Below are 576,716 nucleotides of genomic sequence, written 5' to 3' on the forward strand. Positions count from 1 at the left end.
GCATTGTTAAAAAAATCAATAAATACATTAATAGGCATAAACAAAGTAATCTTGCTCAGCCTACTTGAGATATTTGGTTTCAATATTTTCTGTATCTTAGAAAATATTTTACAATATAGCTCTCACTAGTGGTTAGACTTGGTAAAGACCACTCAAGGCTTATAAAATTAGATAAAGAAAGTGGGGACATTGTTCCCCATTGGCCATTATGCATAGGGATAATATAAGAATGGTCATAGAAAAGCATTCCATTCTTTGCAAGTTATGTGATAACTGCATGCATACTGCTCATGCTGTCCATAGAAAGGCTGGCATAGTAAAAGAGTCATAACTTCTGAAATAAAGCTCCAAATCCAACAAATGAGGTGTCGTTTTGAAGAATACACCTAGGAGCATCATATCAAAGCATAAAATCATGAGTTGGATGATATCAGACCATGTATTTTTATGACAATAATTTAATACAACAAGCTGTATTAAATAGTGAGCTCATGCTTCTTCAACTATTTAAACAAACTGTCGAATATATTTGCAGGTCAAGGAATGTCAAATCATCATCCAAACATCCTTAACAACCTCTAGGGTCAAATGGTATTCCATCATAATGATCATCATTGTAAGAAAAACTGTCAAAATTGTCCATGAACAAAGTATGACCACATGGGTCAAAAGGATATGAAGTCTCATCCCAATGATCCCCCGAATGAAAAGGATAGTGATCATCCCAAAATCAGTGCCATAATCCATTAAGTCATCATGAACTCTATCATTAACAACTCCATCTTCATGTACGGGCTGATATTCTTCATAGTCATCATCATTTTCCACAAAGTCTTCATGACTATCAAAACCATACCCTTCTTGAAAAGAAAAAGAGTCATGACGATCTTCATTACCTTGCAAGCTGCACTCAATGAGGTCTTGATCTTTATTGTCTTCAAGTTCATTGTTTTCCTCTTGAGAATCTTCAACAATGTCTTCATTTTCTTCTATGTTGTCCTCTATTTCAGCTTCCCCATCTTCTATGCTATCTTCATGTTCTTCATCTTGTTTATCTTCTTCTTCAACTTGTATGACATTCAATCCTGCATTGGAAGATACATGCTGCCCACAATCTTCTTTTACTTTAAATGTCTCATGCTGAACAATGTCAATCTCAAGTGGTTGAGAGCAAGAGACTTGATATTGATCCTCATAAGAGTGTCCAATTCCTGCATTAAAGGATCCATACTGCCCATATTCTAATGAAAGAGGCTGAGAATAAAAAGCATAATGTTGATTACCAAGAAGTTTCCTTTGGTAGCAATCATGACAATTGCACCCTTCAATGCCCTGCTGAAAGAATTCATGATTACTTCCATAGGCATGATTATGGTCATGCTGCTGAAAATCATTTGGATAAGAATCCCATGAAGAAACATAACCATCATGTAAATGAGGTTGGTCAAAGCAACCTTGTTTCTGCTCAAATACATTGGAGGATGACCATAAGCAAGGGAGTCCATATAAGTACTATGATGTTGCCCATTGTAATCTTAATAATCCCCTACTTGACAAGGAGGACTACATGCATATCCAAGATCAAATTTGTCTTGAGAAAATCCACCATACTTCTGGCCAACATTACTTGGACAAAGCTCATCATGATATGGAATACCACAACCATAATGTCCATATGGATTGCCATAGAATTTCCCACTTTCCCTAGAAGAAGAAGAAGCTCCAAAACTGTCATAAACTATGAGCTATTATAGTATCATTGGGAGCATAATCATAGGCATTAAATCCATTTTCCCTTTCATGGGTACCTTCCAAAGCATGAATATGCTGACCCTTTTGCAATGATACAATGCATTTATCAACATGGGATACAAGGTTTTCAAATGCTAACCTCAATTCTCTGACATCTTTCACTAAACTGTCCCTTGCAAACAAGCTGTCCCAGTTACCCCTATGCATTGTTTTAGCCATAACTTGAGAAATATGGACCCGAATGAGGTGTTTGATAGCTTGACTTGAAGCTTATGATGTCTAGCATCAAATAGGTATCCTGATTTTAATTTTAGAATAGCAATACCCCTCTCTGTTTTAAGATTTCCAAAACTGTCCACAGTAAACTACTGGTGGACTACCGGCACCAAATAGGCTCTAACTTGAGAAATATGTATCCAATTAAAGCATTTGATAGCTCCAATCAAAGCTTGCAATGCCTAGTACCAATGAGAGTGCTGAATTGAATTTAGGAGTAGCAATACCCCTCTTTGTAAAAGGATTTCTAGATCTGTCCACAGTAGACTGCACCCTGTTTTACCTTGTTTTAGCTTTGTTTTGCCTCATAATCAATACCTTTCACCCAAAGAAAGTTGCAAGGCACTTAAGATCAACAAGAACACTGAGTAGACATGCATAAACCCTGCAAATACATCCTTGATACATCCAAGAGTTGCTCTGCAAATAGCTCAATTGACCCTCACTGCATGTTCTCAACCACTTGATCAAGCATAAACCATAAGCATTGAGAACTCTAATAGGTTGCTTCAAGATTGAGCTAACCAAGAAATAAGCTCCAATATAGCTTGAGTTGATTGTAAGCTTCAAAGTACCCAATGAGTTTGAATCATATCAAGTAGATTCAAAGGTAAGAAGATACCCAATTGCGTGACCCTGCTTGTAGTACATTCTCCAAACCAATCTTGTAGAGAGATGCCAAAGAACCATCCAATATTGCAAAGTACTTATTGTTGCTAACATTGAAGAGCTCAAATACATGCAAAGAATCCACAATTTGAAGAAGAGACCAAGGTTTGATAGGTAAGGTCAATGCTTACTGCCATTAGTTGAATCAAGAGAAGAAGAGTAACACATAAGCTTGATCTCTCAATGAAGTTTGATCAACAAGCTTCAATGATCATTCCCGGGCTGACATTAGACAAAAGCCCCTTGAAATTATCCAATATTGACCAAGAATTTGATACAAAGGCAAAATACCGTGTTGTCCAAGTAACAAATTGGAAAAAAGAGTGCTCCAAAGCTTGATTCAAGCTCAATACCAACCAATCTTGGTTGTACAAATGAAGTAGACACTTGCCATAATGTAGATAAGCAAAAGCCCCAAAAGATTACACCAAAATTTTCCCAAGAGGAGTGGAAGAATGCTTACTGTCCATAATACCTTCATATGCACTTGTCCAAGAGCTTGAATCCAAGAAATTGCTTCGATCTTGTGTCCATAGTTGATATATGAGTTGAAGACTGGTAAGTTGAGCCTCCAAAGACCAAGAAATCTTCAAGATTAGTGAACATTTCTCAAGAAAAAGCTTGTTGTACTAAACTGTTATGCATAGGTTTTGCAATCTCCATATCCATGCTCCATCAAAGCTTCAAGCTTCAAGATCAATCAATGTCGGCGGTACTAGGATGTATGTAGAAGCCTCATGGAGTATAATAGAGCAAAAATCCTTTGATCTTGATGAAGAAATTTGAGAAATCTTAGTGTTGTCCAAAACTGTCATAAAGCTCCATACCTAGGGTTTGAGAAAGCTCCCATCTTCAAAAAGAGTGAAAGATCAAGTAGAAGATGATGTATACTCCATAGTTGCACTCCATTTCATCATAATATGAAGAGTATAATCTCCAAATGCATCATGTTTTGTTGATCAAGAGGGGGGGGCTATAAAAATAGCACAAACTGTTGCAATATGTCCTCTTATAGCATGTGATGAAAATGAGATGGATATGAATCATATAGGTATTCAATAGGTAGCTCAAGACCCATATAGTATTCACTTATTTCTAAGACTTACCAACTCGAGAAAACAAAAACAAAGAATACTTAAAGTTAAATATGGCAACATTCTAGAAAAGTACAACCATGTGCACATAAAAGAAAAGGAGACGAGTTGAGGGTCAAAGAGGGGCAAACTACCCCCCATAGGAATGTACCTACATAAGCCATTTGAGCATTGGAGGTCATGGGAAGAAGATCTGAGAAGAAATCTCCATGGCAGTTTCTAGGGAAGCTTGAAAGAAAGAGGAAAGAGAAGAAGAAACCCTTCCTTCTCAAAACTAACCACAGTACCATTGAAATATAGCTATGCTAGCTTAGCCTAAACTGGCCTAAATCCATGATCAACCATGGATAATCAACAAGAAATCAACAAGACAAACTCAAATGGAAATAAACTAACTTTCATTAATCATGGCTGGCAGCCATAGCTAAACTAGGAAAGAAGTACAAGAAAATTACCAAGAACATGGATTTTCCAAATGGTCCAAAGATCCCCCTACATTTGGCTGGCTTTCTCTTTTATAGCTAACCCTAGCCAAACCTAACTAACCCTAATCATCTAATTATAGAGTATGTTTACATATGTCAGCCCCATTTTATGGCTATGGTTATGTCCTAATTACATGCCAAATTTTCCTACATGATACTCACATATTCGAAAGATGGAGTTTGCAAAATGCCTATATCAAGGGAAGTTAATTGCACTTAGTTGTGTATGGCTTATTCATTGATAGAGCAATCGGTCAGGGGTTATGAATAACTTAATCGTAAAAAGAATAACATTAAGAATTGTGCATACAAGTATTAAGTAAATTTTGCATAGAATCTCTCTTTGATCCCAAGGGGGAGAGCAAATATGCGATGGAATTATTATTGTGTCTATTATTGTATTGTTTGGGAAAAATACAATTAGTTTTGTTGGTTGATTGAACAATAGCCTAAATGCTTTTTACAATAACTGATTGTTGCATTGTGATTTGGATATATATTCCAAGTGCTTGTGTTTAATGGTAAAAGCATGGCATGGGTCAGTAATGACAAGTAGCCATGGGAAATAAATGAATGTTTCACTAGAATATGATATTAGGTAGATTGCCTTGATCGTCCTTGATTCCTTAATGGATTAATTAAGGAAGGATATTTTGCATGGGTGGATCATCTCCAAGATCGCACCGCGGATTACCTCGAGAGGGCACTGCTCGATTCACAGGCCGAAGGTCGAGTGGTGAAAAGGCTAACCATGGAAGTTATGTCTCAAACCTAGGTCTCTTGGGGTCAGTGGAGCTTTGGACACCCCTTGTCGAGTCCGAAACAGAGCGATAGACTATCATGAGCCCAATATCTAGGGCGTTGAAAGATCCTATTCTAGATAAATGATGGAAATTATGGTGCCATGTGATTTGGATTGGGTACTTCTATTGGACAAAAGGGATACATAATTCTTGTGTATGGGCAAGAGACAAAGATTAACTTGAAGATAAGTTAAGGAGCTTGTTTGTCAAAAGGACTGCTTGTTTTGTTTTAGTGTTTGTGTTTTAAATTAGGCAAACGAACCCTATTCCCTAAAAGGCTTAATTAATGAAGCTGATTTTAAATGTTGCACATAAATGTGGTAGGACCTAATTAGAAAACTAAAGCTATCAAGGGAAGCGGGTGGGTGAAATCTCCAACGGGTTCGTTCTATGGCAAGGTGGTCCTAGAGAATTGGGAGGCTTCCCACAAGGTTTTATCATCGCTTGACCTTCATGTATTGTTAAGTTAGAACCCAATTCATGCTGTTTTAGGGGGCTAGAATGGGACTATGCCCTACAATCAGAGAGGTTGAGCAATGCATCCCTTTCGTTTCCCATTCTCCTTGAACCAAGTGCAGTATGGATCTGCTTCGGATTGGGTATCTCTACATAAAGTAGGATATCCAAAACCCAATGCTAGGATGCTGTTAGGAGACCTTGTGCACTAGAAACCCAAACTTCAGGTTGATCCTAGTGGGTTGGCCATGGACGTTCCGTTGCGAGGCGGACTCGGGAAACTCTAGGCGACAAACCCAAAACATTCCATGGGAGTGCCGGGCAGCAATACTTAGAATCGTTTCTCGATGGACCGCTAAAACATTCTTGGATAGCCAATAGGCAAGCACATTACAGAAGTATACATAGATATGGATGTGATTTTAGAGCTTGGGTGCCTTTTGTTGAAGGTCAAACCTATGTATCCATGGCAAAGAGAGAGGAGAAAGAAAAATAAGCAGCCACTAAGGAAGGAAATATATAAAATGAGGGATAAAAGATGAACACTAAGCTTTTTGGTCATTTGAATTTAGTTTCACTTATCATTATCAAACAATGTCATATATGTTGTTAATATAAAGTCATTGAGACCCTATGTCATTAATGTAAAGAATGTCATAAGTACAATTACAAGATGATAAAAATAGATATTCATAATAAAAAATCATAGTAATATTATATCCATATCTATTTATAAAATTAATTTTTACATTTTCAAAAATGAAACTTTCGTACAGAGGCTTTGCTCTCATTGTTCTAGAGCACTCTCTCTCTACATCCTAAAAGACATTTTCAAGACCTCAAAACTTACCTAATAGTCACATTACACTCTATCTCAATAGTAGATAAGGTCATGCATTTCTTGTAGTGAAAGTGATGGTGAGAGAGAGAGAGAGAGAGAGAGAGAGAGAGAGAGAGAGAGAGAGAGAGAGAGAATGTAATAATGAGATGGAGAATGAGGCACACTTGTATTGCAATAGTTGAGAGTACTTATTTATATACAAGATGTTGTGGATATGGTAGGTTCTCTTACTGAAGTATCTCCACATGTTCTAGATCCATCTTATCTAGTTCTCCTATATATCTAGATATTGTCTTCCTAAATATTCTCTAAGCACATGTTCATATGAGTAGATCTCATCATTCTAACATTCCTTCACTCTAGAAAAGAATAACAATATCTTCTAACATTCTTCCTCCCTTCTTAAAAGAAAATAGGATTTTTTTTGTAGTACAAAGAATTTCTTCCAATCATCTTGGTTACAAGGGAAGTAAGATTATAATGATGACTATAGCATGGGTGTAATATCCCCGCATACGAACTCCCCCTACAATTTTTGTAAAATTAGTTTAATTTTTTTTATCCCACTCCTTGCTGCCGAACATGTGGCGAGGGGAAGGAGGATGTCGATGTGCCAAGGGGGGAGGAAGAGGAAAATGGTGTGGTGACAATGACAAGGGGGAAGAAGGAGTGAAGGATGATGACGAGGGAGGAAAGAAGGAGATGATGACGCCAAGGAGTGGAGGAGGAAGGCAATGACATGGCCAAATTCCCCCCAAATAATACTTCTCTTTCCACTATAAAACCCCCCATGGCAAAGAGAGGAGGAGGGAGGGAGGAGGCCAGGACGCTGCATGACAGAGATGGAAAGAACCTTCTTCTCCTTCTCTTCCTCTCCTTAGAGGGTGATGTCCACACGTGAGTACCCTTATCCTTGTCCCCGTGAGCTTATTCTTTCCTCCCCCTGGTCATAAGGAGAAAGGAAAAGGCCTAAACGGGTTGGACGTTGATAGAAGGAGAGGTCTTTGGAGGTATTAAAGCCCGTTGCTTGAGGAGTTTGATGATCAAAGCACTCAAAGTCAAAGCACGAGAATAAAGACAAACATGGAACCCAAGAGAAGCACTTTGGACCCAAAGCATCCAATTGCAAGTGCAATGTCTATTCCACCTACACCGCAAGCTTTCCAAGTACTATCTAAATCATTAAGTAGGTTACCACATTAATAAGATGGTTGAGACTGGGCTCCAAAGTTGGCAATATTGCAATGACTTCTTGGAACTGATTGATAAACCTATATTATATTACTATATGGTAACCCTATTCCCTTGTCATAGAAACCCATTTGCATTGGTATCAAGAGACCCAAGAAGGGTAAACCTCAACATAATTCTCTAAGGTAAGTTACTATGCAATCATAGTCAGTCAAAGCAGAAACCTTAGAATTCAAACCTAATCTTGGGAGGTAAACTTACTACTCTAGCATCAACACTAAGGAGAAAAATTAGAACCAAACCCCCCAAGAAAACATCTACAATTTGTGGAAATCCTTAAGTTAATCAAATTCAGGGTGTAATATCTCCGCACAATAAAAGTTAGTTGGTTGGTTCGAAAGTTAGCTAGTCAATTAATAAGTTAGTAAGTTTACTAACTAAAGACTAACTAAGGTAAAAACTAACTAACATTAATTATTAATAATTTTTATTTAATTTAAAATATTTTATTTAGAAAAATCAAGAGTTGCAAATTCGATATTTTTCTCGGATTGGCAAGGACCGTAGCCACCCTTCACGTAAATTACAACGTGAACGATACTTATGAGTTATATTAATCATTAGGTTAATGTGTATAGTTTGGATGGTTCAAAAATATTAGATTTTGGACAAAACTAGTATATTTTAGATATTATCCTAAAAAAAGATATGGAGATTTTTAGAACTAGATGTCATTTAAAAGAAAAGATAAGTGATATTTTAGTTAGTTTGGAGTTTTTATAAAAAGAAAAAAATAAAGAGAGGATTTGTGAAATCGTGCGCGCCGCGATCGCAGTTCACAGGCAGTGGATAACACTTTGAACAGAGAAAAGGAGAAGGAGTGAACTAAGAGCTTTCTAAACAAGTGTCTTGGGGTTTTATCCCCCTTTTGGAGCCAATGGAACCATCAGATTTATGATGTGAGCATCAGATCACTGATCTTTCCAAGATCCCCCTCCACAAAGAGCTCCACTTCTCAACCACAAGCCCTCTTCTCTAATTCACTATAAATATGAGACCTGGGAGAGGCATAGGAAGGATACGGAGACCCCGAGAGGCTCTGAGAGAGAGGTAGAGAGAAGGATACCCCTCCAAGAGATTGTGAGGAAGAGCTTGAAAGAGAGCTTGAGAGAGAGAGAGAGAGAAGAGTCACCCCAAGAAGCTGCAAGGAAGAGAATTAGCTCAATTCCCTCTATCTCGATCCTCAACTTAACCATCTTCTCTTATGCTCTCCCATCTTGAATCTATTCCACCTTCTTAATCTCTTGAGTCTACTTGCAAACGATGGCCTCCAAGCAAAGAATGTCGCGTGCGGATGACAATCCTGCAACCAGCAAACAAGGCTTGGGTCAAAGGCATCACTGTCAATCCAACTACGGTTCCAGTCCGTAAGTAATGCATTTTCGAATTAATAGATACTTGCTTTGATTCTTGTATGAGATACATTAGGCCCCATACTATGATGCACGAGTATAGGTCATCGGAAAGGATAAATTTCATCCCACCTACTCGAAAGATGGAGTTTGTGAAGTGCATATATCAAGGGGAGTTAATTGCACCTAGTTATATATATGACTTATTTGCTAGTAGAGCAATTACAAGGAAGAATTAGTCAAGCGTTATGAATGGCATAGTCATCAAAAGAACGACATTAAAAGATTGTGCATACAAGTGCTAGATTAAATTATAGTCAAGGGTTACAAATAGCATAATTACTAAAAGAATATGACATTGAGAATCATGAATAGAAAGTACTAGTTTTAAAGTTTAGACACTTCAAAAGTACTTAGCCTAGGAGCCCAAATATTAAGAAAAACTAGATTCTAGCTCAATGCATGGCCTATTGGAGTCTAATTACTTGAGATCATCTCGCACTTATCTTATCAAGTATTTACACGTTATGTCTATAACATGTTTGATATATGAGGATAATTTTCTAGTTGCCTCATGACTTGACTAAGAGCTAGTACAAGAAATTGATCATAAGGGTTAAAACTAGGATGTCTTGAGATCCATTGGATAACGATGACTTCTGCCAATTGAAATCTAGGGTTGGGTTACCAATTCAAGGTAAGTGACGTATAGAACTTACATAATGAATAGTGTTTGAACCCTTAACATATGCCCTAGCCGAAGGAAGGAAGTGTTAAGAACATTTTTGCATAGTATCGCTCTTAGATCCCAAGGGGGAGAGCAATTATGCAATGGAAAATAGTATTTCATCTACTCTTGCATTGTTTTAGAAAGAATGCAATTGGTTTTGTTGATTGATCGAACAACATCCTAAATGCTTTTACATTCAACTTGTTGTTAGTTGTTGTTTGGATAATTATTCCAAGTGCTTGTGATTTATGGTAAATTCATGGCAAGGGTCAGTGATGACAAGTCGCCATGGGAATAAAGGAATGTTTTCTTGAAAATTGATATTAGGGTGAATGCCTTGTTTGTGCTTGATTCTTAAAGGATTTAATTAAGGAAGGATATATTGTACGGGTGGATCACCTCCATGGTCGCACCGCGTATTAACTCGAGAGGGCACTTCTCGATTCATGGGCCAAAGGTCGAGTGGTGAAAAGGCCAACCACGGGAATGATGTTTCGCTCCTAGACAGCTTGCGGGTCAGTTGGAGCTCTCGACACCCCTTGCTAAGTCTAGAATGGAGTTGAAGACCTTCGTGGCCCCCAACATCTGGACATGTTGGAAGATCTTATTCTAGATAAAGGATTGAGTTTGTGGTGCCATGTGAATTGGACCAGTTACTTCTGCAGGGTAGAAGGGATACTTCTGTTGGACAGAAGTGATACATAATTTCTCTTATATGGGCGAGAGACAAAGATTAACTTGAAGATAAGTTAAGGAACTTGTTTGAACTTGTTTGTCAATAGATTGCTTTGCTCTGTTTTCATGTCTGTGCTATAAGTTATGCGAACGAACCCTGTTCCCTAAAAGGCTTAATTAATGAAGCTGTCTTTAAGTGTCACACATAAATGTGGAAGGACCTAATTAGAAAACTAAAGCTATTAAGGGAAGCAGGTGGGCGGAATCCCCAACGGGTCTGTCCTACGGCAGGGTGGTCCTAGAGAACTGGGAGGCTTCTCATAAGTTTTTATCGTCATTCGACCTTTAGGTATTGATAGGTTAGAACCCGATTCATGCTGTTTTAAGGGACCGGAATGGGATTATGCCCTATGGGCAAAGAGGTTGAGCAGCGCATCCCTCTCATTTCCCATTCTCTTTGAACCAAGTGCGGCATGGGTCTGTTTCGGATTGGGTATCTCTCCGTAAAGTAGGATGTCCAAAACCCGACGCTAGAATGCTAACAGGAGACCTTGACAACTAAGAACCCAAATTTCAGGTCGATACTATATCAATTGTCCCAACAGAACTCAAAGAAAACTTGAGCTTACAGGAAAAGAAGTTGTACAAGCTCCAGTGATCTAGAATATACCAAGTGCTTAGGAAAAACTAGAAGATATCCATGAGATGTAACTACAATGAATTTTCTCTTGTCATCAAGACTCGAATATATCAAATACAATAGGTTGTCTTTTTTTTTTCAAAAGACCGTATGTCTGTGAGAGATCAGTGTAGCACAGCAAAAGCATGGTGGGCCCATAACCCACAGGTTCCAAAAATGATACCCCCCCCCCGTTTCTCTCGAGATGAGGACATCTCGATTTCTCTAAGGGGAGGTGGATGTAATATCTCCGCACAATAAAAGTTAGTTGGTTGGTTCGAAAGTTAGCTAGTCAATTAATAAGTTAGTAAGTTTACTAACTAAAGACTAACTAAGGTAAAAACTAACTAACATTAATTATTAATAATTTTTATTTAATTTAAAATGTTTTATTTAAAAAAATCAAGAGTCGCAAATTCGATATTTTTCTCGGATTGGAAAGGACCGTAGCCACCCTTCACATAAATTACAACGTGAATGAGACTTGTGAGTTATATTAATCACTAGGTTAATGTGTATAGTTTGGATGGTCCAAAAATATTAGATTTTGGACAAAACTAGTATATTTTAGATATTATCCTAAAAAAAGATATGGAGATTTTTAGAACTAGATGTCATTTAAAAGAAAAGACAAGTGATATTTTAGTTAGTTTGTAGATTTTATAAAAAGAAAAAAATAAAGAGAGGATTTGTGAAATCGCGCGCGCCGCGATCGCAGTTCACAGGCAGTGGACAACACTTTGAACAGAGAAAATGAGAAGGAGTGAACTAAGAGCTTTCTAAACAAGTGTCTTGGGGTTTTATCCCCCTTTTGGAGCCAATGGAACCATCAGATTTATGATGTGAGCATCAGATCACTGATCTTTCCAAGATCCCCCTCCACAAAGAGCTCCACTTCTCAACCACAAGCCCTCTTCTCTAATTCACTATAAATATGAGGCCTGGGAGAGGCATAGGAAGGATAAGGAGACCCCGAGAGGCTCTGAGAGAGAGGTAGAGAGAAGGATACCCCTCCAAGAGATTGTGAGGAAGAGCTTGAAAGAGAGCTTGAGAGAGAGAGAGAGAGAGAAGAGTCACCCCGAGAGGCTGCAAGGAAGAGAATTAGCTCAATTCCCTCTATCTCGATCCTCGACTTAACCATCTTCCCTTACTCTCTCCCATCTTGAATCTATTCCACCTTCTTAATCTCTTGAGTCTACTTGCAAATGATGGCCTCCAAGCGAAGAATGTCACGTGCGGATGACAATCCTGCAACCAGCAACAAGGCTTCGGGCAAAGGCATCACTGTCAATCCAACTACGGTTCCGATCATAAGTAATGCATTTTCGAATTAATAGATGCTTGCTTTGATTCTCGTATGAGATACGTTAGGCCCCATACTATGATGCACGAGTATAGGTCATCGGAAAGGATAAATATCATCCCACCTACTCGAAAGATGGAGTTTGTGAAGTGCATATATCAAGGGGATTTAATTGCACCTAGTTACATATGACTTATTTGCTAGTAGAGCAATTACAAGGAAGAATTAGTCAAGCGTTATGAATGGCATAGTCATCAAAAGAACGACATTAAAAGATTGTGCATACAAGTGCTAGATTAAATTATAGTCAAGGGTTACAAATAGCATAATTACTAAAAGAATATGACATTGAGAAACATGAATAGAAAGTACTAGTTTTAAAGTTTAGACACTTCAAAAGTACTTAGCCTAAGAGCCCAAATATTAAGAAAAACTAGATTCTAGCTCAATGCACGGCCTATTGGAGTCTAATTACTTGAGATCATCTCGCACTTATCTTATCAAGTATTTACACGTTATGTCTATAACATGTTTGATATATGAGGATAATTTTCTAGTTGCCTCATGACTTGACTAAGAGCTAGTACAAGAAATTGATCATAAGGGTTAAAACTAGGATGTCTTGAGATCCGTTGGATAACGATGACTTTTGCCAATCAAAATCTAGGGTTGGGTTACCAATTCAAGGTAAGTGACGTATAGAGCTTACATAATGAATAGTGTTTGAACCCTTAACATATGCCCTAGCCGAAGGAAGGAAGTGTTAAGAACATTTTTGCATAGTATTGCTCTTAGATCCCAAGGGGGAGAGCAATTATGCAATGGAAAATATTATTTCATCTACTCTTGCATTGTTTTGGAAAGAATGCAATTGGTTTTATTGATTGATCGAACAACATCCTAAATGTTTTTACATTCAATTGGTTGTTAGTTGTTGTTTGGATGATTATTCCAAGTGCTTGTGATTTATGGTAAATGCATGGCAAGGGTCAGTGATGACAAGTCGCCATGGGAATAAAGGAATGTTTTCTTGGAAAATGATATTAGTGTGAATGCCTTGTTTGTGCTTGATTCTTAAAGGATTTAATTAAGAATATATTGTACGAGTGGATCACCTCCATGGTTGCACCGCGTATTAACCTGAGAGGGCATTGCTCGATTCATGGGCCGAAGGTCGAGTGGTGAAAAGGCCAACCACGAGAATGATGTTTCGCTCCTAAACAGCTTGCGGGTCAGTTGGAGCTCTCGATACTCCTTGCTAAGTCTAGAATGAAGTTGAAGACCTCCGTGGCCCCCAACATCTGGACATGTTGGGAGATCCTATTCTAGATAAAGGATTGAGTTTGTGGTGCCATGTGAATTGGACCAATTACTTCTGCAGGGCAGAAGGGATACTTCTGTTGGATAGAAGCGATACATAATTTCTCTTGTATGGGCGGGAGACAAAGATTAACTTGAAGATAAGTTAAGGAACTTGTTTGAACTTGTTTGTCAATAGATTGCTTTGCTCTGTTTTCGTGTCTGTGCTATAAGTTATGCGAACGAACCTTGTTCCCTAAAAGGCTTAATTAATGAAGCTGGCTTTAAGTGTCACACATAAATGTGGTAGGACCTAATTAGAAAACTAAAGCTATTAAGGGAAGCGGGTGGGCGGAACCCCCAACGGGTCTGTCCTATGGCAGGGTGGTCCCAAAGAACTAGGAGGCTTCTCATAAGTTTTTATCATCATTCGACCTTTCGGTATTGACAGGTTAGAACCCGATTCATGCCGTTTTAGGGGACCGGAATGGGACTATGCCCTATGGGTAGAGAGGTTGAGCAGTGCATCCCTCTCGTTTCCCATTCTCTTTGAACCAAGTGCGGCATGGGTCTGCTTCGAATTGGGTATCTCTGCATAAAGTAGGATGTCCAAAACCCGACACTAGAATGCTAACAGGAGAGCTTAACAACTAGGAACCCGAATTTCTGGTCGATCCTAGTGGGTTCGGTCGTGAACATTCCATTGCGAGGTGGATTCGGGAAACCCTAGGCGACAAAACTCGAAACATTCCATGGGAGTGCCAAATTCCCTTTCAATGTATGGCATGTACAAATTAACCTAAGTAGGCCCAAAAGTAGAATTTTTGGTTGGTTGATACGTATGTACCAATAACCTATGTATTAATCCCTAAGTTAATTACTCTCCTTGGGAGATAAGGGCTATGGACTATATCAGTCCTTGTAAAGCATTCAAATGAAATTGTTTTGGTTTATGTCAAAATATATTGAGATATACTTTGTTGCTAGTAGTTAAGAGTAGATTATTTGCCTTAACTCTCGATTGAAGTGGGGAGAACTCCTTGAGGGGGAGAGTTTGTTTGTTCTGAGGCTTATGTAGCATGCATGCCTCCAAGCATGTTTCTTAGAGGTCCATCAAGAAGCAAATCTTAGCGTCACTACCTAACATTCCCATGGAAAGTTCTGAGGTTTGTTACCTAGGGTTTCCCAAGTCTGCCTCACAATGAAACGTGCATGGCCGAACCCACTAGGATTGACCTAAAATCTAGGTGCCTAGTGGCCAAGGTCTCCTAATAGCATTCTAGCATCGAATCCTAGACATCTTACTTTACGTAGAGATACCCAAGTCGAAGTAGACCCATGCCACACTTGGTTCAAAGAGAATGGGAAACGAGAGGGATGCACCGCTCAACCTCTCTGCTAGTAGGGCATAGTCCCATTCCAATCCCCTAAAACGACATGAATCCGATTCTAGCTTACTACTACCTAAATATCGTACAACTGTAGAACCTTGTGAGAAGCCTCCTAGTTTTCTAGGACCACCCTTCCGTAGGACGGACCCATCAAGGGTTCCGTCCATCCGCTTCCCTCAATAGGTGATCTTTAGTTATCTAATTAGGTCTATCACATTTATGTGTGACATTTATAATAAGCTTCCTTAATTAAGCCTTTTAGGGAATAGGATTTGTTAAGATAACTTATGGCAGTGACATGAAAGTAGTTCAGAGAGGTTCCTTAAAAGCAAACTTTATATTAACATCTTAACTGAGATACAATTCTTGTCCAAAAAGGACGGATTCTACAATCCGTGAGGATGCATCTTATTTCCTCCAAGTTTCCATCCTTGTACTAGTAACAGGCCTCGAGAACCTATCTCGAGTCACATAGATCGTTTGAGTAAGACCCGGAGGTAGGGAATCTACAGCCAAAGCCCCCCTAGCATCCAAGCATCCTCCTACATTCAAAATAACCCACGGATAGATCTCTCATGGTGGGTTCAATCCATGTTCCCGTCACGGTTATTTGGAACCCCCTTGGCTAGGGTTGGCGGCCAACTCGGGGTAGCTTGGCGCACCCTCCATGAATTTAACCCAATTCATTATTCAAAATTCTTTTGTGAGCATAGACATTGAATCTAGATTTACAAGCACAAACAACAATGAAGGCGAGTGCTCAGGACATCTGCTATAGTGGAGTTCTGATCTTTGAACACTTAGCATTGCCCTTCTTTGGTCTTTCTTGCCATGGAATCATTTTCCATTATCTTCTGAGGGATAGAGACTACCCTCTTTCTGACCTCACTCCTATGTCATAGGAGCAAGTAATTACGCTATTGCATTTATATCCGATAGTTTTCGAATGGTAGCTTCCCTAAGTTGCTAACCTTTGGTTCTTATCTTAAGGTCCATATCTACATGATTCAAACTAGAATTTCAATTTGGTTAGTTGGTAACCATTTTCCCACCTTGGAATTTTATTGGGGTTCTAAGTTTACCCTAGGGTTCCCTTCCCTCAAGATAGCAGGAACTTGTGTTCACTCCTCTCGCAAGTCAAGTGTAAACTAAGTCTATTTACCATTCTAAAATAGTTGCGAGCATCGAATGTAACTTGGTGAATAGTCATTCTTCTTGTGGGTACGACATACAAGCTTTCTTGTGTTATCTTCGAGATGTATCATATTTTGAAAATGATATACCAAAGAGTGTTTTGGATCCATCGCAGTTGGTTATTGGGGTAGAGACCAAAGAGTATCTTGACTCTAAGTCAAAATATGGTCGTAAGGGCAACTTGACCTATTTGCGATTAGAACCCTAGTTAAGTCAAATGAAATTTTAGCCTCACTTATCATGTAGGATTTCATTTACCAAACTGGCCCTTGCAATTAAGCTTAGCAGCTCACATGCGCATCTTAAATCTACCTTTTTAGATGCATCCCTATCATATGCCATACAAATCTAGATGCAAGTCTTTCCTGAGTTGATGATACAATGCAAGATTCTAATTCCTAAAAATTCCTTCTAGTGCATTTATACAATTCATAAGGCATGACCTAATTATTTAAATGCGAGTGTACATGAGTTCTCTATAAATGCAAGTTAATTCACTCCAATGGTCTATAAGATGCAATTGAGCTATATGGAATATTTATGTACACTGGCAATCTATGATGCATTTGCAAAAGTTCAAACCTAATACTTGGCTTAATTACTACAACAACTCGTAGATGCTCAATCTATTTGTGGAAATTCATGGTTATTAAGCCTTTTCAACTACCTTTTGAGTTATACAAGTTACACGATGCAAAGTATGACTTCTTCCTAATGACGTCCATGCTTAAATGCTCGATTTCAAGTATTAGACATAGTAGTAGTACTTGGTTTTGGAGTGTCAAATTAGTGTTTACGCTTGATAACCCATTCCTGTTAATGGTGGCATCTTTGCCCGATCCTCCTTCCGTAGTCATAGCTTTTTCAGTTACTTTGGAGAGTTTACACTTTGGGGCCATTTTGGAGCTTGGAATGCGACCTTCACTCCTCTCGAAGGACTCCTTAGTGTCGGAGTTCCCTACTCCTTGTCTTGACTTTCATGATCTCCTTGTCAACTAGAGGTAATCGATGGAGAGATCTTGGGAAGTGTTGATGGGGAGACTGGGTGGTCGAGACTTCATCCAAGTAAGGCATTGTCCTTGGGCCTCTTCTTTCTCTCTCTCTCTCTCCTCTCTTACTCTAGGTTCCCCTTCCCTCTCCTCTCTCTCTCTTTCTCTCCTGAATCACTACCTCTCTCTCTCTCTCTCTCTCTCTCTCTCTCTCTCTCTCTCTCTCTCTCTCTCTCTCTCTCTCTCTCTCTCTCTCTCAAGCATAGCAGCATGGGGGGTAAAGAAGAATGGTGTGTTACTGCTCAAGGAGAGGGAAAAAAAGAAGAGAATTATCCTCCCTTCGCTAAGGGGGGGGATTTATAAGGGATACGATGCGTAATAATTGGGGGGTATGTGCGACAAGGGGGCCCCTCCCTTTCCCTCCCTTCGGGTGGCCAAAAAGGCCTTCATGTCATGCTGTAGTTTGTGGAGGAGAAGGAGAGATAGTGGGGGTTTGGAGGTAGCACACATGTGCCCCTCCCCCCATCGCAATTGTCATCTTCATGATCTTCGGCCTCCTCTGCCCACCACGTTGACTCCCTTTCCCTCATCTACATTGACTCCCAGTTTATCTCCCTCTCCCTCCGCTAGCTGGCGGCACTGACAGGGGGTGATGTAAAAAAATTTAGTTTTGATTCGTTAAAAAGGGGGTCCTCATAACGGTGATGAGATATTACAACTTAATAGACATACAAGGGTTTACTTAGGACTAAAATTAGGATGCTTTGAGATTCGTCTCATAGCTACTATGTTTATCAATCCTATTCGAGAATTGGGCTAGATACGAACAACAACTCCAAGCCTCAAAGAAGAGAGCTCAAGGGATTAGGAAAAATTGAGTCAAAGTAAAGACCACTACTTTTATACTTGTTGGGAAGGAGGTTGGGTTATCGTTCAATGTAAGTGATCTATAGAAATTATGTCTTATATAGTGTTTGAAACCTTGACATATACCCTAGCCGAAGGTAGGGAATATTAAGTAAAATTTTGCATAGCATTGCTCTTGGATCCCAAGGGGGAGAGCAAATATGCAGATGGAAATGTTATCGCATCTATGCTTGCATTGTTTGGAAAAATACAATAGGTTGTTGGTTGATCGAATAACACCCTAAATGCTTTCGCATTCAACTAATTGTTGGATTGTGGTTTGGATGATTATTCCAAGTGCTTGTGATTTATGGTAAATTCATGGCAAGGGTCTGTGATGACAAGTTGCCATGGGGATAAAGGAATGTTTTCTTGGAAGAGATATCGTGTTGATTGCCTTGATTGTGCTTGATTCTTAATTGGATTAATTAAGGAAATGATATTTTGCGCAAGTGGATCATCTCCAAGGTCACACCGCGCTTCAACTCAGAAAGGGCACTGCTCGATTCACAAGCTGAAGGTCAAGTGGTGAAAAGGTCAACCAAGGAAATTGTGTTTCACTCCTAGGCCGCTTGGGGTCAAGTGGAGCTCTAGACACCCCTTGCCAGTCTGAAACAAAGTTGAAGATTTCCGTGAGCCCAACATCTAGGGCATTGGAAGATCATACCCTAGATAAAGGATGGAAATTGTGGTGCCATGTGATTTGGACCGAGTACTTCTATTGGACAGAAGAGGGATGCATAATTTCTCCTATATGGACAAGAGACAAAGATTAATGTGAAGATAAGTTAATGAAATTTTTTGAACTTGTTTGTCAAAGGATTACTTGCTCTGTATTTGTGTCAATGCCATAAATAACACGAACAAACCATGTTCTCTAAAAGGCTTAATTAATGAAGCTAATTTTAAATGTTACACACAAATGTGATAGGACCTAATTAGATAACTAAAGAATGCCCATCCAGGGAAGTGAGTGGGCAGAACCCCTGACGGGTCCGTCCTACAGCAGGGTGGTCCCAGAGAATTGGGAGGCTTCTCTGCAATGTGCACGCTTATCGGCTATCCAAGCATGTTTTAGCAGTCCATTGAGAAATGAATCTAAGCGTCGCTGCCCAGTAGTCCCATGGAATTTCCAGGGTTTGTGGCCTAGGGTTTCCCAAGTCCGCCTCACAATGGAACGTTCATAGCCAAACCCACTAGGATCGACCTGAAATTTGGGTTCCTAGTTGTCAAGGTCTCTTGACAACATTCTAGCATGAGATTTTGGGCATCCTACTTTACGCAGAGATACCCAATCCGAAGCAAATCCATACCGCACTTGGTTCAAAGAGAATGGGAAACGAGAGGGATGCGTTGCTCAACCTCTCTGCCCGTAGGGCATAGTCCCATTCCGGTCTCCTAAAATGGCATGAATCAGGTTCTAACTTAACAATACCTAAAGTCAATTAGTGATAAATCCTTGTGAGAAGCCTCCGAGTTCTTTGGGACCACCCTGTCGTAGGACCCATCTGGGATTCCATCCATCTGCTTCCCTTGATAGCTTTAGTTTCCTAATTAAGTCCTACCACATTTATGTGTGACATTTAAAATCAACTTCATTAATTAAGCCTTTTAAAAAAATTGGTTCGTTCACATAATTTACAGCACAAACATGAAAACAAAACAAGTAGTCCTTTTGACAAACAAGTTCCTTATCTTCAAGTCAGTCTTTGTCTCCTGCCCATATAGAAGAATTATGTATCCCTTTTGTCCAACATAAGTACCTGGTCTAAATCACATTGCAACAAAATTTCCATCCGTTATTTAGAATAGGATCTTCCAACACCTCCAAACGTTGATCTCACGGGGATCTCCAACTCCATTCTGGACAGGCAAGGGGTGTCCAGAGCTCCACCTGACCCACAAGCAGTCTAGGAGTGAGATGCCATTTTTGTGGTTGCCCTTTTCACCACTCGACCATCGGCCTATGAATCGAGCAGTGCCCTCTCGGCGTAATCCACGGTGTGACCTTGGAGATGATCCACGCGTGCAAAATGTCCTTCCTTACTTAATCCAATTAAGAATCAAGCATAATCAAGGCAATCAGCCCTAATATCATTTTCTAAGAAAACATTCCTTTTTTCCCATGGCAACTTGTCATTATAGACCCCTGCCATGCATTTTCCATCAACACAAGCCTTGGAATATTTATCCAAATCACAAAGCAACAATCAATTTATTGAAAGAAAAACATTTAGGGTGTTGTTCAATCAATCCAAAAATCTAGTTGTATTTTTCCCAAACAATACAAGAATGGACGCGATAAAAATTCCATCGCATATTTGCTTTCCCCCTTGGGATCAAAGAGTGATTCTATGCAAAACTTACTTAATACTTGCATGCACAATTCTTAATGTTATTCTTTTAACGATTATGCTATTCATAACCCCCCCCTAATTGATTTCCCTATCAACGAATAAGCCATACACAACTAGTGCAATTAGCTTCCCTTGATACATGCACTTTGCAAACTCCATCTTTTGAATATGTGAGAAGAGGTTTATCCCTTCCGAGGACCTATTCTCGTATGTCATAGCATGGGTCTAATGTATCTCATGCGAGAATCAAAGCAAGCATCTAACAATGTAGGAAGTACATTACTTACGACCGGAACCGCAATTGGATTGACAGTGATGCCTTTGCTCAAAGCTTTGTTGCCGGTTGTAGGATTGCCATCCGCATGCAATATTCTTCACTTGGAGGCCATCCTCCGCAAATAGGCTCAAGAGATTAAAAAGGAAGAATAGATTCAAGATGGGAGAGGGTAAGAGAAGATGGCTAAGTTGAGGATCGAGATGGAGGGAATTGTGTAGCCTCTCAGGGTAACTCTTCTCTCTCTCTCTCTCTCTCTCTCTCTCTCTCTCTCTCTCTCTCTCTCTCTCTCTCTCTCTCTCTCTCTCTCTCAAACTCTCTCTCACAATCTCTTGGAGAGGTATCCTTCTCTCTACCTCTCTCTCGCAACCTTTCGAGGTCACCTTTTGCTCCCTTGTGACTCCCCATGCCTCATATTTATAATGAATTAGAGAGGAGGGGATAAGGCTGAGAACAAGAGTGGAGGAACACTTGATTAGAAAGTTCTTAGTTCACTCCTTTTCTTTGTTCAAAGTGCTATCTATTGCGTGTAGATTGCGGTCGCGGCACACGTGATTTTGCCAGTCACTTTTCTTTAGTTTTTTCTTTTTATAAAATCTCCAAAACTAACTAAAACATCACTTGTCTTTTCTTCTAAATGACTTTCAGTTCTATCTTTTTAGGATAATATCTAAAATATACTAGTTTTTTTTTTCCAAAAATATAATATTTTTGGACCATCCAAACTATACACATTAATACTAGTGATTAATATGGCTCATAAGTCTCGTTCATGTTGTAACTTCTGTGAAGGGTGGCTACGGTCCTTGTCAATCTGAGAAAAATATCAGATTTACAACTCTCGATTTTTTAAATATATTTTTAATTAAATAAAAATTATTAGCTATTAACATTAGTTAGTTTTTACCTTAGTTAGTAATCTTACTAACTTATTAATTGACTAACTAATTTTCCAACTAACCAACTAACTTTTATTGCATGGAAATATTACATCCTCCTCCCCTTAGAGAAATCGAGATGTCCTCATCTTGAGAGAAACTGGGGAAGACAAGCATTAATGGGGCTTAGGGCCTATGGGTTAGGACCCACCATGCATCCCCTGCACTACTCTTAATGTTTTAGGTAGTGCAACTCATATTATTACAAGAGTCAATTGTGTTACACATGTCGATTAAGCTTCTAGGATTTTTAGTCATCTTGAAGAGGTATTGTTGGTTCTAGGTCTTCGTCTTCATTTGATTCCTCTATATATCCATAGACTGCACCTATGTAGTTTCGTTTTCTTGGAGGCTCAATGTCTTCTGGACTTAGATCAGGGCAATTTGCTTGGATGTGTCCTAGCTCATTACAATGGAAGCTCTGACGGTAGGGACATCTCCTACGGATGTGGCCTATCTCTCCACGCGAATATCATCTCTTACCCTGATCCTCGGGAGTCATCTTTGCTACAATTGCTTGATTTAAGTTCTTGGACTGTTGGATTCACTCAGAGTAATGCATCTTGCAAGTCCGTTGGACGCATTGCTTCAAGATGGTGGTTCAAAGGAGTATTCAGGCCATGGCAAAACTTGGATACTTGTTGTGCAATATCCATAGGTGGTGCATATTTTAGTAGGGTTACAAACTTCGAGTAGTAAGCTTCCGGGGTTAATTTGAGCTGCTTGAGCTTGAAGAATTCATTCATATTCAAAGTTTGGTAGGTTGGCAGAAGGTATCATCCACGTACAACATCTTTCAACTAAGTCCACGTAACAACGGCTTCAGAAACACCTTGATCTTTGCACCATTGCTCCCACCATAACCAAGCATGGCCAAAGAACTTAAGTTTGCCAATCATTGCTTGATTGGTGGAAGCAATTTTCGAAGGAAAAAATAATCATCCATTGAATCAATCCATACCTCTGCCTCTGCTATGATGTATATCCCTTCTCCATCAAATTCAGATGCCCTAATTTGCTTGAGAAGGAATTTCTTCTCTTGCATGTCAATGTGCGGTGGGTGTAGCTTGGGGAGACAAACCTAATCGAAGGTGAGTGTGACCTCCCTAGGTATGTCCTACCCTTGATGTGCCCTAAGCGTGTGTAATGGGGAATCAAAAGGGCTAGGACGTTAGGGACGGAGCCGGCTGACTAAAGCCACCGGATGCACCTAACTTGAGAACCCCTAGATGCAATGCTTGTGGTCTATGTGAAGTGAGGTGGTCTAACTACTTTGCTTGTGAGGTACTTCTCTTTCCTCTTTGTTCTTATTTTCTTTTTTCTCTAAATTTTTTTTAATATGGTCATGAAGAGAGCTAGTCTTCACCATATGCGTGGGATGGAGATGGGGGCCTCAGAGATTTATTTAAGAATTGCCAACTCTGCAAGTACCCTTTGAGGTTTAGGTGGACTTGCAGAGTGGTTGTAGAAAGAAATGGATAATTGCAACATGTAAAGCAACTATCATTCATATCTTCGAGGAGGGAAGAGCAAAATGAAGGAAGAAGAGTAGCTCACATCATCAATTGAGTCATGACGTAGCTGTCTATGGCATTGGGATCAAAATAGAGGGTTGGAATGCCATGTTCTTGTGGAGTGGAATCTTGCCTAGTAGTATTCTAAGTAGTCTAAGGTAATTACATGTAGTGATGAAAGCAGGGTTGGGACAAAAGGAGAATTCATTTACAAAGCGGACTATAGAGTCATCCAAATCTTCGAGTGTGAAGACAAGGGCCTCTTCAGGCTTAGTATAATTTGCATTGTAGATTATAGGGAAGACAAGGGCCTCTTCAGGCGGCTTAGTATAATTTGCATTGTAGATTATAGGGAAGTCGAATCGGCCATGGACATTGAGGTCAAAATCCACTCCTACTCTTCAATGGTATGACATGAATGTTGGGTTGTTTCGCTTGAAGGGTAGGATGTTACAAAAATCCAATCAAGTGTCCATATTCACATCACAGATGCACATTCTCCATGTGGGTTGGCACTCATAGAGCCATGCACATATTTGCAGTGCCCTTCAGGTATCTCATGATACCCTTCATGACATCCCAATGCTTCTTGCCAGGTGTAGCCATATAGTGTGCCACAACACCAACTGCAAAGGCAATATCTAGATGTGTGGCTATCGTGGCATACATAAGACTGTCCATTGCATATGCATAGGGAATCTTGGCTATCTCAGCCTTCTGCTCTTCTGTCTCCAGACAATCAGCCTGTGATACCTTCACATAAGAAGGTAATGGACAGCCAATAGGCTTTACGTCCTGCATGCAAAAGCACTCAATGACTTTATAAATGTACTCCCTCTGTGGTAAGTAGAGGAGTCCCTGATGCCTGTCGCATGTAATGCGCATGCCAAGTATGTGAGCGGCCTGTCCCATATCTTTTATCTCAAAGCTCTTCTTGAGCTGAGCCTTAAGAGCATCTAGCTCATCATGAGCTTTCCCTGCTATCAACATATCATCCACATAAGGTACCAAAATCAATAAAGAACTATCACGAGCTTTCTTCGTGCAAAGACACGGATCCATAGTACTCCAACTGTAGCCCTGTGACTGCATAAAGGCATCAAACTGATGATACCACTCCCTAGGTGCCTGTTTCAAGCCATAAAGACTTTTCATCAATTTGCACACTAGGTGCTGCATGCCAGGTTCTGCAAGGCCCTTAGGCTACTCCATATAAATCTCACCATGCAAGTCCCCATGTAAGAAAGCAGTCTTGACATCCATCTTTTATAAATCCAAGTCAAGTTGAGCAACCAAAGCCAAGACTAAGCATAGGGTGGTCATCTTAACCACAGGAGAAAAGACATCGTCAAAGTCCACACCATGCTCCTGCTTAAAACCCTTTGCTACCAATCTAGCCTTGTATGCTGGCTTGGGGTGTCCAAGGGTACTTTTTAGCTTGTACATCCACTTGCATGGCAAAGCCTTCTTGCCCATAGGCAAGAAAACCAAATCCCAAGTGTCATTCTTATGCAGAGAGTCTATCTCAGACTGCATAGCCCTCTCCTAGGAGTGACTGTCACCCCTGCGCATAGTCTTATCATAGGTGAAAGGCTCTCCTGCATCTATAACCAAGACATAATGCATCGAGGGCTGAAATCTATCAGGTGGACGTCTATCTCTAGTAGACCATCTCACGACAGGCTCTGCTGCCTGTCCAATGCCCTGACCATGAGCATCTAGTGTAGTTGTAAGTTGTCCAACTGGCTGTGTGGGAACTCTCAGCTCCTCTTGAAATATGACCGTGTGGATCTCAACAACTCTCTCAAGCTGCCTATGCATCTTGTCTTCATGGAAGACTACATCATGATTGCGGATGACTTTCCGTGCCTGCGGATCTAGAGATAGTAACCCATCTCGCCTGCATCCCCATAACCAAGGAAAATGCATTTGACACTCTTGGGATCCAGCTTACTTCTCTTGTCCCTAGGCACATGGCAAAATGCCTCACATCCAAAGACACAGAGATGCGCATAAGAGGGGGGTTTTCCAGTCCATACCTCCTCTACAACCTGGAAATCCAAACCACTAGAAGGTGATCTGTTTATGACATGCACAACTATACTAGCTGCCTTAGCCCAAAAGCTCTGGTAGGCCTGCATGACTAAGCATACTGTGTACACGCTCCTGGATGGTTCTATTCATCCGCTCAGCCAAACCATTCTGGGGGGGGGTAGGGGGTGGTCAACTGACGCTTAATACCCCTCTCATCACATAACTACTCAAAAGCACGTGAGACATACTCACCCCCATTATCTATCCTTAGGCTTTTTAGCCTATACCCACACTGGCTCTCAACCAATGCAAGCCATCTCTGAAACACAACCAAGGTATCGGATTTCAGCTTAATGGGATAAGCCTAAACTTTCCGTGAAAAATCATCTATGAATGTAACAAAATACTTTGCACCACCCATAGACTAACAAGGCATGGACCCACAAATATCCGAATGTACCAATACCAAGGGCTCACTCATGCATGGCATACCAAACTTCTCATGCGTAGACCTAGTCTGCCTGCCATAAGGACAATGCTCACATGAATCAAAACATGCATAATTAAGGGGCGGTAAGTACTGCAAGCCAAAAAGCATTTTCATTCCCTTCAAAGACATATGGCCCAAATGGGCATGCCAAAGAGATACATGTGGGATAGAACCCACAGACAAAACATAATCAAGGAAAGAAGCTGATACAATCAACGGGTAGAGACTACCAGCCTTGGCACCTCTCACAATCACAAGTCTGCCACGAGTGATCTTCCATGCAGAGTCTCCAAAAGATACATGATAACCTACGTCATCAAGATGTCCAGCTGACATGAGACTGCGTGTCAAAGCAGGTACATGGCGTACATCTTGCATAACAAAACTGCTGCCAGAAGGAAACTGCAGCCTAACATCACCAATGCCCACAATATCAAGAGAACTGTCATCACCCAAGCGCACAGAACCCGAAAGAGTATTGTACGAATGAAACCACTCTCGACAAGGTGTCACATGAAAGGACACACCTGAGTCCAAGAGCCAACACTGTACATACATAGAGTGTATCTCTGTCATCTGTAAAGCACTAGAAGAAGCTGCTAGAATATAATCATCATCATAAAAATTCTCAGGCTGCATAACATTGATCTCTTCAATTTAACACTGGACTTTGCAGATACTATGCTGCAATCAAAAGACTTATCCTGTACTTTGTCTTTTCCCTTAACTTTGTGCATTTCATTGCGCAATTCATGGCATTGTGGCCTAATATGGTCCTTTCCCCACAATGGTGACAAGTAGCATCTGTGTTCTTGCCACGGGATTTGCTACGTGACTTCCCACGATACTTGGACCAAGATTTTTTAGAATCCCATCCACGGCCACTACCACTGCCATGCTTTCCATATCCATCATTCCTACCTCTAACTGTCATAGCATGAGACACACGAGAGGCATCCAAATTCTTAGGGTTAATCTCTTCAGAAGAGTACTCTCAACATCAGATAATTTCAAGGTAGTAGTAGAGGCACATAATGCAGTGCGGAATACATCCCATGACTCATTAAGAGTACCAAGCAAGAAAAGAGGAGTGACATCCTCTGCAAAAGTGATGTCCTACGAAGTCAAGTTCTTGAGTACAGAATGGAACTGGCTCAAGTGAGCAGACATAGTCACATTCTCCTTCATGCACAGTTCCATAAGCTACTTCAGGCAATACATTTGACTTACTGGACTTTTCTTGTCATAGAGATTCTTGATTTTATCCCACAACTTCCATGCACTCTGTTCTTCCTAAAATACATTGTAGTAAACCTGTTCTGTGAGAGACAATACAATAGTGGACTTGCATAACTCATCAAGCTCAAGCCATTCCTCATCTGGCATAGTTGTAGGCGGATGCCCGCTTAACCTCAAAGGTTTGATCTGCGATTTCTGCACCAACACCTGCCAAATCTGGCTCTTCCAATAAGAGTAATTTGTACCATCAAGCTTAGTGATGTTGAAAATAGCATGATCAGTGGACGAACTCACCATAATGTAGATTGGAAGACTGTAGATAGTTCAAAACTACTTGCTGTTTACTATAGAAAATGACCAAAAAATCACCAAAAGCGAGGAAAAATGGCAAAGAAAGTGGAACCAAAGCTGCTGCCCACCAAGTACTAGTGAAAGTACATCATTGCAGAGTGTTTCAGCATGAAAAATCCATGTCAATCCATACATATATGCTTGCTGTAATAAATTTCAGATTTCAGTAAAAGAGAGCTAATAGTGCCAAAATCGGATCCCAAGGCAACCAGATATAGCCAAGACCAAATCCGGCATCATGCGGGCATAGCATAAGCCGATAAGCATGAATCCAATACCCAAGTATGTCATACAAACATCTGCCAATGAGTAGGCACACCCCCCAGTAACGGAGCAAAGTGTTCCTGCCACTACCAAAACTTGACACAAGTAGGTGTCAATTCACAAAGATACGAATCCAAAACTGAGACTTAGCTCATAAGCATACAGTGAACCAAGACATATGATGTATCATCCCAAAAGGTAAGAAGTCCCAAAGTCTCAAGTGTTTGTAACTGCTCAATGGCATATAACGGCTCAATGCATAAAAGTATTGCATGCTCAATGGCTGATAAGCATTCAAGAATGCTCCCACTGGCACAAAATTCATATGTACGAGCTCAAGAGCTCAAGCCAAGGCAAGACACAATGCCAATGACATAAGTCTAAGACAATACATCAATAGTGCATCCCGAACATGTAGGCGGTAGAGCATCCGTATGTAGCATTCGTAAGCATGTAATACATCAAATACATCCCAATCCAAACTTTGATGGCCAAGTAACATCCAAGACTACTCCAGATAATCCAAAATGCATCCAAGGTGGAGCTTCAATGAGCACTCAAGCTCAACGTATGCATAGAGTAATCAACCATGACATGAGCAAGAAGCATCACTGTCAAAGCATATACCAATATCAATAAGTGTGGGCTGAAATAAGCTCAAGCTTCCAAAAATCATCTGGATTCAATGACAAGCTCAAAGTCGTCCCTTGATGATCAATACATCATAGCATAACCCAAGACATACATTCGAAACCAATAGGCATATATCAAAGCATGAAAGATAGCTTCAGCCCAAGAGTATTCAGCATGCATTTATTGTTATAAACTGTGTATTTCCAACCCCAAAATCAGGCCAAAATCATAGCATTACATGTAGCTTCAATCCCCCAATCAATCGGGATGCAATAGGGATCAAACCGGTTATGTAGTCATGCCCAAACAAGCATGGCATACAAATACATGCTGTCTCAGACCTGAAATCTGTTGCAGAAGATTCTGTTATCAGAATTTGGCAAATCTAACATCACCATTGCATTCGAAGCATGTCAAAACCCCAACTTAGACTCTTACCTTGCCTGAATTGGGTTTCAAATGCCCGAGATATAACAAAAAGAGTGATTTTTGGGCCAGATTTTGAAACATGCGCAAAAAAAACGTGAGCTAGCTGGGGGGTCTGTTGTCCCACGTGTCAACAATGGGGCCCAAAGGGGACACAAATGAGGGCCAAAGAAGGCCTACACCAAGCCTCAGCAAGCCTTGATAGGCTGGAAGCAAGATCCAGGTGAAGGAAGCTCCAAGAGGTGTGAGCTATGGCTGCCCACAACTTGTTTACAGCTTGTGAGACCTGAGAACTAAAGTAAACCCTAAAGAAAATGATCAAATATCTCTGATGTAATGTCCTAAAGGTGCCCAACAATGCCAGGAAGAGAAGCCGGGGAGTGACGGGAGCTCGAAGGAGTCGGATATGGCTGCCAAGAAGGAGACCCAATGCAAGTAGGGAGTCGATGGGATGCTAAGAATGCAAACCAAGCTCAAGAGTCAGAAAGCAAAGCTCTGATACCAGTTGAAAGGGAGAGATGGATCAAAGGTTGGACTCGAGAGCTATGGCGAGAGAGCAAGAGCAAGAAAGGGAGAGACTAGAAATGGGAACTCCAACAGTCACAATGTGTGACCGGGCCTTCCTTTTATTCAAACTGTTATTAAAAGAATAAAGAACAAAGTGATGGTGAAGGGCACTCGCCACCTACAATGTGCAGTGGCAGTGATGACTGTCAGTGTAGTAATACACGGGCGGCTAGGCAGAGGCGCCTTTACCCCCAACATTCTTATCATCCTACTATGGAGAGACAGATGGAAAGATAGACTGGGTGAATTAAGGAATCAGACTATCTCAAGCATTATGCTCAAGTGGATAACAAAGATTGGGCACTCTATCTTGATGTGCTTGAGTTCCACTACAACAACTCAATCCATACAACAATAGGTTTCACCCCATTTGAGTTAGCCTCAGGGAAAAGGTCATCACTCCCTTGGTCTTAGCCTCTAAAGCCACAAAGGTAGAAGTTTGAGATATAGAATATTTTTTAAGGAAGTGGAAAGAGAGAAATGTAGCAGCCAAGAAGAGTCTAGAGAAGAGTAAAATCACCATGACAAAGCAAGCAAGCCAACAAGTAGAAAGCAATCATTTTCACTAAGGGAGACATGGTCCTTGTCAACTCTAAACATATTTCATTATCCAAGAACTTGAACCCAAAGTTCAAGCATCAATACTATGGACCATACTAGATCACCCAAGTTCTAAATGCCTTTCATGTATGCCTTTTGCATAGGTTTCACCCAGATATACAATGGGGGTGGCAGTTCCACTACTCCATTGCAATGGCCCCTTTGAAGTTGAGGCAATCCTTTGGCATCAAGAGCACAAGCTTTACCCCAAGTACCTCACCAAGTGGAAATGGCACTCTCTTAAAGAAGTCACTTGGATTTCAAACGTGGAGGCTTGTGAACATGGCAATGAAACCTTTGCTATGCGGCTTAAGGACAATCCCAACAATACTTTCAATGTATCTTGATCCCTTACTTAGATTGTAGTATGACTATGATGCAATGTATATTTTCTTAGAAATAGCTTATACTAGGTTAGCAAAGCAATGTAATAAGCTCTTTCAAGGAGGGGTGAGTGTGAGCTCCCTTCTTACCCTTCCCACTTTGGGGATTTGTAACTATTCCTTGGCATTATGCTCAAATGCACCTATATAGGGAGTAGTACTGACTTTGACCTATGCTTAGTTTCCACTCTACATGACATTCCCTATACTCAATTGTGCCATATTCAATGAGTGATTTGAGTGCAAGTGCATTATGTGCGAAGGGGGGAGGTGGGCTACCAGGATTATGGCCTATAAGTGGCCATCCCCTAAATTAGTACCTCCTCTTCACTAATATTATTTTTTTAAATAATTCTTAACTACTACAACTACCTACTTATTATTAAGCAATTAGCTTAAACTAACCTACAATCTTAACCCAAATAATTAATGTAGCAACCAACATACATATATTTTTTCATGTTTTCCTCATTGCTTCTACACTTTCTCTCGAGGTGTCATATGCATGTAAGGTGAAGAGGTGAGCTACTAGGGTGCACATGTGATTTTAAGTTTTATTGAAGGGGGTATATTACACAAAATAGTTACCAATAGCATTGAGAACAAAAGAGCTTAAAATGGGCTAAAAAGTGCATGCAATCATCCAAATAGGTTTGCATTAGGAGCAAAGCTTGCATAAAGGCAAATCATTTTCTTGTCATTGCATGTATGATATGGTATTATGCATACAAAACCATGAAACAATTTGATGTAGCTTGATCACACTAGGAAGCATTTTTGTAGGCTCACATTTGGAAAACTACAACCTTGACTCCAAGATATATATTTTCTATCAGATAGCTTGTTTCTATTTTTCATGATGCAACTTTTTAGATATACATAGATGAAAACTAGAGAACAAATTGGTGTGGTCATGTTAAAGGGGATACATAGATGACAACTAGAGAGTAAATTGGTGCAATCATGTTAGCCAAGATACAAGCTTCAAGCCTTAGTATTTAAGCAACAAAAACAAAAATTATATTCTAGATAACTTTTAGGATTGTCCTCTCAAACAAGATTCGCTCTCATGCATGAAAGGTAGCCTACATAATAATGAAGGTTACCTTACATAGAATACACTATCATGCCATCAAGTCAAAAAGTTAAACAACTTGATCAAGCATCCTCCTTCCGTAAAACAACATGATAATGAAGTGCCTCCATGGTTTCCTTAAAGCAAGAAACACAAAATGAAAAATCAATCAAAGTGTACATTGGCATCCAAAATCTAGATAGTTATGACACCCTTCTTGTCATGAACTAAAGAAGGTTAGAATAAGAGTGATCTTTGTTACAAAAAAATACTTCTTACTTTCAAATGTGCCTCCTACTAGAAGTTAAATTTTGGGCATTTAAATGCAAGATTGCATGTTCAAGTCTTGTAGGGTGTATCACTTAGTTGAACATCTATGCTCAGACGATGTATTTGTATAAGTTGATCTCAGATTGTCCATTCATGGTGGTGTTACAAAGAGGAGGATCCCAATGTGATCAAGCTCCACTTGCACATTGTCCTATTTGCACTTTGTAACAATATTAGCATGTCTTTCTTTGCTCTTTTAGCTAATTTTGGAGGGGAGGTGCCCCCATTGGGAGAGGGTGCATGAAGTATTGTGAATATGTGAATTTAGGGTGAGCTAGAGATCATGTTGTTATGATCTTGTTAATAGAGTTGCTTTAGGGTTTTTGGCTACTCCGATCCCATCAATGGGACATTTTTGCTTCCTATAACCTTGATGTCCCCTTATACTTTGATTCAGAGTCTACCTTCCCTCTCTAGATGTGTTGCAATTTGGTTATTAGGTCTATGTTGGTCTAATAATAGTGTTACTTCAAGTCATGCTAACACATATGCTCAGATGCCCACCATCATAAGGTGCCACTAATTATTGCACAAGTATATGGTACTATGATAGATCTATACCATACTATGCATATGTATATGTATGGATCCATACAAAAAACAATGAACTTTTGTCCTAACCATGCATGTAGATTTGATCATTGGATGATTGTTTTATGCCTATTTGTGACCCTTTTTTCGAGTACTTTGCATCTCCACTCTATAAACATAGCTCCTACCCTTAAGCCCTACTCACTAAACATCAATATCTTACTCACCCTCTTCTAAAAAAGCAATCCATGAAGCTCTCACTCTCTCCCCCTCAAGCATCAACTTTCACTCACTCACACACACACACACAAAAAGTCTATCTCTCTCTCTCTCTCTCTCTCTCTCTCTCTCTCTCTCTCTCTCTCTCTCTCTCTCTCTCTCTCTCTCTCTCTCTCTCTCTCTCTCTCTCTCTCTCTCTCTCTCTCTCTCTCTCTCTCTCTCTCTCTCTCTCTCTCTCTCTCTCTCTCTCTCTCTCTCTCTCTCTCTCTCTCTCTCTCTCTCTCTATTCCCCAACCCTTAACATCCATCATGATCTGTAAGAATCATGAGCCATTTAGTTTGACTCCCCTCCATGTGGAGAAGGATACAAAGGATTCCATCTCATACCATTAGACCTGCAAATTTTGTGGTAGGCACTACACAAGTGATGCGACTCGTCTTCTCTAACACCTTTCAGAGAATGAGGCAACAAGTTGCTCCAAGCAAAGAGACCCCAAAACATCTTACATGAGATTCTCATTCAGACAATAGGGTAATCTAATAAAGGAGGTGGCACATTGACACTAATGTCCACCCATGATGAAGGCTCCAACATTAGCTTTTATCTTCCACCAACTCCTTCACCATTGGTGGTGCCGAATCAACCATTCATATCCGGCTCCACACACAACAAAAGCAGAATTATGGAGACTCACATGTAATCTTAGAGGCAATTAATTAAGGTAAAAAGATGCCTTACAAATTTAAAATCTTATTTACCTATTGGTGGTACCAAATCAACAATCCATATCTGCTTTCACACACAAAAAAAAGGAAAATTATGGAGGCTTACATGTTATTGTAAAAGGAAATTTATTAAACATTAAAAATGCATTGCAAATTTAAAATCTTATTTACCTCTTTAAAGAGCCCCAAAACTAAAAAATGACCAAACTTTATTAAAAATTACCAAAGTGTTTGTGTCCCATAAGCCAATACCCCAAACTATGGGAGGATCCACATCTATAAATAGGAGGCCACCCATCCACTCAATCTCAACCCTATGTTGTAGATTCTCCTACAATTGGCACCCTATTCCATTGATGTCTACAACACTATAATTTGGGGATGTTGGAAGAACTATGTGAGTGTACAAACAATGTGGCTAATGATCCCACAATACCAAAAAAATGCATGAAGGTTTTGATAGAATGTGAAAACTTCACCCTACTCTTGAGGAAAACCATCAATGCAAGTTAGTGTTCAAACCTTAAGAGCACAATAAAAAGTCTAGTAGGTATATTGATAAAAGCTTGGGTGAAAAAGGATACTACATTGCATTTGGTATAAGTGCACTACCCTTCAACTTGAGCTAGTAAGGTTTACCTTTTTCTATAAGCCTAATGAATTATATTTTGTGTAGGATATTTTGTTAAGACATGGCACATACTTTATGGAACATCTAGGACATGTAGAAATTGGGCTACCAAGCAAGAGTATGATACTCTAGAATTATAGGACATGGTGGTAGGTCAACAAATGCAAATTTTCTATGCTGAATATTCTACACTTTCTATAGAAGAGACAACTTCAATGTATAAGTTACTCAATACATTGCAACAAAAAGAAGAAATCTTTTAAAATCCAATGTTGATGACTATGAATTCTCTCATTATACGATGAGAATTTCTATAATAAATGTGATTTTATCACATTACTTTGTAGAGAAATGAACCAAAGAACCTTCTCTTTTTTTTCTTGCTTTCACTTTCCTCTTCTTTTTGGAACACCTAGGAAGGAAAAATTGGACTATCAAGCAAGAATGTTATCATTTAGAATGAAAGATATGGTATGGTGGTGGGTCAACAAATGAAAAACTTACATACTAGATATTCAATACTTTCTACTCAACAAACAACTTCAATGTTAAGTTCGACAATACTTCCCAACAAAAAGAATAAAATATAAAGGAATCCAATGTTGTTGATTATGAAGTGTCTCATTAGTATGATGAGAGCTTGCATAACACATGTGATTTCATCACATTACTTTGTAAAGAAATCAATCAAAGAAGCTTCTCTTTTGGTTCCTTTCACTTTTTGCTTCTCTCTTTACTTTCTAATAGAAATCAATCAAAGAACCTTCTCTTTTGGTTCCTTTCACTTTCCTCCTCTCTCTTTTCCTTCTAATAAGATTTGCAATCATGATATGTCTTTGCCTCTAATAGCCTTGTAATTGGGGTTCTTTATAGGGTTAAGAACCAAGGCATAAATACTTTAGTATAGGAAATATCTACTTATTAAGCCTTGAAAACCTCGAGTACATCCAAAAATATCAAATGGAACATATTCCTAATAGGAATGATTTTGGCTCTAGCCAGAGCTATGAGGGAAGAGTAGAAAAATGTAAAGACATAAGAACACTCAGAGGATGGGCTCATTAGAGTACTTGAGATAACAAATCCTCAAAATGTCAGGATTAGTCTTCGATAAAAGCAATGAGAAAATGGAAAATCCACTACAATCTTAGCCCTTATCCCACTAGACCAGGCTAGAAAATTATCATCACCACCATAAAAACACAAGTGAAATTTCAAGATTTTGCAATGGATCATTCATGCTTTCACAAATCCATCATAATTTTCAAGATTATCATCTTCTACTAACCTTTCTTTCTCCCAAAGCTTGATGGATCTTACCTTTATTATAATAATACTTATGTCCACCTCCTTTCTATTTCCTTGAATTTCAAGTCTTCATTAACTATCCATAAACTAATCTTCAATAGGACATTTCTCTTAAGTAGTTTTGAGCTTTCTACAAGGAAAACTTAAGTGCATTGGGGCTATCCAAATATTCTATGGTATTGGAGACAAATTTTATTTAGAGTCATCCACAATAATACCCAATCTAGTATTCCTATCTAAGCCCCACTCATTTCTAAACATCATTAAGTGGAAGGAATGATCTTTTATCTAAGAATCCTACCTATAATGAGTTTTTATCCTCATACTCCATGAAATTGGCCTCTTTAAAATTTGTTATGTCAACCATCACATATAATCCTCCTCACAATGGGCAATACTCTTGAATATTGACACTATTCAACTTCTACAATCATCTTACAACTAACTCCTAGCTAATGAGTCTTGTTTGAGTAGTTAGCTCCTCTTGATAGGGTAAGATGCATACAAACCTAGAATAGGATTCATACAAGTTACACTCTTCTTCATGGAATGGACAATTCAAACTAACTTGAAATCTTCAAGAAGCCATTGCAACCTTTTCGTAACAATCCTACTTTGATTGTATAACCTTTCCTAAGATGGATGGTGGATAAATGTCCTAAGTTCTACACCCAATTTCTCAATCTCAACCCTTTCCATAAGCTTTTGGGCCTCCTCTTGGAATTAAAACATATTTGACCAAATCACCAACTTTGAATGTTGCATTGGATGTTATCCTAGCATTATCAAATTAATGAGTCTATCAAGATTTATAAAGGAAAGAAAATAGTGTTTCACCTAGGGGTTCCTCTCCACTATCCTTATCCTCAATGATAGGATCCTCTAATTATTCTACATCAACAATTTTCTTCCCTCCAACATTTGTATCTTCTAAGGACTCTTAATGACCAAGTGATGAGCTTCCTATTTGCCTTTCCTCTATGAACTCCATTCATAATTAAATGGGTAATACCTAGACACTTTAGGAAAATGTGAAGTTTGAAATCTTACAGTGCACATACATTTGTTGTTGTTGGAATGCGTATATGCATGATGTAGGATCTTGCTTTAAGTTTAGCATATTTTAATATGTGCTATTGCATCACTAATGTATTGATGGACACCTATGAGATCAATAATGTAGAGAAAATGTTATGTGAGTGTAGAGCATAGAAAATGCAAGGTACATGAATGAGTCTCCATAAGCCAAGATTCATAAGCATCCCTCCTCTTCTTATAGGTTCATTAAAAGTTCAACTAGGAATCCATACACATTTGAAACCAAAGTAAATTGTAAATACAAGAGGCATTTTGCATTTCATATCCTTTTTCATTGTATTTTGAATCAAATGACCATAGTATGCTATATATGAACCAAAGGTATAGGGAATATAAGACTCCAATTGCATGGGAATAAAACTATGATATCTTGTATCATTTATTATAATCTTGAAATGATCTCTCTCTCTCTCTCTCTCTCTCTCTCTCTCTCTCTCTCTCTCTCTCTCTCTCTCTCTCTCTCTCTCTCTCTCTCTCTCTCTCTCTCTCTCTCTCTCTCTCTCTCTCTCTCTCTCTCTCTCTCTCTCTCTCTCTCTCTCTCTCTCTTGATATGGCCCTTCCACATAAGGGGACCCCTCAAGAGAGATGTTAACAAACACTAATTCTGGGCAAGAATAAAAGAGAAATAAAACAAGTAACAAACATTAATTATGGGCAAGAATAAAAGAGAAATAAAACAAGTTAAGGTATACATATACATTGAAATACTAGAGAGAGAAATAATCAAAAGAGGACATTACCGAGAGTTCAATGAGTCCAAGGTATAAATTTTTTTATGAGGATGTCATCCATGATGCTATGTGTCCCAATTGTATCCAAAATTTCATAGTATGCTTCCCACATGGAAAGTAATGTAGAGATGTATACATTATGTGTGCCATGTCTCACCTCAATCACTACATCCAACATATGAAAATCACATGGTAATAGGATAATCTTAGTCACATGTGTGGAGATCAAAATTGTTAATACCAAGTTCACTTCAAAGTTTTCACACTCTTTCACCTTGTGACTTAAGGTCTTCATCTATAAAGAATCTCCAAGCTCTCAATAATAAGAAACCCATCTTCAAGTGCACTTCAAACCTACAAGGTATTTGTCTACAACTATCAATACTTAGAGGGCCTAAAATGCCAAAATACTCCCACTGAAAGCAAGTTGGAATAGCCAATGAGCAAACCAATCTCAATACATAAAGCTCAAACCATCAAGGAATCCAAAGTACATCGAGTGTACATCTAAGAGCATATACATCCAATAGGTAACCAAGCCCATAAGTGGGAAATCACTAAAGAAACCATTGAAGCAAATAGCCATTACAAAGTTTATGTAATCAAGCTTAAGATTAGAGCTCGAAGCTCAATGAGAGCACAACCATGCATTTATATTAATGGAAAATATGTATAACCAATAGACATCCCTAGAGAGCTATAGGCATCAAATACATAAGGACCCATTGTGTATGATTACTATCCATAGGGTATAACACCATTAAACCTTCCTAATGTTGAGGTAGACAAGCTCTAATTGATCAAAGAAGTTTTCCCAAGCATCGGTACATCATCTAAGCATCACAAACTTACCCCATAAGCATCAATAAAGCATTAAACAATCAAATGTATGATGCTTCGAACAATGAACTTTTCCTTGAATTGTGAATCAATGGCTAAATTTTAATATCCTCAAATGATGCTTAAGGTCAAGCCAAACTTCTAGGGAGAAAGTTTCAAGGTGTGCCAATGCCTAAGAAAGAGCTAGAGATGAAGTTTGAGCTCGAAAAATTGGAGAAAATTAGCCTAGATAGAAGGCACAAACAGTGTGAGCTATCTAGGAGGGGCTGATGGCTGCTTTAAAGCTTGAGGATCACTTAGCAATGCAAGGGAGGTCCTCGAAAGGGCCTAAAACAAGATGAGATGAAGGGAAAGTTTGTTGTACCTCAAGTGAGCTAAAGTGGGGCTGCCATGGAAGCTCAAGTGAAGCTCTCTTCCCCAAAGCACAACTAAAAGCAAGAAGCAAGAGCTATGGAGCTTGGAGCAAGAAGAGAGAGCAAGACTATATGTGGGAACTCCAACAATTAGAATGTGTTGACTTGCCTTCCCTTATTCTATTATCATAATAAGAATAAAGAATAAAGTGAGAGTGATGGGCAACCACCACCTATAGTGTACATGTGTGCAGGTTGTACTTAAAGATTAAAATAGGTGTCCAGGCATAGGTGGCCTTTAACCCTCAATAAAGATAGTATAGATGTGTATATATATATATATATTCATAGATACATGTATATATACATATATGTATATTTGTGTACATGCACACCCCCTTACTAACTTGCAGCTTTAGAGTTAGTTTCATTTTTGCAATCACTTGGAAAAGTAGTGTTTCACTTAAGTAGCTCTTGTAAATAACATGGGTGTCTAATATACCCAAAATGGGAGTCAATTTTGAGCATTGATGACATGGCATAGTATTGTTTTTCCATTTGGTTATGTTGTGTCTAATGTTTCTTAACTTGGATTGTGTTGTTCTATTGTTCAAGAAAAACATTTTTCAAAGCTAATATAAGAACCTTCAATCTCGATGATTTGGAAGTCTTTTCTTAGTTTTTGTAGGTTTTTTGACCATATTATAACTAGAGTGACTCTAGGTTTTAAAATTTAACGACTTTGGATCTTTAAATTTAAGAATGTTTTCCAATAGTTTTAATATTTTGAAGTTGAATAACTCGCTTGATACTAAACCTTAGTTTCTCATGAACATTGGTTGCATCTAAAATGAAATCCACCTGTATGTTCCTTGTTTTGGTTGTGCTAGATCCAAATTGCAACCAAACTTACTAACATTGTTTATAAGTTTTTTAAGATTTGGAGTTCTAGTTTCTTTAATCACAGTGTTATGATATTTCTATTCCATCCAAGAATCAATACATCGGAAAACAAGGAGACTTGATTAGCATTAGTGCATGCATTTTTTATCATGTTATGATATTTATATTCCATCCAAGAATCAACATGGGAAAAAAAGGAGACTGGATTAGCATTAGTGCACATATATGAGATTAAATGAGGATGGGTTGCATGTTTTTAAAATTATGTGCTTAAAATGGGCAAAAATGGCAATTAGCTTGTTTTAATCAAGGTTGTCATACATTTTATGCTCATATACAACCATAGAGATCAATGCACACTACATATACATATACCCATGTACTTATACACACAAATACCTCTCTCTCTCTCTCTCTCTCTCTCTCTCTCTCTCTCTCTCTCTCTCATGTGAAGTGTAGGAGTTCCATAGGGAGAGGGAGAGGTGATTTAATTAATAAGAAATAGGAACAAATGATCAATCGTATTGAAATTCATACCATTGAGGCTATAGGAACATACATCATGGTAATCAAACAACATGTCTTGTTGAAAACATTAGCTAGTTCCGAAGACGAGTTCCTTCGCCTCGGTTTGTTGAAGACGAGTTCCTTTGCCCTGTTTTGTGGGTCACATTAGCACGTGGTATTTGGCCCCTACCTGCATGCATGCAGGAGGCATCACCTCAGGCAAAAGGCAGAGGATGGAGAAGGTGGACGAAGTGCTAAGCACAGAGCAATCCTTGCACATGGATTACAAAGAGGCCCTCAAACATGCAGGCATCGACATGGTGGAAGTCAAGAAACAGTTGCGACATGAGCAGATCAAGTATAATGAAGCTCACAAAGCTGCTATCACTTAGACTAACAAGAAAGTACAAAAAGCCTTGATTCCCTTCACATTTGACAAAGTTAAACAAAGGTATGCTAACATGCTCTCTGCTGGTCTTTTTCTCTATTTTATGGGACGCCCTCCTAGTGAGGACGAGTTCTCATACTAGTTTGACAGCACCTATAGTGGAAAGGCCACCCTTTGGTAATACAGATTCATTGGGAAAGGTTTCTATCTGGTTTTGCTAGGAACTAGAGCTGAATGTGACTAGGTCCTTGGCTCTACTATGGGGCACAGAGGCAACCTAGTGCATACGATCCCGTGGAGCGCTTCATTTTCTCCCGAAGGGGTTCTCATGCACGAATGCTCGGTTTGGGTCTCCTTTACTGACCTCCCAATCTAGCTTGATGAGGAGATCGAGAAAATCACCCGAGGCCTAGGCAAATTCCTCTATGTGCCCACTCCTACTACCCTTTCTGGCAAACTCAAAGCTGAACAGCGGGCTTGTGTGCTATGGGAGCGGAGAAACAAGCCTCTAGACTACCTTGAGATTAGGGATCCATCAGGATTTGAGGTGTCGGTCGAGCTCAAATTCTCTCCCTTTCCTAATGCTTGTTATAAGTGCCGTGAGAACGAGCATTTTGCCTAAAACTGCCCCAAAAAAATGTAGCAGCAAAACACCACTTCATCTAATGATGGCTCTCAAATGCAAGATCAAGAAGACAAAACCCAAGCTGAACCATCTAAGATCAAGGAATCAGAGAAGGAGAAGAAGCAACAAGAAGGGGCAACTGGCAAGCCTCTTGGTAAACCCACATAGAGTATATAGAACGAGGGGAATGTCATGGACAGGGCTTGCGAGCAACATCCTACCAACTCCATGCAGACACAAGAGGAAAATGCCCCACCAAAGAATGGATGGATCACAACCAAAGTCAAGAAGAAGAAAACCAGAGTTTCTCTCAAGAAATTTGCTCGCAAACCTCTAGTTGACCGTAATGTCTATGCAGTTATTGAGGGCTATGATGACATTGAAATTGACTTCCATGAATAGCTTCATTGTGAATAAGTAATCAATGAAAGCGACCCTGCTCTCCTGTAATGTAAGGGATCTAGCTAGAGATTCAATATGGAAACAATGAACGAAGCTTATTAGATCTCACAAGCCCTTGGTTGTGGCTCTACAAAAGATCAAACTAAGTGAGGAAGATGTGGACAAGATCTCTATCCCAAGATTCATTGTCTACATTGACACTTTAGCCCGAGGCAGAGGTGGGACCATTTTAGCTATTAGAGATGAACTCTAACCTCAGCTTCCATGGAAAAAGGGGGATGGTACGGTTGTTGCGATTAGGGCTTCCATCAGTGGTGAAGAGATAACTTTAATGTCTATATATGCCCCCAACATATTAGCTAAAAGGCAGTGTCTGTGGGAATGGATGAAGGGGAAGCTAGAATCCACCCCAACTCTGCATGCAGGGGACTGGAATATGACACTATCACCAACAGATCAATCCTGTGGGTCTGGATCCATGTTGGCAAGGGAGAGGATAGCATGGGAAGCCTTGCAATGCACTTATGATATGAGAGATCTAAATCTACTCTTCCAGCAGGAGAATCTGATGCCCTTCACTTGGCATAATAGACATGTGGGCCCTACCTAGAGAGCCAATAGACTTAACAGAGTCTATGCTAATCTTGACACATGGTGGCTTGGCAATAGTACAAAGGTAAGAATTCTAACCCAAGAGACAGCTTATGATCACCTCCCGGTTCTAATCACTTCTAAGATGTTGCTCTCAGTTAGAACCCCCAATGGTCCTCCTCCCTTTAAACTGAATACTTCATTCCTTAAAGACAAGGCCTTTCTTCACCAAATGAAATGTGTGTGAGTGCTATTGATGAATGCATCACACCTGACTACATGTGGACCAGGTGCATGCAATTTGTCACTAAGGCAGCTAAAAATTTTGGCAAACAGAAAGTTGATCAAAGAAGGAAAGTGGACTAGCACATAACGGAGGCAAGAGAAGCGCTTTTAAGAGTGTTGCAACATAACCCTGAGGACTCCTATATGCAGGCTACCCTCCTTGCTATGGAACAAACACTGAGAAAACCCGAGAAAGCAAGAATAGTTATTGCAAAGGTGCAGCTCAAGGGGACATGGGAACTGCTAGGGGATGCACCATCCTCACTCTTCTTTGGTGCACTCAAGCTTAAATGGAAGAAAGAACTCATCACAAAAATTGTTGATATTAATGGAATCAAGCACACTGACGATTGGTCAATTTTGCAGATATCCAAAGACCATCTCTCTAACATTGTAGGTAATGAGCCCAATGAGCTAGAGAACTACCAAATGAGGGCGCACAAATTCCTCGGGACTATGTTGAACCCTATCTAGCCTGAAGATGCCCTCCACCTTGAAAGACCGTTTACTAAGGAGGAGATCAAATTCACACTCGATCTAATGAAGCAAGGGAAGACTCTAGGGCTTGAAGGACTACCACTCGAGATTTTCCAAGCTCTTTGGGAATCCTATTCTAAACAATTAGTTCATCTCCTCAACTGGGTTAGGAAAACATGCACGATTCCAACAAAATGTAATGTTGGGCTCATAAAGCTTGTGCCCAAAGCTCTGGACAGGTCCAAACCTTCCCATTAGAGGCCACGATTCCAACAAAATGTAATGTTGGGCTCATAAAGCTTGTGCCCAAAGCTCTGGACAGGTCCAAACCTTCCCATTGGAGGCCACTGACCATGCTCCCCTTCACCTACAAAATTTTAGCCAAGCTGCTCTCAGGCAAAATTAAGCTCTTGTTAGGGAAAGTCATACATCCTAGGCAATATGGTTTTGTTTATGGGAGGAAAATTCATGATGTGGTTCTCAACCTTATTTTCTCCATTGACCATGCTTTGGGGTTGGATACCGACTTTATACTGGTCAACATGGACCTCGATAAAGCATATGACAAAATCAATTAGAAGTTCATTATGTCTACAATGCAAGTATTTGGGTTTGACCCCATCTATCTGGGCATGTTGGGTGCACTTTTCAACAATACCACGTCGTGTAATGGTGAACACAAAGCTTTCCTAGCCATTTCCTTTGCGCAGATCAATTAGGCAGGGCTGTCCATTGGCACCTCTCCTTTTTGCAATTATCACTGACCCTCTTCTAAGGCATGTTGACAAACAAGTGGCAACATGCACTATTAAAGGGCTACCCCTCCCTGATGGATCCCACATGGCATCCCAATTTTTTATTGATGATAATGCTAGTATAGTCCAGGCGGAGAAGACTTCATTAGATAAATTGATGGGACTACCAAGAATTTGCAAGTCTATCAGCCTCCAGAATCAACATTGTCAAGACAGAGCTTCTTCTCTTAACCTATAACGAAGCCCATCCATGGCTATTACAATATGGCTTCAAGTTAGTCAAATGTGGAGAAATCATAAGGTATCTTGGATGTCCAATAGGTGTAGGTCTTTCATCCAAACAATGCTTTCAATGGTTCAGGGGGAAAATCTAGAATAAGTTTGAGAAATGGCAAAAATTTCAGTTGTCATTAACTGGGAAGCTAATGGTTGCCAAGGTGGTTTTGTCCTCACTTACGGTTTTTATGGCCTCCATGATCCCTTTCAATCAGACATCCTAGGAGCACTTAGACCGAATGGCGAGAGACTTCCTGTGGAATAAAGACTTAGCGCAGATACCATGGGCCATTCTTGCTACAGATAGATTAGAGGGGGCTTATGGGCTAAACTCCTTTTATCCCAAAGCACAACGTCTATGGCACTCTCGACACTCTAAAGAATTGATTCGTATCAACCCTAGGCAAGTCTTCTCAAAGAATGGAGTACAATAGCTAAAATTGATGGCAAAGAATGGCCTGAAGTATCCTGGCATGATATGCTAGGTGGGAATTTGAAGATCAAAATCCCCCAGTCCAGAATGGCACAAGACCTGGTACAATTATGGGACTCTCTCCTAAGTGAAATGAACCTACTCCCCGATCCCCAAAAGAAAGAGGATGGTTCATTGTTGCTTAGCATTTGGCTCTACCCGTTCCCCTATGATCCTCCCTTCACACCCTACCACGACAGCCCAGGCTGGCAAGAAAGATGGCCCTTAAAGGATTAAAGTCATGGTCAGATGTCTGGGACTCATCCTCCACCACCTGGAAGGATCTGACTACCATTAGGCACCAATTTAGACAAAGTGAGACAGAACTCCAGCTGATGACATTGAAGTCATGCCTCAAGCCGACTTATCCACCACTAAGCAATCCACAGCGCACCCATCTCCTCAAATCACTGGTCAGTGAGGCATGCACAAGAGCATGGCTTGCCAAGAAGTCTAAATAAAGTCATGGTTCATCTACCCAAGTAATCATCCAAACCATTTGGAAAAAATGGTTCCCTCACACCCGGATGCCTACTTGGAGGAGACAGCTAAGAAGAACTTGGAAAGCTACCAAATCCAACCAACTAAACACCATCCTATGGAGACTGGTACTCAGTAAGCTGCCTATCCAAGCAAGGCTTAATAAATTTCTTTAGATCCCCCCTTATTGCATTTGGTGTAAAAAAGAGGAAGGGAGTACCACCCACCTCTTCTGGGATTGTCCTACTGTTAGACCAATATGGAGAGCCATTAGGAAATGGCTAAGAGAGGCCAATCTTAAGGATGATGTCACTATGAAGCTTGCCCTTTTTGGGGAGTTTGGGCCTTTCGACAAGACCTCACTATTGTTGCTAGACACCATAAGAGCAATCACACTCAAGTACATCTGGTGTTTGAGGAATGGAGCCATCCTTGGATCAGGAAAGAGGACCACTCTTGCTGAAGACATACCCGCACTGAAAGATTGGATCATAGTGTATTTGAAGCGTATTAGGAGCACCCATTGGATCTTTTGTCTATTTTGTAAAAAGCTAGTAGCATTAGCCTGATGCCTTGATGCATATCCTTTATATGCTATAATTATTATCTATCAATGGAAATTTTCTTTCCTCGCATTTTAAAAAAAAACATATATTATGGTGCAAAAATATGTGTTGCATTAATCAAACAAAACTTTAATTTTGAAAGTAAGTTCCAAATCAAATGAATTTTGATTGGCTACTTGGAAAGTGAATCATGTAAATCATATTTACCAAGTTGTTATGGAATCAAGCACTAAGGTCAAGGCAAATGAAAATGCATTGCCCATTTGGACATCATAAAGGAAGGAAGCATTATGAGTTAACTTTTGTTGACTCTACAAAAGTGAAAGCTCTATTGGACTTTTATTCCCTTCCACCACAAACATCATAGTTAATGACATCAAAGGCATTTGATACACATCAAAATCTCTACAAAGAATCAAAACCAAGTACTTGATCTAGGAATTCCTATAAGGTGAGTGCAAACAAAACATTGCATGGACATTTAGTTGAGGGATTAAGAATCCTTACACATAACTAGAATAAAAAATCTTCAATAGAAAATTGTTCTTTGAAGAAACTAAGAAAAGGAGAAGACTTGAGCCACTCGATGCACAAGCGATCTACTAAACTTAGCATCATGACCTAGGGGAAAAACTTTATTTTAAGTTATTTAAACATTAAGCTTTTTCTAGACTTAATTGTGGACCCTCTAAGAATTACCATATCAAATCCTTTAAAAAATGGGGAGCATGATGAGCTTTATCTATCTTGCAACAAAACCATATCATACAGTATATTGTTGGATACCTCTCAAGGAATATGATCTAAGTTTTGAAGGTCCAAAAAATTTCATATAGATATCCTCAATTTATGCTAGATATTTTAATATGAGCATAAAGAGTTACCATAAACTATTTGCATCACTTCTGCATTTCTCACTTCTCACATGCAAACGTCAATATATTATATATCAATGCAAAGCTCTTGAGAAGTAGATTACAATAGTTTGCATTCTAACAAGTTTGGAGTTAATTTGTGAAAATTTCACATTGTCCTAATATTCCATAAAAAAGATGACATGCACTTCATAGAGGGCCTAAAATTGAGTCCAAAACAACCTACTAATATCATATGTGTGGTGATAATAGTAGAGAAATTGTCTGTTGAATAAAACACGATTTTTTAATGAATGTCACATAAAATATAAACATGGTGCATGGGTAATGAAACACCCATTTTAACTTACTAAAAAGCAAAATACACTTCTCTTTAATTTAGTAACAATTTTGCATAAAAGTACACCATTTTTAGCCACTTGAATCTATGAATCAAATTCTTATACATTCATTAGGAAAAGAATAAAGTCTCTTTTGGGCATTTTAACTACCCCTTAAGACAAGGAAAATTGGAGAGAAGAAGATTAAAATAATGCTCTTCTCTATTATCTTTTCCAATCTCATTTTTCCTTTTAATATTATGCACAAAGGATTTACTCAAGTTCCTTCTCTCTTATTCAATAGTTTTTTAAAACAAAATTTTATATTCATATAAATGTTAAGTATGAGAGTGTCATGCTTATTTTTCAAAACAAAATGATTAGTAGATGTGGTGTGATTTGTTTTTAATAGAAAAAAAAGAATAAAATTTTGAGGATTTTTTTAAGATTTTTTGGGGATTTTTTATATGCTAGCATTTGGTCAAGAGACCAAATTGTTGGTTCATTTTTTTACTTTTTGAAAATGTATTTGGATGTAAGATTGAATTTTCTAAATCTAAAAGCACATTGACATTTCTTCTCTTTGAGCTCTTTAGCTCTATTCCATTTCTCTCAAAGCTCTATTGTATCCTCTTTTCTATGTCTATCTAGTCAGTCTATCTTCACATATTGAACTATCCCATTTCCTTGTATTTCTTTAGTGTTCTTCTCTCTATTCATTCCATAAACCAACATTCTCTCAAATAAATTGTGTAACTTCCTTAATATCTCTCCAACTTGACCTCACATTCAATCAACTATATGCAATCTATTTGTATATATCCAATCTACCTCCACATCTACCTCCACACTCTCAACTACCCCATTTCCATAAGCATGTCTATGTGTCTATATAGTCTACCTTGACATTTTCAACATCCATTCATCTCTCTAACTTGACTTCACTGTCATTAAAAAATATAAATATAGGCAAGAAGAAATTGTACATTGAGGTAGATGTTGAATATACTCCTTTGTTTGAGAGAACAATAAAGTTTCCTAAATTTGTCATGCCACTGAGGCTCTTGTTATACCTCTAGCCAAGGTTGACAAAAATAGAGGGTTGGAGTACCAAATTTGCCAAGAAATGTTCTCATAAATGAACTTGGCTACATCAACTACTTTGATACAAGCTACAAAGATGGGATTGAAGTATGTAGATTTGTGGGTAGATGGGGCAATCTATCCAATTGATTCCCTAACAAATAGTCCTCCTCTCTTCTTTGGAATAATAAATTTTCTGAAATATGGTTGTGACAATTCTAATGTATTACTTGATTACAAGAGATGTCTCAATGATCAAGCATTTCAAGATGTTTATAACCTCCCAAACAACTATAAAAAATATTCATGACTTCATCACTCCACATCAACTCCAAATACAACATTAGCAGGACAAGTGATGCAAGTCAATGAATTATTAACTCAAAATATTAATAAGATAAACACAATGGAGAATAATATTCATGATATTGGCATTATGTAGAAGTAGACAAGGTCACAATTGGATACCTCTGATGAAGATCAATCGTAAGGTGATAGAAGGGATAAACAAAAGAGAAAGCCAATAAATGAGTTGATTAAGAATAATAGCCACTTCTATGCTTGAGAATCTTGATATTCTTTAGACTTCTCTACCTTTCACGCAACTTGAGCATCATTTCCTTCTATTTGGTTGCACAAGGTTAAGTTTTGACACTCCTTATTTTTCATTGGCTCTTCTCTAAATGTTTCCTCATTGTATCTCTTTCCTAGTGTAACCACTAGTTTTCTATCTTTAAAATTTTTAAAGGGCCTACTAGATTTTGTGTATAAGCTAGAAGCCCTTGACCACCATCTTCAACAAACATCAACAATGAGGATCATGAAGAGAATGGAAGGGTGCTTCTTGTTATAGGACACATAGGATGAAACCTACCATTAGTCCATAGACTAATATTTTTTCTACCCTCTAATCTCAATGCTTTTGTATTAACAAAAACCTTATTTCTTTTATGAATAAGTTTTTACTCATCTTCCAGATCAATATGGAGATGGTATACATGTTGTCTATGGTCATCCATGATTGCAAATTGAATGTGGTTTAGAGTCCCTCAAAACACATATGTGAAAATAAAGAGGCAACCACCTCCCATCAGAATATCCTGACTTGAGACCACACACTTGTACAAACTATGGTAGGTATAGGCATGAATCCACTCATTGTTGAAAGCCTAAAAATATGATTGTATCCATAGTTCTATCCTTATCCATTCTATTGCATGCACATGTAGCTTAACTACAAAGGGGAGCTCCATTAGCATTGCCAACACCTAACAAACAAAGGCTACCGGCCCTTAGAAATCAATCCAACATGAATACCCACACCACCCAAGCCTATTGTCAATCATCTACCTAGTGGTACCCTTGTATACTTTGTCAAGAGCCATTGGATGAAGAAACATATGTAAACCCTTATGTTACAGACAGACAAAGAGGGGTAACGATCTTGATGGACTTTAGGCAAGTCCCAATCATGCCTTCATATAGAGAAAGAGGTTGAAATATGGGAGGAAATCTATCTCAAGAACCTCTCGTCTATTAGAATTGTGGCCAATCAAGACACATCTCATCGAGGTATCTTAAGAATAAATATGCAAACAAGGGGAAAGCCAACCTGAGATGTCCAAAGTGTGATGTCATACACTTGTATGTTGATTTCCCTAAGTGGAAACCTTCCAGTAGCTCAATGATTGTGCCATTTGTACCACTCTAACTCTTTAATGTCGAGACACTTGACGATGATGCCACTCCAACTCCCCTCAATGTAATGGCTAGATCCAAAATAAAGGACTCGTATTTCAATTTTTGGGCCTAGAAGCCTCGATGCATCATCCATAAGCAAAAAGAACTAAAAGAAGAAAAAACTAAGAGTTGAGATAGAGCTTACACTCAAGATAGACATTGCCACAATGTTGACCAAAGGGAAGCAAGTCCCTGATGCTGAGACAAAAATGTGTGCCCCAAAGACAAAGGAAATAGGAAGTGAAAATTTTGACGAATACCTAGATATGAAACAATAGTTGATAATTATATATAAGGCGAGGAATTGGGTAAAATAGGTGTAGGTGCATTTCAGGATACTAAGCCAATCTTAGAAGATGAGTTGCACAAGTTCTTGAGTATGAGCCTATCCACTTTGCCCACATATATTAGATCAAGTGAAAATCGAAAGCCACAAATGTCACCTCAAGAGCTAAGCAGCATATCTACAACAACTCAGCCAAGTCATGACCATTGGAAGTGGGATGCCAAAGGGTACGAGCAAGGAAAGCACACTAACCTTGGACCTCATGTCCTTGCCACTAGGACAATGGGAGAAGTAGAGCCATGTACCCCAAGAAGCACTGAAGAACTAGATAGAGAAAAGTGCAACTAAAAACAACAATCATACAAGGCCACAACATTGATACACTTATAGCCAGTCTAACTCTAAACCCTATGTCAAGAACTCTACAAGTAAATGCCTTTTGGGAAAGGATAGAGATGCACATAATACTTTCCATCATCATGTTGGGTGACACGACTCGAAAGGGGGTTGTTACATGAAGGTAAGAGTTAGTATTCTCAACCATACAATTTTGTAGGGGCCACCCACCTATAGATGCAGTGCACTTTACTATTATGTTAGCTAATGAAACAAAAGTTGGACCATTCAAAGTGTTGAAGGACTGGCGAATCAAAATCACAAAAATCTAGTTCTTTGTGAACTTCATTGTTATGAAGGGCATGGACTATGACATCCTACTTGGCTAACCTTGGATGAGAAATGCACATGCAATCAAGGATTGGGGCAATGAATTAATGTTCTTCAGCAATTGCTCAAAGGCAGTTAGAATAGACATGAACACTTGGAAGTCCTCACCCATTGATCTAGATGCCATCTCTACCCTATTGAAAGGTGACATTAAAAATGTGCCCAACTATGGCCTGCTCACAAGATACATTCCTTATTCTAACAATGAGCAAGACTAGATGCATATCCTTGCTATGATTAACTTGCACTTCTTAGATGATGAGGATGAATATTAGTGCAGAAATCAACAAAATAAGCAATGGAGAAGAACAAAGAGAGACAAGAATACCCTAGACCAACACTTGCTATCAATCTTAGTTTGTATGATGGCAAGAGTGCCAAAACTATTTTGGGCATGACCTATCACGTGCCTCCAAACAAATTGGAGTTGTTGAAGGTTTGAGAGTTCTTTAAAGATAAACTATAGAATGACCTTGATGCAAACCTAAAATTTCTTGAGGAGCTATTGGAAGTGTGATAATAGAAGTGGGCCAAGATGGGTGATCTAAATTTACTCTACAACTGGGCCTTCTTGAGAAGAGTACTGATTTGAAGAAAGAAGAAATGATCAATGATGAGTTTTCATATATAGAAGACATAGAAAGCACTTGCATTAACTATGAATCAGAGGGAGAAGCCTCAGCCATAGAGCTTGAAGTGATAGATTATGGCACACACTAATGAGCATGCAATAGAACAAGGTATTGTTGACTCCAAACCCAAGGGAATGCAAGCATTGGTCATCCATGGATAGACAAAATAGACTATGATAGGACCTCACTAGAGTATCTAGAAGTGCTAGAATATGAGTAAACTAGACTTAGCCAAGCTAATTCAATGATGTTAGATCAAATTGGAACCACCTTTGAGCTATGACTACCTAGAGAAACACCCTTGTCCAACAAGGGCTATGACTTTAACTCCGAACCAAAAAACAACTTTGACAGTGACTCAAAAATCCATTTACTACCTATAATTTGATGAATTAAAGGGGATCTTCCAATCCATTTGTGGTGCAAAAGGTTAAATAGACAAAATAGACTATGATAGGACCTCACTAGAGTATCTAGAAGTGCTAGAATATGAGTAAACTAGACTTAGCCAAGCTAATTCAATGATGTTAGATCAAATTGGAACCACCTTTGAGCTATGACTACCTAGAGAAACACCCTTGTCCAACAAGGGCTATGACTTTAACTCCGAACCAAAAAACAACTTTGACAGTGACTCAAAAATCCATTTACTACCTATAATTTGATGAATTAAAGGGGATCTTCCAATCCATTTGTGGTGCAAAAGGTTAAAGGAGGAGAGGAAAAATGCAATTACAAATTGTGATGCTAAGAAACAGAAAAAAATGGAAGATCTCCCTAGACACTTTACAAAGTTCAAAAAGGAGATCTGAATAGTGGTATTACTAGGGGGCAAAGCAATAAGGATAGACCAAAAAACAATCTTCATAGCCACAATAGAAGGGCTAGTCAAAGTAAAGGAAGTCAATTTAGTTGAGGAAAGCAAAAAGCCGAGACCAATCTCCATAATTGATGACCTTGTCAAGGATGAGAATACCAATCTCATAATTCTCTTGTTGGAGTTCAAGGATGTGCTCACCTAGTTACTCGAGTAGCTCAAATGGATAGACCCTAGCATACTCATCCACAACATCACCATGGTGCTAGATGTGGTGCTACTCAAACAACATCCTTATGTAATGAATCTTAAGCATTCCCACATTGTCAAAGTAGAGATTGACAAACTCCTAAATGTTGGATTCATTTATGAAATCAAGCACACAAATTGGGTATCACCTATCATTATTGTGCCAAAGATAATGGTAAAATCCAAGTATGCATGAATTACAAAAAAGTTAACACGACAACAAAAAGAGTCAATTATTCGTTGCCCAATACTAAGCACATGCTAAAGTGTCATACGAAAAGATGCCTACAATTTTCTTGATGGATTCTTGAGCTATAATGAAGCACAAGTTCATCTAAACAATAGGCACAAAGTGGCATTCACAACCAAATTGGGTGTATTTGCATACATAGTAATGTCATTTGGCCCAATCAACACTCTTGCTACTTTTCAACTACCAATATACACAATTTTCAAGGACATGCTCCACAAATGGTTGGAAGTGTTTATGGATAACCTTTGCATACATACTAATAGGGCTTAACATTTGGAAAAGCTTTGAGTTATCTTTGAATGTTGTAGGCAATATGGCCTCTCCTTGAACCCCTTAAAATGCCAATTTTGGGTAAAATACGGATGCATCCTAGGGCACACAATGTTTAAGAATGGTGCTACAACTAACTTCTTGAGAGTTAGGATCATTGTTGATTTGCCACATCGCTAACGAACTACAAGGGAGTTTAGTGCTTTCTTACACACAAGATATCATCAACTATATGTGCTAAACTACATGTTGACTGCTCAATCCTTATACAAGCTATTGATTATTTCTTAGTGGATCAAGGAATGCCAACATGTCTATGAGGCATTGAAAAGGCTATGATAAAATCACCAATTCTTCATGAGCCCTAGAATGGAATATAACTTTCTAGGTACACATTGATGCTTTGAAATTTGCCATGGGAGTACTCTTGTGCCAGCACAGAGAGCACAACTTGGACTACCCAATGAGTTTGCAAGCCACTGGCTCATAGATATAGAAATAATTATTCCGCCACCAAGAGGAATGGATTGGTGATGGTGTTTGCCATGAAGAAATTTCACCATTATTTACTGGCAATGTTGTTCACTTTCTTCATGGACCACTAGGCACTACTATACCTTATAGATAGTCCATGTGCAATTAGACACATAGCTTGCTAGCTACTACTACTCCTCAAATTGGATTTCTTGGTAGTTATATGAAAAGAAAAGCAACATCGCATGGTTGATCATTTGTCTTGAATACTTAATGGATGGCCTACAAAGAATGGCATCATGGATGATCTATCGGATGTTCACTTGTTTAGAATATTGAGAGGAGATTTTTTTTTTTTACTAAGTTTGTGAAACACTGTGATGAATGCTAATGTATAAAGTGCCAATCAAAAAAGACAAGATGCATCTTACACCGATAATAACACAACAACCCTTCAAAAAGTGGGGAATAGATTTCATTGGGTCTATAAGTCCTACAACTCAATATTTACAAGCTAAATATTTTATTGTTGCAAACTGATCACCTAACCAAGTGGGCTGAGAATAGAGCCATGAAAAAAAACAATACAAGGACAAAAGCAAAATTCTTATGGGGGTAGGTCATCTCTCAATTTGGTTGGCCCATTGAGATCATGAGCAACCAAGCACATGGCATTAATGAGGCGATCCCACATCTCATGTCCATATTCGTGGTTATTCATCAAACATCTTTTCCCTACTATCCACAAGTAAACAACCAAGTGGAAACTACCAACAAAATTTTGATCAATGTGCTAACCAAAATAGTCTCGATTCTCAAAGCAACTAGGACAATAATATCATGGCGGCACTTTGGGCATACCATACAACCTACAATACTGTGATTAGCCAAGCTCCCTTTTAACTTATGTATGGCACATATGCGATCATGCAAGTTGAATTCTTTGTTTCTAGCTTAATAGTGCTTGTGTAAGAGAAACGGGAAGGTCAGGAAGCTTGGTAAAACTGCTTGCTAAAGTTAGAATAATTGTCCAAAACTAGGCCTACAAGCTAGTAGCAAGACAAATGCACACAATCAATGTCTCAATTGATGAAGGTGCTAAATGTAACATCGTGACATATAATGATTGAACCAACCTTGGACACCCTTCACTCATTGCAACTACTAAAAAGGTGAATCCATACAAAGGTACTTCTTATATGTTGTTTGGAAAATGCCAAGTGATATTGACTATTGAAACTAAAAGTTTGTCTACCATCTTCTATGTGCTACCTAATGCAAAAAGGAGTTGGAAATGAGACATTTTTGGGCCACCCATTAAAAAAATAGACCAAGGGTATGGTCGAGTTTGAAATGCTATGAATTCACTTGGAGCTACCCAACATGCAAATAATCACTACCTTCAACAAGGGTGCACTTGCCTCTTCATGAAAGCAAAGCCATTGACATCCACAAACTCACCTAGCATGAACCCCAAGGACGGGGGCAACACACTACTTAGTCAATTGCTCCAAGCACAAGCACAACAATGCAAGCTAGTAAAAGAAAAACTAGAAAGCCAAATATGATCCAATAAGAATATATCCCCAAGATAGAGTGCAAAAATAGAGAGGCCCAACCTCATGCCAACTAGCCCACACAGATATGTTATCCACTAGGCAAGGGTAAAATGCCAATGTTGCATCCAAAACCAAGCTAGGTGAATCCCTAAAACTTTGTTAAGGCACAAGGCTATTATGAGGGTAAAACATGGATATGGTTGCCCAAACTATCATATCCCAAATCTATGGTGCCATAACTACTTGAGACTCAATCGTTCCACTAATAACATCAATGGTCAACCAAGTCATGAATGCACTCTAGAAAACAAGTGCCACAAATCCCAATGTAGGTTGTTAAATCTCAATTCTTCTACATGAAAGATTTGAAATATTTGCCTTCCACACCCCATGCCACAATTGAAGACAACATGCAACAAGGGCAATCAAAGAACCTAGAATCAAAACTCCCTCATGTGCACAAAGGCCAAGTGGAGAGCTATAGAGAGAACCAACATGCATTGTCATAGGAATTGCCTTGCCTCACAACCGTGCTAGAGGCCGATGATAGCAAGATAGATTCCTCTAGCAATGTTATTTCCTCTAGCTTAACCCCTTGAGATAACCACCAATCACTTGTCTCGTGAAGTCCCCAACTCTGACACCACCCCTACTACCACTCAGTCCATCACCTCAATGCAAGCAACTAGTCATATAAACCAAATCACTTGCACAAAGCTAGGTCCACCTCCCAACTTAAAGCCCTCTTACAAGAGACCATCTAGTTTAGAATTAATTTTTTGACATGGCCTCTAATATAGGTAAAGATATCAACATGTACATTCAAAAGCTTGACAACACCTTCACCCTATTTACTCGTAAGTATGAGAAGGAATTCGAACTCTTGTTCACCAAAACTCCCTCCATCATTGAAGAGTTGATCACCACTTAGATATCATGAAAGAAAACCCTTCAAGAATGCCTCATAACCTCCTTCAAGTGCACTTGCATGGAGACCATACTTGAGGATCTCACAAATTTGGATAGACTTTCAAAATCTGAGTGGGTTTCCTTGTAACAATGGTTCACTCTACATGCCCTATGGGAGCATGTCGATTATCAGATCATGAACAATGCCAAACAACATCGCACTATTAAAACATTTAAATATGATCCAAATTACATTGCTTCTATATCATTTCGAGTCCTTGCATCGACCCATAACATTTGGATAGGATTCTCAGTGAGAGAAAAAGCTTTATATTGCCAATGGAATAGGTTTAAGAGATCTTTTAACAAATGTCTTGACCTATATAACATATGTCAACATACACCCACATGACATGGATCATTATGGTGGATTTGAATATAATCCTCACTTTTATCATTGGTTGCTACAAACCTAACCATATAACATATCACCTTGTACATAAATAAGTACACAAGCACATGCAGTCAAAAAATCCACACTACTTACCTCGCAATCCTAGGAAGTATTACATACCCTTAATGAGGGGAGGAATGCACTAGCAATACACAAGATTTGAAAAAGTGCATGCATCAAAAGTATGAAGGAATGAATGTGTGATTGAATGCATTAACTTAAATTTAAAGCTAGATATGGAAGTGATGCACTAGGAATATGCAAGAATCAAACAAATGCATGTATCAATAGTATGAAGGAATGAATGTGTGAGTGAATGCATCGCCTTAAATTCAAGCTTGATATGGAAGTGCTAAAAGTGGTTATTTTTTAATCTTTATGTGCCAAAGATCAAGTTTCAAATTCCATTAATGAAAAATCCTTCATGCTAAGTGTTGTCCCTATGCAAATGGTAACCCAAGCATCACAACAACAAGAACTTAAGGTAATTAGAAACACTAAAAATGATGAAAAGAATAGCATTTTCACCCTAAAACAACAACAATGATTCAACTTCACCCATAACAATTGAGAGTTGGGGAACAAAAGTTTTGCCTTTTGGGTAATTTAGGCAGAGTAATAGAAAACAACAACAATGATTCAGCTTCACCCATAACAATTGAGTTGGGGAACATAAATTTTGCATTTTGGGTAATTTAGGTAGAGTAATAGAAAGCAATGGCATGGCTAAGAAACTCTCATCCGATTGTGGACTCGCCATTTATATCAAGGCAATGTGTGGATAGGGGCAATTATTGGGATTCATAACCTTCATCCAAACCTTCACATCAAAGGCCAAAATAGGCATGTTTAGCAACAAAGAAGAAGCTAGAAGAAGACTCTACCCTATGGCACTTACATCAGAATTTGTGGAGCTTGGTTCTCAGCCTTGATTCTTGCCTTCTCTCTTCGCATGCACATTTGGACTCATTCTAACGCTTGCCTCTTGATTGTGTCATCAAGGGCTTGGCTCCAACCAATTGGTCTATATGCAACAGAATAGAATTGGAGAGGGTCTTCAGTCTTTGGAGGATTCTCTGACCAACATCTCTTCTACTTCCTTCTTTTCAACATCTCTGAATTCGGCTTTCAAACCACTACAAAGGGGGAGATATTCCATTCTGAAAGTATCAAAACTCATTGTTCTTAGGATCGTTGTTGTGCCATCATCATAATAATGCCAACTTCTGATGGTTTCAATAGTGTATGTTGTGAAAAACACTCTATCTACCAACTTCTAGTGGATTGTTAATTGGACAAATAGAAGATTGTTAGTGCACCAAGTATCCCACGTATCTTGCTGCTGAGTATCCATGAAAAAATTATAACTCTTTTCCTTCTTGTTTTCATGAACTTCCACTGACCACGACTCTTGAAGATTCTTCACAATTTCCCACTTAATGATGTCTGAAAGCTTCTCAATGAATACCAAATCTTCCATGATGGTCATTCTCTCTGTTTCTGCTCTTCAGTTTGTTTCCAAACAATTTGCCATCAAGATATAAGTTTCTGTTGCTTCAACAGGAAGAGGAAATAGTCCACCACATAGAGCATGCATCATGATGGTAATGTGTTTACGCCATTATGGAATGAACTTCTTGTGGAAAGTGGATTTGACACTAAGAATCTCCAACTCTTCAATGGAAGAAGGAACTTTGCAAACGTCCATTGAATTCTTCTCTTCTTGGCAATGCCATTTCCTTCATTTTCAGCCTCTTCTGATGCTTGTTGATGGCAAGTTTCCCCGGCTGCGCACAAAAAACATGGAGCCCCAAGAGAGACACCAAGGAAAAGAGGATTCTAGTGCAAGAAAATCTATCTTATAACATCAACAAGCTTTTATTTCATTCTTTTGATGACCAAAATAAGAAAAATAGCAAATCTTCACACAGCATCATAGTAGATATCTCCCATGGATTTGAAAGAACCAACCATAATCTTCAACATCTTTATAGAATCCATCAATAGAACAAAGAACATAAAAGAATACACCACTTTGAATGGAAATCAATCACATAGTATTCATCTTCATTGTCTTCATAGTTTTCTCTCTTGATCTCTCATAGACAGATACATTGTTTTTGATAAAATTGACTATCTTTGACCCTTTCTCTCTATATATATATATCAATAATATATTATCTCTCTACTACAATACTCAATAATGGCACTTAACAATCTTTCTTAGGTCGTGGATGCACCTTCCAAGAGGTATAGGAGGTATGAAGGGACACCAGAGCCACTACAGTGTCTCTTCATAGCTCACTACTGTCACTGTCACTTCAGTCTTCACCAGAGCCACTACACACCTCTTCATAGCTCACTACTGTCACTATCACTTCAGTCTTCACCAGAGCCACTACAGTGTCTCTTCATAGCTCACTACTATCACTGTCACTTCAGTCTTCACCAGAGCCACTACAGTGTCTCTTCATAGCTCACTACTGTCATTGTCACTTCAATCTTTAGTAGCTACTTCTTCCATTTGTTTTAGCTCTTTTGAACTTAGATTCATCCTTTCCAAAAATTAGAAAACTTTCCCGAAGTCACACATACATTCTACAAAACACTCACAGAAGATCTACAGAACTGAACTGAACATGAACATAGCAAAGACAGAGCCTCTACAGAAGGTCTACAAAGGATTACAGAAGGTCATCAAAGAACAGTAGATCCTCATAATTCATAGTAAAGCCATTCCAAACTATAAAAAACTATTCAATTTCAAAAGACTTCAACCTTCATCAATCATCAATCCATGCTTCATACATAAGAAAATCAGAACAAAACAGAAGGTATCAGAACCAATCAGAAACTATGAGAACATCACAAAGCCTCATATTTCTACTAAGGAATCATCACGAGCTTCCAAAACATAATCAATATAATCCAAAACACTCTCAAACACTTCCAAAAACAACCAAACATCACTGTAAATCCATCAATATCAATCATTGAGACCTCAAAAACAACAAAAATCAGTCAAAAATTTAGTCTTTTTTTCACTTTCAACACCTCCATAGCACATCAAGGGCAACATTGCACCTTGAGATTTCTCCACACACTAAAATCATACACTAACTAGGCCCCCAAGTGTGGGGAAACACACTAAGCCTATTTCGAGCTAAACCATCTCCCCTAGCCACACATGCACAAGCACAAGCACTATACAATAAAGTAGATATACCCCATTGGAAAGCACATTGATTTTGCATATTGCTAAAGATCCAAAGTTGTTGTAGAATTCATTTAAGACACAATGATCTTGATGGCTAATCATCCGTTGTAACAACAATATATTGATAAGCCTTTTTCTACATCTTAGAGCACCATTACTAAAGCTACAACAACAATTTGAACACCCCTCAACAATGATTACCAATTCCTAGAAGAACCACCTCACACGACCATCCCTCGGCACGAATTTCTACAATGCTTTGTATCATGGGATCGTTACACATCTAGGAGGGGATAATGTTAACCCTCTTGATAAAGCAAGTGCAAGAATGGAAAATGATAAGCATTAATTTTTTTCAACATGTAAATATTTTCCTAGAATTGTTTTTCATTAAAGTTGGGTGAGTTAAGTTTAAATTCCCAACTACATGTAATGCAAGGGTGATTAAGAGATTGGTGTAATGTACACTTGACACCCAAAAAGGGTGGGGATCCTAGGGCTATTGTATAAAAAACATGACAGATAGTGGGGAAGGCTATTAATGTGTGCAAACTTATGGTCTTCCTACTTGTGTTATCCTTTCTTGCAAGAGCTCTAGAGAGTGAAGAGAGAGAGTATGTTTGAGAGAATGTAAGGTTTAGGAACATTGAGTAAGAAACCCTTACACCTTTCTCTTCTTCTCAATCCATTCTCTTGGAGCATGGCAAGTGATAGTGAGAGTACATAAAGTAGGGAGAGTGAGGAAGCAAGAAATGTGGCAAAGTGAAGTTTTCATTATCTCGCTTCATCTCTTTTATCTATCCTTAGTGGTTCATGCAAGTGCAATGACAACATGAGTGAGGAGGTGAGCAAGTGACCGTATGCATAGATCATGGAGCACAACTCAGCAAAAAAGCCATGATAACATGGTAAGTAAAGGCAATTCCAGAGTTGCAGCATTGGAATGTGTGCACAAGAATGAATATCAACTCACAAAAAGCAAGAAGATAGACAAGAAGTTGGCACACACAAGAATAGCCTCTTTTATTAACCTTCATCCCTTTTATACAAATATATAGGGTTAGGGTTTCCCCATTTTCCTTGGGCACCTTGTGTGTCTTTTGGCCAAAAAAACCGATCTTCTTAAACCATATTCATAAGCCACATTCACATGTTACAACTTGCATGGGAGGGAGCCCGGCTCTCAAAGTAGTGTCACAAAGCCTTTTTTGTGTTAGAATAGTTAGAGGAGTTAGCAACTTAAGGTTTCTTGTTAGTGTTAATTCATATTTTTTATTTAAAAAAACATTAATAGTTTATTATTATTTTTTAAAAAAAGCTTAAAGCTTCTAAATTTGTCATCTTCATCTCCATCTCCATCTCCATCCACTCCCTCATAGAGGGGCCGATCTCCTTTCATCATTCGTGCAATCACGAGCAAGGTGGCCCTACTTGCTACAATTATAGCATGCACTACCACTGCTCTACCATAGCCATGCCATTGTAGCTGCCGCCTTCATGACTAGCCCTACCCCTGCCCCCTGGCAGGCCCTCCATAGCCACCACCACTGTTGTGGCCTCCTCCCTGGTCATAGCCATCTCCTCCGCCGCCCCTATTGTCACATTGCACCAGGTTGCGATTCATGCCAGTGACATCCAGGGCCTTGGTCTTGCCGTTCTCCCCCTTCCTCAACACTAAACTCCATGGCCTCGCCATTCGCTAGTGAGTGGAAGCTCTCTAAGATTATGGAGGTCTGGTGGACGAACAGATCCCCATTACCGTCGTCGGGGGTGATGAATTTGAAGAAGCAAAGTACAAGAATGAATTCTTGTTTAATAAGTTGCTCAAGGTACAACTTGGGTACACTCTATCTCACACTTGATAGTGACCCATAGGCTGTTTATATAGCCTCTACCAAGCTAGGGTTAGGGTTTCCCATGTCCCTAAGTCTATTCACACCCATCTACCCTCATACTCCCTTATAGTGGGTTCCTATGTCTATCTTCTAACACCCCCCCTCAATGCCAGGGTGGCATTGGATTACAAGGCACGTAAAATGTCCCCCCCCCCCTTCTTGGGATGCCTTTATAAATCAGGCTTACAAGAGTGTTTTAGGTAGATGATTTAAAGAGTCAAAACAATCGATCTTCAGATGGATTGGAGGCATAGTTAGCCACCAATTCTTTGGGTACATAAGGAGTGTTGGGGCATTTACTAGTGATATGGCCTGTCTTCTTGCATTTGTTACATTTCATTTTCTCGGGATACTTCTTCCAACAGTTGTTTACAAGATGTCCTTTTTTCTTACAGAAAGAACATCTAGTGAGAGTTGTATGTACCAATACTTGGTTACGGGAAGTTGAAGATGCCTAACTGTTGCTGCTTTCTTTGTGGTTCCTCTTTTCTTCATCCAAACAGGATTGAATGGTACTTGCCAATGTAGGATTTGGAATGTTGGTGAGAGTGGTTACAAGAGCAGGAAACACTTGTTTTACAGCTTTTAGGAGAATAGCAATAGCATCTTCTTCATGTATTGGAGCTTATACAGAGACAAGCTGTGCCATAAGTCCCTTCATGTGAGAGATGAATTTCCCCAAATCTTCTCCTGATTTATATTCCAAGCTAAAGAATTCAATTTTAAGGAAGATTTTAGTATTTTTACTAGTGGCTTCATAGAGCTTTTCAAGCTCATCCCATTTTTCTTTAGTAGTGTTTAGTTGATCAACATGATGAATCAGGGACTCATCTAAGTGTAACATTATGATTGCTTGGGCACGTTGGTCATCCTCTATATCAACCAGATTTGTAGAGTTTACAACTCTAGTGCCTTGAATGAGAGGCCAATACCCTCTCTCCATCATTTTGTACTTTATAAGTACCTCCCATGGGTGGAAATCTTTGCCATCAAACTTTTGAATTTGAGGACAAACATCAACATATGTTGTGGCCATTGGGAAGGTCTTACCACTTGTTAGGACGAGGGCAGTGTCTAGTCCCTTACAAATTTTCCATTGAATGTGGAAGCAACTCAAACAATTGAAATCAAAGTTGCAATGAGGAGAAAGGCTGAAAATCATACAGATGTAATATTTCAAGGTATGACTGTGGTGGTCCTTTCTTATGTGCAATCTTCTTCTGAGTTTTAATAGTCTTTTTAGGTTTTAATGAAGTAAATCTAGACTGGACTTCAAGCTCCTCCTTGTGGTATGGCTTAGTGGATGAAGCTTATGTTGGATAAGGTTAGTCTATCATCTCAATGCTTGTTGCTGCTGATGATTCCGAGGAGAGTACAATGACACTTATCCTTTTGATTTCATTGACCAGTGTACTTGAAACAAAGTCACTTAAGATATGCAATACACTTTTAGTTTATGATGGCCTATGCATTTATAATTGTACACATAGTCTTACAATTTTAAGCAGAGCACTTAGTTGTTTTCATTTCCTAATAAAAGCATTCAGATTGTGTAGGTATTAGCAGCAATGATGATTTAAACAAAGTGCCTTAGTGCTTACAAGCACTCATCTGTAGCTTATGTTGCTAGAGATGGTAAATGTCGGTCTCAATGAGCTTGATGTTGACTCTTCGAGTAGAGGAACTTCTGAAATGAGATTTCCAGATTCATAACACACTCTGTAAGAGTTGACTCAGTGATTAAAATCACTGTTGATGACCAAACATTGAAAAAAAATTGAAAATGGATGAAGCTTGAAGCTCCTGGCTGCGGATGCCAAAGACCCACAATTAGGGTTTGGCTTGTAGCAGCCAGCATAGGTTGAATTTCTCAAAGCCCTCTTAGGGGTAGATGGCCCACTAGGGGAGCTACAAAAACCCTATGGTAGCTGCCATCAATGCGTCTCCTATAGCCCACGTTTTAGTACAAAGTAATCACCTGCCCAGAACTGTGCCGTTTTGACTCAGAACGTAATGCTGTTCTTCTGTGTGCCTTATTCCATGGTCTATGGTGATAGGCAGCTACGCCCTGAGATGTGGAAGAGTTTCTCAAAAGGAACAAGGAGCTGATATGGCCTCCTTTGTTCTCCCCAAGTCCTCCATTAGAGGTGGGTCTAGTTTGGCTATGGAGGCAAGAGGTAAAAGATGAAGATGATGGACTGTCTTATGCACTTAGTGAGGCTGAGGGTATAAGAAGCTGAGGGGATCAAAGGAGGCTCTGATACCATGTTTGAAAGTAGAGTTGCAGCATTGGAATGTGTGCATAAGAGGGAGAAAGAGGCTCAAAGTATAAGAACAAATTTTTGTTTAATAAGTTGCTCAAGGTACAACTTGGATACACTCTATCTCACACTTGATAATGACCCATAGGCTATTTATATAGCCTCTACCAAGCTAGGGTTAGGGTTTCCCTTACCCCAAGGCTATTCACACCCATCTGCCCTCATACTCCCTTCCTGATAGTGGGTTCCTATGGCTATCTTCTAACAAAGATGAGGTGCATGAAGTCATCCACATCTCATCTACATACATGAACTCATGTCTAAGTATTTCTCTAACAAAAACTAAGTACTTCAAGACCTTTGTTCCATGTGTTCATGAAAAGCTTATAACCTCTAGCTTCACAATCAATGTGTGAATCTAAGCCGGTCTTACATTCATGTATCATAAATACATTAAGCACATATCATATGGTTCTCATTACATTCATATGGCTTGAAATAATATGGATTCAAAAATCTTTTGTAATGTTTATTAATGCATCACAACACTCTTCACTACATCAAGCAAAAAACATCACATCATATACATATCCATGAAAATATTTTTTGTGTTAATATGCTAAGTGACCCAACCAATAAAGCCTTTGATGTTGCAATGCCATGCACAACATCAAGCAAGAAACATCAACATCACAAGTACTCATTGATTCCAATAAGCTTAACTAAGCTATTGTATGCTTCTATGCTTCCAATGTTATTCTTCATCTTTGAGGCACCATCTACTTTCAAGAATTGGAATTCATTATATTTTTTGGCTTCATATTCTTCTTATGAAAGCTTGTAAAAAAACTTGTCTACATGCTCATGTCCTCATTTTCTAGATCACACTTCTTTATAAAGTAAACTCTCTTAGAGCTACATGTTCTTTTTGTTTTCTTTCTCATTATTGTTAGTACCTATACTTACAAAAAAGAGTTTGCTTGTCATCATTTCTGTGCATTGTGAGAATATTGTTTTATTTCTCAATGTTATGAGCTCCTATGCTTGCACAACCAAAGAAGAGTGTGTATTTGGAGTCACCTTTGTGTATAGTGAGATCATGTTTCATCCATTGCAATGCAACCCACTTCTCCATCCGCTCACCTTCAAACTATATAATAGACTTCAACTTGCCAAACACATTCAACACAACAAATATTAAGCAATACTTCTAAACAAGATAAAAATACAACAATGCCACTCTAATTGATACGATCTATTACAACAATTTTACTCTATTTGATCCACTGCATGTAGCGTATAATACTACATTAACAGCTCAATGCCAAAACATTGTCAATCTTTAAAGATATCAAGCCAATGTTATCCAAATTTGAGCTCCATCTTTACAAAATTTTCATGCTCACACAATGTTAGCTTATATAGAACAATTTGTACAACTCCGATCCAAAACCATGTCCTCTACACCCAACTAAAATTCTACAAGAGGACATTGCTATACAAAAATGATATTTGTTGCAAATGAGCTTCACAATGCGGAAAATACCTAAATTAAGGCACTTGGAATGAATCTACACAACCTTCATAGATATATTGTTTCATTATTTAAAACACAAGGCACTTTCCAAGTATTTCCACTTTACTTGGACCACATGCACACCATAGATAAGATATGGACACAATGGCTACTTTGAGACATGAATGTTTTATGATCACTAGTTAGTATAGCCCAACTATCTTTCATAACATAATCTACAACATTTTTTTTGACTTAGCAACACAAGGTAGAATCAAATAGATCAAACAGATTTCAAAGGAAAAACTCATATGACAAGCAACCTCTATCAATAAGAAGGGTACTAGCAACTTTCTAATCAACTCCATCATACAAAAACGATAAAATCTATATTTACAACACAAACAAGTCTTTGTCACTTCTACAATTTAAAAGATGAATACAACATTGAAGCTTTGCTCACCTTTTCAAACATCTCTTCAGTTGGACCGTTGTATATCAGTATCCACACAATGATACAAGCACAATCTTGGACATTCATTTACAAGTTTCAAATCAAAGAAGCCAATAAGACCAATGGATTTCGGAATGCTAGAAAGCACCCCTAGAGACAAGTCCACAATCGCACCCAAATTAGCCAGCCATCAAAGAAACCATTACGAAAGGACTAATAAAAAACAAGGCTATCTAGATAGATTATTGTTCTCAAAGACACCACTAAGAATAACAATGCAACTACAGTCAACGCAACTCACATCGAAAGCATTGTGCAGTTACTCAACATTTAACAAAAAAATCCAAATGCAACTGTCTATACTTCCCACATAACATATATGTTTGTTTTGATGATTGGCTTGTCAACCTTCACACGTCACCAAACTGCATCTGTGCATTGCAAATATTCATATGACTTAAGTGAGACACAACAAACACTAAAGCAATCACACGAATACTACATTGATAACATTGGATTGCCTTTCAACACTAATTTTGAAGCAAAAGAAGGAACTTCTGTTGCTCGACCTTCTACCAAGAATTCAATCCCTTTAAGAAAGATACAAGACAATATATTTCAAGGAAAGGTGATCAACATGAGATAGTAGTTGAACAAAAATAAAAGAGAACAAAGTGAGCGAAAAAGTAAAATATATTCATGGCTACCGAGAATTTTTAATGCTCCTGATCAAAATCAACCAGGAGGTTTTTATGGTTGGGAGTTTTTTAATAAACTTGAAACTTTACAATGTGATAAAACTGCCAAACTTTTTTAATGACTCCAAATAACGTTGCTAAGTGCTGTTTTGATTGATTATGATGTTTGTAAGCTTGCATTGCTTTGATCCCTTACACTCAAACCAGTTAGCAGCCCAAAAACTGGCTTAAAATGGTTCTACTTAGTAGGGGTGACTCAATGTCCACTGTACCCAGAAATTAAGCCATAGCCAACGCACATAACCCCTGGTCTATGATTCCTTCCAGTCTGCACTGCAGTGCTCAGCTTGCATGGTTGAAAAACTCTAACAACGGCATTGCTTGAAAATTTTGATAACCAGTATGAAAGCTTTGCCAAACATAACAGGGTGGAACCATGCTTCATTTGTGTTCTCTTGACCCTCGTGTGTTTGTGGCATGACATCTTCATCTGTGATCATCTTTGTGGGTGGACATGGAATTTGGCAATGAAGAAGCCTATGGTGTCCAAGGGCCCAGCTGGGTCAAACCTCTGGACAAGATGCCTCTCTTCTTCCCTTAGCCACCTGCCATTGTTAAACAATCAACAGATGTAATAAAAACCTTGGAAAAAAAAGTTAACAAGTAACCTCTATAAAAGATAAACACCTGCAGTTTTCCTGGAAATTAAAATAAAAGAGAACATGCTTGCAGTCTCAGCTTTGTGCCAAGTCAATGATGTTAACATTTATCCGTCTTAAAGCTGTTCAAGAGGAAGGGGTGGTGTGTGCGTGCATGTCTGTGTGTGTGTGTGTGTGTGTGTGTGTGTGTGTGTGTGGCTTTTGCTAAGAACTTACTTGGAAGTTACACCGTCCAAAACATCTAACCCCCCCGTGAGGCCAGGCCCACCTAATTTTGGATTCTGCATATCCATGACAACGTGTAAAATCAACAAAATTTCAAATCTCTGTAGTAAGTATTCTGCAGTCTTGCAACAAAACAAGATAGGAATAATGGATAAAGATAGCGACACACTACCTGAACTACAAGAGACAAGAAATTGTAAGTGTCCAAAGCATAACGAACCAATGCCTCATTTTCACCTGGATTGATTGTGCATCTGTAAAAAAGTTCAAGCTGAGGGCATGGCCTTGTAAAATACATGCAAGATGAGCACATGAGAGAAAAAACATGACACAATGAACACCTTAGAAAATTCATATTGCCAGGTGGGTTATAAAACTATGATTCTCTGTCATCTAGCTAAGGTTTATCATTCAAAGTTATGAGAATGGGAGTTCATCAAAGAAGCCTATTTAGGCAACAAGAACAAAGATTCTATTCCACATAACTTTTCAAGAACATTCTTTTGAACACGATTCACACTCAGACCTGAAAGTTAGCCTACATAACAATGAAGGATAACTTACGTAGAATACACTATCGTGCCACCAGGTCGACAAAGCTGAACAGCTTGGTCAAACATCCTCCTTTGATAAACGGCATGCTGACGAAGTGCCTCCATAGTTTCCTGAAGCAACAAAGTAGAAATGCATGATCAATCAAACTGTGCATTGGCATCTGAAAACCAGACAATTATCACCTCCTTGTCATGAACCTAAAGAATGTTACAATAAGAGTGATCATATGCTTTTACAAAGAAACACTTCTTGCTCCCGAATGTGACTCCTACCAGAAGTTAGAGCTTGGGTTTCTAAAAATAAGGTTGAATGTTCAAGCCTTGTCGGTTGAACACCTGGTTTGTTGTTTCATGGTGGTGTTACCAAGAGGAGGATCCCAATGCAATCAAGCCCCTTTGGAATGCTATCCTCTCTACACTTTGGGACAATATCAGTATGGTTTGGCTGCAAAGTGGTCAAAGAAGGCATCCTACCCATGACCCAAGAATGGATGGCCATTGATTGTTGTGTCACCAAGGCCCACACGTGGAAAATAAAGCTCCAAATCTGTCTCACAATAGGGCAGGAGATGAAAAGATGAATCAGGATCTCATCACGTGTAGTGCAAAAGATACAATGGCCACAAGAGATCTTGCAAGCAAGTAGCACATCTCCAATGGGAAGACCCCCAATGAGTAACCTCCGTATGATAACTTTCCCTGGGGACTTCCATAGTTGAAGAAATATGTCCCACCACTTCCCTTTGCTATCTCAAACATGGCAAACTTTGTCGGCTTTCTCAATGACCTATCTCTTATCCTCCACCACCTTATGATCAATCTGATTAGCCAATCTTTTCAAGAAATCATCGAGTTTCACAAACGTCCAATCTTGCCAAGGGGAAAAAGGCTAAAAATCGGGCAATGGAGTATGCTGCTAAAACTTCTCTAGCAAGGTCAACCAAATTTGGTTGTACCTTCTAGGCACCTAGAAGTATTGGCAAATGTGACAAAGGAATAAAGACAAGGATGAACAGGAATGAGAGCATCATGTATGGTCTCATACCCCACTCTAGCCATCCAATTAAATATATTTCGCTGCAAGTCTTTGTCACGCCAATCTATGTGCCTCGAAGTGGCTAGTACTATTGCTTGTATATCTTTCTCTCTCTTTTTTTTCGTGAAGATAATTGAATTAAGTAGTAAATATTTACATCAGACCATTAGGTCAACAAAGACAAAACAAACACAAATGAAAGTCTACCAAGACTAACACAGAAATATCACACAAAAAGGACAGCTGGTGTGGAGTGAACAATATCCAGCCAGGGAACAACAATGTTAGGAAGAACTAGATCAACTCACACCATAGAGGAGATTTGCCATAACACTTGAACACGGGCCACATGACCATGGATGCTGGATACTGAATCAAAAGTAAAGACATTCCGAGTACGCCAAATATGCCACAGGGCTGTCCATCTAAGGAAATGGAAGAGGCAACAATAATCTGAATGCAAAGTAGACATACAGGTCATCTTTCCCATAATCCACGAAAGAGCTAAGATCCAGTGCTGAGTCGCCGAGGACCACACATGGGAAACAAAACTCCAAATCTGTTGAGCAACAAGGCAAGAGACAAACAGATGAAGCAATGCCTCATCACATGTAGTGCAGAATACACAATGATCAATAGAGATCTTCCGGGCATGCAACACATCCCCAATTGGAAGGCCCCCAATAAGCAACCTCCACATGAACATTTTACCCTGATAAGGAACCTTGACTTCCAAATTTGGACGAATCTTTCCTGCCACTTCTTTTTACTATCCCGAATATGCCATAATTTATTAGCCTTTCCAATGACCCATCTCTTGGCCTCCACCATCTGATGATATATCTAGTTAGTTGACCTTTTTTCAAAATCATCAAGAAACACAAACATCCAATCACACTAGGGAGACAATGGCTGAAACACAGGCAAAGGAAACAACCTTAGATGCCTGTCTTGTATGGACAAGCAAATGTCCTGATATTCTCGAGACACCCGAAAGTACTGGCGAATATGCCAAAAAGAATAAATACGGGGCTGCCCAAGAATGACACCATCAAGGATTATCTGCCAATTGTTTCAATACGACGTATGGTACTGTTCGTACCATACGTATCTTTACGGATTTGTACGTTAAAACTGGCCTTTTCTGGCCACCTCGCCTCTGTGTCTCATGTCCCCTGCAGCCCTACCTTTACTTCCGCGCATTTTGCCTACTTGCGTGGCTTTTGGGAGGGTTGGAAGCCTTGGATACCTCATCCCACCCCCTTTTCCAGCCATGAACTCTCTTTGACCGTTGACCCCTCTTTGATTGTTTGAACTTTGACCCTTCTCTTATCTACAAAAGGTGCTCCTCTCCTCCATGCTTCCATACCGATTCAGAAAGCATTTACCATTCTCATCTTCCTCTCTTGGATCTTGAATGGACTTGTGATTTGTCATTCTCATCTCCCATCCCCTCTTTCCTGCACCCTATCAAAGCATTTTCCATTCTCAAATCTCATCTCTCATCCCCTCTATCCTGCAACCCTATCAAAGCATTTGCCATTTTCATCTTCCATCTCCTCTCTCTCACTCTTGCTCTTTCAAATTTACCCTATCCCTCAAGCCTCTCGAGTCTCCCTTCCTTTAAACTTTCAAGACTTAAGTTTCAAGAGTCGAGACTCAAGCATCTCACTCTCCCTCGGGCCTCTTTATCTATCATCGGCACCATGACTCGTGAGAAGTACGAGGCCTTCATTTGCACACGATCCATGTGGAGAGGGATACAAAGAAGTCCAACTCCCACCATTGGACATGCAAGTATTGCGGGAAGCACTACTACTCCAACATCTTTCCAAGACGGGGGGGCAAGTTGCTCTATGCAAGGAGATCCCTCAAAACATCAAGGAGGAGATTCTCGCCAAGATGAGAGAGGGGTCCACAAGAGGAGGAGGAAGTTGCTTATCGGCACCAACTACAATGCCTACTAACGAGGAAGTGTCGAATGTGGGCGTATCTGAGGGAGGCCTCTACCATTGGTGGTGGGGGCTCCACATCCACATTTGGCTCCGGTAAAAGACAAAGAATGGAGGCTCATGCAACGCCAAAGAGACAATCATCTCTCTCTCAAGCTCCCGGTCATGTGCGTGGATTAGTTGCCTTTGTTAGAGAAAGGCAATGACTTGCAAACATTGAAATTGCATGCACGGACATTGAGTGCAATCTTGCATGCAATGTCCTAAAGCAAAAGCAATGTAAGAAGATAGTAAAATCCATTGCCAATGTGGGTCCATGTGAAGGATGGACCAATATTACATACAATGACATAAGGACGAAAAAGATTGATAAAGAGAAGGAGAGGATTGATAGAGCCCTTGAATCTATTTGGGCTGCATGGAAAAAATATGGTTGCTTCATTCTCACCGATGGATGGAGTGATCGTAAGAAAATGGCATCATCATCAACATACTTGTCTCATGTCCACTCGACACTTACTTTTTGTAGGTCGTAGATACCGGCAAGAGGGGGGAAAAACGACAGGCGCATTCATCTACCGCCACATTCAACAAGCTATCATTGAGGTATACATTGCCTTTTAAATTTGTTTCACTTTCTTTCATTATGATAATTGATTTACGCATAACTATCTATCTCGCTATTCTAATTTCTCTCTAATATCTATCTCGATTCTCTTTCCCCTTGGGCCCAAGGCCCCCAACCCCCATCTCTCTTCATTCTTAAATCTTAAAAGTTGAAACTTGAAAGGCTCTACTCTCTCTCTCTCTCTAACCTCCAAGTATTGTTAGCATACTTGTCATTTATAAATTGTGATTGTAGGTGAGCCCCTCGAATGTGGTGCAAGTTGTTATCGACAAAGCATCGAATTGTCGACGGAGGGGCCGTTTGCTTGAGGCTAAGTTTCCCACGATTGTGTGGACTCCATGTGCAAGTCATTGTTTGGACTTGCTCATGGAGGACATTGGGAAGCTCAAGTAGGTGAAGATGGTGGTCTGCAAAGATACATCAATTGTCACCTTTTTCACGGTAAGGTAAAGGTGCTTGCGATGTATTGTGAGCATAGCACACTGGAGTTGAAGAAGCCTTCTTTAACTCGCTTTGCTTACATGTGGTTATTGTTAGAGCGCCTTTATGAGGTGTAGTCCGCCTTGCACTAGATAGTGGTATCCACTCTATGGAATGAGAGGGATAAGAATGAGACAGAGGAGATCAAAGCCATGCAGCGCTTGTGTCTTAATGAGTAGTTTTGGCAAAAAGTCCATGCCGTTGTCATTATCGTGACTCCTTTTATAGGGTGTTACATATAAGTGATTGTGAGGGGTCCACCATGGGCCTTCTCGTTCACTTCTTTGGAGTGGCATTGGTGAAGGCATATGCTTGTATAGTGATCACAAAGACACAGCATGCACATGTTTTAGAGCTAGCAAAGAAGAGATGGGCATGGATGCATAAGCCCATCCATGGTTTTGCCGCATTGATACATCAAGCCTACAAGTCACTAGTGGTCATGGATAATAGAGAGTTCTGTTTGGACCAGCTTGCTTATTTGACTTTTGTGGTCCTTGCGGATGACAACAATGCAATGTTGAAGAAGCTAGAATGCTATGCACATAAGAGAGGGAATGTGCCTTTTGCTTCTCCTTCACTTGTTGGAAAAGAGAGTCACTTGTGAAGCCTTTATTTTGATGGCAAAACTTTGGATATGCATTGGAGATCCTTCAGCCCTCAGCCATGGAGTCCTTGCCCAAAATTGCTCTTCGAGTGTATGTGAGAGAAACTCGAGTGCCTAATCTCTCGTTCACACAAAGATTCGCAATCAACTTAGCACACAACAATTAGAGTGCCTAGTCTATTGCCGCACTAACTTACGCAAGATGAGGGCTATGATGAGCATGGGTAGTCCGAGGCAAGTAAAGTTTAAACACTTAACCATAACATTTAAAATTTGTTGTTTTAAACTTTAAACTTTGAAGTTTATACTTTACAATTTAGACTTTAGTATTTACAATCTTACATGCATCATTGCATTCTGTAGGTGAATGTTGATACATTCAAGTTGATGGGCAATACTCTTCCGAGTATACATCAAGAGGTGGACCAAGAGGAGGAGATGATTTTTGCAGAGCTCTATAGAGAGCTTATAGCAACACATACTCATGACACTTGCAGTCAGCGTGCTCGTGGACGAGTCGAGTAGGTGGTAGCAGGGGAATGGTCATTCGATGCCCTCCATCATCGAGGAGGGGTGGTTCGAGTGGCTTGCAAACATATGTAAGGCGGGGCTCTAGTAGCTCACATCCTGTGCCTCATGATGACATCCCCCCCTTGCCTACACAGCTGCCACCTAGGGAGACATCATTTGATGATGATGGTAACCTCATCACTGAGGATGAGTATGAGTGTGTCTCATCATCCGATGCCGAGGAGTCATCTTCAGACTCTCATGATGAGCACTCAGATGGTTCTGATGATGATAATGATGATGATGATGATGATGATGATAGTGATGTCTCATCATAGATTCATAGGTCTCTCTCTTTTTTGTATCAGATATACTAGATTGTAGTTGTATCACATGTTTTACACAACCCATGCAACCGCGATGGTCACCCTTATCTATTTATCTTATTCTGTAATGAAATGGCTAATTCCACTTTAAACATGTATCCTATGATCTATCATTTAGTGATTTATGGTTTTTGTTATTTAAAAAATCAAAGTAATTTTTTTTCCAATACTCATATCGTACCATACCTTAGCTAGCCTAAAATTACCCATATGCAAATTAACATCCAATAAAGCTACTCCCCCCATCCTTTAAGGAGTAGTCACATGCTACCATGAAATCCACACCTAGCCCAAATAATTCTCTTTCTTTTTCCCACAACATGAATCGGATAGGCTCAACCAGTTCCAAAAGAGGCTTCTTAGTTCAAGGAAGCAATGGTAGAAAAAACGAAATTATACTAATCATGATACATTGAGCAACTTTAAGTCTCACATGACGAGGCTCGCCTTGAGATTTCCAATACATGGACCGATCATGAATACGGGATGACATCCGATCAATCAAGACATGCAGAGCTACATCCACACCAATAGGATAATCCAAGTGTCTAGTTATATCTCCCTTAGAAATCACAACTCCATACCAACCCAAGGCCTATAAATCATTCTCCGTACAAGAGAGCAATATCTGAGCATTAATATAAAGTCTCAATGCCATAGCAAAAAGATTCCATGCAACCGTTGCCCAATTAACATAAAGAAATCATTTGCCAAAGATTGACCCAAAAGTTGGGCACCACTAGGAAGAGACAAGCCAATAATCTCACTTTGATCGGCCAACTTATCCAACAATGAGAGCATCGGGTGAGTGACTAAAGAAAACACCAAAGGGCTGAGAGGGTACCCTTGTTGAAGAGACCGAGACAAGGCAATTTCATTTGTGATCCCTCCATTAAGTGCAATACGAGCCACAACACCCTGACTAATGGTATCAACAAGAGAAATTGTGCGAGGAGTAAATCCCATGGTGGACATTAACTGCCATAAAAAAGACAAGCTAACATGATTAAATGCCTTTTTAATATCAAGCTAAAGCAGAACAACTTGCTGGCCTCAAGCTTTGGCATAATCAATCCCCATTTGAACATTCAAGATGTTATGCGTTATATTCCGACCCTTAATGAAACCATATTGATATGGATGAACCAAGTGCGGGAATACTTTTTGCAATCTATTGGCAATGATTTTAGAGAAGATTTTATATAAAGAACCCATAACAAAAATGGGTCTCCATTGTTTCAAAGAGGTCAAAGAGGGAACCTTAGGCAATAACTGAATGACTGCAATCTTCCAGCTTGAAGGCATCATAGCAGAATTCGACACTTGCTGACATAGGCGAGTTAATGGGTCCTTAAGTTGCTCAACATGGGCTAAAAACAGCTCATTAGGAAGCCCATCCCAACTAGGGCTTTTCCTTCAAGGCAAATGGGACAACACTTCCTCCACTTCATTCTCTCAAATATCAACCTCCATCAGATCAAACCATTCAGGCTTAACCTGGTTACCAACCAAATCGCAGATGTACAGGCGAGCAAAGTGAACAGCATCAGAAAGAAACTCCCATGAATCTAACAAAGATTTATAAAAGTCAACACACATCTGAATGATGGAAGTAGGATTAGTCATCATAACACCTTGCTCATCCATCAAACACACTATTTTCCCGAGCATATTTCTGATGTAAACGAGCAAAGCATTGATGAGATTGACAATTATTATCATGTAAAGCTTCTGCTTTGGCTAGCAATTTGTATTTAGCATATTGCTCGAAGAAATTGAACTCTGCATTTCAACCATTCAATGCATGTGAGCAAGTCATCATTGGTATCCCCTGATTGACATAGAGACAACGAGTGGGCGAACAAAGATTGCACATGCTGCAATCCAGCTCCTAAAGAGGAAGCATGCTGAATACCATATTGTCACAATAATGCTTGTGCATTATCCCTAAAAACAGCCCATGCCTCCATCCCTCCAGGTAGGACCCTCACACTAAAAGAAGCAATCAATTGTTGATTACATTTCAAAAACTGATTTTGCAACAGAAAAGATTGGTTGAAATGAAGAGGAAAACAAGTAAGGAGAGCTTTAAAGGGATGAACATGTATGTGGGTCATTTCCAAGACCAAAGGATAGTGATCTGACAAGACATGCTGTCGCTCCACCCACATATTGATGACTACAGGAAGAAAAGAATTGCTCTCACAAATGTAGATCCTATCAAGTTTGGCCCAAGTGTTTGGAAGCTGAAGAGAACGATAAGTATATCCAGACTGTGAAGGATGCATCCAGGACAACATCTTGTTTCAAAGACAGCTGCTAGGGCATCCCAAGCCTATCGCTCAGGACCATCCATGACAAGAGTGTAGTGAAGTCGCCTGATCCACAAATACACATGCATTAAAATCATCCATAACAAAGTCTTGACGAGCCATGGCAAGGTAGTGAACTCATCCCAAAGCTAACGGCATTCCTTAGTAGGAGCGTACATCCCCACTAGCCACAAAACTGTTGGGATGTAAAGGTTCTTTATTCACCTTTGTGTATTGTACACGTGTATTATTATGTTGTACATGTGAATGCACTCTTATGTGTCCTAAGTATAAATACATTTGATTCTTTGTGTACCACCACATTGTTGGTACACCCAAATCATATCGTACTCTCTCTCTCTTTGTCACTCTTACTCACCTACACACTTCTATTGCAGCACACTCTCAATAACTGGTATCAAAGCACAGGTTGTGCATGCTTCCTGAGACCACATGCATTAGTCGCTAGTTGCAAGCTCGACAAGCAAGAAGCTATCGACTAGGCTATAGCCACTGAAAGAAGTCGTGTGCAGAAGACCAACGAACAGGCCGTACAAACAGCCAATGAATAGGTCGTGAAGAAGACCAGCGTGAGTGCTCACGATTGGGTAGCAAGTCCCCAAGTGATAGGAGACATGGACTGTAGACGCAAATGATAGACTAGCGAAGCGACCAACGGGCAGGCGACAGGTCTCAACCAACGGACAGGAGGGGTAGACATGTTGCGAAGACAGCAGGCAGGCGACGAGCTGCACGCACGTTATGTGACAGGACTAATTTGTATTTTGATTATATGTTGAGGGCGATCTTTTTTATCATGACATTACCTGATTCTTGGGAGACCTTGGTAGTTTCTCTCAATAATAACCTCAATCTCTCATATGATGGTGTGAGGGGTTCAATCTTGAATGAAGAAATCAACTCAACTTACAATGTTAGAGGCAGGGTTGAAAAGAAAAATGCAAATGTTGGACAGAGAAGCAGAAGCAAGAGCAAAGGAAAGAAAAAGAGTGATGTCACTTGCTATCAATGTGGTCGGAAGGGCCAAAAGAAGCCTCGTTGTAGGTATTACAAAAAGGAACAAGAAAGAAAGAAGAATACAGGAGACAAAAAGAAGAAAGAGGATAAGACAGATGTATCTAAGGTAGCCAAAGGCAAGGAAAATGCCAATGTGGCCTCCAGTGTAGTCATAGAGGAGCTCTCGAATGCAAAGGCTGATGTATTATGTGCAATAGATTATGATGCCCTTATATATCACATGCAGGATATATAGATTACCAAGGCTGATGTGATTGATACACTTTTGTCAGTTGATGATGGTGTCACTCAGACTTGGATTGTAGACTCTGGTGTCACTTTCCATGTAACTCATTGTTTGGAGTGTTTTGCTATATTCAATGCAGACAGTTATGGAAAAGTATATCTTGGAAATAGCCATGCTTGCAGCATTGAAAGGATAGGCACTATACACTTGTCTTTGGATAAGGGGCAAGAGCTTGTGTTGAAAGATGTCAAATATGTGCCTAGCATCAATAAGAGTTTACTATCTCTTGGATATCTTCACATGCATTGTTACACTACACTGTTTCGTGATGGTTTGTGGAAATTGAAAAAGGTTTCCATGCTGATTGCTAAAGGAACCAAGAAGGGCACTTTGTATTGTCAATACTCTAAACCTTTGAATGGAAAGTTTCTTGCAATTGCTGAAATTGGTTGTCATTTGGAGTCGTGGCACAAGAGATTAGGCCATATGAGCTAGAAAGGACTTGATGTTCTTACCTCTTTGAAGGTTGATGGAAAAGGCTCTAAACTTGATTTTTGTAATGATTGTCAATTTGGAAAGTAAATGAAAAATTCATTTTACTCTGGTGTCTCCCATAAGTTCAATGTCTTGGACTTGGTGCATTCTGATGTATGTAGTATCCCCATGAAATCATTGGGTGGTGCTGCATATTTTATCTCTTTTATTGATTATTATTCCAAGAAGATTTGGGTTTATCTGTTGAAAAAGAAAAGTGAAGTGTTTGTTGTTTTTAAAACTTTTCATGCATTTGTGATCACTAAGACAAGTAGAAAGCTGAAATGCTTGAGAACTGATAATGGGGGTGAGTTCACACCTATTGAGTTTAAGTCTTTTTGTGACTTGCATGGAATCAAGAGGGAGCTTACAGCTCCTTACAACCCTTCTTCAAATGGTGTGGCTGAAAGATACAATAGGACTTTATGTGAAAGAGTTTGGCGTATGCTGTCCACTGCTAATCTCCCTCATGAATTTTGGGGAGAGGCACTTAAAACTGCGGTTCACATTTGCAACCACTCCCCAAACAAGTACTTAATAATGGCATCCCTGAGGAGGTTTGGTCTGGCAAATCGGCCTCATATGACCAGTTACGGATATTCGATTGTGATGCTTTTCTGCAAGTTAGAGATGAGCTGAGGAGTAAACTTGACCCGAAATCCACCAAAGGCATTTTCATGGGCTATGGTGATGAGGGTGAATTTGGCTATAGAGTGTGGTTACCACAGTCCAAGAAAATTGCTCGTACCTGTAATGTTGTGTTTAATAAGGCAAAGTTGCTGAAAAATACTTTAGCCTCTGATGAAGACATGATAAAGGTCAAATTTCAGAATTTGCAGCCACCTACTACTTCAAATGTCAGCCTCATGATGCTGTACCACAGACAGACTAATGATCAGCTGGTTATTTTTGAGCCAGATGATGATGGACAGCAAATAGAAACACAAGGAGGTCATGGATAGCAAGATAGACTTGCTGATAATGAAAATGCAGGTGCTGGAAATGAAAATGAAGGTGCTGTACAGCATGAACAGCATGCTGAAAATGGCTTATAGCAGCCAATAAATGCTGAAAATAACATACCTCCTGATATAGACCTGATTCCTGAGAATGTAGATCATTGGGTATGCACGTCTACATGCTGAAGAAGGCAGCCACTTAGGTATGGCCCCTCTTTGCACTATGTGATGCTTACACATGAGGGTGAGCCTCTTACATATAAAGAGGCCATGTCATGCAAATTCAGTAGTAAGTGAAAGCTAGCTATACAGGAAGAGGTTAAATCTTTGTATACTAATGATACTTGGAATCTTGTGTCATTGCCCAAAGGAAGAAAGCCTCTTCCAAACAAATGGGTTTACAAAGTAAAGACAGTTGCAAGTATAGAAGGAAGGGATTGACTTCCAAGAGGTATTCTCACCTATTGTGAAGATGACCACTCTACATGTGTTTTTTGCTCTCACTGTTGTATTGGAGTTAGAGTTGTACCAAATGGATGTGAAAACTGCTTTTCCGCATGGTGACATTGATGAGGAAATCTACATGAAATAGCCCGAGGGCTTTGTAGTTCCTGGAAAAGAGCAATTGGTGTGTAAACTAAAACACAGCTTGTATGGGCTGAAGCAATCACCACGGCAGATCATTGCTTGTACATGAAAAAGGATACATATGGCAACCCCATCATACTTATTTTGTATGTGGATGATATGTTAGTAGCTGGTTAAAGAAAGACTAGCTTGGATACTCTCAAAGATCAGCTGAAATCACCTTTCTCCATGAAAGATTTGGGGAATGCAAAGTATATATTGGGCATGAGAATTTGCAGGGATAGAACGTAGAAATTGTTGTTTTTATCTCAAGAGAAGTACATTGAAAAGGTACTGGACAGATTTAACATGGCTGAAGCTAAGCCTCTTGGGATGCCCTTACCTCCATATCTTAAGCTTAGTAAAGCCAACAACCCAAAAGATGATGTGTAAGCCAATGCTATGAGCGGAGTCTCTTATGCATCAACTTGTGGCTCTCTTATATATGCTATGGTCACTAGTCGTCCAAACATTGCTCATGCAGTGGGAGTTGTCAACAAGTTTATGTCAAATCCTGGCAAACCACATTGGGAGGCTGTCAAATGTATTCTTCGATATCTAAAGGGTACACAAAGAAAGTGTATTTGCTATGGGCAAGGTGCACTTAGTCTACAGAGTTATTGTAAAGCAGACATGGCAAGTGACTTGGACACTCGCACGTCCACTAGCCGGTATGTCTTTACAATTACTGGCGGGGTTGTTTCTTGGTGCTCCAAGTTCGAGAACATTGTAGCACTGAGTACTACTGAAGCTGAATACATATCAGCTATTGAAGCTTCTAAAGAAGCTATATGGTTGAGCAGATTTGCAGAGGATCTCGGCATATCTATGAGTACTCCAGTGTTGGGATGTGATAGCCAGAGTATTGTGTATCTGGCTAAGAATGCCATGTATCATTTACGCACAAAGCATATAGATGTGCGATATCACTTTATCAAACAGATTTTGCAAGATGGTCTAATCACATTGACCAAGATCAAAACACAGGACAACCCTACAGATGTTCTCACTAAAAGTCTAAGCAAGGCTCAGCATGAGCATTGCATACGAGTAGTGGGAGTTGGTTAAAGGTTCACTTCGGACCTTTAAGTGGAAGGTTGTTGGGATATAAAGGTCCTTTATTCACCTCCGTGTATTATACACACGTATTATTATGTTGTACATGTGAATGCATTCTTACGTGCCCTAACTATAAATCCATTTTATTCTTTGTGTACCACCACATTGTTGGTACACCCAAATCATATCGTACTCTCTCTCTATCACTCTCACTCACCTGCACACTTCTGCTGTACATATGAATGCACTCTTACATGCCCTAACTATAAATCCATTTTATTCTTTGTGTACCACCACATTGTTGGTACACCCAAATCATATCCTACTCTCTCTCTGTCACTCTCACTCACCTGCACACTTCTCCTGCTGCAGCACACTCTCAACAAAAACCTCTCCCTCATATAGGATTTCTAGTATCAAATATCTGATGCAAGGGTCCTAAGAAACCAAAGATGGTTGCAAGGAAGATTTGACGACCAACATAACTCCAAATTTATGTGGAGCCTGACCACTAAAAAAGACTTTATAATCCTTATATATGTAAGAAGATCTTGGCAAAGCATACTGTTTGTGCTCCACAACACATAAAACATCCCAATTTCAAACCAATACAACTTTCCACAACTTTTACTGCTTCTTGCTCGAAGAAATGCCTTTAACGTTCCATAAAGCAAGTCTCATGATAAATCACAGAAAAGAAAATTACTGAATCACCACTTTCCCTTTCCCTTTTACATCAATAGTTTTAGCTGCCTGAAATCCTTCCATCTCACTTCGGATAACATTCATAAGATCTACCCTTTGCAAACTAACAATCGAAGCGCGATAAGGAAACTGTTGTTGCTTAGAACGGAGAACATCCCAAGGAGGCACAAGCCTCCCACACACGTCAAAGCGCAAAGTAGAATCAAAAGCCCTTTTATCATCCGTACCAACTACAAGAACACGTGAAGATTGAGGTTTCATATAAAACCCCTTACCTCTATGTTGAGAAGTCAGAGTGAGAGGGTGTGGAGGTGGGTGTGCAGGAGTTGAACGAGAATCCTGTCTAGCATTACGTCTAACCACAATGATCTAAGAATCATCCTGAGGAGGCAAATTCTAAACAAGCAAAAGCCATGCATGCTTGATACAAGCATGTGAAACATCCTTCTTTCCATCATCATGTCCATGCTTGGCAAGAGGCACAAGATCAGATTTTGGCTGATGAACCATCTGCTGGGAATTATGCTCTTGCATATCCATGTCATGATCTAGAGAACACTACAAACCTCAAGGCTTCTATTACCTTCTAAAATGAAATGGCCCAATTGGCCACATCTAAAACAGTGTCTAGCAAATCTCCTCCATTTCAGCTCATAAACCAATGTTTGTAACCCGGGAACCTCAAAACGAATTTTGGTCAGGCGAGGTTTCCATGTATCCCAAAGCATGTAGGCCTTGTTCCTATTGTAGGAGGCCAACCGAGGCTCCACCAACACCTCACCAAGGGTTCTTAAAACCAAAGGAAGAAGTCGCCAAAGATGTGTAGGAAAATCAACCACCTCCACCCGAATTGGGGATGCTTGCCTAAGTACCTCCTGAAACTCAGCCATAGGCCTCCATGGGACCATATGTACTAGCTGACCATCCATGAACAAAGGAATACGTTGCATAATGTGAGCATGCACTTCCGGGGAACGAAAAGGACCTCAAAAAACCCCTTCGGTCCATCGTAGATCTCTTCAACAAGAGGGGCCTACACTTGCCCTGAAGCATCATCTTGACACACCTCAACACTAACAAGCATGGACTGCAGCCAAGCACAAATCCTAGTAATCAAAGGAGTCCTTCCCATACAGTAAAAGATGCCTGCCCTTTCATGGAAAGCAGCAATCTGCTGTAAGACCAGGTTAGTTCCCACGACAACAACCACATGATCCCCTTCCGGTAAAGAGGTCGCTTTACCCGCATCAGCATGAACATAATCTGACATAAGATTGTTGGCAGTGGCCAGCATAAACTGAAGCGACCTATCAGTCTAAGACCATGAAGCATGAACATCTTGTGGAAGCAAGTGCATGGCACATAAAACCGGTTCATCAACTGACATCTTACGACGTTTACCCATCTCATCCCCATCCATCAACTTCCCAGCATCTTCAGTCGATGAGTCACCATCCGATTCCGCCAAATCTTCGTCATCCCCATGCCCTATATGCTGGTCGAGAAAGGTCATATCAATACGATTTGACACCTACAGATTCACCATAACAGAACTTTATGCTGATTACAAGCTTTGTTCACAACCCTGACTGGCTGTCTCAAATCTGAACAGAATCGGTCTCCTTCTTCAAGCCCTCCGTGTGTATTGCACCCATTATGCTGTCAGACTATGAAGGACTGCACCTGTGCAACTTATGCAACAAAACCCTCATGATGTGCCTTCAAGCCCTTTATGCAGGTCATCAATTAAGCAGCCTGTCGCCTACAGAAAGTCATCAGTCACAGCTCCCGACCGACATGCCACTTCTTTGAGGGCACTATGGTGGGGTTGGGGTTTCCCCAAGCATGGATACGTGGGGTCTCAACACTTTACAGATTGGCCACCAGCATGGTTCTCATAGGTGGCAAGCGAGGGGAGGAGTTTTGACTAGAGAGATCGGTCCAGGGCTGCCCCCCTGGCCCCATACCTGTTCTTACTCTTAGCAGAGGCGATGTCACACTTCCTCAGGTCACGTGTGAGTGGGTTACGCAGCCTTCGGCTTCTAGTGAGAGAGGAGACGGAGCTGTTAGACTCAGAGTATGCAGATCATACAACAATCTACGTAGAGGATGATGAGTTGATGCTGGAGAGAGTGAGAGTGGCTCTTGAGGTGTTTTGTACTGCAAGGAGAGCGAAAATCAACTGGCGAAAGTCGTTTGGTTTCCTCATAGACCTCGACTCTAGCACGGAGTGGCGTGTTCACTTGGGATTTAGATGGGTGTGCAGAGGGCAGGCCGTCCATTACCTAGGGTTCCACGTGGGACTCGACATCACTCCCGCCCAACAGTTTCTTCCAGTCTTTGACTCTATTCAAAGGAAGCTGACCTATTGGAGTACCGCTCGCCTTTCCTAGAAGGCCGAGCCCTGGTGGTTAACTAGGTCCTCCTAGCGACAGCTTGGTACATCGCCTTGTGTTGGTGCTTCGCCTTGTCCTATATAGTACAACTTCACCGCCTAGTGCGAAACTTCCTCTGGGCTGGGACAAACAGCTCTAGGGATTCCCGGGCCAAGGTGGCGTGGGCAACCATCATCTCGCATCCATTAGAGAGAGGGCTTGGGATCATAGATCCACAGTCCCTGAGTATGGCCCTCTTGGGGAAGCTAGTAGTTCGCGGCCTCGCACTAGGAGAGCACCCCTGGAAGGTCCTATTGAAGGAGGGTCTCCAGAAGTGTAGACCGAGGCTTGGCGGTGACTAGAGGCCATCCCTGAGATGGATCTTCATGACAGCCTAGATCACCCCCCCCAAATCCCCCTTTCTACGCAATTTCCTTCATGTGTGGCTGGACCTTCGTAAGGCCCTAATCAAAAACCCCCTAGGTTGCCGAGAGGAGGTAGACCGCTAGCCGGTGATCTGGAACCCCCAAGTCAGAGATTGGGAGGGGGGTACAGATTGGGGAGTGCCCCCACATCCAATGGGCTGGGTGGGAGGCCAGCCCGACCGGCTCGTACCATCAAGTCATGGCGGGAGGTGTACAGGATAATGGACGAAGAGGTGTTGCAGCGGGCATCAGGTTGCCAAAGAGTTGAGTTGAGAATAGATAGACGTAGCAATACCTCAGGAGTGGCTTGCCCCCTCGAGACGAGAGATAGTAGTGCCCGAGGAGGTATGGGCCGCCAGGTTTTTACCAGTAGGTATCCCCCTACAGGTGGCAGGCCACTTTATCTTTAGAAATATCAGCCTCCATTAGATTTACCCATTCTGGCGTGACTTCATTACTAACCAGATCACAAATATATGTTCGAGCAGAGAGAACAACGTTAGAAAGAATCTCTTGCGAACCCAAAAAGGCCCTATAAAAGTCAACCGTCATATGAATAATAGAGGTAGGATCGGTCACCATATCATCTTGCCCATCCTTTGAGCGCACAATATTTTCCCTAGCATATTTTTGATGCAAACGAGCAAAGAATTGATGAGTTTGACAGTTGTTATCATGTAAAGCTTCAGCTCTGGCCAACTGTTTGTATTTTTCATATTCCTCTTCTTGAAGAGATTGGACCCTACCTTTAAGCCATTCAATGCATGTGAGCAAGGCATCATTGGAATCCCTAGTCATCTGACACAGAGACAAGGACTGAGCTAATAAGGACTGAGCATGCTGCAATTCAACTCAAAATGAGGAAGCATGCTGAATACCATATTGTAGGGAAAACGCTCGTGCATTATCCCTAAAAACCACCCATGCTTCCATCCCTCTAGATAGGACCCACGAGCTAAAAGAGGCTATCAATTGCTAAACACCTTTCAGAAACTGATTTTGCATAAAAAAAGATTGATTAAACCGAAGAGGCAAACGGGCAAGGAGAGCCTTAAATGCATGAACAGGTCTACGGCTCATTTCCAGGACCAAAGGGTAATGATCTGATAAAACATGCTGTTTTTCCATGCGCATATTGATGACTGCAAGAAGAAAAGAGTCACTTTGGCAGATGTATATCTTATCTAGTCTGGCCCAAGTGTTTGGATGCTGAAAAGAACGATAAATGTATCGAGCTTGTGATGCATACATCCAGGACCACATGTCCTGTTTCAAAGATGCCACTGCAACAGCATCCCAAGCCTGTCTCTTAGGACCATCCATAACCATGGGAAACGTCCTTCTTGCCTTCATTACGACTATGTTAGAAAAGCTGCTTAGGATCAGCCACTAGCTTCTAAATCGTTTGTTGACGGTGGTGGTCTTGCATTTCCATATTTGGGTCCATAGTGCATTGCCCGACAGCCATATTTTTGTCGCATTTCGAAATGAAATGGCCCAACTGGCCACATTTGAAATAGTGTCTTGCAAAAGTACCCCATTTCAACTCATACACCAACATTTGTAACCCTAGAGCCTCAAAACGAATCTTCGTCGAGCAAGGTTTCCCTATATTCCAAAACATACATGCCCTATTCAGATTGTGGGAAGCCAGCCCAAGATCCACCAAAACCTCCTCAATGGTTCTCAAAACGAGAGGGAGGAGTCTCTAGAGATGCGCAGGGAAATCCACCACCTCTACCCAAATTGGGCAAGTCTGTCTCAGCACCTCCTGAAACTCAGCCATGGGCCTCCAAGGGACCACATGAACTAGTTGCCCATCCACAAACAAAGGAATGCATTGCATAATAAGAGCATGTACTTCTGCTAAACAAAAAAGAAACTCAAATAACCCGTTCTTCCCATCATAAATCTCTTTCACTAGGGGGACCTCCAAACACCCTGAAACATCTTTGGAGCACTATTCAAAACTGGCAAGCATAGATTGCAGCCAAGCACGAATTTTGGTGATCAAAGGAACCCTTCCAGTAAAATAAAATATGGCTGCCCTCTCATGGAATGCAGCTATTTGTTGTAAAAACAGGTCGGTTCCCATGACTGCAACTACTTGATCCCCATCCGATAGTGCGTTAGCTTTATCCTCATTATAATGCACATAATCTAACATAAGATGATTGGTAGTGGCCAGCATGAACTGTAAAGATCCATCGGGCTGTGAACACGAAACATGAGCCTCTGGCTGAGACAAATTCGGGCCCAAGACCGGTTCTTCGACCAACATCTTACAACATTTACCCATCTCTTCACTATCTTGCAACGGCTCGAGTTCATCAACCGAGGAATCACCATCCGGATCGGCGAAGCCTTTGTCATTCCCTTGCCCAATCTGCTGATCGAGAAAGGCCATATCGATGCCATTAGATTGTAGAGCCAGAGTATCGGTTTCCATTTCATCGCTGGTAGGAGAAGTCATCCTTGCAGAATCAAATCGAAGGGACGAGTTGAAACGTAAAGGGAGTCTATCCAGCAACTGCATAAAAGGTGCAATGGGTTATGCAAGTATCTCAAGCTGGAGAGGGAAATGGTCCGACAAGGCATATTGCTGCAAGACTTTCATTTCCAGCATCTCGGGAAGAAAATCATCATACTGCATGATATACATTCGGTCCAACCGCAACCATGTAGTTGCATATTGTGCGGAATGAAAAGTAAACCCTATAGAGGAAGGGTGGAGCCAAGACCATAGATCTTGCTTAAGTACCTCAAGAGCAAAGGCATTCCACACCCGACTTTCCGGAGCATCCATCACCGAATGCCCCGAAGTGGACTGAGAAGAGTCAACACACATATTGAAATCCCCCATCAAAAAACCCCTTCTGCCAAGTGACATGGAGCTCTGCAAAGTCTTCCAAAGATCCCGTCGGGATGAAGGGTCATTCGGAGCATAGAGGCCCAGCAACCATAAGATCTCTCCTTCAAATAAAACTTCGATTACCACAAAACGGCCTTGAACATCATTTTTAATAAGAACAGGCTGGTATTTCTCATGGACAATCATAAGCACGCCAAAATAGTACATAGCATGTGTCCCTGCATAAAACAAGCGAAACCCATGGCAATCCACAACTTTTCCGGCTTCACAGTGACTCTTGTGCTCAACCGCACACAAGACATCCCACTGATTCTCATGCAAGACAGTCCACATGGCATGTTGCTTATGGCGAGAATAAATGCCTCGCACATTCCATGTGGCTATCTTCATATATCTTCAAAAAGAAAATCAGGAACGAGGCACCGCTTGCCTCGATTTAACCTTGTCTGCCAGAATATCAAGGACACCTTCATCCAGAAAATCAGCTAACACTGCAAAAGAATTCTGACGGCCCGCTTTAGAGGTAGATGGAATATCCATTGCCTTGGGAGTGGAACGGGGATAACAACGATCCCAGGGTGTAATCACATTACCTCTCGTATCAAACGCCAACTTAGCAGGTGGGCCCTTTGCACCGTCTGTATATACTTTGCTCGTAGACTGATTACGGGGGGCAGAAGGAACCATAGTACGTGCAGCATGCTGTGAAGAGAACATTTCTTTCCTGCGCATATACGTGCGCACGGAATCTTGTGAAACATTAGGCCCAGAATCAGCCAGGCCAGCATCCAACTTTTTACCTTTTTTTGGGTCGTGCCTCTAGCCAGTCATTGTTATGTGAATCCAAACCCAGGACCTGTTGTTTGCCTTTATCCAAAACATTAGGTGGCTGGGTGGCCTCCTGTGACAGAGCATCGAGCACCATGTCATCCATAGGCAGCACAACATGCGCATCTTCTGAAGGCGGTTGCCGCTCTGGGCATTCGGCCATAAAATGCCCCAATTTTCCACACGAAAAGTAGTGTCCTGCAAAGTTTCCCCATTTCAAGCGAAAGTGCAAAGGATGCATACCAGAGCAATTAAGGCGAAGCCACGCAGGCCTTTTCCTTGCAGTGTCCCATAACATACACAAACGGTTTCGATTCATGGCCCTTAGGCTTGGGGGAATCAGCATCGTTCCCACTACGGCCATGGCATCCTATAACAATGGCCAATAGACAGCCGGACAATTTTCCACTTCAACCCACACTAGGCATTCACGTTGAAGCAAGCGCTGAAAGTCTGCCATAGAGCGCCATGGCACAACATGGACCAAACAGCGATCAAAGAACAATGGCAGTTTGGATAGGAGCTCAGTCCGATGCTTCTCCGATTTCAGCAGCACCTCATAGAAGCCTCGGGGCTCAAGAAAGATCCCCTCAACACACTCCCCTTGTAGTAAATGGTGCAGCCACTGGCGAATATGGGAAAGCACTGGGATCTTGCTAGTGAAGAAGAGTATAACAGCACGGTCATAAAACACCGAAAAAGAGCGCAAGACAGTTTTCGGGTCCATCGTGGCTTCCAGAACTTCTTAAGTTCCGGAGTCAGAAAAAGTTTCATGATTATGCTGGACATAATCGCCAAGCAAAGTATTGGCAAACTCCAACAAATGTTCCCAATAAATCTCTTGCGAATCCCCAGAATCAGAGGCCACCTGCGCATAGGAACGTTCCTGATGACCCATTGTCTCGTCGGACGTATGCTTGGAGCATTTGCCCGCAGGCGGAAAGTCAAAACCGGGAGGCATCTCCTTTGTGCAAGGAACCATATCCTCCGGTTCCTCCGTATCAGAATCCGGACCAAGGGCTGCCACCGTCTCGTCGATGAAAGCCATATCCAGCCCAGCCATGTTTCTGTCCTCCCTCTCTATCTCTCACTCTCTTGCTCTCTCACAAACGCTCACTCACTCACTCAAACTCTCTCTCTCTCTCTCTCTCTCTCTCTCTCTCTCTCTCTCTCTCTCTCTCTGTGTGTAAAGGCAGGGCTGCTCTGTCTTCGTGCGCAAGTCGCAGAACCCAAGGGCGTAGGGTAAGGCTCGAACAGTGGATGCTAACTCTCGCTGGGATGAAGAAGAGATCTGTGCGCCCTGCAAAAATCTGCCACAGACCAGCTGTTACCTGGGGCGAGCACCACGGCGGTTGACAGGCGATGGCGGCGACTGACAGGCGGTGGCGGACAGGTCGAACAACGGGTGGGTCTGATGGCGAACAGGACCGACGAGCAGGCCTGATGGCAGGCAAGTCGGATGGCGAACAGGACGGACGGGCACCGACAACAACCAGGACCCGCTGGTCTGATGGCCGACAACGGGCAGGAGTGATGGCGGGCAGGGCCGATAGTCAAACAACCGACGGCAGGGCGGAACGAGCAGGAGGCGTCATCGCGACTTCTCCATCCTTAGCTCTCTCTCTCTCTCTCTCTCTCTCTCTCTCTCTCTCTCTCTCTCTCTCTCTCTCTCTCTCTCTCTCTCTCTCTCTCTCTCTCCCTCCCCAAGCTGTAAACTGATTGAATCCCTCCCTCCCCCTCTCTCTCTCTCTTTTTTTTTTTCGTAAAAGGTAATTGTATTAATTACGAAAAAAATACAAGATTACTTGATTACAAGATACATGACGACAATCTAAGCCATCATGTGAAGAGGTTCTAAGTACTACAAGTTACAACGTCATAGCAAAGACGCGGAGGAAATTGCCATATGCCAAGGTTGTAAGTCCTCCCTAGAGAGCAAATCAGAATGCTAGAGAAGATCTAACTGCCAATACAAGAGGCCCTTAAGCCTCGCAATATGCCGCTGAACATTATAGGCGGAGTCAAAAAGAAAAGCATTCCGAATGGTCCAATTATGCCAACAGCCCCAATATTGAAGAAAGTGATACATGAGCTTCATATGTGGCTGTGCCGGAGTGGGGTATTTGGGCTGCCCAAAAACCCAATCAAAGGGGTGCAGGGTGAAACCAACCACCCCTTGCCAAACAGCCGACAAAAATAACCAGACTTTCTTAGCGATGGGGCAAGAAATAAATCGGTGGCGGGCGGATTCCACAATAGTGGTGCAAAGGAAACAGTTGCCATTGGAGATTCGTCGCTTGGAAAGAGCTGAAGCAAGCGGAAGACCACCAATCATCACTCTCCAAAGAAAGACTTTATATTTGAAGGGTGTCTTATTCAACCAGCGTCTGTGCTGACATAAACTAGATCAATAAGACCTAGTAAAACCCTCTCTCGCACATAGTGATAATGCACCTCAATGTGCTTTGTTCTAGCATGATAGACTGGGTTATTTGCCAAGTGTATACTACTCATGTTGTCACAATAAATGACAACTGGCCCATCTGTAGACTGATGCATATCATAAAGTAGCTTATGCAACCAAGCTACCTCACATGCAGCCATTGCCCTCCACCATGATCGGGATTTACGCAATCCCCATAAAGCATTCGCTTTAGTAACTAGCCATTGATGATCTTTAATCAGAAGATGATAAACTTGGTTAGCAGAAGCTTTGCTTAAATTTAGCCGGCCTTGTACGTCCCAATCCTGCCAGGGATGATCGGAAGCAAGGGCAGGAAAGGGTTGTCTGCTCTGGAGCACCCTCAAAAGCTGTTCCCATAAAGGCCTATATCCACGAGGGGATCCTGAAAAGCCTCCTAGCTGTACGAAACGATATAAGCACATTGCGACTGGCAAGGGTGGCATCCGCAACTGAAGACAAGCCCAAACGTGCCATCTGGTTGACTTGTGGTCTAAGCTCATGTTTACCTTCCCATGAAAGTAAACGCGAGACTGCCAGCAATTCCAATTGAAAAGAGTTAGTAGCTAAGCGATCCTCCGCTGGATGCCACTGAGCCTTCTGGAGGACCAGTTTCCAGGAACATACCAAATGAGTAAGCAGCGATAAAGAAGAACTGGAGAACCGCGAATCAGCATTAAGAACATGCCACCAAGAACTCTGGATTTGGGTATTGCCATGCAGAAGCCCATGGCCCTCAAGGAAATAACGGGCTATATCGACCCCTGGATGATGATCCGAGCACATGGCGCGGAAAAGAGACCAACGGAGTGCTTGCATGTGAGTTTGGGCATCTAAAATAGCTCCGCCACCCATGCGTTTGGGGGTGCACGCATGCGACCAAGAGATCCAGGAGATACCTACATGCAATGAGTCCTTCTTCCATAGCATGAAACGAATAGACTGAGTAAGAGCATTCACAGTCGTAGTAGTCCAGGGCAACAATGGCAAGAAATATGTGAGCATTGGCAACATAATTGTCTGGGCTACTTTGACGCAAACATGGAAGGACCAGGCCTGAGACTTCCAATACATAAACTTAGCCACCATTTTCTGAGAAATCCACTGCAGAAGCTGCTTTGGAGGAACATCAACACCCAAAGGGTATCCAAGATGCCTGACAATGGAGCCACGAGGAACAACCAGACCCTGCCAGTCCAAGGACTGCAAATCCGACTCCGTGCAGCTGAGAATGGCTGATTTGAGTGCATTGATACGAAGGCCGGATGCCTGACCAAAGAGACCCTAAACATCCAATGCTTTTCGAAGGTTATCCTTGTCCGCACGCAAAATCATAAAGCTATCATCCGCTAGGGATTGGCTAATGAAGTGCTGTCCTGTAGGAAACGACAGTCCGGCCAACTGAGAAGAGACTGCCATATGAGATAACATCGAAAGAACTGGATGTGTCGCAAGGGCAAAGAATAGAGGGCTCAAAGGGCACCCCTGTCTGACAGAGCGGGCAAGGAAAAATGGCTCAGAAACACCTCCGTTCAGCATGACTCGCGAAGACGCCGCAACACTAATGGTGTAGATTAGACGAGACATCCGAGCACCAAAGCCCATAGCAGACATAAGTTCAGCAATGAAAGACCAGTCCAGATAGTCAAAAGCCTTTTTCAGGTCCAGTTGAATCAGTACTACCTCCTGATTAGAATGCCTTGCATAATCAATTGCCAGTTGAGCATTCAATACATTGTGCAAAATATTTTGGCCCTTAATGAAACCATACTGGAGAGGGTGCACAATGGTAGGGAGATGCTTATGGAGCTGATTCGCCATTACTTTGGAAAAGATTTTGTACATTGAACCCATCAAAGAAATTGGGCGCCACTGTGTCAACGTAGATGGCGAAGGAACTTTTGGAAGCAGTTTAATAAGTCCTTCTTTCCATGAGGAAGGCCTGATCCCTGTTTCCCACACCAGCTGAAACAAAGCCTGCAATGGTTTCGCCAGTTGGGTAGCAAAAGCTTCAAAGAACTCATTGGTGAGACCATCCCAACCCGGACTTTTATCCTTGGGCAAGTGTAACAAGACGTCCATAACCTGTGCCTCACAAATATTTGACTCCATAGTAGCTTGCATGTCCTACGGAAGCTGATTGTGGACGAGGTCATAAAAAGCCGAATGGGCTTGAGTAATTTGGGCTGAAGGTGGAGAAGTGGAACCGAGAAGGTCGCGGAAATAATTCCTGCACATATGCACAATAGTCTGCGGATCCAAGAAAAGGTGGCCTTCTGCATCCTCGAGTCTGGTCATATTCTCTCGAGCAGGAGAGGCGTGGAGATCTCGAAAGAACTTATGGGTCTGACACGCACTATCTTGCAAAGTCTACGTCAGATGTTGCAATTTGGCCTGCTGATATGATTTCAACTGGAACTCTTTAATAAGATCAGCCACCCGCATGGCCAGTGCGAGCAGAAATGCATCATCCGGAGTGTCCACCAGCAGAGAACCAACCAAAACCAGCAGGTCCTCCATTGCCTGTCGACGCCGCCGACAAAGAGAGGCATGATAGATCCCATATTGCCGAGCAACCCGCTGCACATTAGAGAGCAATCTTTCAAATGACGCAGTGCCCCGAGAGGAGAAGTCCAAGAAGAATCTGTCAATCAATTGCTGCATATAGCCCTGAAAGATTGCATGCTTCAAGTAAGACGAGTTGAAACGCAAAGGGAGTCTCTCCAAAAATTGCTTGAAAGGTGCAATGGGTTGTGCAAGCAGCTCGAGCTGCAGAGGAAAATGGTCCAACAAGGCATATTGCTGCAACACTTTTATTTCGAGCATCTCGGGAAGAAAATCATCATTCTGCATGATATATATACAGTTCAACCGCGACCATGTTGTTGCATACTGGGCAGAATGGAAAGTAAACCCTGTAGAAGACGGGTGTAGCCAGGACCAGAGATCTTACTTAAGAACAGCAAGAGCCAACTCATGCCACATACGACTTTCTGGCGCATCCATTACTGAATGCTCTGATGTGGACTGGGAAGAATCAACACACATATTGAAATCCCCCATGAAAAAGCCCCGTCTGCCAAGTGACAAGGAGGTCTGCAAAGTCTGCCAAAGCTCCCGACGAGATATTGAATCATTCGGAGCATAGAGGCCAAGTAACCATAAGATTTCCCCTTCGAATAAAATTTCAATCACCAAAAAGCAGCCATGAACATCATTTTTAATAAGAACAGGCTGATATTTGTCATGTACAATCATGAGCACACCCGAATAATGCATGGCCTGTGTCCCTGCATAGAGCAAACGAAAGCCATGGCAATCCACAACTTTTCCGGCTTCACCATGACTTGTGCTCAACAACGCACAGGACATCCCACTGATTCTCATACAATACAGTCCACATGGCATGTTGCTTGTGTCGAGAACAAATTCCTCACACATTCCATGTGGCTATTTTCATGTGTATTCAAAACAAAATCAGGTACGAGGCACAACTTGCCTCGATTTGACTTCGTCGGCGAGAATGTCCAGGACTCCCTCGTCCAAGAAATCCGCCAACACCGCAAAAGAGTTCTGAGGACCAGATTTGGAAGTAGACGGCATATCTGCTGGCTTGGGGTTGGAACGGGGATAATGACGGTCCCACGGGGTAATGACGTTGCCTCTGGTATCAAAAGCCAGCTTAGCAGGTGGACCCTTTGGACGATCCGAATACATTTTCCTGGCGGTCTGAGGACGGGGGGGTAGAGGAAACCATAGCACGAGCAGAGCGCTCGGAAGACAACATTTCCTTCCTACACATATATGTACGCATGGAATCTTGTGAGGTAGTAGGCACAGTATTCTCCATGCTAGCAACAACCCTTTTGCCTTTTTTTGCACGTACTTCAACCCAATCAGTGGCACGGGAATCCAGACCCGAAACCTGTTGTTTACCTTTGGCCAGAACTTGAGGTGGGTGGATAGTGTCCAGTGACAGAGCATCACACACCATATCTTCCATGGGCGGCGCAACATGGCCAACATCTGAAGTGTGTTGCTGCTCCGGGCATTCGGCCATAAAATGCCCCAACTGTCCACAGGAAAAGCAATGTCCTGCAAAATTGCCCCATTTCAAACGAAAGTGTAACGGATGCATGCCTTAGCAATTGAGACGTAACCAAGCAGGCCTTTTCCTTGCAGTGTCCCATAACATACACAAGCGGTTGTGATTCACAGCCCTGAGACTGGGAGGGACCAGAACAGTGCCCACAGCGGCCATAGCATCCTTCAATAGTGGCCAATAAATAGCCAGACAATTTTCCACTTCTACCCACACAGGGCATTCACGTTGCAGCAGACGTTGAAAATCTACCATTGGGCGCCATGGAACCACATGAACCAACCGGCGATCAAAAAACAAAGGCAGTTTAGACAGGAGAGCAGCACGGTGCGTCTCAGATTTCAACAGGACCTCAAAAAAACCTCGGGACCCAACAAAAATCTCTTCAACACATTCCCCTTGTAGCAGACTCTGCAGCCACTGGCGAATACGGGAAAGTAGCGAGATTCGACCAGTGAAGAAGAGTATGACAGCGCGATCATAAAACACTAAAAAGGAGCGTAGGACAGTTTTTGGGTCCACGGTGGCTTTCAGAACATTGTCAGGTGCACAGTTAGAAAAGACTTCCTGATTATGTTGAACATAATCGCCAAGCAGAGTGTTGGCAAATTCTAGCAAATGCTCCCAGTCAACATCCTGAGAGTCCACAGAATCCAAAGCAACCTGAGAATAGGAACGATCCTGATGAAGACCTATCTCTTCCGAAGTATGCTTGGTACGTTTACCCGCAGGCTGGATGTCAGGACCAAGGGACATCTCTTCGGTGCACGGAACCATATCCTCAGGTTCCTCAGTATCAGAATCCAGGCCAAGTGCTCCCACCGTTTGGTCTATGAAATCCAGATCCAAACCAGCCATCGTGTATCACAATCTGATCTCGAAGGAGGATTGACGCACGGTGGATAGCGGGAAACGCAACCTTGTCCTCCGCAGTCGCAACCTGTCCCAAGAGGGCGCGCGGCAGGGCACAACCCTAACAGTGCAGGGGCAGGAGGGTGGAGCACACGGCGGGCAGTCGATGACAGAGGGGGACAGTCGGAGTCGCAGGGCAGCGGCCAGGCGGCAACCGAAACCGTAACGCGCAGGGCAAAAGGACGAAGCGCAGGCGAAACGCAGGTGCAGAGCTTCAGAGACAGGCGACAGTGCAGGCGGCGGGGCAGGCGACGGGGCAAGCAACGTGATAGGCGAGGGGCGTCACGAGCAGACGATGGAGCAGGCGATGGGCAGGCGAGGGGCGTCAGGAGCAGGCGGGACTGCAAACGTGCAGGCGGGACTGCAGATGGGCAGGCGAGGGGCATCAGGAGCAGACGACGAGCAGGTGACCGGCTCTCTCTCTCTCTCTCTCTCTCTCTCTCGCTCTATGTGCACATTCGAACCTGGGTCGAGGCGCTGCCCTAGACGAGCAGGAGGTGCAGGGAAGATCGCGGCAGCAGGAAACGTCCCGTCACGAGCAGAGTCACCATCGCTCCTCCTCTCTTCTCTCTCTCTCTCTCTCTCTCTTTTTGACAACCGAGCCCCCACAGGAGGAAAGGAGCACACGACAAATCAATCTGTGTGTGCAGCGTGGCCAAACGTTCTAGGGCAGGGGGTCAACGTTGAAAGTTCCAGCTCAATCTGATGGCGTGTGTAGGTCCACCCAATGGTAGGAAAGACAAGACGCAAGCTAGATGGCACTAGGGCCTTGACACGCAAGTGACGAGGGGCAGAAGGTCGACGCTGCCAGTCCTTGCTCTATCTGACAGTTAGCGTAGGTCCTCTTACTCGGACGTAGAGCAAGGCACCGCAGGAAAGTCTGGTCGCATGACTGTTTGCACTGCAAGTTGATGACTGATTGTAGGTGTGTTGAGGCAGGGCTTGAACAGTGCAAAAAACAGACCATACGCAGGACACACGGGGGAGCTCAAGCAGCACTTGAAGCAAATTCGCACACCCGCTAGTCAAGGGAAGCACAAGCGCTGACAGGGGGATCATGTCCACAGTTCCGCCATTCTCTCTCTCTCTCTCTCTCTCTCTCTCTCTCTCCTTGTAATGAGTAGTTTATATTATATCAAATCACAAAAGGCATACAAAAGTCAGATCGCAGGAAAGATACAAAAGTCATGGCGAAGATGTAGAAGAGATTGTTGTATACCAAGGAGCTAAATTCTCCATAGGTAGAAGATCAACATGCTGCACAAGATCTAACTGCTAGTGTAGAAGACCCTTGAGTCTAGCAATGTGTCCCCAGACACTTGTGGCGAAGTCAAAGACAAAAACATTCCAAGTGAGCCAAATATACCAACAACCCTAAATCTGAAAAATGGAACAAGATCTTCATACGTGGCTGTGCCAAGGTGAAGTATTTTGCCCTCGCAAAAACTCAATCGAAAGGGTGTAGAAATGGGTCAACAATAGCTCGCCAAATATTTGACAAGAGAGTCCATATTTTCTTTGCCAAAGGGCATGAACTAAATCTATAATGCGAAGATTCCACACTGGTTGTACAAAAAAAGTAGTTGCCATTTGAAATTCGGCGCTTTGAAAGGGCCAAAGCAAGGGAAAGCCCACCAATGATCAATCTCCAAAGAGCAAGCTTGGATTTAAATGGGGTCTTGTTCAACCATTCTTCCATCACTATCATTTTCCACCAAGCCTTAGATTTATACATACCCCAAATTGCACTGGCTTTAGTAACCGCTAGTGATTGTCCTTAATCAAGAGACGATACACCTCGTTTGCCGGAGCCTTTTGAAAATTAAGATGCTTAGCAAGATCCCAATCTTGCAAAGGAAAATTAGATAAGTGGAGGAAAGAGCTGTCTATGCTGCACCACCCTTTCAATCCGTCCCCATAAGTCCTAGTATCCATGAGAAATCTGGAAGAGTCTCTTGATGGTATGGAAGGACATCAACACCCCTTGGCTCATCAAAGTGGCATTAGCATAGCCACTACCGGCAATCACACCTGAAAGCAATTTGTTGCCAAACGATCCTCTGTAAGATAGATACCAATAGACCTTCTAAAGAGTTAGCCACCAAGAATAGACTAAATGATTCACCAAAAGGGAGAAGGATGTGGAAAAGTGGACATTAGAATTAAGAACATGCCACCTTAATACCTATGTGCTGGCACTACCATGTACGTCTTACCTCAGTATTTTGAGAAGAAGCAGACTATAAAGACCCAAGGATGATAATCACTACATGTTGCTTTGAAGAGAGACCAACGAAGTACCACCATATGGGTCTGTGCATTCAAAATCGCCCAACCACCCATGCTCTTTCGAGTGTAGACATAGCTCCAAGAAATCCAAGAGATGCATGATGCAAGGAGTCCTTTTTCCACAACATGAAACGGATGTGTTTGGTAAGAGCAGTCAAGGAAGTAGTATTCCGAGGTTGAAGTGGCAAAAAGTAAGTGTGGGTAGCATCATGGCTTGTGCCGCCTTGAGGCGTACATGAAAGGGCCAAAGCCTATGTTTTCCAATAAACAAATTTACCCTCCATCTTTCGGGAGCTCCATTCCAACAAATGTTTTGACTCAACATATTGACTCAATATGTGTCTTGATGCATCATGGTCTACCTCTGAGCATTCGGTGATGGATGCTCCTAAGAGTTATGTCTAGCATGAGCTTGCTTTGGATGTTCTTAAACAAGATCTTTGGTCCTACCTTAGTCCATCTTATCCAAGATTCATTTTCATTTGGCACAAAATATAGCTACATGGTCTAGATTGGATTGTGTCTATGCCATACATGATGATGCCTTCACACCAGGAATCTTGGACATGTAAGTCTTGCAATGCTCATAGTTGCATTCATACTACGTATCGACTGGTTTGCTCCATACGGTTCGTACCATGCGTGTCCATACTAATTCATACCAAAAAATGGCTATTTATTGCCCATGAAGACTAGAACGTACAATATCTTCTAGCTTCCAAGCCTTATGTTTACTATCATTATTTCAAGCCTCTCACTCTCTGTCTTCCAACTTCCAAGATGAATACGCAATTCCAAGCCCCCCCCCCCACCCTCTCTCTCTCTTTTTGTGGACCAGTAATCAAGTGCTTACTCTAGTGGTAAGGCAGTTGTTTTTATTAACCCACTAAATCAGGTTCCATTCTCCCTTTTTGTAACACCCATACCAAATGATTGTGCAAGCTGTAGGAGTTGAACCGAAGACCTTTTGGTCACCACCCTATTTAACTTAACCAATTGAGATATACCCTCTCTCTCTCTCTCTCTTCGCCGCCACCCCCCCCCCCACCCCGGTGCAAAAAAAGAAAGTTGCCAAGCCCCCCTCTCTTTTTCTCCTAAACGAGTGTATATCAATGTATGAAATGTTTACATTAGGCCTTCAAGCCATCCAAAACAGAAAGTATAACAGTCTTGCATCGTGCCTTCTCGCCAACCATGAAAATCCTATGAAGCACAAGTCAAAGCCAAACAACTACTATAAAATATGGCTCTCTCTTTCATAGATCTGGATCTGTCCATCCTCCCGCTTCCCTCGAGAGAGTAGTTTTAGTTATTTAATTACCTACCACTTTAGGTTCAACATATAAAATCATCTTCCTTGAATTATCTCCTGATACAAATTCGTTACATGCCCTTAATTCGCGACACAAAAACAAAGTAAACCAATTCCTTTTGAATAGTTCATTTCAGAAAAATAATGACCTTTACAATGTTTTCTATTCAAAATATTATTCTCTCCAAGTTTCGTTCCCCAACTTGTATTGGAACTTCTAGACAAAATTTGGAAATTGAAGGGTAGTTTGCAGTTTGGGTAAACCACGGTATCCACGCGGGATCCTGAAAAGTCTTCTAGCAGTCCGAAACGATGCGAGGACATTGCGAGTGGCAAGGGTAGCATCGGCAATCGAAGTCACACCTAAACGGGCCATGCGGTTAAATCTCGGTCTGAGCTGATGTTTGTCTTCCCATGAAAGTAATCTCGATACTGCCAACAATTCCAGCTGAAAGGAGTTAGTCTGCAAGCGATCCCCCACTGGATGCCAACGGGCCTTTTGGAGCACCACTTTCCAAAAGCCGACCAAGTGAAGTAACAGAGAGGAAGAGGGATTGGAAAATCGAGAGTCAGCATTAAGGACATGCCACCAGGAGGCCCGAAGTCGTGTATTACCATGGCGTAGCCCACTGTCCTCAAGAAAATAACGGGCTATAATGGTCCACGGGTGATGATCCACACACATGGCACGAAAAAGAGACCAACGAAGAGCCAGCATATGAGTTTCTGCATCCAAAATAGCTCCACCACCCATGCATTTAGGGGTACATGTATGTGACCATGAAATCCACGAAATACCTGCCTGCAGTGAATCCTTCTTCCATAGCATGAAACGAATGGGATGAGTGAGAGCCTTCAAAGTAGTAGGCATCCACGGCAACAATGGCAGGAAATACGTTAGCATTGGTAGCATAATTGTCTGAGCCACTTTGAGGCAGACATGGAATGGCCACGCTTGCGACTTCCAATACATAAACTTCACCGCCAGTTTTTGTGAAATCCACTCCAGTAGGTCCTTTGGCCGTACATCCACCCCTAATGGGTATCCAAGATGCCTAACAATAGAGCCACGGGAAACCACCTGGCCCTGCCAGTCTAATGACTGTAAATCAGGCTCCGTGCAACTAAGTATGGCTGACTTAAAGGCATTGATGCGAAGACCAGAGGCCTGACCAAAGAGCATCCAAACATCTAATGGCTTTCGAATGTTGTCCCTGTCCGCCCGCAAAATCATAAAGGTGTCATCAACCAAAGATTGGCTAATGAAGTGCTGCCCCAAAGGAAGAGACAATCCTGCCAGCTGAGCAGAAGCCGCCATTGAGGATAACATTGAAAGGACCAGGTGAGTCGCCAGGGCAAAGAAGAGAGGGCTCAAAGGGCAACCATATCTGACCGAGCGTGGAAGGACAAATGGCTCTGTAACCCCACCATTGAGCATAACTCTTGAAGAAGCCGCAGCACTAATGGTGTAGATCAATCGGGACATCCGAGTACCAAAACCCATAGCAGACATAAGATCTGCAATGAAAGACCAGTCCACATAGTCAAAAGCCTTTTCCAAGTCCAATTGAATCAATACCACTTCTTGACTGGAGTGCCACGCATAGTCAATAGCCATTTGCACATTTAAGATATTATGCAGAATGTTGCGGCCCTTTATGAAACCATATTGGAGAAGATGCACAATAGTTGGAAGGTACTTGTGAAGCCGATTCACGAGCACTTTGGAGAAGATTTTATACATCAAGCCCATCAAAGAAATTGACTCCAGTGTTGCAGCATTGACGGCGAAGGGACCTTTGGAATCAGTTTGATAAGGCCTTCTTTCCATGAGGAAGGCATGACCCCTGTTTCCCAAACCTGCTGAAACATAACCGCCAATGGCTTTACCAGCTGCGTGGCCGAGTTCTCAAAGAATTCATTAGTGAGACCATCCCAACCAGGACTTTTATCCTTAGGCAGGTGTAACAAAACATCCATAACCTCCTCCTCGCAAATATCCGCCTCCAAGGTGGCTTGCATATCAAGTGGAACCTGCTGGTGGACCAGATGATAGAAGACCGAGCGGGCATGCGTAACCTGGCTAGAAGGCGAGGGAGAAGAACCAAGAAGTTCAATAAAATAATTTCTGCACATGTTGACAATGGTCTGCGGATCAGTGACCATGCGACCTTCCGAATCCTGGAGTCTAGTCATATTTTCGCAAGCAGGAGAAGCATGCAAGGCGCGAAAGAACTTATGAGACTGGCAGGCACTATCTTGCAATGTGTCAATCAAGTTATGCAGCTTGGCCTACTGATAAGATTTCAACTGAAACATTTGAATAAGATGGGCCAAACGCATGTCCAATGACAGCAGAAAATCATCATCTGGGGTATCCACGAGCAACGAACGGACCAAAGCCAGTAAGTCCTCTGCTGCATGTCGACGTCGCCGACAAAGAGAGGCATGATGGATCCCATACTGCCGAGCAACCCGCTGCACATTAGAGAGCAGCCGTGCAAATGAAGCCAAGCCCTCACAGGCGAAGTCCAATAAAAACCTCTCCATCAATTGCTGCATATAGCCCTGAAAAATTGGATGCTTCAAATAAGAGGAGTTGAAATGTAAAGGGAGCCTATCCAGCAACTGCATAAAAGGTGCAATAGGTTGTGCCCGCATCTCAAGCTGGAGGGGGAAATGGTCCAACAATGCATATTGCTGCAAGACCTTCATTTCCAACATCTCGGGAAGAAAATCATCCCCCTGCATGATATACATTCGGTCCAACCGCGACCAAGTAGTTGCATATTGTGCGGAATGAAAAGTAAATCCTGAAAAAGAAGGGTGAAGCCACGACCAAAGATCTTGCTTAAGTACGCGCAAAGCAAAGGAATTCCACACCCGGCTTTCCGGCGCATCCATTACCGAATGCCCTGAAGTGGACTGAGAAGAGTCGACACACATATTGAAATCTCCCATCAAAAACCCCCTTCGGCCAAGTGACATCGAGCCCTGCAAAGTCGACCAAAGATCCCATCGGGATGCGGGATCATTCGGAGCATAGAGGCCCAGCAACCATAAAATCTCTCCTTCAAATAAGACTTCGATTACCAGAAAGCGGCCCTGTACATCATTTTTAACAAGAACAGGCTGGTATTTCTCATGGACAATCATCAGCACGCCCGAATAGTGCGTAGCATGTGTCCCTGCATAAAACAGATGGAATCCATGACAATCCACAACTTTTCATGCTTCACCGTGACTTTTGTGCTCAACTGCACACAATACATCCCACTGGTTCTCATGCAAGACAGTCCACATGGCATGTTTCTTATGGCGAGAGCAAATGCCTCGCACATTCCACGTGGCTATCTTCATATATCTTCAAAAAAAGGAAGTCAGAAACGAGGCGCCCGTTGCCTCGATTTCACCTTTTCCACGAGAGCATCCAGGACACCCTCATCCAGAAAATCAGCCAATACTGCAAACGAATTCTGGCGACCTGCTTTAGAGGTAGAAGGAAAATCCACTGCCTTGGGAGTGGGGCGGGGATAATGCCGATCCCAGGGTGTAATCACATTATCTTTTGTATCAAACGCCAGCTTAGCAGGTGGGCCCTTGGGACCGTCTGTATAGACTTTCCTTGTAGACTGATTACGGGGGGCAGATGGGGCCATAGTACGCGCAGCATGCGGTGAAGTGAACATTTCTTTCTTGCGCATATACGTGCGCACGGAATCCTGTGAAGCATTAGGCCCAGGATCCGCCAGGCCTGCATCCAACTTTTTACCTTTTTTTTTACGTGCCTCAATCCAATCAGTGCTACGGGAATCCAAACCCAGGACCTGTTGTTTGCCTTTATCCACGACATTAGGTGGCTGAAGTGCCTCCTGTGCCGGGGCATCAAGCACCATGTCATCCTTAGGCAGCAGCACATGCGCATCCTCGGAAAACGGTTGTCTTTCGGGGCATTCGGCCATAAAATGCCCCAATTAACCACATGAAAAGCAGTGTCCTGCAAAGTTGCCCCATTTCAAGCGAAAATGCAAAGGATGCATGCCAAAACAATTGAGGCGAAGCCACGCAGGCCTTTTCCTGGCCGTGTCCCATAACATGCATAAACGGTTTCGATTCATAGCCCTGAGGCTTGGGGAAACCAACACTGTTCCCAAAACTGCCATCGCATCCTTCAACAATGGCCAATAGACCGCCGAACAATTTTCCACTTCCACCCACACCGGGCATTCTCGTTGAAGCAGACGCTGGAAGTCTCACATAGGGCGCCATGGTACAACATGGACCAAGTGGCGATCAAAGAATAATGGCAACTTGGACAGGAGATTAGCTCGATGTGTTTCCGATTTCAACAGTACCTCATAAAAGCCGCGAGGTCCAAGGAAGATCTCCTCAACACACTCCCCTTGCAATAAATGGTGCATCCACTAGCGAATATGTGAAAGCACTGCGATCCTGTCAATGAAGAAAAGTATAACGGCACGGTCATAAAACACCGAAAAATACCGCAAGACTGATTTCGGGTCAACCGTGGCTTCCAGCACGTCATCAGTTCCCGCGTCAGAAAAAGTTTCATTATATGCTGGACATAATCGCCAAGCAGAGTATTGGCAAAGTCCAACAAATGCTCCCAGTCAATCTCCTGCGAATCCACAGGATCAGAGGCAACCTGCGCATAGGAACGTTCCTGAGGACCCATTGGCTCGTAAGAAGTATGCTTGGAGCGTTTGCCCACAGGCGGCAGTTCAGAACCCGGAGGCATCTCCTCCGTGCACAGCACCATATCCAGGCCAGCCATACTGTTGTCTTCTCTCTCTGTATTATGCTTACGGGAGTTTGGTGCGGGTCGCCTCTCTTTTTTTTTTTCATAAAAGGTAATTGTATTAATTACGAAAAAAATACAAGATTACTTGATTACAAGATAGATGACGACAATCCAAGCCATCATGTGAAGAGGTGCTAAGTACTACAAGTTACAATTTCATGGCAAGGATGCGGAGGAAATTGCCATATGCCAAGGACGGAAGTCCTCCGTAGAGAGCAAATCAGAACGATGGAGAAGAGCTAACTGCCAATACAAGAGGCCCTTAAGCCTCACAATATGCCGCTGAACATTATGGGCGGAGTCAAACAGAAAAGCATTCCGAATGGTCCAGTTATGCCAACAGCCCCAGTATCGAAGAAAGTGATACATGAGCTTCATATGTGGCTGTGCCGGAGTAGGGTATTTGGGCTGGCCCAAAACCCAATCAAAGGGGCGTACTGTGATACCAACCACCCCTCGCCAAACGACTGACCAAAATAACCAGACTTTCTTAGCGACGGGGCAAGAAATAAATCGGTGGCGGGCGGATTCCATAGTAGTGGTGCAAAACAAACAGGTGCCATTGGAGATTCGTCGCTTGGAAAGAGCCGAAGCAAGCGGAAGACCCCCAATCATCACTCTCCAAAGAAAGACTTTCTATTTAAAGGGTGTCTTGTTGACCCAGCCCTCCATCACAGTTGCCCTCCACCATGACCGGGATTTACGCAATCCCCATAAAGCATTCGCTTTAGTAACTAGCCATTGATTATCTTTAATCAGAAGATGATACACTTGGTTAGCAGAATCTTTGCTCAAATGCAGCCGGCCTTGTAGGTCCCAATCCTGCCAGGGATGATCCAAAGCAAGAGCAGGAAAGGGTTGTCTGCTCTGGAGCACCGTCAAAAGCTGTTCCCATAAAGGCCTATATCCACGAGGGATCCTGAAAAGCCTCCTAGCAGTACGAAACGATATAAGCACATTGCGACTGGCAAGGGTGGCATCCGCAACTGAAGACAAGCCCAAACGTGCCATCCGGTTGAATTGTGGTCGAAGCTCATGTTTACCTTCCCACGAAAGTAAACGCGAGACTCCCAGTAATTCCAATTGAAAAGAGTTAGTAGCCAGGCGATCCTCCGTTGGGTGCCACTGAGCCTTTTGAAGGACGTGTTTCCAGGAACACACCAAATGAGTAAGCAACGATGAAGAAGAACTGGAAAACTGCGAATCAGCATTAAGAACGTGCCACCAAGAACTCCGGAGTTGGGTATTGCCATGCCGAAGCCCATGGCCCTCGAGGAAATAACGGGCGATAGCGACCCACGGATGATGATCATCCGAGCACATGGCGCGGAAAAGGGACCAACGGAGTGCCTGCATGTGAGTTTGGGCATCTAAAATAGCTCCGCCACCCATGCATTTGGGGGTGCACACATGCGACCACGAGATCCAGGAAATACCTGCATGCAATGAGTCCTTCTTCCATAGCATGAAGCGAATAGACTGAGTGAGAGCATTCAGAGTCGTAGGAGTCCAGGGCAACAATGGCAAGAAATATGTGAGCATTGGCAACATAATTATCTGGGCTACTTTGAGGCGAACATGAAAAGGCCAGGCCTGAGACTTCCAATGCATAAACTTGGCCACCATTTTCTGAGAAATCCACTGCAGAAGCTGCTTTGGGGGAACATCAACACCCAAAGGGTATCCAAGATGCCTGACAATGGAACCTCGAGGAACAACCAGACCCTGCCAGTCCAAGGACTACAAATCCGACTCCGTGCAGATTAGAATGGCTGATTTGAGCGCATTGATATGAAGGCCTGACGCCTGACCAAAGAGACCCCAAATATCCAATGCTTTTCGAAGGTTATCCTTGTCCACACGCAAAATCATAAAAGTATCATCCCCCAGGGATTGGCTAATGAAGTGTTGTCCTGTAGGAAGCGACAGTCCGGCCAACTGGGAAGAGGCGGCCATATGTGATAACATGGAAAGAACTGGATGTGTCGCAAGGGCAAAGAATAAAGGGCTCAAAGGGCACCCCTGTCTGACAGAACGGGCAAGGACAAATGGCTCAGTAACACCTCCGTTCAGCATGACTCGCGAAGACGCCGCAGCACTAATGGTGTAGATCAGACGAGACATCCGAGCACCAAAGCCCATAGCAGACATAAGGTCAGCAACGAAAGACCAGTCCAGATAGTCAAAAGCCTTTTCCAGGTCCAGTTGAATCAGTACCACCTCCTGATTAGAATGTCGGGCATAATCAATGGCCAATTGGGCATTCAAAACATTGTGTAGAATATTTCGGCCCTTAATGAAACCATACTGGAGAGGGTGCACAAGGGCAGGGAGATGCTTATGGAGCCGATTCGCCATTACTTTGGAAAAGATTTTGTACATTGAACCCATCAAAGAAATGGGCCGCCACTGTGTTAACTTAGATGGCGAAGGAACTTTTGGAAGCAGTTTAATAAGTCCTTGTTTCCATGAGGGAGGCATGATCCCCGTTTCCCACACCTGCTGAAACAAAGCCTGCAATGGTTTCGCCAGTTGGGTAGCGAAAGCTTCAAAAAACTCATTGGTGAGGCCATCCCAACCCGGACTTTTATCTTTGGGCAAGTGTAACAAGACATCCATAACCTCTGCTTCACCAATATCTGACTCCACAGTAGCTTGCATGTCCTGCGGAAGCTGATTGAGGACCAGGTCATAAAAAACCGAACAGGCCTGAGTAATTTGGGCTGAAGTTGGAGAAGCGGAACCGAGAAGGTCACGGAAATAATTCCTGCACATATGCACAATAGTCTGTGGATCCAGGATAAGGTGGCCTTGTGCATCCTCGAGTCTCGTCATATTCTCTCGAGCAGGAGAGGCATGGAGAGCTCGAAAGAACTTATGGGTCTGACATGCACTATCTTGCAAAGTCTCTGTCAGATGTTGCAATTTGGCCTACTGATACAATTTTGACTGGAATTCTTTAATAAGATCGGCCACGCGCATGGCCAGTGCAAGTAGAAATGCATCATCCGGAGTGTCCACCAGCATGGAGCGAACCAAAAGCAGCAGGTCCTCCGCTGCCTGTCGACGGCGCCGACAAAGAGAGGCATGATAGATCCCATATTGCCGAGCAACCTGCTGCACATTAGAGAGCAATCTTTCAAATGACACAGTGCCCTGAGAGGAAAAGTCCAAGAAGAATCTGTCAAGCAATTGCTGCATATAGCCCTGAAAAAGTGTATGCTTTAAGTAGGACGAGTTGAAACGCAAAGGGAGTCTCTCCAGAAATTGCTTGAAAGGGGCAATGGGTTGTGCAAGCAACTCGAACTGCAGAGGGAAATGGTCCGACAAGACATATTGCTGCAATACTTTTATTTCGAGCATCTCAGGCAGAAAATCATCATTCTGCATGATATATATACGGTCCAACCGCGACCATGTTGTGGCATACTGGGCCGAATGGAAAGTAAAGCCTGGAGAAGACGGGTGTAGCCAGGACCAAAGATCTTGCTTAAGAACAGCAAGAGCCAACTCTTGCCACATACGACTTTCCGGCGCATCCATGACCGAGTGCTCCGATGTAGACTAGGAAGAATCAACACACATATTGAAATCCCCCATGAAGAAGCCCCGTCTGCCAAGTGACAAGGAAGTCTGCAAAGTCTGCCAAAGCTCCCGGCGAGATAACGAATCATTCGGAGTATAGAGGCCAAGCAACCAGAGGATTTCCCCTTCGAATAAGATTTCAACCACCAAAAAGCGGCCATGAACATCATTTTTAATAAGAACAGGCTGATATTTGGCATGAACAATCATGAGCACACCCGAATAATGCATGGCCTGTGTTCCTGCATAGAACAAACGAAAGCCATGGCAATCCACAACTTTACCGGCGTCACCGTGACTCTTGTGCTCAACAGCGCACAGGACATCCCACTGATTCTCATACAATGCAGTCCACATGGCATGTTGCTTGTGGCGAGAACAAATTCCTCGCACATTCCACGTGGCTATTTTCATATGTATACAAAACACAATCAGGTACGAGGCACAGCTTGCCTCGATTTGACTTTGTCGGCGAGAATGTCCAGGACTCCCTCATCCAAGAAATCCGCCAACACCGCAAAAGAGTTCTGAGGACCAGACTTGGAAGTAGACGGCATATCTGCTTGCTTGGGGTGGAAACGTGGGTAACGACGGTCCCACGGAGTAATGACGTTGCCTCTGGTATCAAAAGCCAGCTGTGCAGGTGAACCCTTTAGACGATCCGAATACATTTTCCTGGCCGGCTGATGACGGGGAGCTGAAGAAACCATAGCAGGAGCAGAGCGCTCAGAAGACATCATTCCTTCCTGCGCATATATGTTCGCATGGAATCTTGTGAGGTAGTAGGCACAGTACTCTCCATGCCAGCACCAATCCTGTTGCCTTTTTTGGCACGTACTTCAACCCAATCAGTGGCACGGGAATCCAGACCCGAAACCTGTTGTTTACCTTTCGCAAGAACTTGGGGCGGGTGGATAGTATCCAGCGACGGAGCATCACACACCATATCTTCCATGGGCGGAGCAACATGAGCCGCATCTGAAACGTGTTGTTGCTCGGGGCATTCAGCCATAAAGTGCCCCAACTGTCCACAGGAAAAGCAATGGCCTGCAAAATTGCCCCATTTCAAACGAAAGTGTAACGGATGCATGCCAGAGCAATTGAGGCGTAACCAAGCAGGCCGTTTCCTTGCAGTATCCCATAACATGCACAAGCAGTTGCGATTCACAGCCCTGAGACTGGGAGGGACCAGAACCGTGCCCACAGCGGCCATAGCATCCTTCAATAGCGGCCAATAAACAGCCGGACAATTTTCCACTTCTACCCACACAGGGTATTCACGTTGCAGGAGGCGTTGGAAATCTGCCATCGGGCGCCATGGAACCACATGAACCACATGAAAGGCAGTTTAGACAGGAGAGCAGCACGGTGCGTCTCTGTTTTCAAGAGGACCTCAAAAAAACCCCGGGATCCAACAAAAATCTCTTCAACACATTCCCCTTGTAGCAGACTCTGCAGCCATTGGCGAATACGGGAAAGCAATGGGATTCGACCAGTGAAAAAGAGTATCACCGCGCGATCATAAAATACCGAAAAGGGGCGTAGGACAGTTTTTGGGTCGATAGTAGCTTCCAGAACATCGTCTGGAGCAGAGTCGGAGAAGGCTTCCTGATTATGTTGAACATATTCACCAAGCAGAGTGTTGGCAAATTCCAACAGATGCTCCCAGTCCACCTCCTGAGAGTCCACAGAATCCGAAGCAACCTGCGCATAGGAACGATCCGGAGTAACAACTATCTCTTCCGGGGTATGCTTGGTACATTTACCCGCAGGCTGAATGTCAGGACTCGGGGGCAATTCTTCAGTGCACGGAACCATATCCTCCGGTTCCTCAGCATCAGAGTTCGGGCCAAGTGCTGCAACCGTTTGGTCTATGAAATCCAGATCCAAACCAGCCATCGTGTATGACGAGCTGATCTCGAAGAAGGACTGACCGACAGTGCAGATCAGGACCGCTCTCTCTCTCTCCCTCTCTCTCTCTCTCTCTCTCTCTCTCTCTCTCTCTCTCTCTCTCTCTCTCTCTCTCTCTGTGTACAGAGCAGGGGGCACGCTATCCCGGACACTGCCTCTCTGACGATGGTCAGGTTTAGGGTTTTACAGGAGCTGGGCGCCTCTGCACGAAAGGAGGAGCACACGCAGGCGGAGCCTCGAGCAGCAGCACAAGTGAAGTTGACGGGGCGGCTGCAGATGTTTCAGCGGGACAGGCAGTAGACAAGGCGGAACGAAACAGGGCGATGCGTAGGGCTGAGACGTAAGAGACGTGGGGCTACGTGACTGAAGGGCGACGGCAAGGGTCCCCGCGCCCAGGACAAACGACTGGGGGGGTGAGGGCGAGGGCAAGGATAGGACTGGGCGGCGTGGCGACGGGGCACCCTGGCTCGTGGACGAGGGGGCGCGCAGGCGTCGGGGCAGGCAGGCGACTGGGCGCGCAGAGAACAGGCCGCTCAGGCGACAGGCTCGCAGACGACAGGACACGACGGCAATCAGACGACGACGGGGCGCGACGGGCAGTCAAGTGACAGGGCGCGACCGACAGTCAGGCGTCGGACAGTCAGATGGCGCGACGGGGCACGCAGGCAACAGGGCGCCATCGACCGACATCACTCTTCTCTCGTGCACACCTCTCTCTCTCTCTCTCTCTCTCTCTCTCTCTCTGTCTCTCTCTCTCTCTCTCTCTCTCTCTCTCTCTCTCTCTCTCTCTCTCTCTCTCTCTCTCTCTCTCTCTCTCTCTCTCTCTCTCTCTTTTTCGTAAAAGGTAATTGTATTAATTACGGAAAAAAGTACAAGATAACTTGATTACAAGATACATGACGCCAATCCAAGCCATCATGTGAAGAGGGGCTAAGTGCTACAAGTTACAAAGTTATGGCAAGGGGGCAGATGAAATTGCCATAAGCCAGGGACGGAAGTCTTCCCTAGAGAGCAAATCAGAATGCCGGAGAAGATCCAACTGCCAATACAAAAGGCCCTTAAGCCTCGCAATATGTCGCTGAACATTATAGGCGGAGTCAAAAAGAAAAGCATTCCTAATGGTCCAGTTATGCCAACAGCCCCAATATCGAAGAAAATGATACATGAGTTTCATATGTGGCTGTGCAGGAGTGGGGTATTTGGGCTGCCCGAAAACCCAATCAAAGGGGCGCAGGGTGAATCCAACCGCTCCTTGCCAAATAGCCGACAAAAAGAACCAGACTTTTTTTGCGACAGGGCAAGAAATAAATCTGTGGCGGGCTGATTCCACCGCAATGGTGCAAAAGAAACAGTTGCCATTGGAGATTCGTCGCTTGGAAAGAGCCGACGCAAGCGGAAGACCACCAATCATCACTCTCCAAAGAAATACTTTACATTTGAAGGGGGTCTTGTTCAACCAGCCCTCCATCACAGTTGCCCTCCACCAGGACCGGGATTTTCGTAAGCCCCATAAAGCATTGGCTTTGGTAACTAACCATTGTTGATCTTTGATCAGAATATGATAAACTTGATTAGCAGAAGCTTTGCTTAAAGACAACCGGTCTTGTAGGTCCCAATCCTGCCAGGGATGATCTGAAGCAAGGGCAGGAAAGGGTTGTCTGCTCTGGAGCATCCACAAAAGCTGTTCCCATAAAGGCCTATATCCCCGCGGAATCCTGTAAAGCCTCCTGGCTGTACGAAAAGATATAAGCACATTACGACTAGCAAGGGTGGCATCCGCGACCGAAGACAAGCCCAAACGAGCCATCCGGTTGAATTGTGGTCTAAGCTCATTTTTGCCTTCCCATGCAAGTAAACGCGAGACCGCCAATAATTCCAATTGAAAAGAATTCGTAGCCAAGCGATCCTCCGCTGGATGCCACTGAGCCTTTAGAAGGACCCGTTTCCAGGAACATACCAAATGATTGAGCAACGACGAAGAAGAACTGGAGAACCTCGACTCAGCATTAAGAACATGCCACCAAGAAGTCCGGATTTGGGTATTGCTATGTTGAAGCCCATGGCTCTCAAGGAAATAACGGGCTATATCGACCCATGGGTGATTATCCGAGCACATGGTGCGGAAGAGAGACCAACGGAGAGCCTGCATGTGAGTTTGGGCATCTAAAATAGCTCCGCCACCCATGCGTTTAGGGGTGCAAGCATGCGACCAAGAAATCCAGGAGATACCTGCATGCAATGAGTCCTTCTTCCATAGCATGAAGCGAATAGACTGAGTGAGAGCATTCAGAGTCGTAGTAGTCCAAGGCAACAATGGCAAAAAATATGTCAGCATTGGCAACATAATTGTCTGGGCCACTTTGAGACGAATATCGAAGGGCCAGGCTTGAGATTTCCAATACATAAACTTAGCCACCATTTTCTGAGAAATCCACTGCAGAAGCTGCTTTGGTGGGACGTCGACACCCAAAGGGTACCCAAGGTGCCTGACAATGGAGCCACGAGGAACAACCAGACCCTACTAGTCCAACGACTGCAAATCCGACTCCGTGCAGCTGAGAATGGCTGATTTGAGTGCATTGATGCGAAGGCCGGAGGCTTGACCAAAGGTGCCCCAAACATCCAATGCGCGCTTGAGGTTGTCCTTGTCCGCCCGCAAAATCATAAAAGTATCATCCGCCAGGGATTGGCTAATGAAGTGCTGTCCTGAAGGAAGCGACAGACCGGCCAACTGAGAAGATGCTACCATATGGGATAACATGGAAAGAACTGGATGTGCCGCGAGGGCAAAGAATATCGGGCTCAAAGGGCATCCTTGTCTGACAGAGCGGGCAAGTAGAAACGGCTCAGTAGCACCTCCGTTCAGCATGACTCGCGAAGACGCCCCAGTGCTAATGGTGTAGATTAGACGAGACATCCGGGGACCAAAGCCCATAGCCGACATAAGTTCAGCGACGAAAGACCAATCCAGATAGTCAAAAGCCTTTTCCAGGTCCAGTTGAATCAGTACTACCTCCTGGTTAGAATGCCTTGCATAATCAATAGCTAGTTGAGCGTTCAATACATTGTGCAGAATATTTCGGCCCTTAATGAAACCATACTGTAGAGGATGCACAATGGCCGGGAGATGCTTATGAAGCCGATTCGCCATTATTTTGGAAAAGATTTTGTACATTGAACCCATCAAGGAAATGGGGCGCCACTGTGTCAACCTAGATGGCGAAGGAACTTTTGGAAGCAGTTTAATAAGGCCTTCTTTCCATGAGGAAGGCATGATCCCGGTTTGCCACACCTGCTGAAACAAGGTCTGCAATGGTTTCGCCAGTTGGGTAGCAAAAGCTTCAAAGAACTCATTGGTGAGACCATCCCAACCCGGGCTTTTATCCTTGGGCAAATGTAACAAGACGTCCATAACCTCTGCCTCACAAATATCGGACTCCATAATAGCTTGCATGTCCTGCGGTAGCTGATTGCGGACCAGGTCATAAAAATCCGAACGGGCCTGAGTGATTTGATCTGAAGGTGGAGAAGTGGTGCCGAGAAGGTCACGGAAATAATTCCCGCACATATGCACAATAGTCTGCGGATCCATGATAAGGTGACCTTCTGCATCCTCGAGTCTGGTCATATTCTCCCGAGCAGGAGAGGCGTGAAGAGCTTAAAAGAACTTATGGGTTTGACATGCATTATCTTGCAACGTCTCTGTCAGATGCTGCAGTTTGGCCTGCTGATATGATTTCAATTGGAATTCTTTAATAAGATCCGCCACTCGCATGGCCAGTGCGAGCAGAAACGCATCATCCGGAGTGTCCACCAGCAGAGAACGAACCAAAGCCAGCAGGTCCTCGGCTGCCTTGCGACGCTGCCGACAAAGAGAGGCATGGTGGATCCCATACTGCCGAGCAACCCGCTGCACATTAGAGAGCAATCGTTCAAATGACGCAATGCCTTGAGAAGAGAAGTCGAAGAGAAATCTGTCAATCAATTGCTGCATATAGCCCTGAAAGATGGCATGCTTCAGGTAAGACGAATTGAAACGCAAAGGGAGTCTCGCCAGAAATTGCTTGAACGGGGCAATGGTTTGTGCAAGCAGCTCAAGCTGCAGAGGGAAATGGTCGGATAGGGCATATTGCTGTAATACTTTTATTTCGAGCAGCTCAGGAAGAAAATCATCATTCTGCATGATATATATACGATCCAATCTCGACCATGTTGTTGCGTACTGGGCAGAATGGAAAGTATACCCTGTAGAGGACGGGTGTAGCCAGGACCAGAGATCTTGCTTAAGGACATCAAGAGCCAATGCCTGCCACATACGACTTTCCGGCGTGTCCATCACCGAATGCTCCGATGTGGACTGGGAGGAATCCACACACATATTGAAATCCCCCATGAAGAAGCCCCATCTGCCAAGTGACAAGGAGGTCTGCAAAGTTTGCCAAAGCGCCCGACGAGATAAGGAATCATTCAGAGCATAGAGGCCAAGTAGCCATAAGATTTTCCCTTCGAATATAATTTCAATCACCAAAAAACGGCCATGAACATCATTTTTAATCAGAACAGGCTGATATTTGTCATGGACAATCATGAGCACACCCGAATAATGCATGGCCTGTGACCCAGCATAAAACATTCTAAAGCCATGGCAATCTACCACTTTTCCGGCTTCATCGTGACTCTTGTGCTTAACAGCGCACAGAACATCCCACTGATTTTCATGCAACACCGTCCACATAGCATGTTGCTTGTGCCGAGAGCAAATTCCACGCACATTCCACGTGGCGATTTTCATGTATACTCAAAACAAAATCAGGAACGAGACACTGCTTGCCTCGATTTGACTTTGTCAGCAAGAATGTCCAGGACTCCCTCGTCCAAGAAATCTGCCAACACTGCAAAAGAGTTCTGCGGGCCAAATTTGGAAGTAGACGGCATATCTGCTGGCTTTGGGATGGAACGGGGATAACGACGGTCCCACGGGGTAATGACATTACCTCTGGTATCAAAAGCCAGCTTAGCAGAGGGACCCTTTGAATGATCCGAGGACATTTTCCTGGCGGGCTGATGAAGGGGGGCAGAGGAAACTATAGCAGGCGCCGAGCGCTCAGAAGACTGCATTTCCTTCCTGCGCATGTATGTACACATGGAATCTTGTGATGTAGTAGGCACATTGTTCTCCATGGCCGCAACAACCTTGTTGCCTTTTTTTGCACGTACTTCCACCCAATTAGTGGCGCTAGAATCCAGACCCGCAACCTGTTGTTTATCTTTGGCCAAAGTTTGGGGCTGATGGGTAGCATCCAGCGATGGGGCATCACACACCATCTCCTCCATGGGCGGCACAGCATGGCCCTCATAGGAAGTGTGTTGCTGTTCCGGGCACTCGGCCATAAAGTGCCCTAACTGTCCACAAGAGAAGCAATGCCCTGCAAAATTGCCCCATTTCAAACGAAAGTGTAATGGGTGCATGCCAGGGAAATTGAGGCGTAACCAGGCAGGCCTTTTTCTGGCAGTGTCCCATAGCATACACAGGCGGTTGCGATTCACAGCCCGAAGACTGGGAGGGACCAGAACAGTGCCCACAATGGCCATGGCATCCTTCAATAGTGGCCAATAAACAGCCGGACAGTTTTCCACCTCGACCCAGACCGGGCATTCACGTTGCAGCAGACGCTGAAAATCTGCCATTGGACGCCATGGAACCACATGAACCAACCGGCGTTCAAAAAACAAAGGCAGTTTCGACAGGAGAGCAGCATGGTGCGTCTCTGATTTCAACAGGACCTCAAAAAAACCCCGGGAGCCAACAAAAATCTCTTCAACACAGTCCCCTTGTAGCAGATGTTGCAACCACTGGCGAATACGGGAAAGCAACGGGATTCGACCAGTGAAGAAAAGTATCACAGCGCGATCATAAAATACCGAAAAGGAGCGTAGGACAGTTTTTGGGTCCACGGTGGCGTCCAGCACATCTTCAGGTGCAGAGTCAGAAAAGGCTTCCTGATTATGTTGAACATAATCGCCAAGCAAAGTGTTTGCAAATTCCAGCAAGTGTTCCCAGTCCACTTCCTGAGAGTCCACCGAATCCGAAGCAACCTGGGCATAGGACCGATCCTGAGAAACGCCTATCTCTTCCGAAGCATGCTTGGTACGTTTACCCGCAGGTTGGATGTCGGGACCAGGGGGCATCTCTTCGTTGCACGGAACCATATCCTAAGGTTCCTCCGCATCAGAATCCGGGCCCAGTGCTGCCACTGTTTGATCTATGAAGTCCAGATCCAAACCAGCCATCGTATATGATGATTTGATCTCGAAGGAGGACTGACCCTCTGTTTTGCCGGCTCTCTCGCTTTCCCTTTTTTCTGTCTCCGTGCAGGGGCAGACAGGCGAAACACAGGCCGGGCGGTCTCCACAGCAGGACGGTCTCTCTCTCTCTCTCTCTCTCTTTTTTTTTCGTAAAAGGTAATTGTATTAATTACGAAGAAAGTACAAGATTACATGATTACACGAGTACAAGAGGCACGAGGGCCATAGGCCAACGTGTGGGAAATCCCCGGACTAGGGTACTAAAAAGTTACACCAATCATGGCAAGGACCCAGAGGCAATTGCCAAATGCCAGGAATACAAATCCTCCCGAGGGAGCAAGTCAGAGTGCCTGATGAGATCTAGCTGCCAATGCAAGAGCCCTTTAAGCCTTGCAATATGTCGCGGTACATTAGAAGCCGAATCAAAGAGAAAAGCATTTCGGGTGGTCCAAATGTGCCAGCATCCCCAGTATTTGAAAAAATGGAATAAGATCTTCATATGTAACAGTGGTGGTGTGGGATACTTCGGGCGCACAAAAACCCAATCGAAGGGAGTCAGTGAAGACCCCACCACCGCGTGCCAGATTCGTGACAAGAGTGACCAGATATTCTTGGCGAGCGGGCAAGAAAGAAAACGATGTCGGGCCGATTCCGCCGAAGTGGTGCAGAAGAAGCAAGTGCCATTCGAGATTCGACGCTTGGAAAGGGCCGAGGCAAGGGGAAGACCACCAATCATTACCCGCCACAGAAAGACCTTGCATTTGAAAGGTGTCTTGTTCTGCCATCCCTCCATCAGCGTTGCCTGCCACCATGACAGTGATTTCCGCAGGCCCCAAACAGCATTAACTTTCACGCCCAACCATTGGTGGTCTTTAATGAGAAGATGATACACCTGATTAGTAGAGGCCTTTTCCAGACTCAACCGGCCTGCAAGGTCCCAGTCCTGCCAAGGGCGATCCATAGCCAGGGCAGGAAAGGGTTGCCTACCCTGAAGCTCCGAGGAAAGCTTCCCCCATAAATCACGGTATCCGCGCGGGATCCTGAAAAGTCTCCTAACAGTCCGAAATGATGCAAGGACATTGAGAGTGGCAAGGGTAGCATCCGCAATCAAAGTCACACCCAAACGGGCCATGCGGTTAAATCTTGGTCTGAGCTGATGTTTATCTTCCCATGAAAGTAATGTGGATACCGCCAACAATTCCAGCTGAAAAGAATTTGTCTGCACGCGGTCCCCTACAGGATGCCAACGGGCCTTTTGGAGCACCACTTTCCAAGAGCCGACCAAATGCACTAACAAAGAGGAAGAGGGACTGGAGAAACGAGCGTCAGCATTAAGGACATGCCACCATGAGGCTCGAAGCCATGTGTTACCCTGGCGGAGGCCGCTGTCCTCAAGAAAATAACGGGCTATGATGGTCCACGGGTGATGATCCACACACATGGCACGAAACAGAGACCAACGAAGAGCCAGCATATGAGTTTCTGCATCCAAAATAGCTCCACCACCCATGCGCTTAGAGGTACATGCATGTGACCATGAAATCCAGGAAATGCCTGCCTGCAGTGAATCTTTTTTCCATAGCATGAAACGAATGGGATGAGTAAGAGCCTTCAAAGTACTGGGCATCCATGGCAGTAATGGCAGGAAATACGTCAGCATTGGTAGCATAATTGTCTGAGCCACTTTGAGACGGACATGGAACGGCCAGGCTTGCGATTTCCAATACATAAACTTCACGGCCAGTTTGTGTGAAATCCACTCCAACAGGGCCTTTGGCCGTACATCCACCCCCAATGGGTATCCAAGATGCCTGACAATCGCGCCACGAGAAACCACCTGGCCCTGCCAGCCTAATGACTCTAAATCAGGCTCCGTGCAACTGAGAATGGCTGACTTGAAGGCATTGATGCGAAGACCAGAAGCTTGACCAAAGAGCGTCCAAACATCTAATGCCTTGCGAATGTTATCCCTGTCCGCCTACAAAATCATAAAGGAGTCATCAGCCAAGGATTGGCTAATGAAGTGCTGCCCCAAAGGAAGAGATAACCCTGCCAGCTGGGCAGAAGCCGCCATGGAGGATAACATTGAAAGGACCGGGTGAGTCGCCAAGGCAAAGAAGAGAGGACTCAAAGGGCAGCCTTGTCTGAGCGAGCGTGCAAGGAGAAATGGCTCTGTGACCCCACCATTAAGCATAACTCTTGAAGAAGCCTCAGTACTAATGGTGTAGATCAATCGGGACATGCGGATCCCAAAGCCCATAGCAAACATAAGCTCTGCAAGGAAAGACCAGTCCACACAGTCAAACGCCTTTTCCAGGTCCAGTTGAATCAAGACCACTTGCTGATTGGAGTGCCTCGCATAATCAATAGCCATTTGCACATTCAAGATATTGTGCAAAATGTTGCATCCCTTAATGAAACCATATTGGAGGGGGTGCACAAGAGCTGGAAGGTGCTTGTGAAGCCGATTTGCCAGCACTTTGGAAAAGATTTTATACATCACGCCCATCAACGAAATTGGTCTCCAGTGTTGCAGCTTTGACGGCGAAGGGACCTTGGGGATCAGTTTGATAAGGCCTTCTTTCCATGAAGAAGGCATGACCCCTGTTTCCCAAACCTGCTGGAACATGACCACCAAAGGCTTTACCAACTGCGTGGCTGAGTGCTCAAAAAATTCATTAGTGAGACCATCCCAACCAGGACTTTTATCCTTAGGCAGGTGCAACAACACATCCATAACCTCCTCTTCGCAAATATCCGCCTCCAAAGAGGCTTGCATATCAAGCGGAACCTGCTGGTGGACCAGCTGATAGAAGACCGAGCGGGCATGCGTAACCTGGCTAGACGGCAAGGATGAAGAACCAAAAAGATCCATAAAATAATTTCTGCACATATTGATAATGGTCTGCGGATCAGTGACCATGCGACCTTCTGAGTCCTGAAGTCAAGTCATATTTTCGCGAGCCGGAGAAGCATGCAAGGCGCGAAAGAACTTATGAGACTGGCAGGCATTATCTTGCAATGTGTCAGTCAAGTTATGCAGCTTGGCCTGCTGATAAGATTTCAAGCTAAAGACTTGAATAAGATGGGCCAAACGCCGCTCCAGTGACAGCAGAAAATCATCATCTGGGGAATCCAGGAGCAAGGAACGGACCAAGGCCAATAAGTCCTCTGCTGCAAGTCGACGGCGGCGACAAAGAGAGGCAGTGTGAATCCCATACTGCCGAGCAACCCGCTGCACATTAGAGAGCAGGCGTGCAAACGAAGCCAAGCCCTCAGAGGCGAAGTCCAATAAGAACCTCTCAATCAGTTGCTGCATATAATCCTGAAAAATTGGATGCTTCAAATAAGAGGAGTTGAAGCGTAAAGGGAGCTTATCCAGGAACTGCATAAAAGGTGCAACAGATTGTGCCCGCATCTCAAGCTGGAGGGGAAAATGATCCGACAACGCATATTGCTGCAAGACCTTCATCTCCAGCATCTCGGGAAGAAAATCATCCCCCTGCATGATATACATTCTGTCCAATCGCGACCAAGTGGTTGCATATTGCGCAGAATGAAAAGTAAAACCTGAAACAGAAGGGTGTAGCCACGACCAAAGATCTTGCTTAAGTATGTGCAAAGCAAAGGAGTTCCACACCCGGCTTTCTGGCGTATCCATTACCGAATGCCCTGAGGTGGACTGGGAAGAGTCAACACACATATTGAAATCTCCCATCAAAAACCCTCTGCGGCCAAGTGCCATGGAGCCCTGCAAAGTCAACCATACATCCCGTCGGGATGTGGGATCATTGGGAGCATAAAGTCCCAGCAGCCATAAAATCTCACCTTCAAATAGGACTTCGATTACCAGAAAGCGGCCGTGCACATCATTTTTAACAAGAACAGGCTGGTATTTCTCATGAACAATCATCAGCACGCCCGAATAATGCTTAGCATGTGTCCCTGCATAAAACAGACGAAATCCACGACAATCCACAACCTTTCCTGCCTCACCATGACTTTTGTGCTCCACTGCACATAATACATCCCACTGATTTTCATGCAAGACAGACCACATGGTATGCTGCTTATGGCGAGAGCAAATGCCTCGCACGTTCCACGTGGCAATCTTCATATATTTTCAAACAAAGGAAGTCAGGAACGAGGCGCCTGTTGCCTCGATTGCATCTTTTCCGCGAGGGCATCCAAGACACCCTCATCCAGAAAATCAGCCAATACTGCAAATGAATTCGGGCGACCTGCTTTAGAGGTAGAAGGGAAATCCACTACCTTGGGAGCAGGGCGGGGATAACGCCTATCCCAAGGAGTAATCACATTGCCTTGCGCATCAAACGCCAGCTTAGCAGGTGGGCCCTTGGGGCCCTCGGAATAGATTTTCCTTGAAGACGGATTGCGGGGGGCTGACGGGGCCATGGTACGCACAACCTGCTGTGGGGTGACCATGTCTTTCCTGCGCGTGTACGTCGCACGGAATCCGGGGAAACATGAGACCCTGGATCTGCCAGGCCTGCGTCCAACTTTTTACCTTTTTTTTTTCGTGCCTCAATCCAATCAGAGCTAGGAGAATCCAAAGCTCGGACCTGTTGTTTACCTTTTTCCATGACAGTAGGGGGCTGAAGGGTCTCCTGTGTCTGGGCATCAAGCACCATGTCATCCTTGGGCTGCACAACCTGCGCCTCCTCAGAAGACAGTTGCCGTTCCGGGCATTCAGCTACAAAATGCCCTAATTTACCACATGAAAAGCAGTGTCCGGCAAAATTGCCCCATTTCAGGTGAAAATGCAAAGGATGCATGCCAGCGCAATTGAGGCGAAGCCACGCAGGCCTTTTCCTGGCCGTATCCCATAACATGCATAGACAGTTTCGGTTCATAGCCCTGAGGCTGGGGGGAACCAGCACTGTGCCCACAACCGCCATCGCGTCTTTCAACAATGGCCAATATACCGCTGGACAATTTTCCACCTCCACCCACACCGGGCATTCGCGTTGAAGCAGACGCTGGAAGTCAGCCATAGGGCGCCATGGTACCACATGGACCAAGCGGCGGTCAAAGAATAGTGGCAACTTGGACAGTAGCTCAGCTCGATGCGATTCGGATTTCAACAGCACCTCATAAAAGCCGCGAGGGCCAAGGAAGATCTCCTCAACATACTCCCCTTGCAATAAGTGGTGCATCCACTGGCGAATATGTGAGAGCACTGGGATCCTGCCGGTGAAAAAAAGTATAACTGCACGGTCATAGAACACCGAGAAGGACCGCAAGACTGATTTTGGGTCCACTGTCGCTTCCAGCACATCATCCGCAGCTGCAGCAGAGAAAGTTTCATTATTATGCTGGACATAATCGCCAAGCAGAGTATTGGCAAAGTCCAGCAAATGCTCCCAGTCTATTTCCTGCGAATCCACAGGTTCGGAGGCAACCTGCGCATAGGAACGGTCCTGAGGACCCATTGGCTCGTCTGAAGTGTGCTTAGAGCGTTTGCCTGCCGGCGGCAGTTCAGAACCCGGAGGCGGCTCCTCCGTGCATGGCACCATATCCTCCGGCTCCTCGGTATCGGAATCAGGGCCAAGGGCTGCCACCGTCCGGTCGAGAAAATCCATATCCAGGCCAGCCATACCGCTGTCTTCTCTCTTTCGCTCGCTCCCTTACTGCAGCAGCAGGATTCTCTCTCTCTCTCTCTCTCTCTCTCTCTCTCTCTCTCTCTCTCTCTCTCTCTCTCTCTCTCTCTCTCTCTCTCTCTCTCTCTGTGTACAGATCAGTGGGCACTCTGGCCCAAATGCTGCCTCTCTGCCAATTGTCAGGCTTAGGGTTTACAGTAGCTGGGCGCGGCGGCAGAAAAGGACAAGCACAAACAGGTGGAGCCGCGAACAGCAGCACAGTCGAAGGAACTGGGGCGAGTGCAGACGTTGCAGCACGATTGGGCAGAAGACAGCAGGGCGGGACAGAAGGCGGGACCGAAGGCGAGACAGCAGGCGGGGCGAAGCAGGGCGGCGCTCAGGAACAGGACCAGGTCGAAACGAGGGCCCACAGGACTGAAAGGCGACGGCAGGGACCCCCGCCCCCAGAACAGACGACAGGCAAGCAGCACTGACGCCGTCTGCACGCCTGCTGACGCTCGGAAGGACCAGACACGACGAGAAGAATATTACGATTGAAACGCGGGGGGCGAGTGCACCACGAACCTCGATGAGCGGACAGGGATTGCCATCGCCTCCTCCTCCTCGTGCTCGCGACGCTCCACCGTCACGTCGATTCTCCTTTGCACACCCTCTCTCTCTCTCTCTCTCTCTCTCTCTCTCTCTCTCTCTCTCTGCAGAATCCGCAGCCCTGCAAAACCAGGGCACCACAGGGCTACAGCTACAGGGCCGCAACTGGGCGCCGGTACAGAAGCGGGCAGACTCGAGCAGGTGAGTCCCAGATCAGCAGGGCAGGCGAAAGCCGCGGGAGTAGGCACAGGAGGTAGGCGCCTGCATGAACAGGTCAGGCACGCGCAGGTGAACCCCCGACCAAGGGTGCGTGAGCGAGCAGCGGGCGGCCACAGCGCTGCTCAGGCGGCGCGAATCTGGACGAGATAGTCTTCGTCTGACACCTCGTCACGATTAGGGTTACAGCAGGAGATCAGCCCCTCTGCAAAAACGAACGGATGCCAGCAGGAGGGCCAGCAGACAGCAAGACGATCGCGTCAGGGCAGGCGTCTGCGAGGTGGCAACGAGATGGGGCAGTAGTAGATAGGCGTGACAGGCGACAGGTCCCGCAGGTCTGACAGGCGACAGCAGCGACAGGCAACGGTCGCGATCACGACCCGCAGGTCAGATTGGCGGCGGCAGGTCAGACGGGCTCTCCTCCCGCCATCGCGATCTTCTCTCTCTCTCTCCTCTCTCTCTCTCTCTCTCTCTCTCTCTCTCTCTCTCTCTCTCTCTCTCTCTCTCTGGCTCTCTCTCTTGCTCGCTCTGCAGGTCCCGCAAACCTGCAAAATCAGTGCACCACCTGGCTGCAGCAACAGGACTGCAACGGAGAATCGGGCAGACATGCACAGATGACCCGGGGCGCCGGGTAACAGGTGAAACACAGGGGAGGCGTAAACGTGGCTGCATCAGCCCGCACGCTGACGCAGAGGAGTCTACCACAGGCGGAGCAGACGTCAGGCAGGGCGGACGTCAGACGGGGCAAACGTCAGTCGAGGCAAATGTCAGGCAGGGCGGACGTCAGGCGGGGCAATCGTCAGGCAGGGCGGACATCAGGCGGGGCAGTCGTCAGGCAGGGCGGACGTCAGGCAAGGCAGACGTCAGGCGGGGCAGCGTTTGACAGGCGGGGCAAACGCCAAACGTTGACGAAGGCGGGCAGGCAAACTCGCAGCAGCCGTCCAGCGAGCAGGCGCAAGGCGTGGATGAAGGCGAGCGCAGGGACAGACGACGAGGAAAGATTGACGGGCGCAGGTATAGATGGGCGGTGGTACCTGCGATAGGCGTGGCAACGAGAGGTACTAATGGGCGCAACAACGGCATGTCACGACAGGGTCCGCGGCTGCACGGGGTCGATGACATGGTCACTAGGTCACGCGGGATGAAGGTCCGCCATCTCTCTCTCTCTTCTCTCTCTCTCTCTCTCTCTCTCTCTCTCTCTCTCTCTCTCTCTCTCTCTCTCTCTCTCTCTCTCTCTCTCTCTCTCTCTCTCTCTCTCTCTCTCTCTCTCTCTCTCTCTCTCTCTCTCTCTCTCTCTCTCTCTCTCTCCATAAAAGGTAATTGTATTAATTACGAAGAAAGTACAAGTTTTCATGATTACAAAATACACAATGGGTCTACCCCATCGTGTGAAAAGAGGACACTATCTCTTTACAAGAACCAGATGACCTAAGAATTACAAAGTCATGGCAAAGATGCAGAGGAAATTGCCATATGGCAGGGACGTAAGTCCTCCCGGGAGAGCATATCAGAGTGCCGGAGAAGGTCTATCTGCCAGTACAAGAGGCCCTTAAGCCTAGCAATATGCCGCTGAACGTTATAGGCGGAATCAAAAAGAAAAGCATTCCGAATGGTCCAGTTATGCCACCAGCCCCAATATCGCAGAAAGTGAAACCTGATCTTCATATGTGGCTATGTGGGTGTAGGGTATTTGGGCTGCACAAAAACCCAATCAGACGGGCGTAGCGCTAAACCAACCACCGCTCGCCAAAAGGCCGACAAGAATGACCAGATTTTCTTAGCGACGGGGCAAGAAATAAATCGGTGACGGGCGGATTCTACACTAGTGGTGCAAAAGAAACAGTTGCCGCTGGAGATTTGGCGCTTGAAAAGGGCTGAAGCAAGCGGAAGACCACCAATCATCATTCTCCAAAGAAAGACCTTATATTTGAAGGGTGTCTTGTTCAACCAGCCATCCATCACAGTTGCCCTCCACCATGACCGAGATTTACGCAATCCCCATAAAGTATTAGCTTTAGTAACCAGCCATTGATGATCTTTAATCATAAGATGATACACCTGGTTAGCTGAAGCCTTTTCTAAAGTCAGCCGGCCTGCCAAGTCCCAGTCCTGCCAGGGACGATCCCAAGCAAGGGCAGGAAAGAGGTGTCTGCTCTGGAGGATCATCAAAAGCTGTTCCCATAAATGCATGTATCCACGAGGAATCCTGAAAAGCCTTCTGGCTGTACGAAAGGATATCAAGACATTCCGGTTGGCTAGGCTGGCATCCGCGACTGAAGTTAATCCCAAACGTGCCATGCAGTTGAATTTTGGTCGAAGCTCATGTTTACCTTCCCACGAAAGCAACTGCGAAACTGCCAATAATTCCAATTGAAAAGAATTAGTAGCCAGGCGATTCTCTGTTGGATGCCACTGAGCCTTGCGAACGACCAGCCGCCAGGAACATACCAAATGGGCAAGCAGGGATGAGGAAGAACTGGAGAACCGAGAATCAGCATTGAGATCGTGCCACCAAGAACTCCGGATTTGGGTATTCCCATGCAGAAGGCCCATGATCCTCTAGAAAATAACAGGCTATAACAACCCACGGATGATGATCCGAGCACATGGCGCGGAAAAGCGACCAACGAAGTGCGAGCATATGAGTTTGGGCATCTAAAATAGCCCCTCCACCCATGCGTTTGGGGGTGCACGCATGCGACCAAGAAATCCAAGAAATGCCTGCATGCAGGGAATCCTTCTTCCATAACATGAAGCGAATAGACTGAGTAATAGTATTCATTGTAGTAGCAGTCCAGGGCAGCAATGGCAAGAACTATGTAAGCATTGGCAACATAATTGTCTGGGCTACTTTGAGGCGAACATGGAAGGGCCAGGCCTGAGACTTCCAATACAGAAACTTAGCGGACAGTTTCTGTGAGATTCACTGTAGTAGCTGCTTTGGGGGAACATCAATACCCAAAGGGTACCCAAGATGCCTGACAATGGAGCCACGGGGAATAACTATACCCTGCCAGTCCAATGACTGCAAATCCGACTCCGTGCAACTGAGAATGGCCGATTTCCAAGGATTGATGCGAAGACCGGAAGCCTGACCAAAGAGAGCCCAAACATCTAATGCTTTACGAAGGTTATCCTTGTCCGCACGCAAAATCATGAAGCTGTCATCAGCCAAGGATTGACTAATGAAGTGCTGTCCAGAAGGAAGCGACAATCCAGCCAACTGAGTAGTAGCTGCCATATGAGATAACATCGAAAGAAGTGGATGAGTCGCAAGGGCAAAGAAGAGAGGACTCAAAGGGCACCCCTGTCTGACAGAGCGGGCAAGGACAAATGGCTCGGTAACGCCTTCATTCAGCATGACTCGCGAAGACGCCGCAACACTGATGGTGTAAATCAGACGAGACATCCGGGCACCAAAGCCCATAACAGAAATAAGTTCTGCAATGAAAGACCAGTCTAGATAATCAAAAGCCTTTTCCAGGTCCAATTGAATCAGTACGACCTCCTGATTGGAATGTTTTGCATAATCAATCGCCAGTTGTGCATTTAATACATTGTGCAGAATGTTCCGGCCCTTAATGAATCCATATTGGAGAGGATACACAATTGTAGGAAGATGCTTATGGAGCCGATTCGCCATTACTTTGGAAAAGATTTTATACATAGAACCCATCAAAGAAATTGGGCTCCAATGTTTCAACATAGACCGCAAAGGAACTTTTGGAAGCAGCTTAATAAAGGCATGATCCCCGTTTCCCACACCTGCTGAAACAGAGCCGTCAATGGTTTCGCCAGTTGGGTAGCAAAAACCCCAAAGAACTCATTGGTGAGACCATCCCAGCCAGGACTTTTATCCTTGGGCAAGTGTAACAGAACATCCATAACCTCTGCCTCACAAATATCAGTCTCCATAGTAGCTTGCATGTCCTGCAGAACTTGATTTGCTGACTAGATCATAAAAAACTGAACGGGCATGAGTAATGTGGCGTGAAGGTGGAGAAGTGGAACCAAGAAGATCGATGAAATAATTTCTACACATGTTGACAATAGTCCGCGGATCAAGGACCATTCGACCTTCTGCATCCTGAAGTCTAGTCATATTCTCTCGAGCAGGAGAGGCATGAAGAGCTCGAAAGAACTTATGAGTCTGACACACAGTATCTTGCAAAGTCTTTGTCAGATGTTGCAATTTGGCTTGCTGATAAGATTTCAACTGAAATTTTTTAATAAGATCAGCTTCACGCATTGCCAGTGATAGCAGAAATTCATCATCTAGAGTGTCCACCAGCAGTGAACGAACCAAAGCAAACAGGTCCTCTACTGCTTGTCGGCGTCGGCGACAAAGAGATGCATGATGGATCCCATACTGGCGAGCCACCCGCCGCACATTAGAGAGCAATCTTTCAAACGAAGCACTGCCCTAAGAGGAGAAATCCAATAGGAATTCTCTCTCTCTCTCTCTCTCTCTCTCTCTCTCTCTCTCTCTCTCTCTCTCTCTCTCTCTCTCTCTCTCTCTCTCTCTCTCTCTCTCTTTTTTTCGTAAACGGTAATTGTATTAATTACGAAAAAAATACAAGATTACTTGATTACAAGATACATGACGACAATCTAAGTCATCATGTGAAGAGATTCTAAGTGCTACAAGTTACAACGTCATGGCAAAGATGCAGAGGAAATTGCCCTATGCCAGGGACGTAAGTCCTCCCTAGAGAGCAAATCAGAATGCCGGAGAAGATCCAACTGCCAATACAAGAGGCCCTTAAGCTTGGCAATATGCCGCTGAATATTATAGGCGGAGTCAAAAAGGAAAGCATTCCGGATGGTCCAGTTATGCCAGCAGCCCCAATATCGAAGAAAATGATACACGAGCTTCATATGTGGCTGTGCAGGAGCGGGGTATTTGGGCTGCCCGAAAACCCAATCAAAGGGGCGCAGGGTGGGACCAACCACTCCTTGCCAAACAGCCGACATAAATAACCAGACTTTCTTTGCGAGGGGGCAACAAATAAATCGGTGGCGGGCGGATTCCACAGCAGTGGTGCAAAAGAAACAGTGGCCATTGGAGATTCGTCGCTTGGAGAGAGCCGAAGCAAGCGGAAGACCACCAACCATCATTCTCCAAAGAAAAACTTTACATTTGAAGGGTGTCTTGTTCAACCAGCCCGCCATCACAGTTTCCCTCCACCATGACCGGGATTTACGTAATCCCCATAAAGCATTCGCTTTGGTGACGAGCCATTGATGATCTTTAATCAGAATATGATACACTTGGTTAGCAAAAGCTTTGCTTAAGGTCAGCCGGCCTTGTAGGTCCCAATCCTGCCAGGGATGAACCGAAGCAAGGGCAGGAAAGGGTTGTCTGCTCTGGAGCATCCTCAAAAGCTGTTCCCATAAAGGCCTGTAACCACGAGGGATCCTGAAAAGCCGCCTGGCTGTACGAAAAGATATAAGCACATTGCGACTGGCAAGGGTGGCATCCGCAACTGAAGACAAACCCAAACGGGCCATCCGGTTGAATTGTGGTCTGAGGTCCTGTTTACCGTCCCATGCAAGTAAACGGGAAACTACCAGCAACTCCAATTGAAAAGAGTTAGCAGCTAAGCGATCCTCCGCTGGATGCCACAGGGCCTTCTGGAGGACGTGTTTCCAGGAACACACCAAATGAGTGAGCAGCAACGAAGAAGAGCTGAAGAACCGCGAATCAGCATTAAGAACATGCCACCAAGAACTCCGGATCTGGGTATTGCCATGTTGAAGCCCCTGGCCCTCAAGGAAATAACGGGCTATATCGACCCATGGATGATGATCCGAGCACATGGCGCGGAAAAGCGACCAACGGAGTGCCTGCATGTGAGTTTGAGCAGCTAAAATAGCTCCGCCACCCATGCGTTTAGGAGTGCACGCATGCGACCAAGAGATCCAGGAAATACCTGCGTGCAATGAGTCTTTCTTCCATAGCATGAAACGAATGGACTGAGTAAGAGCATTGAGAGTCGTAGTAGTCCAGGGCAACAATGGTAAGAAATATGTGAGCATTGGCAACATAATAGTCTGGGCCACTTTGAGACGAACATGGAAAGGCCAGGCTTGAGATTTCCAATACATAAACTTAGCCACCATTTTCTGAGAAATCCACTGCAGCAGCTGCTTTGGGGGAACATCAACACCCAAAGGGTACCCAAGGTGCCTGACAATGGAGCCACGAGGAACAACCAGACCCTGCCAGTCCAAGGACTGCAAATCCGACTCCGTGCAGCTGAGAATGGCTGATTTGAGGGCGTTAATGCGAAGGCCGGACGCCTGACCAAAGAGGGCCCAAACATCCAATGCTCTTCGAAGGTTATCCCTGTCTGCACGCAAGATCATAAAAGTATCATCCGCCAGGGATTGGCCAATGAAGTGCTGTCCTGTAGGAAGCGACAGTCCTGCCAACTGAGAAGAGACTGCCATATGAGATAACATCGAAAGAACTCGATGTATGGCAAGGGCAAAAAATAGAGGGCTCAAAGGGCATCCTTGTCTGACAGAGCGTGCAAGGACAAATGGCTCAGTAACACCTCCGTTCAGCATGACCCGCGAAGACGCTGCAGCGCTAATAGTGTATATGAGACTAGACATCCGCGGACCAAAGCCCATAGCAGATATAAGTTCAGCAACGAAAGACCAGTCTAGATAGTCAAAAGCCTTTTCCAGGTCCAGTTGAATCAAAAACGACCTCCTGATTGGAATGCCTGGCATAATCAATTGCCAGTTGAGCATTCAATACATTGTGTAGGATATTTCGGCCCTGAATAAAACCATACTGTAGAGGGTGCACAATGGCCGGGAGATGCTTATGGAGCCGATTCGCCATTACTTTGGAAAAGATTTTGTACATTGAACCCATCAAAGAAATTGGGCGCCACTGTGTCAACTTAGATGGCGAAGGAGCTTTTGGAAGCAGTTTAATGAGGCCTTCTTTCCATGAGGAAGGCATGATCCCCGTTTCCCACACCTGCTGGAACAAAGCCTGCAAAGGTTTCACCAGTTGGGTAGCAAAAGCTTCAAAGAACTCATTAGTGAGACCATCCCAACCCGGGCTTTTATCCTTAGGTAAGTGTAACAATACGTCCATAACCTCTGTCTCAGAAATATCGGACTCCATAGTAGTTTGCATGTCCTGCGGAAGCTGATTGCGGACCAGGTCATAAAAAGCCGAACGGGCCTGAGTAATTTGGGCCAAAGGGGGAGAGGTGGAACCGAGAAGGTCATGGAAATAGTTCCTGCACATATGCACAATAGTCTGCGGATCCAGGATAAGGTGGCCTTCTGCATCCTCGAGTCTGGTCATATTTTCTCGAGCAGGAGAGGCATGGAGCGCTCGAAAGAACTTATGGGTCTGACATGCACTATCTTGCAAAGTTTCTGTCAGATGTTGCAGTTTGGCCTGCTGATATGATTTTAACTGGAATGCTTTAACAAGATCAGCCCCCCGCATGTCTAGTGCAAGCAGAAATGCATCATCCGGAGTGTCGACCAGCAGAGAACGAACCAAAGCCAGCAGATCCTCTGCTGCCTTGCAACGCTGCCGACAAAGAGAGGCATGATAAATCCCATACTGCCGAGCAACCCGTTGCACATTAGAGAGCAATCTTTCAAAAGACACAATGCCCTAAGAAGGGAAGTCCAAGACAAATCTGTCAATCAATTGCTGCATATAGCCCTAAAAGAGTGCATGCTTCAGGTAAGATGAGTTGAAGCGCAAAGGGAGTCGGTCCAGAAATCGCTTGAAAGGTGCAATGGGTTGTGCAAGTACCTCAAGCTGCAGAGGGAAATGGTCTGACAAAGCATATTGCTGCAACACTTTAATGTCGAGCATCTCGGGAAGAAAGTCATCATTCTGCATGATATACATACGATCCAGTCGCGACCATGTTGTTGCATACTGAGCCGAATGGAAAGTAAACCCTGTAGAAGACGGGTGTAGCCAGGACCAGAGATCTTGCTTAAGAACAGAAAGAGCCAACTCATGCCACATACGACTTTCAGGCGCGTCCATCACCGAATGCTCCGATGTGGACTGGGAAGAATCCACACACATATTAAAATCCCCCATGAAGCCTCGTCTGCCAAGTGACAAGGAGGTCTGCAAAGTCTGCCAAAGCTCCCGACGAGATAACGAATCATTCGGAGCATAGAGGCCAAGTAACCATAAGATTTCCCCTTCGAATAAAATTTCAATCACCAAAAAGCGGCCATGAACATCATTTTTAATAAGCATAGGCTGATATTTGTCATGTACAATCATGAGCACTCCCGAATAATGCATGGCCTGTGTCCCTGCATGGAACAGTCGAAAGCCATTGCAATCCACTACTTTTCCGGCTTCACCGTGACTCTTGTGCTCAACAGCGCACAGGACATCCCACTGATTTTCATGCAATACCGTCCACATGGCATGTTGCTTGTGGCGAGAACAAATTCCTCGCACATTCCACGTGGCTATTTTCATGTGTAATTAAAACCAAATTAGGTACGAGGCACAGCTTGCCTTGATTTGACCTTGTCAGCAAGAATGTCCAGGACTTCCTCGTCCAAGAAATCCGCCAACACAGCAAAAGAGTTCTGAGGACCAGATTTGGAAGTAGACGACATATCTGCTGGCTTGGGGTTGAAACGGGGGTAACGACGGTCCCATGGGGTAATGACATTACCTCTGGTATCAAATGCCAGCTTAGCAGGGGGACCCTTTGGACGATCTGAATACATTTTTCTGGCGGGTTGATGACGGGGGGCAGAGGAAACCATAGCAGGAGCAGCGTGCTCAGAAGACAACATTTCCTTCCTGCGCATATATGTACGCATGGAATCTTGTGAGGGAGTAGACACAGTATTTTCCATGCCAGCAACAACCCTGTTGCCTTTTTTTGCACGTACTTCCACCCAATCAGTGGCACGGGAATCCAGACCCGAAACCTGTTGTTTACCTTTGGCCAGAACTTGGGGCTGGTGGATAGCATCCAACGACGGGGCATCACACACCATATCTTCCGTGGGCGGCGCAGCATGGCCAGCATCGGAGGTATGTTGCTGTTCCGGGCATTCAGCCATGAAATGCCCCAACTGTCCACAGGAAAAGCAATGCCCTGCAAAATTGCCCCGTTTCAATCTAAAGTGTAACGGATGCATGCCCGAACAATTAAGGCGTAACCAAGCAGGCCTTTTTCTTGCAGTGTCCCATAGCATACACAAGCGGTTGCGATTCACTGTCCGGAGACTGGGAGGGACGAGAACAGTGCCCACCGCGGCCATAGCATCCTTCAACAGTGGCCAATAAACAGCCGGGCAATTTTCCACTTCCACCCATACAGGGCATTCACGTTGCAGCAGACGCTGAAAATCTGCCATTGGGCGCCATGGAACCACATGAACCAACCGGCGTTCAAAAAATAAAGGCAGTTTAGACAGGAGAGCAGCACGATGCGTCTCTGATTTTAACAGAACCTCAAAAAACCCCCTGGAGCCAACAAAAATCTCTTCAACACGTTCCCCTTGTAGCAGACTGTGCAGCCACTGGCGAATACGGGAAAGCAGCGGGATTCGACCAGTGAAGAAGAGTATCACAGCGCGATCATAAAATACTGAAAAGGAGCGCAGGACAGTTTTTGAGTCAACGGTGGCGTCCAGAACATCGTCAGGCGCTGAGTCGGAAAAGGCTTCCTGATTATGTTGAACGTAATCGCCAAGCAACGTGTTGGCAAATTCCAGTAAATGCTCCCAGTCAACATCCTGGGAGTCCGCAGGATCAGAAGCAACCTGAGCATAGGAACGATCCTGAGGAACACCTATCTCTTCCGGAGTATGCTTGGTACGTTTACCCGCAGGCTGAATGTCGGGACCCGGGAGCATCTCTTCGTTGCACTGAACCATGTCCTCAGGTTCCTCGGCATCAGAATCCGGGCCAAGTGCTGCCACTGTTTGGTCTATGAAATCCAGATCCAAACCAGCCATCGTATGACAATTTGATCGTGAAAGAGGACTGACCCTGTCTTTCTCCCGCTCTCTCTCTCGCCCGCTGGTCTGTACAGATGCGCTGTCCAGGGGTGTACTCTGCAAAGACAGCTAATAAAAGCTGAGCTGTACGAGGAAGAAGGCTAGCAGGCAACGGCAGGGCCGAACCGTCAGCCACAGACTCGCTGCGAAGCAGGGGCGACAAGAGATCGGACACGCAGCCGAGGGCGACGGAGCCTGCAGACGGGGCCTGCAAGCGAGGGCGACGGGGCTCAGGCGGCGGGGCCTGCAGACAAGGGCGGGGCCTGCAGACGGGGCCTGCAAACGCAGGCGGCGGGCCTGCAGACGCAGGCGGCCGGGCCTGCAGACGAGGGCGACGGGGTGCAGGCAGTGGCGAGGGCGAACAGGTAAGAGCAGGGTTTCGCAGGCGCTGACGAACGAGGGCAGGCGATGGCGAACAGGGAGGTCGCGCAAGCGATGGCGATGGCGACAGGGAGGTCGCGATTGTCAACCAGTCGGCAGCGCAGGGCACGCAGTCGCCATCCAGCCTCTCTCTCTCTCTCTCTCTCTATGTAGCCCAGAGAGCACTCAAAACTTCTCTCTCTTTTTTTTTTCGTAAAAGGTAATTGTATTAATTACGAAAAAAATACAAGATTATTGGATTACAAGATACATGATGACACAAAGCCATCATGTGAAGAGGTTTTCTCTTTCTGTCTCTCTCTCTTTTTTCTGATTACAAGATACACGAGGGCCCTAGGCCAACGTGTGGGGAAGCCCCGTAGGGATGCACTGAAAAGGTTACACCAATCATGGCAACGACCCAGCGGCAATCGCCATATGCCACGGTTGCAAATCCTCCCGAGGGAGCAAGTCGGAGTGTCGGATGATATCTAGCTGCCAATGCAAGAGCCCTTTAAGCCTGGCAATATGTCGGGGTACATTAGAGGCCGAATCAAAGAGAAAAGCATTGCGCGTGGTCCAAATGTGCCAGCAACCCCAATATCTGAAAAAGTGAAATAAGATCTTCTCATGCAACTGTGGCGGTGCGGGAAACTTCGGGCGCACAAAAACCCAGTCGAAAGGAGTTAGCGAGGACCCCACCACCGCGCGCCAAATGTGCGACAAGAGCGACCAGATATTCTTGGCGAGCGGGCAAGAGAGAAAACGATGTCGGGCCGATTCCGCCGGTGTGGTACAGAAGAAACAATTGCCATTCGAGATGCGACGCTTGGCAAGGGCCGAGGCCAGAGGAAGACCACCAATCATCACCCGCCAAAGAAAAACCTTGCATTTGAAAGGTGTCTTATTTAGCCAGCCCTCCATCAGCGTTTTCTGCCACCATGATAGCGATTTCCGCAGTCCCCAAACAGTATTAGCTTTCTCTCCCAGCCATTGGTGATCTTGAACAAGAAGATGATACACCTGATTAGTAGAGGCCTTTTCCAGACTCAGGCGGCCTGCAAGGTCCCAGTCCTGCCAAGGGCGATCCACAGTCAAGGCAGGAAAGGGTTGCCGACCCTGAAGCTCCGACGAAAGCTGGTCCCATAAATCACGGTATCCACGCGGGATCTTGAAGAGTCGCCGAGCAGTCCGAAATGATACGAGGACATTGCGAGTGGCAAGGGTAGCATCCGCAACCGACGTCACACCTAAACGGGCCATGCGATTAAATCTTGGTCTGAGTTGATGTTTATCTTCCCATGAAAGGAGTCTCGATACTGCCAACAATTCCAGCTGAAAGGAGTTAGTCTGCAAGCGATCCCCTACTGGGTGCCAACGGGCCTTTTGGAGCACCACTTTCCAAGAGCCGACCAAGTGCAGTAACAAAGAGGAAGCGGGAATGGAAATACGAGAGTCAGCATTAAGGACATGCCACAAGGAGGCCCGAAGCCGTGTGTTGCCATGGCGGAGCCCGCTGTCCTCAAGAAAATAACGGGCTATGATGGTCCAAGGGTGATGGTCCACACACATGGCACGAAAAAGGGACCAACGGAGAGCTAACATATGAGTGTGTGCATCCAAAATAGCTCCTCCACCCATGCGCTTAGGGGTACATGCGTGTGACCACGAAATCCAGGAAATGCCGGCCTGCAGTGAATCCTTCTCCACAGCATGAAACGGATGGGATGAGTGAGGGCCTTCAAAGTAGTAGGCGTCCATGGCAACAAAGGCAGGAAATACGTTAGCATTGGAAGCATGATTGTCTGGGCCACTTTGAGGCGGACATGGAAAGGCCACGCTTGTGACTTCCAATACATAAACTTCGCCGCCAGTTTTTGTGAAATCCACTCCAGCAGGTCTTTTGGCCGTACATCCACCCCCAATGGGTATCCAAGATGCCTGACAATGGATCCACGGGAAACCACCTGGCCTTGCCAGCCTAAGGACTGTAAATCAGGCTCCGTGCAACTGAGAATGGCTGATTTGAGGGCATTGATGCGAAGCCCAGAGGCCTGACCAAAGAGTGTCCAAACATCTAATGCCCTGCGAATGTTGTCCCTGTCCGCCTGCAAAATCATAAAGGTGTCATCAGCCAAAGATTAACTAACGAAATGCGGACCCAACGGAAGAGACAGCCCGGCCAGCTGAGCAGAGGCTGCCATGGAGGATAACATTGAAAGGACCGGGTGAGTCGCCAGGGCAAAGAAGAGAGGGCTCAACGGACAACCCTGTCTGACCGAGCGTGCAAGGACAAATGACTCTGTAACTCCACCATTAAGCATAACTCTGGAGGAAGCCTCAGCACTAATGGTGTAGATTAATCGGGACATTCGGAGGAAGCCTCAGCACTAATGGTGTAGATTAATCGGGACATTCGGGTACCAAAGCCCATAGCCGACATGAGGTCTGCAATGAAAGACCAGTCCACATAGTCAAAAGCCTTTTCCAAGTCCAATTGAATCAATACCACTTCTTGACTGGAGTGCCACGCATAGTCAATAGCCATTTGCACATTTAAGATATTATGCAGAATGTTGCGGCCCTTAATGAAACCATATTGGAGAGGATGCACAATAGCTGGAAGGTGCTTGTGAAGCCAATTCGCCAGCACTTTGGAGTAGATTTTATACATGGAGCCCATCAAAGAGATTGGTCTCCAGTGTTGCAACTGTGACGGCGAAGGGACCTCTGGAATTAGTTTGATAAGGCCTTCTTTCCATGAGGAGGGCATGACTCCCGTTTTCCACACCTGCTGAAACATGGCCACCAATGGCTTCACCAACTGCGTGGCCGAGGTCTGAAAGAATTCATTAGTGAGAGCATCCCAGCCAGGGCTTTTATCATTCGACAGGTGCAGCAAAACGTCCATAACCTCTTCCTCGCAAATATCCGTCTCCAAAGCGGCTTGCATGTCAACTAGAACCTGCTGGCGAACCAGATGATAGAAGACCGAGCGGGCATGCGTAACCTGGCTAGAAGGCGAGGAAGAGGAACCAAGAAGTTCCATAAAATAGTTTCTGCACATAGTGACAATGGTCTGCGGATCCGTGACCATGCGACCTTCCGAATCCTGGAGTCTGGTCATATTTTCGCGAGCCGGAGACGCATGCAAGGCGCGAAAGAACTTATGAGACTGGCAGGCGCTATCTTGCATTGTGTCCGTCACGTTGTGCAGCTTGGCCTGTTGATAAGATTTCAACTGAAACACTTGAAGAAGATGGGCCAACCGCCTCTCCAGAGAGAGCAGAAAATCATCATCAGGGGAATCCAGGAGCAAGGAACGGACCAAAGCCAGTAAGTCTTCTGCTGCATGTCGGCGTCGGCGGCAAAGCGAGGCATGATGGATCCCATACTCGCGAGCAACCCGCTGCACATTAGAGAGCAGCCGTGCAAATGAAGGCAAGCCCTCAGAGGCGAAGTCCAATAAGAACCTCTCAATCAACTGCTGCATATAGCCCTGGAAAATTGAACGTAAAGGGAGCTTATCCAGGAATTGCACAAAAGGTGCAATACAGTGTGCCCGCATCTCAAGCTGGAGGGGGAAGTGGTCCGACAACGCATATTGCCGCAAGACCTTCATTTCCAGCATCTCGGGGAGAAAATCATCACCCTGCATGATATACATTCTGTCCAGTCGCGACCAGGTAGTTGCATATTGTGCGGAATGAAAAGTAAACCCTGAAAAAGAAGGGTGAAGCCACGACCAAAGATCTTGCTTGAGCACGTGCAAAGCAAAGGAACTCCACACCCGGCTTTCCGGCGTATCCATTACCGAATGCCCTGAAGTGGACTGAGAAGAGTCAACACACATATTGAAATCTCCCATCAAGAATCCCCTTCGGCCGAGTGACATGGAACCCTGCAAAGTGGACCAAAGATCCCGTCGGGATGCGGGATCATTCGGAGCATAGAGGCCCAACAGCCATAAAATCTCTCCTTCAAATAAGACTTCGATCACCAGAAAGCGGCCGTGCACATCATTTTTAACAAGGACAGGCTGATATTTCTCATGGACAATCATCAGCACGCCCGAATAGTGCGTAGCATGGGTCCCTGCATAAAATAGACGGAATCCATGACAATCCATCACTTTTCCTGCTTCACCGTGACTTTTGTGCTCAACTGCACACAATACATCCCACTGGTTCTCGTGCAAGACGGTCCACATGGCATGTTGCTTATGGCGAGAGCAAATGCCTCGCACATTCCACGTGGCTATCTTCATGTATCCTCAAAGAAGGAAGTCAGGAACGAGGCGCCTACTGCCTCGATTTCACCTTTTCCGCAAGAGCATCCAGGACACCCTCATCCAGAAAATCAGCCAACACTGCGAAAGAATTCTGGCGACCTGCTTTGGAGGTAGAAGGGAAATCCACTGCCTTGGGAGAGGGGCGGGGATAACGCCGGTCCCAGGGTGTAATAACATTTCCTTTGGCATCGAACGCCAGCTTGGCAGGTGGGCCTCTGGGGCCGTCGGTATAGGCTCTCCTTGGAGACTGATTGCGGGGGCCCGACGGGGCCGTAGGACGCGCAGCCTGCTGTGAAGTGACCATTTCTTTCCGGTGCGTATACGTGCGCACGGAATCCTGGAAAGCGGGAGGCCCAGGATCTGCCAGGCCTGCATCCAACTTTTTACCTTTTTTAGAACGTGCCTCAATCCAGTCAGTGCGACGGGAATCCACACTCAAGACCTGTTGTTTGCCTTTATCCATGACATGAGGAGACTGAAGGGCTTCCTGGGGCGTGGCATCAAGCACCATGTCGTCCTTGGGCAGCACAACCTGCGCGTCCTCGGAAGAGGATTGCCCCAATTTACCACATGAAAAGCAGTGGCCCGCAAAGTTGCCCCATTTTAAGCGAAAATACAAAGGATGCATGCCCGAACAATTGAGGCGAAGCCAGGCGGGCCTTTTCCTGGCCGTGTCCCATAGCATGCATAAACGGTTGCGGTTCATCGCCCTGAGGCTTGGGGGAACCAGCACTGTTCCCACAACTGCCATCGCATCCTTCAACATGGGCCAATAGACCGCCGGACAGTTTTCCACCTCCACCCACACCGGGCATTCGCGTTGAAGCAGACACTGGAAGTCGGCCATGGGGCGCCATGGCACAACATGGACCAAGCGGCGATCAAAGAATAGCGGCAACTTGGACAGGAGCTCAGCGCGCTGCGTTTCCGATTTCGGCAGGACCTCATAAAACCCTCGAGGTCCAAGGAAGATCTCCTCAACAGACTCCCCTTGCAATAGATGGTGCAACCATTGGCGAATGTGCGAAAGCACTGGGATCCTGCCAGTGAAGAAAAGTATAACTGCACGGTCATAGAACACCGAGAAGGATCGCAAGACTGATTTGGGGTCCACCGTGGCTTCCAGCACATCATCCGTTCCCGCAACAGAAAAAGATTCGGTATTATGCTGGACATAATCACCGAGCAGAGTATTGGCGAAGTCCAGCAAATGCTCCCAGTCAATGTCCTGCGAATCCACAGGATCAGAGGCCAGTTGCGCATAGGAGCGTTCCGGAGGACTCATTGGCTCATCAGGCGTATGCTTGGAGCGTTTGCCGGCAGGCGGCTGTTCAGAACTCGGCGGCAACTCCTCCGTGCATGGCACCATATCTTCCGGCTCCTTAGCATCGGAATCAGGGCCAAGGGCTGCCACCGTCCGGTCAAGAAAATCCAAATCCAGGCCAGCCATACTGCTGTCTTCACACGCGTCCTGGCAGAGAGCGAGCTAGGTTAGGTTAGGTGAGGTCGAACCTGGGCAGGGACGTATTGCTGGTCCCCAGCTTCACGCAGGATCCAGTCAAGCCTGCACTGCCCTGGAGGACGGGGTCAGGCGGCGCGCAGGGTGGGATGGCGAAGGAACCATAGGGCAAGGCGGCGCAGCACGCAGGCGGGTCAAAGACGAAAGGCGCGCAGGGGGGGGACGAAAGGGCGCAGGGGGGAGCGACAGGCGAGAGGGCAGGGCGGCACGCAGGGCAGCGCCAAGCCCGCAGGTCAGAGGGGCGGCGGCAGGAGGGCCAGACGGGCGCAGGCGGGCCAGACAGGCGCACGCAGGGCCAGACGGACTCGCAGGCGCACTCTCTCTCTCGCTCTCTCTCTCTCTTTCTGAAGCGGCAGACGACCAGTTACAAACAGGCGTGCTGGTATGGCGAGCGCGACGTCATGGCAGAAACGGCAGCGCGCAGGTGGAACAGGCGAAGGTCTGGGTCAAAACGGGCAGTGGCGACAAGTCGCCAGCGAACCTGCAGATCGCGCGCTCTTCACAGCGAAGGGCGCCGCAGGCTGCAGGCGTCGACGGATACCACGGAAGGTCAGGTCGCCATCGCTCCGTCTCGCGCCATCACGTCTCTCTCTCTCTCTCTCTCTCTCTCTCTCTCTCTCTCTCTCTCTCTCTCTCTCTCTCTCTCTCTCTCTCTCTCTCTCTCTCTCTCTCTCTCTCTCTCTCTCTCTCTCTCTCTCTCTCTCTCTCTCTCTCTCTCTCTCTGTGTGTGAACCTCTCTCTCTCTCTCTCTCTCTCTCTCCGTAAAAGGTAATTGTATTAATTATGAAAAAAAGGTACAGGTTTACATGGTTACAAGATACACGATGGCTCTAAGCCATCGCATGTAATTCATCAAAAGCTGTTCCCATAAATGCATGTATCCACGAGTGATCCTGAAAAGCCTCCTGGCTGTACGAAACGATATTAACACATTGCGACTGGCAAGGATGGCATCCACGACTGAAGTTAAGCCCAAACGTGCCATTCGGTTGAATTTTGGTCAAAGCTCACGTTTCCCTTCCCATGAAAGTAACCGCGAGACTGCCAGCAATTCCAATCGAAAAGAATTAGTAGCTAAGCGGTCCTCCGTTGGATGCCACTGAGCCTTCCGGAGGACCAGTCTCCAGGAACATACCAAATGGGTCAGCAAAGATGACGAACTGGAGAACCAAGAATCGGCATTAAGAACATGCCACCAAGCACTCCAGATTTGGGTATTTCCATGCAGAAGTCCGTGATCCTCAAGGAAATAATGGGCGAAACGACCCAGGGATGATGATCCGAGCACATGGCGCAGAAAAGAGACCAATGCAGTGCCAGCATGTGAGTTTGTGCATCCAACATAGCCCCTCCACCCATGCGTTTCGGGGTACACGCATGCGACCAAGAAATCCGGGAAATGCCTGATGCAAGGAATCCTTTTTCCTTGGCATGAAACGAATAAACTGAGTAAGAGCATTCAGTGTAGTAGTAGTCCAGGGCAGCAATGGCAAGAAATATGTGAGCATTGGCAACATAATTGTCTGGGCTACTTTGAGGCGAACATGGAAGGGCCAGGCCTGAGACTTCCAATACAGAAACTTAGAAGTCAGTTTCTGAGAAATCCACTGTAGAAGATGCTTTGGGGGAACATCAACACCCAAAGGGTACCCAAGATGCCTGACAATGGAGCCACAGGGAACAACCATACCCTGCCAGTCCAATGACTGCAAATCCGACTCCGTGCAGCTGAGAATGGCTGATTTCAAAGCATTGTTGCGAAGATCGGAAGCCTGACCAAAGAGAGCCCAAACATCTAATACTTTGCGAAGGTTATCCTTGTCCACACGCAGAATCATAAAGCTGTCATCAGCCAAGGATTGGCTAATGAAGTGCTGTCTAGAAGGAAGCGACAATCCAGCCAACTGAGTAGAAGCTGCCATATGAGATAACATCGAAAGAACTGGATGAGTCGCAAGGCCAAAGAAGAGAGGGCTCAAAGGGCACCCCTGTCTGACAGAGCGGGCAAGGACAAATGGCTCGGTAACGCCTCCATTCAGCATGACTCGCGATGACGCCGCAGCACTGATGGTGTAGATCAAATGAGACATCCAAGCACCAAAGCCCATAGCAAACATAAGTTCTGCAACGAAAGACTAGTCCAGATAGTCAAAAGCCTTTTCCAGGTAACTTTCATTTCAAGCATCTCAGGAAGGAAGGAAATCATTCTACATGATGTATATGTGGTCCAACCGCGACCATGCTCTTGCATACTGGGCAGAATGGAAAGTAAACTCTGTAGAAGACAAGTGTAGCCAGGACCAGAGATCTTGCTTAAGAACAGCAAGAGCCAACTCATGCCACATACAACTTTCCGGCGCGTCCATTACCGATTGCTCTGATGTGGACTGCGAAGAATCAACACACATATTGAAATCCCCCATAAAAAAGCCCCGTCTGCCAAGTAACAAGGAAGTCTACAAAGTATGCCAAAGCTCCCAGTGAGATGAAGGATCATTTGGAGCATAGAGGCCAAGTAACCATAAGATCTCTCCTTCGAATAAAATTTCAATCACCACAAAGCGGCCATGTACATCATTTTTAATAAGAACAGGCTGATATTTTTCATGTACAATCATGAGCACACCAGAATAATGCATGGCATGTGTCCCTGCATAGAACAAACGAAAGCCATGGCAATCCACAACTTTTCCTGCTTCACCGTGACTCTTGTGCTCAACAACACACAAGACATCCCACTGATTCTCATGCAATACCGTCCACATGGCATGTTGCTTATGGCAAGAAAAAATTCCTCGCATGTTCCACGTGGCTATTTTCATGTGTATTCAAAGGAAAATCAGGTACAAGGCACAGCTTGTCTCGATTTGACCTTTTCTACGAGAATGTCCAGGACTCCCTCATCCAAGAAATCAGCCAACACGGCAAAAGAGTTCTGACGACCAGATTTGGAGATAGACGGCATATCCGCTGTCTTGGCGATGGAACGGGGATAACGACGATCCCATGGGGTAATGACGTTGCCTCTGGTATCAAAAGCCAACTTAGCAGGTGGACCCTTTGAACGATCCGAATACACTCTCCTAGCGGGTTGTGGACGGGGGGCAGAGGAAACCATAGCAAGAGCAACGTGCTCGGAAGACAACATTTCTTTCATGCGCATATAAGTACGCATGGAATCTTGTGCGGCAAAAGGCACAGTATCCTCCATGCCAACAACAATCCTGTTGCCTTTTTCTGCGCGTACTTCGACCCAGTCAGTGCCACAGGAATCCAAACCTGAAACCTGTTGTTTACCTTTATCCAGAACTTTAGGTGGGTGAGTAGCATCCTGCAACGGAGCATCACACACCATATCTTCCATGGGCAACGCAACATGCTCAGCATCTGAAGTGTGGTGCTGCTCAAGGCATTCGGCCATAAAATGCCCCAATTTTCCACATGAAAAGCAATGTCCTACAAAATTCCCCCATTTCAAACGAAAGTGTAAAGAATGCATGCCAGAGAAATTGAGACGTAACCAAGCAGGCCTTTTCCTAGCAGTGTCCCATAATATACACAACCGGTTACGATTCACGGCCCTTAGACTTGGAGGGACCAGAACAGTGCCCACAGCGGCCATGGCGTCCTTCAACATTGGCCAATAGACAGCCGGGCAATTTTCCACTTCAACCCACACAGGGCATTCACGTTGCAGCAAGCGCTGAAAATCTGCCATTGGGCGCCATGGCACAACATGGACCAAACGGTGATCAAAGAACAAAGGCAGTTTAAACAGGAGAGCAGCCCGGTGCATCTCACATTTCAACAGCACCTCAAAAAAGCCTCGGGGCCCAACAAAAATCTCTTCAACACATTCCCCTTGTAGCAGACTGTGCAGCCACTGGCGAAGACGGGAAAGCTGTGTGATGCTACGAGTGAAGAAGAGTAGCACAGCGCGTTCATAAAACACTAAAAAGGAGCGCAGGACATTTTTCGGGTCCACAGTGTCTTCCAGAACATCTTCAGTTTTGCAGAGTTAGAAAAGACTTCTTGATTATGTTGAACATAATCACCAAGCAGAGTGTTGGCAAACTCCAGCTAATGCTCCCAGTCAACATCCTGAGAGTCCACAGAATCAAAAGCAACCTGAGCATAGGAACGATCCTGATGATCCACTGTCTCTTCCGAGGTATGCTTGGTGCGTTTGCCCACAGGCTGGAAGTCAGGACCAGGGGGCATCTCTTCTGTGCACGGAACCATATCCTCCGGTTCCTCGATATCAGAATCCGGACCAAGAGCTGCCACCGTTTGGTCTATAAAAGCCAGATCCAAACCAGCCATATTGTATCACTACGTATGCCAGTCAGAGGCCGAGTGAAGATCTCACGGGAGGCAGAAATGCGCAGGCCTCTCTCTCTCTCTCTCTCTCTCTCTCTCTCTCTCTCTCTCTCTCTCTCTCTCTCTCTCTCTCTCTCTCTCTCTCTCTCTCTCTCTCCTGAAAAACGGACCCGGCACTGGACTGGAGAAGGGGCTTAGGAATCGCGCGAGCAAAAACAGACGGCCGCTGTGCAGAGAGGGCACGTGCACAGGCCGAGAAGGGCTCGTTCCCTTTGCTGGCTCACACTGTCACGCCCACTGTGTGGCAACGTGGGTGTGACAGGCTGCTTCCCCTTGGTGGCAAAACGGGCAGATCAGGGCGGCGTCTGACAGGGGAGGGCGGCGGCTGACAAGCCCGGGCGGCGTCTGACAGGCGAAGGCGGCGGCTAACAAGCGAGGGCGGCGTCTGAAAGGCGATGGCGGACAGGCGAGGGCGGCGTCTGACAGGCAATGGCGGACAGGACGAACAGGCGACGGCGTGTGGCAGGCGATGGCGGGTCTGATAGGGAACAGGACGGACGAGCGTACCTGATGGCGGGCAGGACGGATGGCAGGTTACGCGACGGGTCAGAGGGGGCAGACGGGCGGTGCAGACGCAGGGCAGGTCGACGTCCAGAAGCAGGCGAAGTCAGTCGGCTGCAGCAGAAAGGTCACGCGGCGGGTCAGAGGGGGCAGATCAGGGCGGTGCAGACGCAGGGAAGGTCGTCGTCCGCGTGAGTGGATAGGTATATCTGTATACATAAGCATCTCTCCTACACATAGTTGATATGTATCTTACAATTTAGTGTTATTGTAATCTAACTAGATGTATGCACAGTAAAACTAAACATATGAAGAAATTGATACTCACCTGTCCTGCAAAGAGGCGTGGTCGAAGTCCCAATGCTGAACAAGGCGGATCTAGAAGAACCTTATCAAAGCTATGTGGTGAAAAGCCTTTCACTCCATCAACCCGTTCTTGCAAATGCTGAGACTTTCCTGGTCCATTTCTCAATTTCCTGGCTTCTTTCCTTCCTTCAGCATTGCTTCTATATTGTGGCTTTCTTGTATTATCAACCATGGCATCTGTTTAGGATATCTTATTGTTTAAAGTTACCAGGAATCTGGAACAAAGGCTCTACACCTTTCTACAAGAACCAACTCTTTAAGTTTCCGATGAAAGAAAGCGACATCAACTCAACAATCTTTAGATTCAAATCCAACAATCAAACACTTACATGTCCTACTTTGCTTGATATCGGTATACACCACCATGTCACGATTATAATTGAGCAAGCACATGTGCATTGCTTCAATTTTTCTTATTTTAGCATTTGGAAATATGCACAAAAAACAGAATATGTTGCACTTTTATTATTAGATCATTCCGTTTAGTATGTAAGATATTCTACTCTTCACATGATACAATTCAGTAGCTTTTGGATTCATAATCCTCTACTAACTATTGACCTTGAAATAAAGGATTTGAACTTGCCTGGATCATCTGTAGCCATGGTTTGGCCAGTTGAATGGACCCTTGTGATATCAGAACCCCTGAACTCAGCTTTTGCAAACCTTGGTGTATCCACAGAATCCCTTGATGATGTAGGCATAAAAGCATGTTCTCCATCTGTTGGACTTTTGGTAGTATTGGATAAATCAACAAAACTTTCACTCAAAACAGCTTTAAGAGCATCAAGCTTATAAGCCTGAATACATGTCAATTTCATTTCTTCAGCAAGTCTCTTTATATCCATCACCTACAATGCACACATTACACTGATGTTATTAAGCATCTCACAAATATTTCCTATCCACCTTACAAAAAGGTGGAGGCTTGTGATCTTCCTGATTTTATTCACATACGAGTTCAATAATCAATATAAAAGCTAGAATAAGGCCAGATGTCAATGTACTTCTTCTTCTACCTCATTATAACATTTGCTCGTCTTCCATTAGTTACATCATAAAGGACTTTGCTTCCGGAATACGTTCAACATAGAATTGGTCCAAAGGAACATTCTTTGAATAATACAAAAAGAAAAACCTACTATTTTCCACTTTTAATAATAGTAAGTTCTTTTCCCAAGGAACAGGAAAAACGAATCCCTCAGCTACTCTTTTCCACTAGTGGGGGGATCATTGTGAGACTTCTTTGCTGGATATAAAGAACTACAGACCTCTAAGTAGTGCACCACAAAACACAAACAAACAAAACAAAAAACTAGGACCTTTCTTTTTCATCATGTGCCATCCACACACCTGTCCCAATGCTGAAACTGTGTTAAAACAACATGGTTCTGCTAACTTTCAATTAAATCAACCTTCTCTACTATCGCAATTGACCTTGTTATGTGACCTGTCAATTGCAATGATTTGTCCTTGGTCCTGCATAAGCATTGCAATAGCTGTACATTTGCCTCCTGGTGCTGCACACATATCAAGAATATGCTCCCCTGCTTTTGGTTCTGAAAAAGAAAACAAACATGACATGTCTCACTACGAAGTTTCCTGTTGCTTTACTTTTGGGTATCTAGCTGTTCAGTTGAGTCATAAAAATTATCAAAGATGATAGAGGTCCTTGTTTAGGATTGGAACTAAGCTGCATTTATTTGCAAACACAGAACAACTAAAGCATAAAAATTATCAAAGATGATAGAGGTCCTTGTTTAGGATTGGAACTAACCTGCATTTATTTGCAAACACAGAACAACTAAAGCATACAAGCACGTGTGAATACCAGCCAAGAAATTATGCTGTTATTGTAGACAAAGAATGCATGGATGCATAGTATGGACATAATTCCAAAGTAGCATCCACTCATTCTAAATTTAATATGCTGATACTGTAGACAAGCAATGCATGGATCTGTAGTAAGGACATGATTCCAAAGCAGCATCCACTTATTCACGTTGTACAGGCGTTGTATATTATATATAACACGCTTTCAGTAGTGCAAAAAGTTTTAAGTATGCACAGATAGAACAAAAAAAGCATCAAACAAATGGCATACTTCAAGCTCATCTTGTTCATTCAATCCACTAGGCCGCCCAAAATCATCAAAATCAATATGATGCAATCCTTTTCTTATCAGCAAAAAGAATGATCCTATCAAGTTTTAACAAATCCCATCAGAACAATGTATCCCAAGGCAAAGTACAAAAGCAGTCTTGTAAGGGACATCAAACACCCCCCAAAAAAAAAACAAAACAAAACAAAACAAACAAAAACAAAAACAAACAAAAAACAACAACAAAGGGGAAGTCTATTTCAAGGTCTGCATGGATAACCAATTAGGAATCATGAGGTCTGTAGTGACAGACCCTGTGCAGCTGACAATGAAAGAAAGAGCCAAAATGTCAGGTCCTGAGAAGAGCAGCTCTCCTCCTCATAGTCTCCAAACCACCCTGTATCCTCTCCCATCTCTGATGGAGAGGATGGACAATAGGTCTATAGCAAGGTAACATCGAGCAGTCAAAATATACCATCCAATGATGCTATAGCTATGAGCTCCTATTTGAGACAATGCCCCTGAGTTTACACTACTAGAAAAACCTAGTGTAGCAATCCTGTTCAAGATCTGTCCCAACACAAGAAATGCATGATTCCTGTGTACATGTTCATCTACATAGGCTAGGCCTCTATCTGTGACCCACGCAACTGACCCCTAGTCAAATCACGGACTCTGATATGCCATGAAACACCATCTTAAGGGCTCTCATCCATACCTCCTAAGCCCTAGAACCTTTTCAAATGCAGTGTCTTTGCATCTCCTCTGGCTCGCTGCATCTGACGAGAGACAAGATCTGTGACATTACCAAGCCAAATGCCAACTACTAGACTCTTCTGCACTAATAAACACAAAGAGTGTGTGATCTTTGGGGGTCTAAGGCTATCCTCCACTCTCATCCAAAAGTCAGCAATGAAAGGCTATGAAATATCCTGTGTTAAAATTATGCAATGTTATCTTCAGCACATCAGTGGACAAGCTTGTTGCAAGGTTGTTATCATTAGAGGTGGAAATATATCCCAGAGATGGAGAAAATGCACTCAAATTCTGATGTTTCACAAGCTTTGGCTTAATGCTATGAATTTTTTAGGGGGTTGCAATCCATCTTAAACCATTCCCTCCTGATCCTTCAATTTTTTTGTGTCTTTGCCTTTGGCTTTTATTATAGTAGACTTTAATAGTTAGTTGCAATGGACAGCCCTGAAATACTAAGACCAGCTTTCTTGCTTTGAGCCCTTGTGATGGCATTGCCAAGTATGGGTATTTTGTCCTCATTATGAATCATCTCTGCCCCAAAGAGCATGAGCAGCACAAACAGGACAATGGCCTTACTTGTGCGCCTTTCTCCTAGGACAATCAGGGAACATATGGGCTATCTCATATTTGAGGCATCGTTGCTCCGGTTAATGATCCTTGGAAGATTACAATTTCTATGGACATCTCGAAGACACATGTCCTGGCTGCCCACAGTTCCATTCTTAGCTATACGGCATATAAACATGCTCCCACAACGACAGCCCATTTTATCTCAAAATACTTCCCACCCAAATGCACATCCTCCACATCTACAACTGTAGAGTACAAGGTAGGTTGGTTCATGTCCCATAAAATGCAAAAATCATTTATGTTTCCAATTGACTAAGGCAAAACACTTGCCCCAATGAACTCTAAGCCTAGCAACTCATCACAAATGTAATGCTGAAAATTGACTACTTGAACCCATATCAAACACACCAATGCTAAATTAAGCTTTGATAGTCCTTGTTCAAGGATCACGACAGCATATCCAACATTTGCCTCCCAAACAAGAGAGGAGAAAACTCCACAATTTTATGTATGCACATAGCATTCATAAGATGCCCTTCATAAACGCAGCCCCTTGAGAGTGGTTTTCTCCATTGACAATGATAGAGATGTTCCATCTCATTCGGCCACTGTTTACGAGTGGATGTTTGCCAAGAAAAAAGATTTCCACAAAGATTCATCGAGACTTTCTGATTATTCTGTTTTTAAAAAGGATACTCAAGTATGATCCGTCCAGTCCCTGGACTTACTATGGTACCGAACATACACAAAAAAATGCCAGCTAAAATATGGTGTTCCATACAGTCATTAGAAAATACATGAGAGATCAAGGGTTAATCTAGTAAATATTACTTGCTTGAACATGAAAGTTATGGCCAAGAAATAGAGTGTCACAATGCACTATCTATTTAGTACAAAAGTTGGCCTTGTTGCTTCAACAGTGAGAACAAGATCAGAGTCAAGACCAGATGTAAATACTTCAACCCAATAAGTACTAATAAAGATAGGGTGGTAACTTGAAAGAGAGAAGGGAAAATTTAAGAGAAAGGTGGTAAGAGAGAGGTCCGGGAAGAGGAGGTGGTAAGGGGATGTAGGAAGAGGAGAATGAGGAATAGGTGGTGGCAAGAGGTAGAGAAAGAGGAGTTGGCAAGGGAGGTAGACGTAGAGGTAGAGGAAGAGGAAGAGGAAGATTTTCAATCTGTCCTTTTTTCTTTCCAAATTGGCAAGGCCTTTTTCTTTTGTCCAGAGGAAGAGGAAGATTTTCCATCTGCCTTTTTTTCTTTCCAAATTGGCAAGCCCTTTTTCTTTTGTCCAGTCTGGACCAGATGGATCCATTCTGTTCGGGGACGGAATGCAACCCTATTGTTAAAAAAGGGGCATAGGTTTATTCCAAGCTCAATGGTGCTTTGAACTTTGAAGAGAAGAAGCTGCATCATCTTCCCTTCAATTGTAGTCAATGCTAGTTAGTGGGGACCAGATCAATCAAATGTCTAGGTTCTAATGATGGCAGCCCCAAATCTAATCTCAATAGATCTCTGCCATTGATCTCACAAAAGCCAATGAATCCTGAGTTGCCATGGACTGTGCAAGTGTAATTGGGGTGTCGTGGTGTGTGGGAGGGTGGTGCAGATGCAGATGCTATGGAGGAGGATAGAGGGAGTCACATCATGGAGGGGGGAGTGTCAGTCATAATGAGGAAGGGGAGGAGGGTTCGTGCTTGGTGTGTGCATGTGGTCATGAGGGGCACCACAACATGGTTGGGCAAGCAAAGACAATCAAGATGAGGAGCAATGCCATGTCATAGTGAGGGGTTCCCTACCATCATGCTCATGGGGAGGGACATTGTCATTGTGCACTCAATGGGATTGCAATGCACAATTGCTATCATGTCATGATCAAGGGAGTGTGCTACATCATGGCTGGCCAAGATGTGGTATCATGAGAGAAATCATATGTGGTGTACGTGAGTTGTTGCATTATGGTCTCAAAACAAGGATGCAAAAGGGTGCACAACCATGACTTCCTGGGAGGTCAGTCATCCTTGTACCCAAGGCAATAGCTTCCTCCACAAATCCTCTCCTATAAGAAGACCTCTAACAATACGCTTCACAAGCAATGTTCTACTTTAGCAATATAGGTCATCAATCCCCAAACAACCTTTAGATCTAGGCTGAAGGATGACATCCAATGCTAACCTTTGCATTGGCTTGCCTACTGTCGCCTCATAACAAAATGAAAGTGTTAATAAGGCACTTCACTTCGCCAATACATGACCTAGAGAAGGCTTAACAAGAGATCGTATACCACATGGTCAGAAGAACAATGTGATTATCGGCCACTACTCTCACTACTAGAAAAAGTCTCACAGTGCTCCAATCAAGGATCTTGAGTCAAAAGAAACTGAATGAGCAGCCCAAACTTGGAATTCTTGGCTTGAGCTCAAACATAGTATCTAGCTACTTCTTTGTTGCCTTGACCGTCTCACACCAATCAACATATGGATATCAGCACCACCAAGCTTGAAGCCATCAGGATTGAGAAAAACAACAAAGCTTTGGATTTTATTGTAGAGATTAAGTTGAGGCTCAACTCAAACTTCCAAGATCTTGAAGAAGTACAAATCTAAGATCTTGAAGAAGTACAAGATTCAAGTACCTTGCCCAAAACATTGGCAAGAATGCTTTTATCACAGCTTGAACACTTGCTTCAGCACTTGATTCCCTCCTCAAGCTTGACTTATAAGCTAAAACTAAGAGACTTCAAGTACTTTATATGATTGAGCATTGAGACATTGAAACTTGGAGATTGAACTTGTGGTTATTGCTGCCACCTCAGACAGGGGTCTTGCTTTTTGCTCCATTCTTGGGATATACATCGCAACTTGTCCTCAAACCAAATCGAGAGCTCCACCAGGTTGTTGCACTGCTGCCTATCCCAAAATTTGCATTCTGCAAACTGCATGAATCAACTATATGAAGAATAGGCGGGGTTCACATGACAGCAATTGACCGGAAATGAGGCATTGAAGATCCTGTCTATATGAGCACTGATATTAAAAAGAAGTAAATTAACTAACCATGAAATGAGAAACAACAGATAAACAAAATAGACGTATGGCATTCCTGGAAAGATCCACATGTATATTGAGAACAAGAAGTGCCTCTATATAGGCTGGAATTAGATTCAGTAAAAGAGGATAAGATAGAGCTTTGAGGCTTGTAGGCCATGCAATGGGTTAATGGCTCTATAGGTACTCTCAAACCACAAGAGAAGTGGATAACCACATGGTACAGGGTCATGTTCACAACATGAGAAGATGCTTGAGTCCTTGTTCATTGCCACAGACTTGGCCCTACAGCTACAACAGAAGGTGTGTTTGCAATACTTGTAAGACAAGAGAAACAATTGGGCTTACAAAAGCAGACCCTTGAAAGACTTGGTAGGGATCAAGGACAGTCCTAACTTATGTTTATTTCATGTATTGGGATTTTGTACGGTCTTTATCTTAATGATGATTATTCATTAGGAGTTTTCTCAAATACAATTATCTTCTTGGAAAAAGAGTATGTTCCAAAACCTACATTTATCTGATTCTCCTCTCTATCTGCTATCAATTTAAGCAATAAGAGAGACTAACTAAAAAGAATCACCCCTGCAGACATGTAGATGCCAAGGTCCAGGCAAGCAGCGGGCAGCTTGCCTTTCACAAGCATGGCTCCCAACCCCACGCTTTCCTTTCACAAGCATGGCAAGAAGTGGGCAGGTCTGAGTGTCAATCCCACACTAGCAGCATGTGTTAAATGAGAAAGACATGTCTTAACAGTTTTCTCTCTTCCCTGCCCCAAAGAAATCCTGAGAAGTTATTAGGCATTGTTCCACAGCTTTCTACAGAATCAATTATGGCTCCTCAAATGCTAAAGCTTACCATTATACAAAATCAGCTAAAAACCTAACTGTACAAAATAATGAACACATAGCTCCAAAACCACAGCCTAGAGAAGAAAATCTATTATACGTAGTTGTGATCTTTATTCATCCCTGAAGCCAAATTTGTGGCTGAACACAACCATCCATGAGTTCTGCAACAAGCAGAATAAGGCCAGTTGCACCAGGATGAATTCTGGACAGCAAGCACATGTAAACAGGTCCAAAGCAGACACACTGCAATGCCCATACTCACTTCTAGGCAAATACATGAGAAAGATATAAGAAGATGCACACTTTTTTTTTGCAAGTAAAATGTGGCTAATTATATTACTCAAAAGGCGGATTACAATGGAGTGCTCATGCTCAACAGACTAACTGGAGCTGATGCAAAGTCACAAATACATCATGTATACAAGCCTCTCAAGAAGGTTTGGGGGGGATGGGGGCAAGAAGCCATGGAGGAGGGGTGTATCACCATCTGGGGCTGCCTGCCTGCATCATGAAGAACAGGTCATGGCCGCCCTAGGTGCACAGAAAGTGAAAATGGAGCTCCTGACGAGCTCGAGTCTCGCCCTGCACCTGGTCCCACCAGCCGCGGAGGGAGTGGATGATGGAAGTCCAAAGCTATGCCAAAGTCGTCTATACTGAAAGGCACTCCCTGCCAAAAACCTCCTAACAGCGCGTCTTCCAGATGTGCCATCCTATAAGACTCCCTACAATCTCCCATACCTCAGAGCGGTCTGCTGTGGGCTCCAGTACTTGGCAGCTCGGTAAATCCTCCAGGCCAACCACAGCGCAAGACCTCAATACAAAAGGTGACGGCCCTGGCTGACTACTTGCCAACAGAAAGCTCCCCATGAGATACATCCAAGGCTGGGTGCCAGACGGCGAAGAATGCAGTAGGCTCCTCTCCACACGAGTTGTGCTCCCTCGCAAGACCAAAGGCAATGCTTTGGAGTTTCCAAAAGCTGCTGTGGGCAGTGTTTACACCCTCCATCTTGCTACATCTGGGCTAGCCAACTCCCAACCGCCAGACCTCCATGTGCCAAAAGCCATAGGAAATACAATGCCCTCCTTGGCTTCCAGCTGTCCCATAGGCACTAGCCAACTCCCAACTGCCACACCTCCATGTGCCAAAAGCCATAGAAAATACGATACTCTCCTCGGCTTCCAGTTGTGCTCCCTCGCAAGACCAAAGGCAGTGCTATGGAGTTTCCAAATGCTACTGTGGGGGCAGTGTTTATACCCTCCATCTTGTTGCATCTGGGCTAGCCAACTCCCAACCGCCAAACCTCCATGTGACAAAAGCCATAGGAAATACGACACCCTCCTCGGCTTCCAGCTGTCCCATAGGCGCTAGCCAACACCCAACCGCCAGACCTCCATGTGCCAAAAGCAATAGGAAATACGATACCCTCCTCGACTTCCAGTTATGCTCCCTCGCAAGACCAAAGGCAGTGCTTTGGAGTTTCCAAAAGCTGTTGTGGGCAGTGTTTACACCCTCCATCTTGCTGCATCTAGGCTAGCCAGCTCCCAACTGCCTGACCTCCATGTGCCAAAAGCCATAGGAAATATGATACCCTCATCGGTTTCCAGCTGTCCCATAGGTGGCGCCAAAAAGTCCAACATAAGGCATCCGGTGATGCTGCACTCCACCCAATATCTGCTAGACGAAGGCGCCCAGTCCATGTCCTCTTGCATTGGTACATGTCTACCAATCTTGGCTGTCTACTCCATGAACCTCAGTGGCTTCTTGGCAACTGTAGTGGCCAACCATAGCCACTCTCCAAGGTCCCACTCCAACTCATCAAGTGGCCTGCTCTCCCATATCCAAAGGCGCCACTCCCAGAACTCCGCCTAGAACACAAAAGGGTCTGGGTTCGTAAGAAAACCAACCAACTTTCGCCAGTTGATTTTCACTCCCGCTACAATGCAAAACACCTCCAGAGCTAGTCTCACTCTCTCCAACATCAACTCATCATCCTCTATATAATATAAAGGGCGGTATCATCTGCATACTCTAAATCTAATAGCTCTCTCTCCTCCCTCATCGGAAGTCGAAGGCCATGTAGCCTCCTCATACGTGACCGGAGGAAGTAGGACACCGCCTCTGCAAAGAGTAAGAACAGATATGGGGCAAGAGGACAGCCTTTGCCAAGACCGATCTCTCCAGCCGAAACTCCTCCCCCCTCCTTTCACCTATGAGAACCCTGCTAGTAGCCAATCTGTAAAGTGCAAAAACCCCGCGGATCCATGCCTGGGGGAAGCCCAACCTCACCATGGTGCCCTCTAAGAAGTCCCAGCCAACCCTGTCATAGACTTTCTTAAAGTCTAGGAGAAGTACATCCAATCCCTGACCACTGTGCTGAGCCCACTCAGTCACCTCAAAGAAGGTGAAGACATTGTCCAGGATGCTCCTATCCTGGACAAAACCTGTATGTGTGTCATGAATGATGTCTGGAAGCACGGAGGGAATCGCCTACCAATCATCTTGGTCAGTGCCTTATAGGCCATTGATAAAAGGGTGATCAGTCTCCACTGGGATAGCTCCAACTGGTCTCCCCCTTTGGGGAGGAGACTAATAAGACCTGCCGAAAGACTCCCTAGCATCCGTCCTAAGCTGAAGATCTCCTGAAAGCCTAGCAGTAGGGGGTCCTTCAACACCTCTCAGTAGGCACTGAAGAAGGCCCTAGAAAGACCATCCTCTCCCGAGCATTTATGCCCGTCCTGTGCATGGAAAGCCTCCTCTATTTCCTTCTCTGTGAAGGCGTCTAGGAGGGAGTGTTCCATCTCCTCTGTAATGAGGGATAGAATGTGATCCCAGACCTGTTGTCTACAACGCTATCCTCTAGCTAAGACTGCCTCCTCAAAAATGTGTTTGTAGTACTCAGTGGCAATCTACATCACCTCATCTAGGCTACAGTGAATCCTCCCATACTGATCACGAAGGCTAAGAATCTGATCGCCTGAGGTGCAAGGCTAATGCATCTAGAAAAACTCCCTGCACATCATGTCCCCCTTCCGCACCCAAAAGGTTGCTAACATAAGGAAGGAAAACTCTGAACGCCTGTCCTGGAGACTAGCGAGGGCTGCCCATGAGCACATCTCCTGTGCGCGCAGAGTGGGATCCCCTTCTGCCTCCTAGAGTAGTCTCTATGTGGCTACTAGGTCTCGCTGGAGTGCTCTCTCCTCCTCCCAACTCTACTGCTTGGCCTATAGTGCTGCCTGTTGGAAGATTCTGCTCGACTCGACTAGGACCTCTACAACCTCCTCTGCGATCGAGTCCCTCCTGTCCCACTCCCTAATCCAGAGCTACTCAAGCTGCCTCCTCACCTCCTCCCTCTTGTAGATCGAGTCCCTCCTGTCCCACTCCCTAATCGAGAGCTGCTCAATCTGCCTCCTCACCTCCACTCTCCTGTAGATCGAGTTAGGGATCCGACAGGATCACATGTCTGGGGTTGAAACTAGAGCATCAAGTGTAAGGAGAACCGGGCAATGATCAAACAAAGAGGGGCCAACCAACTGCCCTACCTAGCCTCTGTGAGAGCACCCCCACTCTCCCATATAGAACCTATCCAGCCACTCCAGAAGAGCTCCGCCCAACTGCCTGTATCCCCAAGAAAAGTCCAGCGACCTCTCCCTCCTGTGAAAAGCTGGGTCCCGCCAAGCATCACGTGCTCCTACTGCGAGGAGGAAGACCTCCCATGCCTCCTGCTCATCCCCTACCATACCCTGGTAATCTCTGCCTCTGCCCTACTCGTCCTCTAAGGCCTCCAACTTGTTGAAGTCTCCTCTAACAATCCAAGAGTTCATGTCTCGGAATCTTGCTGTGATCTCCACCCAGAATCTGCTGCGTTCCCTAACCTCAGTAGAGGCATAAACATTGAGGACTCCAAGGCACTAGTTCCCAATATCCAATCTCATCCATAGGACCCTCCCTGCCACAGTAATCCTCTGGTCACGTACACAAGCGGTGAGGCTCAAGCCAATAGAGGTGCATATGCCTCCACTCTTGTCGTGGGCACCGATGGAGTACTCCCAGTAGGTGTGTGAATTGCTTAGGAGTACGTTGCCTACCCGATTGACCTGAGCTTGTGCTCCTACAGAAGTAAGATGTCGATCCGTCCCGCAAGGGAAAGCTGCAACTCCTGCCGAACAATCAACTTCCTAGAACCACGTGCCCCACTATAGTGGAGGCTATTTACATTCCAAGATACTAGTTGTAGACCCATAGGGAAGCCTGTGTGACTGACCAAGCAGGCATCTATTCGATGTGGAAGCTGATGATGAAGAGGAAAAGCTATGGGGCATGCGAATATACTTTGCCACAGGCCTAGAAGGTGAACTCCATTCCCCCATGGTGGCCCTCGCAGACCATGGGGGTAATAGATGCTACAAGCAATACCATCAGGGCATCTATCAGCCAGGCTGAGAGGCGTAACTCTGTACACTGATAGAAATGGACAGCATGTGCCAAGGGCCACTCGATCATATCCATGGGTGCTCTCCACTGTGGAAGGGCTCAAAAACTAATGCTCAAATGTGAGACCTTGGCTCCAGCCCACCAGTTAAAGCCCATCATGCAGCCTGGCCACTGCTGGTAAAAGAGTGCTAGTCCTCCTCCCATCCACTAGGAGATGTGGTCTGCCACCTGGCCCTTCACCTCCTCCTCTATCTGTGACATCGTCTAGTCTCCTGAATGAGAGGTTTGAAGGAAGAAAGCATAGTTTGGTCCATCCGATGGTGCTAGTAAATGGACCTTGCCACTCCTTGACTTACGGGCCACGAAGATCCCCACCTCTAGACGTAGTGGAAACTCTCTGCGCTCCACAACTCTCAAGTAGGACCACAGATCACTGCAGAAGAACTCATGTAGTAACAGTTGCACATATCTCAAGAAAGTGTAACGAGCGGAAGGGACAGATGAACTAGTGGCCAGGGGGGGGGGGCCGTGTTGGGGGAGGGGGGATCCATGAGGAGGAGGAGGAGGGGGGATCTCACGTGAGATAGCCTGTGACGCCTCCCTAGGTGGTGGATGTAGAGGTCTGTGATCCTACCACGTGGGACAAGCTTGGGGGGGGCGGGGGGGTTGCTTTGCCAGGGATCCGTCACTCCCCTCCTACTCTCTGCTGCCGGGGTTGTGTCTGAGGGGCTGACTAAGGCCCCTCCTACAATCTCCCTCTCTGTCGTCGCTGGACCCATGTAAAGCCATCACCGTCCACCTACAGGCACGTCAATGCAACCGCCTTAGCTCCAAAGCGCGTGCAATATGCTGCCTAATGCCCAAAGTCATGGCATTGTAGGCACTGCCCTAGCTGCCCAGTCACAATAACCTATTGCCTGAAGGACTGTCCGCCTGCCTCAATCTCCAGAAACTTTGGTATGTTCTTTGTATCTTTCACATCCACCCGTACCTTTGGGACTCATACCACTGTCACTACATCTGCAAAGGAGGCAAGAAGATTTGTGCTGAAGATCCATACAAAGTCCTCCACTAACTGACAATACTCTACCGCCAGTCCGAGGAATAGTAACGTAACCATTGTCTAGAAAACCTGTTGTAGAGCACGAATTCCTCCACTATGAAGCCACTATACCAGGGAACCATGTAGATGACCCCCTTCATGGAGGCATAAGGTGAGCTATCCACTAGCTCACGGGCTGGGTCCACAGAGGTGAGTCAAACCATGAAGATCCCTTGACCCATGAGAACTCCCTCCATGATCTGTGTTGTGCCAATGTGCAAGGTGGAGTGAAGCCAATCCCGAAGCTCGTTGGACCCTAGATGGGGAGTGTCCTACGACCTGACCAAAGATCGTTGTTTCTTTCAGCTCCAGCTCTGTGGCACAAACGGCTAAGAGTTGTTTCTCTCAGAGAGGAGGATGTGCAAGGTGTTTGACTAGGGGGCACTTGCAAAATGCACCAAGGTCTCTGACCAGAGGTTCCATTGCGCGTCCTTGCTGAGAACCTACCAATCACGCTCATGTGCTATTGGAGGGGGGAATGTTGTTGCAAATGGAGGGAGCAAGGGGGGGGGGGGGGGGGGGGGGGGGGGGGGGGGGGGGGGGGGGGGGGGGGGGGTGGTTGGGGGGCGGGCACACGATAAGGTGGGGGCAATGTGCCACAGGGGGGTAAGAGGGCAGGGAAATGGGGGGGAAAGCTGGGGCACAATGACAGGGCAGGAGCTTGAAGATGCACATTATATGCTGGTCACCACTCAGCACTGTATCAATCTTCACTTGTCTAAATATAAAGCTAAAGACAAGGCTACTAACTAAGCTTGGACTGTCATCATAACACTCAATAAACAAAACATTCAATTATCAACTATGTATCCACCACACTATACTTCAAAAATGTCGAGATTGTTTTGATTAACGAGATCAAAGCAGAGAGGGCATTAGTTCTCTTCTTGTTATGTTTTAACTACTAGCTACTACTTGGATGTGGAAAAATGAGGTTTTTCTACCAGTGGGAGCCTTAATAATGTAGCCTCAAAGGACATTAGTGGTGACATATCATTTGGTTTGCTTCATCTGAGTTATCTCATATCAGATTCTAGTGCATTATTTTACTCATGCACAAGATTCACCCTGCAATATGATCATGCTGAAAGGGTTGAGGGCTTAGATTCATGTTTTGCTTCAGGTACTAATAAATGGGTATGACATTGGCCAAATGGGAGCAAAATACAGGTTGGCAATACTTCATTCTATCATGAAGGAGCTTGGCACAAAAGTCTACTTTGTGAGAACTGCATTTTTCATCTTGAGGATGAGATCCAACATCAAAAATCAGCATGAGACTACTATGTGTGTGTCTAGCAATGACTTACAAGGATACAACCCTATAAACTTCTTTGATCTCCACCTACCATGATGATTGAAACTCCCACTCGATCATCATTATATAACATAATTCCAGTTTTGCGGGCTACTAGTATGGTGGAGATAGCATCAAAGGATAGTTATCTTAAGGCATTACTTGAGAAAATCAGAGGACATAGTCAAAGAACTGTTTTGAATTTTTTCTTTCAATGCATCCACAAGCAATTAGGGTCAAAAGACACGTTGGCATTGCTTCAGTGCATCATGGAAGGAAGCTTTGATCTCGAGTACAGGATCCAACATCAAAAGCCAGAATCAGCCTGTTAGGTTTGACTCATGCCTACACTCACATAAGAGTGTCAACGATCTTTAGTAGGACACTTGGGTAATTTTTACTCTCCGTACGTGAGGTTTTTTCCCCCAGATTTATTTCTTCTATGTTATGTGCCTATGTTACACAATTTGAGCACTTATCATGTTTTACACTCTTCGGGTGTGAACACCCTCTTACAACCCTCAGGTTTAAGGGTTATACTTTGTACTTGCACCTTACACTTCAAACTATTGCATTGGATGTTGTGCTATCACACTCTTACACTCTTCTCACTGTCAATTGTACTTGCAACTTAGCTTGAGCTTCGATCCTTGTGCATTCTCTCACCTCTCACATTTGGTATTAGAGCTGGCCCTCAACTCAGCTCGGCCAGTGGCGACCATCTCCAGCTGAGCACCTTGGCAGGCATTCAGCCCCACCCACCAATACAACTCCAGCTGTCAGCCCAGTTCACCCACCAACAAGCTCTTGCAGTCTGCTAGTTTGCTAGCCTACAACGCCAACACCAGCAACCCCACCCCAACCTCCAAGTATCTACAGCCGCTCTTGCCCATTCCCAATCCGTCAGTGCTAGGCCGCAGCTCCAGCTCTTTGTGCTCCTTCTTCAAGGTGCCACCAGGTCCCTGCACCCTGTGCAGCTGCCCCAGGCAGCGCTTCTGTCTACGCCACCAGCACCGGCCATCTATCGGTCTCCAACTGCACCTCCTCAACTCGACCTTCCAGCAGCCACCAGCAGTCTGCCTGCACTCACTCTTTGCCTGGTCCACCAGCACTCAAGCCACCACTCCAGCTCTGTACCCCTAGTCTTGGTAAGCCACTGACCGCCAGTCCCTGACCACCTACCCCATGTGCCACCGCCGCCAGATCACAAGAACTCAACCACCACCTGAAGCAAAGGTAAAAAGAGAAATTTATTCATTTTTTATTCAAACTTAATCGTGGAGGGGGCTTTTTCCCAGACAGGTAATCTCCGTTCCAGCACGTGTCTGGGACACAATTATTGCAGAGATTTTGTGAATTTTGGGTCAGAAATTTGGGGCTTCTACTGTCAACTCAGAGATTGAAAAATGTACATGTATGATAGTCTGAAATATACTGATTTTGTGCATTTTGGGACAAGAAATTTTAGGGCTCTTGCATTTTCAGTTCTGTTGAGCATTTATTGCATCTTGGATAGCATGCATTTCAAACAGCTTTTGACAGCGTGATTAAATTTGCTAATTACAGCAAAGTACTTGCTGTAATTTCTGGAAATTTTGAGATTTCCAGGTTGCTTCAGCTGGAGATATTGCTCTTTTGCTCTATGAACAGTGACATTTATAATGGCAAATCAAGGAGGTGATGTATTTACATATGTATCCAAGGAGGATAGGTTGGATGGCAACAACTATTCCCTCTAGTTCTTTATGATGAAGAATGTGTAGATTGCAAAGAATCCATGAGATTATGTCAGCAGTGAAGAAGTTAGGCCCGTAGTTGTGGCTCCTACTACTCCTCCAAGAGAGGACGTGAACAACAACTCAACCTGTTCAACCCACTCCAACTCAGCCACTTCCCAAGATATCAATAGCACAAAAGGCGTGGGACACACAGGATCCACAAGCTTCGTTACTAATTGCATTGGCAATTCAGTGATCTATCATCCCTCACATTCAGTCTGCAGCTTCTTCACGAGAAGTATGGCTGACCTTAGAGCAAATGTTTCCTGGAAAGAACAAGAGACGACTCTCTTTCTTGAGGAAAGGGCTTGAGACTATGAAGATGGATAAGGGTGATTCTATGCAGGATCATCTAAATAAAATTCAAGAATTGCGTGAGCAACTTATGGATGTAGATAAGTATTACTCAAATGCGCAGTTGATATCTACTGCCTTGAATTCATTGCTGCCCTCGTACTTGGCCTTCCATACGGCCTTGGGCCTCACCATGAGGATTTCTCCACAGCCACTTACTTTCCTTCACATGGTCAGTTTGCCCTTAGAGGAAGAGCAAAGAAGAAAAAATAGTGGTGTAGATGTCATTGCCTCTAAGCAGGCTTTTATGGCATGGCAGAAGGGCAAGGGCAACTAAGCTAAAAATGCTCCGCAAAGCTCTGGGACATTAGCTGCTTCACAGAGAAGCAAGAAACGCACGGGCATGCAAGCCAAGAAGAGCAAGTGCTACTATTGCAAAAATCTAGGACACTACATCACTGAATGTAGAAAACCCATAGTCAAGGAGAAGAAGAAGAAGTCAAGGATGTCTATTCCTGATGGACCTTTTACTGCCACTAAGTCTGCATCCTTTGTTGCCAACGAGGACTATTGTTTTTACACATGTAGTTATGATTCTTCTTGGTGTGTTGATAGAGCATTTAGTCCTATTGAGAATGCAAGCATATGGTTTTTTAATAGTTGTGCTTCCAAACACATCATATCTTGCAAAGATTCGTTTGCTTCTGTAATTGCAGCCTCGGCTAGCAAGGCTGTACAATGTGCCAACAATGCATCATATCCTGTTATAGGCATTGGAAGATTGTGTTGGCGGCCATTGTTGGCTCTATTCTCCGCTTCTTGAAAGATGCCTTGTTTGTGCTAGGCATAAAGAAAAATGTGTTATCTATTTCTTCTTTGGAAAGGTGTGGTTTGTAGGTCACATTTCATAATAACGGATGTATGGTCCAAGATAAGGAACACATTACTTCGGTTTTGATTGGCACTCTAGGTCATGGGTTATATGAGTTGGATGCTTTTTCTGTTAATCAGTCAGTCTATCTAGCGTCTACTCTTACTCTTGCTATGTCATAGACGGAGTTACAGCATGCTCGCATGCAGCATGTAAACTATGGCAGCTTGATCCTTATGCAACGTACACAGATGCTTGATGGTTTATCTCTCTTGGAGCAATCTCCTAAGCATAAATGCGAGAGATGTATAATGAGAAAAATGCATCGTTTTTTGTTTCCCCATGATGTTGCTTTTAGAGTAACCGCCAGATTACAAATTGTGCACTCAGATGTATGTGGCTCTATGCACACAAGGTCATTGGGTAGCTATTACTATTTTGTCACTTTCATTGATAACTTTACTAGTTTTTGCTAGGTTTCTCTTTGGTGAAAAGTCAGAAGTGTATGATGTACTTTTCACTTTTATAGCACTTGTTGAAAATCGATCCGGCTGTAGGATAAAGATTCTCCATTCAAACCTAGGAGAGGAAATACATGTCTTCTATGCTAAATTCCTTTTTGAAGCAAAAAGACATTGTTCATCAATATACTACTACTTATACTCCACAGTAGAATGGGGTTGTAGCGAGGAAGAACCAATTGCTCCTCGAGATGGTCAGATGTATGCAAAAAGCTTGCCACACTGTTTTTCGATGGAAGCAATTATGTGTCCTTGCCATGCCTCAAATAGCTGCCCCACAAAGGCATTAAAGAATGTCACGCCTTTTAAGGCTTGAAACATCCGGAAACCTTCTATTGGACATTTTCGTACTTTTGGGTGTCTTGCATATGGACACATTTCCAAGGTACTCGGAAAGAAGTTGGATAACAACGCTATTAAATGCATTTTTCTGGGCTGCAGCAGTGAGAGCAAAGGATATAGATTATATGATCTTGTCTCTAAAAAGGTATTTGTCAGTAGAGATGTGGTTTTCAATGAAAAATCAAAAATATCCCTTGCTCATTTCGAGACATATCAGGCTGCCAATGGTGTATTTTGAAGGGCTACTACCCATTTCTTTTGGAGATATAGCTGGAGCTTCAGCAAGTGAACTTAATGTTCAGCTAGCTGCTCTTCCAAAAAATCAGTGCAAGGCTAATCTAAATATTCAGCAAGGTGCTGAACTTGAAATTAAGCAAGAGCTTGTACACAATCATGAGGCTAGGCAAATGCCTAGATGGTATTTGCAAACTATGAAAGACACTCATTTGGATGCTCCTCGTACTAGAGGGCAAGCTCGTATGCATGATGGTGCTAATACAATGGGGTTTGTTATGGCAGCACATACACTTAATGATAAGAAGCCTCAATGTTTTGAGGATGCACAACATAGTATGCATTGGATGGTAGCAATGCAAGCTAAGTGTGATTATATCATAAAGAATCACACATGGGATTTAGTGACCTTGCCTATTGGGAAGAAAGCCATTGGTACAAAGTGGATCTATATGTTGACAATGTAGATGGATCCATTGACAAGTATAAGGTCATGCTTGTGGCCAAAGGCTACACACAAAAGAAAGGCATTGACTATGACGAGACATTTGCTCCTACATCCCGCATGACTACCATTCGGTCTATGGTTGCTTTGGCTGCCCATTATGGTTGGATTGTGCTCCAGCTTGATATTAAGACTACATTTTTACATGGGGAACTTCAAGAAGAAGTGTCTATACAATAGCCCATTGGTTTTGCAATTGAGGGACTAGAACACATGGTCTGCAGACTGAAAAAGGCTTTATATGGTTTGAAGCAAGCTCCTTGAGCCTCACATGCAAAGATTGATGCCTTTTTCTCAACCAAGGGTTCATAAACAGCTCATCAGAGTCTATGTATGTAAAGAGGAGGGATCCTTGCTTGTCATATGTCCATATGTTGATAATCTTTTGCTTACAGGGACACATGCTGATAAGATTTCAGCATTCAAACAAAATTTGCAACAAACTTTTGAGATGTGAGATTTGGATCCTTTGCATTGTTACTGGGGCATTCAGTTGATTCATGATGCTAGAGACATTGGATTATCACAATCTAGATACACTTGTAAATTTCTTGAGAGGTTTGGCTTATAGGATTGCAAGCCAGTTTATACACCAATGGAACCTGGACTGTAGTTGTCATTGCATGATAACAGTGATTTGTTTGATATCCATATATATGCTCCAACAGTTGGATCTCTTATTTACTTATGCAACACAAGGCAAGATATACAATTTGCAGTTTCAGCCCTGAGCACATATATGCATCAGCCACGCATGTCACATTGGTAAGCTATCAAGTGTATTTTCAGTTACTTGCAACGTACTAGCACTCTTGGATTGCTTTATGCCAAGGGGGGACCACTGCACTTACATACTTACAGTAATTCTAATTAGGCGTAACGTGTCCCCCTGTCCACTTGTAGGACGCATCTTAGCAGCCCATCGGAAAAGAGAGTCTAGAAAGCGCCGCCTAGCACTCCCAAGGAATGTCATGGGATTTGCAATCTAGGTCTTCCTGAGTCTGCCACGATGCAGAAGCATTCCGGCCATTCCCACTTAGGACCGACCTGAATCAGGGTTTTCTTACTGGTCAAGTTCCTAGAATGGTAGCTAGCGTCGAGCCCCAGACGAACTACTTTGCGCAGAAACATCAGGGTCGAAGCGGATTTATACTGCACTTGGTTCAAGGAGAATGGGAAACGAGAGGGATGCGAAGCTCAACCTCTCTGCCCATAAGGCATAGTCCCATTCCGTTCCCCTAAAACAATATAAATCGGGACTCTAGCTTTCTAGATTCTAAGTCATTGTTACCTTGCTGTCAATTCCTTTGAGAAAAGTTCCCGGCCAACCGGGACCACCCTTCCATAGGACGGACCCAGGGTCACATCCACTGCACTTTCCTCCGGTTGCTTTAGTTGTCTAATTACCTACCACATTTAATTTGACAAGCAAAAACAACTTCCTTAATTAGCCAATTAATCACTGGTTCCTTCACGTAACTTAGGCACTGACATAGAAAAACAATGTCAAGCAAGTTCCTTTTCAACATTTGATCTTTATTTATCAGTCTTTGGAATACATCATATAATCCGCCCGAAGGCTATTCCAGAAATCCTCAGGGATCGCTATTCCAAGTTTCCGCCCGTTGACTAGTATGCGGGCCTCAAGATCCCATCTCGAGTCACATCGGCCTCTTATGCAGGATCCGGAGGCAAGGAATTTACGGCCAAAGCCCCTACTGGCACCCAAGCGTCCTCCTGCTCCAAGTAGCATCCACAGAGAGACCTCTCGCGGCGGGTTCGGTCCACGTACCTGGCGCGGCTAACAACCCCCTTGGATAGGGTCAGGCAAACAGTCGGAGGTAACTGATCCTGCCTCTCCCTCCATGCTTTCAACCTGAAGCATTAGTTATTTTTCCTGAATTAGTTCTTTGAACAAAGAAGTACAAACAGTGCACCTAAGTGTACAATCAAGAACATTCCAATGGTCGTTTGCACGGCCAACTGCTAAGGTGTGATTCCTTCTCTCTGAATACATCCAACATTCTATCCGGGATCAATCGCGACTTGGTAAGATCCCAAGGGTTTCGTAAGCTAAGCTACTTGTTTACCCTTTATCCTTGGGTTAGGGTTTATACCCTGTTAACCCAAATTGTCAATACATTAGGTTTCCTTATATTAAGATCAATACATCTTGGACAATCCCGTTGTTCTCTCTTGATTGGTCAATTGCCTGCTAGGCAATTCATAATTACCCTAACTTGGCAAATCAGCCCCAAGGAAGGGTGATGTAGCACAATGACTACTCATCCTCTAGAAAAATTAGACTTGTACTTAGAACTCGCCATCCTTGTTCTAAGGAGTGGCAATACTATTTTGTGATTTAGACATAAAACCATGCGACATTACCACTTGTTGCACGAGATACGTGTCAGTACTTAACTTATGGGATTATTTCTCCCATCACACGGTATTCCTTGGTCAGGAATACCTTTGGTCAAGATGTAGCATTTGGGAGTCCTCTTGACCCAATCCAATCCCCTAACCTTAGTAGGCCGATAACGCTTTGGCCCTAGGGTTCCTAAATTCATACGGAAGTCTAGTATTTGGTCAATTTATCCTTAGGGTGAGAACCCTAGATCATTCTTGCATGGGCGTTTAGCTAACCCTAACATTCCGTGAATGTGGGTAGGACCTTTGAGATCGGAAGTATTAAGTCGGCAACCTAAGTGCGATACTAGGCAGAATTTTATCATAACTTAACCCTACCTAGCACTTTGAGGTGATCATCATATGCAATCTAATCGTACCTTTATGATTTTCATGTAAGCTACTCAACTATATGTAGATTACTTAGTTGATCTAACCAACCCGCGAGTAAAGATGATCTTCACTTTAAAGATGCAAATACTTTCTTCTAAATTAGCAAGTACTTTCCCCTAAAAGATGTAAGTAATTGCAAGATGTATGCGATGTATCATTCCATGCAAATATGCGATTTCAAGACCATAGACCTTTTTCTTCTATGCAGCTATAAGATCTACAATGATATTTCTTTACCTTGCCCTAAACGATATTAGTTGACATTCAGAACTACTTCTTGTAAATCCCACGTATATGCATCAAATTCAAGGCTTTAGTCTTTTAATGAAAATGCATCCTTTCCCAATTTCGAACTTTGATAAAAGAGCTTCTATGCATGGATGCATCATTTTTTTCATGACGAGATGCCAATGAATGCATGGTTGATTTAATCCTTCTTCTGTTGCTTTCGCAATCTAAATTGTAAATAACGTTGCATACGAAATGCATAATATCAAATTCATAAACATTTTTCTTTGGGAGATGCACAATTTCGTCTTTTAACTTATGCATCATACGTTTAGAATTGCAGCTACCCTTGACCATGGAAGTGCAAGCAATTTCAAATACACGACATGCAACTAACTAGTAGATCAAATGGGTAAATAAATTTCCCAATGTATTTAAACTTGCCTACGAGAATTTAAACATGCTTAATGCATCCTTTTCATGTGGGACTATTATCGGAACCAGGGCATTAAGAATCGGGGCGTTGTCCACTCGCGTACTCGGGGTGGAAGCTCCCGCGTGTGCTCCTCTCACCTTTTGCTTAGGAGCCATTGGCATAGTGGACTTGGATTCCGCGAACTCTCCTTGCCCTTTTTCCGATTTCCAAGCCTGCCTACCAGGCTAAGATTTCTCCCCCGCGCAGAAACTGGAGGCCTTGCAGTCACAGTTTTGAAAACCTGAAGGCACGGGGTGAACAAGGACTATGGAAGCCTTAATGGAAGCTTCCAATAGAAGCTTCTAAGCTTCTGTCACAGCAAATGACGTGGAGGTGGGGAGATGATTGGGAGATGATGACGATGAGGACGAAGATGATAATGATGACGATGATATTGGTGAAGGTGGCAGGGCACAGCAGTAGGCAGCGGCTTCCACACGGCGATCCCTCTTCCCCCCTCCCTCTAGCTTAGGGGGGGGTCTTATAGGCTTGAAGGGGGGAGGGTAGCCACACACGTGGCAGGGTGCATGCCCTCCTCCCCATATCCTTCCACCACTTAGCTCATACTCCCTCTCCCCGACATGCAACGGCTGAAGAGGAGGGAGTTTATCCATTAAAAAATTTGCAAAAATTATCTCTTTTTTGTCCCTTGAAGGGGTGTTCTCGCGTGGAACTACGGGTTTTTAGCCACGGTTTTCTACACACGATGTGGGCTGGAGTTTGTTAGTGCACACGGAGGGAGCACTTAGCCCAAGGTCTTTCTGTTGCGGGAGGTTACTTTGAATCTCTTTTGCGTGAGATTTAAGGTCTTGAATATTTCGTAGCGGAAATATTACATTAGACTGGTGATTATAACTCTCGTCACTCCACTAGTTGCAATTGTTTCTTTCTTAGGTCATCTTGCATCTCTTGGCTTAGCAAGAAACAATCCACTGTTGCCACATTGTCATGTGAAGCTGAATACAAGGCAGCTTTCACTACCATAGTTGAATACGTATGACTTAGACGCTTATTACCTAGTTTGGATGTATCTGTTACCAAGCCTACTCCTTTGTTTACTGACAATCAGAGTGCCATTGCAATGGTACAGAACCCAGTATTTCCTGCACGCACGAAACACATTGAGGTCCGCTATCACTTCATCAGAGAGAGGCTGCATGCAAATGATATTACCTACCACCAATAATGTGGTAGACATCTTCACCAACACTCTTCCTCATGACAAATTTGAAGCATTTCGTCATGCTTTAAAATTGATCTCCTTTGGGGGACGACCCTTGTATCATGATCACTCTTCACTTGAGGGGGGTTTGTTGGGTTCAACTCACACCTACGCTCACACAAGAGTGTCGGTGATCTTTAGTATGACACTAGGGCACTTTTTACTCTCTATACGAGAGGTTTCTTACCCAGATTTATTTCTTCTATTTTATGTGCCTATGTTACACAATTTGGACACTTATCGTGTTTTATACTCTTCAGGTGTGAACACCCTCTTAGAACCCTAAGGTTTAAAGATTGTAATTTGTATTTGCACCTTACACTTCAAACTATTGCATTGGGTGTCGTGCTATCACACTCTTATACTCTTCTCACTATCAACTGTACTTGCAGCTGAGCTCAAGCTTCGATCCTTGTGCATTCTCTCACCTCTCACACAGCCTACCATTTGTCTAACAATGATTTACAATGATAGCTTCATTTCAGTTTAGTGGGTGTTGTGCCATCACACTCTTACACTCTTCTCACTGTCAACTGTACTTGCAGCTGAGCTCAAGCTTCAATCCTTGTGCGTTCTCTCACCTCTCACACAGCCTACTATGTGTCTAACAATGATTTACAATGATAGCTTCATTTCACTTTAGTGGGCTACTAGTATGGTTGAGATACCAACAAAGCATAATTACCTTCATACACTACTTGAGAAAAATCAGAGGGCCTAGTAACAGAACTAATTTAAATTTTCCGTCTTTCATGTATCCACAAACAATCGTCTCTGATGAGGTAGAAATACAATACCGAGTACTGTAGCTGTCACAATACTTGGGAGATTTTGAAGAAATATCTCGCCCTTCAAGACACCTGTAACTTGATTGTGTCATACTATGACCATGCCCCTTTGAGTACAAGTTTTTTTTTCATGAAACATTCCTCTTTTGAAAAAGAATACACTTATTGTGTAAGCCAAAGCTTATACACTACTGTAATGTACCCCAAATAAGATCCCAATGTGAAGGATCCTCTTTAAGCTTACAGTTCAAAGAATCTAAAAACTATTAAATTGCAGATGACCCTGTAATTGCAGCTATTCTACTTAAGACAAAAAACCAAATATTGGCAAAAGAAAAAAACATCTGCTAAACTGAGATCCCAAAAACCTTGCACAAAGTAAAGCCCAAGTGAAAAAGAATACAGGTAAAGCCAATGCTTATACACTACTTTAATGTGCACAAATAAGATCCTGATGTGAAGGATCCTCTTTATGCTTACAATCAAAAACAATGGGAAAGCTGTTGAATTGCAGCTAGTCTACTCATGAAAAACAAGTAAATATTGCTTTTCAAAAAACGAATTTGCTGATCTGAGATCACAAAATACTTGTTTGTAGTAAAGCCTAAGTCTGCAGTGACCTTGAGCAACAAGGCCCCTCCAATGTGTGCAGCAGGTTGCTGTTGAGCATGATCAAGCTCTTTCTTGTTAAATAAGTGAGCAGTGGCTCTGTCACCAGCACATGTACAGGTTTTTCTAATGTTACACGAGTGACCTGTCATGTTCCTTTTGTTCCTTCTAGTGTGAACAGTCTCTCAAACATGTGCCGGTGGCTTCATCATCAGCACATAGACAGGTTTTTTCTATGTTACACCCATGGTGTTCTTGTTGATTGTTCTAGTATGAACCATCTCTCAGGCATTCTTTATGTTCATGCTAGGAAGAGAACCTCCTAGGCAGGGGTACCTTTGTAGCTTAGAAATACAGTCTGCTTTCACTTCCTATCTTTCAAGAAGATAACACTCAAGCACACCTCTCTCTCTCTTTTTTCCATGAAAAAGTGTGATTTGCCGAGACGCCTCAGCCATGCAGAGATACACCTCCTTAGAGGATAAACATCTCATTGATGGAGAGTTTTCCTTTTTCTACTTTCACTTTTAGATCATTGACATGTTTCCCTTTTATAGGACACTATTTCATTTTTTCAGTCTTATAGGCATGTTTTTCATCTTTTCTCATTCCAGATGAGAAACACACCATCATTGTATGTATTGCTTTGGTCTCATAGGCCACATTGGCCTTTTAGAGACGTTACACTCTCTCTCTCTCTCTCTCTCTCTCTCTCTCTCTCTCTCTCATAATAGGTAATTGTACTAATTATGCAAAAAGTACCATATTACAAGATCACAAACAAGGTTGTCAGGTACGAAAAAGGTACAATACGATAAAATGCAATACTAATTGGTACCAATCTTATGATTTTAAAAGGTACGATACGATATTAGTACGAAAAAAAAACAAAACAAAACAAAAACTTGGTTATTTTGGATTATAGATAATAGAACACATGTTTAGAGCTAAAATAGCAATGCCACTTGAGTTAATAGGATGAATACATGAGGGTGACAAGGTAAAATCTCATGCACAACATGCGCAACGCACTACTAGAAGACAGATGGGAATGTATACATAATACATCATACAACAAAGCAAAGTGTAGGGTGGATGAACAAAGAGGCTCTTCATTCTTGTGAGAGAGAGAGAGTGAGAGAAAGGCTTTGCAGTTTTTTTCTTTTGCAGGCTGCGGGGCATGCAGTGATGCTCTTGGAATTGCATATTCATCTTGGAAGTTGGGAGAGAGAGTGTGTGTGTGTGTGTGTGACTTGAAATTATGATAATAAACATAAGGCTTAGGAATTGGAAGATTTGTGTGGTCCAGTCTTCATAGGCCAAAAATAGCATTTTTGTTGTACGAATTGGTACACAACCATACAAACTAGTCTGTACGTAGTACAAATGCAACTATGGTCACAAGACACAAGACAGCTCTAGCCCATGGTCCAAAATTGATCAAAAGTACTGTTGGGTATCTCACACGCCTTACTTACGCCTACGCTCATATGGGAGTGTGCGGGTGATCACTAGGACACTGGGGCACTTTTTACTCTCGGTAGGAGAGGTTTTTCCCCCAGATTATGTGTACTATTTTGTATGTGCTTGTGGTGCACACTTACGGGCACTTACTGTGTTCGGGTGTGAACAGCCCCTTATAACTCTAAGGTATAAGGGTTATCATTTGTACTTTCAGTTTACACTCTATTCAGTACTATTGCATTGGGTGTCGTGCTCAACTCTGTCTCTCACTCTCACACTGTCTACTGCACTTCAGCTGCACCTCGATCCTCTCCCATCTGACATTTGGTATCAGAGCTGGTCAGCAGCTCTGTTCGGTTCCCGAGGACTTGCGTCAGCACTGACAGCTTGTCAGTACCTGTCTGGTACAGCACGTGCAGCCTGTACCTTCGTCAGCAGCCACGTCACTTGCAGCTCAGTCCTGCCCGTCAACAGTCGTCCACATCTGCAGACGTCTTCAGTCCAGGCGCAGCCTTATCTGCCCAGCGCGCTGGTTGCAGACGCCCCCAGCGCCACCTGTCCCAGCGTGCCACCTGTCTGCAGACGCCGTTTTTGACCACGCATCCCGCCCGTCAGCAGCTCGTGACTTCTCATCCCGCCCGTCTGACGAGCTGCTCCCGTCTGCCCGCCATCTGACGCCCTGTCCCGCCAGACGAGCTGCTCCCGTCTGCCCGCCATCTGACACCCTGTCCCGCCACTGGTGCCCTGACGTGCCCTGACGCGCCATCCTGCACGCCTGTACCTGTGCGTCAGCCCGACTGTACCCAGCAGTCATTACCTCGGGAATCGTGCCCGTCGTCAACACGCAGAGGTAACATTCTGCACTTTTCTGTTACACAGGAGTTCGTGCAACAGGTTCAGGTTCAGCATTGGGAAACGTGCTGAACAGCAGGTTCAGTTTTCAGCATTGGGAAACGTGCTGTGTGTGACACATTGAATGCACATTTTGGGGCTTTTGTAACAGACATTTGTGACAGAAAATTTTGGGGCTTTTGATGTTTTAGTGCTGCTGAGCACTAATTGCACCTTGGGAAGCGTGCATCAGTGACAGTTTTTTTTTTGAAAGAGTACCCTTTGCACATTAATTGCAGACTTGTGTTTGCTGCAATTTCTGGAAATTTGCAGATTTCCAGCCCGTACTGCATTGACATTGCTCTATTGCCTTCTGGGAAATAATGGCAAATCAGGGAGGAGATGTATTCACCTATGTGTCCAAGGAAGACAGATTGGATGGGAACAATTATTCCCTTTGGTCTTTCATGATGAAGAATGTATTAGTGGCAAAAAATTTGTGGGATTATGTCAGTGGAGAGGAAGCACGACCGGGAGTTGTGGCTCCGCTACTCCTCCTCCAGGAGGACGTGCAAGAGGGCAACATCAGCCCCCTCCACCTCAGCCCGCTCAGCCACTTCCCCCAAGAACTGCAGCTCAGAAAACTTGGGATACACGGGATGCACAGGCTATGTCGCTGATTGCATTGGCAGTTCAGCGTTCTATCATTCCTCATATTCGTTCAACAGCTTCTTCACAAGAAGCTTGGTTGATTTTGGAGCAGATGTTTGCAGGAAAGAATGAGACTCGCATCTCTTTCTTGAAGAAAGAGCTAGAGACTCTAAAGATGAATGAAGGTGATTCTATGCAGGATCATCTCAACAAAATTCAGGACTTGCGGGAGCAACTCATGAATGTGGATGAGTACTACTCAGATGCGCAGCTGATTTCTACGACATTGAATTCACTGCCTCCCTCTTACTTGGCTTTTCATACTGCCTTGAACCTCACTATGAGGATTTCGAAAGAGCCCATCACTTTCATTCAACTTGTCAGTTTGCTTCTAGAGGAGGAGCAAACTAGACGGAACAGTGGTGTGGATGGTATAGCCTCTGAGCAGGCTTTTATGTCAAGGCAAAAGGGTAAAAACAGCCAAGGGAGAAATGCTTCGCAGAGTTCTGGTAGTAGTAACACTTCACAGACAAGTCAGAAACAGGGGGGCACGCAAGCCAAGAAAGGAAAATGCCATTACTGCAAGAAGCCTGGCCACTACATCACTGAGTGCAGGAAGCGCATCGCCAAAGAGAAGAAGAAGGAGTCAGGGATGTCTGTTTCTACAGCTCCTTCCACTGCTAGTGAGTCCGCGTCCTTTGTTGCAGACAGGGACTATTGTTTTTACACTTGCAGTTATGATGTCTCTTGGGCTGATAGAGCATTTAGCTCTACAGAAGATGCTGACACTTGGTTCTTTGACAGTGGTGCTTCACGGCATATCACATCTCGTACAGATTTGTTTGCTTCTCTTGGTGCACCTCCCGTTGGGAAGTCTGTTCAGTGTGCTAATAATGCATCATACCCTGTTCGTGGTATTGGGGAGATTCAGCTTACAGCCATTGATGGCTCTATTCTCCGCCTACAAGATGCTTTGTATGTGCCTGGCATTAAGAAGAATCTGCTTTCCATTTCTTCTATGGCACGTTGTGGTTTGCAGGTCACCTTTGATGATGACCGTTGCATGGTCCGTGACAAGAAACACATGACATTGGTCTTGACAGGTTCTCTGTGTCATGGGTTATATGAGTTGGATGCTCTTTCGGTAGATCAGTCTGCATATTTAACATCCACTCTTACTCCTGCTATGTTAGAGGCAGAGTTATGGCATGCTCGTTTGGGGCATGTAAACTATGGCAGCTTGATGCTATTATAGCGTACTCAGATGTTGGATGGATTACCTCTCTTGGAGAGACCTCCTGAGCATTTATGCGAGGGTTGCATTTTGGGGAAAATGCATCGTTTCTCTTTTCCCCGTGATGTTGCTTTTAGAGCAACAGCCAGATTGCAGCTTGTGCATTCGGATGTTTGTGGGCCCATGCAGACACAGTCATTGGGTGGTTGTTACTATTTTGTAACATTTATTGATGACTTTACACGTTTTTGCTGGGTCTACTGCTTGAAAAAGAAGTCAGAAGTGTATGATGCATTTTTGGCTTTCAGTGCACTTGTGGAAACTCAATCTGGTTGCAAGATTAAGACTCTCCGTTCGGACCGAGGGGGGGAATACATGTCCTCTATGCTGAATTCTTATTTGCAGCAGAAGGGCATTATCCATCAGTACACTACTGCATATACTCCACAGCAGAATGGGGTAGCAGAGAGGAAAAATCGGTCACTCATGGAGATGGCCAGATGTATGCTGAAGGCAAAGAGTTTGCCTCATAGTTTTTGGATGGAAGCCGTCATGTGCGCTTGCCACATTTTGAACAGATGCCCTACCAAGGCCTTGAAAACCGTCACACCTTTTGAGGCTTGGCACTGCCGCAAACCTTCTGTTGGCCACTTCCGTACTTTTGGGTGTCTTGCATATGCCCATATTCCACAGGTACTTCGAAAGAAGTTGGACAACAAGGCTGTAAAATGCATCTTTATGGGATATAGCAGCGAAAGCAAAGGCTACAGACTCTATGATCCCGTGACCAAGAAGGTTTTTGTCAGCAGGGATGTTGTATTTGATGAAAAATCAGAATTATCCTTGGCTGGTTTTGATACATATCAGGCTGCCCGTGATGTCTTTGAAGGGCTGCTGCCTATCACATTTGGTGATTCAGCTGGTACTTCAGCAAATGAACCTAATGTTCAGCCAGCTGCTCCTATGGAACATGCAGTAAATCAGCACATTGCTGAAACTGAAATTCAGCAGGAACTTGTACACAGTCAGGAAGCAAGACAGGTGCCTAGATGGTACACGCAGACTATGAGAGATAGTCATTTGGAAACACCCTTGGCTGGTCGTACTCGAAGGCAAACTCGACTGCATGATTCAGCACATTCCATGGAGTTTGTTATGGCAGCATGTACTCATGATAATGAGGAGCCTGAATGTTTTGAGGATGCATGACATAGTGTGCATTGGATGGCAGCCATGCAAGCTGAATTGGATTCTATTCATAAGAATCATACTTGGGATTTGGTGTCTTTGCCAGTTGGCAAGCGTGCCATTGGTACGAAATGGGTCTACAAATTGAAAAGGAATGCAGATGGATCCATAGATAAGTACAAGGCACGGCTGGTAGCTAAAGGCTACGCACAGAAAAAGGGCATTGACTATGAGGAGACCTTTGCTCCTACCTCCCGTATGACGACCATTCGGTCTATGATTGCCTTGGCTGCACATTTTGGTTGGAAAGTGCATCAGCTGGATATAAAGACTGCATTCTTACATGGGGAACTTCAGGAAGAAGTGTATGTACAGCAGCCCATTGGTTTTGCAGTTGAAGGCTCAGAAAATTTAGTATGCAAGCTGAAAAAAGCTCTATATGGTTTGAAACAAGCTCCACGAGCTTGGGACGCAAAGATAGATGCCTTCTTGCTTAGTCAGGGGTTTGTAAACAGCCCATCTGAGTCTACCCTTTATGTACATAAAGAGGGCAGATCCATGCTGATTTTGTGTCTATATGTAGACGACCTTTTGCTCACTGGAACACGTGCTGATCAGATTTCAGCATTCAAAAATAATTTACAGCAAACTTTTGACATGTCTGACTTGGGTATTTTGCACTATTACTTGGGCATCCAGTTTGTACATGATGCTAGAGGCATTGGATTATGTCAGTCAAGGTACATTGGGCAACTTCTTGAGAAGTTTGGCTTACAGGATTGCAAGCCAGTTTGTACACCCATGGAACCTGGGCTCAAACTGTCATTACATGATGACAGTGATTTGTTTGATATCCATACTTATGCTCCAGCAGTGGGATGTCTCATCTATCTATGCCACACTCGGCCAGACATACAGTTTGCCGTTTCAGTTTTGAGCAGGTACATGCATCAGCCTCGTATGTCGCATTGGCAAGCTGTGAAGCGTGTGTTTCGTTACTTGCAGGGTACTAGAGCTCTTGGATTGCTTTATGCCAAGGGGGGACCACTGCAGTTACATGCTTACAGTGACTCTGATTGGGCTGGTGATTTTAATACTCGTCACTCCACTAGTGGCAATTGTTTCTTTCTTGGCTCGTCATGCATTTCTTGGCTTAGCAAGAAACAATCCACTGTTGCCACGTCGTCATGTGAAGCTGAGTACAAGGCAGCCTTCACTACTGCAGTTGAGTGCGTATGGCTTAGACGCTTACTTGCTGATTTGGATGTATCTGTTACGGAGCCTACTCCTTTATATACTGACAGTCAGAGTGCCATTGCAGTGGCACGGAACCCTGTGTTTCATGCTCGCACGAAACACATAGAGATTCACTACCACTTTGTCAGAGAGAGGCTACATGCAGGTGATATCAGCCTTGTCTACTGTCCTACCACCAGCAATGTGGCAGACATCTTCACCAAAGCTCTTCCACGAGACAAATTTGAAGCATTTCGCGATGCTTTGAATTTGACGCCCTTTGGTGGCGGATGATCCTTGTACACTTGATCACTCTTCACTCCAGGGGGGTTTGTTGGGTATCTCACACGCCTTACTTACGCCTACGCTCATATGGGAGTGTGCGGGTGATCACTAGGACACTGGGGCACTTTTTACTCTCGGTAGGAGAGGTTTTTCCCCCAGATTATGTGTACTATTTTGTATGTGCTTGTGGTGCACACTTACGGGCACTTACTGTGTTCGGGTGTGAACAGCCCCTTATAACTCTAAGGTATAAGGGTTATCATTTGTACTTTCAGTTTACACTCTATTCAGTACTATTGCATTGGGTGTCGTGCTCAACTCTGTCTCTCACTCTCACACTGTCTACTGCACTTCAACTGCACCTCGATCCTCTCCCATCTGACAAGTACAAAGAAACTAGGTGGCCTGCATGGGGATTGAAGAAACCGTGGCATGCCAAGAAACCAAATCCTCTCTAGGGAGGACATCTACCATCTCAATCATATTGAGCTGCCAATCGAGGACCCTCTCAAGCAAGGTATGTAACTCTGCACTCATGTTGAAGACCAACCACTCAAGACCCAATGGCTAATAGCAATGACCAAACCTTCCTTTATCCTAGCCACTAAACAAGAGAGGAACCAATGGCCAAACGTTTCCACAGATGTCTGACAAAAGAAACAGCAACCATTGGAAATCCGACACTTTGAGAGTGCAAAGGCAAGAGGAAGGGCACCAATCAGCATTCGCCAAATGAAGACCTTGTACTTGAAAGGCATTTTGTTAAGCCAACATGTCATCACCACGAATTTCCACCACGCTTGACCTTTCCAAAGGCACACAATGGTGTTGCCCTTCTAGGAAAGCCAATCCTTGTCACACATAAGCAAGCGCTATACCTAATTGACCGAAGCATCTAAATGCAGTCAACCATTAATCATCCAATCTCACCAAGGAGTGTCTCGGTCCAAACAGGGGAAGGGCTGCATGGCCCGCATCGAAGTTGAGATGTAGTCCCACAAATGGCGATAACCTCTAGGCATATGGAAGTAGTGTCGAACTGATCTAAATGACACGACTACCCCACCAGCAGGAGAAGAGCATCAGCAACAGTGACCAGTCCAAAGTTGAGATGTAGTCCCACAAATGGCAATAGCCTCTAGGCATATGGAAGTAGTGTTGAACTGATCTGAATGACAACCCCGCTGGTAGGTAGCAGAGCATCAGCAATAGTGACCAGTCCGAAGCGCACCATTCTATTCAACACCGTCTTCTACTCCTATTTGCCTTGCCAAGTAAGAAGCTTCAAACAGCTAGCACTTCAGCTCTCAAAAAGTTTGCCAACTCCCAATCTAGGGGGTGCCAAGAAGATCTAGCGAGGACCAATTTCCAAGGGTGAAACAAATGATTCAAAAGCATGGAAGACTTAAGATAAAGAGGTGGTTCAACATTAACCACATGCCACCATGAAGCAAAAATATCGGTGTTCCCATGCCTAATGCCTTGAGTCCGAAGGAAGAACCTAACAATCAAAGACCAAGGTTGTCGACCCTTGCACAAGGCTTCAAACAATGACTAACAAAGAGTGATCATATGTGTCTTCCAAATCCAAAACAGCCCCACCTACCATTATTTTGGGAGTGCAAACATGGTGCCAAGAGATCCACGATATGCCCATCTAGGTAGAATCTTTCTTCCAAAGCAAGAACCAAATGAGTTTAGTAATTTCCTACAAATAAGACTTCGTCCAAGGAAGCAAGGGTCGGTAATATAAAAACCATTGGCACCATGATGGTATGAGCTATTTTCAATCTCACATCAAAAGGCCAAGCTTGCGATTTCCAACATACAAACTTGTCCATAATGCATGTTGATATCTGGTCCATAAGCATCTTAGAGCAGACATGCATCCCCAAAGGATAGCCCAAACACTTGAAAACATTGCCTTTAAGAACAACCTCCTTGCCATCCCAGGACCTCAACATCACTTTCATTGCAATTGATAAGGCCTGATTTAGAGGCATTAATGCGAAGCCCTAAAGCAAGGGCAAACAAGTCCCAGGTATCCATTGCTCTTCATATATTCTCAGGTTCAGCTTTGAAAAACATGAAAGTTTCATCAGCCAAAACTTGGCCAACCAATTGCTCCTCTAAAACTACCAGGCTCAACAAAATCATCAAAATGGGATGAATGGCCAAGGCAAAGAACAAAAGCCTCAACCGACAACCCTACCAAACAAAATTGGCGAAGAGAAAAGAGTTTCATGACACCAGCATTGAGCAAAACTCTCGAAGAAGAATTTACACTGATGGTGTTAATAAGTCCACACATCCTAGGACCAAATCCCATGCATTGCATTAGCTAGCCCAAGAAGGACCATTTCAAGTGACCAAACCATTACCATTTTTTGCTACATATAGTGAGCATAGTCTATCCCCATTTGGGCATTCAAGATGTTGTGTAGAATATTCTTTTCTTTAATGAATCCATACTATGCCAAGTGAATTAGGTCCGCGAAGTATTCATGCAATCTCTTAGCCAGAACTTTGGTAAAAATCTTGTACACCAAGCCCATCAAGGAAATCCGTCGCCAATGCTTTAAGGCTGAAGGGGATGGCACTTTGGGGATCAATTTAATGAGACCCTCCCTCCAAAAGCATGGCATGTTTCCGGTCAAGGGCATAGGCGATTGCGTTGCATAGGTCTCAAAGAACTCACTAGTGATACCATCCCACCCAAGGCTCTTATCACTAGGCCAGCAACATCCAGCAATACTTGATCTTTAACCAAATCACAAAACAATCAGCAAACCGCCATGATTGCATGAGAAGTAGAGGATTGCGATCCAAACAAGCCTTGAAAATAGTTCCTACACATATGTACAATTGCTCGAGGATCTATAACCATTTCACCTTCATAATTATGCATGTGGACCACATTTTCTATAGTCAAGGAAGCATGCACACCTTGATAAAATTTATATGTCTAGCAATTATTATATTGCAAACCCTTAGATAATGCAACAAGTTTAGCCTCCTGATATGATCTCAATTGGAAGGTATCAATGACATGCGTCAATCTTGTAGAGATAGCAACCAAAATGGAATCCTATGGAAAATCCATCAAAAGAGAATGCGTCACAGCTAGAAGTTGCCTAGTAGCTTGCAACCTTTGCCTACAGAGGGGAGTGTGATGTACTCTGTATTGCCTAGCAACCATTTGCACATTGTATATCAACATGTCAAGACAAAGGGCCCCTTGAGAGAGAAGATCCAATGAGAACTAGTATAATACTTGTTGCATATAGCAATCAAATATCTCATGCCAGAGGAAAGAGGAATAAGGGCAAAGCCAGCTTGCTTAAAAAGCATCGAAAGGAATGGATAGGGTGCTTATGCATCTCAAGCACCAAGGAACAGTGATCAAAGAGAACATAACCCTACAAAACCTGGATTCCCAAAACCTCCGACATGAAAGAGTCATCATGCATAACATCGAGCCAATCTAGATGGCTGCAAGTTTCCAAAAATGCTATGCTGAATGGAAGGTATATCCATGGTCGAGGGTAGATAACCACGACCATAGATCTTGTTTCAATACTACCGATGCAAAAGCATTCCAATCCTAGCAATCAAGCCATCCATTAGTCCATGCCGAGAAGTCAAATGAGATGAATCAACACACATGTTAAAATCACCCATGATAAATCTAGGTCTTCCAAGCGAGAAACACTTTCACAAACTGGCGCCATAACTCACAACAACCAAAAACATCATTGGGAGCATATCGGCCCACCAGCCATAGCACTTCCCACCATGATTAATGTCAACAACTATGAATCTTCCCAACACATCTCTCTTGTTTGTGACTGGCTGAATTTGCTCCTGGACAATCGACAACAAACCTAAATGGTTTCCTGCAAGAACACTAGCATAGACAAGCTTAAAGCCATGACAGTGCAAGACTCTCCTCACTTCTTTATTACTCTTATCCTCCATTGCACACAAAACATCCCAAGCGTTATAGTGCAGGGTCTGCCACATAGCATGTTGTTTGCTACACCAACAAATACCCCGAACATTCCATATAGCCAACTTCATGACGAACTGAAAGGAAATCAAGTTTGAGGTCCCAGCTGCCTCTCTGCAGCTTAATTTGCTAGGACAACAAGAGCATCCTCATTCAAAAAGTCTGCCAATACTGCAAAAGCATTTGTTCTATCACTACATACTTTAGAAGTTGTTGATCCACATCAACCATACTGCAATGCAGGTATCTGCAATCCCATGGAGTAATTACCTTAACGCATTTATCAAAGGTCAGATACTTAGAAGGATTATGTGGTGACTCCTATTAAGCCTTTAAATTATAATTTGTATTAGTGCTCAAAGGGTTAATACTAGTGCCCTAGGATAAAGGCTTATCCTTGCAGCACACAGGTGAGAATTCCATTTTGAGCATCATCCAAGGATCTAGTGTGCTTAACATCATCTAACTTTTTGCCCACAGGCATCATCAAGGGGGGATGAAAGCAGCTGTTTTCCTTTGTCCAAATTTTCTCCCACAGACTGGGCATCTATATGCATATGTGAGACCAAAACCTCCTATTGTACCGCAAGCACATCGTTTGCATGACTTGTCACTTCTTTCCTTTTAGTGCATTCTGCCATAAAATGGCCTGATTGGCCACAATGGAAACAATGCCCCACGAAAGCTCCCCATTTAAGATGCAAGTGCAAGGAATGCATACCAAGAAAATTAATATGTAGCCAAGTGGGACACTTGCAAGAGGTATCCCAAAGCATGCACATTCTATTCCTCTTGATGGCGCAAGTACTAGGAGGGACCAACACTTTGCCAATTCTAGACATGGCATCAAGCAAAATAGGCCAATACACAGCTAGGCAACCCTCCACTTCCACCCAAATTGGGCATTCTTGCTTTAGCAATTCTGTAAAGTCCGCCATGGGCCTCCAAGGAACTACATGCACCAATCTGCGATCATAAAACAATGGCAGCTTTCCCAAAAGCACATCCTGATGATGAGGGGATCTAAGCATGACCTCATAAAACCACCTTGGGCCCACAAAAATGTCTTCAACGCAATCCTCTTGCACAACACTCATCAGCCATGATCGTACAAAGGACATCATGGGAATTCTCACAGCAGAAAACTATATAACCTGTTTCTCATGAAAGGAGGAAAATGAACTCAACACATTCTGTGTAGTAGTAACAAGAACATCATTCTCATCAATCACAGCAGTTATTCTGATTATGTTGCACATATTCCCCGAACAATGTGTTGGCAAAATCCAAAAGATATTCCCAATCCAAATCCTAGGAGTCATTGATTGCCCGGCTGCTTGAACACAAGACAAGGTCTGAAAAATCAATGGGGCAAAAGGCAATGTTTGCGACTCAAGAAGCAATGAACGCACCAAGGCTAATAGTTTCTCTCCCACCTGTCGACACTATCTACAAAAGGATATATCATGGATGCCATTTTGTTGGGCAACCCTTTGTACACTACCAATAAATTGCTCAAAGGAGTAGGTCCTCGTGACAGAAAATCAAGCACGAATGGGTCAAGCAATTGCTCCATATAACCATTGAAAACAAGGTGCTTCAAATAAGATGAATTGAAGCACAATAAAAGCTTGACCAGAAACTATGCAAAAGGAACCACCAACTATGCAAGCATCTCATACTGCACAAGAAAATGGTTTGACAAGACGTAGCATTGCAAGACTTGCATGTCCAATGAAACCAGCCTTCCTTCTCGGATAGGGTGGTTTAACCTGATTAAGCACTTAATTACAGCAATTAGCAAATGAACATAAACTGAAATGCTCACTTTACCTTCATAAACTTGGATAGTGGACACCCTGTTGGCCCCAAAACTGGCGCCCCTTTTGGTATTTCTTTAATTTCAATTGCTGATGGATAAATTACAAGCCGAGATTTCACGATCTCCTTGGCTGATTCAAAAGTCCCTTGCTGTTCCAATAATCAGCAAAGCATTCGGGCAAATTGCCCATTGATTTTCACGCAGGACTTGCTCTAATGGAACCGCAACTGGTCAAATGCTGCCCTAAATTCACAATAGATGGGCTGGCATCTGAAATCCTCACAATTCCACGAATTTCCGGTGCTGATTTCAGTGTACAATACCTTTGACTGATGACATAGGTCCCAAGGTGGCTGGTAAACCTAATTACTACTGTAATTTAGGGTTTACAGTAGTAAACTCTCTGCTGTCCACCAAATTTGGCTGCACTCTACTACCAATGGCTGAGAATTACTGAGAATGCTTGAGCATAGACTGGAAGAGATGAGAGAATGTTGTAGAGAGAGAGAAAATCAGCTGAAATGTATCTTTTGATTCGTACCTCTGATGACAAATCTGATGGCACCAACAGCTTCAAAAGGGGGGTAAAACACCAGCTCAACTGGCGAGCCCTCCTCTCCTACCGCCGCCTCTCTTGAGGCAGAAGAGAAAACCTACTGCCCCCTGTCCTGTCGCGGTGCGCAATCAATCGTCGTCACCTCTCAAAGCCAAATCTAATCACCTCCTCCCCCTCCACGAAGCTCAGAATGGCTGCAATTCAGCTTCCACCACCCTCCAACAGCCTTCTCCCTAGTTGCATGGGAAAGTTTTGCCAAGTGGCAACCTTCCTAATGCATTTTCAGCCATTAAATTAATTTTTCAGAATTAATTAATTATGAATATTAATTTCAACCCTTTTGACCCTGCCCAAAATTAAACATGCCCATCTGTAACGAAATTGGCTAGGCCATTTGCAACTTGGAGTGGTTCCCAACCTCTGTTGACCCTTAGACTAGCATTGATTAATTAATTAATGCTAGTCCCTAGTGTCACCACTGACACTTAATGGCCAAACAATTGTCCTAGGGTCCAACCTGGCACCAACTGACCACCAAAACCCAGTTGGCATAACTCAACACAACTTTTGCCTTTAATACCCACTGCATCCTCGAGGTCCTTGGCCCATTCCCATGAAATAACTGCCATGTGCATCACATGTGCTAAACAACCTTGCACATTTGATTAATAACTTAATCAAATGTTACTAGCAAGATTAAAGCATCTCAAAATTTCACGTCCCCGTGACATCCAAGATCTCCCATCATGCATGACATAGATACGATCTAACCTAGACCATGTAGTGATATGCTGCGTCAAGTGAAAAGTGAATCCTGGATTCGATGGGTAGAGCCAAGACCAAAGATCTTATAACATTCAAAGCAAGCTCATACCAGACACAACTCAAGAGTATCCACCATCGAATGCCTAGAGATAGATTGTGATACATCAGTATATATATTGAAATCTCCCATCAACAAACCTAGTCTACCAAGTGCCAAATAGGCTACTAGTCTCCCCCGCAAACCACATCTAGACAAGGGATCATTCGGAGCATATAGGCCCACCAGCCATAGGACCTCCCCTTCGAACATAATCTCAACTAATAGAAAACGACCATACACATCATTATTGATCAAGACTGGCTAAAACCTTTCATGAACGGCCATGAGCACACGAAGGTAATGTTTTGCAAAGCCCTAAGCAAAAAATAAGCAAAACTCGTGGCAATCCACAATCTTGCCTGCATCATCATGACTCTTATGCTCAATAGCACATAAAACGTCCCACTAATTATCATGCAAAATTCACAATATGTCATGTTGCTTATTGGGCAAGCAAATGTCATGCAAGTTCCAAGTGGCAATTTTCAGATTTATTCAAAGAAAGAAGATCAAACTCGAGGCTGGTTTTGCCTAGATTTAGCTTTTACCTTACCCTATGTGTGTCAAAGGTAAGCCTTGCTGGCAAATCTTTAAAACGGTCTGTAGAACCTTTCATTGCAAAAGGTGTCCGAGCAGCAAAAGAGACCGTGTCATTATTTGGACGTGCCATGGGGGCCTTATCTTTTCATCGTACATAGGTAAGTAGAGAGTCCTAGGCAAGGCCAGGCATAGCATCTAAGCTGCAATATTATTCTTGCTTCTTTTAGGGCATAGATCCACCCAACCTTGATCCAGTGATCTAAAGACTACATAGGCTTTTTCCTCTTGTCTACATTGATGACAACAAGGGCCTCATCATCCAGAAGACTGTCAACCATAGGATCCTCATTAATAGCTAGAGCAAACCCAGCCTTTGGAGCTACATGTTTTTCTGGGCATTTAGCCATAAATTGCTCCGACTATCCACAACAGAAACAATGGCCAATAAAAGTGCCCCATTTTAAACGAAACTACAACAATGGCATGCTAAGGCAATTCACCCACAACCACTTAGGCATCTTACAAGAGATATCCCATAACATACACATGCGGTTACAATCTGTGGGCCTTAAATTGGGTGGTACCAAGATCATACCAATAGTTGCCATAGCTTCCCTTAGAAAAGACCAATACACAACAAGGCAAGCTTCAACTTCTACCTACACCGGCACTCTCATTGAAGCAAGCGCTAGAAATCAGCCAACAGTCGCCAATGCATGGCATGAACAAAGGTACTTTGGCTAAGAGATTATCACGGAGTGTGGCTGACTTTAACATTACTTCACAAAAGACCTATGGTCCCACAAAAATCTCTTCCACATAGTCACTCAACAGAAAGGAATTCAACCAGTGGTGAATCTAAGAAAGCATCAGGATTTGTCCTGAAAAGAAAAGGATAACCCCTCTTTCATAAAATACCCAAAGTGAATGCAACACTTTCTGTATCCACAACAACTTCCAAAGCATCGTCTTGATCCTGGACATGGAAGGTCTCATTGTTGTGTTGGACATAATCTCCCAATAACATATTACCAAACTCCAGCGAGTGTTCCCAATCTAAATCTTGTGATTGCTCAATGGCTGATGTAACATGTGCCTAGGAGTGCAGTTGATGATCATTTGGCAAAGCTTCCTTAGGGTTTTCCATCAAAGCAAAACAGGAAATTTTGCTACATTCGACTAGTGGTTATGCAATGGGACCGGGTTGAACTTTGCAATAGGGAACCGCCATCTGGGTACATGGAACCATTTCTTTCCCCTCCTCAACATTCGAATCCTCTCTCTCTCTCTCTTTCTTTACGTGAAGATAATTGAATTCAATAGAAATATTTACATCAAACCATCAAGTCAGCTAAGAAAAATAGAGCAAACACAAATCAAACCCAAAGGCCTCTAAGACCATAACACACAAATATCACACACAAAGAACAACTGAATTGGAGCAAACAATATCTAGTCAAGGAGCAAAAATGTCAAGAAGAACCAGGTCAGTTCTAACCATAGAGGAGATCTACTATAACAATAAACCGCGAACACGGGCCATATGACAATGGATGCCCGACACAGAATCAAAAATGAAGGTGTTCCGATTATGCCAAATATGCCATAGAGTTGTCCAATGAAGGAAACAGAAAAGGCAAGAATGATCTAATTGCAAGGAGGACAAAGAAGGCGTCCTTCCCATAATCCATGAACAAGCTGATATCTGCTACTAAGTCACTGAGGACAACACATGGGAAACAAAACTCCAAATCTATCAAGCAACACGGCTAGAGACGAAGAGATGAAGCAATGTCTCATCACAATACACAGCGACCGGGGAGATCTTATGAGCTCACAACACATCCCTATTTGGAAGACCCCCAATAAGCAACCTCCATATGAAAACTTTACCCTGATAAGAAATCTTAAACTTCCAAATTCGGAAAAATCATTCCTGTCACTTCTCTTTCTTGTCGTGAATATGCCATATTTTATTGGCCTTTCCAGTGACCCATCTCTTGACCTCGACCATTTGATAATAGATCCGATTAGCTAACATGTTCTTGAAATCATCTAGTACAAACATCCAATCCTGCCAAGGAGACAAGGGTTGTACAGCAAGCAATGGAGAGTACCTGAGAAGCTGCTCCTACAAGGATGACCAAATGTCACGATAGCCATGCCGCACCTAAAAGTATTGACGAATGCAATGGAAAGAATCAAGACGCAACTGCCCACGAATGACACCATCATGGACTGTTTGCAACCCCAAGCAAGCCATCCGATTAAGCATATCTCGCTACAAGTCTTTATCAAGCCAATCCAGCAACCTAGAGGTAGCCAACACTTCGCCTTGTAGCGAATTCTCCTCCTTACAAAGATCAGGAGGGTGCCAAATTGTGAAATGCAAAATCTCCTGCTAGGGTGCAATCAAATGAGAAAGGAGAAATCTCCTGCTAGGGTGCAATCAAAAGAGTGCAAGCCATCCGATTAAGCATATCTCGCTACAAGTCTTTATCAAGCCAATCCAGCAACCTAGAGGTAGCCAACACTTCGCCTTGTAGCGAATTCTCCTCCTTACAAAGATCAGGAGGGTGCCAAATTGTGAAACGCAAAATCTCCTGCTAGGGTGCAATCAAATGAGAAAGGAGAAAAGAGTGCGAGAGCTTAATAGGCCTTGTGGAATTCAGCACATGCCACCAAGAAACTTGAATAACTATGCGAGTATGTAAGATACTAGTCTTTTCAATGAAAATTTTTGCAATATCTATCCAAGGATAACTCTGCACACATAAAGCCGGTAAAAGTGCCAATCTCAAAGAAACCATATGGAAATTAACATTCAATAAAGCTGCTCCCCCCCATCCTTTGATAGGAGTAATCACATGCTGCCAAGAAATCCACACCTAGCCCAAACAAATCCCTTTCTATTTCCACAACATGAAGCAGATAGGCTGAACTTGTTTCGAAAGAGACTTCTTAGTCCAAGGAAGTAAGGGCAGAGAAAACGAGACCATACTAATCCCGATGCATTGACAACTTTAAGTCTCACATTAAGAGGCCAGCCTTGAGATTTCCAGTACATAAACCAATCATGTATACGGAATTGTTAGGTTTATTGGGTTTGACTCACGCCTACGCTCACAAAGAAGTGTCGGTGATCCTCAGTAGGACACTAGGGCACTTTACTCTCCTTACGAGAAGTTTTTTCCCTAGATTCATTCTCCTTTCTTGTATGTGCCTATGTTACATAGTTTGGGCACTTATCACTTTTTACACCTTTCAGGTGTAAACACACGTTAACAACCCCAAGGTTTAAGGGTTGTACTTTGTACTTGCACATTACAGTCTTTGATTATTGCATTGGCAGTCATGTCTTCACTCTCACACTCTCTTCACTATCAACTGTACTCTCAGCTGAGCTTCAATCTCTGTGCATCCTCTCACCTCTCACATTTGGTATCAAAGCGGACCTTCAACTCAGATGAGCTAGTGGCCACCGCCAACAGCTGAGCTGCCACCCGTAGTGACAAGAGCTCTAGTCCCACTAGCAACCTGTCTGTCTACAACAGGTCTACCATGAGCCCTGCCAAGTCTGCTACCAACAGCGCCAGGACAGCCTCCAGCAGCGCCCCTACTCCCAGGCAGCGCCTCTGCCTGTGCCGCCAACACCAGGCGGTCTAGACCAGCACCACTACCCCAGGCACTACCAGCCTCTAGCCCCATGCACTTCTTTCCTGCCCACCTACGCTCCAATCCTGTGCACCACCACCTCCAGCCTAGTCCTAACACCACCCGCCAATCCCTCAGCCCGCCTATGTGGCACAACTTGCCTGCACCGCCTACCCAGCCTTCAGCCACCTGCAGCCTGTTCTTGCTCCACAGAGTTTGCCATGCCCGCCACATGGTCCTTGTTCAACTCTAAGCACAAATCAAAGGTAAAATAAAATTTATTAATTTCCTTATTCACATTTGATCTTTTGGAAGGGGCTTTTGCCCGAGTAGCATATCTCTATTCCTACATGTGTCTAGGACATTTACTGCAAAGATTTTGTGAATTTCAAGTCAGGAATTTGGGGATTTTGAAGTCAGCTCAGACATTGGAAAATATACATCAATGTCAATCTGTAATAGACTGAATTTGTGCATTTTGGGACAACAAGTCAGGAATTTGGGGATTTTGAAGTCAGCTCAGACATTGGCAAATATACATCAATGTCAATCTGTAATAGACTGAATTTGTGCATTTTTGGACAACAAATTCTGGGGCTCTTACATTTTTTGTGCTGCTGAGCACTATTTGTGCCTTAGACAGCATGTATATAAAACAGTTTTTGACAGAGTGTGATCAGATTTGCTAGTTACAGCAGGGTGCTTACTATAATTTCTGGAAATTCTCAGCTTTCGGGGTTGGTCCAGCTTGAAGTATTGCTCTTGTGCTCTTTGATCAATGAGATTTACCATGGCCAATCAGGGACAAGGTGATGTATTCACATATGTGTCCAAGGAGGATAGGTTGGATGGAACAACTATTTTCTATGGTCTTTTATGATAAAATGTGCTGATTGCAAAGAACCTTTGGGATTATGTCAGTGGTGAAGAACTTCATCCTAGAGCTGTGGCTCCTGCTACACCTCCTCCAGGAGGACATGGTCAAAGGCCCGCTCAACCCACTCAGCCTACTCAACCTGCTCCACCTCAGTCACTTCCCCAGAGATCAGCAGCACAAAAGGCTTAGGACACACAAGATGCTCAAGCATTGTCATTGATTGCATTGGCAATTCGGCGGTCTATCATCCCACACACGTACAGTTGCAGCTTCTTCATGAGAAGCATGGTTGAGACTTCAGCAGATGTTTGATGGAAAAAATGAGACACACATCTCTTTCTTGAAGAAAGAGCTTAAGACTGCGAAGAAGGATGAAGGTGGTTCTATGCAAGATCATCTCAATAAAATTTAGGACTTGCACTTGCGTGAGCAGCTCATGAATGTAGACAAGTATTATTCAAGTGCGCAGTTGATCTCTACTACATTCAATTCATTGCCACCCACATATTTGGCCTTTTGATATAGCCTTAAATCTCACCATGAGGATATGATAGATGTATGGTCAAAGATAAAGAACACATCACTTCGGTTTTGACTGGCACATCATGTCATAGACTACATGAGTTAGATGCTTATTCAATTGATTAGTCGGTCTATCTAGCATCTACTCTTGCTTCTACTCTATCATAGGTAGAGTTATAGCATGCTCACATGGGACATGTTAACTATAGCAGCTTGTGCTTATACAACGTACACAAATGCTTGATGGCCCACCTCTCTTGGAGAGACCTCCTGAGCATATATGTGAGGGATGCATTTTAGGGAAAATGCATCATTCTTCATTTCCTCGTAATGTTACATTTAAGGAAATTGCCAAATATACAAAGTGTACATTCAGATGTGGCCCTATGCAAATAAAGTCATTGTGTGGCTATTACTATTTTGTCATTTTCATTGATGACTTCACTCGTTTTTGCTGAGTCTACTCATTGGTGAAAGAGTCAAAGATGTATGATGCATTTTTGGCTTTTGTAGCACTCACTGAAAGTCAATCTACCTGCAAGATTAAGACTCTCCGTTCAAACCAAGGGGAGGTATCCATGTCATCCATGCTGAATAGTTCTTTGAAGTAGAACGGCATTGTCTGTCAGTACGTGCCTATACTCCACCGCAGAATGGGCTCACAAAGAGGAAGAATCGGCCACTCATGGAGATGGCCCAATGTATGTTGGAAGCAAAGAGCTTGCCACACAATTCTTGGATGAAACTAGTTATGTGTCCTTCCCATGACTTGAACAAGTACCCTACGAAGGCATTAAAGAATGTCACGCATTTTAAGGCTTGGAACAGTCGGAAACCTTCTATTGGACATTTTCATACTTTTGGGTATCTTGCATATGCACACGTTCCAAGGTACTCATGAAGAAGTTGGATAACAAGGCTATTAAATGCATTTTTGTGGGGTACAACAGTGAGAGAAAAGGATATAGATTACATGATCCTATCTCTAAGAAGATAATTGTCAGTAGGGATGTGGTTTTCGATGAAAAATCAAAATTATCCCTTGCTGATTTTGTGACATATCAAGCTCCCAATGATGTATTTGACGAGTTGCTACCCATTTCTTGCAGTGATACACCTGGAGATTCAACAAGTGAACTTAATGTTCAGCTAGCTGCTCCATTGGGTAAAGCAAAAAATCAGCGCAAGGCTAATCTGAATATTCAGCAAGGTCCTGAACTTGAAATTAAGCAAGAGCTTGTACACAATCACGAGGCTAGGTAGATGCCTAGATGGTATTTGCAGACTATGAAAGACACTCATTTGGATGCTCCTATTGCTGGTCGTACTAGAAGGCAAGTTCGTATGCATGATGGTGCTAATACAATGGAGTTTGTTATGGCAGCACATACACTTGATGATGAGGGGCCTGAATGTTTTGAGGATGCACAACATAGTATGCATTGGATGGTAGCAATGCAAGCTGAGTGTGATTATATCATAAAGAATCAAACATGGGATTTAGTGACCTTGCCTACTAGGAAGAAAGCCACTAGTACAAAGTGGATCTATATGTTGACAATGTAGATGGATCCATTGACAAGTATAAGGCCATGCTTGTGACCAAAGGCTAAACACAAAAGAAAGGCATTGACTATGAGGAGACATTTGCTCCTACATCTTGCATGACTACCATTCGGTCTATGGTTGCTTTGGCTGCCCATTATGGTTGGATTGTGCTCCAACTTGATATTAAGACTGCATTTTTACATGGGGAACTTCAAGACGAAGTGTCTATACAACAACCCATTGGTTTTGCAGTTGTGGGATTTGAACACTCGATATGTAAACTAAAGAAACGCTTTGTATGGTTTGAAGCAAGCTCATCAAGCTTGGTATGCAAAAAATGATGCCTTTTTACTCATCCAAGGGTTCATTCAAAGTTCATCAAAGTCTACACTTTATGTATGTAAAGAGAGGGGATCCTTGCTAGTCATATGTCTCTGTGTTCATGATTTTCTGCTCACAAGGACACACGCTGATCAGATTTCAGCATTCAAACAAAGTTTGCAGCAAACTTTTGAGATATTAGACTTAGGGCCTTTACACTACTATTTGCGCATTCACTTCATTCATGATGCTAGAGGCATTGAATTGTCACAATCTAGATACATTGGTGGACTTCTTGAGAGGTTTGGCTTATAGGATTACAAGCCAGTTTGAACACCAATGAAGACTAGACTCAAGTTGTCATTGCATGATGGCAGTGATTTGTTTGATATCCATACGTATGCTCCAAGTCTCATTTACTGATACAACACAAGGCCAAATATTCAATTTGCAGTTTGAGCCCTAAGCAAATATATGCACCGCCCATACATGTCACATTGGCAAGCTATCAAGCGTGTTTTTCGTTACTTGCAGGATACTAGGACTCTTGCATTGCTTTATATTAAGGGGGAACCACCACAACTACATGCTTATAGTGATTCAAATTGGGCTGGTGATTTTGGTTCACGTCACTCTACTAGTGGTAATTGTTTCTTTCTTGGCTTATCTTGCATCTCTTGGCATAGTAAGAAACAATCCAATATTGTCACATCGTCTTGTGAAGCTGAATACAAGGCAACTTTCACTACCACAATTGAATGTGTATAGTTGAGACGTTTGTTGGCTGATCTTGATGTATCTGTTACAAAGCCTACTCCTTTGTTTACTAATAGTCATAGTGTCATAGCAGTGGCACAAAACCCAATGTTTCATGAACGCAGGAAGCACATAGAGATCCACTATCACTTTGTCAAAGAGAGGCAATATGCAAAAGATATCAACCTTGTCTACTATCCTAACACTAGTAATATGGCAGACGTCTTCACCAAAGCTCTTCCTCCTGACAACTTTGAAGCATTCTGCAATGCTTTAAATTTGATCTCCTTTGGTGGATGATCCTTGTATATTGATCACTTTTCACTCCAAAGAGATTTTTTGGGTTTGTTGGGTTGTTGACTCACGCCTACACTTATAGAGGAGTGTAAGTGATCCTCAATAGAACACTGGGGCACTTTTTACTCTCCTTACGATAGGTTTTTTTTCCTAGATTTATTCTCCTTTATTGTATGTGCTTATGTTACACAATTTGGGCACTTATTGTATTTTACACCTTTTGGGTGTGAACACACGTTAACAATCCTAAGGTTTAAGGGTTGTACTTTGTACTTGCACATTACACGCTTTGATTATGGCATTGGGAGTAGTGTCTTCACTCTCATACTCTCTTCTCAACTATACTCTAAGTTAGGCTTCGATCTCTACGTATCCTCTCCCCTCTCACACGGATGACATCAGATCAAGCAAGGCGCGAAAAGCTACATCCACACCAATACCATAACCCAAGTGTCAGGTAATATCTCCTTTAGAAATCACAGCTCCTTGCCAACCTAGAGCTTGTAAATCACTCTCCGTACACGAAATCAATGTAGATTTCTAAGCATTAATATGAAGCCCCGAAGCCAAAGCAAAGAGATTCCACATAATCAATGTAGTTGGACACCACTGGAAAGAAACAAGCCAATAATCTCACCTTGATCAGCCAACTTATCCAACAAAGAGAGCATTGGGTGAGTGACTAAGGCAAATAGCAAAGGACTCAGAGGACAACCTTGCCGAAGAGGGCAACCTTGCCGAAGATAACAAGAGAAGACAACTTCATCAATGATCCCCCATTAAGTACAATATGTGCCACAATACCTTGACTAATGGTATCAACAAGAGAAGTCATGCGAGGACCAAAGCCCATGGTAGACATGAGCTACTACAAGAAAGACTAGCTGACATGATCAAATGCCTTTTCAAGATCAAGCTAAAGCATAACAACCTGTTGGCCAAAGGCTTTGGCATAATCAATACCCAGTTGGACATTCAAAATATTATGCATGATATTTCATCCCTTAATGAAACCATATTAACGTGGATGAACCAAGTGCGGGAATACTTTCTACAATCTATTAGCAATGATTTTAGAAAAGATTTTATACAAAGAACCCATAGCAGAATCCATTGCACCCTCGCTGCCTCCAGCTCCTTCACCTCCTCCACTCCACCTTCTCCACCCTCGACCACCTCCTCTTCAACCTCCACCACCTCCTCTCCCCTACTCCACCCCTTCATATCCTTCCCACCACCCCCCACAGAAACCCCCCCGCAAGTCCCCCCTTCCCACCAGAACCACTAAGACTGAGTGACAACCGAATAGCCGCAATATTCCAATATCAAGGCATCAAACTAGAATTCTAGACTTGCTGACACAGGTGAGTAAATTGGTCCTTAAGCTACTCAACATGGGCTGAAAACAGCTCATTAGGAAGCCTATCCGAGCCAGGGATTTTCCTACATGGTAAATGGTACAGCGCATCCTCCACTTCAGCCTCTGAGATATCAGCCTCCATCAAATCAACCCATTCAAGCTTAACCTCATTACTAACCAAGCCACAAATGTGCCGACGAGCAAAGAGAACAGCATCAAAAAGAATCTCTTGTTGACCCAACAAAGATTTATAAAAGTTGATGCACATTTAAATGATGGAGACAAGTTCAATAACCATATCACCTTGCTCATCCAACAAATGCACAATATTTTCCCGAGTGTATTTTGGCGTAAACGATCAAATAACTGATGGGATTGATAGTTATTATCATGCAAAGCTTCCGCTCGGGCCAACAATTTGTATTTAGCATATTCCCCCTCTTGAAGAGATTGAACCCTACATTTCAACCATTCAATGCATGTAACCAATCTGTGTGTTGTGTGTGTGCGTGTGTGCATGCGCGCGCATGCGCGTGCGAGTGCTTATATTAATTACATGAGAAATACAAGAGTCACGGCATAGTAGAAGAAACTTCCATATTCAAAGAAACTAAATCCTCCCTAGGGAGAAGACCAATGTGCAGAATTAGATCCGAACAGCCAATGGAGAAGACCCTTCAGCCTAGCAACACGACTTTGAACCTTGAAGGTGGAATCAAAGATGAAGGCATTCCAAGTGACCCAACTGTGCTAACAACCCCAGAACCTAAGAAAATGAAACAATAACTTCATATGTCTTCATCAAATCACAAAACAATCAGCAAACAGCCATGATTGCATGAGAAGTAGAGGTTTGCAATCCAGACAAGCCTTGAAAATAGTTCCTACACATATGTACAATTGCTCGAGGATCTATAACCATTTCACCTTCATAATTATGCATATGGACCACATTTTCTATAGCAAAGGAACCATGCAAACCTTGATAAAATTTATATGTCTAGCAATTATTATCTTGCAATCCCTTAGATAATGCAGCAAGTTTAGCCTGCTGATATGATCTCATTTGGAAGGTATCAACGACGTGTGTCAATCTTGTAAAGATAGCAACCAAAATGGAATCCTATGGAAAATCCATCAAAAGAGAATGCGTCACAGCTAGAAGTTGCCTAGTAGCTTCATATCAGATTCTAGTGCATTATTTTACTCATTCACAACTTCATATTGCAGGGTGAATCTTGTGCATGAGTAAAATAATGCACTAGAATCAGCCGAAGCCTTATGAAATAGGACTTACACGGAGACCTGATGGGATGTCATAAACATCATTTGTCAGGCTGGGACTGCATTGCTCTTTCTTGTTGTTTGAGGCAACAATGTCCCCTCATCCCATTATTGTTTTCTGCCAGCTGAGGCACCTGTGTCTCTAATCCCCGCATCTCTACCTGACACAAATTTCACGCTGGATACAGCTTTCCAGATAGTGCCTTCAGATGTCCTTGCCACTCAATAGATTGAGGATTTTCATCCTCAGCATAAGGCTGCAGAGATATGAAAGTGGAGATAGGCAAGTTTCAAACTAGGATACAATAGAGATAGGCTTAAGCAGAGACAACAAGCCGATCCAAGAAACTCTGACACAGAATGAGAAAGGCTTCGGCAGTCAACAGTTCCAACAAGGTGAAACCTCATAAGCAAAATCCGCCAAGCTGAGGCTGCATGAATTGTGCTTAATGAAGGGGTCTCTGATGAGATTCCTCCGCCTTGTACTTTTGAGGCACCAATTTCCACTAGTCCATTATTGTTTGCTCTGGTCACTCATCCTATGTTAAGTCTACTGGATAGGCTTGCATAGAGGAGATATTTATAGGTCTTGCCTTTCCTAGTGGTGCAGTGCCATCTCCTGTACTGAGAAGCTCTTGACGAGACTCGAAGGATGGCCTTATAGTGAATGGAAGCCACATGCAGTGGAGCCTAGCCATCCACAATAGAAAATAGGTTACATGCATTGCTCTTTATAGGCCCCAATGCAAGAGCTCACTAAATTAAAATGGCATGCATGCATCAAAACACTTCCCGATACAGTGACAAATGTCAGACACGATATGTACAAATGCTACTGCATTTCATCTTAGTCCCTAGACCCACTGAGCCCTATTTTCTTTGAACTAAAGAACACTTTAAAATATCCTCTACTAGTACTCTTTGTAAGGCTCACTGTTAAAAGATGTTCACGTGCGTTACTTTTTAACCCCAGTACTCTCTAAAATTGTGCAGCCTTTGTTTTCCAAGAGGCTCACATCATATTGCATCTCTCCCCGAGACAAGCAGCTTTCTGCACCATGCTGCTTACCACGTTATATTGGCTCAAATTGAAGCCCAAGAAGCTACAATTCATGTTTAATCCTTACAGAGGTGCAAAATATTTTAATAGCATGCTCCTACTATTCTTGAATAAATTTGTGGAATTGATGCAGTAGGAACTTGGAGTTAGAAGCCACAGGGTTGGTGATTTCTTTAGGCAATCTGCATCGTGTCATGGTGTGGCAAACCAAAAAGCAAAAGTCCATGGCCAGTGGTCAGTGTGCAGCCACCTGGCTTATGATAAGGTCTATTCTCAAAGGGGCGAGGTAAAAGTATATCTCCCGATAAGGGTATTCATTTTGCTCTAGTACAAGTATACCCACTGTGAGAGTCATACAAAGGCACAATTTTCATGTCTGGAGGAGAGTAGCACTGCAACATTCAGGTCACAATTTGGGACTTTTGGCATGGATATTCAGGCTTCACCGTATATACAGCCAATTTTGCTCCCATCTGCTACACAAAATTCTGTTCTCTCAAAAACCAAATTTTAAAGCAGAACCGTCTTGGAAATGCTTTTGCATACACATAATATCTTCAGTATCCTCCATTTATTCAATCCCTAGTTTATACCATTGCAAGTTGAGGTCATAATTCATGCCTGGACGAGAGTAGCATCACAAGTTCAGGTCACAATTCAGGACCTTTTAGCATGGATATCCGGGCTTCAGCACATACACAGCCAATTTTTCTCCCATTTTTTGCACATAATGTTTTATTCTCTCAAAAACCAAATGCTTCTGTACACACATAGTATCAGCTTCAGTAACCTCCATTCATTCAACCCCTTAGTTTAAACCATTGAACAACTCATCAAAAAGGAAAATTTATATTCATCTTACTGTTCATAGTTAACTGATTTCCAATAGCTTGCCCTAACCCCCTACTCCTGACTGCATGCTATAACATAGTAGTTCACCCTAATTAGAAGTTCTACTCCCTGTTACACCAGGGTTGTAGTAGTCTAGTCAACCACATACACATGATAATAAAACTCACTTCAACATCCATTTAGGATTTGACGGTCTCTTGCCAAGATCATAACCAAGAAACAAGTTTCAAACCGTTTTTTAGTTCTCCAAATTGGGATGATTCACATGTGAAAGTTTTAATACTCAAAAAGTTTGCTTGCCAAGATCATAACACAGAAAGAGGCTTCAAAACCTCTCTAAGCTCTCCATATCAGGACCATTCACATGTTAGTTTGCAATATTCAAAATGTGGAGTCAAATTTCTAATCACAGACACAAGGGCAGCCAATTGACCTTGCACTCTTCCTAAAGAAGCTCACAAGAATAAGCATTCAATGTCTCAGCTTGCATGCACTAGCTTACAAACAGCTATCCAAAGAACTTCAGCTCAGCAAGTTCCACATAGCCCATACAACTAAGAATTCATACTCCTCACATCCACCTTGTTGAAAATTCATATATACCAGTCTGCTAGACAGACTTTAGGAACCACAATTTCTCCCAATTATGAATTAATAGGACCATCGCAGCAGTATCAGCTCATTGAAATAACACGGGGCATCACTATATGTAATTTTACCATGCAAAGGAGGAAGTTGATAAACTCGATCGATCATTTCTATGGCAACTCCATGAGATTCCCTAAACATAGCCGTTCTTGAAAGCACTACTTTTCCTTTTCCGATGTACCAGTTCTTGCGCTCAACGTCGTCCAATTCTAGAAAGACACAGGACACAAACAGAGCTTAAAAATTACATGTTATACACAAAAGGATTGCAACATCTATTCTAAGAGCATCCAGTAGGCAAAACATCAAGATATGCATTGTTACTTGTATTCATGTTCCTAATAATACGTTGTCATTGATCTTGAAGAAGAGTCTAAGACCTCGTCCAGAGAAGAATAGGCATCATTCCCAAATGTCAGCAAGCACTGGTAGTACCTTTCTGTGTATCCTTGACTTCAGGTCTTCTGAAGTACACATTCATTACCTCCTAAATGGCATGAAACATTAAAAGTGGAAAGAAACAAGCTGAGACGTGATGAACATATTTAGCTGAATTCCTGCAGATGAGCTGACCTCCTGAAATGGGAACACAGCTGTTGAACACACCACTTAGAAGATAATATATCCATCCAAGTGAAGGAGCACTAGTGATGAGATTAACTTGACCTAAATTTTTTGTAGCTTAAGGGGCAGGGGAGGATCTTTGCTGCCAGGGCTTGTTGCTAAAGGCAGGGCAACCAGCCACCATGTACGCTGATTAATGACAAACTAGGTGCAATGTAGTAACTGTGATCTATGACAAACAATCATGTCCCAAGTCAGAACTAGTCTCCATAGAGGATAAAATTCCTGAGGTGGCTCCACCACCACCCATATCATTAAAACACAACCCCAAATCACAGCATCTGTTAAACAAACTAAATGTTGGAGCCAAATCACTTCCCCAAGGGGCGACTCCACTACCAATCCAAGGAATGAACAGATCCCTGGTTGACTTCAAAAATAGGTAAGTAAAGCTTTTTTTGTTGTTATGGGCCTGATTTACATCTTTCTTCGGAGGTAGGTGCAATATGCAACCCAAGAACATACATGAAGCAATTCATCTTGCTGAATGGTATAGGCAAAAGTGCCGTAAAGGCATGTCTTCATTTCAGCCCAAAACTGCAGGAAGTACACTTTCAAATCAGCCTTCTAGGTAGGGACAGGAATTCAGCCAACAAAAGAAGGTATTTAGACAAGAGGGCGCATTCTAAAATTCTAATAGCAAGGTTCCAACTTTCCCTACAGTTTATGGCACAAAACAGGGAATAAATCCAAGGCCTAATGCTGCAATCAAATCAAATTTTAAACGGAGAAATTTTGGAGGAAAACCTACAGCCATAACTCACAAGGAAAGCGTGTGTCTAACAATAAGTTGAAAGAGGTGTATACCAAAGGCTCGTGTGGGGAGCATAAGACAAAATGTAAGTCAAAGGGAGCTAAAATCACCATGATCATAGAAGAGGGATCGGATGAGGAAATAAATAGCCATGAACTTTTTCAAATGTCAACCTTACCTATAGTAGAGGAGTCACGTAAAGATGAAGCTGGAAATAAAGAGTTCCATAATCCAATGGGCAGGTTCCCTTCTTTTGACCCGGGTGATTCTTCTATATTATGTCTGACATCTCATGATACATGGATAGGTAGTAGAGGTGAAAATACTCTTTGGTTCAAAGGGTTTTTAAATGACAAACTTGCCTATATTCTTGTAGATATAAAAAGCACACATAGCTTTGTGAATGCAAAAACCTTAGAAGGGCTGAAGCTACTACCTAAGAATATGGAGACACCATTGAGGGTACAAGTTACCAATGGGGCTTTTGAAGCCAACCATAAAGTGTGCCCATGCACTCCTATCAAGCTTTCACCATCATATTAGCCTTGGAAATGGGACCCATGGATATTGTCCTTGGATGTGATTAGCTGGAAACAGTTGGAAAATTTGCTATGGATTTGAATGCCATACAAATAGAATTCTTTTGGAATGGACAACTGATTACCATGCATAGAGTGGATTATAAATATATGGAGCTCATTCCAATGAAGAAATTAAAGAGAAAGATCATGTCAGGTCTTCCATATTCACTATTCTTCTTTCTAAAGAAAATGAAGATCAACCCACACCTACTCGAAAGAAGAAGAATTCGGCATTGAGTAAATTGTTAGAGGAATACAAAGACATATTTCAGTCCCCATCTTCATTACCACCTAAAAGAGAGGTTGACCATCCAATTGACTTCATCCCTAATACCAAGCCCAAGTATCCCATTCCTTGCATTGACAACCTTCTCGATAAACTCAAAGATACCAAGGTTTTTATGAAGATTGACCTACCTTCAAGATACCATCAAATTCACATGAAAGAGAGGGATGAGAACAAGACCGCATTTAAAGCTAAGAGGGAATTGTATCAGTTTCTTGTGATGCTTTTTGGTCTATCAAATGCTCTAGGCACTTTTTAGGCCCTAATGAAAAAGATTTTGCATCCATTCTTGTTCAAGGCAGTCCTTGTCTTTTGCAATCATATCCTCACATATAGTAAATCCAAGGATAAGCATTTATAGCATGTAAGGGGGGTGATGGACACATAAAGAAAGCATTGACTCTTTGTAAAAGAATCCAAGTGTTCTTTCATGTAGGATGAGGTGGAATATTTGGACCACATAGTCGGTGAGAGTGGGATTAGAGTGTGAAACCATCCTTCCTCCTTGAAAAGGGTAATAAATAACCTTATTTAGCACTAATTATAACAAGCATAAAATGTTACCACTTAATCTTGGCCATTGGACAAGCTGTTGGTCCCAAAATTGGCATCCCTTGCAGTATTTCTTCAACTTTTATTGCAAATGGATGGAGTACAACTAAGATCCTCTAACCTTCTCCACCTATCTAATTGCCACTTGCTATCAAAGCTGACAAGCAAGCCTCCAAACCGATTTGCCCCTTGGCTGACCTTCATACTACTCCTTGAAAGATAAATTCAACCCCAAATCTAATATTGCTCAGCTAGCATCTTGAATCTGCCTAAAATTCCTCAAATTCAACTACTGAAATTCAAGCTCTAGAACCTCAATTTTGAGCATGTATCTTGAAGTATCAAACCCTAATTTATGCTGTAAATTAGGGTTTACAGTAGAGATTGACTAAAATCTCTTCCTCTAATGGCTCAAGCCACTAGAAAATGCTAAGATAACTTGAGAGATGGCGCAGAGGGGGAGAATGTTATAGAGAGAAATTTCAAAATTTCAACGAGAAATGTTAAATAGCTTCTGCTGTCCTACTCAAACAGCCATGAAAGCTATCACCTACTACAACTTGGAACCACCAAAAAGGATGCTTTCCTCTCCTGTATGCTGTTGTCCACACCAAAAGGACCTTGGTCTACTCTCACATACTCTTGGAGGGCTCCAAAGCTGCTATCACATGCTCAAACTAATCCATGGTGGTTGCAAATCAAATCATCAGTCTCTCCTTGCTCTCTAACAGCCTCCCTTCTCCCTCACAATGGTTGAAATAGATTTCCATCAATCCCTAAAAATGTCATTCCCACTTGCATGGGCAAGTTTTGCCAAGTGGCAACCTTCTAATCCCATTTTTTAGCATTATCCAATTTATTAAATTAAATTTCAGAATATTAATTCTAAAATTAATTTAATAATTATTCTAAAGCTCAGAAAATTATTTCCACCAACTAATAATTGAATTGACTAGGCCAATTTGTCTTCCAAGTATCCTTGAGTAATTATTGACCCTTAGACTGGCATTAATTATTTATTTGTTTATTGATCCTAAGACTAGCATTAATTTATTAATTAATGACTAGTCTCTAATGTCACCACTGACATAAGTGGCCAATAGATTGGTCTAGGCCCAAATTTAACACCATCACCTAGTACCTGTCAGGCATAACTTATAACAACTTTTGTCTTTGGCACCAACTAATACCTTGAGGTCTTGGGTCCCATATTGTGAAGTAATCAACTTGCATCTCACATGTGCAAGTGGCATTAGCACATTTGATTAACTTTTAATCAAATGCTAAGTAAAGCAATAAAATTTCATGTGATAAAGTCAACCCAAAGAAGGTGATGTATCCCTACTACTTCTATATCTTTGAGAGCTTTTCCTAGATTTTCTTCTTTCTATCGACGATTCATTAAAAATTATGCTCATGTTGCGGCTCCATTAAATGACCTGCTAAAGAAAGTATCCATAGCAGACAAAAGCCTCAATGAGCTGAAATCTATATTAGTTTCAGCACCCATTGTACAAATTTTTCTAAGGAATTCACTATATGTGCAAATGCCAATGGAGGAGGTATTGGGGTCCTTCTATAACAGAATTACACAGTAATCGCATATGAGAGCAAAAAATTGGACGAAAAGAAACATCAACTTCATGTTTATAAGCAAGAAATACTAACCATTCTTCATGCAATTAAAAAGTGTCATCACTACATCTATAGCAACCATTTTAAGGTAAAGATCGGTTATAAAGTGCTAAAATATTTCCTTTCTCGGCCCACTTTACCTCCTAAGTAATAAATGTGGTTGTCTACACTTCAAGGCTATGATTTTGACATTTCATATATGGCAGGTAAAAACAATATTGTGGCAGATACTTTGTCAAGAATATAAGCATGTTCACTTTCTTCTATTTCTACTTTGTACAAAGAGTGGATTCATGATATATAAGAGTATTTGCTTGATTAAACCGCAATCACTATGTTGAGAGTATTTTAGCAAGGAAGAGGTAAAAAGTTTAGCATGTGCTCAACTCCTCGAGACCAATTAAGACCACCCCGTCTTTTCTCCTTTCTCATTTGATTGCATCCTAGCAGGAGATCTTACATTTTTCAGTTTGGCGCTCTCCTGAGATTCGCAAGGAGGCGAATTCACTGCAAGGAGAGGTCTTAGCCTCCTCCAAGTTGTTGGATTGGCCGGACAAAGATTTGCATAGACTCAAGTTTAATCGGATGGCTCGTTTGGGGTTGCAGACAATTTTTGATGGTGTTATTCCTGGGCAGTCCTGTCTTTACCCTTTTCGGCGTATTCGTCAACACTTTCGAGTACCCGTGTACATTGTGATATCTAGTCATCCATACAAGTCAAACTTCAAAGGTTCTCTCCTTTACCAATGCTACAGCCATTGTATCCATGGCGTGACTAGAAGTTTGTGATTCCATATGATTTTGAGAAGAGGTCTGCTAACCAGATATACCATCAAATGGTGGAGGCCAAGAGATGGGTCACTACAAAAGTGAATAAATTATGGCATATTAGGGACAACAAAAAGAAGTGGCAGGAAAGATTCCTTCAGCTTTGGAAGTCTAAGATTCCCTATCAGGGAAAAGTCTTCTTGTGGAGACTGCTGATTGGTGGTCTTTCAACTGGAGAGGTGTTGCATGCCCAAAAGATCTCTACTGGTCGTTGTGTATTTTGCACTACATGTGATGAAACATTGCTTCATCTTTTTGCCTCTTGTCCAGTAGCAACAAATCTAGTGTTTTATTTCTAGCGTCGGGCTCTCGGCGACTCAGCTTTGGATAACAGCCCGGTCATGGATTATGGGAAAGCTACCCTCCATGCCTTCTTTGCATTCTGATTACTCCCGCCTGTTCCAATTCCTTAGATGGACTGCCTTATGGCATATTTGGCAAACTCGGAATGCCTTTATTTTTTATTTGGTCTCACGCATCCACGGTCATGTGGCCCATATTCGAGGTTTAGTGCTATGGCAGATTTCTTCTATAATATCAGCTAACCTAGTTCTTCCTGACATTGCTGCCCATTGGCTGGCCATTGTTCGCTCTACACTAGCAGTGTGATTTTCTCTGTGTCATAGTTCTAAAAGTCTTTCGTCACTTTCTTTGAGGACCTGATGGTCTGATGTAACAAAATGTAAATAGAGAGAGAGAGAGAGAGAGAGAGAGAGAGAGAGTTTCTCGGATGACCTAATGGTCTGATGTAACAGAAAGTAAGAGATACAGAGAGATTGCTAACCTGACGGTTTGATGTAAATATTTACTACTTAATTCAATTATCTTCACGAAAAAAAAAAGAGTATCCAAATTTTACATGGCATAATGGATTGTTATGGTACAAATGATGGGTTTATTTGATGCCCCAAACATTGCATTTTGCAAGAAATGCATTCTTCACCTTTAGCAGGTCACCGGGCTATTTAAAACATTTGACACCATTCATAAGAGTTTTTATTGGAAGGATATTAAGAGGAATGTTAAGGATTACGTCATGCCATGTCTTCCATGTCAACAAAATAAAGATTCCACACTTCTATCTAGTGAATTACTTCAACTATTACCTATTCCTCACGGCAAATGAACTAATATTAGCATAGATTTCAAAACAGGACTGCTAGCAATAACGAAACATAATTAGAATGGCATTTATGTAGTTGTTAATTTATTGACAAAATCTACTCATTTCATCCCTACTAAAGTCCAATTTACAGCCAAAACAAGTGGCTGATCTGTTTATGGAGAGTATGTTCAAGCTTCATGGAATGCCACTAAAGATAGTATCCCATCATGATACTAAATTTATAGGCAATTTTTATCTATTTTCTTCTATGGGCACTAAGTTGACTCCTAGTATGGCTTTTCACCCCCAAAAAAATGGATAAAAGAAGCATATCAATAAGTGGTTGGAAGCCTATCTTCGCAATTTTTGCCATAATGCTCAAGCTTCTTAAGACCAATGGTCACATTTGGCTGAATTTCGTTACAATAACACTCATCATATGAGTATTGACATGTCACCTTTTGAAGCGCTCTATGGATATAAAGTGCAAATATTTTCCGCTCTTTTCCATAATGATATAAACCCACAAGCTAAGGTTGAACTTGAGAATATGAAAGCTTTGATGAGTCAATGCAAGGCAAATATTTGCAAAGCTCAAAACGTCATGAAGGCTTACGCCGATGAGAAATGAAGACCATTGAAATTTGACGAGAGTAAGTGGGTTAGTCTCAAAGTATCCAAGTCTAAATATACATCTTTGAAGGGAGATAATAGTAAGCTTGCTCGTCAGTTTTATGGCCCTTACCACATCTTCAAGTTAGTGGAAAAGCTTGCTTATAAGCTTGAATTGCCTTCTTCACGTACATCATGATCTCTTCCATGTCTCTCAATTAAAGAAGTGTGTGAGTCCAAACCACTTATTAGTGCCATTGTAGATCATTGTTCATCATGACTTATTTTTGACACTTCCATATCGAAAGCTGTTTTGGAAGAGTTCTCTCCAATCAATGAAGGTGACCTTATCATTTATAAGCCAAGAAAAGTCATTGGAAAGAGAGAGAAAGTTTTAAGGAAATAACATTGCTGAAATATCTTACTAAATTGTAAGGTTTTCCTCTTGAAAACTCTACTTAGCAACCATCCTCCTATCTTGATACTTTTGCATGGCTTTTACATGAAGAACAGTGAATTCTAGAATAGGGCAGCTTTCTATATTAAAATTCTTTCATGAAAACAATTGGCCTACCTTGGTCAAAATGTCTCTTTTATACATAGACTAGCTTCTACTTGGTGTCTATTTCCTAATGATACATTATTTGATAAATTTTGATATGTCTACACTAGGTTATGGCATTTTTCCTATTAACTACAATAATTGGACAATTATAGGAGTTATACTTATTTCACTGCCTTCAACATTATGTTTCATGAGGGATCTTCTTGGGATTATGGCCTTCTCTATTTACATAGATCTACTTCCTCACAAGCTCTTTGCTATATTCTTTGTAGATCTCATTTTTATTCCAAGCTTTGAGGACAAAGCTTCTTTAGGCCGAGTAGGCATGTAATGAAGCATAGGACTTGGTGGTAGCGAAGGTGTTTTGGTGCAGGCAAAGCTATGTGAAACACAGGTCCATCATTTTTTGCCCATTAATCAAATATTGCTCTTGAGACTTCCTTGTGTGAACCTCCCACTATTGTAAGGGATGAGTATGTTGCTCCACCATTGCAAGGGATGAGTTCCTTGCTGCCATTACCCATTCCCTTGGTGTATTACTTCAGATTAATAATCAAATCATAGGCTATGATCATCTTAATCATGGCTTCCATATTTCCTTGAGTCTATTTGGTATTTCTTTGGCTATGGAGTTTGGCTCTTTTACATTCATGTGCAACACATGTCCATTATCTTTTTGCCATTAATCAAATATTGCTCTTGAGGTTTCCTTGCGTGGACCTCCCACCATTGTAAGGGGTAAGTACCTTGCTCCACCATTCTTGCTGCCATTATCAATTTCCTTAGTGTATTGCTTTAGATTAATAATCAAATCATAGGCTATGATAATCTTGATCATGGCTTCCATGATTTCTTGAGTCTATTTTGTATTTCTTTGGCTATGGAATCTGGCCCTTTTACATTGGTACCAAAGCTTAGATTTTGACCGAGAGTGGCTTTTCATGTCAACGTTTAGTTGCAGTAATTGAAGACATGGAACTATAGTTAGATCTTGGTCACATCATAACTCTGGCTGGCCTTACCATTCTTAACCATGATAATCTTGGAGACTACTGACAAGGTTGTGGAAGAAATGACAGTTGTGATGCTAGTTTAGCAGGTCCTGAACTTTCTGGAGACTAATTTTGAAGTAACTTGGACAATGGAGCCCAATGAGCTTAGAGAAGACTAAATTGTAGTTAACTTTTCAAGAAACCTTGGCTTTCCTCTTCTTGTCCAAGCTTCTCCTAAACCCTCATGAATGGTTTCAGTCCCTATCTTCTTCCCATGGTTTCTACTGCTCACGAGGCTTGCTAAGTATGTTTCTAGGCTTCATTTGAAGGCCAACAAGTACTATATTCAGCAGGTTATAGGCCACATAATAACATATGCAGGTTGCAAATCAGCACCATTTGCACCTAAAAACCAGAGTAAAAATCCTGATAACCAGTGCTATAGAGGCTCAAATCTTGGCAATGTCTTGCTCATTCTCTTCATTAAGGCTTAACGAAGGCTTCTCCACTAAGCACGAAAGATTCCATTCAACTTTGACACTTGAAGCTTCAGCACAGAAGCTGACCAGAAGCCAATACTATTATCTTTTCATAGATTTGGATCAGTAAGTACTATCTACTTCTTGTAACAATCTATCAAGGCTACAATCCACCTCAAATTCTTCATTCTTTCATCATTGAAGCTGGAATCCAATGGACAACAGTAAAGATCTTTGATTACTTCCATATAATCTTCAAATCTTGCTCTATACTCTTGAACATAATCTCTAATCATTGCTTGGAGTTGGAATGGAGTTGGAATAAGCCCTATCTCTTGACATTCAACCCTCCATCTTCCATCTTCTACCCAATTTATGCTCTCTTGAAACCGTTAAAACAGGGCAGCATGAGTTTCAGCTAAATCTTGACTCTTTCAAGAGGCTTTTGGAACTCAATCACTTCAGGGATCATTCTTTCCATTGTATCTTCAAGATTTAGCAAAGATTTTCCCATGGTATCAAGATTAGCTGGGATTGCTCTCTCTTGAACTTCATCACAGCAGGGTACCATGAAATTCCCCTAAATTCTTGGTCAACAATGGTTCTAATCATGCGGCTTTTAGACTAGTCCACTCTTGAAAAGTAAGGAGAAGCTCAAACAACTCATTCTAGGCCAGCATTGATAATTCATGATGGGATTTTTGGAATTTACGCTTTGTTGAAGCAAGAAGCCATGATCAAGATTATCACAGACAATGATCTGATTATTAATTTGAAGCAATACACCAAAAAATTTGGTAATGGCGGCAACAAACTCACCCCTGCAGTGGTGGATTAAGATACTCACCCCTTAGATATGGTGGGAGGTCCACACAAGGAAGCCTCAAGAGCAATATTTGATTCATATTTACTATTTACTATTTAAGTTTATCTAGTTCAAATTCTTCCCTTTGATCTTGCGCACCTATTTTTTCACTTAAACTTGTCACAGTCCAATTACTTTTTCTGGGCAGTAGTTATCACAATCCAATAGCTTTTCATGGAAAGATACGTAAATTTCAGAGCTAAGGCGATATGCCTATGACTTCCTCACAAGCAATGCCACCCAACACGGTTGAAACTAAACAAAACAAAGCTTCCAATTGGAGGCCTCATAATAGACACACACTTACGTGGGTTGTGCATATATTTCATTATCAACAAGTTGCTGTAACTGAAGCCTAAAAATAACTCAATCTTCCAGGAGCTTAATAGAATGTTTACATAACTCTAGCCTTTAACCAAGAAGTTAAACACATGAAATTTTCCAGAGGTGAATTCATCACTTATAAAGCTGAGCACAAATTGCACTATCATATGAATTATACTACAATAGATAAGTGAAGACAAACCAAAATAAAAATTGTCCTAGGCTTGCAGAAATTAACAATAAAAAGAGTATTATGGTTGCAAGGAAATGCACACTTACTTGAAATGAGATCCTTAATATTATATGCACTATAGTACTAGCCATAAAGCTTTTGGTCATTTTGATTTAGTTTGGAATATAATGACTTGCACTCCTTCCTCTTTGTGTTTCCATGCAAATAAGAGCTATTCCTCCAAACACCCTATTTTCTAAAATTTACATTTGTTATGTAGGTTTCTAAGGGTTGCAAAGAAGATCCTAAAATAGCTTCCTTGATAAAAGACAAGGCTTTGTGTCTTAGGATCACAAGACATGAGACTCACGAGATTTTCCATGCTCTGAGCATAGAATAGTTCCTCTAGTCAAGCCGGTGACCCAATCACCATTTTTATCCAGGTGTTCTATTGCAGTCGACACTGAAACCAGATCACCTTGCTCTACATGGGCGCTGCAGGCTAGCACACCAGGTACAAACACCTAGCGAAAACAAAAGCTTAGATCTCAAAAACACAAAGGCCCACAAGCAAATTGTTGAATCATAATCCACATTATTTCTTTGTAATACCATTGCTTTAAATCTGATCATTTACAAAACCAAGTCCATACTACATACAGCAAAAATGGAAACACAAAGAAGATTGGGCTCTATTAATCACTATTCCTACAGTAATATTGCAAAATGAATTCTAAGAAAGCTTCTAATGTCAAGTTCACACAAGCTAGACATTTAGTCATACACTTTGGACCTCCAGCATGTTGAAGGAGCTCTCAATATCTCCCTCAACTTTGGTGGATACATTTTACATTTACAATGCCGATATGAATTCTTATATAGCAAATTATAAATGAGTATTGGGAAGAAAATAATATCATAGGATGCTTGATACTTTGCCTCTACTTAAAAATCCTATCATCCACTTCAACCAACTGAACAAGCCTTAAGAAAAGAGTGACGGAGTATCCACATTATGAGATCTCTGTGCATGAAGCTCATTGGACCAATTTGGATCTCTATGGCTCTGTATTGTAGTACATTTATAATAGAAAATTCTGAGTGATGAAGTACATTGAAGACAACAAAGCACACGTATACTTGCCTCACAAGCCCCTTTAGACAGGAGATCCAATGTGAACTGATGCAATAGTTGTTGCATATAGCCATCAAATATTGCATGCCTGAGTAACGGAGGATTAAAACACAATGGCAATTTGTTCAAGAAACATCTAAAGAGATGGACAAGGTACTTAAGTATCTCAAACACCAAGGGAAAGTGATCAAAAAGCACTTAGTATTGCAAAACCTAGATTTCCAAATCTTCTATCAAAAAAAAATCCTCATGCATTACATACATGCGATCCAAACAACTCCATGTTTCCAAACTGCTGTGATGAATGAAAGGTATAACCATGGTCAAGTGGTGATAACCAAGACCATAGATCCTATTTCAACACCAATGACCCAAAAGCATACCAATTCTAATAGTCACGCCTGTCGATCAAGGCATGTCTGGAATTAGACTAAGATGGATCCACACACATATTGAACTTCCCCCATGGTAAAACCAATCCTTCCAATCAAAAGGCATGAGTGTAATACACCAACCATATTGCTTCCCCATCACATGTAATCTCTACAATAAGAAATCTACCTAATACATCTCTCTTAATCAACATAGATCCAAACCTCTCATGAACAATTAGCAGCACACCAAAATAAATTCTAGCAAGAACGGCAACGTAAAAAAGCTTGAACCATGACAATGAGAGATTCTTCCCACTTTTTTGTGACTCTTAGTAGCACACAAAACATCCAAACCATTCAAATGCAGAATTCACCACATAGCATGTTGTTTACTACATGAGCAAATACCGTGCAGATTCAATATATAGCCATCTTCATGAAGAACCACACACAAATCAAGTTTGAGGCTGAAACTGCCTTTCTTTGGCCTGTGTTTTCAGGGTAGCAACAGCATCCTCAACCAAAAGATCGGTCAGAACAGCAAAGGCATTCTTCCCAATACTATACACATTAGAAGTGGAGGACTGATCTGTATCAACACAAGGCTACAATGTGGATATCTGCACTCCCAAGGAGTACTTACTTTACCACCTGTCCCAAACAATTGCCTTTCTTTTTCCAGAGCATAAATCTGATAGGTTGAACCATATCCAAAATGGACTTCTTTGTCCAAGGAAGTAGTGGCAGAAAGAATGAGATCATACTGATCATTATAAATTGAGCCACTTTTAGTCTAACATGTAATGGCCAACTCTGGGATTTCCAGTACATGAACCTATCATGAATTCGGGAGGCCACCCAATCCAACAAGGCTCGGGAGCAACCTCCACACCAATAGGGTATCCCAAGTGCCTGGTTATATTGCCCCTTATGATCATAATTCCATTCCAGCCCAAGGCTTGCAGATCATTCTCCGTACAAGAGAGAAGGATAGATTTCTGAGTATAAATGTGAAGACCCGATACCAAAGCAAAAAGATTCCAGGCCACCATTGCCCCATTAATATTAATACCATCCGCCTTAAGGAACATAAAAGAATCATCTGCCAAAGATTGACCCACAAGCTGCTCACCGCCAGGAAGAGTTAAGGCAACTATCTCACCTTAAGCTGCCAACTTATCCAGTAATGAGAGCATGGGATGAGTAACAAAAGCAAACAGCAAAGGGCTAAGTGGACAGCCTTGCCGAAGAGGCCGGGATAAGGCAATTTCCTCAGTAATCCCTCCATTAAGAGCAATATGGGCCACATCACCCTGACTGATAGTATCAACTAGAGAAATCATACGGGGCCCAAAACCCATTGTAGACATTAATTGCCGCAATAAAGACCAGCTGACATGATTAAAAGCCTTCTCAATATCCAGCTGAAGCATAACAACCTATTGGCTAGAAGCTTTGGCATAGTCAATTCTAAGCTAAACATTCAAAATGTTGTGCATAATATTCCGACCTTAATAAAACCGTATTGCCGTGGATGAATGAGGAGCGGAAAAACTTTTTGCAATCTGTTGGCAATAATTTTAGAGAAGATTTTATATAACGATCCCATAACAGAAATCGGTCTCCATTGTTTCAAAGAGGTCGGAGAGGGAACCTTGGGCAACAATCTGATGACAGCTTTCTTCCAATCCATAGGCATCATACCAGAGTTCCACACCTGCTGGCACAAGCCTGTTAATGGGTCCTTAAGCTGTTGCACATGGGCTGAAAACAGCTCATTAGGAAGCCCATCCCAACCTGGACTTTTCCTTCTAGGCAAGTGAGCAACACCTCTTCCATTTTATCTTCAGAATTATCAACCTCCATTAGATTCACCCAGTCTGGTTTAACCTGATTAAAAACTAGGTCACAAATATATGTTCGAGCCGACAGAACAGCATCGGAAAGAATCTCTTGCGGACACAACAAGGCCCTGTAAAAGTCAACAATCATCTGAATAATGGAGGCAAGATCAGTCACCATATCACCCTGACCATCTTTTAAGCGCACAATATTTTCCTGGGCATATTTGTGATACAAACAAGCAAAAAATTGATGAGTTCGACAATTGTTGTCGTGTAAAGCTTTAGCTCTAGCCAACAATTTATATTTTGCATATTCCTCTTCCTAAAGAGACTGGACCCTACCTTTCAGCCAATCAGTGCATGTGAGCAAGTCATTGTTAGAGTCCCCAGTCTGACACAGAGACAAGGAATGAGCTAACAAGGATTGAGCATGCTGCAATTCAGTTCGAAACAAGGAAGCATGCTGAATACCATATTGTCGGGATAACACTCGCACATTATCCCTAAAAACTGCCCATGCTTCCATCCCTGTAGAGAGGACCTTGGAGCTAAAAGACGCTATCAATTGCTGAACACCTTCCAAAAACTAATTGTGCTGCAAAAAAGATTGATTAAACCGAAGAGGGAGGCGGGCAAGGAGAGCCTTAAATCCATGAACAAGTCTGTGGCTCATTTCCAAGACCAAAGGGTAATGATCTAACAAGAAATGTTGTTTTTCCAAGCGCATATCGATGATTGCAGGAAGAAAAGAGTCACTTTGATAGATGCATATTCTATCCAGTTGGGCCCAAGTGTTTGGATGCTGACAAGAACGATAAGTGTATCCAGCTTATGATGGATACATCCAGGACCACATGTCCAGTTTCAAGGATGCCGATGCAAGAGTGTCCCAAGCCTCTCGCTCAAGACCATCCATAACCGAATGCGGAGAGGTTGACTTCTCTACAGAAACACATGCATTAAAGTCCCCCATAACGAAGCTTGGACGAGCCATGGCAAGGCAGTGCAGGTCTTCCCAAAGCTGACGACGTTCCCTTACATTAGAAGGAGCATACACGCCTACCATCCACAAAACCTCACCTTCAAAAATTATTTCGAGAATCAAAAATCGGCCACATGGGTCTTGAGAGACCAACGATGGTTGTAGGGAGGATTTGACAACCAACATAACTCCCGATCTGTGTAGAGGATGACCACTAAAGAAAACTACATAATCCTTATATACATATGAAGATCCAGCCAAAGCATGCTATTTATGCTCCACAGCACAAAAAACATCCCATTTTCCAGCTAGCACCACTTTCCACAACCGGTACTGTTTTTTGCTTAAAGAAATGCCTTTCACATTCCACACAGCAATTTTCATGATGAATCACAATTGAAAAGAATTACTGAACTGCCGCTTTTCCTTTCCCTTTTACATCAATAGCTTTGGTAGCCTGGAATCTCTCCATTTCACCTCGAATAACATCAATAAGATCTGCCTTCTACAAACCAGCAATGGAAGCACGAGAGGGGAAGTGCTGGTGCTGGGAGCGGAAACCAATCCGAGGAGGCACAAGCCTCCCACACGCATTGAATCGCAAGGCAAAATCAGAAGGCCTTTTATCTTCTACTGCCGAAGTATGCAAAGATTGGGGTTTCATGTAAAACCCCTTTCCTCTACATTGAAAGGTTTAAGTAATAGGGGGCGGCGGAAGATGGGCAAGAATGGGGTGAGAATCCTATCTTGCATTACGACGAACCACAGTAACCCAGGAATCCTCCTGAAGAGGCAAATTCCACCCATCCGCAAGCAAAGCACGCTCCCCACCACCATGGGAAACGACCTTCTGGCCATCATCCCGACCTTGTTGGGAAAGCTGCTCATGATCAGCCACGGGCTTTTGAAACATCTCTTCAGGGAGATGGTCTTGCATTTCCATATCTGGGTCCATGGGGCATTGCCCTACCTCCATATTTTTGTTGCATTCCGAAATGAAATGGCCTAACTGGCCACATCGGAAACAATGTCCTGCAAAAGTACCCCATTTCAGCTCATACACCAATGTTTGTAACCCTGGAACCTCAAAGCGAATCTTCATCGGGCAGGATTTCCCTATATTCCAAAGCATACATGCCCTATTCCGATTGCGGGAGGCCAACCGAGGTTCTACCAAAACCTCCCCAATGGATCTAAAAACAAGAGGGAGGAGTCTCCAAAGATGGGCAAGGAAATCCACCACCTCGACCCAAATAGGACATGCTTGTCTCAGCACCTCTTGAAACTCAGCCATGGGTCTCCAAGGGACCACATGAACTAATTGCGCATCCATAAACAGAGGAATACGTTGCATAATAAGAGCCCGGACTTCTGCAGAACGAAAAAGAACCTCAAAGAACCCCTTCGGGCCATCATATATCTCTTCCACCAAGGGGACCTACATACGCCCCGAAACATCTTTGGAGCACTGTTCAAAACTGGCAAGCATAGATTGTAGCCAAGCACGAATTCACGTGATCAAAGGAGTCCTTCCGATGGAATAAAATATGGCTGCCCTCTCATGGAAAGCAGCTATCTATTGTAAAACCAGGTCCGGTCCCATGACTGCAACTACTTGTTCCCCATCCAGTAGTGCATTAGCTTTATCCTCATTACAATGGACATAATCTGACATAAGATGATTGGCAGTGGCCAGCATAAACTGTAAAGAACCATCGGGCTGTGAACAGGAAAAATGAACCTCTAGCTGGGACGAATTCGGGCCCAAGACCGGTTCTTCAACCGACATCCTACGACGTTGGCCCATCTCTTCGCTTTCCTGCAATGGCCCAAGTTCATCAGCCGAGGAATCACCATCCGGATCGATAAAGTCTTTGTCATTCCCTTGCCCAATCTGCTAATCGAGAAAGGCCATATCGATGCCATTGGATTCCTACAGATTCGCCATTATAGAAGTAGATGGTGATCACAAGACATGTCACTGTACACTAACAGGCTGTGTCCCACCAGATCTGGACTAGGAGTGACTTCTACAGGCCCTGTGTGGAAACAGTCTGCGCAGGGCTGTGTCCCACCAGATCTGGACTAGGAGTGACTTCTACAGGCCCTGTGTGGAAACAGTCTGCGCAGGAATAGTAAGTGCAAAAGGACTTCTCTCTCCTTCAATCGTTCACGCAGACAGCACACGCATAAGGGATGCCAAATCTGTAGGTCGTACAGAAGAGAGTATGTACAAGGAGCGCAAGGGCAGGTCGATTTACAGGGCTATTAACAGGGCGGGTAGGCGTGACCCATTGTGTATCAGAAAGGGGGGGACCAAGAAGACTGCGCGAGACCCTCCTCCAACAGCGACACTTCTAATCCGAGGCGCAAGCCAGTGGAGACAGAGGATGCAGAGCTGAAGAACAAATACGGTTTCCCCGTTTAATGACATGCAGAAGATGATGGCAAGGTCGCCAAGGCGAGATGTCGAGGCTGGGCTTGATGTTGACGTCAGGGCGGTGGAACAAACCCCACGCTGGTCTGAGGGGAGATCTCCCGCAGCACACAGGGCAGAAGCACGTCACACATCGTGCATCTCTTTTTCTCTCTCTCTCTTTTTTTCGTAAATTCTCTTTTTTTTTTCGTAAAAGGTAATTGTATTAATTACGAAAAATACAAGATTACTTGATTACAAGATAGTTGATGACACTAAGCCATCAGGAGAAAAAGTTCTCTCGCTCGCTCTCTCTCTTTCTGATTACAAGAGGCACGAGGGCCCTAGGCCAATGTGGGGAAAATCCCAGTAGTAATGCACTAAAAAATTACACGAATCATGGCAACGACCCAGAGGCAATTGCCATATGCCAAGGAAGCAAATCCTCCCGAGGGAGTAAGTCGGTGTGTCGGATGAGATCTAACTGCCAGTGCAAGAGGCCTTTAAGCCTGGCAACATGGCGCAGTACATTAGAGGCCGAATCAAAGAGAAAAGCATTGCACGTGGTCCAAATGTGCCAGCATCCCCAGTATCTGAAAAAGTGAAATAATATCTTCATATGCAACTGTGGCGGTGTGGGGTACTTCGGGCGCACAAAAACCCAATCGAAAGGAGTTAGCGAGGAGCCCACCACAGTGCGCCAAATGTGCGACAATAGTAACCAGATATTCTTGGCGAGTGGGCAAGAAAGAAAACGATGTCGAGCCGACTCCGCCGTAGTGGTACAGAAGAAGCAATTGCCATTGGAGATGCGACGCTTGGCAAGGGCCGAGGCAAGAGGAAGACCACCAATCATTACCCTCCAAAGAAAGACCTTGCATTTGAACGGTGCCTTATTCAGCCAGCCCTCCATCAGCGTTGTCTGCCACCCTGTCAGCGATTTCCGCAATCCCTAAATAGTATTAGCTTTGTCACCCAGCCATTGGCGATCCTGAATAAGAAGATGACAGACCTGATTAGTAGAGGCCTTTTCCAGACTCAACCGGCCTGCAAGGTCCCAGTCCTGCCAAGGGCAATCCACCGCCAGGGCAGGAAAGGGTTGCCTGCCCTGAAGCTCCGCCGAAAGCTTTTCCCATAAATCACGGTATACGTGCGGGATCTTGAAAAGTCGCCTAGCAGTCCGAAAGGATACGAGGACGTTGCGCGTGGCAAGGGTAGCATCCGCAACCGACGTCACACCTAAACGGGCCATGCGGTTAAATCGCAGTCTGAGCTGATGTTTATCTTCCCATGAAAGAAGTCTCGATACTGCCAACAATTCCAGCTGAAAGGAGTTAGTCTGCAAGCGGTCCCCTACCGGGTGCCAACGGGCCTTTTGGAGCACCACTTTCCAAGAGTCGACCAAGTGTAGTAACAAAGGGGAAGAGGAGCTCGAAACACGGGAGTCAGCATTAAGGACATGCCACCAGGAGGCCCGAAGCCGGGTATTACCATGGCGGAGCCCGCTGTCCTCAAGAAAATAACAGGCTATGATGGTCCACGGGTGATGATCCACACACATGGCCCGGAAAAGGGACCAACGGAGAGTGAGCATATGATGTTCTGCATCCAAAAGAGCTCCACCACCCATGCGCTTAGGGGTACATGTATGTGACCATGAAATCCAAGAAATGCCTGCCTGCAGAGAATCCTTCTTCCATAGCATGAAACGAATGGGATGAGTGAGAGGCTTCAAAGTAGTAGGCGTCCATGGCAACAAGGGCAGGAAATACGATAGCATTGGGAGCATAATTGACTGAGCCACTTTGAGGCGGACATGGAAGGGCCACGCGTGCGACTTCCAATACATAAACTTTGCCGCCAGTTTTGGTGAAATCCAGTCCAGCAGGTCCTTTGGCCGTACATCCACCCCCACTGGGTATCCAAGATGCCTGACAATAGAGCCACGGGAAACCACCTGGCCTTGCCAGCCTAATGACTGTAAATCAGGCTCCGTGCAACTGAGAATGGCGGACTTAAAGGCATTGATGCGAAGCCCAGAGGCTTGACCAAAAAGCGTCCAAACCTCTAATGCCTTGCGAATGTTGTCCCTGTCCGCCTGCAAAATCATGAAGGTGTCATCAGCCAAAGATTGGCTAATGAAGTGTTGGCCCAAAGGAAGAGACAACCCTGCCAGCTGAGCCGAATCTGCCATGGAAGATAACATTGAAAGGATCGGGTGAGTCGCCAGGGCAAAGAGGAGCGGACTCAAAGGACAACCCTGTCTGACTGAGCGTGCAAGGACAAAGGGCTCAGTAACCCCACCATTGAGCATAACTCTGGATGAAGCCGCAACACTAATGGTGTAGATCAATCGGGACATTCGGGTACCAAAGCCCATAGCAGACATGAGATCTGCAATGAAAGACCATTCCACATAATCAAACACCTTTTCCAAGTCCAATTGAATCAGGACCACTTCCGGACCGGAGTGTCGTGCATAGTCAATAGCCATTTGCACATTTAAGATATTATGCAGAATGTTGCGGCCCTTAATGAAACCATATTGGAGAGGATGCACAATAGCGGGAAGGTGCTTGTGAAGCCGATTCGCCAGCACTTTGGAGTAGATTTTATACATGGAGCCCATCAAAGAGATTGGTCTCCAGTGGTGCAACTTTGACGGCGAAGGGACCTTTGGAATCAGTTTGATAAGGCCTTCTTTCCATGAGGAGGGCATGACCCCCGTTTCCCAAATCTGTTGAAACAATACCACCAATGGCTTCACCAACTGCGTGGCTGAGCTCTGAAAGAATTCGTTAGTGAGACCATCCCAGCCAGGACTTTTATCCGTCGGCAGGTGCAACAAAACATCCATGACCTCCTCCTCGCAAATATCCGCCTCCAAAGTGGCTTGCATATCCAATGGAACCTGCTGGCGGACCAGATGATAGAAGACCGAGCGGGCATGCGTAACCTGGCTGGAAGGCAAGGGGGAAGAACCAAGGAGTTCCATAAAATAATTTCTGCACATATTGACAATGGTCTGCGGATCAGTGACCATGCGACCCTCCGGATCCTGGAGTCTGGTCATATTGTCGCGAGCCGGAGACGCATGCAAGGCGCGAAAGAACTTATGAGACTGGCAGGCACTATCTTGCAAAGTGTCAGTCAAGGTATGCAGCTTGGCCTGCTGATAAGATTTCAACTGAAATACTTGAAGAAGATGGGCCACACGCCTCTCTAATGACAACAGAAAATCATCATCTGGGGAATCCAGGAGCAAGGAGCGGACCAAAGCCAGTAGCTTCTCTGCTGCAGATCGGCGACGGCGACAAAGGGATGCATGATGGATTCCATACTGCCGAGCAACACACCGGACATTAGAGAGCAACCGTGCGAATGAAGGCAAGCCCTCAGCGGCGAAGTCCAATAAGAACCTCTCGATCAATTGCTGCATATAGCCCTGAAAAATTGAATGCTTCAAATAAGAGGAGTTGAAACGTAACGGGAGCCTATCCAGCAACTGCATAAAAGGTGCAATAGATTGTGCCCGCATCTCCAGCTGAAGGGGGAAATGATCCGACAACGCATACTGCTGCAAGACCTTCATTTCCAGCATCTCGGGAAGAAAATCATCCCCCTGCATGATATACATTCTGTCCAGCCGCGACCAAGTAGTGGCATATTGTGCAGAATGAAAAGTAAACCCCGAAAAAGAAGGGTGAAGCCAGGACCAAAGATCCTGCTTAAGAACATGCAAAGCAAAGGAATTCCACACCCGGCTTTCCGGCGCATCCATTACTGAATGCGCTGAAGTGGACTGAGAAGAGTGAGTACACATATTGAAATCTCCCATCAAGAGCCCCCTTCGGCCACGTGACATGGAGGCCTGCAAAGTGGACCAAAGATCCCGTCGGGATGCGGGATCATTTGGCGCATAGAGGCCCAAAAACCATAAAATCTCTCCTTCAAATAAGACTTCGATAACCAGAAAGCGGCCCTGCACATCATTTTTAATAAGGAAAGGCTGATATTTCTCATGGACAATCATCAGTACGCCCGAATAGTGCATAGCATGGGTGCCTGCATAAAACAGACGGAATCCATGACAATCCACAACTTTCCCTGCTTCACCGTGACTTTTGTGCTCAACTGCACACAATACATCCCAGTGATTTTCATGCAACACGGTCCACATGGCATGTTGCTTATGGTGAGAGCAAATGCCTCGCACATTCCATGTGGCTAGCTTCATATCTCTTCAAAAAAGAAAGTCAGGAACGAGGCACCTGTTGCCTCGATTTCACCTTTTCCGCGAGAGCATCCAGGACGCCCTCATCCAGAAAATCAGCCAATACTGCAAAAGAATTCTGGCGACCTGCTTTAGAGGTAGAGGGTAAATCCACTGCCTTGGGAGTGGGGCGGGGATAACGCCGATCCCAGGGAGTAATCACATTGCCTTTGGTATCAAACGCCAGCTTAGTAGCAGGGCCTTTGGGACCATCAGTATAGACTTTCCTTGGAGCCAGATTACGGGGGGCAGACGGTGCCGCAGTACGCGGAGCCTGCTGTGAAGTGACCATTTCTTTTCTGCGCGTATACGTGCGCACGGAATCCTAGGAAACAGGAGGCCTAGGATCTGCCAGGCCTGCATCCAACTTTTTACCTTTTTTTGAACGTGCCTCAATCCAGTCCATGCGACGGGAATCCAAACCCAGGACCGGTTGTTTGCCTTTATCAATGACTTCCTGGGGCGGAACATCAAGCACCATGTCGTCCTTGGGCAGCACAACCTGCGCATCCTCCAAAGACGGTTGCCTTTCAGGGCATTCAGCCATGAAATGCCCCAATTTCCCACATGAAAAGCAGTGCCCCGCAAAGTTGCCCCATTTCAAGCGAAAATGCAGAGGATGCATGCCTGAACAACTGAGGCGAAGCCAGGCGGGCCTTTTCCTGGCCGTGTCCCATAACATGCATAAACGGTTCCGGTTCATTGCCCTGAGGCTTGGGGGAACCAGCACCGTGCCCACAACCGCCATTGCATCCTTCAACATTGGCCAATAGACCGCCAAACAATTTTCCACTTCCACCCACACCGGGCATTCTCGTTGAAGCAGACGCTGGAAGTCGGCCATGGGGCGCCATGGTACAACATGGACCAGGAGACGATCAAAAAATAGTGGCAACTTGGACAGGAGCTCTGCTCGATGCATTTCCGATTTCAAGAGCACCTCATAAAAGCCGCGAGGTCCAAGGAAGATCTCCTCAACACACTCCCCTTGCAATAAATGGTGCATCCACTGGCGAATATACGACAGCACTGGGATCCTGCCAATGAAGAAAAGGATAACTGCACGATCATAAAAGACCGAGAAGGATCTCAAGACTGATTTAGGGTCCACCGTAGCTTCCAGCACATCATCCGTTGCCGCTTCAGAAAAAGATTCAGTATTTTGCTGGACATAGTCGCCAAGCAAAGTATTGGCAAAGTCTAGCAAATGTTCCCAGTCAATTTCCTGCGAATCCACAGGATCAGCGGCCACTTGCGCATAGGAACGTTCCTGAGAACCCATTGGGTCCTCAGAAGTATGCTTGGTGCGTTTGCCAGCAGGCGGCAGTTCAGAACCCGGCAGTTCACAACCCGGAGGCAGCTCCTCCGTGCATGGCACCATATCCTCTCTCTCCTCTGCATCGGAATCAGGGCCAAGGGCTGCCACCGTCTGGTCGAGAAAATCCATATCCAGGCCAGCCATACTGCTGTCTTCTCGTTCGCGCTCTCTCTCTCGCTCTCGCTCTCTTTCTTTCCTGTACTGCGGTGCTGTCGAAGGACGGATTCCACAAACACAGCCAATGAAACCGGAGATTTACCTGTCAGCCTGAGTCGTGGCCTGTCCCAAGAACGCGTGGCAGGGCGCAACCCTAACAGTGCAAGGGCCTGAGGGTGGAAGACAGGTCTGGCAGACGACGGCAGCACGGAATAGTCGAGGGCGCAGGGCAGGGGCCTCGCTAGCAGAAACCCTAAACACAGAGGGCAAACGAACGAAACGCTGGTGCAGAGCCCACCGCACAGGCGGGTGACAACAAGGCGGGCACCGCTGACGATGGGCCAACCACCAGCAGGGCGGGGGACTCAGTCGCGCCCAACGGAACAGGACGCCAGGGGCAGCCGTGGCCAACGGGGCGTCAGGGGCGGGCGACAGGCAACGGGCCTACAGGCGACAGGCAGCTGCAGGCGACGGGCGACAGGCGACGGGCAGCTGCAGGCGACAGGCAGCTGCAGGCGACAGGCAGCTGCAGGCGACGACGTGCACAGGTGCTGACGACGGTGAGCCAGGCTATGGCGGCGCGACAAGCGGCGCGATCTCGCTCTCCGTTCCCATCTCTCTCTCTCTCAATTCTCTCTCTCTCTCTCTCTCTCTCTTTTTTTCGTAAAAGGTAATTGTATTAATTACGAAAAAAATACAAGATTACTTGATTACAAGATACATGACGACAATCTAAGTCATCATGTGAAGAGATTCTAAGTGCTACAAGTTACAACGTCATGGCAAAGATGCAGAGGAAATTGCCCTATGCCAGGGACGTAAGTCCTCCCTAGAGAGCAAATCAGAATGCCGGAGAAGATCCAACTGCCAATACAAGAGGCCCTTAAGCCTGGCAATATGCTGCTGAATATTATAGGCGGAGTCAAAAAGAAAAGCATTCCGGACGGTCCAGTTATGCCAGCAGCCCCAATATCGAAGAAAATGATACACGAGCTTCATATGTGGTTGTGCAGGAGCGGGGTATTTGGGCTGCCCGAAAACCCAATCAAAGGGGCGCAGGGTGGAACCAACCACTCCTTGCCAGACAGCCGACATAAATAACCAGACTTTCTTTGCGATGGGGCAAGAAATAAATTGGTAGCGGGCGGATTCCACAGCAGCGGTGCAAAAGAAACAGTGGCCATTGGAGATTCGTCGCTTGGAGAGAGCCGAAGCAAGCGGAAGACCACCAACCATCATTCTCCAAAGAAAAACTTTACATTTGAAGGGTGTCTTGTTCAACCAGCCCGCCATCACAGTTTCCCTCCACCATGACCGCGATTTACGTAATCCCCATAAAGCATTCACTTTGGTGACGAGCCATTGATGATCTTTAATCAGAATATGATACACTTGGTTAGCAGAGGCTTTGCTTAAGGTCAGCCGGCCTTGTAGGTCCCAATCCTGCCAGGGATGATCCGAAGCAAGGGCAGGAAAGGGTTGTCTGCTCTGGAGCACCCTCAAAAGCTGTTCCCATAAAGGCCTGTAACCACGAGGGATCCTGAAAAGCCGCCTGGCTGTACGAAAAGATATAAGCACATTACGACTGGCAAGGGTGGCATCCGCAACGGAAGACAAACCCAAACGGGCCATCCGGTTGAATTGTGGTCTGAGGTCCTGTTTACCTTCCCATGCAAGTAAACGGGAAACTGCCAGCAACTCCAATTGAAAAGAGTTAGCAGCTAAGCGATCCTCCGTTGGATGCCACTGGGCCTTCTGGAGGACGTGTTTCCAGGAACACACCAAATGAGTGAGCAGGAACGAAGAAGAGCTGGAGAATCGCGAATCAGCATTAAGAACATGCCACCAAGAACTCCGGATCTAGGTATTGCCATGTTGAAGCCCCTGGCCCTCAAGGAAATAACGGGCTATATCGACCCATGGATGATGATCCGAGCACATGGCGCGGAAAAGCGACCAACGGAGTGCCTGCATGTGAGTTTGGGCATCTAAAATAGCTCCGCCACCCATGCGTTTAGGAGTGCACGCATGCGACCAAGAGATCCAGGAAATACCTGCATGCAATGAGTCTTTCTTCCATAGCATGAAACGAATGGACTGAGTAAGAGCATTGAGAGTCGTAGTAGTCCAGGGCAACAATGGTAAGAAATATGTGAGCATTGGCAACATAATAGTCTGGGCCACTTTTAGACGAACATGAAAAGGCCAGGCTCGAGATTTCCAATACATAAACTTAGCCACCATTTTCTGAGAAATCCACTGCAGCAGTTGCTTTGGGGGAACATCAACACCCAAAGGGTACCCAAGGTGCCTGACAATGGAGCCACGAGGAACAACCAGACCCTGCCAGTCCAAGGACTGCAAATCCGACTCCGTGCAGCTGAGAATGGCTGATTTGAGGGCGTTGATGCGAAGGCCGGACGCCTGACCAAAGAGGCCCCAAACATCCAATGCTCTTCGAAGGTTATCCCTGTCCGCACGCAAAATCATAAAAGTATCATCCGCCAGGGATTGGCCAATGAAATGCTGTCCTGTAGGAAGTGACAGTCCTGCCAACTGAGAAGAGGCTGCCATATGAGATAACATTGAAAGAACTGGATGTGTGGCAAGGGCAAAAAAGAGAGGGCTCAAAGGGCATCCTTGCCTGACAGAGCGGGCGAGGACAAATGGCTCAGTAACACCTCCGTTCAGCATGACCCGCGAAGACGCTGCAGCGCTAATAGTGTATATGAGACTAGACATCCGCGGACCAAAGCCCATAGCAGACATAAGTTCAGCAACGAAAGACCAATCTAGATAGTCAAAAGCCTTTTCCAGGTCCAGTTGAATCAGTACGACCTCCTGATTGGAATGCCTGGCATAATCAATTGCCAGTTGAGCATTCAATACATTGTGTAGGATATTTCGGCCCTTAATAAAACCATACTGTAGAGGGTGCACAATGGCCGGGAGATGTTTATGGAGCCGATTCGCCATTACTTTGGAAAAGATTTTGTACATTGAACCCATCAAAGAAATTGGGCGCCACTGTGTCAACTTAGATGGCGAAGGAGCTTTTGGAAGCAGTTTAATGAGGCCTTCTTTCCATGAGGAAGGCATGATCCCCGTTTCCCACACCTGCTGGAACAAAGCCTGCAAAGGTTTCACCAGTTGGGTAGCAAAAGCTTCAAAGAACTCATTAGTGAGACCATCCCAACCCGGGCTTTTATCCTTAGGTAAGTGTAACAAGACGTCCATAACCTCTGCCTCACAAATATCAGACTCCATAGCAGTTTGCATGTCCTGCGGAAGCTGATTGCGGACCAGGTCATAAAAAGCCGAACGGGCCTGAGTAATTTGGGCCGAAGGGGGAGAGGTGAAACCGAGAAGGTCATGGAAATAATTCCTGCACATATGCACAATAGTCTGCGGATCCAGGATAAGGTGGCCTTCTGCATCCTCGAGTCTGGTCATATTTTCTCGAGCAGGAGAGGCATGGAGCGCTCGAAAGAACTTATGGGTCTGACATGCACTATCTTGCAAAGTTTCCGTCAGATGTTGCAGTTTGGCTTGCTGATATGATTTTAACTGGAATGCTTTAATAAGATCAGCCACCCGCATGTCTAGTGCAAGCAGAAATGGATCATCCGGAGTGTCGACCAACAGAGAACGAACCAAAGCCAGCAGATCCTCTGCTGTCTTGCGACGCTGCCGACAAAGCGAGGCATGATAAATCCCATACTGTCGAGCAACCCGTTGTACATTAGAGAGCAATCTTTCAAAAGATGCAGTGCCCTGAGAAGAGAAGTCCAAGACAAATCTGTCAATCAATTGCTGCATATAGCCCTGAAAGAGTGCATGCTTCAGGTAAGATGAGTTGAAGCGCAAAGGGAGTCGGTCCAGAAATCGCTTGAAAGGTGCAATGGGTTGTGCAAGCAGCTCAAGCTGCAGAGGGAAATGGTCTGACAAAGCATATTGCTGCAACACTTTGATGTCGAGCATCTCGGGAAGAAAGTCATCATTCTGCATGATATACATACGATCCAGTCACGACCATGTTGTTGCATACTGAGCCGAATGGAAAGTAAACCCTGTAGAAGACGGGTGTAGCCAGGACCAGAGATCTTGCTTAAGAACAGAAAGAGCCAACCCATGCCACGTACGACTTTCAGGTGCGTCCATCACCGAATGCTCTGATGTGGACTGGAAAGAATCCACACACATATTAAAATCCCCCATGAAGAAGCCTCGTCTGCCAAGTGACAAGGAGGTCTGCAAAGTCTGCCAAAGCTCCCGACGAGATAACGAATCATTCGGAGCATAGAGGCCAACTAACCATAAGATTTCCCCTTCGAATAAAATTTCAATCACCAAAAAGCGGCCATGAACATCATTTTTAATAAGCATAGGCTGATATTTGTCATGTACAATCATGAGCACTCCCGAATAATGCATGGCCTTTGTCCCTGCATAGAACAGTCGAAACCCATTGCAATCCACTACTTTTCCGGCTTCACCGTGACTCTTGTGCTCAACAGCGCACAGGACATCCCACTGATTTTCGTGCAATACCGTCCACATGGCATGTTGCTTGTGGCGAGAACAAATTCCTCGCACATTCCACGTGGCTATTTTCATGTGTAGTTAAAACCAAATCAGGTACGAGGCACAGCTTGCCTCGATTTGACCTTGTCAGCAAGAATGTCCAGGACTCCCTCGTCCAAGAAATCCGCCAACACAGCAAAAGAGTTCTGAGGACCAGATTTGGAAGTAGACGGCATATCTGCTGGCTTGGGGTTGAAGCGGGGGTAACGACGGTCCCATGGGGTAATGACATTACCTCTGGTATCGAATGCCAGCTTAGCAGGGGGACCCTTTGGACGATCTGAATACATTTTTCTGGCGGGCTGATGACGTGGGGCAGAGGAAACCATAGCAGGGGCAGCGCGCTCAGAAGACAACATTTCCTTCCTGCGCATATATGTACGCATGGAATCTTGTGAGGGAGTAGACACAGTATTTTCCATGCCAGCAACAACCCTGTTGCCTTTTTTTGCACGTACTTCCACCCAATCAGTGGCACGGGAATCCAGACCCGAAACCTGTTGTTTACCTTTGGCCAGAACTTGGGGCTGGTGGATAGCATCCAGCGACGGGGCATCACACACCATATCTTCCGTGGGCGGCGCAGCATGGCCAACATCGGAGGTATGTTGTTGTTCCGGGCATTCAGCCATGAAATGCCCCAACTGTCCACAGGAAAAGCAATGCCCTGCGAAATTGCCCCATTTCAATCGAAAGTGTAACGGATGCATGCCCGAGCAATTAAGGCGCAACCAAGCAGGCCTTTTTCTTGCAGTGTCCCATAGCATGCACAAGCGGTTGCGATTCACTGTCCGGAGACTGGGAGGGACGAGAACAGTGCCCACCGCGGCCATAGCATCCTTCAACAGTGGCCAATAAACCGCCGGGCAATTTTCCACTTCGACCCATACAGGGCATTCCCGTTGCAGCAGACGCTGAAAATCTGCCATTGGACGCCATGGAACCACATGAACCAACCGGCGTTCAAAAAATAAAGGCAGTTTAGACAGGAGAGCAGCGCGGTGCGTCTCTGATTTCAACAGAACCTCAAAAAACCCCCGGGAGCCAACAAAAATCTCTTCAACACATTCCCCTTGGAGCAGACTGTGCAGCCACTGGCGAATACGGGAAAGCAGGGGGATTCGACCAGTGAAGAAGAGTATCACAGCGCGATCATAAAATACTGAAAAGGAGCGTAGGACAGTTTTTGGGTCGACGGTGGCGTCTAGAACATCGTCAGGCGCTGAGTCGGAAAAGGCTTCCTGATTGTGTTGAACGTAATCGCCAAGCAACGTGTTGGCAAATTCCAGCAAATGCTCCCAGTCAACATCCTGGGAGTCCACAGGATCCGAAGCAACCTGAGCATATGAACGATCCTGAGGAACACCTATCTCTTCCGGAGTATGCTTGGTACGTTTACCCGCAGGCTGAATGTCGGGACCAGGGGGCATCTCTTCGTTGCACGGAACCATGTCCTCAGGTTCCTCGGCATCAGAATCCGGGCCAAGTGCTGCCACTGTTTGGTCTATGAAATCCAGATCCAAACCAGCCATCGTATGACAATTTGATCTTGAAGGAGGACTGACCCTGTTTTTCTCTCTCTCTCTCGCTCTCTCTTTTTTTGGACGGATCAGTGGGTACTCTGGCCGAGACGCTGTCTCTCTGACAGCCAACGGGCGTGGGGCTTCACAGAAGCTGGACGCCTCAGCAGAAGACGACACGCACAGGCAGGCTGAGCTGCAAACAGCAGTACAGACGAAGGCAGCGGGGCGACTGGTGACATGGCAGCGCGATGGGGCAGGGGACAGGACGGGACAGGCGGCAGGACACGGGACAGAAGGCGGAACAGGAGACGACGGCTCTTGCTCTGACGTCTAGGGTTTTCACTGACGGCGCAGGACAGGGCGTGAGCAGCGTGCGAAGGCGGGCGGAAACGCAGTCGTCGGCGGTGCAGACAGGGCACGAACGACCGACGGGCTGAGGCGGAACGTCAGGCCACGACGGGGCTGACGCGCGCGAGGGGTGACGACAGGCGGGTCGTCAGTCTTCGACGGCACAGGGCTACGCGACGGCAGGGCGTGCAGTACCAGGCGACGCCAGGGCGACAGGAAACGGCGGCACCATTCGCGACGGCATCCCGCTCTCTCTCTCTCTCTCTCTCTCTCTTCTCTCTGTGTCTCTCTCTCTCTCTCTCTCTCTCTCTCTCTCTCTCTCTCTCTCTCTCTCTCTCTCTCTCTCTCTCTCTCTCTCTCTCGTTCTCTCTCTCTCTCTCTCTCTCTCTCTCTCTCTCTCTCTCTCTCTCTCTCTCTCTCTCTGCGCACTGACACAGAGCAGATTGCATAAGCGTTCAGGCCTCCACAGAGTCAATGCAAAGGGTCAGGTCGCCATCGCTCGATCATCTCGCCTCTCTCTCTCTCTCTCTTTGTATAAAGATGTTGTTCATAAATTCTCTCTCTCTCTCTTTTTTTTTTCGTAAAAGGTAATTGTATTAATTACGAAAAAAAGTACAAGATAACTTGATTACAAGATACATGACGCCAATCCAGGCCATCATGTAAAGATGGGCTAAGTGCTACATGTTACAAAGTTATGGCAAGGGGGCAGATGAAATAGCCATAAGCCAGGGACGGAAGTCCTCCCTAGAGAGCAAATCAGAATGCCGGAGAAGATCTAACTGCCAATACAAAAGGCCCTTAAGCCTCGCAATATGTCGCTGAACATTATAGGCGGAGTCAAAAAGAAAAGCATTCCTAATTGTCCAGTTATGCCAACAACCCCAATATCGAAGAAAATGATACATGAGCTTCATATGTGGCTGTGCAGGAGTGGTGTATTTGGGCTGCCCGAAAACCCAATCAAAGGGGCGCAGCGTGACTCCAACCGCTCCTTGCCAAACAGCCGACAAAAAGAACCAGATTTTTTTTTGCGACAGGGCAAGAAATAAATCTGTGGCGGGCTGATTCCACCGCAGTGGTGCAAAAGAAACAGTTGCCATTGGAAATTCGTCACTTGGAAAGAGCCGACGCAAGCGGAAGACCACCAATCATCACTCTCCAAAGAAATACTTTACATTTGAAGGGGGTCTTGTTCAACCAGCCCTCCATCACAGTTGCCCTCCACCAGGACCGGGATTTTCGTAGGCCCCATAAAGCATTGGCTTTGGTAAGTAACCATTGTTGATCTTTGATCAGAATATGATAAACTTGATTAGCAGAAGCTTTGCTTAAAGGCAGCCGGCCTTGTAGGTCCCAATCCTGCCAGGGATGATCTGAAGCAAGGGCAGGAAAGGGTTGTCTGCTCTGGAGCATACGCAAAAGCTGTTCCCATAAAGGCCTATATCCCCGCGGAATCCTGTAAAGCCTCCTGGCTGTACGAAATGAGATAAGCACATTGCGACTAGCAAGGGTGGCATCCGCGACCGAAGACAAGCCCAAACGAGCCATCCGGTTGAATTGTGGTCTAAGCTCATTTTTGCCTTCCCATGCAAGTAAACGCGAGACTGCCAATAATTCCAATTGAAAAGAATTCGTAGTAAAGCGATCCTCCGCTGGATGCCACTGAGCCTTTAGAAGGACCCGTTTCCAGGAAAATACCAAATGATTGAGCAGCGACGAAGAGGAACTGGAGAACCTCGAATCAGCATTAAGAACATGCCACCAAGAAGTCCGGATTTGGGTATTGCCATGTAGAAGCCCATGGCTCTCAAGGAGATAACGGGCTATATCGACCCATGGATGATGATCCGAACACATGGCGCGGAAGAGAGACCAACGGAGTGCCTGCATGTGAATTTGGGCATCTAAAATAGCTCCGCCACCCATGCGTTTAGGGGTGCAGGCATGCGACCACGAAATCCACGAGATACCTGCATGCAATGAGTCCTTCTTCCATAGCATGAAGCGAATAGACTGAGTAAGAGCATTGAGAGTGGTAGTAGTCCAGGGCAATAATGGCAAAAAATATGTCAGCATTGGCAGCATAATTGTCTGGGCCACTTTGAGACGAATATGGAAGGGCCAGGCTTGAGATTTCCAATACATAAACTTGGCCACCATTTTCTGAGAAATCCACTGCAGAAGCTGCTTTGGTGGAACGTCGACACCCAAAGGATACCCAAGGTGCCTGACAATGGAGCCACGAGGAACAACCAGACCCTGCCAGTCTAAGGACTGTAAATCCGACTCCGTGCAGCTGAGAATGGCTGATTTGAGCGCATTGATGCGAAGGCCGGAGGCTTGCCCAAAGATGCCCCAAACATCTCTCTCTCTCTCTCTCTCTCTCTCTCTCTCTCTCTCTCTCTCTCTCTCTCTCTCTCTCTCTCTCTCTCTCTCTCTCTCTCTCTCTCTCTCTCTCTCTCTCTCTCTCTCTCTCTCTCTCTCTCTCTCTCATAAAAGGAAATTGTATTAATTACTAAAAAAAGGTACAAGTTTACATGATTACAAGATACACGATGGCTCTAAGCCACCACGTGCAATCACTCTCGCTCTCTAAAGCCCTAAACTCCAAAAGAGTAACAAAAAGTCATGGCAACGCCACAAAGGAAATTACCATATGCCAGGGAAGCAAGTCCTCCCAGGAAGTAAGTCAGAGTGCCGAATGAGATCTATCTGCCAATGCAAGAGGCCTTTAAGCCTAGCAATATGTCCCTGAACATTAGAGGCTGAATCAAAAAGAAAAGCATTCCGAATGGTCCAATTGTGCCAACAGCCCTACTATCTAAGAAAGTGAAACAAGATCTTCATATGTGACGGAGCCGGTGTGGGGTTTTTGGGCCGCACAAAAGCCCAGTCAAAAGGGCTTAGCGAGAAACCAACCACTGCTCTCCAAACTGCTGACAAGAGTGACCAGATTTTCTTAGCAAGAGGGCAAGAAATAAATCGATGACGGGCCAATTCCACACTGGTGGTGCAAAAGAAACAATTGCCCTTGGAGATTCGACGCTTGGAAAGGGCTGAAGCAAGAGGAAGACCACCGACCACAACCCTCCAGAGAAAGACCTTGCATTTCAAAGGTGTCTTATTCATCCAGCCTTCCATCACACTTGCCTTCCACCAAGACCGAGATTTACGCAATCCCCATGTAGTATTGGATTTAGTAACCAGCCATTGATGATATGTAATCAGCAGATGATACACCTAGTTAGCTGAGGCCTTTTCCAAATTCAAGCGACCTGCAAGATTCCAGTCCTGCCAAGGATGATCCGAAGCAAGGGCAGGAAAGGGCTATTTGCTCTAGAGCACCATCAGAAGCTGTCCCCATAAATCACGGTATCCACGACGGATCCTGAAACGCCTTCTGGATGTACGAAATGATATCAAGACATTGCGACTAGCAAGGGTGGCATCTCCAACTGAAATCAAGCCCAAATGTGCCATACGATTAAATTTTGATCTGAGCTCATGTTTGCCTTCCCAAGAAACTAATCGCGAGACTACCAACAGTTCCTGTTGAAAAGAGTTAGTATCTAATCGATCCTCGGCTGGATGCCATTGAGCCTTCTGGAGAACCAATTTCCAGGAACATACCAAGTGAGCAAGCAGGGATGATGACGGACTAGAAAACCGAGAGTCTGCATTAACAACATGCCATCAGGAGCTCCGAATTTGAGTATTACCATGCACTAGCCCATGATTCTCAAGAAAATAACAGGCTATCAAGACCCACGCGTGATGATCCAAGCACATGGCACGAAAAAGAGACCAACGGAGTGCCAGCATATGAGTTTCGACATCCAAAATAGCCCCACCACCCATGCTTCGGGGGTACATGCATGCAACCAAGAGATCCATGAAATACCTACATGTAAGGAGTCCTTCCATAACATGAAACAAATGCATAGAGTAACAGCATTCAATGTAGTAGTAGTCCAAGGCAGCAATGGCAAGAAATATGTGAGCATTGGCAACATAATTGTCTGAGCCACTTTGAGGCGAACATGGAAAGGCCAAGCCTCTGACTTCCAATACAAAACCTTAGCTGTCACTTTCTGCGAAATCCACTCTAGTAGTTGCTTCGGCCGAACATCAACACCCAAAGGGTACCCAAGATGCCTGACAATGAAACCACGGGGAACAACCGTTCCCTGCCAGTCCAATGACTGCAAATCTGACTCCGTGCAACTGAGAATGGCTGAATTCAAAGCATTGATACGAAGACCAGAAGCATGCCCAAAGAGAGTCCAAACATCTAATGCTTTGCGAAGATTATCCTTATCCACATGCAAAATCATAAAGCTGTCATCAACCAGGGATTGACTAATGAAGTGCTGTCCGAAAGAAAGAGACAATCCAGCCAACTGAGTAGAAGCTGCCATATGAGATAACATTAAAAGCACCGGATGAGTCGCAAGGGCAAAAAAGAGAGGACTCAAAGAGCAACCCTGTCTCACAAAGCATGCCAGGACAAAAGGCTCGGTAAAACCACCATTCAGCATAACTCACGAAGAAGCCGCAACACTAATGGTGTAGATCAAACGAGCCATCCGAGTACCAAAGCCCATAGTAGACATAAGGTCTCCAATGAAGGACTAGTCTAAGTAATCACACGCCTTTTCCAGGTCTAGTTGAATCAAAACCACCTCCTGATTAGAGTGCCTCGCATAGTCAATAGCCAGTTGCACATTCAAGACATTATGCAAAATGTTTCGGCCCTTAATAAAACCATATTGAAGAGGATGCACAATGGCAGGAAGATGCTTATGGAGCCAATTTGCCATTACTTTGGAAAACGTTTTATACAGAGAACCCATCAACGAAATTGGTCGCAAATGTGTCAACATCGACGGCAAAGGAAGTTTTGGAAGTAGTTTGATAAGTCCTTTCCATGAGGAAGGCATGAACCCCATTTCCAAAACCTGCTGAAACATAGCCGTCAATGGTTTCACCTGACTGGTAGCAAAGATATCAAAGAATTCATTGGTGAGACCATCCCAGCCGGGACTTTTATCCTTGGGCAAGTGTAACAAAACATCCATAACCTTTGGCTCAAAACTCTCTCTCTCCAAAGTAGTTTGCATGTCATGTGGAACCTGATTGCGGACCAAATCATAGAGGACTGAGCGAGCATGAGCAGTTTGGTCCGAAGATGAAGGAGTAGAACCAAGAAGGTCTAGAAAATAAGTGCTACACATATTCACGATAGTCAGAGGATCAGTGACCATATGACCATCTGCCTCTTGGAGTCTAGTCATATTCTCTCAAGCGGGAGATGCATGAAGAGCACAAAAGAACTTATGAGTTTGACAAGCACTATCTTGCAAATTCTCTGTCAAATTTTGCAATTTCGCCTGTTGGTAAGATTTCAACTAAAACTCTTGAAGAAGATCAGTCAAACGCATCGCCAATGGCAGCAGAAATACATCATCTGGAGTCTCCACCAGTAGAGAACGAACCAAAACCAGTAATTCCTCCGCGGCATGTCGACGCCGCCGACAAAGAGAGGCATGATGGATCCCATACTATCGTGCAACCCAGTGCACATTAGAGAGCAATCATTCAAAAGAAGCATTGCCCTTAGACGGAAAGTCCAATAAAAATCTATAAATCAATTGCTGCATATAACCCTGAAAGATTGAATGCTTCGAATAAGACGAGTTGAAACGCAGAGGGAGTCTATCCTAAAATTGCTTAAAAGGTGCAATGGGTTGTGCAAGCATTTCAAGCTGTAGAGAAAAATGGTCCGACAGGGCGTATTGCTGCAACACTTTCATTTCCAGGATCTCAGGGAGAAAAGCATCATCCTTCATGATGTACATGCGGTCCAACCGCGACCATGTAGATGTATACTACGCTGAATCAAAAGTAAATCCTGTAGAAGAAGGGTGTAGCCATGACCAGAGATCTTGTTGAAGTGCAGCAAGAGCAAATGCATTCCACACACGGCTTTCCGGAGTATCCATCACTAAATGCTCTGATGTGGACTGCGAAGGATCAACACACATATTAAAATCCCCTATCAAGAAACCCCGTCTGCCAAGTGACAAGCAGGTCTTCAAAGTATTCCAAAGATCCCGGCGGGATAAAGGGTCATTTGGAGCATAGAGCCCAAGTAACCATAAGATCTCTCCTTCAAATAAAACTTCAATCACCACAAAACGACCATGTACATCATTTTTTATAAGAACAGGTTTATATTTCTCATGGACAATCATAAGCACACCAGAATAATGCATCGCATGAGTCCCTGCATAAAACAAGTGAAAGCCATGGCAATCCACAACTTTTCATGCTTCGTCGTGACTATTATGCTCAACAGCACACAAGACATCCCACTGATTCTCAAGCAATAAACTCCACATGGCATGCTGCTTATTGCGAGAACAAATGCCTCTCACATTCCACGTGGCTATCTTCATGTATATTCAGAAAGAAGATCAGGAACGAGGCAACACTTGCCTCGATTTAACCTTCTATGCAAGAATGTCAAGGACTCCCTCGTCCAAGAAATCAGCCAACACGGCAAAAGAGTTCCGACGGGCAGATTTAGAGGTAGATGGTATATCTACTGACATGGGGATGAAACGGGGATAACGCCGATCCCATGGGGTAATCACATTACCTCTAGCATCGAAAGCCAACTTAGCAGGTGGGCCCTTCGGACCATCCGAATATACTTTCCTCGTGGGCGGATTGCAAGGAACAGAAGAAACCCTAGCATGAGAAGGGGGCTCTGACGACAACATGTCTTTCCTGCGCGTATAAGTACGCAAGGAATCTTGAGAAGCATTAGGCACAGTATCCGTCATGCCAGCATCAAACCTTTTATCTTTTCTGGCACGTACATCCACCCAATCATTATCACGGGAATCCAAGCCCGAAACATGTTGTTTGCCTTTATCCAAAACTCTAGGGGCCTGGGTCACATCTTGCGACGGAGCATCAAGTACCATATCTTCCCTCGGAGGCAAAGCATGCTCCACATCTGAAGTCGGTTGCTTTTCTAGACATTCAACCATAAAATGCCCCAATTTACCACACGAAAAACAATGGCCTGCAAAGTTACCCCATTTCAGTCGAAAGTGCAAAGGATGCATGCCAGAGCAGTTAAGACGTAACCAAGCAGGCCTTTTTCGAGCAGTGTCCCATAACATACACAACCGGTTACGATTCGTAGCACTTAGGCTCCGAGGGACCAAAACGGTCCCCACAACGGCCATGGCATCCTTTAACAGTGGCGAATAGACAGTCGGACAATTTTCCACCTCAACCCACACCGGGCATTCATGTTGAAGCAAGTGCTGAAAATCTGCCATTGCGCACCATGGCACAACATGGACCAAACGGCGATGAAAGAGCAGTAGCAGTTTAGACAGCAGATCAGCATGATGCTTCTCAGATTTCAACAGCACCTCATAAAAGCCTCGTGGCCCTACCAAAATCTCTTCAACGCACTCTCCTTGTAGTAGACTGTGTAGCCACTGGCGAATATGAGTCAGCATTGGAATCCTGCCACTGAAGAAGAGTATTACAGTACGTTCACAAAACACCGAGAAGGAGTGCAGGACATTTTTTCGGGTCCACAGTAGCTTCCAGAACATCTTCAATTCCAGAGTCGGAAAACGCTTCATGATTATGTTGAACATAATCAGCAAGCAGGGTGTTGGCAAACTCCAAGAAATGCACCCAATCAACATCCCGAGAATCCACAGAATCAGAAGCAACCTGCAGATAAGAACGTTCCTAATGATCCATTGTCTCTTCCGAAGTATGCTTGGTGCGTTTGTGCGCAGGCTGGAAGTCAGGACCAAGGGGCATCTCCTCCGTGCACGGAACCATATCCTCTGGTTCCTTTATATCAGAATCTGGACCAAGGGCTGCCACGGTTTGGTCGAGAAAGGCCATATCCAAATAGGCCATATTGTATCACAACTTGTGCAGGTTGGATGCTGCACCAAAAGCTCACAGAAGGCAGAAACAGCACAAGCCTCTCTCGCTCTCTGTTTCTCTCATTGTGTGCCTGCTATGTCACAGATCTCTGACTACTGTGATAGAAATCTACACCTCTATAACTCTCTATCTCTTCCTCTCTCTCTGTCTTTTTTTTTCGTAAAAGGTAATTGTATTAATTACGAAAAAAGGTACAATATTACATGATTACAAGATACACGACGGATCTAAGCCAACGTGTGAAAACTGTCAGTACAAAACCAGGAAAGAGTTACACAAGTCATGGCAAAGACGCGGAGGAAATTGCCATATGCCAGGGAAGTAAGTCTTCCCGAGGGAGCAAGTCAGAGTGCCGAATGAGATCTATCTGCCAAAGCAAGAGGCCTTTAAGCCTGGCAATGTGTCCCGGAACATTAGAGGCCGACTCAAAAAGAAAGGCATTCCGAGTAGTCCTCTATCTCTTTGTATTAATTTCTCTCTCTCTCTCTCTCTCTCTCTCTCTCTCTCTCTCTCTCTCTCTCTCTCTCTCTCTCTCTCTCTCTCTCGTAAAAGGTAATTGTATTAATTACGAAAAAGTTTTCATGATTACAAGATACACGATGGCTCTACCCCATCGTGTGTACAAACTGACTGTTTACAAGAACCAGAGGGCCAAATAGTTACAAAATCATGGCAAAGACGCGGAGGAAATTGCCATGTGCTAGGGGCGTAAATCCTCCCGAGAGAGGATGTCAGAGTGCCGGAGAAGATCTATCTGCCAATACAAAAAACCTTTAAGCCTAGCAATATGCCGCTGAACATTATAAGCAGAATCAAAAAGGAAAGCATTCCGAATGGTCCAGTTGTGCCAACAGCCTCAATATCGAAGAAAGTGAAACAAGATCTTCATATGTGGCTCTGTCGGTGTGGGATATTTAGGCTGCGCAAAAACCCAATCAAATGGGCGAAGCGAGAAACCAACCACCGCTCGCCAGACGGCTGACAAGAATGACCAGATTTTCTGAGCAAGGGGGCAAGAAATAAAACGATGAGGGGCGGATTCCACAGTGGTGGTGCAAAAGAAACAGTTGCCATTGGAGATTCGGCGCTTTGAAAGAGCTGAAGCAAGCGGAAGACCACCAATCATCACCCTCCAAAGAAAGACCTTATATTTGAATGGTGTCTTATTTAACCAGCCCTCCATCACAATTACCCTCCACCATGACCAGGATTTATGTAATCCCCATAGAATATTAGCTTTAGTAACCAGCCATTGATGATCTTTAATCAGAAGATGATACACCTGGTTAGCTAAAGCCTTTTCTAAATGCAGCCGGCCTGCAAAGTCCCAATCCTGCCAGGGACGATCAGTAGCAAGGGCGGGAAAGGGTTGTTTGCTCTGGAGCACCCTCAAAAGCTGTTCCCATAAATACTTGTATCCACGAGGGATCTTGAAAAGCCTCCTGGCTGTACGAAACGACATAAACACATTGCGACTGGCAAGAGTAGCATCCACGACCGAAGTTAAGCCCAAACGTGCCATACAGTTGAATTGTGGTCGAAGCTCATGTTTACCGTCCCACGAAATTAACCGCGAGACTGCCAACAGTTCCAATTGAAACGAATTAGTGGCTAAACGATCCTCCCCTGGATGCCACTGAGACTTGCGAAGGACCAGTTTCTAGGAACACACCAAATGGGCAAGCAGAGATGAGGAAGAACTGGAGAACCGAGAATCTGCATTAAGAACATGCCACCACAAACTGCGGATGTGGGCATTACAATGCAAAAGCCCGTGATCCTCAAGAAAATAACGGGCTATGACAACCCAAGGATGACAATCCGAGCACATGGCGCGAAAAAGAGATCAGCGGAGTACCAGCATATGAGTGTGGGCATCCAAAACAGCCCCTCCACCCATGCGTTTTGGGGTGCATGCATGCGACCAAGAAATCCAAGAAATACCCGCATTCAAGGAATCCTTCTTCCATAACATGAAACGAATAGACTTCGTAAGATCATTCAGTGTCATAGTAGTCCAGGGTAGCAATGGCAAGAAATATGTAAGCATTGGCAACAATATTGTCTGGGCTACTTTGAGGCGAACATGGAAGGGCCAAGCTTGAGACTTCCAATACAGAAACTTAGCCGCCAGTTTCTGTGAAATCCACTGTAATAGCTGCTTTGGGGGAACATCAACCCCCAAAGGGTACCCAAGATGCCTGGCAATGGAGCCACGGGGGACAACCATGCCCTGCCAGTCCAGTGACTGCAAATCCGACTCTGTGCAGCTGAGAATGGCCGATTTCAAGGCGTTAATGCGAAGACCAGAAACCTGACCAAAGAGAGCCCAAACATCTAATGCTTTGTGAAGATTATCTTTGTCCACACACAGAATCATAAAACTGTCATCAGCCAAGGATTGACCAATGAAGTGCTCTCCAGAGGGAAGCAACAATCCAGCCAACTGAGTAGAAGCTGCCATATGAGATAGCATCGAAAGAACCGGATGAGTCGCAAGGGCAAAGAAGAGAGGACTCAAAGGGCACCCCTGTCTGACAGAGTGGGCAAGGACAATTGGCTTGGTAACACCTCCATTCAACATGACCCGCGAAGATGCTGCAACACTAATAGTATAGATCAGACGAGACATCCGGCCACCAAAGCCCATAGCAGGCATAAGTTCTGCAAAAGGAAAGACCAGTCGAGATAATCAAAAGCCTTTTCCAGGTCCAATTGAACCAGTACGACCTCCTGATTTGAATGCCTTGCATAATCAATTGCCAGTTGCGCATTTAAGACATTGTGCAAAATGTTTCTGCCCTTAATAAAACCATATTGGAGAGGATGCACAATGGCAGGAAGATGCTTATGGAGGCGATTCGCCATAACTTTTGAAAAGATTTTATACATAGAACCCATCAAAGAAATTGGTGCCCTTAATAAAACCATATTGGAGAGGATGCACAATGGCAGGAAGATGCTTATGGAGGCGATTCGCCATAACTTTTGAAAAGATTTTATACATAGAACCCATCAAAGAAATTGGGCACCACTGTTTCAACATGGATGGCGAAGGAACTTTTGGAAGCAGTTTAATAAGACCTTCTTTCCAAGAGGAAGGCATAATCCCTGTTTCCCATACCCGCTGAAACAAAGCCGTCAAAGGTTTCGGGAGCTGGGTGGCAAAAAACTCAAAGAACTCATTGGTAAGACCATCGCAGCCAGGACTTTTATCCTTAGGCAAGTGTAACAGAACATCCATGACCTCCGACTCACAAATATCTATCTCCAGAGTAGATTGCATGTCCTGAGGAACCTGATTGCGGACTAGATCATAAAAAACCGAATGGGCATAAGTAATTTGGCCTGAAGGCGGAGAAGTAGAACCAAGAAGGTCGAGGAAATAATTTCTACACATATTCACAATCATCTGTGGATCAAGAACCATTTGACCTTCTTCATCTTGGAGCCTCATCATATTCTCTGGAGCAGGAGAGGCATGGAGAGCTCGAAAAAACTTATGGGTCTGACAAGCACTGTCTTGCAGAGCGTCCCTTAGATGGTGCAATTTGACCTGCTGATAGGATTTCAACTGAAACTCTTTAATAAGATCAGCCAGACGCGTTGCCAGTGATAGCAGAAATGCGTCATCAGGAGTGTCCACCAGCAAAGAACGAACCAAAGCCAGCAGTTCCTCGGCTGCTTGTCGGCCCCGCCAACAAAGAGAGGCACGATAGATCCCATACTGGCGAGCAACCCGCTGCACATTGGAGAGCAATCGTTGAAAGGAAGCAGTGCCCTAAGATGAGAAATCCAATAAGAGTCGATCAATCAATTGCTGCATATAGCCCTGGAAGATTGCATGCTTCAAATAAGACGAGTTGAAACGCAACGGGAGTCTATCCAGAAATTGCTTGAAAGGTGCAATTGGTTGTGCAAGGAGCTCAAGCTGCAAAGGGAAATGATCCGACAATGCATATTGTTGTAACACTTTCATTTCGAGCATCTCAGGAAGGAAATCATCATCTTGCATGATGTATATGCGGTCTAACCGCGACCATGTTGTGGCATACTGGGCAGAATGGAAGGTAAACCCTAGAGAAGAAGGATACAGCCAAGACTAGAGATCTTGCTTAAGAACGGCAAAGGCCAACTGCTGCCACGTACGTCTTCCTGGCGCATCCATTATCCAATGTTCTGATGTGGACTGTAAAGAATCAACACACACATTAAAATCCCCCATCAAAAAACCCCGTCTGCCAAGGGACAAGGAACTCTACAAGGTATGCCAAAGCTCCCGGCGAATAGAGGATCATTCGGAGCATAGAGGCCAAGTAACCATAAGATCTCTCCTTCGAATAAAATTTCAATCACCACAAAGCGGCCATGTACATCATTCTTGATAAGAACCGGCTGATATTTTTCATGTACAATCATAAGCACACCAGAATATTGCCTGGCATGTGTCCCTGCATAGAACAAACGAAAACCATGGCAATCCACAACTTTACCTGCTTCACTATGACTCTTGTGTTCAACAGCACACAAGACATCCCACTGATTCTCATGCAATATTGTCCACATGGCATGTTGCTTGTGGCGAGAACAAATTCCTCGCACATTCCATGTAGCTATCTTCATGTGGATTCAAAAGAGGATCAGGTACAAGGCACAGCTTGCCTCGATGAGACCTTTTCGGCGAGAATGTCTAGTACACCCTCATCCAAGAAATCAGCTAACACGGCAAAAGAGTTCTGACGACCAGATTTGGAAGTGGATGGCATATCCGCTAACTTGGGGATGGAGCGGGGATAACGACGATCCCATGGGGTAATGACATTACCTCGAGTATCAAAAGCTAGCTTAGCGGGTGGACCCTTAGGACCATCTGAAGACACTCTCCTAGCTATCTATTGACGGGGAGCCGAGGAAACCATAGCAGGAGCAGAGTGCTCTGAAGACATCATTTCTTTCCTGCACATATACGTACGCATGGAATCTGGTGAGGCAACAGGCACAGTATCCATCATGCCAGCAGCATGCTTGTTGCCTTTCTTCACACGTACATCTACCCAGTCATTGCCACCAGAATCCAAACCCGAGACATGTTGTTTACCTTTATTCAAAACTTTAGGTGGTTGGGTGGCATCTTGCGACGGCGCATCACACACCATATCTTCCATGGGCTGCGCAACATGCTCGGCATCTGAAGTGTGGTGCTTCTCTAGGCATTCAGCCATAAAATGCCCCAATTTGCCACATGAAAAGCAATGTCCTGCAAAGTTGCTCCATTTCAAACGAAAATGTAAAGGATGCATGCTAGAGCAGTTAATGCGTAACCAAGCAGGCCTTTTTCGAGCAGTGTTCCATAACATACACAGGCGGTTGCGATTCATGGCCCTTAGGCTTGGGGGGACCAGAACAGTGCCCACAGCGACCATGGCGTCTTTTAGCAGTGACCAATAAACAGCCGGACAATTTTCCACTTTAACCCACACAGGGCATTCACGTTGCAGCAGACGCTGAAAATCTGCCATTGGGCGCCATGGCACCACATGGACCAGACGGCAATCAACGAACAATGGCAGTTTAGACAGGAGAGCAACATGGTGTGTCTCTGATTTCAACAACACCTCAAAAAAACCCCGGGGGCCAACAAAAATCTCTTCAACACATTCCTCTTGTAGCAGACTGTGCAGCCACTGGCAAATACGGGAAAGCAGCGGGATCCTACCTGTGAAAAAAAGTATCACAGCACATTCATAGAACACTGAAAAGGAGCGCAAGACATGTTTCAGATCCACAATGGCTTCCAGAACATCTTCCGTTGCAGAGTCTGAAAAGACTTTCTGATTATATTGAACATAATCGCCCAGTAAAGTGTTAGCAAACTCCAACACGTGCTCCCAATCAACCTCCTAGGAGTCCCTAGAATCAAAAGCAACCTGAGCATAGGAACGATCCTGATGATCCATTATCCCTGCCGAAGTATGCTTGGTGCGTTTGCCCGCTGGCTCGAGGTGAGGAGCAGGGGGCATCTCCTCTGTGCACGGAACCATGTCCTCTGGTTCCTCGGTGTCAGAATCCGGACCAAGAGCTGCCACCGTTTGGTCTATGAAAGCCAGATCCAGGCCAGCCATATTGTATCAGTACATATATCGGACACAGGCTGAGTGAAAAAGTCACGGGGGGCAGAGACACGCAGGCTTCTCTCTCTCTCTCTCTCTCCCTCTCTCTCTCGCTCTCTCTTTTCTGTGCAGAGTCACTGTCCAGGGGCGTATTCTGTACACACAGCTGATGAAAGCGAAGCTTTACCTCTCAGCCTCAGTCGTGGCCTGTCCCAAGAACCCCGCTGGCAAAGCACAACCCTAACAGTGCAGGGGAAGGAGGGCAGAGCAACAGCCGAGCAGTCGACGGCAAAGCAGGACGGTATAGGGCACCGGGTAGGGGTCCGTTATCAGCCGAAACCCTAACAGGCAGGGCGAAGGGGCAAGAAGCAGGCGCAAAGGGCAAAGTACAGGCAGGCGGGGGACGCAAGCAAGGGGGCCGTCCGATAGTAGGGGGGAGGACTCCGGCCGTGGAGGGCGTCAGGGGCAGGCGAGGGGACTGCTGTACACAGGGCCAAGTTCGTCGGGCAGGGAAGACGGCTCAGTCTCGCCCTCTCAAGCTCGAATTCCGTCTGCACGCAGGGTCAGATCGAACCTTCGCCGCCCTAAAGGAAGGATTCAGGTGACGCACAGGGCAGGGAGGTGCGCCCACAAAACGGTGCTCATCGGATCCGCCATTCTCTCTCTCTCTCTCTCTCTCTCTCTCTCTCTCTCTCTCTCTCTCTCTCTCTCTCTCTCTCTCTCTCTCTCTCTCTCTCTCTCTCTTTTTTCGTAAAAGGTAATTGTATTAATTACGAAAAATACAAGATTACTTGAATACAAGATAGTTGATGACACTAAGCCATCAGGAGAAGAAGTTCTCTCGCTCTCTCTCTTTCTGATTACAAAAGGCACGAGGGCCCTAGGCCAACGTGGGGAAAATCCCAGTAGTAGTGTACTAAAAAGTTACACGAATCATGGCAACGACCCAGAGGCAATTGCCATATGCCAAGGAAGCAAATCCTCCCGAGGGAGCAAGTCAGCATGTCGGATGAGATCTAACTGCCAGTGCAAGAGGCCTTTAAGCCTGGCAACATGGCGCGGTACATTAGAGGCCGAATCAAAGAGAAAAGCATTGCGCGTGGTCCAAATGTGCCAGCATCCCCAGTATCTGAAGAAGTGAAATAGTATCTTCATATGCAACTGTGGCAGTGTGGGATACTTCGGGCGCCCAAAAACCCAGTCGAAAGGAGTTAGCGAGGAGCCCACCACAGTGCGCCACATGTGCGACAAGAGTAACCAGATATTCTTGGCGAGCGGGCAAGAAAGAAAACGATGTCGAGTTGATTCCGCCGTTGTGGTACAGAAGAAGTAAGTGCCATTGGAGGATGACACGCACAAATCTCTCTCTCTCTCTCTCTCTCTCTCTCTCTCTCTCTCTCTCTCTCTCTCTCTCTCTCTCTCTTTTTCGTAAAAGGTAATTGTATTAATTACGAAAAAAATACAAGATTACTTGATTACAAGATACATGACGACACTACAAGTCATCATGTGAAGAGGTGCTAAGTACTACAAGTTACAATTTCATGGCAAGGATGTGGAGGAAATTGCCATATGCCAAGGACGGAAATCCTCCGTAGAGAGCAAATCAGAATGATGGAGAAGATCTAACTGCCAAAACAAGAGGCCCTTAAGCCTCACAATATGCCGCTGAACATTATGGGCGGAGTCAAACAGAAAAGCATTCCGAATCGTCCAGTTATGCCAACAGCCCAAGTATCGAAGGAAGTGATACATGAGCTTCATATGTGGCTGTGCGGGAGCAGGGTATTTGGGCTGGCCCAAAACCCAATCAAAGGGGCGCAGTGTGATACCAACCACCCCTCGCCAAACGGCCGACAGAAGTAGCCAGACTTTCTTAGCGACGGGGCAGGAAATAAATCGGTGGCGGGCGGATTCCATAGTAGTGGTGCAAAAGAAACAGGTGCCATTGGAGATTCGGCGCTTGGAAAGAGCCGAAGCAAGCGGGAGACCCCCAATTATCACTCGTCAAAGAAAGACTTTGTATTTAAAGGGTGTCTTGTTGACCCAGCCCTCCATCACAGTGACCCTCCACCACGAGCGGGATTTACGCCATCCCCATAAAGCATTCGCTTTAGTAACTAGCCATTGATTATCTTTAATCAGGAGATGATATACTTGATTAGCAGAAGCTTTGCTCAAAGGCAGCCGGCCTTGTAGGTCCCAATCCTGCCAGGGATGATCCAAGGCAAGAGCAGGAAAGGGTTGTCTGCTCTGGAGCACCCTCACGAGCTGTTCCCATAAAGGCCTATACGAGGGATCTCTCTCTCTCTCTCTCTCTCTCTCTCTCTCTCTCTCTCTCTCTCTCTCTCTCTCTCTCTCTCTCTTTTTTCGTAAAAGGTAATTATATTAATTACGAAAAAAATACAAGATTACCCGATTACAAGATACATGATGACACAAAGCCATCATGTGAAGAGGTTTTCTCTTTCTCTCTCTCTCTCTTTTTTCTGATTACAAGATACACGAGGGCCCTAGGCCAACGTGTGGGGAAGCCCCGTAGTAATGCACTGAAAAAGTTACACCAATCATGGCAACGACCCAGAGGCAATTGCCATATGCCACGGATGCAAATCCTCTCGAGGGAGCAAGTCGGAGTGTCGGATGATATCCAGCTGCCAATGCAAGAGCCCTTTAAGCCTGGCAATATGTCGGGGTACATTAGAGGCCGAATCAAAGAGAAAAGCATTGCGCGTGGTCCAAATGTGCCAGCATCCCCAATATCTGAAAAAGTGAAATAAGATCTTCTCATGCAACTGTGGCGGTGCAGAATACATCGGGCGCACAAAAACCCAATCGAAAGGAGTTAGCGAGGATCCCACCACCGCGCGCCAAATGTGCGACAAGAGTGACCAGATATTCTTGGCGAGCGGGCAAGAGAGAAAACGATGTCGGGCCGATTCTGCCGGTGTGGTACAGAAGAAACAATTGCCATTCGAGATGCGACGCTTGGCAAGGGCCGAGGCCAGAGGAAGACCACCAATCATTACCCGCCAAAGAAAAACCTTGCATTTGAAAGGTGTCTTATTTTGCCAGCCCTCCATCAGCGTTTTGTGCCACCATGACAGCGATTTCCGCAGTCCCCAAACAGTGTTAGCTTTCTCTCTCTCTCTCTCTCTCTCTCTCTCTCTCTCTCTCTCTCTCTCTCTCTCTCTCTCTCTCTCTCTCTCTCTCTCTCTCTCTCTCTCTCTCTCTCTCTCTCTCTCTCTCTTTTTCTTCGTAAAAGGTAATTGTATTAATTACGAAAAAAATACAAGATTACAAGATACATGACGACACTACTCTCTCTCTCTCTCTCTCTCTCTCTCTCTCTCTCGTAAAAGGTAATTGTATTAATTACGAAAAAAGTACAAGTTTACTTGATTACAAGATACATGATGACACTAAGTCATCATGTGAAAAGGTTCCAGTACTAAGAGTTACAAAGTCATGGCAAAGACGTAGAGGAAATTGCCATATGCCAGGGACGCAAGTCCTCCCGGGAGAGTAAGTCAGAATGCTGAAGAAGATCTATCTGCCAATACAAGAGACCCTTAAGCCTAGCAATATGCCGCTGAACATTACAGGCAGAATCAAAAAGAAAAGCATTCCGAATGGTCCAGTTATGCCAACAGCCCCAATATCGAAGAAAGTGAAACACGAGCTTCATATGTGGCTGTGCCGATGTTCGGTATTTGGGCTGCACAAAGACCCAATCAAAGGGCCTCAGCGAGAAGCCAACCACCGCTCTCCAAACGGCTGACAAGAATGACCATATTTTCTTAGCGATAGGGCAAGAAATAAATCGGTGACGGGCGGATTCGACACTAGTGGTGCAAAAGAAAAACTTGCCATTGGATATTCGTCGCTTGGAAAGAGCTGAAGCAAGCGGAATTCCCCCAATAATCACCCTCCAAAGAAAGACCTTATATTTGAAGGGTGTCTTGTTCAACCACCCTTCCATCACAGTTGCCTTGCACCATGACTAGGATTTACGCAATCCCCATAGAGCATTAGCTTTAGTAACCAGCCATTGATGATCTTTAATCAGAAGATGATAGACCTGGTTAGCGAAAGCTTTGCCTAAACTCAGCCGGCCTTCAAAGTCCCAATCCTGCCAAGGACGATCTAAAGCAAGGGCAGGAAAGGGTTGTCTGCTCTGGAGCACCCTCAAAAGCTGTTCCCATAAATGCCTGTATCCACGACGGATCCTAAAAATCCTCCAAGCTATACGAAACGATATTGTCACATTGCGACTAGCAAGGGTGGCATCCGTGACTGAAGTTAAGCCCAAACGTGCCATATGGTTGAATTGTGGTCGAAGCTCTTGTTTACCTTCCCATGAAAGTAACCGCGAGACTGCCAGCAATTCCAGTTGAAAAGAATTAGCAGCTAAGCGATCCTACGTCGGATGCCACTGAGCCTTCCGAAGGACCAGTTTCCAGGAACATACCAACTGGGCAAGCAGTGATGAAGAGGAACTAGAGAATGGAGAATCTACATTAAGAACATGCCACCAAGAACTCTGGATTTGGGTATTGCCATGCCGAAGCCCATGCTCCTCAAGGAAATAATGGGCTATAATCACCCACGGATGATGATTTGAGCACATGGCGCGGAAAAGAGACCAACGGAGGGCCAGCATGTGAGTTTGGGCATCCAAAATAGCTCCTCCACCCATGCGTTTGGGGGTGCACGCATGCGACCAAGAAATCCAGGAAATGCCTGCATGCAAGGAATCCTTCTTCTATAACATAAAACGAATAGACTGAGTCAGAGCATTCAGAGTAGTAGTAGTCCAGGGCAGCAAGGGCAAGAAATATGTGAGCATTGGCAACATAATTGTCTGGGCTAATTTGAGGCGAACATGGAATGGCCAAGCCTGAGACTTCCAATACAGGAACTTAGCCGCCAGTTTCTGAGAAATCCATTGTAGAAGCTGCTTTGGGGAAACATCAACACCCAAGGGGTAGCCAAGATGCTTGACAATGGAGCCACGAGACACAACGATACCCTGCCAGTTCAATTACTGCAAATCCGACTCCGTGCAGCTGAGAATGGCTGATTTCAACGCATTGATGCAAAGACCGGAAGCCTGACCAAAGAGAGCCCAAACATCCAATGCTTTGCGAAGGTTATCCTTGTCCGCACGCAGAATCATAAAGCTGTCATCAGCCAAGGATTAACTAATGAAATGCTGTCCAGAAGGAAGCGACAATCCAGCCAAATGAGTGGAAGTTGCCATATGAGATAACATCGAAAGAACTGGATGAGTCACAAGGGCAAAGAAGAGAGGGCTCAAAGGGCACCCCTGTCTAACAGAGCGGGCAAGGACAAATGGCTCGGTAACGCCTCCATTCAACATGACTCGCGAAGACGCCGCTGCACTGATGATGTAGATCAGTCGAGACATCTGATCACCAAAGCCCATAGCAGACATAAGCTCTACAACAAAAAACCAGTCCAGATAGTCAAAAGCCTTTTCCAGGTCCAATTGAATTAGTACGACCTCCTGATTAGAATGCCTTGCATAATCAATCACAAGTTGCGCATTTAATACATTGTGCAGAATGTTTCGGCCCTTAATGAAACCATATTGAAGAGGATGCACAATGGCAAGGAGATGCTTGTGGAGCCGATTCGCCATTACTTTGGAAAAGATTTTGTACATAGAACCCATTAAAGAAATTGGGCGTCAATGTTTCAACATAGACGACGAAGGAACCTTTGGAAGTAGTTTAATAAGTCCTTCTTTCCATGAGGAAGGCATAATCCCCGTTTCCCACACCTGCTGAAACAAAGCCGTCAATGGTTTTGCCAATTGGGTAGCAAAGACCTCAAAGAACTCATTGGTGAGACCATCCCAGCTAGGACTTTTGTCCTTGGGCAAGTGTAACAAAACATCCATAACCTCCGCCTCACAAATATCTTACTCCATAGTAGCTTGCATGTCCTGCGGAACCTGATTGCGGACCAGGTCATAAAAACTGAACGGGCCTGAGTAGTTTGGACTGAAGGTGGAGAAGTGGAACCAAGAAGGTCGATGAAATAATTCCTACACATGTACACAATAGACTGCGGATCAAGGACCAGGTGACCTTCTACATCCAGGAGTCTAGTCATATTCTCTCTAGCAGGAGAGGCATGGAGGGCTCAAAAGAACTTATGAGTCTGACACGCATTATCTTGCAAAGTCTCCGTCAGATGCTGCAATTTGGCCTGCTGATACGATTTCAACTGAAACTCTTGAATAAGATGAGCCACACGCATTGCCAGTGCTAGTAGAAATGCATCATCTGGAGTGTCCACCGGCAGAGAACGGACCAAAGCCAGCAAGTCCTCCGCTACTTGCCAACGCTGTCGACAAAGAGAGGCATGATGGATTCCATACTGCCGAGCAACCCGCTACACATTAGAGAGCAATCGTTCAAACGAAGCGGTGCCCTGAGAGGAGAAGTCCATTAAGAATCTATCAATCAATTGCTGCATATAACCCTGAAAGATTGCATGCTTCAAATAAGACGAGTTAAAACGCAAAGGGAGCCTCTCCAGCAATTGCTTAAAAGGTGCAATGGGTTATGCGAGCATCTCAAGCTGCAGAGGAAAATGGTCTGACAAGGCATATTGCTGCAACACTTTCATTTCAAGCATCTGAGGGAGGAAATCATCATTCTGCATAATGTATATGCGGTCCAACCGTGACCATGTTGTTGCATACTGAGCGGAATGGAAAGTAAACCCTGTAGAAGATGGGTGCATCCAGGACCAGAGATCTTGCTTAAGAATAGCAAGAGCCAACTCATGCCACCTGCGACTTTCCGGCACGTCCATTACCGAATGCTCTGATGTGGACTGCAAAGAATCAACACACATATTGAAATCCCCCATGAAGAGGCCCCGTCTGCCAAGTGACAAGAAAGTCTGCAAAGTATGCCAAAGCTCCCGGCGAGATAAAGGATCATTCGGAGCATAGAGGCCAAGTAACCATCAGATCTCTCCGTCGAATAAAATTTCAATCACCACAAAGCGGCCATCCACATCATTTTTAATAAGAAGAGGCTGATATTTTTCATGTACAATCATGAGCACACCAGAATAACGCATGGCCTGTGTCCCTGTATAGAACAGACGAAAGCCATGGCAATCCACAACTTTTCCGACTTCACCGTGACTCTTGTGTTCAACAGCACACAAGACATCCCACTGATTCTCATGCAATACAGTCCACATGGCATGTTGCTTATGGTGAGAACAGATTCCTCGCACATTCCACATGGCTATTTTCATGTGTTTTTAAAAGAAAATTAGGTACGAGGCATAGCTTGCCTCGATTTGACCATTTCGGCGAGAATGTCCAAGACTCCTTCATCCAAGAAATCAGCCAACACGGCAAAAGAGTTCTGCGGACCAAATTTGGAGGTAGACGGCATATCTGTTGGCTTGGGGATGGAACGGGGATAACGACGATCCCACGGGGTAATGACGTTGCCTCTGCTATCAAAAGCCAGCTTAGCAGGTGAACCCTTTGGACGATCTGAATACATTTTCCTAACGGGCTGAGGACGAGGGGTAGAGGAAACCATAGCACGAGCAGAGCACAAGAAATAAATCGATGACGAGCCAATTCCACAGTACTGGTGCAAAAGAAACAATTTCCGTTAGAGATTCAACGCTTGGAAAGGGCTGAAGCAAGCGGAAGACCACCAATCATCACCCTCCAAAGAAAGACCTTGCATTTGAAAGGTGTCTTGTTCAACAAGCACTCCATCACAGTTGCCTTCCACCATGACTGAGATTTTCGCAACCCCTATACAGTATTAGCTTTAGTAACCAGCCATTGATGATCTTTAATCAGAAGATGGTACACCTCGTTAGCTGAGGCCTTTTCCAAATTCAACCGACCTGCAAGGTCCCAGTCCTGCCAAGGACGATCCAAAGCAAGGGCAGGAAAGGGTTGCCTACTCTGGAGCGCCAACAAAAGCTGTTCCCATAAATCATAGTATCCACGAGGGATTCTAAAAAGCCTCCTGGCTGTACGAAACGATATCAAGACATTACGACTGGCAAGGGTGGCATCTGCAACTGAAGTCAAGCCCAAACGCGCCATGCGGTTAAATTTTGGTCTGAGCTCATGTTTGCCTTCCCATGAAAGTAATCTCGAGGCTGCCAACAATTCCAATTGAAAAGAGTTAGCATGTACGCAGTCCTCCGCTGGATGCCAACACGCCTTCTGGAGAACCAATTGCCAAGAGCCAACCAAATGAACAAACAAGGATGAGGAAGGACTCGAAAATGGAGAGTCTGCATTAAGAACATGCCACCAAGAGCTTCGAATTTGTGTATTACCATGCAGAAGCCCTCGGTCCTCAAGAAAATAACGGGCTATAACGGCCCATGGGTGATGCTCCACACACATTGCACGAAAAAGCGACCAATGAAATGCTAGCATATGAGTTTCGGCATCGAAAATAGCCCCCCCACCTAGGCGTTTGGGGGTACATGTATGTGACCAGGAAATCCACGAAATACCTGCATGCAATGAATCCTTCTTCCATAACATGAAACGAATGGGCCGAGTGAGAGCATTCAAAGTAGTAGGAGTCCAAGGCAGCAATGATAAGAAACATGTGAGCATTGGCAGCATAATTGTCTAAGCCACTTTGAGGCGAACATGGAAGGGCCAAGCTTGCGACTTCCAGTACAGAAACTCTCTCTCTCTCTCTCTCTCTCTCTCTCTCTCTCTCTCTCTCTCTGTACAGGAGCAGATCAACTCTCTGATCTGTGCAGGGTTGCAGTCGCGTGCTGCCAGGTTATGTCTCTCTTTCACTAACTCGGCACAGCAGGATACACAGGGCAGACACCCACGGACAGCAGACGCAGTGAGCAGTGTTCTCAGCTCTGTGCCGTCTCCTTCCAGAGCTCGCGATAGGACAGAGCGCAGCTCCTCTCTGCGCTGTATGTCAAAGGCGCCTCACAGGCCCGCAGGTATACAATGCGCCATGGACAGCATAGCGTATGACGAAAGGCGACTAGAGGGTTGCACTCATATTGAAAACCCAGGGGTAGTGCAGCAGAAATGGGCAGGTGTAGAACTGGAGAACAATCATCAGACTGTGCACAGGGTAAGAGCAGTACAGTCAGGCCACGTGCCCCGCTGGGCTGCAACGCAAGCTTCAGGGTGGGCTGTGTGACCCACAGGCAGGTAGCGTGACAGGCCTGCAGGCTCAGGCGAGGGCAAAGGACAGGACGTGTAGATGGTTTCCCGCTCCTCTCTCTCTCTCTCTTCTTTTTTTTTCTGTAAAAGGTAATTGTATTAATTACGAAAAAAAGGTACAAGGTTACATGCTTACAAGATACACGATGGCTCTAAGCCACCGTGTGTGAACTTGTCAATACAAAACACGGACTGACATACACAAGTCACGGCGAACACACAGAGGAAATTGCCCTACGCCAGGGAAGCAAGTCTTCCCGAGGGAGCAAGTCAGAGTGCCAAATGAGATCTATCTGCCAAAGCAAGAGGCCTTTAAACCTGGCAATGTGTCCCGGAACATTAGAGGCCGACTCAAAAAGAAAGGCATTCCATGTAGTCCTCTCTCTCTTTGTATTAATTACGAAGTAGTCCTCTTTTTTTTTCGTAAAAGGTAATTGTATTAATTACGAAAAAAAGGTACAAGTTTACATTATTACAAGATACACGAGGGCTCTAAGCCAATCGTGTGTAAGATCCCAGGACTAAACCAGCAAAAAGGTACACAAGTCATGACAAAGACCCAGAGGAAATTGCCATATGCCAGGGAAGCAAGTCCTTCTAGGGGAGCAAGTCGGAGAGCCGAATGAGATCTATCTGCCAATGCAAGAGGCCTTTGAGCTGGGCAATGTGTGCTGATACATTAGAGGCCGAATAACTCTCTCTCTCTCTCTCTCTCTCTCTCTCTCTCTCTCTCTATATATATATATATATATATATATATATATATTCGTAAAAGGTAATTGTATTAATTACGAAAAAAGATACAAGTTTACATGATTACAAGACACACGAGGGCTCTAAGCAGTCGTGTGTAAAATCTCAGTACTAAACCACAAAAGAGTTACAAAATTCATGGCAAAGACGCAGAGGAAATTGCCATATGCCAGGGAAGTAAGTCCTCCCGAGGGAGTAAGTCAGAGTGCCGAATGAGATCTATCTGAAGTCATGGCAAAGACGCAGAGAAAATTGCCATATGCCAACGAAGTAAGTCCTCCCGAGGGAGTAAGTCAGAGTGCCGAATGAGATCTATCTACCAATGCAAGAGACCTTCAAGCCTCGCAATATGTCCCGGAACATTAGAGGCCAAATCAAAAAGAAAGGCATTCTGAGTGGTCCAATTGTGCCAGCATCCCCAATATCTAAGGAAGCGAAACAAGATCTTCATATGCGACTAAGCCGGTGTGGGGTATTTTGGCCGTACAAAAACCCAATCAAAAGGGCTTAGCGAGGAACCAACCACTACTCGCCAAACCGCTGACAAGAGCGACCAGATATGCTTAGCGAGAGGGCAAGAAATAAATCGATAACGGGCCAATTACACAGTACTGGTGCAAAAGAAACAATTGCCGTTAGAGATTTGACGCTTGGAAAGGGCTGAAGCAAGTGGAAGACCACCAATCATCACCCTCCAAAGAAAAACCTTGCATTTGAAAGGTGTCTTGTTCAACCAGCACTCCATCACAGTTGCCTTTCACCATGACTGAGATTTCTGCAATCCCCATACAGTATTAGCTTTAGTAACCAGCCATTGATGATCTTTAATCAAAAGATGATACACCTCGTTAGCTGAGGCCTTTTCCAAATTCAACCGACCTGCAAGGTCCCAGTCCTGCCAAGGACGATCCAAAGCAAGGGCAGGAAAGGGTTGCCTACTCTGGAGCGCCAACAAAAGCTGTTCCCATAAATCATAGTATCCACGAGGGATTCTAAAAAGCCTCCTGGCTGTACGAAACGATATCAAGACATTACGACTGGCAAGGGTGGCATCTGCAATTGAAGTCAAGCCCAAACGTGCCATGCGGTTAAATTTTGGTCTAAGCTCATGTTTGCCTTCCAAGAAAGTAATCGCGAGGCTGCCAACAATTCCAGTTGAAACGAGTTAGTATGTAATCGGTCCTCCGCTGGATGCCAATGCGCCTTCTGGAGAACCAATTTCCAGGAGCATACCAAATGGACAAGCAAGGATGAGGAAGCAATAGAAAACGGAGAGTCTGCATTAAGAACATGCCACCAGGAGCTCCAAATTTGTGTATTACCATGCACAAACCTGAGATCCTCAAGAAAATAGCAGGCTATAATGACCCACGGGTGATGATCCACGCACATGGCACGAAAAAGAGACCAACGAAGTGTCAGCATATTAGTTTCAGCATCCAAAATAGTCCCACCACCCATGCATTTGGGGGTACATGTGCGCAACCAAGAAATCCATGAAATGCCTGGCTGCAAGGAATCCTTCTTCCATCACATGAAACGAATGTACTGAGTAAGAGCATTCAAAGTTGTAGTAGTGCACGGCAACAATGGTAAGAAATATGTGAGCATTGGCGACATAATTGTCTGAGCCACTTTGAGGCGAACATGAAAGGGACAAGCCTGCGACTTCCAATACAAAAACTTAGCTGCCAGTTTCTATGAAATCCACTCTAGTAGTTGCTTTGGCCGAACATCAACACCCAAAGGCTACCCAAGTTGCCTGACAATGGAACCACGGGAAACAACCTGTCCCTGCCAGCCCAATGACTGTAAATCGGACTCCGTGCAACTGAGAATGGCTGATTTGAAAGCATTGATATGAAGACCAGAAACATGACCAAAAAGCGTTCAAACATCTAATGCTTTGCAAAGATTTTCCTTGTCCGCACGCAAAATCATAAAGCTGTCATCAGCCAAAGATTGAGTAATGAAGTGCTGTCCAAATGGAAGAGACAATCGAGCCAACTGAGTAGAAGCTGCCATAGAAGATAACATTGAAAGAACCGGATGAGTCGCAAGGGCAAAGAAGAGAGGACTCAAAGGGCAACCCTGTCTCACAGAGCGTGCAAGGACAAATGGCTCGGTAACACCACCATTCAGCATAACTCGTGAAGAAGCCGCATCACTAATGGTGTAGATCAAGCGGGACATCCAAGTACCAAAGCCCATAGTAGACATAAGTTCTGCAATGAAAGACCGATCTAAATAATCAAAAGCCTTTTCCAGATCCAATTGAATCAATACCACTTGCTGATTAGAGTGCCTTGCATAGTCAATAGCCATTTGCACATTCAAGATATTATGCAGAATGTTTCGGCCCCTAATGAAACCATATTGAAGAGGATGCACAATGGCCGGAAGATGCTTGTCGAGCCGATTTGCCATCACTTTGGAAAAGATTTTATACATCGAACCCATCAAAGAAATTGGTCTCCAATGTTTCAACATTGACGGCAAGGGAAGTTTTGGAAGCAGTTTGGTAAGACCTTCTTTCCATGAGAAAGGCATGAACCCCGTTTCCCAAACCTGTTGAAACATAGTCATCAATGGTTTCACCAATTGGGTAGCAGAAATCTCAAAGAATTCATTGTTGAGACTATCCCAACAAAGACTTTTATCCTTGGGCAAGTGTGACAAAACATCCATAACCTCTGCCTCACAAATATCTGTCTCCAAAGTAGTTTGCATATCAAGTGGAACCTGATTGCGGACCAGATCATAGAAAACTGAGCGTGCCTGAGTAACTTGGTCAGAAGGGGAAGAAGAAGAACCAAGAAGGTCTAGAAAATAATTCCTGCACATGTTCACAATGGTTTGAGGATCAATGACCATTCGACCTTCTGGATCCTAGAGTCTAGTCATATTTTCTCGAGCAAGAGATGCATGTAGAGCTAGAAAGAACTTATGAGTCTGACAAGCACTATCTTGCAAATTCTTAGTCAAAATTTTGCAATTTGGCCTGCTGATAAGATTTCAGCTGAAACGGTTTAATAAGATCAGCCAAACGCATCGCCAGTGACAGCAGAAATACATCATCTAGAGTGTCCATCACTAGAGAACGAACCAAAGCCAATAAGTCCTCCGCTGCTTGTCGATGCTGCTTGTCAATGGTTTCAAAAGTTGGGTAGCAGAAATCTCAAAGAATTCATTGGTGAGACCATCCCAACCGGGACTTTTTATCCTTGGGCTCAGCCAAACGCATCGCCAGTGACAGCAGAAATACATCATCTAGAGTGTCCATCACTAGAGAACGAACCAAAGCCAATAAGTCCTCCGCTGCTTGTCGATGCTGCTTGTCAATGGTTTCAAAAGTTGGGTAGCAGAAATCTCAAAGAATTCATTGGTGAGACCATCCCAACCGGGACTTTTATCCTTGGGCAGGTGAAACAAAACATCCATAACCTCAGCCTCACAAATATCTATCTCCAAAGTAGTTTGCATATCAAGTGGAACCTGATTGCGGACCAGATCATAGAAAACTGTGCATACATGAGTAACTTGATCAGAAGGTTAAGGAGAAGAACCAAGAAGGTCTAGAAAATAATTCCTACACATATTCACAATAGTCTGAGGATCAATGACCATTCGACCTTCTAGATCTTGGGGTCTAGTCATATTTTCTCGAGCAGGAAAAGCATGTAGAGCTCGAAAGAACTTATGAGTCTGATAAGCACCAAATTCTCAGTCAAATTTTGCAATTTGGTCTGCTGATAAGATTTCAACTGAAACTCTTTAATAAGATCAGCCAAACGCATCGCCAGTGACAGCAGAAATATATCATCTGGAGAGTCCACCACCAAAGAACGAACCAAAGCCAGTAAGTCCTCCGCTGCTTGTCGACGCCGCCGACAAAGAGAGGCATGATGGATCCCATACTACCGAGCAACCCACTGCACATTAGAGAGCAATCGTTCAAAAGCACCATTGCCCTGAGAGGAGAAGTCCAATAAAAATCTATCAATCAATTGCTGCATATAGTCCTGAAAGATGGAATGCTTCAAATAGGACGAGTTGAAACGCAAAGGGAGTCTATCCAGAAATTGCTTAAAATGTGCAATGGGTTGTGCAAGTATCTCAAGCTGTAGAGGGAAATGGTCCAACAAGGCATATTGCTACAACACTTTCAATTCCAACATCTCAGGAAGAAAATCATCATCCTGCATGATGTACATGCGGTCCAACCGCGACCATGTAGTTGCATACTGCGCAGAATGGAAAGTAAACCCTGTAGAAGAAGGGTGTAGCCAAGACCAAAGATCTTGCTTGAGTACAGCAAGAGCAAACGCATTCCACACAACTTTCCGAAGCATCCATCACTGAATGCTCTGATGTGGACTGTGAAGAATCAACACATATTAAAATCCCCCATCAAAAAACCCCGTCTGCCAAGTGACAAGGAGGTCTGCAAAGTATTCCAAAGATCCCGGCGGGATAAAGGGTCATTCGGAGCATAGAGACCCAGCAACCATAAGATCTCTCCTTCAAATAAAACTTCAATCACTACAAAACGGCCATGTACCTCATTTTTAATAAGAACAAGTTTATATTTCTCATGTACAATCATAAGCACACCAGAATAATGCATGGCATGTGTCCCTGCGTAAAACAAGCAAAACCCATGGCAATCCACAACTTTTCCTACTTCACCGTGACTCTTGTGCTCAACAGCACACAAGACATCCCACTGATTCTCATGCAATACAGTCCACATGGCATGTTGCTTATGGCGAGAACAAATGCCACGCACATTCCACGTGGCTATCTTCATGTGTATTCAAAAAGGAAATAAGGAATGAGGCACAGCTTGCCTCGATTTAACCTTTTCTGCTAGAATGTCAAGGACCCCCTCATCCAAAAAATCAGCTAACACGGCAAAAGAGTTCTGACGGCCAGCTTTAGAGGTAGACGGAATATCCACCGTCTTGGGGATGGAACGGGGATAACAACGATCCCATCGGATAATCACATTACCTCTAGTATCAAAAGCCAACTTAGCAGGTGGGCCCTTTGGACCGCCCATATATACTTTTCTAGTAGACTGATTACGGGGAGCAGAAGAAACCATAGTACGAGCATTGTGCTCTGAAGACAACATTTCTCTCCTGCGCATATAAGTGCGCATGGAATCTTGTGAAGCATTAGGCCGAGTATCCGCCATGCCAGCATCAAAACTTTTACCTTTTTTTGCACGTACATCTACCCAGTCATTGCCACGGGAATCCAAACCCGAAACATGTTGTTTACCTTTATCCAAAACTTTAGATGGCTAGGTTGCATCCTGCGACGGAGCCTCAAGCACCATATCTTCCATGGGCAGCGCAACATGCTCAGCATCTGAAGTTGGTTGCTTCCCAAGGCATTGTTCATAAAATGCCCCAATTTTCCACATGAAAAGCAATGCCTTGCAAAGTTGCCCCATTTCAAACGAAAGTGCAAAGGATGCATTCCAGAGCAATTAAGACGTAACCAAGCAGGTATTTTCCTAGCAGTGTCCCATAACATACACAAACGGTTACGATTCATGGCCCTTAGGCTCGGGGGAACCAGAATAGTGCCCACAACGGCCATGGCATCCTGTCACAGTGGCCAATAGACAGCTGCATAATTTTCCGCTTCAACCCACACCGGGCATTCACGTTGAAGCAGGCGCTGAAAATCTGCCATTGGGCACCATGGCACAACATGGACCAGATGGCGATCAAAGAACAATTGCAGTTTAGACAAGAGATCAGCACGATGCTGCTCAAATTTCAACAGCACCTCATAGAAACCTCGGGGCCCAACAAAAATCTCCTCAACACACTCCCCTTGTAGTAGATTGTGCAGCCACTGGCAAATATGGGAAAGCATTGGGATCCTGCCAGTGAAGAAGAGTATAATAGCACGGTCATAAAATACCGAAAATGAAGGCAAGACATTTTTCGGGTCCACCGTGGCTTCCAGAACATCTTCAGTTCCAAAGTCAGAAAAAGCTTCATGATTATGTTGGACATAATCGCCAAGCAGAGTGTTGGCAAACTCTAGCAAATGCTCACAGTCAACATCCTGAAAATCCACAGAATCAGAGGCAACCTGAGCATAAAAACGTTCCTAATGATCCATTGCCCCTTCCGAAGTATGCTTGATACGTTTGCCCGCAGGCTGGAAGTCAGGACCTGGAGGCATCTCCTCTGTGCAAGGAACCATATCCTCTGGTTCCTCTGTATTAGAATCCCGACCAAGGGCTGCCACTGTTTGGTCGATAAAAGCCATACCCAGACCAGCCATGTTGTATCACCACTTCTGCAGGTCATATGCAGAGCCAAGAGCTCACGGGCGATAGAAACAAACACAGGCCTCTCTCTTTTTTTTTCGTAAAAGTTACTTATATTAATTAAGAAAAATGTACAAGTTTACTTGATTACAAGATACATGATGACACTAAGCCATCATGTGTAAAGGCTCCAGTACTAAACTACAAAAGAGTTACAAAAGACATGGCAAAGCCACAGAGGAAATTGCCATATGCCCGGGAAGTAAGTCCTCCCGAGGGAGTAAGCCCAAGTGCCGAATGAGATCTATCTGTCAATCCAAGACACCTTTAAGCCTCACAATATGTGCCGCGACATTAGAGGTTGAATCAAAAAGAAAGGCATTCTGAGTGGTCCAATTGTGCCAGCATTCCCAGTATCTAAGAAAATGAAACAAGATCTTCATATGCGGTAGTGCCAGTGTGGGGTATTTTGGTCGTGCAAAAACCCAATCCTAAGGGCTTAGCGAGAAGCCAACCATTGCGCGCCAAACCGCTAACAAGAGCGACCAGATATTTTTAGCGAGGGGGCACGAAATAAATCGATGACGGGCCGATTCCACAGTAGTGGTGCAAAAGAAACAATGGTCGTTAGAGATTCGACGCTTGAAAAGGGCTGAAGCAAGCGGAAGACCACCAATCATCACCCTCCAAAGAAAGACCTTGCATTTGAAAGGTGTCTTGTTCAACCATCCCTCCATCACAGTTGTCTTCCACCATGACTGAGATTTCCGCAATCCCCATACAGTATTAGCTTTAGTAACCAGCCATTGATGATCTTTAATCAGAAGATGATACACCTGGTTAGCTGAGGCCTTTCCCAAATTCAACCGACCCGCAAGGTCCCAGTCCTGCCAAGGACAATCCAAAGCAAGGGCAGGAAAGGGTTGCCTACTCTGGAGCACTGACAAAAGCTGTTCCCATAAATCACGGTATCCACGAGGGATTTTGAAAAGCCTCCTGGCTGTTCGAAAGGATATGAAGACGTTGCGACTGGCAAGGGTGGCATCTGCAACTGAAGTCAAGCCCAAACGTGCCATCCGGTTAAATTTTGGTCTGAGCTCATGTTTGCCTTCCCAAGAAAGTAGTCGCGAAACTGCCAACAATTCTAGTTGAAAAGACTTAGCATGTAAGCGGTCCTCCGCTGGATGCCAATGCACCTTCTGGAGAACCAATTTCCAGGAGCAGACCAAATGAACAAGCAGGGATGAGAAAGGAGTAGAAAACCGCAAGTCTGCATTAAGAACATGCCACCAGGAGCTCCGAATTTTTGTATTACCATGCAAAAGCCCGTGATCCTCAAGAAAATAATGGGCTATAAGGACCCAAGGGTGCTGATCCGCGCACAAGGCATGAAAAAGAGACCAACGAAGTGCCAGCATATGAGTTTCAGCATCCAAAATAGCCCCACCACCCATGCGTTTGGGGGTACATGTATGCGACCAAGAAATCCATGAAATGCCTGGCTGCAAGAAATCCTTCTTCCATCACATGAAACGAATGTGCCAAGTGAGCACATTCAAAGTAGTAGTAGTCCAGGGCAGCAATGGCAAGAAATATGTGAGTATTGGCAACATAATGGTCTGAGCCACTTTAAGACGAACATGGAAGGGCCAAGCCTACAACCTCCAATACAAAAACTTAGCTACCAGTTTCTGTGAAATCCAGTCGAGAAGTTGTTTTGGCCGAACATCAACACCCAAAGGGTACCCAAGATGCCTGACAATGGAACCACGGGGAACAACCTGACCCTGCCAGTCCAACGACTGTAAATCAGACTCCGTGCAACTGAGAATGGCCGATTTGAAAGCATTGATATGAAGACCAGAAGCATGACCAAAGAGTGTCCAAACATCTAATGCTTTGCGAAGATTGTCCTTGTCGGCATGCAGAATCATAAAGCTGTCATCAGCCAAAGATTGAGTAATGAAGTGCTGTCCAAAAGGAAGGGACAATCCAGCCAACTGAGTAGAAGCTGCCATGGAAGATAACATGGAAAGAACCAGATGAGTCGCAAGGGCAAAGAAAAGAGGACTCAAAGGGCAACCTTGTCTCACAGAGCATGCAAGGACAAATGGCTTGGTAACACCACCATTTAGCATAACTCGCGAAGAAGCCCCAGTACTAATGGTGTAGATCAAGCGGGACATATGAGTACCAAAGCCCATAGTAGACATAAGTTGTGCAATGAAAGACCAGTCTAAATAATCAAAAGCCTTCTCCAAATCCAAATGAATCAAAACCACTTGCTGATTCGAGTGCCTTGCATAGTCGATAGCCATTTGCACATTTAAGATATTGTGCAGAATGTTTCAGCCCTTTATGAAACCATATTGAAGCGGATGCACAATGGCCGGAAAATGCTTGTGGAGCCGACTCACTATCACTTTGGGAAAGACTTTATACATCAAACCCATCAAAGAAATTGGTCTTCAATGTTTCAACATTTGACGGCGGCGAAGAGACTTCAGGAAGTAGTTTAATAACACCTTTCCATGAGGAAGGCATGAACTCCGTTTCCCAAACCTACTGAAACATAGCCGTCATGGGTTTCACCAGTTGGGTAGCAAAAGTCTCAAAGAATTCATTGGCGAGACCATCCCAACCGGCACTTTTATCCTTGCGCAGGCGTAACAGAACATCCATAACCTCTGCCTCACAAATATCTATCTCCAAAGTAGTTTGCATATCAAGAGGAACCTAATTGCCGACCAAATCATAGAAAACTGAACGTGCATGAGTAACGTGATCAGAAGGCGAAGGAGAAGAACCAAGAAGGTCAACAAAATAATTCCTGCACATATTCACAATCATCTCGGGATCAATGACCATTCGACCTTCTGGATCTTGTAGTCTGGTCATATTTTCTCGAGCAGGAGATGCATGTAGAGCTCGAAAGAACTTATGAGTCTGACAAGCACTGTCTTGTAAGTTGTCGTTCAAATTTTGCAATTTGGCCTGCTAATAAGATTTCAACTGAAACTCTTTAATAAGATCAGCCAAACGCATAGCCAATGACAGCAGGAGTACATCATCTAGAATGTTCCCCAGCAGAGAACGAACCAAAGCCAGTAAGGCCTCCACTGCATGCCGACGCCCCCGACAAAGAGAGGCATGATGGATCCCATACTACCGAGCAACCCGCTGCACATTAGAGAGCAAGCGTTCAAAAGAAGCATTGCCCTCAACGGCAAAGTCCAATAAAAATCTATCAATCAATTGCTGCATATAGCCCTGAAAGATGGAATGCTTCAAATAAGAGGAGTTCAAGTGCAAAGGGAGTCTATCCACGAATTGCTTAAAAGGTGCAATGGGTTGTGCAAGTATCTCAAGCTGTAGAGGGAAATGGTCCGATAAGGCATATTGCTGCAACACTTGCATTTCCAGCATCTCAAGAAGAAAATCATCATCCTGCATGATGTACATGAGGTCCAACCGCGACCATGTAGTTGCATACTACACAGAATGGAAAGTAAACCCTATCGAAGAGGGGTGTAGCCAAGACCAGAGATCTTGCTTAAGTACAGCAAGAGCAAAAGCATTCCACACACGACTTTCCGGAGCGTCCATCACCGAATGTTCTGATGTGGACTGTGAAGAATCAACACACATATTAAAATCCCCCAACAAAATACCCCGTCTGCCAAGTGACAAGGAGGTCTGCAAAGTATTCCAAAGATCCCAGCGGGATAACGGGTCATTCGGAGCATAGAGGCCCAGCAACCATAAGATCTCTCCTTCAAATAAAACTTCAATCACCACAAAACGGCCATGTACATCATTTTTTATGAGAACAGGCTGATATTTCTCATGTACAACCATAAGCACACCAGAATAACACATGGCATGTGTCCCTACATAAAACAAGCGAAACCCATGGCAATCTAAAACTTTTCCTGCTTCACTGTGACTCCTGTGCTCAATAGCACACAAGACATCCCACTGATTCTCATGCAATACAGTCCACATGGCATGTTAATTATGGCGAGAACAAATGCCTCGCACATTCCACGTGGCTATCTTCATGTGTATTCAAAAGGAAATCAGGAACGAGGCACAGCTTGCCTCAATTTAACCTTTTCTGCCAGAATGTCAAGGACTCCCTCATCCAAAAAGTCAGTTAAGACGGCAAAAGAGTTCTAACGGCCGGCTTTAAGGGTCGAGGGAATATCCACTTTCTTGGGGGTGGAGCGGGGATAACGACGATCCCATGGGGTAATCACATTACCTTTATTATCAAAAGCCAACTTAGCAAGTGGGCCCTTTGGACCGTCCGAATAGACTTTCCTAGTAGACTGATGACGAGGTGCAGAAGAAACCATAGGATGAGCAGGATGCTCTGAAGACAACATCTCTTTCCGGTGCATATAAGTGCGCATAGAATCCTGTGAAGCATTAGGCCCAATATCTGCTAGGCCCGCATCAAGGCTTTTACCTTTTTTTGCACGTGCATCCACCTAGTCATTGCTGCGGGAATCCAAACCCGAAACATGCTGTTTACCTTTATCCAAAACTTTAGGTGGCTGGGTGGCATCGTGCGACGGAACATCACACACCATATCTTCCATGGGCAGTGCAACATGCTCAGCATCTAAAGTCTGTTGCTTCTCTAGGCATTCGGCAATAAAATGCCCCAATTTCCCACACGAAAAGCAATGTCCTGCAAAGTTGCCCCATTTCAAACGAAAGTACAAAGGATGCATGCCAGAGCAATTAAGACGTAACGAAGCACACCTTTTCCTAGTTGTGTCCCATAACATATACAAACGGTTACGATTCATGGCCCTGAGGCTCACGGGGACCAGCACAGTGCCCACAACGGCCATGGCATCCTTTAACAGTGGCCAATAGACAGCCCGACAATTTTCCACTTCAACCCAGACAGGGCATTCACATTGAAGCAGACCTAAAATCTGCCATTGGGCACCATGGGACAACATGGACCAGACGGCGATCACAGAACAATGGCAATTTAGACAAGAGATCAGCATGATGCTGCTCAAATTTCAACAGCATCTCATAGAAACCTCGGGGCCCAACAAAAATCTCCTCAACACACTCCCCTTGTAGTAGATTGTGCAGCCACTGGCGAATATGGGAAAGCACTGGGATCCTGCCTATGAAGAAGTGTATAGCAGCACGATCATAAAACACCGAAAATGAGTGCAAGACATTTTTCAAGTCCACCGTGGCTTCCAGCACATCTTCAATTCCAGAGTCAGAAAAAAGCTTCATGATTATGTTGGACATAATCGCAGAGCAGAGTGTTGGCAAATTCCAGCAAATGCTCCCAATCAACATCCTGAGAATCCATAGAATCAGAGGCAACCTGAGCATAAGAACGTTCCTGATGATCCATCGTCGCTTCCGAAGCATGCTTGGTGCATTTGCCCGCAGGCTGGAAATCAGGACCAAAGGGCATCTCCTCTATGCAAGGAACCATATCCTCTGGGTCCTCTGTATCAGAATCCGGACCAAGGGCTGCCACCGTTTCGTCGAGAAAAGCCATGTCCAGACCAGCCATGTTGAGTCACCACTTGTGCAGGCTAGATGCAGAGCCAAGAGCTCATGGGTGGTAGAAACGAACACTGGCTATTCTCCCTCTCTCTCTCTCACGTGCCCTCGCTTTTTCACGCTCTCTCCCTCTCTCTCTTTTCTGTACAGAGGCGTTGTCCAGGGCTTATTCGGCACGCACAGCCGATGGAACCTGTTTGATACCTGTCAGCCTCAACCATGGCCTGTCCCGAGGGAGTGTAGATAACGCGTGGGGCTGGGCGCAACCCTAAACGTACAGGTGCAGGAGGGCGAACCGCAGGGCCACCGGGCAGCGACAAAGGCCAGAGCCCTGAGGCGGAGGGCTGGCAGACGACGGCAGGGATCAAGCGACGGTCCACAGGGCACAAGTCCGACGGCGACATCAGGAGCCCTGACACACAGGGGCAGACGGACGACGAGCAGGAGCCGAAGCCGCAGGTCAGGCGCACGACAACAGAGCAGGTGAGGCACGCGACAGCAGGGCGAGTCACGCGACAGGATTGCAAACGACGAGGAAGTGGCCCAGGCGACGGAGCAACAGCTGATGCCGACGGGCGCAGGCGATGCCTCCTCTCTCCACGATCTCTCCACAGGCCTCTCTCTCTCTCTCTCTCTCTCTCTCTCTCTCTCTCTCTCTCTCTCTCTCTGTGTATACAGATCAATGGGCACTCTGGTCGAGACGCTACCTCTTTGACAAATGTCAAGCTTAGGGTTTACAGCAGCTAGGTGCCTCTACAGAAAAGAACAAATACGAGCAGGCGGACCTGCGGACAGTAGAACAATCGAAGCAAGATGGGCATCTACAGGCGTGGCAGCGCAACTCGGGAGTAGATAGGCGAGACAGAACGCGGAACGAACCAGAACAGCGCTCAGGACCAAGATGCAAGATACGAGGCCCAACGGGACTGCAGGGCGATGGCAGGGACGCCGACCCCCAGGGCTGACGACAGACGGGTGACGGCTTATTCCATCTGCATGCCGGTAGAAGCAGTCGAAGGATGACGAAACGAAGCAGGCGGCAGGTTGCGACTGGGCGCCATCTCTCTCTCTCTCTCTCTCTCTCTCTCTCTCTCTCTCTCTCTCTCGTAATGGATAATATATTTATAAAGTACTAAACGAGAAAAGAGTTACAAAAGTCATGGCAGAGACGCAGAGGAAATTGCCATATGCCAAGGAAGTAAGTCCTCCCGAGGGAGTAAGTCAAAGTGCCAAATGAGATCTATCTGCCAATGCAAGAGACCTTTAAGCCTAGCAATATGTCCCGGAACATTAGAGGCGGAATCAAAAAGAAAAGCATTCCGAATGGTCCAATTGTGCCAACAGCCCCAGTATCTAAGAAAGTGAAACAAGATCTTCATATGTGACTGTGCCGGTGTGGGGTATTTGGGCCACACAAAAACCCAATCAAAAGGGCTTAGCGAGAAACCGACCACTGCTCGCCAAACAGCTGACAAGAGTGACCAGATTTTCTTAGCGAGAGGGCAAGAAATTAATCGATGACGGGCCAATTCCACATTGGTGGTGCAAAAGAAACAATTGCCATTGGAGATTCGACGCTCGGAAAGGGCTGAAGTAAGAGAAAGACCACCAATCATCACCCTCCAAAGAAAGGCCTTGCATTTGAAAGGTGTCTTGTTCAACCAGCCCTCCATCATAGTTACCTTCCACCATGACTGAGATTTACACAATCCCCATACAGTATTAGCTTTAGTAACCAGCCATTGATGATCTTTAATCAGAAGATAATACACCTGGTTAGCTAAGGCCTTTTTCAAATTCAGCCGGCTTGCAAGGTCCCAGTCCTGCGAGGGACGATCCGATGCAAGGGCAGGAAAGGGTTGTCTGCTCTGGAGTACCATCAAAAGCTGTCCCCATAAATCACAGTATCCACGAGGGATCCTGAAAAGCCTCCTGGCTGTACGAAACAATATCAACACATTGCGACTTGCAAGGGTGGCATCTGCAACTGAAGTCAAGCCCAAACGTGCCATGCGGTTAAATTTTGGTTCGAGCTCATGTTTGCCTTCTCAAGAAAGTAATCGTGAGGCTACCAACAATTCCAGTTGAAAGGAGTTAGTATGTAATCGGTCCTCCGCTGGATGCCAATGCGCCTTCTGGAGAACCAATTTCCAGGAGCATACCAAATGGACAAGCAGGGATGAGAAAGCACTAGAAAATGGAGAGTCTGCATTAAGAACATGCCGCCAGGAGCTCCGAATTTGGGTATTACGATGCACAAGCCCGTGATCCTCAAGAAAATAACGGGCTATAAAGACCCACGGGTGATGATCCAAGCATATGGCACCAAAAAGAGACCAAGGAGTGCCAGCATATGAGTTTCGGCATCCAAAATAGCCCCACCACCCATGCATTTGGGGGTACATGCATGCGACTAAAAAATCCATGAAATGTCTGCATGCGAGGAGTCCTTCTTGCATAACATGAAACGAATGTACCGAGTAAGAGCATTCAATGTAGTAGTAGTCCAAGGCAACAATGGCAAGAAATATGTGAGCATTGGCAACATAATTGTCTGAGCCACTTTGAGGCGAACATGGAAGGGCCAAGCCTATGACTTCCAATACAAAAACTTAGCTGCCAGTTTCTGTGAAATCCACTCCAGTAGTTGCTTCGGCCGAACATCAGCACCCAAAGGGTACCCAAGATGCCTGACAATGGAACCACGGGAAACAACCATTCCCTGCCAATCCAATGACTGCAAATCTAACTTCATGCAACTGAGAATGGCTGTTTTCAAAGCATTGATATGAAGACCAGAAGCATGACAAAAAGAGTCCAAACATCTAATGCTTTACGAAGATTATCCTTGTCTGCACGCAAAATCAGAAAGCTGTCATCAGCCAAGGATTGACTAATGAAGTGCTGTCCAAAAGCAAGAGACAATCTAGCCAACTGAGTAGAAGCTGCCATATGAGATAACATCGAAAGAACCGGATGAGTCGCAAGGGCAAAAAAGAGAGGACTCAAAGGGCAACCCTGTCTCACAGAGCGTGCAAGGACAAATGGCTCGGTAACACCACCATTCAACATAACTCGCGAAGAAGTCGCAACCATAGTTACCACGAACGGGGAACGCGAACGGAAACGGGACCCCCTGGAACGAGGGAAACACCCAAAGTGAGGAAACGGGAACGGAGAATATATATATATATCTATATATATATATATATATATATATATATATATAAAGAGAGAGAGAGAGTCAACACTTGTCTTAGAATCTAGAGAGAGAGATCATATCAACCATAATTCATGAAATTAGACTCTAGAGACTGTAAAATATTACGTGGCGCAGCGAACAGAATCTGAGAAAGAGATAGAGAGTACACAACAGATAAGAGGAGAATCAGTAAATTCTTTAACTTCAAACAACTGATACAAAGATGGCTCTGTCCACCCGTGCGCTTCCACTGTGTGAAGCTTAGATGGCGATCTAGACAGAAAATAGGTGAAGAGCTTAAGGCTAGCTGGAACAACAACTCTGACTGGGTGAAAGACGAGTGAGTGATAGCTGCGAAGGGGTTTAGCTTTTATAGCTTGCGAAGGTCGTTAGGTCAGCCTGTTGACCGACCTACCATATGAGCCTCCACTAGTCGGCCAGGGAATATTCCCTTTACCATCGGGTCGGGGGCGCTGCCCCCGGACCCCCCTGGGACCCCCCAGCCAGGGGCCACTTCCGTGGCCCCCCCGAACCCCATAATAGGGGCCCCTTTTAACTCCCTTACAACGCAACTCAATGCAATGTGCCTCGAGTTGCTACCAACTTAACCTCTCCGTCTAACCCAAAGATTAGACCCACAATGGTCACCTTTTTGGCATCCAGTCACATAGACCTCATCTGATATACAAGTCACGACTCCACCAATGTCCGGGCTCACACTTGGCTTCTCCTCATAATGGGGGCCTTACAACTTTGAGCACCATGGATCGTTGGTAGCACGTAATGAGGGTGGGGCATTGATCATATCTAACACCCCCCCTCAATGTCCACCCATAGGTGAACTATCTCCTCGGCCCAATGCCGAGTCTCTGAAGATGAACTTGAAGCAGATCCTTCGTAAGTGCTTTGGTGAAGATATCTCCTCCATTCTCCTCTGTTGGATAGTAGACCAGTTCCACTATCCTATCCTCTATCAAATCACGCACATAGTGATACTGGATCTCTATATGTTTGGTACGTGCATGAAACACTGGATTTTTGGCAATGGCGGTGCAACTCTGATTGTCACATCTCAGCACAGTTGGTTCTTTATCCTGCACTCCCATATGCCATAGAATCGTTCTCAACCATACGGCCTCACATGCAGCAAAATAAGCTGCCTTGTACTCTGCTTCGGTAAAAGACAATGCCACTGTTGGTTGCTTCTTACTAATCCAAGAGAAAATTCCTGAACCCAAAGAGAAACAATAACCAGAAACTAACTCCTGGAATCAATGTCTCCTGCCCAATCTGAGTCACAGTTCCCCACAAGAGAAGTTCCGAAACTGTATGTAATACCATAGTCAAGAGTTTTCTTCAAGTATCTGAGCACCCGCATCCCAGCCTTCCAATGACTCTCATGAGGTTTGTTTGAGAACCTGCTCAAAACACCAACAGCAAAACTGATATCTGGTCTACTGTTACACAAGTAGAACAGACTGCCGACCAACCTCCTATACCTCCCAATGTCTGCTAGTGCTGATGTATCCTCGACGGATAACTTTGCATTCACCTCCATAGGTGTAGCTATCTCCTTGCACTCGATCATGCCAAATGCCTTCAAGATCTCCCATGCATGCTTCTTCTAAGAGATGAAGATCTTTCCTGGCTCTTGCCAGACTTCAATCCCCAAACAATAGTGCAGCAAGCCCAAGTCTGTCATTTCAAACTCAGAACTCAAAGCCTTTCGAGTTTGGTTGATCATATCTTCATAGTCACCTGTAATAAGAAGGTCGTCCACATATAGGACAATCACTACAAACTTTTTACCATCCCTGTAAACATACAAGTTAGCATCTGAGGCACATCTTTTGAAGTTTAGGTTTAAAAAGAACCTATCTATCCGCTGGTACCATGCTCTGGGGGCTTGTTTCAGCCCATACAATGCCTTCTTCAGTTTACACACTTTGTTCTCAGAATGGGGGGCCTCAAACCCTAGTGGCTGAGCCACATACACCTCCTCCTTGAGGTCACCATTTAAGAACGCTGACTTAACATCCATTTGGTACACTGGCCACTTCTTGTGGGCAGCCACTGCAAGTACCGTGTGAATAGTGGTCATTCTGGTAGTTGGGACAAATGACTCTTAAAAATCAAACCCTTCAACTTGTGAAAATCCTTGGGCAACCAGTCTAGCTTTGTACTTTTCTAAGGTACCATCAGCCTTGTACTTTACCTTCCAGATCCACTTAGTACCAATAACCTTCCGCTTTGCTGGTCGATCCACCAGCTCCCAAGTGTCATTCTTCATTATGCTGTCATATTCCGCCTGCATAGCAGCCTTCCATGATGGATCTGCAAGTGCTTCTTCTAAGTCAGTTGGCTCCTATACTTCTCTCATAATCTCAACTATCAAGGCCATATTGACTATGTGAGCAGAAGCCCTCCTTTGCTCCTCTATTCTCTGAGACCTCCTTGGTCCGTCTGCCTTCTCCTCAAGAGATGCAAGCATAGGATTATTGTGGTCATAGAGCTGCTTCACCCAGCGCGGCAATGGCTTTTCCGGTGGGGTGATGTCAGGTTGGTGAACTTTTTCCTCATCATCTGAAGATGATGCTTCCTCCTCCTTAAGGATAGGGATAGCTCTCGGGACAAGTTCATAGTGGACTACTTCTTCACTTGATGATAAAGTGAAAGAACTTGCCTTCTCCTCCTCCACTGTATGCGGCTCCTCCTTGAACACCACATCACGGCTCGCGATGATCTTCTTTGCCTCTTGGTCATATAATTTGTAAGCCTTCTGCTCATCACTATAACCCAAGAAGATACATTTTCTGCTTTTTGGTTGTAACTTGTTTCTCTTCTCATCTGGAACATGTGCATAACATTCACATCCAAAAATTCTGAAATGTGAAACAGATGGTTTCTTACCAGTGTAAGCCTCATGAGGTGTTTTAACCTTGAGAGCCTTTGTATAGCTCCGATTTAGAATGTAGACTGCAGTATTAACAGCTTCAGCCCAAAAATGGTTAGGCAATCCCTTGCCCTTTAGCATGCATCTTGTCATCTCCACAATGGTGCAATTCCTGCGTTCCATAACACCGTTCTGCTGAGGTGTGTGAGGCGTCGTCAATTGACGCTTGATCCCTTTGCTCTTGCAAAAGCCTTCAAACTCCTTTGAGTTGAACTCACCACCACCATCTGTTCTAAATTTCTTCACACTTTTCCCTGTTTCCTTCTCAACAAGTATTAGCCATTCTTTAAACTTACCAAAAGCTTGAGCCTTATCACGAAGGGAGTACACCCACATCTTCCTACTGTAGTCGTCGACAATCAACATAAAATAAGAAGATCCCCCCAAGGCCTGTATAGGCATCTTACCACACAAGTCAACATGCACCAACTCTAGAGGAGCCTGTGCTCTATTCTTGCTTTCTTGTGGAAATGCCTTTCTCTATTGCTTGCCCATCATACAAGCTTCACATGGTTCCTTCAATTCAGTTATTGTAGGTAGGTGAGCAACCATACCTTGCTTTTGCATCTCCTTCAATACTGCAAATCCGATGTGTCCAAACCTTTCATGCCAAAGCTTACTTGTGCCCACTCCAGCGGTGGCTGTAAGAGCACTTAGCTCATATAGGTTGTTCCTTCTTTCTCCTTTGCCAACAATTGCGCCAGCACTATCAATAATTTATGTACATGTCTTCTTGAACCTCACTTCATGACCAAGATCAATTATGGCAGCAACTGATAAGAGATTTCTCCTGATTTCGGGAACGTACAACACATTTGAAAGCTTTTTTACTTCACCATTTGCAGCAACAAAAGAAATAGTACCTGTGCCCGCAGAAGGGCATTTAGCATCATTTCCAACCGTCACAATGATGGATTCTTGTAGAGGCTACATAGAACTGTATAGACCTTTCTTGTTGGTCATGTGACGGGAGGCCCCACTATCCAACACCCATGAGTCAGTGGTAGATTCTTCTTAAGCCGAGGAGCACACTTCCTCAATGGTTGCCATGAATAATTCCAGCTCTGCTTCAGCCGTATTGGCTGTCTCTTTCCCTTTACTTTTAAGGGTACCATTCTTTTCATCTGCCTTCTTGACACGACAATCTGCAAAAATTGCATGTCGTTTCTTCTTGCAGTAGAAGCACTCTCCTTGAAACTTCTTCTTGCCGCCCTTCTTCTTTTTGTCACCATCATTTTTTGTGGAGGAAACACCTTTGCCTTTTGTATTGGCAGAGAATGCAGCATCTCCATTATTGCTTCCTTCTCGGGCTTTCAGCCTCAACTCCTTCTCCATTAATAATGCACAAAACTCCTCAAATGTCAAAGCTTGAGATCTCACCTGAGTATTAAGGGCAGTTACTAGTCCATCAAACTTTTGTGGACAAATCCGAAGACACCTCCAAGCTAGCTCTTCGCTAGTCTTTTGTATCCCAGCGCCAGCCATCTGGTCGCGCAGATTCTTAATCCGAGTGATGAATGCTTCAACCGTCTCTCCTTCAGTAAACTTCTCCGCTGCTAGTTGATTCTCCAAGTTTTGAATCCTTGTTTGGTTTCGTGTTTCATACTGACTCCTTAGTACATTCCAAGCCTCGACGCTTTGGTTGTATGCTCAATCAAAGTTAGAACACTGTCAGAACAGCTTGTAACTAAGGCACACAATGCATCTGCATTCCTTCCTTTCCAAGCTCGTAGAAGATCTGTATTCGGAGGAATCATCACACCAGGATTTGATGGGTCGGGGGTAGACTGTGGTTCTGCGTCAGTCCCCAGCACAGTCTCCAGAAGCTCATAAGAATCAAGGATAGTTGTAATTTTGAACTTCGACAAGGTGTAGTTTGTACCATCTAGCTTGCCTTCGCTGAAGGTTGATGGACGAATCCTCAGTGTTTGAATAGTCGGTACAGCAACACCACCTCCTGCACCGCTTCCGGAAGTCGACATAGTTTCTCTTTGCTGTTGAAGCCTTTTCCTCTTGCACACTCTCCGATCTCTAGAGCCCCCTGGGTTCTGATACCATGTAAAATATTACACGGCACAGCGAACAGAATCTGAGAAAGAGATAGAGAGTATACAACAGATAAGAGGAGAATCAGTAAATTCTTTAACTTCAAACAACTGATACAAAGATGGCTCTATCCACCCGTGCGCTTCCACTGTGTGAAGCTTAGATGGCGATCTAGACAGAAGATGGGTGAAGAGCTTAAGGCTAGCTGGAACAACAACTCTGACTGGGTGAAAGATGAGTGAGTGATGGCTGCGAAGGGATTTAGCTTTAATAGCTAGCGAAGGTTGTTAGGTCGGCCTGCTGACCGACCTACCATATGAGCCTCCACTAGTCGGCTAGGGAATATTTCCTTTACCATCGGGCTGGGGGCGCTGCCCCCGGACCCTTGCCAGGGGGGCCGCTGACTCCCCTGGGACCCCCCATCCAGGGGCCGCTTCCGTGGCCCCCGAACCCCACAATAGGAGCCCCTTTTAACTCCCTTACCACGCAACTCAATGCAATGTGCCTCGAGTTGTTACCAACTTAACCTCTCTGTCTAACCCAAAGATTAGACCCACAATGGTCACCTTTTTGCCATCCGGTCACATAGACCTCATCTGATATACAAGTCAGGACTCCACCAATGTCCGGGCTCACACTTGGCTTCTCCTCATAATAGGGGCCTTACAACTTTGAGCACCATGGATCATTGGTAGCACCTAATGAGGGTGGGGCATTGATCATATCTAACGGAGACATAATAATCAAGTTTCAACAATAATAAAGATTCAAAACATTGTAACCAGCAATGGATTGTCGCATTCATAATTCAACATTGTAATCAACAATGTTGCATAAGTCCAACTAGCAACAAGTATGCATTGCAAAAACACAAAATATGCACTAAACTTTAAAGCCTAAATAGTAAAGATCCAAGTTACAAGAGCTCCAATTTCCAAGTCAATACTCTAAAGTTCCAAAAGGCTAGCTACTAAGTGCTCTAATTCATGGAAGATGGCTCCACTGTGCCTGAATGCTCATCTTGTTGAACACCATCCTGCCCATCACCATCACCATCATCATCGTCGTCATCTTTTTCCCAACATATAAAAGAATCGCCCTTTGCAACTAATGTACGAGCTAGCAAGCGAAGATTGGAGCTCACATAAACTAGGTTATTCGTCTTCATTGTACCAAGATGATTTCTCTTCTTTGAGTGAATGTGATTGAATGAGCTCCATAGTTGCTCTAAACAAGAAGAGCTAATTGTTTGGCTAAGAATACGAATAGCCAAACTCTGCAACTCTGGAGCTTTTGCCCCGTAGTCCTCCCACCATAAAGCAGCCCCAATATTTTTCATGTCCTCTAGTGCATCCTCTATACCAAACATCCCTAATGTTTGCCGATATACAAAGAGCTGATTTTTAATTTTGCGTTGCATTTCACGGCTAGGATAAAGCCTTGCAAGCAATGTGTTCCAAGCCTTGACCACCTCAACGTCTCTTTCTTGCATCTTTCCTTGAAACTCAGGATCAAGCATATATGCTGCAGCATGCATAGGAGAGTCATACTCATTCCATCTGCTGATGCATAACTCCTTGATCTGCTCATACCTATCTGCATTTGGTTCCAAACTCTCCAACCTCTCAATCATGCGATCCATACCTTCATAGATCTTCCCAATGCATGGATCCATGCCATTTGCAAGCCTCAACATGTGCATAATAGGATCAACCATTTGGTTGGTGCGATTGACCTCATCCCAAAAATCTCTATCAGAAACATATGCATTACATAACACAACAGTAGCAGTGGCAGCCCCAGTCCAATTTTCATACTCATCACTAGCAAATAGCTCCCCAATTGCACCTTTGCAATAGTGCAATCGACCAAACATAAGAAAGTTATATGCAAATCGTGTATCCGAGTATTTAAGAAGTTCTTTGTCACTTCTCTTGCAAAACTCAGCATGCAAGTACTGATGATTACATATAAATGTGATAATCTTGTTGCCTTTCGCAACAAGAGATGCAATCCATAGCAAGTCCCCAATATCCTTCAACAAGTTATTCAAGCAATGCGCCATGCATGGACTAAAGGTGATATGTGGATACATTGCCATTAAAATGTTTCCTGCTGCCCTGTTTGTAGGTTCACCATCTGCTACAAACTGCACTACATTTTCTGCCCCAACAGCCTGCACTGCCTCGCACCACTCGAATGCCAATACATCTGCACTCTTTCCAGTCTCTGAAGCATCATGACTACCAATGAAGTATACATCTCCACGAGAATATGCAACAACACCATGTATGGGCCTATGGCATGTCTCACTCCATCCATCTGCTATCAATGTCACTCCATTTCTTGCCCGTTGATTGCGAATATTTGCTGTTGCAATCTCTATGGCTACTTTCTCCTTTTGAAACAATGTAGTCCTGATAGTTTCTGATGAAGGGGGCTTATATGTGGGTCCATACTCTGCAATCTTTGTCACCATATTTAAAAAATAAGGTGACCTAACTGATTTGAATGCAATATGGTCATGGTAAAAAAAGCGTGCCACTACAACATCTAATTCCTCTTTTTTCTTTGGTTCCCATGAAGTGTGCAATGAACTCTGTTTAACACCACGACCTGTTGCCATTGATGGCCCACGAGAAGGCTGTGTAGCCACTAATCCTGGTGGTCTTCTGCATGAAGCACCATGCCCTGCTAGCCTTGGAGTCCATGTTGTTGGATCCACCGCTATATTTGGCGTCCTCCTGCCATGTGAATTCCCCATAGAAGTGGCTATGCGGTCAAGTAACTCCTGCCTTTTCTCAATTGATACATTGGTGCAAAAATGCACCTCTTTCCCCTCCTCATGTAGAAGATGGGCTCTCACTTTATCAGCCCCACTAATGCGAGCATAAGGGCAAAGTTTGCATTTCCAAGGGCGAGCCCCTCCACCTCTCAATGGCACCCCTACATCTACCTCATCCCACCATGACCAAGTAGTGCTTCAACTTCGTCCAGTTGTTGACGAAGTACCTGCTGAGGATGATGAAGATCCCATAGATGTCAATGCTGCCATCTATATAGAAGTAACAAATAATCAATAAACTTCAATGAAATTACAGAAAATTGCAGCCAACATTTCAACATCCATGTGTCAAAGTTCAATGAAATTGCAAAAATTTCAACCAAAGTTGAAAGTCCAATGAAACTGCAGAAATTTCGGCCAAAATTTCAACATGAGTATCAAGAATCTAGATTCCTTGGACCTCACCTAATCGCGGGCGGGAGTCAGGCCAAGCAATCAATAGAGGTGTACCACACGCGACGTAGGCGGGAGAGGCAGGTGGGAGAGTCAGGTGGGCAGAAGTAGGCACGGCCTTGGCGAGGTAGGTGTGGCAGGCGGAGCAGGTGAGTGAAGCGAGAGCAGGCGGAGCAACGGGCGACAGGCGGCAGAAGGCGGAGCAACAGGCAACAGGCGGGAGAAGGCAGGCGACAGGCAAGAGTCTGGAGAAGCTCGCGGGCGACAAGCGGAAGATGCAGGCGAATCGCAACTGTATACAAGTGGACAAGCGATAGGCGGCAGAGTAGCGGGTGACTTTTTTTTTTAATTATTATCTTGCTGGAACGGCCGTTCCAAACAAGGAACGAGTACAGGCAAGAACGGGTCAGGGAATGGAAGGAAACGTTTCGCCAGCGTTTCTCAGGCTCGTACCTCCCAAAACGCGTTAATCCGTTCCTATGCGCCAGAACGAGCGTTCCCTGTCTCTATGGCCACAACACAAATGGTGTAGATCAAACGAGACATCTGAGTACCAAAGCCCATAGTAGACATAAGTTCTCCAATGAAAGGCCAGTCTAAATAATCAAAAGCCTTTTCCAAGTCCACTTGAATCAATACCACCTCTTGATTAGAGTGCCTTGCATAGTCAATCGCCATTTGCACATTTAAGACATTATGCAGAATGTTTCGGCCCTTAATGAAACCATATTGAAGAGGATGCACAATGGCAAGAAGATACTTATGGAGCCGGTTCGCCATTACTTTGGAAAAGATTTTATACATAAAACCCATCGAAGAAATTGGTCGCCAATATTTCAACAGAGACAACGAAGGAACTTTTGGAAGCAGTTTGATAAGTCCTTTCCATGAGAAAGGCATGAACCCCGTTTCCCAAACCTGCTGAAACATAGTGGTCAATGGTTTCACCAGTCGGGTAGCAAAAACCTCAAAGAATTCATTCGTGAGACCATCCCAACCGGGACTTTTATCCTTGGGCAAGTGTAACAAGGGATCCATAACCTCCGCCTCACGAATCTGTCTCCAAAGTAGTTTGTATGTCATGTGGAACCTGATTCCGTACCAAATCATAGAAAACTGAGCGGGCATGAGTAATTTGGTCACAAAGTGAAGGAGTAAAACCAAGAAGGTCTAGAAAATAATTCCTGCACATATTCACAATAGTCTGAGGATCAATGACCATTTGACCTTCTACATCTTGTAGTCTAGTCATATTCTCTCGAGCAGGAGATACATGGAGAGCTCGAAAGAACTTATGAGTCTGACAAGCACTATCTTGCAAATTCTCAATCAAATTTTGCAGTTTGGCCTTCTAATAAGATTTCAACTAAAACTTTTTAATAAGATCAGCCAAAAGCATCACCAATGGCAACAGAAATACATCATCTGGAGTCTCCACCAGTAGAGAACAAACCAAAGCCAATAACTCCTCCGCTGCTTGTGGACGCCGCCGACAAAGAGAGGCATGATGGACACATACTGCCAAGCAACCTGCTACACATTAGAGAGCAATCGTTCAAAAGAAACATTGCCATCAGAGGAGAAGTCCAATAAAAATCTATCGATCAATTGCTCCATATAACCCTGAAAGTTTGAATGCTTCAAATAAAACGAGTTGAAACGCAAAGGGAGTCTATCCAGAAATTGCTTAAAAGATGCAATGGGTTGAACAAGAATCTCAAGCTGTAGAGGAAAATGGTCCGACAAGGCATATTGCTACAACACTTTCATTTCCAGCATCTCAGGAAGAAAAGCATCATCCTGCATGATGTACATGCGGTCCAACCGTGACCATGCAGTTGTATACTACGCAGGCTGAAAAGTAAACCCTGTAGAAGAAGAGTGTAGTTATGACTAGAGATCTTGCTTAAGTACGGCAAGAGCAAACGCATTCCACACACGGCTTTCCGTAGCATCCATCAACGAATGCTCTGATGTGGACTGCGAAGGATCAACACACATATTAAAATCCTGCACCAAAAAACCCTATCTACCAAGTGACAAGGAGGTCTGCAAAGTATTCCAAAGATCCCGCCAGATAAAGGGTCATTTGGAGCATAGAGCCCAAGCAACCATAAGATCTCTCCTTCAAATAGAACTTCAATCACCACAAAACGACCATGTACATCATTTTTAATAAGAACAAGGTGATATTTCTCATATACAATCATAAGCACACCAGAATAATGCATGGCATGTATCCCTGCATAAAACAAGCGAAACCCATGGCAATCCACAACTTTTCCTGCTTCACCGTGACTCTTGTGCTCAACAACACACAAGACATCCCACTGATTCTCATGCAATAAACTCCACATGGCATGTTGCTTATTGCGAGAACAAATGCCTCACACATTCCGCGTGGCTATCTTCATGTGTATTCAAAAAAAAACATCAGGAACAAGGCAAAGCTTGTCTCGATTTAACCTTTTCTGCTAGAATGTCAAGGACTCCCTCATCCAAAAAATCAGCTAACACGGCAAAAGAGTTCTGACGGCAAAATTTAGAGGTAGACGGTGTACACCATCCACTGTCTTGGGGATGGAACGGGGATAACGACGATCCCATGGGGTAATCACGTTACCTCTAGCATCAAAAGCCAACTTAGCAGATGGGCCCTTCGGACCATCCATATATACTTTCCTAGTGGGCTGATTGCTACATGAGTAGTGTACGCTGAAGACAACATGTCTTTCCTGCACATATAAGTATGCAAGGAATCTTGTGAAGCATTAGGCACAGTATCCGCCATACCAGCATCAAACCTTTTAACTTTTTTGGCACATACATCTACCTAATCATTGTCATGGAAATCCAAATTGGAAACATGTTGTTTGCCTTTATCCAAAACTGATGCCACGAGGCATATTACACGGTGAATTCCGTGCCACGGTGGATTCCGTGAGGTTTTATGGTGGATTCCGTAAACTTTGATTACCGGGGCTCATACACAAAGTGGATTCTTTGTGCGAGAATTCGATGGGAACGCCTATCCTTTTCGGGCGTTTCGTTAATTTAGTGTGTACATGGGTGATTCCATAGCGGGTGATTCCGCAAAATACATATTAAATTAATAAACGTTTATGAGTTTAGAGTGCGCACTCCTGATAAATTAAGGTTAGGATTGATTTCTAACCAATTGATTTATTTATGTAGCTGAAGACTGCTAGGTATTCACTTTTGTCGGTTTAATTGTATTATTTTACTAACGATTGTGAATGCTTCAGTTAATGTGTAGAGATAGCAGTAGTGGAGGAGGAAAGCATTGGAGGATACCGTGTATTCGAGTTATCATCTTTATTTTGATGGGCGCATACCTTAGGCATGGCGCCTATATTTTGTCGCGCCTATTTATCAAGGCGTTGGATATTTATTTATTATTTTTGTATGCGTATAGACGCACGATTATGATATTTGTATTTGGACATTGTATTGGGTATGCCTGACTCCTTGGGCGCCCACACATTAGCTTTATTTCTATTTGGCACTAAAGCAAACTCAAAAGCCAAAAGCGTGCTATTTAATAATTTGGGCTATTATTTGAGCTTGAAGATGATTAATACATAAAATACATGCTTTGTGGAGCGCTCACACAAGGCATGGGGGGAGATTGTACCCAATTGGTCTCTTGTTCATGTCGTGCATGCTTTCTACTTTCAGTTTTGTGCAAAAAGTAGAGTTCTTTTGTTCTTGGGGACCTTCTGATGCTCACTACGTGTGCTTACGGCATCCGATCTGTGCACCAAAAACTTTAGGTGGCTGGGTCACATCCTGTGACAGAGCATCAGCAGCATATCTTCCATGGAAGGCAAAACATGCTCAGCATCTGAAGTCAGTTGCTTCGCTGGACATTCGGCCATAAAATGCCCCAATTTTCCACACAAAAAACAATGCCGTGCAAAGTTCCCCCATTTCAAATGAAAGTGCAAAGGATGCATGCCAGAGCAATTAAGACCTAACCAAGCAGGCCTTTTCCGAGCAGCGTCCCATAACATACACAAACAGTAACGATTCGTGTCCCTGAGGCTCGGGGGAACCAAAACAGTACCCACAACGGCCATGGCATCCTTTAACAATGGCCAATAGACAGCCGGACAGTTTTCCACTTCAACCCACACTGGGCATTCGTGTTGAAGCAAGCGCTGAAAATTTGCCATTCGGCGCCATGGCACAACATGGACCAAACAGCAATCAAAGAACAATGGCAGTTTAGTCAGCAGATCCGCACAATGCTTCTCGGATTTCAACAACACCTCATGAAAGCCTCGGGGCCCAACAAAAATCTCTTCAACACACTCCCCTTGTAGTAGACTTTACAGCCACTGGCGAATATAGGAAAGCACTGGGATCCTACCAATGAAGAAGAGTATAACAGCACATTCATAAAACACTGAGAATGAGCGCAAAAGATTTTTAGAATCCACAGTGGCTTCCAGAACATCTTCAGTTTCAGAGTCAGAAAACGCTTCATGATTATGTTGAACATAATCACCAAGCAAAGTGTTGGCAAACTCCAACAAATGCTCCCAGTCAACATCCTGAGAATCCACAGAATCAGAAGCAACCTGAGCATAAGAGTGTTCCTGATGATCCATTGTATCTTCCGAAGTATGCTTGGTGCGTTTGCCCGCAGGCTGGAAGTCAGGACCAGGTGGCATCTCCTCTGTGCAAGGAACCATATCCTTTGGTTCCTCTGTTTCGGAATCCGGACCAAGGGCTGCCACCGTTTGGTCAATAAAGTCCATGTCCAGACCAGCCATGTTGTATCACCACTTTAATAACTCTCTCTCTCTTTTTTTCAACTCTCTCTCTCTCTCTTTCTCTCTCTCTCTTTTTCATAAAAGGTAATTGTATTAATTACAAAAAAGTTACAAGTTTACATGATTACAAGATACACGATGGCTCTACCCCATCGTGTGTAAAGAACACACTGTCTCTGTACAAGAACCAGACGATCAAAGAGTTACAAAGTCATGGCAAAGACGCAGAGGAAATTGCCATATGCCAGGGACGTAAGTCCTCCCGAGAGAGCATGTCAGAGTGCCCGAGAAGATCTATTTGCTAATACAAGAGACCTTTAAGCCTAGCAATATGCCGCTGAACATTATAGGCGGAATCAAAAAGAAAAGCATTCCGAATGGTCCAGTTATGCCAACAGCCCCAATATCGAAGAAAGTGAAACACGATCTTCATATGTGGCTGTGTCGATGTGGGGTATTTGGGCTGCACAAAAACCCAATCAAACGGGCGTAGCGAGAAACCAACCACCGCTCACCAAATGGCTGACAAGAATGACCAGATTTTCTTAGCGATGGGGCAAGAAATAAATCGGAGACGGGCAGATTCCACACTGGTGGTGCAAAAGAAACAGTTGCCGTTGGAGATTCGACGCTTGGAAAGAGCTGAAGCAAGCGGAAGACCACCAATCATCATCCTCCAAAGAAAGACCTTATATTTGAAGGGTGTCTTGTTCAACCAGCCCTCCATCGCAGTTGCCCTCCACCATGACCGGGATTTATGCAATCCCCATAGAGTATTAGCTTTAGTAACCAGCCATTGATGATCTTTAATCATAAGATGATACACTTGGTTAGCTGAAGCCTTATCTAAATGCAGCCTGCCTGCAAAGTCCCAGTCCTGCCAGGGACGATCCGAAGCAAGGGCAAGAAAGGGTTGTCTGCTCTGGAGCACCATCAAAAGTTGTTCCCATAAATGCCTGTAACCATGAGGGATCCTCAAAAGCCTCCTGGCTGTACAAAAGGATATCAACACATTGCGACTGGTAAGGGTGGCATCCGCGACTGAGGTTAAGCCCAAACGTACCATGCGGTTGAATTTTGGTCAAAGCTCATGTTTACCTTCCCACGAAAGTAACCGTGAGACTGCCAACAATTCCAATTGAAAAGAATTAGTAGCCAAGCGATCCTCCGCTAGATGCCACTGAGCCTTCCGAAGGACCAGTCTCCAAGAACATACCAAATGGGCAAGCAGAGATGAAGGACTAGAGAACCGAGAATTCGCATTAAGAACATGCCACCAAGAACTCCGGATTTGGGTATTTCCATGCAGAAGTCTGTGATCCTCAAGAAAATAACGGGCTATAACGACCCATGGGTGATGATCCGAGCACATGGCGCAGAAAAGAGACCAACGGAGTGCCAGCATATGAGTTCGGGCATCTAAAATCGCCCCTCCACCCATGCGTTTGGGGGTGCACGCATGCGACCAAGAAATCCAGGAAATGCTTGCATGCAAGGAATCCTTCTTCCACAACATGAAACGAATAGACTGAGTAAGAGCATTCAGTGTAGTAGTAGTCCAGGGTAGCAATGGCAAGAAATATGTGAGCATTGGCAACATAATTGTCTGGGCTACTTTGAGGCGAACATGGAAGGGCCAAGCCTGAGACTTCCAATACAGAAACTTAGCCGCCAGCTTGTGTGAAATCCACTGTAGTAGCTGCTTTGGGGGAACATCAACACCCAAAGGGTACCCAAGATGCCTGACAATGGAGCCATGGGGAATAACCATACCCTGCCAGTCCAATGACTGCAAGTCCGACTCCGTGCAGCCGAGAATGGCTGATTTCAAAGTATTGATGCGAAGACCGGAAGCCTGACCAAAGAGAGCCCAATCATCTAGTGCTTTACGAAGGTTATCCTTGTCCGCACGCAGAATCATAAAGCTATCATCAGCCAAGGATTGACTAATGAAGTGCTGTCCAGAAGGAAGCGACAATCCAGCCAACTGAGTAGAAGCTGCCATATGAGATAACATCGAAAGAACTGGATGAGTTGCAAGGGCAAAGAAGAGAGGACTCAAAGGGCACCCCTGTCTGACAGAGCGAGCAAGGACAAATGGCTTGGTAACACCTCCATTCAGCATGACTCGTGAGGACGCCGCAGCACTGATGGTGTAAATCAGACGAGACATCCGAGCACCAAAGCCCATAGCAAACATAAGTTCTACAATGAAAGACCAGTCGAGATAATCAAAAGCCTTTTCCAGGTCCAATTGAATCAGTACGACCTCCTGATTAGAATGCCTTGCATAATCAATCGCCAATTGCGCATTTAATACATTGTGCAAAATGTTTCGACCCTTAATGAAACCATATTGGAGAGGATGCACAATGGCAGGAAGATGCTTATGGAGCCAATTCGCCATAACTTTGGAAAAGATTTTATACATAGAATCCATCAAAGAGATTTGGCACCAATGTGTCAACATAGACGGCGAAGGAACTTTTGGAAGCAGTTTAATAAGTCCTTCTTTCCATGAGGCAAGCATGATCCCCGTTTCCCACACCTGCTGAAATAAAGCCGTCAATGGTTTCGCCAGTTGGGTAGCAAAAACCTCAAAGAACTCATTGGTGAGACCATCCCAACCAAGACTTTTATCCTTGGGCAAGTGTAACAAAACATCCATAACCTCCGCCTCACCAATATCTGACTCCATAGAAGCTTGCATGTCCTGCGGAACCTGATTGCGGACCATATCATAAAAAACTAAACAGGCATGAGTAATTTGGCCTGAAGGTGAAGAAGTGCAACCAAGAAGGTCGAGGAAATAATTCCTACACATATTTACAATAGTCTGCGGATCATGGACCATTTGACCTTCTGCATCCTGGAGTCTAGTCATATTCTCTCGAGCAGGAGAAGCATGGAGAGCTCGAAAGAACTTATGAGTCTGACAAGCACTATCTTGCAAAGTCTCCGTTAGATGTTGCAATTTGGCCTGCTGATAAGATTTCAAGTGAAACTCTTTAATAAGATCAGCCACACGCATTGCCAGGGACAGCAAAATTCATCATCTGGAGTGTCCACCAACAGAGAACGAACCAAAGCCAGCAAGTCCTCCGCTGCTTGTCGACGCCACTGACAAAGAGAGGCATGATGGATCCCATACTGCCGAGCAACCCGCTGCACATTAGAGAGCAATTGTTCAAACGAAGTAGTGCCTTGAGAGGATAAGTCCAATAAGAAACTATCAATCAATTGCTGCATATAGCCCTGAAAGATTGCATGCTTCAAATAAGACAAGTTGAAACTAAAGGAAGTCTCTCCAGAAATTGCTTAAAAGGTGCAATGGGTTGTGTAAGCAGCTCAAGCTGTAGAGGGAAATGGTCCAACAAGGCATATTGCTGCAACACTTTCGTTTCGAGCATCTCAAGAAGGAAATCATTTTGCATGACGTATATGCGGTCCAACCGCGACCGTGTTGTTGCATACTAGGCAGAATAGCGCTCCTCTCCCTCTCTCTCTCTCTTTTTTTTTTCGTAAAAGGTAATTGTATTAATTACGAAAAAAATACAAGATTACTTGATTACAAGATACATGACGACAATCCAAGCCATCATGTGAAGAGGTTCTAAGTACTACAAGTTACAATGTCATGGCAAGGATGCGGAGGAAATTGCCATATGCCAGGAAGGGAAATCCTCCCTCTCTCTCTCTCTCTCTCTCTCTCTCTCTCTCTCTCTCTCTCTCTCTCTTTTTTTTCGTAAAAGGTAATTGTATTAATTACGAAAAAAATACAAGATTACTGGATTACAAGATACATGATGACAGAAAGCCATCATGTGAAGAGGTTTTCTCTTTCTCTCTCTCTCTCTTTTTTCTGATTACAAGATACACAAGGGCCCTAGGCCAACGTGTGGGGAAGCCCCGTAGTAATGCACTGAAAAGGTTACACCAATCATGGCAACGACCCAGAGGCAATCGCCATATGCCACGGATGCAAATCCTCCCGAGGGAGCAAGTCTGAGTGTCGGATGATATCTAGCTGCCAATGCAAGAGTCCTTTCAGCCTAGCAATATATCGGGGTACATTAGAGGCCGAATCAAAGAGAAAAGCATTGCGCGTGGTCCAAATGTGCCAGCATCCCCAATATCTGAAAAAGTGAAATAAGATCTTCTCATGCAACTGTGGCGGTGCGGGATACTTCGGGCGCACAAAAACCCAGTCGAAAGGAGTTAGCGAGGATCCCACCACCGCGCGCCAAATGTGCGACAAGAGTGACCAGATATTCTTGGCGAGCGGGCAAGAGAGAAAACGATGTCGGGCCGATTCCGCCGGTGTGGTACAGAAGAAACAATTGCCATTCGAGATGCGACGCTTGGCAAGGGCCGAGGCCAGAGGAAGACCACCAATCATCACCCGCCAAAGAAAAACCTTGCATTTGAAAGGTGTCTTATTTAGCCAGCCCTCCATCAGCGTTTTGTGCCACCATGACAGCGATTTCCGCAGTCCCCAAACAGTGTTAGCTTTCTCTCCCAGCCATTGGTGATCTTGAACAAGAAGATGATACACCTGATTAGTGGAGGCCTTTTCCAGACTCAGGGCTCTCTCTCTCTCTCTCTCTCTCTCTCTCTCTCTCTCTCTCTCTCTCTCTCTCTCTCTCTCTCTCTCTCTCTCTCTCTCTCCGTAATGGATCTCTCTCTCTTTGTCGTATTCGGTCAAATCTTCCGGTTGTGCTATCTTTTTAGCGATTAAATGGCAAAATTTGAGTTGCTGTACTCAGATACCGTACATGCTTCCGAACAGAACAATCCTGACTCGGGCGCTGGCCTGTCATGTATTAGTGTGTTCTCTCTCTCCGATTCGTCATGTTTACCCTGTTCCGAGTCATCGCCAACATTCATCATGGATGCACCGATTCACATGCCTACTCGGACGCAATGATTCGATCTAGCTTTCGCGCCAAACCCTAAATCTTTGATGCCGTTCTTGCTATGCAACCTGTAAAATGATTCACACCCTCTTTTTTTTTCATAAAAGGTAATTGTATTAATTACGAAAAAAGGTACAAGTTTACATGATTACACGATACACGATGGCTCTAAGCCATCACGTGATATCTCTCTGGCTCTCTAAATCCCTAAACTCCAAAAGACTTACAAAAAGTTATGGCAATGACGCAAAGGAAATTGCCATATGCCAGGGAAGCAAGTCCTACCGAGGAAGTAAGTCAGAGTGCCGAATGAGACCTATCTGCCAATGCAAAAGGCCTTTAAGCGAACATTGTAGGCTGAATCAAAAAGAAAAGCATTCTGAATGGTCCAATTGTGCCAACAGCCCCAGTATGTAAGAAAGTGAAACAAGATCTTCATATGTGACGAAGCCGGTGTGGGGTATTAGGGCCACGCAAAAGCCCAGTCAAAAGGGCTGAGCCCGAAACCAGCAACTACTCTCCACACTGCCGACAAGAGTGACCAGACTTTCTTAGCAAGAAGGCAAGAAATAAATCAATGACGGGCCGATTCCACACCAGTGGTGCAAAAGAAACAATTGCCGTTGGAGATTTGACGCTTGGAAAGGGCTGAAGCAAGAGGAAGACCACCGATCATCACCCTCCAAAGAAAGACCTTCCATTTGAAAGGTGTCTTGTTCATCTAGCCCTCCATCACAGTTGCCTTCCACCAAGACTGAGATTTACGCAATCCCCATATAGTATTGGCTTTAGTAGCCATCCATTGACGATCTCTAATCAGCAGATGATACACCTGGTTAGCTGAGGCCTTTTCCAAATTCAGGCAACCTGCAAGGTTCTAGTCCTGCCAGGGATGATCCGACGCAAGGACAGGAAAGGGCTGTTTGCTCCGGAGCACCATCAAGAGCTGTCCCCATAAATCACGGTATCCACGAGGGATTCTGAAACGCCTTCTGGCGGTACGAAACGATATCCAGACATTGCGACTAGCAAGGGTGGCATCTGCAAACTGAAGTCAAGCCCAAACGTGCCATACGATTAAATTTTGGTATTTTGCCTTCCCAAGAAAGTAATCGCAAGGCTGCCAACAATTCCTCTTGAAAAGAGTTAGTAGCTAACCGATGCTCGGCTGGATGCCATTGAGCCTTCTGGAGAACCACTTTCCAAGAACATACCAAGTGAGCAAGCAGGGATGATGACGGACTAGAAAACCGAGAGTCTGCATTAAGCACATGCCACTAGGAGCTCTGAATTTGAGTATTACCATGCACAAGCCCATGATGCTCAAGAAAATAACGGGCTATCAAGACCCACAGGTGATGATCCAAACACATGGCACCAAAAAGAGACCAACAGAGTGTCAGGATATGAGTTTCGGCATCCAAAATAGCCCCACCACCCATGCGTTTGGGGGTACATGCATGCGTCCAAGTGATCCATGAAATACCTGCATGTAAAGAGTCCTTCCATAACATGAATTGAATGCACTGAGTAAGAGCATTCAATGTAGTAGTAGTCCAAAGAAGCAATGGTAAGAAATATGAGAGCATTGGCAGCATAATCGTCTGAGCCACTTTGAGGCGAACATGGAAAGGCCAACCCTGGGACTTCCAATACAGAAACTTAGCTGTCAGTTTCTGCGAAATCCACTCTCGTAGTTGCTTCGGCCGAACATCACACCCAAAGGATACCCAAGATGCTTGACAATGAAACCACGGGGAAGAACCGTTCCCTGCCAATCCAATGACTACAAATCTGACTCCGTACAACTGAGAATGGCTGATTTCATAGCATTGATACGAAGACCAGAAGCGTGCCCAAAGAGAGTCCAAACCTCTAATGCTTTGCCAAGATTATCCTTATCCACACGCAAAATCATAAAGCTGTCATCAGCCAGGGATTGACTAATGAAGTGGTGTCCAAAAGGAAGAGACAATCCAGCCAACTGAGTAGAAGCTGCCATATGAGATAACATTGAAAGCACCAGATGAGTCGCAAGGGCAAAAAAGAGCGGACTCAAAGGGCAACCCTGTCTCACAGAGCGTGCAACGACAAAAGGCTCGGTAACACCACCATTCAGCATAACTCGCGAAGATGCCGCAATACTAATGGTGTAAATCAAACGAGCCATCCGAGTACCAAAGCCCATAGTAGACATAAGGTCTGCAATGAAGGGCCAGTCTAAATAATCAAACGCCTTTTCCAGGTCCAATTGAATCAATACCACCTCCTGATTAGAGTGCCTCGCATAGTCAATAGCCAGTTGCACATTCAAGACATTATGCAAAATGTTTTGGCCCTTAATAAAACCATATTGAAGAGGATGCACAATGGCAGGAAGGTGCTTATGGAGCCGATTCGCCATTACTTTGGAAAAGATTTTATACAGAGAACCCATCAAGGAAATTGGTCGCCAATGTGTCAACATTGACGGCGAAGGAAGTTTTGGAAGCAGTTTGATAAGTCCTTTCCATGAGGAAGGCATGAACCCCGTTTCCGAAACCTACTGAAACATAGCCGTCAATGGTTTCACCAGACTGGTAGCAAAGACCTCAAAGAATTCATTGGTGAGACCATCCCAGCCGGGACTTTTATCCTTAGGCAAATGTAACAAAATATCCATAACCTCTGCCTCAGAAATATCTGTCTCCAGAGTAGTTTGCATGTCATGTGGAACCTGATTGCGAACCAAATCATAGAAGACTGAGCGAGCATGAGTAGTTTGGTCCGAAGATAAAGCAGTAGAACCAAGAAGGTCTACAAAATAATTCCTGCACATATTCAAGATAGTCTAAGGATCAGTGACCATACGACCTTCTGCATTCTGGAGTCTAGTCATATTCTCTCGAGCGGAAGATGCATGAAGAGCACGAAAGAATTTATGAGTTTGACAAGCACTATCTTGCAAATTCTCTGTCAAACTTTGCAATTTGACCTGTTGGTAAGATTTCAACTGAAACTTTTTAAGAAGATCAACCAAACGCATAGCCAATGGCAGCAGAAATACATCATCTGGAGTCTCCACGAGTAGAGAACGAACCAAAACCAGCAATTTCTCCACAACATGTTGATGCCGCCGACAAAGAGCGGCATGATGGATCCCATACTACCGTGCAACCCGCTACACATTAGAGAGCAATCGTTGAAAAGAAGCATTGCCTTCAGACGGGAAGTCCAATAAAAATCTATCAATCAATTGTTGCATATAATCCTGAAAGATTGAATGCTTCAAATAGGACGAGTTGAAACGCAGAGGGAGTCTATCCTAAAATTGCTTAAAAGGTGCAATGGGTTGTGCAAGCATTTCAAGCTGTAGAGGAAAATGGTCCGACAGGGCATCTTGCTGCAACACTTTCATTTCCAGGATCTCAGGGAGAAAAGCATCATCCTACATGATGTACATGCAGTCCAACCGCAACCATGTAGATGTATACTGCGCCGAATCAAAAGTAAATCATGTCGAAGAAGGGTGTAGCCATGACTAAAGATCTTGCTGAAGTGCGGCAAGAGCAAATGCATTCCACACACGGCTTTCCGGAGTATCCATCACCGAATGCTCTGATAGGGACTGCGAAGGATCAACACACATATTAAAATCCCCCATCAAGAAACCCGTCTGCCAAGTGACAAGCAGGTCTTCAAAGTATTCCAAAGATCCCAGCGGGATAAAGGGTCATTTGGAGCATAGAGCCCAAGTAACCATAAGATCTCTCCTTCAAATAAAACTTCAATCACCACAAAACGACCATGTACATCATTTTTTATAAGAACAGGTTTATATTTCTCATGGACAATCATAAGCACACCAAAATAATGCATGGCATGAGTCCCTGCATAAAACAAGCGAAAGCCATGGCAATCCACAACTTTTCCTGCTTCACCGTGACTCTTGTGCTCAACAGCACACAAGACGTCCCACTGATTCTCGTGCAATAAACTCCACATGGCATGCTGCTTATTGCAAGATCAAATGCCTCGCACATTCCACGTGGCTATCTTCATGTATATTCAAAAAGAAGATCAGGAACGAGGCAACACTTGCCTCGATTTAACCTTCTCTGCAAGAATGTCAATGACTCCCTCATCCAAGAAATCAGCCAACATGGCAAAAGAGTTCCGACGGGCAGATTTAGAGGTAGACGGTATATCCACTCACTTGGGGATGGAACGGGGATAATGCTGATCCCATGGGGTAATCACATTACCTCTAGCATCGAAAGCCAACTTAGCAGGTGGGCCCTTCGGACCATCCAAATATACTTTCCTCGTGAGTGGATTGTAAGGAACAGAAGAAACCCTAGCATGAGAAGGGGGCTCTGACGACAACATGTCTTTCCTGCGCGTATAAGTACGCAAGGAATCTTGAGAAGCATTAGGCACAGTATCCGCCATGCCAGCATCAAACCTTTTATCTTTTTTGGCACATATATCCACCCAATCATTACCACCGGAATCCAGGCCCGAAACATGTTGTTTGCCTTTATCCAAAACTTTAGGGACCTGGGTCGCATCCTGCGACGGAGCATCAAGCACCATATCTTCCCTGGTAGGCAAAACAGGCTCCGTATCTGAAGTCTGTTGCTTTTCTAGACATTCAGTCATAAAATGCCCCAATTTACCACACGAAAAACAGTGGCCTGCAAAGTTACCTCATTTCAGTCGAAAGTGCAAAGGATGCATACCAGAGCAGTTAAGACATAACCAAGCAAGCCTTTTCCGAGCCGTGTCCCATAACATACACAAACGGTTACGATTTGTAGCCCTTAGGCTCCGGGGGACCAAAACTGTGCCCACAACGGCCATGGCATCCTTTAATAGTGGCCAATAGATAGCCGAACAGTTTTCCACCTCAACCCACACTAGGCATTCATGTTGAAGCAAGCGCTGAAAATCTGCCATTGGGCGCCATGGTACAACATGGACCAAATGGCGATCAAGGAACAGTGGCAGTTGAGACAGCAGATCAACACGATGCTTCTCAGATTTCAACAACACCTCATAAAAGCCTCGAGGCCCAACAAAAATCTCGTCAACACACTCCCCTTGTAGTAGACTTTGCAGCCACTGGCAAATATGAGCAAGCACTGGAATCCTGCCAATGAAGAAGAGTATAATAGCACGTTCATAAAACACAAAGAAGGAGCGCAGGACATTTTTCCGGTCCACAGTAGCTTCCAGAACATCTTCAATTCCAGAGTCGGAAAACGCTTCATGATTATGTTGAACATAATCGCCAAGCAGAGTGTGATGTCCATGATGAACATCATTTTTTTGTGCAAGCTTATCCTGTATTTCTTAGATAGCCTTAACATTACTTCTAGGCATATTGAGACAAAGTTTTTAGATGATGATTCAGCTTCTACATAGATCAAGAGCAAAACATGGGAGGAGAGTTGTGGAGTTTTTGACCACTTGTGTAGCAAACTCCAACAAATGCTCCCAATCAACATCGCGAGAATCCACAGAATCAGAACCAACCTACGGATAAGAACGTTCCTGATGATCCATTGTCTCTTCCGAAGTATGCTTGGTGCGTTTGCCCGCAGGCTAGAAGTCAGGACCAGGGGGCATCTCCTCCGTACAAGGAACCATATCCTCTGGTTCCTCTGTATCAGAATCCGGACCAAGGGCTGCCACCGTTTGGTCGAGAAAGGCCATATCCAAACCAGCCACATTGTATCACCACTTGTGCAGGTTGGATGCTGAACCAAAAGCTCACAGAAGACAGAAACAGCACAGACCTCCCTCTCTCTCTCTCTTTCTCTCACTGTGTGTCTGCTGTATCACAGATCTTTGTCTGCTGTGATAGAAATCTGCACCTCTGTCCAGCCAGAAAGTCTCTACACAGGTCGAAGGTCCAGTAGCAGAGCAGCTATGTTGGCGGTATAATCCCAAGGCAGATCGACTGCTGGATGCAGAGCAGAGCAGCAACACAGAACCAGGGCAAAAGGAATAGCAGACGTGCAGGAGCAGAAATGAGATTAGAGCCACCGTCTGACTTGCCTGCAGGTCGTTGGCTCTCACTCGCTCTCTCTCTCTCTCTCTCTCTCTCTGTGAGTACTTACAAGTCGACGTGCAGAAGCAGGGACCTGCGATGACTTGTTTTGACTACGCATAGGAAGATAGGGCGAAGTTCGACGGCTTGAACAGGAGGAGAGACAAGACGCAGGTCGAGGTCGAGCGTGTCGCAGTCCTCAGTTGTCGACGTAACAGGAACAGGGGCATGGCAGCTTCGGATCGAGCTCCATCACGTTAGTGTCTCACGTTCAAACACCTCTCTCTCTCTCTCTCTCTCTCTCTCTCTCTCTCTCTCTCTCTCCCAACTTCCAAGATGAGTATGCAATTTTAAGAGCATCCCTTCCCCCCTCCCCTCTCTCTCTCTCCCCTTCCTCAAACTGCCAAGCTTCCTCAAACTGCCAAACGCACATTAACATTTCATGCTACAGTGACAGTTTATGTGAGATTGATAGTTCTATGCTACATTGACAGTTCATGCTACAGTCATATCTTATTATGCAGTCACATTGACAGTCTATGATATACCGACAGTTCATGCTATAGTGATAGTTTATGTTACTAGTTTACTACTCTACTCAAACTGTAAACAGTTTTATGCTATAGCACATACTATAATCATGATAGAAGAAACTGACAATGAAGGAATCACAAAACCAACCATGGAGACAATGTTTCATACACCGCCAAAGAACACGAGATACAAAACCTATGGGCGTAAAACCCAAGATTGAAATGTCTCTCCAGGGTCGAGTAGATATGGGAAGCCATCCCGCAAAATTAATGAAACACTATATGAGGAGATGTTGACCATACTCCGTGCTGAAATACGTACCATGAGGAAGGAAATGGAAAAGGATATACAAGAGCGAGTTCGAGCTAAAATGATCTCTAGTCTACAAGAAAGACTCATGGCAAAGAAAGACTCAATGATCTCTAGTCTACAAGAAGAACTAGAGGAATGCAAAAAGAAACTGGACGCACAAAAGGAACCACAAACCACACCGGAACTACAAAAAGAAATGGATGTTTTAAAAAAGGATATGCACACCTATGCAAGTGTGGTGGAAGGCACCCAAAAGAAAATGGAGAATGTTAAGAATACCGTCAAAGAAAATACAGAATGGATAGATGTGGCAAAAAAGAACAAAGGAATGCATGGCAACAAAGTGGAAGTTATGAATGCCACCTTGGAAGAAGAGGCAAAAAGACAGGCACGCGCACTCCACGTAACAGTGGTTGGACTAGATGAGAAAAGCTCCCCAATTGAAGATGTTATATCTCTTGCCACCAAAATTGGGGCTACAGATGTACCCATCATTGGGGCTTGGCGAGTCGGGAAAGCTGACACAAAAACAAAAGTCCTCATCTTGAAGTTTGGAGACTTGGAAAAGAAGAGAGCCTTCCTCTCCAAGAGGATCGCTCTCAAAGGAGAAAAGATCTACCTAGATGAAGATCTCACCCTAGCCCAGTTAGCCCACAGGAGGGAAAATATGCCACGTGTTCTAGAGGCACGGAAAGCAGGTAAATGGGCTGTATACAGAGATGGAAGAGTCATCATCACAGAGAAAAGGACGGCATGACGGTGCGCGGCCTATGAGACCCTGAAGTTCACACTGTGGAATTGCAATGGCTCCCTTAAGACAAATGCAAGTTATTTTGAGGATACTTTCAAAGGGATAGATATTGCTATGTATACTGAGACACATCAATGTAAAGACAGCCGTCTACCTGATGTATATGGATATAGATGGAAAAGTGTATATCGCCCTCAGCCTAGGCTACCTGGAGGGACGAGGGGATCAGGAGGTGTGGCAATTCTATTTAGAGAAGAGCTCCGACATACAGTCCAAGTGGTACATAGAGATGTAGAGGCAAGATACATGTGGATCAAGTTACGTACAAGCAGAACTCGAGACATGTATATTGCCATATGCTATTTTCCCCCTGCATACTCTAAGTTTGCCCCTAAAGAGGCATCCCCGTATACACCACTATATAAGGACATAATGGGATACATGAGAATTGGGGACGTTCTACTAGCAGGAGACTTTAATGCACGCGCAGGAAACAACCAATCTGCTTTCTTTGACACTAGTGATGAGATGTTCAGAGATATTGCATTAGATGAAGTGGGATTAGTTAGATCAGCCCAAGATAGAGAGATAACAGAATATGGAACACACCTACCGGCATTGGGAAGTGCACATGGTTTGGCCATCCTTAACGGGCTACCACAGTGGCCAAGATCTAATGGCTTCACATGTTGGAATAACAAGAAAGGGTCAAGCACAATGGACTATTTGATTGGATCACCCAACTTGCGACCTGACATAAAAAGCTTTGAAATCTCAAACAAACCAATTGGATTAGTAGCAAACCATGCTATTCTAGCTTTCACAATGCAATATGGGCATATACACGAAGCACAACCACACATACCAAAATTACCACGCTATGATTTTGTGGAAGCGACCTCACACATATACAACACTACTATGCGAGATGCATTGAGGGAGCTAGACACACAGGCCTCTCTAGATGAGGTTACAGGACAGTTGGCCGAGATAATACACACTTCAGCAGCATACGCTTTCCCACACACTACACCGTCAGATAAACCTCCACGAGGTAATGCCCCACAGAATGGTTGGTATGATGATGAGTGCAAAGAGACACGAGCACATTTTCAGCGAGAGATGGCACTTGACATATGTACACATAAGCATGCTCGAACACTCTTCAGACGGTTGGTACGCAAAAAGAAGCGAGAATACCTGAGCAGACTAGAAACAGAAATGTATTCCATGTTCTTGGGGCAGGACAGCAAGAGAGCATGGAAAAAGATGCACGAGAACTAGCCACCCCTACAAATTACTAGACCGGATGATTGGCATGGATATGCTTGCACACTCTATGATATTCCTAGCAAGAGCCTATGCCACTCCCCTCAACCTCGAGACCAGCAAATTGCAGATTTTTCACAGAAAAAAAAGTGAGGAATGCCATATGGAAACTGAAAAATGGAAGAGCCCAAGATCATGATGGTTTAGTGGCTGAACACTTCACGCATGCCTGTGATATTCTGGCACCAACACTGGCTCACATCTTTAATAGGGCAGTTTGTGAGGAATTTCCAACCTGTTGGTCAGACCATATTATTGTGCCGCTCTTTAAGAGTGGAGACCCCGCGCGACCTAGTAACTACCGAACTATCATGATTGGACACATGCTGGCCAAGATATATGGCTCTATCATGGAACAAGCATTGAGTGAATGGGCCGAGATGCATGGCCTGAGATCAAAAGGCCAGGCTGGCTTCAGGAGGGGATATACAACTCTAGACCATATCTTTACACTGAGGGTAATCATCGAAGAAGGCAAGGCATTCAAGAAAAAGATCTATTGTTGTTTTGTGGACTTTCGCAAGGCCTTTGACACAGTGCCACGTGCTAGACTCATGAGAAGAACGCAAAACATTGATGTGCCTGTAGAGATACAGTGGAGTATCTATGCCTTGTATGAGACAGTGATAGGCAGAGTATGAACACCTGAGGGCATCTCAGATATAGTCAATAGCACCATTGGGGTGAAACAAGGCTGTCCACTTTCACCAACACTATTTGGGCTGTATATAGATGAAATTTCAGAATATGTGGATAGGACTAGTGGGGCCGGAGCCAGCCTAGCTGGAGTGATGATACCATTACTGCTTTATGCCGATGATATTGTACTTATATCTGACTCACCTGAGGGACTAAATAGACACTTGGATGCATTATCAGCTTTTTGCAGAGATAGAGATCTTAAGGTGAGCCTTGGGAAAACTAAAGTTATGGTATTTAACACTTCAGCTGCATGGGTGACAAGAGCTGAGCACCAGTTTACTTTTGATGGAGAGCCAGTGGAGATGGTTAGGCAGTATGTCTATTTGGGGGTCACATTGAAGGGACCATGATTCTCTTGGAGAGAGACATTAGAGGCTCGTTTGGCAGAAGCATATGCAGCCTTAGGTGCATTGGAGAGGCAATGTGCTCACATACAATTTCATGAGCCTCGCACCAAACTATGGCTTTTTAACACCCTGGTTACACCCACACTCCTATATGGGGCAGCTATTTGGGGTCCGAGTCTCTTTCACACGAGGAGACAGCCTTTGGGAGACCAGGATGGACCAAAGAAGAAATACTATGATGGATGGGAGCATATGGAAAGACCACTGGTCATGATGATCTCACGTATGATACGAGCGAAGAGCTCGACCCCACATGAGATTATGAGAGCTGAGTTGGGAGCATCACCCATGGTGGCTGAGGCCTTGGTCCAGGCAGTGACTTTCATACATAGACTATGGGAGCTCCCCCAAGATAGATACCCACGGCTAGCCCTAGCCTCTTCTAGACAACTAGCAGCAGACAGTGACAGACACTGTTGGTATGCTCAGATGAGTACATGGATGAGTCTACATGGACTGCAGATTGACAGACTACCCCCCTTTGACTATAGCCTGGATTGCCCTACACTTGACCTAAGCCGATCAAAGCTAAACCATGTGATCAGAGCAGACATACTAAAGTTAGATACGGAGAAGACCTGGATCCGACCCCCCTCCCCCCATGGCACGAGGATGGCACACTACCAGACCCACTTCCTTCAGGTATCTGAGGATGGTTTCATCACCCGACCCAATTACATGGACACACAGCTGCCTCATGGACTACGCACAGTTATTGGTCAGATCCGCACCTCATCCCACCACCTGAGGATTGAGACAAGCAGATGGGAGGGTATACAAACAGAAGAACACATATGCCCACTATGCGACAGAGAGCCAGAGACAGAGGAACACTACATCTGCCGATGCACTGTATATTATGACATACGAGGTAGATACCACTGTCTGTTTCGAGAGGGTTTTGGACCCTTGAGACGGATCATGCAATTTGAGGATCAGAGATGCTTGGGATTTTTCCTCTTGGAGCTCCAAAGGCGCAGAGCAACAATTCTATGGAGTAGGAGGCCCCCACAGCTCGGCTCACATAGACAGAGAGCAGTCACTGACTTTTTCACTGATACACGATAGAGTATGGCAGATACCACTACTACTACCACACAGCCTACAGGAGTACATCATCATTGGACCTCATCTTCTATAGGTGTCCCTTTGGATAGAGCAATGGCACTTAGCCGGTCTAGGCGCCCACGTCCACCCGGACGAAGGCCTAGACATCCACACCATAGACAAATTAAAGCCATCATTGAGCGCCACAGGAGAGACAGATGCCAAGACGCCTCAGCCATGCAAAGATACACCTCCCTAGAGAACAGACATATCATTGATGGAGAGTTTTCCTTTCTCTACTCTCACTTTCAAATCACTGACATGTTTCCCTTTTATAGGACACTATTTCATTCTTTTTCAGTCTTCTAGGCATGTTTTTCATCTTTTTCTCGTTCCAGATGAGAAACACACCATCATTGTATGTACTGCTTTGGTCTCATAGGCCACATTGGCCTTTTAGAGACGTTAATATACTCTCTCTCTCTCTCTCTCTCTCTCTCTCTCTCTCTCTCTCTCTCTTAATGGATGTTATATTTATAAAGTACTAAACGACAAAAGAGTTACAAAAGTCATGGCAAAGACGCAGAGGAAATTGCCATATGCCAGGGAAGTAAGTCCTCCCGAGGGAGTAAGTCAGAGTGCCAAATGAGATCTATCTACCAATGCAAGAGACCTTTAAGCCTAGCAATATGTCCCTGAACATTAGAGGCTGAATCAAAAAGAAAAGCATTCCAAATGGTCCAATTGTGCCAATAGCCCCAGTATCTAAGAAAGTGAAACAAGATCTTCATATGCGACTGTGCCGATGTGGGGTATTTGGGCCGCACAAAAACCCAATCAAAAGGGCTTAGCGAGAAACCAACCACTACTCGCCAAACCGCTGACAAGAGTGACCAGATTTTCTTAGCGAGATGGCAAGAAATAAATCAATGACAGGCCAATTCCACACTGGTGATGCAAAAGAAACAATTGCCGTTGGAGATTCGATGCTTGGAAAGGGCTGAAGCAAGAGGAAGACAACCAATCATCACCCTCCAAAGAAAGACCTTGCATTTGAAAGGTGTCTTGTTCAACCAGCCCTCCATCACAGTTACCTTCCACCATGACTGAGATTTACCCAATCCCCATACAGTATTAGCTTTAGTAACCAGCCATTGATGATCTTTAATCAGAAGATGATATACCTGGTTAGTTGAGGCCTTTTCCAAATTCAGCCGGCTTGCAAGGTCCCAGTCCTGCCAGGGACATTTCGAAGCAAGGGCAGGAAAGGGTTGTCTGCTCTGGAGCACCATTAAAAGCTATCCCCATAAATCATGGTATCCACGAGGGATCCTGAAAAGCCTCCTGGCTGTACGAAACGATATCAACACATTGCAACTAGCAAGGGTAGCATCTGCAACAACTGAAGTCAAGCCCAAACGTGCCATGCGGTTAAATTTTGGTCTGAGCTCATGTTTGCCTTTCCAAGAAAGTAATCGTGAGGTTGCCAACAATTCCAATTGAAAAGAGTTAGTAGCTAAGCGGTCCTCCGCTGGATGCCAATGCGCCTTCTGGAGAACCAATTTCCAAGAACATGCCAAATGAGCAAGCAAGGATAATGAAGGACTAGAAAACCGAGAGTCTGCATTAAGAACATGCCACCAGGAGCTCCGAATTTGGGTATTACCATGCACAAGCCCGTGATCCTCAAGAAAATAACGGGCTATAAAGACCCACGGGTGATGATCCAAGCACATGGCATGAAAAAGAGACCAACGGAGTGCCAGCATATGAGTTTCGGCATCCAAAATAGCCCCACCACCCATGCGTTTGGGGAGTACATGCATGCGACCAAGAAATCCATGAAATGCCTGCATGCAAGAAGTCCTTCTTCCATAACATGAAACGAATGTATTGAGTAAGAGCATTCAATGTAGTAGTAGTCCAAGGCAGCAATGGCAATAAATATGTGAGTATTGGCAACATAATTGTCTGAGCCACTTTGAGGCGAACATGGAAGGGCCATGCCTGTGACTTCCAATACAGAAATTTAGCTGCCAGTTTCTGTGAAATCCACTCTAGTAGTTGCTTCGGCCGAACATCAACACCCAAAGGGTACCCAAGATGCCTGACAATGGAATCACGGGGAACAACCATTCCTTGCCAGTCCAATGATTGCAAATTTGACTCCGTGCAACTGAGAATGGCTGATTTCAAAGCATTGATATGAAGACCAGAAGCATGACCAAAGAGTATCCAAACATCTAATGCTTTGCGAAGATTGTCCTTGTCCGCACGCAAAATCATAAAGCTGTAATCAGCCAAAGATTGAGTAATGAAGTGCTGTCCAAAAGGAAGAGACAATCCAGCCAACTGAGTAGAAGCTGCCAATGTTTCAATCCAGCCAACTGAGTAGAAGCTGCCAATGTTTCAACATAGACAGCAAAGAAACTTTTGGAAGCAGTTTGATAAGTCCTTCTTTCCATGAGGAAGGCATGAACCCCGTTTCCCAAACCTACTGAAACATAGCTATCAATGGTTTCACCAGTCAGGTAGCAAAAACCTCAAAGAATTCATTGGTGAGAACACACACACACACACACACACACACACATCTCTCTCTCTCTCTCTCTCTCTCTCTCTCAAAATGTACGATCGCGATTCTCCACAAGCTCTGTTTCTATTCATGGTTTTGCTTCTTGTGGCCTGCACATTGATTCAAGAGCTTCTAGAGATTCAAGAGCAATTAGAGTAACCATTGTGCCTCTAGGTTCATCTAGAAGCAGCTAACCATACATATTTCATACTCCCATACCCATTTGCATATGTGTAGGCAACAGATGAAAATGACTATGCAGCTAACTCTAGAAGGAATCACTTGGCAAAGGCAAACATTCTTTTAGGCTGATCTGCTGGACCTGAAGTCACACACTTTGAAACTTGGATGTCCACAATCACCCACTCTAAGGGTTATTTTGATGTATAATTCTACCACATGTTGACCACCTTCCCAAAGGGCTGATCCAGATTTCTTGCATTTTGAGAGGTTTTACCTTTATGGAAACACAGAAAGCTCCTTAAGGTATGTCCAAACTGATTGCAATACTTTTAACCAGGGTCTGATTAAATTTGGAGCTCATGTCACTGGTCAGACAAGTTATGCCCATCCAACCTAACCTAAGGTCCTTGATGTTGGATTGGAAAAACCTAATCCTTAAACTGACCAACATGCTCCCTAACCATCCAATCTATCTATATATAATATAAGGTTGCCCAAAAGGAGGTCCATGCTGGTCATAATACCTGTACACATTGTTACTTCAATTGCAAAACAGAACCTTAATTTTAAAAAAGGCAATTGACATTACAAAAAACCAAAAAAGTTAGCCCTTATTGCGTTGTTTGGCTTCTAAAATTTTAAACACCTGAGCCAAACAACTACAAATCATATTTCCTGCATTACAGAGACATGTTTTACTATTTTAGCAAGTTTGATCAAATTTAGAATCTATCAGGCATGTGAAACCTCCCCAACATAACCTATCCCCAATCTGAAGCCTCTCTCAACTTACTTTGAGCAAAATCTGACTAAATCTGGAGCTCTAAAACTAATTAGTTTTAAGCTGAAGGTTTAAACTGCCAAATGAGCAGTGGCGTGCTTGTATGGTTCTGAGTAACTGTCAGTCTATGTATGTCTATGTTTGCCCCAGACTATGTCCATGATGCCAGAATACACTTGCTTGCTTCAATTACAGAACAGAAAGTGAAGTGCTTAAATTGCGGAACAGAAAAAGAAGAAAGATAATCAGAATCATGGTGAAACTGATTCAAAATATCAAACAAGTACAAAACATGTCTGAAATCTTTGAAAACCAAGGCAAACAAGTACAGGACATATGTCTGGCACATATGAAGAGAGCTCTGAAAACTCAAATTAAACTCCTGATGAAGAAATCCACAACTTCATACACCTTTGAGAGAGGTAAAACAAGATGATCCAGATAAACTACCTCAACAATGGCAATGCAAAACCATTCCACTCAACTTTTCAATTGTTAGCAGTCAATAATAAGAAGTCTATATCTAAATGCCAGACAGCATCTTGGAACTGAGAGTTTCTGCATTCAAATATGGACAAAGAATTTACATTCGCTCCACGCAAAACTGCTTCTGCACACTTCCGGCTTACTATGACTTCCTTCATAGTTCCATGTTCATAAGAATAATCTATATTATGTGGGCCGTCCCCTTGGACTAAAATAATATTCTCTAGAAGAGAATGCTCATAACACCAACATCCAACAAAGTCTTTTTGTCCACAAATTGGAAGGGTGCTTGACAGTACAGGTTTCCCTTCAAAGTTTACACTATGATCATGATTCTTACCTGTAACAATTTAGTTCTATTAAGACTTTTAGAACATGTGTAACACGTAAATTACCTTTGCATTTTGAGGAGATCCCACTAATTAGTAACATTTAGAAATTTTACAACTGTTTGTGTTCAAATCAACATAAACCACTAGTTATTGACAATCAAGGAATGACTTACACAATGTTTGAGAGACTGCATTATTCCAGTTGCTTTTCAAGACTTCACAAAGCTTGCCAAAGACTTGGCCTCTTGTAATTTGGAGAGTGTTTACTCTTATGCATGTGTAGATTGATGGACAGCTGGACAAAAAATTACAAGTGTGAGAAAACTCCAAGACTTTAAATGTGTGTCTTACAAAATGGTGCGTCTGTGAATAGGCACATTATCCATACTAATAACTTCAATGCTTCCAACTGAGTGTAGCCACAGTATACATTAACATGAAACATAGTTAGTTATACATCCTGTCAAAAAGCTCTACAGCATAGAAATGGCTAATGCTCTGATGTATAAGAAGGGCCAGGACTTTTAGTTGGACAACTTGTGCAAATAGCAATAAGTGAACCAGCTTCAACTGATGCTTATATTTACTTTGCAAGCCTTCCTACAATCAATCTTAATTCTCGACTGCCCACATTCATGTTAAAAGTCTCCGTCCCTTTATAACTTACATACAGTCTATGTTTACAACATTAGAATGTCCATTACAAGGATCCTGCTGCAGGTTATAGATTCTTAGAGGCTAGAAGCATTTCAACAGTAACTTTAGAAATGATCAAACTGTAAAGGGGACAATCTGAAAAAAAACTACTTCTCAAACACCAGTAGCTACATGCAGGCACAATACAACAATAGAAGGGTCACTTATGTTGAAGCTCACTGCTTCCATAAGAAAGAAGTATTGCCACAACAGTGCTTAGGAGCATTAATTTACCTGTCTTGTTGTGTACACAGGAACAGCCTGTGTAGATAAGACAAACACCACATCAAGTGCAAAGAAATACTAATCCACATATAACAAACACAATTGTATGACAAAGCACAAGCTGATAAAGAGCACATTTAGGGGCTAGGGTAGCTCAAAGACAATGAACACAGAAGCTGAATGAAGGAATGATGAATAAATATAATGCTCAATGCAGCAAACACACTATGCAAAGTGAATACTCACTCTTGATTCTCTCGTGTCTCCAAGGACCAAGGCAGAAAGTATGAGCTAGAGTGTGTGTTGTACCTTGACCGATCCCGACACAGCAAACAGCCTCTAGAGATGTCCAGCATCAGCGAATGCAGCAGTGTGAGGCTGGATCAGTGTCAGATAGACATCAGAACAATGAGAAAGAGTCTAGTACAGTCGGGTGACAGCTGCTGCAGCAAAACGTAGCTGTAGAGATGATGTGACAGGGTGTATGACCAGGCTGGACAATAAACGAAACAATAGAAGATGATATCAGCACTAGGCAGCAGTAAATCTGTGTCAAACACAAGCTCATACATGATCTGCAGCAATAAATGCAACCAGCTAGCTGATGTAGACAGGCTGAGAACTGTCACCAACAGATGGAGAGGGCTGGACGGCAAGGGCCAAGTGTAAATCAGCAATAGACAGCAGCTTGAACTGAGATATCCTTTGCAAACAGACTATTGAAACATCCCCCTAGGATCCCACCTACATACAAGACTCGATGCAAGCCAAACTCACAATAAAAGCGACTGGACTTCAGACTCACCTCCCAGCCATAGAGCCAAACGTGCTCATCCCCGAGCCTAGGAGCTAGCAGCACTCCAACTCATGACCACATCCCAAGGGTTGGCATCCCATACCACCAACCCACACCATCCCGGTGTAAGGATGCATTGGCTGATGGGCCAAAAGTCCAAGAGTGGTGATAACACAATGAATGTGTACAATAGGGCCTTGAGTCCGATAAATAGAACTCGGCAAGTCACTTCGTAACCACCATGACCAACGCTACAACCTACTAACACCCCCATCTAGATGTCCAAGGGCATAACAAGTGTGGACAGTAAGGATAAGCACCAACAATCTGCAAAACTAGATTAAGACTATCTACTTACAAATGGGTGGGTCCTCCCAAACTAGGGTTTGGCTTATGGGACAAACACTCTCTAGGAACACAATTCTTTTTTAATGAAAGTTTGCTAATTTGAGTTTTGGGGTTATAATAAAAAGCTAATCAGCTTGTAATTCATGTTTTAGCTCAATGTTGTCTCTCAAGACCAAAACTAGAACCAAAAAGAGATTGTAAATATAGCTCACCCAATTTTTATTTAACCCAAGGCATCCCACCCCAAAGCAGTCAAGGCATTGAGCAAAGGGTGCTTGTCAACTACTCAATGACCTACCAAAACTACAGAGGCAGTGGCTATATTACCAAGGGAGTCCAAGTGATCACACCAAAGTGGCCAAGGCATCGAACAAAGGTTGCTCGTCGGCTACCCAATGGCCTACCAAAACCTGCAAAGGCAAATGGAGCCACAATGGACTTTTTTTTAATGGATTATCCTACGTGATTGCCATGGGAGCTACCATGAATATGGTGGATTCAGAGGCGACTACTCTTTAACCGAAAGGAGATAATACATACAAATGCACAGCAGTGCCACTTAGACAATGCCTTTGCAGGGAAATTGTTCGATTGCCCAAGCCCCTTTTATAATCATAGTCATCCTAATGATACAAATGATGATACGATATATATAAATGCATATTTACAAGAACAAAATGCCAATGCATGTGATAATACATAGAGCAATGCAAGATGTCATACTCATGCAAAATCCAATGCAATGGTGCCACTTGGATAATGCCCTCACAAGGGCATTGTTCACTTGATCAAGCACCCTTTTAAACCATAGTCATCCTAATGATTAATAATGTCTCTAAAGCAAAGTGTAATCAAAATCTCATCACCACCAAGATAATAAGGCCACCCCTCTCAAAGTGGAAGGGAAAGCCAAAGAGAACCCCTCTCCCCATCAATCTAAAGTAGAAGGGGAGGAAGCACCCATGTTGATCTAAGGTGGCAAGTACTGTAAGATTGGTCTAGTGACCAACTTAGTCAAGATATCTACAAAGATGATGGCACAAACTCTAGGTGGATGGCACCTGGCTCAACCTACTCTCCAATGAAGTGGTAGCACACATCAATATGCCTCGTCTCCGCAAACTGATGATGGGATTACCATCTAGTGCGATAGCACTTTGGTGGTTGCAAGAGATGGTAGTCAGAGCGATATATGGGAAATGAAGTACTGTCAATAAGCTCCTCAAGTACATAGCCTCAATGGTGCCATTGAAGAGGGAACAATACTCTATCTCAACCATGAAAGCAATCACCATATCTTGCTTCTGGTTGGACCATGAAATGAGTGGGGGTTGTATCCAAAGGAAAAATGTATCCGCTAAGAGATCTCGGATTTCAAGATCTCTTGCCTAGTTGAAATCAGTACAGCCCTGTAAATCCAAACCATGACAGTATGACCATAAGTTAGTCCACATGAATAGGTATACTAAATATATATCAACACACACAAACAAACTATCCAATGTGAAATTTTAGGTGCATTGAAAATACTCACTAAGCAATGACACTGAGTATGCTAAATCTAGCCTATGATAAATCAACCAAATTAATTTCTCTCCAACAAATCTATATGTGTGCTCATCGAAGGGCTACCCATGGGGATCCTTAGAAAGTGTGGCAGTGGGATCAAGAGACATAGCCAAAGGCCATGTCTAATCAATGCAAAACTACTTAACTGACTTAAGTGCATACTTTTGCTATGACATTAAAAAAGCATCCCCAAATCTAACTACCTCCGTCACCAAAAAATAAGACATCTAACCAAGATTAGTCATCTCAATTGTAGTGCTAAGATGGGCCTTACTAGCTGCAACGGTAGCAGAATCTACGCTTGTTATAAATAAGTCATCTACATATACCAAGATATAGCTAGCCCCTCTTAAAGCGGTTTTGACATACAAGTTCATGTCATAAGGAATAGAATGGAAACCATAAGTTCGAAGGAACTCACACAAATTGTTTAATCTTTGTGGTTTGAATTTTGATTAGTCATTTTTAGTATCTACTATCTATCATCTACCTTGTAGCGTTCATGGAAATGGATATGGGAGTTTGTACCTATGTTAGTTGTGGTTCCAAGTCTAAACTCTTGAATCTTCTAACTTAAAGTTGGACCAATGATATGTGAATCTTCTATTTTGGAAAATGAATGATTGACTCTTGACTATCAAGTCAATTTGTGTACAAGACTTCACATGATTGAATAATGAATTCTAGCTTTTACTCATCCTATTGATTAAACTTATCAATGTGATATAAATGACTATGTTTTATTACATTCTTCTTGATTATTTGAATTAAAATTAGGGTAATGTATGATTCAATTCCGAGGTCTAAATCATGAATAAAAATTAGGGCAACATATGATTTAGCCCCAAGGTCTAAATTATACTCCAACCATACTTTCATACTCGTATATGCGTTTAACATATGATTGCGGTATGTAAAAACTATTATACAAGTATCAATGTGAGTTAAATGACTATGTTTTATTACATTCTTCTTGATTATTTGAATAAAAATTAGGGCAATGTATGATTCAATCCCGAGGTCTAAATCATCAATAAAAATTAGGGCAACCTATGATTCAGCCCCAAGGTCTGAATTATACTCCAACCATACTTTCATACCCGTATATGCATTTGACATATGATTGCCATATGTAAAAACTATGGTACAAGCATCAATGTCAGATAAATGCCTGTGTTTTATTACATTCTTCTTGATTATTTGAATAATAATTAGGGCAATGTATGATTCAATAAATCATGAATAAAAATTAGGGCAACCTATGATTCAGTCCCAAGATCTAAATTACTCCAACCATACTTTCATACTTGTATGCATTTGACATATGATTGTGGTATGTAAAGACTATGATACAAGGCCAGATTTAGCATACTCAATGTCATTGCGTAATCAATATTTCAATTCATCTAAAATGTCACACAGAGAACCATGAACACAGAGAGAGAGAGAGAGAGAGAGAGAGACAACCATCGATGAATAAAAGAAATTTGCACTAACTGAAAAGAATGACAAATACAAAAGGAGTGGACTGATCAGTACCAACATGCAACCTGAGGCGTCAGTGAGGGCACTGGATCAAGCTGAAATGATGACAACAGCACCAACAGTGACAGTGACAGAGATGACAACAGCACTGGATCAGGCTGAAATGATGACAACAGCACCGACAGTGACACTGACAGAGATGGAGACAGAGAATATCCAGCCTGCTGTCCACATTGGAGACGAAGGAGATTGCACCAACCAACAGAGCGCCTACCAAAGGAGACAAGAAGATAATCTGCCCCAAATAGAGGCCAACTATAAACAGCTGGAGTCAGCCTAAACTGGCCTATCAGCTGCTCGCTGCTAGCCTGGCCACCTGCATTTAATGCAGTCAGCAGCACTAAAAAATGGGGGGAAATGCTGATGTGGCAGCTGATGCAGAAGTAAACTCCTTGGAGGTTTGGATCTGACAGGGCAGCACTGGCTGGAAACTGACTGACAAACACCCCTAGACCAACCAAAAGAAGAAATACAAACTCTAGAATGAGTTGTCGTCAAAGTACATGACAGACATGCCCTAGCTCTTAATGTCCTCGTCTGACTCAAACTGAGGCTCACAGGAAGGAGATGACAGTACATGACAAACATGACTGCTAACACCCCCTCTCAAATCCTGGATGTGGCTGAAATCTAAAGAAGAGGCAGATCCAAGGGTGACAAAAAGAGTGCCAATGCCAATGAAGTCCGTTGATGTAAACCACTAATGAAGAAGCTCCTCATGATCTTGGGAATCCCCCTTTGAAACACTAGGGTCTAGGAAATCCACAATTGCACCATCCAGATCATCCCCCTCTAAAAGGGATAGGGGCTACCATTGGAGGAGAGGGTGGGAGATGGAAAGGAACTTGTGGAAGAGATGGTGCACAAGCAGGAACGGGTGCAGCAATAGACAAGTGCCTTAGAGGACCTCGCATAGGAGAAGGGGAATGGAGCGTATAGAGCCCGCTCTCTTGCCAACCTGTCACTAAAACAGCTCCTGAGAATCCTCAATAAGCACAGCCTGTTCAATGAAGACAACCTGGGTATGAAGTCTAGTCAAGCCATAAATGGAGAGGAGTGGAAAGCATAAGTCTGGAACATGTAGGACTTTTGAAATGGAGCTAGAGAAACTGTCTAGCAATAATGGCAAAGTGCCAATACCAGTGATACACACCGAACAAATGTCACCAACAATGACAAGACCCTTAGATGGACGAAGATCCTATAGCATATCTCCTTGTGGAGTCATATGACTCAAAGCATACACTCATGGGTAACAGTTGGTGTAGAGATAGAGGAAGGCCCAAATGCCATAGCACCATCCTTCGCTTCCAGATGAAGATGAGGATACTTCTTCCAACACTTCTCCTCAGGATGTGTCCCCTTCCCATGGTGTGGGCATTGAGGCTTCTCTGAATTTGTCAAAGCCTGAAGAATACTCATGTGTCTCCTTCTTGGTCTTAGACTTTGTTTTCTCCTTCTTTTCCCCCCCTCTCGTACTTGCAATAAGATCTTTCATGGAGTTAGATCCACTGGCTACATCTTTCAAAAGCTCATTGTGCTTCAAGACGAGCGGAGCAAGCTCCTCCCATAGAAGAGTCTCACATGTCCTTGATGTAAGAAGACTAATGTAGAAAACATTGTATTTTAGAGATGGCAGCTGATTCAAGAAAATCATGGTTATATCCTCCATAATCCTGCCAAGGGAAGAAAGCTCATCCCTCATATCCTCCAACCTATTGATGTGATCCTTAATGGAAGGAGAGTCATCAATAGAGAGCATCCGTACTTTCTTCTCAAGAGTATTCGCGGGGGGGGGGGGGGGGGGGGGGGGGGGTGGTTTTGGAATTTTTGAGCTAAAACATGCATTTCTTGCTGATTAGCCTCTTAAGCAGCCCCAAAACACACTTAATTAATGAAAATCCCTAAAAAGGAAAGCAGTTCGAGAGAGTTTCAGTGGCCTCCCAAAAACCCTAATTTTTTGGGTACCCTTCCACATCTATAAATAGGCAAGCTGCCCCCATTCAACCTTATTCCGTATGTGTCGGTTTCTCACTCCACGTGCAGATTTCAGCCATCAGCCTCCTCCCACATGGCTGTCCAGCCCTTGAGACTGCTGCCACTCCATCCGTGTTTGCTCCTGCTACTGGCACCTTCATCCATGCTGACATCAGCTGTTGGCGACATCATCATCTGCTGCAATCTGTTCATCCAGTCATGGCCAGCCACATTAGACACTGTTTCAGCCTGCATTTGCACCTGCGCAGCCTAGGCATCAATTGTTCATCATCCTGCGGCAATTTCAGATTTGTGTTTGCTGTCTGGGACAGCTGCCAGCTATCACACACACTCCTACTATTTGTGTTTGCTGATCAGCATCTGCTGTCACTTGCGTTTACAGCATCTACCTCCTCAAACACTCTGACTGGTGGTCACAGACTTGGAATCCGTCTCCGGTGGACGTCACACTCCGACATTGCTTTGCCCTTGAGCACACTGTACACTCTTACATTCATTTACAGCATTCACTCACTTCAAAGTTGTGTTCTCTCTCTCCCTTCTTCTGTTTGTGTTTGAGTTTTAAGTTTTGCGTTTAGGGTATGAGTTTTGCCCTCTATGTCTACATCTGTCTCTTTGTGTTTCTGTCGTGGTCGTACACTCTATGTGTCCTCAGTGCAAACCCTAGCAATTTTTTTCACATGGTATCAGAGCCGATGCTATTATAAAGAGTATCCTGCAGATATTGTGGAGAGCTAGTTTTTGTGTGAGGCACACAATACGACTCATAACCGAATCACAATGTCCCAGACACCTTCTTCTCCGATTCCTATGATGTCCTATCAAGCTTCTCCATCATTGGAGGCCCTGAGAAGGCATTATGAACTCAGTGAGGAGGACGACACTCCACTTTCACCTTCACCTTCTTCTTCTTCTCCTATTCCAGATTTCACTAACATGACAAAGGAGGACTTTGAGGAGCACTATCGCAACAAGTGCGGTGATGTTTACACTCCTACTAGTTTTGCTACCACATCCGCACCAGTTGGTGAGGCTGGTCACCTCTCCAATCATGGAGGACATATGGCATTTGCAACGTCTAGCGATCCATCTTCATCATCTCAGCTAGGTCCAATATCAGGTTTGTACAATCTTTTGTTTTGCATGAATCAAAACCCTCGCTTGTTTCTTCTTTTGAGGTACAGGATCCGGATGGCTTTGTGTATGTGAACTTCAATAGAGGGAGCTCACAAAGCAGACAGAATTCATGTACATCTACAGCTTCTGTTTCATTTGAGCATATCACACATACTTCTCACTTCCCTCGCATCCCATCCTCTTCTATATCACACCTCTCATCATCTTTCCAAAACCTTGGATTACACTCCACATCTGCATCACACACCCTAGGGATTGGATCTTCCATCTCCGCTCCCAACACCTTTTTCTTCTCTACCCCATTCTCTACCTCTTTGCACCATGGTACTTCGTTAGGGGGAATGCCACGCTTTAACATAGTGCTTCTCACCTTTCAGCAAATGAGCACACCCATAACCTTTGGGTTGACTGTGATGGGCATCCCCCTCACTATCCCCAACTTCACATCTCACATGACCACTCAAACGTAGGGATTTCCATCCTCAACTTATGGTGCGTCTTCACACTTTCCTTGGGTTACACCTACATAGGGATTCCCATCTTTTACTCCCCGTGTTCCCATCCCACCTCCTTGGGTTTCTCATGTGGCTACCATACGCATGCCTAGTCAGCCCATCCCTACCTATGGATCCACCTTGCATACTACTCGCATGCTTGGTGGGCACTCTAGGGCCCCTTCCCAAGTGTACTCCACTCTCCCATCCTACCCACACTACACTTTTTCACACTATCCATCTCCGACCATTACCATTACTGTTGCAACGGCCAAGAATGCCTTCAAGAATAAGACACATTTTAATGGGTCAAATTTCACCACTTGGTCTAATTTCATGCAACAAGTGCTTGAGTCTCAGGGTCTTTGGGACCTCGTCATTGGTCTAGAGCCTATGCCGAATCCTCGACTAGCTCACCTTAACTACATCCGTCAATGGAGAGCCCGCAATGCCACAGACAATGTTGAGCTCATGCAAGGATTGCTTCCTGAGTTTCACTCTCACTTGCAGCACTTCCCGCTTGCATCAGAGCGGTGGAGTCACCTTCTCGACCGTTACGTGGCTCATAATCGTACTCAACGTATCAATCTCGACTTTGAGCTTCAAGAGTTCTCTGCTAAGGAAGGGGATGATCTAAAAGTCAAGCTGGCTGAATATAGGCGGTTACTTGCCGAGTTCGCCACTGTTGGCTCTCCAAAGTCAAGATGACGATCAGGTTACATTCTTTTTGAATAAGTTACCCGAAAAGTACTTCAATTTCATTCAACACATCATCTCCCAACCTGGATTGCCAACCTTCTACGAGTTTGAGTGTCAATTCTTGTGTTACGCGAGGCTGCATGATCAAGTCCACAAGAAATTCTCACCCCAGTCTTATTCAGATCAAAGGGGATTGGTTGCCTCTTCTTCGGGAGAGAAAACCACCAATGGCAAGAACTCGCAAGATGCGAAGGTAAGCCAATCAAAGGGTGACTCCTCTTCCTCGGATGGATCCAAAGAACCTAGACCTATCTAGTAGCAACTCCCTAAGAAAAATCGATTTTGCACACATGCCAGAGAGGAAGCCATGTGGACGAGGAGTGTCGCTCCAAGGCCCAAGGTCTTCCACCTAAAAAGCCTCAGTAGACCGCTGCGACTACACAATCTAGTGAGGCTACGCCTTCTGCTTCTGCTTCATCTGCTCCTTCAGCACTTGTTGTTGTTCCTGGACATGTGGCTCAGGTATAGCCTCAGCAGCCCATCTCTTTCACTACCGCTGAGGGACTGGCTGACTAGTCTGCAAGTTCCCATCCCGTTGCACTTCATGCATCCATCTCACCTTCCTCTCCACCTCGTCAGGCATTCCCTTGGCAAAGCCCTGCTACTGGACATATGCGACTGTGGCCACCTTCTTAGACTAGCATGTCTGTAGGTCCTCTCAGATATCCTCAGTCAATCTAGCATTCATTTTTTCCCACTCTTAGAGTCGGGCCCATAGGATTTATTGTCCTTATTAGCTTTTCCATTCTTTTGTCTTCCGCTGCATTTACTCACACACATACACATTCATTGCATTCATTTTGAGTTAGATTTTCTTTCTGTTATGTTTTGCTTTGGAGCATCTCACCACTAACCTCTGTATTTACAGATTCTCATCTCTTTTACATGGTTTTATCTTTCAATGTAGGGCTAACTTGCAGATTGCTTTGGTCCTACCTGGGCTAGAGATATGGCAATGCACACCATTCCTTTCATGGTTTCATCATTCTAGAAGTGCTTGCTTTTCTTCCAGCATGGCGGTTTCCCCTCCCGAGGCGGATCGTACAACATCTCTCTCGATGCTATCATGGCAGTGACTTCTACCTTGCTCTTCTAGCGGGGTGCTTCATCCTTTTCATCTTCTTTTATTCCTTATCATTCTCAGCACCATACGAAGACCAACATCAGGCTCCTCTTCCTTCTTCAGCATCTACATTTTGATTGAGAGGGGTTCCTACCCTTCTTGGTATTCTACAAGCTTCAGCACTTTGTCTACGATATCGGCTTCTTCCCCCTTGTACCTTATCCTTTGCATTGTATGATTTCATTATCTTTGTGAACAATTCCCCCATGAGGGACACTATCCAAGTGGCACCTACCGCATGAGCATTCTTCAGCATGTAGCATACTTTGCATCTCATTGTGCAGAACACCACTTGAGCGGATTCTAAGCTGTTTTCACTGGCAGCTGTTGTTACCACACCACCATCCTTCTTCATCACATGGATACCTCATCACCTATTTTTCCTCATCGGTGACACCTTGAGTGGATAGGTAAGCTTGTATTGTTTTGTGATGTGTTGGGTGTACCCTCCCCTACTCCCGTCTTATGGGGTCCCAAGTAGTTGATTGTTTGGTAGAATTTGCAACCAGCCCTTGCTTGATGCATTGATATTCTTCTACTTCAAGAGCACAAGCTCTCCTCCTAGGCCAGCATAGTTGGGAAGGGGCTTCTAGGAGGCTCTTACACCTATAAATTTCACCTAGCAACAGTCTCCCATCTGAAACAGAGTCATCATCAGCCCCTACCCTGCAAAACACAAGCTTTCTACCCCTTTCCAGTTGTCATCCACCCCATGCCACAAATTAATCGTATTTTCCAAGCATACTTCTTGCTCTCAAAACAGTCCCAAAAAGAAATATTTCATCAAGCAAATTAAAGCTCAAATAAATAGAATATGATCAATGTATAATGAATAAGTATAAGAATCTCCAGACAATCAACCTATGTGATACAATGAAACGCAAGTAAACACAAGTAAGCAGTGGTGAAGAAGCCAGCTGCAAGAGTCATAGCCAATGCAAAAGTTCAAGTAGAAGGCCATTGACATGATAGTAAGGTGTTGTAATGCTCAGCTGTAGAGTGACAGAAGTTTGAGGAGTCGTCAGCATGAGAGCATGACAGCTGAAGAGAGAGTGAGAGAGCAGAGTCAAGTACAATTCGATAAAAGTATACCAACAATGTATTGGTACACAAAGAATAAAATGTATTTATACGTAGGGCACGTAAGGGTGCATTTACATATACAATGTGCCTGTACTATACACGCGGGTTAAATCGGGCCTTTATCCCAACAACCTTCCACTTAAAGGTCCAATGCGAACCTCTAGCTCCCACTAGTTGTATGCAATGCTCATGCTGAGCTTTGCTTAGACTTTTAGTGAGAACATCTACAGAGTTGTCTTGTGTTTTGATCTTGGTCAATGTGATTTGACCATCTTCAAGAATCTGTCTGATGAAGTGATATCACACATCTATATGCTTTGTGCATGAATGATACATGGCATTCTTAGCAAGATACACAACACTCTGGCTATCACATCCCAAAACTACAGTACCCATAGACATACTGAGATCCTCTGCAAGTCTACTAAACCATATAGCTTCCCTAGAAGCTTCAATAGCTGATATGTATTTAGCTTCACTGGTACTAAGTACAACGATGTTCTGTAATCTGGAGCACCAAGAAACAGCCCCACCAGCAACTGTAAAGACATACCCGCTCGTGGACCTACGAGTGTCCAAGTCACCTGCCATGTCTGCATCACAATAACCTTGCAAACTAAGTGCACCCTGCCCATCGCAAATACACTTTCTTTGTGTACCCTTTAGGTATCGAAGAATACACTTGGCAACCTCCCAATGTGTTTTACCAAGATTTGACATAAACCTACTAACAACTCCCACTGCATGAGTAATGTCTGGACGAGTAGCAACCATAGCATACATAAGAGAGCCACAAGTTTATGCATAAGGGACTCCTTTCATAGCATTTGCTTCCACGTCATTTTTTGGGCTGTTGGCTTTCCTAAGCTTAAGATAAGGAGGTAAGGGTATCCCAAAAGGCTTAGCTTCAGCCATGTTAAATCTGTCTAGTACCTTTTCAATGTACTTTTCTTGAGATAAAAACAACAATTTCTGTGTTCCATCTCTGCGAATCCTCATGCCCAAAATATGCTTTGCATTCCCCACATCTTTCATGGAAAAGGCTGATTTCAGCTTATTTTTTAGAGCATCCAAGCTAGTCTTTCTTTTCCCAGCTAGCAACATATCATCTGCATACAAAACAAGTATGATGGGGCTGCCATCTGTATCATTTTTCATGTGCAAGCAATGATTTGCATGGCTGCGTGTAAAATCATGAGATAGCATAAAAGTCTGAAACTTTTTGTACCACTGCCATGGTGCTTGCTTCAGCCCGTACAGGCTGCGTTTTAGCTTACACACCATCTTCTCTTTTCTAGGAACTACAAAGCCCTCCGGCTATTTCATGTAGATTTCCTCATCAATGTCACCACGCAAGAAAGCTGTCTTTACATCCATTTGATACAACTCTAAGTCCAATACAGCAGTGAGAGCAAAAAGCACATGTAGAGTGGTCATCTTCACAACAAGTGAAAAAACCACTTGGAAGCCAATCCCTTCCTTTTGTGCATACCCTTTGGCAACTAGCCTTGCCTTGTACTTGGGTTTCCCATCAATTGTCTTTACTTTGTACACCCATTTGTTTGGAAGTGGCTTCCTTCCCTTGGGCAGAGACACAAGATCCCAAATATCACTTGCATATAGAGATTTAATCTCTTCCTGCATAGCTAGCTCCCACTTACTACTGAACTCACATGACTTGGCCTCTTTGTATGTAAGAGGCTCACCCTCATCTATAAGCATCACATTATGCAAGGGGTCAAACCTATGTGGTTGCCTTTTTACGTGTGTAGACCTGCGTACCCAATTATCAACATTTTCAGAAATTGGGTCTACATCTGGAGGTATATTATTTTCAACATTTATTGGCTGCTATAAGCCATTTTCAACATGCTGTTCATGCTGTACAGCACCTTCATTTTCATTACGAGCATCTGCATTTCCATAATCAGCAAGCCTATCTTGCTGTCCGTGACCTCCTTGTGCTCTTATTTTTTGTCCATCATCATCTGGCTCAAAAATAATCCGTTGATCATCAATTTCACCCTGTGGTACAGCACCATGAGGCTCATTTTCTAAAGTAATAGGTGGCTGCAAACTCTGAAATTTCACCTTTTTCATATCTTCATTAGAGGCTAAAGTATTTTTCAGCAATTTTGCCTCATTAAACACAACATTATGGCTGCGAATAATTTTCTTGGATTAAGGTAACCACACTCTGTAGCCAAATTTACCCTCATCACCATAGCCCATGAAAATGCCTTTGGTGGATTTTTCGTCAAGTTTGTTCCTCAGCTCATCCCTAACATGCACAAAAGCATCACAGCCAAATATGCGTAAATGGTCATGTGAGGTCGATTTGCCAGACCAAACCTCCTCAGGGGTGCCATTATTAAGGACCTGTTTGGAGAGCGTTTGCAAATATGAACCACGGTTTTGAGTGCCTCTCCCCAAAATTCATGAGGGAGATTAGGAGTGGACAACATGCACCGCACTCTTTCACATAAAGTCCTATTATATATTTCAGCCACCCCATTTGAAGAAGCGCTGTTAGGGGTTGTAAGCTCCCTCTTAATACCATGCAAGTCACAAAAGGACTTGAATTCAGTCGATGTGAACTCACCCCCATTATCAATTCTCAAACATTTCAACTTTCTACCTGTCTAAGTGGTCACAAATGCATGAAAAGTTCTAAAAACAGCAAACACTTCACTTTTCTTTTTCAGCAAGTATACCCAAATCTTCTTGGAACAATCATCAATAAAGGAGACAAAATATGCAGCATCACCCAACAATTTCACAGGCATACTACGTACATCAAAATGCACTAAGTCCAAGACATTTGACTTACAAGAGACACCAAAGTAAAAGGAATTTTTTATTTGCTTTCCAAACTGACACTCATTACAAAAATCAAGTTTAGAGCCTTTTCCATCAACCCTCTTCAGAGAGATAAGGACATCAAGTCCTTTTTGGCTCATATAGCCTAATCTCTTATGCCATAACTCCAAGTGCCTGCAAATTTCAGCAACTGCAAGAAACTAGCCATTCAAGGCTTTACAATGCAAACAATACAAAGTGCCTTTCTTGGTTCCTTTTGCAATCAGCATGGAACCTTGTTTCACTTTCCACAAACCACCACCAAATAGTGCGGAGTAGCCATGCAAGTCAAGCTGACCAACCGATAGTAATCTCTTTTTAATGCAAGGCATGTATTTGACATCTTTTAACACAAGCTCTTGACCATTGTCTAAAGACAAGTGTGCAGTGCCAATCCCATCAATGCTGCAAGCATGGTTATTTCCAAGATACACCTTTCCATAGTTGCCTGCATTGAACATAGCAAAACACTCCAAGCAAGAAGTTACATGGAAAGAGGCACCAGAGTCTACAATCCAAGTCTGAGTGACACCATCATCAACTGACAAAAGTGCATCAATCACATTAGCCTTGGTAATCTGCATATCCTGCATGTGACATACAAGGGCATCATAATCAACTGCACATAATACATCAGCCTCTATATCTGAAAGCTCCTCTATGACCACACTAGAGGCCACATTTGCCTTTTCTTTGCCTTTGGCTATCTCAAATGCATGTCTTATCTTCCTTCTTTTTATCTCCTGCATTTTTATCTCTCTTGTTCCTTCTTGTAATACCTACAATCAGGTTTCTTATGGCCCTTCCAACCACAATGATAGCAAGTAATGTCACTCTTTTCCTTTCCTTTGCTCTTGCTCATGTTTCTCTGTCCTGCATTTACATTTTTCTTTTCAGCCCTGCCTCTTACATTATAAGCTGAGTTGTTGCCTTCTCCACTAGACATATGTCTAATTTCTTCATTCAAGATATAACCCCTCACCCCATTATATGAGAGATTGGGATTATTGCTAAGTGAAACCACCAAGGCCTCCCAAGAGTCAGGCAGTGTCATGATCAAAAAGATCGCCCTCAACTTATCATCAAAGTCCAAATTTGCATCTTTGAGCTGATTTAGAATTCCTGTAAATACACTCAAGTGCTCAGCTGCAGGCTTTGACTCATCCAGACACATATTCACCAACTTGCGCATTAAATGCACCTAATTAATAGGTGTGGTGATCTCATAGGTAGTTTTCAGCTTCTCCCATATTGCATAACTTGTATCTAAACCCTTAATGTCTGTCAAGATGTCATCAGTGACACCCCCACAATGATAGCAAGCAATGTCACTCTTTTCCTTTCCTTTGCTCTTGCTCATGTTTCTCTGTCCTGCATTTGCATTTTTCTTTTCAACCCTACCTCTTACATTATAAGCTGAGTTGCTGCCTTCTCCACTAGACATGTCTAATTTCTTCATTCAAGATAGAACCCCTCACCCCATCATATGAGAGATTGGGGTTATTGCTGAGTGAAACCACCAAGGTCTCCCAAGAGTGAGGCAGTGTCACGATCAAAAAGATCGCCCTCAACTTATCATCAAAGTCCAAATTTGCATCTTTGAGCTGATTTAGAATCCCTATAAATGCACTCAAGTGCTCAGCTGCAGGCTTTGACTCATCCAGTCATATATTCACCAACTTGCGCATTAAATACACCTGATTAACAGGTGTGGTGATCTCATAGGTAGTTTTCAGCTACTCCCATATTGCATAACCTGTATCTACACCCTTAATGTCTATCAAGATGCCATCAATAACACCCCCACAATGATAGCAAGTAATGTCACTCTTTTCCTTTCCTTTGCTCTTCCTCCTGTTTCTCTGTCCTGCATTTGCATTTTTCTTTTCAGCCCTGCCTCTTACATTATAAGCTGAGTTGCTGCCTTCGCCACTAGACATATGTCTAATTTCTTCATTCAAGATAGAACCCCTCACCCCATCATATGAGAGATTGGGATTATTGCTGAGTGAAACCACCAAGGTCTCCCAAGAGTCAGGCAGTGTCACCTGGAAATGCACTCAAGTGCTCAGCTGCAAGCTTTGACTTATCCAGTCACATATTCATCAACTTGCGTATTAAATGCACCTGATTAATAGGTGTGGTGATCTCATAGGTAGTTTTCAGCTTCTCCCATATTGCATAACCTGTATCTAAACCCTTAATGTCTATCAAGATCTCATCAATGACACCCATCTTTATATAAGCCATAGTCTTTTTATTTATTCTGGACCAATCTGCATCAGACAAGTGCAGATTTATCTTCCTGCAAAGCATCCTCACAATCCTTTAGAAACAAAATGCCCTGCATGCAATCTTTCCAAAGGTCAAAGCCATGACCATCAAACCGTTTGATTTCCATCAAACTCTTCATGTCTGAACTAGAAGAAGTTGCAGCCATTTTATCACGAACACAAGAGTAAATGCACTAAACTGCAAAAGCACAAGATGAACCAACAAAATACACTGCTGTTCTTTCTCAACCAGGAATAAATCTTTGCTGTTTGTATATGAACCAGCCACCATATGGGAAAAATGAAAAAATTTACCAAATTCTACGCAAATCCCTAAAATTTCAAGTCCAAAATTGCATAAATGTTAGCCAATCTCACCTAGCTAAGCAAAATTTTGCCAATACATGAAAACCCCTAAATTTTCGGGATCCAATGTCAAGAAATTTTGCTCAAAGAAGTAAAATTCTGACTAATTTGGCAAAATTCCCAAATTAATTGACGTCACCACACACAATGTCTGCAATTTCTGACTTCAAAATCATTGACCGGCATAAGCAATGTCAAATCTAGGAGAAGCCCCAATTTTTCAAGCTCGATTTTGCACAGAATTGACAACTGTGCTTTCACGCATGAACCCCCGATTAGAGAAAGGAGTTTCAAAAAGAATTTAATGATTTTGAAAAAAAGAAATTGGGATAGCAAGTCCGTTGACCCCTATGTCAGGCACATCTAACATCCACGTCGCATTAGGTTGAAACCTGCTGACGCCCGTCACGCTGGTCGCTGTCCAGTTACATGTATCACGCTGGTCGTCATCCCACATGCAGCCGTCGCCTCCCGTTGCACACCGTCACACTGTTCGCCACACGTGTAGCACTTGCCACCTCTGGTCTTGGTTCGTGCCCACTGCCCTGTCGTTACGACAACCTATTTGTGAGCTGCTTGCACTGTCAACTGCCCTTGGTCTCAAGAAACATGTAGAACCTACAACTCTGATACCAGTTGTTGTAACGCTCAGCTGCAAAGTGACGAAAGTTCAAGGAGGAGTGAGCATGAGAGCATGACAGTTGAAGAGAGTGAGTGAGAAAGCAGAGTCAAGTACAATTCGATAAGAGTGTACCAACAATGTGTTGGTACACAAAGAATAAAATGTATTTATACTTAGGGCACGTAAGGATGCATTCACATATACAATGTGTGCGTACTATACACAGGGGTTAAATCAGGCCTTTATCCCAACAGTAAGGCACCCCTAAACAAGCACCAATGGCATCAACATATAAGCAATTACATGAGCATGCAATCTAGCCATCAAATGATCACAAGGCCATCCACTTATAGCCAAATGTCACAAGTGTTGAGAAACCCTTCACCCGCAGTTTGCGTTTTGTGTTTCTGCATTTTGTGTTTAGGGTTTGCAGCCCCAAAAAGGGGCGCCATCCTAGACTGGCTGTGCCTATTTATAGGCCACTCTCTCATTCATTTCTTACAGCTGATTCATTCAATCCGTCACCTCTTCTCTCCAACCCCTCCACTACCCTCACACCCCTTCAAGAGGACATTGCGGTTCATGGTTCGTGGTTCGTGGCTGTCTTCATCATCTTCCTTGTGCTATGGCACCCTTCTTCCCTTGTATCACTTTCACTCCATGATTCAAATCTTCATCGTTCCATTCATCAGAGTTTATTCTCTCTTTCCTTCTTTTCTCCATGTTTGCCAAGTTCACTCCGTATTCCTCCCTGCAAACCCTATTGTCTCGTTGGTACGTCTTCTTTTGATAGCAAGGGCCTTACCATACTCCTCGTGAAGATTTCATTAATGAAACTAATGGTAACATTTGACCCCATAGCTAGACAAGGAAAGCTCCATAAAGCGGGATAATAATGAGCTATCCATGAGAGCTAAACAATCTCCAAACTCCAATAGATTTATATCATGGAGATGCCTCATCCAAAGCTCAAGCAAACATAAACACACAAATTACCATGTCTCCATATCCTCTCAAAGATGCTGTACAACATTCAGCTAGAAATAGACCTAGTCCTCTATACAAGCTTATATTTAACCTTAGCTGAATCCAAGCATGATTATATCCATGCACCATATGCTAGACAGTAGGTCATCTAGCACAATATGCTTCACAAGCCAGATCTAAAACCATGCATCCAAAGCTCAAAAACACAAGACTCTTGGTTTGCATCCACTATTTAAGCCCTTCGACTTCATACTATTTCTGAGCTCCTATTTTATTGACTAAAAATTCAGCCAACCATCATTTTCATAAAGAGCCACACAAAGCCTTCACGAGGAAGTATACTACAGCTAACCACAGCAGCTGACCACAGGTGCATTCTTTCCAAACAGCTGCAAGCAAGTGAATACGTGAGTATGTCAAGAGCCTTCCAAAGCAAAGTGAATTTTGACAGTGCATTTGCCATAAATTCAGTCCTCAACCTTTCGTCCCGGCATTGCTGGTCAGCCGTCCCAAACTATATACAATTTCAACTGCCGGCTCGGTTCTCGCAGCTCCACTCACCCGCATTTTAGCAGCTAAGGTGTTTTGGGATAGTTGTATGCACGACATGGCAATGCGTCATAATGGAGAACTCTCCGAGAAGGAGGAATATTACTTATTACCAATGTATAGGAAGAAAAGCCTGTCAGGGATGCCATTGTCAACACCAAGAAATAAACAACAATGAGGAAATGCATACTGACGTAAGCGCTCTGCAAATTCCTTTGAAGTGCTCTGGACCGAAGACTTTGCTGAAGTAATTTTCAACCTCGGGATCGAACTGCAGCTTTGGCCGATAGCCAGGTACGGTATTGGCCTCGTCTATCATCTTGCCATTCTCTGCCATTAAACCGTCCACGCTGTAAGCATACCTTCAACACTGAAGTGAAAGGTTAGATCAATGGCCGTAGTCGTCAACAGAGTTCCGAACGTCCGTCAACCGCCGAGAACGAGATGATAATACAGTCACCTGGACACGGAACCAGCGCTACGCTTCATCTCTATTACACATACAAATCAGGAAACACCAGGGCGCACTGTCAAGCAAACGGCCCAAATTGCACCATGTTTTTCGGGCACACAAATCTGTACGGTCAACGTAATGCACAAACACATGGACTCACGCCTGAACCCTTTTTAAACTAAGGTGACGGCCAGCTCAAGCATCCAATGTAGTCATCAAATTTGGAACAAAAACGTGTATCACGCCATCTTGTATCTTTGGAGCTGTTGTTGTGAGAGGGTTCTTCTTTGAGTGGTTTGTGGTTTCCAAGGACTCTTTTATTCACATTAGAGGTAGGCTTGAAACCCTATATGTTGAAATATACAAAAAAATGTGGTTTCCTAGTGAGGGCCTAGTCAAGTTGTATGCTCAAAGGGGCAAGGGTGTTTCACCAAAAAATCAAAAACCACTCCAATTGAGCTAGAGGGTTTTTATTTTTTGGTGAAAAGCATTTGGGACATGATTTCCAAGAAGCCCCTTCATGAGAACATCTCCTTCGTCTCTCATGCCAAACGTAGTCTTGGCCTAGGTCAAGGCAAGAATGCTGCTTAAACTTATTACATAGGTGATGTCAGACCTAGCTATCCACCCAAGTTCCTTCACCATTTATGTACACACATCTAGGAAAGAATTGGGTGACTCAAAGCAAACAACAATATGTTAGCAAGTCGAAACATTATCATCACCAAAAGGAAACGCCTTCAAGTTAGGAGCCAAAAATTTGCCAATACCACTTCACTTCTCCTTGGCTCTTCCTTATCCCCTATCAACAACTAGTGCATGCACCAATAGTAGGTCCCAAAAGTGAGGGTCCAACAAAGGTCTAGTTTCAAGTTCTAGGAATGCAACATGCATTAAGCTCCTACCCCACATGAGTACCCCTATGCTCCTACCAAAAAGGTCATGTGGATCTATGATATACAATAGCCCCATCAACCTATGGACAATCTAATGCTCTACATTTTCCAAACTACTTAGGTGTAATGATTGAATGAATATTTAGAAAACATTTAGTAAATTGAGGATTGTCTATGCTTCCTTTGCACATGAAAATACTATAAACTTAATCTTAACAAACACATGAAAATACTACTTAGGTGTAATGATCGAATGAATATTTAAAAAACATTTAGTAAATTGAGGATTGTCTATGCTTTCTTTCCACATGAAAATACTATAAACTTAATCTTAACAAACACCATTTGGGTCTACTTTAACTTGTGACCTTCTTGCCAAAACACTTTTTATTATATACCCATGAATTTTGGTAGAAACATATGTTAGCCAAATGGTCCACAATGTGTTAGCATCTGAACCAACTCTAGACCTAACTAAATATAGTGCTAGACCAAAATGGTGTAATTACTATGTGAATGGAAAGATAACATATTCTCTTTAATTATTTTTTGGTAGCATTGGAATGTTACATCAAGTAGTGGAGGCTTTTAAAGCTTTGTTTAGGTGTTTACCAATACACCTCAATTAGAGTTTCCTCCCACTATCATACTTTTTTCTTTGTATATAGTAGGTGGTTCTTGATTTCAACAATAGTGTACATATAGAGGGCCTAAATATGCATGAGAGCGTATTGTATGCTTGCAAGATTTTCAAGGTTTGATGATTACATACCCTGATTAAAGTTTCCTCTTAACCATCCATTGGATTATTCAAAACCATCCCCCCTCCCTTGTGATTCCAAGTCTACTATAAGTTCTACGTAAATAGATTTTCCTAGCATTCCTCTCCACCTTCATTCGGATGTCTCTACCTTAGCATCTCCCTTACGATAACCCCAAGGCACTACTTTGACATTGTTAACCCTTACTTTCATACACAAGCTTGTGTAGAGGTGTCCTTATCTAAAATCTTCATAGACCTCAACATAGTCTACAACCTCAACCTATTAATAATCTATCACTGCCTCATGAGGAGGCTAAAGAAAGGGATAGCAAAGCTCCCAACAAGGATTGGGAAGGTTTTCAACAAGTTCAAAATGAAAGGCATGGCTAATCCACGTGATTGGACATTGTAGATAGTTCTTTGGTAGCATACATGGGCTTATGTATAGGTGGACCTAGAAAAACCCTTCATAGGCCTCATGATAGTCTACCACCTTTGACTCATGAATAGTCTATCAAAAGATTGCCAAGATCATGCTTCACTTCTGCACTTTTAGGTCACTTTATCTAAGATTTCTCCCTTCAAATTAAGACCTTTGTGCCTGAAGATAAGGCTAGAGAGAAGGACATTTAAGCTCCCAACAAAGATAAGAAAGGCTTCCAACTACTTCAAAGGAAAGCAAGGTCAAAGTTCAACCCACACAATTGGACCTCATGGCTAGTGGTTTGGCAAGAGGGCCTCAATTCTCCAAGTTAGAATCAAGGAAACAAATGAGCACTTTGACTTTGAGGAACTCATCTACTCCCAACTCTGAACCCATTAGTGGGGTGCTAAACTTGTGAGATAATCCAACACTCCATTAGAAAGTAGACCCCATGGACATTATTGAAAGTTCTTTTAAGTCCTCAAGTTTTCTCTCTTCTGGCTCATCCCATTTCTAGATCATGCTTCTCTCTCTTACAACTCGTCTCATTTCTAGATCATGCTTATACTTGCTTTGATGTGCTAGGAACCTTGTGCCTTGGAATCAAGGCCAACTAAAGGGTATTCACATTGTATGATGGAATAGATAGTATTGACCTTTGAAGTAGGAAACATATTCAACTCATCCCATTCTAGATCATGGTTATAGTTGCTTTGACATGCTATAGCCTAAACTAGTGTGATCAACTTAAAATCTTCCAACTTGAACCTTGTTAAGATGACTTGGAGTTAAAGGCCAACTAAAGGGTATTCACATCATATGATAGAATAGGCAATATTGGCCTTTGAAGTAGGAAACATAATCAAGTCTCTTTTGCCACATAGAATATATCCAATTGGGATTGCACTGTAGATTGGGTTAATTAGACCATATGCAATTCTACATCTATCCTAGATTTTCTTATTTGGCCGTAATCATTTGTCCCAATTCAAAGTACATGTCTTCTTACTATTTGAACATGTCAAAGTTCCCCCTACCATCTCTCACTTGAGAGAGTTCCATAGGTCAACACAAATCGAACCTTCTCACCCTTAAGACATTCCAAAATCCATTTATAAAATGGATTAACTAAAGTATTCAATATTGTTGCTTAGTTGTTTGACAACTAGGGTGATAGCCCCCTTCCTTGCTCATGATTTCTAACAAGCCACTTCTGTTTCTTATAAATTAAATGAAGTATTGATTCGAGCTCAAGGCATATCTTTTTCATACCTAAAATTTAAAGACTTTCATGTTTAGCATAGGCAACATAAAGGGTGCTTTTTGGTTTTTCTAGGAAAAAAAAACACACTCAAGTTAAGGATCTAAAAATTATGGTTGAACCAACCATGGAGAATAAGGTGAAGAAATAACTTAATGCTAAGCTTAGACATAATTTGGAAGAAAGGGTCTACTATCAACATTTGGAACTCTAATTGATAGAATGTGCTTGAGAAAACTACCATGATGGGCTTTCTTTTGATTTTCTTTCTATCATCCACTCTTCTTTGTTATTATTATTGGTTGATAGTTGCCTAGATAACATGTAGTTGAATGTAACATGCCATATGCAAAAGGTTTTTAGGATCTAGACATAATAAGAGAAGAGGATTCCTAAAGTTGCTTGGGAGGTGTATGCTAGACCTAGAGGAGTTTGGGTCATTGACATTTGCAAATTTGAGGAAATCCCAAACATTGGTAATAATGTTGATTCTCAAAAGATTATTGATCCCTCAAGCTTGGTATATTAATTCATAGAATAAGAATAATGTGAAATTCTAGGATTATAAAAGATAAGGCTACATAAATCTCTGCAAGAACATTTATGTGGCCTCTCTTGAAAAAAGCTCTAACTAAATTGAAAGGTTGGGCCCCCACAAATATAATTTAGAGGGATTTGAGTGAGAAATTTGCTATCTATACTTAAGAAAAATCATGGGTCAACACTGACATTGAGAGGTAATAAGGAGTGAATTTTGCTTATCAAAAATTGATGGAAAATTTATATTCCACACAAAAAAATTATTCTTTTATTTCCAACATTTGGTTGGCCATATATGACTTGAGTTAACCAATCTCCTATTTCATCACCTTCACAAATGCAATCTAGAGGAGAGATGGAATGACCAAGATAGGCTTTGGGTTGGTGTAACAAATGCAAGTGCAATCAAATATGAATAATTACTAAATAGTTCTACTAAGTGCCCCTACATATCCTAACCTTGATGAGCCTTGAGTATTTGTTGTGGGGGAAAGGGCTAGGGGTTTAGAAGAAGAGCCCATTGAGACTGAAGCCACCAAACGCATCCACCTTGAGGACCCTAAGATGTAGTGATCATGCAATGTGCCTATCTAACTTGAAACTTTTGTTTGTTTGTTTGTTTTTTAAGGTCATGTGATTTCCATTCTTGAAGAAGTGGCTAGAGGATTCTCATTAGGCAAGCATTGCTCATCAAGTGATTCCTCATCGATAGCCTCAAATTGAGCAAAGACTTGGGTAGGATGGATGAGTGTATTTGGTGAAGCAGATGCCTACCATGTCTTCTAGGATACCATAGGAGCAATGCATGAAGATGCCATCATACCATAGTCATCTTGTCTATCCTAGCATTCACATCAAAGAAAAGGGGTGGAAGCCCATCCTCCTAAGGGGTGTACAATTGTTACAATAGTGTCACTAGTAGTCGTAGGTAATACATGTGGTGATGAAAGATACATCAGAAAAAATTACTAAATCTCCTCACAATTTCACTAAACGAGGGAATCATTTCCTTAGCCAGAATAGATACATCTTCTCATACTCAGGGGCCCAAACATAAGGGCTTTTAGAAAAATTACAAATGACATGCTCTTTCTCACAATACCTATTGTGCTTATGAGGATAGGGACAATACATAGGATCGGCTCACTCAACCTCATGTGCATAGCAATAAGCATCCCAAGCAATCTTCTCATTTTCTAAAATATGGTAGCACTATTCTAACTACCTAGAAAATGCTTCTCTAGGTTGTTGTTTATTGTAGCATGACTGCTCTTTGAGTTATTGTAAGCTTGTAGCTTTTGTAGAGGGCTTCCACATCCTATTGGTCTAAGCTATTCCTTTCCATGTCTTAATGAGTACATGCATTGTTCTCAAGGCAAGGTGTTTCTTGAACCTAGAGTCCTTATACACTTGGAAATCAAGCGTGAATACAACACATTGTTCCTATCTTTTTTATATCAATGCACATGTTCCTCTAGGCTTTTCCCTTGCCCTTCTATCACTTTTATGTTAAAATAGACATTCGTCACTTTCTGTGGTCATTACGCTCTCCACACTTTCAAGATTTTCTCATTGCTCTTGGGTGGCTGAGTCCAGTTCTAATTCAAAAGTTCATCATTGGTTCCTTTTGGTGGAGCATCATAGTCTAAAAGCTCACCCAAATCCTTTGAAGGAGTCATTATTGAGGGTAATTACCATGTTTTCTCTATTGATACTTGATGGCCTTTGCTTGATGGTGATGAGATAAGCACAAAAACCCCCATATCCTTCAATTTATGATCATCATACCCCACATGGCAAAGAAGTGCCATTAACCTCTCTTTGGTAGGCTCATAGGTCATCAATTTAAATTGTGAAGTCAATCTTTCTCAAGGTTGCAATGGCCACTTCCAACTGGGCCTTCATATCCTCAACCTAGTTTGTTTAGGACTTTATTGTAGTATTTATTGCCTCATTGTCCATTCTTTTATTGGGTGGAGATGATGCGCTTACAAGAGCTACCTACTCTTTGTATTGACTTTCTCGCAAAATGGCACTACCTAGATCAGTAGCCATGCATTGTAGCATGTCTAAGCAAGCTTGTTGAGCTTTCTCCACCATCTTTGCCATTGCCTCTATGAGGTCTTTCTCTAGGGTAGTTTGCAAGCATGTGAAGCTGACTTGTAGTTGACCGTGGGTTTGTTGAACATCTGCAAGTTCTCTGGTCAAACTTTTCATCTTGTTTCTTTATTGCTCCATCTTCACTCTAGTTTCCCCCAATTGTATTCTAGCTTCCTCATCTTGCTTCTACACTTCTTCTAGCCCTTGGATCCATATTTTCATCTCTTCTAGTTCCTTATGTTGGCTCTCTAATTGATTGTGGAGGTCCTATTGTTGTAGAATAGTTTGCTTCAAGTATTTTTGGTATGTCTCCCACCACTTTTCTAGCCTGGCTTATTATTCTACTTTGTCTCTAAATATTTGAAATTTCTTCCTCTACAGCTTTTCACATATGAATCTCCCTCTCTTTATCTTTAATAGTTATGTTTGCATGGTTTGGAGGGTAGTTAGAATTAACTCTACTAGTTATCTTTGCATGGTTTGGAGGATAGTTAGGATTAGCTCTAGTAATTATCTTTCCATGGTTTGGGGGGTAGTTAGGATTAGCTGCAGTTCTGGTTGTCCTTCAATAACTTTTTCCTTCCCTTTGTTAGAAGTCTCACCTCTCTTTGCTTTGTTGTGCATCAATTTTCTTATCAATTCCTCCTTCCTCCTTTTTGTGTAGCTCTACTTCCCTTCTACGCAAGTCTTTTTGATAAGACAAGTGTGTGCTCGTGAGGAAGTTTTTGTGTTCCTTCAAGGCTACTACTTGTTCTTATCGTAGATTCCTTAGATCCTTTGTTATGGTTGGTGTGAGGTCAAACTTTCCTTGTTTTCACCATCATGCTTTTGTCTTTTTCTCCCTTCTCACTTCTTTTGTTGTATCTTTAGTTGAAGTATCAACCTCCTCCTCTACCTCCCTTCTTCTTTTCCTTTGTTTTGATGCATCTAGATTTGTTGTGCCTCGCCCTCTTGTACCTTGTTCTTTATCCTTTGTGGTAGTGATTGTGATGGCAGTAATGGTTGTGCTTCCTTTGGGTAGGGGGGGTGGTAAAATTTGCACTTTTTTCTAGGCATGTTGTGAAGATCCTTGCAATAGGGGCTCCTAATGCAACACATAAAACTTAGTTAAGTGTAGACATTTGCATTATTATGCAAACCTTAATCTCTATACTTGTTAGTGTTGCTGGAGGTTTTTGTAGTGCTGCCATGGCCCTTGTAAGTGATTCCATGACATTGTCAATCCAATAGTTATTCAGATTCTACTTGGTAATACTATGAAATAATATGTTCTCTATGAGCCCTTTTGGAATCTTGCTAGTGGTTGATGGATTGTCAGTGAACATGGAATGGAACACCTAGGCCATGACTCTTAAGTCCTCATCATGAATTGCACCAAACAACACCCCATCATTGCTCATGTCCTACGGTGACTCAAGGCCCCCTTCCTAGTCAGATTCGTCCTAGAAATATTAATGACATGCTAGCAAATGTAGTTCCATTGCCAATTTTTTAGGGAGAGTACAATGAAGACCCTGATCTTCATGTAACAGAGTTTATGGTAGCCTGTATAGGTGACAATGTCAGAACGCCTGAGCATTGGTTAGCAATCTTCCCCACCACTTTCAAAGGCATGGCATTTCAGTGGTATAAGAGACAAGCAGCAGGAACTTTTGGCACATGGAACGACTTGAAGTTGGCCTTCCTCACTAAATTCAGGCGTGAAGGTTTTGAAGAGCGGATGCGAGAGGAGTTCATAAACCTAAGTCAGTCCTCTGGAAAAAGAGTAGAAGCTTATGTCTCACGAATGGAATCCATCCTGAAGAGATGGACTAACCATCTTTTGGACGAATGTATCCAGAAATAAGTGTTCCTCAAAGGCCTACAATCAAAAGTTCACAAGTTCGTGGAATTGAGAAGACCAACCAATCTGCAAGCTACATTGGAAGGTGCAAGATTGTATGACAAAGTTGAAGCAAGGCTGTCAATGACTCTAGGAAGAGGAGTCTTACCTCCTCTCATGCCAAGAATGGTATACCCACCAAATGCAGTCCTAGGGACAGTTTCCTACCCCTATCCCTAGATGCAAACAGTGCCGCAATATAGTGCACCTAATCCATAGTGGTCGCCACAAACGATAGTGCCTCAAATGATGGTTCAACCACAACAAAAATGGCTTCAAATAGTTCCTCCAATGGCAACTCAACAACAATGGAACCCTACAAACTGGAATCAACAACTCCAAGTCTCAACAAGAGCTCTGGATTAGAACCAGAATAGAGGACCTCTAGATCAACCCAACCAGTGTATGCAATAATTATAGAAGCTTCCCAAAACCCTATTACAAGTACTTCAAGAGGTGAAAATCTGAAGGACTGCTTATCCAACTCAATTGCAAGTATCAAGAAAGAGGTTATGGATGTGATTACAGAGCAGCTACAGATGCTGAAGGTGAATACTACCAATATATCCACCCCTGTGGGAGCTTGGAGAGATGTGATGCATTCTAATACATGGTGCGGAAAGTGCCATCAAGCGAGACATTTAGCCACTGAATGTACCCGAAAACCAACCATTCTTGGAGCCTTTTGTTCCTAATGTTTTAGGAAAAACCATACAGAGGATATTTGCTCTCTGAAAGAGATGCATAAACAAAGACAGAAATATGAAAATGCAAGATTCAACTTACTAGAATCTAAAATGACAATGCAGGACATTGGACCAAAGCCTAGCGAGTTTGGTCCTAATTTTGGTCCAAGGAGGTTTCCCTCTCAAAGTTACAGAGGGGACAGTCTGGCAATGGTCAAAGATCAGAGGTGGAATGTTACAGATGTGGAGAAAAGGGTCACATCTCCCCAATTGTCCAAACCCTAAAAGATCTGTGGATTACAAGCCCTTATGCAGCCGATGCAAAGGAAAAGGCCACACTGCAAAGGACTGTCCAAGTCTAGCTCCCTGTCAAGGCCAATGCCACTGATAGCCAACAAAAGGCACAAGAGCTTGCCTCCAATTTGGTGGAGTTGGAAGTTGCCGCTATCACGCGCGCCAAGAAGAATGAACCGGTTGTACAGAAGGAGAATAATTCCCCTGCTAAGACTATGAAGTTCAACATGCCAATAGAGGGACAGAGCAATACAGGACAAAACAGTGCAGTATAGAGCATTGTAGTGCCACAGAGAGTCACAGAGACGGTCCTAGAAACATGACCAAAAGTCCAAGAGATAGACGATACAGAGGCACCTCCAAAAACAGAGGAAGTGCCAATGCTGGCATTGCTAGAAGAAAAGGAAATATGAAAATGGATGTAGCCCCATTCTCGAGCAGGCTGGAAAAGCCTGTGGATCCTATCAAAGAGTATGACTTGGTCAAAGACCTAGACACCTTTAAACCAAACCTAACATTTTGACAGTTTGCTGATGCTATCTCCCAATTGTCGAAAGAAATTCAAAAGCATCTTGACAAGAAGACACGGCCAAAGGATTGCTTCCCCAACAACAACAAAGTCCAACAGAGCCATAGAACCTGCGAAAGAAGTGGATGTGGCTGACACCTTCCTAGATCTTGGAACCCTAGAGATTAGTGTATGGATAGAAGGATGCTTTATTTCAGATGCATTTTTTGATGGAGGCTCATTAGTGTATGGATAGAAGGATGCTTTATTTCATATGCATTTTTTGAAGGAAGTGGATGTGGCTGACGCCTTCCTAGATCTTGGAACCCTAGAGATTAGTGTATGGATAGAAGGATGCTTTATTTTAGATGCATTTTTTGATGGAGGCTCATGAGTAAACATAATAATGGATGTGACAATGAAGGACTTAGGTTTGCAAGGAATTCAACCTACACAGTGGCTTATCAGATTGGCAGACCAAAGCAGAATTATAAATCGTTGGGCATCCTCCCATACGTAAAAACAACCCTTGCAGGAAGAGACTACTGGCTGACATATTTGGTGGTCAAACCAAACTCTTAGGAGACCTCATACCCTTTGCTGTTGGGAAGACCTTGACTTTTTGAAGCAAGAGCCAGGATGAACTGGTTCAAAGGAACCCTAACCCTAGGCAAAGGACCCCATAAAGTGGTGTTGAAATTGTATGGATCGCAAGAAGGCAATGGATCCACATCCATCGAAGTCATAACTGACTCCTCCAACAAAGTAACACGTGGTACATCAGGAGACGAAGAGGCTGTTAAACATATATTTTCCAAGAAAACAAAGGCACAGTCCCTAACAGTGGGCACTATAAGCCAACTACTGAATGAAGCAAAGTCCTTGTCCATGGGAGAATACCTCCTGCCTCAACTAGAATTGACTTCTAAAATCACCTCTTCTGACAGAGAGATAGAAGAGTGGATGTATTGTTCTCCCTGTTATATGGCAGTCGCAAAGTTAGAAGTAGAGACAATCACAAAAACAAAGCTAGAGATAGAAGCACAAGTAGAAGCAGACATAGAAGTGAAGGATTTGTTCTTCTCCTACAGAGCCTCTACAGAAGCACAGACAGAGGCTCTAGAGGAAGAGGATGAAAATGATAAGGAAGAAAGCGAAGTAGGTTATGAAAGTGCAGATGAGGAAGTTTCTCTGATAGCAGATGATCTTGTTAATGTCCCTACATAGACCTCAGAGACCAAAGATCTCGGGGTGTTGGATGGAATGACCATGGTTTCATTTGGGTTGACAAATGGACCACAAAGTATTTAGAATTTACATAAGCAATGGATCAAAAGCATAAAAATTAAGTTCACCAGTGGCTCCTCTCTCACGCTAACCATTCATTCTTGAGAAAAGATGATGATGATGCCCCTTGTCAACAGAAGCCAAAGCCATCAAAGCCATGGCTTATAGAAGGTCCGTGCTATGTGATATTCCTGGACACATCTTCTGAAGATGAATCCTTAAGTCCAGAAGAAATCACCACTCACACAGAAGCAAACAAAGCTCTGATACCCTTTCAGCAATCTCAACAGACAAATGAATCATCTATTTAGAAGGAGGACATTGGTTCTAGTGGAACATCAGACGAAAGAGTCAAACCTCTATCCAAAAGCAATTCATGGGACATTTATCCACGAAGTGGAAGGTGAAAGGCAAGTGATGTTCTTAGATACTGATGGTACTGAATGACACCTGAAAGTGGATCTCAATCTTCTAGAAGAAGAACTAGTGGTCCTGCGAGACCTATTGAAGGAGAACTTAGACGTGTTTACTTGGTCGTATAAAGATCTAAAGGGGATTGATCCCACAATATGCCAACATCACATTGACCTAGAGCCTGATGCCAAACCAGTGAGACAAAGACAATGGTGCATGAATCCTAATTATTCTGCTCTGGTGAAGGCTGAATTATTGAAGCTTCTTGAAGTTGAATTCATTTATCCCTTGGCTAACAGTGAATGGGTTTCGCCCATTGTGGTTGTACCCAAGAAGAATATGAAACTTCGAATATGTATAGACTTTCAAAAGCTGAACTCGAAGACGAAGAAGGGTCATTTCCCTATCTCTTTTACATACCAATTGTTGGACATAGTGGCAGGCCATGAGCTCTATTCCCTCTTGGATGGATTCAACATATATAACCAAGTCCAAATTGCAGAAGAGGACCAATCCAAAACAACCTTCACCATAGAATGGGGGACCTATCCCTACAAAGTGATGCCATTTGGGCTTTGTAATGCTCTTGCCACCTTCCAAAAAGTAATGATGATTTCTTTCCAGAATCATCTGCATGATTTCATTGAGGTGTATCATGATGACTTCTATGTCTATAGCTTAATACATGAGCATTGGGGACACCTAGAGCAGTGTTTTGACAGATGCCGAGAGTATGGGATTTCTCTCAACCCCAACAAATGTATCTTTGGTGTCTCATCAGGAGTTCTTCTGGGCCATATTCTCTCTGCACAAGGGATTGCAACAGACCCGACGAAGATTGAGAAAATCGCCGCCTTGATAGCACCAACAAACCTTAAGCAATTGAGAGGATTTATGCAAGCCGAAAGGTCACTGATAGAGAGCGGAACTACACATTGATAGAGCTTGAGTGTTTAGCAATGGTGTTTGCACTGAAGAAGTTTTGACACTATCTACTGTCAACGCATTTCAAGTTCTATGTGGATCATAAAGCCCTATCCTTCCTAATGAACAAAGCAGATGTTAAAGGACGACTGATGAGATGGTTGCTTCTATTCCAGGAGTTCGATTTTGAAGTGGTCACTAAGCCTGGCCGCTCCCATGTCTTAGCCGATCATCTGTCACGGATCCCTCAAACTACAGAAGAGAGGAACAGGATGATCCAGACCTTCCTGATGCTTCTTGTTTCTAGTTGAAATAGCTATTCCCTGGTATGCAGACATATCCAACCTCTTGGCAACTCAACAGTATCCTCCTGGCATCTCAAGCCGTGAGAAGAAGAAGCTTCTGTTAGAATAAGCTCCTTACACCTTGCTAGGTGGTGCACTGTACAAGACGGGCAAAGATGAAGTGTTGAGAAGATGTGTCGCAGGAGATGAAATCGGCATAGTATTGAAACCATGCCATGACGAACCATGTGGTGGACACTACGCAGGAGAAGCGATAGCCACAAATGTTCTATTAGTAGGATACTGGTGGCCAACCCTCCACAAGGATGCATATGACTACTACAAGAGATGTGATGCTTGTCATCGAATGGGAAAACCCACCAAAACAAGTGCCATGCGGCTGCAACCTATTCTTCCCCTAAAGCCATTTGAGAAGTGGGTGATTGACTTCGTGGGACCCATTGATCCACCCACCAGATGGAAGCAAAACAGATACATCTTAGTATGTGCAGATTATGTCACAAAGTGGTGTGAAGCTAAAGCTCTGAAGCGGGATGATGGTACCAATATAGCCCTATTCATGTATGAAAATATTATTACATGTTCTGGCAGTCCCCTCGAGTTGGTAAGTGATAGAGGTACTCATTTCCTTAACAAAATCATGGAGGAGCTAACAGAGCCATATAAGATCCGCCATCGCAAGTCCACTCCTTATTACCCCAGAGCCAACTGCCAAGTTTAAGTCACCAATCACATCGTGTGCTCGATCTTGACAAAAACGATTTCCGCACATCGTCGTGACTGGGATGATCGACTTACAGAGGCCCTCTGGGCATACAAAACCTTCCATAAGGTAGCTATAGAACAAACCCCTTTCCAACTGGTATATGGTACTGAAGCCATCTTCCCTGTTGAACTGGAATGGCCCTCTTTATGAGTGGCAGTTAAAGAACACTTGGGAGATGATGAGTCACTACAACGTCGTCTCCTGTACTTGGAATGTTTGGATGAGACTCGGCGGATGGCCCTACAATGTATAGAAACCACTCAAGCACGATGCAAGGCCTATCATGACAATTTCATCAAGCACAAGGAGTTTAAAGAAGGTGACCTTGTCCTGGCCTATGATTCGAGATTTTGCAAGTTTCTTGGCAAGCTTCAACATCGGTGGATGGGCCCGTACAAGGTACTTGCTATTAATCCTAATGGCTTTGTCCAAGTGCAAGCTATCGACATTTCTGAGGATCCCTTTCTGATAAATGGCTATCACCTGAAGAAGTACTTCCCTCCCTAGGGATCTTGACAATCATAGTCGACCCACCCTTTTCCTTTTGGGTGTTGCACTATCTTTTTCTTCATGCTCCTGATAGCCTTGATGATCTTTCTCATGAGGTAGTCTCGTTCTACTAGCCGCTCATAGATACCTCTCAACCCTACCTTGTTCTCTTCTTGTCTGATTTAGCAACGGTGGCGAGGTTAGTCCTGACACATGGTATTTTTACCATTCTCTTTATTAGTGAAAAAAAACCAAAAATATATATATTTTAAAAACAAACAAACAAACTATTATGGGAGAAAAGGAAGAAATTCCTTGTCATAGCAGGCCTCATTCCAAGAAAATGTGAAAACACCTTTGGGTGGGAGCTGACTGTGAAAAAGGTGAGAACACCCCGCAGTTCAGGATAGCTAATTCATCAGCAGAACCTTTCTAGCAAGTAATTTGAAGTGACCTCCCTAGGTGCGTTATCTTTGCAATATCAATCCATCTGCCCTCTTTAACATACGACCTTTCATACAAATCATTGAAGTACCAGACTTGTTGGTTGGCTCCTTGGGTATGCCTCGTCTTTAAGATCCTGATGACAACAACAAAAAAAACGATCTTCATCACCAACCCCTTGATGTGATGCGAGCTTTCATCCTCACAAGATGGGGACGTGAGTATGGGCTGCCCTCTGTATCTTTCAACAGAGTGTGAGATAGAGGGTGGGTGAATGCCCAGTCTTTCCCTTCAAACCAAATGAGAGGCGAGATGTGTGAATGGAGTGTTGCACGCACATGGGTTGGGCCTCTCAATGCACAAAGCATGATCTATTCCTGTGCGCTGCATCATAAGGCTCCCTGGCCTTCCTTCTTGCACTGTATGCCGGCACATGGCGCGATGCACCGTTGCACCATCAAATGCGCACAAGACATACAACCTCTGCAGAAGTGAAGGTGAGGATTACATCAATGAGTTTCAGGAATGGGCTACCCTCTGTATCTTTCAACAAAGCATGAGACAAAGGGTGGGCTAAGTGTGACTGGTATTTCTCCTCAATCAATTTCGAGAGGTGAGATTGAGGGACGTTACGATCATTGGAGTCAGGTACGTTTCCCTTTCTCTATGCACACACGAGACGGGTCTCTGCCATTAGCACATGACATGTCACCCTATTATGTGCCCTACACTACAAGGCTCCCTGGCCTTCCTCCTTGCACCTATGCAAGATGGGTGGAATGTATGAATGCACCATCATTTGCGCACACTGGTATACTCCCTCCAAATCAGTTTTCCCTTGTTCAATTCTACACCGGGCGTGAGTTATGGGATTTCTTGCTTATTCATTATTGAGCGATATGCGTCATGGGGTAAGCGACTATTCTATCATCCTCTTGAGTGCCCGTGAGTTGAGTGATTATCCTTTGTCAATCAACGACACCTACCCCGATGGACTTTATCAACCAGCTACCTCCCTGGGTGGTGTTGCATGGTCCCTGCCATGTTGGCCGAACGTTGGAGTAAGCTGTGGTACCTCCTGCAGCCGACTCCAACCCTTCAGCAGTGATAGTTCCTTTAACCATACACGAACCGAGCCAAGCTTTTCTAACCCTATCCTTATGATTGCAAGTGTATGTTATGTGTTCAGTGTGGGGACGCCAGAGTCCAGTCGGTTGATGAGTCCTAGGCTGTGTTGCTGCATCTAACCCTGTTCGTTAAGGTTTTAAGTGTGGGGATATGTCCCTGTGCGTCTATAATGCATACCCCCTCCATATGCCACAATTTAATCATGCATGTATGCCACGACCTGATTTTACCCTGATGGGATCCCTTCCCCACACACCCGTCCATTTTCATCCCACTCCTGGGGTCGTTCCTTCTCTTTTTTTCCTTTATCCCTTGTTGTGACATTTTTCCATGTTGAACGCATCCTACGTTCACCGAAACCCACATCCAATCTTGCAGCCCTGTTCGTCCCTTCGACTTAACCATTTTTCATTTTTCCCAACCCTTGTTTCGACCGATGGTTCTTGAGTTCTTCATTTTTGAACATTTCTTGTACATTGGATGTGTTTTCATGTCAACGTGCATTTATTGCTTCAGAACACCAATCTGACATGATAGCCCTGCCCTCTATCTTCCCCCTGACATTTTTCCTTTTTGCTCCCTATCCTTCCGATGCACGGTTCTACCGATCTTAAATTTTGCGAGTTTTCGAGTCATTTTCGTGCCTATTTTTCACATTTTTTCATGTGAAATTGGCCTATTTTCACTGAAATTCCAGTTTCCTTTTACCGTTGTGTCCAACCAACCTTTTCCCACATGTTTCCTTTTTTCTTTCCCTATTCCGTTGTCGGATTTTTAGTTTTTTTGTGCTTTTTGCATGTGAACCCCTCCTAATTTTCTTGGAATCGAGTTTTGCCATGACTCCCCTTTCCACGAACATTTTTCCTTTTTACTGCCCTTCATTTCGTCGCTCGAATCTTTTCGTATTATTTTTTTAGCCCTTTTTTAGTCTATTTTTTGGTTTTTTCCATGTGAACACATCCTCTCTCTGTCGGAACCATGTTTTGACATGATAGGTTTGTCAGGCCCATTATTTTGCACAATTTTCCTTCTTTCTGCCCTACGTTTCGGCAAGCAGATTTTTCCATATTAATCCCCGTATGTCTTTTTGGAGCTGTTTTCGTGTTTTTCCCATGTGACCACCCTAATTTCGTCCCGGCACCCGTGTCACATTTTTATGTCATCTTTCCCTTGTCTCCCGCCACCTTTTTCATTTTTATGGTCTTTCGATCTGATGTACGGTTTGGGTTTTATTAATTTTTCTTCATCTCGATGTGTTGCCACGTCTCTTGTGTCGCACGTGAACGCACCTGTTTTCGATTTTAAGTGCCTCAAGACACCCCCTGGCGTCTGTGCCTTGTGTATTGCCATCGCGGCCCCATCTTATCCCGTCCATGCAAATTTTTTTACTCCCGCCCCGCGCATGCGCACGAGATGGGGGTGCGCTTCCCTTTTAATGGATATTGGAAAAAAAAACCAAAAATAAATACATAAAAATTAAAAAATACCCCTACCACAAAAAAAAAAACAAACAAACAAACAAATACACACATAAACTAAAGAACAAACCAACAACAACAACAAAAAACCCACAAACGAAAACGTACACACACATCCCCAAACACCAACCAACACACAATAAAAAACAAAAACAAATACATACTTACCTAAATAAACGACCAAGAAACTATAAAATATTACCCAAAAGATAAAAGAAAAAAGAAAAAAGAAAAAAACACAACACAAGCACAAAAAAAAAACACACACACAAACCCAACAACAAAAAAAACTCAAATTAAAAAAAAAAAAAGAACAACAACCCAAAAAAAAACCAAAACAAAAAAAAAGAAAAAAAGCAACAAACAACAAACAAAATACTAATCACCAAAATAATAATAATAATAACAAAATAACAAAAAAATAAACATAAAATTAATAATCATAATAATACTTTAAAAACAAAATACCCACCCCATTCACCATTCCAAAAAAAAAAAAACTTACCAACCGTCCGTTCGTCCACGCGTCCTTCCTCCATCGCCTTCCTATGTTTTCTCCCTCCTTCTTCGTTGCGCTCCTTCCTCCTCTCCTCTCGTCGCCTTCTCGCCTGGCACCGCCTGGCCTGCCTCGCCGCGCTGTGCCCTCCTTTGTCTCCCTCCTCTTGCCCGCCACTTCTCTCTCTCCCCCCCCCCGCACTATTCTTCTGCACCCCTCCCACTTTACTCCCTCCCCGCCATCGTTCTTGCGTGTTCCCCCCTCTCGACGACATCCTCCTTGCCCCCCGCGCCGTTGCGTGTTCCCCCCCCCCGGCAGCATTCTCCTTGTCCCTCCCGCCGTTGCCTGTTCCCCCCTCCCAGCGGTGTTTCCTATCCCCCCTCGCGGCGGTGTTTCTTGTACCCCCCCCCCCCCCCCCCCCCCCCCCCCCCAGTCTTTTCCTGGACCCCCCAATTTGGGCCCCCCCCTATTTGACCCACCCCGCCCGTTTTTTTAAAACCCACCCCCACTTTTACCAACCCCCCCCCCCTTCTACGCCCCCTTCCTGTGCCCCTCCTCCGCCCTCAATTCCCCTTTTCCTCCCGCGTTCTCATTGCCCCCTTTCCCACCCCGCTCCATTTTCCGGATATACACACAACACGCGAGATAGTCACCCGCGGGCGTTGAGGTGTAACCGTGCGTACGTAAGCTGCCAACGGGTGTTCACATGCGAGGACGCGCGTCTGGCCTTGTCCGTGAGGTGGTGCATGCTTAGCCATTTCCACCCAGCTATTCACACGCAGCCTAAGTACTTATTTTTAAATTTCAAAACCCGCTAAAAAACCCGCAAACATACCTAAAGCCTAATATTTTTTAAAAAAATCATTTTTAAAATCAATTTAAAAAACAAAAAATAGCTGAAAATCCTTTATCAAATTGAATTTTTTTTTGGTTTATTTTCTTGGTTAAAATGCAAAAAATAAATTGCACAAAAATTACACATATTAAAAATCCTTCAAAGTCCATTGAAAATTGAACAAAATTTATTTAAAAATAAATAAAAATTAGAAATAATTTCAAAAAATAAAAAAATTCCACCAACTCATCTAAATATTTCTAGACTGTTCCACATATTGAAAATGCTTTAATAAATGGTTTAACTATTATTTTAAGGCAAAAATGCTAAATTCAATACTTAAATTTATGAAAAATCATTTTCAATTTTGAAAATAAGCTGAAAAATACTAGATAAATCCAAAAACATTGTTGAAATTTGACGGTTCAATTTTTATTCATGGTGGACTACTGAAACCTCACCATCAAATTTTATAACATATTCATGTGTCCCTTTTATTCCGTTTTAATCGTATAAAAAAAAAAACAAGCAAATATATTAAATAATAATAATAATACTAAAAATAATAATCACCTAACAAAACACTCAACAAAAACAAAAATAAAATAAATTACGCACACCAAACAAATATACTTCCACTAACCTTGCCTTAACGTGTCATATCATTTTCAGTTCATAGTTTTTTTTCCTTTTTGGATTGCTGACTTGCATCTTGGGATTGAGACGTGCGCATTCCATTTTATTGCATACACACATACCCACGTCCAAGCATTCACTGTGATTATCTATGTGTGTGGTGTGTGTATATATTCCATCTGAGTGGCGCCTCAAGCTCCTTCTCCTGTTTAGTATGTCCCATTGATTAGTAGGGATTATTCTTCCCTACATGCTTTTGAGCCTATTGCGAAAGATGGCCTTGCATCTTTTGTGGCTGCTTCACTCCCTCTGATTCCAGATGATCCAGTCATTTGTGATGAGTTTCTTGCGTTATACAGTAAGAAATCGGGCTTGGTTTGTGGTACTTCCATGGTCCTGACACCTAGAGGGTTAGGGAAGGCTTTGTCTCTTCCTTACAAAGGAGAGCCCTTTGTCACAGCTTAACAATTATCCTCAAATGAGGAGATCCTCAAGTTATTTTACAAAAGCAGACTAAAGAGGTCCTCGATGTCAAGAAGGTGATTAACACTTCAGGAGTGTCTTTGTCATTGATCATTGATCCTCTTTGGAAGCTAGTGTGCCAATTTCTCTAGGACATGTGTATGCTTGCCAAGACACCATCTCACTATTTGTCTAAGGAGCTCTTCACAGCTTCCAGGATGGTTTAAAAGGGGTTGCCATTGATTGGAGTACTTACCTTCTTACAAAGATGGACCAGCATTTTGTCAAAGTGACTAGAGGGAATGTTACCAATGTAACCTATGATTCATATTTATATGCTTTCTTGAGATATTCAAGCCTTAAGAAGGGTGTGCTGCCTCCTCCTCCAAGTGATCCAGTCCCTCCTCCTCCACCTTCAGAAGATTTAGAACCCATTGACATAGAGGATATTGACTCTCCTCCTCTATTGGTCATTCAGCAGAAGCACTTGAAGTGTGTAGCAGAGAAAATTCCACCAGTCATTCCTTCAGTGTCACTTCTTGCTACCTCTAGAAGTGACCTCCTTGCCTACCTCACATGCAACAACTTATTCAGGGCACATTGAGAGGGTTCTTTGGATATATTAGTTCCTTTGCTGAATAGCTTAGTGTCAGGGGATGCCATTCCTTTCCTTTGTAATGACATCCAAAGTTCTATTGAACTCTCAGTGGACAGCTTGTGTTCAACAGTTGTATGCTTCTTTCTATGAAGAATTGATGCAATCCAAAGACCAGATGCATAAGGCAACCACATAGCTAGCCTTTGCTAAAGACACTCTTGCCGATATGTTTAAGCAAATAGAGTAGGACACAAATGATTGAGACCCAGAGAGAAGAAATATATTCTTTGAAAACTCAGTTAGCGGAAGCTTAATCAGAGGTTACTAGAGCTTCGAAAGAGAAAGAGAAAATATCTAAAGAAGCTCAAGAGTTTAAGACTCTTTTGGATATGAAACTGTCAACTTTGCAGAGTGCTCACAATACAGTGGAATCCCAAGCTTCCCAAATTAAACAGTTGTGGCGCAGTCACGGTCCATCCCTCCAAGTCCCAATATTCCCATGATTCCTTCTATATCTCAAAAGGACTTGGCAGTTCTCCAGAGACATGCCACATTATGTGTGTTGTTTCAAGCTAAAGTGGAAAGATTGCAGTCCAGGATGGATTTACTATGGTCTACATTTGAGCAATTTCAAGAGTATATTCCTCTCGACCATTCCTTTTTTGTCCACTATCATTTGCAGAAGTTAGCCTTCTATATTAAGCTCTCAACAATGGATCTACCTCTTCTAGAGGATGGTTGGAGTGGAGCCTGGTCTTCTGATTTGCTAATAGAAGTTGTCCGTATGGTCTTTGAAGATTATGTGACGACGGATATCATGTTGCTGTCTTATATGTATCTACGCGGTGATCTGTTAATTTTAGATGATGTCGATCTGGCTTGGTATATAGGGGATGTGGTCTTGCAAGTTGCCTTGTATGTCAATCATTTGGAGTTGAGGATATATGATATCTTCCAGTGCTATTCTTCTAAAGTGGCTACTTGCCCTAACACTTTATGGCATTCGATGATTGATTCTATAGTCCTGAACCAACGACAGAATACAGCCTCTACTCATGTGCAAAGCACTAACCAATTGAGAGTGGATCTCCTCGCTTATCTTTCCAATAACCATCCATTTGATTCATCCTTCTTTGATGCCTACCATCAACGATTTTTTTTAGGTCCCTTCATTCCTAGCTTATTGTATTATCAACAAATGGCCCATCGCTATGATGCTTATTTTTCCCTTTATCAATCCAACTCAACAGCCATCTTACCTCTCCTTTTCCAACCTCAAGGTTTTCCTCAAATTCCAATCTTTACCTATTGTTCTTTCATTGAAGATCGAGTCTTTTCCCCTTCTCCGCCTTGTCCTTTCCCATCTATCCATATATCTTCTACTTTTCATACTTATCAATTAACACCTTTCCTAAACTGATTTGCTTAAATTTTCAGCTAATCTTTCTTTAGCTTATTCCTCATTTTATGACTTTGCCTACACATCTCTTCATCCTCTTTTACTCATTCCTCTTCCATCTCCTGCCACTTCTATTTCTCAACCCTCTCAGTTGGTTAGTGGGTATGAAGGATTTTATTAGCAGATTCCAAGAAGAAGAGGATGGAGCTCAACTGATTCTCTCATGAGACCACAAATTAATTGGCCATTAATTCCATGAGACTGGACAACTACTAGTCAAGAAGCATACCAAAATTATCTCCATTTTTCTCAACAATATTCACAATCTCTAGATCCTTCAGTGAGATTGACAGCCCATTTTGCTTGGTACTTAGCATATATGCATAGGCATTCCCATAACGATGAAAAGGCCATTTCAAATCTTTGTATGAATGCCAATGTGAATATTGATTCCCAATAGTTAGATGTCTTATATTTTCATGCCATTTGTCTACCTAGCAAATACCTTGTTTTGCTAGAACGAATGTGCTTCCTTCAATTCTTTCAGAATCCTCCAAAATCTTTTGTAGATGAGTCTTTATCCCTAAATCGCTTTCGTAATCATCAAGCCTTGAAGAGGGATCATCTTCATTGATACCCCTGAATGTATCTTCTATGCTTCTTAATGATATATTTTTTGGAGGTGCCATTCAGATGGTTGTGTTTGTGTTTGTGCTATATTAATTTGTATGTGATGAGTTCGTACTGGTTGAATAATTTATTTGAGAGCTCTCTTTTCAACTATTGATATTGATGGTGGATGGAAAGCCTACAATGCAAAGCTGAGGAACCTCTTATATCTTTTACAAAATTTTCATGACTTTTTATTGTTTATAAGATGTGTTAATGAATAACAATGTTTTCCTTTAGTAGTATTCTTTCCTAGATACAGGTGAAAAGTTGGGGTCATGGTTTGGGTAATTATTGAATATACTAAAGAAGATCGAATTGAGCTTTTTACTAAACTTACATTCTTCTTTTCCTTAGGTCGCAAGGACGCTTCCTTTCTAAGTGTGGGGATATGTTGAGAGTGGAAAAAGACTGATTTTTTGATTGATTTTTGTTATTTTTGAGGTTTGAATGATTGATACCAATGGATTTAGAGTGATATTTGGTTGTTTTTGGAAGTGTTTGAGAGTGTTTTGGATGATATTGAGTATGTTTTGGAAGCTTATGATGATTCTTAGTAGAAATATGAGGCTTTGTGATATTCTGATAGGTTCTGATGAGGTTTTGATACCTTCTATTTTGTTTTGATTTTCTTATGTATGAGGCATGGATTGATAATTGATGAAGGTTGAAGTCTTTTCAAAGCTTATTGAATAGTTTTTGATATTTTTGAATGGTTTTAGTATGAATTATGAGGATCTATTGTTCTTTGATGACCTTCTGTAACCCTCTGTAGACCTTTTGTAGAGGCTTTGTTCCTGTACTGTTCTATTCTTTTCTGTAGATCTTCTGTAAGTGTTCTGTAGAATGTATGTGTGACTTTGAAAAAGTTTTCTAATTTTTAGAAAGGATGAATCTAAGTTCAAAAGAGCTAAAACAAATGGAAGAAGTAGCTGCTAAAGACTGAAGTAACAGTGACAATACTGAGCTATGAAGAGACACTGTAGTGGCTCTGGCGCCCCTTCATACCTCCCATACCTCTTGGGAGGTGCATCCACAACCTAAGAAGGATTATTAAGTGCCATTATTGAGTATTGTAGTAGAGAGATAATGTATTATTGATATATATAGAGAGAGAGAGGGTCAGAGATAGTTAATTTTATAAAAAACAATGTATCTGTCTATGAGAGATCAAGAGAGAAAACTATGAAGACATTCAAGATGAATACTATGTGATTGATTTCCATTCAAAGTGGTTTATTCTTTTATGTTCTTTGTTTTATTGATGGATTCTATGAAGATGCTGAAGATTATGGTTGGTTCTATCAAATCCGTGGGAGATATCTACTATGATGTTGCATGAAGATTTGCTATTTTCTTTGTTTTGGTCATCAAAAGAATGAAATAAAAGCTTGTTGATGTTACAAGATAGATTTTCTTGCAATAGAATTCTCTTTTCCTTGGTGTCTCTCTTGGGGATCCAGGGGGAAAGGGCTAAGGTGTTAGAAGCAAAGCTTAATTCGAGGACCCCTAGGTGCAATGTTTGTGTTGTGCATTTGTCTTAATTGGAATTTTTTTTCCTCTTCTTTTTTGTTTTTGTTTTTTGAATACAAATATGAACTTCACTTCTGTGAGAATGGTTGTAAGGTTCGGTTGAGACATGTCTTGCTAAGCATGTAGTCCTTTACTGCATCTCATAGCTCGATGGAGGATTCTATATAGAAGGGGTGGGTACAAAAAGTAAACCAATTGTCTACCATATCTTCTAATAGCTCCATCTAGTAGGATGGAAAGAGTGCAGTGTGTAGGTGTAGGCAAATCATGGCCACTCTATCTATGCCAATGTTAATGTTGAAGAATAGCGGGGGCTATCCATCTTCATAAGGGATTGGGATTTGTTACAACGACTTGGCCAAGAAGCGAAGATAATTATAGATAGTAATGAAGGTAGGGTCAAGGCAATTCATGAAGTGGTCGAGCAATTTGTAGAACGAGGGCTGAAGTTCTTGAGATTAAAACAAATATCAGTTTTCATGCTCAATGACATTAACATTGGGGATCTTTAGGAAGTTGTACTGGCCATGGTGCTACAGATCATAGTCGCACTGTGTATGTCGCCTAGGGTAGGGGCAATGAAGTTCATCTACACTTTGAGTTTAATGTAGTAGAATGTCAATATTGTAGTGTAATCAATTTCTAGGTAGCATATTGCCCTTTTGGCTGAAGCTTCAAAATTTCTTGTGGCTAGAATTTCAAATGCTTAGCTTAACTTTTTCTTTCTTGAAGTTGACAAGATTTCAAGAAGATATTCTCATCTTGTTATTCATTTTATTTCTTGGCTATGTTTTTAGTTGTTTTGATATATCTGTATAGTTCTTAGGGACAGAGCCTTTTGGAGCTTTCTTTCCTTAGAAACCTTGAAGTTGAATACCACAATTAGATCTCCTTTTGGCTCTTGGCACTTCTTCATTTTGTTCATCCAGATTTTCCAGTTGCACTTCATACCCTTTGTAGTTAGGGGAATGGTCAATTATTTATTGAGTAAGAGCCTTCATCGACACTCAACAATCTCAAGCGACACTCTTGTACTTTTGGTGCCAACTCTACCATTGGTTGCAGTCCTTGAAACACATCACCTGCACTCTCCCTTGGCTCATCAAATTCTTGGGATTCCATAAAGTTTGCCGAGGAGGACATGATTAGTGGCTTTATAGGAAACAATGGCTCTAATCTAGAGGTTTCTAGTGTTCCTAGTCATATATCTTCCCACTTCTATTCTTTGTATCCAATACCATTTAGATAGTGTCTAAGTGTGTGGGAGCTTTCGCTCAACCGCCAAGACCCACGGACCGCTTATTGTTTCAAGCATTCCAAGCGAGCTCTCATGGCTATCTCTCACCTAGCCGACGCGCCGTCAATCCTGCAAATGCAACGAACTTACCTTGATGCTCGATTGAGTGCCCTCCTCTCTCTCGCACTCCGGTAGCTCCACGATTCTCGATGCTAGCTCAAGCATCCTCAAGCCTCCTCCATCTCCAAGCTCCATCCTCCATAGCCGTGCACGCAAGAGAAGAGAAGAGAAGAGAAGAGAAGTAGAGGAGAGGAGATGGTGAAGGGCTTCACCCTCTTGATCCCTCACTCTCACACACACTCACTCCCTCACACTCTCACACTCCCCCTCTCAAGAGCACATACAAGCAAGGAGGAGAGAAGAAGAGAGGAAGAAGAAGACTAGTTTTGCCACACACCAAAGAATGAGCTCTTCATTCACTTTTCAACCTTATATACAAAACCCTACTTCCCTTTTGGGCGGTCATCCCCTTTTCCCTTTTTTACATGGCCGGTCATAGCCTAGGCCCTGTTTTCCATTGTCCTTTTATCTTCCTTGTTTCCTTTTTACTACCCTTCTATATTTACAAATTGCACGGGTGAGAGCCCGGCACTCTTTTACAAGATTTTAGGGTGCACTTTTTATGCGCCTTTCCCTTTTTGTGTTTGCCTTGGACTTTTAAGGTTGTCCCTGCGCTTTTGGCCTTTTCTCTTCTTTTTTTCCTTCAGTCGGGCTACCTTTTTTCCGCCTTTTCCCTGCATCTTTTCCACTTTCTTTTGCTCTCTTCACGTTGGGGTTAACATTACCCCCCTCCTAGACGAGTGCCACTCCCATGGCACTCATTGGCGTAGGTAGCAGGTGGTAGCATGCACCGAAGACTTGGGGGACAGTGGCGCCTGGGGCGTGTATTGGTGATCGGTTCACGTGGGGGTTTGTTGGGGATGCTGCCTAGGACGATTCTTTCTGGCTTGTCGGATGTTGAGGGGGCAAGTAGCGTTGGGTGTTGATGAAGAACGAATGCCACTTTTGCTGTGATCGTCAACACCTGCAATTGAAAACCTCTCAGGTGGTCTCTCCCTAAGGGTAGTGCTAGTCTTCTGTATTGTGCACAATACATATTTTATTAGTTTGGGAGACAGGTCGAACTCTAAGCAAGCTGAGAGTATTGTCCTGCGCTTGAGGACCCAAACTGTGAATATAGTTCGGTGTAGATATTATGTGAGTGCGGTGCTTGTGCATACTTAGATATTACTTAGCTAGAAGACTGGTCGGCGTGGGGCGTTGTAGAGCAAGGAGCTATGTTGGTGAAAAAATGTGTTAATGAGAAGATGGAGTACACCTTTGATGACTGCTTGGAGACGTCGTTAGGGGTTTTCCATTGTCGTCGAAGCTTTTGCCCTCTTTTCTTTTCTTTTTCTTTTTTTTTGCCATGATGAGGTGGGTACATGGAGGCAGTGGTACGAGGCATAACGGGATTTCTACTCCTCAGCATCCGAATGGTGGGTAAGGGTGGGCGGGGGGCGGGGGGCCTTGTTAAGGAATTTTGGGCTTAGCAAGTAGCCCTTAATGTGGAGGCGGGTTTTGAGGGTGGTGGTAGAGAGAAAGGGGTGGTTGCACTGTGTGAATTTGTTGTCATTCATGTCTTCCAGCAGTGCACCACAGAAGGATGGCAAAAGAGCAGCACGCATCATGAGACGAGTCATGGTGGTGCTGTCTATGGCATTGGGATCAAAATAGAGGGGTGGGAGGTGGCGTTCTTGGGGTGCGGGTTCCTGGTGTACTAGGATCCTAATTAATCTAAGATAGTTACAGGTGGTGATGAATGTTGGGTCGGGGCAAGAGGTGAATTCGTTAAGGAATTTATCTATAGAGCTGTACAAGTCGGGAAGGGTGAAGAGAAGAGCGTTCCTATGGGAAGTGGTATTGGCATTATAAATGACGGGGAAGTCGAACCTGCCGTGGATGGACAGGTTGAAGTCCACTCCTACCCTTCGAGGATACGGCATAAAGGTGGGGTCATTCCTCTCTAAAGGGAGGGTGTTGCAAAAATCCATCCATGCTTCCAGGTTGACGTAAAAAATGCACCTCCTCCAGGTAGGTTGGCAATTATAGCCTTCCACTGTGCGAGGTACCTGGAGGACTTTGTCTTGCCAAAACTCGCGGTCCTCGGCTCCCCAAGTAGTTGGGTGGGCCTCACGCTCTGCTAACCATTTAGCCTTGAGCCTGGCTACCATGGCAATGGCATCCTCCACCAACTGAATGGGCAGCACCCTATTCAAGGCGATGGGAAACTCGAAGCGCAGATCAAAGGGGTCTCGGCTATACCCCTACTGTTTCCAGATAATCATTTCAGCGCGGTATTCAGCGGGGGAGTCTTGGGTGCGCAGCGGAAGAGGGGCAGGCTGTTTTTGGACAGGTTTGGCCTTCAGCTTTCTTCTTGCCTTCTCCACCATCTCCTTTCTTTGGTTGGTGTGGGCCACTCTTCGCTCGGCAGATGTGTCATGTGGTGGCACTTCTGTTTGTTGTGGTTGAGGGGGTGGTGGGACATATTCCTCTTCTTGAGGCCCTAGGTCAAGCTCTGGTTCACCCCCTTCCGCTTTCTCGTCTTCCTGTGTTTTCTCCTCAATGAACCCAAGGTCGTCCATCTCCTATGCCGTCAGTCCTACTTGTGCTAGATATTTTCTTTGTTCTTCTAGGCTCTGCGGCGGACCTCCTAGCTGCAGTGGTACGTGCAGGCCTGCCGTGAGGGCCCTGCGCGCAATGGTTAGCTTTCTCTGCAGCTGATCATTGGCCTCATCTACTTCTGATTGGGTGGCATGGAGCAGCGTGTTGATAAAAGTGCGCTGCTGAGCTATCATAGCGACTTGGGCTGCTTCTGCCTGGTTTTCAGCCAGCACCCTGTCTCCTTCGGCCTTGACCAGCTGCCATGCTAAGTCCCGCACTCTCTGCTCATTATGATTGGACCATTCTTTTGCCCATCTCTCCATATCTTCCAGGCTTTCCCCCTGTTGGAGGGTCATTACCATAAATTGTTGTTGCTGGGCTTCAAGCTCATGGCGCAAGCGGGACTGCTCTCGGTGTTCCTCTGTGATCTGCACGTTGAGTTGGTCCAGCCTCGCCTGCAACCTATGCACCTGTTCTGCCCTTAACTGATCCAGCTCTACAACCTCCTGTCTAATTTTCTCAAGCCGACTTTGCACCTCTAGGTTGGCTGCAGATAACTGGTCATTCTTGCGCTGAAGGTGGGCAGTTGTCTCCCTCTCCTTGGTGAGACGCTTCATTAGGATTTTCCTTCTTCCCTCCCAGGTAGCGTCGCGCTCCTTCAGGGCTTTTAGCTCCTCCACCTCCTTGGTGCTGGCCTCCTCCCTAAGCACAGCGATTTCCTTTTGATATTCTGTTATTTGCCTCACTCTGTCCAGCTGGAGGGCGGCTTGTGATTCGCGTTTCGCTGCCAGCACCTCCACCGCCAGCCTCCTTACTTGCCTGGCCGTTTGCAATTGTGCGAGTAGCTCCTTCAGGTAGTCATCGTAGTGGCTTGCTGGGGGTAGGGAGTGGGACATGGTTGTAGTGGTGGCAATCTCTTCCACTTTTTGTCTTTTCACTTCTGGTCTTGGCTCCAACTCGGCCGTTGCTGCCCTTTTGGTACCTGGAACTGGGGTGGCCCCGGCTGCTTCCCTTGCCAACTCCCTTTCCACCAAGAATTGCAACCAGGTGACCACGTTGCTTTCATCGATTTTTGGGGTGTGCCCCTGGGTGGCGGTGGTAGGGGGTGTCACCATGAAGGGGGTGGCTTGCATGGGTGGCACGAGGAGAGGGGAGACTGGCCTGATTGGGTCTTTTCCTTTCCCTTCTGCAGGAGGCAGGTGCACAGGTTCCGGCATACCAGTGCTGGGGCCGGGTGCTTCAGGTTGGTATGGATTTCCTACTCCTTCCACGTCTTTTCTTCGCTGTTCCTCGATGGAGCGACGGGTCGCCAGCTCCAAATCTTCTTCTTCCCTCCTCCTCAGCTCCTCCTCAGCCCTCTTTCTTCTTTCCTCCTCTTCCCTTACCGACTCTCTTTGGGCCCATTCGAGCTCTTCCTTCTCTTTTCTCCTTCGCTCCTCCTCTCTCTTTCCGTGCAGCGCTTTAGTCCCTTGCTCCGCCTTCCTTTTTGGTGCAGCCTGGGGTTCTCCCTCCTCGTCGGTGTCCGTTTCTGTTTCATCAGACTGCTCTTCCGCCTAAGGCTGGGACTGCGTTGGCAATTCGCCACCTTTCCCATCATCTCCTTGCTTGTCCTCTCCCGCTCGTCCCTGCCCTATTGCCTCGTGGATGATCGCGGTGAGGGCACCTCCAAATCCTATGGTGGAGGCATTGGAGGATGAGACTTTGCGGGTTGATCAAGGTGAAGGGGATTCTCCTGCTACGTCCCTTCCTCCTGTTGCCAAGGCCTTTGCCGAGGCCTCAATTGTCCTTCTTACGAACCCGTTGAGGTTCACCTCATCCAGTGCTTGAGCAGAGATGCTTTCAAGTAGAGGCACATTGATTCTGGACATGATGCTATTGTACTGCTGACTCGAAAATAGGGTATGCATCATTTTCACCTGCAGTTGAATCTCTTGATCAGGGATGTCTGCCAGGTTGACTTCATCGTTGGTGTGGACCTTCACTTTGTCCATTCCCAACATGGCATAGACGTCCCTTTTTGGTTTCTTCTCCACCTTGTTCGGAAGCCCTAGTGCCCTTTCTATCAGTTCGGGGGTCAGTTCAACCTGCACTTGTCTGGTGGCTTCCCTGTCCCGCACCATGATGGTGCCCATGTTTTTGTTGAAGGTGCGCAGGAACTCGGCGCACATGGTGTAGTTTATCCTCTAGCCCACTACGTCCAGATACCTTTGTAAGTGGCATTGCTCTATGATCCGTCGTATCGCTAGTTCCTCAATAACCACGTCTTCCAAGTTCAATATGTGGCGGAACTTCAGCTGATTGAATGCTTTGGTTTCCATAGTGAGGCCGTACTGCACCTGTTCTTCCTCCGAGAAGGGGAGTTTGCCAGCTTTGTCTTGACCTGCCATGGTCGCCACCTGTACATTCAGTCAATTAACTTTTTAGTATTTTTGGCAACCAATTTGCTGGACGACCATAATCATAGCAGATTTTATCGTTCATAACTGTAATTTTTCTTTTCAAACTTCTATCACCTATTTTTGCATGCCATTTCAATTTTGAGCCTTTTTATGCTTGGTTTACTTTTTAGTTTTAACCCCGTTTACCGTTTACTGCCCCATCACCCTCGTGGAAAAGAAAAAATCCGTCCCCGGATTGGAGGTCGTGGGCCCAAGGCGTTCATGTTAATTTGTGGAGGAGCCAATCGTAGAAGTTGGGGTTATATTCTAAGTGTGCAGAGTAGTCCAGGTCACAGGGTCGAATGCCTGCGTGGGTGATGTATGTGAGGACATCGGTGAGGAAATCACCGGAGTTGACCCGACTTGCGATATGGAGTTCTTCTTCTGTCAAGATGCGGTCGAGATAGGGGTGCCCTAAGACATGATCCGACCTCAAAGAGTGGTTAACACTCGATACGAGGTGGGTGCAACGTATGTGGGATCATACTCGGCCGTTTTGATGGCTCGGCGTTGTTCGGCGTTGGTCATTATGCAGCATCCCTCAACTTTCCATTTCAATCGAAGAGTGTACCATTGCTGCAAGAAGGGTGATTCCATGTCCGCCAGGTGGGACAACCTTGTTGTTTCTTGGCTAGTGATATCGGATGTCGTGTGGGGGTCAAATGATAGGATGAGGCGTTGCTTAATGGCTTGCTTCTTGGAGACCTCGCAAGTGAGTAGCTCAGTGGCAGAGCGAGAGGCTTGTGCAAAGGCAAATTCAAAAGTCTCCCAAGAGCAAGGCATATTGCGCACGTCCGTTTGCAAGGGGTTCTGCTAATAATCCCAAGTCCAGGCGGTCATAGCTGAGGGCCAGTGCAACAAAGGTGGCATCGAGCTGTTTGATGCAGTCCACCACATCATCCCCCGTGTCCTCTGCGAGGTCAGCGGCCAGCGTTAGGAATGACTTCCGTTCATAGGAAGGCTTAAGGCCGATGGGTGGTTGGGGTTTGCTGGAGCTGGAGGTTTTGACAGTACAGAGCTGCGGGCTGGGGGCTTGTTTGAGTGGGCAACCCAGGTGTTGGTTGAACGGATGGGTCGGGTTTGATCTTAGGGGATGTGCTACTGCGGTCAGCGGGGTTGTTGAGCTACGGGTTGGGTTGGTTGGGCAATGCCTCATGTAGTGATGGCCGTTGCTCGGGTTGTTGGGCATGTGTGACGCCCGTGGGTTGACTTGCAGAGGAGTCGGATGACTGGGGTGGGCCCTACGATTCTTGGCCTTGAGGTGTCGGGGGACGAGGCTTTGAGGTTGGTCCAGAACTAGGGCCTGTGACAATTGGGATTTTGGGGATCCATAGCAAGGCATTCCCCTCATAGTAGCCTTGTGCACGCAAGAGGACTTTAGGGACCCATATTTGTTTAATCTCACGACACTTGCGATGATGGCGTCTTGGTGTCCTAGGTTTAGGCTTGTAGGTGTTCCGCGGACACGCACGTCTGGTTCTAGACATGCCTCGAAGCTTCTTAGGCACCCATTGCAAGCGAGTCTGTTGGGGTTTTGCTTTGGGTGCGGCGGGCCGCGGTGCGTGGCGATCTGGGTGTGGTAGATATGCACGGCCCCCTCCTTATTCCTAGGTGCGGTTGTTTCTATCGGTGGCCCCGTGAGCGGTGATGGGGTTACAAGGACCTTGCTGAAAGTCGTGACAATAGGCACGCTCCCGATTGTTAGGTGGATGTGTTGCAACTCATAATCAACATTGCAACGGGTTTGCTTTTTAAAAGTTCGCCCGAGCAATGACTCTGTGCTTGTATTCATGGCGCTGGGTAAGACATAAAATAGCATGGGAATAGTTTCAGTCTCGATAGAAACGGCAACTCTGCATGTGCCGAGGATCGAGTAGGATTGGGCCCCGTATGGGTTCAATCTGACTGTTGTGGGATGAAGCATTGGTGCGCCAAGTTGGGTTCAATGCTCATGCGTCAAAATGTTTAAATCCGCCCCCTCATCAATCAAGGCGTTGAAGGAGCACGTCTGCTTGGCCGTGACCGTGATGCGGAGGTAGGCGGGTTCTACAGGCTCCTCCTCATTCTCGCAGATTTTCGTAAGTGTGGCTACTCGCATTTTAATGGGAATTTCCACCATTGGTTGTTCATGCAGCGGATGAGTGGGCGGATAGTACTTCTTGATTCGACTGCCATTGAAGAAGCCCATTCCCTCACCATCCAGTGTTTCCAGCTTGACATTACCAGTTCGGCTGATTGTGCGGACTTTAAAGGGTCCGAGACCTCTGAATTTCATCTTTTGCTTGTGTCCTTTAACTGAGTAGAGGAGCACTAGGTCACCCTACTCAAACTCTCGTTGCTTGACATGTTTGTCAAACTAGCTTTTGCGTCAGGCTTTCTCACAGATAAGTGCGTGGGTGGCTAGGAGACGAACCTCTGACAGGCGTTCTAGCTCAACCAAGCATTGCGTCCATGCTTCCTTCTCTTCCCATCGTTCTTGGAGTGCTATCCTCAGGCTAGGGACAAAGAATTCTAATGGGAGAATAGCTTCAGTCCCATAGGTTAGCCTAAAAGGCGTTTGACCGACGGCCGTCTTATAAGCTATTCGGTAGGCCCACAAGGCTGCCATCAACTTGTTATCCCAGTCACTTTGTGAGGCTGAGACTACTTTGGTTAGGACAGTGATGAGAATTTTGTTGGTTGATTCAGCCTGGCCATTAGCTTGAGGGTAGTATGGTGAGGATTTGCGATGGATGATGAGAAAGGTGGATAGGAGATGGGCTATCACTTCGTTGATGAAGTGCGTTCCCTGGTCACTAACCAGTTCGATGGGGCAACCAAAACGCGAGATTACTTGCTCCCATAAAAACTTGGTAGTCGTCCTAGCATCATTTTTCCACGTGGCTCTCGCCTCCGCCCATTTGGTGAGGTAATCCATGGCCACCACGATGTATCTAGCTTGTGAATATTGTGTCGCAGGGCTGATGGGTCCTATGAAGTCAATCCCCCATTTTTCGAAAGGTTGGCGCGCGATAACCGGGGTTAACTCCATCTGATTTTTACGGACCGGGACCTTTGTCCGTTGGCACTTGTCACAATGCTTGACAAATTGTGAGGCATCGCGGAAGAGTGTGGGCCACCATAGCTGAGACTGCAACACCTTTCGTGCTGTAGTGTCCCCGCTAAAGTGTCCTCCTGCAATACCATTGTGCGCCTTTGAGAGCACATCGTGCATCTCATGCTCACACACGCATCTACGTAGCAAACCGTCTTGCCCCAACCTATAGAGCTGGCCTGCAATCAGTTGATAGGGCTTGATTTTCAGGCTTAAGCGCCTAAGCTGTGCTCGTTCTATTGTTCGTTCAGGCAGCCCATGCTCGAGCACTTGGACTATGTGGTCTGCCCAGTATGGTGTCAAATCGGCCCTGAATAGGTCTCTTTCACTGGACACACGGAATAAGTGGCTGTCTGGTAACTAGTCCACGATGCCTTGTCCTGCAGCTTCTACTGTGGGTATACGGGATAGATGGTCAGCCATGTAATGTTGTTTTCCCTTCCATACCACCACTGAGAAGTCGAACTCTAGGAGCAGGAGAAGCCATCGGGCTATACGAACTATAGCACACGGTTTGTTGACTAAATAGAGCAGGGCTTGGTGGTCTACGAAGAAGGTGAAGGGGGTGGCCAGTAGGTAATGCCGGAACTTCTTAATGGCGAATACCATGGCTAATCCCTCCCTTTCCATTGTCGAATAATTCATCTCTATCTCAATGAGTTGTCTGCTAACAAAACTCATTGGGTAATCTAAGTTATGCTCACCAGGTTGGCACAGCATTGCCCCCACGGCAAACTTCGAGGCGTCGATGTGTACGTGAAAAGTCATAGTCCAATCTGGGGCTCGTAGGATAGGTGCCGTTGTTAGGACTTTTTTCAGTTCCTCGTAGGCTCGTTGGCATGCTTTAGTCCACTCGAAGACAATTAGCAGTTTGTACAATGGCCTAGCGATCAGCGCCTAGTTTAGTACAAACAGCCGATAGTATCCTGTGTGACCTAAGAAGCATTGAACTCCCCTGTAATTACTTGGGGGTGGAAGGTCCACGATGACCTTGACCTTCGAGAAGTCCGTGGCAATGCCATTCTTGGACACCACGTGTCCCAAGATGCATCCGTGCTTCACCCAAAACTGGCATTTCAGGGGGTTGAGGGAGAGATGGTATAAGCGACACCATTCAAAGACCGCGCGGAGTTTTTCGAGATGTTGGGTCCAAGCCGAATGGACACACAGGTCATCGACGAAGACCTCTAACTCCTTGCGAAGCATGTCCTTGAATATGGTGCACATGAGGCGTTGAAAGGTGGCGGGGGCATTGGTTAGCCTAAAGGGCATGATTACGTATGCAAAGACGCCCCACTCAGTGGCGAAGGCGGTCTTGTGCCTATCTGCAGGATGCACTTGCACCTAATTGTACCCCAAGAAGCCATCTAGGAAACTGTAGCTTCCTTACCTACCACCCTCTCAAGCATGTGCTCGGTGTACGGTAAGGGGTAGTTGTCTCTCTTTGTCGCGGCATTTACTTTCTTGTAATTGACGCACACTCGAATCTTGCCGTTTTTCTTCATCACAATGACTATGGGTGACACCCAGTCTGTGTGTTCAATTTCGTAAATGAATCCGGCTCTCATCAGCTTGTCAATTTCCTCCTTGACAGCATGAGCATGCTTTGGATTCATGGGGTATGGTCGCTACTTGATCGGCGTTGCATCCGTTGTCATGGGTATGTTGTGAGTCACAACACTCGGATCTACCCCTCGTAGCTCATCTAAAGACCAAGCAAACACGTCCCGATACTCCCGCAAAAGAGTGACAAGACTGGACTCTTCTTCCGTGGTCAAGTCCTCAGCAATGAACACTGGTCGGGGTACTTCCCCTTCCAGGGCTAGGTCTACCTCCTTGACCTTGGCTAGCCCTTCGATTGGTTCGCAGGTTTGCCCTTGGCGTTTGGCACTTAGCAGAACCACCACCCTGTCCCCTCTTTTGAATTTCGAGAAGCGGTTAGGGAGGTCTTGTGGCTTCTTTTGTTCCTCTAATCGCGCATCATTGGGACGCTTAGCTTCATTTTGCCGTAACCGTCTGCGCCTCAGGTGGATAGGTAAGCCTCCCTTGGTGTGTCTGGTCATGGGTGGCCTAGGGATTTCTGGGTCATCATCTGAAGTAACTTCAGATTTAGAGTCGAACTCCCCATTTTCACTAGAAGAGGTGGTCTCCCCTGGCGGCCGCAGTTCGGATGGCGATTCGGTTCTAAGCATTGCTACCGTTCCTGGTTGGGCCAGGCCGGCTTGCTCAAAATCCACAGCTCCCATCTGTTCCAACCAAGCACGATCGCATTTCTCACACATGACTCCTTGGTCCACTCTAAGGGCCAGTCTCGTCTGCGGCTTAGTATCTACCCAGATTTGCTCAATCTCTCGCCCTTCGGTGTCGTATTCTACGGTGTCCACCTCACTCTCACTTCCTTCATCGAAGGGTTGGCAATCTTCGTATTTTTCACAGTAATCTGCCTCGCTAGACTGCTCATCGTCCCCCAAGGCCTACTCTGCCTCGTCTTGTTGGTCGGGAACCAACACCCAGTTGTACCTGAGGTTCAGTTCATGTACCCTGGTCCACCTCCACTCGAGTTCCTCCAAGAGGTCTTGGAGAGGCTTGAGATTGGCGGCTGCATTGCGTGACAGTCGGTCCGTTAAGTGCCCCAGTATCCCCTAGAGTTCTCTCCTGTTGGTAGGCACTTGGAAAGTGACAGGCTTGGGCCCTTCATGGAGGCTTGCTGCCATCATGTAGACAGGTGTAGGAGGTGTTTCTTTTGGCTTGCCAATTGTTTTGACAGCCTGCTCATACGCCTTCTGATCTGAGAACGGCAGGTCGAGTGTAGTGAGAACGTGCATCCAATCTCGCTCGTCCTCCGGGCATGGGATATACTTAGTTAAGGACCCATAGGGTTCCTTGTCCTGGGTGTTTCCCTTGAGTAGAGTAGAGATGGCGTCTAGGTCAACTGGCGAGGTCTTCCAAGTGTCCATCTCTATTCTCACAGCGTTAGTTCGGTTGCCTAGGAAGATCAGGCTGTTATCCTAGTCTTCGATAACTCTAGCATTGCGCATCCAGGGTCGACCCAATAAGATATCATAGTCCACTCCCTTCATGACGATAAAGTCGACAGAGAACTAGACTCCTGCAATCTTCACTGGCCAATTCTTCAAGATTCCGAATGGTTTCACTCGCATACCGTTTGCTAGCATGGCGTTAAACCGAGTAGCTTCGACATGCGGGTTTCCCCACTTCTGTAACACTACGTGGCTAAGCACACTAACTCCAGCTCCTGTGTCTACAATCCCCTTTCTTGTTGCGTCTCCCAGGGCTAGGACTGGCAGGACTGCATGCATCTCCAAGCCCTCCCAGAAGGCGTTGACGTGCAAGGATTTAGGCCCGGAGTGTAGCGTCAAACTTGGCAAGTGCATTTCCACATCCTGGTCTTGAGTATCTGCCGGAGCTTGCTCGTGTGGTCCCTCGACCCAATGCTTGAGGTCCTGCCATAGGGCAGAGTGCTGCCTGAGTAGCTCTCCCAGGCCAACCGTTACAGGGGTGGTCACTAGTGTGGTTAGGATATTGCTAAACACTCGTCCTTTCCTTAGTTCAGACTGTCCGGGCCAATGGCTGCGGCTGACCTGCGGGTCTGTTACGTCTAGGCTTGGCCTTGACGGCACTACTTGTGGCGTAGCAACCTCGGCAGACTTAGGTTGGGGTAGTGATAGCAGTGCACTCATGCTGGAGAGATCATTAATCTCGTCCTCCGTGATGGGTTCAACATCCTTGAGGTGCTGTTGAGCCTCCCTCACCCATTCCTTCACTTTTCTATGGCTTCCAATTGCCGCTTGGGGTGTGGGTATTCCCCTACCTTAGTACTTTCCTTTTGGGCTGTTTTAGGGGCTGAAGTCTCTGCCTCTGCGTTTGAGACTTTCTTTCCCTGGGGTAAGGTCGTAACGCTGTCGGTTTTTAGTGCGACCTTAGCCTCTGATCTCTTCTTTTTCCGCCTACGGCTCTTCTTTCCTACTGAGGTCGCGTCGAGATTGCTAGGTCCTGGCAGAGAGACACCGGCCTGCTTCATTTGTGCTCGGGTCATCACTCGTAGGGGGATAGGTGTGGCCTCCCCATCGGGGTTTTCAACACCAAATAGTCCCAGCGGGACGGACGGCAAATTAGCTGAACTGGAAGGCGGCTTCCGTTTTGGGCAGTCTATGAAAAGATGGGTGATTCTGCACTCCGCGCACCTTTGGTCAGCTTTGTCCCTACCTTGCTGCTCTCTTTCTGGGCAGCGTGATGAGACGTGACCGGGATTTCCACAAGTCCAACAAGTGACCAGATCCTGTGGCTGCCCTCCCAGGCCTCTCCCCCGTCCTCATCCTAATGCCATCACCGGCACAGGTCGGTAATCCATGAGGATTGCATTGCCCTCATCGTCATGCAAGACGTAAGGGTATATGTAGGTTTCTTCGTCACTGGGCTCCTCTACGTAGTGTACGGGAGCATCGCTCGGTGGGTGGGTCACATAGGGACCAGGCGGTCTAGGAATACCAATAGGATTTATGTCCAGCCTAGGGACCACTGGTTTCATATCGTTAGGCGCTGGTAGGGCTAGCGGGGCTCCCCTTCCGAAGAATGGTTGTGGCCTGTTAGTCGGGTAAAACTGGCCGTAGGGTTGCGTGTATGGTAGTCTACAGTGTGCGGCATCGTGGCCAAACCTACCACAGTTAGCGCAGGGTCTTGACCTAGGGTCCTGACATTCTGCTGGCAGGTGGCTTCCTCCACAGTACACGCACTGGATGTGCAGATGCATCGGTCGCCTCAACATGTCTTGTATTTTGGCCAACCCACCGTCTTGACCTCGGCCAAGCCGTGGTCCATCTCAGTGGCCTTCCCCTTATCTTGGGATGATGCATTTGATTGCTCGCTAGAGGTTGGCATTCGCTCCAAACTCCGTGGGTTGATTTCTTCTAGGTTTGAGCTCCTGGAGCTCCGCTCTTTCAACTGGTCATCAACCCTAATGGCTTCCTCAAAAACCCTAGCCATCACGTCTCGTTGCAAGCTCGAGTTGCCTGCTAGTGCCTTGTACAATTCTTCATCCCAAATCCCGCTGATGAATACGGTTGACACTGCCCTGTCAGTCGGTCTTTTGCCTAAGGGGATTCTCTTAAGGAGGCTTCTCACGTGGGTCACATACTCGCGGATGCCCTCCCTCTCCTTCTACTTGATGTTCATCAGGTGCACTAGCAGGTTGTCAGAGTATCTGGATTCGGCAAACCTCTTGATAAAAAGGTCCTTGAGGTTATTGAAGTTGGCTCGTTCTATAGCATCTACGCTCGTATACCACGTCCTACCCTTATCGCTTAAGTAAAGTCCAAATGCTTGCGAACATTGGGCCTGGTCGTTGAGGCCATTGGCTTCGCAGACTTGCTCAAACTGCTCGACAAAGCTGTACGGGCCGTCCGGTGGCTGGTACTTGTCGAGTTGCTTGGTGACAATAGGTATTTTGGCTTGGCTCTTTGAGCCCTAGTTTGCACCTAGCCCTGCAAGTAGCAAGGTTGCTAGTGCAGTGGCATTCTGTTCTACTGCAGTGTTATCGAGCAGCCATTTCATGAGGAGCTCGCCCAGCGTCAGGTCTTCCTCTAGTGCTCTTTCCTGGTCTGTCCGGTTTCGGCCAGCCAAGTTCAGCACCCGCTGCACCTCATGCAGCTCCATGCTCTGCCTTAGGCTCCTGGCTTGTTGGTCCCTATTGTACTCGGCTATGCCCTGCAATGCCTTGCGGGCTAGCCTCCTCTCCTCCTCTAGGTCCGCAATGATTGCCTCTGTCGTTCTGCCACAATGTTCGTACTTGGCATTCGTATCGTAACTGCTCACCATTTGTTGTATGGCGTCTGGAAATGCGCTAACATCTAGCTCCCCTGTAAACCGATGATCTGGGCCTCCCTCTGTCATGGTTGAATTCTTGCGCCTGGTTGTAAGTCAGATTCTTGTCGTTGACGCTCCTTGCTTGATCCTACCCTACGCTCCGCGCGTTTGCATACACCTTGGGTCTTCTCCTATTGGTGGGTTTGTTGGGCGATTTATCTGAGTAAGTTCTTTTTAATTTTTGAATACAGTGCTCAACTTATGGTCACTCGTGAGTGTATCGTTCCTCGTGCACTTGTGCTCAATCAGGCTTTCGGCTTTCTCAAGTGTACCTCAAGTGCGGAAATTCAACCCGAGTGCTGTGAGTGATTCCTCGGCGTCTCACTCACTCTTGCTCGTTTTGGGCCTGTCAGGCTTTGCGACTCTAATTCTGGCCACTCTACGGATCCCAGGGTCCTATGCTGCTTCCTATTGCTCACGTGGGGGTGGGTCGCTAGGGGAGTGCCCCAGTGTGTCCCTAGATGGGTCAAGTTTTGTTTTGGTTTGACTCTGGGAATCGGACGTCCGATTTACCAATGGTCCGATTGTGGGAATCAGACCAGGTATATCAGAGCTGAGTGGTAGTCTTAAGGTCCGCGTGTCCGAGTCTCAAGAATCAGACGGGTAAGTGTTCGAGGAATCGGCCAAAAGGGTCCAATCCTGGGCGGTCCGATCCTGACGGTCCAATCGGACCGGGTAGTCCGATTCCTAGTGGTTCGATTGTGGATGGGTCCGATTCAGGACAGGTGGTCCGACTGGTGACGTGTATTACTTCGTCCGATCGGACAGGGTGGGTCTGAGTCAGAGCGTAGGAGCGGTCCGAGTGTTTGAGTCGGACAAGTTGGTCCGAGCCTAGTAATCGGACAGGTCGTTCCGATCGGACGGTTGTCCGAGTGTCCGATTCTGGGAATCGGACACTGGATCGAACGTCCAATTCCGCCGGTCTGATGAGTTGTGCACATAGCTTTGCTCAATTTTCACTAGACATTTTATCCTATTGATCATGCGATTAACCAACGAAAGGAGTTGAAGTGGTGCGGAGGAGATTGGTTACCTGGGAGTCGCCGAATGCGATGTCCTCCGTGCCCTGGTCGATCGGACGGCTGCCCAGCTCGCTCACTCTCTCACTCTCTATCTCTCTCGCTCTCCGTTGGTTGGAAATGGGGTCCTCTTGCCCTCCCAGAGTTTATACCCTGCTAGTTCTGCCCTAAGCTCTACAGATTCCTTCCCTGGCGTTTCCTATGCAATTACCTTTGCATTTACTCCATTTTTTCCTTTCGTTTCCTGTGTTTTTCCCCTGTTTCACAGCAGCAGCCCTCTGCCTCTTCGTGTGTGATTTCCTACTGCTAATCTATCCTAAACACAATTTGAATCAAAGGCAAAACATTGAACTAATTTCTCCATGTTTTCCAATCATTAATAACTAGATTATTCCAAAATACTTACCTGTTCTGAAGATAAAAAACACCTGACTTCCTACCTATCTCAAGCTTCGTTTCAGGGGTGAATACCCTACTTCGATGCTCGATATGAGGCGCGCAAGTGCTCGAGCTTGAATCCGTTGGTCCCGGCAACAGAACCAAAATGTGGGAGCTTTCGCTCAACCGCCAAGACCCACGGACCGCTTATTGTTTCAAGCGTTCCAAGCGAGCTCTCATGGCTATCTTTCACCTAGCCGACACGCCGTTGATCCTACAAATGCAATGAACTTACCTTGATGCTCGATCGAGTGCCCTCCTCTCTCTCGCACTCCGGTAGCTCCACGATTCTCGATGCTAGCTCAAGCATCCTCAAGCCTCCTCCATCTCCAAGCTCCATCCTCCATAGCCGTGTGCGCAAGAGAAGAGAAGAGAAGAGAAGAGAAGTAGAGGAGAGGAGATGGTGAAGGGCTTCACTCTCTTGATCCCTCACTCTCACACACACTCACTCCCTCACACTCTCACACTCCCCCTCTCAAGAGCACACACAAGCAAGGAGGAGAGAAGAAGAGAGGAAGAAGAAGACTAGTTTTGCCACACACCAAAGAATGAGCTCTTCATTCACTTTTCAACCTTATATACAAAACCCTACTTCCCTTTTGGGCAGTCATCCCCTTTTCCCTTTTTTACATGGCCGGTCAGGCCCTGTTTTTCATTGTCCTTTTATCTTCCTTGTTTCCTTTTTACTACCCTTCTATATTTACAAATTGCACGGGTGAGAGCCCGGCACTCTTTTACAAGATTTTAGGGTGCGCTTTTTATGTGCCTTTCCCTTTTCGTGTTTGCCTTGGACTTTTAAGGTTGTCCCTGCACTTTTGGCCTTTTCTTCTTTTTTTTTCCTTCAGTCGGGCTACCTTTTTTCCGCCTTTGCCCTACGTCTTTTCCACTTTCTTTTGCTCTCTTCGCGTTGGGGTTAACAAAGTGCCTCTTTGTTTAGGGTTGGGATTGGAAGATTAAGCACTTGGCTAAAATGCAATTTACTCAATGTTGTATTGACCAACCTCAATTGTGCTTTTAATGAAACTATGTCATTATTGCTAGAGATGAAGATTGTTTGGATAGATTTTCTATAGAATTCATTGTTGTTATGATACTACAAACTTATACACATCTACCTACACTTTAAGAAGGACTTTCTCTGTTGAGTAAATTTGTTAATTCATCCATCAGCCTCCATAATGCTTCCCCCAAGTTTTTCTTTACTTCATTCTTAGTTCTAGTGATTGCTTTAGTATAGTGTGTTGCAAACTGACACAAGTTAGGTTCAATTGTTCTTGGCCTTATTGCTTGTCCAATATCTCTCTTCTATGCAAATCCATCTTAGCCTTTTCTGCTCTAACTATACTCTTAGGTCTGCTAATTTAGCTTGCACTTCCTCTTGTTTTTTCTTTAGCTCTTTTAGTTCCTTATATTTTACCTCTATTGCCAAGTTGTTTTTTGTCAGTCGTGCCTAGAGGTCCTATAGGCACCATAAACATTTTTTTAACCTCATGGGTTTCTTCCAATCTATTTTGGAGCTCCTAGTTTCCTTGAAGCACTTCCATTTTATCCCTTCTAAGTTCCTTAGTATGCTTAGTATAGCAAGCTGCCCTCTTGTGAGCCTGTGGTGGAATCTCCTTGGGACTACCTATCACCTTGCAAAGCGGATGTGACTTCTTTAGTGGTTTTGATATTCTTCAGACTAGTGATTTTGTTTTGCCAACTTTGTATCTAATGTACTAAAACTGCTTAAGCACTTTTAGGTCAAGGCTTTGCAAACTCTCAACATGCTTTTCTTTTTTATTGCTTGAGCTACATTCCTCCTCTACCATGATTGCTTGAATTTGTTGAACAAGTGTGTGGCTGATTTTTTGCTTTTGCTTAGCAAATGATTGTAAAATAATCCTTTGAATATCCTAAGTGGGTTCCTTCATCTTTTCATCTAGTTTTTTCTTCTTTCTTACTTCTTTTCTTACTAGCATGGGTTGTTGCTCATCCCTCAAGGGTGTTTCCTTCATTAAATCCCGATGAACTCTCCTTATTGTCATCTCTACTCCTTTTTTCCCCCCCTTTTGGCTAGTTTGTTTACTACTACATGTTTGACTTGCTATTTCTTGCTCTCTTTGTCTTCTTTCAGCTTGTTCTTTTTGCTCTTTTTTTCTCTCTCTCATGTTCACTGGAACCTCATGTTTGTGGATGCTCCTATGTAGTCGTGGCTCTTCTTGGTGTGACAATTCCTAGGGCGGGTGGTGCATCAACAAAAAGCCCTAATCCCACATTGATCACCCTAGGAGACCAAACTTGTGCTATTTGTGCCTTCATGATAGTTTCATGAACTCTTCTAGCCAAAGGTCATTTAGATCTCCAGCCACGAGTTGTTCAATGAGCACATCTTCCATGTGGTATTTGGGAATCCTCATTTTGAAAGAGTAGTGCTTGTTATCAGTGAACATGTGGTGGAGAGCTTGAACTATTGTGCACAACTCTTCCTTTGCAATGGCATTAAACTATACACTATTTGTTATAAGTGAATATGTGGTGGAAAACTCCAGCTATTGTGCACAACTCTTCCTTTGCAATGGTACTAAATTGTACACTGTGTTGCATGAGGTGAGGTGATTTTTTCCATCTTTGTAGAATGTTGGAAAATCTCATGGGTGATTTATATTTCTTGGTTTATTTTGTATTCCTAAGGTGAGATCTACAAGTTGTGTGTAAGCATCACTTTATTTATTGATTACTTGCTTACCCCTTGCCCAAAAGGCTAACATGCTTGTTTTAGAGCTAGGGTCATAATTTTGGATGAAACTTAAGCATGTGATTAAGTGAGCTAGTTCACTACACATTTTAGTGAGTTTGCATGCCACAGTTTTTGTAGCCATGCCATTGTCATTAACTAGCTCCTCAAAGTTTTGAACAAGCCTTAATTTAAGATCCCTTAGGCTCCACATGGTGGGTTGTAAGTTTTACTTGTCACATTGATTAATGTGGGGAATTCAAGGTTAATCATTCTTACAGAAGGAGTTGTCATCCGTACATTTGACAATAACAACTTGTGAGAATTGAATTGAAAAAATCATTCAACATTACAACACAATCTATTTTTGCACAATTCAATACTATGCAAGCAATGTCATTTGGTTCCTTCCCCCTTTTTATTGAAGGGAGGCAACTTCTAGCTATGATGATGGCTGGGTTTTATGTGTTTCTATGAGGTTTTGTTGCTTTTGTTTTTGTTTTTAGTTTGTCATTTTTTCCTTTTTATCAAATAATTTTGTAAAATAATGAATAATTAATTTTGTATGTACAAAATGTTGTGTTTTCTAAGAAGGTTTTTTATGTGGTGGTTTGAGGAAGCCACTGGTAAAACAAATTTCTGGTTAAACTGGAGCTCTTCAACAAGCACATCCAAGTCAAATGGTCGACATGAAAGTTTGCAAAGATAGATGACTATGTTCATCAACAAATCTAGGCCTTCAAGTTAGCCTGTCACATGAAGTTCCTTTTCTAGGAGAACTTTATCCACAATAGGGGATGTTGCTCCAATTTAGAAGGGTATTGTAAATTATGACTGACGAAGATTGCACAAAGCAAGATTGCATTATGGTGCATTGGGTCATGTTGTAGGATTTTTATTGTGTATGGTTGTCTACATTGGTCATTTATCGATTGCTATTATAGGCAATATGGAGGTGGTGATGGTACCATACCTTAAAGAAAGGATGTTTAGATTCACACTTTTGCTAGATTTTAGTTACTTTGGTAATGATAATGGCATTGTGGATGGATCCTAATTTATAACAAGGTGCATGGCCTTGGTGCTTTTTCAAGAACCATCCCTAGGACATCCTTTTAAATTGCTTTACTTTGAGAAAGAATGTGTTCACTATCCTCCCAGGTGGTCTTTCGATATGAGACAAGCTCTATCATCTATTTGTTAGCAATTCTCATATGGCCTTGGTACTCTTTTTAGGAACCATCACTAGGATATCCTTTTGAATTGCTTTACTTTTGCAAAAAAAGTGTTCACTATCCTCCCATGTAGTCTTTCAATGGAAGGCAAGCTCTATCATCTATCTGTGTAATTCTCATATTAATGATTTCATATGTCCAAGTAAGTGTTTTGAATGTATTGTCAAGTTGGGTGAAATAATCTACAAAATAGAATATTGATCTTACCAAGCAGTTCTATCACCATTTGGTAGATTGGTCGGTGAATGACAATTCCTTTTGAATTGCTTCACTTTTGCTAAAAAATGTGTTTGCTATCCTCCTAGATGTTCTTTCAATAGGAGACAAGCTCTATCATCTATTTGCAACAATTCCTAAATTGATGATTTCATATGCCTGTGTGAGTGTTTCAAATGTATTGTCAAGTTGGGTGAAACAATATGCAATTGGGAGATTGATCTTACTAGCAAGTCCTATGAGCATTTGATAGATTGGCCTTGATGAGTGGAAGAGGGCTTTAATCCACTAGTTGTTGTGGCTTTGTGATGCTCGTCAAGGGTGCTACAATGGTGGTTATTGGTATAGTCTTTTCATTGATCTCAAGTTGTGTGTGTTTCATGGTCATTTTTTAGTATCCTTTACATATGGTGATCTCTCTCCCTCACCCATGGTGTTGGTGTTGAGTCACAATAGATACACATTGATACCTTCTCTCTCACCCATGACCCCAATTCCAAGTCATCCCTCTATGTGAGTGCCTTCGGCTTGTACCTCTCTTTCATAATGTGATAGCCTCCAAGAAGGGCCATTCTACTCTCTTTGCCTACTATTGCTATCTTATGCCTATTTACTTGCTTTCATTGCATGCTACCTTTCATGATTCCTTCTATGCAGGGCATTATGTGATGCACCGTGCATTGAGACCCCTCCAAAGGGGATTATGCTATGTGACTCTGAGGTACTTCACGCATATTCTTTTCAGGTGTGAGGGAAACATTTGTAGCTATGCTTTGGGTAGCCTCTAGTTTGTACACCTAGATAGTTTGTTGATGCATGGTTTTGGTGGCATGGATCTTGGATTCACAACCTAAATGGCTTTATACACCTAGATAGTTCATTGGGGCATGGTTTTGGTGGCATGGACCTTGGGTTCACAACCTTAATGGCTTTGTTTAGGCTATAATCTATAGGGCATTATTGGTGGGATGTGACGAGTGTGAGATGCTTATTTTAGGATCAATATGAAGCAATTTCCCTCATAGTAGCCTTGCGCGATCAATAGATCCTTAGGCACCCAAGTGGGATTGATGTGATATTTAGGCCTAATTCGTCTACCATTCTTCCATGGCTTAGGAAAAGTTTATGCAAGTGTTTTGTGGGGGTGGTTGTAATATTATGTGCAATTTGAATAGCTAACTAGGAGGAGTTGTTCATCCTAGGCCAAGAAAAGGTCATTCAACTAAATTTCTTCTTATTTTTTGGGCTAGTTGGGTTTGGCTCAACATTGTCATTTATTAACCAATGTCCCCTTGCTGAAGATAGAGCCTATTCTAGCCCTAGGGAGATTTAGGTGGATAGATCAACAAAATCAAATTGACATTGTTTTTTGTAGTTGAATAAGCATCCCAACATGAATTTTCATCCCACATCCTCTCGATTTAATGAGGACTGATCAATTTGATGTTAAAACTAGTCGAGCATGTGTTGAGGATCAAGCTCATTCATGGTATTGACACTGAGTCTACTAAGTACAGTTGTAGCTAGCTATTACCAGTCATGTGTGGCATAATAATGAGTCAATCAAACTTAACTCAAGTTAGAGATGTTTGGTCAATTAGTGACCTACTTGCATACATTGTATGTGTGACTTAGACTTAGAATATTTTGTGTGTTACACAATGAATGAATAATGGAAGAAGAAAGAGTACACTATTCCTTGTTCATGGCTCCCATTCTTTTCTATCTTTTCCCCTCTCTTTGAACATGGTATTAGAGCTCAATTTCATAGGAGTTGGCTTTGTGGAGCTTGACTTGACCTTCAATCTATGAACCTTCAATCTATGAGAAACCCTACAATAACCCTTTTTTCTACAAAAGCCATATCTTGCTAGAGAAATGCATTTTGGAGAAATGGCTAGCTTTCCCTCATTGTTTCAACATGATCTACAACTTTGTACGATAAAGTTTTTCAAAATACTGCATCGATTTTGAGATATTCAACACAAACTTGTGTAGATAGCTATTTATTGCAGAGTGGAAAACACTCTCATTTTGGCTTGAGAGGTTAGTAAAACTTTTTGTAAAATGCTTAAGAATGCTAATGAATGGTAAGCATTGATGTATCAAAGCTCCAAAAGGTGATATTTTGTTGTTGTGCCTCACTAGTTGAGGATTAAATACATTAATTTATGCTTGATAGTGACACTAGATTTGTTCTTTACATGCTCAAGATGCTTTCATATTGTAATATCTGATGTCTTGAGCATTGTTTGCTCAATTTAGAGCTAGTTTATTGCTGGTTATAGCAGGCCTTATGTTGGTTACTATTCTTGGCAAGTATATCTTTCATATTTGCATGAGATCTAAGCAACTATTGATGCTTATATGGACATGTTTTGATGCTGCAATGTTGTGATATCTTGAGATGTTTTTGAGCTGATTTGGGCCTATGTTGAGCTCAGCTTAATTGTCATTTTGCTGCTATAATACATTTTACAACCATCATTCGTCTGGACAAGTTATCCATAAAGTGGTTTGATACCAATTGAGTGCTTTCATTGGGTATATTGAATCCTTGGGTGTCATGTACATGTATGGAGATGTTTATCAAAATTTTTGAACTATAGATCTAAAATGCATTTGCTATTTTTGGAGCTTGGTTGCATTACCATTGATTGTGATAAATATACTTGGTTTATGTCTTGAGCAGTTGATGACATTTGTAGCTATAGCTAGTAAATTGTAACAGGGTTGTGGAGACTATTTGAAGGCATTGTTGTTGCCTAGCTGAAAAGACATTGCATTGTCTTAAATTAGTAGCATTAGGCTAATGTAGCAAGAACTAATAATATCACTTGAATTGTTGGGGGAAACTAGATTATACAAAATTTGCTCTATGAAAGTTTAGAATGTAATTCCTTATTGGAAAAGGTTATTGAGATTTATGTACTGGAGATGATGCTAAACCAGGATTGCTCAATAGAAATCCTACTTCTGTGTAGCAAAGATCTCATAAACAATGGATAGAAATAGCTAATAAAGTTCCGCATTAGTTCTCCTTATGTATATTAAATGCTATGGCCATGCAAATCACTAATTGTTGGACTCCAAATGATGCATGGGAGATCCTTATGAAAAACTATGGCAATGTCAGTCATGCACAAAAAATTCAGCTAAAGCAACAGTTCAATAATATGTCAAGAAATTGCGGAAGCATACATACTTATACCATGAAAATTAAAATCATTCTAGATCAACTTGCTTCTATTGGATCAAAGGTCGAGGATGATGACATGATTGTAGTTACTTTGAATGGCTTGGGTAAAGAATAGAAAGCGTTTGACACATTGATTTTTGTATGACTAGAACCCCCTGATTGGGATGAGTTACTTGCATTGCTGTTGCATGAAGGTCAAACTCAGTTTGAATATGGGTTCAAGTACCTTTCAAAGCAAAGATACCATCTTTTACTCTAGTTAGAGAGCTAGAGGTGGTAGGGATGTGGAGTCTCTTGAGGTTGTGGTGACACTGGAAATGCTTATGGATAAAAATTCTTGGTAGAATCAAAATGCACAAGCTCAAAGAGGATCAAGATTCTTTCAAGGTAGGGGGAGATCACCTAGAGGTAGAGGTGGTTCTTGACAGTCTCATGATTAGCCAAATAGAGACAAAGAGTGCCATTATTGTGGCACATAGGGACATATAGAAAAAGACTATCTTAAAAAGCAAGCTAACATGAAAGCAAAAGACAAACAGCATGGTAACTATGCATCCTCTAGCAACGCTATCGATGATCTGTGAAATAGGCTATCTACTGCTATGACACATGTATCGAAGGTTATGCCTTTGTGAGGCAAGGTTGATGAAAAGTGGTATATTGACTCACGTACCTCAAATAATATGACCTCACATGGAGAATGGTTTAATGAGATGATTGCAAGCTCTCATGGCTATGTATATGTTGGTTATTATATGCAATTATATGCAATATGACATCAAGCATACATGTGTTGTACAGCTAGTCATGCACGATGGAAATAAAAATAGTTTGTATGATGTGTTGCATAAATCATCTACATAAAAATTTATTGTTTGTTGGAAAAATGACAAAGAAAAATTGTACAGATAGTCATGCATGATGGAAATAAAAATAGTTTGTATGATGTATTGCATAAATCATCTACATAAAAATTTATTGTTTGTTGGAAAAATGACAAAGAAAAATTTGCAAGTTAGATTTAATAGAGATGATTGTTTTATTGAAGAGTATGGAAATGGTTGCAGGCTGATTGCTAAAGGCAGAAGGGATGGCACGATGTTTACCTTGGATGCTATGATTTCTAAGTTAAAAGCAACCATGTTTGCTCATGACGGTGGAGGAGTTAGAGATGTGGAAATATAGCATAAGCATATTGGACATGTAAACATACAATGGTTGAAAATCGTACAACAAAAGGAGATTGTACTTATAACATGCCCTATCAACTGTCCAAGCACGTTTTTAGCGGTCTAGTGAGAAACGAATCTAAGTGTTGCCGCCTGGCACTCCCATGGAATGTTCCGAGGTTTGTTGCCTAGGGTTCCCCAGTCCACCTGGCAATGGAACGTTTCTGGAGAACCCACTAGGATTGACCTGAAATTTGGGCTCCTAGGGATCAAGATCTCCTGATAGTATTTCAGTGTCAGATTTTCGACAACCTACTTTACGAGATACCCAATCCGAAACAGACCCATGTCGCACTTGGTTCAAAGAGAATGGGAAACAAGAGGGATGTGCCGCTCAACCTCTCTACCCGTAGGGGATAGTCCCATATTGGTCCCCTAAAATGGCATGAATTGGGTTCTAACCTAGCAATGCCTAAAGGTCAAACGATGCTAAAACCTTCTAAGAAGCCTCCCAGTTCTCTGGGACCACCCTGCCGCAGGACGGACTCGTTGGGGTTCCATCCACCTGCTTCCCTCAATGGCTTTATTTTTCTAATTAGATACTATTACATTTATGTGTGACATTCAAAATCATCTTCCTTAATTAAGCTTCTAGGGAATAGGGTTCGTTTGCGCAATTCAAAGCACTGGCACAAAAATAAAACAAGCAGTCCTTTTGACAAACAAGTTTCTTAACTTATCTTCAAGTTAATCTTTGTCTCCTACCCATATAGGAGAATTATGTATCCCTTCTGTCCCATAGAAGTATCTAGTCCAAATCACAACAGAAATATCTAGTCCAATAGAAGTGTCAAGAGCTCCAATGACCCCAAGTGACCTAGGAGTAAGAAACACTTTCCATGGGGTTGGCCTTCTCACCATTCGACCTTCGGCCCATAAATCAAGCAGTGCCCTCTCTAGTTGAAACGTGACGTGACCTTGGAGATGATCCACCCGCGTAAAATATCATTCCTTAATTAACTCAATTAAGAATCAAGCACAATCAAGGCAATCAGCCTAATATCATCTTCCAAGAAGAACATCCCTTTATTCCCATGGCACTTGTCATTATAGAACCTTGCCATGCATTCACCATCAAACACAAGCACTTGGACTAATCATCCAATTCACATCCCACAATCAGTTTAATGCGAAAGAATTTAGAACGTTATTTAATCAATCCACAAAACAATAATATCATTTTCCAAACATTGCATGAATAGTTGCGATAACCTTCCATAGCGTGTTTGCTCTCCCCCTTGGGACCTAAGTGATTCCTAGAAGAAGTTACTTAACACATCCTCCATTCAGCTAGAACATTGCTCAAGACATGAGTTCTAATAATCCCTTACTTTGATTGATAACCGAACCTTCTTCCTAACAAGTACAAAAGCATCGGTCTTTCCTTTGACTTAGGTTTTCCTAATCCTTGAGCTCTTCGATTGCCCTCGAGTTGTTGTTGCACTAGCACAACCCTGAATAGGATTGATAAACATAGTCATTATTGGTGAATCTCAAGGCATCGTAGTCTGAATCCAAATGATTGTTGTTTGTACTAGCTACACACGACTTCAAGATCCCAATGAACTAATAGTTCGAGATAGTAGTAAGACTTTAATGCAAGATCGATTTGTGTACCATCAATGCATGTTTCATAGTGTCTTTCCCATGCATGCACTGTCTATGTGCATAACTCTTAAGTAAGTAACCTTTTATGTTCCTTATACCACGTATGACTTCGTCGCATAGCATTGGGATGCAAAGTATTTGAGTACATGGGTTTGTGCAAACCTCAATGCACCATGTTGCATAAATCTATGCGGGGCCATCTATAGTTGCGGAAAGAATTAACCTATGATCCCCTATGAGTTCGTTAATTATCAAAAAATAAATTCAAGCTATTTGCTTAAATGAATTCATGTGCATGCCTATGCCTCAATGGATAGCGGAGATGGCAATTAGTACCTGGATATTCTGATATGAATTGTTCACACCCGACGTTGTATTCGTATTCGCAGGAATGCCCCGGCTAGTGGCTCCATTGTTGGGTGGATACGGGATTACTACTGATGCTTTGGGGCCATACTTCCGGCCTATAAATCACTCTTCAATCTCATCAAAGAGATGGTGTGCTAGGTTGATTCTTCTCAAAAGGATTAGACTCGCGGGGAGACAAGGAGAAGAGCAACGTGTGTTGTCACCCTCTAAGGAGGGAAAGGGCTCCTTCTTCTTCTTCTTCTTCTTCTTCTTCTTCTTCTTCTTCTTCTCTCTCTCCCTCTCTCTTCCTCTCCTTATCTCTCTCTCTTCTTCTTCTTCTTCTTCTTCTCTCTCTCTCTCTCTTCCTCTTATTCTCTTCTTCTCCTCTCTCTCTCTCTCCCTCTCTCTTCTTCTCCTCCCTTCTTCTTCTTTTTCTTCTTCTCTTCTTCTTCTTCTTCTTCTTCTCCTTCTTCTCCTTCTTCTCTTATTCTCTCATCTCTCTCTCTCCCTCTCTTTATCTTGGCCCCTCATCCAAGGCTCCACACACACACACACACACACATTGTGGTTGGGAGATTTTTATGGTGGAAAAGGGGGCAATTAATGGGGGGTGAGGTGGCACATGTGGTCTTTCTCTCATTCGCATTGTCGTCCTTATATTCATGGATGTCCTCGTCCTGCTCGTTAACCTTGTTATTATCACGTGCAGCTCCACCATCATTCTCGTCGTCTTCTTCATCATCTTCCACGTCCACTTACTCCTCCTTTGTTGATGCTGCTTGTTCCTCCCACCCCGACTTTCTCGTCAACCCCCTTTCCGTCTCGCCACCTGTTCGGCGGCGGTGACTAGGGGGTTATTACATCCTCTCCCCCTTAGAGACTTGAGATGTCCTCATCTTGAAAAAATTGGGGAAGACAAGCATTAATGGGGTTTAGGGCTTGTGGGTTAGGACCCACCATACGTCCACTGCACTACTCTTAATTTTTCCAGTAGTGCAACTCATATTATTGCAATTAACCGTAGGTAGAAGAGTAGGATTTATTTCAAATAGAAGTTATATTACATGTTAGTAGAATTGCTAGGATCGATAATCATCCTAAAAAGGTGTAGTAGGCTCTAGGTCTTCATCTTCATTTGATTCCTCTTTATATCAGAAGACTGCACTTGTGTATCTTCATTTCCTTGGAGGCTCAATGTCTTTCGGTTAGGACATTCAGCTCGGATGTGTCCTAGCTCATTGCAGCGCAGAAGCATTGATGGTAGGGATAGCTCCTACATGAGTGCCCTATATCTCCGCACGTATGGTATCTCTTGCCCTGTTCTCAGGAATCCTCCTTATCACAATTGTCCAAATTAAGTTCTTGGATGATTGGCTTTGCTCGAAGTAACACATCTTGCAAGTCTGTTGGACGCATTGCTTCTAGAAGGTGGTTCAGAGGAGTGTTTAGGCCATGGCAACACTTAGATACTTGCTGCGTAATATCCATAGGTGGTGAGAATTTTAGTAGGATTAGAAACTTTGAGTAGTAGGCTTCCAAGGTTAATTCCAACTTCAAAGTCTGGTAGGTTGGCGGAAGGTATTGTCCGTATACAACATCTTTCAACTGAGCCCAAGTGACAACGGCTTCAGAAACACCTTGATCCTTGCACCATTGCTTCCACCATATCCGAGCCTGGCCAACTAACTTCAGTTTGCCTATCATTACTTGATTGGTAGCAGTAGTTCCTGAAGTAGAGAAATAATCATCCATTGACTCAATCTATATCTCTGCCTCTACTGCGACATCTATCCCTTCTCCATCAAACTTGGGGGCCTTAATTTGCTTGAGAAGGAATTTCTTATCTTGCTATGTCAGCATTCGTGGGTGCAAAAGGTGCATGACAATCAAGCCATACCACTTAGGTTATTTTGTTTAGGATATGCCTATAAACTATACGTTAATCAATCATATATCATTACGAAGTTTCGCTCTAATGCCACTTGTAATGTCCCCTCCTATTGGTTGTCTAAGCATGTTTTTAGCAGTCCATCGAGAAACGAATCTAAGCATCGCCATCCGGCACTCCCATGAAATGTTTCGAGGTATGTCACCTAGGGTTTCCTGAGTTCGCCTCACAATGAAACGTTCGGGCCAAACCCACTCGAATCAACCTGAAATCTGGGCTCCTAGGGGTCAAGGTCTCCTAACAGTATTCTAACATCAGATTCTGGACAATCTACTTTACGTAGAGATACCCAATTCAAAGCAGACCCATGCCGCACTTGGTGCAAAGAGAATGGGAAATGAGAGGGATGCATTGCTCGAGCCCTTTGCCCATAGGGGATAGTCCCCTACCGGTCCCCTAAAAGGCATGAATCCGATTCTTACCTAGCAATGCCTAAAGGTCAAATGATGGTAAAACCTTGTGAGAAGCCTCCCAGTTCTCTAGGACCACCCTGCCATAGGACAGACCCGTCGGGGTTTTTCCCACTCGCTTCCCTCAATAGCTTTAGTTTTCTAATTAGATCCTATCACATTGATGTGTGACATTCAAAATCAGCTTCCTTAATTAAGCCTTTTAGGGAACAAGGTTCGTTTACATAATTTATAGCACTAGCAAAAAAACAAAACAAGCACTCCTTTTGACAAATAAGTTCCTTAACTTATCTTCAAGTTAATCTTTGTCACCTACCCATATAGGAGAATTAAGTATCCCTTTTGTCCAATAGAAGTACTCGGTCCAAATCACATGGCACCATAATTTCTATCCAATATCTAGAATAGGAGCTTCCAAGGCCCTAGACATTGGGCTCAGGGCAGTCTACAGCTCCGTTCAGGCCTCGGCCAACAATGGGTGTTTAGAGCTCCACTGACCCCAAGGGACCTAAGAATGAGACACACTTTCTGTGGTTGACATTTTGACCACTCGACCTTCGGCCTGTGAATCGAGCAATGCCCTCTTGGGTTGAAATGCAACATGACCTTGGAGTGATCCTCCCACGCAAAATATCCTTCCTTAAATAACTCAATTAAGAATCAAGCACAATCAAGGCAATCAGACTAATATCATCTTCCAAGAAGAACATTCATTTATTCCCATGACACTTGTCATTACAAACCTTACCATGCATTTACCATCAAACACAAGCACTTGGAATAATCATCCAATTCACATCCCACAATCAGTTTAATGCAAAAGCATTTAGAACATTATCTAATTAATCCACAAAACAATGGTATCCTTTTCCAAACATTGCAGGAATAGTCATGATAACCTTCCATTCCAGGAACAGTTTGATCTCTCCCTTGGGATCTAAGTGATTCCCTGTAGAAATTACTTAACAATTCTGATATTCTGATATGAATTGTCCATACTTGATGTTATATTCGTATTCGTAGAAACACCTCGGACAATGGCTCCATTATTGGATACGGGATTACTACTTATGTGTGTCTCTCTCTGCTATGGGGCCATACCGGCCTATAAATCACTCTTTTCTCTTGTCAGAGAGATGGTATGTGGGGTGATTCTTCTTGAAAGGATTAGACTCACGGGGAGATGAGAATTAAACTTGCGAGGAGATGAGGATTAGATTCACGGGGAGACAAGGAGAAGAGCAACGCGTGTGGTCACCCTCTAAGGAGGGGAAAGGCTCCTTCTTCTTCTTCTCTCTCTCTCTCTCTCCCTCTCTCTTCCTCTCCCTATCTCTCTCTCTACATTTTTTTTTTCTTCTTCTTCTCCTCTCTTCTTCTTTCTTCTTCTTCTCTTCTTCTTCTCCTTCTTCTCTTCTTATCTCCTCTCTCTCTCCCTCTCTTCCCTTCAACCTCGTGGCCCCTCCTCTAAGGCTCCATATATATATATTTTTCATTACGGTTGGGGGGTTTTTATAGTGGAAAAGGGGGCATGGTTAATGGGGGGTGAGGTGGCACACGTGGCCTTCCTCCCCTCGTTCGCATCATTGTCTATATGTTCATCGATGTCCTTATCTTGCTCGTCAACCTATTATCGCATGCATCTCCACCATCATTCTCATCATCCTCTTCATCATCTTCCACGTCAACTTACCCCTCCCTCGTCAACGTACCCCTCCCTCGTCGATGTCCCTCGTTCATCCCAACTCAACTTTCTCATCAACCTCCTTCCCCTTGCCACCTATTCGGCGATGACTGGGGGGTATCACATTCTCTCCCCCTTAGAGACTTGAGATGTCATCATCTTGAAAGAACTGGGTAAGATGCATTAATGGGGCTTAGGGCTTGTGGGTTAGGACCCACCATGCATCCATTGTGCTACTCTTACTTTTTTAAGTAGTGCAACTTATATTATTGCAATTAACCCTAGGTACAAGAGTAGGATTTATTTCAAATAGAAGTTTTATTACATGTCAGTAGAATTGCTAGGATCGCTAATCATCCTAAAAAGGTGTAATAGGCTCTAGGTCTTCATCTTCATCTGATTCCTCTATATATCCAAAGACTACACTTGTGTAGCTTTGTTTCCTTGAAGGCTCAATGTCTGACGCCCTTAAGTCAGGACAATCAGCTCGAATGTGTCCTAGCTCATTGCAACGGAAGCATTGACGGTAGGGACATCTCCTATGGATGTGCTCTATCTCTCCACACATATGGTATCTCTTGCCTTATTCTCAAGAATCCTCCTTGTCACAATTGTCCGAATTAAGTTCTTGGTGGATGATTGGCTTTGCTCAAAGTAACGCATCTTGCAAGTCTGTTGGATGCATTGCTTCTAGACGGTTGTTTAAAGGAGAGTTTAGGCCATGGCAAAACTTGGATACTTACTGTGCAATATCCATAGATGGTGTGTATTTTAGTATAGCTACAAACTTTGAGTATTAGGCTTCCAAGGTTAATTCCAACTGCTTGAGCTTGAAGAATTCATTCATCTTCAAAATCAGGTAGATTGGTGGAAGGTATCGTCCTCGTACATCATCTTTCAACTGAGTCCAAGTGACAGCGACTTCAGAAACACCTTGAATCTTGTACCATTGCTTTCACCATATCTGAGCCTGGCCAACTAACTTTAGTTTGCCTATCATTGCTTGATTGGTAGCAGTAGTTCTTGAAGCAGAGAAATAATCATCCATCAACTCAATCCATATCTCCGCCTGTGCTGCGATGTCTATCCCTTCTCCAACAAACTCGAGGGCCTTAATTTGCTTGAGAAGGAATTTCTTCTCTTGCATGTCAGCATTCGTGGGTGCAAAAGATTCCTGAAAATCAAGCCATACCACTTAGGTTTTTTTTAAAAAAGGATATGCCTACAAACCATACGTTAATCAATCATATATCATTACAAAGTTTTGCTCTTATACCAACTGTAACGTGCTGTCCAAGCACGTTTTTAGCAGTCCATCTAAAAATGAATCTAAGCATCATGGTCTGGCACTCCCATGGAATGTTTTGAGGTTTGTCGCCTAGGGTTTTACGAGTCCACCTCACAATGGAATGGTCATGGCCAAATCCACTAGGAATGACCTAAAATCTGGGTTCCTAGGGGTCAAGGTCTCCTGACAGTATTCTAGCATCAAATTATGGACAACCTACTTTACGTAGAGATACCCAATTCGAAGCAAACCCATGCCACACTTGGTTCAAAGAGAATGGGAAACGAGAGGGATGTGCCGCTCAACCTCTCTGCCCGTAGGGGATAGTCCCATACCGGTCCCCTAAAACGGCATGAATCAGGTTCTAACCTAGCAATGCCTAAAGGTTGAACGATGGTAAAACCTTGTGAGAAGCCTCCCACTTGTGTGCTACCACTCTGCCGTAGGAGGGACCCATCAGGGTTCCGCCCACCCACTTTTTTCTCGTTCAACAAGTTCCTTAACTTATCTTTAAGTTAATCTTTGTCCCATTCCCATACTGGAGAATTATGTATCCCTTCTGTCCAACAGAAGTACCCGTACCCGGTCTAAATCACATGGCACCATAATTTCTATCCAATATCTAGAATAGGATCTTACAACGCCCTAGATGTTGGGCTCACGGCAGTCTACAGCTCCCTTCTAGACTCGACAAGGGGTGTCTAGAGCTAGACTAACCCCAAGAAACATAGGAGTGAGACACACTTTTTGGGGTTGTCCTTTTCACCACTTGACCTTCGGCCTGTGAATCAAGTAGTGCCTCTCGTGTTGAAACGTGGCATGACCTTGGAGATGATCCACCCGCACAAAATATCCTTCCTTAATTAATCCAATTAAGAATCAAGCACAATCAAGGAAATCAATATAATATCATCTTCCAAGAATAACATTCCTTTATTCCCATGGAACTTGTCATTACAGACCCTTGCCATGCATTTAACATGAAACACAACCACTTGGACTAATCATCCAATTCACATTCCACAATCATTTTAATGCAAAATTATTTAGAATGTTATCCAATCAATCCACAAAACAATGGTATCCTTTTTCAAACATTGTAGGAATAGTCGCAATAACCTTCCATCGCGTGTTTGTTCTCCCCCTTGGGATCTAAGTAATTCCATGCAGAAATTACTTAACACCTCCTCCATTCATCTAGGACATTGATTAAGAGATGAGTTCTAATAATCCTTTACTTTGATTAATAACCGAACCTTGTTCCTAACAAGTACAAAAGCATCGGTCTTTCCTTTGACTTAGGCTTTTCTAATCCTTGAGCTCTTCCCTTGCCCTAGAGTTGTTGTTACATCTAGCCTAACCCCAAATGGGATTGATAAACATAGTCACTATCGGCGAATCTCAAGGCATCATAGTCTTAATCCCAATGGTGGTTGTTTGTACTAGCTACACATGACTTCAAGATCCCAATGAACTAATATTTTGAGATATTAGCAAGACTTTAATGCAAGATCAATTTGTGTACCATCGATGCATGTTTCATTGTGTCTTTCCCATGTGTGCACCATCTATGTGCATAACTCTTAAGTAACCTTATATGTTCTTTATGCCACATATGACTTCGTCGCATAGCACTGGGATGGAAAGTATTTGAGTACATGGATTTGTGTGAACCTCAATGCGCCATATGCATAAATCTATGCAAGGCAATGTATGGTTGCGGAAAGATTAAACTATGATCCCCTATGAGTTCGTTAATGATAAAAAAATAAGCTACTTGTTGAAATGAATTCATGCACATGCCTATGCCTTAATGGATAGCAGAGATGGTAATTAGTACATGGATATTCGGATATGAATTGTACATACCTGACATTGTATTCATATTTGCAGGAATGCCCCGGCCAGTGGCTCCATTGTTGGATATGGGATTAATGTTGATGTATGTCTCCCTCCGCTTTGGGACCATACTTTTGGCTTTAAATCACTCTTTTCTCTCGTTGGATAGATGGTGTGCCAGGGTAATTCTTCCTCCAAAGGATTAGACTCATTGGGAGACGAGGATTAAACTTGTGGGGAGATAAGGATTAGATTCGTAGGGAGACGAGGAGAAGAGAAACCTGTGTGGTCACCCTCTAAGGAGGGGAAGGGCTCCTTCTTCTTCTTCTTCTTCTTCTTCTTCTTCTTCTTCTTCTTCTTCTTCTTCTTCTTCTTCTCTCTCTCCCTCTCTCTTCCTCTCCCTATCTCTCTCTTATTCTTCTTATTCTTCTTCTTCTTCTCCTCTCTTCTTCTTTTTCTTCTTCTCCCCTCTCTCTCTCTCTCCCTCTCTTCTTCTTCTTCTTCTTCTTCTTCTCTTCTTCTTCTCCTTCTTCTCTTTTTCTCTCCTCTCTCTTTACCTCTCTTCCCTGTAACCTCCTAGCCCCTCCTCTAAGGCTCCATATATATGATTTTTCATTACACCTGGGGGGTTTTTATAGTGGAAAAGGGGGCTTGGTTAATGGGGGGTGAGATGGCACACATGGCCTTCCTCCCCTTGTTCATGTTGTCATCCTTATCTTCATCAACGTCCTCTTCCTATTTGTCAACCTCATTGTTATCGCTTGTAGCTCCATCGTCATTCTCGTCATCTTCTTCATCATCTTCCATGTTGACTTACCCCTCCCTTGTCGACGTCCCCCGTTCCTCCTGACTTGACTTTCTCGTCAATCTCCTTCCCCTCGCCACCTGTTTGACGGTGGCTGGGGGAGTATTACGTCCTCTCCCCCTTAGAGACTCGAGATGTCCTCATCTCTAAAAACTAGGGAAGCCAAGCATTAATGGGTCTTAGGGCTTGTGGGTTAGGACCCACCATGCGTCCGATGTGCTACTCTTAATGTTTTAAGTAGTGCAACTCATATTATTGCAATTAACCCTAGGTACAAGAGTAGGATTTATTTCAAATAGAAGTTGTATTACATGTCAGTAGAATTGCTAGGATCACTAATCATCCTAAAAAGGTATAGTAGGCTCTAAGTCTTCATCTTCATTTGATTCCTCTATATATCCGAAGATTGCACTTGTGTGGTGTTAAGTCAAGACAATTAGCTCGGATGTGTCCTTGATCATTGCAACTGAAGCATTGATGGTAGGGACATCTCCTACGGATGTGCCATATCTCTCCCCATGTATTGTATCTTTTGCCGTGCTCTCGGGAATCCTCCTTGTCACAATTGTCAAAATTAAGTTCTTGGACGATTGGCTTTGCTCGAAGTAAAACATCTTCCAAGTCCGTTGCATGTATTGCTTCTAAATGGTGCTTCAGAGGAGTGTTTAGGCCATGGCAAAACTTGGATACTTGTTGTGCAATATCCATGGATGGTGTGTATTTTAGTACACCTACAAACTTCAAGGACTAGGCTTCCAAGGTTAATTCGAGCTGCTTGAGCTTGAAGAATTCATTCATCTTCAAAGTTAGGTAGGTTGGCAGGAGATATCATCCACGCACAGCATCTTTCAACTGAGCCCAAGTGATAGCGACTTCAAAAACACCTTGATCCTTACACCATTGCTTCCAGCATATCCGAGCCTAGCCAACTAACTTCAATTTTCCTATCATTGCTTGATTGGTAGCAAGAGTTCCTAAAGCAGAGAAATAATCATCCATTGACTCAATCCATATCTCCGCCTCTACTGCGACGTCTATCCCTTCTCCATCAAGCTCGGGGGCCTTAATTTGCTTGAGAAGGAATTTCTTCTCTTGCATGTCAGCATTCGTGGGTGCAAAAGATTTTGATAATCAAGCCATACCGCTTGGGCTTTTTTTTTAATGATATGCCTACAAACCATACATTAATCAATCATATATCATTACAAAGTTTCACTCTTATACCAACTGTAACGTGCTTGCCTATTGGCTATCCAAGCACATTTTTCGCAGTCCATCGAGAAATGAATCTAAGCGTCACCACGCGGGACTCCCATGGAACATTTTGAGGTTTGTCGCCTAGGGTTTCACGAGTCCACCTCACAATGGAACGGTCATGGTCAAACCCACTAGGATCGACTTGAAATCTGGGTTCCTAGGGGTCAAGGTCTCCTGATAGTATTCTAGCATCAGATTATGGACAACCTACTTTACTAGAGATACCCAATCCAAAGCAGACCCATGCGGCACTTAGTTCAAAGAGAATGGGAAATGAGAGGGATACGCCGCTCAATCTCTCTACCCGTAGGGGATAGTCCCATACTGGTCCCCTAAAATGGCATGAATCAGGTTCTAATGTAGCAATGCCTAAAGGTTGAACGATGGTAAACCTTGTGAGAAGCCTCCCAGTTATCTGGGACCACGGACCCATCACACCCACTTCCCTCAATAGCTTTAGTTTCTAATTAGATCCTATCACATTTATGTGGGACATTCAAAATCAACTTCCTTAATTAAGCCTTTTAGGGAATAGGGTTCCTTTGCGTAATTTACATCACTGACACGAAAATAAAACAAGCAGTCCTTTTGAAAAACAAGTTCCTTAACTTATCTTCAAGTTAATCTTTGTCTCCTTCCCATACACATGAGAATTATGTATCCCTTTTGCCCAACAGAAGTACCCGGTCCAAATCACATGGCACCATAATTTCTATCCAATATCTAGAATAGGATCTTCCAACGCCCTAAACGTTGGGTTCACGACTGTCTACAACTCCCTTCCAGAATCGACAAGGAGTATCCAGAGCTCGGCTAACCCTAAGCGTGACATAGGAGTGAGATATACTTTCCATGACGCCTTTTCACCACCCGACCTTCGACCTCTGAATCAAGCAGTGCCTCTTGGGTTGAAATGCGGTGTGACCTTGGAGATGATCCACTCACACAAAATATCATTCCTTAATTAACCCAATTAAGAATCAAGCACAATTAATGCAATCAATCTAATATCATCTTCCAAGAAAAACATTCGTTTATTCCCATGGTACTTATCATTACAGACCCTTGCCATGCATTTAACATCAAACACAAGCACTTGGACTAATCATCCAATTCACATCCCACAATAAATTTAATCCAAAATCATTTAGAACAGTATCTAATCAATACACAAAACAATGGTATCCTTTTCCAAACATTGTAGGAATAGTCATGATAACTTTCCATCGCATGTTTGTTCTCCCCCTTGGGATCTAAGTAATTCCATGCAGAAATTACTTAACACTTCCTTCATTCAGCTAGGACATTGATCAAGAGATGAGTTCTAATAATCCCTTACTTTGATTGATAACCGAACCTTCTTCCTAACAAGTACAAAAGCATTGGCTTTCCTTTGACTTAGGCTTTCCTAATCCTTAAGCTCTTTGCTTTCCCTAGAGTTGTTGCATCTAGCCCAATCCTGAATAGGATTGATAAACATAGTCACTATCAGTGAATCTCAAGGCATCGTAGTCTTAATCCCAATGATTGTTATTTGTACTTGCTATGCATGACTTCAAGATCTCAATGAACTAATAGTTCAAGATATTCGCAAGACTTTAATACAAGATCAATTTGTGTACCATCGATGCATGTTTCATAGTGTCTTTCCCATGCATGCATCGTCTATGTGCATAACACTTAGGCAACCTTATATGTTCTTTATGCCACGTATGACTTCGTCACATAGCACTGGGATGCAAAGTATTTGAGTACATGGATTTGTGCGAACCTCAATGCGCCATATGCATAAATCTATGGGAGGCAGTCTATGGTTGTAGAAAGAATTAGCCTATGATCCCCTATGAGTTTGTTAATTATCAAAAAATAAATCAAGCTACTTGTAGAAATGAATTCATGTGCATGCCTATGCCTCAGTGGATAGCGGAGATGGTAATTAGTGCGTGGATATTCGGATATGAATTGTGCATACCTAACATTGCATTTGTATTTGTAGGAATGCCCCGGCCAGTGGCTCCATTGTTGGATACGAGATTACTACTGATGCATGTCTCCCTTCGCTTTGGGACCATACTTTCGGCCTATAAATCACTCTTTTCTCTCATCGGAGAGATGGTGTGCCAGGGTGATTCTTCTCGAAAGGATTAGAATCGTGGGGAGATGAGGATTAAAGTTGCGGGAAGATGAGGATTAGATTTGCGGGGAGTCAAGGAGAAGAGCAATGTGTGTGGTCACCCTCTAAGGAGGGGAAGGGCTCCTTCTTCTTCTTCTCTTCTTCTCTCTCTCCCTCTCTCTTCCTCTCCCTATCTCTCTCTCTTCTTCTTCTTCTTCTTCTTCTTCTTCTTCTTCTTCTTCTTCTTCTTCTTCTTCTTCTTCTCTCTCTCTCCCTCTCTCTTCCTCTCCCTATCTCTCTCTCTTCATCTTCATCATCATCATCTTCTTCTTCTTCTCCTCTCTCTCTCTCTCCCTCTCTCTTCTCCTCTCTTCTTCTTCTTTTTCTTCTTCTCTTCTTCTTCTCCTTCTTCTCTTCTTCTCTCCTCTCTCTCTCCCTTCTTCTCTCCTCTCTCTCTCCCTCTCTCTCCTCCTCTCTTCTTCTTCTTTTTCTTCTTCTCTTCTTCTTCTCCTTCTCTTCTTCTCTCCTCTCTCTCTCCCTCTCTTCTTCTTCTTCTTCTTCTCCTTCTTCTCTTTTTTTCTCCTCTCTCTCTGCCTCTCTTCCTTGTAGCCTCCTAGTCCATCCTCTAAGGCTCCATATATATATTTTTTCATTATGGTTGGGGAGTTTTTATAGTGGAAAAGGGGACTTGGTTAATGGGGAGTGAGGTGGTACACGTGGCCTTCCTCCCCTTGTTCGCCTCATCTTCCTTATCCTCATTGACGTCCTCATCCTGCTCGTCAACCTCGTTGTTATTGATTGCAGTTGTATCGTCATTCTCGTCGTCTTCTTCATCATCTTCCACTTCGATTTACCCCTCCCTCATCAACGTCAACTGTTCCTCCTGCCTCAAATTTCTTGTCAACCCCCTTTCCCTCGCCACTTGTTTGGTGGTGGTCGGGGGGGTGGGGGGGGGGGGGGGCTACCAAAATTTAAGTAAATGGAGTTAGGACATGTATGCTTCACTTACTAGTTTGGGAAGCAAGCAAGACTTCTGTTTGTTAGACATGTTAGAAATAGTACTAGATCACTACAGTTGGTGCATTCATATATCTGGGGTCAAATGCATAATGCATTCTTTAGTGGTACAATATATTATGTCTCATTTATTGATAATTTCAGTAGGTATACTTGGATGTATATTTTGAAGCACAAGAATGAAGTGCTAGATGTTTTCAAGGATTTTAAAACACGTATTGAAAAAGAGTTTGGACATCATATCTCATGCTTGAGATTTGATGGGGCGATGAGTATATCTCTTATGAATTTAGCAGGTACTTGGTCGAGTATGGCACTAAGAGACAGCTTATATGTAGTTATACACCATAATAGAATGGTGTGGCAGAGAGAAAAAATAGGGTGCTTATGGAAGAAGTTATAAGAGCTATCCTAAATGAAAAGATTTTACTAAACTATTATTGGACTGAAACAATCGTAATTGTAGTATATGTCTTAAATAGAACTCCTACACTTGGTATTCATGATCTTACATCATATGAGAAACTATATGGACACAAACTAGATATCAGCATCTTAAAGTCTTTGGATGTATTGCTTACATACATGTGCCAGATGAGAAGAGGAAGAAGTTTTATTTAAAGGATGTTAAGTCTATTTTTATTGGCTATATATACGATAAAAAAACCTATAAATGCTACAAATTGACTACTCATGAGACATTGGTTTTAGCAGGGATGTAGTGTTTGATGAGCTAGTTTCATGGTATGGTGGTCTAAATGTGGTTGTTTCTAATGGCATGATGATAATCATATTGAATTTTTTACTATGGATAGTATAACTATTAGTGGGCCTATAGGAGACACATCCTCTATTGTTAGTCCATGAAAAGGTTACTTATGCAATCATAGTTCTATGTCCACTAACACGGATATGTCAATGAGGGGGAGATTTGATAAAGAAAAATGAAAGATGTTTGAAGGTGTTACTAGGCCACTTACTTTTGTTATGAGCCACCTAGCAGTGACAATCTTGACAATAAACTTGGTATACCATCTATTACTACACCTAAACTTAGGCAAAGCAGGTATATACCACCTCATGAGAGAGAATCGCATTATGCACTGCAGTTAAAAAGGTCACAAAGAGTTAGAAAGCATGTTGATAGGCTAACTTAAAGTGGGTACTTAGCCAAACACTTTGCTTGCATGACTAAAATGATGGGTCACAAAGAGTCTATGAAGATCAATAAAGCAATTGGTGATGAGAATTGGTGTGCAACCATGGATGAGGAATATACATCGTTGGTTGAAAATGACACTTGGGATTTGGTCAAATTTCTTGAAGGAAAAAAACCCATTGGTTGTAAATGGATTTATAAAGTGAAATGCAAAGCAAATGGATCTCTAAAGAGATACAAAGGACGGCCAGTTGCTAAAGGGTATGCATAGCAACATGGTCTTGATTATGAGGAAGCTTTCAACCTAGTTGCAAAAATGACAACTATCTGAGCTATCATTGCCTTTGTAGCGTCTAAAGGATAGAAGGTTTGGTAGGTAGATGTCAAAAATACTTTTTTGAATGGAGATTTGATTGAGGAAGTGTATATGGAATAGTCTACAGGTTATGTACACCCTAATTATCCGAATCATATGTATAGGCTAAAAAAAACACTTAATGGATTAAAACAAGCACCGAGAGTATGAAATGCTCAAATTAGCTCATATTTATAGCAACTTGGATCGTAGATGGGAAATGAAAATCATAGTGTATTCAATAAGCATACACATATAGGGTATGTGGTCTTGGTTATTTATATAGATGACTTGATCATTATTAGAGATGATGACTATGGTATTATTGAAATTAAATCCATGTTGTAGGTGAAGTTTAAAGTGAAAGACATGGGATATTGAAGTATTTTCTTGGCATTGAGATAGTGACTACACCTTAAGGAATTTGGCTACTATAGATATAGTATGCACACGATATCTGATCAAGTATGGAATGATGGATTGTAAGCCCATGGAAACATTACTAAATCAGAATGTAAAGCCTAGAGTTGATCTTGTAGTGAGATAGAGAATGTTACAATGTACAAGTAGCTTGATCTATCTTACCATTACTTGTCCCAATATTAGTTATTCAGTGGGGCTAATTAGCCAATTTATGCATATGCCATGCAAACCTCACTTGGATGCAGTTAGGAGGATTTGCGGTATGTGAAGGGTGCTTCTGATTATGGGTTGTTTTATGAGTTTTGGAAAGCCAGTTGATTTGATAGGATATACATATGCTCATTGGGCTAAATGTGCATATGATAGATGATCAACCAGTGGTTATACTTTCAGTCTTGAAGTAGTATGATTAGTTGGAGTAGTAAAAAGTATCCCCTACAATTGCTCTCTCCAGCACAAGGGTAGAGTATAGAGATGCAACCTTAGCTGCATGTGAAGCAATTTTTCTCTTCAAAGTATTATATGACTTGGGTATATAGATGGATAGGAAGGTCACATTGCATTGTGACAACATGAGTAGTGTGTTGTTGGCTAACAGCCCAGTTTACCATGCTAGATCAAAACACATAGAAGTTCATTATCACTTCATAAAGAAAATGGTCCTTGTAGGAAAGATAGATATGATTCATGTGAAGACTGAAGACCATGTAGCTGACATCTTTACCAAATCACTTAGTAGAGATAAGTTGAATAGTTGACTTGAGCTTGAGGGGGAGTGTTGAGAATCAAGCTCATCCATGGTTTTGACACCAACTCTACTAAGTGCAACTATAGCTAGCTATTACCAATCATGTGTGGCATAATAATGAGTCAATAAAACTTAACTTAAGTTAGAGATGTCTAGTCACTCAGTGACCTACTTGCATACATTGTATGTGTGGCTTAGAATTTTTATGTATTACACAATGAACGAATAATGGAAGAAGAGAGAGCACGCTACTCTCTATTCATGGTTCCCGTTCATATTTGTCTCTTTCCCTCTCTTTGAAAAACTAGATGTTGAATTATGAGCCTCTGTTTATAAGAGCATAGACTAGAATTTCTCTAAAGGCAATAAGTCGCAGGCATAGATAGAGTAGTGGTATAACTATTTATTCCTCATCATCCAAGTTACTAATTGTTTGCACGACTACTTTGACTTGAATGTTTTGTTGTGGGGTGGTTTTGTTTTTGCTACAAGGGTTCTATCATTTTGTTTTAGTCTTTGCATATTGGGGGAGTGTCACAAGTTTCTCATATTGAGGATATCAAGGGCATAGTATTTATTGATGTACCTTCCATTAAAATGGTCAATCCCCTCCCTATTAAGAGTTTGAAGCTCGAAGTTTCTAGTTTGGCTCATGGTGCAAACATATCAATGACCAGTGCTAGGAGGCTTTATCCAATGCCCAAGAGTGTTTTCCAAGTGTTAGAGGATACACCAAGAGAGTGTGTAGCTACTGGGAGTTAACAAGAGGGAGCTTAAAAAACACATAGAATGCACTTGATTTGCTAGAGTGTTTGCTGGTTGGATTGGGCTCAACCAATGCTGAATATGACCCTTAGAAGGTCTTGAGGTAAGCAGAAACCACTATGGAGCAAGCTGAGATCACAACATACCTTGAGAAGGGGAAACCATGGTTGCCTTAAAACAATGAGTCATAGGTATTATCACAAGCTGAAGTAATGGCAGGTGAAGTTCCTCAATGATGGCTCCGATACCATTTAAGGGAGAAGCCCTAAGTAAAAGAATACAAGCAGAAGCAAGAGGCATAGTGAAAGGAGCAAGAGACACAAGATGTGGAAACTCCAATAGTTGCAACATGTGACCCGTCCTTCCCTTATTCAGATGTCACTTAAATAATAAAGAAAGAAGTGACAATGATAGTAGGTGCTTGCCACCTATAGTATACAAGTGTGCAGATATTGCCAATGTTATGAATACATGGGTATTGAAGCTTCATTGGAATGCACTTGGGATTCCTAGATGCTTTGATGTATATGTCTGGAGCTTTGCTTTCTCACTTTGCATTTTGGATTTACTTCCAATGGGAGACGCTTGTACTTGGTAGAGCTTGGCATGATGCTAGGTATCATATTTCTTTTAACCAAAGTTGGATGATACTAGGTATCATGCTCCTTTTGGTGTTTTTACATGGAAAACCACTCATGGAAACCTCATTTTGGCTAGAGACGCCAAGACCAGTAGTCTTTAACCCTTGTGTTTAGCATTATTGATCATGTTTTGGCTATGATTCATCTTCCACATGTATATCTTTAACATCACTATCTTGGGCTATTTTTGTCAAAGGAATGAAAGTCTTGTCTTGTTTACAGTATGTCTTGCCCCTGGACTTTTCCTATTTTGATTCATGTGATCATTTTTCACATGGTAGGTAGACTTGTAAAATGCATAAAAAGCTTGGCTCTACATGGATTACATTCAAATGTTTGTTTTCGTAGCTCTATATCCTTAGTGCTAAGTATTTTGTTACATTCATTGATGATTATGTGCATAAAGTCTGGGCCTATCCCATAAAGAAAAAGTCAAGAGTTTTACCTACTTTTCAATGCTTTCTTGTTATGGAAATGCCAAAGTTTTGACAATGGAGATAAATATGTATCGTATGTTTTTTACTAGTTTTGTGTGATAAGAGGGATATTATGCATCAGTTGATTGCCCCTTATATCCCATCCTAGAATGGTACTATAGAGCACATTACCAGGACTATTCAAGAAAGAGTTTGTAGTGTGCTTAGTTAGCCAAGCTTACCCATACATTTTGGGATAAGGTAGTTACTGCTACCATTCACTTGATTAATAGGTCCCTATGCATTGCTCTTGGTGGTAGAGTTACAGAGGAGGTATAGTTTGGTAAACCTCCCTCATATACCCATTTTCAAGTCTTTGGATGTGAGGCATTCTACCACATTTCCAAAGATAAACACAACAAGCTAGATCTTAAGTCCCTCAAATGCATCTTTCTCGAATACGGTGATGCGGATGAGATCAACTATTGCCCTTGGGATCTGTAGGCTTGGAAGGTTCTCCACAGCCATGATGTTGTCTTTAATGAGGAAAAAATGCATAAGCAACAAGAGCTATTGTTTGAGGTACACATGGTGATCTTTCAAGAGGAGCCTCCTATCACCATACAACAAATCCAAGCTAGATAGCCTATAGTAACTATGAATGATATAGTAGCCTAGGAACTACCTACTATGTAGAATCATAATGTTGTTGGACAAAGAGGACAGAATGTATAGGCCACCCCAGCTAGCCTTGAGACACTCCACTAGAGCCTCATGACCACTTGATCATTATGAGACATCTATGAATTATGTCATGGTGATAGATTTTGGTGAGCCCCTTACTTATGAGGAGGCTATGTGTAGAGCTGATAGTTGGGATCTAGTCGGTATGCATGAATGAGGTGTCCTTGGTGAAAGCTCAAGACTCTTCTAACAACTTATGACATCATCAATGTTAAGAGAATAGTCTACATTAGCAATACGTTAGCTCAAAATAGTGTGCATAGTTTTTTTTTTAAACTCAAAATAGATTATTCTTACACTTCTAGCAACCTCTAAGGCTTTAGTAAACTCCAAATTATGCTTAGTCTTGTCAATTGGGGGACTAAGCTCATCAATTTTGGGGGAGGGGGGGGGGGGTCTTGCTCTTGTCTATCCTATATGGGGTACTTGATGTACCACTACCATGTGTTGCATTGCTTTGAACTCTTAGTTGCCAACTATATTGTGCTTTTCCAAGCCAATGTCACCCTCGAGAGGAATGGTAGCACCCTGAGCATATTTAAGCTATGGATTTCTCTATTTCATGAGTAGATCCTCTTATACAGGGAGGAATTCATGTCAAATGAAAGATTAACAATGCATCAGTCTCCCTTACTCCAAAAATGTTCTCTCCACGGTGGAAAAAATATTTTTTTTTTGTCAATGAAGACTCTTCTCATGCTGAATATGACCCTTAGAAGGTCTTGAGGTAAGCAGAAACCACTATGGAGCAAGCTAAGATCACAACATACCTTGAGAAGGGGAAACCATGGTTGCCTTAAAACAATGAGTCATAGGTATTATCACAAGCTGAAGTAATGGCAGGTGAAGTTCCTCAATGATGGCTTTGATACCATTTAAGGGAGAAGCCCTAAGTAAAAGCATACAAGCAGAAGCAAGAGGCATAGTGAAAGGAGCAAGAGACACAAGATGTGGAAACTCCAATAGTTGCAACATGTGACCCGTCCTTCCCTTATTCAGATGTCACTTAAATAATAAAGAAGGAAGTGACAATGACAGTAGGTGCTTGCCACCTGTAGTATACAAGTGTGCAGATATTGCCAATGTTATGAATACATGGGTATTGAAGCTTCATTGGAATGCACTTGGGATTCCTAGATGCTTTGATGTATATGTCTGAAGCTTTGCTTTCTCACTTTGCATTTTGGATTTACTTCCAATGGGAGACACTTGTACTTACTTGGTAGAGCTTGGCATGATGCTAGGTATCATGTTTCTTTTAACCAAAGTTGGATGATTGTTGAGTATTGAAATGACGTATTTTTTGGTTGCTTTTTGTTGTTTTTGAGAGCTGAATGGTTGATTTTATGAGATGATTGATTGGTTTGGAAGTGGTTTGAGAGTGTTTTGGATTATATTGATTATGTTTTGGAAGTTCATGATGTATAGCTTCTATTTTGTTCTGATTGTCTTCTGTATGAAGCATGGATTGATGATTGATGAAGATTGAGATCTTGTGAAAGCTTATTGAATAGTTTTTGAGAGTTTGGAATGGTTTGAGTATGAGTTATGAGGTTTTGATGACCTTCTGTAACCTTCTGTAGATCTTTTGTAGAGCTTCTATCTCTGTACTGTAATTGTACTGTAGCTGTTATGGTAATGTGCTGTGACTATTCTGTAGACCTTCTGTAGCCGTTCTATAGAATGTATGTGTAGCTTGGAAAAGTTTTCTAGCCTTGGAAAGAGGTTAATACAAGTGCAAAAGAGCTAAAATAAGTGAAAGAAGTAGCTGCTGAAGACTCAAGTAAAGGCTGAAGTGAAGTGACAGTGGTGAGCTATGAAAGGACATTGTAGTGGCTCTGGTGACTCTTCATATCAGACATACCTCTTGGGAGGGGTATCCACGACCTAAGAAGGATTATTGAGAGTGATTATGAGAGATTTTAGTGAGGATATGATGTATTATTGATGGAGAGAGAGAGAGAGAGTCAGAGATAGCCAATTCGACTAAAACAGAGTGATTGTATATGAGAGATTGAGAGAGAAGACTATGAAGATATTGAAGATGAATACTATGTGATGTATTTCCATTCAAAGATGGTGTATTCCTTTGATTTCTTTGTTATATTGATGGATTTTGTGAAGATATTGAAGAATATGTTTGATTATATCAAATCCGTGGGAGATCTACATGATGCTGCATGAAGATTTGTTGTGCCTGGTGTTCTTTTCTTCATTGTGATCATATAAAACCTAATAAAAAATCTTGTTGATATTACAAGATAGATTTTCTTGCAAGAAATTTTCCTTTTCCTTGGTGTTCCTCTTGGGGCTCCATGTTTTTGGTGCGTAGCCGGGGAAACTTGCCATCAACAAGCACCCGAAGAGGCTGAAAATGAAGGAAATGGCATTGCCAAGAAGAGAGGAATTCAATGGATGTTTGTAAAGTTCATTCTTCCACTGAAGAGTTATAATTTCTCATAATCAAAGCCACTTTCCACAAGAAGTTCACCCCACAATGGCGGAAACACATCACCATCATGATGCATGCTCTATGTGGTGGACAGTTTCCTCTTCCTGTTGAAGCAGCAGAAACTTGCATCTTGGTGGCAAACTATTTGGGAATAAACTGAAGAGCAGAAATAGAGAGAATGACCATACATGGAAGATTTGGCATTCATTGAGAAGTTTCCAGACATCATCAAGTGGGAGATTGTGAAGAAGCTTCAGGAGTCTTGGTCTGTAGAGGTTCACAAAGACAAGAAGGAAAAAAGTTGGAATTTGTTCGTAGATGCTCAACAACAAGATACGTGGTATGCTTGGTGTTATGACAATCTTCTATTTGTTCAATTAGCAACCCACTGGAAGTTGGTAGACAGAGTTTTTTTCACAACATACACTGTTGAAACCATCAGAAGCTGGCATTACTATGATGATGGCACCACCACAATGCTCAGACGTATGCATTTTGACACCTTCAGAACCGAATACCTTCCTTTGTGCAGTGGCATGAAAGCAGAATTCAAAGACGTTGAAAAGGAAGAAGTAGAAGAAATGTTGGCAAGAGAGTCCTCCAGAGACTGAAGCCTTCTGTTAACCCTCTATGGAGCACTAACAACATAGTGGAGCCAACCCCCTGATGAATGACGTAATAAAGAGGCAAGCATTAGAACGAGTCTAGAGGTACGTGAGAAGAGAGAAAGAAAAAATCAAAGCTGAGAACGAGCTCGGAGCAGAAGCCACCTTTGACGCCCTTGTGGAACTCTTTACAGAAGTCCTAATGGCACATTAAGCCCTTCCTCCTCCTGCTGGAGGTCCACTTCCAAGCCAAATCCGTCCTAAAAATATTGATGACAGGCCAGCGAATGTAGTTTCATTGCCAGTTTTTAAGGGAGAGTAGAATGAAAACCCCGATCTTCATGTAGCAAAGTTTATGGTAGCATGTGTGGCTAACAATGCCAGAACCCCTGAGCATTGGTTAGCAATATTCCCCGCCACTTTCAAGGGCGCGGCGTTTCAGTGGTATGAGAGACAAGCAGCATGAACTTTTGGCACATGGGATGACCTAAAGTTGGCCTTCCTCACTAAATTCAGGTATGAAGGTTTTGAAGAGTGGATGCGAGAGGAATTTATGAACCTAAGTCAGTCCTCCAGAGAAAGAGTAGAAGCTTATGTCTCATGAATGGAATCCATCCTGAAGAGATGGACTAACCATAATCTAGATGATGGCATTCAAAATGGGGTATTTCTCAGAGGATTACAACCAGAAGTCCATAAGTTTGTGGAGCTACAAAGACCAGCCACCCTGCAAGCTGCAACAGAAGGTGCAAGACTGTACGATGAAGTGGAAGCTAGATTGGCGATGAATCCAGGAAGAGGATTCCTACCTCCTCTGATGCCAGAATGATGTACCCACCGAATGCAGTCCCAGGGATAGTCCCCTACCCCTACGCGTCGCAAATGTGATGCTAATAGTGATGCAAATAGGGACACTAATGCGACTGTGCTCAGACAAAAAAAATGCAGGCCGAAACTCGAGCGCGTTATTTTGTGCGAGTACACGAAAGAGAGAGCGAAAGGGAGAGCAAACTCCATCTTGCATTCGAGAGGGAGAGGGAGAGAAAGAGAGAAAGAGGGAGAAGGAAAGCTTCTCACCACAGTCGCCACCATTTGTGAAGAAGAGGAAGAAGTGTACAGAGGGCAAAGAGGAGCCGCCGAACCCATCCTCGAGCATTTACGGTGAGTGCATTGTTCCTTCTTACTTTGTTTTTGTATTTTCTCTTTTTCTTTTACTTGTTTTTGTTAAAACCCATGTGTATTGAGAGAGGGAGAGGAAATGAGAGAGGGAGAGGAAGAGAGAAAAGGAAAGAAGGAACGAGAGAGAGGGAGGGAGAAAACATTAAACATAATAGGGAAAGAGAGAAAGAGAAAGAGAGGGAGAGGGAGAGGGAGGGAGAGGAAATGAGAGAGGGAGAGGAAGAGAGAAAAGGAAAGAAGGAACGAGAGAGAGAGGGAAAAAACATTAAACATAATAGGAAAAGAGAGAAAGAGAGGGAGAGGAAATGAGAGAGGGAGAGGAAAAGAGAAAAGGAAAGAAGGAACAAGAGAGAGAGGGAGAAAACATTAAACATAATAGGGAAAGAGAGAAAGAGAGGGAGAGCGAGAGGGAAGGAGAGAGAGGTTGTTGTTATTGTTGTTGTTATTTTATTTCTTCTTTTCTTTTTTTATTGTTTGTTTTTGTTGTGGTAGTGGTAGTGGTAGTGGTAGTGGTAGTGGTAGTGGTAGTGGGAGATTAATTTCTTATTTTCTTGTTTGTTGTTTTTGTGGTTGTCGTAGTAGTGGTAGTGGTAGTGGTAGTGGTAGTGGTAGTGGTAGTGGTAGTGGTGGTGGTGGTGGTGGTGGTGGTGGTGGTGGTGGTGGTAGCAATAGCGGTAGTGATTAGTTGTTGTTTAATTTCTTATTTTCGTATTTGTTGTTGTTGTGGTAGTCGTAGTAGTAGTAGTGGTAGTGGTAGTGATAGTAGTAGTTGTTGTTTAATTTCTTCTCTTCTAGTTTGTTGTTATTGTGGTAGTCATAGTCGTGGTCGTAGTCGTCATAGTCATGATTGTAGTAGTAGTAGTAGTACTAGTAGTAGTAATAGTAGTTTTCTTGTTTGTTGTTATTGTAGTAGTAGTAGTTTTTTTTCTTTTCTTGTTTATTGTTGTTTAGTTTTCTTGTTTGTTATTGTTATTGTTGTTGTAGTTTTTTCTTCTTTTCTTGTTTATTGTTATAGTAGTAGTAGTAGTAGTAGTAGTAGTAGTAGTAGTAGTAGTAGTAGTAGTAGTAGTAGTAGTAGTAGTAGTAGTAGTAGTAGTAGTAGTAGTAGTAGTAGTAGTAGTAGTAGTAGTAGTAGTAGTAGTAGTAGTAGTAGTAGTAGTAGTAGTAGTAGTAGTAGTAGTAGTAGTAGTAGTAGTAGTAGTAGTAGTAGTAGTAGTAGTAGTAGTAGTAGTAGTAGTAGTAGTAGTAGTAGTAGTAGTAGTAGTAGTAGTAGTAGTAGTAGTTGTTGTTGTTGTTCTTCTTCTTCTTCTTCTTCTTCTTCTTCTTCTTCTTCTTCTTCTTCTTCTTCTTTATTGTAGTGGTAGTGGTTTGTCGTAGTTGTAGTTATAGCCGTAGTAGTAGTAGTAGTAGTAGTAGTAGTAGTAGTAGTAGTAGTAGTAGTAGTAGTAGTAGTAGTAGTAGTAGTAGTAGTAGTAGTAGTAGTAGTAGTAGTAGTAGTAGCAGCAGTAGCAGCAGTAGCAGTAGCAGTAGCAGTAGCAGTAGCAGTAGCAGTAGCAGTAGCAGTAGCAGTAGCAGCAGCAGCAGCAGCAGTAGCAGTAGCAGTGGTGGTTTTCTTGTTTGTAGTAGTAGTACTAGTATTTTTTTTCCCCGTTTTCTTGTTTATTGTTGTTTAGTTTTCTTGTTTGTAGTAGTAGTAGTTGTTGTTGTTGTTGTTGTTGATTTTTCTTCTATTCTTGTTTATTGTAGTGGTAATGGTAGTAGGAGAGAGAGAGTTGTTGTGGTGGTCATAGTCATGGTCATAGTTGTCATAGTCAGGATTGTAGTACTAGTACTAGTAGTAGTAATAGTAGTTTTCTTATTTGTTATTGTTGTAGTAGTAGTAGTTTTTTTCTTTTCTTGTTTATTGTTGTTTAGTTTTCTTGTTTTTTGTAGTAGTAGTAGTTTTTTCTTCTTTTCTTGTTTATTATAGTGGTGGTGGTGATGGTGGTGGTGGTGGTGGTAGTGGTAGTTGTTGTAGTCGTGGTTGTAGTAGTAGTAGTGGTTTTCTTATTTGTTGTTATTGTTGTTGTAGTAGTAGTAATAGTTTTTTTTTGTTTTCTTGTTTATTGTTGTCTAGTATTCTTATTTGTTGTTGTTGTTGTAGTAGTGATAGTAGTAGTAGTTTTTTCTTCTTTTCTTGTTTGTAGTAGTAGTAGTAGTAGTGGTAGTGGTAGTGGTAGTGGTAGTGGTAGTGGTAGTGGTAGTGGTAGTAGTAGTAGTTGTTGTTGTTGTTGTAGTAGAGAGAGAGATATGTTTTGTTAAAGGAAATGAGAGAGGGGGAGGAAGAGAAAAAGGAAGAAGGAACGAGAGAGAGGAAATAAACATACAACATAATAAAGAAAGAGAAAGAGAGAGAGAGAGAGAGAGATGGAAGGAGAGGAGATAATGAATGGATAAAAAACAAAGAGAGAGTGGTGGCGAGGTCTGGTGAGGTCCGGTGCAATACCACAAGACGGGAAACACTCCCGACATACATTAATTTGTGGGTGGGTGGGTGGAGACTTTACATACGTTAATTTTTACTGAGTTACAAGAGAAGAAATCCCTTCTCAAACAATTTAAGAAAGAAAAAAAGAATGATAACAAAAATAAATTGTTTGTCGTAATGTAGAAAAAATGGAAAACGATGAAGGTCGTGATGTTTAAGATCGCAAGGCATATCTTAATCAGCGTGTCCCATGTCCTTGCTCTCAATGTAAGCTGGCAATTAGACGAAAACATTGATTGTCTATAGAATACGTACGATGCTTTGGCAATGAGATCATTGATCAGGCAATCTTGGATTTTGAGCAAATGGTAAGAAAAGTTAATATCAATCATGCATTGTATTCACAAGCTAACTGAATACCATATATAAAAAGATTGGGTGTGGCTGGAAAATTTTCTATCCAGGGAGGTGACGTTTCATCCCAAGGAGGAGTGCACCCTTTGCGGCCAATTAGAAGAGTTCATGGGCATGCGATGGATGGAGTTCCTGAGCCAATCCACCACTTGGAAGGTACTACCCAATCTATACCGTCAATACGAGAGGAGACAGACAGCCTTCGAGACTTACCTACAATCTTGGAGTTTGAGATGGAAGCAATGATCGATGCATTGATTTCCATGGATGTCGAGACTTCTGATCTGCTTAGAGAGGAAGCTTCCATACCATTATATGATGGGTGCCGAGTATCTCACCTGAAGACACTGCTTGCACTCCTAAGTGTGCAAGAAAAATATGGGTGAAGCGATGTGAGTGTGATCGAGTTGATCAGGTACCTTGTACGCACGCTTCGTTGATTTCTTTTCGGCACTATCATTAAAAACATTTGTGCTTTTTCAAGGTGTTTTATGATTTTTTTCAAGTTACTGAAGTATCATATATTACCACTTGCAAATATCATGCATGAGTCTTGTGATGATGCACGACATATTTTATGAAAGCTTGGCATGGACTACAACAGCATACATGCATGTATCAACGATTGCATACTGTTTCGAGGAGAATATGAGACTATGGAGACATGTCCAAAGTGTGGTTCTCACAGGTATCGACAAGACTTGCAAGGGCAAACCATCCCTCAAAAAGTTCTTAGACACTTTTCGCTTATCCCCTACATAAACCACATGTTTCATATGTCCGATATGGCAAGCTTGACAACATGGCATACATAGAATAGGTCCACAGATGGAGTTCAACGAATATCAGCAGATTCACGTGCATGGAGCCACATCGACTCTACCTTCCTAGGCTTTGCCCAAGAGCCAAGGAATCTTCGACTCGGTCTTGCAATGGATGGCATGAACCCATTCGGTTTGCGCTCAACTTCTTATAGTGTGTGGCCTATAGTCCTTGTTAATTACAATATCCCTCCATGGCTTTCTATGAAGAAAGGACATCTCATCCTTAGCTTACTCAATCCCGGCCACTATAAAGTCAAAAATATGGACGTGTATCTTTGTGCATTAGTCGATCAGCTTAAGATTTTGTGGGAGGAGGGGATCACTGTGCAAGATATGAGCAAGCGCGATGGTTGACGGTCCGCCAATATTCGAGCCATTCTCACGTAGACGGTGCATGACTTTTCGAGATTCGGAGAGTGCTCAGGTAAGTAGGCTTCCATTCTCATTGGTAATATCTATCATAGCTCATTCAAGTTTGTATTCACTAGATAGAGATGTTGGGACAGGTCTGGTTATCTCACGTTCTCATGCATGTCCATTGTGCGGGCCACAATTAGACTCCTAAAGGTCACAAACCATGAAGAAGATGGTATATCAAGGACACGTCACTTTCTTGCCAGAGGATCATGAACTCAGGGAAGGTTTTCTTGGACAACCTACAACACATATGAATGCCCAAAGCTGGTACGAGCTAAAAATGGTCCACACGGAGTCACATCCAAATGGAATGCGATGGTTCTTAGTTTTCTACGAGTTACCATATTGGACCCACTTACAGATCAACCACTTGTTGGATTCCATGCATATTTTCAAAAACATGGGCAGCTTGCTATGGGACCATATCACAGGAAAGAGAGACACTATAGGGGCACGAATGGATTTGAAGGAGGTAGACAAGATGGAGGTGCTTTGGCCGCAGTTGTCAGAGAGAGAACCAGGGAGAGAGAAAGAGGAGAGAGAAAGACCACAGAGGAGAGAGAAAGACTGCAGAAAGAGAGAGAATAAGAGTAACTAGGAGAGAGAAAGACTAGATTTAGAGAGAGAAAGATAAGAAAGATGAGGAAGCCATAGAAGCTGTGAGCAAGAAGGGAGAGAAAGACTGTAATTGTATTAATGTATTAAAAAGATATGAAAAATTATATCTTCTCTCCTTTTATACCAATGTTAGTGTGACATGGTATATTATCAACATTTTTAACTATTCCCAGCTTCTTACAATCCATCCCTTCCCAAAAGTTTTTGTCCTAAAAAACAAATCTAGAAACAACTAGAGAGGAGATGGATAGAACAGAGTACTACTCTGTTTTACAGCTTTACAAATGGGAAATGAATGAAGAATGACCATTACAAGAGCTGAATTTGAAGAACGGAAGTAAGGTCATGATTTGAAGTACTTCAGAAGCAAATGGAGCCATAAAATCTTCAACAAATAATCCCAGAACAAAATAGACAACTTGTTGAATAAACAGTCCTTGACTGCTGGACCAAATCTGCCATAACTTTTGATAGAAGTGTCCAAATGAGATGTACCATATATCAAAACAAAGCTCTTGAAGAGTACTTTAAGCCCATGTAGATAGCTTGATTCTGAAAATTAGGTACAATAAAAATTGTTCTAAAACAGCGTGCTGTCCTAAACCAATCTGCATCAATACTAGCTCCATAAGCAATAGGCTTCAGCCACACCAATGTCTCCCTCAAGTATAGATACTCATCCAATATAAAATCAGGTCTCCAAGAAGCCTCTTCAGAGGGTAAACCTCTCCATTTGATTAAATATTCCACAATAGAGCGTGATCGAAGCTTCTTTTCGCGCTGACCTATAACAGCCTCTGGGATGTTCTAAACAAGACCATCTTCATCAATAGATGGTAGCTCATCAACTATATCCACTGGATCACCATAATAGGGCTTGAGCTGACTAACGTGGAAAACGTTATGAATCTTTGTAGAAGAGGGAAGCTCTAGTTTGTATGCCAGATCTCCAATCCGTTTAAGGATCCTGTAAGGGCTATAAAACCTATGGGCAAGCTTATTACTGGATCCATCTTTCAACGTAGAGTATTTGGATTTGGGCACCTTCAACAAAACCATCTCTCCTTCTTGAAACTCTAAAGGCCTCCTCTTCTCATCAGCATACATCTTCATTTGATCTTGAGCCTTCCTTAGATTCACCTTGCATTGCTGAAGAAGGGTCTGCATTCTTTCCAACTCTTCCTTCCCATGAGGATTGATCTTTTCATTAAAAATGACTGTGGGTAAGGGCACCTTGTAACCATACAAAGCCTCAAAGGGTAAAACTCCTATGCTTGCATGAGTGGAATTTTTATAAGAAAACTCAGCCAGGTGTAACCAAGAATCCCATGCGGTTTGGACATCATAGCAAAAATGGCGAAGATAAGTCTCCAACCGTTTATTAACTCTCTCTGTCTGTCCATCAGTTTGGGGATGATAAGCCATAGATGGAGCTAACTTAGTGCCCATAGATGTAAATACCGCTTGCCAGAAGTTACTCATAAACTTTGAGTCCCTATCATGGACAATCACCTGCGGTAATCCATGTAGTCTAAAAATATGCTCCATAAACTGATTGGCCACTTGAGAAGCAGTAAACTGAATTTTTGTTGGGACAAAATGAGCTGCTTTGGTGAGTCTGTCAACCACCACATAAATACTATTCCACCCCTTCTTGGTAGTAGGTAAGCCAGTGATAAAGTCCATAGTAATATGGGTCCATTTACCCGTAGGAATAGGCAATGGCTGTAACAAACCTCCTGGCTTATGGGTGCTATTCTTATTTTGCTGACAAGGCATACACTTCATAACGAAGTCCTTGACATCTTTCCACAGTCCTTTCCAATAAAAGCTCTTGCTGATCTTGTCATAAGTCTTGAAAACTCCCAAGTGTCCAGCTAAAGGCGAAGAATGTAACTCCTCCATAATTTTCCACTTCAAAGAAGAAGTAGAGGGAATAACAATCTTGCCCTTCCACCAAATAAGACCATTTTTAAGCTGGTAATGCGAGTTTTCTTCCATAAGACCTTGCTGTAATTTCTGAAAGATTTGGCTGAATTCCTCATCTAAAAGATAGGCCTCCTGTAGTTCTTCAATCCAATCATTATATAGTTCTGTCATGGCTGACACTTTACAAGCCCACATACGAGAAAGAGAATCAGCCACTATGTTATCTTTGCCCCTTGTATGAGTGATGTCAAAGTCATAATTCTGTAATCTAGCTACCCATCGTCGTTGCTTTGGAGTGAGATTTGAATGAGTAAGGAAATACTTGAGTACCCGATGATCACTATGTACTCTGAATCGGTTGCCATATAAGTAATGGTACCATTTCTTGATTGCATGCAGGATAGCCAACATTTCCTGGTCATAAACATTCATGGCCATCTCCTTATCTATAAGCTTATGGCTCTCAAATGCAATTACTCCATGCTCTTGAAGCAAAACAGCCCCAATGCCATGGCCACTAGCATCACACTGTATAGTAAACTCTTTGGAGAAATCCGGGCATACTAGGATAGGAGCAGAAGTAAGTAGTTCCTTTAACTGGTTGAAGCTGCTATCTGCAAGAGCATTCCAAAAGAAAGCCTCTTTCTTCAACCTATCAGTCAAAGGAGCTGCAATTGCTACATAATGGTTTATAAATCGGCGATAGAATGAAGATAGACCAAGAAATCCTCTAAGAGAGGTAGTAGTAGTAGGCGTTGGCCAATCTCTTATACATTGCACCTTCTTGGGATCAGCCTGTATTCCTTTTTCACTGACTATATGCCCCAAGTATTCCACTTCAGTCTGCATAAAAGAACACTTCTTCTCCTTAGCAAAAAGCCTATGATGTCTCAACGCATCAAAAACCTTCCTCATATGTGACAAATGATCCTGTAAAGTCTTGCTATAGATCAAAATGTCATCAAAGAACACCAAGACAAACTGAAAGAGGAAAGGTTGCAAGATCTTATTCATCAGGCTTTGAAAGGTAGCTGGAGCGTTTGTAAGCCCAAATGGCATCACCAAGAAATGATAGAGCCCACGATCAGTCCTAAAAGCAGTCTTGACTTCATTACCCTCTCTCATGCGAATCTGATGATACCCTGATCTCAAATCAATCTTCGTGAAGAATCGAGCCCCCTTAAGCTCATCAAGCAAATCATCAATCCTGGGTATAGGATACCTGTTCTTCACTGTTATCTTATTGAGATCCCTGTAGTCAATGCACATTTTGAAAGATCCATCTTTCTTTTTGACTAACAGGACTGGAGATGCATAGGGTGAAGAACTTGGTTCAATGAATCCCATTTCAAGAAGCTCTTTGATTTGCTTGGCTACTTCCTCTCGTTCACATTTTGATAATCTGTAAGATGGCTTATTGATTGTCTTTGAATTGGGCTCCAAATCAATGAGGTGATCCACCGCTCTCTTAGGAGGCAATGAATTAGGTACTTCAAACAAATCTCTATACTCCTCAAGAAGAGCTATCAAGGCTGGATGGTTTGCTCAATTATTGGGCTCATCATGTGTTTCTTTGTTCAAATGCAAAACAAATATCTGTGAGCGCTTCTTGTACTCTCTCTTGAGTTGTTGAATGGTGATAAGCTGAAAATCAGATCTACTAGGAATTCCCTGTAAATGGATGAGCTGTCCATTGAAGAAAAACTCCATATATAACTGTGAGAAATCCATAGTAATCCTGCCTAATGTCATCAACCAATCACAACCAAGTACAATATCTATGGGTCTCATTTCCAAAGTGATCAGGTTTACTTTGACTTCAAAATTTTCAACCAACTGCAAAGAAACCTGTGGGCAAATCTGTGTGCTGATTTCCTCTTCACCATTAGCCACTTGTACTCTAATGGGCTATTGTAAGTCTGTGGGAACACAATTCAACTTGTCCATAATGGACTTATTGACAAAACTATGAGTACTGCCACTATCTATCAGAATGAACACTGGCTTTCCACATATGCTTCCCTTCATACGAAGTGTATTAGGGCTCTTAGATCCCGTCCAAGCATCCATAGAGATAGAACAATTAGTGGCAGCAAGCGAATCATCACAAGATCCACCAGGATCAAATGAACATCTCCGCCTGGATCAAAAGGAAAAGAGTCGGCTGGATCATAAAAGTACTCCTGTCCACCGTCATCCTCAAAATCTTCATTTTCAGCATTGATTGTCACTGCATTAGCTTCATCTATGTCATCTTCAAAGTCCTCAAAAACTAGCATACTCTGAAGCTTTGGCTTAACATTTTTGTATACACACTTTGAAGGATGGTCAGGAGTATACTTTTCTCCACACTTGAAGCATAAGCCCTTGTCCTTCCTTTCCTTGTAAAGATCCATGGGAATAGATTTGGGATTTGTATTAGCTGAAGTGGACTTAGGCTTGTTGTCACCCTGCTTAAATTCAACCTTTGGACTGTTTGCTGTCCTGAAATTACTTTGAAGCCTAGAAGCATTGAATGGAGGATAAGTTGGTACCCGTAAGCTCCCACTAGGCATATGATTGCTGCCATAAATGTTACCAACTTGTCCTTGCTTTAAAACAGTCCTTGGCTGTCCATAACTTGGCTGAAATGAAGACTCTTTCCTATACTTTCTTCCATAGCGCTCCGGAAGCTCAATAGCCTTGAAAAGTGAAGTAGGATTTTGCGCCATAACATCAGCTAAACCATACATAAACTTGTGAAGCTTGGCCTCATCACTGATGCTTTCCACATACATGGTCAAGTTGAGGAATTGGTTTGTATATTCTCTTACACTTAGGCCCCTTTGTTCCAAACCATACCATCTCCGTGCTAGCTTCTCTTTTTCAAGAGGTGAAACAAAGACTTCAGCCATAAGTGCCTTGAAAGCTTCCCAATTCTCAATAAGTACATTTTCTTTCTTGATATACCTCCACCAAGTATGGGTAAATCCTTCTAAGTCCAAGGAAGCAAAGTGAATCTTCATATCATCAGTTTTAGAATATATATCAAAGTAGGACTCCATCTTAGAGGTCCATTCCTCTAATTCTGATGGTGAAGATGACTGGACATTGAATTTGGCTAAAACAATTTTGTCCTTGAATTCTCTTTTATGAAAGGGTTGCTGTCCTAAAATTGGCTGATTAGGATTTCCAAGTACAGAACCTCCAAATTGAGACTGAAATCTTCCAACAGGTGGCTGAGAATTACCATGTAATCTTCCTGTTGGTAAAGTACCCCTGGAATTCTGAGTATGCAATCCAAAAGCTTGAGTATTGGCCCCATTCAAACTGCCCAAATAGTCATCATGCCTTTGTGAAGCTTCTCCTACTTCATACTGACTATTTGGAATGCCTCTTCTTCCAATGATCCCATTTCCATGACCATCCTGGTTAGATGGCTGAAGTGGGACTAAAGGGCCACTGTTTGAACAAGCCTTCTCATTAACTTCCTTTGATGCCATTTGCAACTGCATAAATTTAACAATTTGTGCCATGAGTTGTTCATTGGATTCTACCAACTTATCAATAGAAGCCTTGGTCTGATCAGTAGATTGAACCATCTGCTTCATTCTTGACAAGATGGCCTCATGTCGTTCCCTATGTCTTTGTTCATGGGCACACAAAGTATTGTTGAGCAAACTGACTTCTCCTTGTTGTTGAAGCTCTTCAGGGTTCTCTTGAAGTGTGCTATCCATCATGGAATCCCTGATTTGCTGAGCATAATCCTCCTGGACCTTATTTTTGCCTTTATGTCCTGCCATACTAGTGCAATCCTACAGTACCCCTTGTCAGTAAAACGGCTATAACTTTGGCTAGGAAGCTCTGATTTCAGAACTTTTTTGTGTGAATCAAAGCTAAAAATGCCCTCTTCAAGATGAGCTATAGCACGCTATAATAGGTTTAGGACAGAAAATTCTGTAGCTAGATTTCAGAGTCTGAACTGTCTAGTCCTGCACCCTGTCTAGACCTGTAAGTGCCCTGTTTTGACCGAGAGAAAGACAAGAAAGATGAGGAAGCCATAGAAGCTGTGAGCAAGAAGGAGAGAAAGACTGTAATTGTATTAATGTATCAAAAAGATATGAAAAATTACATCTTCTCTCCTTTTATACCAATGTTAGTGTGACATGGCATATTATCAACATTTTTAACTATTCCCAGCTTCTTACAGTAGTTGAGTGCCAATGGTCACTTGCAGTTACCTCGTGCTCCTTGGGTTTTATCCACTAAAGAAGAGCACATTGTGAAGCAAATAGTCAATTCTATCCGCACTTCGACGAGTATGATGTGTTCTCTCAGGTCTGCGTTTTCTAAAGACGACCAATTATCAGGGCTAAAATTTCATGATTGGCATAAGATATGTCAGGTTTGTACTACGAATGGATTGTAAGTGGCATGCGTATTTTGATATTTGGAGTGTAGTCATTGTTCATAATGATTTCTCATTTGTGGCAGTTTGTACTACCGATCGGGATCGCAGGATGCCTTACTCCAGAAATACACAGGGCAATTTACAAGTTGTCGACTTTAGTGCAATGGATCTCACAGAAGGAGATTAAGACGTCCTCTATTGAATCCGCGAGGCAGGGAGCAGTGGAGACGGTTTGTCTCTTTGAGAAATACTTGCCTACCAGCATACTCACGATACAAATCCACCTTCTTGTGCATCTTGTAGATGAAGTGGAGATTGCTGGGTGGACTTGTCCATACGCGATGGATGTTCTTCTTGGAGCACTTCATGAAAACCCTAAAAGGCTTTGTGCGACAACGAGCTCGGCTAGAAGGTAGCATGGCTGAAGGTTGGTTGGTGTCTGAGGTGCTAGTGCATATTTCACAATGGCTACCAACGGTGGATTCACACAACAATATGCATGGACACTGAAGGATGATGATAGACTGACCGGAGATGTGGTGGTTGGAAATGGGGTAGAAAAACGAATGGATGCTACAATGGAGAAGAAAGTTACTTCATACTTGGAGCATCCACCTACTCAATTCGTTGACGAATCGCTTATAAGGGTACATAAGATCTGCATTTTAAGTAAGATTATTTTTTAAAGATTTATATTACCATGCTTTGTATGATTTAAATTGATTATGCTAACATCATTTTTTGTTTGTGCAGGTGACCTTTGTGGATACTTAGATCATCAAGATGAGTCGAGGGATGAGCAATGAGGAGCTGCAGGAGATCTTCACGTGCATATCTCCAGATCAAATGGTGAGATTCAGAGACATGGTGGACCAAGAGTTGTCTCGGACACCATCAGGCTGCTCTATTAGATCTACTTTGGTGCAATCTAATGCTTCAGTTTCGAGCAGACGAGGTTGATGCTCCAGACTTGGGCCAGATGGAGGGAGTGGTTCAAGGGGATGCTGCAGAGATCCGGATGTAGTGAGCCCGTGGTCGGCTCGGGATGTAGGTGTTACTCCTCGCTCTCGTGGTGATTCTAGAGAGTGTGGCTTAGGTGGTTGCTGTGGAGGCACGGACGCGGTGTCTCCATCTCATCGTTTTGCTGGAGTTGTGTCACCTCCGGGATTTGTCACATCTGTGGGGACATCTACTCCACTCACTCTGACTTTTGCTCAGTCGTCTGTAAGTAGCACCCCTATGGGTGCTACTCCGATAGATACTACCCCGGTCGGTACACCAGATGTACAGGGGTCTCTTGGATATGCCCAAGAGCGTGGTCACAGGTGGGAGAGGACCCATCTACCCCAGAGGGATATGCCTACCTTGTAGATGATAGGTCAGGAGCCATCATCATGAATGATGAGGAGAGGAGGGTGATGGCTCACATTAGAGAGTTGTGTCAACAAGTTTTTTGGCACAACGTCTTGGATCATTGGAAGAACATACCATAGGGGAGCAAGGACTACATAGTAGCATCCTTACATGAGGAGTTTCTAGTACTAGCCACAGCAGATAGGTTTTCTAAAGGCTGGATGATGAAGTGCATGCGTGCATATATGTCACACAGATGATCGGACGCATGCAAGGCACTCAAGAGTGGGGTTGCAAAGCTCGAGTAGCTAGACGTGGACGACTGGTGCCGACTCAGGGAGGAGGCTATAGATTCTCCAGAACGTTGGAGGCAATAGCGCGACGCGGTGAGGGCACGACTAGAGGCCAGAGTGGTCCATCATCTTGGGAGTGGCGGCGGCCACATGACATATCTAGAGGACTCTATAAGTTTTTCTTGCTTATTTTTTTGCAATATCCTTTGTATTGACAATCGTATTTCTAACAATTGTATTTTGTTTTCTTTGCAGCACTCCATTACAAATCGCAATCCGATCAGCCTTGAGACTCGATATGTAGAGAGGCATGGTCTCACTGCATTGATCGACCGATTGTATGGACGCGGCGGCCCTATAGTCACTCATCTTTCTTGTTCGTAGTTACCATGTTTAATTAGAATGCATTATTGTATAGTGGACTGATGTGTAGCTGTTTCTTTTTTTGCAAAGTCCGTTCAATGCTCCTTTGTGGCGGGATGAGGTTTCATATGGTGATGATTTATAGCTCGCCCTTGGATCCCTAGAGCTCACACGCCCTTCTTTTTTGGTCACGTGATCTGTGTAGACATTTTCTATGTAGTAGTGATATCTTGCCATGATTGTACCAGATGTTTTCATTATGCGATCATGTATTTATTTCATGTATCAATGTTATGATTTAAGTACACTTTATCTTTATTTACACGAGCATTGTACACATTTATGAAACTATTTTGTATGGCCCAAATAAAGCACATAGTGCTATATCTACCCTGCCACAAAAATTTTCCCCCCTGTTATCGTTGCCATTAGCATTGTAAATTTATTACACGTGTCATTATTAAGGTTGTAAAGCGTCGTTATCAGCATCGTTATTTGCGTCAGTATCAGCTGATATCAATGCAAATAATGACACTGATAATGACACTAATACTGATGTTCTATGGCATTGCCAATAACGATACTTTTTGCGATGACGGGGGTAAATTTATTTATTAATATTTTTATTGCTTTTAACGTCGGTATAAGGCCTATATCTTGTAGTGTAGATTGAGATGAGCTCATAATGGGTAGACTTAATAATGCTTTGTAATTATACAATGGGCTACATACACTTCTACATGACAAAGTTTGAAACTCAAAGGGATATCACATCTTATATGATACTTGCACACAAACACACACCATATGCATGCATCCATATACACAAAACACATGTGTGTGCATGTGTATATGTGCGTATGAGCTTGTAACAAAATAGAGCATGTCATGGATGATGGGAGCTTTTTGAGAGAGAGAGAGAGAGAGAGAGAGTGTGTGTGTGTGTGTGTGTGTGTGTTTCATATGAGAAACCTAGCATAATAAATGAAGTATCTCCCTCTTTCTTGGAGATCACCAATATACTTCGCATTATAACAAACTAGCATTTCACATGTGCTTCACGTGCATGGAATGATAGGCCACTTCACGCAATAGCGTAACTGGCATGAAGCAATAAGTGAAGTTGCCATGCCATGCTATCGCATAGTAACTTCAATCAACAATCCATTTCTCCTCTTTCTCTCTCCTCTTTTCTCTTTCTATTTCTAATTTGTCTCCTCCTCCTCCTCTCTCTCTCTTCCCACCCAATTTCCTATGTCTATTTCTCTCTCTCTCTCTCTCTCTCTCTCTCTCTCTCTCTCTCTCTCTCTCTTTGCCTTTTATTTTAGTTTATTTTCCCTCATCTCCTTGCTCTCTCTCTCTCTCTCTCATCAAATGTAAAACTAAAAGTAATTTATAAAACTTGTAATATAAAATGCTAGATATACATACAATCTCTTTTATGCATTAAGGGAGATTTGGACTCAAGTTTGGCATTGTAAGAAATTCCACCTCAACATAGAGAGAGGTAATTCAAAAAGCAATAAAAATATATAAAAATTCAAAAAATTTAAGATTTTTTTTCAAAATTACAAATTATTCCATAGCCTTTAAGTTATCAATTAGGATTAATTAAGAGTTTAGAGGTTAGTTCTTGGAATAAAGTGCCCAATGCTTAAAACTTGACAGCTTATATTTGAATCAATTAGAATTAATGACATGGTCTCTTTTTATCAAAAGATGAGCCAAAAGACTACTGAAGCCTTGAGTTGTGCCCGCCAAATTACATTTGGAAGATTTCTATATGTTCTTCCTCATTTTTTAAAAGGAAACGTCACAAACATTGCAAACAAGGACAGGTGAAGCTGAATCAACATTACAAATGGAGATGACTGGGATAAAATCAACAAGGATGGCTCATGCAAAATCAACACTACAAATGGAGATGGTTGGGGTGGAATCAACATCACAAAGGGAGATGGAAATGTCTGAATCATCATCAAAGAGATACAAGAGAGAGTCATATTGTAACATGCCCGTGCGAGATTTCCTTGGTGGTACGTTCTTAGTAGCCCATCAAGAGATATCCTAGGAAGCAGTGTCTGAGATTTTCATGAAAACGCTCGGAGCTTGCTAACTAGGCTCGCTTGAGTCTACTTCTGCAGTGGAAGTTCCGACTGCTTCTAGAAGGATCGACTTGATTCTTTTGGTCAAATCTATTACTAATGGTTGATTAGTATTAGCCATTCTAGATTCCATCCCTTATAGGAATTGTTGACTAAAACAGACTTACGTTGTGATGGGTTCAAAGAGAATGGGAGAAGTATGACACTTTAATTCCTTTTTCCCAAGGTTCTAAAGTGATGCAAGTTAGGTTCTCTGATCTCTAATGGTCCATCAAAAAATGTGACTTTTATTCCTTCTTAGGAAAGCTCTCGGCTTACTGAGACCACCCAACCATAGGTCTAGATCCATTGGGGTCCATCCTCCTGCTTCCCTTGAGAGAGTATTTTTAATTACCTACCACTTTAGGTTCAACATATAAAAACAACTTCTTTGAATTATCTCTTGATACAAATTCATTACCTGCCTTTAATTCGTGACACAAAAATAGAGTAAAGCAATTTCTTCTTAATAGTTCCTTTCAAAAAAATGACTTTTTACAATGTTTTCTATTCTAAGGTATTATTCTCTCCAAGTTCCATTCCCCAACTAGTATTGGAACTTCCAGGACATATTTTGGAAATCGAAGGGTAGTTGGTAGTTTGTAAGAGCCTAAGGAGTTTATGACCAGAGCCCCCTGGTATCCTCACCTCCCCTTGCTGACTAGAGAGTTCCCTACGACAAGACCTTTTGGGTCATGATTGGTCTATACTCACTAATGTGAAACAAAAGGAAACAAAAACCCTTTGGAGTAGGTTTTATTCACATTGGTCTTGGGGAGGTCTAGCTCAGATAAGAATACTACCTCAATCGGTGTTCTATGCTTGCCAACATACTACCTCAATCTATGATATACACTCAGTCATCCATCTTTTAGCCTAATGATTTTAGGAAATATCAATAACTAACTTACGATAATAAACATCTGATTTTGAATGCATTACTTTTGACAAATTTATTTCCAAGACAAATCTTTTCTTTCCAAAAATAATAACATTAAGGCAAAATTAGTGTAAGAGGTAAATTTAGCATAAGTGGCAATACTTTCCAATAGTCTTCTCGGATTTTTCCTTCCTTGGGATCTAGTTGGACTGAATCTAAACAAGAATTTTATTCTTGAGAATAACCCCTTTAGAGTTTCATGGGTCCTTGTCCCCATTAGTGTCCGTGATTACCCATAAGAGGTTTTGTTTGATCAACACAAATAAAAAATATTAAATCTTTTAGGGACATAGTACCTAACTTGTACTCACTTAGTTTATCTTGTACAGACCCAAGTTACCCCTTGGAATTTGCAGTTAAGAATTCTTTTAAAAGATTATATGCAAGATTTGAATAAAATCTTATTATAAAATGCAGCTTTGGTTACCCGTTTATGGGACTGTAGCCTACGAGCTGCCTTAGTTATAAAATATAGTACCTAGGAATCCATGACGAGTGCTTGGTTGATGGTATTCACAACTTCGTTTGTAACCCCAGTACTCATCATTCCGTTTGTAGTGATTGTGTCCATAGTGTTATTGGCAGCTCCTACCTCCTTGATCTTCATAACTTTCTTCTTCGGGGCCATGGTCTTTAATCACAAGATTGAAAAGGGAATTTTGGTGAAGGATCTTGGGGGTAATTAGATTGATGGAATTTTGATTGATAGGGGAGGGCAATCACTAGGAATTTAGAAAATTTGAGAAGAGTCTTGATTCCACATAGAAATAGGGTAGAAGGGATGGAGAAATTGATTCCAATAGTTCGTGAAATATCCTCCTTGTCTTCGTGATGAGGGTTCTTGTCCTCGTGCTTCTCTTGCTCCACTTCCTCTTGCCCTATACTCCTAAGAAGGGTCTCTCCTCTATTGCTCGGGCTACCCTCAAAGGCTCCTCATGCCTCATATTTATAACTAAATTGAAGAAGAAGGGTAGTGTCCAAGACGAAGAGCTCTTTATGGAGGGTATATTGACAAATTAGCAATTTAGAAGCTTCAAGATGCAATTTGATGCTGGCAATTTGATCTTTGAGGTTGAGAGAGAGTGTCAAAGATGCCATGAGTGATTCGCTTAGCTCTCGGATGGTCTTCCTTCAATCTGAGCCTTATGTCAAACTGAGAAAATGGGGAGATTGCTGGAGCTTCCTATTGAGATTGAGAATGGAGATTTCAAGATTCTTTCTCTGTTTTGATTTTCCAAATTTGGGGATGATGAAGGTGTCTTTTTTTTTACGAAAAGGGGGGGGGGGCAATGCGCCTTCAGTTTTCTTTATTAAGCTTTTCTCTTTTTAAAAAGCTTAAGGATTTTTTTCCCCTAAAGCTTTAATCCCTTCGTAACTTACTTGACTTGCTCAAGTTTTTAAATGTGTTTGGTCTATCCTGAACTTACTAGTCATAATTGTCGTGCATATGGCAATTCTTATGTAGAGTTATTCGCAGCTGTATCTGACTTGGAAGGTGTCACAGTTACGAACTTTGGACTATTTTTGTTTGATACTTCCTCTATTTAATGGTCTAGAATCCTTCAAGTTCAATTGCGAGAAGTCGGGAATATTGAAAAATAAGGGCAGGATACCCCACATATCACCTTCATGTCGAGCTTGATCATGAGTATGAGCCATTAAGTAAGAAAAACAAACCCTTTCTCATGTCTTCTACATCCAAAGAACTTTTTAGGTTGCAAGGAAAGAGGAATATAGATCTATGGAGTGATGGAAATTTGTATCCAAAATATCATTTGCATAACTCTGTGGCTCAGTTCAAGGATATTACATCCTTAGCTTCATTCGGAATGGTTATAATGGCCTCTTAGGATACACTCAACATTTGGATACCATTAGCAATGTATACAAGTTAGAAAGAGATTTGTTAGAGAAGAAGAATGCCTCTTTGAGGCAAACATTAGAGCAATGTAAGCACAAATTACTGTAGAATAAGGAGACTATTTTAGAGCTAGAGAAACAAAGAGATCAATCGAGGCTTAAAGAAACAATATTAGGGGTTCGCAAACAATGAAAAACACTTTGAAATATTCAAGACATGAAGCTACAAAGCAGTGGTATTAAGAAAAGAATACATACAATGAAGTGAGTAACCTCTTCGTTACCCATTTCATAAAGTAATTTATGATAACTTGACATATTTTATTGTGAACACATGGATATGCTACAACCCAATGAAGAAATGACTTCAATCATGGAGGCATCAATTGAACATTTTAAAATGTTTCTAAATAAGGAAGCTATCAAACCAATCTTGAAGGATCCAAAGTATCAAAACAAGAGATTGAGATTTTCCTAAGAACGAGTCAACTTATCTCAAGTGATATGTAAGATTTATTGGATGAGGTAGGTATATCCACCAGGGGATACAAAGCTATTTACAAATCTATTTACATGAAGATGAAGGAATCTAAGTTGCAAGGATTGATATTTTGCCAAACCCAACATCACTCAAAAAAATGTCAAAACAAGTGAATGATCAAGTTCTACAACACTTGGAAGCTCCATTTCATATCGAAGATACGTATCATTTGGCACTAGGGGGAGGCGATGGTTTAAAAAAAACAAAATATATTTTACAACTTGGAGGCCCTACAATCATGCTCTATTCAATTATTTGAGGTGACTCCAGATGAATGTGATGGTCTCTTGAAATTTGTACTCAATCTCGATGAGTGCCAGATTGTGAATGATAAAATGCTAGAACAAGCCATTATTACCCTATGAATAGGGCACACAATCCAACAATTTCAAAGCACAATCCAAAATGATTTAGTGTCAAGTTTGAGAACAACATATTCTCTTTGGGGTCCTTTGAGGTGAGCAATATATTTTAAATTGAAAGTTTACTTATGCTGATATTGTGTTGTGTCACATGCTTATAATATGTGTGTATTCCAAGTTATGTCCAATAATTTTGAAACCTTGCATTGGATTTTCCATAGAAAAAATATACCCCAAATCATTAGTGAGTAAAGGAACAACAGGAGAATCTTGGACATGGAAGGATTTGGAAGATTCAAAGTAGAATGGCATCTAGCAGGTGATTTTTAAAGTGCATGTACAATGTCTCAAAAGGGGCCAATTCAAAGAGACCATGTATATATTGCATGCATGCTGCAAAGGAACTTGATAAAAGGAATTGGAAAAAGGTACCCAATAGGCACCTCAAAGATTCAAGTTTGAGAGCAGTTTTAGATATTCCCTTGTCTTAAGTCTATATTTGCACAATGCATGATTTGTGCAAGTTCATTGAGAAATTACTTTTCTTGTATGTTTGTTTTACTTGGACAATGTCACCTAGGTCTATGCAGGTCAAGGCAATTGCAGCACTTGAGAAGGCATTATCAGACATTAGCTTGAATGTTGAAAATGTGAAGATTGAAAGAAGGGACAAGAAAATATCAAAGGATAGTCAAGACATGCCAAAGAAACTCTCCATTGGGGTGTGAAAGCATAGAGCTTTTTATCTCCACCACCTTTAGATAATCTTAGTCAAGTAAAACATTCTACTCTCAAATAATTCAATTCAACAGGTGGAAGTGCATCCATAGTGCAATTGTAGACCATGCTGACAATGGTAAAGCATAATCATGCAAGGCCAACTTTTGGACATCTTTAGATACGATCTTTAAGTTTTATGCCATGCATGCATGGAACTTATATGACAACTAGGCCTTTGAAATAACATTAGACAAATTTAAAAATTCAATGGTTAGTGCATGGACAAATCAACGCATTACCCACTACATGGTACATTATCTTCATAATATCTGATAAAGTTGTTTAATCATAGGTGCATGAAGCACTAATCTTGCATCCTTTCTCATGATTTGATAGCACATTAGATATAATCACAGCCCTTGGTTTGCCAAGGAATATGGTAGTTTATCAGTGTGGTCAACTGAAGGTATGGAGAAAACCCATTATCAAGCACATACCGGCTATTTCAGCCATATAAGACATGATGGAGTAGAGGAAGTCAACTGTTTAGAAGAATTACACCAATGGAAATATAGAAAGCTTATCCATAGAGCTAATAGAAAAGAAGCACTAAGAACATCTGAAATCAACAAAGAAATGCAACATTTCAAGAGACAAAGAAGAAAATAATTATGGGAGAATTTTGATGCATCAATCAAGCATACCTTGTGACGACAAACTAGACAAAGGCAAAGAAAAACTTGGATATCCATAACCAACAGTTCCTCATAAACACTTGAGGTATTTATAGAAATTTTGACACAAAAGAACACATCAATTATCTATTTTTGGAAGAAAAATTTTACATAACGAATATACAACTCACTTTTTTTGAAAAAGCACTATTCTTGAGTATACACTAGTGAAGCTCACTCCTCTACTCATGGCCTCTTTGAAGAGATGGCCTAGCTTCTTCTTGTAATTGTTGCTCTAGTTCATTTAAAGACTATTGATTAATGTTTAGAATTGATCTAATTTTAAGCAAGTGCCTTTTTCCATATTTTGAAAGCATATTGGCATCCTTGATCCCACTCACATAAACCCAAATGATGCTTACGCTAAGTGGTATTTGGCATGTAATTTTTGAAAACTAGGACCTTGACAAAAAATTCACATAGCTTTCTATTTCTCCAAAAACATTATCTTGTTTGCATTCCACCTAATGGATACCCTCTAAGATATCTTGATGTCAAGGTCTTCAATTGCAAAAAGAGGAAACTCTGCATTGTCCCTTGAGAACTTGTTGTAGAATGCAACAAACTTTGGAAAGGTGAGGTCTTTGATGTAATGGCCTAAGGTAAAGTCCTTGCATAAACCTCCCTTCCATTTGCCACCTGCATGGCCAATGAAACCATCTTTGTACATGACAAGTTGAAAAATAGCAAATATACCTAGTGAGTCTTAGGAATTTTTTTATAGAAATCAACATGGTATCCAAATGAACATAGTTTGTGAAACAATCCTTCTGATTTTCATCTAAAACATGTAACTCATCACTCCATATTTGAATGAATGAATGTTCAATTTGCAAGGACTTAGGAGGCAAGTCCTTGTTTGATCTGCCCAAGTGAGAAACATTCAAATGTTTTTGTGTTTCCTTGAACTCTTTCTTTGAAGGAATGAATGACTCATATCAAAGTGCATCCTTATATATCATAGTCAAAGTCTCTACACTGCAGTGAGGTATTCTATTTCCTTGACATTTGAATCCATAAGAAGATACTTATCCCAATCCAATACAATAAGGTTAGAATCTATTTCTAGATTTTGTGCAACAATGGCTAGGACCTAGTAGTCCTCCTCCTTGATGTTAAAGAAGGCCTAAATATTAGATAAGAGAACATATTGCATTTTGCCAATAGGGAAGGAAAGGAGCAGAGTTGTGGGAACTTCACCAATATCCTCCTCAACCTCTTGCTCAACAATAGAATCCATTGCCTCTGTGTTCTCCCTTCTTAAAGCTTCAATATCAGCTTTAGCACTTTGCTCCCTCTCACTAGCCACATCTACTAGTTGTGAAACCTCTTGCACTTCCTCTCTCTCTACTTCATAGGGTTATTGTGTATTTTCTAGGTCTTGGACATGATCTTTTCCTTCATCCCCTAGCAATGCATATAGAAAGCATACAAACTCGTGAAAGTACTAGAATAGATGACACTTCTAATTGTGTATAGGCCACTGTAGATCTACCTTCTTCATGCCCTTAGGAACCCTTATTAGCACTACCTTGTAGAAAATTTTCCTTTGGGGCTTATCAAAAAAGTCATCATTCATGTGAACATATTAAAGGCCCTTGATAGGAACCTTTCTAGTAGTAGACGTCTACTCCAAAAAAGTGGCCTTATGTTCCTCAAGATAGACTCACGAGGCCTTGATCCATTCCTCTACAGAGGCAATGATAGAAAACACCTGGGCTACTTGTGGTAATAGATGCTCTTGTCCCAATCAACCAAGGAAATCTACAAGCATCACCTTAGGACTGTGTCCACTCCTCATAGGCTCTTATGTAGGAGTGCCTTCAATATTAGCAGGCTCTTGTGCCAGAGTGTTAGGACAACTGGCTTCACTCCTCGTAGGCTCATGAGTCCCATCCATATGTTGCACCTGTGTAGCATCCATATCTATAGACACAACTATATGAGGGACACCAATCAGCAAAGGGGGACCCAGACAATGTGAGGGAGGGAGGGGCTTCAAAACCTTGAGACCCCCCCTCGCATTGTGGGGGTCCTTAGTAGTTTGAGTGGGGGTGAACCTGCACAATGCAAGGGGGCGGGATTTCAAATTTCGAGGGCCCCCCTTGCATTGTGTAGGTCCTTGGCGATTTGGAGTGGGATGGGCTAGCACAATGCGAGGGGGGGTTTCAAAATCTCAAGGTCCCCCCCCTCCTCGCATTGTGTGGGTCCTTGGTGGTTTGGGGGTGGAGAGGGGGTGGAGAGGGGAAAATATAGCATAACATGAGGGGGGGTTCAAATCTTGAGGCCCTCCCCTTGTGTTGTGCTAGTCCTTGGTGGTTGTTTTGGGATGGGAGGACCACTTAATGTGAGGCAAGAGGGGGGATTCAAAATCTCAAGGCCCTCCTCTCACGTTGTACTAGTCCTTGTTGGTGGTTGTTTTGGGAAGGGGATCTGCACAATGCGAGGGGGGGAGGTCCTCGAGATTTTGAAACCCCCCTCCTCACATTGTGTGGTTCCAATGCTCGGGGGAGGGGGATCGAGGGGGTAAAAGCTACTATACCAAAACAATATAAGTCCAAAATAGAGTGCAATGAGGGCCGCACCTTAGGAAAGAGAGCAAGAACAAATCAAGCAACACGAGCTAGGGGGAGGACGGGAGAGAGAGAGAGAGTAGAGCGATAGAGGGAGCAAGTGAGTGCATAGTAGGGGGGAAAATGTGCTCCTAGCTCAAATTTTTATAGCCTCAGATATTGCACACATGGTGACTACATGTGCATTCACTGTGGCATGTGTGAGGAGTCTCGGTGGACATGTGGTGCCTCACTCATTTCTTCACATGCAAAGGGACGACGGTGACGGATGCATGGCATGCACTTTTAATTATGACATGTGTGGCCACATGTTCTTGTTGACATGTCATTTAGTGATGTCAACATATATAAGCATCATATATATTGCCTCACTCATTTCTTCACAAAATGTGAGGGGGGCCTCCTAATTTTGGGACCCCCTAGCACATTTTGTGGTTTTCCCCCTGCATAATGCGAGGGGGGGTCTCCTAATTCTGGGACCCCCCTCCCTCGAGCTGTGGGGGTTCGGCCTATTTTATCCCATTTCTTTATTTTTTCACCTTTTTCTCATTGGGAGTTCTAGTACTATATTTTTACTATTTCGTAGACATGGCTAGAACAAACCAAACCTTGTAAGGGTAGTATCGTCCAAAGACCCACACATTGCATAACAACAGGGAGCATCCTCTAGGAAAAATATACAGGATGATGTATCAGCCCCCCTTGGCCCCATAAGCTTGCAACATGGATCCGATTTCGAAAAGAGGATGACCCCCTTGCAGACCAAAGCTCATCGTCAGTGGCACAAGCAACATGCCTCAATCCTTAAAGAGCTAAGGAGGATCATGAACTATCATGAACCTGCAATTCTGAAGATGCTATTTACTAGGATTGTTAAATATATATACAAAACAGACAACCTGGACATTTGCTAGCATGCCTTAGCACTAGATTGCCTACATGAAGCTATCAAGGACTTTATGGTAGAATTTTTTTGAGGACTCTTGTATTTTGGCAACTCATGCCCAAAGGGTGATAGTGATACCTAGGGACTTTACATCCCTTAGGTTACTCAGCTTTAGATGTGACAAGTTGCTTGTCCCACAAGGCATTATAGATAGGAAAATGAAGGGAATTTTAGAGATCCCTTCCCTCAAAAAGAGCAAGGAGGTGAAGTTGACTGATGTCACACCCTCATATTTCAACAACACAAGGCTAAATGCCCAAAAGATTGCCCATGAAAAAAGCGAGGCTTGTGAGATGGAGGCCAGGGAGACAAAGGCTAAGAGAGAGAGACCACACAAAAAAGAGAGACATGTTAGCATGCATGACAACAATCATGAGGCCCTTGAGATATTGGGTCCATTTTTTAATGCTATGCTATCTCTAAGAAGGCCACACCAATAGAGTAGCTCAATGCCATCTACTTTAGCGAGGAGGATATTCAAGTCCTCTCATACCTTCAAAAGGAAGTCAGCGATCGTGTAATGGCTGCAATTTTAAGGTATTGTAAAATTCTAAAAATTGTGCATATTTTTCTCGTATGAATATGGCCTAGATCTTACTATTTATTTTCTTTTGTAGCTTAATTCTTGTAAATATTTCCTCTAATGTTCAAGCAAAGGTTTTCATCATAGATTCTCTCCTATCAACAATTTTGATCCAAGAGAGAAAATCGTATTTGGACGTATGCCCATGGTACCAAGATTGCAATTTGGATCTCTTACACTATCTTGTTATGGAAAGGTAAGGCCTTTTTGGTATGTTTCTTTTAATTTATCTCAAATCTATTTTTAATTACCAAACTTTATTATCCTCCTTGCATTGTAGATCTCATTGGAGCTTGATTGTTTATTATATTCCCACACAGAGATGTCTTTTAGCCAACTCAACTAAAGGATACCATGACAATATGAAGCAATAAGTTCCATGAGAGGGAGAGAGAGAGGGGGAGGGAGAGAAAGAAAAGCACTAACTGCATTTCTCTTTACTGAAATAGTTCTTTGGAAAAGATTGTAAAGGGTTTTGATGCAGTGGTTCAAGACCACAAAATGTTGGACAATACAAAAATTATTCTTCGTAGAGTGCTAGAGCAAGATGATGGCCATAGCTGTAGATGGAGAATTTGCTACAATACAAAATTGCTCCTAGAATATCTACTTGGGCAACAAATGGAGGATGTAAGTTTACTTTTTGTTAATTTTAGCCCACATAGCCTTAATAATTTTATACTTAGTCTCATTTTCTACGATTTTATGGAGGGTGAGAATTTAGCAACTTATAGAGGTGATGACCTTCTTATGTTTAGAGTAGAGATTGTTGAAAATCTAATCAACTGTGCTTCTCATTGAAATCTCTCAATACCACACTTGCATATGACCCTCTAGCTCTATACCCACAACCCCAAGTTGGAATGCCATATCCACATCCCAATGTCGTTGACTTAGATGATCTACACTCGACTGACGACATCGACTATTTGGACACTTGACATATAGAGAGGATGCAAAGATTGTAAATATGCCAAAATTATAGTATTTGTATTCAAATAAAAAATTGTTCTCTTATACATAATCTAAGATTTTGTAATCAAATTGCCATTATTGAGAATATAATACAAATAGTTTTTATATCATTTTCTGTCCTCACAAATTTGTAGCTATATTTCCATTTGTACTATTGGATAGGTTGAGACAAGAAGAAAACTTGTGTAGTGTGAATGTCCTTACATAAAGTATTTCTCTCTTTTCTCTGGGCACCTATACATAAGGTTCACCATTATTCATATTACTTGCAAGCAAGAAAACGTATCTATCTTAGGCAAGGTACCATACTTTTGGATTACATATTCTATTTACCTTGTAACCATTGCACTTGAATAAATAAGTAGTAAGGATATTTAGGTCCTCATTTGTTAGGTCCATTTGTACTTGATATAAATAGATGTTTGCCCTTACGTTGAGCATTGTTAAGAGTTCATCCTCCAACCAAACCTCTTACATCATCACAAATTATCAGCATCATTTAGTTCATCTAGTCTATTGTTCTTAACTATAAGTTACCTTTTTGGTGGAAATCTTACACTACAAGATATAGGCCTTATACCGATGTTTAAAGCGACGAAAATACAAACAACAAAATTTGCCCCCGTTGTCGCAAAAAGCATCGTTATTAACAACGTCATAGAATAGTCGATATTAGTGTCACTATCAGTGTTGCTATTGGCGTCGCTATGCACGTGGCAAACTGTCGCTATCAGCGTCGGTATTCGCGTCGCTATCAGTGTTGCAAATGCCACACTGATAGCGACGCCAATACCGACGCTGATAGCAACAGTTTGCGACATGCATAGCGATGCCAATAGCGACGCGAGCAGTAAAATTTGCAACGCTAATAGTGACGGTAACAGGGAAAAAAAATTGTGGCAGGGCAGCAAGCTGCCTTGCCACATATATCACTGTGTGCTTTATGAGAGACATACAAAATAGTTTCTACACTACTGTGTACAATGCGCTTGCAAACAAAAACAATGTATACTGAAATCATAAAACTGATACATGAAATAAATACATGATCTCATAAAAAGCGATTGGTACAATCATGGCAGGATATCACTAATACATAGAACATGTCTACATAGATCAGGCGACTCAAAAATAAAGGTGTGTGAGCTCCAGGGATCCAAGGGCGAGCTACGCATCCTTGTCCCCCGAAAGCTCGTCCCGCCACAAAGGAGCATCGAGCGGACTCTATAGAAAAAGAAATAATACATCTGTCCACCATACAATAATGCATTCAAATATCTCCTGGTAACTACGGACAAGAAAGATGAGTGGCTTACAAGGCCATCGCATCTATACAATCGGTCGATCAATGCCTTGAGACCGTGCCTCTCTGCATATTGAGCCTCAAAGCTAGTCAAATCGCGATTTGTAACGGAGTGCTGCAAAGAAAACAAAATGCTAACTGTTAGAAACATGATTGTCAGTACAAAGAATATTTCAAAAAAATAAACAAGCAAAACAAAAGAAAAACTTACAAAGTCCTCCAAATATGTCATGTGGCCGCCACTCCCAAGATGATGGACCACTCCGGCCTCGAGTCGTGCCCTCACCACCTCGCACTGCTGACTCCAATGTCCTGGAGAATCTGTAGCCTCCTCCCTCAGTTGGTGCCAGTCATCTGCATCTAACCACTTGAGCTTTGCAGCCCCACTCTTGATTGCCTTGCGTGAGTCGGATCGTCTATGTGACATGTATGCACACAAGCAATCCATCATCCAGCCCGTAGAGAATCTATCTACTGCGGTTGGCACCAGAAACTCCTCGTGCAAAGATGCTACTATGTAGTCCTTGCTCCCCTCCAGTATGTTTTTCCAATGATCCAAGACGTTGTGCCAAAAAACTTGTTGGCACAACTCTCTTATGCGAGCCATCACCCTCCTCCCCTCATCATTCATGATGATGGCTCATGACTTACTATTGACTAGATATCCATAACCCCTAGGAGTCTACCTAAGATGGGTCCTCTCCCATCTGCGTCCATGCTCTTGGGCATATCCAGGAGAACCCTCTGCATCCGATGTATCGACGGGGGTAATCTCTCTCGGAGTGGCACCCACAGGGGTGCCACCTGTGCTGACGGCTGCACAAAAGCCGGAGTAACTGGAGTAGACGTCCCCATAGGTGTGACAAATCCTGGAGGTGACGCATCTCCAGCTGAACGACGAGACGGAGACATCGCGTCGGTGTCTCCACAGCATCCACCTGAGCTACGAGAGCGAGGAGTTGCACCTGTATCCCGTGTCGACTAGGGGCTCACTGCCTCTGTATCTCTGCAGCATCCCCTTGATCCCGATGCACTCCCTCCCTCTGGCCCAAGTCGTGAGCATCGAGATCATCTGCTCGAAGCCGAATCGTCCGATCACGCTGAAGCAGATCTAGCAGTGTGCCCTGACGAAGAACAAGATAGCTCCTGGTCTACCATCTCTCTGAATCTGGCAATCTAGTCTGGAGACATGCATGCAAAGATGTCCTGTAACTCCTCATTGCTCATCCCTTGACTCATCCTGAAAATGTCACCTGCACAGATAAAAAAAGATGTTAGAATAATCAATTTAAATCATACAAAGCACATTAATATAAATCATTAAAAAAAATCTCACTTAAAATGCATATCTTATGTACCCTTATAAGTGATTGGTTAATGAATTGAGTAAGTGGAATGCTCCAAGTATGAAGTATCCTATGGTCCCATGTTAATCTCCTGACACAACTCCGCATACACTAGAAGGTCGATAGACATTTCACCACAAAAGAATGAATCCACCTCGTTCTTAAAGAATTCTTGGACTCCAGTATTTCCATCATTGTTAGCTAATGCTGGCTCCAAGTTTTCGACGGCCTCCACCCCTTGTAATATCGACCCCTCTATTTGCATATTATCTTCATCTATGCTCGGAACATCGCTTTGATCATATACTCTCGCAGTTCGGGGAGTTGAAGGTATAACATACCACCATCGAGGTTGTCAGGGGTTTGGATAGAAGATTACCTATTCACAAATATGTACAAGAGAGTTCAAACCATTGTGACATAAACCATGTCGTAATACAATTAGCAAGCAAATGACTCCATGCACCTATTCACAATGGGCCGGCAACACAAAGGTGCCATGCAAATCCGTCCTTTTTTTTTGGAATCTATTTCGAGAAATCTAGATGGACCTCATCGAACTGTTGCTCCAGCTCCTCCAAGTACCACTTTGAACCACTGCACATCAAATAGTATCATGGAGAAGCTATGGTAATCCACTGTAATAATACTTTGTAAGTTCCCAAAATACTCCATCTCATCCACAACCGTGTTTGGATCCATTGCTCATCGCCAGCTCTCTTGCTCGAACCTTGCCATGACACCACAGTCCATTGTGGAGCGCATTTTGTCAATACACTCCACGCAAAAATGCCGTCCGCGTGATCACGCTGCACTATATATTTTGTACTATACATTGAAACACTCAAATTAGATGTCGCAAATAAAATTTAGATACGACAAATTCTAAACCCCTCATCACCTTTGGACTACATCCCCTCGAGAATTCCCACTCCTCCATTGAGACCTCTATCCCTTCGCGAGACGCTGCGGTCAAGGCTCCATGCAACCATCGCGTTGACATAAACCGCAGCATCTCCTCCATGCCTTTGGGATATTGAATCGGTCAATGATGTATACTACGTCGGAATTCAGCTCACACTTCCTCTCGATCTTGCCTAGCAATGTGGTACTTGGCGAGCCACGTCTCCATAGAGGCATGGTGCAACATACAAAAGCGATTCACCTTCTCTTCCATTGAGGCATCCATTTTTTTTCTACCCCATTTCCAACCACCACATCTCCAGTCAGTCTATCATCATCCTTCAGCAACCATAGCATTTCATTGTCTGGTCCCACCGTTGGTAGCCATTGTGAAATATGCACTAGCACCTCAGACACCAACCAACCTTTGGCCATGCTACCTTCTGGCCGAGCTCATTGTCGCACAAAGCCTTTCAGGGTTTTCATGAAGCACTCCAGGAAGAACATCCATCGCGTATGGACAGGTCCAGCAATCTCCACTTCATCCACAAGATGGACAAGAAGGTGGATTTGTATCATGAGCATGCTGGTGGGTAGGTATTTCTCAAAGAGACAGACCGTCTCCACTGCTCCCTACCTCGTGGATTCAATAGAGGACATCTTAATCTCCTTTTGTGAGATCCATTGCACCAAAGTTGACAACTTGTAAATGGCCCCGCGAATTTCTAGAGTAAGACATCCTGCTATCGCGATCGGTACTACAAACTGCCACAAATGAGAAAGCATTATGAATAATGGCTACATTCCAAATAGCAAAATGCCCACGCTAATTACAATCCATTCGTAGTACAAACCTGACATATCTTATGCCAGTCATGGGATTTTAGCCCTGATAATTGCTCGTCTTTAGAAAATGCGGACCTGAGAGAACACATCATACCCATCGGAGTGCGAATAGACTTGATTACTTGCTTCACAATGCGCTCTTCTTTAGTGGAAAAAACCCAAGGAGCGCGAGGAGGCTGCACTCAACCATCAGCACTTGACTGCGGCCATAGCGCCTCTATCTTACCTACCTCCTTCAAATCCATTGGTGCCCCTATATTGTCTCTCTTTCCTGTGATGTGGTCCCATAACAAGCTGCCCACATTCTTGAAAATATGCATGGGATCCAACAAGTGGTTGACCTGTAAGTGGGTCCAATATGGCAACTCGTAGAAAACTGAGAACCACCGCATTCTATTTGGATATGATTCCGTGTGGATCATTTTCAGCTTGTACCAGCTTGCGGCGTTCATACATGTTGGAGGTCGTCTAAGGAAACCTTCCCTGAGTTCACGATCTTCCAGCAAGAAAGCAGTGTGTCCTTGATATACCATCTTCTTCATGGTTCGTGACCTTCGGGGGTCTAACTGTGGCACGCACAATGGACATGCATGATAACTTGAGGTAACCAGACCTATTCCAACACCACGACCTAGTGAATACTTGATTGAATGAAATAAAATATAGATATTACCAGCGAGAATGGAGGCCTGCTCACCTGAGCACTCTCCCAATCTCGAAAAGTCATGCATCATCCACATGAGAATGGCTCGAATATTGGTTGACCGCCGACCATCACACCTGCTCATATCTTGCACAGTGACCCCCTCCTCCCACAAAATCTTAAGCTCATTGACTAATGGACAAAGATACACATCCATATTTTTTACTTTGTAGCGGCCTGGGACGAGCAAGCTAAGGATGAGATGTCCTTTCTTTGTAGAAAGCCATGGAGGGATATTGTAGTTGACAAGGACTATAGGCCACACACTATAAGAAGTTGAGCGCAGATCGAATGGGTTCACGCCATCCATTGTGAGACCGAGCCGAAGATTCATTGGCTCTCGGGCAAAGCCTGGGAAGGTAGAGTCAATGTGGCTCCATGCGCGCGAATCCGTTGATATTTGTTGAACTCCATCCGTGGACCTATTGTGCTCATGCCATGATGTCAAGCTAGCCATATCGGACGTACGAAACATATGGTTTATGTGGGGGATGAGCAGAAAGTGTCTGAGAACTTTTTGAGAGATGTTTTTCCCTTGCAAGTCCTGTCGATACCTGTGAGCATCACATTTTGGACATGTCTCCATAGTCTCGTATTCTCCTCGAAACAGATAGCAATCGTTGATACATGCATGGATGTTATTGTAGTCCATGCCAAGCTTTCGTAAAACATGTCGTGCATCATCACGAGACTCAGGCATGGTATTTGTAGGTGGTAATATATGATATTTTAATAACCTTAAAAAAACCATAAAACACCTTGAAAAAGCACAAATGTTTGTAATAATAGTGCCGAAAAAAAAAATCAATGAAGCATATGTACAAGGTACTTGAACAACTCGGTCACACTCGTATCGCTCCACCCATATTTTGCTTGCACACTTAAGAGTGCAAGTAGTGTCTTTAGCTGAGATACTCGGCACCCATCATATAATGGTATGGATGCTTCCTCTCTAAGAGGATCAGAAGTCCCGACATCCATGGGAATCAATGCATCGATCATTGCCTCCATCTCAGGCTCTAAGAAGGTTGCCTGTCTCCTTTGGCATTGACGGTATAGATTGGCCTTGCAAGTGATGGATTGGCTCCTGCACTCCATCCATCGCATGCCCACGTACTCTTCTAATTGGCCGCAAAGGGTGCACTCCCCCTTGGGACAAGACATCACCTCCCTCGATAGAAAATTTGCCAGCAAGACCCAATCTTATTGTATATGGTATTCAATTAGCTTGTGAGTACAATGCATGATTGATATTAACTTCAAATTACCGTTTGTTGAAAATCCGCAATTTCCTGATCAATGATCTCAGATTGAAACTCGCCAAATCGTCGTACGTGTTCTATAGACAATTGGCGTTTTCGTCTAATTGCCTACTTGCATTGAGAACAAGGACATGGGACACATTGATTAAGATACGCCTTGCGATCTTGAACAACAGGACCTTCTTCATTTTCCATCTTGTCTATGTTACAACAAACAATTTAATGACTTGTAATACAATTTGGGAAAACCCTTCACTCATTGTTTATAGGAGGTTCTAGAATACACTTGAAGCTTAGTCTCATTGAGTTTGACTGTCACTTCTCACATCAAGCATTAATTTAAGACACTTCATGCCTCTTATCATTGGATGATATATGAGCCATTTGTTAGATATATTATAGTGAGACATTAGGACTAATTGTGACATGCACATGCTCTCTTGATACTCATTGGATGCATTACCCCTATAGTAGGATGGTTTGATGTTTTGTCTTGATGTTTTGTCTTGGATCTATTAGCACCTTCCCCATCAAGTAGAAAAAAATTCAATAGTGCATAGAGCTTCCATTGACATAGAATGATTGCTTTAGATTACCTAAAAATTTTATGTCTTTCTTCTTGGTTCCTATCAAAGAAGGGGGCCTTACAAATAGTTTCAACATCAATACTCTTTTCCTTTACCTATGCGGCATATGACTATGCTTTGATTTCCCACCATCCTAATTGACTTGGAATTTGAAGTGTTGAGGGAGGTCACCTCCTACCCTTTTCCCCTACATGCATCCATAAGGAGAGGACAAATGCAGCAATGGAGGAGTAGTCTTTATTGTCAACACTCATCTGATGCCATTTTTTGTGGACAAACTCAAAAACTCATTCAGTGCCCTTGAAATTTTGAGTGACAAAGGTACTTGCCATTATATAAACATAAGAATGGGTATACGTATACGATACAAACACACTAGATGATCACCTAATAACACTTGTTGGGGCTACTTGTATTATTGTGAAGTTGTGAGTCTACATCTTGCTCATGCATCATCATGCATCTACTTCTCTTTGTTCATAAAAGAAGAACATACAATAATTTTTGTTTGGTACAAATGATGCACTAAGTAATTATGTGCAAAACCCCAACATTCTCAAGAGGTAGAATGTTATACTTTTACCAAATTAAAAATATTATTACAAAGAAAACACATTGATAGAAGAGAAAAACTTCCTTTTCACAAGAATTATATATAGAATAACATAATTGAATTGTAATTAGTTATAGTAAAATGTCAAAAGTAAATCATTACAATCGGTTAGTGTGCTTAAGTAGAAATACGAGCTTGGAACATGGGCAAAGAGAGATGAGAATAGAGCATGGGGTATGTAGGCTCGGGGGGTCCACTAGGGTTTACCGTATGGTACCATATGAGTGTAAGGGAGGGAGTTATTTAAGGGAATGAATGTAGATTTTATAAGGTAAGGTCGAGCACTGATATAGAAAGTAGAGACAAAGATGGCCTTTTATTGAGAGCATCTCCTTCATACCACAAAGATTTTGCCCACAACCTCTTCCATTTCCTCCCTCTCTCTGCCTCCACCTCCCTCTCCCTCTCACAATGTATCCTAACACTCTCCAAAAGCAAAAGGGAGAGGGAGAGAGAGAATGCACTCTCCCCCCCTCTCCCTCTCCCTCTCCCTCTCCCTCTCCCTCTCTTTCTCTTTCTCTCCCTCTCCCATTTGCTCCCCCTCCCTCTCCCTCTCTTTCTCTCTCATTTCCTCTCCCTCTCACAATATATCCTAACACTCTCCAAAAGCAAAAGGGAGAGGGAGAGAGAGAATGCACTCTCCCTCTCCCTCTCCCTCTCTTTCTCTTTCTCTCCTCTCATTTCCTCACCCTCCCTCTCCCTCTCTTTCTCTTTCTCATTCTCTTTCTCTCCCTCTCTCTTTCTCTTTCTCTCCCTTCCTCTCCCTCTCTCTCTCTTTCTCTCTCATTTCCTCTCCTAAACAAGAAAAAGAGAAAGTGATTTAAACCCTAAACAAGCAAAAGAAGGAGAGAATAGACTCACTGATGAGATATGGCGACTGTGGGGCGGCTCCTCTTCGCAATGGAGGCTCCTCCTCTCCTTCGCGAACAACGGCGGCGGCGGCAAGTCTTCTTCCTCTCCCTCTCTCACGACGGTTGCTCTCTCTCTCTCTCTCTCTCTCTCTCTCTCTCTCTCTCTCTCTCTCTCTCTCTCTCTCTCTCTCTCTCTCTCTCTCTCTCTCTCTCTCTCTCTCTCTCTCTCTCTCTCTCTCTCTCTCTCTCTCTCTCTCTCTCTCAAAACATAAGACGCAAAAACATGAAATAAACCTATGCTCAGTTTCAGCCTATTTTTTTCCCTGTGGAGCGTCGCTTTTGCGACGCAAATAGCGACGCCGGTACTTGCGTCGCTACCACCCGTCGCTATAGGCTTAAATCCTTGTAGTGTTAGATTTCCAAGATCCTCCATGTCTTCATCGTATCTCTCTTTATTGCACTTTCATCATTGCTTTTTGGGCTTGGGAGGGGGTGTTGAAAAACCACTTCTTCAATTTTCACATAGTAGTTAGAGTTTCGTACTAACATCCCCAGAAAGGGTTGGTGCATAGTAACAGGGAATGGCCATCTTGAGGCCTTGGAAAGTGGGAACACTTTCCCAAACAGATGGGCCGAATGGGGATGTCAAAATAGGACGGAAACGTTCCTTGTCCCATCCCCAACAGTCGTTCTCTACCCCATCCTAACTGTCTCCTACCTCGTCCCCTTGTCAAGTCCCTTGTTAGGGAACATTTTTTACTTCTTCTTTTTTGCAGTGGGTGTCTTTTAGGGGGTGGTTTTTTTGTATGTTCTCTTTGGTAGTATACATTCTCCCACACACATAGTAACATGGGATCGGTTTTTGGGATAGGAATGGGAATAGGGACGAGCTCACGGGACAAGAATAATAAATTGCCATCCCCTATTACCATGAGAGGGGGCTCTAACATGGGGATGGGACTGGGATGGGAAGCTACAAAATGGGCATCCCCTATTACTATGCCCACACATCCATCTACCACATCACATGCATACATTTTCAAATGCTATTTATGTATGTTGTTCCCTTTCGCGTCCCACCCCCCATCCCCATCCCTTGCTTTTAGCTACATATTTGTTTATCATGCATCATATGATGATTGATGCTATAGGAAAAAGGACATGTGGAATATATGGTATGTTGATTCAGGTGCATCTAATCATATGACCAGCCATGATGAATGGTTTAGAGAGATGTAGGATTTAGAAATTCTAAGTTACATAGAGACAAGTGATGATTCATGCCATCCAATTTCATCTTAGAAAAGTTTCATTATCCTTGCATGATGGTGAGACAAAATATTTGTAAGATGTTTTATATATGTCATCAATATCACAAAGAATTTGGTATTTGTTACTCAAATGGTAGAGCAAGGGCCACACATTAGATTTAATACAAAGGGTTTTTTTGTTTAAGACTTTAATAATAAGTATAGGTTGATTATAAAAGCAAACAGATTTGGTCACATATTTACTTTGGATGTTAGAATCCATGCTATAAATGCTACTATATATACTAAAGGCAAAGGTGTAGTTATAGAGATTGAAATATGGCACAAACATACTAGACATATAAACATGCAAAAGTTGAAATTAGTGCAATACAAAGGGTTGGTTACAAGTTTTCCTACATTCATATTTGCTAAATTACATGAAGTTTTGTAAAAAATGTTTGAGCACTTCAAAACTTTCAAGGCTATTGTTGAAACAGAAAGAAGCTTGAAAGTTAAGTGCTTGAGATTAATGGAAGGGAAAAATACCTCTCTAATAAGTTCAATGAATTTTTGAGGTCTCATAAGGTAAAGTGATAATTTTCATGCATGTAAAATGGGGTTACAAAAAGGAAAAATAGACATCTAAAAAAAGTTGTACTGGCATTGATGGCTAATAAAAATATTCCCAAGTATTTTTTGTCTAAATTTGTTCATACTATTGTCTACATTATGAAAAAGTCTCTTATTAATATAATTCATAGTATGACTCTTGAAGAATGTTTTACATGTAAGAAGCCTAATATATCACAATTGAAAGCGTTTGGTTGCATTGCATATGAGAAGATGTCTACATTAGAGGCCAACATGACTTGGGATCTAGTACCATTACCCAAGGGCAAGTAAGCTATTAGTTGTAACTAGGTTTATAAAAGAAGGCATAACGCAGATAGTTCTTTTAGCATGTCTAAGGCTAGGATGGCTACAAAAGACTATGCATATACATATGGCATAGATTATGAAGAGACATTTAGTCCAAATGCTAGGATGGCACAATTGTTAGATTTATAATTGCTTCGGCAATAGCAAAAGGTTGGAGCTTCTAGCAAATGGATGTGAGGAATTTCTTCTTACATGGTGATTTGTAAGAAGAGGTGTATATGGAGCAGCTAGCAAGTTATGAGGATGTAGAGTATCCCATGTATGTGTGCATGTTAAAGAAGGCACTCTATGGTGTTGAAAAGTAAACATAGGTTAAGTCTATATCCAATGTATGCAAAAATAAAGTAGAAGTTGAGTGTGAAGTGACTTAAATGTCAAAAGGTATTTATCACTTTTGAGAGATACTTTTTGTGTACCCCATTGAAAATGGAAGAAGAAGAAGAAGAAGAAGAAGAAGATTGCTTGAAGAGCCTCCATATCTTGTGCCATTATTCCTTTTGTTGCACATCCATACCTATTTTTTTAAGTTGGTATCAGAGTGAGAGTGTGGGATGAAAAGTTTGGATTCAGGATCTTGAACAATTGAGATCTATATCAAATTAGATACTTGCTATCCACCATTAAATCAAGTATAAATCCTCATCTTATCCACCCAAAATAGGTACATATAATTGTAGAGCCATTGGAGCTTGGATTTTGAGCATTGGTACTCACTTTGAATGCATTTTGGGAGCCAGGGAAGGCTACAATTGAATGCATGATAGCAATGTCTTGATTGATTTCGGGTTCAGATCGGCTTATGTATTGATTTTTGGAAGCAAGTGGGTTGCTTAAGCTTGGGGCCTACTTAACCATAGGGGTTGCTTTTACTAGAAGGAAGCACATGGGCATCTTACCAAGCACAAGATGTGCTAATCCATAGAAGTAACGGGTTTATTCAACAGTGGTAGAGAAGAGAAAGAAGAGATTAGTTGTGTCATTGTTATGGTTAATAATGAACTTGAAGCTTCAAATCGATTGTTGAGGATGTCCTCTAGACATAGGAGGCTTGCATCAAATTTCACTATTTGCAGACAGTGTTTGCTATAGCTCAATTGGTCGTGAAGGAATTAGTAAGCCTTATATAAAGCTTAAACCTTAACTTACCTCCTTTCACATTGACATGGGTAGAATTGGTTATTTGGCAACTCATTTGTGTTTACATTGGGTCCCATTGAACTAGATATTTCATGAAGCAAGATTCATATAGTGGAAAACTCTTGGAACTCGTTATTTTACAAACTGGTACACATTGTCCGTCTTCACATTGCAGAAGATTGAGCTAGTTGTTTTGTGGCTAAAAGGCTAGTTTCATGCCATTTTTGAGTGCCAATTTGAAGGGTTTGTTTTAAAAATTCTAGAAAAGCTATTTTGGATTGAGCTTGTTTGGATTTCATTATTGGTATAAAAAACTATAGGAAAATAGCAAGAGAATTGGTCAACTTTACACTCATGTTTTAATACTTTTTGGATCATATGGGCATTATTTGAGCCCCATTTTCACTATTTCTTGCAACACAAATAAGGTTTGACATATGGGCATGATGTATAGGTACATGTGACAAAAATTGGATACATGTATGATAGCCATAACAGTGAAACTCATTTTATGTGTATTCTCTTGGGGATTTTTGAAAACTTTATAGTCTTGATTTTGAGTGGCTTATGCTCGATCAATGATTATGTGGTGGAAATAAAACAATTTTGAGGATCTTGCTCCAATAAATCTATCAATTGATTATGATGATTTGGTATCTATTACTTTAAATAGGCTATTAATCCCAATATAAGACAAGAAAAAAAAGAAACCGAAGAAAATTTAAGAAATTCCAAAAGTGTAGAGCAAGGCGAAAAAAGATGGCCCGACAAAAGGATAAGAGAAGAAAAGGCCAAAGAGAAATGGAAACATTAAAAGTCGAGACAAAGACAAAGGTGTATTTTAAAATGTAAAGGTGCCCCCAATTTTTTGTAAAACAGTACTAGGCTCCCTCCTATGCAAGTTGTAAAGAGTAAACGGGTATAGGTGAAGGCATCATGTAAATAGAAGGGAATAGAAAAAGAGAATCTTGGCAAGATGCCCGGTCATGTAAACAAAAGAGGATGGGTGTCAAGGTTTAAGGGCATGTATAAAAGCCAAAAAGTGAATAGAGAAGCTCATCCTTATTGTGTGGAAAAAGTGGCTCTCCTCCTCCTTCTTTTTCTTCTTCTTCTTCTTCTTCTTACTTGCTTATGCTTGTGCTTGAGAGAGGGAGTGTGAGAGTGTTAGGAAGAGTGAGTGTGTGAGGGTGACGGACCACGATGGAGAACCTCTCCATCTTCTCCTCTCTTCTTCTCTTCTCTTCCCTTCTCTTGTCTCGCATGTATGGCTATGGAGAATGGAGCTTAAAGGAGTAGGATTAAGTTTGCTTGAGTTTGCATCTCGGATCATGGAGCTATTGGTTTGCTTGAGAGAGGAGGGTACCCAATCAAGCATTGAGGTAAGCTCCCTACACTCATAGGCTTGAGGGCACGTACGACTATATGAGAGGTAGCCATTAGCATTTGTCTTGAAACACTTGAGCAATAAGTGGTCTGTGGGTCTTGGCGGTCGAGAGCAAAAGCTCCCACATTCTAGTTTCGTTGTCGGGACCAATGGATTCGAGCCTTGAGTGATTGTGCACTCTGAATCAAGCAGCATTAGAGGATTTTTTCCAAATCAGTGCTTGAGGTAGTATAATATTCCCCCCACAGTACTTCACATCAAGAAATGAATTCGAGCTTGAGGTGTTTTTAAAAAAAACTCGTCGAGCTATCACATAAGTGACCGCACGTATTTTTCTTAATATTGAGTCTTACATTAAATCAATTTCACAATCCGACACGAGAAGACGCCTCAATGTTCCCAGTCAATTTTTAAAAAAGACGCCTCATAAATAATATTATGATTGCTTGATCATAATTTTTTATGCATTATATTTGATTCAGTACTCCCGATTCCATTTAATGTATCAAAGATCGCATTGATTTTGTAATTGCAAGACAAATCACAAAAGCCTTAATTGGTAGATAAAGAACACACAAGAATAAGCATGATATTGAGTAAGTTAAGTATCAAAGAGTATGTCATGACTTTATAAATTAGATAAGTCATGAGGTAACTTGGCCAAAATCCACTAGATGAAGTCGTTTTGAAGAAAAAAAGACATTTTTAAAAAATAGGCCAAAACTCATGAAATTTTTATGCTTGAGGGAGAGAAAGCATAAAATAATCATCCCCATGCCACCATTCAATAGGTAGGCAATCAAAATACATTTTTAATAAAGCTCACTTGGCTCTTGATAAGTAGCCAAAAGAATGAGTCGATAGCATGCTCTCCCTCATGCCTATAAATACACCCCCTCTCCTTCACAAAGAAAGCAAGAAGGAAGACCTCCTGATGATAGAAAATTTTATCTACTCCTCTTATCCATTGAAGCTTTGAGCTTGAAAGAGGAAAATACCCCCCTTCTACCTCATTTTCATTCTCTCTACCCCCTATTACGCCTTCACTCCATACGGCTATATCACCAAGCGAAACATTGGCAATTTTTTTTAAGATGACCATCAACTCTCCCTAAACTATCACATCAATTTCACCTGACATCCATGGCTCCACGACATCAAAGAAATTCAAAAAGCTCATTTGAAGCAAGGGAAGCAAAGAATATGGTTGATGGAAAAAATGACGCGGTAGAAATTAGTGAACCCCCATTACAACAAACCTTAGAGAGGTAACATCTCGTCGGTTTGGAAAAAATTAATGTTTTGTAAGCTTATTGCTATATTTAGCTTTAAATGATTATAAACGTATTCTAAAGAAAATGCATATAAACTGTCACTTAGAAAAATAACCTAAGTAATAAAATAATTAAATATTTAATGAAAAGACTCTTTCACTTGGAAAAGGACTATATATCTATCATTTAAAAAATATTGTAAATATGTTTTATTTTGTGATATTTATTGTTATTTCATTAATGACACATGTGATTATAATAACAGAAAAAATGTAGACATTGTTAGGGAAGGAAATATTTTATATATTTTCTCTGAAAGAGACTATTTCTATTTTATTTTGCTAATGGTAAACATACGCACATAAATTTTATAATAATTTATAGAAAATAATTTAGATAATATCATGAAATAATCAATGCATTAAATCAATAGAAAATTTTATAGAAAAATATATACTAGACGCACATAAATTAGGTGTATAGTGATATAATTCAATGTATGAAAGATGAAAGAAAAATTACACTTATGATTTTTGCATTGCCTAGAATAATTTTTTTAGAAAAACAATGAACATTGCAATTAGGATATAACTAAATGAAAATTGTTCTTTCTAGATAACATTGAAAGTTTGAAAAATGGTTAGACATCGTCGACTAAACCATAGAATATGAGTAAAATAAAAAAATAATTATTTTCTTTCTGAAAACACACACAATGTTGATATTCGACCCACGTATGAGTTAGTGAGAAAACCTTACCTAAAATATTGAGAATGTTGAAGCAAAAACAACTATGAAATACTCAACAACCTTGAAACTATCAATATCATGAAATTAAATAAATATCAAAAGTCTATAGGACTTGTTGGACATTGATAAGAATTTGTCGATACAAATTCTAAAGTCTAAACAGACTTGGAAAAGCATTTAAAATCATACTCAGTGTGGGTTAGGACACGGCAGCGCATGAATTGCCTGCCATTGGTATAAATGCCCATTCTATATTTTAGGACGAAATACCAAATTTTTCATAAGGATAAAATAGACTTCACATTCGCAAAGTCACTTGTGGATCCTGAAAAAAACAGTTGCAAGTAGGAAGTGAAACCCTAAGAATAAGATGGGACCTTAAAAGAGAAACCCTAGATTTGGGTGGGATTGCTTCTTATGCTAAAAACACTTGCTGTTTTTTTCTTTTTTATTTGTGCATGCATTGATGTTTGCACAAGAAAGATTGATTGTGCTTGCAACAGTTGAATTTGATTGTAAATGTATAATCAGGATAATGAGAGAGAGAAAGAGAGAGTGAGAGAGAATCTACTAATAGCTAACCAACCAAATAATATCATATCTCTCTCTCTCAATAACCACCTAACTAATAGAAACACAAACTAACATCACAAAACCAACCAACTAATAATTAACTAACCAACTAATTACCATAACTAACCAACCTACTCACAGAACTACTAACAACAACACATAAACCAATAAAAATAGCAAAACACAATTATAACATGGAAGAGAGAGAGAGAGAGAGAGAGAGAGAGAGAGAGAGAGAGAGAGACCCCACATCTAGACACAGAACCCTACTTCAAGGGGGATATTTTGTATCGTCGCGAGGAGCTTTGGACCGGCCCCGAGGGTGAGAGATTTCTTGATGAGGAATCTGTTAGGCAAGAGGAGGTGGGAGTGTTAAGGGGGATCTACGGTAAACCTCTCGATTGCTCCTAGGAACTATTTGACCCTCACACGAATCAGGATGTGATCCTGGAGTCCCCGGTACTAGTGAAGGGATGGAAATCTTGGAGGGTTTCTTTTCTTTTGCACAAACATAAGGGATTTTTTGGTGAATGGAGGTTTATCTTCTGCATAGACAGAAGGGGAAAATCATTGTAAATAACTTTGCAAAATAATAAATAAATATGTTTTTCCAAAAGGTTATTTTCTCTATCTTTGTGTTGAGCTCTAAAAATTATGAAAAGGAACCTATGATAATAGGTTAATTAACAAAATTGCTTTCATATGTCATAACTTAATGTGATAGGTAATTAGAAAACTAAAGAAATCCATTTGTGAGAAGTGGGTGGATGAGATCCGTAACTGTCCTACAAATGGGTGGTCTTGGTAAGCTAGGAGCTTCTCTCAAGAGATTGAATGAAATGTTAATCAGGAAAATTTAAGTAGAGCCGAGTGTTGACTTACCTAGGGTTAGGTCTTAAAACCTTGATAAAAAATGATCTTAAGGTTCTCTGAATCCTAACCAGTTATTAAAAAAAAGGGTTATACTCCATAAACCAAGGGTAACTACGATCACTCCAATCGGATGAGAAGTCCTTGTAGGACACCTCCAATGGAGCTAGGTGATGTATCAAGCCCTGATTTGCCAAATTAGGACTGTAACGTGCCTCCCTATCGATTGTCCAAGCATGTTTTAGCGGTCCATCGAGAAACGATTCTAGGCGTCATCGCCCAGCACTCCCATGGAATGTTTTAGGGTTTGTTGCCTAGGGTTTCCCGAGTCCGCCTCACAACGGAACGTTCACGGCCAACCCACTAGGATCGACCTGAAATTTGGGTTCCTAGGGTCAAGGTCTCCTGACAGCATTCTAGCGTCGGGTTTTGGACATTCTACTTTACATAGAGATACTCAATCTGAAGCAGGTCCATACCACACTTGGTTCAAAGAGAATGGGAAATGAGAGGGATGCACCGCTCAACCTCTCTGCCCGTAGGGCATAGTCCCATTCCAGTCTCCTAAAATGGCATGAATCGGTTCTAACTTAACAATACCTAAAGTCATCCAACGATAAATCCTTGTGAGAAGCCTCCCAGTTCTCTGGGACCACCTAGCCATAGGATGGACCCGTTGGGGGATTCCGTCCACCTGCTTCCCTTGATAGCTTTAGTTTTCTAATTAGGTCCTACCACATTTATGTGCAATATTTAAAATCAACTTCATTAATTAAGCCTTTTAGGCCACATAGTTCATTCACATAATTTTACAACACATACACAAAAAAAAAACAAGCAGTCCTTTTATCAAACAAGTTCCTTGACTTATCTTTAAGTTAATCTTTGTCTCCTGCCTATACAGGAGAATTATGTATCCCTTCTGTCCAACAGAAGTACCAGGTCCAAATCACATGGCAGCAAAATTTCCATCCTTAATAAAGGATCTTCCAACGTCCCAGACGTTGGGCTCACGGGGATCTCCAACTCCATTCTGGACAGGCAAAGGGTTTCCAGAGCTCCACCTGACCCACAAGCAGTCTAGGAGAAAGATGCCATTTCTGTGGTTAGCCTTTTCACCACTCGACCATCAACCTGTGAATCGAGCATTGCCCTCTCGGGATAATCCATTGTGCGATCTTGAAGATGATCCACGCGTGCAAAATATCCTTCCTTAATTAATCCAGTTAAAATCCAGGCACAATCAAAGCAATCAGTCCTAATATCATCTTCTAGGAAAACATTACTTTATTCCCATGGCAACTTGTCATTACAGACCCTTTCCATGCATTTGCCATCAACACAAGCCTTGTAATATTTATCCAAATCACAATGCAACAATCCCTTGATTGAAAGAAAAACATTTAGGGTGTTGTTCAATCAACCAACAAAACTAATTGTATTTTTTCCAAACAATACAATAATAGACGCAATAATAATTCCATTGCATATTCGCTCTCCCCCTTGGGGCCAAAGAGTAGAATTTACTTAATATTCCCTCCTTTAGCCTAAGGCATATGCTAAAGGTTCCAATACTATACATGACGTAAGTCCTATCATTCCAATGCAAATTAATCAATCTAGCAAGATCATTTATGCCTCTTCTCTAAGTGACAATTATCTTTTAGCATTTCTCTACTATGCAACATTTTATCTTGGCTATATTTTCCTTTCTCCTAAGGCAAGGAGCCGCATCGATGTAAAGTTCACATAATCTCTCCCATGTATGTACCATCTATATGCATTTGCAAACCTTAAACAATATTATCCTCAGTTAAGATTTATCAAAGACTCATCAATGATCAATACTTTAGTGTCCCATATGTTGCTTATGCTATGCATGGATTCATCACATAGCAACTAGGTGCAATTTAACTCCCTTTGATAAAAGCACTTCACAAACTTCATCTTTGAATATTTGAGATGCGATTCATCCTTTTCAATGACCTATTCTAGCACCACAAGGTACGAAACCTAATGTATCTCTTGCGAGCATTAAAACAAGCATCTATCAATTTGAAAATACATTACTTACAATCGGTACCGCATTTGGATTAATAGTGATGCCTTCACCCGAAGCTTCGTTGCTAGTTGTAGGATTTCCATCTACATGCAACATTCTTTGCTTGGAGGCCATCATCCGCAAGTAGACTCAAGAGATTAAGAAGATGGAATAGATTCGAGATGGGAGAGCGTAAGAGAAGATGGCTAAATCAAGGATTGAGATAGAGGGAAATTGTACAGCCTCTCGGGGTAACTCTTCTCTCTCTTTCTCTCAAGCTCTCTCTCACAATCTCTTGGAGGGGTATCCTCTCTCTCTCCCTCTCTCTTGCAGCCTTTCGAGGTCTCTTTATGCTCCCTTGTGCCTCTCCATGCCTCATATTTATAATGAATTAGAGAGGAGGGGATAAGGCTGAGAACAAGAGTGGACGGGCTCTTAGAAGACTCAGTGATCTGATGCTCAGATCATAAATCTGATGGTTGCATTGGCTCCAAAAGGGGGGTAAAACTCCAAGTCGCTTGATTGGAAAGCTTTCGGATCACTCCTTCTTCCTCTCTCTATTCGAAGTATTGTCTACTGTCTGTAGACTGCGATCGCAGTGCGCATGATTTCGCCTATCACTTTTCTTTATTTTTCCTTTTATAAAATCTCCAAAACTAACTAAAACATCACTTGTCTTTTCTTTTAAATGACTTTCAATTCTAACTTTTTAGGATAATATCTAAAATATAATAGTTTTTTGACCCAAAAATCTAATATTTTTGGACCATCCAAACTATACACATTAATACTAGTGATTAATATGGCTCTCATAAGTCCCGTTCACATTGTACTTTTCATGAAGGGTGGCTACGGTCCATATCAATTCGAGAAAAATATTGGATTTACAACTCTCGATTTTTTTAAATATATTTTTAATTGAATAAAAATTATTAGCTATTAATGTTAGTTAGTTTTTACCTTAGTTAGTCTTTAGTTAGTAATCTCACCAACTTATTAATTGACTGACTAACTTTCGAACTAACCAACTAACTTTTATTACATGGAAATATTACAAGGACCTTGAGCTTGCAAGTTGATCCTCGTGGGGATAGCCGGTACCTTCAGTTATGGGGTGGGCTCTAGAAAACCTAGATGATAGACGATGTACATTCTCGTGAGTGTTGAGCAAAGCTATCTAGGATAGTTCCCTAATGGACCACTAAAGCGTGCTGCCAAGGAATTATTAGGTAGGCATGTGACACATGGTATCAAAGCATAATTCAAATGAAAAATATCTATGGTTTTTAAGATCAATTGTGCTAAGTAATAATTAGCCTACTAATTTTAAAGGGATAAACTTTGGTAGAATAATGAAGCCTGGAACCAATTCCTTGTTTTTCAAGCAATGTACACATCTGCGTTGAACTCCATAGACGATGAGCGGAGAAGAGAAATGATGAGGATAATCAATCACCTATGAATCACAAAAGAAGATGGTTCTAGGATGAGTTATTGTTACACCGAGGCCAATTGATTCTTCAACATGCAGACTAAAGTAAAACGCCTTGAATGGATGGAAAATTTAAAAGTAGTTGAGGCCTTTATCTTTTGTCCATCCAGAAGGAATCTACTTATGATTACCAATGGTTGGCATATACGTCTAGACCGTTATGTCTATGACAAGGTACTAAAGGTAATCCTAGTTGACATTATTATAATCCAAGGACGTTGCAAGTATCAAGATTACTGTATCCATGGTTTTCCAGATCTGCCATTTCCACAGTATAGGTTTCTGGACATACACAACAATTGGTCTACTTTCTTCTACATGAATGTAATTGATATCCATCACTAAAAAGGAAAGATATAATGATATCATGTTTTGGACATTATACATAGCATCCAGTCTATCCTATCGATGCTAATGCATCTCTATTTCTAAATATGTACCATTTGTAAATATCCCTTGTAAAAATCGTAGCGTATGGCTACTGATAATAAAATATAAAAATGGCTAGATTTTGTAAAAATATTGTGCCCTTTGGCCCATCATTGTTTTACAAATCTAGTAAGATATTTTAGTGTGGAAACAAGCTTGAAGGTTTAAAGTGCTAAACTAATTCGTGAAACTTATAATAACACAGGGTAGTACAACTATCACTAGTCGAATGAAATTCAGGAGAAGAAGTATCTCCTTAAGCAGGTTAAGCCACCAGAATTTGATGGCAAGGGCAAAGACATTGAAATTGAGGTAGAGATTTGGATTGAGACCATGGAGGACTACTTTACTACCATGAGAACTACCCCTGCTAATCAAGCTATGATCACCAAGTTGAAATTGACGGGTGAGGCATGCCTGTGGTGGAAACAGTTGTGTAAAGACCAAGGACTTGCTGAGACAGCTCTTACCTGGGAAAAGCTCAAAAAAGTTGTGCATGGCTGATATTTTCCACTAGCTTATTGCACACTAAAAATGAACAAGTTATTTAACTTAAGTCAGCTGGAAATGAGCCTGGAGGCATATTACTCAAAGTTTATCTCACTACTTAAATATGCGCCTTCCATGACTATTGCCTAGCAGGTGTCTAAGTTTTATCATGGATTGAATGCTCCTCTAAACACACGCCTTGAATCTATGCACCCAACTGATATGCAAGGTGTTTTGATTCACGCAACACCTCTTGTTTAGGAGATTCAATCAAAGCCAAGGAATAAGAGGCTCTGGAATCAAAACAAAGGGACTTCATGGGGCTATATTAAGCGAGCCCAAGGTTAGCATCCACTTGGTCAAGGAAAGAGGGCCATAACAAATGGAGTTGGGAACTTCATATCTATCGTAAGTAATTCAAGAGTACCTAGGTGTTTCCATTGTAATGAGCCAGGCCACTTTAAAAGATGGTGCCTAAAGCTTGGTCAAATTCCTTGCCAAGGACAATACAGAGGTCAAAACCAAGCTTCAATTGCAAAAGGAAAAGCATCAGCTCTAATTCTTAAAGAGCTTGAAGAAGAGGGAAACCCAACTATGGAAGTCAATATGGAGAGGGCATCAGTTCACACCACCCTCCATAAGAAAGGCCCAAATTGCCAGTTTTGTGTGATTTAAGCACCAACAAAATATTAAGGTAAGTCCTTTAAAATTCTGATTGATTGTGGAAGTACACACTCGTTTGTCACCAAAGTGTGCCAAGAAATTAGGCATAGACACAATACTTACATCTAGGCTGCTTGTGAAACTTGCTAATGGAAAAGAAATCCTATCTACTCAGCAAACTTGCAAAGTGACATTTAGTGTGGGAAGCAATCTCTTTGAAATGGGATTTAGAATCATGAATTTAAAGGCCTACAAATGTCTATTGGGTATGGACTGGCTAATCCCCAATGATGCACATATTTAGTGCAAAGAAGACCATGTGACTTTTCAAAACCTAAAGGGGGAAAAAGTGATGATCCAAGGTGAGACAAGAAAACCCAAGATTCAACTAGCCAAATCATCTCGCATCATAAAAGGGTTAAGAAAATGATTGCTTGTTTATCTCATAAAATTAAATAAGGTTTAGCAAAATAATCAAGACAAAGGAGAGCCACATTGGCTGAAGGAATATGATGACATCTTTCTAGAAGAGCTAACTAACTTACCACCTCGACAACGAGAGAAGTCAGACTTGAATCAGGAGCTACTCTAATCACTAAGAGTCCATATAAAATGTCTATCCCTAAAGAAATTGAGCTAAAAGAGCAACTCAAGCAGTTACTACATCAAGGATACATTAGATCCAATAATTCGCCATGGGGAGCCCTAGTATTGTTTCAAAAGAAAACGGATGGAACTCTCTACCTTTGCATTGATTATCGAGGTCTAAATCAGGTAACAATCAAGAATAAGTATTCGATCCCAAGAATAGACAAGCTACTTGATAGGCTGCAAGGGGCAAAAATCTTTTCCATGATTGATCTCCGATCTGGTTATTACCAAATAAGGATCTTAAAAAATATATCCCCCAAAATTGCCTTCAATACCAGATATGATCATTTTGAATTTCTTATAATGTCTTACCAAATAAGGATCAAGGAAAACGATATCCCCCAAAATTTCCTTCAATACCAGATATGGTCATTTTGAATTTCTTGTAATGTCTTTTAGTGTAACTAATGCCCCTGCTACATTTAACAGATTAATGCATGAAAATTTTTGATCTTATCTCGATGATTTTTCCCTAGTATTCTTTGATGACATCCTAACATACTCCAAGAGAGACGAGGACCATGAGCTGCAATTGTGCATTTTGCTGAACACAATGATGATGCACAAGCTCTATGTGAAGAAAAAGAAGTGTGCCTTTTTCAAAAGACAGATGGAATATCTCGGATTCATAGTATTTGCTGAAGGAATATTTGTAGACCCAACCAAAGTTAGAGATGTTCAAGAGTGAAAATCTCCAATGATAGTTAAGGAAGTGAGAAATTTTTTTAAGGGCTGATTGGATGGTATAGAATTTTCATTAAAAATTACGTCCTAATAGTTGCATCTCTCACTGATTTGCTAAAAAAGTAAACTGCAATTGTATGGACACCAATTGAGCAAGCTAGTTTTAAGCAACTCAAGAAAATTTTGGTAACAACACCCATTTTAAAGTTACCTGACCTAAGTCAAGAGTTTGAACTCGTAACCGATGCAAGTTCTCTTGCATTAGGTTGTGTGCTTATGTAGCAAGGTCATCCAATTGCCTACTCCTCAAGGATTTTGAAAATCCATGAGAGAAATTATGCCACCCATGATCTCAAGCTGTTAGCTATGATCCATGCTCTCAAATTGTGGCAACACTATTTGCTTGGAAGCAAGTTTACTTTGGTCACTGACCACAAAAGTCTCAAATGGATCTTTACTCAACCAGACCTCAACATGAGGCAGCGTTGGTGGATTGAAGTCTTACAAGACTTTGTATGAAATCATTTTCAAACCTGGAAAAGAGAATGTGATTACTAATGCATTAAGTCGTAAATCTTTTCTGAATGCACTTATCATGGAAGAGCCATCTAAAGGAGAGACTTTAGCTACCATGATATCGATGCCTGAGCAATCTAGTCATTGAGCTAGCCAAATAAGAGGCAGACAAGGATCCTAAGTATCAACTAATGCTTAGACAAATCCTAGTTAAGGACAATAATCCTAAGCTCACAGTCAAATACCAAATTTCATTGTGGATGATAGACTTGCCTATTTTAGGACAAGGCTCTGCATTCCCCTCAGTCAAGTGCTAAAAAAGAAGATATTATGGGAAGCCCATGACTCCCCATTCTTAGGACATCTTGGCTATGCAAAGACTCTTAATGCAATCAAGAAAAGTTACTACTAGGAAATGCTGAAGGATGATGTACTCAGATATGTTATTGAATGCCTAAGTTGCCAGCGGGTGAAAGTTGAGCGTGTCAAAATGCCAAGTAGCTCTAGCCACTTGACATTTCATCAGTATGGATTTCATAGTTGGCTTACCTTCTGTTCAAGGAGGATATAATTCAAGCATGGTGATTGTGGATATGATGTGGCAAAGGTCGCTCATCTTATTGCCTAAACGGATCGTTAGTGATCGCAACTCTCTGTTTACATCACATTTCTAGAGAAGTCTATTTTGAAGTAATTGGAACCCGGCTTTGCTTTAGCACAACTTACCATCCCCAAACTGATGGTCAAATAGAGCGAGTTAATCAGGTCATTGAAGATATACTGAGAGCTTATTGTTTCAGTGAACCGACAAGGTGGATACAATATTTGCCCTTAGTAGAATTTTCCTACAATGAGTCACATCACTAGAGTATTCAAATGACTCCATTTCAAGCATTGTATGGGCAAGATTGTTTGACGCCACTGAATTTCTTTGATCCAATCCTAAAGGTTGAGGCTTCTAAGAAAATGCTAGAAGACATGGATGATCAAGTCAAAACTATCAGACAAGACATCCAAACTACCAAAGACTGCCATAAAGCTTATATTGATCTAAGATGGCAAGAGCATATCTTTTACAAGAGGGAGACATGGTTTTCATTTGTGTATTCCCAAAGAAGAGTTCTCTATCATTGGGAAAGTTCAAAAAGTTGAGTCCAAGGTATTGTGGACCATACAAGGTTCTCAAATGCCTAAGAGCTAATGCCTACAAACTACAACTTCTTGATCATGTGAAAGTCAACAATGTATTTCATGTTAGTCTTTTGAAAGCTTATGTGGCAAATCAAGATCATATTTTGGTGACCATCAAATTGTAATGCCTAGTCAAGGAGCCCTTAAACTCCAATCTGATAATATCCTAGATGTAAAAGAGAAACTTTTGAGAAACAAAACCATTAGAGAGTATCTTATCCAATGGAAAGACTATCCTGAGGAGGATGCCACCTGGATAGAAGAGATAACTCTAGAAAAATAGTTTCCCCAGTTCTTTTCGAGATGAGAACATCTCGATTCCTCTAAGGAGGAGAGGATGTAATATTCCCACCATAGCACTTCATATCAAGAAATGAATTTAGGCTTGAGACATTTTAAAAAATAATAATTTTCGAGCTATCACATAAGTGACTACACATGATTTTCTTAATATCGAGTCTTGCATTCATTCAATTTCATGATCCGATACGAGAAGACACCTCAAGGTTCCCAATGAACAAAAAACAAATACACCTCGTAAATAATATCATGACAGCTTGATCATAAATTTTCTTGCATTATATTTGATTTAATCTTGATTCCATTTAATGTGTCAAAGATCACATTGATTTCATAACCACAATACAAATCACAAAAGCCTTAATCAGTAGATGAAGAATGCGCAAAACGAGCATGATATTGAGTAAGTTAAGTATTAAAGAGTATGTCATGACTTTATAAACTAGATAAGTCATGAGGTAACTTGGCAAAAAACCACTAGATCAAGTCATTTTGAAGAAAAAAGATATTTTTGAAAAAATAGGCCAAAATTCATGACGTTTTTTATGATGGAGGGAGCAAAAGCATAAAATAATCATCCCCATGCCACCATCCAATAAGTAGGCAATCAAAATACATTTTCAATAAAGCTCACTTAGCTCTTGACAAGTAGCCAAAAGAATGAGTCAACTGCATGCTCCCCCTCATGCCTATAAATACACCCCCTCTCCTTCACAAAGAAAGTAAGAAGAAAGACCTCCTGATGATGGAAATTTTTCTCTACTTCTCTTATCCATTGAAGCTTTGAGCTTGAAAGAGGAAAATACCCCCCTTCTATCTCTCTCTTCTCTCTCATCCTTCTTCTTCTCCTCTCTTCCTTCTCTTCTCCTCTTCTTCTCTCTCTTCTCTCTCACCCTTCTTCTTCTCTTTCTCTTCCTTCTCCTTCTCCTTCTTTTCTTTCTCTTCTCTCTCACCCTTCTTCTTCTCCTTCTTCTTCTTCCTCTTATTCTCCTTCTCTCCCCTTATTTCTCTTCTCTTCCCCTTAATTCTCTTCTTTCTCCTCCTTCATGTGGATCACCGGGGGGGGGGGAACCATTGCCTTCACTCGGATCACGGGGGGGGGGGGGGGGGGGGGGGGGGGGGGGACCACTGTTATCGCCAGTAGGGGGTTCTTTATGGTTTGACAATAAAAGGGGAGGGGAAGCTCTCTACTACATCCGTTGGAGGGGGGGACCTGTTCTACCGTAAACGCAGAGGAGGGAGGGGTGCGACTGCACACCAGCACGGAGGGGGGAGAGATTCGTCTTGCAACGATAGGAGGGAAGGACACTGTTATGCCAGTCAAAGGAGGCTGGGGGCTCTTCAAAGGAGGAGGGGAGGGACAGGATTATAGGTGGAGGGGGGAGGTGGCACGGCGGTGCCACCCACCACCTGGGGGGCTGCATGCCCCCTCCATCTCCCACATAACACACACACACACACACTCTCTCTCTCTCCTTGCCATGCACCCGGTAGGGGGAGAGGGAGAGAATTTTTTTTTTGTCAAAATTTTAAAAAAAAGGGGGGCAAAGGGTTCCTATGTAGAAGGTACGGGGACATTACATCTTGATTCCTCTAAGGGGGAGTGAATGTAATATTTCTGCCTGAAATATTAATCGACCCTAAAACCCGCACATCTCACGCAAAATCAGTGCAAAGTAATCTCCCGCTACGGATGTTGGGGGTAAAGGTGTCTATGCCTAGCTGCCCATGTATTAGTTACACTAACAACACCCCACACCTATACACTATAGGTTGTAGATGTCCATCACTATCACTTCATTCTTTATTCTTTTAGTGACATTTGAATAATGGAAGGTCGGTCACACATTGTGACTATTGGAGTTCCCACATCTACTCTCTCTCTCTCTCTCTCTCTCTCTCTCTCTCTCTCTCTCTCTCTCTCTCTCTCTCTCTCTCTCTCTCTCTCTCTCCAATATAGCTCTTGCTTTCACTCATGTGCTCTTACTCAAGACTCACTCCCTTCAACTATTATTAAAGCCATCTTCATCGAGAGCTTGGTCCCAAACTGGCATTGCTTTAGCTTCCATTCAAATACATATAGTAAGTTTTCTCCATTGATAGCCATAGCTCCAACCTTTGAGGTTCGCATTGATCTTCCATTGCTCGAGACTCTTCAGGAACTATTGAGGCTTCAAGTATGGGTTCTTTGGCACCCATTCGAGCTTGTGTTGTAGCTCATTTTTCATAGCATTGAGGGTAGCAAGTAGAAACGTTTTTTAGCTGTTGACATGTGAGCTTCCAGCACTTGTGCCTCTTCAACCACACCTCCATTAGATTTCAACTTGAAGTAACTTATCCCAAGCCTTCTTAAGAAGTCGTTTCTCATTATCAAAGTGGGAATTTGGCTCAATTGGTTTAGTAAACCCTCAACCTAAGTTGTCCTTCTTTGTAGTTGATGCTATCTTGATGTCCCTGATTACCATCTATAGCTCCTACGCATCATTTGTTGCTTGTGAATGCTTCTAACACTTGGTTGGTACTCTTGGGCATTGGGTCATGTGCTTTCGGTATTGCATGCATTGACTTTAGCTCCTGAGCTTCATGTCACTAGTGTATATAGTAGCCATTTGTTGTAATCTATTTGGGGCATTTGGCTCAATTGGTTTAGTAGCCTGTCAGCCTAAGTCTGCATTGTTTGCACTTGATGCTATCTTGATGTCTCGGATTACCATTTGTAGCTCCTACTCATCATTTTCTGCTTGTAAATGCTTCTAATACTTTGTTAGTACTCTTGGGCATTGGATCACATGCTTTCGGTATTGTATGCATTGACTCTGAGCTCAAAATCTTCTTATCACTGGTGTATATAGCAGTCATTTGTTGTAATCTATCTAGGGGAGCATAAATCAATGTTTTGGACCTTTTATTGATGCCTACTAATGCTCATTTGATGTTGGCATACTAGTACATGCTTGATTATTGATTGGAGATACTTTGTGGACCATATTGAGCTCATTTGGATCAGTTTTTATAGAGGTTTCTTTATTGTTGGAATAATAGGGAAACACAATATTCTATCATGGATCTTGTATGCTTATTGCCATTGGATGCTTCTTGAGCACTTTGGATGCTATACTAATATATACCATTGATATTACATGCTTGGTTGTGCTTATAACATGCTATTGAGCTAAGATTGAAGCTTGGTTTTATTGACATTGGTTTTCATTCACTATTATGGATGCTACCTATATGCCACAATAAGAGCTTTGTAGACTACTTGGGTCCCATGCTTTTGGATGTCTATCATATGGATCTTTGATGTCTAGATGCCACACACATGATGTTTTGATCTTTTTATGCTTGTTTGGCATTCAACCTTTGTTCTAGTGGGAGCCACTATTTGATTCTTGGATGTTACACAGAGCACTTAATATTTGCAATTGAGCTTGAGTGTATTGCAATGAGATAGTGGGACTCATTGCGGCATGTACATGCTCTCTTAATATGTATTGGATGTACTTATCCTATTGTGGGCTGATTTGATCTCTTGACTTGGACCTGGTACTTAGGTTTGTAAGTGTGTTTTTAGTGGTATTTATATGCTTTTGGGTTATGTATTGAGCTTTTCTCCTTGGGTTATGCATCTGGTAGTTCTCTTCATTCACCCTTGAAACCTATTGTTCCTAGCTTTTTCACCTTGATTACTCATAGTGGGTTGTTGAACTATTGTTGCAGTTTATTATAACAACAAGTGGGTTATGCATCTGGTAGTTCTCTTCATGCATGATGTCTATGCCTATTGCATGTATGGTTACTGACATACTATAGTTGTTACAGTCTTTAGTGCCAATTGTTCTTAGCTATTTCATCTTGATTACTCACATTGGGTTGTTGACTATTACTGTAGTTATAATAGCCACTCATTTCTAATCTATGCATTCTTTATGAGGGTAGTTACTTGTACTTGATAGTTTTGATTGCAGTTTGTGGACTGCTCGTTATTGTGGCAGTCTTTCTTGTTTATAGCTTGATTTGGTAATGGTTTTGGGGCTGATTTGTAGGAAATTATAGTAGCATGTTTTGCCCTTTTGTGCACTTGCTTGCTCTCATTATGGTTGTGCTTCTCATGTCAGTGCTATATTCAATATTGAAAAATTGAATAGGATCTACTACAACTATTGAAAGACATATATATGCAAATAGGATTGATAATCATAGCAATTATTAGTCGGAACCCAGGCTTTCTTAGTCTTAGTGCTTATGGTGATTTTTTGTGTATTAAAACTAATTCTTTTCCTACTTGTCTCCTCAATGTGGTTCATTAGGATATCAAATATTATTCTATCTGAACAACATTGAACCCTCAAACCCCAACAAAATCGCCGTTTTCACATTAAATCTCGCCTCTCGGGTTTTGCAATTTTAAGATTTTTTATGTAAATGATTGAAAGTGACTAAGTTTTTTATGCTTTTAGATATTGGCAAACATGACTCAATCATTTTAAACCATTTTTCACAATAGACACAAGTAATACGTCATAATATGTAATAAATAAGTACTTGCGCTAAATCCTACTCCACGTGATGCATCATATTTCAAAAAACGGATCCATTAATGCCATCACAGAGCCGTTGATGCTCACCTACATGATTCCTTACTCCATTCCTTGTATCTTGTCATGAACTGCAACCATTTCCTCTCATTCTCTCAATCCATACGACAACGATCATGGTGTGGTGAGAGAGAGATATTACAAAGAAGGAGTAGATTTTGATATTTTTCATTCAATGCATCATTTCTCTTGATTGTTACGGCAAAATAGAGTGAAAATCTGTAGGAAACCATGGCCAAGCCCGATCCTCATGATTCAATCAATTAGAAAAATTTCAAATCATCTCATAAAATGATGTGCCCGAAATTTGCACACCTTCTCTCCCAAATCATGAGTTTTTAGTCGTATTAAGCTTCTTAAGCTTAATTACTCAAAAAAACTGGTTCTTGTCCTTTGTGTTCACACTGTTGGTAAGTGGTTTGCTCAAAATTGGACACTCAACGAACTCAAAATCACAAATCAATTGGACGGTGACTGGCTTCATGGCATCGAAAACTACTACCTTGGCCTTTGTCACTTGTTTTCTGACTTCTAGATTAGCTAGTTGCTTTATAATGCCAAACCTTATGACCATTAAATAGGGGGTAAAACAGACTCCGATTGCGATCAATGGATACTTGTGTTGAATTCTCGGCATCGAATTCCACTTAGGAAAACCCTAGCTGCTTGATTCGTGAGATCGACACATTTTTTGCCCAACTGTCACTTTTACAACTCCTAGACCATGTTTGCACTTTAAATTCTCTCTTAAAATCATTTAGGTTTGAATGGGTTAAAAGTTCATTATTTTTCTCATTTTTACATCTTCCTTTCATTACTTTCTCCATTTTCACATCCCCAACCTTTGTCTCGCCCTCCTCGAGCTTGCATGGTATGCACCAAGCAAGCTACTTACTATTTCATCCAAGACTGGATGCCATGACTACCTGGAGCACAAGGTAGATCCTCCTCTAGTGCAACATCAAGTGTTTCCCTTGACCAAAAAAACCACTATAGAAGAAGGGGTGATGGAGACCAAGGACTATTGCCCTTCGAGAGCTAAGGAGAATCTAGTGTGGGTATAAGCTTCTCATTCCAGAAAGATCCTTCTAGAAGTTGGTTTGAGAAATATTCCACGACATGCGACTAAAAGGGCTGGGGAAGGTTTCGTGCATGAGTGGATAATGGCCAATTGCCATGCAAGTGGTCCAGTGCAACCATGGAGGCCTTGCAAATAGTTGTAGAAGGGCTTCTCATCAACTTTTTCAATGATACACAACTAGTGGCCATCTATGCAAAGTGCATTACAATTATAAATAAAGATATGAAATTTATTGTTCGGCTTTGACATGGTAAGGGGACTCCTCTGTAGGTTTTACCATGAGTGCTACAACACATCATATCTTGGAAAGCTAAAATATTTTGTATACTATGTTTTATATATATATATATATATATATAATTTCATAGGACATGTACTCAATTCAATTAGTTTAAGTAAAATTGTTTTATTTTGTTTCTTGAAGCACATTATGCTTAATTTTTATTTGATGTACGCATGTGTCAAAAGTAGTAATAGACATGGATATAAGTTACGTTATCCCTTATGCACGATTACAAGTATAGGTACTATGTGTTTACATAATTAAATCGGATTATATTAATATATGCAAATGCATCATTAATATGCCACACATTATCATCACACTTACACAAATTACACATTTTTCAATGAGTACTTATTTATAGGGACAAAGCAAAATGTCTTTGTATTCATCAAGAAAAATGCATGCAATGGTTGATAATGATGATAAATACAAAGAGTTGATATCCAACAAGAACTCTCATTCGTTCCTTGGCTTTTTCATCGGTGGAGAGGAGACGCCATCTTTCAATGAAAATATAAGCTTCTTCTTTGCTTCGAACATGATACGCTTCCCCTTCAGCTCTTCCTCTAAGAGAAGCAGATCTAATACTTTTGCGAGCTCACCTAATGTAGTGAGCACATACATTGCTCCACCATGCACTTGATCAAATAGGTAGAGAAGCTTTGATTGCTTCACTAGTACTACCTTCTCCAATCTAGATGTTAAAGGTATTGCTCGAAAAGGTCCAAACTTGGTTTGAGCTTGAATCTGGTCAAGGTTGGAAAAGGTCCAAACTTGTTTAGTAGGGCTTGAATTTTCTTGATTGTTTCCTCTTGGTGAATACTTCTTGTGGAACGCCATCAAGTTGGCAACAAGGTTGCTAATGTACTCTATTAGAGCTGAATCCTTCTATTGATTTGAATGCCAAGATCCTCCTTGCCTCGATGCAATATATACAATATATCCTAAATGACATGGTCAAATCAAACAACATAATAAGAAACTGACCTAGAGTCATTGGAATGCAACAAAACTTGACCCTAAGATGCATTAGGTCCACAGAGTCCAGTAGTGAAATCTTCACAAAAAATGAGACATATAGCTACCTTATCAAAGTTTGGCATATGGGACCACTTTCTTGCCACTCCTTTATGAAGAAATGGATGCTCAGGCTACACACACCATTTTTAGCCAATATATCACCCATGGACTCCAAGGGACCCAATGCACCCTATGGTTAAATTTTTTCATAAAAATTATATGATAATTAGAAATATCAAATTTTTTAGATCATCTTATACCTTTGTTTCCTTGTGTCTCAACGTGACATTTTTTTGGGCAAACGGATCCACAAACTCCTTGGTAGAAAATTGGGGCCTTGGTCTAAACAAATCGTGCTATAGTGCTTTAAACTCATCATTTGACATAAGGTAATATTCTTTGGACAAGGTAATTTTCTCTTGTGCTGCTATGATGGCATTCATTGTATCTAGGCTTGTGCCATCATATCTTCCAGCCTCTGCCATTGTCAACAGATGCGCATCCATGTAATCATAATTGATGAGGTCTTCCATTGAATCTATGACTAGAAGTGAGAACAACTCTTCTTCCTTCATTTCCAATTATTATGGCACATCTGATAGAAGCAAGTATTGCATGCCATCTACTTTGATGGGCATCAAAGAGGCGAGATTGGGTTTATCAAGTTGTGGCTCTTATGAAGAGGATGGAACCATGAGAGCCAACCCTTTCTCTATCACCACCTGACATTCCTGTTGAGTTGTATCTCATCACTCTAATCCTTTATGGGTGTATCCAATGCAAGGAGGTAAATCTCCAATCATGCTTCGTGAGCTTCAAAGGTACTATATCAGTGCATTGTCCATGCGAATAGTACATACTTTGTGACCAAGAGCCAACTACCACCACTAACAAAACTCTCTTTCACATGCTAGTTGAATGTAAAGAGCACATGCGTGCACATGCACATGCACACGCACACAAGTGTGTGCACGCACGCACGCGCACGCACGCGCGCACACACACACAAATGAGTCCTCATCTAACAAATATCACATTACGCCAGATATAGAAATCATAAGCAATGAAACATGCCATCCTGATGCTCTCATGTTGTTTCTCAATAATGACCATGAGAGAATGCTTGTTTTTCTCTCAAGCATTATAACCTAGTTAATAGGTGTAAAGAAGTATGTGTTAAACCCTAAATAGTAAGCATCTTAGGTCCAACGAGCAATTACCAATATGCCATACAAATCAACATGGTGTTAAAATATTTTTATACTTTTGTAAATGGACACAAACATTGATATCAAAACACACATAGGTATGTAAATTGACACATAGTACAATGAAAAAATTAGTATAAGAATACTCAAAGAATTTTGACCAAAAAAAGCACTGTAATGAAAATAAGTTTGATTTGACTATACATTGCATGAAAACATAAGTATTAAAGAGTAGTTGATACAAGGATGGTAGCCACATGGCATGCAAATCCGAACAGATACATTGGATTGACACTTGAGATATACTATGACTCAACACATTGTGTATTGTATGGCTAATATGATAAAAGAGTTTCCTCGATCATAGCCAATTGTCATGGAGATCTAAATGGACATGTAGAACGAATAAATCAAGAAATAAGTGCAGCTGAACTTTTAGCAGATCCATATCATCCTAGCACAAATGAATCACTCACCATAACAAAATAGTAGATCGAAAGTTTTATGCTTCACCTAAACCTTGCACAATACTTGCATATCGCAAACACAACACTTCAATAACAAAAAAAAACCTACTTATTCATGAGTTTTTACATACAACAGAAAGAGTTTAACTATAAGGTAGAATATCTATAGTTTGTTGATTATAGAAACAACAATAGATTTGAAACTTATGATCATCAAACCTATTGAAATCGTAGATATGAGAAAATTATGACTAAATGGTTTAATTGATGAGTCTATTTTAGTAAAAAATATCTAGATACTTGCACGAATAAAACTAATAAAAATTTGGATGAATTTATCAATAAGCTAATCTATTGAAGATAAGATTGTATTGTTGTTAGTGTGAATCTTTGCCCTACCTTGTGTCAATTGCTGCAACAACAATCTATTTGAAAGTTAGACCTAGCATCAAAACAGCATTGCAAGCGTGGAGTGTTGCCATGGGGCAACATGATCCACACTATCTCAATAGTCTATTTCTTTGCATCTCTCACACTACAACTTCATTCTTATTGTTCCTAAAGCTTGGAAATGTTCCATAATGCTTTCCATTGGACATTGAAACTTGTGAATAATGAAAGCCTTTAGAAAAAAATTGTGGTGTTCATGCCATCAAATGATGGATAAGGCTTGGTTTATTGTTGCTGGTTAACTCATGATTTATATCTCATAAGTGAGCTTCAAATTTCTTACAAGAAGCTTACTACTTCTCTTCCATGCATTAAGCTTCAAACTTGGAGATGATACTTCTTCAAAAGGATTTAGAGTTTAGGGAAACAATAGTTATTGGTGGAACTACAGAAATTTTAGCATTTATCCCTTTCTAATCAAGCAATTCTTGCCATTGGAGCTTCTACGGACTACCTTGAAGGCACCACTCTCCATCTTGAAGCTTGGCAAACCCTAGCTATGGAGTATATGGATAGCATTCAATATTTAACATTTACTTAGAAATTTCAAGGTACTTTTGGCTCATTTTACTTATAGAAATCCACATAAAGCTCAATCCATCAAGATTGAACCAACATTGAAGCATTCTCTCACACTTGGAAGCATCTTTTCTCTATCTTTGACCATGGACAGGGCCAAGCTTAAGATCGCTCACATTATTTGTGGATTTGATGGGGATTTTAACATTTTAATGCTCCAAAGAGTATAATTAAGGCATGAAAGCACTTAGTTCATGAACATTGGTCCATTATCAATAATTGAAACCTAGTTCTATTATGGTTAAAAATGGACATCATATGGTACTCAAGAGCACTTAAAAATGTAGGGATTTCATCAAAATAGTGATTAATCTTGACAAAGGGAGAAAATTTACAACAAGGATTAAAGATTTTTACCCTTTTGAAGGATGAGAACTAATCAATTGGTTCTCCATCAACACTATTCATTGCTTTCCAAGAGGTGCATCTGATTCTATTCTCTTCAATCTCTCTTTCTACCCATTTGATTGGCCTACTCCACTTCATGAAGTGAGGGATTAAGAGGCATCCATTTATATTGGAATATAATATATGGCCTATCCTATGACCAAATTTGATTATGCTTTCATCTAGCTATTTTGCCTATAAAATTTTATGCTCCATTGATGCTAAAATTGAATCATGGCTATCATTTTGTGCCTACCACTGATCTTACTATGTTTGGGTGATTTGTTAATCACTAAGATTGGAAAATATCCATGACAATAAGTTGGAAATATGTTATAAACTAGCAAGTCACTACTAAAAAGTAATTCCCTACTCCTTTTCCATCTTACTTTAACCTCTTGTACTATCAATTCTTCTATCTCATTGAAAAGCATGAAGAGCCATTTTACTTGCCATGTCTATGATTCTTGTGAGGAAAAGAGGAAGTTAAGTGAGATGTGAGAAAAAGAGGTGTGACCCTCTTTCATATCAATGATCATGAAGGGGTGCACAACCAGGCTTGAGGAGATAATTTGCACACCCTTCAAGTCTTGGAGCCCATGTAGAGAGCCCATTATACCCCTTCCCTCACATAGGTACATCAATATGGAGTATTTTAGATGCAATAAATTATTGAAGATTCAACCACATCTCAATCTCCATAGGGTATTACAAGTGTTATAGCCATTTGAGTAGGCTATGTAGGGGTTATTGACCAAAACAGTGTAAACAGGGCATTGCTAGGACATTGCATGGTTATTACAGGTATTTGCAAGTACATATTTCATCCCTGAGGGTGAAGTATAGGTGTTGTAGGCTATCTATAGGTCTTATTCAATATCCTATAGGGTTTTGGTGGTGAAATAGCACTTACACGAAGGTATACAGGCTAAAACAAGGTTTTAAATAGTTTTGGATAGCACAAATAAATTGATTTTAGAATAGGTGATTGTTGTTCTATTAAGAAGAAGAAATTATAACTGGCTAGAGGACTTTACATGGAGGTATAAAGCTAGAAATCACCTCAAATGAATACACATATCAAAAGATATTGTCAGTTCTCTGCATGTTGGACCTTCAAGTCATTGTGGGCCAAATGAACATGGATCTTCTTAATCATTCTACAATAGCTTGATTTGAAAATGTATCATAAATTCTCAAATTTCATGCTAAATTGTTATCTGTAACAAAAGAAGTAGTACCCCTAGATTGAAATCAAAGCAAGAATGAGGAATGTCCTCAAGCAACTCTTGTGTCTACTTCTAATTTCTTACCAACCAATGATTATCCATAACTAAACTCAATATATTAAACTCCAAAAATTTCCTCCTAAATTAAAAGACATGTGCATCAACGCAATCAAAGTACATGCATTATAAATTCATACACATTTTCAATGCTTCTATAAAATAGCATGAAAATATAGGTTGAAAATGTCATTTATATCAAAAAGGTCAATTTGCATACTTTACTCTAGGTGGATTTATATATTTTCCCTCATATATTTGCACTACAAGATATAAGCCTCATATCGAAGTTTAAAGCAATGCAAATTTTCATTAAAAATTTGCCCCCATCGTCGCTAAAAGTGTCAGTATAAACGTCTCTACAAAATCGTCACAGAAATTGTAGTGACTGTTTGCGATGTAGACAACGATGGCAATAGCGATGTGCTAGAGAAATTAGAGATGCTAATAGCAACGGTTATAGATGAATATTTTTTTGTGGATATAGCACAATGTGCTGTATAATATTCTACAAAGCAATTACATGTTGGGTACACAATGGTTGTTAAGTTGGTCGGGTGCCAAAACTACTTAAAACCACAAGACTGATAACTCATAGAATAAGTAAAAGACTAGTGACGACAACTCATGACATTACATGGAACCATGGAGAGAGAGGAGAGCCAAAACAAACATGAAAATCTATTTGTAATTATCACAAGATGTGATTTTATACAAAGGATGATAAGTACATCTAAGGAATTATACATGAAAGATACCTGCACAAATCACATGACCAAAAAAAGTGGGTACACGCTCCATGAATCGAAGCACGTGCTATAGATCCTCACCATTAGAAAGCTCATCCCGATCCAAAAGAGCATCAAACGGACTCTGCAAAATGAACAACTAGACATTAGTCCATCATACATAATGTATTAAAAGAAAGTGGCTACAGATAAGAAAGATCATTGACTTACTAGGCCGCCATGCACGTAAGATCTATCGATGAGTGCAGTGAGACCGTGTCTCTCTATATATCAAATTTCCAAACCTGTGGGATCACAGTTTGTAATGGAGTACTACAAAGAAAACTAAATACAATTGTTAGAAATATGATTGTTAATACAAGTGATTTGGCAAATAAGAAAGTGAAAAGAACCAAAAGAAAACATACAAAGTCCTCCAAATGAGTCATTGGATGCCACTCCCTAGATAATGCACGACCCCTGCCTTCAAATCTTGCCCTTGCTGCCTCCCACTGTTGTTGCCATCGTCCTAGAGAATTTGTAGCCTTCTCCTTGAGTCTCCTCCAATCCTTTGCATCTAGCCACTTGGGCTTTGAGGCGTCACTCTTGAGTGCCTTGCGTGCATCCGATCATCTATATGACATGTATGCATGCATACACTCCATCATCCACCTAGTGGAAAACCTCTCTACCACGGTAGGTACTAGAAACTCCTCATGCAAAGATGCCACCATATAGTCCTTGCTCCCCTTCAGTATATTCTTTCAATGGTCCAAAACATTGTGTCTAAATACTCATGGGAGCTTTTGCTCAACCACCAAGACCCACGGACTGCTTATTGTTTCAAGCGTTCCAAGCCGAGCACTAATGGATACCTCTCACATAGCCGACGTGCCATCCATATCTAAGGGTGTAGTGAGCTCACCTCCATGCTAATCGAGTTACCTCCTCTCTCGCGCACTCCGGTAGCTCCACGATCCAAGTGCAAGCTTCAAGCAAGCTCCATCCTCAAGCTCCACGCTCCAAGCTCCATCGCCGCGAGTAAGACAAGAGAAGAGAAGAGAAGAGAAGAAGAGAGGAGAAGATGGAGAGCTTCTCCTCCTCGGTCCCTCACCCTCACACACTCACTCCCTCACACTCTCACACTCCCTCTCTTAAGCACAAGCTCAAGCAAGCAAGAACAAGAAGAAGAAGAAGAAAAAGAGGAGACCTACTTTTGGCCACACACAAGAATGAGCTTCTCATTCACTTTTCAACTTTATATACAAAACCCTAAATCCATTTTGGGCGGTCATCCCCTTATCCCCTTTTTTACATGGCCAGCCGTGGCCTAGGCCCTTTTTTCCATTATCATTCTATCTTCCTAGCTTCCTTTCCACCGCTCGTCTACATTTACAAATTGCACAGTTGAGAGTCCGACGCTCCTTAAATTAAATCATGATGCGCTTGCGCTCTTTAACCAAAGTATTGATTTGAGATTTTCCTTGTGCGCATTTTTTCCTTATTTAGGACTTTTTTGTGCTTCTCGTGTTTCCATATTTTTCTTGGCGCACCTTCATCTTCCGTTTCACTTTTGCCTTGGCCTTGTCTTCTACTTCAGCTTTTCCAGATTTTTCGTCTTTCTTCATTTGAGGCTTAACATTACCCCCCTCCTAGACGAGTGCCAGTCCCATGGCACTCACCGTCATAGGTAGTAGGCTTTAGCATGCACCAAAGACGTGGGTGGCAAGGACGCCTGTGGTTTCCATGGAGGAGTGTTGGTGGTGGTGGGGAAAAAGGTCCTTGGGGGCACGTTGGTGGCCAAGGTGGCATGTGGAAGGGTTGCTGGAGTTGGTGGTAGGGCTGTTCTTTGTTGGGGATTGCATTGATGGCCAGCATAAGTGTTGGTTTGTTGGGGATTTTGAACATGACGATTCTTTGAGAGCTTGTAGGATGGTAAGGGATAAGCATTCAGAGGTTGGTGTCGATAAAGAGAGAACGAAATTTCATTGGAGTCTTCAATACCTGCAATTTGAAAACCTCTCATAAGTGGTGTCTCCCTAGGGGTAGTGCTAGTTTCCTCTATTGTGCACAAGACATAGTTCAATTAGTTTGGGAGACAGGTCAAACTCTAAGCGAGCTGAGAGTATTGTCCTGCACTTGAGGACATATTATGGGAGTGCTGGTGCATACGTAGATATTACGTAGTTAGGAGACTGCAGGCTGGTTTCTCATAACAATGTGTGGATGAAGCAAAGTTGTCCATATTGAGAAGAAGTACATGTGAAGGTGTATGCAACATCTATGCATTATGACTGCATGACATAACATAATTGAACACATGGACACTGTACTATCGATAGTTGGTAGCTATTGGACCTGCGTGATGAGGACAGTGTACTTTTCATGACCAAGAATAGATGTGATAATAATTCCATCGCGTATTTGCTCTCCTCCTTGGGATCAAAGAGCAATTCTATGCAAAATTTACTTAATACTTGTATGTACAATTCCTAATGTTTTTCTTTTTATGATTATGCTATTTATAACCCCTAATTGATTGCTCTATCAATGAATAAGCCATATGCAACTAAGTGCAATTAACTTTCCTTAATACATGCACTTTGCAAACTCCATCTTTAAAATATGTGAGAAGAGGCCTATCCCTTTCCATGACCTATTCTCGTATATCATAGTATGGAGCCTAATGTATCTCATGCGAGAATCAAAGCAACCATCTATCAATTTCGAAATACATTACTTACGACCAAAACTGCAGTTGGATTGACAGTGATGCCTTCACCCGAAGCTTCGTTGCTAGTTGTAGGATTGCCATCCGCATGCGACATTCTTCGCTTGGAGACCACTGTCCACAAGTAGACTCAAGAGATTAAGAAGGCGGAATAGATTTGGGATGGGAGAGCATAAGAAAAGATAGTTAAGTCAAGGATCGAGATAGAGAGAATAGTGCAGCCTCTCAAGGTAACTCTTCTCTCTCTCTCTCTCTCTCTCTCTCTCTCTCTCTCTCTCTCTCTCTCTCTCTCTCTCTCTCTCAATCTCTTGAAGGGATATCCTCTCTCTCTACCTCTCTCTTGCAGCCTCTCGATGTCTCCTTATAATCCATTGTGCCTCCCCATGCCTCATATTTATAATGAATTAGAGAGGAGGGGATGAGACTGAGAACAAGAGTGGAGGGGCTCTTGGAAGAATCAGTGATCTGATGGCTCAGATCATAAATCTGATGGTTCCATTGGCTCCAAAAGGGGGGTAAAATTCCAAGACACTTGCTTAGAAAGCTTTCAGATCACTCTTTCTTTCTCTCCCTTTTTAGAGTGATGTGTACTACCTATAGACTACGATCGCGGCAAGCGTGATTTTTCCAGTCACTCTCTTTATATTTTTTCTTTTTATAAAATCTCCAAAACTAACTAATACATCACTTGTCTTTTTTTTAAATGACATCCAATTCTATCTTTTTAGGATAGTATCTAAAATATACTAGTTTTTCTTTTGCCCAAAAATCTAATATCGTTGGACCATTCATATTATACACATTATCATTAATGATTTATATGGCTCATAACTCTCGTTCACGTTGTAATTTTTGTGAAGGGTGACTATGGTCCTTGTTAATCCGAGAAAAATATCGCATTTATGACTCTTGATTTTTAATAAATATTTTTAATTAAATAAAAATGATTAGTTATTAATGTTAGTTAGTATTTACCTTAGTTAGTCTTTAGTTAGTAATCTTCCTAACGTATTAATTGGCTAACTAACTTTTGAACTAACCAACTAACTTTTATTGCATGGAAATATTACATCCTCCTCCCCTTAGAGAAATCGAGATGTCCTCATCTCGAGAGAAATCGGGAGTATGATTTTGAAATCTGTGGGTTATGGACCCACCACGCTTTTGTTGTGCAATGCTTATCACTCATAGGCATGTGATCTTTTGAAACATCAACCTATTGTATTTGATATATCCGAGTCTTGATTACAAGAGATAATTTATTGTAGTTACATCTCATGAATATTGTCTAGGTTTTTCCTAAGTATCTGATATATTCTAGATCATTGCAGCTTGTACAAATTCATTCTTTGTAAGTTCAAGTTCTCTTCAAGTCTTGTTGGGACAATGGACATGGGTATGTCCAATGTTGTGGCCCTCGGAGTATCGGTGTTTAGGGTGCTTTGGGCATTCCCTTTTGAAATGACCCAACTCCTTGCAATGGAAACAACATGAAGCTTTATTACTCGGAGTCACAATATTTCTGGTCGTTCTTGGCAAGATTTTCTTCTTTAGGCCAAATTGTCCTAGGATCCTTTCAGCAGACTGAAGTGGTTCTTTAACTTTGTTTCCGAATTGTTCTCTTTTTAGACTAGACTAAGGTCCATGGTCAATCGGCTTTGCTTGTAGTATTAAAGAGTACTCCCAAACTTCGTCATTCTGGCAAGACCCAATTTATATTAGTCGAGAAGAACACTTAAGAAAAATTCATTGCAAGTTATAGTTGCCATTCCTCGCTAGAATATCTCTAATCACTTACAAGTTCTAGGCTCAAATAGATGCAACTCATATTACTCAAGTTATTTTTATTTAGGGTACGTCTATGAACCAAATATTAATCAATCATGCATCATCATGAAGTTTTGCTCTGATACCAACTATAACATGCCCGCTTATCTGCTATCCAAGCAGGTTTTAGCGGTCCATCGAGAAAAGAATCTAAGTGTCACTGCCCGGCTCTCCCAAGGAATTTTTTGGGGTTTGTTGCATAGGGTTTCCCAAGTCCGCCTTGTTGCAATAGAACCTTCATGGTCAAACCCACTAGGATCGACCTGAAATATGGGTCCCTAGGGCCAAGGTCTCCTAACATCATTCTAGTGTCGGGTTTTGGACATCCTACTTTATGCAGAGATACCCAATCCAAAGCTGACCCATGTGGCACTTGGTTCAAAGAGAATGGGAAACGAGAGGGATGAACCGCTAAACCTCTCTGCATGTAGGGCATTCTGGCCCCCTAAAATGGCATGAATCAGGTTCTAACTTAACAATACCTAAAGTCGAATGGTGATAAATGTTTGTAAGGAGCCTCCCAGTTCTCTAGGACTACCCAGCCGTAGGACGGACCCATCGGGGATTCTGTCCACCTGCTTCTCTGGATAGCTTTAGTTTTCTAATTAGGTCCTAGCACATTTATGTGCGACATTTAAAGTCAGCTTCACTAATTAATCCTTTTAGGGCACAAGGTTCGTTCGCGTAATTTATAGCACAAACACAAAAATAAAACAAGCAGTCCTTTTGACAAACAAGTTCCCTAACTTATCTTGAAGTTAATCTTTGTCTCGTGCCCATACATGAGAATTATGTATCCCTTCTGTCCAGCAGAAGTACTGGTCCAAATCACATGGCACCAAAAATTCCATTGAGTATCTAGAATAGGATCTTCCAACGCCCTAGACGTTGGGCTCACGGCAGTCTACAACTCCGTTTCGGACTCGACAAGGGGTATCTAGAGCTCCATTGGCCCCAAGCGACCTAGAAGTGGGACACACTTTCTGTGGTTGGCCTTTTCACCACTTGACCTTTGACCCATGAATCGAGGAGTGTCCTCTCGAGATAATCCGCGGTGTGATCTTGGAGATGATCCACCCGTGCAAAATATCATTCCTTAATTAATCCAATTAACAATCAAGCATAATCAAGGCAATCAACCCTAATATCATTTTTCAGGAAAACATTCATTTATTCCCCACGGTTACTTGTCATTATCGACCCTTACCATGCTTTTACCATAAAAAACAAGTACTTGGAATATTTATCCAAATCACAATGCAACAATCAATTGATTGTATAAAAAAACATTTAGGGTAATAATCAATCAACCAACAAAACTTATTGTATTTTTTCGAACAATACAAGAATAGACACAATAGTAATTCCATCTCGTATTCACTCTCCCCCTTGCGATCAAAGAGCGATTAATACTTGTATGCACAATTCCCAATGTTATTCTATTTACGATTATACTATTCATAACCCTTGACTGATTGATCTATCAATGAATAAGCCATACGCAACTAAGTGCAATTAACTTTTCTTAGTACATGCACTTTGCAAACTCCATCTTTCAAATATGTGAGAAGAGGCCTATCCTTTTCCATGACCTATCCTTGTACATCATAGTATGGAGCCTAATGTATCTCATGTGAGAATCAAAGCAAGCATCTATCGTCTTACAAATACATTACTTATGATCGGAACCGCAATTGAATTGACAGTGATGCCTTCGCTTGAAGCTTTGTTTCTAGTTGTACGATTTCCATCCGCATGCAACTTTCTTCGCTTGGAGGCCACCGTCCGCAAGTATACTCAAGAGATTAAAAAGGCGGAATAGATTCGAGATGGGAGAGCATAAGAGAAGATGGCTAAGTCGAGGATCGAGATAGAGAGAATTGTGCAGCCTCTCAAGGTAACTCTTCTCTCTCTCTCTATCTCTCTCTCGCTCTCTCTCCCTCTCCCTCTCCCTCTCCCTCTCCCTCTCCCTCTCCCTCTCCCTCTCCCTCTCCCTCTCCCTCTCAAGCTCTCTCTCACAATCTCTTGGAGGGATATCCTCGCTCTCTACCTCTCTCTTGTAGCCTCTCGGGGTCTCCTTATGCTCCCTTGTGCCTCCCCATGCATCATATTTATAATGAATTAGAGAGGAGGGGATGAGACTGAGAACAAGAGTGGAGAGGCTCTTGGAAAAATCAGTTATCTGATGCTCAGATCATAAATCTAATGGTTCCATTGGCTCCAAGAGGGAGGTAAAACTCCAAGACACTTACTTAGAAAGCATTCAGATCACTCCTTCTTACTCTCCCATTTCGAAGAGCTGTCTATTGTATGTAGACTATGATTGCGGCGCATACAATTTTGCCAGACACTCTCTTTATCTTTTTTCTTTTTATAAAATCTCCAAAACTAACTAACACATCACTTGTCTTTTCTTTTGAATGACATCCAATTATATCTTATTAGAATAATATCTAAAATATACTAGTTTTTTCTTTTGCCCAAAAATCTAATATCTTTCGACCATCCATATTATACATATTATCATTAATGATTAATATGTTCACATTGTAACTTCCGTGAACGACCGTGACTATGGTCCTTGGTAATCCGAGGAAAATATCGCATTTATGACTCTCGATTTTTTAAATAAAATATTTTTAACTAAATAAAAATTATTAGTTATTAATGTTAGTTAGTTTTTACCTTAGTTAGTCTTTAGTTAGTAATCTTACTAAATTATTAATTGACTAACTAACTTTCAAACTAACCAACTAACTTTGATCGCGTGGAAATATTACATCCTCCTCCGCTTAGAGAAATTGAGATGTCCTCATCTCGAGAGAAACCAGGGATATGACTTTGGAATCTGTGAGCTATGGACCCACCATACTTTCATTGTGCTATTCTGATCACTCGTAGCCATGCGGTCTTTTGGAGCAACAACCTATTATAATTGATATATCTGAGTCTTGATTACAAGAGAAAATTTATTGTAGTCACATCTCATGAATATCTTCTAGGTTTTTCCTAAGTATCTGGTATATTCTAGAGCATTGGAGCTTGTACAAATTCATTCTTTATAAGTTCAAGTTCTCTTCGAGTCCTGTTGGGACAATGGAGATGGATATGTCCAATGTTGTGGCACTCGGAGTATCGGTGTTTAGGGTGCTTTAGGCATTCCCTTTTGAAATGACATAACTCCTTGCAATGGAAATTTTGTGAAGCTTTATTACTTGGAGTCATAAGATTTCTGGTCGTCCTTTGCAAGATTTTCTTCTTTAGGCCAAATTGTCCTAGAATCCTTTCAATAGACTGAAGTGGTTCTTTATCGCGAAAACTTTGTTTCTGAATTGTCATCTTTTTAGACCTAGACTGAGGTCCATGGTCAATCGGCTTTGCTTGTAGTATTAAAGAGTACTCCCAAACTTCATCATTCTAGCAAGACCCAATCTATATTAGTCGAAAACAATACTTGACAAAAATTCATTGCAAGTTATAGTTGTCATTCCTTGCTAGAATATCTCTAATCGCTTACAAGTTCTAGGCTCAAAATAGATGCAACTCATATTACTCAGGTTATTTCTATTTAGGATATGTCTATGAACCAAATATTAATCAATCACGCATCATCATGAAGTTTTGCTCTCATACCAACTGTAACGTGCTCGCCTATCAACTAATCAAAGCATGTTTAAGCGGTCCATCGAGAAACGAATCTCAGCATCACCGCTCGGCACTCCCAAGGAATGTTCCGGGGTTTGTTGCCTAGGGTTTTCGGAGTCCTCCTCGCAATGGAACGTTCACGGCTGAACCCAGTAAGATCGACCTGAAATATGGGTCCCTAGGACCAAGGTCTCCTAATAGCATTCTAGCTTTGGGTTTTGGACATCCTACTTTACACAGAGATACCCAATCCGAAGCAGACCCATGCCACACTTGGTTCAAAGAGAATGGGAAATGAGAGGGATGCGCCACTCAATCTCTCTGTCCGTAGGGCATAGTCCCATTCCGGTCCCTTAAAACGGCATGAATTGAGTTCTAACTTAACAATACCTAAAGTCAAATGCCGATAAATCCTTGTCAGGAGCCTCCCAGTTCTCTTGGGCCACCCAGCCATAGGACGGACCTGTCGGGGATTCCGTCCACCTGCTTCCCTTGATAGCTTTAGTTTTTTAATTAGGTCCTACCACATTTATGTGTGACATTTAAAGTTAGCTTCATTAATTAAGCCTTTTAAGGCACAGGGCAGCATAGAAAGGAAAATAAAACAAGCAACCCTTTTGAGAAACAAGTTCCTTAACTTATCTTCAAGTTAATCTTTGCCTCATGCCCATACATGAGAATTATGTATCCCTTCTGTTCAACAGAAGTACTTGGTCCAAATCACATGGCACCATAAATTCCATCCAGTATCCAGAATAGGATCTTCCAACACCCTAGACGTTGGGCTCATAACAGTCTACAACTCTGTTCCGAACTCGACAAGGGGTGTCCAGAGCTCCACTGACCCCTAGCAACCTAGAAGTGAGGCACACTGTCCATGGTTGGCCTTTTCACCCCTCAACCTTCGGCCCGTGAATCAAGCAGTGTCCTCTCGGTGTAATCCGTGGTGCAATCTTAGAGATTATCCACTTGGGAAAAATATCATTTCTTAATTAATCCAATTAAAAATCAAGCATAATCATGGCAATCAGCCCTAATATCATCTTTTAGGAAAACATTCCTTTATTCCCCATGGCTACTTGTTATTACCGACCCTTGCCATGCTTTACAATCAAACACAAGCACTTGGAATATTTATCCAAATCACAATGCAACAATCAATTGATTGTAAATAAAAACTTTTAGAGTGTTGTTCAATCAACCAACAAAACTAATTGTATTTTTTCTACCAATACAAGAATAGACGCGATAATAATTCCATCACGTATTTGCTCTTTCCCTTGGGATCAAAGAGCAATTCTATGCAAAATTTACTTAATACTTGTATGCACAATTTTGAATGTTATTCTTTTTACGATTATGCTATTCATAACCCCTGACCAATTGCTCTATCAAGGAATAAGCCATATGCAACTAAGTGCAATTAACTTTCCTTAATATATGCACTTTGTAAACTCCATCTTTCAAATATGTGAGAAGAGGCCTATCCCTTCCCATGACCTATTCTCGTACATCATAGTATGGAGCCTAATGGATCTCATGTGAGAATCAAAGCAAGCATCTGTCAACTTACAAATATATTACTTATGACTAGAATTGCAATTGAATTGACAGTGATGCCTTCGCTCGAAGCTTCGTTGCTGGTTATAGGATTGCCATCCGCATGCGACATTCTTTGCTTGGAGGCCAGCGTCCACAAGTAAACTCAAGAGATTAACAAGGCGAAATAGATTCGAGATGGGAGAACGTAAGAGAAGATGTCTAAGTCGAGGATCGAGATAGAGAGAATTGTATAGCCTCTCAAGCTAACTCTTCTCTCTCTCTCTCTCTTTCTCTCTCTCTCTCTCCCTCCCTTCTCTCTCTCTCTCTCTCTCTCAAGCTCTCTAACAATCTCTTGGAGGGGTATTCTCTCTCTCTACCTCTCTCTTGCAGCCTCTCAGGGTCTCCTTATGCTCCCTTGTGCCTTCCCATGCATCATATTTATAATGAATTAGAGAGGAGGGGATGAGACTAAGAACAAGAGTTGAGGGGATCTTGGAAGAATTAGTGATCTGATACTCAGATTATAAATCTGATGGTTCCATTGGCTTCAAAAGGGGGGTAAAAACCCAACACACTTGGTTAGAAAGCTTTCAGATCACTCCTTCATTCTCTCCCTGTTCAAAGTGCTGTGTACTACCTGTAGACTGCGATCCCGGCACGCGTGATTTTGCCAGTCACTCTCTTTATACGTTTTCTTTTTATAAAATCTCCAAAACTAACCAACACATCACTTATCTTTTCTTTTAAATGACATCCAGTTCTATCTTTTTAGGATAATATATAAAATATACTAGTTTTTCTTTTGCCCAAAAATCTAATATCTTTGGACTATCCATATTATAAACATTATCATTAATGATTAATATGGCTCATAACTCTTCTTCACATTGTAACTTCCGTGAAGGATAACTATGGTCCTTGTTAATTTGAGGAAAATATTGCATTTACAATTCTTAAATTTTAAAATAAAATATTTTTAATTAAATAAAAATTGTTAGTTATTAATGTTAGTTAGTTTTTACCTTAGTTAGTCTTTAGTTAGTAATCTTACTAACTTATAAATTAACTAACTAACTTTCGAACTAACCAACTAACTTTTATCGTGTGGAAATATTGCATCCTTCTCCCTCTAAAGAAATCGAGATATCCTCTCGAGAGAAACTAGAGATATGATTTTAGAATCTGTGGGTTATGGACCCACCACGCTTTCGCTGCGCTATTCTGATCACTTATAGGCATACGGTCTTTTGAAATAGTAGTCTATTGTATTTGATATATTCGAGTTTTGATTACAAGAGAAAATTTATTGTAGTTACATCTCATGAATATCTTCTAGGTTTTTCCTAAGTATTTGGTATATTCTAGAGCACTGGAGCTTGTACAAATTCATTCTTTATAAGTTCAAGTCCTCTTTGAGTCCTGTTGGGACAATGGACATGGGTATGCCCAATGTTGTGGCACTTGGAGAATCAGTGTTTAGGCCTTTGGGCATTCCCTTTTGATATGACCTAACTCCTTGCAATGGAAACAACGTGAAGCTTAATTACTTGGAGTCACAAGATTTCTGGTCATCCTCGGTAAGCTTTTCTTCTTTAGGCCAAATTGTCCTAGGATCCTTTCAGCAGACTGAAGTGGTCCTTTATCGCGAAAACTTTGTTTCTGAATTGTCCTCTTTTTAGACCTAAACTGAGGTCCATGGTTAATCGCCTTTGCTTGTAGTATTCAAGAGTACTTCCAAACTTCGTCATTCTGATAAGACCCAATCTATATTAGTCGAAAAGGACACTTAAGAAAAATTCATTGTAAGTTATAGTCGCCATTCCTCGCTAGAATATTTCTAATCGCTTAAAAGTTCTAGGCTCAAAATAGATGCAACTCATATTACTTAGGTTATTTCTGTTTAGGATATGTCTATGAACCAAATATTAATCAATCACACATTATCATGAAGTTTTGTTCTAATACCAACTGTAACGTGCTCGCCTATTGGCTATCCAAGCACGTTTTAGCGGTCCATTGAGAAACGAATCTAAGCGTTACCGCCCAACACTCCCAAGTAATGTTCCGAGGTTTGTTGTTTAAGTTTTTTCGAGTCTGCCTTGCAACGGAATACTCATGGCCGGAATCTACTAGGATCAATCTGAAATGTGGGTCCCTAGGCCAAGGTCTCTTAACAGCATTCTAGTATCAGGTTTTGGACATTCTAATTTATGTAGAGATACCCAATCCGACGTAGACCCATGTCGCATCTGGTTCAAAGAGAATGGAAAATGAGAGGGATGCACTGCTCAAACTCTCTGTCCATAAGGCATAGCCCCATTTCGGTCCCCTATACGGCATGAATTGGGTTCTAACTTAACAATACCTAAAGTCGAATTGCGATAAATCCTTGTGAGGAGCCTCCCAGTTCTCTGGGACCACCCAGTCGTAGGATGGGCCCATCAGGGATTCCGTCCACCCACTTCCCTTGAAATCTTTAATTTTCTAATTAGGTCCTATCACATTTATGTGTGACATTTAAAGTCAGCTTCATTAATTAAGCCTTTTTAGGGCACAGGGTTCATTTACGTAATTTACAGTGCAGACATGAAAACAAAACAAGCAGTCCTTTTGACAAACAAGTTTCTTAACTTATCTTCAAGTTAATCTTTGTCTCGTGCCCATTGAGAATTGTGTATCCCTTTTGTTGAACAGAAGTACCCGGTTCAAATCACATGGCACCATAAATTCCATTTACTATCTAGAATATGATCTTCCAACGCCATAGACGTTGGGCTCACGACAGTCTACAACTTCGTTTCGGACTCAATAAGGGGTGTCCAGAGCTCCACTGATCCTAAGTGACCTAGGAGTGAGACATACTTTCCGTGGTTGGCCTTTTCACCACTCGACCTTCGCCCTGTGAATCGAGCAGTGTCCTCTCAGGGAAATCCGCGATGCAATCTTGGAGATAATCCACCTGGACAAAATATCATTCCTTCCTTAATCCAATTAAGTATCAAGTATAAGCAAGGCAATTAGCCCTAATATCATATTCTAGAAAAACATTCATTTATTCCCCATAGCTACTTGTCATTATCGACCCTTACCATGCTTTTACCATCAAACACAAGCACTTGAAATATTTATCCAAATGACAATGCAACAATCAATTGATTGTAAATAAAAACATCTAGGGTGTTGTTCAATCAACCAACAAAACTAATTGTATTTTTCCCAACAATATAAGAATAGATGCGATATTTTAGATAATTAACTAATCTAATTAACTAGATAATTAACTAATCTAAGGTAAGTAACTAATCTAATCTAATCAATCAATAAACTAAAACAAACAATTAAATTAACATAAGAAACTTACTAACCATAAATAATTTAAATAATACAAATCTACTAACTTACTAATCTAATCAATCATTAATAAATAAACTAACTTACCATTCTATATTATCTAACTAACTAACTAACGAACCATTCTCGAAGAGATAGAGAGAGAGGTCTCCTCTCTCACTCTCTCTTTTTGTGGGTACACGGATTGGTAGAAGGGCTTGCACCAACTCCCCTTAACACCCTCTTTTTCACCCAAGCTCCAGTTGCGCTGTCCCAAGTTGGTGAAATAGCTAGGCAACGACCCTTCTTTTGCTAGGTGGCGACAATCCTTCCCTGGGTGGCGCGCTTGGATGTGGCACCTAGATGTGGCGCCTCTTAGTCCATTGGCCCACTGCCTGGCCCTACAGCCCGGACCTCCAAGTATGCCATGGCCCACTGCCCGTTTGATCCTTGCCTACTGGGCAACCCTCTCCCTGCTGGCTGGGCAGTGGTTCTCCTTACTGGACAATAGCCCCAATTTGATTGCTCGCTCCTTGAGAACCCAGGCGACAGCCCTCGTTGTTGGGCGATAGCCCTTCCTGTTGGGTGGTGACCCTCCCTTCGACAACGATCCTTGGGCAGCTCCTAGCCCATTGGCCTGGCATGGCTACACACACACACACACACACACACACACACACACACACACACACACACACACACACACACGGAGTGATAGACTCACCGTTCATGCGTTGTTCGTCTCTTTGTTGCCCTTGGCCATGTGTTGTTCCTGCTCCCCATTGTCACTGTTGCTGCTCCCCTATCACTATTACACAGAGAGAGAGAGAGAGAGTGTGTGTGTGTGTGTGTGAGTGAGAGGAGGAAGAGGCTAGAGCAAAGAGTCTGCCAAGGAGGCTACGGAATCATTTGCTCATGGTTGCCTCATTTTCAATACAGATCACTTTTCACCACCCATCACTCTCACCAATTCAAATTTGGCTTGGTTTGAGAGTTGTAGGTTCGAGAGCTCTCTAGTGCTTCAGTGCGTCCTAAACCTACAGCTCAAATTTGCCTTGGTTTGAGAGTTGCAAGTTCGGGAGCTCTCTGCAGCTTCAGTGCCTCCCAAATCTGCAGCTCAAGTATTAAATGGGATTACACCAATGTGCTTGATGATGTAAGGAAGTCAAAAGGGAGACATTTAAATTTGCCTCCCAAACCTGCAGCTCAAATAATAAATGGGATTACACCAATGTGCTTGATGATGTAAGGAAGTCAAAAGGGAGACATTTAAATTTGCCTCCCAAACCTACAGCTCAAATAATAAATGGGATTACATTAATGTGCTTCATCATGTAAGGAAGTGGAGAGGGAGACATTTAAATATTAACCATGTCAACTTTCAAGGGTCTTAAAGAGGTAAAACCCGTGGGTCTCTTACTTGCGACTGCCGTATAAACTTTATTAATCATTGAGATTAGATGAGATTAGACAGCTATCGGTAGATATGTTAAAGATGATAATAAATGCGATTGCGATTGGCTACTACTCTACCCTCATCGTGCACTTGCACAATTGCACGGAGTCGGGGCTAGTTAATCCAAACCTAACCTTTCCAGATGCTGGCCGGGACTTTAATGAAAGTCGGTTAATACGTGTCCATGCGGATGGTGGCTCTCATCATCGGCGTGGATCTTTTGCCTGCAGTGCATCGGTGGCTTCCTCCGAAGCAGAGACGCACTCTCGAAAAGAGCTTCTCGAAAAGAGCTCTCTCTCAGTAAGAGCTGAAGCAACGAGAGAGAGAGCCAGCTTCTTTCAGGTAGATCAAAGCTGCTAAGTTCTCAGGAGTCAGGTAGATCAGGGAGTGTATTCTCTTCTGCTCTTTCTTTCTCTTCATACCTGTGCGTGCCTCAGGCTCGTCAAACGGCTGCTCTGGGAGAGCGGACTTTTTATGGGTTACGTGACATGGCTCTCCATTGATCACTTCGCGCTTGTCCGTGAGGTGAAGCCGCTGGTCCTGAGCTGCACAAAGTACAGTCCTACGCCTCTCTTAATAGCTGCAGTAGCTCTGGCTATGGCGATGATCATAATAGTGAGGAGGCGGCAGAGCAGAGGTATATATATGGTGGATTACACCTGTTTCCGGCCTCCGGATGAGTGGAGGATCCCGACGGCGAGCTTCTTGGAGCACAGTGCTCTTAATGGCACGTCTCAGATCAACATAAAGTTTCAGGAAAAGATCCTGCAGCACTCAGGGCTGGGGCAGCAGACGGCCCTGCCGCCGTCCTACCGCTACGTGCCTTGCCGCACCGGGATGGTCTACTCCAGGGCCGAGGCAGAGACCGTCTTCTTCTCGGTTCTTGACAGCCTCTTCCGCAGAACCGGAGTCCAACCGCAAGAGATCAGCGTCCTCGTTCTCAACTGCTGTCTCTTTTACCCGGCCCCTTCTCTCTCGGCTATGCTGGTGAACAGGTACAGGATGCGATCGGACATCAAGACCTTCAACCTGTCCGGCATGGGGTGTGCAGCGTCTCTGGTAGCCATCGACATGGTGAGCGACATCCTGCGTGTGCGGCGGAAGCAGACGTATGCGCTGGTGGTGAGCTCGGAGAACATGTCCGGGAGGGACTACACAGGGAAACGGAGGTCGATGCTGATAGCCAACTGCCTGTTCCGGACGGGAGGGGCAGCCATGCTGCTGTGCAATGGCTGGCCCGGCCGGAGGGGGGCCAAGTATGAGCTGCTGCACACGGAGAGGACCATCACGGCGGCGGATGACACGTCGTTCTCCTGCATAACGCACGGGGAGGACGAGGTCGGGGCAGTCGGGGTGGCGTTGTCCAAAGACCTACTGACTGTGGCCGGGGACACCTTGAAAAGGAACATGACTAGCCTCGCGCCGCGCGTGCTGCCGGCGTCGGAATTGCTCAAGTACGGCGTGAGTATTGTGGTGCGGAAGGTCCGCGGGCCGGAGCATCAGAAGAAGGCTTACGTGCCGGACTTCAAGCGGGCTTTCGAGCACTTCTGCATCCACGCGGGAGGCAAGGCCGTCATCCAGGAGATCGGGCGGAGCCTCCAGCTGCCCCCCGTTCTCATCGAGCCCTCCCGCATGACCCTCCACAGGTTCGGCAACACCTCCTCCACGTCCGTCTGGTATGAGCTCGCCTACCTGGAGGTGATGGAGCGGGTCAAGCCCGGCGATCGCGTATGGCAGGTTAGCCTCGGCAGTGGCTTCAAGTGCTGCAGCGCCGTCTGGAAGGCCTCACATCATTATTTCGCTTCTGACAGCAGCAGCAGTAGGGTGGAAGAAGCAGCGCGCCTTCTTGATGAAAACCCCTGGCTCGACTCCAAGTTGGACTATCCTCGGTTCATCCCTGACTCCATCCAGTTATAGCAGGCATCCCACCTCCCTTATATCGTCTCCATTGCTATATGATCTGCCGGACCTCGCATTCTTATTCTTCCTCTCTCGTTTACCTACAATCATATGCGATGCCCAAAGTTGCAACCTGTACCAAGGTTTATAGTTTATAGAAAAAAACCTTTTACATGCATGCAACCTTTGGGTCCCAAAGTCGGGCCTCATTTTGCCACTTGCTGTCTAAGTTTTTCACCATGCAACTTTGGTTTTTCCTTTAAAATGGTGTAAATTCTTAGCTATTTTATCGCCAGCAAGTTAACAAGGAACATAAAATACCAACATTGCATTTCATAAAAGTATCTAGCTTAGATTGCTGACAAAATACGAAGGTTCGGAAAGCCCCGAATCTATCTCTTTTTCCAAACCTCTCTTTTTCAATCAAAAACCCCTCCTTTTCTCTTAGGTTTTTCTCACATATAATCTCTCATTAAAAAAAAAAAAATTAAAGCCTCTTTCATAATCATCTCTCTCTCTCTCTCTCTTTCTTTTTCCTTTCTTTTTAAATCAAAAGTTTCTCTTTCTCCTAGATTAAATTTTTTAATTAAATATTTTAATAGTTTTTTTAAATTTAATTTTTTTGAACATAGTGTTTTAGAGAGAGAGAGAGAGAGAGAGAGAGAGAGAGAGAGAGAGAGAGAGAGAGAGAGAAGAAGAAGAAGAATGATAAAAAGAAGATTAAGCGAGGAGGGGCGAAAAGAGGAAAGAGAATTGTCTTTTAAATTCAACATTTTTCTTCTTCCCTCCTCTCATCTTAGGGTTTAAGTTTTCTTTCTCTTTCTCTCCTTTAATTAAATCAAATTTCCTTTTAAATCAAATGTCTCTCTCTCTCTCACTCTCAGTTAGATTAAGTTTTTAATTTAAACTTTTCTTTTAGTTAAATATTTTTTATTTTTTTCATGTAAATTTTTTTGAACATAGTTTTTCACACACAAAGTGAGAGTGAGAGTGAGAAAAATGATCAAAAGAAGATTGAGAGAGGAGGGGGGGAAAGAGAAAATAACAATCTTTATTAAATTAAAACATTTTTCTTCTTTCCCTCCCACCCTCATGTATAGGGCTTAAGTTTTTTTTTTCTCTCTCTCTTTTTCTCTTTTAGTTCGATTAAAATTTTTAATTTATTTTTTAAATTATAAATAAATTATATATATATATACATATATATACATATAGAAAGAGATATACAAAGAGCAAAAAAGAGAGGAGAGGGAGGAGAGAGATGGGAAACTAAGAGAGAATTATAGAGAATATAAAATTTACGAGAAAGAGAGGAAAAGAATTAAGGATAAGAGAGAGGGAAAGAGAGACAAAGAGAAGAAAAAGAGAATAAAAATAGAGAATTTGAGCATAGAGAGAATTATAGAGAGAAAATATAAAATTTAAAAGAGAAGAAAAAAAATTAAAGAGAAGAAGAAAACAAAGAAGAGAGAGAGAGAGGGAGAGAGAGAAGAATAATAATAAGAAGAAGAAAGAGGAAAAGAGGAAGAGAGATAGGGAAAAAGAAAAAAGAGAAGTCTTTTTTAAATTTAAATATTTTTTGAGAGCGAGAGGAAGGGAGAGAGGAGAGAGGGGGGAAAGAGAGAAGAAAAATATAAAATTTAAAAGAGGGAGAGAAGAAATGAAAATTGCTATTGGTTGACTATTTTCTCTTCTCTCTCTCTCTCTCTCTCTCTCTCTCAACAGGGGAGCATGGGACTTAGGAGCAGTAGTAGTAGTGGTAGCTTGTAGGGGAGCAATACTAGGTGAGCAGGAGTAGCAGCTCATGAGTTCTCTCTCTCTCTCTCTCTCTCTCTCTCTCTCTCTCTCTCTCTCTCTCTCTCTCTCTCTCTTCGTGTGGCCACTTTTGGGCCAGGCTAGGAGTTGTAGGGGCCACAATCTAGGCGCCCAAGACCCCAGGCACTGTCTAGTCTAGGTGTCGCTATAGGGGTCCCAATCTAATCCAAGGGTCGTTGCCTAAGGGCCAATGCATGGAAGTTGCAGGTTGGGGTTGTCACCCAAGGCAATCTAGGAGCCCAAAAGCCATTGTATCGAGAGTAGTCGTTGTGTTGGGTGCGATTGTAGTTCCTCCACTCTCGTTGCTGTTGTATTGAGTGTGGCCATAATCCTATTGTTGTTGTGTTGGCCGTCGCCAAGGAGAACCGTGCAACAGAGGGAGAGAGAGAGAGATGCTTAGTAGAGCTACTGTTCAGGAGGCACCATCTAAGAGCCATTGTCGGGCCGTGCCGCTAGAGAGAGAGAGAGAGAGAGAGAGAGAGAGAGAGAGAGAGAGAGAGAGAGAGAGAGAGAGAGATTGTGTGTATCTGTGTGAGTGTGTATGTATGAGAGAGTATGTGTGTGCGTGCGTATGTATGTGAAAGCGAGTGAAAGAGGGAGAGGTGGAGAGTGTGTGCATATGTGTATGTGTGTGTGCATGTGAGAGAGCGAGTGTGTGAGAGAGCGGGTGGTGAGAGGTTGGAGAGAGGGAGAGGGGTTAGTGAGAGAGTGAGGTGGAGAGAGAGACGGGGAGGTTGGAGAGAGAGAGAAGAGAGAGAGGGGTGGTGAGAGCTTAGAGAGAGGGGGTGATGAGAGGTTGGAGAGGGAGAGGGACAGAGGTTGTGTCAAGATTGTGGGAGAGAAGAAAGGAGTCTCGCTTGAAGCTTTCTTGCTTGCACAATGGGGGAAGACACACAAGGGTGGAGGCTGAAAATAGTTTTCCTCTTCTTAGTTGTGTAAGTCAAAAGAACTCTAGTACAAAGAAATAGAAGAACCCTATATATGGGTCTCAAACCAAACTCAACTAACTAAGGTGGCATACTAACTGAGCCACGAACTAGAGTAGATAAGGATAGCTATCATGTAGCTATTATTCATGGGCGGTGTACCAACCGCGTCTGCAACTGACAAGTCGGTGACATAAATACACAACGGTCACCCTGGCGTATCACGAGTGGAGCTCGATATCTCAACACTCCCCCTCGAGCTCAATCCCAATTCCTGCACACCAAGCAGGTCTCTGAACTTGCGCAGCTTCTCTACGCCCAATGCCTTCGTGAATATGTCAGCTACCTGATCCTCTGTGCTGACATAAACTAGATCAATAAGACCTAGTAAAACCCTCTCTCGCATATAGTGATAATGCACCTCAATGTGCTTTGTTCTAGCATGATAGACTGGGCTATTTGCCAAGTGTATACTACTCATGTTGTCACAATAAATGACAACTGGTCCATCTGTAGACTGATGCATATCATAAAGTAGCTCATGCAACCAAGCTACCTCACATGCAGCCATTGCTGCACCCCTGTACTCAGCCTCTGTGCTCGACAAGGCAACTGTAGGCTGTTTCTTGCTGCTCCAAGTGACTGCAGCACTTCCAAAAGAGAACACATATCCACTGGTAGATCGTCTATCAGAAATACTACCAGCCCAATCAGCATCAGTGTATCCATGCAACTGTATCTGAACCCCAGTCTCATAAAATAGTCCATACTGCAATGTGGACTTCACATACCTGAGTATGCGTCTAGCCGCATCCAAATGTGGTTTCCTTGGAGCCTGCATAAACTGACTTATCAATCCAACAACATAGCTCAAATCTGGCCTGGTAATAGTCATATAAATCAAACTTCCTACTATGCGTCTGTACATAGTAGGGTCTTCGAGAAGCTCACCTGCATCTGTGCTCAGCTTCACATTTTGCTCCAAAGGAACTGAAATAGGCTTATAGCTTGTCATCCCATATTTGGACAGCATGTCCAATCCATACTGTCTCTGCAAGAGCTGTATCCCACTTGGTGATCTAATCACCTCAATGCCCAAGAAATAACGCAGCTCTCCCAAATCCTTCATCTCAAACTTCTGCTTCAATAGCATTTTCACATGAAGGATATCTTCATTACTGTCACCTGTCATAATCAAATCATCAACATAAATGACAAGTAGCATAATACCTTTCTCTGTTTTTCTCACATAAAGTGAGAAATCTGCCTTGGAAATTTGAAAGCCAATAGTGACAAGATACTGTCCTATCTTGTCAGACCATGCTCTAGGTGCTTGCTTCAAGCCATACAAGGCTTTCTTCAACCTGCAAACAAACTCAGGATGAACAACATGCACATAACCTGGTGGCTGCTCCATATAGACCTCTTCTTGCAAATCACCATGCAAGAAGGCATTCTTTACATCCATCTGATGTAAAGACCATCCCTTTGATGCAGCCATAGCAATGACTGCTCTTACAGTTGCCATCCTTGCAACTGGACTGAATGTTTCTTCATAGTCAATGCCATATGTTTGTGCATACCCCTTGACTACTAATCTTGCCTTGTATCTGTTCACAGAACCATCTGCATTGTGCTTCACCTTATAAACCCACTTACAACCAATTGCATTTTTACCTTTAGGCAAAGGTACCAATTCCCACGTAGCATTTGCTTCCAAGGCATCCATTTCTTCATCCATGGCTTTTTCCCATTTTTCTTTTCCCATGGCTTCCTCAAAAGAAGTGGGTTCTAGTTTCTGTATCACTTTAACCATATATGCATAGTGAATGACTGTAAATCCATCATATTTCAGCCTATCCACAGGATACCTAGCTCTCGTAGACCTGCGCAAAGTAGGTTCACTCCCAGGTGCTCTCAAAACATCCCTGGTCTTCCTTACTCCAGGTGTAACAATAGAAGGAATACCCAACTCATCATCAATGCTCTGTTCTGAGCCACTGGATTCACCATCCACATAAGAGTGACCTGCATTCACATTAAACATGGGCTGATCAACCTTCTCTTTTCCTTTTCGTGATATCTGCATACCACTATCTGCATTACTTTGAGAAGATTCTCCTGATCTCAATCTGCCTGTCCATGGCGAAGAATGTGAACCACTGCTAGAGGACGCTCCAGGTCCACTAATATTTTGTGACTGCTGCTGTGAATTTTGTGCAGCATTACCATTTTGTGCATCTACATCATCAATCACATTTATTGGTTTATACCAGCTACTCATCTCATCAAAAACAACATCTCTGTTCACTGTAAACTTACGAGTAGAAGGGTTATAGCATCTATACCCTTTTTGCTGCAGAGAGTAACCAATAAAGATGCACTTCTCAGCTTTTGGATCCAACTTGGATCTCAACTCATCTGGCACATGTACATAGGCAATGCAACAAAAAATTTTCAAATGAGAAATATCTGGTTTCCTACCAGTATACCTCTCCTCTGGAGTCATTCCATGTATTGTTGCAGTGGGAGTCCTGTTCATTATGTAGACTGCTGTAGCAACTGCTTCAGCCCAATAAAAATCTGGCAAGTCTTTTTCATTGAGCATGGCACGAGATACCTCTCCAATATGCCTGTTTTTTCTTTCTGCAATTCCATTTTGTTGTGGGGTATGACTGCATGAATATTGCTGCTTTATGCCATGCTCCTGTAGGAACCTTGCAAACTCATTTGAGAGGTACTCTCCCCCTCCATCTGACCTTAGGCATTTTATCTGCAAGCCTGTTTCTTTTTCAACCATAGCTTTAAGAGTTTTGAAATGCCCAAAAACTTCACTTTTCTTTTTCATAAAATACACCCAAACTTTTCTGCTATAGTCATCAATAAAACTGACAAAATAATGACAGCCTCCAAGAGATGCAGCTTTAGTTGTCCACACATCAGAGTGGATTAATTCCAATGGCTTCTTACTCTCTTGAACATGTCTAGGAAATGGTTTCCTTGCCTGTTTTCCAAACTGACAGGCTTCACATACCTTATGTATTTCTGCAACCTTGAATTTTGGCAATCCTGCAACAATATTTTGGGCCTGCATTGATTTAAGTCGCTGTACATTAACATGACCAATGCGTTTATGCCAGATATCAATATCTGCAACTACACCGGTCCCATGTGCAAACATTGCTGCACTCAATTCAGACATGTATGCATCCAACGTAAACATTCTGCCCTTCTTCTTTCCTTTTGCTATCAAGCGACCTTTATTTTTCATATCCTCAACAAAGCATCCATGAGGATTAAATCTGACCTGCAAGCCCTGCTTAACCATTTGACCGACAGAAACCAGATTCTTGGTGATATTCGGGACATGAAATACATCGGACAGGTATTTCTTTTTCCCATCCTGCATAGACAAGGGAATTTTTCCAATCTGCACAATAGGATGTGCAGTATCATCACCAGTCTCCACAAAACCTGGTTTTTCCATTTTTCTTGCATCCTCCATCCATTCTGCATGACCTGTCATGTGGTTTGATGCATCTGAGTCAACATACCATACATCATTGCTTTCTTCTGCACTTGTCACAGAATTGTTCATGTGCTGCACCATAAACAAGTGCTCATTTCTATCATCACCCTGTCTACTAGAAGATGCATAATTCCCTTGTTGCAGTTTTCCATTCATGATGTCATTCTGCTTTTTATAGCAGTCTTTAGCCGTATGACCCATTTTACCACAGTAGTAGCATTCAACATTACTGTTTGCATTTTGGCCTCTTTGCCATCCACCACGTCCTCCTCCATAGGACTGGTTTTCTTGAGTTTGCTGCATATTCTGATTTCTGCCACGGCCTCCAAATCGGCCTCCTCAACCTCTGCCTCTACCTCTTCCAGCATTTGAGTAGAAGACAGCTTCTTTTGAAGTTCCTCCTGAAGAAGATGCACCACCATTTCTTTGCTCCTCAGAAATTAGAAGAGCAATCAGCTCCTCAAAATCAGGAAATCTTTCACGAACTGAAATGGATGTCCGAAACTGTGCATAATCCTTTCCTAGACCATTCAAGGTCACAGAAACTAAATCATCATCTTCCACTGGCGACTCGATGGAAGCAAGTGCATCTGCAATCTTCTTCACCTTCATGTGGTAGTCATTGATGCTCATATTTTCTCTTTGCACATTATGCAACTCTTGCTTGAGTTGCATTTTCCTGGCTTGCGTATTTGTGCTATACATTTTTGACAAAGTATCCCATGCCTCCTTTGGCGTACTTGCATCCTGAATATGCACAATCATAGAGTCTGAAATGCTGATAGACAGCCAGTACATAACTTTCTTGGCTCTCTCATGCCATGTTTTAAATGCCTGCATTTGCTGTTGATTGGGAACATCAGGAAGAACTAGTTCTTCTTCATTTCCTGCAACAAATTCCCAATATCCTTTTCCCATAAGGAAATTCGTCATTCTAAACTTCCATGCTTGGAAGTTGTTCTTGTCAAGCTTTTCAGTGACAATCTATGAAAGAGAATCAGATGCCATTACAGAACACTACAAAAAATTTTGTCACTGCCAAAAAACACAGCTTTACCCTCACAAGGGAAAATCTGCAAAACTGGCGAAAGTGGTATTTGACCACACAGTCACTTCCTAGTGACGATTTTGCATCAATAGGCAACATGGATGATTCTGTAATTCCCAATGTCTCTGCGCACAAGCATACGATGCAATTTCTACAGTAACTTTTCACCGACTTGTAGAACAGTGGTTGCACAGCATAAAACTGGGCTTTTTTCTGAGTGTGTGCAGAAAACTTCCGCCTCCAAAACACGCCCCGAAATGGCCTCAAATTAAAAAAACAAGGTCGCCGAGGGCTAAAGGCCTATCCCGCAGCATATACTGCCCTCTTGCTTCACCGCGAAGGGCGTCTCAACCTGAGACAATGCACTCCTGCACTTTCCTCTGTGCTACCTGCAGAGATCTGCTCCCAAAAAATAGAAAATGAAAGCAACACTGCTCCTCTTACCAGAACACCGCGAGCTTGGCTTGCTTTCTTGAGCTCCTTACCACGAACAAGGCTCTGATACCATGTCAAGATTGTGGGAGAGAAGGAAGGAGTCTCGCTTGAAGCTTTCTTGCTTGCACAATGGGGGAAGACACACAAGGGTGGAGGCTGAAAACAGTTTTCCTCTTCTTAGTTGTGTAAGCCAAAAGAACTCTAGTACAAAGAAATAGAAGAACCCTATATATGGGTCTCAAACCAAACTCAACTAACTAAGGTGGCATACTAACTGAGCCACGAACTAGAGTAGATAAGGATAGCTATCATGTAGCTATTATTCATGGGCGGTGTACCAACCGCGTCTGCAACTGACAAGTCGGTGACATAAATACACAACGGTCACCCTGGCATATCACGAGTGGAGCTCGATATCTCAACAGGTTGGTTAGAGAGAGAGGGGATAGGTTAGTTGGAGGGAGAGAGAAGATTTGTGAGAGTATGTGTATGTGAGGTGGTGAGAGGTTACAAAGGGAGAGTGAGAGAGGTTGGTTAGAGAGAGAGAGGGAGATGATAGGTTAGTTAGAAGGAGAGAGATGGTTAGTGAGAGTGTATGTGTGTGTGTATGCGAGGTGGAGAGAGGGGGGTGGTGAGAGGTTGGTTGGAGGGAGGGAGAGAGGGTAGGTTGGTTGGAGAGAGAGAGAGAGAGAGAGGAGAGGGGTTAGTTAGGGAGGGAGAGGAATAGTGGGTGAGGTTTGTTAGAGAGAGGGAGAGGGGTGGGTTAGGGATGGAGAGGGGGTGAGGTTTATTATTGCTTATCTGTTAATCTTTGGTGTTTTGATTGCGTGTTTGTAGACAAATGGGTTTTGCTTGCGAGGATTGGTCTTTTGGGCAAATTTTGATAGCTATTATCTAGATTGGTGATATCTCTCTCTCTCTATTATGTAGGTTTTGTTGTAATTGTTGGTTTATTTGTTTGTTGGTTTGGTGAGCGAGAGAGTCGTCAGATGGGTGGTTGCAACTAGGAAGGGAGGTCTGCTTTTTGGGGGGGGGGGGGGACTTATAAGCTCATACTATCTCGCATGTTTCGAAGTGCTTGAGTGAGTATTTTTTTGTGATGATATGTACTTCTTCTTTGTGAAGCTTGTGTGGATGTGCTGAGATTTGTAAAACTTTCTTGGGAGGAAACTTATAAGCTCATACTATCTCATATGTTTTAAAGTGCTTAGGCCAGCGGTTTTTTATGATAATATATACTTCTTTTTTGCGGGGCTACATTGGAATGTGCTAAGGTGTGCAATGCTTCTAATGTAAGAATGTATATTTGAGTGAAGTCTATTGAGTATGGTAAAATGTGATCTCTTTCTTGAGATTCACGTGGAGTAGTTTTGATAATCCAATGATGGTTAGTATATTTATATTTAATATTTAAATATTAATGGTACATTTAATGTTCATGTATGTATATATTGAGCTATGCCTTTGATAAAGCATGTTAATAACAGATTTTGTGGACATTCAATCAACATGGAGTATTCGCATATTAAGAGAGACTATGAGTTGATATTCATAGGGGTGTACTTAGCTCCACTAGGTATCACACAATGACAAGTCGCCAGGCTCAAGTCTTACAAAGGGGTTTTAGAGCATGATAGATCCATTTATAAGGATGTTGAAGACCCGCCTTTTCACTAAGAGATTTCAGATGGTCATTGTGAATTGGGCCAACGATGTTTTGGTGTGGATATCGCTAATGCTTTACCATCATTGATTGGTTGTAATGATTGGCATTGCATGGGTGTGTAAAATAATGTGAATGGTATGCCTTTTCATGTTGGAAATGCAAGGGGCAATAGTTAGTTGGCTTAATGATAGTTTGGTGTGGATTTGACTAATGTTTTGGCATCAATAAGCGATAGTAATGGCAAAAAATGCAGGAATGTGAAAGTCATGTGATCATTGAGTTGCAGGTTAGTAAGGTTATAATGTTTAGCTACAAAGACGAATGAAATCATGATGGAGTGGTTTATGAGAATAATGAGCTAGTTGAACAACATGTTGATGTGGATTTGACTATGGTGCATGTTGGTCGTGTTGTGCCTAATATTTAACATCAATTGCAATGTGAAAAATTCTGTGGTTAATGAGTCATGTGTTTATGGTATTGTAAATTTTAATTTTGAAAATGGTAGATTGTGCTCCATTTTGCATACTTTGGCTGTAACTAATGTTCATCCATCAACAATGGTATTGTTGTTTTAAGGGCCAGATGTGCATTCCATGGGGAGTCTTTCTGAAATATATGAGAAGTGTTTAGCAAGGCTTGAGTGCAAGGGTCGGTTTTGTTTGAAAAGCACTGTTGTCGGGTCGGAATGGAAAAGTAACGTTGCTACCATTGCAATGTCCATCGTAGCCATTGCATGATTTGTTGCATGGTATGTACCCTCGGAGTAGGATATTTAAAAATGACATATGAGCATACAATAGTGCTCTTGCATTTGTATCCCTCAGAGCTAATGTTGACAAGTAGCCTGTTGTCGGAAGTGGTTATATCTTTAGAGTGCATGGCTCTATCTATCACTGTATAGATCCTCTGCTTCCTAATATGCAATGTCGAGAAAGGCCAATATTTGCACACCTCTATGTTTATGATATTGAGCACAAGTTGCTTAATTGGCTTGTACCATATTTGCTTGGGTAGTTACAATCTATGATACATCGACACAACGTATATGTGCAAGCTTTTAGGTCTCTGGGTGTGCAATTGCAAAATAATCCCATGTGAGAGTTAAGAATGAGTATTTTTGGTGTTCAAAGAACCAAAATATAGTATTCAACTCATGTGGCAACTGAGGTTGTAGGCATCATGTCGGGGCAAGGTAATGAGAATGCTCTTGATCATCGATATTCATGTTTACACTCAGGGTGGTCAATGCGTTGCTATTTCAAACTTGCATAAAGCATATATGCCAATGCTATATGTTCTCCTTTTCCCAATGGTTGATGATGGTTTGAATGTAAATGTTCTCTATAGTGATGTCAATGTTTCTTAACATACATGAATGGTCTAATAAAAATTGTGTTACCTAGATGTATTTTTATGCATTTCGACTTCAAGTGTGTGAAGATAATGAGGTGTGCATATTGTGCAATGTGGCTGACTATTGCAACAGTTTATTATTTATACTTATTGAAGTATAGAGCAGTGCAGATTGGCTTGGTGTCATAAAAATCAGTTAGTGTCGTAATTCCAGGCCTATAAGGGCTTGGCAGACATGGTGGGAGCAAATGATAATGGGCCAATGTAGATTGTTGGTGCCCTCGTTATGACAGGAGAATAGTTTTGCCACCATCATTTATGGGTGGGCCAAGGCACATGTACCAATTGTATCAATACGCCATGGCTACAATGCGATGCAAGGGAAAACCTAACATATTTATAACAATGACATCTAATCAAAGTAGTTGGAGATAACTAATGCTTTGTTGCTTGGACAGAGTGCTTATGACCATTCAAATTTGACTGCTCACGTGTTTTATAAAAAACATGTTGATTTGATGCACATGTTGCGAAGAGATCTCTTTGGAAAGATTGCAAGCTATGTTATTGTGATTGAATTCCAAAAGAGGGGGTTACCATGTTCTTATACTTTGCTAATTTTAGAGCAGTCTTTCAAACCTTCTGAAGCATATCACTATGATAGAATGGTTTGTGTTGAGTTGTTTTAAGTTTCTAGCCTTATTTGAGACAAATTCAAAATGCAAAATTCATGGCCCTTGTGAACAATTGAACCCCAAGAGTTCTTGCATGGTAAAGGGTAAGTATACTAAAGGCTACCCTAAAAAATTAGTGGGTATGACAACAATTGATAGTTTTGACTATCCCATCTATCGAAGGCCAGATGATGGAAACATGCTGATCATAAATAACAATGTTATTGGTAATCGATAGGTTGTTCCATATAATCCTTTATTAAGTAAGAGGTATAATGCACACATCAATGTGGAGGTGTGCTCGATAGTGATGGCTGTTAAGTATTTGTATGAATACGTGTACAAAGGGGCATGACTGTGTAACAATCAAATTTTCTACCAGTGTTGATTGAGCGCAAAATGGTGACGGTGTTCATGAGGTGGATGAGATGTAGATTTATTTGGATGCATGATACATTTCTGTCTGTGAGGTATGTTGGTGGATCTACGATTACTCATTGCACAATGAAAAGCCTAACATACAACGGTTGTAGGTGCACTTTCTTGGTGAGAACTATGTGGTGTTTCAAGATACATATAATATATTGAATGTTGTGCAAAATGAAGACATCCAAAAGACTACTCTTACTGAATGGTTTGTGTGCAATCATGTTCATTGGGAGGCTAGAACTGTCTGCTATCAAGACTTCCCAATCTATTGGGTGTGGAATGCACAACATAAGATGTGGACAAAGAGGAAGCATGGGAATACATGTGGTTGGATGTATTTTGTGGCACCTACTTGTGGTAAGTTGTACTATTTGCGAATGCCTTTAACGGGATGTTGGGGGTCAACTTCTTTTGAAAATCTACGTACTGTTGACAATGCGGTCTATGATACTTTTAGAGATGCTTGCATTGCAAGGGGTATGTTGGAGAGTGATGATGAGTATACTATGTGCTTGAAAAAAGTTGCCTCTATGCAAACAAGTGCTCAACTTCGTACTTTATTTGTTGCAATTTTTTCTTTTGTGAGCCAGTTCAGCCTAGGGAGTTATGGGAAAGTTTTTTGGTACCAATGGTAGAGGATATCCTACATAGATTGCAACTACAAGATGTACATGCCTCTCTTAGTGTTTTGCAATATGAGGTATCTAACATAGCTTTGCTACATCTCCAAGACCTTTTATGCCATATAGGGCGAAGATTGTATGATTTTGGTGGGTTGTCAAACGTCATTAGTCAAACTCTCAGCTACATACTGACTCCCTTTTGCAAGATGAGTATGTATACAACATATCTGAGCAACATAGGATTTCTGAATCTATGGTGGCAATGTTGAATGATGGACAAAGAATTGCCTTTGGTGTAGTTATGGATGCTATTGATGCAAATGCCAAAGGTGTATTTTTTTTGGATGGCCCTCCCAATGGTTTTGGAAAGACTTTCATGTATAAGTGCTTGCTTATAAAGGTGCACAATGGCGGTCATATAGCATTGGCTACAGTGTCATGCAGTATTGTTTCCTTGCTCCTATTGGGTTGGTCGTATAGTTCACTCATAGTCTAAAATCCTAGTAGACCTAAATAGTCGATCCACTTGTAACATTTATGTTCAAAGTAATCTTGCTTAGTTGTTGAGATAGTCAAGTCTTATTTTGTGGGATGAGGCTCCTATGGCCCATTAATAAGACATCATCAGTTGTGATGTGCCATTTGGTGGAAAGGTTATTTTACTTGGAGGAGATTTTAGATAGGTCTTGCTAGCTATGGTGAAGGGAACACACGAGAATATTGTTAATGTTGCACTATGTTACTCTGATTTGTGCCATTATGTGAGGGTATTAATGCTATCCGGGAATATGCGAGTGTTAGCAGCGCGACTGATAATGTGGTGGACAATGGGTTTATTTGTTGGATTCAAGAGATAGGAGATGGGTGGGCATTACCAAAATATGTGATATGTTGTGTCTTCCACTAGGCATGGTGTTAAATGGACACTCTATTGAAACCTTGATTGAAAATATCTACGGTGATGTGTCTAGTGTGGGTGACTATACAATATATTTCAGTGAGTGAGCTATACTTGTATCATAGAATATGGAGGTGGTTACTTTGAATGTGTCAAGAAGTGAACTAGAGAGAGAGGAGGAGAGAGAAGACTATATAAGAGAGAGAAGAAAAAGTGCATAAGTGAGAGAAAGAGAGTGACGAGGAGAGAGAAAGACTAGAATAGAAGAAAGAAAGACATGAAAGAGAAAGAAGCCATTGAAGTTGAGAGCAAGGTAGTGAGAAGAAGGACAATAATGCATTAGTGTGTCAAAAGATGAGAAAAATTGCATGTCTTCTTTTATACCTATGTTAGTGTGACATGGAATCTCTATTATTTACACAGTAAATTCTTATTCTTCCCAAATTCTTACAATCCATCCCATCCCAAGGGTTTTTTCATTTAAAGATAAACTTACAAAGATTTGGAAGAAGGATGGATAGAACAGAGTACTACTATGTTTTCCACTTTACAAATGGAAAAATCAATGAAAGATAACAAACATATAGATTGAAATGAAGGAATGAAAGTAGGCCTCAATTATATACATGATCAAGAATGCTTCAAAGGTACTTGGACCCTCAAAGTTTTCAATTGATGAGCTCAAAATGAAGTAGACAGCTTGCTGTATAAGTAGGCCCTACTGAATCAAATCTATCATAACTTCAGATAGAAGTGTCCAAATGAGATGTGCCACATGTCAAATCGTATCTCTTGAAGAGTACTTTGACGTTATGTTGGTGGCATCATTTTAAAAAGTAGGTAGAATAAATTTTTTTCTAAAATAGTCTGCTATTAGGCCCCTGGCTACACCATAACTGGCTCCATAATCAGTGAGCTTTAGCCACTAACGTGTCCCTTAGGAATTGAAAATCATCTAATATGGAATTAGGCCTCCAAGAAGCTTACTCAAGTGGTAAACCTCTTCATTTTATCAAATATTGAATGATGGAATGAGGTCGAAACTTCTTCTCACGCTGACGACCTATATGATAGCCACTAGGATGTACTGAATGAGACCTTCTTCATCAATAGGTTGCAGCTCTTCAAGTGTATCAATAGGATCACCATAGAAAATCTTGAGCTGACTAACATGGAATACATTATGAATCTTAGTGAAAGGGGGTAGCTCCAATCAATATGCTAAGTCTCCAATGCGCTTCAAGATTCGATAGGGGCCATAAAATCTGTGAGCAAGCTTGTTACTGGATCTATATGTCAAAGTAGAATACCAAGACTTGGACATCTTCAAAAAAACCAAATTTCCTTCTTGGAACTCCAAAGGTCACCTCTTCTCATCTGTATACATCTTCATTTTGTCTTGGGCTTTTCTAAGATTCATCTTACATTGTTGAATAAGGGTCAACATTCTTTCCAATTCTTCTTTCCCATGAGGATTGATTCTTTTATTAAAGATGATTGTGGGGCACCTTATAGCCATACATAGCCTCAAAGGGAAAAACTCCAGTGCTAGCATGAGTGGAGTCATTGTAGGCAAACTTGGCCAAGTATAACCAAGAGTCCCATGAATTATGGACATCATAATAGAAATGATGAAGATAAGTTTCCAACCACTTATTTACCCTTTCTTTCTATCCATTAGTTTGTGGATGATAGGCCATAGAGGGAGTCAATTTAGTGCCCATGGACGTGAATACCGCTTGCCAAAAGTTACTCATGAACTTTGAATCTCTATCATGAACAATCACCTGTAGTAATCCATGTAATCTAAAAATCTACTCCATGAATTGACTGGCCACTTAAGAAGTAATAAACTGGGTCTTGGTTGGAATGAAATGGGTTGCCTTGGTGAGTCTATCCACCACCACATATATACTATTCCATCCCTTTTGGTAGTAGGCAAGCCAGTAATGAAGTCCATGGTAATGTGCATCCATTTGTCTGTAGGAATGGATAATGGCTACAATAAACCACCTGGCTTATGGGTGTTGTCCTTATTATGTCGACAAGGCATGCAGTTCATGAAAAAGTCTTTAACATCTTTCACAACCATTTCTTATAGAAGCTTTTGCTAATCCTATCATAGGTTTTGAAAACTCCAAGGTGTCCAGCTAAAGGCAAAGATTGTAATTCCTCCATAATTTTCCGTGTAAAAGAAGAAGTAGAAGGAATGACAATCTTGCCATTTAACCAGATGAGGCCATTTTGAAGCTGATAATACAAGTTATCTTCCATGAGGCCTTGCCGTAATTTCTAAAAAATATTGCCGAGCTCTTCATCTAAAAGATAAGCCTCCTATAGTTCTTCAATCCAGTCACTATGTAGCTCAGTCATTGCTAAAACTTTGCAATCCCACATATGAGAAGGAGAATCAACTACTACATTTCCTTTGCCTCTCGTATGAATGATGTCAAAATCATAATCTTGTAGTGTAGCTATCCACCTATGTTGGTTATGAGTAAGATCGGGCTGAGTGAAAAAATACTTAAGGACCTTGTGATCACTTTGAACTCTAAAGAGACTGCCATACAAATAATGGTGCCATTCTTTCCAACATCTCTTGATCATAAATATTCATAGCCATTTCCTTATCTGTAATCTTACGGCTTTCAAAGGCAATCACTCCATGCTCCTGTAGCAAAACAACCTTGATGTCTCAGGCGTCACTGATATCATATTGTATGGTAAACTCCTTCAAAAAATCTGAGCATACTAGAATATGAGCAAAAGTAAGGAGTTTCTTTAACTATTTGAAGCTAATATTTGCAAGAGCATCCCAAAAGAAAGTTTCATTCTTCAACCTATCAGTCAAAGGAGGAGCTGCAATAGCCGCATAATGCTTGATGAATCGGTGATAAAATGAAGATAGACCAAGAAATCCTCTAAGGGAAGTAGTGATAGTGGGTGTCAGCCAATCTTTAATACACTACACCTCTTGGGGTTAGCCTGGATCCTTTTTTCACTAACAAATATGTCCCAAGTATTCCACTTCAATATGCATGAAAGAGCATTTCTTCACCTTAGTAAAGAGTTTGTGATGTCTCAATACATCAAAATCCTTCCTCAAGTGTGATAGATGGTTCTAAAGGGTCTTACTGTAAATCAGAATGTCATCAAAGAAGACCAAGAAAAACTGAAAGAGGAAAGGCTGCAAAATCTTGTTCATCAGACTCTGAAAGATAGATGGAGAAGTTGTAAGTCCAAATGGCATCACTAAGAAATGATAGAGACCTTGTTTAGTCCTAAAAGCAGTCTTGATTTCATCACCCTCTTGCATACATATTTGATGATAACCTGACCTCAAGTCAAACTTCATAAATAATCTAGCCCTCTTGAGCTCATCAAGAAAATCATCAATCTTGGGTATCAGATACTTGTTCTTCATTGTGATCTTATTAAGATCCATGTAGTCTCAATACACATCCTAAAAGATCCATCTTTCTTTTTGACTAACAAGACCAGAGATACATAGGGTGAAGAACTAGGTTCAATGAATCCCATTTCAAGAAGCTTCTTGATTTGCTTGGCTACTTCTTCCTGCTTACACTTGGACAATTTGTAGGGTGGCATATTGATTGGCTTTGAGTTGGGATCCAAATCAATGGGGGGATCTACTACTCTCTTGGGAGGCAATGAAGTAGGCACCTCAAACAAATCCCTGTACTCCTTAAGAAGAGATTTTAAGGCTAGGTGACTTACTAAATTTGTAGATCGATCTTCAATCTATTTATTCAAGTGTAAAAGACATATCTATGAGTGTCTCTTGTACTCTTTTTTGAGTTATTGAATGATGATAAGCTAAAAATCTGATATATTAGGAATTTTGTGTAAATGGATGAGTTGTCCCCATCATAGATAAACTCTACATACAAGTGTGAAAAATCCATTGTGATTTTGCCTAATGTCATCAAACAATCACAACCGAGTACAATATCTATAGGCTCCATTTCCAAGGTAATTAGGTTTATTTTGCTTCATAATTTTCAGCCAACTGTAAAGAAACATGTGGGCATATCTCGGGTAAGTTACTCATGAATATATGTGTGCATCACAACACCTGGGTTCAAAATAAGATATCTTTAAAATACCATTTTTATATAATTTTTACATACAGAAGAGTGTAATATAAAGGGGTTATTTACAAATTGAATAGAAAAGGGTTATGTTTTATTCATGAAAAATTCACAGATAAGGATATTGATAAATAGGCCTTGAACGCACATGATGTGGAGGATATACATATAGTAACTTCCCCGAGGGGCATATTTGGATGCTGATTTCTTCTTCACCATTGGCCACCTGAACTCTTATGGGCTACTATGAGTTAGTGGAAAGACAATTCAACTTGTCCATAATGAACTTATTCACAAAATTGTGTATATTGCCGCTATCTATCAAAATGAACACAATCTTCCTATGAATGTTACCCTTCATACAAAGTGTATTAGGGCTCTTAGAACCTGTCCAAGCATCCATGGAAATGGAACAACTAGTGGCAGCACGTGGCTCATCAAAAGTCTCATCTAGATCGAAAGGAACACTCCCACGAGGATCAAAAGAAAAAGAGTCAGCCAAATCATAAAAGTATTGTTGCCCAACTTCTTCTTCAAGATCATCATTTTCAACAATAGGTACAATTGCATTAGCCTTATTAATATCATCTTCACAATCCTCAAAGACTAACATACTATGAGCCTTGGCTTTTGCATTTTTGTATACACACTTTGTGGCATGATAAGGTGTATACTTTCCCTACATTTGAAGCATAAGCCTTTTTTCCTTTCTTTCTTTATAGAGGTCCATAGGAATAGACTTGGGATTCATATGGCTGAGATAGACTTAGGCTTGCTGTCCCCTTGTTTGAAATCAACTCTAGGGTTTTTTGCTGTCTTGAAATTGCTTTGAGGTCTTGAAGCATTGAATGGTGGATAAGTTGGCACTCTTAAGCTCCCACTTACCGCATGATTGGTGCCATAAACATTGCCAACTTGTTCCTATTTGAAAACATTCCTTGGCTGTCCATAACCATGTTGAAATGAAGACTCCCTTCTATATTTTCTTCCATAGTGCTTCATAAGCTCAATAGCTTTGAAAAGACTGATAGGATTTTGTGGCATAACATTAGCTCTGATAATGAAGGCTCTAAGCCATACATATACTTGTGGAGTTTAGCTTCGTCACTAATGCTCTCTACATACATGGTAAGATTAAGGAATTGGTTGGTATACTCCCATTTAGGCCTCTTTGCTCTAAACCATACCATCTTCGTGCCAATTTCTCTTTTTCAAAAGGAGAGACAAAGACCTTAGCCACAAGTGTCTTGAATGCTTCCCAATTCTCTACAAGTATGTTCTCCTTCTTAATGTACCTCCACCAAGAATGCCCAAATCCCTCCAAATGCAAAGAAGCAAGATGAATCTTCATATAATTAGATCTAGGGAATATATCAAAGTAAGATTCCAATTTGAAAATCCATTCCTCTAGATTAGACGGTGAAGATGATTGACCATTGTACTTTGCCAATATGATCTTATCTTTTAGCTCTCTTTCATGGAAGGGTTGCTATCCCAAAATAGAATAATCATGAGAATTAGGCATTGAACCCCCAAAAGAAGATGGAAATCTCCCAATAGGTGGCTTAAAACTAGTATGAAACCTTCCTGTTGGTAAAGGACCTCTAGAAAGTTGGGTATTTAGCCCAAAAGCTTGGGAATTGGCACCATTCAAACTTCCCAAATAGTCACCATGTCTTTGTGAAGTCTCACCTACTTCATATTGGCTGTTTGGGATACCTCTTTGTCCAATGATTTCATGACCTTTACCATTTTAGTTAGGTGGCTTAAGTGGGATTGAGGGTTCACTGTTTAAATATGCTTTCTCCTTTGCTCTTTGAATCCCATTTGCATTTGCATCCTTTGGGAGAGTTGAGCCATTATTTGAGCATTAGATTCTACTAGCTTATCAATGGAACCTTTGTTTGGATAGTGGAATCCACTAACTTCTCAATGGAAGGCTTCGTTTGACTAGTATAAAATATCATCTGCTCCACTCTTGATAATAGCTCCGTATGATGTTGGGCATGCCTATTCTCATGTTCACACATGGTATTGTTGAGCGTACTGATTTTTCCACGCACTTGAGGCTCTTTAGGGCTCTCTTGGGATATATTATCCCAAGAGAGGCATATAATCTCTAATTTGCTGTGCATACTCATCTTAGGCCTTATTTTTGCCTTTATGCCCTACCATAGTAGTGTAGTCCTACAGTACCCCTTGCCAGAAAATTGGCTATAACTTGAGCTAAGAAGCTTTGATTCCAAATTTTTTTTATTCAATTGAAGCCAATGACACCCTCTTTAAGATGAGCTATAACATGTCATAACATGTTTAGGATAGAAAATTTTGCAATTCAATCTCTAAGTCTGAATTGTCTAGGCTTGCACCCTATTTCAACTTGTAAATACCCTGTTTCCACTTGTAAGGGTAAAATAGTGGTTCCCAATCGCTACCAAATCCAATAGGATGCTGAATAGGACATGTGGACAACCTGTAGTACCTACAACTATACTTCAATAATGAAATTGGTACTTGTAAATACCTTGCAATGTCCTGTAAAGTCCTTGTTTTACCCTGTTTTTCTCTTAAAGGTACTTGAGACTTTGAAGGCACTTCAATATTCAATTCTCCACTCGCTATACTTGTGTGAGGGATAAAACAGTACGTTAGGCTCCCTACACGGGCTCCAAATCACTGGGAGGTGGGCAAAGTTCCCCCTGGGTTGATTGATTGTACCCATTTGAGATTTTCAACAGTGAGGAAGGTTCACCTCTGTTTTGTCCCACTATCTCTCTTAGTATCCACCTTTTTCCTCGGTGGGATTATTAACATGGCAGTAGCATACTGCTCTAATCAATCAGCATGAGATGCATTTTTGAAATATCCACTTAACCCTTTTTATGGAATGCAATAGGATGGAAATGTTGAAAAATTGAATGGGAAGAGGCTCTTACCAATGCATTTCAGTGACTCACTGATTGCTAGTACTTACCCTTTTATAATATTTCAAGCTTGGGTAAAAGAAATCAACCAATCAATGGACTAGCGTAAGTAATCTTATCAATCAATAGGATTAATCAATCAAATTATGCAATGAAAAAAATTTCAATTTGAAGTCCCTAATTCACTATTTAGAACCAATATGCATCAAGTAAACATTGCATTACATGAATGGATTGATGTAAGAAATAGTTGGCTAAGATTTGATGAAAATTATTCAATTCTATAATCTCTCAATCAATTGGATAAAGCTCAGCAAATGGACAAATGAGAGAGATTAAGAATTGAAGAAGAGCACCTTTGACATGGTTGATGATGACTTGATTAATCCTCAAATTCTTGATGAAGCCTCTGATGGTCCAATGTTGCCAAAATAATCTTCAAGGCTTGTGTATTTAATGCTTGGGAGCAGACTTGAAGCTTCAGATGCTTAAGATTGAAGCATTAAACCCGTTTCCCCCAGATTTTGGCTCATGGAAGCTCTTGAGCTTCAATCTTTGACCATTTGTGCTCAATCCTTGCAATTTCTTTAAGAAATCTTATTGAAATGATTCCATGGGCTGAAATGATAAAGAATCTTTAAGAAATTGAAGCTTGAGCTAAAGCTTTCATGGTTGTCCATGGACTGCACAGTTAGGGTTTATAGGAAGGTTGAAGATTGAAGAATGGGGTACAATCTTTAAAGTTTGTTGAAGGATTTCACTTGTTTATGGTTTGAAGAAGTTCCCAAGGTTGAAGAATTAGCATGAGCAGTAGGAAGTAGACTAGAATCAGCCCAAAAAATACGCTGCATTTTTCAAGGTTATTTCTGGCTCCATGGCTGAGCTCTCTTGTGGTAAATGGGTTGTCATCATGAAGATCTTGAAGCGAGGAAGTTAGGGCAGGTGTTGCTTGGTCAAGAGGAGCGGGGATTTGAGAGTTAGGAAGAGATCTTGATGGTAGACTCTATGAAACTTGTAGGAAGCCCCAACAAAGGAGAAAGAGAACCCAGTCTTTACAAAAAGCAACCATAGTTTGTTTCCCAACTAAGTCAAATTAACTCCCATTTGACCTAGTTACCTCCAAATTGTATGAAAATTTGATGAAGACTTGCTATTTAGCCTTCCACCTTCCATATCCGCCCTTGAAGATCTCTAGATATAGTCTCCTTCTAACTGTAGATGACTTGCAAACCTTTGCTAGTCACTATCTATGTCAAGTACCTTGAACTGAAATAGAGAAAAAAAAGGATCAAAGATCAATGCTTTGATAACACTTGTCAAGAAGAGAACTAGAGAGAGAGGAGGAGAGAGAAGGCTACATAAGAGAGAGAAAAAGAAGTGCACAAGTGAGAGAAAGAGAGTGACAAAGAGAGAGATAGATTAGAATAGAAGAGAGAAAGATAGGAAAGAGAAAGAAGCCATTGAAGCTGAGGGCAAGGTAGTGAGAAGGAAATCAATGTATTAATGTATCAAAAGATGAGAAAAATTGCATGTCCCCTCTTTTTATACCTATGTCAGTGTGACATGGCACCTCTATTATTTACACCTTAAATCCTTATTGTTTCCAACTTCTTACAGAATGAGTATGCATTACAATTGATGCTAGGGGAGGCTATGAAGTATTATAGTACAAAATCGATTGCAGAGACAAACGACTCATTAAATGCACATGTTATTCTTCTTAGAAACCTAAACCTAAGAAGGGGTCTGTGTAATGGTACACGGTTGATCTGTAAGGCCTTCAATGGAAAGGTGATAGATGCTGAGATAATAACAGGGAAACATGTGGGTGAATAGGTTTTTATTCCTAAGATTACTTTTATTTCCATTGATGTGCATCTACCATTTACTATGAAACGAAGGCAAATTTCCATCCAATTGGCATTCGCTATGATGATCGACAAGTCACAAGGGTAGACTCTATCCATTATTGGGCTTTATCTAAAGGTCCTTGAATTTATGCATGGTCAATTGTATATTGCATTTTCAAGGGTGAGATCTTCGCATAGTGTGAAATTCTTATTGGGTGACAAGGATGGGAATATGACCACAAACATTATATACAAGGATGTACTTCAAAAGGTGTAGAGATATGCATTGCTATTCTCGATCGTGTAGCAGGGTCACTGGTTTGACATATGTGTGAATTGCTCTTCATGCCATGTTTGGTTAGCATGTACTCTTTTAGAACTGGATTATTTTTCATGTTCATTATTTTATTCGACTTTTGCAGATGCCTACCCTAGAGTGGGGCTATTACCCAACTTCTAACTATCAAAAGGAGCTACAGTGCACGTTGGGTGTAGTAACGAGCGATGATATCATAAGAAAGATGCTTGCAAGAATTGTTGAGTGTTTATATGACAATGTCAACATAGACATTAAGCTCTTGGTTTTTATTGAAGTTGTGCATTGTGGATGCATATAGTGTTTTTGGGTGCATATCTACAAGGTTGACCGCGAGAAGAGTTTCAATGCTCTCATACTAATAATAAGATATCGAGGCATTAGTTTAAGTATGGGTTCAAGGATTTGGGTTGTTTTATTATGCTGCATCAATGTCTATCGCTACCTACTAAATGATTCACAAGTGTTCATCTGCAAGGTATTATTATTTTGGAAATGATATGGTCTTTGTTAGTTATTCTATGTACTTATATTGATATTTTTTTCAAATGGTGGTGCTACAAAGAGAGATAGGACTATCACATCCCCTGTGCACAATTACCAACAAAATTTTTGGAATTGACCTCTGCTTCATCTTCACATGCTTTTCTTAAGAATGGAAAATTTGCCAATGATTCCTTGAAGAATATGAGGCTTTGTTTCTATTAGGTACCTCTGAAGAAGCGATACCTTTTTTGGTTGGCATTGGCCATTTACATGCGGTACTTGAAAATAGTTGGGCGTGTATGGATAGAATACTCTAAATAGGTTTGCAAAAAATCCAACTAAAGGGCTCACTAAATTGCACTACCATTTTCCTATTCATTAACCTTCTAAATTTTCTTCTAGTAATCATATTCTAAATGGGATCAGAAACGCCATTAGTCCTAGCCATTAATAATGGATACTAGGTGTTGTATGAATCCAAATTTTTCATTGTTAACATTTGAAAATGTGTCTTGATATTAGCGTAATATTGATATCTATGATATTGGTTCAAGAAGTTACCCATGTACAGTACAAGCTTGAGCATGGTTCTTATTTAATGGACAAATTAAAGTCATCACACATCCCAAAATGTCTTTGTAACATAAAGATGGAATACACGGTACACCCAATGCTAGAATATAGTGATGATTCAAGAAGTTGACCATAACCATACTAAAAAATGTAGCATTACGAAGTCTTATATATGCATGCCAACATGATAATAAATGTAAACGTACCACAAACACTTAACATAACAAAATTATAATAACATTTGATACTTTAATAGTGGTCTAAATCAAACATTGCAAGAGAAGCTTTGGTGTGATTTAAGTGATGACAAGCATGAAGTTAACAAGTAGGTTCTTTAGAGCACCTTCCCCCAACCCCTTTTCCCAATGGCATGACACATGATGCCTTCACATTCCTACCCATCAAATGATGCCAATATTTGAAATGAGTGGAAAAAGTTGGGGAACTTTTGCAAATTAGCAAAATTAGTGAAACACACCTAGCTATTATTGATTTTTTGTGTATTTTAAAAAGGCACTTATGAAAGTCCCTTAATAATGAAGATTATATGGATAGAAATATCTATCTTTTTTTTTGCTATTCTTTGGAACACTTAAGAGTGAAGGCATCACTATTATGATAAATTATCTTATTACTTGAGAATAATCTATGATTTTTAAATTTATTTAGTGAACTTTCATGTGTGCCTAGTAGATAGATGGCAAAAAATGAATATGTTTTTTTGTTTCTAGTGAGCATGTTATTAGATGGAGTCATGCAAATGTATTTTGGGTTCTACTATCATGTAGATTTACTTATGCACTCATGTATAGATTTATTTGTGATTACTATAATATTTGTAATAATGTCTAAGAGCAAGAAAAATATTTTTGTAATAAGACTTCTACTATATGGAACTCATATAATTTTGTATGCAGGTTACTCTTTTATACCATATTGCATGTCTATTTGGTTGATAAGCCCCCCATCTCTAGTATTGCCTTTATTTGATGATGATGTACTAATGATATACATATTTCCATGTAAGTTGCAAGATAGGATACTATATGCATGGATTGATGTGATAGTTTGCATGACATATTATAATGGGTTTGATGGCTTAACAACTCTCTTCGTTGATGATAAAACCTCTTCAAGGATATTCTAAATGATAAATCTATAACATGTTTGCATAACAACTATTGGCTAATTCTAGCGTGAACAAATGTATACTTTCATACTACTCGCATTAACTACCACATGTGTAGATCAAGAATGAGTCTAAATCTACATGAGTTATTGACTTGCAATTCTCTTTACAGATGGGAAAAGCCTTTTTTTTTTTTGGGATAGTTAAACTTATAAGTTTTTATTTTAGCAACTCTCCTTGCTAACGTAAACTACTCATTTCAAAGGAAAATGATCATGAATTTCTTAAGTGCTATGAGTAGAGTCCTAGAACATGCCTAAATTTCCTTTAGTTGCCTACTTGGTAGCTATATGTGTCATTCACAAAACCTCATCAACAATGTTTTGAAGAAGCTACTTTCGTGGCAGTTTTCTCAATTTTTGTATTATGCTAATTTCAATGGCATGTTATAATTACATCAGCTACTATTAGTGTAGCTACTACCACGTGTCATGAAGAAATTGTGGTATTTATTGTAGAGATATTATTAGTGTAGATACTATAAATAGATCAACTACTATTAGTGTAGCTACTACCATGAGTCATGAAGACAATCGTGGCATTCAACATCAATCACTCACAAGTATTCCCACCTTAAGCATAAATGTTTAAGAGATGTTGACTTACCAACCCTCTCCCTTGATGGAAAGACTTCTTCAAGAAAAATTTGGGACTAAACTTACTTGGTAGCTCTCATTGTAGATGGTAGGAACTTATTGAGAATATTGAGATGGTCAAATTCACATAAATCGCTATTTTAGCAACCCTCTTTTCTAGTATTTAATGCTCATTTAAAAGGTATACTATCATAACCTTCTTAATTATGATTAGTAAAACTATAAGATGCAACCACATTTGCATGAGTTGCCTACTTGGAAACTGTATTTTGTGGTTGAAAAAACCTCTTCAAGAATCTATTGAAGCTAAATTTACATGAGTAACTTTCATGGAAACTCTCTTAGCTAAATTTTTTTGCTGGTTTCAAAACATTTTGTCATTGTATCAATTATTATTAATGAATATTGGTGTGCTATAACTGTAAGTTCTAGCTTTTTGGAAATGTTTGGAAAAGTAATGAGCTCAATGATTATTTTAAGGGTGAATGTATTTATGTTGCCAGGGGCTTAAGTAGGTTAATTCACATTATCAATGACCTTGATAAGAGGTATCTGCATATTGTGACACCTGCACTCCCATAATAGTAGCCTAAACAAATGTTCATTTGTAGATGGATATAGGTATAGCTACTGGCTTTCAGATTTAGGTATTTGATGTTGAGGACTTCCTAGTTTTTGTTCTTCAAGAATTACATGATTTTGATAGTTTTAAAAGACTTGTTTAGTGGTTCCTTAAAATGAATTTTTTGAAGAATTTTCTTATGTCGATCAAGCCTTAGAAAAAAATATACATTGATTGTGACCCAATGTAGTTCTGTTGCCCTCTTTGAGAGTAGAGTAGCGGGACTTAGGCACTTTCAAGAGGACCAATTCCCCTTCCTAGAACTCCAAATGCCTTCTTTTCTCATCAACATAGAGTTTCATGTGTGTTTGTGCCTTCTAAAGATTCACTTTACATTGCTAAAGTAAGGCTTGCATGCAATCCAACTCAGCCTAACTCTGAGGGTTTATCTTATCATTAAATAAGAATGTGGGGAGGGAAACCTTATACTCATATAAGGCCTCAAAGGGGGAAACTCCAATACTGGATTGGGTGGAGTTATTATATGCAAACTTAGCCAAGTGGAGCCGCGCATCCCAACTATGTTGTATATCATGGCAAAAGTGCCTCAAATATGTCTCAAGCCATTTGTTCACTCTTTCAGTCTAGCCATCAGTCTGAGGGTGGTATGTAGTGGATGGAGCAAGCTTGGTCCCCATGGATGTGAAAACTGTCTACCAAAAATTTCTCATAAACATTACATCCCTATCATGCACTATGACTTGTGGTAAGCCATGCAACTTGAAGACATATTCCATAAATTGAGTGGCCACCTAAGAGGCAATGTATTGGGTCTTAGTGGGGATAAAGTGGTTAGCTTTTGTGAGGCGATCAACTACCACATAGATACTATTCCACCCTTTCTTGGTCACAGGGAGGCCAATGATGAAGTCCATTGTGATATGAGTCTATTTTCCTTAAGGGATAGGGAGGGGCTACAAGAGGTCAGTGGGCTTGAGTGTACTGTCCTTGTTCTATTGGCATGGAACACATTTGGTCATAAAGTCCTTGACATCCCTCCATAAGACTTTCCAATGAAAGCTCTTGGAAATCTTATCATATGTTTTGAAAACACCCAAGTGATCAGAAGTGGGGCAAGAATGCATCTCTTTCATGATCTTTTTTGTGAAGGGGAAAGTGTGTGGGATGACAATCTTGCCATGGGACCAAATAAGACCATGCTTGAGCTAATGTTGGGAGTTTTCAATCATGACCCCATGTTGTAATTTCTGGAAGATGTGGCTGAAGTGGTCATCTAACAAGTAAGATTCTTGAAGCTCTTCAATCCAATCACTATGCAATTTCGAAATAGAGGGTACTCTGCATGCCCACATCCAAGAGAGTGAATCATCCACAATATTATCCTTGCCTCGAGTGTGAGAAATGTCAAAGTCATAGTTTTGTAATGTTGCCACCCATCGCCTTTGCTTAGGAGTCAAAATGGATTGAGTCAAGTAGTATTGGAGGTCTTGGTGGTCACTTTTTACTTGGAAGCAGCTGCCATACAAATAGTGGTGTCATTTTTTGATGCCATGGAGGATGGCCAACATCTCTTGGTCATATACATTCATTTGCATCTCCTTATCATCAAGCTTGCGGCTCTCAAATGCAATCACACCATGCTCTTGCAACAATACTGCACCAATACCCCTGCCACTGGCATCACAATGAATGGTAAATAGCTTAGAGAAGTCATGGTAGACAAGGATGGGGGCGAAAGTAAGCATGTCCTTTAATTGATTGAAACTATGATCAGCAGTGGCATCCCAAAAGAATGACTTCTTTTTTAATCGATCAATTAAAGGTGCTACAATGGTGACATAGTGCTTAATGAAGCATCTATAGAATGAAGAGATACCAAGGAGGCCATGCAATGAAGTGGTGGTGGAAGGAGTGGGCCACTCCCTAACACATTGCACCTTCGGGTTAGCCTATATGCCATTTTTGCTCACAATGTGTCCCAAGTACTCCATAGATGTTTGCATGAAGGTGCATTTTCTCTCCTTAGCAAAGAGTTGATGTTCTCTCAATATATCAAACACCCTTCTAACATGTGCCAAGTGCTCCTTTGATGACTTGCTATAAATGAGGATGCCATTGAAGAAAACAAGCACAAAATTGAACAGAAAGGGTTGAAGGATCTCATGAAAGCTGAGCTTCTAGATGTTGTCGACTAAAATGAAAGCTAGGGTGGAGCTTAAATGGATGTTCATGGCAGGGTATAGCAACAAACTGAGCCTTGTTGGAGGGGGGGGGGAGGGGGGTTCAAATGCCAAGCAAGAAGGCCCAAACTTGGCCAGGAGGAGTAGGGGAAGCTGTCAATACCATGGGGAAGGCACATGAGGGGTGAGATTTGAGGTGGGGGAGGGCATGTAAAGCATGGAACAACAATGCAAAATGTGCCGCAATTTGCAGGCTGTTCCTTGGGCTCTCTTCCTGGCTATAACCCTCCACACGGGTATTGCCCTTAGTCAAGGGCAAATGGGGAAGGTTCCTAGGGCTTCAGTTGGGCACTTCCATGGTTGCTTTGAGGGAAAAGAAGGATTCTTCTCTATTGTGTGGCTATGGTAGCTTATCTGAGGGGAGAGAGAAAGGGAGGGCTGAAGCAAAAAGTAACTAGGATTTTGTGCTCTTCCAACTCCTGGAACTCTAAACTTGGCCTAGAACCCCTAAAATTTGCATGAAAGAAGTGTCAACCTACTATTTTTAACCATTTTACCTCCAAATATGTTTGAGTCTCTAGCCATAGCTCTTGCTTGCTCCAAAAAGCTGAGGGAGGTTAACTATGGTCCTTCCTGCTATACATATACCTGTAAGCCGAGTAACTAGGATTTTTGGGATTTGAAAAGGAGGAAAGAGGAAAGAAGAAAAGGACCAAAGCCTGAAGCTCTGATACCACTTGTAATGAATGAAGTTGAGAAGAGAGAGGAGAGGAGCTGAAGAGAGAGAAAGAGAGCAAGAAGAAGAGGAAAGAAGACTAGGAGAGGAGAGAGAAAGACAAAAAAGAGAGGAGAAGGGAGAAGGAAGCCATGGAAGCTAAAGATGAAGATAAATATTATGTTCTTGATAATAACTGGTTGCCCTAATTTGGTACTCTTACACCTTATATACCACCCAATCACTGTGACTGGGTGTCTAACCCCTAGTTTGTATGTATCTCGCTTGTTATAATAAGATTTTGAAATTTTTATACTTGAAAACAACTCTCTATCATCCTTGAAAGTTCCATCTATAAATGATTGGATAGCCCTACTAACTCAAAGCTAGGAATAAAGCAGCCAGTCTAGTGGAATCCCTCACTAGACTTTTGGTGTCTTTATCTTATATCAATTATGAAGACACCTATCATTTGTATTTTTACATATCTTCCTTACGAGGGATTGTTAATACACTTTTTCACATAAATTCTATTCTTGTATATCATTTGGCTACAAATGTGGTTGAAACATGAGAAGTCTTATTAAATTGATCCTAATCTTATTCACCTTGAAGAGGATAAAGTGTTGAGCCCCTTACTAGTTCTAAGTCTAATAAATCCTTCTCCAAAGCTATTTTATCCAATTTTGGATGTGTCATTCCATTATTTCCTCCTAGATGGTTGGAATTAGGCTCAATAAAGTTGGACCATAAGCTTTGGACCTTGAAGTGATAAGTCATTGTAGTACCTTTACAATACAATATTTGGCCTTGATTTGTAGTCTTTCCTAAGATATTGTGGCACAATTTCATTCTTTGGCTCTTCAAACCAAATAAATGTTACCCACAAAATTTTCTTTGATTTGCGAATCATTAAATTATCTAACTTGTATAATTTAAAGATGTTCTAATAAACCCTTTATAACCAAAATGAAAGGTCCATCCAATTCATATGATGTTTCCAAAAGAAAAATATATCTTAATAATTATTGGAATACCTTTAGACCTTTTTAAGGTGTCATTGTGGTGCCACTACATGTGTTACTTCTGTTGTTTGGTTTGATAATTTGCTATGGTATATTTTTCAAACCTTCCTAAAATAATTTTAGTTTTTTAAGTCTTGCTCAAGTATTTGGTTTTATTAAATGGGTATCTTCCATTTCTCTTGAAATTAGAACTGCCCTTATCGTGTATTACTTATTCCATGGTTTTATACTTGAGGCTATGAAAAATCTACATTATCTTTCAAACACTCTCCCTTATTGGTCAAATTAGAAAGTACTCCCATTGCCAATACCATTAAAATTATTCTAAATCTCAAGAGAGGACAATGGGTGAAAAGGCTACTTCCAACACCATTCTGCAAGTTTCATCTTCAACCAAAAACCAAGGTACTATAGAGGGAACAATGATTTCAATGACATTACGAAAACTCTTGATTTTTTTCAAAAAATTTTGACAAGTAAGGAACTTTTCTCTCAGGTATAACGATATGGTTAAATTATATGCTCCAAAAAGAAAATGTAATGGCTTATTTATGTACTTTTTGTTAAACTAGTAATAGGAAAAACCACTTTTGTGGCAATTTGGAGCCTCTACAAAAAATTAAATTTCTCCTCAATGACAAAGATTAAGAAAAAATGGTTTTGGAAAATGTGATCAACAGAAGATAGTAGTTGAGAGAATTTACAAAAGTTAAAACTAGCTAGGAAACCTATATTTCTATGCCCACCTTTGAGTTCATTTTCATAGAAATTTAGGAGAAAATAGTGCTTCTAATCAAAACCATTTTTAAAACATCCTACAACTTTCATGAGAAATACTTTGATACGTATCATATGTATTTCCATTAAGGGGATTGCAATTAGATTAAACATTGTGAACTTTTATAATAGCTTGAAATAGTGTTGTCGATGGTTACTTTAACCATTTTTTGTGTACATTTGAAAATCCAATTTCTATAGATAATGAGTTTTTACTTGTAACTTTTTTCAAACATTTTATTATACTATCGAGCAATATTGCTAAATTTTTATATACTTTTGGTATTATAAGCACATGCTATTTCAACTATAGTCAAGTAGGGCGTGAGCCATTAAAGTGACTTATGACTACTTTTGTGGCAATCACAAGGCTACTCTTAATAAAGGTTTTATTTTATTAAATATAAGAAAAGTATTTCAAAATTAGCTATTCCTTTGGGCATTTATCAAGTAATTAATTATCTTGTGCTTAAATTTGAATGGAACTATACTAAGAATATTAGCAAAATGGCATATAAACATATGGAGGTCTTTAGTGATGGATTTGATATTAGTAATGAATACATTTATTAAAATTCTATACAATTCAAATATTTTTCCAAGATATTTAAGATTTTACAACTCATGCTCTCACTCTTGACACAATTTTTTTTGCAAGAGGTTGGAAATAATGTAAGAAATATGTAATATTCCCCCGTACCCCCCTCCCCCATTAAATTTTTTTAATTTTAATACAATTTGTTTTACTCTCTCCCTCTCTCCCCCTGCCAATTGCATGGCGGGGAGAGAGAGAGAGAGAGGGAGCAAGGAGTGAGAAGGGGGGGCATGCAGCCCCCCAGGTGGAAGGGGGTGGCCACCCAGAGAGAGAGAGAGAGAGAGAGAGAGAGAGAGAGAGAGAGAGAGAGAGAGAGAGAGAGAGAGAGAGAGAGAGAGAGAGAGAGAGAGAGAGAGAGAGAGAGAGAGAGAGAGAGAGAGAGAGAGAGAGAGAGAGAGAGAGAGAGAGAGAGAGAGAGAGAGAGAAGGAGAAGGAGAAGAAGAAGAAGAAGAAGAAGAAGAGAGAAGAAAAATAAGAAAAGAAGAAGAAGAGGGAGAGAGAGAAGAAGAAGAAGAAGAAGAGAGAAGAAGGAGAAGAAGAGAATAAGAAGAAGAAGAAGAAGAAGAGAGAGAGAGAGAGGAGAAGAAGAGAAAAAGAAGAAGAAGAAGAAGAAGAAGAAGAGAGAGAGAGAGAGGAGAAGAAGAAGAAGAAGAAGAATGAAAGGGACCGACAGATCGAAGGTTGGACTCGAGAGCTATGGCGGGAGAGCAAGAGCAAGAGCAAGAAAGGGAGAGACTAGAAATGGAAACTCCAACAGTCACAATGTGTGGCAGGCCTTCCTTTATTCAAACTGTCACTAAAAGAATAAAGAATAAAGTGATGGTGAACAGGCGCCCGTCACCTGCAGTGTGTAGTGGCGATGACTGTCAGTGTAGTAAAACATAGGCGGCTAGGTAGAGGCGCCTTTACCCCCAACAACCTCCCACTTAAATGCGAATTTGCCCCAGTGAGGAGTGAAAAGAAAAAGAAAAAACAAAGACAATACAATATGTACACATGTACAATAGGATGAGGAAAGACGTCATCTCATCCCATGCCATCAACCTCCTGAGGAAGGCAAAGCGCTCTGTAGAGAGGCTTTTCGTGAGCAGATCTATAGGATTCTGGTTAGTCGAGATCTTGACAAGAATAATAGACTTGTCCTCAACGACCCCACGTATGAAGTGATACCTCACCTCAATGTGTTTCGTCTTTGCATGTAAGCGGATTCTTGGCTAACTGAATAGCACTCATAGAATCGAATGCAGTGTAGGGATAGCATCAATACCAAGATCTGCAACCAAACGACCCAACCAAATGGCCTCCTTGCAAGCCTCAGTGGCTGTAACATACTTGGCCTCTGTAGTAGAAAGGGCTGTGCATTTCTGCACCCTGGACATCCAAGAAATAGCACCTCCAACATATGTGAATACATAGCCGGAAGTGGACTTCCTACTATTTGCATGTCCTGCATAATCAAAGTCAGTGTACCCCACAATTCCTGTATCTTGGCTGCCATAGCATATGCACATATCTGCAGTGCCCTTCAGGTACCTCATGATACCCTTCATGGCATCCCAATGCTTTTTGCCAGGTGTAGCCATATAGCGTGCCACAACACCAATTGTGAAGGCAATATCTGGATGAGTGGCTATCATGGCATACATAAGACTGCCCACTATGGATGTATAGGGAATCTTGGCCATCTTGGCACTCTGCTCATCTGTTTGCGGACAATCAGTGTGTGATACCTTCACATAAGAAGGCTTTACGTCTTGCATGCGGAAGCGCTCAAGGACTTATGAATGTACTCCCTCTGTGACAAGTAGAGGAGTCCTTGATGCCTGTCGTATGTAATGTGCATACCAAGTATATGAGCGGCCTGTCCCAGATCTTTCATCTCAAAGCTCTTCTTGAGCCGAGCCTTAAGAGCATCTAGCTCATCATGAGCTTTCCCTGCTATATCAGCATATCATCCACATAGAGTACCAAAATCAATAAAGAACGATCATGGGCTTTCTTCGTGTAAAGACACAGATCCATAGCACTCCGGCTGTAGCCCTGTGACTGCATAAAGGCATCAAACTTATGATACCACTCTCTAGGTGCCTGTTTCAAGCCGTAAAGACTTTTCTTCAATTTGCACACTAGGTGCTCCCTGCTGCCAGGTTCTGCAAAGCCCTTAGGCTGCTCCATATAAATCTCATCATGCAAGTCCCCATGTAAGAAAGTCGTCTTGACATCCATCTGGTATAAATCCAAGTCAAGCTAAGCAACCAAAGCCAAGACTAAGTGCAGGGTGGTCATCTTAACCACAGGAGAAAAGACCTCATCAAAGTCCACACCATGCTCCCACTTAAAACCCTTTGCTACCAATTTAGCCTTGTATGCTGGCTTGGGGTGTCCAGGGGTACTTTTTAGCTTGTACGCCCACTTACATGGCAAAGCCTTCTTGCTCGTAGGCAAGGAAACCAAATCCCAAGTGTCATTCTTATGCAGGGAGTCTATCTCAGACTGCATAGCCCTCTCCCAGGAGTGATTGCCACCCTTGTGCATAGCCTCATCATAGATGAAAGGCTCTCCTGCATCTGTAACCAAGACATAATGCATCGAGGGCTGAAATCTATCAGGTGGACGTCTGTCTCTAGTAGACCGTTTCACGACAGGCTCTACTGTCTTCCCAATTCCTATCCAACACCCTGACCATGAGCATTTGTTGCAGTTATAGGCTATCCAATTGGCTGTGCGGGAGCTCTCGGCTCCTCTTGAAATATGACCATGTAGATCTCAACAACTCTCTTAGGCTGCCTATGCATCTTGTCTTCATGGAAGACTACATCATGACTGCGGATGACTTTTCGCGCCTGCGGATCCCAGAGATGATAACCCATCTCGCATGCATCCCCATAACCAAGAAAAATGCATTTGACACTCTTGGGATCCAGCTTACTTCTCTTGTCCCTGGGCACATGGCAAAATGCCTCACATCCAAAGACATGGAGATGCGCATAAGAGGGAGGTTTTCCAGTCCATACCTCCTCTGCAACCTGGAAATCCAAACCACTAGAGGGTGATCTGTTTATGACTTGCACAACTGTACTAACTGCCTTAGCCCAAAAGCTCTATGGTAGGCCTGCATGGCTAAGCATACTGCATACATGCTCTTGGATGGTTCTATTCATCTGCTCAGCCAAACCATTCTGGGGGGGTGTAGGGGGTGGTCAACTAACACTTAATACCCCTCTCATCACATAACTGCTCAAAAGCACGTGAGACATACTCACCCCCGTTATCTGTCCTTAGGCATTTTAGCCTATACCCAGTCTGGTTCTCAACCAATGCAAGCCATCTCTGAAACACAGCCAAGACAAAGGATTTCAGCTTAATGGGATAAGCCCAAACTTTCCGTGAAAAATCATCTATGAACGTAACAAAATACTTTGCACCACCCATAGACTAACAAGGCATGGGCCCACAGACATTCGAATGTACCAATGCCAAGGGCTCACTCATGCGTGACCTACCAGACTTCTTATGCGTGGACCTAGTTTGCCTGCCATAAAGACAATGCTCACATGAATCAAAACATGCATAATCAAGGGGCGGTAAGTATTGCAAACTAGAAAGCATTTTCATTTCCTTCAAAGACATATGGCCCAAATGGGCATGCCAAAGAGATACATGTGGGATAGAACCCACAGACAAAACATGATCAAGGGAAGAAGCTGATACAATCAAGGGGTAGAGACTGCCAGCCTTGGCATTTCTCACAATCACAAGTCTACCACGAGTGATCCTCCATGCAGAGTCTCCAAAACATACATGATATCTTGCATCATCAAGCTGTCCATCTGACATGAGACTGTGTGTCAAAGTAGGTACATGACGTACATCCTGCATAACAAAACTGTTGCCAGAAGGAAACTGCAGCCTAATATCACCAATGCCCACAATATCAAGAGAGCTGTCATCACCCAAGTGCACAGAACCCAAAACAGTACAGTATGAATGAAACCACTCTCGGCAAGGTGTCACATGAAAGGATGCACCTGAGTCCAAGAGCCAACACTGTGCATACATAGAGTGTATCTTTGTCATCTGCGAAGCACTAGAAGAAGCTGCTAGGATATAATCATCATCATCAACATTCTTAGGCTGCATAACATTGATCTCTTCAATTTTAACACTGGACTTTGCAGGTACTATGCTGTGATCAGAAGACTTATCCTGCACTTTGTCTTTCCCCTTATCTTTACGCCTTTCATTGCGCAATTCATGGCATTGTGGCCTAATATGGCCCTTTTTCCCACAATGGTGACAAGTAACATCTGCATTCCTGCCACGGGATTTGCTACATGACTTCCCACGAGACTTGGACCGAGATTTCTGAGAATCCCGTCCACGGCCACTACCATTGCCATGCTTTCCATATCCATCATTCCTGCCTCTAACTATCATAGCATGAGACACATGAGAGGCATCCAAATTCTTACGATTAACCTCTTCTTGTAGAAGAGCACTCTCAACATCAGATAATTTCAAGGTAGCAGTAGAGGCAAGTCAAGTTCTTGAGTATAGCATGGAACTGGCTCAAGTGAGCAGACATAGTCACATTCTCCTTCATGCGCAGATCCATAAGCTACTTCAGCCACCAATATATCTGACTCGTTGGACTTTTCTTGTCATTTTTTATCTTTTCCCACAACTGCCATGCACTTTGTTCTTCCTCAAAGACATTATAGTGAACCTGTTCTGTGAGAGACAATACAATAGTGGACTTGCATAACTCATCAAGCTCAAGCCATTCCTCATCTGGCATAGTTGCAGGCGGATGCCCGCTTAACCTCAAAGGTTTGATCTATGATTTTTGCACCAACATCTGCCAAATCTCGCTCTTCCAATAAGATTAATTCGTACTATCAAGCTTAGTGATGTTGAAAATAACATGATTAGTGGACGAACTTGCCATAATACAGGCTGGAAAACTGTAGACAGTTCAAAATTGCTTGCTGTTTACTGCAGAAAATGACAAAAAAAATCACCAAAATTGAAGGAAAATGGTGAGGAAAGTGGAATCAAAGCTGCTACCCACCAAGTACTAGTGAAAGTACATCATTTCAAAGTGTTCTAGCATGAAAAATCCATGTCAGTCCATACATATATACTTGTTGTAATAAATTTCAGATGTCACTAAAAGAGAGCTAACATTGCCAAAATCGGATTCCAAGGCAATCAGATATTGCGAAGACCAAAACCGGCATCATGCAAGCATAGCATAAGCATATGACGGTCGATAAGCATGAATCCAACACCCAAGTATGTCATACAAACATCTGCTTGTGAGTAGGCACACCCCCAGTCAACGGGGAAAAGTGTTCATGCCACCACCAAAACTTGACATAAGTAGGTGTCAGCTCACAAAGATACGGATCCAAAATTGAGACTTAGCTCATAAGCGTATGCAGTGAACCAAGACATATGATGTATCATCCCAAAAGTTAAGAAGTCCCAAAGTCTCAAGTGTCTGTAACTACTCAATGGCATGTAACAGCTCAATGCATAAAAGTACTGCCTGCTCAATGTCTAATAAGCATTCAAGAATGCTCCCACTGGCACAAAAGTCATATGTATGAGCTCAAGAGCTCAAGCCAAGGCAAGACACAGTGCCAATGACATATGTCTCCGTATGTAGCATCCGTAAGCATGTATGACATCAAATACATCCCAATCCAAACTCTGACAAGCCAAGTAACATCCAAGACTACTCCAGATAATCCAAAATGCATCAAAGGTGGAGCCTCAATGAGCACTCAAGCTCAACGTATGCATAGGGTAATCAACCGTGACATGAGCATCAAGCCGTAGGCAATGGGTATGCATAAACCCAAGAAGTATAATTGTCAAAGCATATATCAATGTCAATAAGTGTGGGCTGAAATAAGCTCAAGCTTCCAAAAGCATCCGGATTCAATGACAAGCTCAAAGTCATCCCTCGATGATCAATACATCATAGCATAACCCAAGACATACATCTGGAACCAATAGGCATATGTCAAAGCATGAAAGATAGCTTCAACCCAAGAGTGTTCAGCATGTATTTATTGTTATAAACTGTGTATTTCCAGCCCCAAAATTAGGCCAAAATCATAGCATTACATGTAGCTTCAACCCCCCAATCAATCGGGATGCAATAGGCATCAAACCGGTTATGTAGTCATGCCCAAACAAGCATAGACATACAAATACATGTTGTCTCAGACTTGAAATCTATTGCAGAAGATTCTATCATCAGAATTTGGTAAATCCAACATCACCATCGCATCCGGAGCGTGCCAAAATCCCAACTTAGACTCTTACCTTGCCTAAATCGGGTTCCAAATGCTTGAGATATGACAAAAAGAGTGATTTTTGGGCCAGATTTTGAAACAGGCGCAAAAAAAACGTGAGCTGGCTGGGGGGGATCTTCTGTCCCACATGTCAACAATGGGGCTTAAAGGGGGCACAAATGAGGGCCAAAGAAGGCCTACACCAAGCCTCAGCAAGCCTTGATAGGCTGGAAGCAAGATCCAGGTGAAGGAAGCTCCAAGAGGTGTGAGCTATGGTTGCCCACAACTTGTTTACAGCCTATGAGACCTAAGAACTGAAGTAAACCCTAAAGAAAATGATCAAATACCTCTGATGTAATGCCCTGAAGGTGCCCAACAATGCCGGGAAGGTGCTCGGGAAACCGGGAAGTGACGGGAGCTTGGAGGAGTCGGATATGGCTATTGGGAAGGAGACCCAATGCAAGTAGGGAGTCGATGGGATGCTAAGAATGCCACGAACCAAGCTCAAGAGTCGAAAAGCAAAGCTCTAATACTAGTTGAAAGGGAGCGACGGATCAAAGGTTGGACTCGAGAGCTATGGCGGGAGAGCAAGAGCAAGAAAGGGAGAGACTAGAAATGGGAACTCCAACGATCACAATGTGTGACCGGGCCTTCCTTTATTCAAACTGTCACTAAAAGAATAAAGAATAAAGCGACGGTGACGGGCACTCGCCACCTGCAGTGTGCAGTGGCAGTGATTGTCAGTGTAATAATACACGGGCAGCTAGGCAGAGGCGCCTTTACCCCCAACAAAGAAGAAGAAGAAGAAGAAAAAGAAGAAGAAGAAGAAGAAGAAAAAGAAGAAGAAGAAGAGGGAGAGAGAGAAGAAGAAGAAGAAGAAGAAGAAGAAGAAGAAAAGAAGAAGAAGAAGAAGAAGAAGAAGAAGAGAAAGAGAGAGAGAGGAGAAGAAGAGAAGAAGAAGAAGAAGCATTTCTGAAAAATGCACTCCCCTTCATTATCTTTTCTCCACTCAAGGAGAGGCGGCGAAAATCTTGCCTAGGAGAGTGCGAGAACTCTATCACTTATACATGCGTCTTCGAGTATGGCCCCGAAGCGTAGTTCCACAAAGATGGCCAGAAACCCTGCAAGCGTGGATGGAGGTTCGAAACAAGGTGGCAACGTAACCACGAACGGTTCATCAGGCAAGCATCAATACCACTAGGATCATGGCATCATTCCAAACCCAAGTTGCTCTATTATTAATTCATAGGTTATAATTATTATGGTGAAATATCATATTCACATGCATCACATTAATTGTGTGTTTGATAATTTCCTAGGTATGAACTCAGTTGTGATGTATGTAACAAGCAAGATAATTTCCTTCATAAGATGTCATCATAATGGGTGGAATTGATTAGAAATTGCATCATAAATTACCAAAAATTCTTGCATAAAGTGCATTGCTCTTTGCACAAGTTCTTGCTTAAAATGCATTCCAGAGGACATTGAAAGAAACAAAGTGCATGTCCGTATCGCAAGATGGATTCTAAGGTACATGTAATAATTTGTAGAAAAGATTAAAGTGCAGCTAGACTCATACAATGATCACATAAGGTTAGATCATTCAAGAAGGTTATGGATCGTGTAAATAATTACATAGAGGATAATGATAAGATTGCATGCATAGAAAGTACCTTCGTATGTGTGGCATAAGGATTATATCAAAATTGTAAGCATTGAAATGAAGGCATGGCATTACGTTGCGTGCATTAAAGTTGTTGGGAAAATTCAATGTTGTTTGTAATTTACCAAATGGGACTGTGATCCATGAGTCCCATGTCAAAGCCCTTGGCGACTTCAAGAGGGATAGGTAAAGGTTTAGTGCATGTGAGCATTATTAAGAGGGCTTAAGAAGGTTATACTTAAGATGGAGTAGGAACTGTTCTAAACAGTACCATCTTGACCAACCATGGTCAAGGGGATAGACAATCTTGATCAATTAAGATAAAAAATAAAGGTACATAAGTACTTCAGTGAATCTAGGAGATAATGAGCAAGTTGACCAATCGAGGACGATGGGGTCATCCATGATCTATTTTATAAGGACACCTAAGGTAAGGATAATTAGGGTAGGTAGGGTACAAACCCTAACCCAAAGAAAAAGAGAATACAAGCAACCTAGCTTGCCAAGCCCTTGGGATCTCGCCAAGTCTCGAACGACCCAGGATCGAATGCTGGGAGCATCTGGGAAAAAGGAATCACACCTTAGCAGTTGGACATACGAACGACCACTGAAATGATCGTGATTGTACACTTAGGTACATTGTTTGAACTTCTTTGCTTAAGGAACTAATTCAAGGTAAAACACTTAATGCTTCAGGTTAAAGGCCTGAAGGGAGTGGCAAGTTTAGTTACCTCTGACTGCCTGCCTAGCCCTATCCAAGGGGGTTGTTAGCCGCACCGGGTATATGGACTGAATCCACCGCGAGAGGTCTCTCCGTGGGTACTGCTTGGAGTGGGAGGACGCTTGGGTGCTAGGGGAGGCTCTGGCTGTAAATTCCTTGCCTCTGGATCCCGCACAAGAGGACGACGTGACTCAAGATGGGATCTCGAGGCCCATGTACTAGTCTACGGGTGGAACTTGGAGCAGCAATACTATTGATTGCTGGGATAGCCTTCAAGCATGATACTTGATGTATTCCATGACTATGATAAATAAAGATCAGATATTTGAAAAAGGAACTTGCTTGACATTGTTTTTGTGTCAGTGCGTAAGTTACATGAAGGAACCTATGTTTAAATTGATCAATTAAGGAAGCTGCTTTTGCATGTCAAACATAATGTGGTAGGTAATTAGATAAGAAAGCAAACCGAGGAAAGTGTGGTGGATGTGACTTGGGTCCGCCCTACAGAAGGGTGATCCTGGTTAGCTGGGAACTTTTCTTAAAAGACATGTTAACAAAACTGTGAAGACCTAGAGTCAGTAGAGTTAGAATCCCGATGTATGCTATTTTAGGGGAGCGGAATGGGACTATGCCTTATGGGCAGAGAGGTTGAGCTTTGCATCCCTCTCATTTCCCATTCTCCATGAACCAAGTGCAACATAAATCCACTTCGACTCTGTTGTTCCTGCACAAAGTGGTTCATCTGGAGCTCGACGCTAGCTACTTCGTAGAGACTTTGCTGATAGGAAGGAAACCCTGATTTCAGGTCGGTCCTAAGTGGAAACGGCCGGACACTTCCTCTCGGGGCAGACTCGGGAAGACCTAGACCGCAAACCCTATGACATTCCTTGCGAGTGCCAGGTGGCGCTTTCTAGACTCTCTTCCCGATGGGCTACTAAGACGTGTCCCACAAGTGGATGGGTGGACACGTTACAAAATATTAATGTGGGAAAATATTAGCTACATTGGCTAGTAGATAAGGTGTAAGGGAATTTTATTTTTCACCATCATTTAATATAAAAGTCTCTTCATTTTACATCTCTCTCTCAACTTCCATGGCTTCTCTCACCTCTTTCTTATCTTTCTCTCTTGTCGTTTAGACTTTCTCTCTCCTTTGCACTTAAAGTATCTTCACTCTCCTACACTCTTCTCTCTCTCTCTCCATTGATACCTTTGTGTATCTCTCTATGCATCTCCACTCTATCTTGTGAGACAACCAAGCAGGCTCCCCATTTCTACTAATATCAATTTGTGCATCCACTCCAAGCTATCTCCATATAGACACCAAACCAACTATTTTCATTAATCTCTTTATGTGTTTATCTGAGTGTCTCTACCTATGCCACCCTAATTTGTTAGTGTAAACTCAATAGCCGTATTCCTATTAATATATAAGTATGTCATTTGGCTTGTCTCTAGTCTAACTCCTTAGATACTAAGCCTCATATTCTCATAAGCATCTTTGTGTAATCAATTCATATACTTGCAACTAGGGGCATAAGCAATAAGTAAAATGAATATAAGAAAGAAGGAGTTTCATATTAAGGTAGAGGTCAAATATGCCCCATTGTTCAAAAGGACCTAGCACACCAGTGGCAATCCTCATGTTCTATAGAGTTACATGTAGATGGGATTGAAACATGTGGACTTGTTGGTTGATGGAGAAATCTACCCAATTGATACTCTAAACCTCCAATTGTTCTAAAAAATTACACATTTTCTAAATTATGTATATGAGGGTAATAAAGGGTTGCTCAGTTACACTAAAGCACCTCAATGATCAAGCATTCAAAGTGTTTACAACGTGCCAAGCAACCATTCAAAGTGTTTTCAACTTGCCGAGCAACCATTAAAAATTATCACGGTATGATTGATGCTCATAAACTTCATATACAACAACTCATAAGACAAGCAACACAATTGAATGAGACTATTCAACAAAATAATCAAGTTGTCACAATGTAGAACACTATCTATGACATTGGTATTTCATACGAGGAGGCAAAGTCACAGTTGAACGACCTTAGAAAGTTAACACCAAGTTGACACAAGGGTGCAAATGAAAGAAGAAGCCAATCAATGAGTTGATTATGAACATCAGTAAGTGGAATTGACATATTAAAGCATGTAAGGAAGCTCAAAATGAAAACCAAAGTGAGGGTGAGCTTGGATCTATTAGAAGATTACTAAAGGCAAGTATATTGAAAAACACTTTGAGCAGTCTAAAGTTTAAGGCTATTAAGGAGAATGTGATTGAGTTTGCATTGAAAATTGTGTCAAATAAGTTCTTAGCTATGGATACACAATCCATTTGTAATAGGTCTAGTATTAGCACAACAACTTACCCAAAAATATTCAAGGGCATGAAGGCTAGGTTTGCTTGTGTGTTGAAGAGCAATAGAATCATGTCTCTTCCTAAACCTTCAAAGTTAATACATGCCCAAAGGCAACTTAATGCAAAGGTTTTGGAAGTTGATAGGAGATCCCATGCATGTTCAAAGGGTGGAAATACTAAAGATTGGGACCAAAACTGCATATGAGGTGAAGTTCACTGAACTCAATAATCAATATCTAGATCTATACAAGGTGTAGATGGAAATGGTAATATACTACAATATATCTATTGAGGAATGTAATGGTAAAATACAGTTTGTCATAAAATTAGATGAAAGGGAGGCCATCAAAGGAGTAAATATTGAAAGAGTTAGTGTAACTTTGATGAATAGAGCTTTACATTTTTATAAGAATAACCTAGGGAACTTTAGTATTCAATGAAAGTGCTATGGGCAGTGGGTTGCTATATTTGAGGTTTCTAAGGAAACAATTGAGGTACTATAGCTATTCTTTACATACACAAGCATTTCAAACATTATCCATTTTTAGGATTAATCATGTTTTTTGATTTGATTCTGTCATTCAGGAGTACGTCGATAGAAGGATTCAACTCTAAAGGAGTATATTAGCAACCTTGTTACCATCTTGATGGTCTTTCACAAGAAGTACTCATGACGAGCGTTAAACAAAAAATAAGCATCATGCATTTCAAGAAATAAAACAAAACAACTTTACTTAAACTAATTGAATTGAGTATAAATTTACACACACACACACACACACACACACACACACACACACACACACACACACACACACACACACACACACACACACACACACACACACACACACACACACACACACACACACACACACACACACACACACACACACACACACACACACACACACACACACACACAACTTCATACGCATACCCATTAGGTGGCCAAAAGCTCAATATCTTTTTTTGGCAAAAATAAAGCCATAAAAGTGGCTCTAGATGTCAGCCTTTAAACAAGAGATCTCTTAGCTTTTTTTTTTCAAAAAAATATATTAGACTCTTGGCCACCTACTAACAGGTATGTATGTGACGTTTTGTTGCATTCCATTATAGTTTGGCATTTTTAAATTTTATTGTTCTAAAATTATGGATGGATCGATAATCGAGAAATGAACGTTGCAATTGTGAGCTCTTAGAAACTTTGCACCACAGAGATTATACAAAGGTTTTAAGAGTAAAGTATACAATGAGAAATGGCAAAATTTCACATGGTTTTTATATTGAAATTGACAATGCTAGAAAAAACTACTGCGAAGATGCACATTGAAGTTGAGAGTAAAGGACATAGAAAAAAATTAATTCATACAATAGTTTTACTCTAGGACATAGACACTTGTGCAATGCAGAAGGAGAATACTATTCTAAAAATAATATAATTACAAACTATACTTATTCCATTAGAATGAATGCATCCTTCACTACTTGAAGATTTCTTACAAGTTGGACCGCTTCACTACTTGAAGATTTCTTACAAGTTGGACCGAGCCATCTTTCTACTACAGCAAGAGACTTGAAATCTTAATGAATAAGATAGAAAGTCAAATCCTCTTATATAGTACTTAAACTTTAAGACTCATTCACATAAATGCAATTTCTCTTTCTCTATTAAATAATGAATTGCATTCATGATGAATACATTATTTATCTTACTATCTTAGCTCTTTTCAAACCCACTTACTGCCATCTCAAAGCCTTGTTTCTAGCCACTTAGCATGGTTTTCTTTGACACTTGAGGAATCATAGTGTTTTCTTTTAGTGACATACAGTGATTCAATAATGTCTATAGCCTTTGTCAACACTTTCATTTGCTCTCTTTTGCAAAAGTTGAGCTTCATCCACTACTATGATCATGTACCACCAAGATGGCAATTGTATCATTGGATTGCTACCATTCACCCTCCACCATGATTGGTTTTTCTTTGGTATGCACCATGTGGTATCCAATGTGAATTTTCCATCCCTTGCATGGATCAAAATTTGATGCTTTCCTTTTTTGCAAAGTACGGCTCACATCCTTCAAGGATATATTACACATAAACATATCACACGTGAGTTAAAAATATGCTCAATAATTTATACAATTCATACACATTTAAAATATTGACTTAGTATGTGTGACAAAAATTTGCCCCATGCTTCCACCATGTTTTCATAGAAGCTATATACAACACCGATAAACTCTTGCTTATCTTCATTATCAAACACCGTCTTTTGAAGCAATAGAGTCAATTTATTAAGACTAATCCAAACCTTGACTTTGGTTATCCTTGTTTTACTTCCATTACTTTGATTAGGAACCATAGTATGCAACTTTTTCCACCCATCATAATCTTTGTGGCCTAGGAACTGTGATATTGTTGAAAGAAACTTCTTTGCTCATCCAAAGAAAGGTTTTTTTGGCAAGTCACCATTTTGTTAGATCTCTTCTCATCTATTACAATTGTTACTTGATGCTTGTGTAGCCCAATTTTTGATAGCACTCGCTCCACATTCCTACATGTTGCAATGGCTTCTTTTTATTGTATCTTGTAAGCAAAGCAAATATACTTCTACACAATTTTCTCCATGATTTTGATAGAAGTATGCAATAAACAAATATGAATACAATCCAATGGAATATTCAAGATGGGCTTCCAAGTGGAGTCTTCTTTATCGCACATCGGTGCAACACTTGTCACCCTTTGCCAGTTCTTCTTCATGTCATGTCCTTCCACCCTCTCTATCAAGAAATATAGGCATAAAAGCTTTGCATTAGTACTATTGAATATTTCATACATGTATTTTAAAGTTTTCAAGTCTCCTGCAAGATTCCATTTTACCAAGTATTGGCCATACCCTTCAACTGAGAGCATCTTGCCATGTTTCAAGATGAATGATGTTTGGAATGCTTGTATGCATAAAAAATAGCTATAGTGCCTCAAATGTTTCCTTAAGAACCTCATATGTAGCAAGCCACCACACATGGTGCTTTAATTGAACACTAAAGTTCCATGGGTTGCTCTGATCGAATTGTAAAGCTTTGATTATCAAAGCTACACTAGCTCTTTTAAGCTTTACTCCTTTGAAAACCTCACTTTCATCTAATTTTATGAAAAACTATAGTTTACCATTAAATTTCTCAACTTTTTTAAGCTTTACTCCTTTGACAACCTCACTTTCATCTAATTTTATGAAAAACTACAGTTTACCATTACATTCCTCAACTAACATATTGTAGTGCATTAACATTGTTGTCTGCAACTTGTGTAGATATAGATAATAATTGTTGAGTTTGTTAAACTTCACCTCATATGTATTTTTGGTCCCAACCTTTAGTGTTTCCACACCTTGAACATATACGGGATCTCCTATCAGCTCCAAAACATTTGCATTAAGTTTCAGGCCTCCATTAACTTTAAAGGTCTAGGAAGAGGCACACTTCTATTTCTCTTTAGCACATGACCAAACCCAATCTTCACACCCTTTAGTATTTTTTAGTAAGTCATTATACTAATACCTACCCATTCACAAATGGATTGTGCATCCATAGCTAAGAACTTGTTTGATACAATGTGGACTCAATCACCTTCTCCTTCACAACCTTGAACTTTGGATTGCTTAAAGCATTTTTGAATTTATTTACCTTTAGCAATCTTCTAATAGATGATCCAAGCTCACCCTCATCTACATTTTCATTCTGAGCTTTCTTGCATGCTTTAATATGTCTCTTCCATTGGTCGCTATTCACAATTAACTCATTGATTGGCTTCTTCTGTCATTTGCACTCATGTGTTAGCTTGTTATTGATCTTTCTAAGATCATCCAAGTGTGCCTTTACTTCCTTATATGAGATACCAATGTCACGGATAGTGTTCTTCATTGTGACAATCTGATTATTTTGTTGAACTATAGTCTCATTTAGCTACACCACTTGTCATATGAGCTATTACATATGAAATTGATGTGAAGCAATTTTACATGATAAATTTTTATGGTTTCATGGAAGGTTGTAAACACTTTGAATGCCCGATCATGAGCCATTTAGTATAACAAAGGAATCCATTATTACCCTCACACACATACTTCAAAAAGTTTATAATTCTTATGAAAGTTTGAGGTTTATTGGCTAGGGGATCAATTGGGTAGATTCCCCCATCAACCCACAAGTCCACATACTTCAATCCCATCTGCCTATAACTGTATAGAACTTGAGGATTATCACTAGTACGTTGGGTTATTTTAAACAATGGGGCATCTTTTCCATCTATTGCAATATACACCTCCTTATTTTTTGTATGAATTTTACTTATTGCTTGTGCCCTAGTTGCATGTATGTGAATTGATTATACAAAGATTCTACTGAGAATATGAGGTTTAGTATTTAGAGAGATAGTTTGAAGAGAAGCCAAATGACACACTTATATGTTAATAGGAATATGGCTATTGAGTTTACAATGATAAACTAGAGAGAAATAGGTAGATACACTAAGATAATCACATAAATACATTAATGAAAATAGTTGATTTGGTGTCTATATGGAGATAGATTGGAGGGGATGCATAGAGATATTAACAAAAATGGAGAGACAGACTTGGTTGTCTCAGGATATAGAGTAGAGATGCACAGAGAGGCACACAAAGGCATCAAGGGGAAGGATATAAATTTGTGCAATGAGGGAGAATAGATAGACAAACATAGATAAATTGCATACAATGGTTATGGATGAGTGATTGTGAGCAAGAGAGGTATAAGTAGTTCTCTGTATTAATGAAAGTTACATAATCACAATTAAGAGGTCATAATAGAGCCATGAGAGTAAAGAAATGGAGGAAAATGGCTCGAAAAGTAGGGATATCTAAGAGTTCTTGTATTTTAGAAAATTCAAATTTCCCTCCAAAGCCATCTCCAAAAAACAAAAAATTTGACCAATAGGTTTACTTTTTGACTAAAAGCTATGATATAAAAAATCCCAAAAAAACTTAGATGGAACTTTCAAATTTTCATTTTTCTTATTTCGATTGAAATATTAATTACTTTGTATCTACTAATCACTTTGTATTGAAAACCAAGCACCACACTCCTGTAACTAACACATTTTTTAATATAAAATTTGGTTGAAAAAGGATTCTTGAATGAGGAGAGAAGGAATATGAGAAAATCCTTTGTGGATAATATAAAAAAGGAAAAAAGAGACTGCAAAAGTAGACGCAAAAGAGATTGTTTGACTATTATTCTCTCCTCATTTCCTTATTTTAAGGAGGAGAGACTAGGGGGATAAAATGCCCATTTTGGAGTTCATTTTTTTCTTAATGGGAGCAAGGAAAAAATGCATATATAGAATGAGTGACATATACACATAAGGAAGTCATGGGGATACCTAGAAAATTATGTTGAAACAACTTTGTTGGACTCTAGATAGTGAAAAGAGTTTGGCTCAATAACTCTTGATCTTTAGAGTGTGGCTAGACAAGTGCTATTAGTTTCTACATCATTCGAAATTTGTGGGAACTGGTTTGTGTCTGTTGACTTAATTAACTCAAATTGCAATAATTGAATTAAAGTATTTAGGACCAATACCTTAGTGCATTATATTTTGAACCTTTATATTTTGAAAAATGCACTTGTTACTACACCTCAAGGTGTTAATTTTTTTATAATTAAAAGAGTGCACAACAAACACACAAGGTTGTAGTAGATAATGTTGGAAGTAAAGGTGAGGATGAAGTTTAATTGGACATCGACCATGATGAGAACAAGGGAATTGATGAACTTGCCATTGTACTTGTTGAATTAAAAAACATCAAAAAGTTTTTGATATCTAAAGCTTTTCTTTATCCTTATAATTGTAAACATGAAAGTCTTTGCATTCGTCAAACACATAATGTAAGTGAAACTAAGACCACAAATGCAACTTTCCCAAAGTTTGAACTAATTTCTTGGTGCTCTTCCTCCCACACACACACACACACACACACACACACTTTCTCTCTCTCTCTCTCTCTCTCTCTCTCTCTCTCTCTCTCTCTCATATGTATTTGTGTGTGTGTTTGCATGTGTGTGTGTCAGTGGGTGGGGATGTGATTTTATATGCACTCGCAAGTGTATATGCTTGTCTACGAGCTTCATCCCATCATAATTTACTGCCATTTTATGGTATCATGTTTATATTAACCACATTTTTTTTGTGATTCCATTGGGGCATGAATGGAATAAAGACTACATGGAAAATTCCCTTTGAAATTTCTCGTCTTGGTTTCATCTCATCTTGAGCAACATTCCAAAGTTAAATATTGCAATCTTATTGACCAACACTACAAGGAAATGGGCAAATAGCGATGACCGTTTGTGATGCAAAATAGTAGCGTTATTATTTGCATTGAAAATAATGTCACAAAATAATTTTGAGACACTATTTGTAATGCAAATAGTGGCGCTGGTTTGAGAAAAAAAAAAGAACCGAAAACCTGAGTGCGGCATTTGCCCCCAAAATTTTTGAGAGAGAAAAAGAGCGAGAGATATTGTCGCCTTGAGATGGAGAGGGAGAGGAAGAGAGAAAGAGAGAGAACGAGAGCTTCTTACCGTTGATGCCACCACCACCATATGCAAAGAAGAAGGAGAAGTGCGCAAGGGAGAAAGAAGGAACGTTGCAAAGAGGAGGCAAAGAATCCATAATTGGGCCTTTGTGGTAGGTACATTACTTCTTCTTGCTTTGTTCTTGTGTTTTTTTTTTCTTTGTAATGAGATACATTGAAAGAGAGAGAGAGAAAGAGAGGAAAGGAGAGAGGGAGAAGAAGGAAGGAAGAGGAAGAGAGAACGAGGGTGAGAAAAAGAGGAAAGGTAGCAAAGAAAGAGAGAAAGAGATAAAGAGAGAGAGGAAGGGAGGGAGAGAGGAGAACGAGTGAGAGAAACAACAAGGGGGGAGAGAAACAATGAGAGAGGCAACAAGAAAGAGAGAGAGGGGAGAGAAAAAGAAATGGAGAGTGAAGGAAGAGGTGGATAAAAGCATGAGGTGAAGAGAGGAAGAAGAGTGAAAAAAAAAAGAAATCTAGAAAGAGAGGAGGAGAAAAAGGGAGCAAAGATGGAGAAAAAGAGAGATAGAGAAAATAACAAATAGAGAGCGAGAGAGTAAAACAAAAACAATGAGAGAATTAGAGAGAACGGAATGATAGAAAAATAAAGGGAGAGAGGGAAGAGAGACACAAAGATGGGTGGGGAGAGAGGGTCTTTCAATGTCTTGTTTTATGAGTTTTTTATTTTCTATATTTGATTTTGATTGTAATGAGATGCATCGAGTGCGACTGGAGAAGAAAATAGAGAAAGACATAGAGAGAATAAGGGAGAGAAATGAAAAGAGAGAAGAAGTGAGAGTGGGGAGGGAAGATAGAGGGGAGAAAGAAACATTGAGAGAAAGGGGAGGAGAGAGAGAAACAAAGAAGGATGAAGGGAGGAAAATAAAAAAAGAGAAAGAGAGAGAGAATTTGAAAACCATATCTCCGGTCAGTCTATCATTCTCCTTCAATGACCATAGCATATTGTTGTTTGAATCCACCATTTTGGTAGCAAGACACCAACCAACCTTCAACCATGCTACCTTTTGGCCGAGCTCATTATTACACAAAGCCCTTCAAGGTTTTCATGAAGCACTCCAAGAAGAACATCCATCACATATGGATGGGTCTTGCAATCTCCACTTCATCTACGAGATGCACCAAGAGGCGAGTTTGTATCGTGAGCATGTTAGTGGGTAGGTACTTCTCAAAGAGATATACCATCTCCACTACTCCCCGCCATGCGGATTCAATAGAAGGGATGTCTTGATCTCCTTTTCTGAGATCCATTGCACTAAATTTAACAACCTCTAAATCACTCATATATTTTTGGAGTAAGGCATCCCACTGCAATCGAGATCAATAGTACAAACTGTCACAAATGAAGAAGCATTACAAACACCAAGTAGACACTAAATAACAAAATACAAAGGCTACTTGCAACCAAGATCAAGACAAACTAGACGTATCTTATGCCAATTATGGAATTTTAGCCCTAATAGCTAGTCATCTTTAGAGAAAGTGACATGAGGGAACACATCATACCCATTGGGGTGTAGAAAGACATGATAATTTGCTTCATAATGCTTTTTGTTTAGTGGATAAGACCCAACAAGTGACCATTAGTGCTCGACTATGGCCAGCATCTCCATCTTGCCTACCTCTTTCAAATCCATTCGTGCCCCTACAAAATGTCTCTCTTTCTAGTGATGTGGTCCCATAATAAGCTGTCCACATTCTTAAAAATATGCATGGGATCCAAGGAATGGTTGATCTGTAAGTGGGTCCAATACAACTTGTAGAAAACCAAAAACCATCACATCCTGTTTGGATGTGACTCCTTGTGGATCATTTTTAACTTGTACCAGCAGTGGGCATTCATTTGTATTGGACATCTTCCAAGAAAACCTTCCCTTAGTTCATGATTCTCCAGAAAGAAAGAAGTGTGTCTTTGATATACCATCTTCTTCATGGTTCATGACCTTCAAGAGTCTAACTACGGCCCACACAATGGACATGCATGATAACCTGAGGTAACCGGACCTGTCACAACACCCCTATTTAGTCAAAAACACGAACTTGAACAAGCAATGTTAGATATCACCAATGAGAACATAAGCCCACTTATTTGAGCACTCCCCCAATCCCAGAAAGTCATGCATGGTCCACATGAGAATGGCTCGTATATTAACAGACCATCAACCATTGTGCTTGCTCATGTATTCCATAACGATCCCCTTCTCCCACCAAATCTTGAGCTCATCAATTAATTGAGAGAGGTAGACGTCCATGTTCTTAACTTTGTAGCGTCTGAGAATAAGCAAGCTAAGGATCAGGTGTCCTTTCTTCAAAGAAACCCATGGCAGGATGTTGTAGTAAACAAGGACTACAACCACGCACTGTAAGAAGTTGAGCAGAGAGACCAAATGGATTCGCATCATCCATAGCAAGGCCAAGTTGAAGATTCCTTGGTTCTTGTGCAAATCTTGGAAGGGTGGAGTCAGTGTGGCTCCATGTGCATGAATTTGCTGATATTTGTTGGACTCGTCTCTGGATCTATTTTGGGCATGCTACATTATCAAGCTTGCCATGCTTGGCTTACGAAACATGTAACCTATACACGATATAATTGGAAAGTGTCTAAGAACTTTCTAAGGGATGGTTTTCCCTTGCAAGTCTTATCGATACATGCAAGCACCACACTTTGAACATGTCTCTGTAGTCCCATAGTCTCCTCGAAACAACACATTATTATTGACACATATATCGATGCTGTTGTAGTCCATGCCAAGCTTTCGTAACACTAGTTACACATCATCATGGGACTCAAGCATCATGTTTTTAGATGGTAATATATGATACTTTAGCGACTTGATAAAAAATTATAAGACACCTTGAAAAACATAATAAGTGTTTTTTATAATACAATCAAAAAATCAATGGATATAATGTACCTAAACTTGGTCACACTCTCATCGCTCCACCTTTACTTTGCCTACACACTTAGAAGTGCAAGCAACATCTTCAGGTGAGATACTCATTACCCATCATATAATGGTATTGGGATGAGGCATCACTCCTTGCACAAATTTCACAGACACTCCTAATATTTTTGCATATGATATTCAATTAGTTTACGTATATAAAGCATGATGGATACACACTTTTATTACCATTCACTCAAAGTATGAGATTGTCTTATCAATGATCTCCGATTAAAACACACCAAAGCATTGTATGTGTTCTATGGATAAGTGACACTTTTTTCTGATTTCCAGTGAGTGCAAGGATACGGGACATGCTGATTAAGATACGCGTGGCGATCTTGGACATCATGACCGTCATTGTTCTCCATTTGGTCTATGCTACAACAAACAATAGGTTTTTGTTCCCTTCATTGATGATCTTCCATCATATTAATCTCTACTCCTCTCTCTCTCCCTTTCTATTTATTTGTTTGTCTCCCTCCATCTCTCTTTGTCCATTCCTTTTCTCTCCACGTCTCTTTGTCTTTATCTATCCGCCTCTATTTCTCTCCCCAATAGAGTAGAAAAAAGAATGGATGCTACCATGGAGGAAAAAGTGAATTGTTTTTGTACGTTGCATCATGTATCCATGGAGAAATGGCTCACTAGGTATGAGCAAGCTAGAAAAGATTGGGAAGAAGCGTGATCAAAATTTTGACATAGCACATGCTATTGATCGATTCAATATCCTGAGATCATGGAGGAGATGTTGTAGTTTATGTCTATGTGGTGGTTATATGGAGCTTTGATCATAGCTTCTCGCGAAGGGGTAGAAGTCTTTACCAAGGAGTGGGAATTCTTGACGGGATGTAGTCTAAAGGTGACTGCATGTTTTATAAGCTAGCATATCTAGATTTTATATGCAACAACTAATCTAACCACTTCATTGTAAAGTAAAAAATCTACAATGCAACGTGGTCACATATGTAACATTTCCGTGTTGAGCCCATCGACAAAATGCACTCCACAACATATTGTGGTGTCATGGCAAATTTCAAGCAAGAGAGTCCATAGCGGGGCATGGATCTAAACATCGTTGTAGGTGAGATTAAGTATTTTGGAAACTTGCAAAGTGTTATCTTAGTGGATTACCATAGCTTCTCCATGATCATATTTGATGTACAACGGTTTAAAGTGGCATTGGAGTTGGGGCAACTGTTCAGTGAGGTCTACCTAGATTTTTGAAAATGGATTCGATGGATAGATTTGTGTGACACGTTTGTTCTACCGGCCCATTGTGAACATATACATAATCTTTAAAAAAAAAACTTTTTTCATGACATGAAATAGTCACAAATGTTGATTCACTCTTATATGTGATATTGAACAGGTAATCTTCTATCCAAATCCTTGACAACCTTGATGGTGGTATGATGTGCTGTCACCTCCTCGAAGTGCGAGTGTATGATGAAAGCAATGTTTCTAGCATAGATGAGAAGAGCATATAGGTGGAGAGATCGATATTGCAAAGAGTAGAGGCCAAAGAGGGCTTGGAGCATCTAGAGGAGATAGACATGAGTAACGTAGATGAAGAGATAGGAGGCCATGATTTTTTTGAGAATTAAGTGGGCTCCTCCTTCTGTTGTGACCTATCTATAGACCTTCTAGTGTACGGAGAGTGGTGCTAAGAGATTGACATGGGGCCATAGGCCGGGTCATATTTGCATTCGCCTGCTCAATTCATTGATGATTCACTTTTAAGGGTACTTTAGAATATACATTTCAATTAGCATCATATTTTTTAGAGTCATATTGTCTTGCTTTACCTAAATCTTTATATTGATTATGTTAATATCATTTTCTGTCTATGCAAGTTACATTTGATGATACTTGGAGAGTAGGATGAGTCGACGGATGAGTGATAAGGACTTGTAGGAGATGTTCACACGTATGTCTCCGAATCACATGGCCTAATTTAGAGATATGGTGGACCATCGAGCCATTTTGTGAGATCTATTTTTGCACGCTCTGATGCTTCAGTTTTTAGTAGATGAGTTCGATGCTCTAGATTGGGCTCAGATGGAGGGAGTGGTCATGGGGGGTGCCACAAAGATGTGAATGCTGTGAGACCATGGTTGGTTCCAAAGAGAGGTGCTACTCCTCGCTCTCGTACAAGTTCCAAAGAGGGTGGCTCAAGTGGGTGTTGTGAAGGCATTGATGTAGTGTCTCCATCTCATAAATTTGGTGGATACTTATCACCTCTAGGATTTGTCACACATGTAGGGACATCTACTCCAGTGACTCTAGGTTTCGCTCAGCTGCCATAGGTGGCACCTCTATGGGTGCTACTCTAAGAGATACTACCCCCATGGGTATGCTAGATAGGTACGGATACCTCATAGATGACAAGATAGGTGTTGTGATCATAAACGATGAGGGGAGGAGGGTGATGTCTCGCATGAGAGAGTTGTGCCAAAAAGTATTATTAACTCTCAAAAGAACAAAGGCAAAAAATCCAAAAAAGCTGAAGTAGAAGACAAGGCCAAGGCAAAAGTGAAACGGAAGACGAAGGTGCGCCAAGAAAAATATGAAACACAAGAAGTGCAGAAAAGTCCTAAATAAGGGAAAAAGACGCACAAGGAAAAGCGCAAGTCAATACTTTGGTAAAAGAGCACAAGCGCATCATGATTTAATTTAAGGAGCATCGGGCTCTCAATCGTGCAATTTGTAAATGTAGACGAGCGGTGGAAAGGAGGCTAGGAAGATAGAAGGACAATGGGAAAAAGGGCCTAGGCCACGGCCGGCCATGTAAAAAAGGGGATAAGGGGATGATCACCCAAAATGGATTTAGGGTTTTGCATATAAAGTTGAAAAGTGAATGAGCCACATTGCCGAAATGAAAATCACCCTTGCCGACCACCCACATTGCATGACCCAAAGCATAGTTATGGGCTATGCTCTCTTTTTGGGTCAAGCTCTACAGTTGGCTCACGACAGTTGTTACCTCAATTGTACTGACATCGCGTGTTGCAAAGAGGTTTGCAATATCTCAAGTGCATCTCCCCATCTCAACAACTGCTTCTTTAACAATGAGGCTAGGGCACAATCATCATTGTAATATCCATTTCCTGAGCCTTCAAAGCTTGACATTTCCCAACCCATTGAAAGGTTGATAGCCTCAACATATTGCAATGGTTGTACTCAGGCAAGTCAAAGAAAAAAGAGAAGAGAAAGAAAGAAAGAAAGAAAAAAGCATAAGAAAAAGAAACAGAAAAGCAAACAAAAAAGGAAAAAAGGAAAGAAAAGAACGAAATGATAGGAAGCACCCACGATCACAGCACAACACCTAGGGGTGCTCAAATTAGGTGTGTCCAGTGACCTTGGTCGGTTGGCTCCATCCCTAGTCCCCTAGCCCCTTAGCATTACTCACAAGTGTTCAAGGCACATCAAGGGTAGGATATACCTAGGGAGCTTGTCTCCCCTATGGTTAGACATGTCACCCTGACCCATTCACACGATTTCCTCTTGCACTCTGCCTTAATACCATTGCAAAAAAAAAAAAAAGTTTTGTTGGTTGATTGAACAACACCCTAAATGTTTTTATTTACAATCAACTGATTGTTGCATTGTGATTTGGATAAATATTCCAATTGCTTGTGTTTGATGGTAAAAGCATGGCAAGGGTCGGTAATGACAAGTAGCCATGGGGAATAAAGGAATGTTTTCCTAAAAGACGATATTAGGACTGATTGCCTTGATTATGCTTGATTCTTAATTGGATTAATTAAGGAATAATATTTTGCCCAGCTGGGTCATCTCCAAGATCGCACTGTCGATTACCCTAAGAGGGCACTGCTCGATTCACGGGCCGAAGGTTAAGTGGTGAAAAGGCCAACCACAGAAAGTGTGTCTCTCTCCTAGGTCGCTTGGGGTCAGTGGAGCTCTAAACACCCCTTGCCGAGTCCAAAACAAAGTTGTAGACTGCCATGAGCCCAACGTCTAGGGCATTGGAAAATTCTATTTTAGATACTAGATGGAATTTATGGTGCCATGTCATTTGGAACGGGTACTTTTGTTGGACAGAAGGGATACATAATTCTCCTATATGGACAGGAGACAACAATTAACTTGAAAATAAGTTAAGGAACTTGTTTGTCAAAATGACTGCTTGTTTTGTTTTTGTGTTTGTGTGCTGTAAATTACACGAACGAACCCTATGCCCTAAAAGGCTTAATTAATGAAGCTGACTTTAAATGTCACATATAAATGTGCTAGGACCTAATTAGAAAACTAAAGCTATCAAGGGAAGTAGGTGGACGGAGTCCCCGACGGGTCTGTCCTACGGCTGGGTGGTCCTAGAGAATTGGGAGGCTCCTCACAAGGATTTATCACCATTTGACTTTAGGTATTGTTAAGTTAGAACCTGATTCATGCAGTTTTAGGGGACTGGTATGGGACTATGCCCTACGGGTAGAGAGGTTGTGCGGTACATCCCTCTCGTTTCTCATTCTCTTTAAACCAAGTGTGTCATGGGTCTGCTTCGGATTGGGTATCTCTGCATAAAGTAGGATGCGGAAAACCCGATGCTAGAATGTTGTTAGGAGACCTTGGCCCTAGGGACTCAAATTTCAAGTCGATCCTAGTGGGTTTGACCGTGAATGTTCCATTGCGAGGCGGACTCGGGAAACCCTAGGCAACAAACCTCGAAAAATTCATTGGGAGTGCCGAGCGGTGATGCTTAGATTGGTTTGTCGATGAACCGCTAAAACATGCTTGGACAGCCGATAGGCAAGCACATTACATAGACTTAAAGATATAGTTTAGGTTTAGTTTAATTTTTTGTTTTAGTTTATTGATTGATTAGATTAGATTAGATTAGATTAGTTACTTACCTTAGATAGTTTATTGATTGATATATTAGATTAGATTAGTTTAGTTTAGTTTAGTTTATTATCTATTAGGTAGTTTAGTTTAAATTATTTGAATCATTGATTATTGATTGATGATCGTTGATTGATTAGTCAGTTAATAAGTTTGTAAGTAAGTTCCTTACGTTAATTGTTTACTTACCTTAGTTTATTATCTATTAGATAGTTTAGTTATCTATATTGTCTATTAGATAGTTTATTTATTTTAGTTTATTGATTGATTAGATAACTTTAGAGAGAGAGAGAGAGAGAGAGAGAGAGAGAGAGAGAGAGAGAGAGAGAGCGTGTTAATGGTGGTGGTGGTGGTGATGATGATGATGATGATGATGATGATAACCTCTCTCTTTCTCTCTCTCTCTCTCTCTCTCACTCTCTCTCTCTCCCCTTTAGATAGTTTAGTTTGTCTATATTATCATGAATGGTTAGTTAATTAGTTCCTTACTTAAGATTATATGTGTTATTTTACTTTTTTATTTATAGATATAGTTTAGGGTTAGTTTAATTTTTATTTTAGTTTATTGATTGATTGATTAGATTAATTTAAATTAGTTAGTTTATTATTTAACTAACTAATCTATATTATCTATTAGATAGATTAGTTAGATAGTTTACTTTAAATTATTAAAATTATTGATTGATGATTGATTAATAAGTTAGTAGGTTTGTAAGTAAGTTTCTTACTTTAATTATATACTGTTAGTAAGTTTCTTATAGTATTAGTTAGTAAGATATAGTTCAAGGTAAGTTTAATTTTTTATTTTAGTTATTGATTGATTAGATTAGTTACTTACTTAGTTTATTATCTATTAGATAGTTTGTTTATTTTGGTCTATTGATTGATTGGTTCACTTAGTACAATTTTATTTATTGGTGTTTTGGTTTGCTTGGTGCAATTTTGTTTGTGAGGATTGGTTGTTTTGCTAGTTATATATATATATATATATATATATATATATCTGTGCCCACCATCTCTCTTCTTTTTCTTCTTCTTCTTCTTCTTCTTCTTCTCTCTCTCTCTCTCTCTCTCTCTCTCTCCATTGTGTGTGTGTGTGTCTCTCTCTCTCTCTCTCATTCTTCTTTGTTATTATAAGTTAGTAAGTTATGATGTTAGCTAGTAGGTTAGTTATTGTTATATCTAGCATTATACTAGGAATAACAACATAGAGTCACTTCTTAAATGTTGTTATTCTTTATTTTTTATTCTCTTCCACTAAAGTTCTTTCGATATTAAAAAATCTATTATCACTCACATTGTGCTCAACAACAAAAATATGTGTTTGTATAAGTCTAAACACATAAGCTAAAAAAATGCATTACATGCTAGACTCAATAGTAGTAAGCTTTTTGCTCATAACATTCAGACTATTACAAACTAATCTCACAAGTTATTGGTTTGGTAAAAATACTGAGATTATACAAAAATATTTCACAAGTTGTTAACCAAGTATTTCTATCTACAACATTAAAGCCATATTAGTATGTTACTCAACTAAGTTGTATTTCCATATATAAGCTTAATGTTTCTATTTACATGCAAGCCAAATTTCTATAGGCAATCATGAAGCCATATTCCATAGGCCAATTTTTATTTTTGCTAGAACACATACACATTTTATATCTCCCATCATAACAAGATTTTTGGATGAATAGATCCTCTTTTATTTGTATTTTCTATTTGCAAAGCTTACTACAAAGGAAAGACGATCCTATGGCATATTCCGTTTTTTTAGCCATGAAGATAGCTCTCCCATCATGTAGCCATCCAAACATTCCTCAATGGCTAGTAGGATGCTGAGATTCTTTTTTTATTATATACATATGTCTACTAGTAGCTATCACCAACACTTTGTTCTCAGTGTACTTCAAAAGTAGTTAAAGGAGTGGGAATTGGGACCCCTTCTCTATAAAATTATCCAATGGTATGACCAATGACTTGCACAAAATATCCATTTCATAAGATGTTTAAAGGCAAATATACAACATTACCCCACATTTATAAGAATATAGTATAGTCAACATTACTTCCTCACATAATTGGATGCTTGTAACCCCCTCATTGTGCATAAGTGTCCATGGGTGATGGAGCTTCAAGCCTATACTACGTGCATCTCTAAGCACTTTGCCAAAGTATTGAACTAGCCCCAAAGTGAACAAGAATTCTTTGTCTACCAAGAAGCAGTCTTGCAACAAGTAGTGACATAGGGAATTCAATGATGAACAACAATTGGGCTACCTCAAATGAGGGAACATTATCATAGAAATACATGTCATATGTGTTCCTCTCCATGAGACGTTGGATGTTTTTTGGATAAAATACATAACATTTCAAAATCATTTTTATTATATTCCCAAAATCATGTTTAGAAATTAAGTACATATGAGCATTTTGCACCCCCCCAATGCAAATATGTCCATTGTACCCACATTGACCAATTGAGCATTGACAATTGTTTAATATTAAAACCCTTCCATATAGAAAAGTAATTGGACTTTGCAAGCTTATCAAGTTTATATAACATTGAGGATAGTGTCAAAGAGAATGAAGGTACACACCCCAATGAAAGCATCTCAATGTCATGTTTTAATACATATTTTACACTTTGAGGGGTGTCTAATTGACTCATCACAAGGTATTGACAATAATGACATTAGGGAGAGTGTACGTGATGGAGTGGACTTTGGTATATGAATGGCTCACTATGTATTCTTACCTTTTCAATACTTATTTTATTTTTATTCTGTGCTTCTTATTTCCCACCATTAGCAACATTAGCTTTGATAGAATTTGTGTTCTTTTTTATTAGAGAGATTTTAATAAGTTGAGTTGGAAGAGAGAGAGAGAGAGAGAGAGAGAGAGAGAGAGAGAGAGAGAGAGAGAGAGAGAGAGAGAGAGAGAGAGAGAGAGAGAGAGAGAGAGAGAGAGAGAGTGTGTGTGTGTGTGTGTGTGTGTGTGTATGTGTGCGTGTATAGGAGAGAGAGATAAGAGAGAGAAAGACTAGAATGGGAAAGAGAAAGAAGCCATGAAACCTAGACAAGAAGCATGGAAGATCCATAAAGGCGATGATAGCTTGGTCCAAATTTCTTCAAGTATAAACTCATCCAAGAATTTGTAGTCAATGTATTAATCTAAATAGAGTATCCTATAGATCCACAGAAATATGTTTTAGATTACTTTTAGCCCATGCATGCTACATTTTTATGAAATTAAATCAAAATATGAAATAGCTTAAAATAGAGAGCTGTCTAATAATAGTTATGTAGTAAAATAAAGGGCATATGTAACTAAAAGCTCATTTTTAAGATAGGAAAACTCATCAATAAAGGTAATTAACTGGCTTCCATGAATCTTGCTCTAATAGCAAACCTTTCCATTTGGTCAAATATTCCAAGATAGAGAATATGTCGTAGTTTCCCTTCTAGCCATAATGTTCTATGTATTGGATTACACCCTCTAATGAGGTTCCCCTTCTAACCGTAATGTTAAATGTAGTGGATTAAACTCTCTTCATCTATAGATGGAAACTCTCCCAAGTAGTTGACTTGGGAACCAATGAAAGTCTTTAGTTGACAAACATGAAAACATTATGAATCATCATCGCAGAGGAAAGCTCAAAATGATAGGCCAAATTTGAAGGGTGAAACTTGAGTGGAAGCACAAGCAAGAAAAAGCAATGGAGATGTGAGCTATGGCAGATGGAGCAAGACAACAACAGGGAGAGACATATGTTGTGGAATCTCCAATAGTCACATTGTGTGACCAACCTTTCCTTATTCAAATGTCACTAATTGAAAGAATAAAGAATAAAGTGATAGTGATGGGAAGTTGCCACTTATAGTGTATAGGTGTGCCAATACTATTAGTATAGTAAATATATAAGTGGTTAGGCATAGGTACCTTTACCCCCAACAACCTCCCACTTAAAGGTAAGGTGAATGTGCCTTGAGTGAAGAGTGAAGAAAAAGAAAAAGAAAAGTATAATATGTACATATTACTACTATATTATTTAGCTATAGGTTCGGAAAGTCTTGAACCTCCAGAGGGCTTCCCGAACCTACCCCCTTTTCCAAACCTCCTTTCTTTAATCAAAACCCCCTCCCCTTCTCTCTTTCTCACTTGTAATATCTCATTTTCTCTTCCCCTTTCCTTTTTCATTAAAGCCTCCCCCCTCACCTCTCTTTTTAAAATTAAAACCCTTTCCTCTCTCTCTCACTTATCATCTCTCTCTTTCTTTTTCCCATCCCCTTTTTAATTAAATTCCTCCCCCCTCCCCCCTCTCTCTCATGTGTAGGGCCTAGGTTCTCTCTCTCTCTCTCTCTCTCTCTCTCCTTTAATTAAATCAAACTTATTTTTAAATCAAAAGTTTCTCTCTCTCTCTCTCTCTCTGTTAGATTAAACTTTTTAAATTAAACATTTTAAAATATTTTTTTTAATTTAAAGTTTTTTGAACATAATTTTTCACACACTTTGAGAAGGAGATAGAGTAAAAAAGAGAGAGAGAAGAAGAAGAAGAAGAAAAATGATAAAAAAAAAGAAGACGACGAGAGAAGGGGGAGAAAGAGAAAAGAGAATAGTCTTTTTTTAATTAAACATTTTTTTTCTCCCTGTCTCCCTCTCTCTCTCATGCGTAGGGCCTAGGTTTTCTCTCTCTCTCTCTCTCTCTCAGATTAAAATTTTTAATGTGAATTTTTTATTTAATTAAAATAAGGATACACACACACACACACACACACACACACACACACACACACACACACACACACACACAAAGAGCAAAAAAGAAAGAAGAGGAGAGGGAGCAAGAGAGAGAAGGAGGGGGAACGGAAAGAAATAGAATTATAGAGAGAGAAAATACAAAATTTAAGAGAGAGAGAGGAAAAGAAAAAAGAAAAAGAGAGGAGAGAGGGAGAGAGAGACAGAGAGAAGAAAATGAGAGAGAAAATAAGAAGAGAGAATTTGAACACAGTGAGAGAAAGATAAAATTCAAAAGAAAGAAAGAGAATTATAGAGAGAGGAAATATGAAATTTGAGATAGAGAGAGAGAGAGAGGAAAATAAAAAAGGAAAAGAGAGGAGAGGGGATAGAGAGAAGAAAATGAGAGAGAGAAAGTAAGAAGAAGAGAAAGAATTTGAACATAGAGAGAGAATTATAGAGAAACCAAAGATAAAATTTAAAAGAAAGAGAAATGAAAAAGAAAAAGAAAAAGAAAATTTAATTAAAATAAGAAGAGAGAGAAAGAGAGAGAGAGAGAGAGAAATATATAAAGAGCAAAAAAGAAAGAAGAGAGGGAGGGAATAGAGAGAAAGAGAATTATAGAGAGAGAAAATATAAAATTTAAGAGAGAGAGAGAGAGAGAGAAAAATAAAAAATAAAAAGAGAGGAGAGAGAGGGGACAGAGACAGAGAGAAGAAAATGAGAGATATAAAATAAGAAGAAGAAGAGAGAGAATTTGAGCACAGAGAGAATTATAGAGAGAGGAAAGAAAAAATTTAAAAGAAAGAGAAAATAAAAAAATTTAAAGAGAGAAGAAAAAGAAAGAAAAAAGAGAGAAGAAAAGGAGAGGAGGGGGAGAGAGAGAGAGAATAAGAAGAATAAGAAGAGAGAGGAAAAGAGGAAGAGAGATGGGTAAAAAGAGAAAAGAGAAAAGTTTTTTTGAAATTTTAAATATTTTTTTTTGAGAGAGAGAGAAAGAGAGAGAATACAAAATTTAAAAGAGAGAGAAGGAGAGAAGAAAAAGATAAAACCCTCTTCCCTCTTTCTCATGCATAGGGCCTAGGTTCACACACACACACACACACACACACGCAGATTAAACTTTTTAATGTAAACTTTTGTTTAATTAAAATAAGGAGAGAGAGAGAGAGAGAAATATACAAAGAGCAGAAAAAGAAAGAAGAGGAGAGGGAGTGAGAGAGAGAGGGAGGGGGAACAAAGAGAAAGAGAATTATAGAGAGAGAAACTATAAAATTTAAAAGAGAGAGAGAAAAAGAAAAAGGGAAAGAGAGGAGAGAGGGAGAGAGAGAGTCAGAGAGAAGAAAATGAGAGAGAGAATATGAAGAGAAAGAATCTGAACATAGTGAGAGAATTATAGAGAGAGGAAAGATAAAATTTAAAAGAAAGAAAGAGAATTATAGAGAGATGAAATATGAAATTTGAGAGAGAGAGAGAGAGAGAGAGAGAAAGATAGACATAGACAGAGAGAAAGAGGAAAAGAGAGGAGAGAGGGGGAGAGAGACAGAGAGAAGAAAATGAGAGAGAAAATAAGAAGAAGAAAAGAAAGAATTTAAACACAGAGAGATAATTATAAAGAAAGAAAATATAAACTTTAAAATAAAGAGAAAAAAAACTTTCTTTTTAATTAAAATAAGGAGAGAGAGAGAGAAATATACAAAGACCAAAAAAGAAAGAAGAGGAGAGGGAGGGAATAGAGAGAAAGAGAATTATAGAGAGAGAAAATATAAAATTTAAGAGAGAGAGAGAGAGGAAAAGAAAAAATGAAAAGAGAGGAGAGAGAGGGGACAGAGACAGAGAGAAGAAAATGAGAGACATAAAATAAGAAGAAAAAGAGAGAGAATTTGAACATAGAGAGAATTATAGAGAGAGGAAAGATAAAATTTAAAAGAAGGAGAAAAGGAAAAAAATTAAAGAGAGAAGAAAAAAAAGAAAAAAGAGGAGAGAGAAGGAAAGAAGAGGAGAGGGGGGAGAGAGAGAGAGAGAGAGAGAGAGAGAGAGAGAGAGAGAGAGAGAGAGAGAGAGAAGAAGAATAAGAAGAAGAGAGAGGAAAAGAGAAAGAGAGATGGAAAAAAAGAGAAAATAGAAAAGTTTTTTTAAAATTTAAATATTTTTTGAGAGAGAGAGGAAGGTAGAGAGAATGAGAGAGGGGGGAAGAGAGAGAATGAGAGAGGGGGGAGAGAGAGAGAGAGAGAGAGAGAGAGAGAGAGAGAGAGAGAGAGAGAGAGAGAATATAAATTTAAAAGAGAGAGAAGGAGAGAAGAAAAAGATAAAACCCTCTCCCCTCTCTCTCATGCGTAGGGCCTAGGTTTTCTCTCTCTCTCTCTCTCAGATTAAACTTTTTAATGTAAACTTTTTGTTTAATTAAAATAAGGAGAGAGAGAAAGAGAGAGAGAGAAATATACAAAGAGCAAAAAAGAAAGAAGAGGAGAGGGAGTGAGAGAGAGAGAGAGGAGGGGGAATAGAGAGAAAGAGAATTATAGAGAGAGAAAATATAAAATTTAAGAGAGAGAGAGAGAGGAAAAGAAAAAAGGAAAAGAGAGGAGAGAGGAGGAGAGAGAGACAGAGAAAAGAAAATGAGAGAGAGAAAATAAGAAGAGAAAGAATCTGAACATAGTGAGAGAAATATAGAGAGAGAAAAGATAAAATTGAAAAGAAAGAAAGAGAATTATAGAGAGGAAATAGGAAATTTAAGAGAGAGAGAGAGAGAAAAAGAGAGGAGAGAGGGGGAGAGAGACAAAGAGAAGAAAATGAGAGAGAGAAAATAAGAGGAAGAGAAAGAATTTGAACACAGAGAGAGAATTATAGAGAAATGAAATATAAAAATTAAAAGAAAGAGAAAATAAAAATAAAAAGAAAAAAAGAAAACTTTCTTTTTAATTAAAATAAGGAGAGAGAGAGAGAGAGAAATATACAAAGAGTAAAAAAAGAAGAAGAGGAGAGGGAGGGAATAGAGAGAAAGAGAATTATAGAGAGAGGAAATATAAAATTTAAGAGAGAGAGAGAGAGAGAGAGAGGAAAAGAAAAAAAGAAAAGAGAGGAGAGAAAGGGGATAGAGACAGAGAGAAGAAAATGAGAGACAGAAAATAAGAAGAAGAAGAGAGAGAATTTGAACACAGAGGGAATTATAGAGAGAGGAAAGATAAAATTTAAAAGAAAGAGAAACAAAAAAAAATTAAAGAGAGAAAATAAAAAGAAAAAAGAGGAGAGAGAAAGAAAGGAGAGGAGAGGGGGAGAGAGAGAGAGAGAGAGAAGAAGAATAAGAAGAAGAGGAAGGAAAAGAGGAAGAGAGATGGGAAAAAAGAGAAAAGGGAAAAGTTTTTTTAAAATTTAAATATTTTTTGAGAGAGAGAGAGGAAGGGAGAGAGAATGAGAGGGGAGAAGAGAGAGATAGAGAGAATATAAAATTTAAAAGAGAGAGAAGGAGAGAAGAAAAAGATAAAATTTAAAAGAGAGAGAGGGAGAGAAGAAAAAAAGGAAAATTAGGAGAAAGGGGAGAAGAAGAAAAGGGGACGAAGAGAGAGAGAGAGGAGAAGAGAGAGAATATAAATATAAAGAGAGAACTATATATAAAGAAAAGATAAAATTTGCATACTTTAAGAGAGATGAGGAGGGGAAGAAAGTGAAATAAAAAGAAGAAGAGAGAGAAAACGTGTAGAGAGAATTATAGAGAGGAAAAAGAGAGAAGGAAAAGAGAGGAGAGGGGGGGGAGAATAAAAGGAGAGAGAGAGAAAGAGAAGAAAAGTGGGGAGAGAAAAAAATGAGAGAGAGAGAGAACTAGGAGAGGAAAAAAATAAACTAAAATAGAAGGCAAAGAAAGAGAGAGAGAGAGAGAGAGAGAGAGAGAGAGAGAGAGAGAGAGAATTAGACATAGGGAATTTAGAGAGAGAGAGAGAGAAAGAGGAAAAAGAGGAGAGAGAAAGATGAGAAATGGATTGTTGAGTGAAGTTGCCGTGCGATACTTCGCTTGCCGCTTCGAGGCAGAGAAGCCTTCGCGGCCTAGCATTCTTCGCGCGCGCGGAACGCTAGTAAAGTATAATAGGATGAGAAATAGACATCATCTCATCCAACACCTATGATCTTCCTAAGAAAGCCAAAACACTCCATTAAGAAACTTTTACTGAGAAGATCTATAGGATTTTGGTCAATTGAGATGTTGACAAGCTCAATGACTTGTCCTCAATGACTTCTCTGATAAAGTGGTAATGCACCTCAATGTGCTTTGTCTTTGCATGGAAGATCATATTCTTGGCCAACCAAATAGCACTCATAGACTTTGAATATAGTCTAGGGACCACAACAATAATGCCAAGATTTGTCACCAAATGGTCTAACTAGAGAGTCTCCTTGCAAGCCTCGGTGGTTGTAACATACTCTATCTTTGTAATAGATAGATCCATGTATTTTTGTACCTTAGATATCTAAGAAATAGCATCACCAGCAAAGGTAAAGATATAGCCAGAGGTGAAATTTCTATTGTCTACATGTCCTGTATAATCAAAGTCAATGTAGTCCATGACTCTTGTATACTAGCTACCATAATATATGCACATATTTGCAGTGCCCTTTAGGTACTTCATGATACCCTTCATGGCATCCCAATGCCATTTATACTCTCAATTGAAAAGGTATGATCAATACTTAGTGGAATGGCATCTTGTAGGAGACTTGAAAACTTTAATATGTATGTGTGGAATCTTTGATGGTGCAAACGCAAAGCATCTATGCTTATCTTGCTTGACAAAGAGAGTGGAAGGAAAGAATAGGAAGAAGAACTAGCAAAGGGTGACAAGTGCTACACCAACACATGATAAAGAAGATCCCACTTGGAAGCCTATCTTTAACATTCCATTGGATTATGTTTATATATTTTCATTGTATGCTTTTGTTAGAATCATAGAGAAAATTGTGTATAAGTATATTTGCTTTGCTTATAGGATGTAACTTTAAAAAAAACTCATTGCAACGTGTAGGAATATGGAGTGAGTGCTATCATAAATTGATCTACACAAGTGTCAATTACTGATTGAAAAAGATGAGAAAAAACAACATGCCAAAAAAGCCTTGATTTGGAGGAGTGAAGCCTGGGAAGTTTCTTTTAGTACCCATCAGTGAGGAAGGGAATGTCACAATTCATAGGTCGTAATATACAATGGGTGGAAAAAGTTAAACTCACTAATCATAGTGTCCCTTCAATTGCAAGCCATGAGAATGTGGGACCTAGACACCATGCTTACTACATGCATAAGGAAAGCCTAATTTCCTTGTGTGCCAAATGAGCCTAAGACACTGACACAAAGCATACAGCATAAGCTATAAACCACTTAATTTAGACACATTACTACACTAATTATGATGTTCTTTTAGTGCCAAGTCACGAGGATGTGGGACCTAGACACCATCCTTAGTGTAAGCATAATGAAAGCCTTGTATCTTTGTGTGCCAAGCGAGCTTGGGACACCCAAAAAGTGGAAAAAACAAGCTATAAATCACTAAAATTAAATGCATGACTACATTAATAATGATGTTCCTTCAGTGCCAAGCTATGAGAATGTGGGACCTAGACAACATGTTTAGTATAAGCATAAGGAAAGTATTGTATCTTAGTGTGCCAACTAAGCTTGGAAGACCCACAAAGTGAAAAGCACAAGCTACAAATCGCTAAAGTTAGATGCATGAATGCATTAATCATGGTGTACTTTCAGTGCTAAGCCATGCAGACATGGGACCTAAACACCATGCTTAGTGTAAGCATAAGGAAAGCCTTGTATCTTTATGTGCCAAACAAACCTAGGATACTAACACAAAGTAGAAAGGTCTTAAGTGCTATAAATCACTTAAGTTAGTTACTTAATAATACTAATCATGGTGTCCTTTTAGTGCCAAGCCACAAGGACTTGGGACCCAAGCACCATGCTTAACACAGACATAGAGAAAGTCTTGTATCATTATGCGCCAAGAAAGCGTGGGACACCATACAAAGCAAAAAGTACAAGCTACAAAATATTGATGACAAATCTAAAACCATACAAAGATAAGACATTCAGAGGGAAGTATACCCTATCTTCTTTAAGTTGTGCTCTATCAAATTATCTAAAAATGAATGGTTGAGGATGTCTCAAACATACACCATGACTAGAATGGCTTCATATGCTTGAACAATTTCTATATTTGAATATATGCTAAAAAGTAAGAGGAGCCAGTAGGTCGGCTCTTTTCAATACTCATACAGACTCTCTTTTTATCATAATTTTGAATAATCAAGGCATGCAATGATGATACAAATCAATTGAAAGCACTGGATATAAGAGTAGATAACATCATCCCAAGTATTAATAATGCCTTTGACTTTAATTTTAAATATTTCACTTTAAGCGCCAAACACCATTTAACACCAAATAGTCTCTCCCTTCCCTCACCTCTCTCTCAAGTAAATAGAGAAGTTTATTCATTCCTTAAGAAGCCAAGAAAAGCTTCAACAATTGAACCATTAAATTAAATACTAAATTAACACTTCACTGTATAGTGGCACAACAAGCCATTGAATCACATTCACATTCCATGAGAGATTAGGGATTTAAAGAAGCTCTACCTCACAATTACTTACTAAGTCTTCCTCTTTGAAGTGGGTGATTATTTTATTCTAAACGAAGGCAAATTTGTAGGACTTAAGTGTGTTAGACTCAAACTTCTTATAGTCTTTGCCTAATCCATACCTCAATTTCACCCTCCTTACCATGTCTTTCAAGAGTATAACAAATCAAAATTGACCCAAGATCTCTTCGCATATCAAGCTATATTTAAGCATGACATTTAAGAAGATGGCACTTGTAAAGAAAGTAAACATCAACTTGAATTGCCAAAAAGTATGAATTTCACCTATGTGTGTGCAATGCGCCTAGGCATTTTTCTTCTCTCATACAAGTTTAACCACTCATGTAGGATCCACCACACAATTGTGTTGTTTCAGTTGCTCTAGGGTACTAGCAAAGCACTTACTATAAGCAAGCTTAAGAATAGTGCAAGGTCTATTGAAGTCACTCCTTTGCAGAATCAATGTAGATTATAGAGGGGTGTATGTATGTATTCCACCAACTGACCAAGCACAAGAAGAAGGATACCTTCCTTCACCCATGTGCTATCCCAGAAGCACTTTTAAAAATTAGTACTGTAAGACTCAGTGATATTGTGTTGTGCATAATGTGACTCCTAGTGCGGACCCAGTAATCATCATCCTACATGAAAAATGCTTATTTCACATACTACATAGGAAAAGAAACACACAGAGACCTTAGAAATCGATGAGATTAGTCATTTCCACTTGCTTGGATCCCAAATCATTGAGGACTTGATCCTCCCATATCCACAACTGATGCTATCATGGCTCCTTGAAGCAATGCTACTATTCCTTCAGGTATTTCCTCTTAGCTCAACAACTTAAACTCCACTTTAGGTCATAAAAGTTCACCCCCTATTGCTCCCTATCATTAGCAACATGCAATCCTTGTGGACTATGAAGGAAACATGGGAACTTGAAACAGAGTACCTAAAGAGGAAATTGGAATAGAGACTTGCATAAGTATGCAATGCCCCCTTGACTAACTAATTTCTAGCAAAAATCACCATAGTTTCTACACTCTATGATCATCTTTGTGCTAGAGGAAGATGTGGATAATGTCAACTCTGCATGGAAGCTACAATCAACAATGCTAGTTAGAATCAAAATAAATATTGAATATTGATCACATCCCTTTCATATTTGAGCACCTAATTTCCAACAATTACATGAGGATAAATAGCAATGTAAATAAACATCTACCTTTCATGTTGATGAAGATAAAAATACACTCCTCCACTCAATTGCTTTACAAACACGCTAAGGTTGAAGTGCAAACATAGATGTACAAACAATGCTCTATCTAACAGGTTCCATGTGCTGCTCCAACATGCTTCCAGACCTCCAAGCACTATAGATCTTATCTCTATCCCTTGTTAGTTGCTATTGACATTGTGGTCCCTTCCATCTCTTGTTCAGAATCATAAAGATCACCATCATAGCTATCATCGGCAGAACATGATGCATCTAAATCATCTAAAACATCATCCACCACTAGCAAGCCATCATCACCATCTATCACCCTAACTATCAAGCCATTCCTATTGTGAAGCTGCTAGATAAGATTTAACTCCTCTTCCTAAATCATTGTGCAAGTCATTATCCTCTTTTGAGTGCACCAAATCATCAACAATTAGACGATCTTCAGTACTACAACCAACTTTACTAAAGAAATGTTATCATGCTAGTGTGCACTCATAGGTAAAGGACCTCCCATTTTCTGAAGAAACTTCAATTATATCAAATAACCTATTAGTAAAATCCAAAGCACATTAAAAGTTTTACTTACACTAATGTATGAAACATATAGCTATATTTTTCATCTTTGTGCAATGGAAAAATCACTAAGAGTGAGAATGCAAGGTAGATTAGGCTTCAAGCATATGCCATATGACTTCTATGTTGGTCATAGACCCAAGGAACTTAGCATATGTAGCTAAGACAACTATATAGCTTCATTGTTGCCATCTCAACTCTTTCAACCTTACAAAGAAGCCACTTGATTGACCTCTCTAACCTGAGCTTATAGCTCCCAAGACGTCAACCTGCTTTCCTTCATTGTTGCCATCTCAACTCTTTCAATCTCACAAAGAAGCCACCTGATTGACATCTCTAACCTGAGCTTATAGCTCCCAAGACGTCAACCTACTTTCCTTCAGTAAATTAGCAGCACCTCTTGAGACACATGCTGATACGGGTATTGGTGTAAATACACCTGAAAGCCTCGATATCCAAAAGGCATTACACCCTTTCATATCATGCAACTTATTGCTATTTATGTAACCAACACTTTTAATCAATCAATTGTGCCTTTTTTCAATTGTTCCTTTTTGTTATGTGGCCTGTCTCTGGTTCTTCTCCTCTCTGTCATACTTTCTCTACGTGTCTCTGATAGTGGGAGGCATAGGAGGCCTCCCACATGGTATCATTCGCCAATGCCAAGTGGTGAGAGTTCTTGTAAGTTCAAAAGTCAAATACCTCAAACAATAGTAGAAAGCATAGGCATCTCTATTGCTTTGTCAAGGGGGATAAAATAAGCTCATAATATGCAACCCTAATTCCTTATAACTCCAAGGTCCACTTTGGGGACCATATTGGTATATACACTACCACATAGGTTCTTTAATTTAGTGAACATATTTAGTTATTCTTTTTTTTCAAGGAGGGAAAATAAGCAATTCTACAAGAAAGGGTACATCAAAACACAATCACCACTAAAGAAAATAGCCTAGCCATACCCATCATAAGGATGCATTTTACAATGTTGGTTAAGGCTTAGGATTCTCTACAAGGATTTAAGAGTTACTTATACCAACAAGCAATACGGTCATCTTCTCTCACTACCCGACCCATCTAATTGGTGATCTTGATTCTCAAACCATTTGAGATAAAGAAGGTGTGTATTAGTTCCATCCTTAGATGTCTTCCACTCCTAGTACTTAGGCTTTTAAATCTAGGTGTACGTTATATAGTGAATGCATGGAAACATAATGAAACACCTTTGTCATACACCATCCATTCTTCAACTCCTTAATAAAAAAAATTATTCTCTTTTTTTGCTCTTAAAGGGATGTCATAAATCAACACAATGAGAAACCAAGTTAGCTGAGCACAACAAGAGCTAACAAAGGATATTCCATGGAACTTACTAATTTGCTAGCTACATTGAAAAAATACATTAGTAAGCAATTGCAACCAATTCAGATGGCTAATGCAAATGAAAATGAAGCTCACTACAGCTAAAACTAGGAGAGTATATAAGCCCTTTAACATCTTTCCAAAGACAACAATTAATTAGTTTATAGAGCATTGGTAATTACACAATGAATTCATTACTAGTCCTATGGAATGTGTATGGCTATGTAGAATGTATTTGACACTTAAGAGAAAGCATCTATTATTGCTCTCCTCTTAAAGGTAAGTATTCCTCTCCTTTTGAAGGTTGTCAAACCCTAGATATGGTGAACTATGGACACTAGTGGTATTTGACTTAAATTTCATTGGTTAGAAGCTTTAATTCAATTCTAAATGCCTTTGGAATCACTTACAATCTTCCTTTTATCCATCCAAGCCAAGAGTTGGTCAAATCTCTCACTTCTTGAGCTTCATTCTTCTATGGTAAAGCATGGACAATAGAGGTCATTGATTCTTTGTCAAGAAGGCTTTAAGATAGAGGGCTTTTACTCCTTTGAGGTTAAGAATCCCATCTATAGTAGGATACATGGAAATTTTGCAACATTGAAGGCATCTTGAAGACCATTTGACATATAGAGCATTCTACAAGCTTGGACTTGGGGATTATTTAGCAATCCTCAAAATTTCTTATCATTGAAGGCTTACAGCCATTAAATGCCTTCTAAATTCAAGGACTACTCATCGGAAAGCTTAAGCATTGAAGTCATGGATTACATGAGAGCTACTTGAAGCTGAAATTGGATTATTCAACCTTCATTAACCATTAAGAGGTACTCAATTATTAGTTTCTCTCTCTCTAATCCTCTTAATGGGCCATTATCCACATTTGTTGGAAAAGAAGCAATAATTGATGATGCATTTTGAATGCCATCACTTATATGAATTAGCACTCAATTTATTGAAAGTATTTCATTGAATCCCTTTTATTTAAGAATAATTTGGGATTGGATATTTTGATCTTACCTAGAACTTGATGAAAACTATGCCTTACATCAATTCCCATTGGATACTTCAGCATGTACAACCATTTGAGTAGGAATTACATGGATTACATGCTAAAACAAGGTGCTACAAGGTTTACAAATTTAAACACAATATTAGGAGCCTTTTACAAGAGACTTTAAAATTTAGCATTGTATTTTTGGGTCTATTCAGATGAGACATAGGACTTCTAGGAGTACTTTCAATATACAGAGGTCATACAATGCTTGTTGTAGGGTTTAGAGGCCTTACAAAGAGTTTAAACCCTGGCAAGAAGCATTGGGTTTTCCATGTACTTGCTAACCACTCCTATTGCAAAGGCAATGTCTAGATATGTAGTAACCATAGCATACATCAAATTGCCAACAGCTAAAGTATACAAAATCTTGACCATTTCAGCCTTTTCATCATCAGATGTAGGGATGTCCTCTGCACTGAGTTTCACATATGGAGGCAATGGAACTCCGATTGCCTTTCCCCCTCTATATTGAAACACTGCAAAATCTTGGATACATACTCCTACTAAGATAGATAGAGTAACCCCTTCAATCTATCTCTAAGTATTCACATCCCAAGAATGTGATTGGCATCACCAAGATCCTTCATGTCAAAGCTTCCATGAAGACTTTGCTTCAATGAATCCATTAGGAAAAAAATGAACTCACAAATGGGCCTTTTAGCCCCCCTCTTTCCTCCTTAAAACAAGGAAAAGAGGAAAGAAGAATAGTAAAATAATCCTCCTTTCTCTCCACTTTGCAAACTTTATATTCAAAAAGGAGTTAGTTACGGGAGTGTGGTGCTTCGTTTTCAATGCAAAATGATTAGTAGATACGAGATAATTGATTTTTTAATCGAGAACAAGGAAAATGAAAATTTAGAAGTTCCTTTTAAGATATTTTGGGGATTTTTTATATCCTAGCTTTTGGTCATAAAACAAACCAACTAGTCAAATTTCGTGTTTTTTGGAGATATTTTTGGAGGCAAAATAGAAATATCTAAAATACGAAAAGTCTTGGACATCCCTACCCTCTGAGCTATTTCCCCCTATATCTATACTCTCTCATGGCTCTATTGTGACCTCTTCTCTGTGTTTATGCAACCTTCATTAATAGAGTGAATTACTTACACCCTCCTTTCCCTTGGCACCTTTGTGTGCCTCTCTGTGCATCTCCACTCTACCTCTTGTAACAACCAAGTAGGCTCCCCATTTCTATTAATAGTAAAATGAATACAGGAAAGAAGGAGCTGCATATTGAGGTAGAGATTGAATATGCCCCATTATTCAAAAGAACCTAGCATACCAATGTCAACCCTTAGGTTTTGCAGAGTTACAGGCAATTGGGATTGAAACATGTGGATTTGTGGGTTGATGGGGGAATCTACCCAATTGATCCCTTAAACAATAGACCTCCAACTTTCTTAGGAATCACAAATTTGTTGAAGCATGTGTGCGAGGGTCAAAATGGGTTACTTGGTTATACTAGGCGGCTCAATGATCATGCGTTCAAAGTATTTACAACTTGCCAGGCAACCATAAAAAATTGCCATGATGTGATCGCGACACATCAACTTCATATACAATAGCTCATAGGACAAGTGGTACAATTGAATGACACTGTAATTCAACAAAATAATCAAATTATTTCAATGCAGGACACTATCCATGACATTGATATCTCATATGAGGAGGCAAAGGCACAATTGGAAGACTTGAGAAAGATCAACAACAAGCTAACATAGGAGCGCAAACGAAAGAAGAAGCCAATCAATGAGTTAATTGTGAATAGTGGCCAGTGGAAGTGACGTATCAAAGCATGTAATGTAGCTCAGAAAGAGAACCTAGGTGAGGGTGAAGTTGGATCATGTATTAGTAGATTGTTGAAGGCAAGTACATTGGAAAACACTTTGAGCAATCGTAAGTTTAAGGCTGTGAAGGAAAAGGTGATTGAGTGCACATTAAAAGATGTGTCAAATGAATTCTCAACTGTGGATGCACAATCTATTTGTGACAGGGCCGGTATTAGCACAATGACTTACTTAAAGATATTCAAAGGTGTGAAGGCTGGGTTTGGTCATATGCTGATGAAGAGAAATAGAATAGTGCCTCTTCCTCAACCTTCAAAGTTAATAGAGGCTCGACGGCAACTTAATACGAGTTGATAGGAGATCCCATGCATGTTCAATGTGTGGAAACACTAAAGGTTGGGACAAAAAATACATATGAGGTGAAGTTCATCGAACTCAATAATTACTATTTAGATTTGAATAAGGTGCAGTCGACAATGGTAATGTACTACAATATGTCTGTTGAGGAGTGTAATGGTAAATTGGAGTTTGTTATAAAATTAGATGAAAGTGAGGTCATCAAAGGAGTAAATCTTGAAAGAGTTAGTGTAACTCTGATGAATAGAGCTTTACAATTCGACAAGAACAACCCAAGGAGCTTTAGTGTTCAATCTAAGCGCCATGTGTGGTGGCTCGCTGCATTTGAAATTCCTAAGGAAACATTTGAGGTGTTGTAGCTATTCTTTATGCACACAAGCATTCCAAGCATCATTGATCGTCATGAACATGGTGAGATGCTCTCGGTTGAAGGGTATGGTCAATACTTGGTTGAATGGCATCTTGCAGGAGACTTGAAAACTTTAAAATGCATGTGTGGAATCTCCAATGGTGCAAATACAAAGAATCCATGCCTATATTGCTTGACAGAGAGGGTGGAAGGAAAGGACAGAAAGAAGAACTGGTGAAAGGTGACAAGTGCTGCACCGACGCGCAATAGAGAAGATCCCACTTGGAAGCCCATCTTCAACATTCCCTTGGATCGTATTCACATTTGTTCATTGCATGCTTTTGTTAGAATCATGGAGAAACTTGTATATGAATACATTTTCTTTGCTTATAGGATGCAACCAGAAAAAGAAGCCATTGCAATGTGTAGAAATGTGGAGTGAGTGCTATCAGAAATTGGGCTACATAAGCATCAAGTGACGATTGAAAAAGATGAGAAGAGATCAGTAAAATCTGGTAACTTGCCAAAAAATCCTTACTTTGGAGGAGCAAAGGCTAGGAAGTTTCTCTTAGTACCCACCATCAATGAGGAAGGGAATGTCATGGTTCGTAGGCTGCAGGACTACGATGGGTGGAAAAAGTTACATTTTGCAGTTCCTGATCGAAGTAATGGAGGAAAAACAAGATTGTCCAAAGCTAAGGTTTGGATAAGTCTTAACAAATTGGCTCCCTTACTTCGCAAGATGGTGTTTAACAATGAAGATAAGCAAGAATTTATCAATGCTATGTGTAGCTTCTATGAAAACATGGTGGAAGCATGGGGCAAAAGCTCTATCACACATTACATGGTGCGTACTAAGTTAATATTTTAAAATTGTATGAATTGTATAAACTATTGAGCATAGTTTTATTCATATGTGATATGTGTCTTTGTAGCATATCCTTGAGGCACATGGGCCATACTTTGGAGAAAAGGGAAGCATCGGAATTTGGTCCACACAAGGGATGGAAAATTCACATTGGATAGAATGTGGTACATACCAAAGAAAAACTAATCATGGTGGAGGGGTGAATGGTAGCAATCCAATGATCCAATTGCTATCTTGGTGGTATAGGATTATAGTAGCGGATGAAGCTAAACTCTCGCAAAAGAGAGCAAATGAAAGTGCTGATGAATCGGTTGCAGACATGATGGAATCACGTTGTGTCACTAAAAGACTGTGTTATGAAGACTCAAGTACCAAAGAAAACCATGCCAAGTGGTTAGAAACAAGGCTTCGACAAGGCAGCAAATGGGTTCGAAAAGAGCTAAGATAGTAAGGTGAACAATGTGAGTCAATGTGAATGCAATTCATAGTTTAAGAGAGAAAGAGAGAGTGTGCATCTATGTGAATGAGTTTTACAGTTTAGGGTTATATAAAAGAGGGTTTCACTTTCTATCTTGTTCATTGAGTTCTCACATCTCTTGTGCAGGAAAGATGGCTAGGTCTATGGTAGTTGCAAATAAGCGTCCGCTCAGAGCTCCATATCGTGTTCAGCCCCTTGGAGCATCTACTAGCTCAGATGCACCCCCTTTTCAACCTAATCCACCTTCCTCAAGTCGCCCTCACAAGGGTCCTCCTCAGCATCCCCACAAGAAATGCAAGTGGAAGCCAGGTACATTGGCCTTGAGAGAAATTAGAAGATATCAACACTATTTTGATCTCATCATTCCGAAGGTGAGCTTCTCGAGACTTGTTCACGAGATTGTGCAAGACCTCTACCACACAGAAAGCAGGAGGTGGTTTTTGGCACAAGGCTAGGATAGACCTGATCGCTTCACAAAAGAATGTCTTCATGCTCTATAGTGTGGTGAAGAGGCCTTTTTAGTTGACTTGATGACTAATGCTCAACATTGTGCAATACATGCGAAGTGCATCACTGTAACTCCCAAGGACTTCCAACTTGTAAGAAATCTTCAAGTAGTGAAGGATGCATTCGTTCCAATGGAATGAACACAATTTGCAATGTTATCTTTTTTGGCATAGTATTATCCTTGTGTATTGGACATATGACTATGTCCTAGTGCAAAACTATTGTATGCATCCTTAAAATATGAATTAAAATTTTACACTTGTCCTTCACTCTCAACTTTGATGGTGCATCTTCGATGTATTTTCAATTCTTACTTACAGTTTTTATTAGCACTGTCAATTTCAATAGGAATAACATGTAAAAATATGCCATTTCTTGTTGTAGACTTTACTCCTAATGCCTCTATATAGTTTATGTGGTGCGAAAATTCTAAGGGCCAGTAGTCATGATGTTGATTTCTCAATTATCAATCCATCCATAATTTTGGTGTGGGATAATTTTTAAAGTACTAAACTGTATCGGAATGCGACGAAACTTCACATGCACACTCGTTGCAATCACTTTTTTTCAAAAAAATATAATTTGGGCTCTTGGCCACCTAACGAGTGCACGTGTGAAGTTTCGTCGCATTCTGATACAAGGTTATGGATTTACGATCACACGATGGACAGTACGTATGAAGCTGCATTAACCCGGTTTTGGGGTTTAAATGGGCTAAATTTTCATTCTTCTTCTCATTTTCACATCTTGATTTCTTTGCTTCCTCCATTTTGACATCCCCAACCTTTGTTTCTTCTCCGTCTTGCCCTCCTTGAGCTTGCATGGCACGGACCAAGCAAGCATGTCACCATTTTGGCCCCGAAAAGACATCACGCCAAGGCCCACCACCTAGAGCACAAGGTGGAGTCTCCTCTAGTGCGACAACAGGTGCTCCCCGTAGAGCACAAGGACCACCACAGAAGAAGAGGAGATGGAAACCAGGCACTGTTGCCCTTCGAGAGATAAGGAGAATCCAATGTGGATACGAGCTTCTCATCCTGAAAAGTTCTTTTTATAAAGTTGTTCGGGAAGTCATGCAAGACTTGGAGTTGAAAGGGATGGGAAGATTTTGGGCACGAGTGCGGGATGGCCCACCAGTGGGAAGGTGGATTGCTGCAGCCATGGAGGCCCTACAAACCGCTGCAGAGAGGTTTCTCATCAACTTGTTCGATGATACATAGCTTGCAACCATCTATTCAAAGCGTGTTACAATCACAGATAAAGACATGAATTTTATCATTCGGCTTTGACACGGCAAGGGGACCCCGCCGTAGTTTACTAGATTAATGATGTAAGGTTTGTAATGAGTGTTACAGTGCCATAACATCTTGGAAGGCCAAAAAATTTTGTATACTCTGTCACATTGGAATATTTATTTATATATACATAATATCTCATGCGATGTGTACTAAATTCAAATGATTGAGTAAAGTTGTTTTGTTTTGTTTCTTGAAACGCATGACTCTTAATTTTTGTTTAACGTACGAACGCATCAAAAGTAGTAATATGTATGGATACAAGTTACGTTATTGCTTATGCACAATCGCAAGTACAGTACTACACGTTGAATTATGTTAATATATGCAGATGCGTCATTCACGTACCACACATTATCGTCACACTTACACAATCACAAGTGCAGTACTATGCGTTGATTTATGTTAACATATGCGAATGCGTCATTCACGTACCACACATTATCGTCACACTTATATGAACCACATATTTATTTAATAAATATTTATTTGTAGGAACAAAGTAAAGTATCTTATATTCATCAAGAAAAATATATGTCATGGTTGTTAGTGATGGTAGATACAAAAAGCCGATAGCCAACAAGAACTCTCAATTGTTCCTTGGCTTTTTCTTCGGTGGAGAGGAGGGGCTAGCTTCCGATGAAAATATAAGTTTCTTCTTTGCTTCAAAAATGATGCGCTCCCCCTTCAGCTCTTTCTCCAAGAGAAGCGGATCTGACACTTTAGCGAGGTCGCCTAATGTCGCAAGCACACACATTGCTCCACCCCGCGTTTGATCAAACAAGTAAAGAAGCTTTGACCGCTTGATTAGCACCACCTTCTCCAAGCTAGATGTCACAGGTATCGCTCGAAAAGGTCCAAACTTGGTCAAAGCTCAAATTTTCATGATTATTTCTTGCCCTCCTGGTGAGCACTTCTTATGGAAAACCACCAAATCTACAACAAGGTTACCGATATACTCCTTAAGAGCTAAATCCTTGCGTCAATCCGCATGTCGAGCTCCTCCTTGCCTTGATGCAAACTCATCTATATATAGTATGTCCTGAATGACAATGTCAAATCAAACAATATATTTAGCGACTAACCCAGAGTTATCAAAAAGTGATGAAACTTGATGGTAGGGTGCGTCGGGTCCCTTGAAGTCCACCGGTGAAATCTTGGCAAAAAATGATGCATGCAGCTGCCATATCTGAAGTCTGGCATCTAGCGCCTCTCCGGTAGCTGCAGGCATCATTTTTGGCCAAGATTTCACTGGTGGACTCCGGGGGACCCGACACACCCTACCATCAAGTCTCATTGCATAAAAATATATGGTAGTTAGAAATCTCACATTCTCTAGATCATCTTGTATCTTCATTTCCTCGTGTGTCAGGGAGGCACCTCTTTGGGTAGAGGGATCTACAAACTCCTTGGTAGGAAGTTGGGGCCTTGGTCCGAACAAATGATGTTGTAGTGCTTCAAATTCAGCATCGGGCACAAGGTAATCTTCTTCAACCGAGGTAATATGCTCCTGTGCATCGCACTTACAGTATTTAAGCTTGTGCCATCATATCTTCCAATCTCTGCCATTGTTGGATGCACATCCATGTAATCATAATTGATCAGGTCTTCCATTGAATCCCTGACTAGGATAGAAAATAACTCTTCTTCCTTCATTTCCAAGTATTGTAGTATATCTGATAGAAGTAAGTATTGTACACCATATACTTCAATGGGTGTCCAGAAGGCAAGGTTGGATTTGTCGACTTATGGCTGTTTTAAAGAAGATGGCACCATGGGAGCCAACCCTTGCTCTGTCACCACTCGATGCTCCTCTTCAACATCTATGAGCTCTTCAATCGGTTCTTCTCCCGTGTATGTGATAGAAACAACCTATGGAGTTGTATCTTGATCGCTCTCCTCCTTTGGGGGTGTATCCAATTCAAGGAGGTAAATTGCCAATGTGCAATCACACTCCATGAGATCCAAAGGTGATGTACCTGGTGCACTTCCCATGGGAACAGTGCATACTCTATGCAAAGGATCCACATGGGCCAGACACCTATTCACCACTTTTTGGTGATTCTTCCCTACTTGAAATACCATGAGCTGTTCCAGAGGCACCCAAGTCATGTCGGATCCCTCAATGGAGTATGTGCATGTAGCAATGGTGCTCACAAAGTCTTCCAAAACCTGAAGGGGGGGATCCAGTGATGAGAGCACACTTTCAAGGTTGAAGTTCTTAGAAAGAACCTGGAATATCTCGTCACCTTGGTTGGCAAAGATTGTCTCGTGGATCCACTCATCAAAGTGTGCATGAGCATCCATCATAGCAGGTAGGAGGGATGTGGTGGATATAAAGAGATGGAAAGAGAAAGTGTGAAATGAAACAATGAAACAAGAACTAAACTAGTTCTACCTTAAAAACCTTAAGTTTTAAACCATTAAGGGTTGTTCGCATACGATATTTAGTTATGGCTTTACTTACATCTTTGTAAAGTTTACATGCAAATGCAAATGTGTTGACGTGGAAAGTGTATAGCAAGTGTATGGTTTTGTATAAATACCATAATTTTTAAATATTGCAAGTTTGTAAGTGCCAATATTTTATTGGCCAAAAAAATCCAAAAATTTACAAGTGTTAAAAAATACTTGCATGAATCTCTTTTAACAAAAAATATCTAGATAATTGCATGAATAGAAGGAGGGCCAATTTACATATAAGCTGATTTGCTGAAGATAAGATTGAATCATTGCTAATCAAAACCCATTGCAAATGATGGACATAAGAAAACATCAATCCCATCAAATATAAAAGTCACTAATTAAATGAATAAATTTTGGTACCACAAAATATGGTAGATTTACTTGTAAATTGAGCTATAGAATCTCTGCTCTACCTTGTGTTAAGTGCTGCAACAACAATTGATCCTTAAGTTAGAACTAGCATCAAACCCTATTGTAAAGATAGTAGAAAAGAGATAATGCAGAGAGGAAGAACGAGAGAGTTTGTGTGAGTATGCAGAGAGAGAAAGAAATGAGCACATATCCAATCTTGCTCAAATTGATCTCTACAAAAGACAATTTTGCAAGAGTTACTATTTACATGAAGGTATACTGAAAAAACAGTAGAAAAGAAGAAAGATAGATAGAGAAAGAGAGAGGGAGAGAGAGATAAGCACTTATGTAATGTCACCCAAAATGATCTCTGTAACAAAACAACAACAAGGGTTAGAACTAGCATTGTGTTGTATTGAAAAGATATCATTAAAAAAAAAACAAACAGGGAGAGAGATTAACACCTTTGCCTCTTGCTCAAAATAAACTCTGCAAGAAAATAACAATTAGAACCAACATCAAATTCTATTGAAAACACAACAAAACAAAAACAACACATAGAGAGAGGGGGTAAAGAAAGGAGAGAGAGATGAGCACCTTTGTCTCCTGCCCCAAAAAACATCTGCAATAAAACAACAACAACAATAAGAAATGACATCAAACCCTATTGAAAAAATAGTAAAAAAGAGAAAATGCAAAGAGAGATGGGCGCCTGTGTTTTGCCCAAAATCTGGAGTTGCATGGAGAAGAAAGTGCAGAGGTAAGTAGAATGCTCAAAACCCTAATTACTCTCAGCATGGAGCTTCAATGGAGATGAAAATTCACGAGTATAGAGAAGAGAGGGAAGGTGGTCTATTGCTCAACTTTTTGGGTCAAACGGATTTCGGGAGAGGAAAAAAAACCGAAATTGAAAATTCTCCAAAAAAGGGGAGAAATACGAGGTGAGAGAAACTTAAATTTTGTGTACTATTCATTCTCCCTTTTTTTAATCCTCCACTACCCCTTTTTTTAATAGAAAACCCAAGATTTGGAGAGAGAAGATTCATCCTCCATGGATGTCAATATCTAGCCTTCCTGTTGGACAATCCAAAAGGCCCATATCTTAAACTATATTATTTTTAAGGGCCCATTTGTGAGTTCATTTTTTTCCTAATGCAAGGCATGAGTATCCGTGCCAGCAATAAGCATGTCATCAACATACAGAACCAAGATAATTAGGCTACCATATGTTGCCTTCTTGCTGTACAAGTAGTGATCAACTTGACTACTCTGAAAGCCTTAAGACTGCATGAAAGTATCAAACTTATGATACCATTCCCTTGGTGCGTGTTTTAGCCCATACAAACTCTGTTTTAATTTATAGACCATCGTTTCTTTCCCTTTAGCAATAAAACCTGCAGGGTGCTGCATATATATGCAATCTTTACATCCATTTGTATGAGTTTCATATCTTCAGCTGCAACCAATCCCAAAATGGTTCTTAGAGTAGTCATCTTGACTACAGGAGAGAAGATCTCGTCAAAGTCAATTCTATGCTCTTGCTTTACCCCTTTGCAACCAACTGTACTTTATACTTTGGTAAGGAACCAAAAGTGACCTTCATCTTGTAAACCAACTTGCATGGAAGGGTTTTGTAAACGCCCCGAACAACATAGTATGCTTAACAATTATGATATTCGCTTGTTTTCGAGATTTAATATAAAAGAGAATAAACAGGTAAAGCTGAAAATGAAAATTACTCACAAAATTACAGCCATGAAAATGTAAAAGTAATGGAGACAAGATTTGAGGGTTGAAGATGGGCAACCCCCCCCCCCCCCCCCCCCCCCCCCGAAGGAATGTATTTCTGCTCAACCCAAGTCCCTTAGGGAAGAGCTCAGTTACAATCAACCTGAGAGTGAGAAGAAGTAATTCTCACTCTCACAAGATCATGCAAAGATGTACAAACACACATGCATTATCTATTATGCAATGATAAGAACTGATTTCTTTACAGTATGAGAGAAGAAAAAGGAAAATTCAGCCTTTCTCCATCGTTGATCAGCAGTACATGGATAGGGCTTGCTTCTTGTAGCTAAAATGGAAGAAAGAGCTCAAGAAGGAGGTGCTGTAATGAATTTACAGGCTTGCTGTCTTGTAAAACAACAGTGATAGAAGAGGGAATATGGAGGAATTTGATAATGGAGAAGTGGGGGATGATGATGGGGATGGATGGGGCCAGTTTCTGGCTATTTGTGGGTGCTGTACATGAGTTTACAGCAAAGAAAAATGATGTTGAATGAAGAAAAACGAGCTCTTATTTATAGGAGAGGGGAGAGATAGTACAAAAGGGGAAAGTGGAGTAGCACAAGACAAGTGTCTAGCCACATGTCATGAGATGTGACAAGTGATGGGACACTTGGAAACTTGTGTGACAAGTGTCTTGACACTTGTCTCTTCTTTATGGCCTTCCTTTTTGGGTTGAATACTGTCAAGAATAGAAACAACCAAATTTAGTAAGCACAGTCAGAGTACAGAACTTACTATTTTTAGAATGACATCCCTATTTTTTAGGACTAGCATTTTTAGGTTAATTCGAGGCTCCTAAAATTTAGGGACCTCCTAAAATTTAGGGATCTCCTAGAATTTAGGGACCCCCCCAATATGGGTATCATATGAAAGCTTTTTCCGTGTACATCGCAAAAATGGTATCCGAATCTTCATGTGACTTTCCTATGCAAAGAAATGTGCATTTCAAGCTTTCAGCCCACACATGCACATTATACAAGCATTTCATGATCATGCCATCTTGTTGATTGTAACTGTCTGTTCTGGTGGATCTAGCCCACACTTCAAGGCATCAATCCTTTCTGTGTGCAAGTCTAACCTTGATATGCGTGAGTTCTAGTCACAGGCGCCCAATCGGGTCATATAGGTGGAAGTGTGAACTATCTTTTCTCTAACCCACCGTGTGGGTCCACCATAACCTGTGACCACTCATCAGTGGCCAGCTCCAATGCACTTTTCTTTATATCTAATTAGTGCAAAGGAAATAAATTTAATAAATCATTATATAGACAAATTAATGAAAAAGGATACAAATTCTGTTTCTATAGAGTTGTGACAGCCCTTTGGCTTTTATTCAGCTGTCCTCAGCTGAAAAGCTTCTTGATATTGCTGTAGAATATTTGGGTAATCCTTCATGAATTTTTCATCTACCCACTGTGCATCTGTTGTGGGTAGATTCTTGAATTTTAGCAAGAATTTTCGTGTCACAAGGCCACTTCTCGTGGTTCGATCCTTGAGAAACAAAATCTTTTCAGGTTCCAAGAGTTGCTCTGTTTCTTCAACTTCTGGGGGATCTTCAGTAATGGGTTCGTTTGGTTCTGGTCCTATGTAAGGTTTTAGCAAACTTACATGAAAAGCATTGTGTATTTTCCAATGAGCAGGAAGCTCAAGTCGATAAGAAACTTCATTTATTTTCTCAATCACTTTGAAGGGTCCAAAGTATCTACTGGAGAGCTTTGGAAAAGATGAATTTTGACTAGAACCTTGTTTGAGCCTGCTTTTATCAAACTTTAGCAAGACATATTGACCTTTTTCAAAAGCCAAAGGTCTTCTTCGTTTATCTGCTTGCTTCTTTTGTCGCTCTTGGGCAACTTTGATAGTGGCTCGAACTTGATCCATTGCGGTTTTTAAATCTGAAGCAAACTCATCAGCAGCAAAAATCTTATCTTTAGTGCGAATAATTGGAGGAGGAATCACTTTACCCTGTACTACTTCATTTGGAGCTTTCCCTGTGGATGAGTGCACTGTATTGTTGTAAGCAAACTCCAATAATGGAAGATATTTCTCCCATTGTGACTTATGTTCACTAACATAAGCTTTCAACATATCCAAAAGAGTGAGATTCATCACCTCTGTTTGGCCATCGGTTTGAGGATGAAAAGCTGAGGAGAACTTTAAAGTGGTTCCCAAATTCTCAAATAAAGCACGCCAAAAGTTACTTGTGAATTTGGAGTCTCTATCTGAAATGATCTCAGAAGGCATACCATGTAATCTGAAGATATGTTGAATGAAAAGTCTTGCAGCTTGTGCGGATTTCAATGTTTTATGACATGGAATAAAATGTGATTGTTTGCTGAATCTATCAATTATGACCCAAATCATATCATGACCTTGAGGTGTTCTTGGAATACCTGAGATGAAATCCATTGTGATAGATTCCCATAGAGCTTTGGGCACTGGAAGAGGTTGTAACAATCCTGGAATCTTCTGCCTATCATATTTGGATTTTTGGCATACCAGACAAGCCTCGATGAAGTTATGTGTATCTTTTCGTAATGTTGGCCAATAAAAGTAGCGCTCAATTGCACTTAGAGTGGCTGCCCTCCCTCTATGCCCTGCATAAGGGGGTTCATGACTTTCTTTAAGCACCTTTTGTCGAACAGGAAGAGTGATACAAAGGCGATTGTTCATGAGAAGGTAACCGTCTTTGATGGAATAATCTGGATGAGAACCTCCTTGCTGTAAATTTGACCAAATTGCTGCAAAATCAGTATCTTCATCATAAGTATTCTTCATCGTTTGAAAATCTTCATGATGAGCCACTGTAATAGTTGCAATGCGAGGCACTCTAGAAAGTGCATCAGCAACTACATTTTGTTTCCCTGGAGTGTACATAATTTGAAAATGAAACATAGACAAGAAATTTTCCCATCTTGCATGTTTCTCCTGCAAATGCTTTTGAGTCTTGAAATACTTCAAGCTTTGATGATTGGTTTTAATAAGGAATTCATTGCCTAAAAGATAATGTTTCCATATCTTTAAAGCATGAACCACTGCTAAGAGCTCCTTTTCATAAATGTCATACCTTTTCTCCACATCATTTAGACGGCGGCTTTCAAAGGCTACGGCATGGCCTTCTTGATTTAGCACTCCACCAATACAATCACCGCAAGCATCTGCTTCCACCACAAATGGTTTTACCAGATCTGGAATGATAAGAACAGGTCCAGAAGTAAGAGCTGTTTTCAGCCTTGTGAAGGCTGCCTTCTCTTTTTCCTTCCATTGGAAAGAGATCTTCTTCTTTGTAAGGTCATGAAGTGGAGAAGCCATATGTGCAAAATGCTTGATGAAGCGGCGGTAATAAGAACATAAGCCAAGAAACGATCGCACCTCATGTACATCACGAAGATGAGGCCATTCTTGGATTATCCTGATCTTTTCAAGATCCATCTGAATCCCTTCAAAAGAGATGACATGCCCAAGGTAATTTATTTTATGCATGAAAAATTCACTCTTTTTACCATTTACCAAGAGTTGATTTTGTTGTAGTAATTGTAGAACAATTTCCAAGTGTTGATGATGCTCCTCTTCATTCTTGCTAAAGACAAGAATATCATCAAAGAAAGTACCGACATATTGTCGATGCTCTCTAAAGATGTGCTCCATCATTCGATTAAAGGTGGCTGGTGCATTGGTTAATCCGAAAGGAACCACCAAGAATTCATAAAGACCGTATGAAGTGCGGAAAGCAGTTTTGTGTACATCTTGTGGTATTACCCTAATTTGATGGTAACCACTCTTTAGATCAATGCGGCTGAAAACCTTTGAGCCTCCTAGACGATCCAAAATGTCGTCAATTCTGGGAATAGGAAACCGATTCTTCACGGTGATTTTGTTGAGGGCTCGATAATCAATGCACATCTTGAATGTGCCATCTTTCTTTTGAACAAGAAGAACCGGTGAACAAAATGGTGAGCTACTTGGCCTAATTAGCCCACGGTTGAGTAGGTCTTCGACTTGCTTTCTCATTTCTTCTTGTTGAGGACGGCTCACACAGTATGGTGCTATATTAGGAGGAGAACTGCCCGGGATAATATCAATATGATGGTCTTCTGGCCTTTCTGGGGGAAGCTGATAAGGAAGATCTTCCAAAAAACAATCTTTATACTTTTCCAAGAGCTGAAGTTGCTCTTGGTTTTCAGCATTCATATTATCTTTTACATCAGTGACATAAAGCAGACAACATTGAACACAATCCTTAATTGCTCTAGAGACTTGCATATGGCTTACCATAGGTATGGTGTCTCCAGAAACTCCAGCTTGGATCTCGTACTTCTTGCCTTTGTTGGTGAGTTCTACCTTCTTTTTCTGAGAGAAGATGGTTGAATCTACTCTATGATTCCAGGGCATGCCAAGAATCACATCGCAACCATCAAGGTCTCCGATACAGAAGGTATCTTCGTCACTGTAGCCTTGAATTTGAAACTTGAGCTTGCCAATGTAGGGTATCACAGTCTTCACTGTGCCACCTTCATCAGCATTTAAAGCTTGGCGAACTTCTGCCGGAGTGTCCATCTCTTCATTCTTTAATTCAAGCTCTTTAGCTAATTGCAAGGAAATAATATTTTCATTCGCCCCAAGATCTATCAAGAATAGTGCTTGCTTACCTTGCAATTGTCCCCAAGCTTTTAATAATTTGCGCGTCTCTGGAGTGTGAGTTGTGTTTGCAACTACATCACTGATAGCATTGATTTTCACTGGCGACTTAGGCTTGTTGTCAGAAACCTTGCTTTGTCCCTTGTTTGGACATTGCTTCGCTATGTGGCCTGTTTGTCCACATTTAAAGCACTTCCCTTCTTTCATGAAGCATTGCTTTTCTTCTTTGGAAAGTTGCTTTGCTTGTGGGTATAGATTGGAGCGAAATTGAGGAGCATTAGGAGGTGCATAGGGCTTCATCTTCTTTTGATTTGATGGTGGCTGCTTTTGCCACTGTTTTTGTCCTTCATTTGGGGCTGAATACTCCTCATCATCAGCTACTCTCTTCTTATCATTCTTTTGGAATGATTTGTTGCCATTGTGCCCCATTTCCCATGTCTCAGCATGGTCAATGAGTTCCCTGAGACTAGAACAATGATAATGATTAAGAGCAGTACGAAGTTTAAAATGCAAACCTCCTTGAAACTTCCTAAGCTTTTCCGAACTGCTGATCTTCTTGAAATGTTGGACCTTCAAAAGTAGCTCCCAAAATCTCTTGGTATAGTCACCAAGTGACTCATTTTTCCTTTGCCAAAGCCGATCCCATTCCATTTTTACATCTCTTTTGAAATGAACAGGAAGAAATTGGCTTTGTATCAGGCGAACAAAGGACCGCCATGATTTTGGGGCAGCATGATCATATTCCAACCCCGTCCACCAAGTATGGGCTAAGTCAGTTAAATGTAAAGCTGCAAACTTAATCTTTTCTTTTTCTTTATACTTGTCACGACCATACAAAATTTGAAATTGACGAATAAACTTCAGAAGAAGATCAGGATTTCGGGAACCATCATACATACTGAACTTGATTTTCTTTTCAAGTTGAGATAGTGACTTAGTCTTCTTCTTCTTCTTATGCCTTCGTCCATGCTCGGATATTGAGGTTGAAGATGATGAAGTGCTTGATGGGGATGAAGATGGAGACGAGGGTGAAGAATGTCGACGCCTTTGACGATGATGAGGTCTTCCACGAGAAGGGTGTGACTCTTCATTACTAGAAGAGGATCCATCAGAATAGGCGCCAGATGACTTTGAAGAAGAGGATGAGCTTCGACGCGATCTCTTTCTTTGTCTTGAAGTAGAATGGGACTGCCTCTTAGAAGTAGTTGGACTTCTTGATCGGCTCCTTTCATTGGTATGGCTTTGTCTCCTTGAAGTAGATGGGCTTCTTTCCTTGAATTCTTTGGGATTCTCAACTTTTTCTAGTTTGAGAAGTTGCTCACGAATTTGCTGATTCTCCTCTCTAAGACTTTGAATGGCTTGAAGGATAGCACTCGATTGATCCATTGAGACTAAAGAAAAACAAATATGCTCACGCACTCAATGCAAGGGCTGAAAACAAACAAACTTATAGTTGTAAGCACTACCAGTGTTGGGGGTGAGGACCGAGCCAAAGCTCTGATACCACTGTAAACGCCCCGAACAACGTAGTATGCTTAACAATTATGATATTCGCTTGTTTTCGAGATTTAATATAAAAGAGAATAAACACGTAAAGCTGAAAATGAAAATTACTCACAAAATTACAGCCATGAAAATGTAAAAGTAATGGAGACAAGATTTGAGGGTTGAAGATGGGCAACCCCCCCCCCCCCCCCCCCCCCGAAGGAATGTATTTCTGCTCAACCCAAGTCCCTTAGGGAAGAGCTCAGTTACAATCAACCTGAGAGTGAGAAGAAGTAATTCTCACTCTCACAAGATCATGCAAAGATGTACAAACACACATGCATTATCTATTATGCAATGATAAGAACTGATTTCTTTACAGTATGAGAGAAGAAAAAGGGAAATTCAGCCTTTCTCCATCGTTGATCAGCAGTACATGGATAGGGCTTGCTTCTTGTAGCTAAAATGGAAGAAAGAGCTCAAGAAGGAGGTGCTGTAATGAATTTACAGGCTTGCTGTCTTGTAAAACAACAGTGATAGAAGAGGGAATATGGAGGAATTTGATAATGGAGAAGTGGGGGATGATGATGGGGATGGATGGGGCCAGTTTCTGGCTATCTGTGGGTGCTGTACATGAGTTTACAGCAAAGAAAAATGATGTTGAATGAAGAAAAACGAGCTCTTATTTATAGGAGAGGGGAGAGCTAGTACAAAAGGGGAAAGTGGAGTAGCACAAGACAAGTGTCCAGCCACATGTCATGAGATGTGACAAGTGATGGGACACTTGGAAACTTGTGTGACAAGTGTCTTGACACTTGTCTCTTCTTTATGGCCTTCCTTTTTGGGTTGAATACTGTCAAGAATAGAAACAACCAAATTTAGTAAGCACAGTCAGAGTACAGAACTTACTATTTTTAGAATGACATCCCTATTTTTTAGGACTAGCATTTTTAGGCTAATTCGAGGCTCCTAAAATTTAGGGACCTCCTAAAATTTAGGGATCTCCTAGAATTTAGGGACCCCCCCAATATGGGTATCATATGAAAGCTTTTTCCGTGTACATCGCAAAAATGGTATCCGAATCTTCATGTGACTTTCCTATGCAAAGAAATGTGCATTTCAAGCTTTCAGCCCACACATGCACATTATACAAGCATTTCATGATCATGCCATCTTGTTGATTGTAACTGTCTGTTCTGGTGGATCTAGCCCACACTTCAAGGCATCAATCCTTTCTGTGTGCGAGTCTAACCTTGATATGCGTGAGTTCTAGTCACAGGCGCCCAATCGGGTCATATAGGTGGAAGTGTGAACTATCTTTTCTCTAACCCACCATGTGGGTCCACCATAACCTGTGACCACTCATCAGTGGCCAGCTCCAATGCACTTTTCTTTATATCTAATTAGTGCAAAGGAAATAAATTTAATAAATCATTATATAGACAAATTAATGAAAAAGGATACAAATTCTGTTTCTATAGAGTTGTGACAGGTTTTATGCCCTTTAGGTAGCTGCACCAAGTCCCAAGTAGCATTCTTTTCAAGAGATTCCATCTCTGACAGCATGGCCTTGAACCACTTCTTGCTGTCCGGTCTAGTTATTGCTTCCTTGAAGCATGATGACTTACCATAATATGTAAACATGACATAATCTATAGCATACTACGTACCGGGAATAAACCTATTTGGCTGCCTTCAAGGTTGGGTTAACCTATGCAACGAATGTTCTATATTTGTTGACTGTTGGGGCTGCAAATCTACATTTACAGGTTGCTATCCTAAAATATGGGCATGCAATTCTGCATGTGCAAGTTGCTATCCTAAAATTCCAGCATATTGTCGTGACAGTTCAAGCTGTCCTAACTACGTGTTTTCATGCTAAAACTGTGGTATATCATGGGCAATACCTTGCTGTCATTTCCAACACCATTTTCTGCATTTTCAGGAGTATTTACAGCAGGTATATACTACTGTCCACTACGCACAAATGGTTGTCTAAAAGGTACATCCTCCTTGAAGACAACCCTTTTGACTTCCTTAGTCTTCTCAGGCTACTTATGCATGTGATCTTCATGGAAGATGACTTCATTGTTGCATGCTATCTTTCTTTTCTTGAGACCCCAAAGTCTATACCCCATCTCACCCTTATCATTGTATCCTAGGAATATGCATTTATAGGACTTTGGTTCCATTTTGTTGTGTTCTTCTTTCTGTATGTGCACTAAGGCCTCGCAGCCAAACAATCACTAATGAGCATAAGAAGGTGGCTTGCCGCCCCTGACCACTCTTCCTAAGCTTATATGGTCCAATTCATGAGCTCTCCAACTACATTTTGGGGTGGATTATGAGGGGCAGTGAGCTCCCTCTTTATCCCCTTGCTATCACAAAATACCTGAAAGGCCTTGGACACATACTCCCCACCATTGCCAAAGAGAAGACACTTAAGTGTCTTATCAGTCTGGTTCTCAACCAATGCCAAGAATTTTTGAAACTTGTCAAGCACTTCGTCCTTGCTATGAATAGGGTAAACCCATACCTTCCGTGTAGCATCATTGACAAATGTGACAAAGTATTTCTTTCCTCTTGGAGATAACCCTGGCATCTAACATATATCGGAATGTACTAACTCTAGAGGCAAAGATTTCAGCAAAATAGACTTTTTATGAGATGTCTGCGCATGCTTACCATAAACACAATGATCACAGTGCTCAAAAGCGGCATAATGAAGACAAGGCAAGTAACCCAAAAGAGAAAGTGCTTTCATTATTGTTTGACTCATGGATCCCAACTGGCCATGCCACAAGGAAACACTTGGCTGCTCAATCATGGCAACAACATGGTCATGCACACTAGATACATGGAGAGGATACAAAGTATTGTTCTTTGAGCCTTTGGCAATAACCCTAGATCATGTGCAAATCTTCCATTTTCCATCGCAAAGGTGGTATGAAATCCATCGTCATCTAGTTGTCCAATGCTAACCAATCTCTTCTTGAGCTAAGGTACATGCCTTACATTCTCAAGAGTGAAGACATATCCATGTTGAAACTACAGTTGCACACTGCCAATGCCTGCAATGTCACATGCATAATTGTCTCCAAGATGGACAACACCATGTCGACCTCTTGTATAGTCTATAAACCACTCACGATCAGAAGTGACATAAAAAGAGGCACCTGAATCCAAAATTCAAGTGTGCATGTCATCATCCGTATCGGCTATCAAAGCATGTGCACTGAAACATGAAGAGACAAAGAGTACATCATTCCCACTATCGCTCTCAATGGCTAACTACATTCACCTCTTTGATCTTTACACTACTCTTCTTAGCAAACTGACTCTCTTTCTTCTCTTCCTTACTGTCATCCATCTTCTTGCCTTTCCCTTTCTCTTTCTTCCATTTATAGCAGTCACATTTGAAGTAACCCTTCTTGCCACAGTGATGGAATTCAATATCCTTACCAGGTGACTCATGGGATTCACTAGTAGTAATAAGGAGACGTCACCTGCATGCAAGAAATATATGAAAATACCCCTTATCTACCCCCTATTTATGGGACCTTACCTTATAAAATGTGCCTTCCTTCCCTTAAATAACCCCCCTTCCTTACACTCACGTGGTACCATACGGTAAACCCTAGTGGACCCCCTGGCCACGTGATTTACTGTGTCCCCTGTTATCAGGTTTGCATTTCTACTATGATCTGCCTCTAGTATGCAAAGTACTGGAAGACTTATTGGATGCATTGTTCTACCGATTCATTTCTTCCATGAGTAGATCACTCTCTACATCAGCAAACAAAAGCATAGCATTAGAATTGCTCATAGCAGCTATGAAGGTATCCCAACTCTCTGGTAGAGTACAAAGCAAGAATGCAACTTTGAACTTATCATCAATATTGAACATATGCAAATCCATGAGTTTCTTTAGCTAGTAGGCTTTACTTGCAGCACTCTTCCGAGCATACAATTCTTCCAGTTGCTTTCAAATGTCATAAGTAGAATCCAACCCTTCCATGTTAAATAGCAAGGCATCAAAAATTGATAGCTCAATGGTCAAGCATGTAAGCTCATTCAGCTCATCCCAGTCGTCCTACTCTACATCAGTTGGTTTTGTTCCCTTTACTTTAATAAGCTTTGCTTGCTTTTTTTGCAACAAGATATTATAGCAATGCTTTTGTCAAACTACAAAGTTGTGTGCTCCTTCAAGCTTCTTGATATGCATAAGATGATTGTCATTGTTGCTAGCCATGATTCACATTCAAATAATTGTATGATAGTAAATGACAGCTAATGCCAAGTAATGGAAGATCCAATATCCACTCAATAGTATGTTAGGAATATCCCCAAGTATGTGGCAGCAAGAACATACATCAGTTTATTGACCAAAATGCCTCAAAATAATTCAATGACAATAAATATACCAATTTCCTAACAAAAACAAAGTGCATTCTTGAAATTCCTAACAATAAAGGTAGTTGTCGTGCAATTCAAGAGTGGAGTCCTGAAATTCAGGAAAAATCTATCCTAAAAATTTAGAACTAAAATAACCTCTCAGACTGACTGATATTGAGCTCCAAAGATCATGCAAAGCTACGCAAAACATCACCATAATGTTCTTGCATAGAAACATATCAAATTTCTTGACAATGAGGTATGTTGTCTTAAATATGCAAGAAATTGTCATGAATTTACAACATTAGACTTGTAGGTAAAGTTGATCCAAAAAATGACCTTTAATCATTGCTCAAATGCATTCCAAAATCAAATCCAAGCATGTAACATCAACCATAAGCATGAATACATGGTTTAGAATGCCCGAGACCAAATCTAGAAGCAAGACATAATGCATACATAGTCAGAATGTCATTTAGCCCTGTTATTCCAACAACCAAATCTCTATCAAAACCAAGAAAAACGTTGACTCTAATCACCCCAAAATGATCTCTAATTATGGGCATAACACCTCCAAGTCATGTAGTACCAAATGGGCATCAGATAGTCATCACATAAGTGAATCATAAGCATTATTCACTTAAGAAATAGTTGCTGCTCTATTTCCAGCCACAAATATGTCTGCAAAATGAGCCAAATCCTTGCCAAGTTTAGCTCAAAATGGCCTCAAGTCAATGCCACATAGTTCTCAAAACATCCAACATCAAGATACATCCAAATAGCTATCATATGAGCATCAATATCAAGAGAGCAGGTGCTGCCTTGCTTATTACAGATTTGAACACTGTGTATTTTAGACCTGAAGTTGAATATATATCAGTCCCAAGTATAATACTACACTTCAATGCTCAATGCTAAGCATTAGATGTAAAGTTTTGAGCACAACCATGATGCCAAATGAAGAGGAGCAGTTATTCTAGGTCTTGAGCATGTTAAAAACCATATGTGCATACCCACACTAATGACGCCTTCAGCCCTGAAGAGATTAGAATGTTGGTCCAAGTGTTGGAGATGATGGGGAGGGTCCCCAACTGGCCAATGATGGCTACCAACAAGCTCAAATGAAGAGGGAAGCTTCAAGCTTCAAGAAGAAGCTTCAAACCTTGCTACCATGCAGACTCTTCATAGTGAACTCTTCCTCAACTTCAAGCTCCTGCACCTGAAGAAATGCCTTGAACCAAGCTCTGATACATGTTTGCTGAGTTAGTTGCAATGGAGCTTCTATGTAGAGATGCCGATTGAGAGAGAGAAGAGATAGAGACACACGATTTGTGGTACTAAAGAGTGTACCTCAATAATGATTTTAGATAGGTATATGTACTATGTACAGCTTGGCCCTTACAGGCGGACACAGGCACTACCCTTTATCCCAACATAGTCAAACATCACTTGAAAGCAATGGATGTGGATGGGTACATTGCATAATTATGACTTTGATGCTACACATACAAGGGGCAATGATAACATTGTTGCTGATTCCTTATCCAAGATTTGGGCATGTAAGGTTTCAGCCCATTAGAGAACTTCATAATGATTGGATAGAGGAACTCAAAGAGGCCTATCTTTTAGATAATAAATTCAGCCCTATGTTTCAAAAATTACAACAAGTCATTATGAAAAGGAACTCTCAATATGGTATCATGACAAAATTATCATTTCACACACTTTTCTATTTATACATAAAATTATATAGGAGATGCATTGCTCTCCTATAGATGGTTATTTTGGTATGTTTAAGACTTATGAGATAATATTGCTAAAAGTTTCCATTGCAAGGGACTTTGGGAGGATGTCAATGCTTTTGTCTCTAGTTGCATACCATGCCAACTAAACAAGGATAGCACATTGAAGCCATGAGGTTTATTGCACCATTGCCTATCCCTGAAGGTAAATGGATGTATATCACTATGGATTTTATCACTAGCTTACCATTGATATCCAAGAAATAATGAAACAACATTTATGTGGTAGTGGATAGACTTGCAGGGTAGCCCACTTTATTCCCACAAAATTTCAATACACAAAGTCTAAAGTAGTGAGTTAGTTCATGGAGCATGTTTTCACATTACATGGATTATCGTAGGTTATAGTGCATGATAGAGATGCCAAGTTTATGATGAGTAACCTTTGGCAAGTGATTTTCAGTTCCATGGATACTAAATTATTTCCTTTTATAGCTTGCTATCCTCAAATAGATGGCTAGACAGAGAGGGTTAATAAGTGGTCGAAGAATTAATTCAGACATTTTTTCTATGATATACAAAATGCATGGAATTTGTGGTTACACTTGGCTAAGTTTGCCTACAATAACTCCACTCATTCTAGTATATAAGTTTCAACTTTTAAGGCTTTGTATGGATACAAGGTACCTCTTTCCATGGCCATTTTCAATGACAAGATAGACTCTCAAAGCAAGGAAGAATTGGACTGCATGTAGGCTCTCCTTCAACAACGTAAAGTGAATCTAAAGAAGGCCTAGGATCAAATGTAGCTTTATGCTAATGAGAAAATGCAAAACTAGATTTCCAAGAAGGGGATTTATTGCTTTTGAAAGTTCCCAATCTCGTTATGCCACTCTTGAAGATGGTTTCAACACCAAATTGGCTCATATAGGATTTTGAAGAATGGGTGACTTGGCATATTAGTTGGAACTTTTCTCATCTACCAAAATTCACAATGTCTTTCATGTGAGTCAATTGAAGCCCTTTATTGGATCTATTGTGAATTATGTAGAAGAGCTTCCACCCATGGATGAGGATAGCTTCATTTAATATGTGCATGAGGAAATTATTAGCCAGTGAGACAAGAAGCTTAGATAAATTAAAATAAACTAAAATTGATCAAATGACAAGTATTGCCATTGGAAGAAGCTTCTTGGAGACTAGCTTCAATTATCATGGAGTTCCCTTACCTCAAGGAAGCAACCTTGGTTGAAGACTAGTCATTTATGGTCGGCGGGTTCTAGCTCAAATAGATTGTAGACAACTCAAATAGATTTTATTCTATACTATGGAGAGCAAACAACAACATACATGAGTTGAATGCATTCAAAAACAACTTCATTTTTATGTATAACATGCCCTGATCAGAGCTTTCTTGCCAAAATTTATTTCAACTTTATTACAATATGGTCTTGTAAATAGACAACATGTTGTTCCATATCTATAGCTCTCATTTGGCCAATGATTCATGATCAAATGTTGAACTTTCTCATTTTCCATTGATATGAATATAGAGTACTTGATCATAGCTCCTTTATTCATTTAAAATTATTAGATTTTTCACTGTTTCATACCTTGTAATGATTGAAATAGAGCAGTACTCTATTTTGCTTCTATTCTATACACTGTAATAAGTTCCAATTTTATTTTTGGGGACAAAAGTGTTTAGGTTGGGATAGAATGTAAGAGATTGAAAATAATGTGGAGAAATACTAGATACATTGGCTATTACAAAAAGGTGTAAGGAACTTTTATTTTTCATCTTCACTTAATACAAAAGTCTATCATCTTACATCTTCTCTCTCTCAACTTCCACGGTGTCTCTCACCTCTTTTGGTCTTTCTCTCTCCTTGTTTAGACTTTCTCTCTACTTTGCACTCATCTCCTCTCTCCTACAGTCTTCTTTCTCTCTCTCCTAATTAGAACTATTTTTAAGAAAGGCCTCAACCACATCTCTTTTATGCTTCTTAATCCATTCTCTTTCATTGATGAATTATGGAATGAATATATAAAATTATGTCTAATATTTAATATTAATTATGTCCATGATAACAAACACAAGATAAGAAATATTTTTTTATCTCAATTTAACAAGAAATTATCTAGGTACATTTAAAACAAAAAATCTTGATTTTAATAAAAATATTTGGGATAAATTAGACTAGGTAACAAAACATAGTTTTATTTTTAATCTTAGCAAAGCATCCCAAACACCTATGTTTATATGCATCAAATTGATTAGGTTAGTTGCCCTAGAAAGAATGTAGTCATGGATTTTAAAACATTAGTCTTAATGAGAAAGATATTTGTGTATCTTAGCTTTCAGTTGTGTGAGATATTGGATTATCCCTTCCAAATTCAAGAAGATTTCTATATCTCATGTGAATGTATAAGGTTCACAAAAAAGCCTTAAGATGGATCACTTGTGCTCATAATTGTGTGTTTTCTTCAATCATGTCCCTTTTAGTAAAAATTGTATATGCTTTAGATTTAGTTATTCAAGAATACATAGAAAATATACACAAAGACATCCTCTCTTTTCTCCAAGTGTGAAACAAATTCTCATCGAAGGACTCAATATCAATATATTTTTATTGTAAACTTTCCTGAAAATATTATTTCTATTTTCACATTTGATGTTACTTTATGTTGAAGCTAATCCTAATGAGAGGAGTGGTGGCTATATTGAATCTATTGTTGGTGTCATTAACCTCCCCAAAAAAGGATGATATATTGGTTTTAAAAGTTGTAAGAACAAAATTGTTATGGCCAAAATAGAAAAGGACATACAAATTACTTTTAATAATTTTTTAATGTAATAAAGAATAAATGCCTTAGCCTAGCGTTAAGTATAAAAGGTGGAGATGTAACATGTGAAGGATATTTTTCCATTTTGAAGAATACAATATTTGAGGTTTCCTTCCTCCCACCATCTAAGAGGGTGCATACTCTTAACCACCAAGATCATGGGGTATATACCATGTCCCACCTTGGCATGAGGTGAGTATTAATGTTGCAACATTCATCTATGATTCTTAGCCTTTCATGGCAATATAATTTCATGCCTAGCCACCTTGGCTATGGTTTCTTGGCACATATGGTGTATTTTTTGTATTTTCAATTATTTTTCTTGTTGTGAGAATTAGTAAATTTGCATTGGTATCAGAGGTTGGACTTTGATCCATGGGAAGAGACATTTTCTTAGGGAAATTTAGTCACAAGGATAGGTGACAAGCAACTGGAGTGCAAGATTTAGTTACAGTGGCTAACACAGTTAAATCCGTGCCGACTAGCCATGGTTATCTGCGTCAAGTCATCACTAATATGGAGGTTCTTGGAGTTGGACATGAAGAAACTAGAGGCTCTATGGTGAAAGTAGCAGGTCGTGACTTGTTTCATGACATTTTAGAGGTCCTTGAGTTAATTGTGGTTAACAAATATTAAGAATGTACTAAAAGAAGGTTACTTTTGTAAAAAGAGAGTTTCTCTCCTTTCTTCTTCCTATAGGATTTCCCTACAACTCCATAGCCAAGATCTTGCTTATGTCTCTTCCCCAATGCCTTGATGGTCCAAATGGCTACCATAGATTAATTCTTCATGTTGTAAGCTTGCTATAGAGTCCCTATATGATTTCCTTAAGCCTCATTTTGATCATGAGGTAAATGAGTATGTTAATGGACTATTTGCACCAATTTTCATGAAGACACACTCCCTCATCAACGTGAGCAAAATGGAGGCCAAGCTTAGCTTCTAGCCTACTCAAGTTCAATTACAAACTCTTTTCCAAGTCTATGACATGATAAAAGCAAACTTCATCACTCTCTCTTGAATTCTTGGAGCTTCGAAACCCTAGCCATGGCTGAAAATGGACAGCATGAAGATTCCTTCAATTTCTTGAAGATTTGGCTTCTTGTTGATACCTTTTAGCTTCCAAAGGTCAAGGGGAAGCATCTACAACAGACATTGGGTCTACATTGAGGATTTCGAGCAAGATTGAAGCATCCTCTTCTCTTGATTTGGGGCAAACAAGGTAGCCACTTGATTCTTTCAAAATTTTTTGTCTTTGAATAATGGAATTATGGGGCTTTTGGCTCTTGATGCGTCCTAAGGCTTCTAGGCATTGTATTTTGCCAAAATTTGAAGTTCTTGCTTCATTTTAATGTTGCAAGTATATGGACAACTTATGCAAGTTCAAGTACTTCAATGGGAGGGCTCTTTTTAAAGATTTGAAGTCTTCTACTCTCTTGGAAGGTTCATCATTGATTTCCCTTCAATTTTCAATCACATTTGGAGCTCATAAGGATCATCTCCATCAAGCTTATGGTCATAGGAGCTTTCTTGGAGAATAATTGGAGTTTATGAGTTGAACATTCATAATGGGAATTGCAATTTGAAGGCATTCTTGGCCACCTCATGTTGGAGATCAAGCTTTTCAAGTCTCATATAGTTGTTGGAGTTTCCATGATCATCTACCTTTAACAATGAAAGAGACACTTCTACATTTTGCTCTTAATTCCCTTTAATTTCAATTGTTAAAGCCATCCATTTGTTGAAAAAGGGAGAATTAAGAGTATTCCTATTTCAAAATTGAAAAAAAAGTGCATATAGACCCAACTTAGGGCTAAATGTGGCTATGATAAATTTTCTTCATCCTACCCACTTAAAGTCAATAGCCAATTGATGCTAATCTTTCTCATTTGCTGGAATTCTATACCTAACCCTGACTTTGGTTGCTTAAATGTGATTGATTGCAATATGGATAAAAGTAAAAATCAAATGGTAAGTGGAATTCATTGTATGTAGTGAGTCACTGCAAGAAAGGGCAATACCTATCCCTATCCTTTTCCATTTGATCAAATTCCTACTTCCACTTGCATATCATTAAAGGGATGAAAGAATTCTTTTCAGCATATTGCATATCATCACTGTTTTCTTAGCCATGTTTATATCCATGAGGAAAAAGTGGATGTTGGGTGAGTTGGTAGGAAAATAGTGAGGTGACCCTCTCCTACTAACAAGGACCCTAAAGGGGAGCACAAACCGGCTTGAGAGGGAAATTTGCACACCCCTCAAGTCACGGATCCCACACCATTTTTTCAATTTAGATGCATGTATATCTCTTGAGCCAAGAAATGACAGTGGTATTTCAGTAAGATCAATGATTCATAGATGTTACAGGCATTCAGTAGCAAGAGAACATGGTCATTTAGCCCTCTTGATTACTATAGGTGATAGGGTAATTATTGATCATTTCCAACAGTTACCAATTAGTTACAGATGTTTCTTGGATACCTATAGGTGCCATGTATTCCATCATAGGTCTAATAAGTGTTTTGGGTGTCTAAAAGTACTCCAAGAGACAATTCAGGGTCAAACATGGTACTCACATGGTATTTACAGGGTGCAGGAATTCATAGGACAGGTGCACAATTTTTGCTACAAATTTTCTGTCATGATCCAATCTAAGAGATTGATATCTTGATTTGAAGAGGGGGTTTCAAGCTTTCATTTGAACCAAAAATTCAGTAATCAAACATCGGGAGCAAAAATTATAACAGTTTTTCTTACATGTGGTCTAGTGGAATGCACCTAGATAGTAGCCTTACAAGAGTGCATTGTTTAAGAAGTCATTACACCTATTACCCTCTTGCAAGCTGAGATTTTGACAAATATGGAATATCCCCACTATATGAGCTTCCTTTGGGTCAAGGAATCATTAGGGTTGGTGCAATATTAAGCAAGATGAGGCAACTTATGAAGAGGAGGAGGACTTAAGAGAAGATGAGAATGAAGAGTTTCATGGATGTGACCGGTTCCACAAATCCTTTCCTTTCCAATCTACCATCAAGCAAAAAGAATCAGAGATGCATGATAAGAATGGAAGATTTTAGGAAAGAAGGTCATTCCATGATATCACTAACAAAGCGAACTCATTTTATGGTCAGGCCACTAGTGGATAGCCTCATTCTTTTAGATTGGGTTAACCAAATCAAGATGGTAATGCTTCTAGACCAAATTCTTTTGATAGAGGTTCAATGTATAGAGAGTCTTGGAGACAATCAACCTTTGGGCAGTACTCTAATAATTTTCAGCCAACCTATAATGAGAGGGAGTACAAAAAGAAGATCACCATTTCCAACTTCAAGGGGGATAATGCATCTTCAACGGAGTGGGAAGAACGGGCAAATAAATTAGATATATACTTCATACTTTTTTCTCGCCATGATGAAGCTAAGATCTATTTTGCATCACTTCATCTTGAGGGCTACACACATACATGGTGGAGATACATACAAAGAGTTGGTCACACTTTTGCTTCTTGGGAGGATTTTAAGAAGACAATGTTAGAGGTGTTTGTCTCTCCAATGGAAAAATAAAGATTGCAAAGAAGATGGTATGTTCTTCAACAAAGGGGCATGTCCATTCATGACTACTCTAATATGTTCCTCAATCTCTCTATGTACATTCAAGGAATTGATGATTCGGTAAAATTAAACAAATGCATCTTTGGTCTAGATCCAACCCTTTCTTCAGAAGTAGGTGCAATGTAGCCCAAGAGCATTCATGATGCTATTCAATATGTTGAAAGCTATGGGTAAAAATATAGAAGAGATTCAATGGGTATTCAGCCTAAAAGTGCAGGGTATTCCTCACCAAATTAGTCTTCTAAGTTTGGAGCTCATTTTAGCCAACAAAGGGATGTGTATAGACAAGATAGCAATGGAATTAGTACCTACAATAGTAATTACTACAAGGTGCCTACTTATCCAATGGTTTATGGGTCAAAACCAAGTGTTGGTGGTGGTTCTAGACCAATGGCTGAAGCAAATCAAAACTTTACAAGGGCTAAAAATGCACAAAAGGGATCTCAAAATAACACTTATAGTAGAGTCCTTTCTAATGATCAAATTAGGGACATGCGGGCTAAAGGTTTATGCTTCAAGTGCGGAGAAAAGTGGACACAAAACCATAGGCTAAAATGTAAATCCAAAAATAGCAAGCTCAATTTTGTCATCATCGATGAGCCCCAGATGAAGATGAAGGTGAAGAGGAAAATATGCTTCATGCGGATGCAAACCATATGGTTGAAGACATGTATGATAAGGATGATGGAACTAATGATGAGTTTTATGATATTGTGGGCAGTTTTCCCTTTGATGTGGGTGGTTCTTTATGTGCAATTTCTCATGATGCATAGACTAGTTGTAAGGGAGAAAATACCCTCAGACTTGAGGGGCTGATCAATGGGAAAGTGGTTCATCTTTTGATAGACGTGGGTAGCACCCATAGCTTCATAAATACTAAATCTTTGTATAGGCTGAAATTGCTACCTCAACAAATACAAGTGCTATTGAAGATCCAAGTTGTCAATGGAGCTTATGAATCAAGCAATGAAGTGTGCCTACGCATTCCTATCACCTTATCTCTTTCATGTACCATACAAGTGGACTTGATTACTTTAGAAGTGGGACCTATAAATGTTGTCCTTTGCTGTGATTTGTTAAAGTCCATTGGAAAATTTTCATTAGACTTGGAAAATATGCAAATGGAGTTCAAATGAAATGGATAGCATATAGAATTGAAGGGCATTGGTAAAAAACAATTGGAACTCATATCCATGAAGAAGTTACGAAAAGAAATCAATGCAAGATTATGTATCTTCACCCTTTTGCTTGCAAAAATAGATGAAGAGTAGCCACCAAATCAGCCATCTTCTTCTTCAAAGAAAAGGGATTCAAGGTTGGAAGAGCTATTGGAAGAATACAAAGATTTATTTTAGTCACCATCATCTTTGCCTCCAAAGAGAGAGGTTGATCACCCTATCAACTTGCTGCCTAATAAAAAACCCATCAACAAACCTCCCTATCGCTTGTCAAAGTTTGAAAGGGAAGAGGTGGAGCGACAAGTCAAAGAGTTGCTGCAAATGGGTTTAATTCAGCCAAGTCAATCTTCGTTTGCCTCTCTCATACTCTTAGTAAAGTAGAAGGATGGATCTTTTTGCATGTGCATTGATTATAGGGAGCTAGACAAGTCCACAGTGAAGAATAGATACCTGATTCCACACATTGATGACCTTTTGGATAAGCTTAAAGATGCAAAGGTCTTTACCAAGATTGATCTTTGTTCGAACTATCACCAAATTAGAATGAAGGAAGGAGATGAGTATAAAACAACCTTTAGAACTGAAAGAGGGTTATACCACTTCTTGGTCATGCCATTTGGGCTTTTAAATGCATCCGCTACTTTTCAAGCTCTCATGAATAAAATATTGCAGCCTTTCTTGCTCAAAATAGTCATTGTATTCTTTGATGATATCCTCATTTATAGCAAATCCAAGGAGGAGCTTTTGATGTATGTACGAGATGTCTTTGACATATTAAGAAGGCATACACTCTTTGCCAAAATGTCAAAGTGTTCTTTTATGGAAGATAAAGTGGAATACTTGGGTCACATTGTGGGTGAGCAAGGCATTTGAGTGGATCCCAACAAAGTGAAATGTATCAAAGAGTGGTCTACTCCTATGAATTCTACTTCTTTGAGAGGTTTCCTTAGATTTTCTTCCTTCTATAGGAGGTTTATAAAAAATTATGCTCATGTGCTAGCTCTTTTGACCGATAGGCTGAAGAAAGAGTCTTTGTTTTGGGACTCCATAGCCGACAAGAGTTTTAATGAGTTGAAATCTCTCTTAGTTTCATCACTATTCTTGTATGCCTGAATTTCTCTAAGGAATTCATTATTTGTGGGGATTCTAGTGGAAGAGGAGTTGGGGCTATTCTATATCAAGACCATGGAGTTATAGCATATGAAAGTCGCAAGCTTGATGATAAGGAGTGTCAACTACATGTCTATGAAAACAAGAGATGTTGGCAATTTTGCATGTTATTAAAAAGTGGCATCAATATATATATGGCAGCCATTTCAGAAGGTAAAAAGTGATCATCGTATGCTAAAATACTTTCTCTCGTAGCCAAAATTTTCCCCAAAGAAAAGATGATGGTTGGAAACTCTTCAAGGGTATGACTTTGATATTTCATACATGGCGGGGAAGGACAATGTAGTAGTGGATGCCTTGTCAAGAATGTGGGCTTGTTCCATTTTGAATATTTCTACTGTACATAAGGATTGGATTCATGACATCCAAGAAGAGTATTTTCTTGATGAACAAGCGGCTTCTATGATGAAATATTTTCAACAAGGCAAAGGAGAAGAGTATCCCAACTACAAATGGCATAATGGTCTTCTTTGGTATCATGGAAGGGTGTATTTGGTTTCCCATTCATTTTCCAAGCATTGTATTTTGCAAGAGATACACTCTTCACCCTTAGTAGGTCATCATGGATTGTTTAAAACATTTGACAATATCCATAAAAGTTTCTATTGGAAGGGCATTTGGCGGGATGTTAAAGACTATGTCATGAAGTGTTTAGCATGTCAACAAAACAAGGATTCCACACTTCTACTCGAAGGTTTGCTTTAACCATTACCCATTCCTCAAGGGAAATGGATGGACATAAGAATGTATTTCATCATGAGATTACTAACAACAAAGCACGGGTGGAATAGTATCTATGTCATTATGGATCTGTTGACTAAATCAGCACATTTCATCCCAACAAAGGCTCAATTTACAACAAAGCAAGTGGCTAATCATTTTATGGAAAGTGTCTTTAAACTACATGGTATGCCATTGAAGATTGTATCTGATTGTGATACTAAGTTTATGGGAAGTTTTTGGAGGAGCTTGTTCACTTCTATGGGAACAGTTTTGACTCCTAGCACGGCATATCATCCCCAAACGGAGTGTGTCAATAAATGGTTGGAAGTCTACCTTCAACATTTTTGCCATGATACCCAAGCTTCGTGGGATCATTGGCTACATCTTGCTGAATTTTTTTATAATAACACTCATCATACGAGCATTGGCATGTCTCCATTTGAAGCGCTTGATGGATATAAAGTGCAAATACCTTCAGCTCTCTTTCATGAAGATGTGAATCCACATGCCAATGCTAAAGTTGAGAAAATGGAAACTGTTTTACATCAATGCAAAGAAAACATTTAAAAAGCACAAGATGTTATGAAGGCTTATGCTGATGAAAAGAGGAGGCCTTTGGAGTTTGAAGAAGGAGATTGGGTATTTCTCAAAGAGCCTGAATCTAGGTATGGCTTCTCTCAAAGGTGGTCATAATAAGTTGGCTCGCCGTTACTATGGGCCCTATCAAATCCTCAAACGAGTTGGTGAGCTTGCATACAAGATTGATTTTCCTTCTTCAACAAGGATTCTTTCTACCTTCCATGTTTAACAACTTAAGAAATATGTGGGTCCAACCATAAAGGTTTTAGAGGAGTTACCTCCCATAGATGAAGACGGCCTCATCATTTATGATTATGAAAAGATTATTGGCAAAAGAGAAAAGGTTTTAAGGAATTGTTCACTACTAGAATACCTTATTAAATGGCGAGGTTTTCTCATGGAGGAGTCTACTTGGAAACCATCATCATATCTTGATTATTTTCCATGGCTTTTGCAGGAAATAGAGTAAAATCTGAACAAGACATCTTGATGTATACAAATTCTATCATAAAAATGATTTCTCTACTATCATCAAAATTGGATATTTTATGGCACATCTGGATACTAGGGATTGTCCTCTACATTTCTATAGCTCATACATGGTGATAGGACATTTCTTCTTCAAGTAATGGCCAGACTTGTGCAACAACATGTTTTGGAAAATTTCCAGTAGAATATTCAGATTTCATACTTGTACTTCATTGACATATGAGATCTTCTTCAACTTGGAGTTTCATTTCAGCATGGATCCATTACTTACAAAGCTATGTTTGTAATCTTTCCTGGTAAATTGTCCCAATTCTAGCTTTGAGGACAAAGCTCTTTTAGGCTGGGATGGCTTGTAATAAAGCATAAATGCCTTAGCCTAGGGTTAAGTATAAAAGGTGTAGATGTAACATGTGAAGGCTCTTTTGCCATTTTGAATAATACAAGATTTGAGGTTTCCTTCCTCCCGCCATCTAAGAGGGTGCATACTCTTAGCCACCAAGATTATGGGGTGCATACCATGTCCCACCTTAGCATGAGGTGAGTATTCATGTTGCAGCATTCATCTATGATTCTCAGCCTTTCATGGCAATATAATTTCATGCCTAGCCAGCTTGTCTATGGTTTCTTGGCACATATGGTGTATTTCTTGTATTTCCAGTTATTTTGATTGCTGTGAGAATTAGTTATTTTACACTCAATCTTAATAGAGATGTACTTCAATTCTATTTTATAAAAGTAGAAAATGTGATTGTAAGACAAGTAAATGGTATTCTCATGGGCTATGCTTGTTACCTTCTTTGATGTAATTTGTATCTACATTGGTTTTAAATTGAATTTATTAAGAAGATTTCTTGACTATGTGAATTTGGAATGTATGCAAAAGCATTTCATTCATGTAAGAAAAGCAAAAAGCCCATAATGACATTTTTCATGATTTTTAAGCACAAAAGCTAAGAAATACAAATCCAATACATCATGAGAGAGGTGCTCATTTGTCCATGGTGCGAGATTGTATCCATTCTCTTGTTTTGCACTCTTGTCTCTATTTTCTCTTTTGTTCAATTTGTGTTTTCTCAATTTCAATACTATTTCTTATTGCATAGTGAAGGCTTCAACAAAGAGGCCATAAATTTTTGAAATTATCCTTATCTCCACACATAGTTATAAAAAAAGGAGGCCATTACTTTTTTAAATCTCCTTACCCCCCTCCCCTTGCCGCCCCCAACACGCACACACACACACTCTATGTATGTGTGTGTCTGTGTGACATGGACCTTTTTGCAAGCCACAAATCATAACTATATTGAGAGCAACATTTAAAAGGTTATTCAAGAAAATACATTGTGAGTGAGTGAGTGAGTGAGTGTGCGTGCATGCACGCGCGCATGCGTGTGTGTGACATGACCTTTTTTAGAAATCCAAATGGAATAAATCACTTTCATAAGAAATATTCAAATAATCACTTTTACTTTCCTCTTCCTCCTAGACGCTAATTTTACATTACTCTCATTCCTATTTTGTAGTTCCAAAAAAGGAATAAAGCCACATTGTAATCAATATTAACAAGCACGGTTCCTTTATTGTTACCTTGACTTCCCCTCACTCCTAGATGTTGATTTTGAATCAATGTCCTAGATATTTATGTAAGGGTGTGCCTTTTAAGAATTCAAAGGTGAATGCCACTTTCTAAGCCATGTGTAATCGTAATTTTTTGTAGTTGATTGGCATGTGGTTTAGCTCGACCCATCTTGAAGTATGGCTAGCTCAATCTCTATGGCTTCTAATATAGCATGTGGCCATCAAGTGTTGCTCAAGTATAAATAGACATTGGCACATATCCATTACTTACATTGCTAATACATTTTTAAAGGATATAAAAAAAAATTAGGCAAATAACATGTCTATAGGCATGCAGAACATATTCTTATTACACCTTTAATTAAAAAAGCTTATTTGCTAAATTTGGGAATTGGTATCAATACCTTAAAAATTTGTCTTTCTAGTGCTTTTTGGTAAATATCATTGGTTACAATTTGTCTTTTAAAAGAAAAACATAACTTAGCTATAGGTCTCTATTTGACACACACTCATCATGGGAAGACACTCTTAGCAAATGAAGAGGTATAAATGGAAATATAATTATAGTTAAGAGTTGTATAACTTTTAGATTGCATATCTGTGTGTGTGTGTGTGTGTGTGTGTGTGTGTGTGTGTGTGTGCGTGTGGAAATTATACTTCATGCATATAGAAGGACAAACTTGAACACCTTTTTTGAATACGTTTCATTTAGTACATGCCCTTCTCATTAGTTGAAAATTTTGCTCTATCCATAGTGTACACTAGACGCAGTGGCAATAATCATACTTCTACTAGTAAAGTTGTGGAACATTAATTAATCTACAAGAAAATTCACTTTTTAAATTCTTGAGTATATGTTACCAAATATACTATCAACCTTAGTTGACTAAGAATATATTTTAACTCAACATATGTCTTTTTTATAAATAGTGCTTACCTCCTATCATTTCAATGAATATGGTTGTTACTTATTGATTTGTTATTGATATCAAAGAGTATCAAATTGCATGCTTGATTTTTTTTTTTGGCACATTGACTTAAAGGTTATCACACTTGGTTGAAGTTTTGTAGAACAAAATCTATATATCTAGATCAAATGTTTCATGTTGCCATTCTATGTCTTATATTATTTGTATTTTGTTCCATTATAACATTTTTTGTGTGTTTTTACTTTAAGTATCTATTTTTTATAATTTAAAAATGAAATAAAAAAAATACAATTTTAATTTAAATATTCAGTACTCATATTATAATTGTACATATACCATCAATTGTAATATTTGATTTGCATATTTTAGATGCAAAACACATGTTTTAAATTTTCAAGAATGTTTATTTTTAATATTGAACATATTTGAATTATTATACATATAACACAACTAACAATGAATCTTCATGTTTTTTTCATAAAAGAAAAATTTTAAATAATAAAGTAATATAAGAAACAATATTAACATATTCCATATGATTTTTTATTGCTATTATTAGGGGTTTTTGTAATATTTCCAAATAATTAAAAGTTAGTTGGTTAGTTTGAAAGTTAGTTAGTCAATTAATAAGTTAGTAAGGTTACCAACTAAAGACTAACTAAGGTAAAACTTAACTAACATTAATAACTAATAATTTTTATTTAATTAAAAATATTTTATTAAAAAATTGAGAGTCGTAAATCCAATAT

The 576,716-nt window shown here is 42.1% G+C and overlaps 1 protein-coding gene and 1 pseudogene across 5 annotated transcripts; one reads left to right on the plus strand and one right to left on the minus strand.

The window, feature by feature from the left end:
- Window positions 1-65,455: 65,455 nt before the first annotated feature.
- LOC148011578 (NOL1/NOP2/sun family protein) lies at window positions 65,456-316,656 on the minus strand. 5 transcript variants are annotated; one of them, XM_087670921.1, is made up of 14 exons: window positions 316,506-316,651; window positions 316,240-316,415; window positions 296,790-296,911; window positions 296,386-296,624; window positions 205,475-205,628; window positions 194,802-194,939; window positions 166,271-166,333; window positions 143,484-143,605; window positions 142,633-142,897; window positions 142,009-142,223; window positions 66,921-67,021; window positions 66,529-66,610; window positions 66,348-66,412; window positions 65,456-66,077 (listed from the first exon to the last, which is right to left on the minus strand). In XM_087670921.1, exons 2-14 carry the CDS (start codon window positions 316,380-316,382, stop codon window positions 65,969-65,971), a joined length of 1,818 nt encoding a protein of 605 aa, XP_087527047.1. In that variant the 5' UTR covers window positions 316,383-316,415; window positions 316,506-316,651; the 3' UTR covers window positions 65,456-65,968. The 5 variants fall into 5 exon arrangements, with proteins under 5 accessions (XP_087527047.1, XP_087527046.1, XP_087527048.1 ...); XM_087670920.1 differs by having other exon boundaries at window positions 316,240-316,655; XM_087670922.1 differs by lacking the exon at window positions 166,271-166,333 and having other exon boundaries at window positions 316,240-316,656.
- A 149,584-nt stretch (window positions 316,657-466,240) lies between these two features.
- On the plus strand, window positions 466,241-468,365 carry LOC148011579 (3-ketoacyl-CoA synthase 4 pseudogene; annotated as a pseudogene).
- The last annotated feature ends 108,351 nt before the right edge of the window (window positions 468,366-576,716 follow it).

This window comes from Lygodium microphyllum, chromosome 28, assembly GCF_053477565.2.
Source record: "Lygodium microphyllum isolate KBCC chromosome 28, Lygodium_microphyllum_v1.1.10, whole genome shotgun sequence".
In the NCBI taxonomy this organism is placed as follows: Eukaryota; Viridiplantae; Streptophyta; class Polypodiopsida; order Schizaeales; family Lygodiaceae; genus Lygodium; species Lygodium microphyllum.

Excerpts from the sequence above, each read along its gene's own strand:
- LOC148011578 (XM_087670920.1), bottom strand. The coding sequence starts at position 316,382 with ATGGCAGAGAATGGCAAGATGATAGACGAGGCCAATACCGTACCTGGC. Across the intron at positions 205,629-296,385 it reads CAGTTTTGCGTGGAGCGAAT|GTGTTTGTACCTGGTGTGCT; the intron begins GTAAATTCTTTG and ends TGTTTTCGCTAG. Across the intron at positions 66,611-66,920 it reads GGCACGATAGTGTATTCTAC|ATGCACAATCAATCCAGGTG; the intron begins GTAAGTTATCCT and ends ACTTTTTTACAG.